At 47.1% G+C, this 576716-nt stretch overlaps 4 protein-coding genes across 21 annotated transcripts in view; 2 read left to right on the top strand and 2 right to left on the bottom strand.

Annotated features, from left to right (window-relative positions):
• GABA-B-R3 (gamma-aminobutyric acid type B receptor subunit 3) overlaps positions 1-297956 on the bottom strand; it is a 694297-nt gene extending 396341 nt beyond the window's left edge. For 3 of the 10 annotated variants that reach the window (XM_070535017.1, XM_070535019.1, XM_070535018.1), the window contains exons 1-2: positions 297610-297956; positions 136178-136287 (exon numbers count right to left, since the gene is read on the bottom strand). In XM_070535017.1, coding sequence (XP_070391118.1) covers positions 136178-136184 — 7 coding nt within the window. In that variant the 5' untranslated portion in view covers positions 136185-136287; positions 297610-297956. Of the gene's footprint in view, positions 1-106111; positions 106357-136177; positions 136288-181253; positions 181393-297609 lie in introns of those variants that run through there. The other 7 variants (XM_070535013.1, XM_070535014.1, XM_070535016.1 and 4 more) reach the window with 7 other exon arrangements.
• Positions 78685-224180, top strand: LOC139057195 (uncharacterized). Of its 5 annotated transcripts, none has more exons than XR_011512622.1 (6): positions 78685-78827; positions 146627-146673; positions 181770-181939; positions 188981-189037; positions 193292-193511; positions 224001-224180. XR_011512622.1 is itself a non-coding variant. In XM_070535025.1 (6 exons), the coding sequence occupies exons 1-6, from the start codon at positions 78765-78767 to the stop codon at positions 224073-224075; spliced, it is 564 nt and encodes a 187-aa protein (XP_070391126.1). In that variant the 5' UTR covers positions 78685-78764; the 3' UTR covers positions 224076-224180. The 5 variants fall into 5 exon arrangements, 2 of the variants coding, with proteins under 2 accessions (XP_070391126.1, XP_070391127.1); XM_070535025.1 differs by having other exon boundaries at positions 193360-193511; XM_070535026.1 differs by lacking the exon at positions 193292-193511.
• A 15451-nt stretch (positions 297957-313407) lies between the features above and the next one.
• LOC135895989 (uncharacterized) lies at positions 313408-466049 on the bottom strand. 4 transcript variants are annotated; one of them, XM_070535011.1, is made up of 5 exons: positions 465771-466049; positions 431805-432012; positions 431488-431661; positions 431337-431415; positions 431026-431272 (listed from the first exon to the last, which is right to left on the bottom strand). In XM_070535011.1, the coding sequence occupies exons 1-4, from the start codon at positions 465847-465849 to the stop codon at positions 431349-431351; spliced, it is 528 nt and encodes a 175-aa protein (XP_070391112.1). In that variant the 5' UTR covers positions 465850-466049; the 3' UTR covers positions 431026-431272; positions 431337-431348. The 4 variants fall into 4 exon arrangements, 2 of the variants coding, with proteins under 2 accessions (XP_070391112.1, XP_070391111.1); XR_010562533.2 differs by lacking the exons at positions 431026-431272; positions 431337-431415; positions 431488-431661; positions 431805-432012 and adding exons at positions 313408-313842; positions 315665-315824; positions 444126-444239; XM_070535010.1 differs by lacking the exon at positions 431337-431415.
• On the top strand, positions 457886-570670 carry Cda4 (chitin deacetylase Cda4). 2 transcript variants are annotated; one of them, XM_065424263.2, is made up of 4 exons: positions 457886-458173; positions 557562-557771; positions 562088-562424; positions 567362-570670. In XM_065424263.2, exons 1-4 carry the CDS (start codon positions 458083-458085, stop codon positions 568260-568262), a joined length of 1539 nt encoding a protein of 512 aa, XP_065280335.1. In that variant the 5' UTR covers positions 457886-458082; the 3' UTR covers positions 568263-570670. The 2 variants fall into 2 exon arrangements, with proteins under 2 accessions (XP_065280335.1, XP_065280336.1); XM_065424264.2 differs by lacking the exon at positions 457886-458173 and adding an exon at positions 556073-556226.
• The last annotated feature ends 6046 nt before the right edge of the window (positions 570671-576716 follow it).

Here is a 576716-nt window from a genome sequence, read left to right as displayed (position 1 = left end):
GTGTATGTCAGATCACGTACACTGACCGGCACATCGAAATGAGATCGGTAATCCTGTAAGTACGTATCCGAAGCATGTCCAAATCGGCCGACGTCTTTCAGTGCAGGGATAGCGGATAGCGTTTAGAAGAATATTCTACATTTCAATCACATGCGGGAAGAATGAGTAGCGAAATGTATCAGTTGAGCTCTTGTAGGCTTGGATATCATAAAGTGGTCGGTTCGCGGATTCCTTTTGCCAGGGCCACATACATATGTATGACGATCAATTTTAATTTGATCCTGTATTATTTAAAACAACACCTTTAGTCTGTACTTCTGCGCACCTTAAGAAGATGCAAGTTACAAGATTGTAACATCAGCGCCACTGAGTCCGTTTTCCGCTATCTTTAACAAAAGAATACGCCACCTATCAGTAAATTCTTTCCAACTTCCCTTTAAGCGTCATTTTTTGAGGAGTCCGAACAACCGATGAATTTCAGGTACCGGTCTAATGAAAACTGTACGACAATAATTTTTACAACAGAGGATGCATGCTCTAGTTTTTCTTAAAATGCTAAAACTATATTAAGAATTTTTGATGGGCAGCCACACAGACGTATTCTATATGCTGCTTACGTGCCCACATTGCCGTCACTGAGACTCCTGAGTACCTGAACTGACATGTTTTCACTAAAAGCGTCCATTATATGTTACGCGACCATAAATAGACAGTTTTATTTTTACTGATATGTGTACATGTGGACCTTAAGTAATTTATTTACGTTTTCCGTTTCCTACACGAATCATCTAAATCTTGCAAGCATTTGTTGATATTCAACTAGTTACCTGGTTTAGTAATCACAATGTATATTAAACAGTGATCAGCCAAGGCTTAAGCTTAACATTTTCTTCTGACAGGCTGCTGATGTCATTGATGTAGAGTGGAAATAACAGTGGCCGCAATACTGACTTCTGAGGCACTCTTGAAAGAACGGCTTGTGGATCTCGTGCATAACTTAACGACATGCGAGTGATTTGCTAAGTGTGCTTCAATCCATTTCCATATAGATTCATTGATCCCTGCATTGCGTACTTCGAAAAATAATTTCCCATGGGGTACTTCATCGAAGGCTTTCGCAAAATCCACACACGCTACACCAGTCTGTTGTCTTGAATCCACGGCGCTTGCAAAATCATGAAATGTTTTGATAAGCTGTCTTACGGTTCATAACCCGGCCTTACAGTCATCTTGATAACAGTATAGCGAATTGCATTCGTCTAAGAACCTAAGTATGTGTTGTACGTGGGCGTTGTGAAGAAGAAGCTACAGGGTGTCTTAACGAAGACGACGAAGGGACGAGGGTGGAGAATAAAGAACATGGCTTACACCATAGCCTATCCCTACTGTGTATTATTACATGTGTTTTGCTATTATATGTTCAAACATATTTTAAGTAACCCAAGTGAGCGACACTGGACGGTTATTAGTTGCCTGTCTTCGGTTGCCTCGTTTAAATACATTTATCACAAACGCGGTGCGATAGCCTTGTGGTAGTGAGTGAGTTTGACATGATTTTACGAAAAATAGTAGTTAGATAATGTGACATCCATTGTGCGCATCGTTTGAGGAAGGCAGTACGTATATCGTCGTACCCACTACATTTTTTCATGGATAATTTGAGTATACCGCCACTAATATGTGCGCTAAGCATTTATCTTCACAGATCCGCTCTATCTCCCTCCCCCCTGCGTCTCCATTATTTGGTGACTATGAGCCTATAGAGAACTTCTAGCAGTTATGCCACCGCTTCTAATCGTCCTTAAAAGTTATTGTAGAAGCCCCGTTTCGCCGCAGTGGACTGAATTGTTCCATAACTAATATTCTGTCTTTGGGAACCTCATCTATCGGTCTTTGTTGTGGGAATGTCTGCTGTACTGTTGAAATCCAAAGTCAGATTCAGAATCGACAGCTGGAAACACACTGAATGACAAAAGTTTTATTAAACGAAGCAAAATGCATCGGGCTGCCTGTTTGAGGCAGTTTACTCCGTTTCATGCAACTTTTGATTTACCATTTAGGCAGCATTTCCTTCTTTCTTTCATTCTTTTTCCCTTTCTTTCTTTCTTTCTTATTTGAGACAATTTTAAAGAATTGGAATGAGCCCGGAATGTCGCGCCTTTGCATCTCAGCATGATCTTATGAGCTTGTTTTAGTTGGCCTTCGACATTACTCTACAGTATGGTACGTACATTTGTTTCGTCACTACTCAATATATTATAAGTGGTATTTACTATATAACCTGGTTTTACGCTCATATGATTCGGGCTCTCGTTCTGAACTACTGATCGTTTGATTTAATCATGATTTGAACAACTACCCTCAATTTCAAGCCGAAAGACAATCTTTGTCCAACACATTAAGGAAACTACATTATCGTCCTCTAAGCGAACGGACAGTACTAGAGCACCGTCCACACCGATCATTGGCTCAGAAGGCAGTGAAGGCACTTTTGTGGTTTCTGAGAACGTCAGGTTTGGGCGAGCGGCTTTGACTCAAGTACTCTCCGTGCACGTCTCTATACCTTCTCTCTCTCCTTTCTCTCTCTTCCATTTCTCCTTTCCCTTAGCGTGGGGTAGCCAACCGGACTTCTGACGGGTTAATATCCCTGTCTTCCTGATATCCCTCCCTCTCTCTCTGCCTGTTTTGTTACTTTTAATGTATCGCCCATTCCTGCTTTGAGTATCCTGCTCTGTTCCTGCTCTGGTTATTCAAACTGGCAGTATTTTGCTGAATAAAATAAATGTACATTATGCCTCTGAGCAATTCTTCTCATTGAAAACGATTTCGTTTGTAATCTTTTAGAAAAGTGCGCTAATTTAGCTTCACTTTTATTTATTCAGAATTCAATTCAATTCACTTTATTTTGGCACAAGAATGTTGAGGACAGTGCACAAAAAGCTTTTTTTACAGCTTGACGTGGTCCGCAGTCCTTTTTAACAGGCAGTGAGAGAGCATAAGGCCGAGTATTACATATTCAATAAGAGACAACTGAGTCCCAATAGCATGACTGACAAACATAACGCACATATATAGAATGAATACAAGTGAAACATAATGCATATACAGAACATGTAAAAGGAACGTATGTTATCATACAACTGAAGCAGAAAAGACATAGATCGCTAATTACGCATGCCCGTTATACATATATGAAGTTAACAAATGTGCAACGCGATACATATTACAATAATAAAATTCGGTAAATACAATTTAGCAAAAAAATGCAATTATCCTTTCTTTTTTCCGTTTCCTTTCTTTGTGGAAGCAATGAAAAGAAATAAAAAGCACAAATACGAATGTTTAGACAAAGCAGATTTTGTTTAGACCAGAGGGTAATCTAAAGCGCAACATTTGATAGAAGTAATTAGTCCTTGCCCGTGGCATCTCCCAGAGTTGGCAACTGCGCGTATTTAGCTTCCTATCTCTACGTTTTAAATTCAAGATAGTATTTAAAATAGTGTTCGCATGTTTTCTAGCCATGACTAATTATCTTTTATTATCCTATTCGATACTTGGGAAATTCCACATTGTGAATGAGAGTCATGTTTAGGGAAAAATTAGCGAATATTGAGGTCCCAAAAGAGAGAGGAGGCAGGAAGGAAAGGCAAAGAGATTAACTAGCCTTTGTCTTGCTTGCCACCCTACAAGTGGGGATGGGGAAGTGAAAGAGAGAGAGAGGCGAGTCTTGATCACCCTTTCACGAGCACCGAGCCAGGTGCAGCGCATCCAAAGTCATGCACTCAAGTGTGTCGCGTTCGGGTATACTTCATACATAGAAGAACTCGAGTGACCTTCTAGGTTGGCGAGCTGCGAAGCCAGGCTCCCAAGGTTTTTGCTTCTGTAAGTGGCCTATAGTCCAGTCTATTCAAGGCGCACTGGATACTCTGGCGCTGTTTGTCGAAGCGATAACAGTGGCACAGGAGATGATCTATGGTTTTTGCAGGTGCCAAAGTACAAATATGGGTGCCAGCTGTAAACGCGGCCAACTAGAGAAAGCCGTATTGACTGGTGGTAAGGCATGGGAGAGGCACACTTTCTAAACTCCTAGTAAATTAGAAATGCCTTCCGCTTCCTTCTTGCACAGGCGGCACTAACACGCTGACTTTTATTTGTTTGTTTTTAACTAGCCATAGGAAGATACAGAAACATTATGCAGAATCCACGCACTGCGGAAATATATCTTAATGCGAAGCGTTTAATGCACCTAATGCAATGCTTGAAAGTTTCGATATGTGTGCACTTCACTTCCGCTGTTGGGATTCGAGCAGACTGACATGTGACGAGAACGTCTTCCTCGCCACGTCTAGCAAAACACGCTGCACCACTTCGAGTGCAACGCACAACACATCAGCGGAACGAGAACGAGGAAACATCCCGCAGAGACGCGCGTAATTAGACGCATCATCTGCTGCGTAGGCTAAAACGGCGGAGAGAACACTTCTCCCTCGGATGCCCACGACTGATTTTCCGAGCGTGGGCATGATAAGCTGTAATTGAGGGAGCGCCGTACAGAGAGACATTTGCGTCGACAGGCGGCGAGTGGCTTGGAGAAGAATGAAAAATTGTGTCGAAGCGTTTGCACAAATAATCGCCTCTGACTTTAACGCGGATGAGTTTGTAGAGGAAACATTTGTGTAGTGGCGCATCCTTGTAAATAACAAATGGTGTAGTGCAGTACATTCAGGCGCATGCGCGAAGACAACGCCTTGGTTTGACGGCTGCGGACAACTGGCCACAACTGTGGCGATGTGGAGACCCTCGAACAGCTCCTGCGATGCTGTGCTTGCGAGTACACCGCGAGAGGAGCTCCTCACTTGCTACCGCTCGCCCGGGCTGCCTACCAACAGCGCCGAGGTACTCTAATGACAACGCGGTCCATATCGCACGCGGGAGATGGTTCCCGAAACACTGTGTGACGTTCTCAAGTAGTCAGGCCTCGCCTCTTGGCTCCTCCACGTGACCTAACAGTACCGGTGTGTGAGGCCGGGAGACACATCCTCTCTAGACTGTCACCCCACAAGCGAGCTATGTATAACTTTAATTATTCGCTCAGTTGTATGTATGTAAATTGTTATCTTCTTTATATAATACTTTCTTCTATCCTTTCTCCCTACCAATTCGCGATTTTTTCACATGTGATACACAATTTCATGAAATTTCAGCTTTCTCTTACCAAGATCGCATGACTCTAAGAAGAAAAAAAAGAATATAGAACGAGTGAAAGGGGCAGCTGAAATTACAGCACTGCCGACTCTTTGACAGCTATTCACTTACGTTATTTATTTACTGCATCTTGATATACTTCAGAAGCCTTTGGCGCACACCGGTCGCGCAGATCAACGAAGGAACTCGTGAAGTGGGGAGACCAACGATACCAAAACTACACCCATCTGTCGATAAAGGCAAACCGGGCACGAGAAAGCGCAAGCCTGATCACTAGTGGCTGATACCCGAGTCTTCCAAATAGGCTGAAATGAAAAAAGAAAGCAGAAATTCATGCGAAAGGAAGCGGACGGGAAAAGAAAGCCCGACATGGAGCAAGAAGATAAACAAATGAAATAACATTCTAGCGATCCGTGTACCCTTTAAAGAAGCCGGCTGAACCTCCGGAAATTGAACGCAGCAGTTTGTACTGCACTCGCCAACCCTTTAAGTTCTGTGCACCATCAGAAAAGCTGAGACCATTGCGCAAACCTGACTTGCGGAGCTGAGGTTTTGCTTTGGCGTCGCGCTAGCCATGGCTTGTTCTCGCGGCTTTTCGCAGTCGTCACATTCTACAGCGATTCCCTCGTCAACAGTCGGTTACGTACATGAGCTGCAAGGCTGGCCTAAGGCGAAAAAGCGCCGGGACTACTGAGCACGTGCGAAGACAACGTTACATCAGAGAAAAACGTAGAGCTTTGGATATCACCCTCGCAATACGTGTCCCCAACCAACCATGGCATGCCCTCCTTTCCGTTCCCCCATGATTTCCTTTCGTCTACTAGTCCATCACGTACCGCTGACGACATTCTTGACACATTAGTCAAAGCAGCTAACCACTATCTTCGTGCAACGTCCCGAGTTCTGATGGTCTCTCGCACCAGCCATCTCTACTTGCCCTTCACGTCGTACCAGTACCGGAGTCCTCGAAACAGCATGAATCCGCTACGGCTTTCGCCCCGTCGCGTTATCGCCACCGCGTCATCTTTGATGTCTCTTGCGACACCCACCACCACAACCCTTTCCCTCAGCTAGGCTCCGGTGAGCTTGCCTCGACAGTGGGCGCACAGACGTGGACATAGGACGGTGCGCGTTACGTGCGACAGCAGGCTTGGTTCGCCCACGGCTGCTGCGTCCTTGTGTTGGTGTGCAGCTCGCAAGCGCTTCGTGCCGCTCCCACCGATGGGATCACGACCGGTGCTGCGCCCCCGTGTAGCCCATCTCAGACGGAGGCGTCCACCTCTGGCTTCGTGCGTCGACGCCGACTACCGGCCGACCACAGCACCACTCTCAGCCTCGTCCACGAGAGAACGGCTTATTCCCTGATGATGACAATCATTTACTGGCATGCCTTTAGAAACGGAGCGGCGACAGGTACTCTCCTAGCCTGACTGAGATTATCAAGTAATCTGTAGATATTTATCAGTCTAGCATTTTGTCTATGCCTACTTAATCGTTCCTTCCTTCCTTAAAATCTCTATATCTACCTTGTACCTGTGCCTGTAACGAGCCAATCCCATCAAATTTATTTCCTGCATTTTTTCCCCGCCAATACTCTAATTGTCTCTTGCTTATCTCGACTGCGGACCTTTCGCCTTAACACGCACTCCGTCTCGACCCTCCCTATGGACATTATGAACTATCGCTCATGTGTAATAAACTCTCTTTATGTCGAGTCTCTTTTTCACAAATGTTCCAAGGGCGCCGTGCTCTTAACAGTCCCTGAGTCTCCGTGGCGGCGGTTCAGCATTGACATTGAAGATTTGTTCTACTCCTCACCGCACCGAGGCTTGATTACGTGCGTAAGAGACAGTATTCAGGACGAAAACGATGAACACAAGTTTTGTGAAAAGTTGTGGCGTCTCAGTGGATGCCTTTTTGGAGCTATTGTTTGGTTACTTATCTTGCAATGTTATTGAATGGAGGGGTGTCACTTACACACAGAAGTCAGGGGGGTGTATAGGCTCAGTGAGTGAGCGAGTGGGCGAACTTTATTTAGGTCCTGAGGAGAAATAATTAAATCAATCTGGCGGCTCCACCGAGGTCGGAGCCGGTAGACAGATTCTTTCGGCGACGACCCGGGCCCTCTGGACAGCCTTGAGCTGAGCGATGAGCTCTGTACTTCTGAGCGCCGAGTCCCAGGAGGACTGGTCAGGAAAGTCCGCGTCCGCGTTAGCAGGGCACAGCCAGAGCATGTGTTCGAAGTTGTTGTATTCGTGGCCGCAGTGTGGGTATTCAGTAGAAAGGTCTGGATTGATCCTCCTTAGTGTCGTTGGTGTGATGTATGTTTTAGTCTGCAACTGTCTATAAGTGCCTGCAACTGCCTGTGCTTTTTTGAACTTTGGGTGAGGAGCAGGAAAAATTCTTCGTCCTAACCTATTATATGAAGTGATTTCGTGGTATGACACGAGCGGGTCTTTGTTGCCTTGTCCCCTCTAGGCTGGGTCGAAGGGAGGGGGCGGATCGTAGACGCAGAATGCCAGTTCTCGTGCCAGTTGTGTGCCCGCTCGTTCGGATTACAGTCAGGACGTCCGGAAATGTTGCCCATGTGGGCCGGGTACCATGTGATGTGCGGGGACATGAGGTTGTAGCCTCCAGTTTCTTGATGGACGATTTTATTAACAACCATAGCTGATTTCCAAGAGATGAGAGCCGCCGAGAAGGTTTTGATGGCTGTTCTTGAGTCCGAGTAAATGACGGAGGCTCCTTTGCAGCTTCGAAGGGCCACCGCGATGGCCATTTCTTCTGCTTCATGAGCGAAGTTGGTAACTACCGTGGCTGCGTTGACGAGTGAGCCATGGGCGTCCACCACGGAGAATGCGTAGGCGCCTCAATTCCAATATGTGGCCGCGTCAACGAAGAGGACTTGCGTTTCGTTACTTTTGATGCTGTGGAGGATTGCGATCGGCTCTTATTTCCTTATACTGGTGGACGCAAGTACGTGTGTTACGCGTACCAATGTACCTAAGCTTTTCACAGAGAAGGGACCGGGGCTCAATTTCACGTGCGAGCTGCCGAGCAATGGGGTAATCGAATTTTTGGACCGGAGTATCAGGTCTCCCGGCCACACATCTGGTGGACGTATCCTACCCGGTCTGTTAAACCAGTTCTTGATTTTCGCTCAGGGCACTGGAAAGTTGTCAAGAATGCTATAGCTTGCTCCTGTTTGACTGCATCCTTGAAGAAATCTTGCCCGCATTTGACGGAAGAAAGCTTTACTATAGTAAAGCTTTCTTCGACCAGAACACGATAGCCTCGCACCCAGACTAACCGAACGCATGCTCTCGCACCCGAGTCACCCGGTCGACCGGCGCCATCCTGTACTGGGCTGCCAAAGCGCGTTCGCCGTCGACCGGTAGACATGGCAAGCGTTAGCTCTAGGATTCCAAAGTGCGGAAATGTGCCCGTTCGCGCAGATGCAAAGTACAAGAAGTCATCTTGGCATCATTGCGTCGTGTTTGGATGCCAAAACAACCAGCGCAAAAGGAGAAGGTTGCTTAGCGCTGTTTGCGAAGAGCACAACACACGCAGCGAATCGTGCCGGTGCGGTGTTTTCAGCCTGCACCGATTTCCATCCGCAACGAAGAATGCCAAGCTGCGCCACCGGTGGATAGCTGCAGTGAATAGGAAGAACTACTAACCCAGTGAAAATACACGACTGCGTATTCGATCTGTGTATATTTTGGTGCCACGTTCAACTTCGCGCCCTACGGACGTAATGTGTGCAACACGCAGGTTTGCTCCGAGCACTTTCTGACCAACAAGCCTACAGAGAAGAATCCCATGCCGGTGCTTCGCCTTGGCTATTACAAAAAGGCAAGCCTTTTTGTGTTTTCAGTAATGCAGAGCCCTCGACAGTTAAGCGGAACAGTTGAGTTTGCCGTTAGCGATACTTGCAGCTGGTGTACGGCATGACCATTAAATGTGAACGACAAGTTGTAGGCAATAGAATGTTGCCCTGCTGGTGAGCGTTAATGCTATGAAAGTAAACCGAAGTCTGCTCGTCGCGTAGCACGCGTCCACAAAAACGTAAACGACGACTGTTCGTCGCCGAAGGTGTTCTTGCAGCGCGCCTGTCTTTACGAGCTGGTGTTGCAGGTGTCATTCGTAACGAATTCATTTGAGCCTCCTGAGCTCTAAACTGCGTGCGGGTTGTTATGCGGGGCAAAGCGCAAGATTTTTACGTTTTTATAGAGAGGAAAATAAGGTGGGTAATTATTGTTGTATGTTGTAACAAAATTTTGCTCGTTCTCGCCAGTTTTTTTTTCACTGTTTTTTTTTCTAAGGGAGCGCCAACAATCCGATATGGCCTCGCACAAGCGAAACAGGTCTGATACCAGGTAGCTGCACTTGGTGGGGCTAATTTCTTGGAATGCAGGTGCGGTTGTTGTCTTGTACCAAAGGGGTCCCTGATGATGCAGCTTTAAGTAGGTATGCTAATTTTATGTGCCCTGTCGTGGTTTGTGCAACAACTGTACAACACCTGCAGCTGTCATGCTCACCCTGTTATAGGGGCTTTGACTGCACTCGTAGTTTAACATTATAGCTGCTGTAGTTCTTCATTTTCCGATGAGTGCAGGTTTAGCATCATATATGCTGCTTGTTCGAGTGCTGTAGGCTTGTGTTCTGAATGTTGTACGATAAATTGCACGATATAGTTGGCCTGGTGTATTTTTTATTTCATTTTGAGAGGACTTTATATCTTCGCAACAGTGATGGCATGGGGAAGAACTACAGCCTTTCTTACTATAACATATATTTTATTTTCAATGTGCAGGTGATGAAGGGCAGGCGTCTGCTAATCAGGCAGTCAAACGACCTCGCCAGTTGGTTGCCAAACGCGGCCAACCCAGTAGTGACCATGACAAACAAGACCAAATTGAAAGTGCAGAGGACAATGTTCTGCGTGCTTTAATAATATATGGCACCAACACAGTGCTGTATATTCCTTCACAGGTTACGTGCCAAAAATGCGGAGATATTACAGCTCACACGTGTTCTTGCACATAGCGCGCGGTTTGTACAAACGTAATAGCGTACTTGCCCGATGTATTCGCTTCTGCAGTCTGCACAGCACTCAGTGTGGCCATTGCGGACTTGCATGAGGTCTTGAAGTTTGATTGGATCGAGACAGCGAAAATGACAGGTTAGAAAAAACGCCAAACGCGCCTTCCGCCCATCTAAAAAGCCCAAGTTTCACTTTTGCGCCGGGTCGCATCTCCCGGCGTGGCAGCCCAGACCTGCTATTACGCGGCGCTTAGGATAGATGCGCGACCAGCGCTCATCAATATGGCGACGCGCTTTGAATTCACGGTGTTCTGGTGTATAGACAGTTGGGAAGACTAGGTGAGGTGGGATACCCTGTACAGTGTACACCCTGTGCAGGGTGCGCTATAAATAGTGTACCCTGTACACTATTTGGCCTAATTGAAACGCGAAAGTAGTGGGAGAACGGGAGCGAGGGATGTTAATGGCGGTCATGTGGTAAGCGTTCCTCATATATGTGGCTTTTCGCACCGTTTGAAGAAGGTTGGAGCACCTTACAGTATTAACGCCATTTTTGCAGCGAATAACAGGTTAGGCAGGATTTGGGCTGCCGTGTATAATAGGGCAGCGGGCGAGGGGGGGATCAGGAACGACGAGTGTGCGGCATTGAACACCGGGAAAGCATGTTCGATGCAGAACAGGAGTGGCGTATGAAATTCCCGTCTCGTGCAGCGCGCAATACACATGGCCAAACGGACAGATCCGCCTTAGGGAACATGTGGCCCTAAGAGTCTCCGCGGCGGTGCGACAGTCGCACATGCAGCCGGCCGTGGTTGAAGATGATGACGATCGCCGCACGAGACTGGCCCGAGATTGGAACGTGATTTTATGCGAAGCATATTACGAGGGCTCAACCCAGCTCCTCAGGCGCGGCGGTGACCATGAAATCACGTGACACCGTGACGTCACGACAGAGGAGAAGTGGCTTTGGCTCAACTCTTGCAAGACGGGCTGGGTGGGAATCGAACCAGGGTCTCCGGAGTGTGGGACGGAGACGCTACCACTGAGCCACGAGGACAACGCTTCAAAGCGGTACAAAAGCGCCTCTAGTGAATGCGGTGTTGCCTTAGAAACGCGCTGTTTCTAAGGCGTGCGTCTCTTGCTCAGGCGCACATTTCGTTGCCGCGCCGAACGCTGCTTTGCTCGACGCTCACCGCGTCCAATGCGGGGCGCGTAGTCGCTGCCCTGTAGCCCATTGTCTTACACCCCTTGGCGGGTCGACGGGAACGCTGTCGCGTTCCACTCTTGAAGGCGAAGAAGTAATGCATGAGTTGTTTCTTCGTCTAGCCGAACCAAATATAGCCAAGCAACAGCAGTTCACCAGGCTAAACAGTGGTTCAACAACTAAAATAAAGGCTAGTATGCTTCGCATCCTGGGCTTAACCTTACCTAAGCCACAGCCATTTTTTGAGAAGCCATTGCCCATGGCAACTTCCTGCACAACAGAAAAATAATTCCGCGCTAAAATTGTTTATGCTCACATAATAATTTATTGCAATTTTTCGATATGTCAGCCTTCGTATCTCTAACAGGTGACATTTTATTTCGCATTACAAGTTACCAATTTCATTTAAATTTAATTTTCTCGCACACGAAAAAACCGTAATCTTTCGGCCACGCGATTCACAGTAGGGTTACTAGCGATGCTTCCTGCAGAGGCATGGTTGCTGGGTCTATTTTTGAATGTAGATATCATAAAACTTCATAGAAGTTGTCACATGTTGGCTGAAAAAAGTGCTTTATGTAATAACAGGTTATTTACACGAGCAAGACACTGGTAATCACTGGTTGAATTACCAGTCTTGCCCATCACAAGAAAAAGGTTATGCAGCGTCAACGCACACTCGGGAATACATATGAAGCGAAGCTTTCGTGAAGCGGTTAATTGAGCGCTAAAGGTCCTATGCTCCTCATTTTGCAGCATAGCGATGACGTGCACGCCCGGCCAGACGAGGAGACTCCACGCCACGCGACCCACGTGACCGCAGCTGACGCTGCGTCCACGATTTGCACACTACACCGAGAAACCGAAGAAAATGAAAGGTGCAATTTATAACAAAAAAGTAAATGTGCTTAAAATTTTAATACCTAGAGGGAGCATATTTTGGTATAGTGTTAGTGTTATTGCATAATTTCATGCAAAAGGGAGCAGGTGACTTGCTCATTTGTGGGAGTATCACAGATGGCTATACAGGGTGTACCGACTAACTTTATCCAAGCAATCCGTGCTGCTCAGGGGTATATTGGTCACAAATCATCACATTCATGGTCCATCTTATGTGACTCGAAGGCAGCTCTCCAGTTTCTGATGTCCCCTTTCAATCACGGGCCAAATGTGCAACTAGTCACAGACATCCGACTACTCCACCATCATGCAATCAACAAGGGGCACAACATCATCTACCAGTGGATACCGGGTCACTGCGGAATTTCGGGAGATCACAGTGCAGATGACGCCGCCCGATCGGCCCACGATGGTGCCCATGTTATACCAATATCACTGTTACGAACAGATGCAGCCACAAGTCTTCGCTCCCTCACCCGCGAGCTTACGCAGAATCTGTGGAACACCAGTGAAATCACGAACGCACGTCTCCACAGATTGGATCCACGTCTACAACTCCGTCTACCACCAGGGTTACCACGAGCGGAAGCAACACTTCTGTGCCGCCTGTGGGTAGGCGTGGCATTCACGAACTCCTATTCATTCCGCATTGGAATGGCCGACATCCCTACTTGCGACACCTGCGGCTGCCAGGAGACGATTGAGCACCTCCCTTTTGACTGTCCCCGTTACAAAGTGCCAAGAAAAGTGCTCGTGACCAGGCTCGAAAAACTGGACAATCGCCCCTTTACAGAGGAAAAAGCACTAGGACATTGGTCCAGACGGGCTTCAGCACTCAAAACCTTAAGGGCTTTGCTGAAGTTTTAAAGGACATGCGAATTGTGCGACCATCTTTGAGTGTTGTAGCGCGCGTATCGCGTTACTGTGTCAATTTTCCGGTTTCATTTTTCTCCTCTTCTTCTTCTTTCTCCTTTTATTCCCTTTCCCCAGCACAGGGTAGGCAGACGGTACTTACACTGGCTAACCTCCCTGTCTTTCCTCCCCTTTGTCTTCCCCCCCCCCCTTATCCAAGGTTTAAAAGTATGCTGAAATACTTCAGGAAAACGCGACCAAGTGCATGTTGCTGGCTAGCATATGGAGCAAGTTACACTACTGTCTTACTCTAATTTCCTAATTAGTAAAGGTTAATTAGACAATTTCGCAAGTATTAACGTTATGGCTAAACTTGCAATAGCAAAGTTGTAGAGCGTTCCAAAAAACACTTCATTCAGCGGCTTCTACCTTTCTAGTTGTTACGTAATCAATTTTTTTCTGTCGAAGAGAAAGCTCGCGAAATATATACATAAAAAATAATAATAAATGTCCGCTTGCGCACCGCGATCGCAGTGCTCTCGAAGGTGCCGCGTATGAACGAACACTGCATTTAGCTTGGTGTGCTTTACTTGTGCATTCTTCTGTAGATCTCATTTTTGTGAACTCTGTGCCCTGTGGCTAATTGGCCCAAATAAACGTGCTCTAGCACTGATTCTACAAGGTGACTGCCAGTAAGGAATTTTTGTTCCCTTGGCAGGCTATTGAAGATTACCTTAGCCTTCTGCATAGTCTTCAGACCTTATCTTGCGCTTTGTCGGCTAAGGTCGCCAATCTTTTGTTGAACGTTACCTCCAATGTTGCTGAACCAGGCTATGTCATCTGGCAACCGCAGGTTCCTGAGATGTTTCCCCATTGAGCCTGGCATCTAGTACCTTCCAGTCTAACAATTTGAATACCTTTTCTAAAAAGGCATTGCAAAACATTGAATAGATTGTGTCTCCATGCCTGAACGCCTACTTAATCGGTATTTTCCCCCTTTTCTTGTGAAGGGATATAGCAACTGTCGAATATTTATAAATATTGGTAAAACATCGGTGTATAAGCTTGCGGTACTCGTTGCCAAGGCAACGCCTCCGTGACTGCTATTATCTCTACAGAATCGAATGCCCTTTCCAAATTCATCAAAGCCACATATATGTAGAGGCAGGTTAATTCCTCTAGATTTCTCATTTGCTTGATTACTGAAATAGATGAGATACACTGGCTAATATATATTTGTGAAGTCGGCCTCTTTTTCTAGGTTGATGTAATTCAAGCGTTGCCCTGATTATATTCGAAATTTTTGAATGTTTGGAATATTCGGGTGAACAAGGTCGGGAGAATACCTGCAGATGCTATAGCAACGCATCACCGCTATAACCTAATATAATATGCCCAAGGTTGGATAACTACACCAGGTTAACCCTTGCCGCACAGAATACGAAGTGAGAAGAAGTGATAGGAAGACAGGAAAGAAGAAACAGCGAGAGAGAAAGCAATAGATTGAAGAGGGGGACAGAAAAAGGCAACTGCCGATTTCCTCCAGGTGGGTCAATCTGGAGGTGCCATCTATGTGAAGCAGAGACCAAAGAGGTGTGTTGCCTCCGCCGGGGGGCCTTAAAGGTCCAAACACCCTCCGCATCGGCTCTACTCCCAGGATCCCTCTTTCCCCAGACACGGTTAAGCCGCACCCGGCTACAGGCGCGAGTGTCCGAACCTCGTGTGCGCGGGTACGTGGTGTCGCAACATACCAAACACCCCTGCGGGATATCTTATTTTGTTATAGCGCAAGCTTGACAAGGACAATAGAAGGCACATCTGACACACACAGCGCTATAACAAAATAAGATATGCCGTACCAACTAGCCCCTATTGCTATCCTCATCGACCCCTGCGGGGCCTTGATTATGTAATGCCTCTATGACTGCTGGTATCTCTACTGAATCAAATGCCCTTTCGTAATCTATAAAAACCATATAAGAAGGCTGATTGTAGTCGGCGGATTTCTCGATTACCTGATTAATGACATGCATGTGATCGATTGTAGAGTATCCCTTTCTGAAGTCAGCCTGTTCTCTTGGTTGACTAAAGTCCAGTGTTGCGCTTATTGTATTGCAGCAGATCTTGGTAAATATTTTATATAATACTGGGAGTAAGCCAATGGTCCTATAATTTTTCAATTCTTTACCGTCTCCATTTTTGTGCATTAGTACAATGTTTGCATTCTTCCAGTTCTCTCGAACCCTTGAAGTAGATAGACAGTTCGTATAGAGAATCCCCCTTTGATTAGATTGACTGTTATTCCATCTTCTCCTGCCGCTCTTCCCCGTTCCATGTATTGCAAGGCCCTTCTGACGTCATCCCCAGTCATAGGAGGAGTCTCTGCAACCTGTTCATTACTGCTTCGAATGGAGGTATCGTGGTTCATCTGGGTAAGGTACAGGTCAGTATAGATTTATTCCGCTGCTTTTACTATACCTTCGAGATTGCTGACGATATTATCCTATATAATGTGTTCGACGAAAGCTCATCTGGCGAGGAAACATATTGGTGCCAAAAAAATGTGCAATCGCCAATTCATGGCGAGTGCGCGTTTTCTTGGCACCACCATGATAGTGCTACGGAACAGTATTTGCCATCACGAAGAGGCGAGCAGTGTGAAGACGACGACGACGATTGGAGGCTAGCGCAGGTGGTTGCCTCTTGGCCAAGTGCGGCGTATTTCCTTGTAAATATACTTGTATATAGCTTTTCGTCTGCGTCTTCCTACGCAACAATATTACCCTGCTTATCTTTCAGTGCATACATCTTGGTTTGTCCTATGCCAAGTTTCTTTCTCACTGATTTCATGCAGCTTGCATTTTTTTTACTGCTTCCTCAGTCTTTCTCACCTAATGATTTCGAATATTCCTTATTTTCACCTTGGTGATCAGTTTTGACAGTTCCGCGAATTTTACCTCATCTCTTGAGTTGAACACTTTCATTCTTTGTCGTTTCTTTATTAGGTCATTTGTTACTCGCGAGAGCATGCGTACTAGTTGCATTGGTGCCTTGCCTTCCACTTCAATTGCCGCCTGTGACGCCAGCCTAGGGCACTATAACGTAAAACTATTCAAAACATTTCTATTTCAATTCTGCAATCAGCCCACCGCGATTGGTCAAAAGCTTTTTGTACCACCCCCACTTCATCTGTTTGTCACGCAAGGTCACGAAAACCGCGATAGCTCCCCATCTGCTATGACATGTACACACTGATTACGCATAATTTGGCCGAACAAAATAAAAATATTTATTTCTGATTCGACACCTTTTTGCCATTGGCCCTCGGCTATTGGTCAAAAGTTTTTGGGCTGCACCCTCTTGACTTGCCTTTCACGCGACGTCACAAAACCACAAAAACTTACCGCGTCAAAGTGACGCGTGCGCGTTAAATATGCATTAATATGCCGAACAAAACTGAATTTTCTTCTGAATGGCCGCAAGCCGCCCCGTTCCGAAAGTAATAAAAGATGGCTGCCGCCGATCGCTCCGGCACTGGCTACTCGCCCCTGCGGGAGAGCATGGGTTTACTTGCATGTAATAAAACTTTTTCGTGGCCGTGTAACGTTTTCGAGAACTTTCGGCACGTCTACGACATCGTTCTACCAACTCTTCTTTGCGGAGGATCCGTTTTAACGTTATTCTTAAGCTTCCATTGCATGCCGCCGCGATTGTTGACCAGCCACCGCAAGCTAAGTAAGAGAAAGCGGACCAATCGCAGACGCCGGCACCACCTTCTTCATCCGGTTATCGACATTCAGTACAGTGGCTCGGCCCCATCGAATCCCTCTCTACTTGAGCATGCTCCTCGTCTCTTGTGAGCCAATTAGATAAGACAAGCCGCTCAGTGCAGGCAATGTTATTCGTTTTTCAAGCAAACGAAGTGACCTCCTATGAACGAGGGGTGCATTTGATTGGTTTGTTCAGTAAACGCTGCGGGTGACCGCCCGATATTTGCGTCGGCGGTTACGCTAAGTTGACGACAGGAGATTGGAATATTTTTACGTTATACGGCCCCTACTTACGGTTTCATTCATTACCTCTATGTCATATTCATCTCTCTGTTCTTAAGCTGCATATTTATTTGCAATTACCAGGCTGAATTTGTCTGCTTTTACCATTACTGCATATAGGTTGGCCTGTTTCTTCTTGACCAATTTTACTCTTTCTCTCTTCAAATTAAGGTGAATCCTAGCCCTCACTAAACTATGATGACTGCACTTTACCCTACCTAACACTTCTACATTCTGCATTATACTGGTATCGGCAGAAAATATGAAATCAATTTCATTTCTTGTTTCACCATTAGGGCTTTTCCAGGTCCACTTTATGTTGCTACGCTTACTGAAGAAGGCGTTCATTTTTCGCAGCTTATTTCTTTTAGCCAATTCTGAGCTTTTCAGCAGGCCTTATTTTTGAGAGCTTTCTATGGCATTTTCTTGCTCTTAACATTGCTCGTTTTTTTTCGAAAGCCTTCTTTAACAAAATTGAAAAATCGCCTTCTGTGATGTCCAGTGCCTTTATATTACCAGTTTTACCGTTACATAAGATCCGAGAATAATATCAAACATTTGCTAGTCAGCATCCTTCCGCACCCCACGTTTTCTTTTTCTTAATAATCTTACAGTTAAAAAGTCGGGAATTAGTTCGCTATATCCATAATTCGTAATATAAAATTTCGTAAAAAATACATGCAAGAGGAGCAAAATTCAATCAGAGAAGGCACAGCAACTCGAACGATGCTTACTTGGGTCACGTTCATTTATTTACGCACAAAGAACTGCGTTATCGCGGCCTGCTTCTTGGTGTTGATCGCATTCCGTATCACGACCTTTTCCACAGTTTGCAAACACTCAAAGTGCTGCTTTGGATGCCAAATAAGTCCGCAAGAATGCACTTCTTTTCGCCGTTCTCGACACGTTGAATAATCTCGAGCTTGGTCTTTAACGTCAGTGCCACTCTTTTTTTCACATTCATCGCCATCACAGCACTACGCACACCCGCGCACCGCACTCGACACGACCACCGAGAGAGCCTCCACACAACGCTACGACGGTTACGCCACTGCTAACACTAAAACAACTAAAACGCAAAAGCAACATTCGATCACGCCACTGCCGCCGCTGCTGAAGCGGCGCTGTCAGCGGTTGTGAGATGCGGACAATTTCTTTGGCTGTCAACTCTCGATGACGACGTGGCATCTGTGGCGCTGTCAGCGCCTGCGAGGTAGTCCTGAATGTTTGCTGCGCCGCGCAACATACTTGTAGTGCAACGAAGCCTGCCGCCTGCTATTAAAGTGAGGCAGGGCTTGGCGTCGCGAAGTTCGTTATATTCAATAATTCGTTACATGCGTGTTCGCGTTATATCGAGGTTCGACTATATATATATATAACATACTTTTTTTTCAGCGACATTGCTGTCGCCGATGTCGACACTTTCAGGAAATGTCTGAATAAGTTTGCAGGAAGCGTAAGGTCGGCACAGGTGTCATCGCAATTTGCATTTTGTGTGCACATTTTGCAATTTTGCCCGACCCCCTCCTTCATCATCTGTATTATTTTTCTGAAAAGAAACTATATTTGTCGTAAAGATTGCCGAAACCTTTGTAAAATCGTAGACCGAGCCTAAACTCATACACTTCACGACAAATTCGGGAGGGTTGGCAGCTATGCATAAGTGAGGCGTTTGCGTATCTTCCATGACATGCTTGCTGCTCTCTGCTCGACAGCAACAAGCGCTGAACTTGTAGCCTGAGGGTTCAGGAAAAGGAAGAGTGGAGAACGGGAGCACAGAGGAAACTGACGCTGCCCCCTGGTGACGGAAGACGCCAAAGACTCCTTCCGAACTAGTGGACGCTGTTAATTCTATTAGGTTACAAGCGATACGAGAGAGCAGAGAGAGAAATGCAGAAAGAAGAAGAAGAAGAAGAAGAAGAAGAAGAAGAAGAACAACAACAACAACAACAGCAACAACAACAACGACGACGACGACGACGAAGTAGAAGCAAGGAGGGCGATAGAGGCAGCATGACAGGTTACGGGGCCCAGCAGGGAAACGAATGCAGCCCGAGAATGAGAATCGTGTCAAAACCAAAACGCAGAGACGGGAGCCGACCGCTGCTCCCGCGTACGTGCCTCGCGTACTTAACTCGCAATTAACGCTAAGCGGTGGCCCACTGCGCTCTGCACTCCGCGTGGCCGTGCCACTTGTCGGAGGAACGAAGCCTAGCAGACGAGCGGCAGCTTTTGCAGTGGGTACACTTGCTCGTCCTCCATTGCGGGCTGGTTGTTTGGCGAGGCATTGTCATGCACGATGCGAGTGGCTCGACACGCGAGGCCACTTAGAAGGCGTGGGTGAAAAAAAAAGCCACCGGTGCGGCTGGACGGGCGCACCGTGACGCGGTGCCGTTCGTCCCGCGGCGTTTGTAGCAGGGGTCAGCTCGGACTGTCGGGAGCTGCGAAAGGCAAAACCGGAAGGAGGGCCGGTGATCCGGGCCGCTCTTCTAATGGGAAATCAGTATCTATTGCCTAATAACTTGTTATTTATTGATGTGTCTCTCAAACGTGCGAGCTATGCACTACGTATCCTCAACATGCTACGCAATTACCAACCGTAATATAACATGAATTAAGTGTAATCACCTATACGAGTTCGGAGTTATCCAACAGGCGAGTCACTGCAGCCGAGAAGGAACACAGTGGAAGTGAAGAATTGGATTTTTTTTAGAGAACGAATTTTATTACTTCCGTTCTTCGGAGGGGGGGGGGAGAAAACAAACAAATTACATATTTCGTAGTTCTTCTTGAAGTGTAGAACAGTCTCAGTGATAGCCAGAATAATATGTATTTCGCAGACGCATGGTGGAAGAGTGACATGTAAGAGGCGAAGGAGTTCGCGCGCTGTAGCAAATACAGTAAATATTTGCCGCAGGAAGGACAATTTTCGGCATCGGCAGCACGATATCAAACAACTTGCGTTGGTTAGCAACGGCCCTCATCCCCGTTAACTGCACCTATAAATTGTATCCGAAAATTTGAGCACCCCAACTGCTATGATTGAGCCAAGAGCTCTTTGAAGCGCCTGTTCTTCAGCGCGATTTCAGCGTGAGCCCATCAGTGATTCTAGTCATGTAGGCCTATACGCGATAAACGCGCTTTACTGTTGTAGCCAGCACTTTACCACTTGCCTTTGCTGAAGCAAACTGTCATATTGAGCAACACTAGTCAGTTGGTAAGAAAGATATGTTGACCAGAGTGTTGAAAAACACGTTGTGAACCACGTGGTCAGTTGGAAAACTATTTCGCTGTGTGGATTGGCCTTTATGTGCAGTATAAAAATCAATGCTCTACAGCGTCTGCCCACATTTTTCATTCACTAGCAAACCTTTGTTCGCCTCTTCCTGCAACATTTCCGCGGCTGCTGCCTTGCACGCCGTATCAGGAAGAAAGGGGGGAGAGGAGTCTTAAGAACATGTAGAATCTACATGGTAGGAGCATGGAAGAAGAGAAAGGCGACGTCAAAAGGCATTCCTCGTTTGGGGTCTCTTCAATTAAGCATCTTCTCCGGAGGCAGCATTCAAACCAGCTTCGTCCAGCGCAGTAGTCAGATGGTCGATTTACCCATTAGGCCACCGAGTTTTTATTTCTATCAGGGTATATTTACTTCAGTGAGTAAGATTATGCATATACAGAAACTGTTTACACTATTGTGAGCACTAGGTAGTCATAACCGATGGCAAGACAGCGAGAAGTATATACAAAAAAAAATTAAATCTTTCAAAGCAACACCTTCCGTCACACAAAAACCTAAAAAGAAGAAACTAGGCACATTATCAAAACTGGATACCTATGCGGCTGGCAGTCATCTTGATCATAAATGTCCTACATGTGCATGCTCGTCTGACTGAAACATACTTTTGAGGAAAGTACTCTGCATTTCTGTCTTGAATGCGAATTTCCTGTAAGCCATGCATGCCCTAGCAGTACAAACATATCAAATGGAGCGTCGCCACACGGTACAACAAGATATCAGATACTGCGAGAATTTAGATGAAACGCGTCAAAGCAAGACGACGTGTTGCTTAACAAAGCGTTTTACAAGCCGTGTTTACTTGAATGCGACAGATGCGTAATGTACGAAATTTAGTTACTATACATGACATGAAAAAAGTTACGGAAAAACTGGGAAAATGCTAATTCAAGGTGCGGTGCCTTCCCGCTATCACTGCAAAATACAGCACACCAGCTTGTCCACGCTGACAACAGACGCAGGACATGAAGACGCATTTCGCGAGCTGATACTGCTAACACTGTCGCTGGAGAGCTAGAGTGCCAGCTTTCTGGTGCGGCAGTGGGCCACGCTGTAGCTTGCGGGATCCCCGAGCAAGGTGCGCGTTCACACAACCGTCGCGCATTCCTCGCTTATGGCTGCGCTCGCGTGGTGGCATCGTAATCCGCCACGTTCGTGGGACCTCCACCACAGAGGGTGCCGAAGCGCGCACTGAGTACAGTGCTGCAGTAGCGCTCCAAAAACTGAGCATCGACGTTCGACGTCAATATCAAGGCCGCTTAACGTCCATCAGCGCAAACATTAAAGAAGAAACGCTTAACTCGATTACCGCAGTGCGTGGGATACGCATAAGCGTTTTATTACGAGATACAGCAATCCAATGATTGTCCCAAGCAGGAGGTGCTACTACAGCAAGAAATGATAAATAAGGCAAACGAGCGAATAACGGAAATGCGCATGAAAACCAAAAGCAAACACATCGGTGCAGGAATCGCAAACAAAACGTTGTTTTGAAAGCAAACGTATTGGTGATTTTCTGCAGCAAAAGGTCCTTAACAGGACAACAGGGAGCGGAAATGAATTCCCATCTTCAGTGGTCCGTGGAAAGAAACTAAATATAACGCTGTTCGTCTTCGGAAATCTAGGAGAGGACGTTTGTTCGCAGATTTGACGATATCGTAGTTCCATAAAACACAATTACGCAGGTCGAAAATTTTTCCGGAGAAGCAGTTGTAAAGAAACAACAGTCGAATGATTTTCCTTCAACTTCCCAAATATTTTGTACCGCTTCATTTCATCAGAAGCGAGGCTAAAGCTTCTTTTTTATGTTAGCCACGCAAGAATCTCACTTCTTTGAGGTTAACGTGATACTGTTGCATAACGCCGTATTTAATGGGAGGGGGGGGGGGAGGGGTACCAAACTATCGCAGCACATTCCGGCTTAGGTCTTACACAAGTGGCTTAAGCTGTCCATTATACACGAACCGGCATTTTCTGAAGTTTTTGTCTTTGAAACCATAGTTTATGTAAAGCCGACACGCAGATATTTGAGATGTGCGGTGACAAACTCAGCTTACTGGTGACAGAGCTGCCGCGATACAGGTAGTTTTCAACTTTCCTAACTCCAGTGTTGCGAAGTCAATTGGATAAAATGCTGGAAGTAGGTTTTCTTTTTTACAGGCATAAGTACAGTTTCTTTCTTCATTTGATAGTATGCCTTGAAATTCACAAACAAAATAACTAAAATTACGTCATGTATATCTTCATGCTCTTCCAGAGCCGAAATTTGCTTATACAGCACGCAATCCTCGCAAGGAACCTTATGGCCCCCCGATCGTGAATTAAACTTGCGAAATCGCGAACGTACAAAGGAAGCAGGATAGGCGACAGAACGCTCCCCTGTGGGAACCCGAAGGTTATTCGAATACATTTGTGTGTATGCCTCTTAGTTAAAATGTGGTAGTTTGTGTTAATGAGATCTTTTAATTCATGGAATACCATCAATTGAAGTCTATAAAATAAGTTAACATGAGGAAATTTGTCGAATGCATTACAAAAGTGTAAAAATAATACAACGATTTGTTCAGAGCAGTCTATAACACGTGGTGAAAAAGATGAACGTACACGAGATGGGTAACGGCTCACATGCCTTTTTAAATTCATATTAGCATTGCCACAGCATGTTCCGTTGGCACAAGTACTTGTGTAGGAAAGATGCAAAGTTGACGGCAACTTTTGCATACGCTAAAGAGGATGAAGGCGAAAGCCTTTGTGTTAAGGAGACATTAATTAAATTACTCTGACATTTTCATTCGAATGCGTTGTTACTTCCTAATACTTGCGTTATCTTTACTTTTTTACTTTTACGTTTCTTTTTTGGTCGCCTGGACATCGTCATTGGTTCTACGTGGTTAATGACACTTTAGAACGGTCGTGACAAGTCTATGAAGATCATTAAGACATATACGCAGGTTCACTGAATGAGGCTTTTTAACACTGGAATCGACGAGGGTAGCTACATATGGACTTGTATGTATGGTGCCTTCTACTTTCTTGTAGCGCCGGCAAAATGAGAGGGGCGTGGAAAGGTAAACTAGCAAACACGCAGCGCTAACGTTAAATTATGGGGTTTTATGGGTTAAAACTACTTTCTGTTAAACTACAGCCTGTTCACTCTTCGTGTGAATATTATCTCTGATGATCGAAGTGTTCTCACGTCTTATTTAGGAATTTCAGCTATTCACAAAGTATTGAATTCATCGTATTTAGAAAAATGTCGTCATGAATCTGCTACGTTACTATTGCTACTTGTTGCTTAAAACGTTAGCACACCACATAGTGAAAAGGAAGGAATCTGACGAACGCATGTTCCGTGAGCAGCTTTCGCACAGCGTCCAGCGACGCAAGTAAATGTACCTTCCGCAAGAAACGCACGACAGCCTCGATAGAGCTTCCTTGTGCTGAACCCCTGATAACAGTAGCTGTGCGGGGCAGCCATGTTCACGTCAGCATTTATGCATAACTGTGTAGCATCCTCGCAACCTTTATTTCACAGGCCACAACATTTCACAATGAGCAGGATTCATTTTAACAACCTTTAACTCGGCCGTATGTATAATCAAACTTGTCAGTAGCGATTTGCGCGTACAGCAGGAACACTAATCTATGTAAATTCTGTGCCAGTCCATACATTGGAAGGTTCTAACTAAGGAGGAGAGGACGACGAAGTTGCATTCGCGAAATGGAAACATGGTGACACTGAGTCGGTAGCTTGCCCGCGCACAAAAAGTGAATGGCCGATCGTCTTGTACGCATTCGTATTGTTCCGGCACGGGCTTGAAACAATTCAACTTCACCGCAGCATAGCGCTAGCCGCAGCTGTATCAGCACACTGACGTGCATGTATGAATCAGCTACCGCATCCAGAAGGGGAATAATTTTCGATCGGCTGCCATCTCCTAATTTTCTGGAACCAGGGCTTGCGTACAAAAGGAGGAACAGCGGAATAAAAATAAACTCGCGCGCTACATCACCTCGGGCTAATTTCTTGTTCATCTGCATTTGAAATGCAGATTGAAAAGAAAGAAGAAAGATGAAAAGAAAGCTTCCGCGGACGGAAGCTTTCTTTTCGAGTCGCTACGGGACGTTTCTTGCGAAGCTTAACGAGAAAGTGGCAACAGATGAAAAGGCAAGAATGAACAAAATTCAGAAATACACCACTGCAGTAGCAAAAAAAAAAAAGATAGAGAAATCGACAACAAACGGCATGCCTAGAAGGCAGCTCTTCCAGAGGGATTTGCAGAATCTTGTGGAGGATCGATTCTTTCCGTCCCTTTGAGGAGGGACGTTTTCTCGCCTTTCGCGGTTTAGTTATTGCAGGCCACCCTGCGCGGCACCCCGTCCCAGTGCGCCCGGGGCGTTGTAACAGAAGCGGCAGCTAAGCAGCGTAAGGTAGCCCGCCCAAGGCCCAGCTCGCTACTTCTGCTTCCTTTGTCCGCTCGAGCAGCTCGTTCTTCACCGCAGCCACGTCGTCCTTCTCATCTGAGAGCTTCTCCGCAGCCAGGCATTTTCGTGTGCGCCACAAGGGGGAAAAAGAATGATCGCGGAAACTTACGAAAAAGCGTCAAGGAAGCTCCCTGGAACACGTTACATGCGCTTAAAGTGTTCAAGACTTCGGCCGAAAGCCATAAAATGATGAAAGCAGTATTGTTCTCGCGACAGTGGACGACGCGCACCTGTAGGCAAAACAAACGCAAGGCACTTCCAAAGTTGCGTGAACCCCGTCGCTACGAGCGCCAGACTTGGGCGCCACACTAAAAAAAAAAAAAGCGCTTAGAACGCAAGCAGAAGCGCAAAAAGGGACGCGGCCATTTTCGAACGCTCCGCAAGATGTGGCCAAAGCACTTGCTGGACAAGAGACCACCCACCTGCATCGAGATTGAATTCGCTCAGCCTACACACCAACATGGTTATTTAGAACATGAGGATTGAATTCTTTGCTTTGTGCCTCATTCGGAGATGGGTGATGTAGACCACTTTGTCCGGTTAATTGAGTGCGCAGTTCGAAGAATAAGGAAAAGTCTACAGAAGAGAAACGTTCCATACACGGCCTTTAGAGATGTAGTTTCCCCGAAAGGGCCTGGGGCGTAATAAGGTAACGGCATCTACGTCTGTTGATCGTTTCTTCCGCGACACCGAATTGATGAACGTTTGGTAAAACGCCAGTGCTATTAACATAAGAAAGGCTTAGGTGGAACAATTGCCGGCCAGCCACGCTAGGCGAACTCCGTCTGTTGCAACACTACCATTGTTGACAAACTGGCATTGTTTTGTCAGCTATAGAACTGCAAGTAAAAATGTGCGTACAAATACATGCATCCATGAATCGTAATTGCCTGGCAACCTCGCAATCTCTTAGCTGGATGCAACAATTGGTGAGTACCTATCACGAGCCATTTTATAATACAAACTTTTGATGTGGATAGGAATTTGCTCACGCTGTGTTTTAAAAGAAGACTTCAAGAGTAAAATAGCTTTTTGTGGAATTTTTTCGCCCTCTGTACGTTCGAAAAACATCACAATAGAAACGAAAAATTATAGGGCTTGCCGAAGTGGCGTTTTCGTAGCCGCGCTACACGACCAATCAATCAATGAATCAATCAATCAATCGTTGGTCGGGTCCGTCCGTCCATCCGTCAGTCAGTCGGTCGGTCTGTCGGTCGGTCCACCCGTCTGTCCGTCCGTCCGTTCATCCGTAACAATTCAGTCACATAGCGAACAAACTACGAAGCTTCCTGTATGTCATGATTTCTATTTGTATATTTCAATCATCTAAACTATTTCATAGCCTAAGCAACATATTTTGCAGTATTTGTAAACCGTAAATTGTTCTATACGTTGTAACTCTCTATGGTTCTGTGCTCCGTGTCTGATAATTTATAACATTAATCGTAACTTGTCTAAGCGTTCTAGGTAGGAGCATGTTTGCAAGTTCGTAGTTTCCGTCTGACGTGCTTTACAATGATTATAGTCAAATAAATGTGTCATAGCTAATACATTATATTTCATGAATAGCCTGTTCATGTGATGATACTTAGGCATGTTTTCATCAGTCCTGAGGAATATTTATTTTTTTGCGATTTGTGAATCCTATGTAAGCTTTATGCGTCGTGGTTGTCAAAACCAAGGAGCACTTATTAATTAGGTAATGAAACAATGTGTTGTAGTTTAATATCATAATCAGATTAGTATCTGGCGATTACGGTGAATAACACTAATAATTTGTGCGAGCTTAGTCAGGGTAGATAGACGTGGACATTCCATGACATGTTTTCTTGAAGTACAGCGCCAGTGGTCTTAAAGTAGGGCGCAATGGCAACGTGATTCGATGTAATAAAATAGATAAATCAGTGGATGTGCTCTTGTTCTTGGATCGAAATACCTCCGTTTTGGTTTCACTAATTTTTATCTGAAGGCTATTGCGGTGTATTCATTCATGCAAGTTTATTAAATGGAAAGTCTGCTCTATCAATTAAATCGTCAACTGATTTGCCCATTCAGAATAGGCCCGTATCGTCTGTGTGCATGATGAATTTGCTGCTCGCATCGACTTTGACAATATCGTTATAGAACATAATAAATAAAAACAAGCCGGAAATACTCCCGAGTATGCAGGAAGGTAGTGAGAAAGCGAATCATTAATTGAGACTGTTTGCATGCAGTGTTTCAGGCAGTAACTTATTAGAGATGCAGGTTTACCACGTATGCATAGTAGTCAAGTTATCTTACCAAATGGCCGTGATTACTGTGATCAAAAGCTTTTGACACGTGTACATATATTTCGAGTACAATATTTCCGTCTTCTAATTGCGAAAGTGTGTTTTTTTAGACAGCAATGCATGCTGATTACTGAGGTCTTTTGGGAATCTATATTCGGTTTGATAAAAGATTTTGCTTAGGCTCGTACTCAGTGAAACATTTTAAAATAACACTTTAGAATATAAAAAATCGGCTTCATACCGATTGCCCGATAGTTTGGCATGTCCTTTTTATTGCATTTCTTGTACAAACCTGTTATACGTGCACTCTGCGTACTTTAATGGGGGGAAATAGCTTTACCCAAACAAAGAATAATAATACCCGTAATGAACAATTCTATGAGATCAGTTGCATACCTTACGGGCTTTATTTGAAGGCCATAAATATCTCTGGCACTGCTATTCGTTATATTGTAAATGACATTATTTACTTACCTCCCTTTTATTTATTGATATGGATATAAGGTTATTCGTAGATGCAGTTTTACAAGGTATATTAACAAAGTGTTTCTTAAAAGCAACTGCTAGTGCTTTTTCGTTCAGTTCAGTGCAATCTATTTTTAAACTACACATTTTTCCCACAGGTACTTTACAGTTTAACAAGGGGGTTAATTTGTGCACTGTACATCCAGCAGCCGAAGTAAATAAATTACCGAAGTACATAGCTTTTATCATATCTATATCTAGGCCTAATTGCACAGTTTTTTATATGACTCAAGTATTACTGCGTCCTTGGTTGTTACAATTCGTTGCACAATGCATTTTTATTGCGCATTTTTGTGGCTAGTTTGGCTGTAACCGTGCGATTATGAATCTTTCTCCGTTTTATTAAACGTCTACATGGAAAAGCGGCATTATATATTGCCTCGAATACGCTAAAAAAATATCATAAGCTCCCTCCGTGTGATCATTCACGAGGACAGTGTCCCAAGAGGACTGCTCAATTTGGTCACGAAGTTCAGTAAGATTTTCCTCTATGGTCGATTGTGCAACATACTCTCTTTATGGCCTTTTGTTCTTGAAGTGTTCGTTAATGGGCATATAAATATTGGTAAATGATCGCTTACGTCTGGTGTGAGGACATTTGATTTCGTGGCTTCTAAGCTTATGGTGGCAATGAATAAGTCAAGAGGGCATGCTGTATTGCGCTTGTAGGGTGATTAATTGAATTAAGACAGGCGTTTACATTTATTGTAATGTCTAACTGTAGTTTAGGTGGATCATTTTTCATAATATTCATATGCATGTCACCACCACACACAATTTTACAGCGAAGCTGTTAGCCTCTGGTTGGTCGGAATTTTTCGTGGCGTGCTCACCCAATAACAACAGCTGAAAAGGGGGTTTGTGTTTGAGTTGCCGCGTAAGAGAATTATATTTTCTTGTATATTCAAATTACAATCCGGTTCTATCATGTCTGTATGTTGTGTGTAAGTCGTACTTTAAAAATTTTCTAACACATATTACTATGAGAAATTCAATTTGTTCAACAATATACTTGCGCCAGGTGGAGGGCCTACAACAATGAGGATGAGTGAGGCTGGACTTGAAATGGCAGCTAGGACTGGGCTTTGTCTTTCAATTTCCGAGGAACATAATTATGTTTCCTTGCATATTCCCAGCACAATCTGAAGCTATCATGTCTGCATCGTGTGTGTAAGTCGTACTTTACGCATCTTCTGACGCAATTTGCTTTTAAGCATTTATTTATTTCAATATGGTATAGTCACTCAGCGAATATACCATATTGAACTATAGGAACGAGCATGTACGTGGTGCACTTCCGCACATTTGCGCGCGCGTGTGACGTACTTCGCTTGTGGTCCTTGCGACACGTCGTCTAACGTTAGTTGGGCTGATGGTACTTGTCTAACGTTCGCACCAGCCTCGCTGTACATTCACTTTTATGAGGTGAAATGGCGGCGGATTTTTAATTTCTTAAGCTGAAAAATATATCCATGTATTCTAGAAAAACCGTTGGTTAGGTGGTCGGCAAACCACGCACAGTACAGTGTTCTTTAGTTCAATTGTTAGAATTATTAATTCTGCGTGATTGTGAATATTCGTTAAATATTACACAAGCGTAAGTTTCTCGTACTATAGTGCACATGCCACCGCCACGACCAGCTGAGCGATTGAGATCGAAAGTTTTGTAGAATGGCAAGCGAGACATATTGTCGTCGGTGGACCATTCCTCCGTTAGCTTGACAGTATCAAATGAACGTTTAGTTTTCTTTGATGAGGAAAGTAAGGTCAATTTCTTTATTATTATTAGACAATATGGTATACGTGAATATACGTGGTAAACGTGAATGATTCAACAAATGAACTTTCTAAAAGCTCGCGAAAATGTGTCCCGTAGCACATACTAATCATCACTTGAGCAAGCCATCGCAAACGGTGACCCTCCCCTCATTCACATAGCCGTCGAATGTTCTGTCGCGTCACCGTCACGTGAATAAACACGTACAGCAGGCGCGACGGAACAGTGCACGAAGAGGCGACGGCGGTGGTGACGTAGACAGGAGGAGCGCCGACTGGAGGTCAGCGCTGCTATGTTTTTAAATATATATATATATATATATATATATATATATATATATATATATATATATATATCTTTTTGTGCTTGACCTACCATTCTTCTGTTTGTACAAAATAAATGCTGAAATAAATTGACTTGACTTGAGAAACGAAACGACGCGATACCGGCTGCCTCATGACGACGCCCCGCGCAATGCCTGGCTTGAGCACATCGAAGCTGTTTAAATGAGTTAAGCTAGAGTAACGTTGCAATGGATGCATGTTTTCCTCACTCGTGTAACCCTCCGTCTTCGCATGCCGATCTCCTGGAAAGCGTAGAACGCCGCCTCGAAGACACCAGGTTTCAGACATATGCTGGGGAAGAATGGGCGCCGTGCGATGCAGTAATCATTTCCTTTAGCAACGGCTTCCCTGCAGCAAAAGTTCTCTTCGGCACTTGTACTCGCCACGCATAGACCGCACGCGCACATGCATTGATGATGTCGTTAGCGCGGAAGCCAGTGGGCGAAAACGGCAAGTCGTACCAACCCATATCGTCGCCACGATCTGGGGAAGGCGGCGACAGCGGCTGTTCATCTGCAGCGGAGGTACTTCGGCCCGGCGTGTCGACGTACGGATTCATTACAATGTCGAGCCTTTCTACGTGTGCGCACAACACAGGGTTTATGGCGGCACGCTTCGCAGGAGCACGGGCCGACGCGGCAGCAACGGCGCGTAGCTGATGAGCGCGCAGCCGCGGTTACCGGAAGCGGGCAGTGTTCTGAAAAGCGCGTTCGCGATGACGCATGCCACGTGACATTTGGAGATGATGATGATCTAGAGAAAGGAAAGACGCTTGATTCTGCGAATATTTGGAGGAGCACTCGGCGAGGAGCATACCAGCCGACGAACGGAGAGTAGCGAAGGAAACAGCGAAACGAGTGAGTGCAGCGTTTCGATCATCAAACGCGTACAACTCCACTATCACGGCACCACTTGGATAAATTCGCGCGGCTACGTGTTCGTTCCAGACTCGTGCACAGCTACGACACCACAACTAAATTTCGATCTCTGGGCGGTGTAGGGGCCCTTCATAGATGGCTTTCGTCCGGGTAGCTCCACAATTTTGCCGAAAGCTTGCAACTACGTCCTTTATACCCCACTTCTCTGGTGATATTTTCTCGAGGATGGCTGGGTGTTATACTATGTATGATACGAGAAACTCGGCAGGCATCTTGTGAAGGAGCAATCGTCTCATAACTAAACCTGCTTTCAGGCAGCGAGACGTCTGCGGCCCAACTGCCGTGAAAATAAATTTGCGCTTGTGAAAGCGCGCGGCACTAGCACACGCAAAAGAGCAGACGAATGCGGTATAGATATATGCCTGCCACTGCAGCAGATGGGAATATGGCGATCGAACGAAAGCGACACTCGTAGGCAGTGACCATCGAAGCAAGCGAAACTGCCTTCGGAAACCAAGAATGCAAGGAGGCCTCGCAAGTAGGCAACTCGGGTCGAAAGGAGAGAAGGCGGAGAGAAAAGGAAATCGAAACGAACCAACGGACCGGCAACGAACAGGAAATAATGCGCGCTTTAAGGCGGTCGAGAGGCAGACTCGTATAGGGCCAAGAAGGCGAGATGGAGCTTCGTAACCGCCAAAAATTCGATGGCCCGCTACTCCAAGCTACCACGGCTGCCCTCTTCGCAACGGGAACAGCGGGAGAGCGGCAGCCTGCAGGGTGGGCTCCCGGGCCGAACGCTCGTGCTGCGCTGAGAAGGCTACAGGAGGGCGGAGCATCGCGTCCCTCGGTTACAAAGTGGCCCCGACCTGCGGACGGCACGCACGCTGAGCGTCTTTCACTGTCGAACACTAGCGAGCTTCCGCCGAGGTAGAAAATGGAAAAACCACTGCACGCTCCACGGAAGGAGGCCACCCGAGCATCTGGAGCCTAGAAAACAGCGTGTCATCTGTGCTCAGACATTTCATGGCAAGGAAACGATCTACTGGCATTTGGGGGAAACCACCGCTGCAGTGTCGGTGCAAATCGGTGATGACAGAACAGGGAAACCGAACAGCGAAAAATTCTGATGCTCATTAAAATTACGAGTGATATTGTCGGCTAGGGAAGCACGCCTCCACTTTATTCTCCTCCGTTAATTAAATTACAAATTTAAATACTATTCCAGTGCTTCCTTCAACCTAAATACTGCAGGTTGCAAGTGTTGACAGGTGTCGACTGATTTTGCTTTTACTTGGTTAGCTTCGAAATATCTTCCTTTTTCATCGTACATTGAAAATATAGATAGCTTTAAATAGAAGTAGGCGACCATGAACCTTTTTCTAATACGAATAGTAAGTATCGAATATCGAATCAAATAGTCAAACGCAGAGGCCCATATTTACAGCAGCAACATTTATTTAAATATCAATAGGTACCCAACATCTGCTGATATCGAAGATAAAAAAAACTTCCAACTATCGGGGACAAAAGAATAGTTTTATAAACAGGAAATCAATAATTGTCTTTAAGGAAATGCACAAATAGTTCTTGAATACCATTAGAGCCTGGCTGCAAACAAGCTCTTCAAGAAAGAATGGCTGCTCTATGACTAGCTTTCCAAAAATACTAAGTAAATGCTTGCCGAAAAAGAAAATTCAAACATTGTGAAAAAAGAGAGGAAATCCTCCAAAGGACTTGCGTGCTGCATAGACACAGAAAAATGAGCCCGTTACAAGGAAGATATCACACTCTGCAGCATAAAATATAGAACTGCCACCACTTGCCTAGACTACCAAGAACACTGAACGACACATTAGAAGCCAATAGTCACAGGTTGCGACGCAGGCTTTCACTGCCCCACCGAAAACTAAGTTTGAAGAACGCAATTTATTATTCCATTGCTTCCAATAATATGGTCGTTGTCACACTTCTAAGAATTTGCGATACCTTGCTTAGCAGACGGAGAACAGTAACCAAACTTCTAACAGTCGGTTGTTGCGAAATACTTGGTTAGTTTCGAGTATTCGAAAATACCGAACAATTTCTTTTGGAATGCAAGTACGACTCCGAATCAGTTAGTGTAAACTACTAAATTCATATAGAAGCTTCGAATATTTGCCCAACCCTAGCTACAACCAATATTTTTTATTACTGCCTAATTACGGAACACCATCAGGACAAGCAGTAGAAAATTATGAAGAGATATCTATCTTTACACAAATAAAAATGAAATGCAAAATAAAAAAGTTTAAGGTTTTTTGCCATTACCGACGTTGCAGCAGCTATAAAAAATTACCATCTTTACGTATAAAATATGTACTTACTTATAACGCTAACACTTGGCATGAGACAATACTGCAAAATGAAAAATTCACAAGGTACGTCACCTGAAGTTACCAGTAATAACTGCTGGTATATTGAAGCAGGCACACCAGAGGCATTTTTGGCACTCTCGAACATCCATAAGTCTACGTAGTTATTGATACGCTTACTTCACTCGAGCTGCCTCAATTTAAATTAAGGTTTAGGGTTAAGCGTCCCGGAAGTGGGCGTAGTCATTTATAAGAAGCGTCGCTTAGTGGAACGCGTCGATTTAGCTTGGCCACCTGGGTTCCCCTACCTAGCATCGAGCATTTTTGCATTTCGTCCTGATGAGAATCCAGCAAGCTGAACCTGCGAGCTTGGGCCAACAGCAGAATGGCGTAGCCACTGAGCCACCGAAGACTTCGGCAGTGCAGGTATAGAGGCAACTTTGTAGAGTGAAACATTATTTGTCTCGAAGTTCTCGCTATCGACGTTATTGCAAGCCATCGACTGCAGACGTTATCGAAGTAGTTGAGTAGAGTTTTTACCTACATGTATAGCTAACTAAATGTTACTTGTTGATGGGCTGGTTTGTTAGACTGAGCAATGAACGACAACGAGCGTGAATTTGAAGAGAAAGACCGAGGTATAAAACGGGTAAGCGTGACAAACGCTTACTTCCAACTGCTTTATTACGAAAACCCGACATATGATTTATACATGTGTTATAAATTCAAGGACCATTGAGATGGATAAGGCGAATGAAAAATTCAGCTTCATTGCTGTCTCGCGAAGCCTGCCACGGTTCTTCACGGTGCACTCCTGCTTCGAGCTGATTTTCTGCGGCGTCAGCTCGGATGGCGGATGACGCGGATACTGCACCACCATGCGGCAGAGAGAGCATCCGGCACTCGGCAGTAGCGGCACAAGCAGCTCAAGTGGGCGGCATGCAACCTATGCATTACGATGCCGTGCATCTATGTATATGTGCTGGTCTGGAGGCGCCGCAAGGCGACCGTCTCGTCCTTGCTAAGTTTGCGGTGAAGTAGTGGTAATGCTCTTCTTTCTAGCTGGTAATGTTGTAAGATGCCACAATCTTTTCTCGAGATGTCCTCGGGTCTTGTCGCTTTGCAAGTCCCCTCTGGCCCGAAGGCCCGGCTTGTGGAATCTCAGCGGGTGGCGTGCGGCGTTTCATTTCCCGCGAAGAGAGCCGCGGCAGTCGCATTTCGACGGTGGCAAAATGCAAAAAACCGCCACGTACCATGCATTAGGTGGACGTTAAAGACCCCCAGGTGGTCAAAAATAATCCTAAGTCCCCCTCTACGGCGTGCCTCATAATCAGATCGTGGTTTTGACTCACAAAAAAACCCAGAATTTAATTATTTTTCTGCGAATAGTTTGTCACCCGGGGTCCAGACGATGTACGTCTCGAGTAGTTATTTCTGACATGAGACACTTTCCAGGACTCTGAGCGCGACCGTGGATCTGAGACCTTTCTGTTAGTTGTGGCGTGCCAAATGACAATGGCTTAGCATGATGGCGCTGTTGGCGCACGTTGGCATGGCTAGCGCCGTAGCCACTTCTTCGGATGTGTCGAAACTTTGTAAGATAGTAGTAGCAGTTTTTTTCTTCGCCTCGAGAGTTTGAGGCGCTAAGTGAGTAGCCCGCGAGACTTCGGTACTTGGCTGCATCCACATATCGTTTGTTGGGCTCTGCAGAACATTTGTTGTGAAGCGCTCACATTCTTGCCTGTCAGTTCTTTTTTTTTTTGTAGTGCGTGAGGTGCATGTTCCGTGGTGATGGGACATTCGCATAGCCGGGTGTGGGTGGGTCGAACCCCCCCTTCCCATACACACACATTTACTACGGAACAGAAAGTTTCAGGATGTGTTCCCCGAAAGGGCGACATGGATGAAAGTGAAAGATTGAATGTGAAAGCAAAGCAAGGGCTAGTGGTGGTCCGAAGGGAGAGGAAAGGGTTGTCATATGTCACCGTACCTAGAACCTAAGTTTATCCAGTTACCCCCGAAACCAGTGTCGTATCTATAGTAGTAGCGTTTCCTTGCCTTCTCACGTTTCCTTGCCTTCTCAAGGTTGCTGAGATACTCGCCGTCGATCCTTACTCCTAAGGCTTCCCAATTTAATAACTTGAATATTTTTTTCAAGAACGCAGTGAATAGCATTGGAGAGATTGTGCCTACTTGATTGATCCCTTTCTTTATAGGTATCTTCCTACTTTTCTTGTGCAGCATTAAGGTAGCTATGGAATCTCTGTAGATATTTTCCAGGATATTTACATAAGACGTCTTTACTTCTTGATTACTTAATGCCTCTATGACTGCTGGTATGAAAGCCATATAGAGAGGTTAATTGTACTGTGCGGATTTCTCGATTACCTGATTAGTGAGATGGATGTGATCCATTGCAGAGTATCCCTTCCTGAAGCCTGCCTGTTCCCTTGGTTGGCCAAAGTCCAGTGTTGCGCTTAATCTATTGCAAATTACCTTAGTGAATATTTTATATAATACTGGGAGTAAGCTAATAGGCCTATAATTTTTCAATTCCTTAATGTCTCCCTTTTTCTGGATTACTATATTGCTTGTAGTCTTCCAGTATTTTGGCACCCTTGCAGTCAATAGTCACTTCGTATAGAGAGCCGCCAGCTTTCCAAACTTTATGTCTCCGCCATCTTTGATTAAATCGAGCGTTGTTCCATCTTCTCTTGCCGCTCCTCCCCGGGCTCGGCGCTCTTTGGCCATACCTGGCCCTTGCACCAATAAACACCATACAATCATTCATTCATTGCTCCTCCCCGTTTCATGTCTTGCAAGGCCCTTCTGACCTCATCGCTGCTTATAGGAGTTTCTGTATCTTGTTCATTACTGTTTCGAATGGAGGTATCCTGGCTCTACTGGGTACTGTACAGGTCTGTATAGAATTCTTCCGCTGCTTTTAGTATATCTTCGAGATTGCTGATGTTATTACCCTGCTTATCTTTCAGTGTAAACATCTTGGTTTGTCCTATGCCTAGCTCCCTTTTCGCTGATTTCAGGTTTCGTCCATTTTTCACGGGTTCTTTAGTCTTTCTCACGTTGTAGTTTCGAATATAACTTATTTTCGCCTTGTTGATCAGTTTTTCCAGTTCCGCGACTTCTATCTTATCTCTTGAGTTGGACAGTTTCATTCTTTGTCGTTTCTTTATTAGGTCCTTTGATACTTGGGAGAGTTTGCCTACTGGTTGCCTTGATGCCTTGCCTCCCACTTCAACTACTGCCTCGGAAGTCAGCCTAGTTATGGTTTCATTTATTACATCTATGTCATCTTCATCTCTCTGTTCTAAGGCTGCATATTTGTTTGCAAGTACTGGCCTGAATATGTCTGCTTTGACCCTTGCTGCCTCTAGGTTGACCTGTTTCTTCTTGACCAATTTTACTCTTTCTCTCTTCAAATTGAGGTGAAACCTCTACCGCAATCCAACTGCCGCAAGCTAAATCAGGTTACAAAGAAAAATGTCTACCCACTCCCCCGTATAGATGACTCCCTCAACCGGCTTCGACATTCTGGTTAGTTTTGCTCAATGGACTTGAAAAGTGGATATTGGCAAATCGAGGTGTACTCGAGAGACCTCGAGAAAACCGCTTTTGCGACGCCACATGGGGTGGACGAATTTAAAGTTTTGCCCTTCGGTTTGTGCTCTGCGCGCGAAACTTTCCAAAGGCTTATGGATACTGTGCTATCGGGGCTGAAGTGGAAAACCTGCGTGATGTATCTCGACGATGTCATTGTGTTTTCTGCAACATTTGACGAGCACCTGTAACGACCGAAAGTAGCTCTGCAAGCCATCCGGTCGGCGAGCTTCACGCTGAAGCCAGAGAAATGCCACTTTTGCTTTTCTTTTGCTTTTCGTGACCAAGCAACTGCAGTTTCTTGCTATTATCGTATTATCGTCGGTTTAGTGCAGATTTTGCACGCATTGCATCTCCATTAACTCACCTCATGAGAGACAACGTGGCATTTGTGTGGGGCCTTTAGCGCAAGAAAACGGCCACCACATCATATTTCAGTGGATTCCCAGTGACTCTGGTATACACGGCAACGAAGTGGCCGATGCCGAAGCGAAGAAAGCACTCGAAGAGCCAGAGTCACTGCTTGCAATTCCTTTTTCAAGAGCGGATGCCAACTTCCTCCTCTCCAGTGTCATCCGAGAATGAACAGAAAAACACTGGGACAATCCGGATAATCGCCACAGACGACTCCAGAGATTGGACCCTACCATAACATTTAGGCTTCCACCGAAAATTCAACGCAACTGTGCCATCTTCTGCACAGGATTAGACTGGAGCTAGCGTTTACGCGCGGATACGTGCACCTCATGCGATGGACTGAGTATCCAGACTGTGAGTTGTGCAATTTTAATGAGACTATAGCTCATTTGCTTTGTGACTGCCCTAAGCACGTGGAAGAGCGTCAAAAGTTGAACAATAACCTGACGCGTCTGACCTTACTATAACCTTACGCGGCAAGGAATGCCTTGCCGTGGTATGGGCGGTTATGAAATTTAGCCCGTATTTGTACGGCCGCGCTTTCAAAGTTATCAGTGGCCCTCATTAACTATGAAGGTCAACTTCAAGCCGGGGAAAAGACAGCGACGCTGATTGCCTGTCGCAGTCACCGGTAGAGGCGACTACTTCATCCCATGAAGACGAAAGGCCATTCCTCGTTGTTCTTGATACAGCCGCTGTTGCACACCAACAACGTGATGACCCTGAGTTGCTTGCCTTTATTAATATTTTAAATGGACGACCTCCCAAGGCTCTTAGAATTTTTTCAAGAGGACTGTAGTCGTTCTGTTTATGCAGCAATGTTCTCTATAAAAGGAACTTTTCACCCATGGGATGCAGCTATTTACTAGTTTCCCTACACCCCTTATGGCTGAAGTGCTCCAAGCATGTCACAACGAGGTAACTTCTGGCCACTTAGACTACACGCGGACACTGAACAGACTAAAGACGAAGGTACTACTGGCCAAGACTCGTCATGGCCGTGAAATATCATGCACGGACTTACCTCGATTGCCAGAGGCGCAAGTCCCCCAACGACCCAGCCTGCTACAAGCCTGCTACAACCAGTTCAGGTCCCACGCACACCATTTGGCCAGATCAGAATGGACTTTTGGGCGCACATCCTGCGTCTAGTGCAGGAAACCGCTGGGCTATTGTCGCGACTGACTATCTGAATTGCTACGCCGAAACAAAGGCTCTCCCGCGAGGCACAGTAGCAGAGGTGGCGCGATTTTTAATAGAGAATGTTGTGTTGAGACATGGTGCACCAACCACAGTAATCTCATACAGGGGAACCACATTCACGGCAGCGATTTTAGATAATGTCCTGATGCTCAGTAGAACGACTCACCGCAAAACAACAGCCTACCAGTCACAAACCAGCGGACTCACAGAGCGCCTAAACAAAACTCTTGAAGACATGCTTTCCATGTATGTGGATGTCGAACACAAAGATTGGAACGAGATCTTGCCTTATATAAGTTTTGCGTACAACACTGCTAAGCAAGAAACAACACGGATGACTCCGTTCAGCCTTGTTCACGGACGGGAAGTAAGGACGATGTTGGATGCAATACTCCCACACGAATGCGATGGCGCTGACATTGATGCAGATTCGTTTACACAACGCGCCTAAGAAGCTAGACAGCCCGCACGCGTATGCATCGCACGCTTACCAGGACTACGATGCAGGCCGCTACAATGCTCGCCATGACCAGTAACCTACGAAACCGGCGACAAAGTGTGGGTTTGGACACCCATCCGAAGACGGGTACTAAGCGAGAAGCTATTAAGGCTATACTTTCGACCGTATTGAGTACTACGACGCCTAAGCGACATCACCTACGAGGTAGTCCCAGATAGCCCCTATTGCATGAGGCGCCCCCAACACCATCCTGAAGTTGTGCACGTAGTACGCATGAAACCGTACGTCAGCGAGTGGCTGTTGCGAAGAACTTCATACCAGAGACCTCCTCTTGCATCGGCGCGATGCTCCTTTTTAAAGGAAGGAAAATACGCGTCTCTTCTTTGTCGACGACAAAGACATCGATGGGAGCTGTAGTAGGCTTCGTCTTGTGCATCGGTCTAGCAGAGAATAAAAGGCGAAGAAGTAACCTCTAGGCTCCACCATTAAAACAAGCTGTTCTTATTATATGTGTCCTCGTGTGTGTATATATATATATATATATATATATATATATATATATATATATATATATATATATATATATATATATATATATATATATATATAAAGAAAGAGAGAGATAGAGGGGATGGAGGGGAAGTAATGGTGGTTGTCGGTGGAACCCCCACCCCCTACGAAATAACTTTCTGGCTAGGCCACTGTGATGTGGCCGCCCACTGTGGGCGAAGAAAGAATTATTTCGCGTTGATTCTAGAAATAAATGTTTAGTCTCTCTCTGTCTAATTGATGTGCAAACACACTGCCGTCTGTTTCAAACGGTGCTGCCATTTTTTTTGCCAATGCTGAAGGAATCCATCCTTTCACGTGCTGTTTTCTCTCTATTTATGCTTGTGCAGTTGCACTTGAGAGTCATCCTGCTTACTCGTTTTACCTTTGTCTTCGTCGCCATGTTCACGCTAATTTGTCTTCATTCTATTTGTATAGCACTTTTGTTTATTCTCCATGAATTCAGTGCAGTATTTAAGATTAGAATTATATGCATTTCACTACTTGTACCAACTTTCTTATCTCTTTGTTACGACCAGCGTTGAGTCTGGATGCTGCTGGGTTACGTTCAGAATTCACGGTGTCGAGCTGTTAGGCATTCCTTCGGGCACATAATAAGACTTAAGATCTAAACCATGACTCGAAGCATAGCACGCAAGGAGCTTAGCGACTAAAGAAGCTTAGAAGCAAAGCGAATAAAAAAAATATGCTACGTCACACAGTGAATGCAAAGAAATACTGCTAGATCTCGACTATCGCCAGTTAAAACCACTCCTACACCACACTAACATGTCTGCGTCTTAAAGCTCAAGATGTCCCTGTCCATTTACTCGGGAATTTTCATTCCCGCACACACAGTCATCCCCCAGCTCTCTTCATACGCTGTCATTCATCACAGTTTCCACACACCGTGTCAACCTTTGAAGAGCCGCCGCTGTAGGCTTCGCGAGGCAGGTCAGACATGCGTGCTGTGAGGTAGGTGGAAATAACACTAAAAATGGAAGGGACCGAAGCAAAAATCTTCTTTTCAGCGAGCGTACTCCCCGCTTCAGGGATAAGACAAGCATCCATCTTCGTTTTACGACAGCGGACGGCCTCAGTAGACGCCGTTGTGGGTTCAAGAAAGTGAACAGGAGGTGCAAATGAAACCAAAGTATACCTGAGCCAAAGTAACAACTAAGTTCAGAAGGTGACCGATCAGAAACTAGTTGCTTCTGCCTTTTTGATGTCTTAGGTGACACGGTTGTATTCATATTTATGGAAAGGAAAGCTTGAAGAAAGATGCAGTTGTTCGCGATCGCTATTTATCCCCCAGTGTCGTCGCTGTCGTGAAGGACACAGTACTTATTTGCTTGACGACATACACTGATTCACGTATGGAAAACGAAGAGAACTCCTAGAGGTAATGACAAGGTTTGTGCAGACTATGAGACTGCATTTTAACCACGGCGACTACTATATGTCTTAGTGAAAAGGGAAGTGCCACTTACCTAATGCCTTAGTTACATCGTAGAAAGAAGACAGACGATCGGCTCTGATAGCGGATGCCGTTCTACATCAGTGTAGGTAATGTAGAGTTAGTATGTGCTACGAGAGTCTACGTACCTATTTGGCTTCATGCAAGAGACACGAGGCTTGCTCTCCTGCTCGCCATCTCATTCACTCACATCTACCTCATTACGTGCCCCCTCTTATTTCGTATTGTCACAAAATCAGTTATAGTTGATAAGGCAGATAAGCCGCCGAGTCAACGGCACACCGAATAATTAAACTTGATGCCCATGTGCAACCGCTACAAGCCCCCTTGCAGATGAAGGGTTTGGCATCATTGCCACTGATCTATACAACTAAATAATTTAGGAGAAATGCCTGTTCACTTACATTACGAAGGCGGCTCCTTTCATTCAACTTTAATTCTTACTTCCTGCGACCATTGCAGGCATGCTGCACGGCAAACGGGCATTTTGAAGACTTTTTTGTTGACCGTGATGCAAAGGCTTTTCTCTGCGATCTCCAATTACCCCTGTCCTGCGCCAACAGATTCCAGCTTGCAACCTCGAATTTCCTCATTTCATCGTACCACCTAGACTTCTGCCATCCTGTACTGCGCTTCCCTTCTGTTGGTGCCCATTCTGTAACCCTAATGATCCAACGGTTATCCAACCTGCGCATTACATGACCTGCACAGCCCCAATTTTTTTTTCTCTTTGTGTCAATTAGAATATCGGCTAATCGGCTATACCCGTTTACTCTCTGATCCAAACCGCGCTCTTTCTATCTCTCAACGCTATGTCTAGCATTCTTCGTTCCATCGCTCTTTGTGCGGTGCTTAACTTGTTCACGACCTTCTTTGTCAGTCTCCAAGTCTCTGCCCGATATGTCAGCACCGGTAAAATGCACTGATTTAATACCATCCTTCTCAATGATAATGGTACGCTTCCAGTCAGGAGCTGACAATGTCTACCGTAAACATACTCCTTCACATACTCTAGAGGCTGACTGGCGATCCTGAACTATTGTTCCCTTTCCTGGTTATTCATCATTATCTCTGTCTTCTGCACATTAATTTTCAGCCCCACTCTTACACTCTCTTTGTTAAGGTCCTCAACCATTTGTTGTAACTCGTCCCTTGTGTTGCTGAGTCATGTCATCGGCAAAGTGAAGGTTGCTGAGGCATTCGCCGTCGATCCTTACTGCTAAGCCTTCCCAGTTTATTAGCTTGAATATTTCTTCCAAGCACGCAGTGAATAACGTTGGAGAGATTGTTTCTCCTTGTCTGACCCCTTTCTTTATAGTTATCTTCCTACTTTTCTCGTGGAAAATTAAGGTAGCTGTGGAATCTATAGAAATTTCCCAGGATATTTACGTAAATGGTCTGTACTCCTTGATTACATAAGGCCTCTATGACTGCCTCTCTCTCCGTCTCTCTCTCTCTAAAAGAAAAATAAATTATGGGGTTTTACGTGCCAAAACCACTTTCTGAGTATGAGGCTCGCCGCAGTGGAGGACTCCGGAAATTTCGACCCCCTGGTGTTCTTTAACGTACACCTAAATCTAAGTGCACGGGTGTTTTCGCATTTCGCCCCCACCAAAATGCGGCCGCCATGGCCGGGATTTGATCCCGCTACCTCGTGCTCAGCAGCCTAACACCATAGCTCCTGAGAAACCACGGCGAGTCTCTCTCTCTCTCTCTCTCTCTCCCTCTCTCTCTCTCTCTCTATATATATATATATATATATATATATATATATATATATATATATATATATATATATATATATATATATATATATATATATATATATAGAACTTGAGTGGTGCTACAAGGTAAACAGAACAAGTATTTAATTTCGACAGTTTCGATCGGTGGACCGATCTTCGTCAGGGTCGTCAGGTATATAATTCAGATATGGGTCAATCCATATCTTCTTAAACTAATGACAAACCTATAACATGACTCACGTTTGCCTACCGTACGGTCGGCTTTATAGGTCCTTTGCCGCCCAAAACCCAATCCTCGTCGGAACTGCCAGAGAAGCAGCCCACGTCAGGTGTTTCGCCGGCAGTCTCTGAATCCCGAAAGACGGCGTACTCGCTGCCGTCGTGTGCGTTGGATAAGCAGCATTTCCTAAAGGCAGCCGGGATAATCTCCAGACTGGCCTTACGGAGGGTGCAATGGTGAAACTTCATTACGTCGCTACTTCTGCTAGCTTTTGTCAAGAATATAGGTGGATAGCTTATTTTCGGGAACATTTCCGAAAAAAGAAAAAAGACAGAGGTTGACCCTATATCGGAATATATACGGTAAGTGGGCTCCTACCTGCGACGCACAGACAGATGAAATTCACATTTGAATATCTCGGTCCCACCTCGTAGTCGCCTCAAGACACGCCGTCCTTTAAGGCTGTCTGCGCACGAAGGCTCTAATGGCTGGGGAATCCTCCAAGGTTGCACGGTTCCAATTAGCAGCTCGGCTTCTCCCTCATCTGGCGGACGAGCCAGCAACTCGCCGTGTGCGCAGGAGCAGGGGAATTATTTCCCTGTCGCCTGGCGCCTGGGCAATCAAAGCGTTGGCATTCATCCGGTAATGCCAATGTGGACGGACGCCAGATGATCCGCCGTCCTTATTAAATGCGCGCTGCGCAATAAGTCCGGTGGTATCAGAGCCGGGCCGGGTCAGTTAGAGAGTTCACGAAATCGCTTCTGTAGGGAACATGACGCAAGGTAAACAATTCGCATGAATAAAATAAATAAATGAAATAGAAAGAGACAAGGTAAACAATTCAAAGATGACTAAAGTTCTCTCAGTAAAACGCTGAAAACCATAGTTATAGAACGGAGAAAAGGGTTAATTGTGACAGTTGACGCGTTAAAATTTAGGTTTCTTGCCGGTCTCTGAAAGGAAACAAACACAGAGACGGAGCCTGTTCAGCAACTTCGGATTGTATGTTTATTTTTCTTTAGTGTCGAACACGTGCCTCGAATTGTAACTGTCTCTTACAACTCGTGAAAAAAAGAAAAACAGGAATTGTAACCAGAACAGCGTGTTTTTGACAATCCTGCGCTGTAAGTGTCGAATAGAGGAATGAAACGAACAGACAATGAAACCAATGCAATCACAAAGGAAATTACCTTTGCCTTCCTAATCGAATATGTAAGAATGGCAAGGAAAAGAGAAACAAAAGTGGATGAAAAGATAAGCTTCCACTGCTGGGAGCCGAGTCCACATGTCCGCCTCACGCATGGGATGCTCTACCAATGAATATATATACAGTGGCACCCACGCCCCGAGCTATTTTCCTTTGCTATTTGTACTATATTTAGACCGTTGGAGTGTTAGCCAGCATCACTCACGGCGGTGACGACCAGTTGGCCAATTGACTGATCCTATAAGTTGAGGTGCACTGAGTGACGCCTGCGGTGGAAAGGATGTTTCACGTACGGCGCCGGAGCCGTGAGCGGCAGTGGCTTGATCTGCTACCCACGAAAATGGGTGGGGGCCACCGCCACTGTAGCCGTTACGGAGCATCGCACGCGTAATGTGGAAGATGTTGATCGGCTCCCATCGATGGCAAGCGCGTCATTTCGAACATTTTCACTTCCCCATTTTAACGCGACAGCGTCAAGGAGCACGTGTAGCAGAAAATCCTGTCGGGATCGGCGTCCCGCGGCCGGCGGCGGACATCGTTTCGACAATTTCGAATCACACACATGCAATGGCGTAGCCAGAATGGGGAGGGGAGGCTTACGTTGCAGCTTGAACCCCTCCTCATAAAATTTGTCGAGGGATCAAATACATGAATAATAAGTGCATTGCCATTGCCAAAGATGCTGTAAACGAATTTTTGAATGCTCCGCACTGTCAAGACCAAGACAAGCAAAATATGTATCTTTTCATGAAAGAATGTACTCGTATGTCCCAAAAATTGTGCCCGAAGTAACCGATATCAATGCTTCTTTGTATTCTTCTATTTAGTAAGTAAAGAAAATGTGACCCAAACTTTAGATCTATATCACTTTGAAACAGCACATCAGTGCATACTGCTTATATGAAAAATGTAAAAGCCGTGAATTGGGGGAACAAGTTGAGGACAAATATTTTACAGAAGCTTTGTCGTCATTCAAGAATATTGTTTACATTTTCGTACATATGCAACGGCCAAGAAAAAATCTCAATGACGCTGTCCTTTGTTCGAGTTATTGCGCAGGAGCAGCTGTCGCCGGTCGTGTATTGTGAGTAATTGCACCGAAATTATAGTCGCAACAAAGAGCACATATATAAAGCACGAGTTCTGCAAGGTATACGAGCGCGAGTCAAATGAAAGTAAGGCAATGCGAATATATGACAAACGGGGGACATTATTTAAAAGTAGCCTCCATGAGCATTTAAACGTTTGTCCCACTGACTAACGAGTCGTGTGATTCCCACCTCATAAAGATCCTTGAGTTGCTGCTTCGAAATGTCATTAACTGACTAAACAGTTGCAAGTAGCGCCTTTTCCTGTCTTTGTTCCTTCCTAGCGTGCCGTCACTGTTGGCGCTTCATCTATTCAAAATTCTTTCACGCCATTGTACGACACCAGTCTAGTACCTTTGTGCTGTTTTTTCAGTTGCCCCAAAATGTGGAAGTCGCAAGGCAACAGGTCTGGGCTGTACGGCGAATGTTGCAGCGTTTCCCGCTTGAACTTCCCCAGTTTTCTGTTAACCACCACATCAACGACGTGGGAACGGGCATTGTCGTTGAGCACGATGACCCCATTCCTGAATTTTCCACGTCGTTTGTTCTTGATTGCGACCCGCAGCCGATCCGGCGTTTCACGATATCGGAAACGATTGATAGTCTCTCCAAGTTTAGCAAATTCGATCAGTAATGGCACTGGCGATCGAAAAAAAAAAGTGAACCACACCTTTCCGGTGGAAATGATGGCCTTTCCTTTCTTTGGGAGGGGGGGGGGGAGGGGGGCTGAATTGGATTGTTTCCACTGTAAGCATTGCGTTATGTTTCAGGCTCGTAGCAGTGGCATCATGATTCGTCCACGGTGGCAACTGCAGACAAGAAGTCGTCACCCTCAGTGTGATACCGGATCAGATGAGCCAAGGCAGCGCCAAACTTCCCCGTCTTTTGGCGGTGGTGCAAAATTATGCTGAGCCATTGTGCGCACACAAGAGCCGATAACCGAGCTGTCCATGAATTAAAGTGTGAACCGAACCGTGTCTGATGTTCACACGCTGTGCCAGTTCATCGATGCGTATCCTCCGTTCTTGTCTAATCAGCTCATCAACCTTTGCAATCGTGTTGGGGGTGGTTGCACGGTAGCTTTGACTCGGTCTTGGATCTTCGTTGCAACTTTCGCGTCTTTCCTTAAAGGGAAGCTGAAAGGTTTTCCAGAAAAAATGAGTGAACATCTGTACATAATGGTTTTCAACCCTCCGAATTCGAATATCGTATCGAAATTGAGCGAAAGAAAGCGCAAATATATTTTATTTCGACGAAAAGTGCAGCAGCGGACACGCCCAGCTCGCGCGTCTCGTTTCCGCCTGTGATTGGTCGGTGCGCCTCGTGACGTCAACTTTGCCGCTGCCGACCGCTGCCGCTACACATGAAGCGCAGTGCCGGGTAGTTTGGTGCTGTTTTTCTGAGACGGTAATGGAAAATTTAGAGAGACTGCGTTTTTCTGAGGAGTTCGGCGTTACTCCCTACATGTACGAGCCGATTGCGAAGAGCTGGCCTCTCGAAGAACCAAACGATGCTGGTGCGAGCAGTGCTTTCGATGCGAACGAAAGCAAAGTCTTGGGATCTCCTCGTGTTGGAAATGCTCTTTGGTGAATATGTTTTGTGCAAAGCGATCTAGTGATCGCGCCGATCTTTCGCCGATCTAGTGAGCTCGTTCCCGGTTAAACAATTGTAGTGTTGTGTTCCTGCATACCTCCTCGTGGAACGTAAGCGGGGATGCGATCGTCGGCATTTGTGCGCTGTCCAAAGCTGTCGGCAATCTACAAAGACGGTTTAAACGTGTGAAAAGCTTCCCGGTTCATGCAGTACGTGTAGTGATCTTCATCTGTTGACTACCACTCACGTTGACTACCACTCACGTTGATTAGCACACACGTTGATTACCACTCACGTTGACTACCACGCAAGTTGACTACCACTCTACATACACGCAGACGCACCAACAAAGGAATACAGGGTCGATCGAAGCAAATTACGATGGCACGCACGCAGAAACAAGCGCGGTCAGGCACGGTCGCGGACGCTGCGAAGGAACGAAGCAGCAGAGTTGACGTCACAACATTGCGGTTTCCGGTCTCCGCTCCGCTCGCTCACTCGACGGGGGGCGGAGCTACAGCGCAATTTCAACCGACGATTACGTCGCTCCTAATTGAAAAAGAAAACCCAAATTTTACCTACATGGTTTATAAGAATCCCGCATCCGTATATGAGCGTCTTATTGAATTCGACAGACTCTTCAGCTTCCCTTTAAACCCTTTCTCCAACGCTTCACAATGGCCAATGAAATGCAATGTTCAACGTACACGCCAGCCATACAGCGACTAATTTCTTTTTGGAAAACACCTTCAACTGTCCAAAACCTCACGACACCACGCTGTTCAACTTTTGGAGCGTCCATTATGTCACGTAACCATGTTCAACCAAGTGTATAAGAGCAATAAACAACATTTATCCTCGCACCTGCGTGTCACTTTTGCAAATGAGAAATGCATGTGTGCTGCGCGCATGCCTCGCAGATAATGAACCGAACCATTACTGCACGGGGCAAATTGGCTCACTTTCATTTGACTCGCCTTCGTGCATTAGAAATGCGAAGATAGAGCTTGATAAAGGGCAAAATAGTGTCACTGGAAATAAAGTTCTACCACGTACGCACAAAACCTCGCAACAAGATATTTAATTATACGTATAAGTCTCCAATAAATCTCCATATCTAAGAAAAAGTCCCTGTATATATAATGCGTCAAACAAGGCAAATAAACATGGTGGGCAATCACAGATCCACAGATCACAGAATCCTAAGGACCGGCCCCTTCCCTCCACTCCCCCCGGTGTATTGCGCGTGACGGAAGGCGCCGCGCATCTTCCCCGCTTTTCTCCCTTGCGCACACAGGACCGAGCCACCATCGCCGGCTCGCCCATGCAGCATTCGGCGGGCGGTCGCGATGTTATCGTCTTTGGACTTCATACGGAACATGAGGGTGACGGCGACGGTAGGAATGCGCCTGGAGTGTCCATATAATGGCTATTGCAATAATATAATAAGAGTATCCGGAAACTGAAGCGTCCCGTGGCCCATTACTTTCCGCAAAAGTAGTAGCGAAATCGAACTTTCTCCATGCGGCAATTCGGTGCGCTGCAACAATGTCCTTTCTTTTTTTTTGTGGGGCTGGAGCACAGAAAAAAAAAAACGCCATGGAAAGCACTTTGGCCGCAATCAGGTGCCTACTTTTGGCACCTAATGTGGCATCCGAAGGAATATCAAAGGAAACGCGAGACGCTTGGTCCATAGAGAACCATACGCATACTGCTAGGTATTCTACACCGGCGAGACAAGACTTTCTGGAGAGGTTGCGCTCGAGCGAACGCGCTGCAATTTGTCGAGTCCCCACAGTGACGGCGGCGAGCAACCATTGTTTCTTTTTGTCGCCTGCTAGCCGGAAAGCGTCGGAAACTCAGCCAGGCGAAAATCCACTCGGCCAGACAAAACAGAACGCGCAGCGAAGGACGCCGCGTGGTGGTCGGAGCAACAGGAGAAAAACGCATGCGCTCTTGCTGGTTCTGGCAGCGCACGAGCAGCGAGACGAAGAAAACTGAAGAAGGCTCAATGCGCCCTCGCGAATAAAAGTCAAAGTATAAAAATAAATAAAAACGTAGTTAGTTTTGCTGACTTTAGTGTTTTCACATGGATACTTTGGCGCAGGTAAAAAAAAAAGTAATAGTCTTTTCTGTGACATGACGACACAAATTAAAGGGACACTAAAGGATAATATTAAGTCAACGTGGACTGTTGAAATACTATCCCAGAAACCTCGAAACACTTGTTGCATGCGAAGAAGAGACTTATTTTAAGAGAAAATGGGTTCTGAAGCGTCCGTGTACCTCTAGCGCCCTCCGATCGAGGAGTGCGGACGTCATGGTCTCATAGTGACGTTGCGCCATAGATGAGTAAAACGGCGCCCCCAGACGGCGCTACGGATTTTACTGCGCAAAACGCAAACGCGCGGCCAGAAACAGAGCCAAGACAGAGCCGACAGCAGTGCGAAAGGGGAACTGTGGTGGCTAGCGGAAGGGAAAGCGCGCGACGATGAGCTGGTTCATTATTTTATGACGCCAACTTTGACGCTCGTTGCAATGGACGACCCTGACGACACATCGGCTCGGGATGATGGGCTCGACTTCAGCGATTTAAGCACTGATGAACGTGACCTGCTGCTGAGGGCTCGCACTGCCGGCGCCGTTGCGTACTACTACGACGGCAACTGTATGTCATGGCTGTACATATTCGCACATTTGTAGCTTTTCCTTCGTGAAAACCAAATGCCGCACTCACCGCCCCGGAATCGACCTGCAGCTCTTGCGCTTCGGAGAATGCAGGCATGATCGACGGAACAGTTCTATGGGAAAGCATTGCTTTGAAAGGCACTCCACATGACTTCAGTAAGTCGGCATTGAACTAGTAATCCTCTGGACGGAAGTGCAGTAAGCGCACTATGTGATTTTTTGGCTCTTTGCCAACGCGCTGTGCCAGAGGTACGGCGCTTACCCACTTCGAACGGAGAGGTTCACTCGTTGGCATACATTGATAAGTAACGTTGGATTCACCGCTGCAACTGCCCTTGGCCAAGTTCCGCGGACCATTCGCGCATCCCATGACATCACATGGACGTGGCATTCTCGCTGCTTGTTCCAAATGCAAGTTTCGCGAGCCAGCAGAACCAGCGCAGCAGGACGCGATAACGAAACAACTGAAACTCCAAAGCGCGCGCGGCGCAGAGTCGAGCGAAAACGAAACCTTTCGACCACTCATACTACTGAAGGGTAACGTCAAAATGTTATTTTTTCTTAGAATCGAACAGAAGTAGACAAGTATCATTTTCTTCCGTCTTATAACCTAATCAAATGTTCTTTTTAATACGAGTAGTTGAGTACTAGTGACATAAATTATGAGGAGTGCCTTCGTCATCGGGCTAGTACCGGGATATTGCTGGGGGGTCTCAAATCGTGTCATGCATTCACCTCAATTTCTCCGTTACTAAAGTTCTGTTCGCGATTATATTGACGCCTTAGACATTCTAGAGCATTGCTTTATCACTTTAACTTAACTTCATAGTAAACTTTAGTGTCCCTTTAACCACCACAATGCTTCGTCTCATCGGACCTCACTGCGTGCTTTGTCAACTTGGCTGATAGTGGGTTGATTTGGCTTGTGTCCTTGTGTGGTTCGATGTACGACATTAGAAAAGTTGATGCACCTTTGGCGTCAAATGCTTATAACAGCATTAAACCCACAAAGTTACGGAATTGAAGATCTAGAGCATCACTTTGGAAATGTCAAGGCACCTTTTGACTTAAAAGTTTATGAGAACATTATACCCATAAAGTTGTGAAATTAAAATCCATGCGCTCCGTAGATTCAGCGGTCTCCGCGAGATACCGCGACGATCCCGCTTGTCATGAAAATGCCTTTGAAACTTTGTGTTCGGATGGGGCTGCTTTTGTTATGTCACCCCCGGTGCATGGGTGTTACCACGACATCCAGCACGAGTTTGCAATGTTCGCGCTGAAATGTCTTTTCGAGCGTGAAAAAGACATTCTAGACAAAACCCAGAATGATTTCCGGTGCCGGGGGCTGTTTTGGTCGGCGGTGCATGACCACACGAAAACATTTCGGGGGCGCCTGAAGCCCCATAAGCAACGCCCCCCCCCCCCCCCCCCCCACACACACACACTCTGGCTACGCCCCTGCACACTTACCCAGGTGTTCCATGTGACGGAAACAATTGACTGAACTAACTGAAATTTTCAAGCTAAAATACGTGGAAAAACCGTAAACTACGACTTGCACACAACCTGCGGATATGATAGCTCTCGGATCGTAATTTGAATATACGCGAAAACATAATTCTGATGCGCGAAAGTTCAAACAAACGCGTTTTCTAGCGTTTCTACAATGCATAGACTGGAGAGGGCCTGCGCCATTTGCGCACGCTGGCGCATAGATATCTCGGAGTCCACGAAGAGGCGCGTCCGCTTCCTTGAAAAACTTCCAGATGGCGTTCGCCTCCGCCGCATCGCGGCCTATGCAAGAGGCCGCATTTCTACCAGAAAGCCCGCCTTCATGCATAGTGTTCGCCGCGAGCGTTTGCCGGTAAACATTACGGTCACATGCGCTGCAGTTGCCGGGAAGCGTGAGAAGCAGTCAGGGATCTTTGAATGCTAGCGCCTTCCACTCTTAAAGGCGAAGCTTAAGCATCCTCCAATTTTTTTTTAATGATTTCTACGATATGAACTAGAAAACATTTTAGTTTCCCCATTTTTTCCTTCGCCTCATTCTCGGTTGACTTCATGTGCTTGTAAATTTTTAAAAAAAATCGCAATTTCGCCATACGGGCGAAGCAATGAATGCGACAGCGCCGTGTTAGACTATTACACGAAGTGTAAGACTTGCAACTGTAGTGGCAGTATGAATTAAAGTAAACGCAAGCTAAGTAAAAATGAGCTGTTGTGCTTGGGGTCCTCTGTTTGAATCCTGCCGCCACACAACTTCATTTGTGTTGGTAATAAAAGCCAACGCCTTTCTTAGCGAATGTACCACCACTTTACGGTATGTAGGTAGTGCACTGCCGCACCAGTGGAATTCCATCATTTTAAGGTTCGAGCTCAGTTATTGTTTCGCACTTTTAATAGTAAAGTGTGAGAAGATAGAAGATGAAATGCGTGCGCTGTCGGTTTGTTGTTTCATGACATTTGTTTGTGGGCTGCCATCCCCTAAATTCCGAGGAATAATGTTGTCAAGGTTGTAAGACCTGGTATGGGCAACTTTCGTGATAGAATGGCGTGGCAGTATACGCCGCATATACTGCATGTAATATAGCAGGGTGTGGCAGGCAGCATACGTATGCAAAAGGGTAGAAAGTCGGTGGCGAGTTGGTATACGGCGAATTGGCGAGTTAGCGCTCGTCCTGTCTTCTGTTATGTGTGTGTGTGTGTCTCACTTCGCGCTACAAACCAAGAATATTGTAAGGTGGCGAAGAGGAGTAGACAGAAGAAAAGGAGGACGACGGAGCTGAGTAAGAGACAAGGCAACATTTCGGTGCCGACATCGTGGTGACCTCTCATCCATTCCGGTCTTCATCTGTAAATAAACATCGATCATTCGTTACAGTTTGTGGGGGGAGGCGCTGGGTAACCCCGACCACTACGCAACACGGACGACACGGTGCTCCAACCACCTGATCTGCGTCGAAGCCGCCGGGTCGCTGAATTGCCCCCATTACTTCCGGTGTTTGAGATGTCCCACACCGAAGGCAACACGCACCGAACCAGCGGCATCTTTGACCCAAACGATGGCAAGTCCGTGGCAGCGCAAACACCTGGTAGAGCCTCGCACATTCGGAGGAAAGCCCGGCGAGGACGTCGAAGAATGGCTTAGCCATTACGAACGGGTGAGAAAGCACTATTGTTGGGATAGCGTAACGCGACTCTCAAGCGTGGTCTTTTTTGCGGTGGGCACGGCGCTCGTGCGATTCGATAACCACGAGGAAACTCTAACAACATGGGATCATTTCACGTTCGAAATCAAGGAGAGTTCCGGCGATTCTGTCGCAAAGAACAAGCAGGCAGAGCAAACGGTCCTTCAAAGAGCTCAAGTTCCAGGTGAGACGTGCACGACCTACATCGAAAACGTACTCCAGCTATGCAGAATGGCCAATCCTCGTATGTCAGAGGAGGAAAACGTTGTTCATTTGTTGAAGGGGATCGCGGAGGACCTTTACAACTTCCTCATTGGTAAAGAGCCCCTTAGCTCAGTCGCCGACGTAATACGTCATTGCCGTACTTTTGAGGCTCTCAAACTGCGCCGCATAACCCTGAAGTTTGGCCGGCTAGCAAACGTAACAGCTGTTGCCAGCATTAAAGACGACATCCCATCAGTCGATCTCGCCGCGACCATCAGACAGATTATTAGAGAGGAGCTATGTCGTTGCATGTAACACTGAGTCCCGTCATGGTGAACATCCGTACAATCTTCCACCAGCTCCCCTTTCCATCGCTGCAACGACTGTGGAAGAGTACCGCTCGAGAGGACGAATGGGAACGCAACAGAACTACCGCCGGGAAACCGGCAACGAGCGTGCTGAGGGATATGCCCCTTGTTCAACAAAGGCCTACTGGGAGCCACGGACATACCAATCCTACCCGAACGTTAGCCGTGAGCCTCCCATGTGTTATAGCTGTGCCGTCACAGGACACACCTCTCGATTCTGCCGGCAACGTCGTTGGGCACCTAGGTGGTACGAGTCACAGTCAACGTCCTATGGCACCGAACGTCATAACTTCGACCATTCCTGGCCTCCACGCTCCATTCCTTCAACGACGATCTTCCCCGTCAACAGACCACGACGGAATCACCACAGTGACTCACCCGTTTCACTCATCAGATAGCGCAAAACCTCGAGTCTATGCCTGTCAGGATCCCTTATCAGAACTCGCGGATCAACGACTCGCTGGACAAAACGCATTTGCCGTTAATGAGGGAGTGCCGCTGTCTCCGTGGTCGTTTGCACCGGTATCCGCCATCGCATCTTGTACGGACGCTTCATTTGACGCCATTGTGCAACACTTTGGCGATTCTTGTAGGAAGAAAAACCTACTGGTTCTAAATAGTATCGTGTCTGTGAACTATGGTAGCACGTTTTTGTTAGCGGTAAATTGTTCTGCCGTTCCGGTGCAGGTTCCCGATGATGATGTCGATGACGATGACATTCGATGACGATGCCTTTGACGTGATGCCGTCAAAGACATCGTCATCGATGGTGGTCAAAGACAAGGATTCCACTGAATGACGAGCCGCCTGCCCTTAGTAGCAGATAATTCTACGCATGCTCAGCAAGTCTTTGCCTTCACGTGAATGGGACACCTTAGTGCAACTGCTATCCCAGTAGGCTTCTGCGTTCGATTTCTCTCAAGATGAGCACCGCACAACTAATATATCCTCGCGTGCTCGTCATCGCATTGACACAGAATCGGCCCATCCTCTTCGGCAGAAGCCTTACCGAATGTCTTCATCAGAGGGGCAACATTATTGCATACCAGCTACAAGAGATGCTGATGAAAACTTTCAAGACTCATCAAGCCCGTCGGCCTCGCCTGTCATCCTGGTGAAGAAAAAAGATCGCTCGTACATCCAACAGGTGGGACCTGTTGGTAAGAATAGCTGCGTATATAAAAACTGGATTTTACCGTCCATAGATAGCTCATGTGTGAAAGTTAAACCTTTTCCATTGTCATTGAACAGAGTTACAATATCAGCTACCGTAACGGAGCAATCGTTGTTAGTCTGTTTTATCACAAGAAAATAGTCAACATATCTAAAAATTTGAGCCAAGTCATTGTTTAAAGCACTCTGCCGAGCACGGTCGACAAACCATAAGAATAATATTACAAAGAGCAGGCGCCCACACATGAACCAATACAAACACAATTTTTCTGAATAAATAGCTTATTTTCGAACCAGATAAAAGTTGCACTTAGATAAATTTCCAGAATGGGACATGAAATTTTCTGAGGACAACCCGGTTGCATTGCGAAAATCTACATCGCCACTTTCTTCGATGCACGTCATCACACTACGAAATAGCTCATCGTGCGGTATTGAGTAATAAAAATCTTCGACGTCCACAGAAAAAATGTCGGCTAATGAATGGTTGTCTTCCAGAAAGGAAACAACATCGAAAGAATTCTTTATGCCATTAGGATCATCAATAGTTAAATGCTTCAGCTGTTTTTGCAAAAAGCGGCTAACCAAAACTTGCCAACAGTTGTTTTCACTGACTATTGTGCAGAAAGGCACATCAGGTTTGTGCATTCTTGCAGTGAAAAAAAAAAAACCTATAGCGCAAGCACCTTACATTGTTTGACATCTTTCACAATCTTGGTGAGGGCTATATTTTCGAACGAAGAAACGGCTTTGCGTTTTACCTTCTGAGCTTTCTCGTTTGCCAGAATGAAGTTCTTGTCGACAGCCTGAATTGCTTTTTTTTTTGTTGAAGACAGCAGCCGGAGCTTTCGCGAAACCAACAATAAAATGACGCCAGTTGATAGTAGCGCCTTGTCCTGGTCGTCTCTCTTGTGTCCGTTGTTTTGCGCTAAACACCGTAATTATGGATTCGCACCAACTAGCCCACCAACACATTGCGCCTCGTTCCTGTTTCATTTATTGTGCCGTGGCGGAAATGTGCGCTTTTCGAGTCTGTAGTTTTGGCTGAGGTCTCTGAACGTGGTCAGGTGATCGGCCCACGACTATTGTGATTCTTGTTTTTGCTACGTTTCTATCGTAGTGTCCCGATCCGGCAGATCCGGCGCCCCGGTCTCGGGTGCGGCGGTCACATAATCTGCCGCAGCTCGGCAAGTGACACCTCATGCCGCGGCGTGGCGTTGCCCGCGAGCGGGACATCGGTGTGTGCCGGGATCCAGAGGAGCAAGACCGTGGAATTTCGGGCTTCCGAGGGCGATGTCGAGTCATCATCGTCACAAGTTTGGAGTATGCAAGCCGCTTCCCGCGAGACGCGGCCCGCAGTCGGTGTCAAAGACGTTCACTTAAGAGCGGCACACACGTATACTGACACACATCCGGTATACTCAAGATGGTAAGAGAGAGGCTCGTCGAAGAAACCGAGTGGCACGTACCCAGTGCTCCAAGTCAGCGGGAAAGAGATCCATTGCAGAGTCGTACGTACCCAATAAGCAAATCGAGGACCTTGAGACTTCCATATGTCTACAGCTCCAGGTCGAGCATCAAACCTTGAATTTATCCGACGATATCGATTGAAGCGAAATGTCTGTTCTCCACAGCCAATCATATCGATTTCTCATTTCGCTTATTTCTTCTTTTCTCGTGCAGCACGGGGCAGGCAGAGACTACAAGTACGTCGCCTTCCAGTGCAACCATGCCCTCCCGACTGGCACTTATCTTAGAGAAATGGGGAGCTCAGCCTGTGCAATCCGGTTACAAAATAGCTAACGGTTTGTTTCAAAGCAGAATCAGTTACGAAATCACTCTGGCCTTCTGCCGGCATCCACACTTCGCTCACAAACGTGAGAGCGGGTTTCTCTGCCGAGACGTCGCCGCAGGCAGCAGCAGCAGCAGCAAAGCAACGAGGCGCATCCGACAGTGCGACCGTGGCTCAAGGCGTCCCTTTCCGAGGGACGGCGACAAGCGAGGCGAGAGATGTGGAGAGGCCCAAATATTTCCGCTGAGCGAACGCGAAGACATCAAAGGACAAAGCCTCGCCGAAGAAGGACGAGAGGAGCTTATTAGCTTAACAACAGCCGCTTCCAGAGAAGCGGGCACCACACCGGTGATCGAAACGCGAGCAGCTCACTGAGAGAAGAGCAGACGCGCGAGACTAAGTACAAAAATTTGTGCCGCCTCTCCTCTCAGCGTCCCGCCCCCCATTTTCCCGTCCTGTTCTCAAGAGTCGACATGCTGAAATCGTACAAAGGCCTCCCTCTTACGGGTGCCAAGAGCAACGGCGAAGTGATATGCTTGGCGAACTCTTATGTCCTTTTTGCGATGTTTCTGTTCGCCGGTGCGGTACAGTAAGAAAAGAAGGAGCGCCGAATAAGGACAAAGCTCGAGATGCGTTCCGAAAACAAAGGAGAACGCAAAGTTGAATTGGATGCAGCATGAGGGCGCGATGCCGTAAAATATGACAGTCTGAATACAATAACGGATGAGAGAAATGCGCAGCGTGGTTTTTAGTAATTCTAGTAGCTGGCAAAGTTAGAATACACTGCGGGTGAAGCACTCGTCTTCAAGCAGAAGGAGCGCCACCGGCGGAGGCTGCGCAGTTCTTCCCTCTTTGCTCGAGTAAACACGAGAAACCCCAGTAAAGAGTTCGTGTTAGCTGCTTCTTGCGGTTTTCTTAACACGCGAATCAAATGATACTCCGCTGGCCGCGATCATCTGTGCGTGCAACCGATGTCGTGCTGCGTCCGTTCTTTCAGCGGGTGCATCGAAGCCCGAGCAGAGACGCCCGCGCACCTGTACGCTGGGGAGTCGCATGTGTTCTTCACGGCGGATCCATGATAAACAAGAAGAAACGCTGAGGACATGTGTGGGCGCGTCAGTAAACAACAAGCACTCGCCACGGCCGCCGCCTTCTCTGCAGCAGCACTTCACATTCGATGCACGCTGCAGTGCCGGATGGCTGCCTTTGAAGCGAGGCCGGCCAGACGCAGACGCAGGAGAAGAGTTCGTGTGACTACACGAAATTTGTAGAATCGGACGATGAGGTGTTTCCCTGTTCTCTTCGCTCGCTTTACAGGCGTTGAAACACGAACTGAACAAGCTGGACGAGCAAGAAGAAGGCTTGGCGGTGACTGTATCCACCGCAGTCACCAGGCTATAGTGTCGGAGATGAGGGACACATAAAAGAGGATGGCAGTCCTCTTTCACGTCGGCGGTCACGCCACTGCACCAACAACACACACATGACGAACCGGCTTGTATGCGTGCAGTCACCTTTACTGCCGCTATAGACTGGCTAGTTAACAACTGCGTTCTCTACTGAATGAGGCGATGAAACAATAAACGCTACCTAAATATCCTCACGGCAAATGACATGCGCCTTCAAGCGCACCATTCCTTCATTAACGTGAAAGCTTTCCCGAAGTGTTCGCTATTTGTTTACGATGATAATAATTATCGACGGTTTGGGTGCCATTTTACGACCATTTCTTACGAAATTCACCTGCATGCATGATGGAGGCCGCCTTTTAATTCGAACTGCCCGCGTCTATTGTCGGGAACAACTTACAAAAAAGGGGCGCTTACTCCTCCCAGACGGATGTACACGAGCCTCCACCAATGGGCACGCAGTCTAGACTGACGTCGCGAGCCGGACGGCCGCTAACTACGCCGATTGAGAAGATGGCCCCCCGCACTTTGATCTGGGCCGAATCGCGTCAGCCGCGTGCGTCTGCCCCCTCGCCAGAATGAATTCCCAAACTGTTTGTGGTGGTCTATCATGCCGGAAATATTATGTCGAGTTGTGCGGTGTGCGTTTATTCTGAGCCGTGATCCGCCGACGAAAGATTGCAGCGAGCATCTCTGACACTGCGCTACGCGAGCTGGCGAGACTGAAGGCTTGCAAAAAAAAAAAAAGTGAGAAGGAACGAAAAATAACTCATCAGATAAGTATGCGAAAACACAAAACAAAACAAAAAATATAAATCTCATGCTATTTAAAACAAAAAAGTAATTATTTAAAAGGAAGAATGAAGCATTTTTGTATGTTTCCTGCCTCTATCGTCTTCTCGCCTCAGGTTTGTAATAGTTTCGATAAATCCATTGTTTCTTTAAGTACTTGTTAAGTAGCAACTGACTCCCTTTAAGCTCGGAAAACGAATAGTAAATGTCCCGTGTACATGTAAACCAGCGCGAAAGCCATGCAGAGCTGCTCTTTCTTCTTTTGTCCCTTACAATGAAGCTAAGAAGCAGACGACGCGCAGCGTTCTAGGAAGCACGGGGTTATTTTTCTACCGCGATCCGGCATGCGCTGTAGCATTCCAATCTCGACAGCTCTACCAAATCAGTCAGCAAAATACAAAATTCTTTATTTACAGCGAGAATTACATGTTTTAAAGGGCCCCTCACCAGGTCTGGCCAATTTGATGAGCTGACAAGCGCAGTACATACAATGCGCGTTAACGATCGTGTTTGCAAAGTATTACATCACTACTCGCAGCGGAAAGGTCTGAAATTTAAATCTGAATGCCGTTATTTCTTTCCGTCGCTGCGACTCCGCTCCAAGCCGGACGGTGACGTACGCGTGTACCTGCGCCTACGTACTCGTGTTCGCATTGTGACGTCCATCATCGCGACACATGACTTCTAGAAATATTCAAGGCAAGACCTGTTATTTGTGAGCTGTTGCTTGAATAGACGAATTGAAGCTTAGAGAAATAATAAAACACACAAATGCAAGGTCTGTGTGTCTGTTTTTTTCACTTCGTATCGGAGGAAGAGAGATGTACTTTCGTTTCGTCTGCATGGTTCCCTCGTCGTGCAGTCACGTGCGCCGGTACCGAAGCTATGCCTTTTTCTACCGTGTTCCAGCACGTGATCATGCCGTGCGATCCGTTTGTCCTGCCTCAGTATTCGTGTAGCACTGAGTTATACCGCTAGTCATGTGTCCTTGTGCACAGCGCGCAAAATCGTGCGCTGCGCGAAACTAGACAATCACAACGCCGTCAGCGAAAGTGCGCAGCGCTGAAAAAAAGAGCGAGGAGAAAAAAAAATGAAGGCGGGGCCCGAGACGAAAGATTGTGGTGGTCTTGAGGTCACGCGATCCTTGAGGTCCGGTATGGGAGAACGCAGGGAAAGAATTTCGCTTGCGGAGGCTAGACGGGGCGTGTGGAGAGAGTGTCTCGCTTGCCAGTGGAGCGCGCCTGCTGAAGTCATGGGTTTGCGGCGCTCAAATATTTCTATCTCGGCTATTAATGAGCCGATTTCAAATATGTTTACGGCAGAACACCCCCTAGAGGACACGTAACAACTTTCAGCGTATAAGCAAAATTTGCTAGGAGGCTTGGTGAGGGGCTCTTTAAAGCATGGTTTTTTGAGCGGGGCTATTTTAGTCGCGGAGGCAATCGGCTGTCGTGCTTCGGTCATCTGGGCGGGGCGTCCCCTTTTTTCTAAAATTGTATTTCACTGTAGTTCATGTAGAGAGACCTAAAGTGTTATACAGCGAGCCACACATCCGGGGGCGTAGTGTCTTGGGATGCGACACCTTTAGCGCCATCTACACGCTTCATGTGGAAAAACTTGGCGGTACACGTGACCGTAACACAATTTCTGATCTGTGGAGTGCTCTCAGGAAAGGTGGCACACACAGTTGTGGGACAGTATAGGCTTCGACAGAAACGATGCTGCGAAGGGCCTATCTACAAACTCGTTACACGTAGTCTTAACCTGGATTTCATTCATCGCCAAGAAGGTCACAACCACAAGAAAATTCTCGCATTGCTTCCGTCGGTACATTATGGTCTGTCGGAGAAAATTCACGAGGTTAGTTACACTTCTGAGCATTTCCGCCTACTACGCGATGTGTTCTAGCGCCTTGGTTTTGCAAATCACCCACTGCGACAGAGCATATATTGGAAATTACTAAGCTTATAGGATAGCGCCTACGCAGGCCCAAGTGAAACAGCCGTCAGCTATTTCTAATCTCCACTCGTCCCATTTATGAAAAAGAAAACAGCTGGGCCTGCAAGACGATAAAAAATGCTTTATAAGTGTTCCGTTTTTCTCTGAAACTGTCACATGTACTTACGGTGCTGAGCTGATATGCTTTAAGCGCATTCAAAGCAACGAAGAATGAGATGGAGTGCGAAATAAACTCAAGTGGGACTTCTAAAATTAAGACAGAAGTACGCACCACCCCCTTCAGGGCTTGCCGCGAGCTGACCCCGCAAATTTCTCTCCGGCCCACTCGACGGACATCCGGGGATGATTCAAAGGCCACTCGTAATGCTTCGCCCGCAAGGAGTGTCAAAAGGAGGGGAAAAACGACCGTAAAAAAGGAGAGCGGCGGTTTGCTCACCGACCCAGCTGCCGCGGCAAGAGCACGCTCAGCCAGTGGCCACAGTTTGCGGGCGTCGTCAACGGGCGCAGCGGACTCATTGCCCGCGGGACCGGCGAGGCAGCAGCGCATATCCTCGCGAGGATCGCTCGCTCCGGGTCGCGCCTGCAAAGCGAGCGTTAAGTCTGACGAATCGCGCCGTTAGTGGCGCAATTAAGGCGGCGGCGAGCGGGCGCGCGTCGCCGCAGCCCAAAAGCGAACGCAGCATTGCGGCCGAGTGATTCTTCGGCATCTGTCTTCGATGCGCAGCCGACTCGCTGTTCGGCTGCCCGCGTTCCCACGAGCGCACTCCGACGAAGATCTGCGCTGGCCGAAAAAAAAAAAAAGCATCGCTGTTATGAGCGCGCACCCTGCGGAGCCTCATTTCCTGCTCTCTCTGGATATCCCCGTCATCGGTTTTCCAAGATTGCAAGAAAGAGCCTGGATAGCGAAATAACGGAGGACTATCGTATAATAATATAATATTTGGGGTTTTACGTGCCAAAACCACTTTCTGATTATGAGGCACGCCGTAGTGGAGGACTCCGGAAATTTAGACCACCTGGGGTTCTTTAACGTGCACTTAAATCTAAGCACACGGGTGTTTTCGCATTTCGCCCCCATCGAAATGCGGCCGCCGTGGCCGGGATTCGATCCCGCGACCTCGTGCTCAGCAGCCCAACACCATAGCCACTGAGCAACCACGGCGGGTGAGGACTATCGTGGCACATACGCGCCGCCGCCGTCGTAACGCCTAAATAGCGCAGCACGCCGTTGCTCCATATATATATATATATATATATATATATATATATATATATATATATATATATATATATATATATATATATATATGCTGGTACGGGGGCGCCACAACACGTGCATTCGCCAGCGTGAGCAAGTGCACCACGCATGCTCTTGCCTACGAAACACTGCGATTCTCGTTATGAGATTCCGTTACCGCCGCACGAGTTGCACTCTAAAACCGAGATAGCTAAACGAGCAAGTGAAATGTGATACAGAAGATATATATTGCTTATAAATCATACAGAAAGTTCAAAACTCGCACAATTTAGCTGCCATTGCAAGCGGGTCGCGTGTCGATATTGAATGAGCACTTTACAAAGGGCTAAAATTTTCACTGCTCACTCTACACACGCAAATATTTCTCTGCACGGTCGAAAAGCGCACTTTTTCCCAACATAGCTGGTTATATCTGCCGAGAATGCGCATTATTTTTGAACAGCCTAAATTACGAGGAACTCCGTTGGACCTCAATCCACCGCTTACCGCCTGATCGACCCAATCGACCCAACTACAAAATTTTAATGCTAACCAGTCAGCATCCTGCCCTTTTATTTTACCTACAGCGTTAGTAATTTCCAGGATGGGGATTCGCACCAGTCGACTAGATTATTCCAGTATTTGAAGGTGGAGCAATCGGAATGCATTACGTTCCGATTTCGCTGATGTCAATCGCCTACAAACTCTTCAAACCTATCCTATTCCTGAATACTATAAGTAATTTCTTAAAAGCAACATCCTGCTTACACACACGCACACGCACACGCACACACACACACACACACACACACGCGCACACACACATTATATATATACAGGGTGTCCCAGCTAACTTTAGCCAAAGTTTAAAAATACGCGAATGCCACGTAGCTGGCCAGAAACAAGGTTAATGCTGTTTGCCGTCGCTTGGAGATACTCAAAGTGTGTTTTCTTCATTCCGCCCAACTAGATCATTAGCCCTAAATAATTAATCACTGCTCATATATTATAGTTAGATGAAAAGTGTTAGTGAGAAAATTGTATAGCAACATGAAAAACTCCCCAGACTTTTTTGTTGTTCAATACGTGCTACATAAAAGTGATTTTCCGAGCTTGAAAAAAGCCCGCAAATTCGCGCAAAATTGCCGCGCGACTGGCCGCTCCAGGCACTTATTTCAGCGATAAATTCAAGGTCAGCGCCGCGGACTGGACTCGACAGACAGTCTCTCTAACTGGAAAGCGAGGCCCAAATTCATACATCTTTGTCTGTCTGTCCGTCTTAGACAGACAGACAGACTGTCTGTCTGTCTCGGCCACTCTCCGCCACTATTCCAGCAACTGCCACCAAATTATGCATCGTCAGCTACGCCCTCAGACCTTTCCCTTTTCCTTCTTAAAGCGAGCATTATGTGGCTCATGAGGTGGGAAATCTGGTGTGGTCGGCGTTGGCGTGAACAAACGATGGTCCAAATGAGCTACAAGCCCTCGACCTTTGGTGGAAGTCGGACCTTTGGTGTTTAATTCAGGCGAGCTTAATTAAGGCACAGCCAACTAATATATAGTTAATTAAGGCACTCACACCTTGGAACCTTGGTGGGAGTAGAGCCCACGACAGTTGGTAGGAGTCGAACCCTTGAGCTTTGGTGTTATGACTACGAACCCTCTACCTTTGGTGGGAGTAGAGCCCACGGCTACTGGTGGGAGTCGAACCAATCACCTTTCGTGTTAAAGCTATGAGCCAGTGGCGTAGTAACGTGGGGGGGGGGCCGGAGGGCCGTGGGCCCCGGGTGCCAGTTCGGGAGGGGGCGTCATATATGTCTGAAGAACGCCCTCTTTTCGCCGGTTTGACAGGGCGCAAATGGTAAAGAATGCACCGGTAAACAGCAGCCCCAGCTCATGTACCCGATGTACCAGATGCGTAGTGCCGCAGAATTGCCGGCTGCAGCTTTATCACCATCCTGCATAGTAATGCACGAATCTGCGGGCTAAAAAGTTATATCACTAAATGGTTTACGTGTCGTCAGGTCAGTATGTATAGCGTTCTATTTATCAGTTTTGTACTGTTTTTATTATTTTTTATCAGTTTCGCGGTGTTGAATAAAAACAATGTCTCCTAGTCTTAGCTAACCGTCGCTTTATCATTTTGTTGTTGTGTGACTTCATGCCACACATAAAGTGTGTTGTTTCAGCTGCGCAGAATTTTATAAAGAGGTGAATTTCATGAGGTTATTTTCTGATATTCTATCAGGTTATGTGCTTTTTGCCCACTAGCAACTGAGTATCGTGCGGAATATCGCAGATAATTTATAACGATATCATAAATAACTACTTAATTAGGAATTATAAAGAAAACATGGGCCATATAGAGCACCTTCATGCTCTTAATTACGAGTGCATACCCAAAGTAGAGCAAGGTTCCGCTAGCACGGGCTTCATCGCGATCTTCTCCTTTTTTGCATCGTGACGCCAGTAATCGACGCGAAGCGTGCTCTATTCCGTTCCCAATCTTGTGGCGGTGCCGCAGCTCGGATTACCACGTTTGCCAAAAGCAGTAAATGAAAACAAGGCTTTATGGATCAGAATGAAGAGAACTCGTAATTGTCACAGCGTTGTCTCCCGCGCAGAGGGGAGTCGGGTGGCGTTTTCTAATAGGGTATGCAGATCGGCGTCACTGACATGCTACTTAATTTTCGTTTGGGTTCAGGGCTGCTCACAGCCAAAACACTGCACGCCGTAGTACCTACGACGATTTTTGTGAAGTTGTTGCTGGGCAACATATGACTGTTGGGCTTCCATTTCGCACATCCAATACTGCCTATAAAATCACTAATTAAAACTTTATTAAAATATTTGTGCTACTTGCCAACCATATCTTCCACAATGTTCCATCTGTATTGGCTGCCAAGCCTTACGTTCTGACAGCAGATGCGCAAAAAGTTTATCACAAGTTATCAGTGCAGCAACCTGTGTTATTTGGTGCAGAAAATGAAACAGCGTGTATACCTGCTACATTCGCAATATCTGGGAACGAAAGTGAAAGGAGGGCCCCGGGAACATGCGCAGTATCCAAGGCGGCTGTGCTGGTGCTGAAACATCACCCCCCCTCTCTGGAAATGTTCGATATCCTCTCGTTCATGACTACGCAGGGGCGGGAGCGGTGGACTGACAAAAAAACCTATGGGCCCCGGATGCCAGACGACCTAGCCTCGACACTGCTTTGGTGCGCCACTGCACCATGCCGTTGCACACCACGCACCTTTGGTGCGAGTCGAGCCCACGATCATTGGTGGAAGTCGAACCCATGACCTTTGGTGTTCAGGCTACGAACCTTCTAACTCTGGTGGGAGTCCAGCCCAAAACCTTTGGTGTTAAGGCTACGAAGCCTCTACCTTTGGTGGTAGTCGAGCCCATGACCTTTGTTGTTAAGGCTACGAAGCCTCTACATTTGGTAGGAGTCGAGCCCATGACCTTTGCTGTTAAGGCTATGAATCCTCTATTTTTGGTGGGAGTCGAGCCCACAACCATTGGTGGCAGTCGAACCCATGACCTTTGGTGTTAAGGCTACGATGCCTTACCTTTAGGGGGAGTCCAGCCCATGACATTTGGTGTTAAGGCTACGAGGTCTCTACCTTTGGTGGGAGTCGAGCCCATGACCTTTGGTGTTAAGGCTACGAAGCTTATAACTGGTGGGAGTCGAGCCCATGACCTTTGGTGTTAAGGCTACGAAGCTTATAACTGGTGGGAGTCGAGCCCATGACCTTTGGTGTTAAGGCTACGAAGCTTATAACTGGTGGGAGTCGAGCCCATGACATTTGGTGTTAAGGCTACGAAGTCTCTACCTTTGGTGGGAGGCGAGCCCACTACCACTGCTGGGAGTCCAGCCCATGACTTGTGGTGTTAAAACCTCACCAACGCTGCTTACTACAAGACTTCTTGTGAGCAAATAATTTTCCTTTGAAACCACCTGCTGAAAACACGATGCCCTTTCTCAGGGGCATTTAATGAATGAAAATATAATGACTAGCATTGATTAGAGGACACAGTAGTTGATGTCTGCCACCTGTGATACCTTGACACGCAGTACTACGATACCACAGAACTTACCCGTTAGATTGACGTAGTTGTAGCCGTAGATGTCATACTAAGGGCCTTTCGTGGATTATACATTCTAAACCGATATGGAAGGTCCTTGGTACTCCAGTTGTAACTTCTTTTCAGATTAGGAGGATAAAAATTGGGTGTTGGAGAACCGAAGCGGAATTATGTTTTTGATGTCTGGAAGCCCAAAGTTCGGGCTTTTCCGGTAGCTTTCACACACAATGAACACAAACAATAATGTCCTTTCGGACACAAATGTTTTATTTAAACAGGTGATATCACTGACGAACATATCATGATAAAGATAGCGGCTTGTAAGTATTGGAGAAATTCCCGCTGGAACGGATTACTTACAGTTCTTAATGAAGTCGCATAAAAATATATATTAAATATAGGTGCGTTCTTTGCGATCCTCCATTTACTTTGTTCAATGAATTTTTTTAACAAAGTAAAAGTAAGACACATATAGTAATGCACACGGTCATGCTTCTCAAGATGCGGGATGCTTCTTTTTCCCATTTGACTAGCCATTCTTCACGTTGGTGACCGTGTGCTTTTTCGACCATTTGAACCTCGGCCTTGGACTTATCTAATAAAACAGCTGTTAATTGCAAACTTTAAATTTTTATGCTTCGGGAGTTCACTCTAAAGGGGGTCGATAGCGCTTGGATAAGTAAATCTACCGACTGCGTAAAAAGCGACCAACCATCAAAAACGGCGACAATACTCATCTCACATCGACATACGACACACGCCTATGTGAATTCTGAAGCTGAGAATTGCAAAAGGCTCAGGTAATTGTGGACATGAAAGGTCCACCGAGAATAAGCCCTTCACGGATATCTTTGGCCAATTCCTTGTCCATTGTGACTGCACATGTGAAGAAAAACTCTCCCTCGTAATTCGGTCAGCAGGACTCTCTGCGCAGCAATGATACCGTCATAGGAATGACTGAATGTAACACCAAGATCAAGCCATAAACCTTGTTTATGAAGCATTACCATCACTCACGCATCTATCCGAAACGCGAGAGCTAAGGAAAACCGAATTTATTCGCCGGGGGCGAAAAGTGCTGAGCAGTAGTCGTACGCACAAGGTGCGAACATTCCTGTCGAAGATGCACACTGGGGAGGTTCACTTCAGCCGCGCTTAGTGTTTTTTGCGCTTCCATGACCGTCGCCATACATAGTCTCACAAAATTGTCCCTGTCTGCCCAAATTCACATGCATGATCGGTCCTTTGCCAAACCACGCATTAAAAAAAAAGAAAAACGTAATAGAATCTGCAGCACAAGTTCGAATTCTTGATGAAGTCTGGCTGGACTGTCGAGAAGCTCTAATCTTAAAATCAAGGAAGCGGGCGCATACGCAAGGACGCAGAGATGCACAGGTGCATGCCCACGGGGCGCATCCGCATGGATGCATAGGTACTGATGCTCGCAGAATCTTTAGCTTGAGGCACACATAGGCAGCACGCAGCTCAGTGACAGAAAAGGGGAAGCGAGTGCTGTGCCCATTGCCACGGGAGCTGCTGGCGACGCCAAGGCCCGAGGCCTTCAGCCAAACGGAGGCGCTCGCACGAACCGGCCGAGCGTGAATCCGATGCCGGCGCGGCCCCGTTTTTTACTCGGCGTTTGGACGCCGAAACAAAAGAGTCTGTATGAGAGGGCGAGGATGACGCCTGCGCGGAGAAGGGAGGACGCGAGTGAAGCGAGACTGTCGGTGAGCGCGCGCGCGCGTCACAGGTGATCGGTTTGTGCGGCCGGCAGCGACGAACGGAAGCGCCGCTTCCGCCTCTGCTGCTGACACGCTGCCGCCATTGCACCTCGGCCTGGTGTGTGCACACTTCCCGGATCGCGTGTGCTTTACGCACGCCGGAACGCGGAACGCTTCCCGTGGGCGTGGAAGAATGCCGCGAGCGCTGCGAAATATGGTCTTGCCGCTTGCGGTGCGGCGCCTGTCTTGCAGCTGGCTTGTCCGCAAGCCACCGCAGCAAGCAGGAGAAGGCGACGCTTCTGTCCCAAATCTTTTGTCTGGTACGTCTTGGTCTGCTCGCATTAAGATATGGATGGCGACTGTGCAGCACAGACCTAAGCGCTTATAAGACGTTACTCTCGGTAGCACTCTTATTGTCGAGAAACCACCTTAATCAGAAGCGCTGAAGTGAAACAATGGAGAGTGCAGGTACATAAATAAACAGTACCCTCTGCCTCGTCAACTTGCCAGTTCCGTCTGTTGATGTGACAACAAAATATTCCACTCAGAGGCCAGCGCATAGTGGCCTAACAAATAGGAGAGTTCTCTGCGGCACGGTTTTATGGGTCTGCTTCCCCTAAATGAACTCCATCCAGGTGTTATCGATCCTTCTCTGGCGCCAGGAAGCGCCAGGCTCTATTAATTTCTGTCTGCAGTTTTAGCACTGACATCCGCACAAATCCCTAAAATATGAGCGGACCATCTGCTTGTACAGCCATTGTACGATCGCTTGTAAACGTAACTGATCTACCTTGGACCTAAGTTTGGTGCGGTGGACGGATAACATTTGCAGAAATGCTTCTGTTTCGCGTGTCCGGTGTTGGCAGCGTCGCTTACTGCGAGAAAATGCCGGTACTATGAAAGGCTGGGCACCTGTGTTCGTGTATTCCCGCGTACCACATCTTCTTTGATAGCTTGGACTCGTGAAAACCAGAATCAAAACAGGAAGGGCATGCGTGCGTCCGCATGTATCCCTTCTTTGTAGTTGGCGCTAAATGTCGCGGATATAGAGGTAAACGGAAATCAGTGTTGAATATTCATTGTTCGAAATGATCAATTCGCATTTTTAAAAGAGAACTACTGTGTCTAGGTCACAGTTGTCTTTCAGTGCTGTAAAAGGTGCTCACCTTCTCCTCCTCCTTCACTCGAGCCCAGCCAGTGATGCAAAAAGGGGGGAAAAAAGCTCAGTTTTGATTAAGGCACGAACAGTGACCAAATAGCTAGTGCAGCTAGCTGTGGAGTGCTATTGCCTATGCTTTTCTTTTCTTCTCTAGTTTAATTTCTTGCCCCGAGCGGCCATACGGAGCAATGTGCCGCGCCAGTGTTTTGTTGCTTTCTCATGTACGGGTTTTCCACCATTGTGCTGTCGTTTATTTTTCGTTCTCACCAAGAAATATTTGCGAATAAGTCTATGACAACTCAATTAGTTGTATTTATTTATTTATTCACTTGCTTACTTATTTATTATCTAATAAATCCTTAGAGGACGAAAGCACTACGCTCGAAAAGACGCTGATACCATTTTCTTTATCAGTGCATGTCTCAATGCACAGAGCTAGCATTTCCGACGGAAGTCGCTTCGGCGCCATGGCCTAGTGTATAGAAAACTCTGCTGTTTTCACCTGAATGACTTGGGGATGAATACCGTGGTCACAATTACAATTTCTATTTTGTGATATATTAATGCAGATCACATAACAGATTTCAGAATGTGCGTTCGGCATGACTAACACCACAGCCCTGCAACCACTGTGTGCCGTAAAGCACGCACGCACACACGCACGCACGCACACACACACACTACGATGATAAAATAAAGAAAAAAACACAAATTAATAGGCGGGAGGGACAACATTCTGCACTTCATACTAGGTGTCATGCTAATATATACGATGAGTGGCATTTCGCATGATGCTCACAGTTCCTCTTTTCTGCTCAGTCTTAATTTCCCCAGAAAGAAGTTAACATTAAACACCATCATATAATTTTATTATGGCCATGCTTTAATCTCGCAAACGGTCATCAGCGCCTCCAAGGTCTATCAGTGGAGGCAAACTTGGTGGTTAAAAATAAAGGAAAGACGACAAGAATGGCTATAACGATCGTAAATGATGAATTTTCTGCTTGCATCGAACATTTTTCGGCACTCGGCGAATCTCATGCATATTCATGCAACGATACGCAATGAGGGACTCCGTAGGCGCACGACTGCTTAATATTTACGTGACAAAATGGATGGTCTCTCTCGCGCGGTGTGCAGGCCGACCCTTATATAGCGTTCGCTCAGGTGTGCCCGCGTGTGTTTCAAACCGAGAAGGTTTCGCCAATGCGGAACACCTGCAACGATGGCGTTGATTTCGGAGCGACTTCTTCATCGCCTGGACCATGCAGCGAAGCCGCAGGTCGCATCAGCCAATCTCAGAGGCGACGGCACGCATGCACCATTCTCGCGCTGATCCGGTCCTCCAGGATAGGAGGAGGCGCAGACGGGGGCCACATCAAGCACGCGAGAACCACGCCGCGTCTCGTACGATGCAGTAGCCGCTTGCGCTTAATGCACGTGCAAAAAAATGACAACCTTGTTGAATTCTAAGAATGAATGGTCGATAACCTCGCTCTGTCATTGTATACCTACCTTTGCTACGCCAGTCGCTAAGTGGTTGATTTGATTTCGTTTCGTCTTGTGTGTGATTTGCTTTAGCTAAACGGCATCAGAGTATCTCTTTTTATTTCTTTTGGAAATAGGATCTGTTTAACGGACTCCACTATAACAATACACGTGCAGCACAAACCATGTCGAGATCAACCGACTGATTTTATTTTTTTATTTTTTTTATTTAAAATACCTTACAGGCCCATTTAAGGGCATTGGGTAAGGGGGGACACAAAGTAAGTGTTTCAACAGGAGTAAATAATATAAACATCAACACAGGCTTTCACAAGATAAGTAAAGCAGTACAGGAGTAGAGAATATAAATATCTATACATGCATTCACAAGATAAGTAAAGCGAAGTTTAATAAATGTTTGTCTAGGCTAAGGTTTAGAGAGCGTAAACACAGTAATATACTCATGCTCACAAAAATATAAAAATACAAGTGTGAAAAACAGCGAAGGAAAGCAGGTCAATAACATCCTTATACAATGTTTCTACAGGAAATTCAGCAATTCTTCGCGAAAAGCGTCACGATCTCTTATGCTCGCAATGTTATCAGGAAGGCTGTTCCATACGGTTATGACACGTGGCAGTGCTGATGCGTTAAATGACAGTGTATTACCGGATATGCGCATGAAACTATGGCTATTGTTAAGGCGACGTGACGTGCGCGCTGGTACTTCAAGCGGCAACACATGAGCTCGATTACCATGGACGTATCTATGGAAAAGGCAAAGAAGACTTATCGTGCGACGAGTTTCAAGTGGCTGGAGCGAAATATCTGCTTTGATCTTGGTCACGCTGCAAGTTCTGTCGTAGTTACTTGTGATGAAGCGCGATGCCCTGTTCTGAATTTTTTCTAGCATATCAACTAAATAATTTTGATGTGGTGACCATACTGATGACGCAAATTCTAACTGTGGGCGAACAAAAGTCTGATATGCTAATTTACGAACTCTAGCAGGGGATTTACGCAAGTTCCGTCGAAGATAACCCAGAGTTTTCGAAGCTTTTGCACAGATAGCCGTTATATGTGTACTCCATGAAAGATGAGTTGTGAGTTCAATGCCAAGGTACTTGTAGGACAATGTCGGAGGTACGGCGGTGTTATTTAGGACGTAGGAAAAGTGAGAGTTTGAATGTTTACGCGAGAAGGACATAACTTTACATTTGTCTGAGTTCAGGGTCATCTGCCACGTACTGCACCAGAAACTGACAAGGTTAAGGTCGTTCTGCAATACTAAATGGTCATCAGATGTTTTTATTGTACGGTATAAAATGCAATCGTCGGCGAAAAGCCTTATCTGGGATGATATGTTTTGTGGAAGGTCATTAATGAAAATTAAGAAAAGAAGAGGACCAAGGACACTGCCTTGCGGTACGCCAGATGTAACGTCAGAAGTAAGCGATGAGTGGTTATTAACAACAGTGAACTGTTGCCGCAAGGAGAGAAAGTTTCGGAGCCAAGATAAAGTTAATGAATCCAGCCGGAGCGCGGATATTTTTGAGATGAGGCGACAATGAGCGACACGATCAAATGCTTTGGAAAAATCTAAGAATACACAGTCAGTCTGCTGTTTGTTATTCATGCTGGAATGTAATTCTGTTGTAAATTCAAGCAACTGAGTTTCACAAGATAAGCCTTTTCTGAATCCATGCTGGTTAAAATAAAAAAAGTTATTTGATTCTAAATGGCGGTAGATATGCGATGCTATGATATGTTCCAGTAGTTTACAGCAGATGCATGTTAATGAGATGGGACGGTAATTTCGCGGAGAGTACTTGTTATCTCCCTTGAATACAGGGATAACCTTTGCGATTTTCCAGTCCAGGGGTAGTTCGCCATATGCTAAGGATTTCCTAAAAATATGACACAAAATTTGGCTTGAAATTGTAACGGTATTTTTTAGTATTTTGGAGTTGATATTGTCTATACCGGAAGATGTGGATAATTTCAGATTATTTATTAAAGACGAAATGCCATCTGCTGTAATATCTATTGGTTCCACAAAAGGATATTCAAAGTCGGGAACTATGGGAACAGTGGAACAGTCTTCCTGTGTAAAAACAGATGTGAAAAAATTGTTAAACGCTACCCGACAATCAGCGTCAGACAGAGGGCTTTCAGCATCATCATGTAGCACAATATTGCGGACAGTGTTAGCTGGTGATATGACTTGCCAGAATTTTCTGGGATTGTTGATTAAAAGAGGTGGCAGGTCACGTGAGAAATATTTGTCTTTGGCTGCGCATAGCTCTTTGCAGTAAAATGTTAGGAAATCACTGTATGTTGCCCAAGATGAGGCTTGATTGTCCCTTCTGGCCGCCCGATACAGACGCTTCTTTTTGTTTCTTAGTGTTCGAAGGTGCTTTGTAAACCAAGGATTAGATCTGTCATTCGCTATAACGATTTTTGGCACGTAAGTTTCTACAAGAGCTGTTAATTTTTTCTTAAAAAGTTCCCAGCTGTCGTTTACCGATCTTGAATTAAAGAATGGCAGAAACACTTCACTAAGAAAGATAGCCAATTCAGCATTAATATTTTTATAGTCGGCCCTATTGTAATCTCTAATACTTTTAGTCTGGACCTGATAGAAAGTTTGTGGAATATTAATGTCAAATTGAAGAATTTTGTGATCGCTCAAGCCATCAATGTAAGCAATAGGCCCGGTGGTATCAGGTGCGGAAGTTAATACTAAATCTAGGATGTTGGGACCACGGGTGTGATGATCGACTGTCTGGGTTAGGTTGTAATCTAGTGTTAAGTTAATAAATTCAGCAGAGGAGCGGCATGATGATGACAGATTTGGCCAATCAATAAGTGGAAAATCGAAGTCTCCCAGGAGATAAACAAGAGCCGTGGAACATTGTTGAGTAGCACGTGTAATGCTTTCACGCAGTACATCGAGAAACGAGTGGTCAGCGTCGGGCGGCCGATAACATGTGCCCACTAGGACGCGGGCAGAGGCTGTTGCGCACGCGACCCAAACTATTTCAGCTGGGGAATTGGTGTCTACGAGAAAGGACGAAATGCAGGTTTTTATAGCAATCAGAACACCACCACCCCTCTTCCCACTACGGTCATGCCTGTAAATGTTGTATTTGTTACTGTTGGAAAGAAGTTCTTCGTTAGTGATGTCTGTGTGCAACCACGTCTCAGTTAATGCTACGATATCGGGATCGCCATCTTCCATATAAGCACTCAATGCATCGCGCTTGTTTAGTAGGCTGCGAATGTTTGTGTAAGATAACGACAGCGTTGACGTTACGGAAGATTGCGATTTCTTAGCTATACCAGCAAATGTTGCTTTCTTTAGCTACAGGATTGACGGCACAACTGTGTCGGTAGCGCGGTCATAAACATAGGTGGTGTCATTAATACGAACCTTATCTATTGTAAGTTTGAAAGGCTGTTTTCTTGTTTTGGCAAATTCAATTAATTTTTTCCTTGCTTGCCTTGTGGACAAAGAAAAATCTTCACGTATGGAATACTCAGTACCTTTTAGCTTGTGCGCAAGTGCGAGGATATTCTGCTTGTCCTTAAAAAGGGCTAATCGTGCTATGATGGGCCGACGTTTCTCAGAAGAAAAACGCCCTAATCTATGCACGCGCTCAAACTGTGCGTTCACCATAGTAAGGCCAAGCTGTTCAGAGCAAAACTGTATTATTTTTTGTTCAGACGCAGCCCAGTTTTCGCCTTGCTCATCATCAATACCAAAAAACAGTACATTACATCGTCGCATTCTGTTTTCTGTATCATCACATCTTGAAGTGAGAGAGTGAAGTTGGTCACATAAACTGCGTAACTCGTTATTTGGCTTCGAGATTTGAACACTATCGAGAGATGCAACCGTGTTTTCGAGTGCATCTATCCTTCCAGCTAAGCAATCTACTCTGGCATCTGTGGCTTCTTGCCGTTCCCTGACACCTTTAAGCTCATTTAGAATAGCTGACTGTCCCGCTTCAAGTCTGCGCACAGTCTCAAGAACGGAAGCAAGCGTTTGAGCGATGGCTTTTGTGTCAGGGCCCGGGTTTTGTTCAACATCCCCAGAAAGTAAAATCAACCAGCTACCTATGGTAGGACATACGCTCGACAAGAGTAACATTTTCTGCGCGTTCTTCGTCACGCGGGCCACATTGATTGCGCTGCACGGGCTCAGTGGGACGGAGCACAATTGCAATCCGCCGCGCAGCAAAGGTGTCACCCACACAAGCCCGGAGAGGGCTCCCCTCCCCCCCCCCCCCCCCCCCTTGTGCGGCGGCGCAACCTGCGCACCATCTGTCACGCGCAGCCGCGCCGTATTCGACGAACAAGAGCCGCTCCCGGCGCATTTGCCTTCGGGGCTTGTTATGGGCGGCCTTCTTTCGAGGCGCATTGTTATAGATCGCTACTTTAGCTGCGACGCCGAATTAGAACCATCGCGGTCCTGCCCCAGACAAAGCACGTTAGCTCTGCGCGTTATGAACCGATGCGGTCCCGCCCCCGGACTGCATGCGTGCAAGTGGCGCTTGGGCCCCTGCTCGCATAACGCGAGCGAAGTGCTGGAATGCGTGGCAGGGACGAAAGTTGCGAACATTTATCTCCTGGTTACGGAAACATGACTATCCATTCTTAATACAGCGTCGTTTTGTCGACGTCGAACGGCGGCATGTCGTGGAATAGCTCTGTTCGGAGTAGGGATGCTCGAACTCTGAAAGTTCGCCCGCCGCGGTAATCCAGTGGCTATGTGGTGTTGCGCTACTGAGCTCCAGTCTCGGGTTTCATTCCGGCCCCGGTGGCAGCATTTCGATGCAGCCAAATGCAAGCACGATCGTGTACTCAGATTTAGGTGCACGGTAAAAAAAAGAAAAAAAAATAACGCCAGGCGGGCAGAGTTAGCTCGGCGTCCCCCACTACGGAGTGCCTCATAATCAGATCGTAGTTCAGGCACGCTAAACCTCGGAATTTTAGGATAGTGAAATTTGCCAATCAAATCGAATGCGAATATTCGAGAAAAACCGCTTCCGATTAATAACTATATTACTTCTAAGAGCTGGGAAATATAAGTTTGTGCGCAGTACTCTTGGTAATAAATAAAGAGGCTTGTCGTTGACTTAAACGGCTTATATGAAGACATAGAGAGCGTTTCACTTAACTTGAGATAAACTTTAAAAAAATTCATATTCCACGTAGCTGGGCAGAACCAAGATAATGTTGTTGTCCGTCGCTTGGAGATACTCAGATTAATGCTTGCGCTCCACCTATTTGCATAATTAGTCTTAATTAATTATTCAGTTTCTCAAATACTATAAGTAGGTGAAATGCGTCAATGAGAAAATTGGAGAGCAACACAAAAACTCCCGATACAGCTTTCTGTTATTCAATACGTGCTACATAAAAGCGTTTTTCCGAACGTGAAAGAAGCCCGCGAATACACGCAAAGTATCTCGAGCAGTTAGTCGGGCGACAATCTTGCGCGTTATCGCGGGCTGCTTTCACGTCCGGAAGAACACCTTTATGTAGCACGCATTGAGCAACGTACAGGAAGCTCCATCGGGACTTTTTTCATATTGCTTTATAGTTTTCTCATTGACACTTTTAATCTAATTATAATAATTAATTTTTTTAAATAAATCAGACTAATTATCTAATTAGGCGGATGCAAGGACAATTATCTTAGTATCTTCAATCGACGGCAAGTTTACGTAGATTACGTGGATTCTGCCCAGCTGCGTAGTATTTGCATATTTTTAAGGTTCAGCTCAAGTTAAGTGAAACACTCTTTATTTAATTGCGCGTAATGTCGTCAGTGATATCACGTCCGGCCATCTGACAAGCTTGTAGACGAGGTACAACTGCTTTCAGTCAGCCTGGTGTACCATGAGAATGGCACTAATGGAAAAAAATAAATAAACGCACATCAGGCCATAAGATGCACGCAGAGTATTAACGCGATAGTGTTAAGGGCCCCGTGTCGCATAAAATCCAGCGTCGGCGCCTTGCGTCAGACGCTGGAGACGTCAGTCCGGGATGATCTTTCGCTTAGCGAAAGATCATCCCGGACTACAACCACGCAGGTACGCCGCGTGGCGCAGAGGCGGCACTGAACTAATTGAATTCCTCGAAGAAAGATGAGTCAGAAAAATCGTAAAGTACAACCTAGACCTAACCTACACGCATCATAGCGCCGGATTGTAATTTAAGTATACCAGAAAAGATAATTATGTTACGCTGAAACACAAACTCCTTTTCCAGCGTTTCTGCCATTCGTAGAGGGGCGCGCTGCCCTCGGTTCCTTGCAACAACGCGATCCAGATGGCGCTCGCCTCCGCGCGTCTGCGGCCCACGCAAGAGGCCGCGTTTCTACCAGACAGCTCGCCTTCGTGCATAGCGTTCGCCGCCAGCGTTTCCGGGTAAACGTGAAGGTTAGATAAGCTGCAGTTGCAGGGAAGCGTGAGCAGCAGTCAGGGATCTTTGAGCGCTATCGCGTCCCGCTCTTAAAGACGAAGCTTAAGCGTCTTCCAAATTTTCAGTTCGTTCAGAGGGAGAAGTGTTACAGCAATTTACCGAATACTCTTTTAAAAGCGTGGAAAATCAGCGCAAATGGCCAAATAATAAGTTAATTTCCCTTACTCGAGACAAAAAAAAAAGAATCGCATATAGCCTGCCTATGTAAGTGAGTCATTCATGATGAATTAACGAAAATTGTTGAGCAGAAGTTACCTTCCAACGCTAACGACCAGAAAAGTGGTGCCTCTGCACGGCCACTGCAGCTCCCCTGCAGCAGGCCCGTGCATGCGGGCAACGCCTCAGCGGCGTCGGTTTGTGTCCTTTAAGACTCCGATAAGTGTCCTTGGGTATTCGAAAAGAAACAGTACTAGACAATTTAGAATAGTGATTTCTGATATTGAATACGAATTTAATACTACAAACTACTCGAAATTGCGAGTATTGGGGGACACTCATATTATTAATCTGAGAACATTATAATTAATGCTTGCCAACAGCGAAACAACGAGACTACATCATTACCTCCTTTTATATGCGAGAGCGTCCTTTGAGGATCTCGAACAAATAGTTTTTCTGCTTAAGAGCATAGCTTGAATCAGGCTATGCGCAGAAGAAGGAATTTCGCCCCGTTAACGTTAACGAAATATCCCCCAATAATTGCAGACGACGCAGACACATGCATGTGTCACTGATAAACGGTAGCGAAATTTAAACGAATGCGTGCCTTCGGCCATTCTGCCTCCATGGCTGGAAACCGCATGGACCTAAAGTGAGCATAAATTTCGCTTATTTAGTCATTACCGCGAAACACTCATCCGACGTCCTGCAGTACTTTACCAATAAAGAAATGGCTTGCTAGTGGAGCGCTACAATATCCCTATGCACATCCGTAAAAGAAGAAAAATAACAGCGACCCGCAAGAACAACTCAATGAAACGCCGCATGCACCCCTCTTCTGCGCCAAGTGTGACGATATCGCTGATGCGTCCGCTCACGGAATCCAGCCAGCACGGTGAGCAACGGCTAATTCGGCCGCCGTAGGCGTGATACTGCGGCTGTCGCTGTCGGTGTAATTGTCTTAATGCCTTCCCGCTGAGTCTTTCTTTAGAACAAGGTTTGTGCACTGTTTTTCTTTTTTTTTTTGTTGCATCGCGGAACCGTTTTCTACAACACTCTGCCGCTGGCCCTTGTCCGTCGCCGTCGCGTCCCCGAAGACATTGTGGCGGCAGTCTTTTCCCACTAGCACTCGCCCACCGAAGCCGCAACAGCGCAAATGAAACGGAAACGGGCGGAAAGAAACAAAGCTCGCTCGGCGGGGCGGGCCCCCTTCCACCCACCCACACACGGCGCGCAGCTATAAGACGCGCGCGCGACCGCGGTGCGCGCAAGACAAACGAATCCGAAAGAAAAAGCGACACCACCGAAGCGCGCGCATTCCGCCAGTTCCTCCTTTTCTCTCCGTCGCGTCCCCATCTTCTTTTAGGGATGAAGATGGAAGAGGCGGCGGCCGAGCTAAAGACGGGAAAGGAGTTAGGAAGAAGGGAAGAGATGACGCGTCCCTCCTTTCTTTCTCTCCTCCCTCCCTTCCTGCGGCCCGCTCTTTCCTCCGCCTTTACCTCGCCCTCCCCGGCGGCTTCGTCGCCGTCGCTCTCGCTGGATACCTGCGCTCAGGTACACGGCTCACCTGCGGGCATTCCCTCCTCTTTCCCGGCTCGCCTCCTCTCTCCGACGGTACGAGGCCGGCCAATGGGGAAGCTCGATACTGCAGCGCCTCTAACGCCGCCCGGCCGGGTTCTCGCACACTCTCCAACCCGGCGGTCCCTCGCAGGCGCTCAGCCTGTCTGCCCGGGTTCTGTAGCGCGTACGCCCGACGCCGTCACCGCCGCTGCGCCCACGATACTTGAGTGCGCGCGGCATACAACTTGTCCACCTGCCGCGTTTTCATCAACGAAGACGTCTAGATGCAACCACGAACTGGCTTTTACCCTCCGGCACGCCTGTCAGGTCTCTCGACAAACGACCAGGGCAATTCTGGAAAGACGACCGGAACACCCGGTCAGCTGTTCGTTGTCGTAGAAACCTGATGGGAGTGCTCTGGATGTTTCGTCGCGGCGCGGGAGAGAGGGAGGACAGCGGCGAGTGCCCCGTCATGGTCGTTGCTGGCACGGTGACGTACCACTCCAACTAAAGATGCCGTCGACAGACGTTCGAAAGGTGATGGGGCACCCACGGCCAGAGCGTCGGTCTCTGCTGGTGAGTTGCGTTAAACTATCTTGCTTCTATCTCTTACAGAATGCCTCGTTCAGTGCGTCGAGCCGAGAATACATGTCTTGGTCAAAAGAAGCACGTTTTAATCAAGATTACTTTCAATTTTCTTTATGGTTATGTTCGTTGAGCACTTGCAGACAAACGACAAATCCAAGAGTATCGCAACAACCCGAGATTGATGAATCACCGTTGCTCCACACACACTGTGATGGAAATTTGTAGAGCAAAGTTGTTACTTAGCGACAACTAGATACCTTCAGGTAGTCATAACGGCAACTTCTTTCAAACTTCGCTTATTTGTCACCACGTGACGCGGCGCAAAATTGGGCGTCATTCAGTGACCATAGCGTGCAGCAAGAAGCAGTTCGAGGCCACGGGCTTGTTAGCGAGGAATGACTTTAGAATTCCACGCACTCCGCCGGCATTTGACTTGGGTACGTACAACAAAGAGAGTCCACTGTAGGTTATATCATAGAACCACCACGCATAGAAGTGAATATAACGCAGTAGGATCTGGCGGGAGGTTGTTCGCACGGTTGCTTAAATTGTTTTATCTCCGCGGCCAAGATTTTTTTGAAGAGTTTCACCAAAAAGCTGTCATAAATGATACATAGTATCATGCTCTTGGAGCTTGCGTAATTGAACTTTTCGTCAGTGCTTCTAACAAATCACTGTAGGCTTTGCTTTAGTACAGAGTAAGTGTTGAAAGTAATGCGATATGTACGAACGAAAGGTAATTATTGATTTAGGTGTGCTGTTTGATAACGGCAGATGGAGCAGGTGTTCTGTAAGAACTCAAGTTTTCATTTTACACGTGGGTGAAACGGCATCCATGTCCCTCATGGCCCTCTCACTCCACCTTTTCTCTACCGTGAAGACCACGTGGTCGCGGGTTATAGGTCCGCTCCTTAGCATAAAAAAAAGCTAGGTTTCTTGTTACGTACGCTTGACATTTAACATGCAGTGACAGGCACCATGTTAACGTGGAACGTGAATGAGTTAAGTGGCCTACTATAAAAGCAAAGCAGTTCACTAAATTATAACGCCGTGTTCAAGTCTACGTAGTCCTTGCTTGTCCAGACGGCACATTTCACTGAGAGCAATGCAGTTTAATAGCAATCCATTGTCTTCTAAACACTGATATATCGACACAATGTCTATCCAGGTACAAGTTAGAGGTGAATTACGTTTGTAAAACATAATAAAAAGTGCAGATATTTTTGTAAAGTATGCCGACTGAACAAGAAATTTCAAACTAGCGTGAGCTTCCGAGACGCATGCATCACTCCGCATAATCATCTTCATTGTAATCATGACACTTGTTACGGAGCAGAGGGGTTTACTCTAGGATGAAAAAGGAGAAGCGCGCTGTCTCATACCACACTAGTTTTACTAGAACGCAAAAGAGATGGAAAAAGGAAAGCATAGAGGATTATTACAGAAGGTATTAATAAAGGAAGTGCCAGAAAATGGGTGAGCAGAAACCAGATACTGTTAAGAAGAGGTTAGATGAGACAGGAAACTAGAGGAGGTGGTAGGAGGCAATGTAGAATAATAATACAAAATAATGATAACGTTTACTGCTATTAGATGCTGCAACGTGCCCTCAAGTTTTTTTGAAATGTGTAAAAAGGTGAAGGGGACGAAGGGGTCTGGGAGACCGCACAAGGAGTAAGAACACCGTCAGAGGACCATTTCCATTAGGCCTGTGCTTCGAAGCAAGAAAACATCGGCTCACTGTACAACCTGTCCTCGATGTTTCAGGAAACATTTGAAAACCTTTTAAACGTTAGAAATATGGGACAATAGTAGAATGGAGCTCAGTAGCCAGCAACGTGCACTGAAATAAAAAAGAAGAAAAGCATAAGTTCAGAACGCCCACGAGAAATATGGTCGCCTATGGCTCACTTGATCTCAGCGGAGGTTAGGAGGATCACCGGGAAATTCTGAGAACGAGGTGGCTCGCCGGCATCAGGACGCAAAGCCCGAGTCTCAGCAGCTACAAGCAAGCAGCCGACCTTTACGCAGCGTGAGGACTTCTTAGCGGAAACGCACTTCTATAAAGTAAACTTTGTGCGCGCAGCAAGACGAAGCTCCACATGAACAGTGAGCGACAAATACGGACACCATCTGTCGGCTCATCCACTCCTCCGTCGCCGCAATGTTGCGGTCTCCCTCAGGTCGATTCATTTGCGAAATTCTCCCACGCTACGACGAGTTATAGAGTCTTCTGCCCTCACACATAACGTCTGAACCGGAACCTGAACAGCAACTGAGGACACACACAGGAAGCAGTACCCACTTGCGTGTCATATGCTTTTCAGATAGTAGGATGTTCAGTAGAATGCTGCGCAAGTAAGAAAAGACAGCGTACAAAGTTCGGCTGTATATAGGCAACCCCTGAACCACACATATAGAATGTAGACAATTTTTTCAATTAAATTAAATAGAAAGAAACGTTTTACTTCAGAAGTAAAAATATTATGTGCTTATTTTAAAAATAATACATTTCCTAGCCCTTTGTGTCGTCGCTGCGAGGAAGGGAAAAGCTAAACAGTTCAGTCGATGATTCATATAAAAAGATTAACCGATCACTTTTCTCTTGCGATGCGAATGCTACTGACATATGCAGCATGTTCTGTGGCGCCTGAGCAAAACACAAAATACTGGCAATATATCACGAGAATATCTTTGCATAACAAGCGGCTGCGCTGAATGTAATGATTTGCTGATGGGCGTAGTGAGAAAGAAGTGGTGCGCTGATTACCTCGAACTCTTTGTGCCATCTCAACGAAAGAACATATCTTGTCTGTGTCTTGCAAATACGCAATGTAAATACACCTAATATTGCTCCTGCGCAACATCTGTAGTGTTATAACAGGTGAGGAAAGTATTGGCCTTCAACAGCTTTCCTTTTTGCTTCGTACGATGAATTGCTAGAGAAACGCCCGTTCACCCGAGTGCATTTTAGTAGACGACGATAGCACCTGCATACAAGGAACCGCCGCATACTAAGTGCAGTGAGTCGTGGGGTGGCGTTGCACTGGTGGCTTGTCGAAGTGGTAGAAGGTTCTACAACAATGAGGGTTAGTGTGTACTTCGTTTGGGGCTGCTATTTCAAGCGTGAATATTTTGCAATGGATGTCGCACGTTCGCTACCGGCTGTGGGGCCTTATCTTTTTCATCTTTCGTAAGCAGTGTCACTTTTATCTGTTTTGACGACGCGATGGCTGCCATTATCTGTAAGTTAACAGGTGGCTACTACAACAGCTTGTGAGGAGCCTTCAGCTAAAATGAGCCTTATATCGTCTTTCACTGTAAAGCTGAAGTGATCATTTGTCGGGCTAAATAGGTCGCATAATAAGCGGTCACCATTCCTATATACTTATAACCGGTCAGCCTCCTACAAAAAACAAGAGTAAAATTTTCAACTATTTCAACAGCGCTAGGCAGACGTAAATTCCTACGTGGTTCTTAATGAACTCGCTCGAGTAAACAAGCATGCACTCGTTAATGACGCATGCGTTGCAAAAGTAAGCATCATACACGCCACAAGAAGGAAGTGTGAGGACGCGGAGGATTTCTCACTCTATATGGAGAAACGAAAAGGCGATCATAGTTAAGACAAGAAGATGAAGAATAATTATGGAGTTTAACGAAAACAAAGCAGGGGCTGTACACAAAAAGTAGGGATATGCGGTAATGTTGGAGAAAAGATAGCAACAAAAGTGCATTGGATCGTAAGGAGAAGCTGTTTTTGTTGTGCCTCTACAAGTGGCACATACCTACCATGGGGCATTGGCAAGGAACTAGGCGGTGCGCACAAAATCGGTGAAAGCAGTTTAGAATAAAAAAAGAATACTGGGGAAAAGACGTAGTGTGCTCGGTGTTCGAAATGGAACAGTCGTTAGGCTACAGTAAATCGAAAAATAGAAAACTTCGGGGGGCCGAATCATTGATATGGGGACGGATTACCAGCGAAGCTCTTTAAGCTGCATACATGGGCTGCATACATTATGAAATCATACATTTCTTATACAAAGTTCTCCGAGGTAGCAACACTTTGCACAAGAGAACCTCCGGCCACCACTCACAAACCATTGGCCTGACAGAGTGATGTCATCGCACACTCAGTGATATGCTGTCCACGTATATCCAACCTGACCATCGTAACTTTGATGCCATTCTCCCTTTTCTAACATTTGCCTACGACACCACTGTCCAGCGAACTACAGGCTACTCTCCGTTTTTCTCGGTCGGCGGCCGACATCCAACATCTGCCCTCTACGTTTCTTCCTTTTCTGGCCTTGTAAACACGTCATTAACTTGCGACCAGTTTGTCTCGTCTTGCCCAATCACCCCACCGTGCTCGCATAAACACCGAGGCGAGCCAAGAGTCGTTATGATGCCACTCGCCGTGTCATTTTCTACTGTCCTGGCGACAACGTGCTGCTTTCGACCCCGGCTCGAATGCCTCGTTTCGTTGAAAACATTCAATCTCGGTACATTGGCCCGTAGAAAGTCATAGAACAGACCTCCCCAGTGAACTGCCGCGTTTACAGCGGTTGATACACCGACTGACCGACGCTGCCGGAGGACAGAAATCGTATGAATGTTCCCCGCCTAAAGATATTCCATCGGCACGCCGCGCCAGCTTAATTTGCGGCAAGGCTGGCCGCTTCCCACAATTGTGTGAGAACACTATGGTGTTCACACAATTAGTGTGGGAATTTATATTATGGACGTCATTTTCCTCATCTGTACATATCCGCCACAATCGCTTCGCTTCTTCACCTTCGGTGCGCTAGCTCGCGCTTCAAGGAATAAAAACATCGGTTTAACCGTTGCTCCTAAAGAAGAAGAAGAAGAAACTTTATTACAGAGAATGGTACGGCAGTTTTTGTTGTGGTGGCCTCAGGTGGCGGCTCGAAGTCCTTGGACTCGGGCGGCATCTTCGGCTTCCCGGACGAGAGCTGGTCTTCCAAATACGAACTTTTGCGAGCCGCCTCCCAGTGTGACGACGCCGAGGGAGAAGGTCCCCGGCGGCCCCCGTAGCTAGGGTGGCTTCGGGATGAAGTGAGCTCGAGGCTTCCTGTACTCTGGTAATGGCCATGGTTATGGACGCGTCGCGAACGGAGGTGGTTTCAGTACCGTTGTTGCTGGCACATTCCCCGAGCATGTGTCGCAGCGTTGCTCTCTGTCCACAAGCTTTACGCGCTACAGTTGAGTATAAACGGTGATAGAAGTTATGTAAGATGGCGGGGCAAGGATAGGTGTGTGCTTGGAGCAAACGTAAGGTTAGCGCCTTGTTCATGTTTAATTTATCGTGCAGTGGCGGTAATGTGCGTCTTTCGAATCTGTAGTGTTGGGTAAGGTCTCTGAACGTGGTCAGGCGATCGCCCCATTCCCATTTTGATTCTTGTTGCTGCATTTCTGTCGTAGTGTCCCGATCCGGCAGATCCGATGCCCCGCTCTTGGGGCGGAGGCGGCGGCCACATAATCTACGGCGGCTCGGCGTGTGCGACCTCGAGCCGCGGCGTTGGCCGCCTCGTTGCTCGCGAGCGAGACATCGGTGTGTGCCGGGGTCCAGAGGAGGAAGACGATAGAATTTTGGGGTTCCGAGGGTGATGCCATGTCGCCGTCGTCACAAATTTGGAGTATGCGGGCCGCTTCCCGCGAGACGCGGCAGCGCGCGAAGCCGCGGTCGCTGATTACGATCGCAGCGTTCGGCACCGTGGCGAGTGCTAGGGCTATCGCGGCTTCTTCGGCCGCCTCCGTGGCGCACTGTGGCGCTCGCGAGGCACCTACCCGTGCGGTCTACAACCGCGATTGCGTGTGCGCTTCTCCCTTCTCCGTACCGCGCTGCGTCTACGTACACCACCTCGTTGCTGTTGCCAAACTTCTTTTGAAGGTGGCTTGCTCGTTTGTTGCCTCTCCCGACGTGGTGCGTCGGGTGCATGTTCTTGGGAAGGGGTGGGATGATCATGCGGTGGCGGGCCAAGGCCGGAACCGCCATCTTTCCTCCATGCTGAGTGTGGTACGGCATGCAGAGGGGATGCATTGACCTGTCTTTGACTTCGATAATCGTTCGTATTGCGCAAAGTCACGCGCCTCGATTATCTCGTCAAGTGAGCTGTGTAGTCCAAGCTCTAGAAGCTTGTCGGTGCTTGCATTGAGTGGAACGCCGATCGCCCTCTTGAAAGCCTTTCGTATTATGAACTGGACCTTGTTTTCTTCTGACTCTATCCACTTTTGGTAGGGGGCAACATAGGTTATGCGGCTTATCGCGTGCGCCTGCAGGAGACGGATCGTGCAGTGTTCACGCATACCACTGCGTATATTCGTGATGCGACACAAGAGTCGGAGCGTGTCATCCACCGAACGGCGAAGTCTTCGCACCGTCTGTCCGTTATGGTCATTTGCCTGCAGGTGTAACCCCAGGATTCTCATTTTGTCTACATGCGGTATGGGAGCACCGTCTGCCAGTGTAATGCGTATTTTGGAGTATTCCGGTTCCTCGTCGTGCAAGGTTTTACGACCTCTGCTTGTGGGTTTGTAGATTAGGAGTTCGGACTTGGTAGCCGAGCACTCGAGGCCCCTTCCACGCAAGTAATCCTGGACCGCATCTACTCCCGCCTGTAGCGCTTGCTCGACGTGGCCGGCACATCCTCCCCAGGGAACCCAGAGGGTGACGTCATCCGCGTAGAGACTGTGATGCAATCGTTCTATTTCTGTTAATTTCTCGGGTAGTCTGAGTAGAACTAAATTAAAGAGTAATGGTGATATGACGGAGCCTTGCGGCGCGCCGGACGGACCCGTCTCAAAGTCCGGCGATTCCTTGTCCCCAACGACGAGGCGTGCGCGCCTGCGCGCAAGGAAATCTCCAATGTAATTGTAAGTTCTTTGACCTAAAGCTCACGAGGGTTGCAATGTGGGCTTGTTGGTAATGCATCTTCAAGAGGGGGATGGTAGCGCGATTCAAAGACGGGACAAAAGAAGACACAAAGGGACACACACAGCGCTTCTTTGACCTAGCCTAAATGTTTTTACTGTTTTTAAGATCGTTTCGTGTTTAACGTTGCCAAATGCCTTTTTTAAGATCTAGGCCAAGAATTGTCTTTGCGGAGCTGGTAGTGTCATCTACGCTCTCGTGTTTAAGCTGAAGCAATACGACCTGTGCTGAGAGATTGCGGCGTAATCCTAGCGCATGGTGTGCGGGAACGCGTCACGGTCTTCGAAAAAGTCGGTCACGCGGGTGAGAACTGCGGTTCCATGACTTTGCCGACGCAAGACATGAGCGAAATCGGTCTTAAAGAATAGAGTGTAATTGTTTGCATGGTTTAGGAATCATGATAGCGTGGACCCCTTTCCACGCTTCGGGAAGGGAGCGCTCTCGCCAGCACTCGTTGACATAGGTCGCGAGTCGGGAGATTGAGCTGTCGCCTATGTTACGGAGTGTCTCGTTGGTAACCCAGTCCGGGCCGGGCGCCGACGGGGTGTTTAGTTCGAACAGGACTATCCGAATTTCTGCTTCGCTAAATTTCGCGTCAAGTTTCTCGTTTGCGACGCCGTCGTGTTCGACGTGCTGGATGCTTTCGGCCTTCTTCAAATAACGGTCAAGTACTGCGCCGAGGAAGTTATCGCCTTTATAATCTCTTACTAGTCTACGAGTCTTGTGGCCTTGAGCGGCCCGAGTCTCCTCCGTATCTAATAGTTGTCCAAGGGGGCGCCAAGCGCTCGCCCCGGTCATCTGCCTCTCGAAGCCGTTGCACGTGTATTCCCACTGTGCCCTGCGTACATGCAGTGCGTGTTCTTCGATGTCTCTGTCCAATTGTGCTATGCGTTTGCGCAACGCCCTATTATGTCCTTGATATTTCCATCTCTTTAGGAGTGCTCGCTTTGCTTCCCACATGTGTAGGAGCCTGCTGTCGATTATATCGAGATTCGCCTCGGATGGAACGTCGCTTGTTGCCACGTCTACGTCCTTTCTGAGCGTCTCGGTCCATTCCTCTATGTCCGTAATCGGCTCGTCGCCTCGCCCCCCTTCTCGTTTTTTTTTGCGGAACGTGTCCCACTTCACGAGCTTGAGTTAACGGCCTTTGCCTTCAGGATTAGTCCCGGGAGTGCTCGGGCCCCTGCGTCTATCGTGATCTCGGTCAGCGAGTGGTTACTCTTAAATCTTCCAGCGTATTTCACCAGTGCGCTGTGGTTACATTCGAGACGAACGCGAGGTCCAGCAGCATGTCGACACTCACGCTGTTCCCTCTGCGTGTAGGATCGGCGGGGTTCGCGATGAGTTCAAGCCTCTGGTCTTACGAGTCTTCCCAAAGGTGTTTGCCCTCTGGTGTTTCTCGGGTGTAGCCCCGGGCTCCGTGGGGCGCGTTAAAGTCGTCCACAACAAGCAGAGGCTCGCCGCCGAAAGCTGCGCGCGCCCCTCAGTGCAGGTCCCCGGATCGGTGCTGCAGCGAGGGTCTACCGTACACGTCAAGGACGAAGAGTCCTCGGCCGCGCTTAAGAATTAATCATCACATACTATTTCAGGAACAAACCATTTTGGAATTCTGACTTCATAAGCCATTGCGTGCTAGGGCGACGAAGGCATTGCGACACTGTTTAGTGGAACAGTAAACGCAAATACTACGTGAGAGTAGACTGTTAAAATAGCCTTTCGGAAATGAACCTCGCTTAACTTGCTTCGTGCCAAGAAACGATTTAGCACTAGAGAAGATAAGATTGAGTGTCCTGAGTGCTCTATTGCAATTAAATCGCCCGCGACAAGCGGCTCACTGGAAGGCGAAGCGAACGTCATCGCCGCCATTCACCGCCGTTGGACAGTAAAACGGCGTCCGAGAGGCGGCGCTGTAGTTTTTGGCGTAAAACACGAACTGGTCGCCGGAAACAGAGTCAAGTTGCCCTAAATGCGTTGTCAAGATAAATACAAAGCGCGCTTATCGCGAACACACGATCATCTTCGAAGACTCGTCGCCATAAACTGCGTTTGTGCTCCCGAAAACGTCACCTTGGCTCGTGTAAAAGACCTCAAAATTTGGACGCGGCCTTTTCTGCTGTTGCTAGTTGCCATGTGCTTCGCGATCCAGCAGAACCAGCGCAGCACTATACGCGATGTCAACACTGCGAAACGGTGAGATCGCGCGGCTTCGAGCGATAGCAACACGTTTGTACATCACTCGCAGCGTCATCAGGAGTAGCGTGCAATCAGCTCGTCTTAAAACCCAAACAGAAGAGGAAAATTTTCTGTTATAATGAAACGTAACGGCCTTTCTACTATCAGTTGTTTAACACGTGTGGCACAATTATAATGGGGCTGCACGAGGCCATCGGACGGGAATGTCCCTGTCGAATCGCAAATCGTGCCTTATACAGCTGCAATATTTCGTGTATATAGTAAAGGTCTGATCTTGGCATAGGTCGACAAAGTAAACCTAACTCACTCAGACTCATTCATAAATTTTCTGCTAACGGCTTACTCGGACTCAGATTCACTAAAGTTCTACTCAATTGGGTTCACTCGGACTCAGACTCACTGAAATTCTATTCAACCGTGCTCATTCGGACTGGCTCATCGAAATCACACTCAGGCAAACCTACTTGGCCTACAGATTCTTACAGACTCGGGCTTTCTCGTGAATTGGACACATAAATGAATAACAGACTTTCACAGCGGACGAATATGTAACACATGCATAGGGATCATATATACAAACGCTAAACATTTATGAAGAAAATATGCATATGACTTTTAAAGGTGCAAGAATGTTCCCTATATCCTGTGTTTTGTAACAAGCAAGTATGATGCACGATCTTGGCGATTGCAGGAGGTATTTCGCCTAAGGACAACAATCCTAAAGGGATCTTTAAAGATATGAAACCATTTAGGCGTGTGTTCGTCCAAGCGTATGTGCGCGTTTCTTTGAGTGTCGCGCGCGTTCGTTTTTGGTAGCTGAGGATTGAACCCGCGCCCCTTCTTTCCGTGCGGTATGGTACTGTTAGGTATGAAGGGCTCTCTCGGAAATAAATGTGGACGCTGCTAAAATGATGCACAAAGAAAATAATAATTTACGTAATGCCACATTTTAAATCCGATACACGACAGCACAGCCGACTCGCTGTTTTGCTTTTTGATTTGTCCAACATCGCGCTAGGCGCTGAGGCTTTCGTAAGTCCTCGTTTATTCAGAAAACCTACAGTAGTTTTGTCTGTGGCATCGCTTGCCCTTAGTGGAGATGCGCAGATCCAACAGTGACACTACTGACATCCATATGTGCTGTGAATCAGGCTGAACAACGCGAGCACCAAACCCGATCGAAGGAAAAAAAAAACTAGGAGCGAGCGTCACATTACCATCCTGAAGCCTAGCCTTAAAAAAAGTAATGGAAAGGCTCCCGGTAATTAGGCACTCACCACGTGGTGCGCAAACGGTAATTTATATCCGCTGAGCGCGCTCTCGAGAGACAAGACCGCAGCGCGCGTGACGAGGGTCAGTTGGGAGCTACGACGTACTAAACAGAGTCCCGAGAAGGCCAGGCAACCATGGAGGGCCTGCTTCGAAAAGGGTCACGATGCAGATAGGCAGGAAGCGGTGGAGCGGCGTCAAGGGAGGCTTTGGTTGCGAGGGTGGTCCTCCCTATTTTCTTCCCCCTTCCTACAAGGCACAACAGCGTCTGCGTGAGACCTACACCGCTGACGTTCAACCGCACTACGCGATTAACGAGGGCAGTGCTGAAAGTCCGGCTCACCTCGTCGTTCTCGAAAGCAGTGCTCGACACTGAGAATTTGGACAATTCGCCAACGCCGTAGAAGCAACAGGAGTACCATCCACTGTAGGAATCGACACAAGCGCGTAGAGGCACAGCACGACTAACAAACGAGCAGTGACATGATGTCAGTCGTCGGTCGCGCTGAACGCTGACTGTCACTTCTTCCGAACGAAAGCAAAAGCATCGACAAAGCAGTGGAAGGGTTGAGCGAGCGCTGAACAGGAACGGTAACTGAGCCAACCAAACCACCAAACTCAAGACCACCTTCCTCACTTCTCGTAATACCGCAGCCGACAGCACCATAGCGTATATCTAGCCTTGTCTGGCCTTGGCCGCAATGGTGAAAGGGCAAGCTTACACAGCATACACTATACTCCATTCCACACATAGCAGTCAACAATGTGGAGGCTAGAGAGACTTCTTGCAGTGGCTTCGTTCGCACTTGGATATAGTTTGATGATTTTTGGCCCCAATTGTACCCAACTGTTCTTTATATAGGCTCAATATTGAATGAAGCAAGTTTTAATCCTGAGAAACAAACACACTGTTGTATAAGGCTGCTAATGCATTGTTTTAGATCCTTTTTATTTTACAGCGAAGCTGTATACCTCTACCCTCCAAAGAAATTTTCGTGTCGTAAGCAAAAAAAAAAAGGAATACTGGCTGTGGCTAAGCTAAGGTTAAGCCCTGGATGCGAAGCATACTAGCCTTTATTTTAACGCGACAGCGTTAAGGAGCTCGTGTCGCAGAAAAGCCGGTGTCATCGGCGTCGGCTCAGGCGTGCGGCGCTTGCTCAGGCGCACATTTCGTTGTCGCGCCGAACGCTGCGTTGCTCGACGCTCACCGCGTCCGACGCGGGGCGCGTAGTCGCTGCGCCGTAGCAAAGCCACCTAGAAACAGTCTCTGTAGCACGCCGCAACCTTCGCTTCTCATTCCAATGAGCAGCTCTGTCTTCAGGAGGCATCTCACCTCGTGAGTGTCTAGCAGAGGCAAGCGCAGCTGCTTATATACCGCCGCGACGCTGCGAGCGACGGCGCGAGTTGGAGCCCCGTTTCTCCTCTGTCGTGACGTCACGGTGTCACGTGGTCAGCCTTGAAGGCGACGCCGCGAACGACGGCGCGAGTTGGAGCCCCGTTTCTCCTCTGTCGTGACGTCATGGTGTCACATGGTATTGAAGGCGACACCGCCGCGCCTGAGGAGCTGGGTTGAGCTCTAGTAATATGCTTCGCATAAAAACTCCCCTTGCCTGGGCCGATCCCGGAGGTATTGCAATATGCTGGGCCGACCCGCGGCGGACGTGAAGCAGGCGTTAAGCATTCCCTATACGTGGGCCCATCCCGAAGTTAGTGCAATGCCGGACCGACCTGCGGTGGAGGTGAAGCAAGCGTTAAGTCCTCCCCATATATATATACGTGGGCCGATCCCGAAGATAGTGCAATGCGGGGCCGACCCGCGGCGGAGATGACACAGGCGTTAAGCCCTCCCCATACGTGGGCCGATACCGAAGATAGTGCAATGCCGGGCCGACCCACGACGGAGGTGCAGTTCGCCATTAAGGGGCCCACATACACAGCTTCGCCGGTCATCCTTCTTCACAGAGTGAAAGGGCACTGAGACTTTCTTGTTGCTATCTTCGGGTTTTTATTTGCAGCCCGTCGCGAGGAGCCTCACGTGCCTGTTCGCACGAGCGAACGCTTTGGCGCGCAGCGAATCATGGACGGAATGCGCGGAGTGATAACCTTTCTTGACCGAACTTGCGTAATCTCCACAGCGTTGACTTCTATGTATGGAACGAAGTATACTTGCATCTGACCGGATGTTTCGCGCTTTGCAGTGAGCCTTCCCTCCTTCCCTTCCAAACCCGCCTCCAGCGTTGCATGGAGGCGCGAATAGCAGGAAAACGCGGAGATACACAGAGGGAGGGTGGGAGGAGGAAGGGGGGGGGGAGGGGGCCCAGGTGTCAAAGTGGGGAGCGTTGAGTCTCGACTTAGCAGCGCCAACTTGCGTTGCCGGAGCTGCGATAAGGACAGGCTTAAAATTAGTAGATCTACAGTGAGCTAGATCTAGTTCATTGTAGTAGAGCGCGTTTGGGCCACTTGGCAGGAAAGGGAGAAGGGGCGCGGTGATGAAGGTGCGGCGCGGAGCCAGACGGCAACGGGAACGACCGCCGCGTATTCACGTACTTGATTTTTCAAGGCCTTATATGCCTGATGAAGCGGAACAAGAAAGCCACGTGACTAAATGATGATGTCATGTTCCCGGCGCTGGACCTGCTGCGGCTCGCACTGCAAAATCTCGCGGTGAACAGCCACGGCATGTGTGCGGCTCCCGAAATTGGATTAAGGTGGATTAAAGTGGATTAATGTGGAATAAAGCCGGCTAAAGTGGATTACGGTGCATTAAGGTTGGTATAAAATTGAGCAACGTGGACAAAGTGGATTAAGGTGAAGTTTTAATATAAGGTGATAACATAGACAAGTCCTAATGCTCTCGAGTTCAAATCACCTAAGAATACTTAAGTGTCCGACAATTTTTTAAAAATGCACTCGTACGACGTACGCTTCGCGTCGTATTGCGGTGTCGCCGTCGGCGCGATGTTATCGATGCATTTCTTTAGGTCTGCAAAATAAACAGGGTTCACTCACACTCACTCCCAACTTATATTGTTTAAAGCAAAGGTTTTCTTTGCGAACGCCGCCGGGATTTCCTGGCTATGGGTGCTGCGGCCAACCAATCACAGTGGAGGACGCGCGCGACATCAGTGCCGCTGGGTTCCTTGCACCACCACCAGAATGCGCTTGTGTCCGCGCATCCGCGGCAGCTGCGCAGCGCCGGCCGTTATGGGGACAGAAAAAACAGAACCAGAAAGCTCGCCTTCGGGCATCCGCGGCAGCGGCATTGCATTAACCTCGCTACAATGCCTTAATAGAGCCTTCTGTGTCCCTTTGTGCGAGTATTTATTAACACAAAGTCGTGTTTCGACTCTTTATGCACTCCCACAAAGCTTCGCTGTATATAGAGTCCAACTCGATGGCTCTGCTGCATTTTTTCTTGCTGAGTGAGGCCTCACTAAAAAAAATTCTACTCAGCCGGGCTTATTCATCAGGCAGCGACACAAATGCACTGTGTAGGTGCCGCACTTCAATGAACGTCTTTCACACCAACGCTTTAGCGATCGGTGCCATGAATGCGCTTGGTATGTTCTATTTTAACAATGTGCATCTCATTAACTTGAGTCATTCAGTATACGCCACTGGGTGTGCAGAAGGTGAGGGAACAGTTCTCAACCTTCGCAGGCACCGGCGTACCCCGCTTCTTCTCTCGGAGGTCCCGCGTGGACTTCTTGCAAGACGACGCAGGGTTTCCAGAAAGACGCGCGAGAGATTGGTCCCGTCGCCACTCTTCTCAACGTTCGCACGCACCGGCTGGTCATGCATGTTGGAGAACGCGCGCAGGCTTCCCGGCGGCTCCGCTAGATGACGCCCAGTGTTCTTAGGGAAGCTAGCAGGAGGAGTCCCGCCTGCAATACGCTCCTCATACATAACTCGTTCCGACGGTGGCAACACCTTGTGTCGCTATATCGATTCAATGTAAACGCATTACCGTCGGCAGTCATCGTCAGATGGGTTCTGTCGATGTTATTTTTTTAAGGTAGAGGTATCATACGTATGAAAATGTCAGCATTGCCATCATCACTCACAGTTTCAAATAAACATTGCAATCGAATTATGGGACAGACAATACAAACTTTATAAACTCTAAAGACATGATTCCGCCAGAATTGCGTATACGAAAGATAAAGGACTATGAATACATACGCTTTTGCAAGAATAACGATTCCCGAACTTTACGTTGCCAATGCAAGGTTTTCATGTTGTATACCTGTTATGAACTTGCACGTAGCTGTAATAATATGAGTGACCCATCTACCTGTTGAAACGTATTTAGGCACTCACGATTTGGTTAACATATGCTGTATGGTTAACGTGCTCACCTAATTTCATATTACCACCATAATTATCACCTAGAGAGTTTGTTAGATACATTTTCTTCAACAATATGTCATTTAATGTGTATGTAAAAACAACAGAAAATTGCTTTCTAGCAAGAATGAAAATCTTTAGAAACGTTTTATTGTGCATTTAAAGGTACGCCATTAGAGCGGCACTGAATCAAATTCGCTTTGACGAACATGGCAGTCGCATTGATGTCTTTCACAGGGATGAAAAATTTGACATCATCAGCATACTGTAGTAGTTTGGTATTTGTGAAGGAAGAAAATAGATAATTTATCTACACACTTTAAAGAATGGGTCCAAGTATTCAGACCGGGGATAAATCATTGCTCGCGATGTGTGGTGCAGGTAAACATCCTGATACACGAACATAGTTTTACATTTGTACAGATAGTACTTAAGGAGCAACCAGAGAGCATCACTGACACCATCTACTATTAGCTTATGCGTCAGAATTGTGTGAATCACCAAATCAAAATTCCTCTGCGACTGACTCTGTGAATTACAAACTCTTTATTATTTTTCTTCTCTCCCACCCTCCTTATCTAATCTACCCTTTTCCCCTACCCAAGTGTAGGGTAGGCAATCGGGAACATCATTGGTTAACTTCCTTACCTTTCTCTTTTGGTTTCTCTCTCTCTTCTGTCTCTCTCTCGAAATCAAAAGATTTTGAACAATCAAAGTAAACGCGGTCTACCTGACCTCCGCCCGACACCACCAATCATTTAGAAAAGGCATGAATAAAGCTACTTTCTGCAGTCTCCACGCATAAAGTTTTTGCAGTGAAATTTTGCGAGTGTAATGAAAGGGCAAATGGTTAACTTCAAACAACTCGAGAAACTTTAGCGAACGCAGACAGCACTGATGCCGGTCTGCAGTTCTCCACTTCCCGTGAACTGCAAACAAACTTATGCAATGCTATTCCCGGCCAAGTATGCCCAGCTGATCAAAACAAGAGGGGACCAATTAACATTTGCTCATTTTATGGAGAGCGCAGACACAAACACAATTATAAGCGCGGATGCAGCGCGTGTACGCCAGGAAAAAACAACCAGAAGCGTACAGGTAGGTGACCGGTGGACCATTGCAGTTACAGAATGGGTGCCAAGGGAAGGAAAGCGCAGTCGGCGATGGCAGTAAATTAGGTGAGGTGATCAAGTTAGAAAATTTGCAGGCGCAAGTTGGAATCACCTAACGCAAGACGGGGGTAATCGGAGATCGCCTGGAGCGGCTTTAGTCTTGCAGTGGGCATTAAAACAGACTAGTTATGCACCTCCTTACCTTTCTCCTTTCTCAGTATATATTTCTCTAGTGCCCGGCCCACTATCTTTTCTTCTGAGCCTGGCGAACTGCCAGGATCTGCGTTTCCTGGCGCTCCACTCAAGGTAGCCTCCTCAGATCGACGAGTATCCGCAGAAGAGTAGAGCCTAAGAGTTGGGAGTTTTGACTAGTCTGACACTCTTACAGCAGAAACACCAGAGTGGGAAGCTACAGCCTGTCGTGAGCGACTAAGCATCCCACTTCTGATACGTCATGGAAAGAAAAAAAAATACTGGCGTCGAGTGACTTGGAAATGCTGGATGAACGTCGCGAGTACGGTGTTTACCGGATATAATTCATGCAGTGCTCTTGCTACGTGAATAGGAAAAGAAAAACAGCGGAAAGAGAAAAGCAACCTGAATAAAAGAAGGAATAAAGAACGTCGACGTCTGCGAGGGGTAAGAGGTCTCGCTGAAAGGTTGTTTTTGATGATGAAAGGATAGCAAACTATTGGGTTTAGTTTCACTTTTTCTTCCTTTTTTTATGTAGCCTAACCGACCCGAACCTATGTATAGTCTCTCAGTGATGGGCCACATAGTAGAGAACTGGGAAATGATTTCGTAATTTCAATTGTTTAATATCCACTGCAATCACAGTGAACAAGTGATTCCACTCCGATCCTAATGTGTGCACCACTGCTTGCTATGCGGGGTGACTTGGTGGCTATGGTATTGCGCCGGTCGCATTACCGCAGGGAAAAACGATCGTGTACCGCGCACTTGTGGTACCTGAAATAATCCCTGGTTGTCTAAGTTGATCTGAAGCCTCCCACCATGGTGTGCCTCCTAATCAGATCGTGGTTTTGGCCAGGTTACGTCTCTTACTAAGGAAAGATCGAGACGGGAGAGGATAAAGCTTATAAAGAAGCCCTACAAGCACGTGCTGAAAGTTTTAGTGCTTTTTTTCGTCAGTGTTCAGCCACGATGATAGACAAGTGCCGCCTTTTAATGAGGCTTCTGACACACCTGTCATAGAAGAAATAGCCATTAATGAACAAGAGGTATTGAACCTACTCCTTAAAATCGATAAAAAGACAAGCGCAGGACATGATGAAATACCAAATGAATTTCAATATAGGTGCGCAATTTGGGTTTCGAAGTATTTAGCAATTATTTTCCAGTCCTCAATAACCGGTGGTTGTTTGCCCAATGCTTGGAAGGATGCTAAGATCATACCGATACACAAAGGTGGCAGTACCAACGACTGCAAAAATGTCCGTCCCATTTCACTTACAAATACTTGTTCCAAGCTTCCCGAGCATATTGTTTCCAAACCTCTTTTGGCACATCTAGATGTTCGCAACATAATATACCCTCAGCAACATGGATTTCGAAAAGGCCTATCCACGATTACTCAGCTCTTTGAGCATGTTCATGATTTTGCCTGTGAAATGAACTACTGGAGTCAGGTTGATATAATATTTTTAGATTTCGCGGAAGCATTCGATAAGGTGCCCCATGCTGAACTGTTGTTAAAAATAAATGCTATCTTTAAAAACCCAAATGTAGCCCACTGGTATTTCTCCAATCGGAAGCAGTACGTTCAAGTCAACACCAAAATATCTACATTTACTAACGTTATGCCTGGAGTTCCCCAAGGTAGTGTCTTGGGCCCACTGCTGTTTTTAATTTTTATCAGCGATTGACCTAAAGACACAAAGGTCCCTATAATGATTTTCACAGATGATTGCGTAATTTATAATCCAGTTAAATCTCCTTCTCATCAATCAGAAGAAAGTCTAAACCTCCAGAAAATAAATAACTGGTGCATTATTTGGCAGATGCATCTAAAAGCGGCAAAATCCGGTGCAATGTGCGTTTCCAGGGAAAAAAGCGTCCTAGAATGGACGTACTCCGTAAGTAATTACGAGCTTGCCAGACTCGAACAACACAAATACTTGGGTTTATGGATAACTTCAGATCTGCGACGGAATTTACATATCGACTCCGTTTGTGCTAAGGCCAACAAAGCACCCTGGAGACTTCAGAGAAATCTGCACAATGCCAGCCTAGAAATAAAATGTTTGGCTTACAAGGCTCTCGTACGGCCAATCATGGAGTACGCAAAGGTGGTCTGGGATCCATATACAGAAAAATAATTGCAGTCACCCAGATAGAATACAAAGACTGGCTTCACGTTTCATGTTTAACAAATACCAGTGTTTGCACTCGCCGACTCAGCTTTGTAAACTAGCTTACCTGCAACCACTACAAGAAAGGGTGGAGTATGAAAGGTTTAAATTACTTTTTCTAATAATTCAAGATCAAATAAACATTGACAGATCAAAGTAAATAGAAATAAAAACTGGGGAAACATCAAGGCACCGGAGTAACATGTACATTCCTCCTCCGAGACGCTACAACGATTATTTTAAGTTTAGTTTTTTTCCGCGGGCGGTCAATGGGTTGAACAGGCTGCCGAATTCCAGTGTTTCATCTGAATGTGTACCTTCATTTGTAAAAAAAAAAACTAAATGACTAAGGGCCCGTACATGGTCGCTCCGCACGTCCGTTCCGCCCTCGTCCGGTCGCGTGCGGATAGCTCTCTACTGGCGAGCGAAGAGCGGACGCAAGTTTCCCGTCCGGCCGCCTGCTCGTCTCTCATTGGCTGGTCCGAGGCGGATAGTTCGGCTGTCGTCACAGCAAACATGGCGCGTGCTCGAAGCGAAGTGAAGCGGGGACGCAAGGCCTAGGCTACAGCCGCGTCAGAAACAGTCTATTTTTTTCTCCTTTTTGTGATTTTTACCAAAGATATGTGGCACCCACGGAGATAGTCATCGGAAGAAGCAAGCCGGTGTACGCTTCCAGACCTCATCAGTGCGTGCGATCGCCAACAGAAACAGACGGAGCGCAGGAAGTGTGTGTTGTGTTTACGAGAGCGTCGGAAGAAATATTTCAAGCCGTCGACTTCGTGATTTCTTGTGCCATGCTTCGCGTGTGCGTCGCAGACGAGAACTCCATCACATACACATGTATTCTGAGCAGCACACATCTTCAAGGCGTAGCGAAATAAGTAGCGTCCGATTTGCGCACCCAGCGTACACGTTTGGTTTCTGCTCTGTGTATGCCGATCGTTGCCGCGGTGTGGTGAACGCCAGCCCTTCGCAACTTACCAAAAGTAACGATACGATCAGTAGCGATAAGTTTTTATCGCCTAGTTATCGCTGCCATTCTGCGTGTGCTGTACTGCGTATGAGCCGTTTTGCCGGCTGCGATGCTGACTGCGACGTTCGAGCTGTGCTCGAACGTCGCAGTCAGCGACGGTGACCGCGACGTTCGAGCTGTGCTCTTGCCGTTATGAAGTGCGTTTGCGAGCTACAGATCATGATATATATGTGCGATGTGTTGCAGCGTTACTTGGTGTAGAAGTGGTCGTACTACGCGATGTTCGTGTGCTCAGAAGTGAGCTGAGCATAAGTGTTGCCGATTGCGTTTTCTTATGTAGTAGCCCGATAGAGAAGCCCTATCACACCGGCCTTTTCTGCTTCGTACATCTATCGTTTGTTTCAGAAGTTGTTACTGCACGGTTAAAGATGCTTCTATCGGTGGGGGGAAATTAGGGAACAACATTATAATTGCATACGTCAAGACGTTCAGCGCTGTCGTGAAATGTGGAGGCGCCTGAGAACACTAATGTCATGAATGCAATTAAAATTTCCCGAGACAGTATTAAGAGAACGGTTAAAAAAGAAAACATATGAGAAGGTAAGCACAGCAGCTTGTGAACCCGCTCCTATAATACCTCGACCCGCGTCTGTTTGTAAATGTATGTTTTCTTGCGTTTGTCAATTTTTTTTCTATTTCCCTGATTTCTTTACGTTGGAGTTCTTCTTAGTTCTCGCATTTGTGTGTGAATACGTGCCTGTTTCCATGCGTGCTTGCGCTTACCATTATTTCTGTCCTTTTATATTATATTAGCATTTGCTTTTGCTAGTTTTCTTTCAGGAAAGTCATTAGACATTTTCATAAACCAATCTCATTCAAAGCACTAACTCATGTACACGGCAGGGCAGGCCTCTTCCATCTCGTTAAAACCTTTCTCACTGGTCTACCTCGTCTTCTCAGTCTGCCTACTCACTGTGTTTTCTGTCCTTGCTTCTTGTGTTGTTGCTGCAGTGTGATTAACCAACTTGCTCAAAACAGATTTTCATCGCCTATGAAAACAGAAAGGTTTAGAGATAGATTTTCTTAAAAGCGTCATGGGGGTTGCACAGCAACTTAGCCTCTTAGCTCAGTTCATGTTTATGCATCAGTGCATGTGGCAGCTTGCCAGAAGTGCACATGAAAGGGTGCCATATTGTGAAACTACACCTTGCTATGCTGTTGCATTTTTCACGCAATCAGTCTTAGTAAACGGATGGTTTCGCTGCCCATCACATATGATGGCAAAAAAGTTCAACACGAATAACATTGTGCAGTGGGGTGTCATTTCCTGTCTGATGCTTTTGTCGTTGCAAAGACATTTTTCAGTAAATGGAGCCCAGCAAAGCAATGCACTGATAGCTTTTGCAACTTTCACCATTTATTACTTCACAAATGTCATTGTTTGAACCTGGCCGTCGATCACTATGCCGATGGCTTGTGAATTAAATAATTGCCTCAATAAAACACATTCAACTTCACTCAGAATTTTTTAGTACAAACAATGCTAGCAAAGCTATTCAGGGTGAATAATTGTGCTTACATTGGTGTTACTTGCCGTGAGATAAACAAATACAACAATGGCTGCGACATGACTGTGATTTGACGTGCAGACTGCTAATGGTCATTTCAAGCGTGCCCTCGACTACTGCTATTAATAGTTGCCCGACTGAGTATTTTGGGCCTAACTAAGCTAATGATGTTTGATAATTGTTCTCCTATTCACATTACTTGCCTGGGCCAGGTAACCAAAATATACAATGCCACCACATGAATGTGTGTTTGCATGCAAGCTGCCAACAGTGGCTGTCATTTTCGCATTGAGTGCTGCCGTTTCACCAACAGTGGCGACGACTTGACTGCGCTTTGACGTGCAGACTGCTAATGGTGCCTTTCAAGCGTGCCCTCGACTACTGCTATGAATAGTTACCCGACTGAATATTTTGGGCCTAACTAAGCTAATGATGTTTGATAATTGTTCTCTTATTCGCATTACTTGCCTGGGCCAGGTAACCAAAATAAACAATGCCACCACATGAATGTGTGTTTGCATGCAAGCTGCCAACAGTGGCTGTCATTTTCGCATTGAGTGCTGCCGTTTCACCAACAGTGGCGACGACTTGACTGCGCTTTGACGTGCAGACTGCTAATGGTGCCTTTCAAGCGTGCCCTCGACTACTGCTATTAATAGTTACCCGAATTAGTATTTTGGGCCTCACTAAGCTAATGATGTTTCATAATTGTTCTCTTATTCACATTACTTGCCTGGGCCAGGTAACCAAAATAAACAATGCCACCACATGAATGTGTGTTTGCATGCAAACTGCTAAAGTGGCGGTCAATTTCGCGTTGACTACTGCTGTTTCACCTACAATGGCTACGACATAGCTGCGGTTTGAAGTGCAGATGCTGAAGGTGCCTTTCAAGCATACCCCGATGACTGTTATTTCATGGTGTACTTGATGTACACAAACGTGTACAGCTATTATAAAAATTAAAATAGCATTACAACATTGGCTCATGTCATTTAGAACATACTCAAAAATTTTTAGAAGTGGAAACAAAGTTTCCACTTACCATATGCTCATCGGATACAAAGGCTAAACTCTTTGTATCCCAGCTGCAACACATGTTGCCATTAGGAAGAGCTGCACCACAACTTCTGTGCTGTAGTTGGACCCCACTGAAACACGTGTTACATCAGTGCTTTGATACAGCCACACAGATTGCACAACCTGAGGAGCAGTTACCCGCCGTGATTGCTTAGTGGTTGTGGTGTTGGGCTGCTAAGCATGTGGCTACGGGATCGACTGCCAGCCACAGCGGCTGCATGCAGAGGAAGATGATTTACGTATGTAACAGTTACTCATCCCTTGAAATGTGAATGACCCAAACCTTCGCGAGCATATCAGTCGCAACCATCCAGCAGCACAAGTGGGAACACTTGTGCTATCACAAACGAAAACAAGTAGAATAGTACCACCGTCTCAGCTGGTTTGTTGTGATTACCTTGCCTGCAAGTTTCTTGTTTATATTGGATAGGCTTCCTACTTCCTACAAATAGCTTGTATACATATTTGACCTGCACCACAAAGAGCTGATGTGACAAAAATGTGTACACCGTAGTGTTATGTTGCTTTTCATGGTGTCTCAGTTTACTTAATACAGTTTTGAATTTACAGATTGCTTCACATGTTTATAGCTAAACACTACTGAAAACTACTTGCATTGTGACTGCGAGGTCACAACACGAGGATTTGTGTGGTATCCTTCCTGTTCATCGGTGTGTCCTTGCACTATAAATGTAAAATGTCACACCTGCAAACCTGAGCATCCACCCTTACATTTCAAACACTTTTTTGAATGCTCGGCAGTTATGCTTACAAGCACATTGTGACAGCAAATCTACACCACCTTAATTTAAGTGCGATGTAAAGGATTGTTTGTGCATATCCAAGCTGTTCTAGCGTGCCTGCAGGGATACAGCATTGTCCAGTGGCACCGTATAGTTCAGGCGTAACAGTGAACTAGTAAACAAAACGGCTGATAATACTAAGCTGACCCATATGTAGGAGCATTATTTTATCTAACCCACACGCAAAGTTGCTTTCAGTGTACTGAATAACCGCAGCTTTGATTTACCAAGTTATATTACTGCACACACAGAGCGCTGAAACAAAGTCTGTACAATGGTGAGAAATGTGCCAAGGAATGAAAGATTACTTGTGATGTGTGGATTTGAATAGCAGATGTGAATGCATACCCAATTCACCAGTATGCATGTTTTCTTTTGGAACAATTTTACATTTGGCACAGAGGCTGAGCCACTGCGGCCTCTTGACTGCAAATTTCTGTGCTCTCACAGTGCTAATGGGAGTATCGTTCATTTGGCTACCCAAATAGTGTATAGGTAATAGAGCACTACAATCTTTCAGTTTTACGCAGAACACCTTGTGCATTATTCACAAAACTGAACCTAAGGAACTATTCGCTGGTTTGTTATGGAAATAAAGAAATGACAATGAATGTTTCCTCGCTTTTTGTGTGGCCCTGTCTTCTGCCCTACGCACTTTCATTTGATTGTCATGTGCATGTTAAAACAGCAACTAAGTAAGAAAGACAAACACAAAACTACTAACTACATCAACCTTTTCACACCACAAGAGGTCACTGAGCTCACTGCTAAGCTACACTTGATAATGTCGGTTTGCTCTCAAATAAATACAGGCACTAGCCAGCTGTTTATGTTATGCTATGCATTTTTCATTTTCCTAAAATATGGCTGTGCATGAGCTAGCAAGGTTGTTACTACATAAATACATAAACAACATGCAGCTCATGCCCAACTAACTCATATAATCTGATTAGAGCTTAATTTTTATAAGTAGAGTAATCAAAATAGAACACGCATGTATGATGCCGACAGTATCAAAGAATCTCAAGTCGAACATCCTTGTTTGGTGCCATGGGTGAGAGAGGGAGCATGCCTGTCAAGGTACTGCTTAATTTTGTGCTTTGGTAATGTTTGTACATTGTTGAAATGTTAAATTAGGTATGTTAAGTAGTAAGCTGGCAACATATTGGGTAGCCAGGCTGGCAAGAAAGAATGCAATTGTTTGATTTCACTCAAAATAAGTTTTCCTATCAGCAATGTAAATTATATGCTTTCAAATAAGTACTCCCCTTGGAAACATATCTCATGAGTATGCAGATATCTGCATAAGGTCACCGCTATACACACGTATTGCTTTAAGCCAGTCATAATGAATTGTAGATTCACTGCTTAACCTTCAATTCCTTGCTGCATGAAGTTAACCACTTATGCATAACTTTTTTTTTTTTTTTGCAAGCGGTGAGAACTTCAGTCATCGCTGAGCAAATAATTTAAGGAAAAGGCATTCCATGAATCCAACTGCTTTAAGCACTCTCTTAAAATTGGCAGAGTGAAAAAAAAAAGCACGAGCAAGCGTGTCAGCAAGCTGTACTCGGAGCCTCACACGCGTGCTCAGTGGTAAAAAGGTGCGTCTTGGCGACCTACGCAAATGCATTCCGCGACAGATGTGCGTGTGTTCCGTATTCTTGCAAGCTGTCACTAGCACTACAGAAACCGCGCCACCGCGCTTCCGGCGACACTATCAGTTTCGCGTGACGTAGAACGCATCACGTTGGATAATTAGAGAGGTTTTGTTCAACCAGCCAAGGCAGCGTGCACTGAAAGTAATCATCCGAGAATACGTCGCGTGCTGCGACGTGATGCGATTGCAATACATCTGTAAAAGGTGGCGCAGATAAGACGACTGTGCAATGTTTCAAAGAAGGATGACGGTGCCAATGCAACACATACGGCTGAAGAACAGAATGTGGCAGCCTAGAGTCGCATTTTCACCGGAACGCGGAAACTTGAAATCAGATCTGCAAAAATATGCCAGTGTCGTCTGCTGTCAAAGGTCGTTGCCAACCTTGAACACCTTTGCTCCGCCGAACGGTTGCCAGCTGTGAACAGGCCGCGTCGCCCAATAGGAGTGCGCGTGCGTTCCGGTCGTGCGGATTGAGCGTGCATCGAATTTTGCGACACCTTCCGCCTTTCGGGCTTCCGCACGCGGCCGGGCGAGGGCGGAACGGACGGGCGGAGCGACCATGTACGGGCCCTTAGTGTTTATGGATGTATAGTGTATTTTATGCAGTGTTTACTGTGCTTCAGAGTGAGGAGCTTTGGTAATCCTTTGCCAATCATTGTTATATGTTTATAGTTGCTTGTACTAGAAGTGCTTATTTATGAGTATGTATTCTCCTGTCCACCTCTACCGCCGTGGTTGCTCAGTGGCTATGGTGTTAGGCTGCTGAGCACGAGGCCGCGGGATCGAATCCCGGCCACGGCGGCCGCATTTCGATGGGGGTGAAATGCGAAAACACCCGTGTGCTTAGATTTAGGCGCACGTTAAAGAACCCCAGGTGGTCGAAATTTCCGGAGTCCTCCACTACGGCGTGCCTCATAATCAGAAAGTGGTTTTGGCACGTAAAACCCCATAATTTATTTTTTTTCCTGTCCACCTCTGTTATAGCCCAAATGAGGCTGACAGTATAAAAAAAAATAAAATGAATGAAAATGAAATTGAAATAAGCAGGGAGGTGTGCGACGTCTGTCGCGGGGTTGACACCACTTTGTGCGACTTGCTCAACAATTCTTGGTATTTAGTGTTGCCCTCGCCGACATGGAAGTGCGTCGCGGCGGCTGCTGACATTGCATAATTTTCACGATAATTGCAATTGAAGACAGTAACCTGGGGCGGTTTGCACGAACATTTATTAATGAAAATAATAGGAAGCGTTCCTAAATATTCCATAGACAACGCCTGGTCCGCACAATAACGCGTTCTTAAATTCGTTATTGTTGTCGTTTTTAAATATTCGTGCAAGCCGCCCCTGGTGCAGAAGAGTCAACGTGCCAAAGTGAGATACCCGCCGTGCTGGCGTAGCAGATACAGTGCTGCTTCACTTCACTTTATTACATTAAAGACCCTTTGATAGGGACATTACATAAAGGATGGGAATACATCATGGCAATTTTTTTGCGCAAAGCATAATTGATCACGCAAACAACAGAAAGAAAATGAAAAAGATAGAGACTACATGAGCTAAATTCGTCAGTACAAATACATAGACCCAAATAATGCAAAATAAGATTTCACGAGCAGCTAGCTGCGTTAACGAGTCAGGTTCATTGTGTGCAGTGACACTGTCGATAAACGTACAAGGGCAAGTGATGGCGGTGATTTGGTGGGGCAGGTTGTTCCGATTTGTAGCGGCATGGCAAAAGAACGACGCGCAAAACGAAATAGTGCGCATGTGAGGGCGGCCCGCTAGAAAGGTGCGGCTAAGCAAGAGGTCGTGGGATCAAATCCCGGCCGTGGCGGCTGCGTAAGGGCGAAATGCAAAAGACGCCTGTGACCGGAGTCCCCCACTGTATGGCCATAATCAAATAGGGATCTTGGCACGCAAAACCCCAGAATTCAATTCAATTTCGAAGCATCTCCAACAACGTTCTATACTGTATAGACATAAGCAACCACACACATAGAATGCGTGGAGACGCCTCGTTTCGGTGTGCGCTCATGCGCGGTGCGCGGATATTTCTTGGCGATTGCACGTAGTGCGACCTCCTAGGAGGGAAAAAGAGTTGAGGGAAGGGCAACTTCTTTCATCCGCCCAGTTTGAACACGTTAAGATATCGGTACGCAAACAGCGTGAATGATGCTACATTCAGTTAATTAAGACTGCGCTGTAATAGCTTGTTTCTGACATAACACAGCATCCAAAATCTAATATAATCTATAATCTATAATAGACCTGCTAGGGGTCTATTATATCATCATATTACAGATGGTAAAGTTCAGCGTGCCCTGGAGGCTCACTATTTTCACATGTTCCTATAGCGCTTCAGTACCAAGGCTGAGGAAAGTAGACGCTCCAATGGATGTGATTTCCTTTTGTACGGTGCTCTGTAGACGAATTCTTTCACCGCTAGTGAGAGATAGTCTGCAGAAACAATACTTCCCCTGTAATGACGGCGTCGCGCCACAGAGAATCCATAAAGAATTCTACGCATCTTTGCTTATGTTTTTTTGCGGGTGTGCCAAAGCAAACCAGCGACCGTGCAATTTTGATTGTCATGGCGGAGAGCAGCTGCGTACGTGGGAATAATTGACGCGGAGGCGCAGAAGATCGAATCGAAGCGGCATCAATAATGCGTGAGCACAAGCCCCTTTTGAGTCCGCTCACTCGGCGTGTGCGTCGCGCGCTGCCGCCATTGCACAATTTAACGTCACGTCTTGCACCGAGATTCCCGCCACGACACTCAGCCTCGCACGCTGCGTGACTCCCACGTGTGAGGCTATAGCGGCGTCAAAGCTAAATACGAACTGTGCACGGCGTCTGCCAATCATCATTGCAGGCGGACGAGGACGCTCGCTCTAATGAGACATTCGATATGGCGAACTGACATGGCTGCTGCTTACCTCGTCAAAGCTGCTCGACTCTCGTTGACCCTTATCTCGGAGCGGGTGAACAGGGAAACAAGGGGGATTGGGAGAGAGTTGGCGTTGCTCACCTTGGTACGTCGTCAACTTAGGAATACCAAAAATGAAAGCATGGCAGGTCGTTTTCTTGCTGAGCTCATGCATGGCTTCCCAACTGCCTCTTCCTAAGATGAAGCTCCCCCAGCTGTTGGACCGTTTGGGGTGAAGAACGACAGGCACAGCATCTGTAGGGCGCGGGTAAGAGTGAGAGCAGCTTGAACCATTTGTATTAAGACGTGTGAACGTGGCGTGGCACACCATATAAGCGGCGTGATATCTTTCCGCTAGCACCGATGTTCGAAGATAGTGACTCCTGTTACGAAGCCAGAACAAGACCTGCATTGTTTTCCAGGTTGGAACATTACTTCAGGAAGCTGTCTGCGCGAAGCGACGAGAAAGAAAGGTTGAGGAGAAATAGGAATAGACGGGAAAGACAAGGAGGTTAGCAAGTTCTCAGACCGGCTAAAAGATAATAGAAAAGAGATATTGCGAAGAAAAAATAAAGAGTACAAGAGAACAGGGCGTGGGGTAATTTGGCACTGCGTAACGTCTGTCTCTAATACCAGCTCTCCGCAAGAAGCCCAACAACGCTTTCAAAGCCTTCTGTGCTGAGGACGGGCTCGGCCGGCGTCCCAGGGCCATTTCGCCTGACAAAGAGTCCTTGTCAAGACCATCTAACACTCTTGAAAGTCCTTTCTTGGGTGCACTGAAGCGGGGACACTCACAGAGAAGGTCGGTGACTGTTTCATCGCAGCTACAGTTATCGCATGGGGATCGGGATGGCTGTTGGCCATCCCGATCAAATGGGTAAGCATGCATGAAGGCCACGCCAAGCTACAAGCGGCACAGAAGCGTATCTCTAGCTCTAGATAGTTCTGACGGAAGAAATAGCCATAAATTCGGATCCAAGCTGTGGAGACAAACGTTGGTAAATTCCGTCGAGTTCCAATGTGCAAGTGTAAGTTCACATGCGAACGAACGAAGTACTGTAGCTGCGTCTGTTCTGGATAACGATATAGCTGCACACTGGAGGCCATCATGAGCAAATTGGGCGGCAACGAGAAAGAAAGGGGCACCAAAGGACAAGGAGCAGTTTCTTTCAGTCCACCTCATAGAGGTTCCGCGGCGCCGACCATCTGGCATTGGTATTTAAGAATCCTTCCCGCGCACGAATGGTTATGGCAATCCAGACAAAAAGAACTTTGGTGTTAACGTAGCCAAGGAACCCTTTTATAACGGAAAGGAAAGAAAGTGCCAAATAGCCTTCATTTTGTTCTTGTTTGTCTCCGGCTGCTCGCACATATGCTAGAGAGAATACCGCGGAAATGAAAGGAGAAACGCTCTCGCTGGGCAGGAAACCTTTAGCGTGCGCCAAAGGAGGCGCGACAGCCTTCAGTGGGATTGAGGCGGCGGCAGGCGTTCGATAGCGAAAGCTCGTGACATGACGGGTGATGCGGGAGGGCTGCTCACAGACCTGCCTTTTCTTCTGCCAGAGCCGTCGCGGGGAGTGGTTCGGCGAGTGAGCCGCGTACACGTCGCACGCCGACGGACAGATCACTCGCGGGATTTCGAAAAGAGCCATCGGGACGGGCCGTGACGCGCGCCCGCCTCGACATCCAATTAGGGAGGACGAGCGACGGGAAAATTGGGCCACCAAAACGAGCCGCATACTCCTCCGCCGACGACCGCACTAACGGGAACGCACTAACGTTCGTGTCCTCATCCTTGGGTGCGCTTGACTTCAGAGGGTGCAAGCATTTGAAGAGCAGACGTTCTTCGACACGTAGCAAAATAAGCAACAATGAGATTTGGTAAGTGCAGTTTACTAGGAAATCCACAAAAGCGCCAAATCACTTTCCCCCAAAGGTATTCACGATCGTTCAACGGTGGTCGCCTAAAGTAAATGTAGTCTAGACGGAGGCGTAGCAGTTGTGGCGGACTTTAACTTCGGCGTTTCGTGCTCTTTTGCGCGAGGAGATAAGCCGCGCAAAAGTTCCATGCAAGCCACAGGTCTCATGGAATTCGGATAAGTCGCACTCGAATAAGGCTATATGCACCAACCTGCACCGCTTCTAACCAGTCAAGAACGAAGACAAGTTTCCTTCCAAAGTATAGTAAATTTTCATAGCTTAGCCGCGGATCCAAATCTCATTGCCTGTCTGCTAAATTTTTACTGCATTGAAGAAGGGGATGCATATGAAAAAAAAACAAATGTGTGCACCGAAGCCCAAGAATGAATTAAGTCTTGCTTTTTATGGCGGCATGAGAATGAAATGAAAACATCAGGCAATAAAGCAAAAAGCGAGCAAGATACTTTGAGTTAGGCTTTCTTAGTGCCACATCTTTTTCTGTATGTGCTACAAGCAACGTGTTGCGAAAATTGCACTAGCATCGGTGGAATGGCGGGTACACTGAGACTCTATAGGGGCTCTGTGACCGCAGGCGGTTTGTCAACCTGAACGTCGTTCGCGATTAGCCGGCGCCCTGTGGGTAAAGCTCCAATCTCGGCTGCGGGAGGTGTGTGGTTCAATCTCTACCTCCGGGCACCCACTGATTTATAAAACGGACACAAGCAGACCCCGGGCTGGCGTCCAGCTTTCAAAGTGTTCGCTGCTTGGGAGAGGGTCACACACACCAATACGCATGCCGTACAGTAACCAAAACACACAAAGCACCATTCAACTCTCAAAAGGATACCGTCCAGTCTCACGCTGGCTATTTCCCAATAAATGGGTGTTCTGTCAAAGCGTTGAGGTCCCACATTGTCATAGCATGAAGCAGGGAGCGCGCTTGTACCTATTTTACCAGTAGGTATCCAGCGACATCTGTGTCTTAGAGCGTCTCCCACATCCGCATTGAGTGCTCAATCCAAGGCTGTACGTGGTTGGACAGGGAAGCCCACTGCCTAAGCCCACCGAGTAGTGTTTGACTTAGAGACAGAGCCATTAGAGGTCCCCATCCAGATGAAACTTCTTGTTTTACAGCCGAACACCAGACTGGAGGACATCATATTACTCATTAGCGGCGATTGTTCGCTCGGCCGTAGCCTTACATACGCGACGCCAAGTTCTCAATTCCAAGCTTAATTGTGGGTACAGGCAGGTCGAGGACCACAGGAGTCGTTGTTCCCGAGCGTTGAGGCAGTGGTGCTCTGCCTCCCACGGCCATGACGGATTGCCTGCAGTGAAGTCACCCATGGTTGGGAGAGAATGGGATACTAGAAACCTGAGCGCCCATTCTCAACGTCCGCCAGACCATATGAGAACTGCCTCCACACAGCCGATCGCGAGGCTGTGTCACACCTCTACCCATGAGAAGAAGCAGTGGGTTTCCGGCGGAATCAGGATTCGAGGTGGATGTTCCACCACTAGGCCACCACTCTATCTCATAATGCCTCCCCCGCCAACAGCATCCGCTTTACTTTAGGCTTGCAGGTGGTTAGAGTACTTTCGAGTGATATACCCAACCCTTGCCCGTGGCCGCCACAACGTGAGGAACGACTAACTGGAGTACGTCCCCATAGCATTGCACCAAGCAAGATAAATGACAGTCGTATTAACACCCGCATAAATAACCTCACCATTCAGAGAGAGAGAACGTGAATTATGTGAATGGAGCTTTGGAGAGGCGTCCTCATTCCAGAATGCCTTGAGCTCGGCCCGCGTCGTAGGCCTTTACGATCAGCCGTTTGCTGATCCTCGAGGTAGGAGATGGTCAAGGCTCTCTCCCAAAGCTCATTGGTGTGATGAGGGTTCGGAGGATTTCATGCTGTCTGTCTGCAACCCCCTACTATGTGCCTAAGGGACCCGGGTTCTCTGCAGAAGCGACAATACGGAGAGAGAGAGAGAATACACAGAAAGACAGGGAGGTTAACCAGATGTGGTACCGGTTGGCTACCCTGCACGGGGAGAAGGAGTAGGGGGATAAAACCGAAAAAGAGAGCGGAAGGGGGAGAGGGCGAGAAAAAGAGACCAGCACAAAGAAACGGCGTAAACTATAGAGCGGTAGGGAGCGGCGTTCTTAAATTCTATCGTGAAGGCCCGTAGACCGCAGGAATCTTGGTAACGCGAATATGGCGTTCAGCGCGGATGTTCTTTGGGAGTTCTGTCCTAGAGCTTATAGTTCGGGTAGTGGACGATTGCCCAATTGGTTCAGCACTCTGCACATCACTTATCGCTCGGCACTATAGCAATATACGTATGTGCGCAAAATAGTAACAATGATTTTACGTAGTGGCTCGCGTTATGTACGGCAGCAGCTATCATCATCTTATTCGCCATACTACCTTCATCTTTCTATACCCCATCCCTATCGTTCCTCCAAACTCCTTCACCAGCGTGGAGTAGCAGACTAGAGCCACATCACTCAGGACAACCTGCCTATCTCTCTAGCGTTCGTTCATGTTTCTTCTTCCACTACCCCAGCCCCCCTCCCAATCCCCTCTCGTATGTGTTAGCGTTTCCCTCTGTTAAAGTATCTTTTTCATTATCATTGCTGTTTCTGTTTAATGTTCTTTCACTTCCAAGTAATTTATTTTTCTCATATAAGTGAAATAGAAAAGCCGGAGGCATAGTTAATCCGATCTCTTCTTTTTTTTTTCGTGTTATTATGTGAAGTACAAAGGATTCTTGCCATAAACAAACAGGCGGGATAGTTACGGTGGCAGCTGATTGACTACTCATGTTTTTCCTCATAGGAATATATACTCCTAAACCTATAATTGGCAGGTTTTTCTGCCTTTCCATTTCCTCTTGTTTAAATTATGGGGTCTTACATGCCAAAACCACGATCTGATTATGAGGCACGCGGTATTGAGGATCTCCGGAAATTGCCACCACCTGGGGTTCCTTGACGTGCACCTAAATCTAGGCACACGGGTGTCTTCTCATTTCGCCCCATTCGAAATGCGGCCGCTCTGGCCGGGATCCTCTTGTTTACCGTCAGCGTAAACGTGCAAAGCGGATGATTACCACTAGTTGAGGCTCTCACTTTTCCTTCTCCTTTCATCTACAAATGAACGGATAATGAGAACCCAAGTATCTCAATCAACGTGTGTACATATTGAAAGCGCCTGCCATACCCCAAGCGCACATGTATGGCGCGCACAGGAGCTTTTCTATAGATTGCCAGCTCTTACATAAATCATGTTTTTCTGTATATTCAAGAAACAGTTTTGATTAATAGTGAGTCGCCCGAGACAAGCGAATACTAAGTAAAACCGCAAAAAAAGCAACTTCTGGGTTATCGGAGAGGTATAGATTTCTCATGCGGTCATACAAGCGAGCAAGAGGTACGCACTCACGCCTCAAACAGCGCACTGTTGAAGGGACGTCTTAGAAGAAAGAAACGAGTAAATCCAGCGCCGCAAGGAAGCGCGAGAGTGTCCATTGTGCGACGGCGTTCGCTTAGAAAGCGCGTGTCTGGATTATCGGATCCGCTCGCGCGGGGCGTGCGCGATTGGACTATCGTGGTGGGGTCCGTGTGCGGCGCTTCCGCCTCACTAAACGCGTCAATCAATAGGCGACCGACAGGCACCGCCTGTTGCGGCACAGACGCGAGGGCGGCGCGCTAAACTGATGGTGCCCTCCCTACCTGCCTCGCTCGTGGCCTCTTCTACATATATTTTTTTCGGCACAGTATCGTTTGTCTAGAACTACGTGCGCTGGCCCTTTTAAAATCTGTACAGCTTCGCCTGAATCGAAAACTTGGCGTCGTTTATCCCTACTTTCTCGCAGGGTAACGCCTACAAATCGAGTCGCCCGGTCGGTGGTTTCCCGGGCACACTTTTAAATGCCCTCGGATAGCCCACTCGCTCACTCATTTACTCACCTATTGGTCAATTAATTCGAAACCCGTCAGCGGCCTTTTCCTTTGTTCGTTCAATGAGTCATGTATGTAGTCACTGTAATTAACCCAGTTGACCGCTCTGTCTGCGGCAATCTTTGCAACAAGCTTGTGATGCATGGATTTGTGTAAACTATATACCACGAATTAAGCACGTGCCAATCTTGCAAGATATCTCCACATTCTCTCACTGAAAAAAAAGGCATATATGAAAAAGTACCTTGGATTACATGAATGCCTTGAAATCGCAACATATTTATTTGCTGATATCAGACGTCCACACTGGTGTTTACATTGTCTGTACAGGTGCGGCGAACAAAGATAAAGAAAAAAAAAAAGATCGGGTAGACTGGATAAGGGACGCAGACACAATGGGGTACGCGAAACGCATTGTGTGTGCTGCTGAGGGGCTGCGAGCACTGTAGGCTACAGAATTAAGGCACCTTAACAAACACTCAAGTGCCATTTGTTCACGCATTACAATGCTGGCATGCTAAACTTGTGATACAGCTAGTGGGGGTACGTCCTATGGTCTAACCTTGCAGTCGTGCTCGTTCCCTATTCGTAGTGCGCCCGCCGGGGTGAAAGGCGGTGAGTGCGCATTGGCATCCCTCCGTCTATACAGGTCCCCGAGTATCTTCACGGTATTTTTGGACACTACGTGTCAAACGCGGAGGCGCCATAACCAACCAACCGTTAACTTTCTACAACAAATTGCACACTTGTAAGCCTTATAGCTTGTAACACACTGGTAAGCTTTACGTTTCACGTTGATGAATTGTACAAACTATGGCAGGGTGCGTTCTCTCACACGCGACCACTCCCACTCGGATTGACAAACGCACTGCCTAGTTACGCTTCTTCGAACGTCTAGCAAGAGGATAAAATTAGCTCCGATTGCGTCATGCGTGGCGCGACTACGCCGCCATATTTCCACGCGACTCATGCATGATCGAGTAATGGCTTCATTCCTCTGCACAATGATACCAAACAAAGGCGCGTGGGTAATGCTGTTGCAGATATACAGGGTGCTTCACATGACTCAAAACCAAGGATTTAAAAAAAAAAAGGGGGGGGGGGGCTTAAACGCAGGTAGGTGAAACCAACGACATATGGCATGCCGTCATGTGACGCGCCTCAACATATTTTTTTTAATATTCAGCTTAATTATTTAATTAATTGGAACCAATAATCCACAATTTTTATATTCACTTTACGGTTGACTGCGTTTCGTTACGCTGTATACTATAGAAGGGGTTTAGAAACAACCAATTCAATTTTGTGCGGTAACGTATGTACATACAGCGTGTTGGCTATTTTCGGCGTTTCGAAAAAGCCCGCGAAGTAAGAAATAAAACCACGTGACTGCGCTCATGCGTTATCGTATTGTAGCACGCTCAACCATGCCTTGAGCATCTCACTTATCTGGGATGTCGGCGCTTCCTCGCCGTGTGCCACCGTCAAAGCTGCAGACGCACTGTGACGCCGATGCGTAGAGCGGCGGCCGCTCGCTTCGGAACGGTCCCCGCGAGCGGTTATTTCACTCGAAGCATGGTTTAGAGGACTGCGATACGATAGCGTATGAACGCAGTCACGTGCTTTTATTTAATATTTCGCGGGCTTTCTTTAAATGACAAAAAGTCACCACTCAGCATGTACGTTGACACAAAAAATTCGATCGGTCGTTTTTGAACCCCTTCTGCAACGCAACGAAACGCACTTGTCCCTAAAGTCAGTATCAAAAATTTTGCATAATTGATCTTAGCTAATTCGCTAATTAAGTGTAATATAAGAATACTCTAAAGAGTGCCGCATGACGGCAAACCATACGTCGTTGCTTTCATCTAGCTGCGCTTAACCACTTTCTTGAAATCCTTGGTTCAAGTTACGTGAAACACCTTGTGCAAGTGATGATAGTGTGGCATGTATTCGCTGCATGCTGTTTTAGCAAGCGACTCCCTGTGCTAACCTAACTGGAAAACGTTTCACGTAAAACAATAAACACAAATATACACAAAAGGACATGTGCGCTATTTTGCTGTACCAGGCGTATCTTTGAAGCGGATAAAATTTCCACTTCTTTCTTGCTAACGTGTGCACGTTGATGTCTTTTCTGTATAGAGCACCGGTCATTAAACCCTTTTACCAGAGGGCCATATTGGTGACCAGTGGCGGCAGGAGTAGCGGACGCTGCTCAAGAATCAAACACGTCGCCTGCTGCGCATTTAAGGCAGGTCATTTGCTTTTATTGCAATAGCAACTATATGGGCACTCAGGGGCATTTCTGCCGTCACCGTCGCCGTGATGATCCCTATGAAGTCCGTGCGCGAGTGAAAGCAGGCAGGAAGCGCAATGTCTTGCGTCCCGCCCAAGGCACCGGGGTGAGGGGTGTTAGGGTTGGCGTCTCACACCACGGGGCGAAAGGAATTTCATCCGTCCATCTTCGTCGAAATAAGGCCTGACTTCTCCTGCGATGGTTGGCGTCCCGCACCTCGTGCACAAATAACTTTCTCTCATCCGACCTTCTTCCACCAGGCCTCTTCGAAATGAAGCGTGACTTCCTAATTCGCCATGACCGTTTCGAGGGTCTACCTGTCTGCCGGAAGCCCCGCAGTGTACAGGCCTCTTTCGTGTGTGTGTGTGTGTGTGTGTGTGTGTGTGTGTGTGTGTGTGTGTGTGTGTGAGTTTAGAGAGGCCCTGTCCTTGAATTGGACCTAGAAGAGAACTTCCCCGAACCCACAACGCGTAGAAGAGGCGGACAGGCGTCTACAATTCCAGGAGGCGGGACGACTTCTTCCTTTCAGCAGGCTCGGTATAACCAGAGGAGTCACGTAACTAGAGGCCGGTCACGTGACATCGACGGAAGCAAGATCCCGCCCACGATTGTAGAGAGCCTATTTAAGGGGCTCCGAAATGTACTTTTGATCACTTCATGCTGTTCTCATTTTCTTTCGTCTACCTTTGAATAAACCGTGCAAGTTTCGCACTAGAAATCGTCTCGCCCTCGCTTGGTCGCCATGGTCTACCGGATGCCTGCAGCCCGCCGACAACGCCACGCTAGCCGATAAGTAAAGTCAGTCGAGCTTCGATAGGCAGGCGCCGCTACTTCTCGGCAGCAGTACGATACGCTACCCTGGAGTACGCCACAGGGGCCTACGGCGCCAGCTGTGTATGGTGCGGCTGCGCGTCCCCTATCTTGAAAGCGATCTGCGATGGCGACAGAGTCCGCCTAGTGCTGATAGCTTCGTGTGCGCTGTGTTCTTTGCGCTTAGTTCCTGTTGTAGCGAGAGGCAGCACGAAGGTCAGTCTGCTCGCTGATGCTGCAGCAGCGCTTCCTCACTCCAGCGTTTTGACAGCAAGATTACGCGGTCATCGAGTGAGATGCGTTCATGTTTTCTTGTCCGCGCGTGACACCATGCTTGTTAATTTAGTTAGTAAACGATTGTTTGCAAGATTATACCGTCGCTAAAACTACTATTCTTACTTCGTATAGCTGTCTACTAATTTGCTATCGCAATGAATGCTTTGCCTTTCGGGCGAAACAGCAGTCGCCCTCGACAAAATCCCGTGATCACCTCAAGATGCATTTTTCTGGTGTAGAGCACTGTGGCTTTATAAGCGCCATCAGTAACTACAATGGGAGAAAAACAAACAAAAGTCGTCAACGGTTGCGCGTTCGTGAGTTACTCGGTTACACCACTGGGAAATTGGGAGGAGAGTTTAGCGCCAACAAGCACAACAAGCAGATAGACGGATGGTGCAGCACAAATAGAAGAAAAGAAGAGGGCTAGAATAGCTGAAGGCCAAAGAGTTTTCTAGCCATCGTCTTGTGACGTGCGAGATACCTAAGAAGGAAAACGTCATGCCCCGTTTCTGCGTTCACGAAAAATGTAATGACAAAACCAGACATAAAAAGCAACTTGAAGAAGAGGAAATACGTCGCGGTGTGTGGAGTGTGCCGGCGAGATCGAGACGTTCTGCGGCAGCCGCTCATAGCCGCTCGGTCTTTCTGAGCGTTTATCCCGAAGCAAGCAGCTATCGCTCTCCGCTTTTCTCGCAGAACAGCGTCCTTTAGATGCCGCTTTGCCAGCGAGCTTCCACCATTCCATACGAGTTCCATTTATGCTTTAAAAATGATCTTTTTTTCTTTTTCCGTACCCCTTACGCAGCTTCTCTCATAGCAAGGGTCCATCTCTTCCTCCTCCTTGTGCCAATCTTCGTATTCGTTCACGTACCACCGCCACGCCACGCGAGCCGTTTCTCGTCGCGAAGTTGTTTCCTCATCCACCCTATGGTGGCAGGGCTCCCCTTCTTATTCCACATCTGTCTTGTTGTGAAGCCTTTGCGCCGAGGCTGCCCTCCGTTCTCGCTCTTGTTGGCGAGAGTGTAAGTACAACGAGACCCCGTTGATATTTCTTTTCTTTTTGCGCTATTTTTATTTCCGCAGCCGCCTCTCTCATTTTCTATCAGCCGTGCGTTCCGAACCGGCCTGTTCCGACGCAGCTGCCCATTTCCCGGAAGCTTATTGCGTCCCATATTGGCTGCTGAACCAAATCGTTCTGCCCCGGCTGCCCCATTCCAAGGAATCTGTGGCATGGCCTATCCCGACCAGATTTCCGATAATTGGTAAAGAATATTCCCCATCTTCAAGCTTCGTGCGTTTTTAGTTTGCTCTGTCCTCTCCACACTTGGAAGACGACTCCAGTTCCGGGCCAATACGATTATCTTCGTCACACTGCGGTCCAAGAGCTTTCTTCCTCACCGTCGGCCACAGCTTCTTTCTTTACGAGAGCGGGGATTTCAGCAACCTCAGGTGGCAGACTAGTTCCAGAGGCCATCGCTAAGTGAACTTGCGCCTTTGCATCTTGCATTAGGTGGGATTGAGCTCCAACGCTCTACTATCTCCAGCTGAGGGACAGCAGAGTTCTCGCAGTAATGCGTATTCGTTATGATTCCCACAGTACGCGTCCATAATGCTCGTATACAAGGCCTCGTTGACAACTTAACCGATGAACAAACAAATCTATGACATTCTTAAAACGTTCCATGTTTAATTAGCGCCTTCATGCTATTGTCCAGAATTACTTAGGCTCACCATGCGTTTTGGATTATTCTGCAACATTATTTTCATACAGCTTAACTGTATTTTATTTATTTCACTGAATATGTCCTGGCGGTATCGTTGCCATTGGTTGACTTGAATGACATGTGAAAGCTCCTTGGCACGCCGGCTAGCCCACTATTTACATATAACTCGTGCGTTTTTCCTTGCGCTTGTGCTCCGTTACTCTGAAGTTCTATTTTTTTACACGTAGGTATGAAACCACATATCCGTTACCACTCTTCCTGCAACGTTAAACCCTCACATCGCTCTTAGAAAAGAAAAATATTCGGCCGCTTCACCCGCACCTTGCGTCTTGTTCACACCTGCCCGCCGCGAAGAAGTTGCGCTAAGAAGCATCCGCATTGGTGCTGCCTTGACACCAGCTGTAGTCTATGAGCTACGGGCCATCTGCCAATTCTCAGTGCGACTTATCCCTTTTTTGTCGTCCAGCTGTATTCACAGACCTTGCGAACATCTTACAGCGAAGCTGTAATATGGCTAGTCGATTCATCCATACTTCCGTCCGTCCGTCTGTCGGTTGCTCGTACGCCGAAAACACCTCCGGCGCAAGCCAATGCGCATGCGCGAAAAAGAAAATAATGGTGAGAAAGAGAGGTGTGCGATTAGCCAACATCACCTAGATAGAACAAGGCCTGTTTACTTGGATCTATGAAGGCACGATACGTGACCCGAAATTTCCATTGATAAAGCTTGCATGATGAAAACGGTGACGTCAAAATCACTGTTGCCTGCTTGGGAGCATCCCCATTAGATTCTATGGCAGTCGGGCCAGGTAACATGACGTCATTGATCGGAAAAGGCCTTGTGTTTTATATGTGGTATTAGATTAACTGCGCCAGTAGTGACGTCGTTGCTCTCCGTCGCAGCCGATCGCGCGCGCCTCAGTTTCTCTCCAGCTCTGAAATGGGTAGGCCACACGTCATATGCACTCCTTAGGAGCAGGCAGCTTTCAATCAGCAACGGCGTGAGCAAAAGCGGGAACGAGCTCGTCTACGTCGTGCCGATGCTGCGGCCCGGGCACAAGAACAGGCTCGTGCAGCAACTGCGCAGGATACGGCAGCCTACCAAGCCGTCGTGTAACCCAGTGATAAACACCGGGGCCACACGTTTCAGCTTCGCTGGTTAACTATCTGTACGGAGTGCTTGGGCGGTGATATTATTTTGTCTGCAGGAATACGGATTTATCGATATTTAGACTGATACACCATTCGTCGTATCACCCAGCAATACGGCAGAGATGAACCTGTAAACATATTTGATCATTACAATTTGTAATAGCCTTGGAAAGGATGCAAATAATCAACAAGGTCATCATGCAAGGTCATCAGCAAATAATCTTATGTGAAAAGCATAAGTATCTAAAGTAGCGATAATACCATTAATGTCGATTTTGTGATGTACTGCTGCGCTCACCAAGCCGCCACTAGCTGTCGAAAGTGCAGCTACAGGGAATCCGCCCAGCCAACTGAATTCAGTAAGTTTATGTTCGACACTACATAGATCGTGGCTGGACTTTATTAAAGAGAAATGCATCTACAAATGATGCACATGCATTTAAGATACATTCTCTGTTTGCATCACGGGGGGAAGCTGTAGAATAGAAACAACAAGTTGTAAAGGAGACATAATTTACTTGTTGCCGTATGTGTAAGCATGCCATAGATAGCCAGTAAAGCTAGAAGCTAGAGACAGGAACATTATTTGCCCAGTGATATTAGTAAATCGCGAAATAGTTCTCTTCTTCTGACATGCACCATTGTTTAGAGGGCTGTGTCGTTACTCTTCATCAGCAATATTCTTTTCCAAGCGAACTATCCGCCGACATTGGAAACTTCTCACGCACAGTACGTTTTCCCCTGTATTTCAGGAACGGGTTGAGTTCCTTTTGTTTGAGAAAGAGGAGTTGTGACAGGAACTCTTTTTCTTCTTTGTTTTATCCTTCAGGAAATGCGACTGAAATGTGGACGAGAAGGGCTGGCAAGGGTGTGTGAGAAAGAGAGAGAGAGAGAGAGAAAAGAGGCGAGATATCAAATTGCATGCACCTCTAAATTTCTTTATGTACAGGCATTGTACTGGTGTTGTTATAGCTCACTGTTTCGATGAGGGGTGAAATCAAGCTTCCATAATATTAGATATGGCAAAAAGAGGGCAATTATTTTGTTCATTCATTTGCATTTTTGCGCAATAGCAAAAGTGCAGGAGAGATAGTGAGATAGAGAAAGGAGGCATAGAAAGGCAGGGATGTTAACCAGAGGCAGTTCCGGTAGGCTGCCCTAAGTTGGGGGGAGGGGGGAGCGTAGGAGGAGTAGGAGGTAAAAAGAGCAAAAGTTGGAATACAGAAATAAAGAGAGACGAGCATAAACAAAGTAACCGCGTACGCTATAGAGCGGTAGCAAGCACCGCGTTTGAAGTCTACCATGAGGGCCCGTAGACCGCAGGAACCAGAGTAGTGCGAATAAAGCGTTCTGCAGGGAGTTTATTTGCAAACACTGGCCCACAACCTTTTATTCTGATAGCGGACGATTGTCTAATTGGATTGTCCAATCGGGCGAACGATTGCCCAGTTGGACTATTATCCAATTGTCCGACTGTCCAAGCTCTCTGCACGTCACTTGCCTCTCGGCATGATAGCGCGGGCAGCCACAGATTATGTGTTCGAGAGTCTCATTCCAGCTGCGTGTGTCACACGTGGAGTGGTTGGTCATTCCAATAAGGAAAGCATAAGCGTTTGTAAATGCGTCACCTAAGCAAAATTGCAAGAGGAGAAAATGCTGATACTATGTCAACATGACGGGATCCCTGATTTTCTTTAATTCGAAGCATTCTTTGACTAATTATTGGCAATTTGCGTTACGTAGGTAGGTAGGTAAGATCAGCTAAACTCCTGTCTCGCCTCGCTTTAACAAAGAACTAGAAAAAAAGAAACAATGTGTGACCCACGGTGGAATCAAATCTCTGCCGTTGAGCACAGCAGCCAGCAGCTCTAACCATTAGTGCACGAACGCTTTTTTTATTGCTTTATTTGCCTTTTGGGCTAAGATCAACGTTTAGGCCATGAGCTCACGCATACTTTCCTCGTTCCAGAGCCGACAACCTCTTTAAAACGCCCAGCGCGTGCACCTCGTGCCGCTTCCTCGTCTCCTTTCCTTGTGACAGCGCACGTGCTCTGAGGCGACGTGTTAGACTGGACTACCCCGTCACCCCTTTGGTTGACCGCTTTGCCGAAAGTTCTCGACCCGAGGCGGTTGCGTACCCATTCGCTGCTCCTGTTCTGAAGGCTACGCCAAAGAGACGCGGCCCACTTGACGTGCGTGGTCGTACTGCGCCGACTCGGTCTCGGAGGCTACGCCGAGCTGAAGGCACGTTGCCCTGGTAGCACGGTCGTTGGGAGCCATCCTTCCGTATAGCAGCGTGTTACCGCGTTTTCAGATACTGAGTGTCACCCTTGACTTTCGGAAGCTTCGGCTCACGGGCCCCGCGTTGATACTGGTGTAACTGCTATCGTGAACGCCAAGGCGGTCGTTTAACAAACGCCTTCCTCATACTCTGGGCGTTCCCCTTGCGGCGCTCTATTTCGCTCCCGGAGGAGACCGAATAAGCGTCCACTTCGGGCACACGCTGCACACGCGGCTGACCTGAACGTCCCCCTGAGGGGGCTCGGATACTCGGACCCACGCGCTGGTCTAGGTGACTCCCGGCGGAGCACCGCTATAGACGGGGACCAGACGGTTGACGCCACAATCTGTGTTCCTCTCGTTTACGCTCATCCACCACCTATGTAAAAACTAAATATTTGCTATGTAAGGTTGCATCGAAAGGCCGGTGTAGAAATCATACCATTGTCGTCATATGATCGTCTTCAACATGCTCGTCGTCGTGCTGCTGCCGTCACTGGCACGTATGTTGACGACTCACAGGCACAACTTCACAAACACATCGGTTCACCTTGCTGTCGCGTAGCCGTACCCCAAACAATGCTCGATAGCCAGCTACCTGCAAAATTCTTCGCATAACATCTAGTTCCACAGTGCGTGGGATCTACACAATTATTTACGATTGGTCAGGATTGGTACAGTGTATTAAAGGTGTTGTAAAATGCGGTATCAAACCGCCGCGTCATGTACGTGCAGTCAATGCGCATGCGGCAAGTTCTTTTCTATGTTCAATTTCCAGATCCCCCTTTCCCGTTTACTTTATATATGCGTGCATTAAAAACTTGTGCGTTGTTCTCGGCTAACCACTGGATCGTCAGTGTCTCCCTTCTTGCATGACGGCAGCTAGGCTGCCACTGCTATGTTAGAGAAAGCAAATCAGGTGAACAAAGAAATAAAGAAAAATGCAGCAAAACCAACAAATTGGAATCTATATACAGCGAAGCTTTGTGTGAGTACATAAGGAGTCGAAACACGAATTTGTGTTTATTAAATGTCCGCACAAAGCGATATGGAAGGCTTCACTCAGGTAGTGTAGAGAGGATAATGCAATGCCGCCGCCGAGGCCCGGCATGCGCAAAAGCGAGCTTTCTGGTTCTTTTTTGTTCTTTCTACCGCACGACCGGCGCAGCCGCTGGCTCCGGGGGATGAATCGGTGGATGCTATGAGCGTCCCCTTTGAAACGGGCCGGTGGCTTGCGCCATCAAGCTTTTGTTATTACTTTACCCACAGTTCTACTTAGCTTATAAAAATAAAGCACTAAGACTTTCTAGCATCAAACTTTCTGAACCACTATTGGGAACTTCGTTTTCGTACGCCTCCGTTGTTTGTGGTCTCCCGAATTGACTGCCACTAAACTCCCAGTCGCCTCTTACTAATCGCACTTGCGGACATCTTTTCATTCTCTCTGCTGTCGCTGTACCCAAGGGCTTCAAAGAGGCCCGAGGAGCCTAAACCAACAGCTGGGCAGATATAATCACATTCTTATAGAACATTTTCCATCGTTTCCCTAGCTTTACCACAGCAAGCACATACTTCTACTTCATAGGTGTAGCTCGCTTTATAAGTAGGCGTCTAAGACATCGTGATCTCCATTCGAAAATCAAAGAGCCTCCCTTTGAGTTGTCATGAGTTTTTTTTCCTGATTTTGTTTTTTCCTCTTAGATAGTTACTCACAGCAGGATTTTCTCTCCATTGCTGCCAGCCATGAGATTGTCTCAGCCTCTCTGACTTTGCGTTTGACGTTCTTTGTTGCCATGTGTTAACTACCTAGTATACAGGTCGCATACTTGCTGGTAAGCTTCCTAGTTCTTTTCCTCCTCTGTGAGTCAATGTTCTTCTTGTACAAATATCTGGACACTTTCGAAACCAATTCACTTTCTTTTATATTTCTCCATCGTTCTTGAAAATCAGTTTTACTCCGAGTTTCCCTCCCTTCAGAACTTCTCAAGCCCATATCACCCTGTTCAGCTTCACCTGTAGTCTCCCTGTGAGCGGCCAACGCGAGGCCTCCCACTGACCTTCGGTGGTCATCGAGTCCTGATTGTACCCCTGGCTTCAAGCAGATCACCGCATTTCCAGATATAAGTCCTCGAACAATTACACCTTTCCACATACCCTGGACCACCTCATACCTGTTGTATCCCCATAACACTCTGTGTTTCATTATGGCAGCATCGCTCTTCCCCTTTGCTGTTAACGTTTTTACCAGCGTTTCCATATACATGTTGCCTCCGTTTATTGATATACCAAGGTATTTGTATTCTTCTACCCGATGTATTTCCCGGCCCTGTATTGACACTGTCTGTTAACCATTTTCTCTTAATACATAAGTCCTTATTTTTAATGCTAAATGTTAGTCCTAAATTCTCACATTCCTGTCCACAGATATTAGCCAGACGATGCATATTAACTTGCTTGTTAGCAAGCAACCCAATGTCGCCGCATAAAATAAACCTGGAAGCTGCTGCTCTAAAATTGTGCCCGCATGTATGAATAATGATAGATTAACCCCGAAATTGATTCCTTCTTAGCGTCCTTTCCATCCTCACCATGTAAGTACATCATAAACATCGAAGGGGATAAAGGGTACCCATGTCTCCGTCCCTTGTTGATGTCAACTTTCTCCTCACTCCTCATCCCTTCGCATTCAGCGCAAACGGTATTTTCTAGGTAAATCTCTCTCAAAAGCTCTATACAGTCATTGCCTAAGGCTTCCTCTTCCAGAATAACCCACAACATGTGGAGGCCTACGTTGCCATACGCTCCGGTAATGTCTAGAAAAGCCACATATAACGGCCTCCTTTCTTTTCTGGATATTTTAATACACTGGGTAAGAACAAATAAGTTATCATCCACACGCCTACCGATTCTGAAGCCATTCTGAAGTTCTACTAATGTGCCGTTATTCTCTGCCCATGTTTGCAGTTTTAATTCAATCGTCTGCACTGCTAAGGTGCATTGCATATTACGGATGTAATGGTCGATAGTCTATATGAGTAAATTCTCTTTCCCTTTTACCTTTATAAATTGAATTCAATCTACTTTGTCACCAGATGGTTGGTATTTGCCTATCGTGTAAGCTTTTTCCTACTGCATTCAACAGAGCTTCTTACTCTTTGGACATAGTTCATTAATCAGTCTAATGAGAACCTTGTCTACCCCTGTGGCTGTGCGCTTTGGAATTTTCTCCTGAGCTTTCTTCTAGCTAAAATTTGTCAGCACCAGCTCCTTTTCCGTCTGGTTCTCTTTCATGCTTTTTTTTGCTCAAATACAACCTCGTCATTGCTTTGAAGTGGTTCGGCTGTAAGTTTCCGGATCTAATTTATTGCCACGTCCCTTTCCAGTTTGTTTGCATCTTCATCTAGGATATGTTGTTGTATTGTTCCGGACTTCCTGTGTAATAATATTATGTGGTTCTAAAATATTGTAGGCGTGACCTTCTTTTCTCACGTATTTGTGACAACTAACATTCATTTTCACCTTTTATCTTTGCTTGAAATAGTATTTAAAACGTATTTTTTTCTTTTCTATATTTCACATTTTCTGTCTACTTCAGCCTGCGGTAATTGCGTTTTTTCTTGTCTGCCTATGCTCTCATGATGCTTTCTGTTCATTTCTTCGATCGCTTCCCGTATCTCTCTGTTCCACCAACTTTTTGGTTTCCTTTTTCCTTTCAAACAAGTATGTTGCATCTCTTGATTTTTTCTTTCGTCATTATACTTACACGCTCACTATATTCTCACGCTTTGCTTGGCCATTTGCCAAGTTCTTTTCCGAATCTTGTGACTTGCGACATTTTCCCACTTTTCACTTGAACTTAAGCCACGCGTATTCATTATAAAGAGCTTATGTTGCTCACAGAGATCTAGCATTAACTTCCCGTTGGGGTCGGTATAACCATCAATAGATCCTCTATGTGGGCAGTCATGTCACCTAACAGGATAATTTTGGCATCATTCCCGAAACTCTTAATATCAGAACATAGGCATTCCATTAACTCTTGATTCTTCACTTTGCAATTATTTCCTGTCAGAAAATACATTACGCCCAGCTAAGATTTCTTTCCACTCACTGAGCCTGATAACGAATGATGCTCTTGACGCTTTGAATTTACTCTTTCCCATTTGGCTACCTGATGTATGAGCTTCCCGACTCCCCCTCCCTTTCTTTCGAATTTAGTTTTGTTGCACCATTCCCAAACACAATTCTCAATCACTGGTGGCTCTTCTAAGTCTCTAAGGTGCCTTTCTGTAACCGCACACACACCTATTTGTTCTCTATTTAACTGCTCCTCAATTTCTATCCAGTGTTCCTTTCTTCTGCCGCCCTGCATGTTTGTGTAGCCCATTGCACGGCGAGCTCTCGTCTCTCTTCATTTCCTCCTTGTTCTGTTATTGACGGTGATGCTAGTCTGAGCTTCCTCTAGAGGAGCTTCTTCATTACTACTTTCCCTGGCCTCCTGAGCGCCCGTAGGTCCCCAAAAAGCAACTGCGTGACCAACAAGTAGCCAGCCCACTTCTCGTCCCACCCTCTGATTGAAGTGCATCCCGTCCCGTTGACAACCACCATACCTTCTCGCTTCCCTGTTTACTTCCACAACATCGAAATATTTCTCTCGGCTCACTCTTCATATAGACTCATTAGCGGCCTAAACCGCTACTTGTACGTTACTGTCAAGCAAAACAAAAACAACAAAACTAAAATTTTAGCATATAACACATTCGTGCGATCTAAACTTGAATATGCAGCGGTTGTATGGGATCCTCATACCAAAAAGGACATCATGAATTTGGAACGTCTACAAAGGAAGGCAGTTAGATTTATGTTTGGAAAATATAAAAGAGAGGATTCTCCGTCCTTACTAATGCTTAGAATTAAAATCACTTCACTAGAACACAGGCGTTAAGTTAGTCGTCTCCAGTTTTTACGTAACATTATAAATGGAAAAATCGGGCTTCATATGCCTCATTATGTAACGCCTCCTAATGCACGAAAAACAGGACATCGACACAACTTCTCCCTTATGCCATTATTTGCTAAAACTAAATCTCACATGAATGGTTTTTATCCGCGTACTATAAGTGAATGGAATTCTCTCCCTGTTGATGTACTTCAATCGGGGAACTTCACAAATGCGTTGGAAAACTATTTGTCACATAAAATAACACAACCATAAACAGTATTTTTAAATATTTTTCTCGTTTTCTTATGTGAAATTTCCTCTATGTTGTTATGTTTAGTGCCCGGTTGTTGTTTTGCACAGCGTTTTTCTCCACATATAAATTCAAATGTGCAATTCTTTTTGTTGTAGTTACTGTGCTAAGGGAAGCATTGTGATTTTTGCAAAGTGGCTATGAGCTGCATAATTTTCATGCATTGTTTATATATACATTTTTTATTATGTTTGTTGTATTCTTATTACCTTGTCAACTGTTATACCCTTCCTGCATCGGCCAGTAAGTTGGCCTGCAGTATGAATAAATAAATAAAATAAATTTAAAAAATTTACCTCCGGTGCCGTGCACACCACAATCTGTACCCGATGAGACACCTTGCATAAGGTGTCTCCCCTTCAACCAAACGCTGGGCTAGCTCTGCCCCTTTTCTTTTTAGCACGTCATTCAGCCCACCGGCTACAACTACAAGGTTGCGTCCCTGTGCACAATCCGCGAGCTTTTCTCTTTCATAATGGGAACAGCGCGAACAAGACGACGACGGAGTGAAAGGGCACAGGACTAGCGCTGCCTGTGTCCGGCGACGGAGTCCTTTCACTCCGTCCTCGTCTTGTTCACGCTGTTCCCATTATGAATGTATACCAACTCGCCCAACTTTCCACTTTAATACAGTTTTTCTCTAGTTCGCTTCATGACAAAGCCCAATGTCTTCCCTGTAAACGTCCCTACTGCCACTCTTTTGTCGCTTTTCACCCTCTCCACAATCACCTCTGAGTACCTAATCAAACTTGAGTCAGCGGCGATTCTCCCCTTTTCACTCTCTCCTACTGCCGAGGCCTCTTACTGCCTCCGTTTGTCATCCTTTCCCGCGTGACCCGGATTGGACACGGGGTACTGACCCCTTCGTTCGCCCATGCCCTATGTGGTCGCTGCAAAGTAGGTGAGCCACTTCCCAGTTGCCGAAACCGCACGTTCCACGCATTCCACTCACTCTGTTGGTCCTCCCGGTCCGGTCATGCCGGGAGGCTGCATTCCGTCGTCACTACCTTTTTTATTCATGATGGCGGCCCTGTTCAGTTTGTCCTCGGCTGTTCGAAGTGTTTCTTCTACTGCCTTCCGTGTATCTCGATGCGTATTGAGCTCATTTTCGAGCTCCTTGAACCGTTTCACAAGCCCCCCCTTGGACATCGTCCATTTTCTTTAGTCTAGCATCGACATCCCAGTGTCTGCTGATCTACTCCATTTGCTCTCCTTTCTCTTCCTTCCCCTCGTACGCTACCCCCGCACGCTGCATGCTTTGCCACCTTTCTTGTCATATGTTGCATTTAGCTTTCTCTAATGTTAACACCGAACCTTTCAAAGCACGTACCTACAAGCAAAGACTGATACGCACAGACCCTGAATCCTTAAAATGCCACAAATTGTTTATCTTTATTTTTTTAAATGCAATCAATGCCGAAGTAACCTAGGGTATAACACACGGTCGCACATGTTCAAAAACGTGGCCATTCTCTAACTGTCCTACCGAAGCAATATACCCGATAGAAATACATACACAAAAAACCACTAATAGCTAATGCCTTGGTCACTTCCAACCTACTACTTAAAGGCTAAACAGACTTAACGTCTTTAAAGTCTCAACATCACGGTTGCACGTGTTGAAACACGTGGCATGAAAGGACGGTCTGACTATCCTACAAATTGAAATATACCCGTTTCACACACGCACACACGAAAAAAGAATGAACTAATAGCGGATTGCCTTGCCGCTTCCAACTTTTTATTTAAAGGCTCAAAAGCAGCGAATCTAAAAACTGAAGCATATTCAACGCATAAAAAAAAAGAAAGCTTGTGTTTTCGTCGCCGCCATGGAGCCCTGGAAACACACGTCCGTCCGCCACAAACATGACGTAAAAAATCACGCGGATGCGCGGAGGCGAACGCCATCTGGTTGTGGTGCAAGGAATCCGGCGGCGCACGTCCTCCGCTGCGTTTGGTTGGCTTGTTCGGCCAGAGAATCGCCCGGCCGCAGCACCCGCGGTCACGAAACCCGGCGAAGTTGGGAAAGAAAGCATCGCTTTTAAACAACTATGGGGGGCATAATCAAAAGTGGTAAATGTATGTAAAGTTCATTGACTTTAGAGGTCTACTCGGGAGGTTACGAACACTCGAGTGAGCCTGCAATTTTGCACCGAAGCGGAAACAGTGGTTGAGGAAGCGCACTCAAATCTGCACTGGCGCTACGCGGGCAGTAGCCCTGTCCAGTGAAGTAATCTGCTACAAAAGGCAACTCCTAGCTACACCAGACACAGCAGTGTTGCAGTGCCATCATGCACGCATCTCGATGTGCCGAATGGCAACACACAAACCCCCCAAAATAGGACTTTGCTTATGGTACGACGCATTATTGCTTCCACAAACGCTCTCAATGGCATTTCTCGACCAACTGAGGGATTGTAGCTCCTGCAAATGACCGAACACTCCACGTGTGAAGGTACACAAGCACAAATTATTATGTCAACACACGAGGAAATGCTATAGGGCTACTAAGCCTGCAGTCATAGCTGTCCGTGTACGGCGGACTGCGAAACTACTCGTCATTTGGTTTTTCCTTTCCTGTTTTTAGGAAACGGCGGTCTACCAGCGGGGATTTCCATTTTTTTTTTCATTCCAGAAATCACTTACGCTTGCATGTTCCTTAAGTGAAGGCACTATGGTGAGGAACTAGAATGGAGCCCTCTTTGAGACACCATGTTCCGTGAAACGTCAGCCGGTAGCGGAAAACGTTACTGTCTGGCGCAAACTCGACTACGTGCTGACTAGGTGAGGAAAGATGACTCGGTCCCTCCCTTGTGGCGCAGCAAATGCGGAATTGAAAACGTAGTTTTGGGTAGGGATGACAGATCCATGAGAAGATGGGGGAGAGCTGTGAGGTGGGTGAGACTTCGAGAGTGTATAACGAATGGGCGGCACGGGCGAGAACTAATCAAAGTGTCCACCACTTCATTTAAGTCACGACGAGAAGCCTATGGACGACCAACGGCTTGTACCCGAGGGAGAGCGCGCCGCCGCCACGTCAGATGGATCAGTTTTTGTAATGAGATGCAAATTAAACGCGTCAATATTCTCCCTCCGCGTGCGGTCGAAGGTTCGTCTAGCCGCAGCGAAGTCCGAAGGGATTTCGCGCGGGGCCTCAAGCGCCCGCATGCATGCCGTTCTCACTGTATAGCTTGCAGTGCCCCTCGCCCTGTCCCTTTCTTTTTTTTGAAGCTGATGGCAGCTAGGATTAAAGTAAAAATAATAATTATATAGAAGGACGGGGAAAGAGAGCGAACCTGCGCTGAATCAATAGCCAACCTCATTAATTGCCGTAGTTGCAGCAGAAGCCGCTTCGCTTTCTTCGCTGCCTTCTCCATGCTTTCTCTGGGAGGAGAAAAAAAAAACGGGGCGGAAGAAGTGAGCTAAGAGCGAATTCTAAGAAGGCGAAAATGGGTTTTTACACTTGTAGCAGCCAGCCTGAACGGCCTAAGTATTAATTGATTGCAAATGACTCAGACATTACCTTTGTGCTTTGTTTAACCTATACTCTCCCGAGTCCGTTAACATGGCGATGAAACTGCCCTGCGCAGCCGTTATGACTGTAGCTACGGGAGAGGCGAAGAAATTTTGATACGAAGGTCAGTGCCCTCTGACAGTACAGATATGAGCCACTGAGAAGCGCTGGGCTCTTTACTCATTACAGCATAGTGTGTGGCTTGCCTTGGCTTAAAGGCCCCAAAGCAACGCAAAACTCCTCAGGCGCTGTAGTGAAGGGCTCTAGATGTATGCATTGGCCATCTGACCTTCTTTATTGTGACTCAAAGCATGGTACACGAGCATTCTTACATTTAGCCCAATCAAAACACGGTAGCCATGGCCGCAGAACGCTATAGCCATTGGCCCGCCAAAGTGATTGTTGCGAAAACGTCAACTTTCTCGATGGGTCTAAGTATACGTCGGACATAGGCGCGAACATTTAATTAAGGTAAATCGAACCAATCCCTTGATATTTCTCTACAGTAACATCAGGCTCGCCCAAGTGATCTTAAGGACAGCACGGCTCGAGAAGTAGAAAGCTCTTCCGCAAAGCCGCATCCCGCTAAGCTTCACACTACCTTCACTGTGGTTATAATACGTACAGAACCCTTCATCATACATGCATACCTTGCTTTCATCACATGTGGGTTCTGCGGAAGCACGAGCGAGAATCTATGTGCAGCTTCTCACTTTGATGGCAGTCAGTGTCAGCGCTCCTGCAGGAGGGCTCGTTTGTCTAGCGAAAGAGGCTCTTATAAGTGGCTGTAGGCGTTAAATGTCTCATAGATGAATAATTGCAGTAAAATGTGCGCAAAGTGCGCAAGAATTGGCCTTACAAAACTCCGAAATCCAAAGTCATGCAGGAGAAACCTACCAAGTTTGCAGTCAATGGCTAATATTGCAAGTACGAAAGCACCTGCGTGTAGCTTGCAGTTGGGGTTGTGGCAGAATCTCATGGTTGCTACACTGGGGTTATACCACGTCATGTTGTTTCTTCCTTATTTAATTTGTTTTCTTGCTCTACGACAGCACGTCAATTTAAGTTCACGTACGTTTAGTGCGTTGTCTTTATAGTGAGCTTTATTGCGCAGTTTTTACATATGGTAGAGACCATATGGTGAAGGCAGTGTAAACAGTGCGCTATCAGAAGAGCGCAGAATGCGTACTTAAATGGATGACCCGATGGTCCGATTGATGTGACTGTCACGCAGTGTTGAGAACGCACTGCTTGCCGCCATCTTATCCTTGTCAGATGCAAGAGGCGAAAATGGGTTTTGTTACATCGGGCAAACTTCCTCAGAGAAAAAAATAAATAAACTGAATATGGTATGAAATCTGTATATTTCTCTGTTATCCGAGTAGCAACCCTTCATTCTACCATAACAGTAACAACGAGCAACTGTTAATCACTTTTGTTACTCGTAATATAACCCCTGGCTGGGGCAAACTGCTGAGGTACGTGCCGCATGAATTTCTGATGAAAACCATTCTTCTCCGAGTCCAGCCACTTTTTGGCGGGCGAGCCTGTTTCGCCGTTTTCGTTTGCCGATTCCGGTTATAGTGCCGTCTAAGAGAATGTAAAACCCCAAATGGGGTATTTCAGGTACCAATAAATAAATAAATAAATAAATAAATAAATAAATAAATAAATAAATGAGAATGTGTCACAGGGACGACTGGGCATGTGCACTGTCATCGCTTTTCAGCGGCAATGTGAACAAGGCCCCGACTCGGTATGTGCCACCGGGTTACAAACATTCTTGCTTACTTATTTTAAATGTAAACCATGCGGCATATAACCTATACATAGCCATCCCCTACACAAGAGTTACATTAGTCACCACAAGCGTTCTCTACGAATCATCAACGCTTCGCATTACGCAGACGTCAGCTACAGTTGAGTCGGTGAATTCTTTGTCTCTTTTTCTGAAGGCCAGTTCTTGTGCACTGTACGTGTATTCTATCATTAAAATTAAAAAAAAAATACACTGACCAAATAAAATAAAATGATATAAAACGATGTCGATTATCGCGATGTTCCAAGGCAGGATTTTGAGTCTACTGGGACCCCGTAATTGTCATCAAAAATGCCTTTGGACGCGTCTGCTAATACGCTCGCCTAAAATTTGATGAGCATGTTTTATCCTTAAAAAAAGGAGGAAGCATATGGAAGGAGAATATATTTAAAGTTTGCAATTTCTTTAATGTGAAGACACTCATCTCCCTCTACTACGCCTTTATTCACACGCATCTTAAATATTGTATATCATCATGGGGAAACACGTAACCCACACATTTATCCTCACCACAGCTTACCCAAAATCAAGCAACTAATATTAATAAGTGCTTTGTGTCATTAATTATTTGACAGCGTTAGCAAGCGACTAACCTAATATGGTGTCTTGTGTGTTTGCATATAGCTGCTTTGTATTTACATATCCTACTCATTTGCAATGGGAGGTCCCCTGTACAGTCTGTTGACTATGGGAACTCCCTCTGTGTGTATGTATAATCCCCATTTGTAACATTATTATGCACAATAAAGAACTCCCAAACGAACAAACAAACAAACAAACAAACAAACAAACAAACAAACAAACAAACAAACAAACCACCACTACGAGGCAATCAGCCAGAAATTTGCGCACGCTCACGGTGCCATCTACACTGCGTGCATTTTACTGTATCCTCTCGTTTCTAACGTTCTTAAAGCCGAGCACACGCATGCGCACGCACGCACCTGCACAGGGAGGAATCATATAGAATATATAGTGGAATTATGGGATTAAAAGAAGTAGTGAGAACGTATGCCCGTGTTCTTGTTCAAAAAGAATACGACAGCAATGCTGTGAACGACAGATGCTATTGATGCGGCTGTTTCTTGTTAGTTAGCTCGAGTCATACTGCAGAACAAAATGAAAGGAGACAGGCACCTCCAGCACCAGGTACAGCGCAACGTAAACTGCGAGGAAGACGAAGAGCAATGCAGCCAGGGGCATCGCGCGTCTCAAAAGAGAAGCGCGCAGGTTCAGACTGCCGGCATCTTTTAGGCATTAGACCTGTTGGCTGCAATATACCCGTTTATAAAAGTAACGAACATTTGCTTTCATTGACGCTCTTACCAGCTTCGCACGTCATGTAATAGAAGAAATAAAGCTCGACAGGACACAGCGGCCCATTGGTTGGTATTGACACTCGCCACTGCAGCCACCCTGGCCGAAATTTGAGGCTCACGCGCGATGTTGTTCACCACGTACACGTTTCGCGCGACCATGCATTAAAAACAAATTCCTTCGCGAGCAGAGCAGCACGCTCTGTCGCTGACGGGTCGCAGAAACAGAAAAAGAAAAGAGAGGCACAAATAAGAGCACATCACTGTTCGCCCGGGATGTGCCCAGGAAAGCGAGGCACATTCATGGGAGGTCGCGGCAGATGTTCACCAATGCGTGACGACCCAACGAAGCCGTCGGCAAAAATAAGAGAATTCATGCGCTGCGCCGAGAGAAAGCAAACAGTGCGGACTGATTTCGCGTGTAGCAGGGCTGTTTTGAGGATCTATGTACATTGGGACCCACTTCTAAAACGCGTCGACAGCAGATGACTGCAGACTTGTTTGCGAATCGAAATCCAGGAGAACGTGTTGCTAAAATGCGAAATCCCTAAAGAAAGAAAGGAGAGGGTCGGGGATTCTTTGATCCTGATGAAAAGCAGGAGCTGCGTAAAGAATGAGGGGGAAAAGCAATCTGAGATGGAGAACTAATAAGACAAGTATGATAAAGATATGACCTAACCCAGAGAAAAAGAAATGGCAAACGAATATATTAATGGCAAAATGATAACGATATTAAATATTCATTACGAGACAAGTGACGCTAATACGGTCGCGGAGTTGAAGTTATCTTAAGCATTAAAAAAAATCAAACCGGTAAAGCTAAAGTAATGCTGTACTGTCGATCGCGACGTAAAAGGAAGAAAAAGAAAAGAAAAAGCACTATGAAAGTTCGGAGAAGAGGAGAAAGAGTGAAAGCTGTTGTTTGAAATGCGCGCGTAAATACGTCACAAGATAAAGCAGCGATGGATGAGCTAGTGAAAATGGAAAGGAGAGAAGCGAGTGAAACAGGACAGCAAGAGCGAAAATACGGTTGAGAGATTGAAACTGTTGGGCGCCAGCAGAGGCCGCGGTGCTGTCAGGTCACCGAGGCGTCAAATTCTATCTAATATCGTCGTCGGGCCCCGGCGCGCGCCCGGCGACGGGCACACGCGGCCGCTTGTCGTCTTTCCTCTATTTTGTCCGCCCGAGTTAGGTTGTTCTTTCCTTCTGCCGTTTTGCCAAGTCCCTCTCTCCGTCCCTTCGAGAGCAGCTTCCCCTCTCGGGCCTTGCCTTCCTCTCTGTCGGTGCGCAGGAGGTGACGGCGACATCAGCCTCGCCACTTGCCACGGCCCGTGCTCGCATGGCCGCCCACCCTTTCCGCTGAGGTCGCGCGAAGCGGCGCCACTTGCGCGGCTCTTCGCAGCGTGTCGCGGTCAACCGTTTGCGGCCGTCCCACACACACACGACGTCGAGAGCCGTTCAGTGGCTCGCTCGGCTCTCCTCCCTGCGCTGCTGTATACCTGCCAGACCGAGTGCCCCTGCTTGCTTGCTGGCGGGGCTTCGGTTCTTCGCTCGTTCGCCCGTTCTGTTTCTCGAATTACATCGCGCGCAATATTCACGACGGGAGCGCTTGATGGACAACACTGTGCGAATGGGCACTGCGCCTGTTAGGTTTCGACAAACTATCGGGAGAGCAGAACTAAACAAGTGTAAAAATAGGGGACAGCACCGACTCTACTCGCCGGTGAAAATCGAAAATCGACGTCATCAGTCGCGTCACTCTACGTGCGACATTTCTAAACTTGCCACGTGTAGGTGATCGCCATCTCGAGTTGCGGCGGCCTGTTTCTATTTTCATTTATGGAATAACTACTACAGTCGTTTAACTCACAAAAATAAGGTCCATTAGTGTCACACTGTGTATTTCACCTGCATTTATTATTGCCTGCATCGAGCGGGGTTACAAAGAGGCCTCGAAAATATATAATATCTCTTGCTTTGATTTTACAGTCATCTGACGGTTATCAACAGCCCGTCTCCAACGCTACAGAGACACGTCTGTCATTGAAGTATTTCGCGCACAACCGAAGTGGTGACTGAGTGTCTGGGCACGAGCGCACGGGGCTTAGATTCTCGGCCTTGGCACCTGCATTCTGGTGGGGCCGTAGCGTAAACACGAATAGCGCATTTAGCCTGCTGTGCTGATTGATCTACTTATCGCTATCATTAAGTACCGCGAAGACACAACCTCACTGGTGTAGATCGCGCAAGGGACGCCTGTACCGCTGCCCTGTCACTTCTTAAGCGGCAGCATGCACAGTTCTTTCATACGTGACACTTTTGTAGAGCACTGCAATCGCGGTCGGGGAGCGGGGATGTCACATGCTTTTTTTTTATTGAGCGGGCTTTATTTAATAACGCCGACAAACTTATCACGTGACAAGTAGAACGTTAGACGGTGCAGGATTTGATGTTTCTAGAACACTCTACAACTCTCTTCTTGGAAGTTTTGCCTTAAAGTTAATATTTGCTTAGTTGGTACATGATCATGAGTATTTATGCAATTAAGCAATACAAGAAGTAGTGTGACCTGCTACGTGCAATAGTCAACAGCAGGCATTTGGTGACGTTGTTATAGAATGGTTCGGCATATTGTGAAACCTTGCCTAAATTCAGCTGGAACATCCTCCGTAACCCTTGTATGCTGACTTACAATATAGTACCAGTAAGCGCACCCCCGATTGGTGTAATGAAAATAAATTCATACATAAAACGTTAACGTAAAATGTTTTCAGCAATGTCGACAGCTAGGCGAATTTGTGACTAATCATGTTAACGTGTGAAGCAGCGCATAAAAACGGACACCTTTTGCGACCATCTGTCATGCTAATCGAGCGCGAATTCTCATTCTTGGAAGAGCAGCAAAAAACGTGATAAGAACGTTTTCAAATATGATTGTTTAGTTTCCTTTTCTTTTGATAAATAGTGCCATTCATTGTCGCGCGGCGGCGCGTCGTTGTGTGCATATATTAACTCTTCTGAAATGAAACGCAGGCGCGGGTGCAGCGATTGCTTTGTGCACTTATTCTCCCTCCTGATGACGTGTTTCTATATGCGCTGCTTAGCACGTCAAGATGCAATGTCTGTTCAAGGCAGCCCTGAAGCACGCCAACTTTTAAAAAAATCGCGCCTTATATTCACCGTATTCCTCGACTTACTTTGTTTTTGTTGAGTTAGCCCTTTCACATGTGTCGCTGGGTGTTCCCCCCCATTCTTAGCCAGTCCTCTGTAGCGAGCATGTGCCACAATGACATAAGATGTACAGAACCAGTAACTACACCTAAATGTGCGTCGTAATTCTCTTTGCCATACACAGCAATCCTCTTTGCTGTGTATGTATCACAGTTCTACAATTCTTCGCAGCACGACACACACACACACACACATATTATATATATATATATATATATATATATATATATATATATATATATATATATATATCTGACTAATAATTATCGGGTCCCTCAGTTAACCCCCTTTCTTGTCGTTTATATATATATATATATATATATATGTTAGGATTCGGTACCTGGCTAGAGGAATGAGCCTCAGGCCAACCTCTCTGCATTTTGTATCATTAAACTTCTCTCTCTCTTTCTCTCTCTCTGGATTCTCTAGATTTTCTGTCACTGTGACACAAGAGGTGTAGGGTCCTTAAATATATCTTGATATGTGTCGCCCTTATCTCTACACACATACCTGTCATTCTTTCCTCGACAGGCACAGTACAGCACCTTCGTCACATGGCAGCGTAGACATCCCGCTTATTTGGTGCTTGCATTTGGGCGTAGCTTGTGGGCCATGCTGTGCTGGTAAACATTACATGAGATTACACGCGGCACTGGATGAAAGTAAACAGAATTGTACGCATCACCGCTGGTTGTTTAGCACGCAATTAACAGTCTCACACAGATTCCAACAACTGCGTTGGACCTTCATATTTTTAAGCATGAAATGATTTTAGCTACCGTTGTCCGCGAGCTTCAAGTGACCTTGAACCATGTGGGAGTCCTTCGGTCTACCGGGGCGCAGTCGCTGCTGTGCCTAAGGCTCCGGACTTATTCGCCATTGCGAGGAAAACCTCTCCCAAATGCCTACCCCTCGACCGCGCGCCGTTTTCCCCGGGCGCCGCGGCCGCGTCCCGTGAGGTCATGCTACGCGGCCCTGCGATTGGGTCGTGGGGCGTGACGTAGGGAAGAAGCCCCGACTGGGGACGATCGCCGTGCGCGGGGGAGTCGGGCTGCGACAGGGGCGAGCGCCGGTCACGAGAGGCAAGCTGCAAGGTACGTGAGCGACCAGCTATTTGCGTCCCCCAACGCCCCGGCCTGGGGACGTTCACGTGCTTTGTCAGCTTGCGTAAGTGTGGCTTGCTGAGTGGCTTTGCGTTCCGCCCTTGCGGTAGTCGCAGGTGCTCAGTGCGTCACATTTTGCGTGTCCGAACCGTCGCAGACCATTGTCGGTGACGGGAAGCGCTAGGTAGCGTTTGCGAACGCATTTCGGCCCGCGCGCGTAAACCATTGTTCGACGCGGCGTGTACCCCGTCTTCCTCGCCATCGGGAACCGCGGGCGCCGAGTGTACTCCGTGTGTTTGGGTGCAGTCTGGCACATGTTGGCCATTGGGGATCAATAAACGCCTTAACTGTCCTGGACGCCGTGTGTTCCTGGGAGAGCGCCCATGCGTACGGCCAGAGCCGTCCAGGTCTTTCGGCTCGGTGCTCGAACCTGCGGTGGGTCTATCGCCGTGCGCCGTCGTGCCGCGTCGTGAGGCTTCACTTCTCGGGGGCCACTTGGCGACGCCGTGCGCGGAGACGTACTGTGAGCCCACATTTTGGCGCCCAACGTGGGGCCGTAACTGCCTTTGCATTGCTGCGGTGCGTAACGAGCCGGAGACCCGCTTGATCGGCCGGCCGTGCCATGATTTCCAGCTTCAAGGAGTCGTCATTGTTGACGACTCTCGCGAATGTCGCCCTGTTCGATTACTCAGCCGATGCTGGTGTCGAGCGTGGAGGCACAGCTCAACTCCCAGAGCACGAACCACGGAGTGCAAGCTTAGTTGGCGCAAACCTACCAGATGCGTGTAATATGTCCACACCGCTCCACGACGGGCGTGGATCTCTCAATGCAGCGATAAGCAACGATGAGCTTGCCGCCATGGAAGAGGGGAGACTGCCGCGAACCCCACCCGCATTGAGCAGCTTCGCGGCGTTGGCCTCCACAACCGACGGCGAGCGCGGAGGGAGTAGGGGGTTACCGTCTGCCGCGAGCACCGTTGTGCGAGGTGGCCTCGAGTCGCGTAGGGTTGAGCGAGGTACCGCTAACCGAAATGAGGGGAGGGTTGCAGGTGCCCCAGCCTGCCCAAATCCCGCCTGCAGACGCTCCTGATGAGACGAGCGCACCGGACGCGAGGGCGTTGCTTGGCGAAGCCACGCGACTAATTGAGTCCCTTTCGAGTGCCCTCCGGACTTCCTTGGAGTCGCCAAGGCACTCGCGGCCGGTGGTTAAGCTGGCAGTGCCCACATATCGCGGGTACGCGGATGCGGTTAGTGTCACAGACTTCCTTGACAGTTTGGCGCACTGTCAGGCAGCTGTGGGGCTTGATGACCGCGAAATGCTGGCTCGGGTTGTGCCCGTTGCTCTTACAGAGCGAGCAGCACAGTGGTACAGGCTTTCCGGCCACCGCGCAACGACGCTCGAAGATTTCAAGGCGGCTCTCCGCCACGAATTTTTGCCTGTCGACTACTATCGTAGAATGCGGCGCGAGCTCGAGTTGCGGACACAAGCCCCGGACGAATCACTCCTCGAGTATGTGCGAGCGATGGAGGAGCTGTTCCAGATGGCGGAGCCAACGGCCTCCAGCGACGAGAGAGTCGAGAGGGTGATAAGGCAGGCTCACCCAACCTTTGCGGCCTACCTGCGCGGAAGTCGGTTCCGTGATCTGGAGGACATGGCCGCCGAGGCCAAGCGTATACAAGGCGACCTGCTGGCCATGCGTGCCTACCGCCCTCCACCGCCCGCAAGCGAGGCGCTAGAGCCACGCTGTGCATGGACGGGAACCCTTTTCCGTTCACGCCAACAGCAATCGCCCGCGCATTCCACCTTTGCGGTGGGCTTTGAAAACCGGCAAGCTTGGGGAATCAGCGAACGCGCCTTGGATCCTCATGCATACGCGCGGAGCGCGGCCAGTGCGGAGCAAAGGCCCAATCCGCCCCCTCAAATACGCCAAGCAATCCGCAGCAGCGCGCGCCCAGCGGAAGACGCATGTCCCGAACGGCCTGAGGGCAGCGCAGCGGGCGGAGGAGGACGACCGGGGCAGAGTGCTTTCAACCGCAGGAATGCGCGCGGCGGAGCCCGCTGTTTTGAGTGCAGTGAGCTGGGCCACATTGCTCGTTACTGCCCCAGACGCACCCTCCGGCAGGGAAACGGGGATGGGGGTCGGGCGTGAACGCACGTCCGACCGAAGTGATTGTCGCTCCCTCCGTGTGTCGTGCGGGCTTTCCCGCGGATGCATTCGCCCCATTCGTCACTGTCACTATTGCTGGTCGCGAATTTGCCGCGCTCCTCGACACAGGGGCCAGTGCGTCTTTGTTTGGCGACGACGTTTTGACCCTCTTGCAGCAGCGCTTTGTTCGCTTGCGCGAATGCCGAGCAACTTTTAACCTAGCCAGCGGCTCCGTTCCCGCAGGCGGGGCAGCGAGGCTGTCTGTTCGTTGGGATGGTCGAACGAGGCGCCATCGCTTCATTCATTTGCCTGGCTTGAGTGTTCCCGTGATTCTGGGTCGTGACTTTCTTCGTAAGACCCGTATAGTGGTAGACATTGCGAACGGAGGCTATAGGGTGGGACCGTTGTCCCCTTTGAGGCTTTTCGCTGACCCTCCGGCATGTGTCGCCGCCGAGCGAGTGGCGGGCCCGCACGGCGCGCTAGATAAAGGGGTTGAGCCCTTTCTGGCGCAGTATTCTGCGTGCACTACCGCTCAGATAGACGTGCCTGCGCGAGGTGGCTTGTTCCACCCTTTGATCGCCCGTGCGGTAGGGCTGGAGCTCAAACAAAAATCTGACATGTCCGAAGTTCTGTTCAGCTATGACGACCTGTTCACAGAAGACCCAGGTTGCACTGACCTTGTACGCCACAGGATCGAGACTGGGGATACGCGTCCTTTGAAGTGCAACCCCAGACCGGTTAGCCTGTCCAAGAGACAGGCTATCGATGGTGTGCTTAACGAGATGCTGGCGACCGGTGTCATCAAGCGTTCCGATAGCCCCTGGGCATCTCCTGTCGTCCTGGTTCCAAAAAAGGATGGTAGTTTCCGCCTTTGCGTTGATTACCGTCGACTGAACGCACTTACCCGTAAAGATGCCTATCCGTTGCCAACCATCGAGTCAATTGTGGGCAGCCTAGGTTCAGCGAAGTATTTCACGACTCTGGACGCTGCTAAGGGCTACTTGCAAGTAGAGGTGGAACCCGAGGACAGAGCAAAGACCGCCTTCACGTGCCATCGTGGGCTGTTTCAATTTGAGCGAATGCCATTTGGTCTGTGCAACGCCCCAGCCACATTTCAGAGGCTAATGGATCGGGTTCTGGGCAATGCCAAATGGTCCCATGCCATGTGCTACCTCGACGACATCGTGATCTATTCCGAAACGTTTGAGGAGCACATACGTCACGTTGGGGACATACTTGGGAGGATCAGGTCAGCGGGCATGACGCTAAATCCGGCAAAGGCACAAGTGGCGCAAACTCGAGTCCACTTGCTGGGGTTCACCCTAGGAGGAGGCTCCATTGAGCCGAATTCGGAGAAGCTCCGGGCTCTCCTGGATTTTCCCGCCCCCAAAGATGTACGCGGCCTCCGCCGCTTCCTCGGAATGGCCAATTTCTACCGGTCATTTATTCCATCTTGTGCGAAACTCCAGGCACCGCTGACAAAGTTGTTGGGGAAGTCTGTGGAGTGGCGTTGGGAACCGGAGCAGGAGCAGGCATTCCGCGGCTTGTCCCGAGCCATCGCCGAGACAGCTCGCCTCAGATTGCCTGACCTGACCAAGAAATTCGTCGTTCAGACGGACGCGAGCGATTTGGGATTGGGGGCGGTCCTCCTTCAGGAATTCGATGGTGTCCTGCACCCTCTGGCTTTTGCTAGTCGGGCGCTGCTCCCTGCGGAGAAGAACTACTCCGTGACGGAAAAGGAGTGCTTAGCGATTGTGTTTGCACTGAGGAGATTTGACGTCTATTTAGACGGCACGAAATTCGTCGTGCAGACGGATCACAGCGCGCTCAGCTGGCTCATGAGGCTTCGAGAACCTGCGGGTCGGCTGGCACGTTGGGCACTTCTAATACAGCACTACGACATTTCGGTGCAGTACCGAAAGGGGAGCACGAACGTCGTCGCAGACGCGCTTTCGCGTGCGCCGCTTCCCCACCCGGCTGATGCCGGAGGCGAGCGGCGAAAGACGGAAGCCGCCGCCACGCCCGCCTGTGCGAGCGGTGAAGTGGCCGAGGAAGAGAGGGAGACCGTCTTCGGGTCCCCACCTATAGAGGAGACTGCGGTAAAAGAGGTTTTCGGCGTTGTACAGCCGGGCGGTGACGAGAGTTCTCCATCAGTGGGGGAAATAGTTGTAAACGAGCCAAAGGGGAGCTTTGTGAATAGATCGACCGGCACTGGTGGTAACTTAACCGTTCATGACTGTGCCTTTAATGAACACGATGTCACCGCGCATGATGTTCTCGCACGGGTGCAGAAGGAGCTAGCCGCAGAAAGACAGCCGCGTACCACGACACCGGAGAACGAGGCCTTTGCAGTATCTCCAAAAGGAAGTAATGGAACCGGCTCTCACTCTGGAGGGACCGCGATTATTTTCAGCCGAGAAGAGCTCCTAAAGGCCCAGCAGGAGGATTCATTTTGCAAGGAAATTGCTAGTAGAGTAGCGGAAACGGAGCGCCGTAACGTTGCTGGTGTTGCAACGAGCGCAGAAGTACCCGGGCCAGCTTTTATTGCTGGTACTTCCGAAGATTCCTACCTGCTGGACCACGATGGGCTCGTGCTTAGATATATCGCTACCGAGGATGAATCAATTAACCCGTTTAAGGTGGTGATACCGAAAAGTCTGAGGCGCGCACTTTTGCACTACGCTCATGATGAACCGCTGGCTGGACACCTCAGTGGCTCTAAGGTCTTTGCAAGACTCAGCCACACTGTCACCTGGCCTGGTATGAAGCGCGACGTTTTCCGTTATTGCCGGACTTGTCACGTCTGTCAGACGGTGAAATCTCGCGGTGGCCGTCCGCCGGGTTTAATGAAGCCGATTGACAGTCAGCGGCCTTGGCAGTTTGCTGCCTGCGACTTAATTGGGCCTTTTCCAAAGAGTAAACAGGGCTTTCAGCACCTTTTGGTAGTGGTCGATCACTTTACAAAGTGGGTGGAGCTATTTCCGCTCCGCAAGGTGACGGCTCGGGCAGTGTTGGATAAGCTAATGGAAGTTTTCACACGCTTTGGATTTCCGGAGCGTTTGATTACTGACAATGCGTCTTACTTCACTTCTCGGGTGTTTCGTGAGACGTGTACATCCCTTCAGATCGAGCATCGCCTCACATCGCCCTACCACCCCCAGGCCAACCTCACGGAACGCTTTAATCGTACTGTGAAGTCGATGCTCACGGCCTTTGCCAGGAGCCAGAAGGATTGGGCAGACCACGTGAACGAACTCGCGTTCGCCATTCGGACGGCGCAAAACCGCTCAACAAGTTTCTCCCCCGCTTTCCTCATTTTTGGCCGTGAACTGGCGAATCCGCTAACCATTGTTACGCAGCGCCGAGCAGGGGTTGAGAATGCGCCAGGGGACCTTTCCTCGTACGCAGCGCAGCTTCGCTCCCGGCTTGCCCGCGCTTTCTCTAGAGCAAGGGACAGCTTGGGAGCCGCCCGAGCCCAGCAGAAAGCTCAGTATGACAAGAGTCATCGCGACGTCTGCTTTCAGGTCGGTGACTTGGTGCTTAAACGCAACCACGCTCTTAGTGACGCCAGCAAAGGGTTTTCCGCAGCGTTGGCTCCTAAATGGCTGGGGCCTTACCGAGTGGAGAAACGACTTTCACCACTTGTGTATGAGCTGACGGATCCTCAGACGGGGAGAACCAGGGGCCGCGTTCACATTGCCGACTTGAAAGCCTACCATTGCAGGCCAGTCGAGCCGGCGCCGGAGCCCAGCGATCTCGGGTGTTCCGGGGAACAGAGCACGTCCGGTGTTTCCGACCGCTTTCGGCCGTCGCATCGATACCCCCTCAGGCGACGACCACCATTGTGAATTCGCCCTCGCGTTGCCAGACCTTTCTGGCAAAAGAAACGCGTTACTCTTGCTTTCTGCCTCTGCGAGCGAGTGTTTCTTTCCTCTCGGGATTTCCCGCACAGAGGCCAGCGCGCCACGGTTCCAGCCCGCCCTAACTAGATATCAAAAAGTTTGCCCGTTTGTTCAGTGCTTGTATTTCTTCTTGCTTGAATAATAGGTTTAGCCTTCCTCGTGTGCATAGCCTTGTTTTCAAAGTGCCCCGCTTCTTACCCCGCATCGCCATTGTACGTAGCTGTAGAGGGGCGCTTGGTGCCCTCATTCTTTTGTTGTCTCGTCTTTGAGACTCGCCGCGTAAGTGTCCGGAAAGCGGGGGCGTGCGACCACGGGAGCGTCAGATGAGGGGAAGGTTTGAGACATTGGACGCCTCAGACATTGGTGTTGCCTGCGCCCGAATCCGTTGCAAGCCCTAAGGGCACGTGTCGCGGGTGCCTCGTGTGTGCGCGTGCAAAAGGGGACGAAAACCCCGTCCAGCTGGCTTCGCGACCCTCCATCCTGTGCCCCCCATCTCTGCTCGCTCCTTCTTGAAAACGACTGGCGTCAGCATTTACTACTCCTGCTGGCACTGCTGCTGCCGGCGCCCGGAACTGACTTCCCGCTGTCATTCTGTCTCGACAGTCGCCTTCGTCGGTAGCTTCGACTTGCAGCGCACTCGCGCTCAAGATGGACAAGCCGTCTGCCCTTGTCGCCCCTAGGAGCCGCCGCCGCAGCCGACGCCGGCGCTGGGTGGCACAGCCAGGCGCTCCAGCCACAAGGAAACTCCCTGCTCCAACGACTGTCCCGCCTGCCACAGCTACGGAGACCAGTCCAAAAACACGGAGTGTGGCCACCTGGACGTGCCAGGAGGGTGTATCGGCACCCCTCTGATACGTCCCCATTCGGTGAAGGCATGGCCCGCGCAGCGCAGAGTGGAGAGGTGCCAGCACCCAGTGCCCTATCCTCATTAGGGGCACACGCTGACTCTAACGGACGCAGCCGCGGACGGCGCCCACCTGCCTGGGGTTCTTTAACTTTTTTTTTAGTGTTTATTTGCGAGTGTGTGTCTCTGTGCGTGTGTGTGTGTGTTCGTGTAGCAGATATTACATTTATTCTGGGGGTATTCTGGGGCAGTGTGCTGTACAGTTTTTCCTTTGAGTTATATGGTTGTGCGCGATTTTCACTGGGTTTGCTGTACGTGTTAAATATCTATGCTATTAGTGTATCTGCCCTGATTACATTGTTCTCGTTTCTTTAATATGTGTTTAAGGGCTGGAACGGAGGCAGGAGGGTAGCCGTCCTTGCAATATCTAATGCTGGCTGATACAGGGGACTTTTCCTTTGTGTTACATGCCGCCGGCTTATTTCTCAGCTGGTAGGGACATTTAAGGGGAGAGGGATGTGGGAGTCCTTCGGTCTACCGGGGCGCAGTCGCTGCTGTGCCTAAGGCTCCGGACTTATTCGCCATTGCGAGGAAAACCTCTCCCAAATGCCTACCCCTCGACCGCGCGCCGTTTTCCCCGGGCGCCGCGGCCGCGTCCCGTGAGGTCATGCTACGCGGCCCTGCGATTGGGTCGTGGGGCGTGACGTAGGGAAGAAGCCCCGACTGGGGACGATCGCCGTGCGCGGGGGAGTCGGGCTGCGACAGGGGCGAGCGCCGGTCACGAGAGGCAAGCTGCAAGGTACGTGAGCGACCAGCTATTTGCGTCCCCCAACGCCCCGGCCTGGGGACGTTCACGTGCTTTGTCAGCTTGCGTAAGTGTGGCTTGCTGAGTGGCTTTGCGTTCCGCCCTTGCGGTAGTCGCAGGTGCTCAGTGCGTCACATTTTGCGTGTCCGAACCGTCGCAGACCATTGTCGGTGACGGGAAGCGCTAGGTAGCGTTTGCGAACGCATTTCGGCCCGCGCGCGTAAACCATTGTTCGACGCGGCGTGTACCCCGTCTTCCTCGCCATCGGGAACCGCGGGCGCCGAGTGTACTCCGTGTGTTTGGGTGCAGTCTGGCACATGTTGGCCATTGGGGATCAATAAACGCCTTAACTGTCCTGGACGCCGTGTGTTCCTGGGAGAGCGCCCATGCGTACGGCCAGAGCCGTCCAGGTCTTTCGGCTCGGTGCTCGAACCTGCGGTGGGTCTATCGCCGTGCGCCGTCGTGCCGCGTCGTGAGGCTTCACTTCTCGGGGGCCACTTGGCGACGCCGTGCGCGGAGACGTACTGTGAGCCCACAACCAAAAGCCGCAGCCGTTATCCGGGCACTCAAACGAGAACATCGTCAAATCTCAAATCGTCGAGAACATCGTCAAATCAAACCAGTAAAATCTTTAAAACATTCGGCCTCTGGCCCCCAACCCTCTGTGCAGGACCGCATTACATACGCTAGTTACTGCCCAAATAAGTTACAAAAAATATTGCTTCCGAGTTCTTCGTAATGTTTCTTCACAATATCACTCGAGTTGTAACTTCTAGTACGCTGAATTCTTATTTGCCATTTCCATAAGCGGCGTTCGAAAGACAGATACAGGGTGCCATACACTTCATTGACATCTTTTGGCGCCGAGGCATAGTTGCCTGTGCTCTTTTGAACGCCAGCGGTCCGTGAGTTCCGCGGCGCGGGTTTCGCGTCGCCTCGAGAGATGGCGCCACACTGCGTGGCGCCTCCTGTAGGCGGTTTTCTTCTCCTAGCTGCGCAGTGCGCTCTGTCTCCCTGGCGTCTTTCGCTGCAAGCCGCTCCCCCTGCAGCCGATTTCCCTGTAGCTGGGCAGCCTTTCCCTCTAGCTGGGCAGAGTATGGTGTGGTGCGGTGTGGTGTGGTGGGGTGCGCCGTTGCGAACATGCACTGCACCCATATTAAGATTATTGCTAGTATCACCTCCAACCAATCTGCTATGTCAGCTGCTGTTTCATGCTTTCATCTAGACTCGATTACGGGAGAGCCAGCAATTTTTTTTTTGTCTGTTCGCGTCTCAGCCAAGCAACATACAATACAGCAGGATCTAGCATATTTCAGTAAATTTTCTTTCTTGGGGCGTAGGCAGTTTCTTTCTTCTAGGCTATTTATATATTTTTCTAGGCTTAGGCAAAAGTTCATCATGTTTCTATTTCATTCTTACTAGACTTGTTATCTGCTTTCGGCAATTCTCCGGCATTTCTCGGCCACCCATTAAGTAAAATAAGAGTTTAACACACATGCTCAATTTTCATGCACTTTGCGCTGAATGGCATCAACCGTAAAGTATTTATTGCAATTTATTTATATTTATGATAGTTTCAATAGTTACGGCCACATATAATAAGAAGAAGTATGTGGTACAGGCATTGAACGAACTGTTATACAGGGTGTTTCAGCGAACACATTAAAAATGTTTAAAGGTTGCCTGTGGCAGGTATCACAATTCTACTTCATGAGCTGGTCTACTCTAAGCGGCGGACGATACTTTCACAAAAAATTAAAATGCAAAATCGACTAATTAATAAAAAAATCACTAATTAAGTTTAAGTAATGACACTATAGTCCATATTGCAATTTACAAATTCTATCCGTGGAGATCGCAAGGCGGATCCACTTGGAACAAATATTCAAGATGACACCAGTTGCGAGATATAAATTCCCGAACTTTTCATGCACTGAAGCACACAAGTAACTGGAACGCCAATGCATTTCTCCACAAAGTTCGGGAATTTATATCTTGAAACGGTTGGCGTCCTGAGAATTCGTTCCAAGTGGATCCGCCTTGCGAAGTACACTGCTAGAATTTGTAAATTGCATTATGGGTCATAAGATGATCAGTTAAAAAGTTAAGTAGTGCTTCTTGTTAATTAGCCGATTTCGCATTTCCATTTTTTGTGCAGGTAGTGCCCGGCGCTTCGAGTAGACCGGCTCATCAACTAGAATTGAGGTATCTGCCACAGGCAACCTTTAAAAATTTTTAAAAGTGTTCGCTGAAACACCTTGTATAATATTACCAGCTAATAATCATCAAAGTACCACACTCAAATACTCACACTTCCGTGCAGTATAATTCAATGGACGAAGTATTTACGGTTATAGCTGCCATGTGAAACATTAGCTAAGATTAGCTAAAAAAAAGTGAGAAGGCAAATGGGCACTTTTGTTGTTGTTTTGCTCCTTAGCGAGAGAAAATTGCAATCAGAGGAAGTGGAAAAGCAATTAGGGACAACTTTTTCTCAGGTCATTAACTACGGAAACGACATATATCCCGGGCGCCAAAGAAAGCAAAAATTAGTTTAGCTTTAAAAAGAAGAAGAATGAAAACGACACAATTATTTAGTGTGCTCGCCGTGATTATACCCACCGAGGAGACCAAGTAGCGACACGTTTGACTAAAGCCCTAAGCGGCTCATTTTCCGCTTTGGTTGGTAATAATCTAGCGCTGTTCTAGAAATCTTAAAATTGGCATCAGTACTCGTGGAATTCTAGCCTGTTGCCTTGTAACGGCAAGCAATTTTCCTCAAGCAATGCTACTTTGAAAGCTGAAAAAAAAAACGCGCGTACACATTGATTTTCGTACATGAATGCTAGGACCCCAAATTAAATTTGCTGAAGAACCTGTAATGCTGAATCATGGGGCACTGTTCATAGAATAAGGTGCTCGTAAAATGAAACAAAACAGCAAGTGTAAGAAATCGTTCCTCAGCTCCGGAAACGAATAGTGAAATGTACTGCTTATGTTTCACGAACATCGTGAAAATAACCATCCGAAAAATACGATCCGATCACTCACGGAGTCTACTGAGAGAAAACGAAAAAAAAAAAAGCAAGGCGATGCTTCTCACTTGCGGCATGAAATATCTCCTCCTAATAAATGAGGACATTTTTCAAGTTAAACGAGCCGACATTGCTTGTCGCCCTGGCAGAGCACACGTGAAGCCGTCTGCGGCTGCTTCGCTGGCGTTTCGCGAAGCGCGCTTGTTCATGGAGGAGGTTGCTTTTCCGCAGAAATGGTCATTAAGCAGTGAAGCACGCTTTCCGTGAACGTCGACGCAAGATTGGAATTTTTCACGGAGGGGACCGCGAGATTCCCAATAAAGAAATCATGCGGAGAGAGAGACAGGCTGCTGCGGTAAAATGCAATGCTCTTGATAAACTATAAATGTGCTGCCTCACTCAAATTATATAAATGTAACCTGCATATATGCATTAGTTATCCCCACAAAGCCCACACCAAAGAAAGCTAAAGCAGCTTGTTTACTTTTATTTCTGCCCATCATTTGTAGACTCACGCAAAAAAAAAGAAATATATCGAGTGAAATAATAATTAGTACAGTAAATAACTAATTAAAATTGGTTTGCTGGGCTACTCACGACTGGGAAACTTCGAGTCAGTACGTTCGATATTCTGTTGAGTTTCGCCCGAGCAAATAAGCATATTAAGGTATGAAATTCAGCGCATAAAACATTACACGTTAGGCATTGAAGAATCTAATTTGGCCTCTAATATTAAGGATATTGCAACCCGCTTTCAGCAATCCACATCGGCTAGAATTCTTCAAAAACGTTTTCTGTGAGCACAGTTTCGGAGCATAAAATATAATTTTGTTGATTTGCCTTACCTTTCGATCTTTTAAAGCTGTGCAAGTTGCCATGCACTGCCGCGCAGGCCAATGCTCCGCCCTCAGTCAGCGTTACTGTATGCGGTCAGTCGGAAAACTTGCTCGGAAACCTCGCCCCAACCTTGTCACCCATCCGAGGGTGTCGGCCGCGTCGAGTTGCAACTAGGTCACGCGGGACCATCCGCGCAGCAGACGACGCGGATTGTATAGCGTACGCCTTCGGACGAGCTCTTTCCATTGCACAGAAAAAAAAAGACGCCCGCTCATCGCTGGCGAACAGAGATGCGACTCAATGTTGCTGAATGCATTTGGCCTTTTTCACACTCGAAGGAGTCAGAGTAGGCAACTGTGCTGCACGGTTGTCGGGCTCCTAAGCACAAGGTCGCGGGATCGAATCCCGGCCACGGCGGGCGCATTTAGATGGGGGCGAAATGCGAAAATAGCCGTGTACTTAGATTTAGATGAAGGTTAAAGAAATCCAGGTGGTCCAAATTATTCCGGTGTCCCCCACTATGGCGTGCCTCATAATCACATCATGGTTTTCGCACGTAAAACCGTGTGCTTTTCTTTTGTTGCACGGTTCTGATCTCTTTATACGACGCAGACCATAAGCAAATGCGAGTGGATATCGCTGCTTATGATTCGCTTGAATGAAGGGCTATCACGTCCCGGCGAACATGGCGAGGTTTTTGCATTATGAGAAAAAGTAATTTTCCTGGAACGGCACTTCGCACGCCGAACGCGGTAGTATCCACATAATGCTACGCACATCTTGGACAGCTGCCGTTCAGGGAGATTCTGCTTAATTTATTCTTGCACAGTTGTTTTCGTTCTACCACATTTTTTCTTGGTTTTATCACGCTATAAAAGAAGAAGTATTCCCTTTTGTGGGCACGGAACGAATTACAATCCGTCTCGCAAGACGAAGTCTTTCTTTCTTTTTTTTAGGATTTAACACATAATTTAGCACGTACGAACCTCAACGCTCCAAGTGTAGTCGCGTTGTGAAGAGCTGCCGAAATCGTTCTCTGCCCCTGTCGCTCGCGTCTGCAGAGCTTTTACGGTAGCGCCGGGCCCATGCTGTGAGATTCGCACCGAGCAAAAGTTAAACCTCGGAGACGTGGCATCGCACAATGTGCGGCCGCGGGTCGGAAATGGAGAAGGTTGCTTCGGAGTTGAAGCAGAAAGAAAACGAGCGAGACCGCATCAACTGCGACTCGTTTACTTGTGCGTCACAAGCACTTACGTAAAGCGGGACACACGCCGAGAACAAGCGAAGGAAATCTTCCGGCAAAGTCGTACTACTAATAAAAAGAGAACCCACATCGCTCGACTAGCCGAAATGACCAACGCCCAGCCGACCAGTAGCCGGAAGTGTGGGCCGTACAACACCGCGTGCGACCGGCTGACGACGCGGCCGTGGCCTGCAGCGACGAGCAGCGGAAGCTCTGTCGAGTGACGCGGCGGAGTTAACTAACCAGACGGCGGAGTCATCTGGCTGCAAGCCGCGAGGAGCGCGCGCCGGCGCGGAATCTCTCTATTTATCACGCGCGTAAATAAAACATCCCAAGCGCCAAGCGCTGCTCCGCGTGAGGTGCAGCGAGCAACGCTTGCTCTCGCTACGCCGCCGCCGCGCAAGCAGTCGCTGGAGCCGTGAATATTTCAGGGGCCAGTCAGACGAACGGCCAACTGCGCAACGCTGGCCGCCGCTGCTACCGGCGCGCCCCCTTCTGGCTCGACAGCACTTGCTCCGCCCATTGCACCCCGCACCTCCTTGGCCGCATTGTGCCTTGCGCCGGTGCGGCAGGCGTCCAGTTTTATAATTTACACCACCGCGGCCCCGTTTCTTCTTCTCTCGAGTGTTGTTCCGATTCCGCGAGAAGCGCCTTCTCAGAGGCCGCCTTTCTCTCTCTCTCTCTCTCTCTCTCTCTCACACACACACACACACACACACACACTCCTTTCTTTTTCTCGCATCTTCCTCTCTCAAGGCGTACCGTGCAATTGCAGTTTGGGGGTTCATACTCCATTTGGCCAACTGCTCTTCCACTTTCCCAATTCTTCACCCCATTCCCTGTCCGCGCGATTTTCGATCGTGCGCTTTTTACTGTTTATTGGCGTGAATCTTTCATCAATCCTATTTTAGTTCTTCATTGAATTCTACCATTATTTTCTTTTAATGAGACAACCGTTCAAAGCTAGAAGCTATATTTGCCGCATTGGTCCGTCCTGTCCGTTACGCAGTCGTCATCGTCTGCACATCTCATAGTCGAAGAGGGGGGGGGGAGAGAAAACGATAAATAGTCATAGTCAGTTTCACCTTGACCGGATGTCGCGACGGGAAACGATACTTTGCCCGCCAAAGGGAAACGGAGTCAAGACCTTGCGACTGCTATTGCCGTCCGTGTGCAACGCTTCTTCCGGTTAGTTTATTTCTAGTCTTCTTTACATTGAAGATTTTTTTAATTATGTGGTACTTGGGAAATGTTGTCGCCTTTAGTTGGCTCCGGCTACTTCTTTTCACATAGAGATTAAAAGAAAGATAAACTTAACGCATTAAAAATAAAGGACAACTCCAAATCATAATAACCCAAAGTCCAGTCACACAAGTACACTAATGCCACACTAAAGCTGAAAGTCAACTCAGAAACACAGCAGGACAAAGTCCAGTCACACAGGTGGACAAAAGTAAACACAAAGTCCGGTCCCGTAACTGCACTAAAGTCAGGGCACGTAAGAAAGCACGGATTAGATTCAAATGAAGGTACTGTAATCGAGGCATTGAATTTGCCAGAGTCAGATATAAAAAAAAATATTCCATGGCATGGGCTGATCACATTAAAACACTCTATTCAATAGTTTCAGACAACACTGTTCGGTTCTAGAAATCTGTGAAGGCCAGTAACACTCGTCTTTGCAATGAGTATGTTGGTCATGAACGTAAGATCTTCCCGAGACTGAAGGGCAAGCGGTCTAAAGTCACCAAATCACGTGCCAAGCGCTTTCCGTGTGCATCGTGTCGCGGACGTTCTACCAGAAGATGCTGTACATACTCATTCGCGTGGCCACAATGTTTCTTTTTTTTTTCCTGTACACTAAAGGTACCTATATGTTTGTTGTGTATGTGTTATATGAGGAAAGAGGTTGCCTAAGTTTGTTGACTGTATCACGGCGTGGCCGGCTCTAATTATCCTAACCTCCCATCTGTTAATAAATGAAACAGAAAAGCCCCTGCGGTGATGTGCAGTAAGAAGCGCCTGCAACTGCGCGGTCTTCAAGCCACTGAAGCTTGGTAATCTGCGCGGGACTTTGTGCGTACCTCGCAGAGTGGTGGCCTCCGTGCTCGTGTGCTCCGCCGAAGGCTACGACACGTTATGCTGTATAGCGCGCGTAATTTAAAAACACAATAAGTTTAATTACGGTGTTTTATGCGCCATATTTGTTTATGGGGTTTTGCGAGCCAAACGTATTGGTCACGAATGCGTGATGAGCACAGGAGACCAATGCTTTTGTCCAGATACGTGAACGACCGGCCAGAGGTACTATTTAGTCTCTCTGCCATAACGTATGCAGATGACACTGTTAGTCACAATGCACATGAGTCTCCAGTTGAAGCAGCGCGTATAGCCAATAATGAGCTTGTTGATATAAACCAGTGGCGCTTACCAAATAAGCGCCCTCTCAACGCAAGAAAAGACACGATGTATAGTTTTTATTTAATTAAATTATGGAGTTTTACGTGCGAAACCAGGATCTGATTATGAGGCACTCCGTAGTGGAGAACTCCAGTAACTTGGACCACGTGGGGTTCTTTAACGTGCACCTAAATGTAAGTACGTGGGTGTCTTCGCATTTGCCCCCATCGAAATGCGGCCGCCGTGGCCAGGATTTATCATTCGTACATTGAGAGTCGTACATTGAGAGTCATACATTGAGGTTCATACATTGAGATTTGCCGTTCATACATCGAGCCAGTTAATTAAACTTCAGAAGAGGGCTGTGCGCTTCGTGCCTTCCTTACATTACAATGCTAACACAACGCCGCTCTTTTTGATAAATAAATATTTTACTGTTTCTCGGATTCTTACATTTTAGAACACTTGCAATGGGTTCTAAGAGCATCCTTACCAAGTACCCACTCTGTGCGGTCAACTTTAATCGAATAGGACGGTAGGCACGCAGCGTGCTATAGAGAAATTTGCTGGTTCCAAAGGTCCGCAAAGTGCATTGTAAACAGAAAGTTTCAAGTGTTGGAGTAGTCGAGTGGAGCGTTCTCCTCACAGAAGTGAAGCATGCGGCTGATTTTCTGACATCTTTAAAACTGCTTTATTATAACCTTCTTTACTATGCCCAATATTGCCTTCACAGCTTGCTTTTATTTTCTGGTGCATTTTTCTTTACTTGTAAATATTCAATTATATAATTTGCATTTTTGAAGATTCTCCACTTTGTCTAATGCAACTTGCTGCCTCTGCATAGTTTTGCTGTGGCTCCCAACTAGCCTCGCGCTGGAAATTCAAATGCATTTGTTCACACATATTACTCTGCACTGTATGAAAGAAATAAACTTCAATCAGGGAAGCAGGTGACAATTCACACAAGAAGTGTGAACACTTTATTCGATAATGATAATGACAATACTGGCAACACGATCATCGATCTTCGAACCAAGTGACGCTGCCAGCGTGCGACAATAAAAAAAATGAAACGTAAAAAATAAAGTGCATGTGGCACTATATCTAACAGCCGCCGTGATTGCTTTGTGGCGTTAACATTCCGCTGCTAAACCTGAGGTCACGGGATCGAATCCCGGTCACACCGGCCGCATTTACATGGAGGCGAAATGCAAGAACGCTCGTATACCTTGTCTTGGGTGCACGTTAAAGAAGCCCAGGTCGTCAAAATTAATCCGAAGTGCCCCACCACGGCCAGCCTCATAATCATATCGTGGTCTTGGCATGCAAACCCTCATAATTTAATTTAGCTTTAACTATATCCAGCTGTATACCTGTATAAACAGAACCTGTTGTATCTTGCAAAACAAATGGGCAACATGTTCCACTGCTGCCGAAGCCAGTACTATTAGGATTCAATGACGTTGCCAAGGAAAATGAATGAAGTTGGAATGAGTATTGAACCATAAAAAGCGATTCGCTGTATATATATATATTTCATGATGAGTTCTACGAACATTGGTCCTTCCTCTCATCGTGGGTAATGGGCGGAAACTAAGCCCCGCACTAAACGCGCTTCCTTCAAGCTCTCCAAACAGCCTCGACTGCGGTATGCGATGCGAAAATGAAAGGACGGCGGTCGTAAAATAGTGACCGTATGACGCGCATCTCACCGCTGGCTTCTCCGAGCCTCACGGCCGATTGCCGAGTTGTGTAAATGCTTCTCGTTTCGCTTACCTTCGCGTACCCCTGCGGCTACCTGCTGACGACGCCAGTGATGGTGCTTGTCACGTTTGTCGTCGCCGGTAATTGACGGTGCGGTTGGCGTTAAATGAAAGCAAAGAGCTTCGAGGCTGTAATAAGGCTACATCGAACAAGCGTCAGGTACGAACCAGCGCGACAGAAAAATACGCGTGGCGCTTTCGGCAAAATTGCCCGGGAACGTACGAGACGGCGAAGACGGCGACGTGGTAATCCCCGGCACCGCTTTCTCCGCATTTTTTTTATTCTTTCTTTCCCCAGACAATTTTCGGCCGGCTCATCGCAATCCTTTTTTCAATGTGCGAATCGAGGGAACGGAAGCTATAACGGGGGGAGCGAGATGGAGGCTGCGCTTAAAGCCATCGGAAACTGCGCCGGTTGTTGAAAAAAAAAAATGGAGACGGGTAGGGAGGAAAGTCGTGCAGCTATAGATGGAAACGATCGAGAGGAAAGAACACGAAAGCCTGATCTCTTCATCGTCGCTTCCGTTGTCATCAGAAACAAGAAGAGATTGCTTTTACCTGCGGAACGCGTGAGGGACGACGCGGAAGATCACTGCGCGAATTGCCCGAGTAGTCTTTTTTTTTTTGCGCGCTGTTGGTAGGCACAAAGGTAGTAAAACGATGTGCCGCAAGCGCAAACAGAGCGATATGGTGAGGGACGTGTGTGATTCAGATTGCATTTGGAAGGTAGCGGAAACAAACGAAAATAAGATAAATGTGCCAGTCATGCGACATTAGGTCCTCCGTTCGAGTCTCGAAACGAGGAGAGCATGAAAGGCGAGGAAGCGATGACAGAGAGCGTGTGCTTAACGCGGTATTAAAAACGAAGAAAACAGGGGGGGCAACGTCAAGAGCCTGCGAGCTCTCGAGAGGCATGGTGAAATAAAGTGAAACAGAAAACCTTACTAAGGTAGCCCGAATTCAGGCGACCGAACCTCAGTGGCCGCGGAAGACGAGAAGAAACGAGGCAGAAAGGAAACGGAGAAAGCGACGAGGAGAAAGGCTGACGAAAAGGGGGAAAAAAAGAAACATCGTCGGGCATCGTCGACCACGATATCGCCGACACAAATTGAGACAGACTCCGGGAGCGGAAAGTGAAATGTCGCAAACGCTAAAAGTAGAAAAGAAAGCAGCAAATAGGGAAGCGCGAGCACTAGAAAGCGAACAAAATGCGATAGCGACAGGAGACGCGACGGCAGTACAGAAGGTTCGTGGAGAACTGAAAGATAAAGATGTGTGGGGGGAGAAGGGAAGACGGAGGAATGGACAGAAAAGCTGGAGCGCGCAAGAAAACGCCGAGCGCAAACAATCGCCAAGTGTCGGGAGCAAACAGCTTTCGGAAGGCGGCAGAGGTGCAGGCCCACGGATCCGACACGTGACGCGAGTGGACGACGACTGGGATGGAACACGGAGGTTGCGGCCGCCGGCGGCACGGAATGAACGGGCTCTCGCGGTGTCACAAATAAAGGAGGCGCGGCTCGCGTTAATTGGCGCTGGCAGCCGGGGCACACATCGTCATCGAGGGCGGCAGACGCGCACTGCGGCGCGGTCAGCAGACCTCGAGAGGGAATAACGGTGGAAGGTCGAAACGGTAAAAATGGCTGTGGCTTAGCTAAGGTTAAGCCCAGGATGCGAAGCATACTAGCCTTTGTTTTAACGCGACAGCGTTAAGGAGCTCGTGTCGCAGAAAAGCCGGTGTCGTCGGCGTCGGCTCAGGCGTGCGGCGCTTGCTCAGGCGCACATTTCGTTGTCGCGCCGAACGCTGCGTTGCTCGACGCTCACCGCGTCCGATGCGGGGCGCGTAGTCGCTGCGCCGTAGCAAAGCCACCTAGAAACAGTCCCTGTAGCACGCCGCAACCTTCGCTTCTCATTCCAACGAGCAGCTCTGTCTCCAGGAGGCATCTCACCTCGTGAGTGTCTAGCAGAGGCAAGCGCAGCTGCTTATATACCGCCACGACGCCGCGAGTGACGGCGCGAGTTGGAGCAACACCCTCTGAATATTCTTCAAGGCCTCTCCACCGGTCGCATGACGTCACGCCAAGTGACCGTGCCGGCGCTGCGCTTCGCTATCTCAGAGTTGCGCCCGTTTGCACTGCAGTTAGGGTACTGCCGCGCTTAGCTGCCAAGAAGTTCCAAACTGTCTGATACAGTGATTTGTTCATTTTTCTATCGTGGTTAGCGCAAAAAAAAATGAAGCGGAGTAGTTTGTGCATGCCTAATACTGGTTTTTATCTGCTTTATTTATAATTGGTTTCATTATTACAGGACACCTTATATACTGAAAAATATTCCCGCTTTGAGCTCCTAATCAAGCTTTTTCCCTTATTAATTTAAACATTTTCACATACTCTGCGACGATACTATATTGAGCATTCTGGAAGTTTATAAAATGTCTTCTGCTTCGCTGTTAATATTTTACATTCAGATATAATGGCGTGACATCACAGGAACGTTGAGCTGTCAGAGTTCAACCATGTGTGTTAATGGGGGCAAAATACTATAACGGCACGCCATATAAGTTGTCTTCGCGTGCACAAGGGAAGCATTGTGTAGCTAGTCCAACCACTGTAATAAGAAACCATGAGACGCCAGCAGTGAAGTGTTCGCAAAAGTATTTTTATTGCGTTAGAAAGAACTTGCATCCACTTTTATTGCATTTCACTTTTTCTTCAGCGTTGCTGCTTTGCGGGCTGCCGCCTTCTGCTGCGCATTGTCTTCTATAGTGTCATTTCTTACTTTGCAAAAGTTGCTTAAAACTACATTGGTTGCAACACGAACTACCAAACGCAAGAGAGTTTGTGCACTATGACCATTCTCGCATGTCTCAATGTCTGGTTCTTCCAGGAGAGAAATCGTCTGCGAACTCATAACACCACGCTGATTACCACAGGAGAGAAAATCTTTCGCGTTGGCTCCGAAAGACAATTTCTCTGCAACTAATTTAGTCATCAGTACCATATGCACTGTGCATGGCTGCGGAAATTTCAGCCCTCCTCTCGATAGGTTAACTATCATGGCTGTGTTTTCCGCTTCGATCTCACGGTTTTGAATAACCAGTGTACTGAAGCAAATGGAGCATGAAAGCTTCTTTAAAGCAGCATGAGCAGCGTATCCTGCAATGTAAACAATGGCATCCATATCGGAGTGGACACGTGCAATATCGTCGTCACTGACAGTCACGGAAAAGTTGCATCCTACAAGTTCTTCACTGATGCCTTCACACTCTGTTTCATCGCGTGGAAATGTCAAAAGTTTTTGAAGACGAAGCTTTTTGTCACATTCGTAGAGTTGACGCACCGAAATATGGTACCGTGCTCCTGCTAGTTGGCGGTAACGGCCAAACCGGTCTTCTAGCGCGTCCGTCTGAAACTTTCCCAACAAGACGTACTTAAAGTGAAGTTCCTCCAAGCAGTACCGCGAGAGTTCAACCAGGCAATAGCACGTCAGTCGCAAAGCACTGTGCGTCTCTTTCGTCAGCGAGCCACTGCTGGCGCCACTTCGTATCCAAGCGTCCAGCCAGTCGACAACTGCACTCAGGAAAGTTAACTGTGTGTCGCCAACAGACGTTACAGGATATTGCATGCTGTCCCTAAGCCTGTGGCCTTTGCAAGGGTCTTTAACGTTGACTATTCGCCACCATGTGAGGATAATGTCAATGAAAAGAGCGGTCGACTCAGCTTGAGCAATCTTCAATGCGGAACCATGTGTTCTAAGTGCATTTGACACGAACTCATTCATGAGATCCAGGACGAGTTTCACATTTTGGCGCTCCAAAGAGGTGGGATTCACGGCTTTTGCGTTCAATCTATAGCCAGCCTTCACAAGCGATGATTTCTCTGCAGAATAAAGCTGCCGCACAGCTGCAAAAGAAGCAGCTTTCATACGAGGAGGCCCTTCAGGCATGGTTCCATTCAAGTCCATTTCAGGGAAATAGAGACATGTTCCGTGATTTTTTCGGTTAATCCAATTGTTCCGGACGCACTTCAGCAGATGCACAGGATCTACAACGTAGAAGAGAGGACGAGCGTTGTCTGCTGGATGGGGATAAACAATGCTCAGTTGAGGGCTTGCAGCAAATAAGGACATCATCTTGCGGTTCAGAGCATTGTTGTCTGTTACTACAGCGATAACTTTAAGGCCCATTTTCTCAACATTTAAGATTATGTTCTTGGCATGCTCGTGCAAAATTTCTGCGCTCATTTTGCTCACAGGCAGTATGTGAATGACATCCTTATTTGCAGAAAGGAGCGACTGTACCATGAACACATGAGCTGTTGTGGCGGGTTCTGTGGAATTAACCGATGATCCTACTATTGTGCCCCCTTTGTAGTCAAAGTACGGTTTTATGTGGATCTCATCAATCATCAGGGTGACGGTCTTTTCATGGTCTTGCATTGACTTCACTCGTTCTCGAATGTAGGAAAGGTAGTGCGTTTGCTTTTGCTCTAGAAGAGGGTCAGCTTTGTAATTTGAGCAAACACGCCGGAGTGTGGAAGGATGGGGCAAGATAATTCTTGATGCAGCTCTTGTGAAGTGATAAGCATGAGGAGAAATTGAATTCATAATACTTGCGAATACCAATAGTTCTGGACTATACACACGCTGCTTCGCAAGAAGTGTTATCTGCTCACCCAGAAATTTCAACAAAGCAGAGTGTTCTTTCGGCGTATCACTGTCCTCAATGACGTCTGCAAGAAGTGAACTGACTAAGTGCAATACTTTAGTTTCCTTCGACTCTTTCGTCACTCCAGGTATATCATGGAAGTGTTTCTCGATCTCCTCTAGCAACAAGGACAGACTGGAGGTGTCACATACTTGAATTGGCACAGTGCTACCCCAAGGAAGCGACTGAAGCTTCACTCCGTTCAGGAAAACGGAAAGTGATAGATCTGGGAGAATTAGCAAGGCGCATTTCACATTAGGTGAAGGATCGTTCTCAATGAGTAGAAACATAACGCGCTTTTCATCGACAGAAATAGTCCAAAACGTTGTGTTGCAAATCCCAGACAGCTTAGCTTTCAGTTCCTCGTATGATGAAATTTTGTTTCTTTTGTGTTCTAGTTCATTAGATTCAAGGGATCTTCTCATAGCCTCCTGCAGCGCAGCATTTTCCCTTCTTGCTTTTTTGGTGTCTGGCGATTCACTGCGTGCTGGCGTTGAGGAAAAATATTTTGGACAGTTTGGGAACAGAGAAGGCACAACATCCTTCTTCAACTGCAGTCTATCACGCTTCACCTCTATTGTTCTTCCTGTCTGTTCATCTTGATGAGACAACGTCATGATGAAGTCATCTGTGTGGAAGTGCAGTTCACATACCTGCGTGAGAAAATGAAATGAGGGAAGGCCATTCGTCAGAACTGTCTATTGCATAAAACGCTCAGTAAAAAGCATCTTAAGAGCGTGGAAGTTTTCCACATTTTCCACGCAAACAGACAAAAATTGTAGCACGCAGAAGTGACGCAATTTATACTAAGGGCAATAATCTAGGTATACGAGCTAAAATGTGAGAATGAAGTTCGTTCGAGCGTCCGTAAAGATGTTATTATTCCTGTACAGATGTACGCACAGTCTAGCGCTCATCCGCGGAAATAAATGCCTGCTGTCCAATCCGTACTTTATTTAAAATTCTCTCACTGCCTACGAAGGGTACTTTCCATTCTTGGAGTCACAGTCCATACAATAGCAAAAGCTCATCACTAAAAAAAATTACCTGAAGCAAAGCTTCAGTGCCTTACCCTCGAATGCGCTGTAGGTGTGAAATCCTTCCGTGGAATGGCTCGCAACCATGCTTTCTTCAGTTCTTCGTCTCTTGGAAAGCAGTAAACACGCACTTTTGGGCCATTGTCATAGTTTCCACGGCACCCGGGAACACAGCACCGGCCCATATTTCACAAAGTTACACTCGCCGCAACAAGGCAGGCATTCAGCGATGAACTCCGGGTGAACTTTCCATTCCTACGATAGTACACGTATACAGGCCACAAAGGAACAGCCACACGGAAAAGATACTGCTGACGTTGCAGAGGTTGTCTAAGTAAACACAAGTAAACAGAACAAAACACTTGTATTGCATTAGGACCGTTGCACGGCGAAGAGGTGGCAGCGACTGACTGACGCCGCTGACGCTGCTAGCGAGTCAACTGAACTAGACGCTGGATGAGACGCCGGCTGCGCTCAAGTTCACTTGCGCGCGTTCCACGCGCGTTCGTGGCGAACGCGGGAACAGGGATGGCGTCGGCATTGGCGTTTGTGCTGTCTCTTGCGGGAATGGCCATGCCGGTCGAGCAGCCGGACACATGGTGTGACGTAGCGCGTGTGGAAAGGAGGGTCAGGAGAGGCCTGAAGAATATTCAGAGGGTGTTGGTTGGAGCCCCGTTTCTCCTCTGTCGTGACGTCACGGTGTGACGTGGTCAGCCTTGAAGGCGACGCCGCGAGCGACGGCGCGAGTTGGAGCCCCGTTTCTCCTCTGTCGTGACGTCACGGTGTCACGTGGTATTGAAAGCGACACCGCCGCGCCTGAGGAGCTGGGTTGAGCTCTAGTAATATGCTTCGCATAAAAACAAGCGGCCGCCGGCCGAGCGGCTGCTGTCCGCTGTAGATGCTGCGCCGAAGGACAGGTGCGCACGGCGGCTCACGGCGGCGGCGGCCGTAGCCTTCCGTGTCGCGGAATAGGTTTGCCGGGGCAGGTGAGCCAGGCATAAAGGCCTCTCGTTCGGCCGGGGATCCTCTTCGACGCTTGTCGCTTTCTTTTTTTTTTCGCCGCAAACGTGCTCGACGCTGCGAACATCTGTTAAGACTCTACGCGTCGCTGCACAACACTGAAGCCAAATAAAGAATATTTTTGCCGTCTCGGCAATCCCTCAAGTCTAAGTAAAGCTACGCGCTAGCAGGCGTCAAATATGGATTCCCACGCCATGATTTCAGCGTGGCACTCTGACAGAACCGCAAAACGCTCCTTGAAGCCACTTCCGGTGGGGATGTGAATTCGAGAGCCTGTGTCGATAAGAGGTTCCAGATATAGTCTCTCGACAGCGCTGCAAACCACTTTCTCCTATTGGTTTCTTCCTTTCGCAAAAATTATGTCGTATCTGATATTGTAATTGTAAGTAAGTGTTAGTAATTGTATCTGATATGTACTTCGGTACATACAGGGTAATACATGTCTTCCAAATTTCCTTGTCAGTTTTCTTAATCGTTATCGAAAAGTACTCCTGCGTAAAAAAAAAAAAAATTCACATGCACTTCGATGGCAAGGATTTTCACATAAATATATGATTTAAGATAGGCACATAAAGAAAAAATCGGCAGACACACTTAAGACTGCTTAAGTGTGGGAATGCGAAAGCATTGTACCGTTTTGGACCTCGGAACGCCATGAACGCGGTCACGTTATGCATTCATGACGTGGCGCCACCTCCTCCCCATTGGTTGCGCCGTCAGATGTCCAGTGATGCACGCACTATAGGCCACCCCTCTACTCAGCCAGGTCGCTGACTAAAGGGATGCCGGTGGGACGTCCCTAACGCACTAAGAAGCTCAGGCAGGTATTTTACCCTTTTCTTTACTGGCAATCTAGATTAACGGTCGAATATGCCATGTCCGGCCGCATACACTTCACCATGACCCAAGTGGACAAAAAAAAAAAAATATGGGCATTCCGACGCTGGACGAGGGGTCTACAAGCAAGCACTTGGTCTCCCACATTGCACCAGCACTGAACTCTTCAACCAACTGGGAGTTCACAACAACCTTTCCGAACTCATTGAAGCCCAACAACGCTCTCAGCTTGAACGGCTCACCCATACTGAAACGGGGCGCTTTATTCTGTCCACGCTTGGCTTCACCTACCATCAGCAACAGGGCCCCAAACAACCGATCCCGACCGACATCCGTAGCTGGATCTACATAGACCCTATCCCTAGGAATATGCACCCTGAATATAACAGGGCCCGGCGCCAAGCTCGGGCCGGAGCTATCATAAAAGCCCTTGCCAACGTACCTGGCGTCACATTTGTTGATGCAGCCCGATACTCCCATGGCACACGATTTGTGGCCGTTGCCACACACGATGGAGCCATACACCATGCCTGCAGCGTCACTACCCCCACTGCAGAGACGGCTGAAGAAGTGGCCATCGCCCTGGCCACTTTAGATCCCACCTGTCACACCATAGTGTGTGACTCTCGCTCAGCCGTTACTAACTTCAGCAAAGGGCGTATTTGTCCCCAAGCTCTTCGCATCCTCTGCCAGGCACCACACTCTAAAGACAGCATAACCTCCCTAACATGGATCCCGGCCCATGCGGGCCCTGTCCACCCACACCTCCCCAATCTCAACGAGGTCACCCACTCCATTGCGCGAGGCCTAGTCAACCGCGCCGGAGTCACTGGAGATGAGTTGGACACCAGGGACAGTCTGACAACTTATAACGATCTTGTTAAGGCCTTTTACCTGAGTCGCCGAATCTTCCCCCCGCCTCACCCAAAGTTCAGCCGGGCGCAGGCTACCACCCTGCGTCTACTACAAACAAACACGTACCCTTCACCCGCCCGCCTCCACCTTATATTTCCGGACGTCTACACTACCCCCAACTGCCGGTGCTGTGGAATTCACCCGGCTACGCTTTCGCATATGCTATGGGAGTGCCCAGCACAGTACGCACAGTCTAACACCACGACTCTCTCGTCGAGGTTGCATGAGGCTCTGCGGAGCTCCACCCTCGACGACCAAACCTGGGCGACCCAGCACGCCCGCGAGGCGGCGGCGAGGCAAGCCCTCGACGTCCCTTCGTGGGAGGCGTAGACCCGGCCATCATAAAGTGCTGGTTCTACAATAAAAGTTTATTCCTCCTCCTCCTCCTCCGACGCTGGACAAGTTTGCACTGACGTTCCAGCGGGATCACAAAAGTCAATAGCCACACCTTACATGGTTCTTAAAACAAGTTTTGGCAACTTATACTGCGACCTCCTGAACAACAACTTGAAAGCTGCTATAAGGTCGAAATACGGAGGTATACATAGTGTCTGTCAACAGCAGCGCTCCCAGAGGGCACTACAACGATGGAAAAGCGAAGGGCCTAAACTCTGAGTGTATTCCGTACTTTTCACGCCATGGTATGTTCGTATCCTGGGACTCCTTTAACCATATTTCGATGGAATGAAATTTCGTGCCGATGATGGGTCCGAAAGGGAACTGCACCTCTGGCGTTCTAACAACCATAATAGCTTATCGCCTGCGACGTCTATGCATTGCTGATGCCTTACCGTGCATGGGCTGAGTTCGCTCGAGGCTATTTGTAATGGTACCCGCCGTGGTTGCTCAGTGTCTATGGTGTCAGGCTGCTGAGCACGAGGCCGCGGGATCGAATCCCGGCCACGGCGGCCGCATTTCGATGGGGGCGAAATACGAAAACACCCGTCTACTTAGATTTAGGTGCACGTTAAAGAACCCCAGGGGGTCAAAATTTCCGGAGTCCCTCCACTACGGCGTGCCTCATAATCAGAAAGTGGTTTTGGCACGTAAAAACCCCATAATTTAATTAATTTAATCTATTTGTAATGGTAAGGAATGTCTTCAATTTTGTCGCTGTTATGAAAGACACAAAAAATAAAGTTTCTCGCAAAACTCTTTAGCCGTATGTACCTACACAGTTTAAAAAGTTACAGACGACAATTTCAGCTAGTTTTCTTGATGTGACGGCTCCTTTTCCACACGTCTGCCACGGTTTCGAGACCAGAAGGCGAGCGCGAGGGGCTTCGAGGCGGCAAACCGGGCGACCGAGCGCGAGAGTGGCCGATCGATGGCAGAAACGCGCGTCGCGTGACAGCGCTAATCGATGACACGGCCCGTCCGCCGGCGGCAAGGGAGACGCGTGGCTCACCTCCGCCGACAGCTCCCGAGTCTGCCATTTATTCGCGCTCCCATATTCACGCTTTTACGGCCACTGCAACGGCAGCCGCCGCACGACCGTGCTCTTTTACACCACGCCGATTAGCCCGTTGTTGCGATCCTACAGGGCTCAACAACAAAACAGTCGGTGAGAGTTTTTACCCCTTCATATACTGACACTCCTCTCATGTAGTGAGTTCAGTATGGTATAAAAAGCGATAAAACACGTAGTAAACGGAGTCCATACAATCTTGAAAAGAACTAAAAGCATTGAAAAAGCCATTTTGAAGCTTTATGAAATATTTTCCCGTTATTCGCCTGGCATATTTTGTCGGACTGTGGATGTGCAATGAGTGACAGATAGAGATCTGTACGCTTTATTGCACTCAAGTGCAGTTGTTTTTCATTTTTTTTATATCTGTCAGCTCGCGTATCCTTCGGCTACGTTTAATTATATTTTCCCCTTGCCACAGCGCAAAGCAGACAGCCGATCCGTGCACGGGCAAACCTGTCGTTCTATCTCCTTATCTTCCTGAAAAAAAAATAGGTGGCATACGTCAGTTTCAATCTTTTCAGCTAACTCAACTGGACTACAGCGTCGTTAGGTATTCCCCATCAATTTACTGCGTTTGTTAAATGCAAACAAGCATGCGGTAGAGCAATAAGAGGTGCTTCAACTAGCAAACCATACGCTGTTTTTCAACTCCGAAAAATACGCAATGTATGTTTGGGGGCGGCTAGGAGGTACGTCTGTCACATGAATTTCTAACAAACAGTGAAATTTATGTCGCTAAAACATAACCACATTTCAATGAGACCGAAATACTTGAACCTGCCAGAGGTAGAACGCAAACAAAATAAATGACCAACATTGGGGAGCACTTCAGCACATATCCAGTGTCCGCTCGGCTGAGCCAAAAAAAAAAAAATGGCTGAGCAGGAATCGGTGAAAGGCAAGGTTGACGCATGTTTGTCACCACAAGCAGGACACCGATACGTCGTCTTTGAATTTACGCAATCATTTCATTTCATTTCATTTCATTTCATTTATTGATACTGTGAATCCCATCAGGGATTGTAACAGGAAGGGCTGTATGTTATACAAAGGAACATGGTATAAGGTGTTACTTACTAAATCTTATACAATAAAAAACTTGGGCATATAACAATTTGATTACGGGATTATACAAGAGAATAAATAGAACTGAGAGGTTATGACAAAGATAATTGCAGTTACAGAGACCAGTTACAAGGTCAGTATTGACGTAATAACAATCGCGCAACAATCAAGGTTACAATAATGCCAACAAGAAAAGAAATGTATTGCATCATTGCCGTGAATATAGTCAAGCACAAACACAGTTAAAATAATAAGGCAACAAGGAACTACGTAAATAATGTGAATAATGTGAAGAATTATTGCTGCAATGCGTATAGTTGATGCGCAATCAGGGTACCAAACGTATCTAAAGATGAGCTGTCAGTGGTACTTGTGCTAAGATTATTCCATTCGCGTGTCGCCCTTGGAAAAAAAGAGTAATTGAAAATATCAGTGTGGAATGGAAATTCGCTTAATGTGTGTGTGTGTTTATGGCGAGTTATTCTATTCGAGGACGCTGTTATGTATTTCATAATAGGCAGTTTAAGTTGATTGTGTATTAACTGATACATGATTTTTAGTCTTGCAAGCTTAGCTCTGTTATGCATGGTTAGGAGTTCTGCCCGTTTCAGTAATGCTGTTGGTGAGTCTGTGATGGAGTGTTTATTATATATGCATCTCAGCGCTTTTCGCTGTACCACTTCAAGTTTTTTGATCAGTTTGTTAGTAAACGGGAACCAAACGGTGTTGGCGTACTCTAGAACCGGTCTTATGAGTGTTTTATATGCGATTAACTTTGTTTCGGATGGTGCTAGTTTAAGGCGCCTGTTAATGAAGAAGAGCTGTCTTATTGCGGTTGATGTGATATTGTTAACGTGAGAATCCCACCTGAAGTCAGATGTTAGTGTCACACCAAGGTACTTATGCTCATGAACAGATACAAGAGGAATGTTGTTAAGGGTGTACTGGAAGGCTGATGTATGTTTTTTTCTGGTTATAGATAATAGAACAGACTTTTTTAGATTTATATCCATCTGCCAGTCCTTGCACCACTGGGAAACTGCTGTTATGGCGTTATTTAAAGTTCTATGGTCATCAAGGCAGTTAATTTCCTGGAAAAGAACGCAGTCATCTGCAAAAAGTTTGATATTCTGTGAGGCATATGCGGGTAAGTCATTAATAAAGATTAAGAATAATACTGGGGCTAAGACACTTCCTTGGGGTACTCCTGATGTAACGTTAGTTGTCGCGGACCTCTCGTTGTTAATTTCAACAAATTGTGTGCGATTACTAAGATAGTTTTTGATCCAATCAAGGATAGGGCCGCTTCCCAAAGTTAGTTCTAGTTTTGCAAGAAGTTTAGTGTGTGACACGCGGTCAAATGCCTTCGAAAAGTCTAAAAATATGAGGTCTATTTGTTTCTGGTTATCAATGCTCTTGGATATGTCATGTGTTAATTCAATTAATCACCATCAATCACCATCAATCACCATTCATTTCCAATTCTTTCTTTCTTTTTTATATATCTAGCTCCCTTTCCTTCAGAAATTTCTGGGGGCAGGCCTCGATGGATTTCAAACCTAAATAATAGAGGCTCAGATTTCACGTTTAATGGAATTTTTTGCTTTCCGTTCTTCACTGTGTAACCTGATGCAAGATTGCTTTTTCAAAGAGCGGAAAACCACACATGAGTCAGAATGTAAAACAATTGGCTCTGTGCCTTCGACCCCGACCTATTCATAGCAATGTTGACTCTTCAAGGTTTTTAATCGAAAGGTAACTCAAGTTAAGCAGGCGACTTCGCTGTCCTCAAATTCTGGAATGCTTTATTGCGCTTAGGCAATTATAACACCAATTTCAACTTCTCCCGAGTTAAAAAAAATGTGAACTTTTACGTAATATTTCTTTTTAATCCCGGATAGGCACGCGTCGTCACTGGCGAAATAATGCGGGTTCTCTGGTTGTAGCGAATGTGCGAGGAAACGGCACAAAAAGAAAGAACAAAGAAAACGAGAATTTCGTACATTGCAGAGGCAGCTTTACTTGTGAGCTGCTTCTAAGTGCATGGAAGGAAAGAAATGGTTTTGTTCGGTGTGCCGCGAAGCAATCCTTATGAGGATTGCCTCGTTGAGACAAAAGCGTTAGAACCTACTGACAGCCAGGGCCAGATTGCTTATTTAGTTGGGCAATCGTTTACTGCGACGGCGGTTATGCGGGTACTCGCCGCCGCCGCCGCCGTGCTGTCAGAGTATAGTGACGACGCACGCATGGCCCGTTCGGCTCGAAGGTGTCCAGAGACGCGACAGACGCGCATTTGCCTAGAAAAACGACGAAGCCGGGTGGCCTCCGCAACAGCGACTCCGCAGCGAAGCGCGGCCTTGAAGGAAGCCAGGTAGCTATGCATTTCACAAACTGTAGGTCATCGCTAGCATGTCGCAAACTTACATCATCGCTAGTAATAAATGCGAAAAGCGAGCCGTGGGCTGTTCTGCTGCCTACTTCTAGTTTCTAGGTGCCGGACAGCAGAGCCTAACTGTCCACAGTGGTCTCTTTCTCATTGCCCAACTTTCGTCAAAGCAGACTAGCCAACCAGCACTTTACGTATAGTCTAGAAGAACAAAACTTGCGAACTCTCAATAGGTCCTACTTAACTTTATTTAATCTGGGAAAGTGTATTACTAATTATCCATATCAACGGTCGTCGGAACGGTTCATCTGAGTACTGAGCCCCGACCGATCCTATATTGCGCACAAAAGCTACTGAATATTCACTATAGCGGACTTGCGCATATAGCACGTTTTGCACGAGGAGGCCTTTAATAACTTGGGCCTTTCACTTAACGTTTATTTGGCATCTGAAGCGCTGATGAGAGGTTCGGATTAGCAATTTCCTTGTAAAGCAAACAGCTTTTTTTCTAACAAACCACACATGATTACTTTACATAAGGAAGAGATTAAGTGCCTTAACAGTTATCCCTCACGTAGACCGGCACATGTACCCGATTGACACGTGGTGACAGCACTCCAGAGCTTGCGCAAATGAGTTTTGTGTCTTCTTTCTTTTTTTCGCCTCAGTTCTCCCTCCAGTTGATAGTCGGCGTTCGTGTTGTCCACTTCTATTCTCTTGTGTCCCGTCTGCACGCCTCACCTTTTCTTGCATAATGAGCTCTCTTCCTTTCTTTCTATTGCGATAGCAATGACGTGGTCACCCCAAGTGAATTTTCGCCGCCATCGTCACCATCGGCGGTGCCGTGAGGCTCTGCATATATTTGGGTTTATGTATGTTATGAGCCATGACATGCTGTACATGCGGGTTAAATTCTCGCACTATTCCAGCACTGAAGTTGCTCATACCAAGTCTTACATACATGACTAAAATTTTCATCAGAACTTTGAGAATCGCAGCTCACAAAGAAATGTCATGAAGCCTAACACTGACAGCGCGTGCCCTTTATTTTAAGTGTTCTCAGGCTATTAAATAATAAAATTGCAAAACCAATATTAGAGCTCTAACCGGAAAGCGACGCAATTTTACTGGCGCGGCTCTTTACGGGCAGCGAGCGTAGCGGAGCTTTGTGCGATGTCATTATGGGCCCTGCACGGCGCTGCGAAGCTCTTAAGGGTGCCAGCAATTTTGGTGCACCGGCGTACATACAATCCATGTTAGTCGGATCCTCGTACGGTTAGAACAACGTCCGAGAAATTCGAGCGCAACGCTAAGCCTTCCTATCGTTGTCAGTGCTTCGCTCTTCGGGCGAAACTGCCTTTTTCCCTTTCTTTTTTTGCTTTCTCGTTTTTGTGGCGGTCCGTCTTTCACGGGTACGAGGGGTATGTGCTCTCGCTGAATAAGCTGTAGCTGCGGGACGCGTTCGTCATCCAACGCCAACTATTGTAGCCCTCAGATGCACGTGCTGCTCTCGCGCGAGAGGGCTTTGGGGCATCTGCAGGTCTATTACAACTGCTGTGGTGGAGTGCTCAAAAAGGACAGCGCTCCTCTTCCCTCGCTGCCCTCTCCTCTTGTGGCGGATGCGAGAGAGGAAATTCGCGCTCACCTTCCACACGCGCGCTTGCACCGCTGGAGACAACACGCATATATGTTGAATCGGCTTGAATGTGTTACCGCTATAGCTGTGCTGCTTAATATCTTTTCTCTACAGAATTACGCAACGAAGCAGCAAACACCACCTAAACATATTCGCTGCAATAAACACACGCCTACAAGCACATCATTGCTTCAATCACACGAATAGCTTTCTAGAATCGTTTATTAGCTTACGTCGTCAATCTTTATCGATAGTTTCCGTGCAGTTACTTTTTATTACGATAGCAATTATACTGACACTCCAGGCGCATTTCCTCCGTCGTCGTCGTTGGTGGCGTCGGCGTCGCCCTGGTGTTCTGTATACAGTCCAAGCGCGATAACATCATCGCTGCGCGCCGTATGCTGTGGGTACGAGTGAAATCGTGCTAGGGTGAGCCGAGGATGGTCGCTCGATCTCGCGCGCGCAAAGGAGGACAGCGGGGAGGAAGCCCGCCGTCTTCTGTCACACACAAGGCACTGAGGAAAAAGAGAGGAAGGTTGCCTTTTACTGCGGCGGCGGCGTCGGCATATGGCGCGGCTGAACCCGGCCGCGCTGCCTCTATCTTGAAAGCGATCTGCGATGGGTACAGAGTGTAGGTGCGCCGAAGGCTGATAGCTTTGAATCCGCCGTGTTCTCGCCGCTTAGTGCGCGTTGAAGCGAGTGGCAGCACGAAGGTTATTCGCTCACTGCTGCTGCCGTTCATCCTCACGCCAGCATTTTGAGAGTGAATGTCCGTGGTCATCGAATGAGATGCGTTTATGTTTGTCTCAGCGCGCGTGACACCATGCTTGTTTATTTTATTTAGTAAGCGAATGTTTACAAATTTACACGGCAATAAAGCGACTATCCTTACTTCGTATAGCTGTCGAATAATTTGCTATTGCAAAGAATGCTTCGTCATTCGGGCTAAACTGCGACTTTTCTTTCTTCTGTTCACTCGCGAGCCACGCTGTTCGCACATGAAATTTTGTTGGTTCTTTCAATGGATTTACCATCCAATAATTTGACAGAGAACATTGCTTCAATCACACGCGTCCATACATTTACTAATATGCGAACGGCATCACGCTGCCTACTAGGAATAGGAACCTATGTCATCACCTATAGGAATAACATTGAAAACGGCATGAAATCCGATTTATATGTCGAGAGAACATCTTTTCACTTGATTTTAAATATTACTTACTGGCTCAATACCCGAGAACTTAGTTGTGCTCTTTAATTCGTCAGTACTACTATGTTTGTAGCTGCTATGCACATTTCAATAATAATTTCATTCTTAGTAGCCGTCTGCTTTCTGCACACGCCAACACCTGAAGTAGAGAACTTGGGCTTGCAGTTCCGTGGAAGCACAGCGACTTCTAGCAAGAATCAAGAACGTCAAGAAAGGCGTCGTGACTCGCCTTCTCTCCCAGCACAATATGCGGTGGCCTCGAATATCTTACGTGCAATGTTGCGTGTCCGCGCATTACAAAAAGAAAGTTCATTTTGCTTATTCAAGTGCACGATTAGATACACCGCTTTACTTACAAACAGATATTAGAGTGTCGCAATCTTGTCATCGAGTAATCGAATAGTTCGGTTTCTTGAGCTAAAATGGATGCCTCTCTTTGGCATTGTACGGCTACTAAACATTTCCATTCTTCTGATGTTAGCACTGCTTCCGCCTGTGTTTGGACATTGCATTGATTTCGTAGTGAATGATTACGAGCACGCTGGCATCTCGTGGCTGGCCTGAGAACTCAATTTCACTGCCGAAAATTCCTAACAACTATTTGGTTGCTCCTGCTTGGGGTAATGTCCGTGCGCCAAAATAGCTTGCTGTGGCCAGTGTTTCAACGTCTCCGTTTGAGCCACGATGCCATCACCGTTGTCCTCCATCGTGGCTCTCCTTTCTAGGTGGGCAGTGGTTTCTACAGACTTGATATCTACTAAGAAATAAATCACCAAATTGCGCTGCTTTCATTGTCTCGCAGTAGCCTGTACCAGCTACTTTCTTCGCGAGAATACGACGCTTATCAGCCAGTCTAAGCTGAACAAGAAAGGGGCTGACAGATGGAATAGCACACTGTGCTATAAAGTTTGTAAACAGGGATAAGGTGCCTCAGAAAGGCTGGCCAACGTTTCGATAGGAGGACCTATCTTCGTCAAAGGCGAAGACTAACCCTTTAAAACTAACATGCCGAGGATGACGAGGCCGCCTTTGACGAAGATAGGTCCTCCTATCGAAACGTTGGCCAGCCTTTCTGAGGCACCTTATCCCTGTTTACAAACTTTATATCTAAGCTGAACAAGTAATTTCAATAACGCCGGTTGAGCAACGTGCATGACAAGGACTAGAAATTGTCACAAAACCTGACTATGATAGAGATATGAGAGAAGGCAGGGATTTTAACCAGTCTAGAGTCCGGTTGGCTACCCTACGCGGAGGGAATAGAAAGAAGGGAGAGAGAAAGAGATGCGGTGAGGCCGTGTACGCACGCAGTCAAATGCGCTCGCACTAGCCTGTCGTTTCCAGAAAGCACACAACATACGAGTCACGAAAAGTCGTTTGGCTATGAATGTTGCTGCATAAGCGAAGAAAGTCCAGTGTGCCCTTACCAGCGCTCGAATGAGCTGCAGGTGGAACACAGGCCACGAAAAACAAAAGGTGGATCAGCAAGAACAAGACAGCTCGGTTCGATAGCCGGTGCCTGGCGCGCACTTTTCGCTCGGCGAATTACACGGGGCAGCCAGCGGCGCGAGCCTCCCAGGTCGATGGTCGCAGGCAGTCACGCAACTTTCAACTCGGGCGTGCGTGGTACCGCGCACCGTTTCTGTCGTGGAGTTCTTTCCGTTTGCACTGAGAGCACTTTTATTGTTCCTTCTGTTGATGCTGTGAACCTTGTATACGCCGACGCGTACCTTTTGTTTCCAATTTCAGCTGTTTTCATTGAAAACTTTTTGTACTTGAGCATCGCTACTCTGTCCCAGAGACGATTTCGTGTATTGTCGGCCCATCACAGTCCTGTGTGGTTCACTCGCCAGCAGACCGCTGATAAAAAACTGGCACACCACCGTACCCAACGGACTCACGCGTTAAGCCGGCAGCACCTATCAGGCGCGGTATTCAATACTGCGCGCAGCCATTTCTGCTTGGGGAATAGCTTACCCTGACTACAGCTATACAGAGAGAGAGGGAAAATTAAGAAACAAACTAGCCACGGGAGCTTGAAGTTTTCACTTTAAATTAAGACTAAAGAAAAAAACAGCGCACAATTATTCACGGATGACGTGCATGCCTGACCTGGCTCTTCGGGGACACCGATGGGGCTGCGTTCGTCAATCGGAACAGCATGCCGAGCCAGGTGTGCGACGGGTTGTGTGAAACCTCAACACGGCTCAGCCACACTTTTTGGGACCAGGTGCGCAGTGTTCACTTTCACCTTTGCGCACGAATCGTTGGAACAGCACCCTGCAACCGAAATCTATGGGCCCTAAGTGTCCCTGACGTTCTCGTTTTTTCCCTCCGCAGCGATTTGAGTTGTGGTTTTTATTTTTGTAAACAACAATGTAGACCTCATTGTAAACTATATTGATGTAGACGATACTGTTACTCCACCATGTTGCTTTGCGAAGAACGTTTCTCGGTAAATGCATTTCTTGATTGTTTTTCAATACATTTTCTTCGTCTATTTGATGGTGCATTGCCATCCCGTCGCTGCACCGAGTAATTCCTTCTAGAAGCTTAGTATAGACAATAAGGTACCAACTGCCTCATCGCTCATTGTATATAAATGTTGCGTTAAAAGTCGGTTGCATTTTCGTTTCTTTTGCGAGCAGCATTTCTCAAAGCAAAGCGATAAAGAATTTGCATGGTCGGGTAGAACGCGCCCACATCAGTTGACATCAAACTCGGTAGTAGAGAGGGCGCAATGTTGGCAGGATTGGTTTGAAACAACCACACGGGGTTCATCATGAGCACAAGAGTGAAAAAAGTGTGCGTTCCAGCAGATTTTCAACAGTTTTCGGCCGTAACGTGTGCATTGGCCTTTTTGGCCGAATGGTGAGAACCAAATATCGTTCAATAAAGATAAAATGATGGCTTTGACAAAAAGGCGAAGAAATAGGACGGCGAACAGGTGATCTTCTAAACTCCTACGAGCCAGCAAATGACATAGGCCATGGTCGTCGCCGTGAGGATGACAGTGACCACCATCCCTCCACCTCGTTCAGTGCCGAGCATAGCATTTGCTGATTCCTTGTCGCTTTCTGTTAAATGCATTACTGCGGAGAAAATGAGGCACCACATACTGCTCTTTTTCTATTTCGCTATTGTATAGCAAAAAAGTAAACGAAATTAGTAACAAAGATAATAATTTAAGTATGGCTGCCAAGATGGACCATTCCAACAACACCTAACAGCTGACCTCACCACTGCCCAAGTGGATGTTTGACGCTCCAGACAAGCTTTTGGGGAAGGAGCCTCCCATGCGTGTAATAATATGGTTGGAAGGTACACAACCCAGTTTGAGCTCAATCTACAGTACAGAATATGAGGTCACTGCTTCGTTCATCGCCATATAATCGCGCTTATTACATACGCCGAGTTTACCATGTTTACCACTACGCACGTGACCCAACCCCGTAGTGGCTATGGCGTCTGCTGCTGAGCACAAAGGCATCGGTTCGACCACTGGCCGCAGTGACCGTATGTCGACGGAGGCCAAGTGCAGAAGCACTGGTGCACTTGCATTCAAGTTCACGGTAAAAAAACCTTGTGCGGTCAAAATTAATTCAGGATTTGGCTTTTGCATTCCTCATAACACATAGTGCAGTTTTGGGAAGTTAAACAACACGTTTTTTACACGCCACGTTGCATCCTTCGTCATGTTTTTACATTTTGAAGACGTTGGCACGTCCTGGGATACAGGCAGTGCGGACGTGAACGCCTGGATTATTCTGAATTCTTCATCCCCCACAGAGAGCGGCATGCGTATAATATACTCACGTGAGCCGCGCTTTGCTTAAGTGATGCGACAAAGTATTTGCGTCAAAGTTAAAGTGTAATTTTGGAAACTTTGCAGAGCATTCATTTTGTGACCCCTCACGTAATAGTTACGTGCCTTTCAGACTATGCACAGTTCATGGCTACGAGATTTTCGTGGGCCTGGACCAATTTGTTAATGGAGTACAATCTGTGCAGTCATCTACGAGCTACGGCGTTCAATAACATTTGTGGCTAGAGTACAGTCGTCATGTCGTTTACCCTTGCAATATGTGGCAAAAAGGGAGTGAGCGCAACATCAAGATGTCATGTCCAACTAGTGCCAACCTGCAATATGTGGCAAAAGGAGAGTGAGAGCAACATCAAGATGTCATGTCCAACTAGTGCCAACCTGCGATGTGCGATATATTCTAAAGGCTGGTTGTTAGCTCTGAAAAAAAAAAAGAAAGGCGATCTCATTCATCTTTACTTAAGAGGTATTGCGTCTTGCTTCATGACGTCAGCCACGTAGAACACGCAGAAAAGAATAAATGGTAGCTGCCTGTGACTGATATGACATTTTGCCGACAAGGCCCCTCTCAGACTGTTCTGTACACCGGTCGCTGGGGGAAGTAAACTGCGATTTAAGTATGCCCCAATGCTGGCAATAAAAGACCGTTCTCCCGAAAAACTAAGGTGATGTGAAAAAAATAGTAATAACCAGCGACCTTACAGTGCGAACTTAAGGAAAAGGCTAAACAAAAATGCAAAAACCGAAACATGAGTAGCAGCGTTAAAATGGAGGACACCGTTCTAACGGGTTCGATTTTTCCTCTTATTTTCATTTTCTCAACTTCGTTTCTCTTCCTTCGCCGTCTTCCCAGGCCCGCAGGGGCCGAGTTTAACTGAATGGCGTGACCCTTACTTTGGCGTGCCACGGCTTCCGAGCCCCCGCCGACAAAGTTTCGGGCTGCAAATGCTGCCAGCAGCCCTGATTGATTTCAGTCGCGCGAAAGGAGCCGAGCAAGAACAAGCAGAGAGTGCAGGAAACAATGCATCTCCGCCTCGGTCCTCCTCGCCCGCCACCATCATGGCTCGAAGGTTTTGGCGCCCCGCTGTTATTAATGGTCTTCTTGAGGGCTGCAGAATGAATAACCACCGCTGCACGCCATCACTCGGCAAGGCGCACAGCGAGCGGTGCGCGCAAGGTCGGGCAAGACGCGATTCGAAAAACTCGGGCGCGTTGCCCTCCTCCTCGCCTCTTGTCCATCCCTCCATCTTGCCTGACGAGCTCGCGGAGCAACGAAACTGCAATTTACGGAGGCATTCTACAGAGGAGGCCTATTTGTCAGTCGAAAATAAAACAAGCGCCTCCTTGTTACACAGCACGGAGCTGCCGCGTAATTTTCGCGCCTTTCTGCGCCACCTGGCAGTTAATTTGTCAGTGAATTCATCCCGCGCGTGCGGCAGTGATACGCTGGATAGATTCTAACCTCGACGTTGTAAGAAAGTGAGTGAACAAGAACAACAACAAAAAGAAAAGCGGCAAAGTCTTATAACAACCACAAGATTAAGCACTGCTTAACGCTGCAACACTATTTAAAAATTGGAGGACGCTTAAGCTTCGCCTTAGCGTTAGCCTTAGCTTCGCCATAACGCGATAGCGCTATCGCATCCCGTCCGCACCGCCCACTTATTCGCTCGGCATGCTGTTGAGTCACGCAAAGACATTGTTTTTATATACAACGCTTCTAAGTCCACAGCACAACTTTGGGGCATCCTCGCACCGGTCCCTGCACGGCCCCAATGCGCTCAAACGAGATGAAGGGGTGAAGCGGCCGAGTATCGCACCAACTGTCGGGGCAGCGCCGTACATTGCGAGGAGGGGGTCTTCTGTGTTTGCCGCTAGATGGCTCTGCGTGTGCGCCAAGCGCAGAAGAAATGTAGCGGAAACGTACTTCGCTACTCGTTTAACTGCGACTTCTGTAAGTTACATGCTCATAATTACCGATATACACCGCAGTTTAACTATCTACGGCACGTTTCTAAGGCAACACCGCATTCACTAGAGGCGCTTTTGTCCCGCTTCGAAGCATCGCACTCATGGCGGAGTGGTAGCGTCTCCGTCTCACGCTCCGGAGACCCTGGTTCGATTGCCACCCAGCCCATCTTGCAAGTTGTTTTTATTTATAAACTGCCTTTCGGGATTTTTTGCTCACGGCCAACGCCACCAACGCCGAAGACACCGGCTTTTCTGCGACACGAGCTCCTTAACGCTGTCGCACTAATATACGGCAGTTCGACCTGAAATGTGAATAATTCATAGCGACGGCAAGGCTTCGCGTTACACTTTAACTCATCGGACGGTGGTTCGACATGGTCAGCAGCGCCGCACACGAGGCAACTGCTGCTGGACAGAAGCGTCCCGACAAGCGTCTCACAACGCTGGCCTTGCGAGCAGCCAACTCGGTAGTGCGCGAGGTGAGGCCAACGGGTTATTGTCGGCGTTAGCCAACGTCCAGTGCAATGTTAGATTACGTTAGCGTGACGTTCACACCGAAGCTCAGAGTGAACGCTACTGTACGATTGCCTCCGACGCTCGTGCCTGCAATGGAACAGACAACATTGGCCCGATTCCCACACCTAGCCGATTGAGCTGATCGTTCACTGAGCGTCCACCTGCCGTTGTGGTTTTTGGGGCCAGACGCACTCTGCATGGAGACTCTTCCGAGCTTTGATCGCGCATGGCCAGTCGACAGCTGGACGGCGGCGGCGCGACTGCGCCTCGGCCATCCGTGTAATTTATATCACAACGAGATTTCCGTTCAAATAAACGCACAGATGTACTCTCTGAACAAAGCCTATTAGTTTGCTTCATTCGACATAACAAGCATGCACACACAAGCGCGCGCGCGCGCGCGCTCAGATGTAGCCCGCCCGTTAGCCAGCAACTTGGCACTTCAAATTTCCGTTCACGAACAAACGAACAAAATACTACGCGTAATGGATGCTTTAAATCGATGAACTGCGACTGTACGAAGCGGGCGTGCTAGTGGTAATCGTCACGCTACCACGCTAACTATTATGAATGACTGATATGCATGCAGCGTCTTCGGTGATGAGTCTTATTTTTATATGTAACAACGCACGCACGCACCTTTTATTCCTTGTTTGGGAGGGGCGAAAAGGAGCTTGGGGACGCTAACACGGCAAGTTCATAATATCAGGGCAAGTTCATAACAGAGCACGTTCTTCGCGAAGAAAACCAGCCAACCCTATAAGCCGTGCGAAACGTCGATGGCGGTGCCACGGATGAGTGAGATTACGCGCTCAAGGAAGCAGAACGAAAGCAGAAAAGAAAAATTAAATTATGGGGTTTTACGTGCCAAAACCACTTTCTGATTATGAGGCACGCCGTAGTGGAGGACTCCGGAAATTTCGACCACCTGAGGTTCTTTAACGTGTACCTAAATCTAAGCACACGGGCAGTGGCGTAGCTAGGTCGTCTGGCACCCGGGGCCCTTAGCTCTTCTGTCACCCCCCCCCCCCCCTCGTTTGTAGTCGAGGAAGGCGAGGATATCGACAATTTTCGGGTGTCTTCAGACGTATATGACAACCCCCCCCCCCCCCCCCCTTCCTCCTGGCCCCGTGCACCCATGGCCCACGGCCCCCCGGCCCCCCCTGTTGCTACGCCACTGCACACGGGTGTTTTTCGCATTTCGCTCCCATCGAAATGCGGCCGCCGTGGCCGGGAGGAAAGCAGCCAGAAGCTTCCGGAAGAGAATTGTATATCGGCGAGGACCACGACACCGTGCTCTCATCCAGTATTCCGGGCGGGGAGCGGAACGCACACTGAACCATCAAGGATAGCCACCCGTCAAACGTCCGCAACGTTGGTGTCTGGCCGCAACTCGAGCTTTGCTCACGAAGCCACCCTCGCCGTAAAGGAAACAGAGCCTCGCTCCGTATATCTCGACAGCGCAGCCTGCCTCCATCGTCTACGCACATCGAGCGCACGCCGTAGAATTCCTCTCGCGCGCGCGCAAATCGGAGAAGCGCTTGCGGCAGCGTCTTCGAGCAAGGCAAAAAGAAAACCGAGCTTCATTGCCCCTTGGCCAGTGTGGCCAGAGTGGATAGATGACGACCCGCCAAAGCCGACCACCGCTGCCCACGCGTGTTAAGCCTCGGCCGCCGCCGCCGCCGAAGGTCGCTCCATTGTGCCTTTCTCTTCGAGCTCTTGTCGAGCTCGAAGAGGGAGCTCGGGCACTTTCCGTCTATTCAAATACATGTAAAACGCCGAGATAACCAGTGGGTCAATTTTAATGAAATTCGTTGCATTTGAGGCATAAAGATAAATGCTAGTGACGGTTGAAGTTGAATTATGATTTAAGGCCTGAATATTTTAAAAGTAATTTACAAAACTTTGTAAGCTAGAAAAAACGCAAGCAGGAAGTTTACAAATTCGTAACTCTGCATCAAAAACAGATATAGCAGTTCGCGAAACTGCGCATGTGAGAACAACCAAAGGTGGCGAAGTTGATATATCAATTTATGTCTTACGTCAATTTGTTAGTTGTTTACACACGTTTTGCAAAGTCGTACTCATTTATTAGTGGTATATTTGAGAGCCACGTATGAAAGGTCAGTTTTCTCCGCTTTAGATGTACTATTAGATGCAATTTACGTAATTGTGATATCGCTTTTCATTGCTGTGTTAGAGTAGTAACCTTGACAGATTGGTTTTCTGAAAGGTTCCAATTTTCAAGAATTTTTGTTAAGAATTCGACGGACTAAATCGAAAGTTCGATACCAACAGGCACTTAGATTTAAAATATTTCCTTTAAAGGCAACACACCAAATGATATTCGGTGTAGTGGCAGCCGTCACAAACGACTTCTCCTTTCCCATGTATTCAAATAGGTGCGCCCGAGCTAAAGCTCCCGCTTAACCTGCGGCGCCGATGTTTCCTCCACGTGTCAACAGAACGACCCATGTCGAACACAAGAGCCCAGCCGCTATCACAGCGTTGTGCAGCTGTCACTTTAGTGTCTGTGCAGTTTCGCTTTTTTTTTTTTCAGACCTTTTAAAGTATGTCGTGGGCATTTGGCTTCGATCGGTTCACAGAGTTTACACGAAAGAACTGTTCTCGTTTTCGAGTTATGCAGTACGCGGAATGGAATCTCGGTCGTAAAGTTCGCGCAAACTATTAGGTGCACGGCGATGTAGTTAATTTGATATGCGAGAGATTCAAAGAGAACAACAAGAAAATGCGAAATAACAAAAAACTAATAAATAATTATCATGAGACATTTCACTCTGTGAAGGTGGATGACTAGCGAAGCTGTTTAGCACAGGACACAGAGGTGACACAAAGAGGGAGAGGGAGAGAGAGAGAGCAAGGACAGGAAATGCAGGGAGGTCAACCAGACGAAAATTCGATTTGCTACCCTGCACTGCGGGTGGGGGAAAGGGGCACAGAAAGAGGAAAAAAGGGAGAGAGTAAGCACTGCGGGCGTGTGGGAGGATGCACAGGGACACTATTAACGGTCTCTTAAGCCGGTGCACTTCAAGTAGTGTGCTAATGCACGAATCGCTTTTTGCGCCAGCGTGGCTACGGTGCGAGTATCTTTGATTCGGAGAATGGTACGAATAAAGGTACGAACTCATTTATTGTCTTAATTGGTGGTCATTATTTCACTCGCAACAGCAAACACATTCTTTGATAATGTCAAATCGATGCACGCGTGCCGCTGGATGGTTGTTTGGGCCGGATCTGTGTTGCATCGCAAGTGATATGTCTGCAACACGAAACAAGTAAACCCCTCCCTTTTTGGCCCCGACTCATCCACATTGAAATCACCGACGACGATCACAGGGGTAGTGTCATCGCAACTAACCCATGCACAGTCAGTAGCCATGAACCCTACGGGGCTATGAGCCATTGCATTTTTTTGCTAAAACGGTATATAAGTCATTGCTTACGGGGGCATGAGTTTTACGGGGGCATCATGACAGTTTTCCACATGCTGTTCTGTATGTTGTATGCGTCTTTAGAATGAATGCAAGTGCTGTTCGCTTCATTTGGCTGAGTGCTTGTAGCCTCTGCCTTACGGGGCCGTGAGCCATTGAATTTTTCACTTGCTTAGTGGGCTATGAGCCATTGCTTACGGGGGTATAAACCACTGATGATGATAATTTTTGTTCACGGAGAACAACGATGCACGGAACCCTAGTCATATACAGCTGTGCTGCAATATAAAATAGAACGGACTTGTATGGCCTTGCAGAATCACCTCTGTGTATTTCGATTAGTTTCAATCAGAGTTTGAGTTGCCAGTAACTAAATCCCATACTTGAAAACACTGCATGTATGTGAGTGTTCCGTTTGAAATCGCGCCCGCATATAACACTTTCCAGCACATGTTGATGAATTTTTATATTTTACAAAGGCCGTTTTTCATCCGCACACAATTTACTTTGCCGGAACAATGCCCACACCCCTTCCCCCTTCTTTGTGACGCTCCAGGTTGTTTGCAAGCGTAATTTATAGCCAAGGCCCGGATTAACCCATCAGATTTCAGTTTTACCCACACGTAACCCATTACCTGGCTCTCACTGTCACAAAACGCAAAAAACTGCCTCGTTTGTTTCACCGAGGACAACATGCGAGCGTCATATCACGCATATACCTAACAACCTGGGTTTAAGAAGAATTTCTAATGCTCCTAATTTGGCCAGGCACAAGTAAAGTTCGGAATACAATACAGTTAGGTGATGCGTATTTATACAAAATGTAATGTTAGTGTAACGTACACATCTCTCTGGGCGTTGTGAAGCGCAGCTGAAAATGCAGCGTGGCAGTTTCAAGCACTTGCTAAAGACTTTTTTTTTTTTTTACAAAAGCTGTATATGACCTGCATGCGCTTAACTTCGCACACAAATTCGCGTTGACGTTAACTTAAAGTGGCCTGTAACTTTTACGACCACCATCTTCGCTGTAATATAAATATGCTACCACGTAATATTTTGAGTTGCCGTATAGCACGCAGCTAGTCAATTAGAATTCGTGGCTCTGTGCAAGCGCTAAAGTGTAGGAGCCGCGTGCTCCTATAGTTATCGTATTATATCCGGACCTCAACGCTAAGTACGAACATTATGGAAGCCAACAGCTGGAGACTAAAATTTGTAGCTGCCGAAGCCGAACTATCTTCGCGAGCCTGCGACTACCCGAAGAATAAGGGCTCTCTTGCGCGATAAGTATTTGCACCACAGACACCATCTTGAACAACTGTCGTATTATGTCACACAGCGATCTAAGGCAAAGCACGCGCGCAAACGGGCGGCCAAGCTTGCGCAACATTATTCTCGGCTTAGAAAACGCGCCTATGTCGGAAGTGCGGGAGACCTGCGCCTATCGGAACTATACCGCTTACCGAGGGAACAGCTATGCGTTCGGCGGGCGTGCCTCTGACTCGCCAACAATCGCATGCGCAGAGAGCAGCGCTTATCTCTCCAAGCAAGTTCGCCCTATTTTCGCGACAGATCCCCGTCGAGCGAGTTCGGAACCCAGCGGGACGACGAGGAACGCCAAGTCGACACGCGCTGATCCGTCGTGCCACAATCCGTGCGCGCTGACAGTTCCGACGTGTGCGGCGTCGCCCTTTCAGCACCGCTGCGGATGAGGACGGGATCTTTTTCCGCGCACCACGAATGCTCGGGACAAAGGACACGTGCCTGCGAAGAGAGGCAGGGGAGGGGAACGCAGCCAGTGCTTGGAGCCTCACTTCACTATGAGCGAAACTACGCGAACAGGAACTGCGCGAGCGGTGCGTGGTGTCATTTGTGCACGCGCGGAGCAGTGACGGGACGCCGGTTCGCAGAGCGCATTGTTACGAGGGGATGCTTCATTTGGCCTGCTGATACCCAGTTTTCTTTTCTTTTTTTTCCAGGATAGAAAGCTCACATGTGAAGAAAGCAGAGGCAGCGTGTTTACTTATTGTAAGTCATTGGAAGGAAGCTTTTAAATATTCTCGTGCTATTACCTGCAAAAAGGCCGCACTGTTTTCAAGAGAACAGACGGGACGAGCACTCATTCTCGAAGGAGATGTGTGGTCTGCAGGTGAGAAAAGAACCGCTGAAAGTTGTGCGCCGCCCATTACGGCGGTCCTTTATATCAGAGACTGATCGAGGTGCTTACGCTGTCACAGCAAACATTCATATCCTTTCTTTTAACTCCTCTTAAATATTCTGCTACCTGCGTTTCACTGCGCACGCCTGTTATTTGCATCGCCTTGACTCCGAGCCGCAATAATTCTTGAAATATTGCACATTGCACTTCAGTGGTGGTGCATAGGTACTGCTTGTTTTTATCATCGGTTATTTATGGTGTGTGAAGATTTCTTTTGGTTCAAAAGAGTACGAATTATGTGAAAAGCTCATTGGACTGATAAAAATCGTGCGCTAAACTTTAGGCAGCAGATAATTTTGCCTTGTTTATTTTTTTGAGCATAGAACTGTACCGTTTTGAGCAGTGCATGGGAAAACAGAGAGTGTTAAGTACTGCTGTTGAAGTGTTGCCGCCTTCCGCAATTTCCATAAATTCACGCCTAAGCAGCATACATCGTCTTTTTGGATGGAAGTCCCGACGTTGTTTTCTCATCGGGCTGGTATAACCTATGTGAAATTCAAAATATCGCCGTTTAGAGCGCTCTACTATGTTGCCGTTTCGCACGATGCCCTCCTGAAACGTCTTCCCCTTTTCATTTTCGAATAAGGGCCCGTATTCACAAAAAAAACTTTCTTCGCTGGAACTATGCGTAAGAGCCGATTCTGGCCTATCGTGGCCATGGACATATGAGTAGCCGAGGCGGCCGGCCAATGACAAAAAACGTTGACGAACAAAAAACGTTGTGCATTCGGCCCCACAATTTTAGTGATTGAAATATCGCAAATCATAATAGATGAGATGTACGTCGTAAAAAAGAGAGCCGTATAAATATCTCGTAACTTTGCCCACAGTTGAACACTACGCGATACCTACCTGCAAAGACAGCGGTAGAAGCATGAAGATTTTCGTAGCCATTGCCCAACATTTGTTTACAACTGCCTGAAAAGTGAGCTTTTGTTGCAATACGGTGATCAAGCGGTACAGCCCGCTTCACAGTTCTCACTCATAACAAAAAGAGAACCACGAGGACACGAAAAGGCATACGGCGTCCTCGGGGATTTTTCGGGCTGTAACTCGCCCTTGGTGAGTTCGGTTTCTACCGGCGGCAAGTTGTTTTTTCGTCCGCTTTCATTGCCCCTTACCTTATCACAGGTTCAATTACGCTTTGAACCGATTACGATTTATGGTTCAATTACGATTTGAGATAATTTCCTCTGTGTATTCTCTGGCTTCATTGTCCATTCACTTCACATGGTTGTAATTACAATCGGTCCTCTCGTTTCTGCTCCTTCTTGACATTACAAGTAACTTCTGTACAGCGCAACCAATACTCTGATCAGAGATGCAAAATCTTTTATGCGAAGCATATTACGAGAGCTCAACCCACCTCCTCAGGCGCGGCGGTGTCGCCTTCAATGACCTTTGACCCCATGCCATACCACGTGACACCGTGACGTCACGACAGAGGAGAAATGGGGCTCCAACTCGCGCCGTCGCGGCGGTATATAAGCAGCTGCGCTTGTTTCTAGGTGGCTTTGGCTCAACTCTTGCAAGGTGGGCTGGGTGGGAATCAAACCAGGGTCTCCGGAGTGTGAGACGGAGACGCTACCACTGAGCCACGAGTACGATGCTTCAAAGCGGTACAAAAGCGCCTCTAGTGAATGCGGTGTTGCCCTAGAAACGAGCTGTTTGTAAGGCTCAGGCGTGCGTCACTTGCTCAGGCGCACATTTCGTTGTCGCGCCGAACGCTGCGTTGCTCGACGCTCACCGCGTCCAATGCGGGGCGCGTAGTCGCTGCGCCGTAGCCCATTGTCTTACACCCCTTGGCGGGTCGACGGGAACGCTGTCGCGTTCCACTCTTGAAGGCGAAGCAGAGTAACGCATGAGTTGTTTCTTCGTCTCGCCAAACCAAATATAGCCAAGCAACAGCAGTTCACCAGGCTAAACAGTGGTTCAACAACTAAAATAAAGGCTAGTATGCTTCGCATCCTGTGCTTAACCTTAGCTAAGCCACAGCCATTTTTTTTTAAATATTCGCTTTCCAGTATTGAAGTAAAGAATCCGTACGCCATACTTACTGAAATTTTAGCTTTTCCTATAAAATGTGCGCGTACCGTAGTTCTTCTCAGTAATACTGGAAGAATTCAGTACTAGCACAGAGCAATTTTGATTTTGATTGATTGATTGAGTAACTTTTATTTTACAGTCCTGCAGAACGCGTGACTTATCTTATTTTCTGTATTTGATGTGATGAACAGTCAGCATTCGTAGGCACATCACTGCGCTCACTGCCACGGCTGTATTTTGTCTCTGCTCTAATTTTCATTTCATATCTCCGTTTACCGTAAATTTACTCTAGTAATCTATTTTATTGCTTAATTAAACTTTAATGTGGTCAATATTAACTAGACTTTTAACTTTCTTTACAATGTAAAACGTAATAGTAGGTGGTGTAGCCGAAGCATAAATACAAGTTACGCGCAAGCCGCTAGCGTCTTAGATGAAAGCACCAGCAAGAAAAAGAAACTTCATGAAAAAAACTTGTCATTATTCCCCATGCGTCCACTAAAAGAAAAAAATGGCTGTGGCTTAGGTAAGGTTAAGCCCAGGATGCGAAGCATACTAGCCTTTATTTTAGTTGTTGAACCACTGTTTAGCCTGGTGAACTGCTGTTGCTTGGCTATATTTGGTTCGGCTAGACGAAGAAACAACTCATGCGTTACTCTCCTTCGCCTTGGACGCCCCGCATTGGACGCGGTGAGCGTCGAGCAACGCAGCGTTCGGCGCGGCAACGAAATGTGCGCCTGAGCAAGCGACGCACGCCTGAGCCTTAGAAACAGCTCGTTTCTAAGGCAACACCGCATTCACTAGAGGCGCTTTTGTACCGCTTTGAAGCATCGTACTCGTGGCTCAGTGGTATCGTCTCCGTCTCACACTCCGGAGACCCTGGTTCGATTCCCACCACGGAGTAAGACATATAGGAGGTGAAACTCCCGTCAGCGCGAGCGAGCGCGGGCGACCAGATAAAGTCACAATTGTTGCATGCGCCGACGCTACCCTATGCAGTGGCGGCACCATGCGGCGCGTCGTAGAAGCAGCAGCGGAAAAAAAAAATGGCTGTGGCTTAGGTAAGGTTAAGCCCAGGATGCGAAGCATACTAGCCTTTATTTTAGTTGTTGAACCACTGTTTAGCCTGGTGAACTGCTGTTGCTTGGCTATATTTGGTTCGGCTAGACGAAGAAACAACTCATGCATTACTTCTTCGCCTTCAAGAGTGGAACGCGACAGCGTTCCCGTCGACCCGCCAAGGGGTGTAAGACAATGGGCTACAGGGCAGCGACTACGCGTCCCGCATTGGACGCGGTGAGCGTCGAGCAAAGCAGCGTTCGGCGCGGCAACGAAATGTGCGCCTGAGCAAGAGACGCACGCCTTAGAAACAGCGCGTTTCTAAGGCAACACCGCATTCACTAGAGGCGCTTTTGTACCGCTTTGAAGCGTTGTACTCGTGGCTCAGTGGTAGCGTCTCCGTCCCACACTCCGGAGACCCTGGTTCGATTCCCACCCAGCCCGTCTTGCAAGAGTTGAGCCAAAGCCACTTCTCCTCTGTCGTGACGTCACGGTGTCACGTGATTTCATGGTCACCGCCGCGCCTGAGGAGCTGGGTTGAGCCCTCGTAATATGCTTCGCATAAAAAAAAAGCAGCGCCCGGCGCTCACTCCGGCGGCACCTGCTCAAAGCAGACGACAAGCAGACGACACGGGTGTTTGCTTCAGCGGGCACGCCGTAACCGAACTGCGTAGGTGCGCGCACTCAAGAAAACTGTTTTGTTGTGTGCCCATCAAAAAAAGCAACACGTGTGGCAAACTTCCGCTAATCTTCCTCTTATCGCCAAGCGGCTAGGGCAACTAGTTTTCGCGAGTCTTATAAAAAAGAAAAGGAACGGAAACACATGCACGGCGGCATCCTTCCTAAGCACACCCCTGTGAGCACTAGAGCGAGAAAGAAGCGGTCGCCCTTTGAGCGATTAGGAACGAGATAGCCATCAGTTTCGCAAGCGCAAAAAGCCGAAAACCGCCCGCCACGGAGCAAGATAGCCCTGGCTACAACCAGAAGCTACGTATCATCTTATAGCTGTCATGGAAAACGCGTTTTATTTTTTACTGTGCTCAAATGGCTGAAGCGTAGCAGCAGTTGCTTTTTGGGCTACAAGCGGTAAAGAAGCGCGCGAGAGTGCCCTCAGTAGAAGTCAGGCGCGCGCGGCCGAACGGGAGCAACACTCGACCGGTTGCCCTGGCAACCGAAACAGCGGTAATTTCTTCCCATGCCGCCAGGTGCCGCCAGCATGAAAATATATCCGCGGGCTTGTGACCTTTTCTGGACGCCGCAAACAGCGGAGTTTCCACTCCTATATTTCTTGCTCCGTGATTCCCACCCAGCCCATCTTGCAAGAGTTGAGCCAAAGCCACTTCTCCCCTGTCGTGACGTCACGGTGTCACGTGGTATTCAAGGCGACACCGCCGCGCCTGAGGAGCTGGGTTTAGCTCTCGTAATATGCTTCGCATAAAAAATAAAACGGCGTGGTTGCTCAGTAGCTGTGGTGTTGGGGTGCTGAGCACGATGTCGCGGGATCGAACCCCGGCCACGGCGGCCGCATTTCGACGGGAGCGAAATGCGAAAACACCTGTATACTTAGATTTAGGTGCACATTAAAGAACCCCAGGTGGTCGAAATTTCCGGAGACCACGACTACGGCGTGCCTCATAATCAGAAAGTGGTTTTGGCACGGAAAACGCCATAAATCAATTCAACTAGAAAAGAATGTTTACACGCCTACTGTGTGTACACAGTGTCACTGCTGAAATGAATGGGTTGTTGCCCACGCGTAGAGGGCTGCTCTTGCCACCTCTTGGCAATTAATACTGTGGCTGGACTGGCGATGAGCTGGTAAGATAGCTGAAATTTGAAGTGGCGAATGATGGAATTTGTGAGAAAGACGCAGTCTGGAAATATGACGTCGAGATTCTAGATTAGCAAGACCGGCACGGGTTTTTAGTTCAGAAACGTTTGTATGATAATAATATTCAGAGTAAGTAAACCGGGATGCACGGTTTTGAACTGATTGGCGTATATTAGATTAGACAGGCTATGTGGATGAGGATACCAGACAGAGCATGCATATATATATATATTCTAACTCAGGGCGGACATATGTGACGTAAGCTAGTGATTTTACTGATGGGGCAGCGAGTCTTAGGTTCCGGCGTTGAAAACCGAGTTCGATTCGTGGCATTGGTTATGGTAAAGACATGATGTGACCAAGTTAGGGTAGTTGGAAAGGTAATGCCGATGTATTTATATGATTCAACGGATTATATTTCGGAACCGTATATGGTGTATATTACTGGTTGGCTATGCTGTCTGCGATGGAAAGAAACTAGTGAAGCTTTTTTTTAGTGCTTAATGTCATCAGCCATTTGTTACACCATAAATCAATGCGTTTGATATCATTTGAGGTCAATGCGTAGGGTTGAATTAGCTAGGATTTTGAAGCAAGTCCATATCTGAACTATTAGTTACTCGTCGATTAGTTACGCAGTCGTTACACAGTTACACTATTAGTTACACAGTCGTCTGCGAACAATCGAATATTAGAAAGTATCTCAGCAGGAAGGTCATTCATTTAAATTAGTAAGAGTAGTGGCCTGAGAACTGTGCCTTGTGGTACGCCCGATAGTACAGGGGATCGTTTTGATGAGTACGTGTTTGCAAATGCAAACTGCTGCCGGTTATTGGGAGTGCTACGCGTGCAGCTACGTAATGGATTAATGTTGAGACGGGAAAGCTTTAGCAGTAGCCGCTGGTGTGGAACCTTGTCAAATGCCTTTTCAAAGTCTGAAAAAAGGACGTCTACAGGTGCGTTCAAATCGAGGTTAGAACTGAGTTCATGAAAAAGTCAAGCTAGTTGAGTGCCACACGAAATACCTTTACGAAAGCCATGTTGAGCAGCATGGAATAGGTTATTTGATAATAAAGGGAAAATGAGACATCCACCCAACTTGCGGGTTTCCGCAGAACTATTACGTCAGGTTGTTGGATACTAGAAAGTTTACGACCTGAGATTAAATAACATGTTCCATTAGTTTCCAACATACAGTTGTGAGTGAAATGGCACGGTAGCTACTGCACAACAATGGACGACTTTTTTGGGGGACTGGAACAATTTTGCCTACTTTCCAGTCTTCCGGCACCACTCCTGATGACAACGATTGCTGAAAAATAGCAAATAAGATCGCGCTCAGACTTGTTTTGCTGTTTTTCAGCACTTTTGCATTTATTTCGTCGCCACTAGACGAACACGTAAGTTTTAATGAATTGATTAGTTTCTCAATGCCGTAAGGACAAAAGCTAATATCAGCCATGACTGCATAATCTAAATAAGGGAAGGAAGGTAATATGTTATCAGGTTTGATTGAGAAGACGCAAGAATGAGCATGGTTAAGTTGCTCGGCAGTTTCGTTACCGGGAATCCGGCAGTTTGGTTCGTCAAAAACAACTAATGGCTGGGAGTTGTTAGAGTTAATTAACTTCCAGAATTTTCGGAGGTTATATTTAACATAGTCGGCAGCGTTTGCGAAAAAAAATTGTCGTTTTTCTTTGGTGGATAGAGTTTCGAATTCCTTTTCTGCAATGTAATATTTATTCCATGTGCATGCGTTGTTAAACCGTTTAGCCGAGCGATAAAGCGTTTTGTTTTTATTGTTAAGACGCTTTAACGTGACGTTAAACCACGGGCATGAATGTTTTTTTGTTAAGGTGATTACGGATGCGTATTTTTCGGGCACATCGAGCATTTTGTTTTTGAAAAGGAGACAGTGTCGACAGAATGCATTGAGAAATTAGTATGAAATGAAGCAGCAAAATCTGCGATTTCCAGGTTCATTGCCGAGTAATTCACTTTGTCATACAGTCTGATTACTTTGGTTATCTTTGTAGGTTGTGTAATCTCACAGGAGTACGATGCATGGATTATGGAATGGCCACTAAGACCAGGTAAATATGTCATTGCATATACTTTGTCAGGATCAGAGGCGAAAATGAGATCGAGTATTTTAAAGGAATTAGAGCTTTGGCGTGTGGGTTCAGTGACAAGTTGCGTTAATCAAAAGGTTAGGCATGAGTTGACAAACTCGCTTTCGGTACTGTGTTGCGATGTTGCTGATGTCAAGTTAGTCCAGTTTAGTGCGGGGAAGTTGAAATCACCGAACAGCAATATCGGAGCGTGGTGACGCAATTCAGTTACCGAACGCACCGTTTCGTGAAATTCTGCTACAAAGTTAGGATCGTTGCCAGGGGGGTGATAGCAGGCTGCGATTATTGTGGGTGGGTAAGATGCGCAACACAGGACGAACAGAATTTCTAAATAGGAGGATGTCTTAATTTCAGTACCCTGAAGGTGTTTATGTGCGCCAATGAATACACCGCCACCATGTTTCTTAGTTCCATCACGCCTGAAGATACTGAAGTTAGGAACAAATGGGACAATTTCAGAGTCTTCTATTGTAGAGTTAAGCCACGCTTCCATAATTACGATTAGATCTGACTCTGTTGTGTCGACAAGATTACTGAGAGTATCAAGTTTCGGTATCATGCTTCTAATGTTAGTGAAGGTAAACGAAAATAAATTCAAGTTAGCATTTCTGGGGCCTAGGCATTCAAAGGGCGAGAGACAACCTTTTGGGAGCTATGATCAAATGTGTAAGTCTCGTTGCCAACAGTTAGTTTGTCGTGTCGGAGCTTGAGCGGCTTCTGTTGTGTCTTGGCGAATTCGACTAAACGTATTCTAGCTATACTGTACTATACTTCTAGCTATTAACTATAACATGGCCTGACCAGCTTAACTTTGCACTATTTGGCGAGAAGAAACATTTCAGGAACCGTGTAGACTTTGTATGTAAACGGTTGAACGGCTTCAATCCGTGGATAGTTAATTATTAAGATTGTGCTAGTAGCACAACGCTCCACGGTGCGTAGCTTAGTACCGTGTTCGCAATTTTAATGCAATCTCCACACGTAAACAAATAAGGGCTGGCGAAATAAGCTGAGTTAAGTAAGGCGGTCTTTGCAGACAGTGGTGCCTGTTTTCGCAATTGCTGATGCAATTAGAATCGCCCCAATTATTAAAGCAGGCACCTGACGAGTGGGCTGTCGAACACGGTGTCCCTGTTCACGCCGGTGGCCACTGCGCTCGAGGGCGAAGTGAATAGAGAGAAGCAAGCAGCCAGGAGAAGATCACGCAAGGTAGAACGGAAGCTGAATAAAACGATAGCGCAAAGTGGTTCAGCCGTTGTGGAACGTGGAAGTTGCACATTTCAAGCTGACGCTTATTTGTTGCACACTTGCTAACATCAGGCGGCATTTACTATTGTTTTTGACTGGCACTCAAGCCTTGTACTGGAAGCGATTTGCATGCTCGATACCCGGCGTTAATTCTCCCAGCGCCCCAAAGCGGCACCTGCGGCGGCTGGCAAGGCGGGGCGCAATGCTTTCCCCGCTTACACACAGAACTTGAGGTATAGCGCAGTGGAACACGCAGGACGAAAGAAGGAGAGGAAGACACACAGCGCAGCTGACTGCACGAAGGCGCTAGCATCGGTATCCTCGCTATCGCTGAGCAATTAATCAGACCACTGTAGTATCTATTACTTTTTCTGATGAAATAATTGCCCGTGTTCTGTTCCAGCATTGCAATGCTCGAACGGAGGAGCTTAACATCTATTAAATTAATTATGTTGTAAAACTACATCTAGAAATGTACGTGAATGACCCGGAATTATTTTATCGTATATTGTGGAATACGGTGCTTTAGAAAAGTTCTACTGACGGCTGATATGGGTCGAAGTTCCGGCGCTCCTAGTTTCTTCAGCACTGCGCCTGTTGAAAAAAAAGAATGCCTTAAAAAAATAATATATGATCTCGCGTTTATCCACGTAGCCATGTACTCTCAAGCTATGCATTTGCGTCTCACAAATTGTGACCTCTTCCACGCTGTTCATGTTGCCGCAGTGGTATCTATAGATTGTCCGCCATGAAGCCATAGTTTTTGGGCTACAGGAAGTATTTACGCCTGGTGTCAGTGGTACTGCCAAGCGGAGGCCTTAGAACCATTACCTGGCAGACTGCGTGTGTAAGGACACACACCGCTGCTTCAAAACACAATTCCGAAGGGCCATGCGCGCACTCTTAGCGGGTGTATTTTGCTCCTGCGAACAATTAAACAACGTCTTAAGCCGCAAATATATTCGTTGGTAAGGAACCAAACAGCTATGTGGGTCTTACATGCTCACAAAAAATTAAACGCCCGCTAATTTGAACGGTAACCAATGGCTTGCGAGGCAAATTTTGTACTAGAGAGCTGCGATGTGCTGCAAGAAATATCTAGCAATTACTGTGAGTCATTCCGACATATGAAGGCTACGATAAAATGAACATAACACCATATGTCCCCAAAAGATTCTCGGACGAGATGGAGATGACCATCATACCTTGCTGGTGAAGCAGCGCACTGACACGGACACAGTGAAGACAAACAGGAAAAAAACGACACTCGCTGCTTCCTGTTTTTTCCTGTTTGTCTTCACTGTGTCCGTGTCAGTGCGCTGCTTCACCAGCAAAGTATGATGATCACTCACCAACTAGCCCAACTCCACTTTAATCAGTTTTAAAACTGATCCCAACAAGGTAAACAAAACTGACTGTAAAAAAGAGACATGCAGCTCCGCTTTTTAAATGTGCCGTGGGTGTCGTATATCAGATTCCTCTCACATGTGGAAAGAAGTACATAGGACAAACCGGCCGTTGTATTAATGACCGATTAGCGGAACATAATCGCGATTTAAAAAATGGCACTGGTTCTCATCTGCCGCATCATTGTAAAGCCTGCGGAGAAGAAAGGAAGATTAAGTGTGTGGCAAGGCTGAAAGAAGCAAAGGTTTTAAACAGAAGCAAGGACCAGACAGCCCGTGAACTGTTGGAGGCCTACTATATTGAAAGAAACTGTAGAGATTATGTTAGCTCCCTTCTATCTCCATTGATAAGAATGAAACTGCTTTTTTAGATACACGGGCGTGAGATACGTGTGTACCTCGCCTATCTTTATCCGCTTTTTGTAAAAACCTCGTGCGCATGTGCAGTTCTTGCTACCCATCTTTGTTTGTCCTTATATTCATTCGCATACGCGGTGAATAAACAGTTGAAAGTTGCGCCTGTCCCGTCTCGCTTGCTGTGTGGTGTTTTTTCGGCTCTATAACCCTCTTCTGGAAACATGCACCAACTAGCCGCCTAACAAGTATTACTCAGATTGTATCTGTATTTATAATATTGATGTGAAAAAGAAAAGAAAAGAAAGAAGGAAAGAAAGAAGGAAAGAAAGAAGGAAAGAAAGAAAGAAAGACAGAAAGAAAGACAGAAAGAAAGAAAGAACACTTATTGATGTCTAAGCTTTACCGTGTCTTAAATTGCCGCTTTTCTGTGCTATACTTTTTGTTATTAATCTATGTGCTTGTGTGACCGCAGCTGCCTAGGGTGGCGTGGCCCAGTCAGGCACATTCAATGCCTTTTGTCGCGTCCCCCAAGGCATTTCTGTAAAGAATGCCTTGAATAAAGAAAGAAAGAAAGAAAGACGGTTCCAATGCTAGAATGTTTCTGCCACATTGAATCCTGTACTGGTGCTCAGAATATGGCACACAGCTCTTCGTACACGATGTCCTCTTCAGACATACTGCAGTGTCCTCCGATGATATGACTAGACCTAACGAAGTAAATTCCTTGATAAGTTCTATAGAAAGCTTCACGGTTTAAGGAATGGCTAGCGAACATGTAGGAATGAACTGCGAAGCTTAAGAATCTGAACAGGTTTCCTTTATACCTCGGTGCAACATTCCCGGGGTAGGGATGCCACTTCTCCTATCGTGACAAGAAGACTTCGAAGGCAGCCTAAAATCTACGACAGCAAAAATCTAGTTTATTATTATTATTATTATTTTATTTTGGACTTTTTTTGAGCCCGTACGGAAAGACATTTGCCCCCTCTTCCTGGTGCAGTGCAGCGAAGCAAGCACCACGAGTAAATTGCAAACAACACCATAGTAAAAGCTCCACTTGCAGGCCTATAAACAGCCGACGAAGCACTAAAATATAACTTTTTAAACGAGATAGCTTCAGTGAATATTTAGTGATCACAAGTTTCTCTAGAGTATTTTTTTATTGTTACATCACAGTGTTTCTTCTTTTACGCCATGTGTTCAGGAGCGTGCTTTTTCATCACGAGTCGGGAACCACGCTGCAATATCTGAGCGCAGTCTGTGCTTATGCAGCTAGGACCCGCAGGAGAGAGAAAATAGAAGAAAATAGAAGAAAGATGCGAGCTCGCTACAGGGAGCTTGCTCATCACAAACGCAGGGGAATATCGCATGTCCTTTCGGAAACGCAAAGCCACATTACAAGGCGGCGAACCCGATGCGAACAGGTAATGATGGTTTGTCGACGTTCGGCCTTCACTTGTATGTTTTGCTATGCATGACCGACAGCTCTCCTTTCTCCTTAATGCAGACTAATGCGTCGCCGCCTTTAAGTCCGGAGACTTCAGTTGCGCGGGCCGGTATAGCTCAAAATGGAAAGGGAAAAGGAGGTAAATGGTACGAACTAAAACGTGGCCCAAGGGACGGTGCACAAAGAGGCGCTGGCGCATGCTTCCTTCCAGCGGGTGTAGCGCACAAGCCAGGAATCAACACAAAGCACATTTTAATATACTCTAGCCACCACAGAGTTCAATCTGGGGTTATGCTTTTCATACAGTTGGTTCAAGAGGTCTGAACTTGCCAGCGTCGTATGCATTCCACTTCGTTGTTATCACGAGAAAATTGTTGTGCCATGCACACTGACTTTCATTCCTTTCTTTCAGAGGGACACCTTTCCCTAAGACAAAATAATGAGACTGCATGGAACACTGTTGCCTAAGTTGTTAAAAATAAACTAAATTCTGGCGTTTTACGTGGTAGAACCCCGATCTCGTTATAGGGGACGCCATATTAGTGGTGGGCTTCGGACTAATTTTCACCACCGGCATTTTTTTTTAACCTGCACCCAATGCATGGCACACGAGAGTTTTTCCATTCCAACCCCGTCGGAACGCGGCCACCGCTGCCCAGGTCGAACCCGGAACCTCGATCTCCGAAGCGCAACGTCATATAGCCACTGAAATACCGCGGTAGGTGCGTATTGATCGTGGTGGCGCACCAAAAAGATCAATAAAAAGAAAAATGGGATACAGGTATCGTCACCATATATAACAAGTTTATCGTCTCATTTTATACATATGAGCATTTACAAATTGAGATTGGCCTATTCATGGGATCTGGGTTCCCAGAGCAACACTAGAGCAGTGGATGGCTTCGAATTAACTTTAAGCCCCTGCTGGCTCCTTTAACGTGAACCAACATACAAGTAAACGAGCGTCTTTCGAACCTCGATCTGGGTACACGAGCGCGCAAAAGATGCGCTAAACTGCACATTTATTCCATTTACTTTCATTTCCTAACATCATTTTATGCATTGAAGTACAACGGTAACTGGAGCGTCAATAGAGAGTTTTAGAATAGGGGCCCCAAACGTTTTGGGGCCCCAAAGAAATAGCGTCGAATCCACTGCACATGCGCAAGACGCAAACTGCCTTTGGGTTTAGCGTTGGGAACGCTATTTCACCGATTTAGCGGGAGCCCAAATAGTTCCCCCAAAAGTTTTGCGTCGGCAAACATGGCGGCACCCATCGAAGCGACGGCTCTAACCTAGCACCAAACTGGGTTCGATTCTCGGTAACGCGTGAAGTTCGCAAGCTAGGAGAAGTGACTGCAGTTATCGCCTTCTCTCAACTAGCCTGTGTTGTGAAGACTGATTCATTAGACGCCGCTGATTCCGAATTCGAGTATAGATTTTATGGCTCGTAGGCCTAACACGGCTAAGCTTGGCTGGTGAAGGCACGTAAAGTTGGTTTTGTTGCTCAAAACTAAGCACAACTAATTGTTTGCTGCTTGAAGAATAACCTCTAAATTGTAATTAAACGCGAATACACGCAAGTCAAAATTACTATTCATATCATAAAACGGTATATTTTATTTAATTATTTTTAATCCTTTTTCTTAGACGCCGTAGTGGCGCTGCCAGTGCAAGACGCTATCCGCAAACGCAAAGCCCTATTCTAAAACTCTTCACTCCTGCGTGCCCCAATTCGCTAACACCCGGAATGCTCTTTGGGGCTCCAAAATATTGGGGTCCCTATTCTAAAACTCTCTAATGTGTTTTATCGTACACTGTGGAAATTAATATCTCGAAAATGGCACCATCGCGAGAATTTGTTCCAAGTCCATACCCCTTGCGGATTCACCGGCTGCAACTCGTAGAGTGCAGACGTTGACATTATATATATATATATTGATGCCTTCAGGTAGCATATGCGGGTTTATTGACCAGTTGCCTTCACCCTTAAAGATGATGTTCTCGTTGCGCCTGCGGCAAAAAAGACGTTCCACGTCCCCCGCCAAGGTCTGTGAGTGGTGGCACTGGCTAACACTCCCAGGGTTCTACTAGGACACATAAATACCCAAGAAAGTGGATGGGAAAACGGCGCCGCGGTAGCTCAATTGGTAGAGCATCGCACGCGAAATGCGAAGGTTGTGGGTTCGGTTCCTACCTGCGGCAAGTTGTTTTTTCATCCACTTTAATTTTCATTTGTTTGTCGTTTCTTTATTTCATTTATTAAGCACAAGTAATTTCCCCTATGTTGTCCTTGGTGTCAGTGTTTGTTGGCTTCTTATGATATGACTATATTATATATATATATAGAGAGAGAGAGAGAAAGAGAGAGAGGTGTGACCTGTGTATGTAGATGCTTGCGTAATGCTATAGTAGCAGAATTTTTTATCGGAAGCCTATTAGGCCAGCGAACTTGCTGCTTGCGTATATAAATTGTGGGGATGCGCGACTCTCACGCGTCCCCTGATATCTTGTTTTCCAGCATAACTCCTGCAGTGCGGCTGGCGCCCGCGGCAGTCGGAGTGGTACAAGCGCAGTGCGAGAGATGGCGCGAGTGTTGCGCTGCTGCAGGGTTACTTCGGTGCGGGTAAGACAAGGGGCTCTTTCTTTGGCGGCGGGACGCCAAGCAGCTCGGACGCGTCGCGCGTACGCCGATCCAAGCTTCTGCGAGACTGTCCCGCGGGCCCGCCTTGGAACGCGCCACCGTTCGCGTGACCGTACACGCGAACGACCAGGCGTTGTGATCCAGCATGGAGCGAACATATTCGTTCGCTATCCGGTCGCGGTGAGTCGGACTTCCTAGATTTGTCGCGCACCCATCGACATGTTTTGTGGATAGCAACTCGGCTAGCAGGCATTGATCTATGAAAGGTGCAATAAATGCCCTTGTGATTGTTTGCACTACCATGTTGTCGTACCCTTGTCCCAAGAGCATGGGTTTGAGAACCCCCCAAAATATATATAAGCATTACGTTGCATCTCCTTGAGGGTCCCGATTCACGATTTAAACTGCATTCGCCACACGTTGCACAATCTTGTCCAAGAACTCACTAGACGCACGTCCTGAAGTGCAATTGACGGTTGTCTCCTCTGGAGCACTGCCAGTGGCATTTCGCCGAGAAGACCGAGAGAAGAAAACGCTAAAAAGACGCCACGATGACTAGGTTATCCTGGCATCGCCAAAGTATCGTATTCGACTTCAGCGGCCGCTGCCTGGCACGCTGGAAACTCTGGACTATATCAGCGTCCTTAAGGATTAGGTACAGCCTGGTGTTTCCAGTGTGGAAAGCAGCAGCCGGCGAAGTCGGCTACGTTACGCCGGTGACGCGAGGATTGCTGAAAATTTGCGCTCTGTATATTTTGGCGCGATGAGCACGGCCTCCAGCAGCACGGCGATCAACTGTTACCGCAGCGCTTGCGCAGAAGTGCGCGGCATGGAAGCACTTTAGAGCGCAGCTCTTAGGCACCCGTTTCTGCTGGGAACGTAGGCGTCGGCGGTGGCGGCGTAACCGAGTGAACGAGCACAGCGAAAATGAAAGCGAACGCGGAACGCAGTGGGGGATGAAAGAGGCGAGAAGTGGAGCGGAGAGGAGGACGCAGGGGGGACCATGAGGCTGAATGCGGAGGAGGGCATGGCGAAAGCGTGAAGAGAAAAGCGTAGTGCGGTGACGATGGCTACGAGAGGGCGCCAGAGTAGCGCGCGTCGTCCGGTAGGTCTTTCGGCGGCAGCGGCTGCTGCGAATCGCGCGCACGCATCACCCACGAGCTGGCTCTCGCAATCTCGCAGATTAGCGAGGTAGCCGCGCTGCACTTCGTTCCATTTAAAACGTACCGCACGAGACAGGTTGTCCCCGCCAGCCAATATATCGCGCAATCAAAACACGTATAGAGCTGCGCTCAAATTTTGCATGAGCGAGTACCGTAACCGTCAGTGAATTGTTTTTCTTTTTTTTTGGTTTGGCGAAAGCTCAGCGCAGCTTCTTCATTATTTTGGCTGGCCAGCATGCTGCCGGCCAGCCAAAATAGCGCGCGATGATCTCTGGTCTAGCGGCTCCGGCGTGTTCTATTCCCGCACTGGGTAGGCCATAGCGCGTTGAATGCCGCCAGGCACGCTGGCTGCGCGGTGAAGCTAGACTCGAGCGTTCGTTCTGCGCCGGCGCAGCTCGACTGCGCTTCGCGGGACGCGCTTGTGTAGTTACGCCGGATTGCGCCCTTAGGAGCGCGTTGAGGGCAGGAGACACGCTGCAGGTGATGCGCAGTTTCAAAGACAGTTCTATAGAGCCGATTGCGACAGGCTTCAAAAGCTTGCAAGCCTTCCCCCTGTCTGTCTCTGCTACCTACAACGAGAACGTACATCTATCTTTCTATCAATATAGCCAAGGATATATAACTAATATATCCTTATGTAAATAGGGAAATGAAACAAAAAATGCTAGACCTAGTGTCCTAAAAAATAAACTGCACAGATTTAGAATTATCGAAAGAGGTGTACCTAAAAACGACAATACTTGCATTGGTCAAATGTTTCTCCTTAAATAGCAATTCAGTGTGAGATAGGTTGAAAATTTGATTTGAATGAACGCTTTGTTCTTGTCGTCCATGTAATATGACAGACGTAATATATACGCATCGCTAATCACAGATATAAATTGGCGCTTCCTCTATGATCGACTCCAGACAAGTGCGAGGAGATATTAGGTAGGAAGCGAAGAGCCGTTTTGTCAATATAGGGATTGATATGCCCCGCGCTGTCCTCAGCGAAGAGAAATTTTGACAGGCAGTTAATGTGAACAGCAAAAAAGTTATTTTTTTCTCCAGTCGCAACGAGCCGACACGGAAACTGCATTAGGCCCATTTAATGTCTTGTCCCTTTCTTAGAGGCCGGCTTTGGCTAAAGCACCGAGATTGCGAAGAAAATTATTCTTTCAGAGCAGCGAAGTCATCCCCGTGCATAATGCAAACTTCAACTGCAGGCGCCTAGAATATAATACTGACATTCATGACTCAATGTCGAGAGAACATGCGCCGATACGAATCTCAAAGCTGACGAGTTAGGCTGAGATAGCGAATTCATTGTAAGGCATTAAGGACTGATAGCAGGGACAGTCCCCATTGAGGTGCGAGGCCCTGTGCACTTCTTTTATTTCACGTTGTCGCATTAGTGCAAAGTAGTGCCTTCAGGAACAGCAGTCGATGGCTCGAATACACACTTGGCCGTACTCGGCGCCAATCAACGCGCTTGTAGTGCAAGTAACCTGAATGGAAATGATGTCTTATATGCATAACAGAAATGTGCACACGTGTTTTTCCTGACATATAAAGCTGCACGTTTCTTACACTGTAGTCGTTTCACAGACGTGGGAATGAACGAAGGACTCGTATGCAAACTTCGATTTTTTTGACGTTTTACTTAGGTGCCCTATCACAACCGTTCGGTATTGTTTAGCGCTGCCGCTCAAATGCGCAAGAAAAAAGCGCAAACGAACTAAATTGAACGAGAAGCAGGAAAAGTTAGCTATGGATATCCGGTTGTGGCTGTGCCGTACTCGTGTCTTCCTTCTTGCGATTTCAAGCACTTGACGAGCTAGCCGAAAACACTTGCGGCGCAACTCGGCCCGCTCGACGCGTTTGCCGACTTCGAGGCTTCGTGTCAGTGAACGCAGGCCTTGTCACTGGTCCACGATGCCGGAGCCACAACGCTCGCTGTTATTACAAATATATATATTCATAAATCTAGGCTGCCCAAAGCAACTCGTGCGGCGAGAGCGCTTGCACACTTTGCGCACTGTCGTGTTGACCGTATGCGGGTCGCTAATTAAAAGTAAACTCGGATCTCATCTCCGCTTGTGTTTTCCTTACTCTCGGCCTTCTCAATTACCCACAAGTTCCTGAAACAATCAACACAAGAACGATGCGTGCAACACGAGGCAACGTAGTGGGGGAAACTACTTCCCACTTTACACACCGGCGTCTCCCAAAGCGGCTGGCCCGCAAGAGCCTTCGCTCCTCGAGGCTCGCCGTTACCGTGTGCACCCTTTCTCATTGTAACCCGGCTGCCACGCAACGGCCACGGCTGCGTACTCCCACAGGGTTTGTGACCAGGCCCCGTGGACTTGTTTGTTTTTTTCCCCTCTCTTCCTTGTTTTGCTTTTTCTTTTCCTTCACGTCCTTCAGGTTGAAATTCTTTCCTTCGTGGTTCGTTTTTGCTATTCTTGAGGGAAAACACTTCGCGGTGCTCGAGCGGCGCACTTTCGAAGAGAAAACGCACAAAGGCGCGTTCGCTGCGTCGAGAGGCCACGCTTCTCGTTCTGGCTTCTTCGGCTGAACATAAAAGAGCCCGGCCGAGAATGGCTGCCGCTGAAAGAGAAAGTCGAAGTAACACAGCACGTGTTGCGCTTTCGCTGCAGCCCGAATTAAAGTGAAAACGGTCGGCTCACAGGGTAACTACGTGGGGGCACCGGTTGTTTATTTAGTTGAATTATCAGCCACATTCCGGCGATGATGTTGAGTTGATTATGACTTTCATATAAGCGAACAAAGTGCATTTGTGGTTAAATTTGTGTTTACTCATTCGCATTGAATCAAGGAGTAACATTTGTACTAAAGGCGAAAAAACAAGAGATTATGTGTACAATCACATCCGGAAATGCTTTCTTTTTATCAACAACGAAGTCATTTGAAGGCAGCAAAATTTAGAGGCGAAAAGAAGGGACCATTTTAGACTTCATAGGTCCAGAAGCATCAGGCATTTTAGCTATGGCAATGTGAAAATCATTAAGAAAGGAACTACGGTGCATTTGCGCCACCATGGTGCCACCAGCAAAGCAGTGTTCTCCACTCAAAATGCTTTCTTTACGATAGATTTTGTCTGTTTCCGCAAAGCCACGCTTGTGGTTCACGTAGAAATGCTTCGCAACGATTGTGCACCGTCCTCGTTGCTTCCACGCAGCTTCGGAGTGTGTACGGGTTGTCCTTAGGTGACCAGCTGTGTCTTCATTCTGCAAGTGTCTCAGCGCTCCCATTTGTGATTGGTTCTTTTTGTTTCCTCTTTTTTGTATATACCGCCATTCTGCTCAATTCTTCGTTATTTTGTGCATGAGCATGCCTTTGCACAGATACTGAGTGTATAAGGCGTCCGAAGCATTTGTAATCGAGTCAAGCACCGCATGCTCATCATTATAGGTGTGTCTCTAGTGGAAATACAATTATTTTCTCGTGCCATTGCATCTGGTCATATGACAGTCATTTGTGAACAGGCCAGTTGCCATGACCTGAACATCCTAAAATACATAAGTAGGCAAACAAACAAACAAACAAACAAACAAACAAACAAACAAACAAACAAACAAACAAACAAACAAACAAACAAACAAACAAACAAATAAGTATTCATGCCACTCCGAGTCATAGATGTTGCACTGATGCAGGAATGATTCTACACGCCGCTTTTCGTTGAGCTTGTGAGATTGACCACCCTGACGTTAAAATATATATTTTAAGTGGTTCAATTAAACGGATATTAAAGGCAAATATTAAGTCAAGGAAAAGTGATAGATTAGCGCTGGAGAATCTCTAAAGCCTCAATATTGTTACGTAAGAAGACGCAAATGAAAAGCTATATACAAGTATATTTACAACGTAATACGCCGCACTTGGCCAAGAGGCAACAGCCCGCGCTAGCCTCCAATCGTTGTCGTCGTCTTCGTACTGCTCGCCTCTTCGTCATCGGTAATACTATTCCGTAGCACTACCCCCGGCGGCAAAAGCGCCGTCCCGGAGCGACTAAAGGCCGAACTTGGAAACAGTGTAGTAGGCCTTGAGCCTACTGACGTGCACAACATCACTAGGTGCCACAGTAGATGACGAGGTTGAGCTCACAGGGGCAATTTCGTACGTCACAGGCGTCACCTGGCGCAGCACGCGGTAGGGCCCTGTGTAGCGCGAAAGGAGCTTCTCTGAAAGTCCGACGTGACGGGAGGGCGACCAGGGGAGCACGAGCGCACCAGGCGAAAACTGTACGTCACGGTGGCGGGCGTTGTACTGACGCTGCTGAGTGGTTTGCGAGTCCGTCAGTCGAGCACGGGCAAGCTGGCGTGCATGGTCGGCGAGAGCGATGGCGTCGCGCGCATACTCGCTTGTTGAGATCGAAGCAGGAGGAAGTGCCGTGTCAAGGGGCAAGGTCGGTTCGCGACCGTAGAGCAGATAAAAGGGAGAAAATCCGGCGGTGTCGTGCCGGGAAGAATTATAAGCGAATGTGACGTAAGGAAGGGCAATGTCCCAGTCGCGGTGGTCCTTGGAAACGTACTTTGACAGCATATCGGTAAGAGTACGGTTTAACCGCTCTGTCAGGCCATTGGTTTGAGGATGGTATGAGGTAGTCAGCTTGTGTTGAGTGGAGCAGGAACGTACAATGTCGGCGATAACTTTCGAGAGGAAGTTACGACCACGGTCAGTGAGCAGCTGTCGCGGGGCGCCATGAAGTAAGATAATGTCACGCAAGAGAAAGTCCGCGACGTCAGTGGCGCAACTGGTAGGGAGAGCCCGCGTGATAGCGTATCGGGTGGCGTAATCAGTTGCGACGGCTACCCATTTGTTCCCAGAGGATGACGTGGGAAAGGGACCGAGGAGGTCTAATCCAACACGAAAGAACGGTTCCACAGGGACAGTGATCGGCTGGAGATGACCGGCAGGGAGCACCTGAGGTGTTTTCCGACGCTGGCAGGTATCGCAGGCAGCAACATAGCGTCGGACGGAGCGAGCGAGGCCAGGCCAATAGAAGCGGCGGCGGACGCGGTCGTACGTGCGGGTTACGCCAAGATGTCCTGCAGTAGGTGCGTCATGCAGCTCAAAGAGCACAGTCTGTCGTAGATGTTTTGGCACGACAAGAAGAAGATCAGATCCGTCAGGAAGGAAGTTCCTTCGGTACAGAATGCCGCCCTGGAGGACATATCGGCGAACGGATGCGTCGGTAGGTGTAGAGCGCAGACGCTCGATGAGTACTCGCAGCGATAGGTCTCGGTACTGCTCATCGGCGATGTTAGCGAAGGCAGACACAGAGAAAATGCCGTCGGCGGTACTACTGTCGGCGTCGTCAGGCTCGTCTACCGGGTAGCGAGACAGGCAGTCAGCGTCCTTGTGTAGTCGGCCAGATTTGTAGGTGACAGAGAACGAATATTCTTGGAGGCGTAAGGCCCAGCGACCAAGTCTTCCTGAAGGGTCTTTCAATGAGCATAACCAACAAAGCGCGTGATGGTCGGTGATAACGGAAAAGGGTCGGCCATATAAGTACGGGCGGAACTTCGCAACCGCCCAAACTAGGGCCAGACACTCACGCTCAGTGATGGAGTAGTTGCGCTCCGCGGGTGAGAGGAGCCTGCTGGCGTAAGCGATAACACGGTCGTTGCCGCGCTGGCGTTGTGCCAGTACTGCGCCAATTCCGTGACCGCTGGCATCAGTACGAACTTCGGTAGGCGCAGAAGGATCGAAATGGGCCAGAACGGGAGGCGTTGTGAGAACGTCGATTAGATGCGAGAATGCAGAGGCCTCGTTATCGCCCCACTGGAAAGGAGCGTCTTTTTTCAAAAGCTCGGTTAGTGGTCGTGCGATGGCCGCGAAATTTTTCACGAAACGGCGGAAGTAGGAACAAAGGCCGATGAAGCTGCGCACATCCTTGACACACTTCGGAACAGGAAAGTGCGTAACAGCATGGATCTTGCCTGGGTCCGGTTGCACTCCGTTCGCGTCAACGAGATGCCCAAGGACGGTAATCTGGCGACGGCCGAATTGGCACTTCGATGCGTTCAGTTGCAGACCGGCGCGACGAAAAACGTCCAGGACTGCCGAGAGGCGCTCGAGGTGCGTAGCGAACGTTGGGGAGAATACTATGACGTCGTCCAAGTAGCACAGGCATGTGGACCATTTGAAACCGTGAAGAAGGGAGTCCATCATGCGTTCAAAAGTGGCAGGAGCGTTACATAGACCAAACGGCATCACTTTGAATTGATAAAGACCGTCCGGAGTTACAAAAGCAGTCTTCTCGCGGTCGAGATCGTCCACAGCAATCTGCCAGTAGCCGGAGCGGAGGTCAATAGAAGAGAAGTAGCGAGCACCATGGAGGCAGTCAAGGGCGTCATCGATCCGAGGTAGGGGATACACGTCCTTTTTGGTAACCCTGTTAAGGTGCCGATAATCCACGCAAAAGCGCCATGAGCCATCCTTCTTTTTTACCAGTACAACCGGTGACGCCCATGGACTACATGACGGTTCTATGATGTTATTGGCAAGCATTTTGCGAACTTCAGCGTGAATAACTTGACGCTCAACCGGTGACACTCGATACGGGCGGCGATGAATAGGAGGGGCATCGCCGGTATTAATGCGATGTTTAACAGTTGTAGTTTGGGCCAAAGGACGATCGTGAAAGTCAAAAATATCGTTGTAGGAAAACAGAACGCGGTAGAGCTCACGAGCGTGCTCGGACGGCATGTCGGGCGCAATCATTTTCTGTAAGTCGGCGATAGTGCAAGTTGTCGACTGAGATGGTAGAGGAGGATCGGCTGAATGGCTGTCTACCTCAATAGATGCTATTGAGTGATCTTCGAATGAGCAAAGCTGGGCCAGAGACATCCCGCGTGGCAGCACTTGTGTCGTCAAGCCAAAATTGACCACGGGCAGGCAGACGCAATTAGCCGTAATAGATAAAACGGTATGAGGCACCGTGATCCCGTGTGTAAGGAGGACGTCTTGTATAGGAGCCGCGATATAGTGACCGTCGGGCACTGGTGGGGATGACACTAGGGCAACGTAAGTCAGTGCCGTAGGTGGCAAGCGAACAAAGTCGACGGAACTGAGGCGACTGGGGTGTGGTTCAGCGGGATCCAGAACAGGCAGGTCAAGGCGGAGAGTACTGGCGGAACAATCAATAAGAGCAGAATGTGCGGAGAGGAAGTCTAAGCCGAGGATGATGTCATGGGGACAGTGGGCGATGACCGTGAATAGCACGACTGTTGAGCGATCGGCGAAGGAGACGCGGGCGGCACACATACCAATTACGGGGGCTGTTCCGCCATCGGCGACACGGACAACAAGCGTCGTGGCGGGCGTGATTATTTTTTTCAGGCGGGTACGAAAGTCCGCGCTCATTACCGACAAATGCGCCCCAGTGTCTATAAGAGCAGATACAGGAACACCGTCGACTTGCACGTCAAGAAGGTTCAGATGAGTGGGCAACGTCAGTGGAGGATTTGGCGGCGTAGGGAGCAATGCAGCGTCACCTCGAGGCGCTGCATCATTCAGTTTTCCGGCTGGGAGCGGCGTCCGAAGGGAGTCGGCGAAAAGGAGCGACTGGGCTGGGGAGAGCGGGATTGCCGTCCTTGGGGCGAAGGTGAACGAGAATAGGGGCGGTTCGGCGCAGGAGAGTCAGTGGCGGCATTATCGGAGCGTGCGGCATAAGGACGAGAAGGGCCACCCGAGGGTCGAGAATAGGCAGTATAAGCAGACCGGGTCGGGGAAGTCCAGCGACTTCGACAGTGCCGAGAAATGTGCCCGATGCGACGGCAGTGAAAACAAATGGGCTTGTCGTCAGCAGTGCGCCATTCAGCTGGGTTGCGGAAACGTGGTGGGTAAGACGATGCGGGACGGGGCGGAATCGAAGAAGCCGGGCGGGTATCAGGGTGATGGGCCGAGCAGATGGTGTGAAGGCCCATGTTTTCGAACTCCTGGCGGACAACTGCCTGGATCAGGGAAACCGTGACTGCCGGTGCGTTGGTGGGGCTGGAGTCGAAGGCAGCCGGATAGGCGGCCTCAATCTCACGCCGAACGATCGTGGTAATATCGCCGGTGTTGTTGGTACGAGGAGCGTCGGCACAGGAAGAAGTCGCTGGGGTGTTGGGCAAACGGGCAAACTGCTGATCGATACGTCTGCTTTTAGCGAGTTCCAGGCGGCGGCACTCTTTGATAACAGCATCCACCGTCGCGACGTTGTTGAACACGAGCAAGTTGAAGGCGTCATCGGCAATGCCTTTGAGGATGTGGGATACCTTGTCTGACTCGGGCATGTGTGCATCAACTTTGCGGCACAGAGCCAGGACGTCCTGAATGTACGTGACATAGGGCTCTGTGGACGTCTGCACACGGCCGGAAAGCGCCTTCTGCGCGGCAAGTTTGTGACCGTAGGGGTTGCCGAACAAGTCTCGCAGCTTTTGCTTGAACGAATCCCAACTGGTGAGCTCCTCTTCGTGCGTCCGAAACCAAACTCGAGGTGTGCCACCGAGGTAAAAGACTACGTTGGCGAGCATGATAGTAGGGTCCCACCGGTTATTGCGGCTGACGTGTTCGTACAGGCTGATCCAGTCGTCGACGTCGTCCCCATCTTTGCCCGAGAATACGCCAGGATCACGAGGAGCAGGGAGAGAGATGTAGGTCGTCGAAGTGGCAGGAGGGGTCGGAGGCGGCTGAGTCGAATTGTCATCGCCGGGAGCCATGAAGCTAGGCTCGACGTACCGTCCACTGCGAAGCTCCGTGACGAGGTACAGGGAACGTCCACCTCCACCAGATATGTTACGTAAGAAGACGCAAATGAAAAGCTATATACAGGTATATTTACAACGTAATACGCCGCACTTGGCCAAGAGGCAACAGCCCGCGCTAGCCTCCAATCGTTGTCGTCGTCTTCGTACTGCTCGCCTCTTCGTCATCGGTAATACTATTCCGTAGCAATATTATCGCGAACAGGGTCGTAATAATCGAGAAACTGAGGTAAACGCAGTACATGATTAGAGACTCCCCCGGGACATTCAAGCACTTGTCCGATGACGAAAGCACTCCTGAGTTAAATTCTGTCCTCAGTACTCAACCATCGTTGCAAGAAAAATAATTGTGGTGTATTACAAGACGAAATAAAATGCTACTTATGCAGTTCTTTATTATTTTTAGAAAAAAAAAGCACTCATTGAAATTACCCTTGGCAAGGCGCGGGCGGTCGAAAGGTTTCGTTTTCACTCAACTCTGTGACGCCCATGCTTTCGCGTTTCAGCAGTTTCGTTATCGCATAGTGCTGCGCTGGTTTTGCTGGCTCGCGAAACTCGCACAAACTGCCCATAGCAGAGAATTGAACTTCCATGTTATGACGCGGGATGCCCGAGCAGTCTACGCCACTGCATCAAAAAGCAGCTGCAGCGGCGAATCCACCGCTCTGTCTTGGCTCGTTGCCGCCGTCTGTCCGGCGCCGTTTTACTCACCGACGGCAGCAAAGGGTGGTGATGGCGTATGCAACGCCACCGCTCCCCCGACTGGGTGGCGGAACATTTGAATTTTGAAATGGCATTCGGACTCTTCGGGTGCAATTTTCTCGTAAAATAAGTTCTTGTTTGGCACGAAACAAGCTTTGCGAGGTTTCAGGAACGGTATCTAAACACACCACGTCAACTTATTGTTTGCCTTTAGTGTCCCTTTAATATAGGCACAAAGGAGCTCCTGTACACCTGTGCAAAGTTTCGAGGACAATGGTGCAGTTGTCTGCTCATAGAAACAATTATAAAATTATTTTACCGCTCGAAGGAGCGTTTCAAAGGCTCTAGCGGAAACTTGGAAGACTTCTACGGCGTCTACAATGCAAACGGAATATTGAAATTCGCTCAGCGTGCTTTTCTAAGCAGCTTTTTTCTTACGACGTGTTATCTTTTTTATACGCCAAGAAGCTAGCAAATGATAAACGATCTATCCCAGCAAAAAAAAAAGAAAGATCACAAAGAAGAACCAACGTTAGCACAGACTACAGCACCCATAAAGTTCCCGAAACATGACAATTTATTTTTGCGTCTCAAGCGACACATTTCACTGCTACCTAGGTTCATCTGGACACATTCGATAGTTATGAAACGACGCACTGTATAACACTGCATAGTGCTACAAACGCAGTCAACAAGAGCTTTCTATTATATCCAGAATTAGACCAAACATAACTTTTCCCACACATTAATTTTGTCTGGCCCAACATTACGTACCAATTTCGCTGTGCTCGCTGCAGTTGTTCACTCAAAACAAAGTACTGTAAACATTTGAAGTGCATGCTTGCAGCCAACAGTTTATTGAGAACTTGGGCGTTCTTAATAACAGTCAAAACGCCCTGCTTCGTCGTGTAATACGCAAAACCGTACGTTCGCACACTGGACCCAACCAGATTGACGACAAAACCGAGTGCATAAATGGGATTTAGAAATGAAATTTCGTATGCCTCAAAAACTCAAAAGAAGCCAAGCAAGCATGGTGCACCATATTCGCCTTGGTGTCGAATTCACCCAGTGATACAGACCGTTTTATTGGCGCCCCCCTCCTCCCATAGGTATGTGCGGATTCCGTTTTCTCCCAGTGACAGCTTGGAGAGGCACTGGTTTGTTTGCGAATTAGTGCGATTCTAACGTGTTCTGTGAGATTTTTGCGATGTCAAATGGCTCAAGGTCGACGGGCTACCACTCTGCTGTATTCGACTGCAACAATAACTTTGGGAAGCAAGCATGAAGTGCATCTTCAGCAGTGGCGACTTCGTGGAAACCGGTGCTGCTATAGAAGAAAAGCGTCCGCTTTGTATTTCCAGCATAAACAGAAAAGACTTGATGACATCGCGTGTGTGTTCGGAAGGTTTTGTTCCCAGTGAGCGCTCGGCGAAGAGCTAGCCATAATCAAAACTGGGATATGAAGGAAAAGTGCGTATCCGAGTCGGTCAACTATTGCGTATGGATGAAGCTAACTATTTCCTCCTGCATGCACATTAAACGTATTCTGTTCAAACAATTCTAAATTATCATGCTTGGCAACGGACGTTCTGGCGAAAGTTGACCGAGGACGTCTTATGAAAGCCAGCAGTACGTGCCGACTAAGAAATGAAGGTGTGCTCTTTTTCATTCTGCAACCAAAGCCATGCCTACGCTGTGCCGGGCGGCCGTAGTTCACGTGGGCTCTCCCGTGCTTCCGAATCTCGCCGGCAAGCTGTCGAGGCTGCTCATCGCGCGCTGTATTACTGCAGAAAATAAAGTTGCTGTTGCAAAGAGTAGTTGCTTGTTTTTCAGCTCTCTCGAATAGGTGAGGTGCCCTTGCACGCACAGGCACCATTCGAGACCTAAGAGTGCGCATAAACGTTCAACGTGTCTGGTTGATCGTGGCATATTCGCGGTCACTATCATCAGCTCATTTTATCCATGTTGAACAGCCCTTTCAAGCGAGTTATTTTACAGTTCTTTATTTTGTAAAGCTTGACGCTCGGGTGCCAGATAAGCAACGTTTAGAAAATCGTACCGCGAAAATTTTAGGACCAGGAAAGGGAGCTTCGCTGTTATCTGGATTGGGCGGTACGCTGGTGCGGCACACCACATGACACATGGAGAGACCTCTGATTGTTATCGCCTGAGTGAAACCTTAATAGAGTTCAAGGCTAGACATACAATAATAACACGTTGCATTTATACATTGCGTATCGAGAATGTTCAGACTTGACTCGCCGCCTATTTCGATCGTGGGCAGAGCTACGGTAGCGCCTCTGGGTCAGCCGCCATTCGATATTGCGGCTAATCCAACCAACTTGTTGACACCTCTCGGGAAAGCGCGAAAACATGCCACTCGACGTCAACAGCACGCTCGCAGTGCACCTTCCAGCGCGATCCCACATACCAGCATGGCGCCGGAAGATAGACGGCACTGTGATCGCAAAACAGCGGTCAATAAAACGGTCTATAGACATATAATAGGTTGCAGTGATACTAGCCCAAATTGTGAATACTGTCAGCTACCAGGAGCACTTGACCATATATTTTGCGTTTGTCCCGCGTACGCGCAAGAACGATAGAAACTGATCTCCACCATTGCCAACGTCGATAACGGGCCATGAATTTATTTTAGGTCCTTGGCCTAATGCAAACAGGGCAATCATGACAACAAGTGGCGTGACAGCCTTCCTCCAATTCACTGAGCTAAACGCATGGCTTTAGAGATGCCACAACGTTGCGTACTTGTATACACACACCTCGTCGTCATATCATCACGATTATCATTCATCAGACCTTTTCCTTCCCGTCCCTTTTCCCCAGTCTACCGTAGCAGGCCAGAGTAAGTTATAGTTCAAGCCGACCTCTCTGCCCTCCTGTGAATAAATTTATCTTTCTCTCAAGATGTTTTTAATCGCATCTAGTCAATACTGTTCTTAATATACATTAAGACTTATCGATAGATTCTTCTGGAAAATTCGTTTTTATGCTGATTATTGCGTAATCCGTCGTCCTATTACTAACAACGCTGATTCTCGTTCACTCAGGTCCGACCTAACCATCACTGAGACTTGGTGTAAAAATTGGCTAATGTCTTTCCACGTCAAGAAAATGTTGCTAGTTAATTTCCACCGCTGCCAATTATTCATTTCAGCTAAATATGTTATCGTCGGTTACGAAATATGTGCCGTCACTTTTTATAAGTGCCTAGCTATTAACTTGGCCAGTAACCTCCGTTGATCCTTGCAAATTTGCAGCATTAGCAACGATGCAAATTGTGTTCTATGCTACGAGCGTCGTAATCTAAGCCTTGTTCCACCTTCGGTAAAACTACTAGCACATTTAGCACTTGTCCGACCCAAGCTGCACTACACATGCACACCAATGTAACCTGGCAACAGCACTGGAACCCATAGAAAATAGCCCAGTAAGGTTTATTCATTCCGGCTACTCTTACCCCACTAGCGCCAAAAAAATTAAGTCATCTTTAAACTTTCCACTCCTCGAGCACCGCCGCAGGACAGCAAGGCTTTGTCCCTTTTACAAATTTTATAGTTCGCTGCTTCACTAGACCAGACATCACGCCTGCGCCTCACACTCTTTATCGCCCCCCCCCCCTTTCCCCCAGCTCGCACGTCATCTAACTCATTCTTCCTTCAAGCAGGAAAATACTACAATCATCTACCTGCTCAACCGGCGCCCCACTCCAGTCATACATCGTTCAAGGCCTTCATCTAAAATGTAACCTACTAGACATGCCAACCCCTCATGCAAAGGTTCAAGTGGGTTATTTGAGGTATCAATAAATAAGCAACGTTTCGCCAAATACTTGCAATGTCGAAAGTAAGATGCAGCAAAATATGCAAACACGTTCTCGTGCACATTGCCTCGCGCGTGTCGAAATGAAATAACAGGCAGAACAGACTTTTCAAAGGTTCTAGAGCGTTCATGAGCACAGGCTAATACAACCTGTTCATGACATCACATGACATGACAAGAACTTTGAGTCCTGAGGGACTGAGATCTTGGGGAGCTAAAACCGAAGGCTCCCGCAGATCAAGTCGGTGGCGCCACCCACGATGGAACCGCGAGATGAAGTTCGGCCGCAATGTCGTGGGCCCTCTGGACAGCCTGGAGTTGAATGTGGAGATTGCTGCTCTTGAGAGATTCCTGCCATTGTTCTTTCGTGATGGGTGGAGAGATGTTAAGGGCTGGGCACAGCCAGAGCATGTGGTAAAAGGAGCATGAGTCATGACCACATTTGGGGCCCGACTGTGAGTGGACAGGATCTATCTTGTTAAGAGACGGAGGAGTGGGATACGAATAGGTTTGCAGAAGTCTGAATGTGCTGGCCTGAGGTTTGTTCAATTTAGGGTGAGGGGGTGGAAATGTCCTCCTGCATGCCCAGTCGATAATGGGAAACAATTTCATGGAAAGTACATAATGAATCTTTGTGGATGTTGACCTCGTTACAAGCCTGGCTACCCGCGACCGCACGGTACGTGAAATCGCGTGCTCTCCGGTGGGCCTGCTCGTTAGGATTACATACAAGCGGGTTAATTAAGCCATCTAGATGGGCTGGGAACCACGAGATGTGGTATCCTCCTTCGCCGCTCTCCCTAGTCCTTTGAAGTGCTTTAATGAAAATACTGTCGCCTCTTCAGATACGAGAGCGGACGAGAAGGATCTGAAATGTTTAATATCCGCGTTTATGTGCGTAGGTACTTGCGGTCATGTTACGCTGGTCATTCGTAGTGCACACAGTACGACATGAGAGCCGAACTGTGAGCTGGAAGTGAATGCTTTCGTAATGTGTCACCTCAGAGCACGAGTGCCCACACACACGGTGTGAGGAGGACAACAACGCGTATAGCAGCGACACTTGTTGTCCAAGACCCGCTAATGTGGCGTGTTACCCGCCGCAGCCAAGACGCGCCTGTTTTCGCCATCCCGTCTGAGAACGAAGCAAAAATTCTGTCGGTGTTTGTAAAAAATTTTGTCGCCTATTTCATTATCACTTTTTTTTTCTTTTTGTATTCGCCATCCCCTACCGAGTGACTGCTATAGGTGATAGCGGGTATACGCGGCTTTTCTCAAAAATAGAAAAAACAATTTAAATCGGTACGATATAGAGTCCCTTGTTCTCGAAATACCGACTGTGTTACACATGCGAGCCGTCTGTTTTTCGAACAGCACATTCGCCGAGGAAGCCTGACAGCAGGCGAGTCGGCGCCATGCTTTCGACGGCCCATCATCGCCGAACATCGCGCCGCTAACCTCGCACGCGGCACCGTGTCGCGCCGACATTCCCGCGCAGCGCAGCCCGCGCACCATTCGCGCGCGGGAACGCGAATCCTGATCGAACATCGCCGCCGGTCACCGCGAGCGCCAGCCGCTGACGATACATATTCAATCAGACCACGCCAGCTTGGTGCCGCTATATTTGATCGGCTGGCCGTGAGATGGCGCGAAACGCAATATTGCCTCGACACCGTTCTCGGGTGTGGAGAAAAAAGCGAGAGCTACGAGCGCCCTCGAGGCGAGCTTTTTTCTACGATCCGGGAGGCTCGATGTTATCTCCTTCGGCGGGGGCACCACCTTGCGCCTTTCCTTCTCCATTTTGGATGCCTGTCCTATCGAGCGGGCTCCGCGGCTGTCGGCGATGGTCAGCGGAATGGTTTTCTCGGAGGCCTTCCTGGTTTGGTCGAGCCGAAAAAAAAAAAAGGAAAGCAGGCGTGCGCGCGGACATGCACCTTCGGTGTTTGTGCCCGGCCATCTGGGCTTCACTTTGCGGGCCTCTTTTATTTTCTAGTCTTTTCCACTGTTTGGCACTGATTGCACCACCCATCTGGTGTCTCAGATGTTGCGTTGATGGACAAAGCTGCACCATGCTGGAACAGAAAACAGTTCGTGAAACTTATCCATTGCTTTTCTTTTCCCGAGCCCGCGGTGGTTGTAATCTCTTTATGCATGCTCGCTCCATATACATAGATCCCTGCTACAAAGGACGTAACACAGCGCGTTGCTTCTCGTAATCATGAATCCAAAATTCCAACTAGCCGAATTAGCAGTCTTGCTTCACCACATTGCATCTGCTGCTAAAAGTGGCAAATATGTGGGTGGGTGTTTTAGTCTTGCTTTTTGTCTTTTTTTGCTTGTTTCTTTACGAGAACATAGATTTATATTATGTGCGCTCCCCGTCAACATTGTACAGGGACACAAAAATAACGCACACTAATGAAATAACAGCTTCGTCAGCCGCATTGGAAAAGATGCGCTTGTTAAATAAGTTTATTTTATAATATAAACCAAATAAAAGCGGTATTTTGGATATTTAAACTGCTATTTATGTGGATGTTTACCCATTGGTGTGACCACGCCGATATAATTATCTGTCGTGCCGTTAGAAGTGTCTGTCATTGCACTGGGCATCTATATGAAAAATATTTCAGTGGAAGCTCATTACTAGACATCACGTCATCTATCTTGATTACAGTACGTCATACATCACTGTACAGTTGCATTGTAAGGACATCGATCTCCAGCGTTATAGCAAGTGACAGATTGTTTGCTTACACAGAATGTGAAGTACGTTTTAACCAAAATGTTAAATGCATAAGCATATCTATGCCTACCCAACCAGGAAACGGGTCCGTGCGTCTGTCACGTAAGATGAATCGCTATAAAGAAATTAACGCACAAAATAAAATAAATTAAGAAGGAAAATGTTGGCGGTGGTGAGTTTTGAACATCCTCTCACGCTCAGAAGCCGATCAAAACTCACCCACTGGACTAAGCACCCACGCTTGGAGAAGGCGAATGCATCTGACCAGTATCAATCTGTTGTATGCCGGCCGTACACAACTGTGAAAGGACATCAATTTTTTTTGAAGGCTTTGTTGAAAGATTTAGTGACCGTAGAATAAAAACCATCTCTAGGACCACATGTACAGCCCACTTGGAGCATTGCTTCTTAAGGACGACGGGCTTGTGCGAACATCTGTGATTATTAATGCAATTTCTGTAAGACCGCACGCGTCAGCGAACTCACCATAATTTCCTTCTTTCCTTCGCTCCTCTCGCTGTCATCCTTGTTTTCCCTTTCCCACTCCTATGGTGTAGGGTAACCAACCGGACGTTATTGTTGTTAACCTCCCTGCCTTCTGCTTTTCTCTTCCCCCCCTCCTGTAGACATCAGGATAATACCGACTTTGCGAAAATGAGTTGATAATGATAATAAGGAGTGTTGATGTGGTTATATGGGTCTCATCACGGTTGATAATGGTTCGACGCGGATGGGTAAGGTTATAAAGAGCGATAAGGGTTTGTAATGGTGGGAGCAATTCTCATAAAGTTAACAAGCACCGATAAGGGTTTGTAAATGTCGTATCGACTGCTATATGGTTGATACCGACCGATAAGGGTTTATAAGGCTCGGATCGAGTCTGATAAGGTTGACAACAACCTTTAAAAGTTGAATATGGTAGGATATTGCCCGATAAGCGTTGATAAGAGTTTACACTGGTCGGGTCATGTTTCATAGCATTGATAACGTAATGAAGAAGTACAGCACATGTACAAGGCCAGCCAGATCGTCTGTTCGAAGCCTGCACTGCAACCACTGAGCCAGCCGGATCGCCAGTGCTTGGGACGAGTGAAAGCCATCCAGTTCTCCTGCTCTGCGTCGCCTGACTTATCGGTTACGCTTGACGCTACCAGGCGAACTGTTGAATACAACCACTTTGCACTAATGATACCGGGCTGTGTGGAGAAAATAAAGTGGCATAATGCCTACGCATACTTAGAGAATTGGCAGAGGAGTTTCGGCTTGGACATTTTTTAGTCATTCTCGTCACTCGTTGCGCCTTGGCACAAATAACTGAAGTAAGTAAAAGGAAGGCAGTTTTGCCCGAAGCGTGAAGCACTGACAGCGAAATCAAGGTTTAGCGTTGCGCTTGGACTTCTGGGACGTTGTTCTAACTGTATGCGGATCCGACTAACACGGACGCGATGTCTGCGAGTGCATCAATATTGCTGGCACCCTTAAGAGCTTTGCCACGGCGCGCAGGGCCCGCAATGACAGCGCACACGCTCCACTACGCTCGCTGCTCGTAAAAAACCGCGCCAGTAAAATAACGTCGCCTTCAGGTTAGAGCTCTGATATTGGTTTTGTAATTTTATTATTTTGTAGCCTGAGAAGACTTAAGATAAAAGGCATGCGCGGCGAGCGTTAGGTTTCATCATTAGCGTCATTTAGCGTTAGCGTTAGCGTCATTAGCGTTAGCGTTAGCGTCATTTAGCGTTAGCGTTAGCGTCATTTCTTTGTGGGCTGCCATTGTAAAAGTTCTGAGGAAAAATTTCAGTCGAGAACGTAAGACTTGGTATGAGCAACTTTAGTAGTGGTAGAATAATGTAACAATATAACCTGCATATACACCAAGGACTTCTGGCGTGAAAAACTTACTGATTTGTGTTGTCTTCCAAAGTACCATTTGTTGTTTGATATAGTAGTACAAAACAGACAATAAAAAAAAAGCATGTAGCGTCCATATACCTAAAGATGTGCGAAGCCTCGCGGCAACGCTGATGGCTAAAATTTGCGTGGAGTGTCCAAACAATTGCTATAGCGATAAAATAATAATGAACAATATAAACAAATAAAAAAATTGGAGGACGCTTAAGCTTCGCCTTCAAGAGTGGAACGCAATAGCGTTCCCGTCGACCCGCCAATGGGTGTAAGACAATGGGCTACAGGGCAGCCATCACTTACGAGGCGCCCCGCATCAGACGCGGTGAGCGTCGACCCATATGGTCGAGCAACGCGCCGTTCGGCGCAGCAACGAAACGTGCGCCTGAGCAAGCGGAGCGAACCAAAGAACTCGGTATCCCGGAGGGGGAAATGATGCACGCCAGCCAAACGCCGTGATCGGCACGGGCAGAGAGATACAGAGATAGTGATCTAAAGAAAGGAAGGACGCTTGATTCTACAGAGGGAGCAAGGCGAAGCGTTGTCAGGGGAGAGAGTCCGAGCCGCGACAGCTCCAATGCGCGCGTGGCGCGCCATCTGTCGGGGCAGCGCCGTACATGGAGAGGAGGGGGTCTTCTGTGTTTGCCGCAAGATGGCTCTCCGTGTGCGGAAAGCGCAGAAGAAATGCAGCGAAACGCACTTCGCTACTCGTGTAATTGCGACTTCTGTAAGTTACATGTTCATAATTACCGATATACACCACAGCATAACTTTCCACGGCTCGTTTCGAAGGCAACACCGCATTCACTAGAAGCGCGTTTGTACCTTTTGGAAGCATCGAAATCGTGGCTGAGTGGTAGCGTCTCCGTCTCACACTCCGGAGACCCTGGTTCGATTCCCATCCAGCCCATCTTGGAAGTTGCTTTTTATTTATGGAGTGCCTGCCGTGATTTATCGCTCATGGTCAACGCCGCAAAACACCGACACCAACGCCGACGACACCGGCTTTTCTGCGACACGAACCCCTTAACGCTATCGCGTTGAAAGATGTTCTGAGGTTTCACCCGTCAAAATTACGATACAATTATGACGCACGCCGTAGTAGGGGACTCCGGATTCTTTCAATCGCCTGCGGCCTTTCTTTATTTTTTTATATATAGCACTACTGCAGGCTATATGGCTCAAGCAGGAGGGGCAATATACAAAGCAGAATACAACAATCAACAACATTGAAAATAGTAATAATGATAACGGAAGTCAAAAGGGACTAATTAATACAAGTGCCAAAAACCAATGCAACAGAAGAATAGTGCACTTCATTGATACTACCTGTGAATTGAAATACATGAACAATGTACACAATATCAAGCAAAATAACACACGAAAAAAAGTAATTAGACCAAAAACTCAGTGCCCTTCCACTCTGTGAAGTAGGATGACCATCGAAGCTGTGTTTGCGGGTGAACTGCAACTCCTCCGGGTTACTCCCCTATTCTTTCACCTTCATCTTCCCCCTGGGAGACTGCGCTGAGCAGCTCAGACCCGCAAGAGCAGCGATGGCAGATCAGGCGGGCACGAGGAGTGGCGCGAGGCAATGGGGCCCTGAACCGTAGTTCAGGGCCCCATTGGATGACTTCCACTTCACGAGGAAGTCATCCCATCTCATTACAAATAAATGTTCTCTCTCTCTCTCTCTCTCTCTCCGCCGCGGGCCCTGAACTGGTTCAGGGCCCGATTGGATGAGTTCCACTTCACGTGGAAGTCATCCCATCTCATTACAAATAAATGTTCCCTATCTCTCTCTCTCTCTCCGCCGCGGATTGGCCCGGCATTGCACTATCTTCGGGATCTTTTTTCTACACGAGGACATGATAGTGGGGAAGATAGCCCTTAACAGTTTCGCTCTAATAGAACAAGAACAAATGAAATAAGAGGTAAAGGAGAGCGCTAGAAAGCAATTTAAGCAGTAGCAGTCAACTGTACAGTGGACAACAGGCACTAAGGCGACAAACCATTTCAGTCGCTAATCGTTTATGGAAAGAACGAGAATTTAAACATTTTTTTTTTTGCAAAATAAGGAGTCGGAGAAAGCAGGTGTGTGTGACGAGTAGAGTGGAACGTAAGTAAAGATAGGTACGGTGTAGGGTCGAGCCCGACCTTACGATTGACCAGCAACAACAAATGTAATTATGTAACCTGGTTATGCTACACAACTGACGGAACAGAAAATTGGCGACCATATAGAGAGAAAATCAATCGCAGAGCCATTTCAATATTTTGCAAGCGCTATAATGTTCGCATTTGTGTACGGGTCCTATATGATGCAAACGCACTCAAGTTTAGGCCTTATGAAACGCCCATAAGCCAGACACTTGCACTGGTGCATCTTTACGTTTGTGGCGTGAGAAGCAGAGTTTACGGACAGAGAACATGTATTAGCAATACGGTTGTTCCAGCTTAAATTACTTGCCAAAGTCATACCTGGGTACTTATGCTCTGTCACCTCAGTTAAGCATTTAGAGCCAATGAAATGAGAAACTCAATAGGGTTAAGTTTTCTTATTTGGGTTAAGAGTCAAGTTCAATACCAGACTCGTTAGACCAGGCGAGAATATATTGATGGCTATAATAAGGGCTGTTTGATCGTCTACATAATATATATCACTAAATAGAACGCAGTCATTTGTATATAGGCGAGTTTTATTTACTAATCCTGACTAAATTTTAACCGAAACGAGGAACAAAAGTGACCCAAGTGCGCTACTGTGGTGAACCCCTGATGAAACCGTGAGTGCGTCTGAACTTCAAGATATTGCTTGCGATAAGTTAAGTAAGCGGAAACACATGAAACGAGAAAAATTAGGAAGACCAGTCACATGCCGTTTCTGTACTAACTTGTACAGAAACTATATGCAAGAACGTGCAGGTTGCGTTGTTGTACTGGTGTCGTGTCTTCGCGAGCGGGTGGGCCACAGCGGCGCAAGCGTGGCGAGGGGTAAATCAGGGCACACGTTTCCCTGCTTGAAGGCAGCTCAGCCCTTTTCTTTCTGAATTCACCTTAACTTGAGAGCAGTTCGTGTACTTTATTAATGGATATAAAAACTTTAGTTCATTTATTGGAGTTGCAATGTTGCAATGGGGAAATACGCGACGTGAATGTAACAATGGTGGAAACATGCGTCTCTTGCTGCCTCCCAATTCAGTCCTTGCGATGTGCCTGAAAAGAGATATATGGTCGAAGCTTAGTGTTCTGATCGGAGCACTTGGTGTGTTTAACGTCCCTCGTGGTGTGACCTAGCGAGGACAGCAGATGACCGGTGCCCTCACGGCACTGGTGGTCATCGGAAGGCCGCAGCTCTACAAGCGTGTGCATCGAATAGATGTTTGAAATTATTGTCTAAGCGAGAGAGATCGAAATTCGCGGTCTACTGAGTGCAACACCCTTGCCAACGAGCCGCGGACCAATTGCTACAGACACCAGAGTTAAGGCAGAACTTGAAGACAGCGCGATCCGAGTTCAACCTCGAACTTTTACTGTGTCTTTCCGCTGTGAACCGGTACATTCCTTCTGTTCGCAAAAAAGTGCTACCTGATTCGTTACAGCAGCGATGTCACCATGGGAAAGCGCTTAATCGATAAAATAATTATTGCACGCTCTTACAGCCTAAATTACACCGTAAGACGAGTCCAGAATATGACGGCAATCTCTGTCGCATCCGCCTTGCGAAGCAACCGTAAAGCTGTAAGATGCGAGGGAAGGGGCGCACTTCTATTGCCTATTACGTCTGCACTTCAACTGAGAAAATAAAAGCGACACATTTTGACACGTTTCACAAATTTATTAGGAAAGCATCGGAATTATGTTTTCTAATGTTTTATTCAAAACTGCCAAGGTATTTGGTGTAACAGATGTCCCCTTAAAGAAAGGACATCCTACTTGCAGACAATATATGTGCTGTCGACACGGTATTCCCGGGAAAGTTTATATTTCAGTGCCACTTCACCACTCAGCCTAGTATTTATGTGGGCTACCAAGCTGTGAATCTTGTGAGGTGCCAGAAACACTTGATCATATATTTTGCGTGTGTCCCGCGTACACGCAAGAACGACAGCAACTGGTTTCTTCCATTGCAAAGATTCATAAGAGGCCGCTGTCAGACGAGTTTTTTTAGGTCCTTGGCCTAATGCAAACAGCGCAGCCCTGTTAACAAGTGCCGCTATAGCTTTTCTCCAAGCCATTGGGCTGGACGCACGGCTTTAGAGATGCTACAACTCTGAATTTGTATATACGCATCTCTTCTTTATACCATCATCATCATTCATCAACCACTTCCCTCCCCGTCCCTTTTCCCCAGTGTAGAGTAGCAGGCCAGAGCAAGTTATAGGTCAGGCCGACCTCTCTGCCTTTCTCTAAATAAACTTTCTCTCTCTCTGTTGGTCGTACAGGCAAGTATCCGCTGCACTGTTTAATACAACGGTGGACGCACTGACTCAAATGAAATTTAGAGAGAGAGAAGCAACTTTATTAATGAATGGCCGGCAATTTCGTTGTGGTGGCCTCAGGTGGCGGCTCCAAGTCCTTGGACTCGGGCGGCATCTTTGGCTTGCCGGACGGCCCAGAGTTGGTCTGCCAACTCTGAACTTTTGAGAGCCGCCTCCCAGCGGCGGCGGCGCCGATGGAGAAGGTCTCCGGCGGGACCCGCAGCTGGGGCGGCGTCGGGGAGAAGCGAGCTCGAGGCTTCCCGTACTGTGGTAACGGCCGCGATTACGGACGCGTCGCGAACGGATGTGGTCTCATTACCGTGGTTGCCGGCACATTCCCAGAGCATGTGTCGCAGCGTTGCTCGCTGTCCGCAAGCTTTACAGGCATCTGTTGGATATAAACCTGGGTAGAAGTGATGTAGGACCGCGGGGCTAGGGTAGCTGTGCGTCTGGAGCAAGCGTAAAGTTACGGCCTCATTCCTGTTTAACTTGTCGTGTGGTGGCGGGAATGTGCGTCTTTGGAGTCTGTAGTGTTGGGTGAGATCTCTGAACGTGGTCAGGCGATCACCCCACGCCCATTGTGATTCTTGTTGCTGTGTTTCTGTTGTAGTGTCCCGATCCGGCATATCCGATGCCCCGCTCTCGGGGGCGGAGGCGGCCACATAATCAGCGGCGGCTCGGCGTGTGAGTCCTCGAGCCGTGGCGTGGGCCGCCTCGTTGCCCGCGAGCGGGACATCGGTGTGTGCCGGGGTCCAGAGGAGGAAGACTGTAGAATTTTGGGGTTGCGAGGGCGATGACGAGCCGCCGTCGTCACAAATTTGGAGTATGCGGACCGCTTCCCGCGAGACGCGACCGCGCGCGAAGCCGCGGATTGCCGCCTGCGAGTCGCTGATCACGATCGCAGCGCTAGGCACCGTGGCCAGTGCTAGGGCTATTGCGGCTTCTTCGGCCGCCTCCGTGTGTCCTGTGGTCACTGTAGCGCTCGCGAGGCACTTACCCGTGCGGTCTACAACCGCGATCGCGTGTGCACTTTTCTCTCCTTCATATCGCGCAGCGTCTACGTACACCGCCTCGTTGTTGTTGCCAAACTTCTTCTGAAGGTCTCTGGCTCGTTTGTTGCGCCTCGCGGCGTGGTGCGTCGGGTGCATGTTTTTGGGAAGCGGAGGGATGATCAGGCGGTCGCGAACCGAGGCCTGAACCGCCATCTTTTCTCCATGCTGAGTGTGGTACGCGATGCCGAGTGTCTCGAGGATGCATCGACCTGTCTTTGAATTAGATAATCGTTCGTACTGCGCAATGTCGTGCGCCTCGATTAACTCGTCAAGTGAGTTGTGAAGCCCGAGCTCCAGAAACTTGTCGGTGCTTCCGTTGAGTGGAACGCCGACCGCCCTTTTAAAAGCCTTTCGTATCATGCATTCGACCTTGTTTTTTTCGCACCCTATCCACTTAAGGTAGGGGGCAACATACGTTATGCGGCTTATCGCGTACGCCTGCACGAGACGGATCGCGCAGTCTTCACGCATACCATTGCGTCTATTCGTGATGCGACGCAAGAGTCGGATCGTGTCATCTACCGAACGACGAAGTCTTCGCACCGTCTCTCCGTTATGGCCATTTGCCTGCAGGTGTAACCCCAGGATTCTAATTTTGTCTACGTGCGGTACGGGAGTACCATCCGCCAATATAATACGTATTTTGGAGTATTCCCGTTCTTCGTCGCGCAGGGTTTTACGACCTCTCCTTGTGGGTTTGTAGATTAACAGTTCGGACTTGGTAGCCGAGCACTCGAGGCCCGTTCCACGCAAGTAATCCTGGACCGCATCTACCCCTGCCTGTAGCGTTCGCTCGACGTGACCGTCACATCCTCCCCCGGGAACCCAGAGGGTGATGTCATCCGCGTATAGACTATGATGAAATCCTTCAACTTCTGTTAATTTCTCGGGTAGACCGAGTAGAACTAAATTAAAGAGTAATGGTGATATGACGGATCCTTTCGGCGTGCCGGACGGACCCGTCTCAAATTCCGGCGATTCCTCGTCGCCAACGACGATGCATGCACGCCTGCACGCGAGGAAATCTCTAACGTAATTATACGTTCTTTGGCCAAGTCCTAACGTTCTAATTGTTTTTAAGATTGCTTCGTGTTTAACGTTATCGAAGGCCTTTTTAATATCCAGGCCGAGGATTGCCTTAGTGGAGCTGGAAGTGTCGTCTACGATCTGGTGTTTAAGCTGAAGCAATACGTCCTGTGAGGAGAGGTTGCGGCGGAATCCTAGCATGGTGTGCGGGAACTCGTCACGAGAAAGTCGGTCACGCGGGTGAGAACTGCGTGTTCCATGACTTTGCCAACGCAAGACGTAAGCGAAATCGGTCTTAGATTATCGAGGGTAACTTGCTTGCCGGGTTTTGGAATCATGATAACGCGGGCCCGTTTCCACGCTTCGGGAAGGGAGCCCCCTCGCCAGCACTCGTTGACGTAGGTCGCGAGGCGGGAGATCGACTCATCGTCTAGGTTACGGAGAGTCTTGTTGGTAACCCGGTCCGGGCCGGGCGCCGATCGGGTGTTTAGTTCGAACAGGACTATCCGAATTTCTGCTTCGCTAAATTCCGCGTCCAATTTCTCGTTTGCGACGCCGTCGTATTCGGCATATTGGATGCTTTCGGCCTTCTTAAAGTAACGATCACGTATTGCGTCGAAGAAGTTATCACCTTTGTAATCTCTTACTAGTCTACGAGTCTTGTGGCCTTGAGCGGCCCTAGTTTCCTCCGGATCTAATAGGTGCCGAAAAAGGCGCCAAGCGCTCACCCCGGCCATCTGCCTCTCGAGGCCGTTGCACGTGTCTTCCCACTGTGCCCTGGATACCTGGAGTGCGTGTTCTTCGATCTCTCTGTCTAATTGTGCTATGCGTTTGCGCAAAGCCTTATTGTGTCTTTGACATTTCCATCTCTTTAGAAGTGCTCGCTTTGCTTCCCACATGTGTAGCAGCCTGCTGTCAATTATCTCAAGGTTCGCCTCGGGCGGAACTTCGCTCGTTGCCGCGTCTACATCCTTTCTGAGCGTCGCGGTCCACTTGTCTATGTCCGTAATCGGCTCATCGCCTCGCCCCGCTTCTTCTCGTTTCTTGCGGAACGCGTCCCCCTTCACAAGTTTGAGTTTACGGCCTTTGCTTACAGGGTTAGTCCCACGACCGCTCGGGCCCGTGCCTATCGTCATCTCGATCAGCATGTGGTCACTTCCTAAATCTTCTTGCGTGTTTTGCCAGTGCGCTGTGGTTACGTTCGAAACGAACGCGAGGTCGGGTAGCGTGTCGACACTCACGCTGTTCCCTCGGCGTGTGGGATCGGCGGGATTCGCGATCAGTTCAAGCCCATGGTCTTGCGAGTCTTCCCAAAGGTGTTTGCCTTTGGGTGTTTCTCGGGCATAGCCCCAGGCTACGCCCGAGAAACTAAATGAAATTTAGTTTTTTTTTTTCAGGAAATGATGTATGAGCCGATGTGCTTCACGCAAGTTTTAAAAGTGTGTGTGCAAGTGATGCTGGTATTTTCCGAGTGCATTTCAGTTCGATTACAATGTTATTTCTCTCCTTCTTATATGTGAGCACTGCCTACGTATTGCCTTGGTTGCTTCGTATGCGCGAATTTCTTGCTTGGTTGTCTGTTCTACAAACGCACCACCTCCTACCCCCCTACTGAAGTTGCCTGGGACAAGCGCAGCTATATGTATAAATGAGAAATAAGTTAGTCATCTGCTCCGCACCTTTTTTGTAGTCAGGAGTACCCGTCGCCAAACTGCAGTGTATTATGTCCCTTAAAGTAAATTTACGCATGAATGACGCAGTTATACAGGGCGGCATATGGAGAAATATTTTTAAGACAACATAACTAACTATGTGCATTCGATTTTCTTCATGGTTTATTAACACAAAAGGGCACTGAAAAAAAAATAGGAAAAAAAAGCTCTGAATGAGAAGAGCAAAGAATACGCTATATCTCGCAATAAAATAAAACAACATGGTACTATATAAATATACGTGAGGCAATATTAATATTACCTTCTCAAGTTTCTCTTTAAATGAGGTGACTGTAAAGATAATTTGCTGCCACAACTTTAAAAATTGAGGTTTCCGCTGAGCAAATGTCCCGTAGTTCTGCGTGCGATGCTGAATTTAAAGTTCCTACGAGGGAATGCTAAATCTGTCTATCCGTGTTCTTCGTTTGCGCAGGTTCACGAGTTGCACTCAAGGAGGAGAAGAAGTGCTACGATGAGTCCACCGCCTGACTGTAATGAATACTTCTAGAGGAACACGCTGTTCTTCAAGATGACATGGTTATTTCCAATTGTGGTGCACTTGGATTTATAACACATTACTTCTCACGGAAAAAAAAATCAATAAACTTATCACCCTGTGGCTTCGTTCAGTTTGTCATCCATCTAGGTTTCTTCTTCGGCTTAAGGAGCTAAATAAAGAACCCAGAGCTATGAGCCGTGCGCAAACTCTGACTTACCCACACAATTATTACGGACTTTTTATTTTTTGCGCGATATACGAAACACACCTCGTAAAACAAAGCGAGCGAGAAAAAGCGATGGACGATGCTGGCACCGTGTAAGTAAATTCTCAAGAGGCTTGTGTGCGTGCATCCGGTGTGACTAAAGCCGTCAAGCTGATCCATGGATTCGGTAAGCTATTACCACAGAACAAAACAAGATAATGAGGTGAAACGAAAATAATCGAGAAAACGTTTTACTGAATATTATGCGAGTGATAAACGCCTTACCCCTAAATTTGAAGTGGCACTGAGAGTTGTGAAATTGTCGATAAAAGCGCAAACGTACTGACCAACGCTACTCAGAAAACTTTTGAGATCTGTGCATCATTGATGTGGAAAACTGCATATATAGAAGCAGTAAATTTTACAGAGAGATAGTCTGGTTCTGGTCTTTCGCGATACTTATAGTGGTTTTTGAACATACATCCCTACACCTGATAGCAGGAAGCTGACGAAGATTTCACAGATCTGTGCTTGGCGTTCGGAACGTTGTGCGGGGCACTGCGGCCGCAGTAATAAATGCGCATACATCATGAGCATCTCAGCCCACCGCGGTTGCTTAGCGGCTGTGCCATTGCGCTGCTAAGCACGAGGTCGCGGGATCGAATCCTGGCCGCGGCGGCCGCATTGCAAAAGCGTCGGTGTCCCGTGCATTGGTGGCACGTTAAAGATCCCTGATGGTCAAAAGTATTCCGGAGTTCTCCGCTACGGCCTGCCCCCTAATTAAATCACGGTCTTGGCACATTTATATAACACCCCAGAATTCAATCCAGTCGGGAGCCTTTCATTCACTAAGGAGCGCATCTGCGTGAAGAGTGCAGCGAGAAGTGACATGACGTCATGTGCGGACGTAAAACAGCTCGTGAGCTGCAAGCAGCCAATTTCTTATTTCAACTGGGATTTGTTTTTCGCGAAATCCTGGAACAGGCAGAAAAGAAAAACATGCAAGGTCGATCCATGTTTTAAAGCAGGAGACTACCGACCGACACTCTATTTGGAGCAAATGCGTTCCAACCAATAATCACGTCACTGGGCATTAATAACTAAGCCATAAAAAAGTTCGCGCAAATCAAAGAGGAGCATCAATGAAATCATACTCGATAGTAGGAAAGCTTGTGAATGCCTTTCTGATACAGACGATGAGCAAGACGAGAACATGCAAGGTGAAAAGCAGGAGCCAACGTTTCTACAAGTGGACTTCTTTTTTCATGGCCTTGAAAAAGACAAGTCCACTTGTCGAAACGTTGGCTCCTGCTTTCGCCTTGTTCTCGTTTTGCTGATCGTCTTGAACTTCCATCTGCCACCTTCCCCGGGTTTTCCCTGGACTTATGATACAGAGGGATTCTTTTTTAATGAAAAACGCCTTGAAAGCCAGCCGATCCGCATTGCTCTCGATCTTGCTCTGAAATTTCTTTCTCAGTCATCCGTACGTGCAGCTAATAGCACATGCGAACAGTATACATATAGGCGGGTTACCTTTGGCTACTAAACTGTTGATACCAGCATTAGTTATTGCCTGTTTTGAGTTTGTGCTTATTTCAGCATTTCGCACTTAGATACCTTGTTAGAATGCAAGGCCAACTATCCCAACAGCCAGTTCTTTTTATGATGGCGGCACCGCTGAAGGCCATTAGACCAGGAGGACGAAAGTCTACGACAGCCACGTCCGAGCGAGCTCGACTTGAGGCCGCACACCTGATTACTGCCAACGACTTTGTCGTGGACGATCAAAGAGGTGGCAGACAGCGTCGAGTTCGGCGTATTTGCTGGCTGTGCGGAGATAGCGTGGAAGCGTAAAACCGCTGCAACTCTTACTGCAGGAGATCAGGATCCAAATCGACAACTGACGCAGCCCTTTGTTATGTATCCGCCTAATAAAGGTTGCATAATTGTGCGAAGTTTCTATCATTGTTCGAACCGTGAATAATGGCTGGAACGGAAGTGTAAGTAATTCTTGATAAAATGTCGGTGTCATCCTCCTAATCTATACATCGAGCAGTACCCAAAGCAGAAAGATTGTATGTAATTGAACTACCATAGACCTGAGGCAAACTGCGGAACGAGTGCTTCTCCCGTATGGTCGACAGTATGGTACAGCGTGAAGCAGGACAGCTGGGGACACGTCCCAAGCTCCAAAGCCACTATCATCCTGTGTGACCGCGAAAGTGACTGCAAATCGCTAATAGTATTATTTCTCAGTCTCCCCCCTCTCTCTCTCCATATATATATACATTGTGCAAAGAAGTTTCCTTTTCTCGAAAAACTGTTAACTCTCACATTTCTTATCATTTAGATTCTAACATAGTTGACCACACCACAGAATATAAGTACTTAGGAGTGGCCCTTACGCACAACCTTTCATGGACTAACCACATAATCTCCATTTCAGCTAACGCCTCCAGATCCTCAGGATTTCTGCGCCGCAACTGAATAACTGCGCCTTCACCACTAAGAAAACTAGCTTACATAAATATTGTACGGCCACAAATTGAGTACGCGTCTTGTATATGGTCGCCTCATCAAAAATACCTCATAGAACTCCTGGAAAGCGTCCATAATAGAGCGAGCCGCTTCATTAAAAAAATTATAGTAACCAGTCAAGTGTAACCCAAATAAAAGTAGGTCTTTCGTTGCAACCACTAACTACTCGCCGTCTTCACGAGGAGGAAGGCTATGATAGGAATATCGCATGTCAAATCCGATCCATTTCAAATGCCAAACAAAGGTACGCCTCAAGGAGCGATCATCTCTCCTCTACTTTTTAACATCGTAATGTGTAGACTTGCGCGGACCCTAAACGGTGTCCCGCTACTGGGTTATACTACTTACCCGGACAAGATCACCCTTTGGGCCACGCACGGGTCCCTAGCATAGAAGGAGCAGACCCTCCAAGAGGCAGCCACTGCAGTTGAAAACTTTGCCAGGGCCAGTGGTCTCAGCTGTGCTCCCGAAAAATCGGAGATAATACGCATCCACGGGAAACGATATAAAAGTAATGGGAACATAGAAATTTCAATCGAAAATCAGCAAATCAAAGAGGTCACTGTTGCTCGGATCTTGGGATTCTGGGTTCAGAGGAATGGCAAGGCCAGCCACACCATCAATTTACTAAAGTCGGCAACAAAACAAGTGACAAGGATGATTCACAGAATCACCTTCCACAAACAAGGCATGAAGGAAAGCGACACTGTCCGTGTAGTACAGGCGCTCGTTATCAGCAAACTAACATACAGCCTCCCTTTTCACACAGTCAAAAAGAGTGAGGAAGAGCTGGTTGACACTATTATCAGAGGTGCCTACAAGGTGGCCTTGCGCTTACCGGTAAGCACCCCGACAGATAGGCTCCTTGGTCTTGGTGTATACGACACCTACGCCGAGCTCAAGGCGGCAACTTTAATTGCACAAAGAAGCCGACTTAGCCACACGAGATCCGGCAGAGAGATCCTGGTGAGGGCGGGTATTCCACCACACCCCCCAAACTTGGATGGGCTACTGGTGGATATTCCCGGTCCCGTCCGAAGCAGGATCTCAGTCACTCCTGTCCCGAGAAATATGCACAAAGACAGAAACCAAACGCGAAGAGAGGGTGAAATGGCTAGGCAAACAGTCAGAAATAATGAGAATACCGTTTATGTTGACGCCTCTCAGTACAACTGGACGTGTGCGGTAGTCACTGTCATAGGCAATGACAAGACTAGTCTAATCTCAAGTGCCTCCCTGATCACGTCCTTTATTTCCAAGGCAGAATGCTTCGCCATCGCATCGGCAATAAAGGACCGGGAACGGACGGGGCCGTCGTACAACACCATCATCTCAGACTCCCAGGAGGCGTGCTGCTTCATTATGAACGGCCGTCTCCCTTTCAAGGTTAGCCACCTCCTGGGAAAGGAACTCAAGAATACGTACAGACTAGGCTGGTGTCCGGGACACGCAGGCCTGGAGGGGAATGAAAGGGCTGACACTCTAGCTCGAGAGCTCACGAACCGAGCGGAGCAACCATCGCCCTCCCATTCACAACCCGCCACTACACGGGAAAGCCGTCGTGACGAGGAGGATAACGATCCGGCACGTATGGCACCACGCGATATTCTTGCCAACCAGTGCGGCATGCGGCAAAGATACGGTGCCCCCCCCCCCCCCCCCCCCCCATCTTGCTAGGGGAAGACGCAATAGATCTTGTCGGAGTTGAGGATGATCGCAGCGCAGGCATCCAGATATTAGAGTTTGAAGACAATCCCAAGTGCTGTCCCCCATATATTGGACCTTGCCGTTGGGTGCGGGAGTTGGCCGAGGTAGAGGAGGACTTTGAGATGAAAACAGGAGGTTTATTTACATTATTTACAGTGAGAGTACAAAGAAATCAACAGTCATAAAGTCATTACTGGCCGGCAGCAACTCGGACGCTGCGGCCCGTGGCAAGAAGCTCGAAACAGATGAATGAAGGAATGCTCCCTTGCTGCTCCCGGTCTCTGGTTTTTAAGCCCTTCGGTGTCTCGAAGTCACGTCACGTTCGGCGAATCGGCGAGCTCGCTCAGGTGGCGTCATTTTCGGCCAATGGTAGGCGCCCGTGCGATTGTGTCACACCCGGCGCCGGGGGTCACTCCTTGGGCCCCAATTGTCCGAGGGCTTACTTCTCCCTGCGGTATTGCCTTCCCGGTCTGCAACTGCCTTCACAAAGGCGGATGGGAGGATTGCTGCCAGAGCTTCCCGGTGCATTACAGCCGTCTTGCCTCGGGACCCACGTTACCTGGAACAGTGCCAGGCTCCCGCTACACTTTCGGGAAGAGTAAAGCAGTGAGACAACAGTTCCACATGTGGTGCACGAGGTGGGGGACGCCAACTCGTTTGCACGTGCCGCGCCTCGGGAACGGGGTAGATGTGCTTCTGCGGTCCCTAATTAGCTGTGACGCGATTCGATGTGGTCTGGTGAACTCGAAGGAGGCTCAGGAAAAGGTCCTGTATCTAACAATCTCCGCGGGATTCAAACGGAGGTCTACACAAATTTATTAAGATTGAGCAAAATTTTCCCAACGATGTACGGGCGTGCCTGTCCGTGGTGTAGTGACTCGCCACCGTCTTTGTACCACATCTCATGGGGATGCCAAAATAGACCACCGAATTTAAATGCCTACTTAGTTAGGTATATTCTAACTAACAGACTGGAGCATTGGGAGGCACAACTCGCCAGCTCAGACCCGAAGGTGCAGAAGGCGCTTCTTGGTCACGTTCGGCTAGCGGCAGAAGCCAGAGAAGCCAAGGACTTGGGTCGCCACCCATCAAGCTCCTAATCCCCTATCCCCCTTTCCCCAATTCAATAAAGTTATTCTCTCTCTCTTCTTCTCACCATAATATTTCCTTCTATTATTAATTCATAGATTCATTCACACAGTAGGCCTAACGTTACCAAACCTGCTAAAACCATCCTCGACGTCACTAAGAGTGAGCAATCAGTTCAGCTACACCCGGATTTATGGCAATACACAAGCTTTTAATTTTTCAGCTTTGCTCCATGCGGTCCGCTTATGGAACGCTCTACCAGATACCATCGCTTGCCAATCTAAACACAGTGCATTTCGCTATCTTTGAATCGATCAACATGCCATTTCAACCGTCTAACACGTTTTACCGTCTTTTAATTTCTTTCCTGCATTTTTGTGCAAGTTAGTAAAAAATTAGGATCACTGAATGTCCTTTTAAGTACTGTAGACATGCAAAAATTTTTATAATATTATTACGCCGTTATGGTATTGTGTTTATAGTTTATTGTTATTTCTCTGTATATTGTATTTACTAATGTAGTATTAATTTTCCATGTTGCGTGAATATTGCTTTCATTGCACTGTTGTTTTCTTTTGCCCGATTCCAGATTAATATGGTACCGTACTTCTCCCTTACCGTCATCTCCCTCGAAGGCCTGTAAGGTACATGCAAATAAATAAATAATATATATATATATATATATATATATATATATATATATATATATATATATATATATATATATATATATATATATATATCAGCCTCTATATAAGAGTCTCTCTCTCTCTCTCTCTCTATATATATATATATATATATATATATATATATATATATATATATATATACATACATAGAGAGAGAGAGAGAGAGGTTTAGACGCATGGCGCGTTGCATTACATGATTGGCGCTGTTCCAATAACCTTCTACAGCTAATGCGTGCACAATGCGGGTACCTACACAACAAATGAATATTCAAGAGGACAGTCACGCGCGGTTATTATTGTCACTGCACTCGGGGAGGGAGTTGCTACAGCCGTCACCAAGCGGCCCCCTAAAGCTGAGGCTGCCGGGAGAATAACGACGAAAGAATGGTGCGATGCGAACTATGCTTACGCAAGTGTCTGCGAAAAGGCTCAGGTGTCCCGTCACGTAGGGACAAAGCAATCTCATTCTGCTGCAGCCTCACCGAAGACGTTTCATAACTGGAAACAAAAAGGAATCGGCTTCCCGGCCGTAAATAAGGCCGGCCTGCGTTGCGGGTGACCGCGGTTCTCTGCTCAGCTCAGCGCAGTCTCGCGTGTATCGTTTCCGCGCGTGCTTGAGGAGAATTTTGCTCGTAAGGCCTAATTCCTTATTCGTTGAGTTTTGAGCGTCTTTGGAGCAAGAGAAATTAACGTCACGGTGCCTCGGCGTGGCGTATTACGAGAGAGGTTTATCCTAAATGTTGAAGGTTTGCTTGTAAACACGGAATTCGCGCATTCGTTTGGAAGTCGTCTGGAAGCAGAACGTCACGGACGAAAGTAATTAAAGGCCGAGAAGCTAAATCTGTCGCAAGGCACTCCTTCCGCTCGGAAAACAGCGTGTTGACGTGTGAAACAAAAAAAAAAGGCTCACCCGATTCTTGAAAAGTAAGGGCTTGTAATTTAGCAAATTACGATGTTCGGCTGGTTATGCATAGTTGTGAATGACTGTGGCATAAAAGTGAAGCAGAAGAGACCAAAAGCAAGAACGCCGCGAAGGGACGTACTTGGGTAGCCGCGGCATGGGGACACTGTGCTGGATGGATGTATGCTATGAGCGTCCCCTTTGGAACGGGTCGATGGGTTGCGCCACAAAGATCTTGCTATTATGCTGCCTAATGACCTATCTAGGCTAAAAAAAAGAAACAAAAACATGATGAACTCCAACAACCAAATTTTCTGATCTCCTATTGAAAACTTTGCTTTTGTTCGTCTCCGTTTTTTGTCGTTTCCCTACTTTTCTTCCACCAATCTTCCAATCTCCTTTTACTGTATTGCGGACATGTTTACTTTTCCTCTGCTCCCGCTGAACACCAGGGCTTCAAGGAGGCCAGTGGTGCCTAAATCGACCACTGGGCAGCTGTCTTCACATTCTAATAAAACATGCTCCATCGTTTCCCTAGCTTTACCGCAGCAAGCACATGCTTTTTCTTCCTTCTTATATCTCGCTTTATAAGTGCGTGTTCTAAGGCATCCCGATCTCCCTTCGAAAAGTAATGAGCTTCCTTTGAGTTAACATAAATTGTTGCTTTCCTGATCTCGTGTTTTCCTTTTTAGTAGTTACTCATGGCAGGTTTCTGTGTTGCTTACCCTACAAGCCGCATACTTGCTGGTAAGCTTCCTAGTTCTTTTCCTCCAATGTGAATCAATGTTTTTCCTGTACAAATACATCAACACTCTACCACCCCATTTACTTTCTTCTATATTGGTCAGTCGTTCTTCATAATCAATTTTACTGCGAGCTTCCCTCACTTCAAAGCTAGTCCAGCCCATATCACCCTACACAGCTTCATTTGTAGTCGACCCGTGAGTGCCCAGTACGAGGCGTCCCACTGACCTTTGGTTCTCATCAAGTCCTGATTGTACACCTGATTTAAAGCAAACAACCGCATTTCCAAAAGTAAGTGCTGGAACCATTGCACCTTACCGCATATCCCGGCGCACTTCGCACCTACTGCATCCCCAGCAATGTGTGCTTCATTCCCCTTGCCCTTTACTATTATTGTCTGTTCCTGTGTTGCCACATATCTATCGCCTTTCTTTATCCATATACCAAGGTATTTATATTCTTGTACCCGGCGTATTTTCTGGCCCTGTATTGCCACTGCCTGTTCACTGTTTTCATTGAATACCATAATGCCTGACTTTCTAACGATAAATTTCAAACCTAAATTCGTGCTTTCAGTTCCACAGATATTAGCCAGCCATTGAAAATCACTGTTCTTGTTAACTGGCAACACTATGTCATCCGCATAAAATAAACACCACCGACATTGAGCGCTACCTGGTAGTGGACATAACCGTTTAATGTGTCTTGATATTGCTACGGAGATGTTGGGTGTATAGAATATATATATATATATATATATATATATATATATATATATATATATATATATATATATATATATATATATATATATATATATATATATATATATATATAAATGAGTCTGAGTAGTTAAGATGGCTGACTAGTAACAACACGCAGCAGCCAGCGTCTCGCGATCTTCCTCTCTTCGTTCATCCTTTCGTAACAGGACCCCCGGTTGGTGAAGCGCCATCTCGGCGCATGGTAGACGAAGAACTGCGAGCGAAGTATGGATTCAGCCGCGAAACGTGGACGACGTTAACAGGTGGTGTACTTGAGGATGGATCAAACTCGAAAACAGGCGCGATGTCGAAATTGACGTCGTTAACTTGACGTATGACTTTATAAGGCCCTGTATAGCGAGAGTTGGACCAAAGTTTTGAGAGCCACGAGTCCACGAGTTGAGGGCCACGAGTCTCGACTCGTTGGACAGTCTTTGAACTGATATAAGCCATCCGGCGTGATGAAGGCTGTTTTCTCGCGGTCCATTTCATCAACCGAAATCTGCCAGTAGCCGGATCGAAGATCGATGGACGTGAAGTATTTAGATCCGTGCAAGCAGTCCAAGGCGTCATCGATGCATGGTAGTGGGTAGACGTATTTTCGCGTGATCTTGTTTAAGTAACGATAATCGACGCAAAAACGCCATCTTTGTTTTTCACAAGGACGACAGGCGAAGCCCAAGGGCTGGTTGGTGGCTCGATGACCCCTTTGCGGAGCATTTTGTCCACTTCTGATTGGATGACTCGACGTTTAGCATGCGATCCCCGACAGGGACGCCAACGAATAAGATTCGTGTCTCCAGTGTTTATACGGTGGTGAACGACAAATGTTTGGCCTAAAGATGTCACTGGACGATTCAAGCAGGTGACGTATGTCCGTGGCCTGTGCAGAGGTGAGGTCAGGTGCAATCATTTTTGCGAAGTCATCCGTTAAGGAACCAGAGCTGTGAGCTGCAATTGGTGCTAATAAGCCACTCTCGGCATTCAGACTCTCAATGTCAAATTCGCAACCACTGAAACGCTGGCCAAGAACATGCCGTCCGGAAGCACTTGAGGGGAGAGGCTGAAATTCAGAAGCGGTAGAACGACGTCGTTGTTAGTAACCATGACCAACGTATGCGGAACAGCAACGTTCCGGTTTAAAAGCACGTCGGTAATGGGGCGAAGCACATATTCACCATCAAGAACCTGTGGCTGGGCGGTCAAAGTGACGTAAGTAACTGGCACGGGTGACAGACGCATATCGTGAAGCGAGCACAAGTGCGGTGGGGCGGTGCTCGGAGCATCGGCGAGTTGAGGCAGTTCTAACTGAAGAACGGCTTCATTGCCTGGGACTTCTTCATGGGCCGGTACCCAAATAAAAGTTATTTGGGTACCGGCCCATGAAGAAGTCCCAGGCAACGAAGCCGTTCTTGCGAGCACTCTAGCACCGGGCAACTCTAGAGCAGCCAGTTCCAGGGATAAAAGATAGCATGATCACGTGCAGGGAAATTGTCGATCACTACAAAGCCGAAAGAAGAATCTTTCCGCCTCCGCATCGGTCTCTCTCTATGGAGGACGCTCGCATTTGGCGACGCCTCCAGGGAAACAATTATACATCACCACATTGGATCTACTTAACACAGACGAGGGACTATAACGACGCCCTCTGCAAAATTTGTAAGCAAAAAGGTACGCTAGACCATATAATATGGGAGTGTGCTGGCTCCCCAGGGGCCAAGGAAAACATTGACAGTAGAGAAGCCTCGGAGGCCTTGCTCCAGAGCGAGGCTGAAAACGACCAGCGTCGAGCAATCCGCCTGGCCGTTGAGGCCGTGAAGACTCACCGTCCTCAACGCTCCGGGACTGCTTCGTCCTCCCCCCCTACCTACGTGTAGGTTAAGAGGCGGACACGCCAGCTCGGTGGAACAATAAAGTTTTCAATCAATCAATCAATCTAACTGAAGAACGCCGGTCGCGCAGTCGATGAGAGCAGAATGAATGGATAAAAAGTCCAATCCGAGAATAACGTCGTGAGGGCACTTGTCGATCACAGCAAAGAGAACAGAAGTAGGGCAGCCGGCTATGATTAAGATTGCAGTACACATTCCAAGAACAGCCAGCACGCCGCCGTCGGCCACACGAAGCACTCGAGCAGCTGCTGGGGTGAGGACCTTGTTTTAAACGTCTACGCAGGCTAGCACTCACCACAGATACGTGGGCTCAAGTGCCGACGAGTGCTTGGACAGGTATGCCGTCTATTTTAACGTCTATTACACTTCTCCTTGTGGGCACACACAGAGGATTTGCTGCGGCAGCAGCCAATGCAGCATCACCTCCGAGGGCTGCATTTCTTAATTTTCCGGAAGCGTGCGGCCAAAACCACAGGGGACGAAAGGCGACGTGGCTGCGGGGAACGGGAAGATGGGCGACGTGTTTGCGGTGAACGAGAATGGTGCCCGCGCGGCGATGGTGAGCGACTGTACCATGGATTCCTAGCATAATTGTCGGCGCTGTTAGACTCGGCGGTGGGCGAAACATTGCGGGCATTTCCATTAAAACGGCTCAGGTTGGTCGGCGTGTGAGGTGTTGAGGGCCACGAGTTTCGACAGTATCGGGCGACATGACCAATGCAGCGACAGATGAAACAGATCGGCTGGTCGTCCACAGTTCTCCACTCAGTCGGGTTGCGATAACGCAGAGAGAAGCGTCGAGGTGGAGTGAAAATAGTAGAAGGGCATTGGTTAGCTCTGCGATGGGCGACAGCACACACAGAATGTAAACCAACGTTTTCAAGTTCCTGACGAACAATGGCTTGTACAAGTGGAACTGAAAATGTGGTAGCATCAGGGCTACGCGAACAGAAAGCTGCGGGCGCCATAGCATCCAGTTCACGTCTAACGATTCGAACCACGTCCTCTGATGGCGACGCATGCTGCTGTGTGGGTTGATCTTCACACGTCTACGTTGTGGCAGTATTGGAAAGTCTGGCGAATGGTGGCAAGACGCCTCAGCTCTTGGCCTGCTCGAATTGTCGGCACTCTTTAATGATTGCATCAACCGTAGAGCAGCTTTTGCACATGAGCAGGTTAAACGCGTCGTCAGCAATGCCCTCAAGTACGTGCCCGACCTTCTCAGCTTCTGTCATGTCGTGATTGGCCTTACGACAAAGTGCCAGCACGTCCTGGATGTACGAGACATAGGACTCCTGGGGGATTGGGCACGGGAGGCCAGTTCCTTCTTTGCGTTAATTTTAGGGCCGGCTGGTTTGCCAGACAACTCTGTGAATTTCTCTTTGCATTGGTCCCAGCTGGTTAGCTCCTCTTCATGTTTTCGTTCGACACCTTTGCCGTGCCTCTTATGTAGAACAACAGGTTAGCTAGCATAAGCGTAGGGTCCCATTTGCTGATTCCACTCACGCGTTCGTGCATGGGCGCCCACTCTTCAACGTCGGCGCCATCGGTCCTGCAGAAAGTTCCAGGATCCTTGGGTTGCACAACGACAACCGAAGGTGAAAGCGGCGTAGCATGCGGCGGTGACGTAGGAGGCGGCAACGACGTTGATCCCGAGTGCTCACCATCATTCATGGTGCGGACGGTGATGCGACGTCCACTGCGGAGCTCTGTTTTCACCCGTGACACCCCGCACCTCCACCAATATGTTATGGGGATGTTGGGAGTGTAGAAATAGAAATAGAAATAGTGTAGAAGATTATGTTTACAATATATACAAAATTAGTATGAGTAATTAAGATGGCTGACCACCAACAACCCGCAGCAGCCGGCGTCTCGCGATCTTCTTCCTCTCTTCGTTCATCCTTCCGTAAAAATATTTTCCTGCTTTTCTTGCTGCAGCGCAATGTGCCCAGAAATAAACGAGGAAGTGTTGTAAGGTAACACACTTCGGTAAACCCCACATACCGCGTTAATTCATTCCCTATCAGCTCTGCTGAAGCTTATAAGTACCTAGGAGTGCCTTTAACGCCATCGCCATCATGGCCATTACACATCGAAACCATCTATTCTAAGGCCTCACGCACACTTGGATACCTACGTCACGATCCTAAAACCGCGTCCGCTGACATAAAGAAACGGGCATGCTTGACATACGTGGGACCGAAGGTAAAGTGCACGTAATCAATATGGCATCTATGACAATCATATCTTGCCAATGAAATATAAGCACTACAAAATCGTGTGGCACGCTTTATAACGTCTCAATATTCTCAGCACATCAGTATAACTGTTATAATAGCGACCCTCTCCCTTCCAGCACTAGAATCACATCGCATAATTGCCTGCTTCGTTCCTTTTGTCAGTCGCGTACAAGTTACGCACTGATAAGCCTGCCACTCAGATCGTCCTCAAGATTAGCCCACACACGGCCCAACGCACGCATCCGGGGTCAAACATCGGCAATAAATAGCTCCTTCTTTCCGAACCCACCGTACCTTTGTGGAACACGCTTATTGACACCATATCCTCCTGCTCAGATCGAGGAAAATTTCGCAAACGATTAACCGTCACCGATTAACCGTCACCTGCTCTCAGGCGAAACAAACCCACCATAGCATGTTTTTGTGGCTCAAGGTGGCGTTTGGGTTAGGAATCCACCAAGCCCATGGGTGAGTACGTCCGGTAGCAGGAATGAAGGAAAAATGGTTTATTTCCCAGTAATTACGCTGGCTCCAGATAAGGAAGCCCACTCCATGCAGGAGCATATTAAACGTATAAGTTCACACGAGGACACGTCAGCCCCACCTCACTGCCCCAAAAATCTCCGGATTTAATACCATCGTCTTCCCTAAGCGACTAGACTAGGGATTCTGATGACTGTATCGCGGCCAATCACAATCGCCCAATAGGAGCTAATATTCCCCCCCTATGATATCGCACCATTCCGCCGAACTCAAAAAACAAAAACAATTATGGGGTTTTACGTGGCAAAACCACCTTCTGATTGTGAAGCACTCCGTATTAGAGGACTCCGGAAATTTCGACTACCTGGGGTTCTTTAACGTGCACCTAAATCTAAGTACATGGGTGTCTTCGCATTTCGCCTCCATCGAAATGCGGCCGCCGTGGCCGGGATTTGATCCCGCGACCTTGTGCACCGCCAAACTCCGCGTCCGATGTTGCACCTTGCTTCCGCATATTTATCAAGAATCTGGAAATCTGAGGTCGAAGCCATTCCCACGGTAGCATTAGACGTCGGCCTTTTTCATCAGCGCTGGGGTTTTTTTGTTGACCCGTCGACAGTTTACGTCAACGCTACGTTGACTTCTGGATAGGCGCTGATGAATGGGTGAGGTTTGCTCGTGGTAAACGTCTAATTAATGCCCTCGGCCATGTTGAGACGTAACAGCGGTGTTAAGTTGCTTTTGTACTACTGTAGGCTACTTATATTTGCTATGTTTAGTTTGTTTTTGCCAGTTTTTTTATTGTATCTCATTTGGAAACTAGATGTACGCGCCCCTCTCCCCCTTACATTATGATTCGGGCTCTTAAGATGCAATAAATGAAATGAAAGGAAAACCTTGAAAAGGTAACACGACGTAACGATCACGATTATTCCTTTTATCAGGAAGAAACAGTGGAAAGAGAAGATACCTACACGTAATATAATTTTTTATTCGCACTTTCCGCTAACATAGAGCTGGTCTGAGTAGAAGAAAAACGATAATTTAAGTGTGCTGACAAACGTACGGGACTCAATACTCTGTCTGTTGCCTGTATAAGTAGCTGCGTTAAGCGTATTAAGGAAACCTAACAACTGAGGGCGTTAGGTGAAAGTTGTGCATTTGGCACGAAGGCAAAGGTTGCATACTTTCCTTTCTTGCTAATAAGCCATTAAAAGCGCCGTGCAAGCATCATCTTCCGGTGTGCTTCTCTCTCGAAAAACGAAAGCATGTACGTAGGACTTCGTCGCGTAGTTGTGTAACGGGCGGTGGAATTTCACGGCATCAGACCGCAGGATCAGTGAGACATGTTTCTAATCTCTTTTTCATTAGTCACTATAGTCATAGCAGAAAATAGAAAGAGAGGCAGAGGTTCGACGGCGACGTTAATCATTATCCAAGGAGCCTTTTTATGCCAGCACGCTTCTATACGCAATGCGTCAGCCAATTCGTGAGTTCATTAAAGGTGCTTGCAAACCGCAAATGAAAAAAAAAAAATATCTAAGGTCACTGGAGGCTGGAAGTAGAAAGCAGTTGCCAAGCGTTGCGTGTGACAAGTTTCCGATACCATGACCTGAGCTGGGAATTCCTCGGGGAGACGAGGTGCGGGGGAGGGGGGGAAAGGGGCTTATGCGGCGTACCAGGCGAAAGAGCGAGTCGCTTCTACTTTCAGCTCAAAGCCGATTAGGTGCATCTCGTCAAAAATTTAGGCTAATCACATATGACCGTGGTTCGAGCCATCAGGAGTTGTTGGTGGATGCAGCAGCCTCCGATGGTCTCTTCTCTTTCGATCCGAGGTTCACATTTCCTTCTTTTTCGACGCTAATATTTTTGTGCATTATGGCGCTTTAAGCTCGACTGAGACTCCTTCCCGTCAGCAGCTGGGCTTATGCCTGCCCGAACAAGAGCAACGCACTTCTATAGCTTAGAAATACGAAGAGCAGAAACAGCTTAGAGTTAGCGAGATCTACATCACGTGGTCAGAGCTCTCTCCTTCCATTCTAAGTGGGTATCCAGAGGCTCATTTAGAGAGGCGCTTCGCTTAGAAGAAAAGAAAACAAAATGACGCCAGGCAGGACAGCTCGATATGGCCTGTTTCAATCATTCAGCACCACGTAAGAAGATCAGCGAACGGTAATAATCTTCATCGCATTAGATTCCCCGACAGAAACAGAAGAGCCAGCGAGACGCGACCGGCCCCATTTTTGTGTTACGTGCGATTACCCCGCGCTTCTGGAAGAGCAAGCCGGGAGCACATTTTTTAGTGCGCGTGTACGGCGACGACGCTAGCGCCCATTTAGGAAACATATCACACGGAGCCCTACGGATTTTATTTCTGGTGATTGTGGTTATTTTTCGTCGTACCTTTGACGGTATAAGAAGGCATGTAAAGGGGAGAGAGAAGTCATAGGGGAAAGGCAGGGACGTTAACTAGGCTGAGCCCAGTAGGCTACCCTGCACTGGGGAAGAGGCAAAGGGGATTGAAAGAGAAGCAAAGAAGTTCACAGTTTGCATTGTTACGCACACAAGCGTTCATCACTGAATCAGTGAAGTCAGTCAGTCACAGGCGATCATACAGGCTGGTGCATTCCAATGAATGAATGTTTGATGTTTTATGGCGCAAGGGCCAAGTATGGCCAAAGAGCGCCAGGCTGGTGCATTTCAAGAAACGCACTAGCGCCTTTGTGGCCTTGCACATAGCAGACGCACGAGACCCCGGGCCCAAGATCTCCACTGTGAGAGGACGGTAGTCCGAGCGCTGCAAAGCTGTACGAAGGCCATTCCTCTCCTCTCGTCTTCGCATGTGGAACAGTCACACAGGTGATGTTTGGTCGTTTCTTCGACACCACATCTGCTGCAATTGGGACTGCCCGCCATTCCAAATCATAATGACCAATTAAAGGTGCGTCTGTAGATAACTCTGCATCCATTAGCACGCAGACATGGAACTATATAAAAGCAGTGATGCTGGTGTAATTCGTAGAACCGTTGTATGTCAATAATTGTAATAGAACTGCAGCAAAAACGAGGCCAAGAACCGTTTAACTGTGAGTCAGCCTAGTTGGAACAGATTCATTTTTTAAAAACTTTTTGTGCGCAAACAAACAGTGACGAAGAAAAGGAGCAACACAAGGACATTCTGTCCTTGTGTTGTTCCTCTTCTTCATCACTGTTTGCTTGCGCACAAAAAGTTTTTAAAAAATCAAGAACCGCTGTTAATGACCTCGCGCTCGATCACTAGACAGGTCGAAGTTTCTGTTGTCGTAACGTTTAAGATAGGGTTAGAAGACAATGACTTTCCGCAAGCCTTGCAGCAAAAGCAAGCAAGAAACAAGACTGTGTATAAAACTGCCTGCGCTGTTACTACGCTTTCCAGTCCCGGTTTTGTTGATTACAGCTAGTGGTGGTGGTGCGTTGTTAAATTAAAAATAAATTATGTGGTTTTACTTGCCAAAATCACGTGAAAAGAATGTCAGCTACGCTCGAGCGCTATGGTTTTCACGGAAAGTTCCTTCAAATAATTCCGTCTTAATTAAGTCCTGGAGTACAACCGGTAAAAGTAAACAAGGATTTATCAGATTTCAGGCACATCCCTTCAGAAGTTCTGCAAGGTAGTATTTTGGGACCACTGCTATTGCCGCTTTATGTTAATGAGATCCTCCGCATAAGCAAACTCCCAACTTTTGTCATTTATGCAGCTGACACGTTTTTATTCTTCACAGCCGCACATTTGCTGGATCTTGAGCAACAAGGCTCACATTGTTTACACTCTCTTCTAGAATGGACTAGATACAATTTTTTTAAATATAAACACCGAAAACCGAAAGCTGATCGTTTCAGGCCTCGTCGTAAGCTTCCTTACCTGCGGCCACTTTGTTTGAGGATGGGTTCGTCCCTCACCCAAATAGTTCCAGCAGTCAAAAGTCTAGGTGCTATCTTCAATGAAAATTTGTTATGGAATGAGCACGTGGAAATCGTGGTTAAAAAACCTTCAAAGGCTGTCGGTATTTTGTGTCGGCTGAAATACTTCATGCCGAAGCATACTAAGCAAATGTTGTTTCCGCACTATTTTCTTCTGTTGGCAATTATTGCTTTCTGGTTAGGGGTTCGAAATCTTTTACCAATATCAACCATTTGCATCTCCTTCAAAAAAAGGTTGTTCGAAATATTGTGAATGCTCCACGACTAAAACACACTAAGCCTACCTTTAAGGCAATTGGTATAACCTCCCTTTCCCCAGTTGTACGAAACTTTACTCCTCAGACGGTATAAAGCAAGTGAAATGAAAAGTAACTATTTTATGTTACAGCTATCCGCATTAGAACGGAACGTACAGAGCCCAAGTACTCAACACGAACAAATTTGAAATGATTTGTACCTAAGGCCCGTACAAATTATGATTGTCAAACGTTGTGCGACACTCTCCCGCATTTATTAAACAAGGAATCTCAATTGATGTACGTATAGCTAAACAATACCAACTTTGTTATGTTGTGTTTGTTATCTCAAAGTTTCCTTTTCTTGCTAAAAATGATTTCACGCTGTTTTTGTTCTGATTCTCGTGTACCACAGCCAAGCCTCATCAAGGTGCGTAGGTACGTCTCGTCAAGCCTTCTCACTGGCTTTTTCCTGGTGCACCCAACATCCTTATAATGTTAGATAAACACATTGTTACGAAGAGGAAGCCCGACGCACAAACGTATGAATAACTATTTACATAGGAAAAAAAGTTAGTGGGAAACGCGCAAGCTGGTACAAAAGTGACAGCTCCAGTAGACAGCCTACCACTTCATCTCCCTCATGCGCGCACGGTCCTGTCCAAATGCACCGTAACATAACCCCGGATGCTGGAGCGTCGTCCCGGCGCTTGTTAAAATGAGAGCGAATGAGACGAACAGTATGGCGTTAAGCGGAACACGCGACCGACATCAGTTCGTAGCTGGTAGGACGATGGCGTGTCTTGAACAGGGGCGATGTTGTAGTTTATGTCACTTAATCGTCGTAATACCCGGTACGGCCGGTATAGCGTGACAACAATTTTTCGGATAAGCCGACGTGGCGAATTGGAGCCCACAGAAGAACGGGATTTCCGGGAGAGAAGTCAAGGTTCCGGTGGCGACTGTCGTAGCGAGTCTTTTGTGAGGCCTGAGCCGCTGTAAGTCGATCATAGGCAATCTGGCGAGCCATATGAGTCCTACCAACGGCGTCATGAGCGCATTCCGTGGTGTATCGCGACACCACGGAATCCCACTCTGTCAAAAGACAGAGTGGGATGGCGACCAAACAAGAGGTAGAAAGGCGAGAGACGGGCGGTATCCTGACGTGACAAATTGTATACAAATATCACGTAGGGAAAAGTGCTGTCCCAATCACGATGGTCTGCTGAAACGAACATAGACAGCATCTCTGTAAGGGTGCGATTTATTTGTTCATTCAATCCGTTCGTTTGTTCCACCGCTTGTGTTCGGTGGAGCGGGAACGAAGTATGTCTTCGGCAGCTTGGAACAGGAAGTAGCAGCCACGATTTGACAGCAGCTGCCATGGTGCGCCATGGTTAAGAATCACGTCCTGAAGTAAAAAGGCTGCTGTATACTGTAGCACAGCTGGTAGGCAGGGCTTGTGTAATAGTATAGCTGGTCGCATAGTTCCTTGCAACGGCTATTCATTTGTTCCCTTTTATAGAAGTTGGGAAGGGCCCAAGAAAGTCCATACCGACACGGAAGAAAGACTCTGTGGGAACATTGATCGGATAAAGGCGGCGAGCAGGTGGCGCACATGGCCTCTTTGGACGCTGGCATGGGTCACAAACCACAACGTAACGTCGCACAGAGCGGTAAAGGCCTGGGGTGCTATGCAGGATGCGCCGAGTTTGGCGAAACTCGGGATCTTCACGAGCTCTGGCGACACCCCAAGATGAAAGCACGAATGGTACCGAGACACAGTTTGTCTTTCGACAAGCCTCCAGTTTCATTGGTTCATCTAGATTCACTCTGGCTGGCTATCATTCCTTGGGCGTTGCCTTCTGGGCGGTCGACAAACTGGGGCTCACGTGATCATGCCGTCGGTGCATGGTCGTGCCTTCTTTCACTTGTTTGTCGTTCCACCGAGTGCATTACATGCACAAGCGAGTTATAAAACAAACGCATTTAGTACGATATTATTAGTTAGTTTGACGTGGTTTAGAAGCATTTTAAAGCTTACAACATGTACACTGAATGTGCATTAGACTAATTTGTAATTTAGTACGCTTAGCATTATACCACGAGGGAACGCTGTGGTGGCGTCATCACATCGATTCACCGGGCGAGCATGGCGGCTAAGCATCGGAGGCGCCCAGTGTAAACAAACTCGTACAACGAGCTTGCAGTGCGCGACGTAGTGATCAAGCTCGACGATGACCACTATTTCTTGGATATTTCTGTTGCTCCGTGAGCAATCTTTCCGTGCACCCCAAAAGACTGCCAATAGCTTCGGCGATTTTACAGATCGCAACGCGCACCTACTATTCACGGCGCAGTGCTGAAGAAACACCTAGTCCGGTGTTGCTTCTGCGAGTGCGCCGAGTTCCTCCACTCTGCGTGACTGCGAGCGTCACGAATATTACATAGTGTGTGCAAAAGGAAGACGCGTCCTATATAGCTACGATGCGACAAGGAGGTGGTACCGACGATGGATCTCGCTACCAACACAGTGAAGGAGACATCGACAAGCTGCAGATAAGTATGTTTCTACTGTTTCATATTTAGCATAAAAAGAGTGCACGGATTAAGTCACTTTCGTAGTAACGAACTGAATGCCCAGCAGTTTAAAGAAGGCAGTGAGAACCAATGAGTGTTCGTGCTCTTACATACAAGTGGGCCCGCGAAAATGTGGAAAAGATGAAGGTGACCTTCACTAACTTGGTGAGATAACAGAAATTCATGACTGACATTAAGCCCGCAAAATTTATGGAAGAGTATCTTTATCCAGGTGAAATATCAATAGCAGGTACTGATATAAAGCAGGAAACTTATACAAAAATTTCATGGGTTGAACAGCACATGGAAGGCATTACTGAATCGTGATCGCCACGTTACCAATATCCTTGAAAAAAAGTCTAGAATCATTGCATTCTACCGGTTATGCAATACGGGACATAAACCTGGAGGTTAACAAAGAAACTTGATATGTCAAGGACTGTGCAGAAAGCGAAGTAACAAAAATTGTTGGAGATAGCATGAAGGCAGGAAGACAGTGGCGTAGTAAACCGTGGCAACCGATATGCTAGTTGAGATTAAGAAAAAAAAAGAATCGGCAGGCAGGCCATGCACGTATTCGAGCACTTGTTGCCCATTCATAACAGGTGATTACATAAGCGTGACAGAATGGATGTCAAGGAGAGAGAACTACAGCCGAGGATGGTAGAAAATTGCATAATGGGACAAAAATATGATGTTTGTAGGCGTAGGATGCAATCAGCTCGTATAATACAGTATTGTAGGGTGAGGCATTTGTTTTGCAGCGAACAAAAATAGGTGTGTGGTGCTGACAGTAGAGACTCGTGAAGGTGCGGGGCCACGTCAGCTGCTGGCACACTAATCAACATGACAATTGGCTCTGAAAAAGAAAACCCCAGTTATGAAAAATAACGCAACGTTGTCCCAACGCATTGTTTTATTATGCATACTACACTAGAGGCTTCCACAGTTAAGGGCACTTAGTACTAATAGTGCAACGAGCATTTTTCTTTGTAAATAATAGTTTGTATGCGGCTGATTCATTCCAATACACTTTTTTGCAGCAAAATATTCTGCTGCTGGAGGCACTCAACCACCTGGTGGCAGTAGGCGAGCACCAGGCACGTGCTCTTGAGAGTGTGGCAGAGGTCCAGAGGGCTGCTCTGCAACAGTAGTATCGGTGCCCTCACTTCTCTCCTGTCGAGCCCACAAAAGGCACCTTATAAAGGAGCTTTCAGATTAATAATTTGTTTATTATTCAAGAACATGAATAAAATTATTGCAGTAAACATTGTGCTGTGCATATTAGGAGACTTGCAACATGCACTTCGTGTCACTTCAAAATAGGCAGAAACGTAAGCCAACCTGTGCCACACTTTGACCATGTAAATAAAAAATACACTAATGCAGCATACACGTCATTATGGTGTTTGTTCTTTTTATGTGCAAGAATACAGTGCGTGTTGATTAGCCACAAGATGAACGGTGTGTGTAATTCACTATGAAGAGAGGAAACAGCAGGAGCTTAATAATGCTATCACCTACAGACTGTGCATATGACTGCAACACTCCCCGATTCAAATGTGCCATTACATGCATGTTCGATACTACATATTGACACGTGTACTTATGTTTATCGGGCAACCACGTTTCGGCGCTTAACAACTGTAATCGCAGAGCGAGGGACGCGCCTGCATGCATCCGACGTTTCTGGAAAGTTATCGACGCTTCTATCCGCGTGTCTGCTGTCGCCGAACCTTGTGCTATCAGATTTCATCGCGTGACACGAATGGTGTAGAACTTTGTGGAAGACACGCGGGTCCCATCAGTTAATCTGGAACATTCGACGACTGATCTATAAAAGCCGACGCGCTTGACTCGCTGATCAGATTTTCGACGATCGCCGACTGTGTTCGCCGCTATCGTTGTGCTTTAAGTGTAGCCTGTTTTGTGGGCACAGGTTCGCCCAATAAAAGCTAGTTTTGTCCTTCACAGTACTGCTACTGTGTTCTTTCTTCACCGTCACTACCACGTGACATCTGGTGGAGGTGCTAGTGCGTTCATGTACCGAACGCCCCCGCAAAGCCGCGATCCAAGCCCGAAGCCCGAGGACAAAACCGACACCGAACAAGACCAGCGTGCTAGCCGCAGACTGCAAGGACTGCCCCCAGAGCACGGAATTCTACCTGAGGCGACAAAGAAGTTCGTGGTCAAGACAGCCTCGATGGCTGCCCCAGCGTCTCCCGTTATCTTACAACAACCCCGGGACCCACCGACCTTCCATGGAGCAGCGACTGAAGACCCGGAATCCTGGCTGGAGACCTACGAGCGAATCGCGACATTCAACAACTGGGACTCCGACGACAAGCTGCGGCATGTCTACTTCACCTTAGAAGACGCCGCGAGAACGTGGTTTGAGAACCGAGTCGACCTTAACGACATGGGACCTCTTCCGTAGCGGCTTCCTGCGCACCTTTACGAGCGTCGTGCGCAAGGAAAGGGCCGAAGCCATGCTGGACGCCCGAGTGCAGCTACCGAACGAGAACGTTGCTATCTTCACGGAAGAAATGAAACGTCTCTTCCGCCACGCCGACCCGGATATGCCCGAAGAGAAGAAAGTCCGCCTTCTCATGCGTGGTGTGAAGGAAGAACTTTTCGGCGCAATGGTACGAAGCCCACCGAAGACCGTAGAAGACTTCCTTCGCGAGGCAACCAGCATTGAGAAGACACTCGAAATGCGGAACCGGCAATTCAACCGCCGTACGAGCTCTACCCACTACGCAGGAATTCAATCACTGGCCACAGACGATCTGCGCGAGACCATCAGGGCGATTGTGCGCGAAGAACTGCGCAAGGTCTTGCCTTCGTCGCAGCCTCAAGTGGCCTCGATCGCCGACATCGTGAAAGAAGAGGTGCACCGATCCCTTGGAGTTCCTGAGGTGGAACCAGAATCACCGCAGCCGGAGGCAATGACCTACGCCGCCGCCGTCGCCCGCCGTCAAGGCACCCCTGCGCGACCGCGCCAAGGTCCTGCAACGCCGCAATTCCGTCGTCCGCCGCCGCCGCCGCAGCCAGCACGCCAATACGTCGCCCAGCGCACCTACGCGAGGAAGACGGACATTTGGCGAGCCCCCGACCACCGCCCTCTCTGCTATCACTGCGGAGAAGCCGGCCATGTGTACCGCCGATGCCCATACCGCGACCTGGGACTGAGAGGGTTCGCCGTCAACGCGCCGCGTCCACAGCTTGGCGAGCGCCCACGTGAAATCGCCGATTACCTAGCCGCGACTCAGCGGAACTCTCGACGACCATCCCGTTCACCATCACCAGGCCGCTACCTGTCACCGCAGCGCCGACCGTACACTTGTCCAGCTCGGGGCCGCTCTGCGAGCCCATATCCGGAAAACTAAAAGCAGCAACCGATGGAGGTGCGGTTGCTGTTCGTCGAATTGACGAAGATCCTCCGCCGCCGACGAAGTCGATGAAGAAACCATCTCGACGACCTAATGACGACACGCCGCCGTCCCGACGAAGTCAGCAAGCCAAGAATACACCGACGAAAGACGACTTGACGACGCGACGTTCCAGTTTCAGTTCAACACGACGCAGCCGTGATCCGACGCCAAGACCTAACTGCAACGCCAGACAAAGAACCACCGACCTCGACGTGCTTCTCGACGGCCACGCAGTTACCGCCTTAGTGGACACCGGTGCTGATTACTCCGTCATGAGTGGACACATCGCCGCCCAGTTGAAGAAGGTCAAGACTGCATGGGAAGGCCCTCAAATTCGCACCGCTGGAGGACACCTGATTACGCCGACTGGAATCTGCACGGCAAGGATAACCATTCATGACCGGACTTACCCTGCCACCTTCGTTATCCTCCAACAGTGTTCTCGAGACGTCATTCTCGGTATGGACTTCCTGAACCAACACGGCGCAGTCATCGACCTGAAGTCGAAGTCAATAACGCTGTCGGAAGATCAAGCGATACCGCCGGAGAGCTTTCGTAGTCACCACGCCTTGAATGTTCTCGAAGATCAAGTGAGCATCCCACCTCGCTCGAGCATTGTCATTTCGGTCGGCACCGAAACACCCGCTGACGTAGAAGGCGTCATCGAAGGCGACCAACGTCTATTGCTAGACCGTGAAATTTGCGTCGCAAGAGGGATCGCTCGACTGCATGGAGGGAAAACTGAAGTGTTGCTGACAAACTTCAGCCCGGAGTTCAAGCACATCAACAAGGGCACGACGATCGCGTACATCGAGGAAATTGTGGAAACCAGTAATGCGTTTGTCCTCTCGGATTCCGCCACATCTACCCAGACGACCACGGTTCCCGAACCAGACTACGACATTAATCCAAGTCTCCCAGTGATTAAGCAACAGCAGCTCAGAAGTCTGCTCCGACGATACAAAGACTGCTTTTCGACGACATCGAGGATTCGACAAACACCAGTCGCCAAGCATCGCATAATCACCGAGGAGTACGCTCGACCACTCCGCCAAAGCCCTTACCGAGTTTCGCCGCGAGAACGCGAAGCTATAAGAGAACAAGTTGACGAAATGCTGCGCGACGACATCATCCAGCCGTCGAAAAGCCCGTGGGCATCCCCTGTTGTCCTGGTGAAGAAAAAGGACGGAACCCTACGTTTCTGCGTCGATTATCGTCGTCTGAACAAGATCACGAAGAAGGACGTATACCCCCTTCCACGGATAGACGACGCATTGGATCGGCTCTGCAACGCTAAGTACTTCTCCTCGATGGACCTCAAGTCTGGCTATTGGCAAATAGAAGTCGACGAAAGAGATCGCGAAAAGACCGCCTTCATCACCCCAGACGGCCTCTACGAGTTCAAGGTTATGCCATTTGGACTGTGCTCGGCGCCTGCAACGTTCCAGCGCGTGATGGACACGGTTTTAGCGGGATTGAAATGGCAGACCTCTCTCGTTTACTTGGATGACGTCGTTGTATTCGCCGGAAATTTCGACGATCACCTTAGGCGGCTTGCCACAGTACTAGAGGCCATCAAGTCATCAGGGCTCACTCTGAAGCCAGAAAATTGCCGCTTCGCTTACGACGAGCTTCTGTTCCTAGGCCACGTCATCAGTCAATCCGGAGTACGCCCCGACCCGCAGAAAACAGCTGCCATCGCAAAGTTCCCGCAGCCCACCGACAAGAAGGCAGTGCGTAGATTCCTTGGCATGTGTGCCTACTACAGGCGCTTTGTCAAGGACTTTTCACGCATCGCCGAGCCGTTGACACGTCTAACTAAATGTGATGTTGAGTTCAAGTGGGAAACGCCGCAGGCCGACGCATTTGAAGAACTCAAACGACGCATGCAGTCGCCGCCGGTACTTGCGCACTTCGACGAGTACGCCGATACAGAAATCCATACTGACGCCAGTAGCCTAGGCCTCGGTGCCGTTCTAGTCCAGAGGAAAAACGGAGTCGAACAGGTGATATCTTACGCTAGCCGGTCGCTGTCAAAAGCCGAAGGCAACTATTCTACGACCGAAAAGGAATGCCTCGCCATCGTTTGGCGTACAGCTAAATTTCGCCCTTATCTTTATGGCAGGCCATTCAAAGTCGTCAGTGACCATCACGCTTTGTGTTGGCTAGCGAGTATAAAGGATCCTTCAGGACGACTGGCGCGGTGGAGCCTCAGACTACAAGAATACGACATCACTGTAACTACAAGTCCGGACGAAAACACTCCGATGCCGATTGCCTATCACGTGCCCCCATTGACCCGCCGCCGCAAGATGACGAAGATGACGACGCCTTCCTTGGCATGATAAGCGCAGAAGACTTCGCTGAGCAGCAACGGGCAGACCCGGAGCTAAAAGGCCTGTGGAATATTTGGAAGGGCACACCGACGTTGTCCCCAGGGCATTTAAGCGCGGACTATCTTCCTTCACGCTTCAAAACAATCTCCTCGTGAAGAAGAACTTTTCACCAGTCCGCGCCAACTACCTTCTTGTTGTCCGTCAGGACTTCGTCCAGAAGTATTGCACGCCCTACATGACGATCCGACCGCTGGACACCTCGGTTTTTCCCGGACACTCTCGAGGATACAACAAAAGTAATTATTGGCCGCGCCTGACCGCCGACGTCGCCCATTATGTCAGAACATGCCGAGACTGTCATCGACGTAAGACACCGCCGACAAGGCCAGCCGGATTACTACAGCCAATCGAGCCTCCTTGCCGACCATTCCAGCAGATCGGGATGGACTTGCTGGGACCCTTTCCGACGTCAACAACCGGAATAAGTGGATCGTCGTTGCGACAGACTACCTCACCCGCTTCGCTGAAACTAAAGCACTGCCGAAAGGTAGCGCAGCCGAAGTGGCGAAATTTTTTGTCGAAAACATCCTGCTTCGACATGGCGCCCCAGAAGTCCTCATCACCGACAGAGGAACGGCCTTTACAGCGGAGCTCACCCAAGCCATTCTGAAATACAGTCAGACAAGGCACAGGAGGACCACGGCCTATCACCCGCAGACGAATGGCCTTACGGAGCGACTGAATAAGACCCTCGCCGACATACTAGCGATGTACGTCGACGTCGAACACAAGACCTGGGATGCCGTCCTGCCGTACGTAACATTTGCTTACAACACGGCGGTGCAAGAAACAACACAGATCACGCCGTTTAAGCTGGTTACGGCAGGAACCCGACGATGACGCTCGACGCCAATGCTGCCCCACGTCACTGACGAAGAGAATGTTGACGTCGCTAGCTATCTCCAGCGCGCCGAAGAAGCCCGACAGCTCGCCCGCCTGCGGATCAAGAACCAGCAGAGGACCGACAGCCGACACTACAACCTCCGACGACGCTTCGTCGAGCACCAGCCTGGCGACCGTGTTTGGGTATGGACCCCGATACGCCGGCGAGGACTCAGTGAGAAGCTGCTGCGACGCTATTTCGGACCCTACAAGGTCATCCGACGTATTGGCGCACTAGACTATGAGGTCGTGCCAGACGGCATTTCGCACTCACAGCGGCGCCGCGCACGATCTGAAGTGGTCCACGTGGTGCGCCTTAAACCATTTTACGGACGCTGATGAACTTCCTTAGTTTATTGTTTTCTTTGCTACGAGTGCTTTTCTTTGTTACTTTCGTTTGTTTGAAGCATCGGGTCGATGCTTTTTAAGAGGGGGGTAATGACACGTGTACTTATGTTTATTGGGCAACCACGTTTCGCCGCTTAACAACTGTAATCGCAGAGCGAGGGACGCGCCTGCATGCATCCGACGTTTCTGGAAAGTTATCGACGCTTCTATCCGCGTGTCTGCTGTCGCCGAACCTTGTGCTATCAGATTTCATCGCGTGACACGAATGGTGTAGAACTTTGTGGAAGACACGCGGGTCCCATCAGTTAATCTGGAACATTCGACGACTGATCTATAAAAGCCGACGCGCTTGACTCGCTGATCAGATTTTCGACGATCGCCGACTGTGTTCGCCGCTATCGTTGTGCTTTAAGTGTAGCCTGTTTTGTGGGCACAGGTTCGCCCAATAAAAGCTAGTTTTGTCCTTCACAGTACTGCTACTGTGTTCTTTCTTCACCGTCACTACCACGTGACAATATTCTTTAACATTGTCTTATAATTGCATGTACTATATTTCACACATCTTAAGCGCTTGCACAGCACACTTCTGATGTATCCATTTCATAGGCCAAATAATTGTACACTTTGTCCTTTTGTGTCTTATGAAAAGGAGCATCCTTTACAGTCGGCTAAATCTTCAGAAGACAGGAGAGGCCCCGCCCAGATGACCAAAGCGCAGCAGCCGATTGCCTCCACGTCTAAAGAAATAGTCCCTCTTCAACGAGCAGGTTGGAGAGGGACTATCTGTCCGGCGGCACGATGTCATTCTAGAGTGCGTGCCCATTGGTGCAGGCTTGTGTTCACCTGCTTTAAAGTGCAGATTCCGCAGCCTCCTAAAGTTGTATCCGACTATAGAAACACGTAATGCCTTGCACCAGTTGCATAGACTTCTGCAACTTGATAGCACACAATGATCAGGAGCAGAAATCTATAAAGGCATCGAAGCAAAGCTGGCTGGCCACACTTCCATTATGAGGGGCTGTAAAAAGGTCTCGCCAAATATTCCCATGACGTCCTTGAAAAAGAGGTGGTGTTTGGCACCTTTTTAGAATCAAAAACAGATTACAGTGAATGTTGTGTAGCATATCAAAACAAACTGAGCTTGGTTATCTGCACAGCATGTAATGGGAGGTTGTGCTTCACATAGGAAACAAACTGCTCTGTCCAGTACAATATTGAGGCCAGTATGGCACCTATTATGTCAACGGTGTCTATATACAAATTACACTTTTCACAGGCCATTGATTTCACCATTATTTTTGTATGATGGTTCTTTCAATCAGTGCTTGTATTACATGAGCAGGTGGATTTGAAAGCAAAGCTTTGTTTGCAAACCTTCCGACTTCCATAATGGTGTGGCAAGGCACTGGCATGTTGTCGAATAGCTCACACTTCCTCGGTCCTGCACTAAAGAAGCCCAATGCTCTATTTGAAATTGGATCGCACAACAATTCAACGGCCCACAAAGTAGAGTAACACACACAGCAAAGCATTCTGCTGTGTGTATTTCTCTTCATTGTGTCCCGTCGAATTGTTGTGCAATTAAACTTCAAGCTTCTATACCAATACACCGTCTTCAACATCACCAATGCTCTAGTTATTAGGCCACAATGGTGCACATCTTTGAAATTTCCCAACACAAATTAGCTCTCCAAAAAACCACAAATGTTAAATTTTGCAGCACAGGTGTATGTATGCACGTGCCATATTCTTTACCACTAAACTCACAGGAATCAAAGGGGCAAGCATTAACCAGCCTTGCTGCTGCCGTTACCATTATCATCATGACACCAATGGAAAGACAGTGCCACGTTTCGGTAAAGGGAGTGCCGGAGGGAAAGGTGTGACAGCGAGGGCTTACAATAAAAATAACGGTTACGAGACATGTTCAATGCCAATATATGCTGCATGTCGCTCAGCCTACTCTGGAATTGCGGCAAGCGTTTACTCGTTTGAGCATATCACGTTTTGTGTAATCATTGCTCTAAAGCTGGACAAAGGGTCTATTTGCTCTGCAATTTTTATTTTTATCATGGTGGTTTAAAGACCCACTTTTCATAGGCATCTGCACCACATTTCTTCCGATATGTAATTTTGCCTTGGTGGTTCATGACATCTTCACGTACAGAGAGTTCTGCAGAGCATTGGATGTGCATTGTTCTACTGCTTAAGAATTAGAGCCCCATTATGAGACGAAAATATACAATTTATCCATCCAGAATAACGCCGCCCCCCCAAAAAAAGAAGATGCCTCGCTGTTTCATAGTGCGGCCGATAGATTACACATGACCAAAATTCAGCATTGTGCATACTAAGTAACTTCACCAATGAAGAACCCCAAGTTTGTTATGGTATTAGGATTCATAGGTTACTTCACACAATTTCTGACATCCATTTATCCATTTATACTTGACTTCTTTCCCAGGAAAGTGAGCCATTTGGAAGGCACCCTAACAGACAAGTAGAACAATCGGCAAAAAGTCATCAACCAGCGAAAAAGTCAGTATTATAAGCGCCGCATGTGAGATGTCGCTAACACAAAATTTAAGTCGGCTAATCAGAAGTCACAAATTTGGCAATATGGAGTGTCTAAACATTGCTTCAATGTTAATCACAGTAACGCTGACATTCAAGGCGCCTTAATTCCTACGTACGCTCCGTCGACACACCCGACTACGTTCGTAATGTTCTCACGAAGTAGGAAGCATTATTTTATATATGCCCGCTCAGCCGCAGTATTCTGGAAAGCTAGCCACCGTTTACGCACTGCCGCATCGATAAGCGCGTCAGACACATCTCTGACACAGTTGCTAACAGTAGTTGGATGGCGTCCAATGTAACGCTCGGCGCCGACGCTTCCCTGAAAACTCCCAGTCCCGTAGAAACGGAGGGCACAGATGACTTGCTCTACTACGGTGAGCGAATGAAGCCCGCCACGCTGTCTCCGCAGACGAGAGTCTTCGCCTAGCTCGTCACACAGTCAGCGCACTGATGTCTTCGACAGGCGAAAATGACGCTGAAACTTCCCGTCGGTCATGTAGGTGAACGGGTCCGGACGGTCATACTGACGCTTGCTGCCGCTGGAGGCAATGAAACAGGCTGCTGCTGCCGCCGCCATGTTCCCGAGTTGAAATCGGAGGGGGTTTCGCGATGTACGAGTTTAGCACGACTTCGCTTGTCAATCAAAACCAGAGGTCACGCCCCGCGCGAGGCTTGTGCGCGCACCCACTACAGTTAAGCCACGCCCAACTTATCTTCCGGCAACAGCGACGCGGTGTCGAGCTGAGAGGCATCAACAGTCTTGACCGCCGACATAAAACACGCACAACACACTGTCATCGGTGATGTACTGAGCACCACTATATAAAACAAAGCGTTGACTGTCGCTGGCTTATGCACACATCTTCTCGGGCTGAGATGGCCGCACAACACGGTTTCATTGCCTGCATTATGGCGCGTAGCGCACAGTAAGTAAATCATTATCGGCATGTCACTGTAGCTGCTTGCAAGGCGTCGATGCGCCGAGGGGGACGACGATGCTGAGGAGTGCGTATTGCAGAAGTCGTTTGAGATGCCTGCTCTGTCATCGGTGATGAAACGGAGCCACAGCGTCGTAAACACGATCAGCGTCCGAGAACCGCTCGCTCTTCTAGATCCAGTGCAATGGCATTTCTTCATCACAAGCAGTGCGCACTCAACAGTTCCAACACCTCTCTCCGTTCGAAATCTGATTTCATAACTGCACACAAGAGCCCTCACCTGCCAAAATGCGAGTGCTGAGGTGTCGTTACGATATCCATCTGCGATCACTGCTGGCTCCAGCAGACGTAATCCGCAAGCACCTTCGACTACACAACACACTCGTATACTGCGTACATGCGCTCAGAGGCACCTTCACTGGGCAAGCGATGAATTGTGTCGCTGGGGAAGCACGCACTTTTCGCAATGTATCGCAGAGGCTTCGCGCACAAAGATAAACTGGTACGTTTTTACCACGACCGGCTTTATTACTCGAAGTAATAAAGTCGGCCGTGGTTTTTACTGAACTGCGTCACTGCGCACTCTAAAATAACATACCACCATGTTGCAGCGACAGCCGTTGTGTCGTTTTTAGTCGGTAAAGCGGGGGCCTTAATAGCCTAGTGAAGCGCCTGCGATGAACAGCCGTACCGCGGCGCTGCGTTTCTATTCCCCTAATAGAGAAAGAGTGGCCATGATCCTCCATGGATCATGACCGACTTTATTGAGAATAGCACTGCAGCGCCCCTAGGCGACTTATCAGCGTATGAATGCCCTCGTGCGTGCGACCCGATTCCATGTACCGCTTCTACGCTTTCGCCTCACTGTCGCCACTCGCGGCAAGAAGTGCAAAATTTAATAATTTGCTCGATCTCCGTTTGTCATCACAAATTTCTAGCGTTGAAAACGAAAAACAGATACTTAAAGAAATAAACATGTTCGTTATTTTATTTGTTGTATTTTAACGTATTCGTTTGAGTGAAAGTGTAGGTACAATGATGCGCCGCATGTACCCTGTTCGCATTCGATGGAGGAAAGACAGATAGTGCTCGAAAGAGGAGGCACGCCCTTGACGCGCCCGGGAAAGGCGTGGCAAGCGGCTCACGGCAAGTGTGCAGACAGACAGCGGGACAGTCACGGTATCGCTAAGTTGTGATAATCCGTTGATAACAATACGCGGCGCTGGCGCGTGTCGTTGTGCAGCCTTGTGCGCTTGAAACGTGGAAGCAGCGTGCCACGCAGGGTGCGCTCATGTTGTCATGCGCGACTTTTTGTCTACATATTTTTTTGCCTGCACCTTCGGCGCGTTCCGCGCTATCTCCGTTCACTGACTGCCGTCGAGCAAACTCGGGTAAAACTCGGGTGAACGAGAAACTCGGCGCAACCTGCATAGCACCCCTGGGGAAGCGACGTCGATTTCTGTCGTAAGTGCTGGAGGTGCCAATGTGTCTGGCAGTGGGTGCGTCGTGGAGCTCAGCAAGAAGAGTAGAACGAAAATGATGAGGGACAACTACCACTAAAGCTGGTCCATCACAGCAGATGCTGCGTAGGTATAGAATGCCGTCATGGAGCACAAACATTTTCGTTGAGCGATCTGATTGTCCTGAATTCAAGCGCTCAATGATCGACCGGAGAGAGTCGTCCTTTTGCTGCCCAGTAACAATGCCGCGAAGGTCATAAATGACCAGAAGGCAAGTGTTGGCATCTGTTCGTCGTTGTCAGGAGGGTCGATGAGATGACGAAACAAGCAGTCGGCATCCAGACGTAAGCGGCCTGACTTGTGCATCACAACGAAAGAATACTCCTGAAGGCTGAGTGCCCAGCGACCATGGAGGCCGGTCGGGTCTTTCAGTGACGATAGCCAGCACAGGGCATGGTAGTCCGTGATGACAGAAAAAGGGCGCCCGAACAAGTAAGGGCGAAGTTTAGCCACTGCCCACCCCAGAGCGAGGCACGCACGCTCGGTGATAGAAAAATTGCGCCCTGTAGAGGACGACAGGCGACTGGCATAGGCGATGACCCGCTCGACACCATTTTGCTGTTGGGCGAAGACAGCACCTATGCCATGGCCACTGGCGTCTGCGCGAACTTGAGTTTGTGCATATGGATCAAAGTGGCCTAGTATCAGAGGCATTGTTAACAAGCGGATGAGGGTGTCGAAGGCGTCGGCTTACTCGCGGCCCCAAAAGAACTCCATGTTCGTCTTGAGAAGTTCAGTCAGTGGCCGGGCGATATCCGCAAAATTTTTAACAAACCAACAAAAATAGGAGCATAAGCCCGCGAAGATGCGCACATCTTTTGCTGCGCAGGGAACAGTAAAGCTCTTGACTGCTGGAATGTTATAAGGATCAGGATGTATATCAGTAGCACTGACAAGGTGGCCAGAACTTTGACTTCGCGGTGTCCAAAATGGCACCACTTAGAAGAGTCAAGTTGAAGACCAGCCTTCCTAACGACTCCAAGAATAGTGGCCAACCGACTGAGGTGGCTGTCAAAAGTAGGGCAAACTACGATGACATCGTCCAGATAACATAGGTAGTTGGGCTACTTATAGCCCCGAAGGAGAGAATCCATCACACTTTTAAATGTTGCTGGGGCATTACGAAGTCCGAAAGGCATAACCTTAAGATGGTAAAAGCCGTCCGGTGTAGCGAAAGCGGTCTTCTCACGGTCAACTTCATCAATCGCAATCTGCCAATAACTGGATCGGAGGTCTATTGAGTATTTTTATCCGTTAAGGCAGTCAAGAGCGTCATCAATCCGCGAAAGAGGATACACATCCTTTTTCGTGATCTTGTTCAGTTGACGGCAGTCGACGCAAAATCGCCAGCTACCATCCTTCTTCCCGACCAAGACAAACGATGATGCCCAAGGACTCGAAGAGGGCTCAATTACACTTTTGGTTAGAATCATGCCTACTACAGCCTCGATAGCGCAGCGTTCTGCGTGAGACACGCGATAGGGACGTTGGCAGATAGGACTAGCATCACCGGCGTTAATTTTATGGGTCAAAAGGGAGATCTAGCCCAGCGGGCCATCCTCAAAGTCGTCGCGATAACACACGAGGACGCGACATAGATCCGCAGCCTCTTCGGGAAGCAGGTCATGAGCGATCATCTTTGAAAATATGCCGGGATCGGATGCTGTGGAACTGACCGGACAGCAGGTGGCTGCAGACGAGGACGGAGCATCCAATACAGAGATGGCAGTACAGCCGATCGGATAAGCGTTGCCGAGCGAAATGTCTTCCGGGCTACTTTGCGTGCATGAACCAAAGTTTAAAATAGGAGGGAATACGAGGTTGTCGGCAATAGTCACGCTGGTATGAAGCACGGCAACCGTGCGTAGCAGGAGTGACATAAGGAGTCGGCACATAGTCACCGTCATGAACAGATGGGAAGCATGTCAAAGTTATATACATGGCTGTTTGAGGCAACAACCGTAAGAAGTCTGCAGAACATAAACGACGCTCAGCTGGTTTTGGAGGACAGCAGTGATTAGTCAGCTCGAGTTGGAGGAGGCAAGCACTGCAGTCAATCAGTGCTGAATGGTCCGACAAGAAGTTGAGGCCGAAGATCAAGTCATGGGAACGCCGCTCAAGAACAGCAAATAAACGGAAGTGTTGAAACGAGCAACAGTTATTCGGGCAGTACAGATGCCAAGGATAATGGGCGTTGATTCGTCGGCGACCCTGATAACATGGGATACGGCTGGTGTAAGGAATTCCTTCAGGTGGCAACAAAAATGGTTGCTCATTACCGATATATGGGCTTAAGTATCAAGAAACGGTGGGACATGCACACCGTCAACTTCTACATAGACTATATTGCGTCTGGTAGGCAGGTTGAGAGGCTTTGGTGGAGACGTCGACAATGCAGCGTCACCTCCAGGAGCTGCATCTTTTAGTTTTCCGGAGGTACGTGCCCAGGTGAGAAAGACGGTGGCAGGCGATGGGAATGGGGGGACCTGGACGACGGGCGACGACTTCGCGGCGAACGGGAATGGTGACTGATCGGCGACGGTGAACGACGGCGCCATGTGGTCGTACCATCTGTGGCGTGCAGGTCCGGCTCCGCTTGCGGTTGTAAATGACGAAAGCTGTCATCCGGACGAAGGTTGCTCGATAACGGCATCGAGGATCAGCGGTTGCGACAGTATCGGGTGCCATGACCAGTGCGGTGACAACTGAAACAAATAGGTCGGTCATCCGATGTTCGCCACTCTGCCATGTTGCGAGAACCTCGAGGGACCTTGATTTTGGGTATGTACAAGAGAAGGATGTTCGGCAGGCCGGGAACTGGCGAAGGTGCAAACTGATTGTAAGCCAGCATTGGCGAGTCCTTGGCGCATAATAGCCTGAACAAGGGAGACCATAGGAGCGCATGTATCATTGACAGGTGGGTACAGAGCAGCAGGACACATGGCTTCCAGTTCACGGCGCACAATCTTCGTCAGCTGCTCTGAAAGCTGCTGCTGCTGCTGCCACGCAGGAGAGTCCTGTCGGTATTCACAAGACGGCTTTGTAGCCGTATTGGGAAGCTGTGCGAATGACTGGTAGATACGACGGCTTTTCACTTGCTCAAAACGCTTGCACTCCGTGACGATATCATTCATCGAGATACAGTTCTCACAGATCCATAGCTTGAAGGAGTCATCGGCGATGTCTTTTAACACATGAACGACTTTTTCAGACTCGGGCATTTCAGCATCGGCCTTGCGGCAGAGTGGCAGCACGTATAGGTGACGTAACCCTCGGTGTATGTTTGAACTCGTGATGCTAACTCTTTCATGGCGGTGACCTTTCGACCCAACGGTTTTCCGAAGAGATCTCGCAGCTTCTGCTTGCAGGTCTCCCAGTCCCTGAGTTCTGTTTCGTGATATTGAAACCACACTCGCGCTGTTCCCACCACGTAAAATGTATGTTCGTCAGCATCACTGTGGGATCCCATTTGTTGTGACTGCTCACTCGCTCGTATATCTCCAGCCAGTCGTCGGCGTCAGCGCCATTGGTGCCGCAGAAGGTTCCCGGATCACACGGATACGTGAGCACGAGAGTCGACGCAGTCGACGCGGGCGTTGCCGGACCCGGCACCGTCCCCTGCGACACCGGTGAAGAACCGAAGCGGCGGCCACTGCGAAGCTCCGTTCTGAATCGTTACCCCGCACCTCCATCAAGTTTAACGAAGAGGAAGCCCGACGCACAAACATGTGTATAACTATTCACGTACGAAAAAGTTAGTGGAAAACGCGCAGGCTGGTACAAAAGTCACAGCAGCTCCAGTAGTAGACATTCTACCACTTCCTCTTCCTCTCCCTCCTGCGCGCACAGTCCTGTCCAAATGAATCGTAACAATGTTGCATTGTCTTGTATGTATTGTATTGTAATGCAAGACCGAGATAGGATTATGAGACACGCATTCGTGGGAGACTCCGGGTTAATTTCGACCACGTAGAGTACTCTAATGTTAACCCAATGCAGTGTATACGGGCGCTTATCCACTTCGTCCCCATCCAAACGCGGCCACCATGGCCGAAATTTGGTCCCGCGACCTCGGGCTTAGGTGCACTACGCTAAATTCACTGCGCCACCGCGGTGGGTGGCGGTGTGTTTGCGACAAAGTCACACACACACCGCTTATGTGTGTTCGTGACTGTTTACAAACTCATTGTGGTGTAACTTGCATTTGCCTTTTATATTTATATGTTCTTGTGTGTATAGGACTGTCTGCGGTGGATTTCTGACCCTATGATGGGGAAACTTCTTTTCATTTTCTTACATATATTTTTTTATTCTTGTTTCCTGTATGCACAAAGGAGTACACGCACCAATTATAAGATGATTACGTCTCTTTCTTTCATTTTAATTTCAATAAAAGAAGACCACGTGCTATTGACTCTGGCCCGCTAACTTATACGAAGAAAATCTACTCCCGAAAATCTTCTCCCGAACTGCTTTTGTTCTTGATTATGTTCTTGATTATGTTTTGTTGTTCTTTTTTGATTTTTTTTTTTCGAGCTTCGGATTTTCGGCATCGATTAGTCTATCCAAGGGGCACCAGCTGCGGCTCTCCATTCCCGAGTGTGTTTTGTTTTTAATGCGTTAGTATTGTGAGTGTCGAAGTGAAAAAAAAAATGACTCGCCATCCCGACCTTACGAAATTGTATTTCCAGTGAAGCCGTTGAAAACCACCGCTACAACTGCGCAGGGGGGTACGCAATGCTTTATTGCTTTAGAGTAAAGGCGGTAATCGGAGTAATGGTAATTTTGACAGCACGCCGCCGCTGGTAGTATTAAAGCGAAGCGTTCTTTGCCTGTTTCTTCAACTTTCCGCTCCTGCTGCTGCCATGGTCTTGCACACCACTAACGCCGGCAACGTCGGGACGGGGTTGAGACGTGGCCATGTCACAAAAACATAAAAGGCATGCGCTGTCGGTGTTTTCTTTCATACATTTGTTCGGGAGCTGTCATTCTAAAAATTCCGAGGAATAACTTTCTGAAGAATCTGTAACAAGATACGCCGCGTGGAGGGCCTGCGTGGTTGTGGTTAAGAATTATAATTTGCCAAGTGACGCCCGTGGTGTCGACATCGGACTTGCTGCGACACGGAGCCCTTAACGCTACGCGTTATTACATGGCAGAAGCGTGGCACAAAGGAAAGACGACCCGAGAAGCTCGTGTCAACATTTACGCCGTATGTGCACAACGCCCTCTGGATGACGTAAATAGGCCTGACCCCCCACAAATGCAGTATAGGAGCTGACGCGCTTGTCTCTCTGCTCCCTGGCAACAACAGCGACAGTAGAGGGAGGCGGTGAGAGGAACGTTAGCGATGGAATAGAGAGACAGGGGAGGCAGTTTTGTGAGCTACAACACTACGACCTAGAATGGCGCCGAAGCGTGCACTTAGTGCCGAGCTAGGAGACCAAAGCTCGCATAAAGCGTCGAGCGGAGCAAGAACACAAACACAAGCGGCGCAGGCAAGGTAACATTTGACATTACGCCACGGCTGTCGTATGACGTCGATATATCACAGCCAAATAAGGTCAATGAATGCACACAGCAGAGAAAGCTTCGCTTACATCGATTCCTATAGTGCATAGGATCTGCGAGTGCTCTGCGATGGTGGGTGCATTGCAAAGACCACCGCGTACTTGGAAATATTAGATTGCCCGCTTTGACGTCGCGAAACTGCGGGTTATGTGGGACGTCGTAGCGCGCGGAGGGGACTCTGAATTATTTTGACCACCTGGGGTAGCACCTGAACCTATGCGCACTAGAGTTTCTGCAATTTGCCCCGATCGAAATCAAAGCCGCGACCTCGTGCTCAGCAGCGCATTGCCCACAGCCAACCCTGATGCTTGCGTGAGCGAAAGGATCCAAGTGGTGACAACTAATCCAGAGTCCTCTAGAGCAGGCTGCTCCTCAAGGTGCATGTGTAGCTCAGTGACGTGTCTAAAGAACATCTTGAAGGGGCGGCGCAAGACGACGAAGACAGTAGGCGAGAACACACTGGACAGCGCGTGTATTCCTGCCTTCTGTCTTCGTCATTTTGCGCCGCCCCTTCAAGATGTTCAACCAGTATCAACTCGCCCAAATGTCGATCCTTCTACGTATCTATATGACCGCATCAACTATTTCGCTGAACAACAAATTGCCAGCGTAAACTACTTAACTGGACTGCACCTCTGTATGTTCGCGAAGACGACACAAAAGGGATTGTACACGAGGGCAGCAGGCCAGCGCGGGCGTACGGCGACTCCACAAAAGGAACCGGCGTGCCACGGGCAATGGCGAGCTGGTGGCGCTTGTTGCGACGCTAATCGTGACTAACGGCGGCCTCAGGCCTCGTCGACTCGAGGCAGGGCGGCCGAGTCTCGTACGGGCTCCACGGGCCAGCGCGCTGCCAAGAACGCCCCTACACAAAAATGGCAAGAAACAATTGGCAGAGGCCAAATTGCAACGATGTCCGTTACGGCTGCCGGACGTGAGAAAATTAAGGTGGGCACCGGAGCAGTCCTTGCGGCGTAAAGGAGCACGCGACGAATGACCGAAAGACTCCGAGATTTTTCTCAGGGTGAGAATCAATGGCTTAAATCTGCACACCTTACGCTTACAGAGAACCACGGGACGGGGGAAAATGATAAAAGAGTTCTGGTTGGAATCTTCTGGGTATCCAGTAGTAAATATCAACTTAATTCGCCACGAAAATGGACATGATGCGAAGTGAAAACGTATTTTTGATGGGCACAAATGAATAAGAAAATGTTGGCATCGAAACGCGGCGCCAGCTACTCTGTTTCACTTGAAAAAGGACATCATGTGGTTATGTAGTGTGTTGTGTAATTATGAACCGCTCGTTTGCAAAACTGTGAACGGGGAGTTTTCGCGGACAACTTCGAGTACATTTATTTATATATGGAACTATGCGTGTGTATGCATATTTCTACATGTTCTTGTACTATCTATGAATGAGCATTTTTTTACCAGATGTCGGCTAAATTGTCAGGTGGGATAAAATCTGTGATTGTAGGTTGACTAAGCGCAGATGACAATTACAGTATTTCAGGACAGCAACGATACAGAATATAAATAATAGCCGTACATTATTACAGAGTTAGCGCAAAGCAATTAACAACGCATACACGCACGCGTACATACACACATCGAAAGTGTATATTAGATGGAAGTTGAAGAGCTTAGCATGTTCAATTAGCTGGAGTTTCGTAAAATTGCAGAATTAGGGAAATGTTCCAATTAGGTAGGCTGTAAGCCACAGAGAGGATGCCATTCTTGCTTTGAGTGGTTAATATTTCTTGACTTCATTTACCATGCTGAAATCAGACAAAGCATTGCATTTCTTTGTTCCTGTAATCAAGCATGATTATGCTACCACCTCGTCTGTTAGGACGGTTGGGGAGATATGTGTCGTGACTACTCGTTTTAAACAAGTGTCAATAAATTAAGCCCCATTCTTCACTTAGCCTATTAATGCTAAAGTTTGAAGAAAAATTGGAGGACGCTTAAGCTTCACCTTCAAGAGTGGAACGCGATAGCGTTATCGAATCCCGTTCGCACCGCCTACTCAAACGCGCTACGCCAGCCAAACGTCGCGATCGGCAGAGATAGCCGGGCCCCGACGCTCCATGAAGGCGGACGCGGTAATGGGGCGAGTGGCGCGCCACGTGTCGGGGCAGCGCCGTACATTGCGAGGAGGGGGTTTTCTGTATTTGCCGCAAGATGGCTCTGCGTGTGCGCAGAGCGCAGAAGAAATTTAGCGGAAACATACTTCACTACTCGTGAAACTGCGACTTCTGTAAGTTACATGGCCACAATTACCAATATACACCACAGTATAACTTTCTACGGCACGTTTCTAAGGCAACACCGCATTCACTAGGAGCGATTTTTTCCCGTTTTGGAGGAACGAACTCGGGGCTGAGTGGTAGCGTCTCCGTCTCACACTCCGGAGACCCTGGTTCGATTCCCACCAGCCCATCTTGCAAGACGTTTTTTATTTATGAAGTGCCTTCCGGGATTTATCGCTCACGGCCAACGCCGCTGACGCCGACACCGACGACACCGGCTTTTCTGCGACACGAGCTCCTCAACGCTATCGCGTTAAAATTGGCCACAAAAGTGTATATCATCTTTGTGCTTAATCGGGCGTGCATAAAGTGTAGGATAGAGTCACATGTGTTGCTTGGAAGTGAACAAAATAAGGGCAGCAGAGCTCTTGATAATTCATGTTGACAGAAAAAGAAACTAATACAAAATCTACTTGCAGTAAGTTATCTTCCAGGCAGACGCTGTGTGAAACTGAGTTGCACAAAATTTATCAGTATGGCATTCACGTGAACAGCGAACGTTCCATCAGTCTGTTTAACAAAAATCTTGCCGTTGACTGACCATATGGACTTCCATTTCCTCTCGTACTTGTATTCTCTGTGGCTTCCTGAACTCCTGAGCAGAAGTGTTATGTTTTCGGGCTTTTTGACCATATGCAGTGTTTTATTTTTATGTTTTCCGGGCTTTCACTTGGAGGAATAGCCGGTGCCTCTGAAAGGCACCAACCGCTGCTATACCGTCATGTTTTATTGAAAAAATAACTATAAAACATGGAAACATATGGCACGACATCCCAAACACAAAAAAAGAAACGTTCAAGTTTACTCAAGTGTTACTCCGTTTCTTCGTTACAAAATGTATAAAATGCAGAATAACATCCCAAAGTAAAAATTGCTACGAGGACCTCCTGTTAAACGATGTGTGAAACCAAACATTTACGGATAGCAACAGAGGTGTAAAACCGCGAAAACATACATGGCAACATTCAGTAAGTAACAAACTAAAGGAGGGGCAGTTAGAGATTACATATAAATGAGAACAAAATAATGTCTATCGTGGATTACGCACTTAGAAACATAATCAACAGTAACAGTTTAGCCATATAATATTTAAGTCCACAGTGCGCAAGCAAACCAACACAGCAACAGCTCTTTTTATATATGAAAACTAACTGCGAATAAACTCAAGGAAAGCTACACATTTGTGTTAAAAAAACAGGTAATATAAGTTGCTAGCAAACTCTCTTAGAATTCTACAGCAAAGGTATCGCAATGTGGATGATTTAATATTTGATGGCGAAGAATTCCATAGGGTAAAGCTGAAAAGATGGCTGTCATCGTACTGCGGTTAATGTTTACTTTTGATTGTTCTGTTCCGGAAAACGTGATATCTGTATTATAAAGTTATGTTGAGGTTTGTATCACAGTAGGAATGTAACCACTACGACTTCGAACCAATAACAGGCTAAACTAAGTTGGAATGTGCAAGTTCACTATATAATCTCATGATTGCGGTAAATGAGTGGTGCAGATGGTGTGCGTGAACTACTACTGATTACTTGAACTGCCCGCGCTTGAAGGTGAGTAAGGGATGACAGGTGTTGCACCACGATGAGACAGTTGGGGAGGTGACTGGTAATCAAAACGTAGTACTGCGATGACTATCCCAACATGCTGTTATAAACAATTCCTTGATCGAAAAAGTACACTGTTGCCAAAAATAATCTTTCTAGTAATGATTTTGCGTGAGTATTGTTTCTTTTTGTCGAGCAATGACACCACCCAGAAAATTAAGATAATTTGATATGGAAATGACGTAGTTATCTATGTAAAGTTCATGGGTTATTGTAGGTGTTTTCGGAACTATTTAACTAACAAAAAACTTCTTGGGAGAGGACTTTCAGCAAATTAAGTTTCCACCGTGAAATAATATTCGCAATATCCGATTTTTGCATTGCTAGTAGATGGTTATTATTTTTGTTAATATGAAATATGGCTATGTCGTTGGCATAAGGCTTGCAGTTCGAACACTTAAGATCTCACGGTATGTCGTTGATGTAAGTGAGAAGCAAGAGAGGGCCCAAAATTGATATTCGAGAAGCGTGCTGGTTAGTGGATATTGGAGAATATGAAACATCTTTATACCTAGCAACTTAGGTTTAGCCAGTAAGGTAGCTTCACAAAACCCTAAAGTAGGCCTGCCAATTCCCCAGCGATTCTAGTTTTGCATGCAGAAGCCCCTGCTCATCGCCCATTAAACGGAAGTGTCATTTATTTTACGAGTTCTAAGAAGGTTGATAAGTTAAACACAATATATCGCGTTGTACAGAACATGAGAGTACATTGCGACAGATTCACTAAGGCGCTGAGCTTTCTAGACTTGAATCGTGTCAGCCAAATGGATAGACGAGTCCATCCTGGTAGGCCCGTTATATATACAAAGTGGCTGGTCGCTTTAGATAGGTGTCGGGAGCTTGTCGAACGCAAGTTGAAGGGACAAAATTCAGCGTGTGTAACGAAGTACAACGGCCTTAATTGATTTTGTTCTCATGTAACTGACACGTCTGCACAATCGCAAGATGGCGGAGCTTTTCCCGTCAATATCTCTAGGGTTGTTGGCAATGGCGGCTCGCTAGCAGTTTGCACGTTAGTAAATAAACCGGGTCAACAACACGCGCATGGAGCTACCGAGTAAATTATGTTACTCTGTAAGCGATAATCACGGCACGCGAACACTCCGCGTAAGAACGGAAACTAACACAGGGGCACGCTTTCACTGACCCAAACGGACCTTGTTGGCAAAGCGTATTTCCTGTTTAACCAGTCTGCTGCTAACAGGAAGAGATACGGCACACATATCCTGGCGTGCTTTCCGTATCTGTCTAACAGGGATCTAATAAACCGGACCGGTAGGGGCGGGTGTCTTACGCGCAAATATTCTTTTGGTATGTACTAGATTTTGCGTGCTCTTGACAAGCTTCAGGGAAGAACCGTAAGAAGGCAATGACTTTTTTTCGGCAGTTTATATCCTTTCGAGCTTGGTAATTGGCGTGCCCACCACGATGCCGCAATCGGATGCTTCTTTCCACATATCTCAAGAAAGAAAAAAATAATGTAATCGAAGGGGGACAAAGGATAGCCGCAGTAAAATAATTTGGCGCCGGCTTCAGCAGATATTGAGGAGAGAAAGAAAAAACCGCATATACCAGCTAGATTACAGATACTAAATGACCCATGTTAGTACACCTATACTGAGAAAGAAAGGGGCTTCTGTGATTGGTCGAAACTTGCACGCTGGCCAACTACAAAATTCGAGGCAAGGCAACCGATGACACACTGGCCAACGGCGAGCCTTCACTATATAGTATAGGAACCAGACATACGGTGAAGCGTCATGGTGAAAGTGCAAGAAATCAATAGAGAAGCTGAAATAGTCGCTATTGGTAAATAAAGTGTACATAGTTTATTTCGCCTGCTTTAACCTCTCTCTTGATTTTGCCCTTTCCAACCCCTCTGCTGACCACCATTCGGGTGTCAGCAGCCAAACCTAATCAGTGCAGGCACAGTCAACTTCCTCTCTTCCTCTTTCCTTTGTAAATGAAATGAACAACAAGGCGCTACTACTCACGAACACATTTGGCCATTGACCGGGCTATAGTTTCGATGGTGCTGCGCTCTTACAGAGAGAAGGTACGGAATGGAAAATGCGACAGGGGATGCATGGCGGACAGAGTTCGGTGTACCGGGCAGTTCTCGCGGTCACTGTGAAACCGCGAGAGCTTTTTTTCTGGCCTTTAGAACGCGCTCGGCCCCTGGGGATTGCCCTCGAGACTTCCCTCGGGCACCCTCCCGAAAACCATTCATTTTCTCGACGAATATATGCAACTAGAAGAGAGGCGGGAAGGGAATCGAGGCAATGGTGTTGACCGATCGTGCCTTTTAGTGAAAGCGCGCATTGGGCACGCCGAATCCCGTCGTGTTTTGGCTGGTTACGACAGGCCGCTGCATCCGTCGTGGAAACGCGCACAGGGAGGACCACTTGCGCGGACACCGCACTCGTGTAAATGCCCGGTGCAATTGAGGCGCCGAAGTTACCGTGCTGTGGAAAGCTACACCTATGGGAGAAAAAGGCGGTTCTGAGCATGAAGCTGGAATTTAAACCGAAAAATGAACCGAGCGGGATGAAGCGTTGAAGCTTATAAATCTTAAGCGTGGCGTAATCTGCATTTTTCTATCCGCAATGCATACACATCCTAAGGCATGAAATGAAATAGTCGAAAACTTTGCATCAGTGTTAGGTTTGCACATGGACACACTTCAGGAAGGCACGAAAGCTGGTAAATATGCAATGTTTACAATGCGGCTTGTAAAGAGTTGCGTGGTCAGTCCGACATATCAACTGCGGGAGAACATGTTGCTGGTTGGTGTTTAATAAAAGGCATAATGCAATGCATGGTCACAACTATATATAAAAAACAAATATAGACACATGCACTTGTCACACATACACGCAGGCGCTAGCAACTTCTTTATTGGAAAAGCAGCGATACATGTACTTGCATATAGTTTTTGCAGCGCAACAGCCACAACATAGAGCGTGCACGGACGTTCATGAAAAACCAGCAAGCAAAGAGAAAACGAACCGGAAACCTTTGGAAGCGTTTTTGTAAAAGAGAAATATAATGCCCGTGTAAGTCAAGCTTTCTTTGTGTGCTATAACATGGAGGAGAGTTTTTACTATCTTCCAAATATTTTACTGGTTTTCGATAAACACCCGCCGTGGTTGCTCAGTGACTATGGTGTTAGGCTGCTGAGCACGAGGTCGCGGGATCGAATCCTGGCCACGGCGGCCGCATTTCGATGGGGACGAAATGCGAAAACACCCGTGTACTTAGATTTAGGTGCACGTTAAAGAACTCCAGGTGGTCAAAATTTCCGGAGTCCCCCACTACGGCGTGCCTCATAATCAGAAAGTGGTCTTGGCACGTAAAACCCCATATATTATTATTATTTTCGATAAACGCCTTGCGCATGCTCTGTGTTCTGGCCTTCACATCTGCGTACTGAAAAAGCTGTACATAGGTACCTGACTGCCTTCTGAATAGAATACACGTTAGGGCTTGTGACCTGTGTCTTTGTTTCTTTCATTGTGCGTGTTGCCTTCTTGCCTTGCATTATGTCCTTTTCAACTGTGGTTCTCCTTGTCATCCCGTACCTTTCATTTTCTATAAGCTACAAACACTGATAGGAACGCTTCCCTAACAACTTCTATTATTCTCTTTTAAATGAACCTAATGAAAAATGTTAGGTTAATCTTAATCTAATCTAATCTAAATCTAAATAATACTTCTGGAACTACAAATAGGTCATTCTGACTTCAACATAAGGCCTGGCATGTGAAAACGGATGGATTGGTGTACCTTTTTTAAGTTGCCACATCGGCTTCTCTGGATGTCATAGACTGAGGCAATGCCTCTTAGTCTATTGTCTGTAGATGACGAGGAGGAGGAAGACGAGGAGGAATGATAGAAGGAAAGAAGGAAGGTCGACCGAATGCTTATCCGCATTTTCTTTTTCACTTTGCCCGCGCCGAATGAGCATTTGCACTACTTGCCTGCAGTTCAGGTTCAATTGTTCTTTTTTTATCATTCCTCTTACGCACAAGACGAGTGTTTGTCGTGCTAGTGTATACATCATGGCTCTAGCTTTCATGCAATGCGTGGTACGCGATCAGTGGTGAGCCTCGGAGCGCCGAACGAAGCTCGAGCGGTGAAAGACTGCTGTGCCAGTACGTCTCAACAACCGGTAAACGCGACCGGCACTGGTTACGAATTGGAGCGCCATCCGTACCAACCCGCAGTTGCCCGGCTAGCGAAACCGACACTGGAGGCTGTTTGACAGCTTCGTGCCCGTGCGCGTTTAATGTCTGGCGGGGACCCCATACGTTGTCCGAGCTCATTAGAGAATAAAGCGGCAGTCTTTTGAGAAGTGACCACAACACGTGGATCAAGCTCGTTATCCGGCGCGACGGCCGTGCGCTGCGCCAAGTGAATTTGCCAGCGCGCCCTCGCATCATCCTCGTTCGCTGTTCCGACGGAGGCTGCTCAACGACACGTACACGGCTCTGGCTAGGCAAGCTAGCACACGACGGGCAAAAGCCGCCGAGTGCTAACAGACCCGCAGAAGCCGGCCTCCAACGACGCAACATTTAAACCGATCTTCTCGGCTGAAAATCTTTGCCTTACCATCAAAACGGTTTGCTCGAATTAAGTGCGCCGAACGGAGTTGGAGCACAGGATTATAAAAAAATAAGGACAACACTATTATAGTGCGGTTAACGCATTTAAAGTTTGAAAGAACACATTGCGAATACCCTCACACTTCGACACTTCTTCGCAAGGCTGAGGTCGTAATACTTTACAAGGGCGCGCTTGTGCATCTTGACTCTGATGCTGTAAATACAAGGACATGCTTGTCGCTGCACGACACCGAAACAGACAAGTCTTTTTCCACAACTTTGCACAAAACGACGCAAAGCTTAATATGTGAACCGATTTTACTTATTCCCGTAACTTTGTACGAACGCAAAAAACTTCACCATGGATAGAGATGGGCACCTCTCGAAGATTATATGTAAATGCCGACGGAATCGTCCCGTCTGGCGTTATCGGTGGCTCATTGTTCTATTATGTACATTTGGTTGCGTACTTCATAGTATGAAGTGACTGATGCAATGGTGAACATCGTCAGTCAACGACAATAACTTCCGAGCGTTCTACCTTGCAAACACTTGTATGGAATGAGAGCATATGGAACATTTTAGTCAAGCTGCAACCTGTGGAGAGTCTGGCTAATAACAGCAAGATGTTTCCCAGAAGTCCTTCACATTTTGCAATAAATTCTGCAGCAAGTCAGTTTCCCTTTCTCTGTCGTTTATGGACGGTAACACGCATTTCAACGTTCTGAAGGCTGCGCATTCTCACTAAGGAGCAAAAAAAAAAAATTTTTTTCTCCAGCGTGAAGGTTGCTGTTTTTGCTGGACCGCGAAGGAAGATTGCTGAGGCAAATGCTCCCGACACAGCACGTGAGCCTAATGCCAGTGAAGGCGTGCATTCTATCTCCATCTGCCGCCCGCAGACGAAAAATAGCAATGTAAAATTCGAGCTAAAAGAAAAATGTACTTCGTCGTTTTGCAAACTACACTAAGGAAGAAGAAAACGCAGACATTTTCTGGGTTCTCTCCTCAGAGACAAACTTGGCTCCCTCAAGAATACCTCATGCAAGTCGTACTAGGCAGAGCCAGTCAGAGATTTTCCTCGAGCAAGCTATGCTCATAAAAATGATGCTTCCTGACATAGACAGAGCCGACTTGTTCGTCAACACGTTCGGCAATACGCGACATATTAAAATGGTAATACTGCTTTGTTCGGCCTGGGTTAATTGAATAGCTAAATTCATCATGTAAGATACAGTAATGTCTCTAAATCAATGATCTGTCCACATACAGTAATATTTTAACGACACAGCAAGGGAGAACAAACAGCACGTAACCATCAGAGTACAGCGTTACTATCAAAGAAGCAAAATCTTTACTTTACCAAAATGCACAAACGATATCATTCATTTGATCCTAAATCCGCAGTTGTTATACTGTACCCCATGACGCCTAGGAAGCGCGCAATCATTCAGTCTAATGCTCGTCATGCAGGCGAAAAATATGCGCTAGCTGAAACACATGCAAGTCTCTCAAAAGCTGTGTCCTGCGGCTCAGCTTTCATATTGACACGTGTATTTATATTTATCGGGCGACCAGGGTTCACCGCCTAACAAATCTTATCGCACAGCGCGGGACGCGCTTGCATGTATCCGAAGTTTCTGGAAAGTTATCGATGCTTCTATCCGCAGTCTGTTGTTGCCGAACCTTGTGTTATCTGATTTATTCGCCTGACGCGAATGATGTAGAACTTTATGGAAGGCACGCGGGTCCCAACGACTAGTCTGGAACATTCGACGATTGTGTATAAAAGCCGACGCGCTTGAACCGCTGATCAGATTTTCGACGATCGCCGACCGTGTTCGCCGCTATCGTTGTGCTATAAGTGTAGCCTGTTTTGTGGGCACAGGTTCGCCCAATAAAAGTTAGTTTTGTCTATCACAGTATTGCTACTGTGTTCTTAACGTCACCACCACGTGACATCTGGTGGAGGTGCTTTTGGTCCATGTACCGGACGCCCCCGACAAGCCGTGATCCATGCCCGGAGCATAAAGAGAACACCAATGTAGTCCCGGAACATCGAGCAAGCCGCCGTCCTCAACAGCTGCCCCCGGAGCACGGACTTCCACCTGAGAAGACCAAGAAGATTGTGGACAAGGCAACCCCAATGGCAGCCCCAGCGTCCCCCATCGTGCTGCAGCAGCCCAGGGAACCTCCGACGTTCCGCGGATCAACATTCGAGGATCCGGAAACCTGGCTTGAAACGTACGAGAGAATCGCTAAGTTTAACAACTGGAACAGCGACGACAAACTGTGTTATGTCTTCTTCGCATTGGAAGACGCGGCCAGGACGTGGTTCGAGAACCGAGAAGCCACCCTAACGACCTGGGAACTTTTCGGAAGCGGCTTCCTGCAGACATTCGCTAGCGTCGTACGCCGAGAACGAGCCCAAGCGCTATTGGAAACCCGGGTGCAGCTACCTAATGAGACGATCGCAATCTTCACGGAGGAGATGGCCCGTCTTTTCCGGCACGCCGACCCCGAAATGTCGGAGGAGAAAAAAGTTCGCTTCCTGATGCGCGGCGTCAAGCAAGACCTTTTCGCCGGACTTATTCGTAACCCACCGAAGACTGTGGCTGAGTTTTCTGCAGAGGCATCGACGATCGAGAAAACTCTGGAGATGCGCACACGGCAATATAACCGCCAGGGGCACACGCCGCAGTATGCCATCCAAGGACTAGGTTCGGACGACCTTCAAGAGACCATCAGGGCCATTGTGCGCGAAGAACTGCGCAAGGTCCTGCCGTCGTCGCAGCCTCAAGTGGCCTCGATCGCTGACATCGTCAAAGATGAGGTTCAGCGGTCGCTTGGAGTTCCGGAGGTGCAACCTCAATTACCGCAACCCCAGCCAGAAGCGATGACCTACGCCGCCGTCGCACGCCGTCAAGGACCCCCTCCGCGACCGCGCCAGGGCCCTGTCACGCCGCAGTTCCGTCGTCCGCCGCCGCCACCGCCAGCACGACCACCCGTCGCCCAGCGCACCTACGCGAGGAAGACGGACATCTGGTGTGCTCCTGACCACCGCCCGCTCTGCTACCACTGCGGAGAAGCGGGTCACGTCTAACGACGATGTCCGTACCGGGAGATGGGACTGCGAGGTTTCGCCGTCAACGCGCCGCGTCCACAGCTTGGCGAGCGCCCACGTGACATCGCCGATTACCTCGCCGCTACTCAGTGGAGCCCTCGACGGCCGTCCCGTTCGCCATCACCAGGCCGCTACCTGTCGCCGCAGCGCCGACCATACACTGGCCCAGCCCGGGGCCGGTCAGCGAGCCCATATCCGGAAAACTAAAAGCAGCAACCGATGGAGGTGCGGTTGCTGTTCGTCGAACTGACGAAGATCCTCCGCCGCCGACGAAGCCGATGACGAAACGATCTCGACGACATAACAACGACACGCCGCCGTCCCGACGAAGTCAGGAAGGCAAGACTACACCGACGAACGACGACTTGACGACGCGACGTTCCAACTTCAGTTCAACACGACGCAGCCGTGATCCGACGCCACGACCTAACTGCAACGCCAGACAAAGAACCACCGACCTCGACGTGCTTCTCGACGGCCACGCAGTCACTGCCTTAGTCGACACAGGGGCTGATTACTCCGTCATGAGTGGACACATTGCCGCCCAGTTGAAGAAAGTTAAGACTACGTGGGAAGGCCCTCAAATTCGAACCGCTGGAGGACACCTTATCACGCCGTCTGGAGTCTGCACGGCAAGAATTACCGTTCATGACCGGACTTACCCTGCCACCTTCGTTATCCTCCAACAGTGTTCACGAGACGTCCTTCTCGGCATGGACTTCCTGAACCAACACGGCGCAATCATCGACCTGAAGTCGAAGTCAATAACGCTGTCGGAAGATCAAGCAATACCGCCGGAGAGCCCTCGTAGTCACCACGCCTTGAGGGTGCTCGAAGATCAAGTGAGCATCCCGCCTCGCTCCAGCATTGTCATTTCGGTCGGCACCGAAACACCCGCTGACGTCGAAGGCGTCATCGAACACGACCAACGTTTACTGCTCGACCGAGAAATTTGCGTCGCAAGAGGGATCGCTCGACTGCACGGAGGAAACACGAAAGTGTTGCTGACAAACTTCAGCCAGGAGTTCAAGCACATCAACAAGGGCACGACGATCGCATACATCGAGGAATTTCAGGAAACCAGCGATGCGTTTGTCCTCTCGGATTCTGTTGCATCTATCCCGACGACCGTAGTTCCCGAGCCAGACTTCGACATAAATCCAAGTCTCCCCGTGATTAAGAAGCAACAGCTCAGAAGTCTGCTTCCACGATACAAAGACTGCTTTTCGACGTCATCGAGGATTCGACAAACCCCAGTCGCAAAGCGTCGCATAATAACCGAAGAGTGCGCTCGACCACTCCGCCAGAGCCCTTACCGAGTTTCGACGCGAGAACGCGAAGCTATAAGACACCAAGTCGACGAAATGCTGCGCGACGACATCATCCAGCCGTCGAAAAGCCCGTGGGCGTCTCCAGTTGTTTTAGTGAAGAAAAAGGACGGAACCCTACGTTTCTGCGTCGATTATCGTCGATTGAACAAAATCACGAAGAAAGACGTATACCCCCTCCCACGGATAGACGACGCATTGGATCGGCTCTGCAATGCTAAATACTTCTCATCGATGGACCTCAAGTCTGGCTACTGGCAAATAGATGTCGACGAAAGGGATCGCGAAAAGACCGCCTTCATCACGCCAGACGGCCTCTACGAGTTCAAGGTTATGCCATTCGGACTGTGTTCGGCGCCTGCAACGTTCCAGCGCGTCATGGACACAGTATTAGCAGGACTGAAGTGGCAGACCTGTCTCGTTTACTTGGATGACGTCGTCGTCTTCGCCGGGAATTTCGACGATCACCTCAAGCGGCTTGCGACAGTACTAGAAGCCATCAAGTCGTCAGGGCTTACTCTGAAGCCGGAAAAATGCCGCTTCGCTTACGATGAGCTTCTGTTCCTAGGCCACGTAATCAGCAAATCTGGTGTCCGTCCAGACCCGCAAAAGACAGCTGCAATCGCACAGTTCCCGCAACCCATCAACAAGAAGGCAGTGCGTAGGTTCCTTGGCATGTGTGCCTACTATAGGCGCTTTGTCAAGGACTTTTCACGCATCGCGGAGCCGCAAACACATCTAACGAAATGTGATGTCGAGTTCAAGTGGGAAACACCACAGGCCGATGCATTTGAAGAACTGAAACGACGCATGCAGTCGCCGCCGGTACTTGCGCACTTCGACGAGTACGCCGATACAGAAATCCATACTGACGCCAGTAGCCTAGGCCTCGGTGCCGTTCTAGTCCAGAGGAGAAACGGAGTCGAACAGGTGATAGCTTACGCTAGCCGGTCGCTGTCAAAAGCGGAAGGCAACTATTCTACGACCGAAAAGGAATGCCTCGCCATCGTTTGGGCTACAGCTAAATTTCGCCCTTATCTTTATGGCAGGCCATTCAAAGTCGTCAGTGACCATCACGCGTTGTGTTGGCTAGCGAATATAAAGGATCCTTCAGGACGACTCGCGCGGTGGAGCCTCAGACTACAAGAATACGACATCACTGTCACCTACAAGTCCGGACGAAAACACTCCGATGCCGACTGCCTATCACGCGCCCCCATTGACCCGCCGCATGCAAGACGACGAGAATGACGACGCCTTCCTCGGAATGATAAGCGCGGAAGACTTCGCTGCACAGCAACGGGCAGACGCGGAGCTAAAAGGCCTCGTCGAATATTTGGAAGGGCACACCACCGTTGTCCCCAGGGCATTTAAGCGCGGATTATCTTCCTTCACGCTTCAAAACAATCTACTCGTGAAGAACTTCTCCCCAGTCCGCGCCAACTACCTTCTTGTTGTCCCGTCAGGACTTCGTCCAGAAGTATTGCACGCCCTACATGACGATCCGACCGCTGGACACCTAGGATTTTTCCGGACACTATCAAGGATACAAGAAAAGTATTATTGGCCACACCTGACCGCCGACGTCGCCCGTTATGTCAGAACATGCCGAGACTGTCAGCGACGCAAGACACCGCCGACAAGGCCAGCCGGATTACTACAGCCAATCGAGCCTCCTTGCCGACCATTCCAGCAGATCGGGATGGACTTGTTGGGACCCTTTCCGACGTCAACAACCGGAAATAAGTGGATCGTCGTGGCGACGGACTACCTCACCCGCTTCGCTGAAACTAAAGCATGCCGAAAGGTAGCGCACCCGAAGTGGCGAAATTCTTTGTCGAAAACATCCTGCTGCGACATGGTGCCCCAGAAGTCCTCATCACCGACAGAGGAACGGCCTTTACAGCGGAGCTCACCCAAGCCATTCTGAACTACAGTCAGACAAGGCACAGGAGGACAACGGCCTACCACCCGCAGACGAATGGTCTTACGGAGCGGCTGAATAAGACCCTCGCCGACATGCTAGCGATGTACGTGGACGTCGAACACAAGACGTGGGATGCCGTCCTGCCGTACGTAACATTCGCTTACAACACGGCGGTGCAAGAAACAACACAGATCAAGCCGTTTAAGCTGGTTTACGGCAGGAATCCGACGACGACGCTCGACGCCATGCTGCCCCACGTCACTGACGAGGAAAATCTCGACGTCGCTAGCTATCTCCAGCGCGCCGAAGAAGCCCGACAGCTCGCCCGCCTGCGGATCAAGAACCAGCAGAGGACCGACAGCCGACACTACAACCTCCGACGACGCTTTGTCGAGTACCAGCCCGGTGACCGTGTTTGGGTTTGGACCCCTATACGCCGACGAGGACTGAGCGAGAAGCTTTTGCGTCGCTATTTTGGACCGCACAAGATCATCCGACGTATTGGTGCACTGGACTACGAGGTCGTGCCAGACGGCATTTCGCTGTCACACCGGTGCCGCTCACGACCTGATATTGTCCACGTTGTGCGGCTCAAGCCGTACCACCAACGTTGACGAACTTTGGGACTTCGCGTAACTGACCTTTGGACTTTATTTCTTTTCGTTGTTTTGTTACTTATGTTTAATAAGTGTCCCTTTGTGTTTCGCTCTCTTTGTAGCATCGGGACGATGCTTTTTAAGAGGGGGGTATTGACACGTGTATTTATATTTATCGGGCGACCAGGGTTCACCGCCTAACAAATCTTATCGCACAGCGCGGGACGCGCTTGCATGTATCCGAAGTTTCTGGAAAGTTATCGATGCTTCTATCCGCAGTCTGTTGTTGCCGAACCTTGCGTTATCTGATTTATTCGCCTGACGCGAATGATGTAGAACTTTATGGAAGGCACGCGGGTCCCAACGACTAGTCTGGAACATTCGACGATTGTGTATAAAAGCCGACGCGCTTGAACCGCTGATCAGATTTTCGACGATCGCCGACCGTGTTCGCCGCTATCGTTGTGCTATAAGTGTAGCCTGTTTTGTGGGCACAGGTTCGCCCAATAAAAGTTAGTTTTGTCTATCACAGTATTGCTACTGTGTTCTTAACGTCACCACCACGTGACAATATCTTCTTTACCGCAAGCCCACACGCGTAACGTACCAACGTACAATAGCCTGAATTTACCTTGGAAACGACGTTGGGCATATCCGAATGACAGAAAGAGATAATTTTATTATGAATATTTGTTTGCGAAGGTGGCAGTTCTTGTGACGTAGTCTTTTGGCAGTGAAAGACGCTCAGGCGGAGAAATTGCCGGCTTCAATGGCTAGGTTAGAACTGTTCCCCACCACCACTCCTTCGGCTCTTGAAAGGTATTTTAAGGCGTAAAACGCAAATTGAGACTGCAGTTTGAGTGATGGGATGCAAAATACACAGCAAGCATGCTGCCCTGGATAAAAGTGAATGTCTAAGCCAGGCCATTGGTCTGGCTTAGTGAAAGTGCCAAGAAGTACTTGAACTAACTAAGACAAAAAAGACACGTCCGCGGTGCCTCGGGAGCTCCCGCATAAGGTTATGTCGAAGAACAGAACGGAGAAAAAGCAGCGAGAATGCTTCAGGTGTTGGAAGCGGTAGGCGGAAAGTCTGTAGCATACAGTGTACACTGGCGGCCTGTACAAGTTCATGATTGACGCTCAAATCAGTAATAACACAATTTCTCTATGTTCATGATCTAACGCTGAAGTTATACTGTCATTTTCCGTTCCATTAAGGGTACGTAAGTTTTAAGTCGCTAGAGGTCTTTTTAAATTTTATGTGGGTATTGTTACGATCGTCCAGCGGGAGCAGTGACTTTCGAGCCTTTCTTCGATTTCCTGAGATGAATCGCTTAAGCTTTGTGAAGTTAACAGTAGATTCCATAAGTCAGACAAGTGGTAACACCATGGTGGGACGCGTTTGACGAAAGACAGTGTGGTTGATGGATGACAACGGGCCGCCGACCATGATGTTGGGACAAAGAGACTCCCTGGAAAGTGCGTTCTGCAGTTTCGTTATGGCCGCTGCTGGCCGCCCAAACAAATCGGCCCAAGGACCAGCTAATTGCTGGGCCATTCCACGAGCTGAGACGCGTCAACTGAGACAAGCGTGAGCCTAGCTGTTAACGCGTGCCCTTCCTTTCTCTGGGGCAGTGAGACGTGTGTGCCCGGGGGTACTTCTGCGATTGTGCTCAAGGAACAAAGGTGCCGGATTGCTTATGCGCACCCTCGCCTCGCACTATGCACACCCTAGCTAGAGGAAGGTGTTCCGCAGATTTCACTAACCTAGGGATCTAGGGAGGACCATAGGGTTTTAAGCGGACTGCTGAAGTGTGTGCTGGTGTGCTCTGATGTGCGCTCGCCAGAAAGATTTAGCCTCTGACCTGTAGCTCATGCTACGCGAACAATGTACTGCGCTCCGTACTACGGCTAGTACGAGTACCCCTTGTTCAATGTAAATAAGTTTGTCTTTCCAATGTAAATAAACCCCCTGTTCCGTTCCTCATCCTCTCGACCTCGTAATCTTCGCGAAAGAAGCAACCCTCGTCAATAACCCCCCCCCCTCCCCCCCAACCACATTAAGAAAACAAATCATCAATCCAGACAATATATGGGCGAAATCCTTTGTGTTTAACTATCACTGTTCCGTGTTGTATCGCTTATATGCCTTATAGGTGCTTTCTTTTTCTGCTTTCTCATTGTAATCAATACATTCCCTCCCACGGCTCAGGGTAAACCAACTGGAATTAAGTTTATAATTATCGTCCATGTCCTTCCTCTTTATTTTACTTTCTCTCTCTCTCTCTCTCTTGATTTATTCATTTTTTCCTGCATTTGGGGTTTGACGGTGCAAGATGGCTGAAGAATTGGCAATAGGCCTTATTTTACGTTATCCGGCATCGTATAGTATTACAATTAGCACCATAAAGCGCGATGGTATTCCCGTAAGTTTTTGGGCAAATCATGTAATATCTTGCCCCGCGCTTCGTCAGCCTACCTGTCACCTCAGGACGACTGTAGAAAGAAATTACAACAATTAGACGTGCGCTAAAATCACACGATCTGAAATCATATCATACCACCCGGGTAAATCCAAGTTGGAGACATATATAGCGACGACTCAACAATGAAAAAGTCGGATAAGTGTAGGAGGACTCAAATGTCATCACGCTGGTATACGTTCACCCGAGAACTAAGCGCTAACAGACGGAGGCTGAGAAGAAAGCAGACGCACAGAAGCGTTCCCCGAACATACAGGCATTTAACAACGTATACATATACGTGTATGAAAACTACTGACCAAACGTCGACACCACGGACTTTCTGTAAACAAAAATCACATCGTGGCTATGCATAAGTATTCGTACCCGCAAATGTTCTCACACCTAAATACTCAAACTCAAAAAATTGAAGCAGCGGTATTTAATGAGTGCACGGGACAGAACGCGCAAGCGAGCGATCACCCCGCCGTCACACGTTGTTCAGAATACTTTTAACCGGCGGATATGTTATTGCTACGACTCCTTTCTTTTCTCCCTATCGCCCGCCCTGTACAAAGAAGGAGGTTTGCAGAGCGATCCGTCAGACAGCCACGCAGTGAACGCTGCCTACAGAAGCTGCTTTCAGCTCTTAAACGCACCTAGCCCTTTCGCAAACAAGACATAGATGGCAGCAAAGAGCAGCAAGAGACCAATGAAGCACGGCCCCTGATAAAATTTCCCCAAAAAGACATCAAAGATAACCAAGGAAGAGGGATACGCGCAAAGGCAGCACATGCAAAATGTATAAAGCAATAGCGTGATAAGAAACATCGTTCAGCGACAGTCCTTTGAGAGCCACGCTGCGGTTTCGGGCTTGTTGCCCAGACCGTTGACGTAGTGCGAAAAATCGGTTTCTTGCTAAATCTCTGTTCTGGTAATAAAACCTGCTTGAAGCACGAAAAAAAAAGAAATACGATTAGCTGACAAAAAACAAAGTCTTAAATGCGTTCTTCAGCAGTCTACTAACATTCTCATGGCAGAGGAAAGAAAAAACAAAAAGAAATGCGGCGATCCAGGATAATGCTCTTGAAAGCAATTGGCTATGGCGAAGAAAATAAACTGGCTGAAATTTCCGCATTTCGGCATGTCAAAGAAAAAAAAGATCTTCCTTAGTCCATACAGAAAAATAGAAAATAATTTGGAACGCTTCAAAAAGAAAAGTAAAAATACTAGCAAAAGGAAAAGTCGTGAAACAAGTCCAAACTGTGGAAATATCATGCATGAAAATTGTCCCGGCCAAAGATTAAGGTGAGAGCGATCGCGAAAAAGCCACCTATATAGAGACAAATAAAATACGACAACAATATAGTGCATTGTCGTGTCGTGTGTATCCAAAGTAAGCTTTATACGAAATCCCCGCGCTTGCACATAAGCAAACAAATGCGCGCCGAATGACAATGCAACAGGAACGGAAAGCCTGCGAGTAAAGAACTGGCAAAAGCCGGCAATATTGGATGCTGTTTCTTTTGCGCTCATCCTCGGGGGCCCTCTTGTCCGCGGTACTGGCGTCCTCTAAAGTGGATCTTCGCGGATCAAGTCGAGTGAACCCGAAGCGCTGGCAACTAGGCTTGTAAAAATGGTTCGTGTTCGTGTCACACCCGCGCTGCTGTCCGGCGCAGCGCACCGGTTCCGCAGAGAAGCCAGCGCCTTCTGGAGGCCAACGCTGCTCGCTCGTCTTTTCCTCCTGCTCTTGGCGACAGCCGAGGAAGAGCTGCTTTCTCCACTCCCAAAGCAAGCCTCAAGGCAGGAATAATAAAAGCAACCGGAACAAAGCGCCGGGTCGAAGCACACAAGTGTCTCTGCGTTAGCTCGGTTGATTTGAAGACGACGTTTCTGTTACGGGACGTCGTGTTTGTGCAGATGTATATACGTACAAACGGCCGTGGTGAGCGGCGGTTGCTTTTCTCCGAACGCAAGCTGCAATTCATTGTTTTTTTTTTCTTCGTGTGTGTGTTCTTTTACGCGTGCCTTGCCCTTCCTGCGATTTGATGGCTGTCGCGGACGGGGTTTACGACGTCACTCGTCTCCAGACTGCGGGTCGCCCTCTGTCCTCTCCCCTGGGGCAGCCCGCTCGTCTGCCGGGCACGGTGCTTGTCGCCGCCCCGCCAGAGCCAGTCCCATCAGCAGGACCCTTTTGTGTCTGACCTCTCCAGCGCTCTTAATCCCTCGGCGCCCGGCTGGGGGCGTGTGTGCCCCACTCTCCGGCCAGTGTGCGTCAAATTAAGCAAAGAAAAAGGAAATTGTGATTGCCAACGTACGCAACCTTAATTTGATTATTATTATTATTATTATTATTATTATTATTATTATTATTATTATTATTATTATTATTATTATTATTCTATGGGGCAGAGCCCAGTTTCCGGTGTTCAGGTTTCTATAATGAACGGAATCTCAGCTAGTCATTCATCGTTGTCTTATTTAATTTTACAATCTTCTTTTCTTTTGTTCCTCGTTAGTGCCAGCCGATTTGAAAGTCGGCAATTAAGATTTACAGTCAGGAACGCTGAGCAGGAGGTCCTGCATTTCCTCAATCCTACAGTGCCACGGCTTCACCAGTGAAGTAATCGACGAAGTCCGCATAACACTATCCTCACTGCAGCAATTCTTCAAATGTCTAGCCACTCCTTTAACAAAGTTGCGAAATATCCATTAAAGGGAATCCTTCTTCTATCAAAAAGCGCTTCAATGAAATGCACACTCCAAGGTATGCGGGCATTTTTTTAAAATTTTCGCCCTCATGGAATTGTGGCTGCCGCGATTCCGCGCCCTCGTGCTTAGCAGGGCAACGGCAAAGCCATTACGCCACGACGGCGGGTCATAGTGTATAAGGCTCTAACACGTAGCACCAACTCAGAATCCTGCAGCCCGCCATTTCTCAAGCTGACAGCAGCTCCGCAACACGGAGCGTCGCAAGTTAACCGTTTCATGGTTCTGATGTTACCTTCTCAGCTGATCGAGCTGCAAATGTCCCGCTTTAGCCGGACAGAGAGCTACCCTAAGCTACTCTAAGACAGAAAGCTAGTGTTTCACATGGCCGGATAGCGACGCGTACGAACATGGCCTGAGTCACCTGAACAATCAAATAACCATGATTAGTCGCAAGTTTGATTCTTCGAACCGCGAAATATGGGTGTATTCACTATCTGGCATTTCAAGCATTGCGTTGCGTATGTTCATTACTCGTGGCAGGTGCCGTCTTCAATGTGTACCGGATTTCCGCGGGCATCGAGTTGCGGAGCTTTCTCGATGAGTTTGGGATTTCGCGATGAGTTTGGGAGTTTTTGTTTCATCCAAAACGGGGTTCCGCGTCGGCACCATACCAATTTCAATGCCACTGTTTTTCGACTCCACCACAAGGTTACCATCCTCTTCAAACTCGATGTGCAGTGACGCTCAGCCATAGCATAAAATAGCCGCCGAGACAAGCGCTGCTAGCCCAGCCCCGAAACAAACACGGCACGCATAAAACATGTGAGCAGAATAATTGTTGATTGTGCTTTCTACAAATTATTGAAATTGTTGCTGAACGATAAAATAAATTCTCTATCACCAGTGCTTTCCAACTCGGCTCACTGACTACTTCTGAAAGCCAGAAATTTTTGAGCTGGAATCACGAAGCTTTCCCTTCCTAAGTGCTTTTTGCCATTGGCCATTCTCCTTTGCTAACAATTTGCCCAGTATAATCGGCTGAAATTTTTACTTACGAACGATTGTAGCGCAAGAGGGTTTGGGAATACAAGACCTTTTCCTCTGCTGTAATTTGCATTATTGCCTTTAGGGCTCCTTTTGGCATCGAATCCAATTCTATGGCCATCCACAGGTAACAAAACCAAACACGGAAAAAAGGCTCAGGAGCCTGTAGCATTGTTTAAAGAGCTCAGGAAGACCATGAACACTGGCACGGAAAACGACTATGGGTAAGTAGGCCCGGAATTCAAGCACCTAAACCTTGAAAAACGAAAGAACCTGAAACGAAACATTGGCTACGTAGGCCAGAGAAACTTTGTGGCTTTAGAAATTTTTAACAGAAAAATAAAACATCGGCTCCAGCCACTTCAGAAGTAGAATGAAAGACGCGGGGAAAAAAAAAGAAACAGCGTAGCAGCAGGTGGGAGCGAAATTATTTCTGTCGGTTTTCTCTGTATAGCCACAGTCGCAAAATGGAGAGGAGGACAGGAAAAGAAAAAGACACGCATCGCGGGAAGGTAGGCAGCAAAAGCGAAGAGAGAATTGACCAGGTAAACGGGATCCATGTTTGCGCGAGTAATTACTTTTGCCGCGCGCACGGTCGTCTCTTGAGCGGTACGGCACAGTGCACCGCGCCAGAAACAGCGATGCCGTCGCAATCTAATTATTTTCGAGGAAGGAACGCCGCGCCGCGCGCTGGAGAAAACAAACAGTGGGAGGGGCCATGGTTGCGCCCAGCTGACAACACGAAAAATCCGCGAAACATATCGCCGAAGGAAAACTGGCTAACGCGCTGGCTCGCGCACACGCATAGAAAACATGGCCGTACTGCTGGGAAGACCGTTGCCTAAACCTGCCTGCTCGTGGTTGCATGCACGAAGCAGCGGGAAGGTGGGCAAAAGTTAAAGAAGGGGCAAAAATTAAAAAAAAAATATAGGGAACGGTGTGGAGAGGGGCCAAACCACGGCCAATCACAAGCAACGCATGCCGGCTCATGCTTTTCGCATACTCTCCCACTAACGCCATGGCCCAACCTAAACCTGAGTATTAATCGTGGTAAAATATGTGGTTCAGCTGTCCGCATTGCAGCGACATTTCGGAAGTGTTTGCATCGCAACGAAGACATCTCTACAAAGAGGACCTACTCATAGTCTTTCGTTGTCAGATGAAATAAATTTGAAAATACAGACGTGAAAATGGGACGTGCTTAAATTACATTAAACTGAGATTTAATGACCCGAACCTGCGTGGCAATCTATGAGGGACGCCGTGGTGCAGGGCTCTAGATTAATTTGGCCCTCTGGGATTTTGTAGCGTTTCTTTCTTTCTTTCTTTCTTTCTTTCTTTCTTTCTTTCTTTCTTTCTTTCTTTCTTTCTTTCTTTCTTTCTTTCTTTCTTTCTTTCTTTCTTTCTTTCTTTCTTTCTTTCTTTCTTTCTTTCTTTCTTTCTTTCTTTCTTTCTTTCTTTCTTTCTTTCTTTCTTTCTTTCTTTCTTTCTTTCTTTCTTTCTTTCTTTCTTTCTTTCTTTCTTTCTTTCTTTCTTTCTTTCTTTCTTTCTTTCTTTCTTTCTTTCTTTCTTTCTTTCTTTCTTTCTTTATTTATTTATTTATTTATTTATTTATTTATTTATTTATTTATTTATTTATTTATTTCTTTCTTTCTTTCGTCCCGAACACGTAGGAACATGGCTGCTGCAGCCGGGAAACTACACTTCGGCCTTGTGCTCAGCATCACAACGCCATACCACACCTGGTGGGATGTATTTTTTCTCAAGAAACTTCTAAGCAAGTTAGCGATAGGAAAAAGTTCGGAAGCCCGTTTACACAACACTATAACGATGGCATGAAGATGTAACAGACTACATGGAGTAATGACGCTTCTTTCGCTGAACGAACATGAAAATGAGGTGCGCATACTTTCCCAAAAATTGAGAGCAAGTTACACTGCAACAATTAACAAAACAAGCACTATAATTCTGCAAAGAAGGAAAGCTTTCAAAAAAGAAAGACTGCAGATTTAAACAATTCATTCAGCTCTGAATTCATTTACTGCAACAGAAGCATATTCCCACAGTGAAGACCACCATCCTTGCTTGCTTGCTTCTTCCTCAAATAATTGCGTCCAACCACAACAGGGAACTCGACAAGAGCTCAGCGATTATGGCAAATTGTATTAGGGAGAAAACCATGTGGTCGTTTAAAAACACAATTTCAAGAATAAAAATAGCAATTTAATATTCAAAAGGTACCTATATATGCGTAAATGCGCAGAAATAATAGTGTGGATTAGATAAATTTTTATTTTTTCTTAAGCGGGGACGCGGCTTCCCCATCGAGAAACACGGCAAAAAGATGGATTTTTAGAAAATCACATTTCATTTTGAACAACACTTTCTGTACTTGATTTCGAAAACCAAACAAAAGTGCCCTAAAAATTCGTTGTGTTAGCCAAGATCGTCAAAAATTTCGTGCAAATCACGAAAGAACACCACTTTTCAAGCCACATGTTTAGAACGGCGCCACCGAGCAATGCCATCTTCTCATCGGAAAGCGCAGTTCTCCGTCTTCAAGCTTGCCGCTTCAGCTATCTCCTCCATACGTGAACAAGCGAACAGGTGGGTTAAAGGTTCTTCCGGGGTCTCCGATTGGCCGCGCCCACCCCGTGACTCTAGCAAGGTTAGCATTACTCCGGCGCTCGCTCCGCAGGGTTTGTCAGCTCTTCGCAACTCTCGATCTCTCGACACTCTCCATAATCAGGACGAGTGTCTATAGGGGTGCTAAGCGTACATTGCAGTAGCGTGGGCTGTCCCTCCCTTTGTGGTCGCCCCAGACACGCGCGTAAGCATTTCGGGCATCGGCGACGCGGACTTCGCGCGTATAATCCTCGGACATGCGGCTAAGCCTTTCAGCATCGGTGGTTACGAGTTCGCGACCAAGTACATCGAACACGCAATCCTTGGACCCATGGCCAAGCATTTCGCGCAGTCGGCGCCTCCAACTGCGTGACTAAGCACATCGAGTGTCGACTCCTCGAGCCCACATTTAGGTGTTTCGCGCATCGGAACCTCGGACTACGCGACTAAGCACATCAAGCGTCGAATCCTCGGAGCCCCGCCGGATGTTCCACACGTCGACAGCTCAAACTGCGCGACTAAGCATATCGAGCGTCGATTGCTCAGACCCGCGGCCGAGTGTTCCATGCGTCGGCACCTCGGACTGCGTGGCCAAGCACATCAAGTGTCGGCTCTTGGAGCCCTCAGATGGGAATTTTGCGATCGGTACCTCGGACTATGCGACTAAGCACATCGACCATCGATTCCTCAGACCCATGGCTGGATGAGGTGGTGGTGGTGGTGAATTGTAGCAACAGGCGGGTTTAGCCTGGCGAACAAGGCCGGCAATTGCTCCGCCCGAGCGTCTCGCACAATACCGCTGAAGGGTTTCACCATATGTCCATCAAACCGGTCTCTCTTAAGAAATCGATGAGGAGACGTGAAGTTTCTTTGCGGGCTATAACTGATCCCTCGGGAAATATAAGGTCTTGCAGGCGCGCATGCGGAAGGTCCTTGTTTTGCAGATTTTTCAGGAGAGTGTCTCTTTCATCTTGGAATTACTGGCAGGACCACAAGAAGTGCTCAATGTCTCCTGTATCATTGCATGCCGTACAGTTCGGAGAATTGATTCGCCCCGTTTTAAATAACCAGGCCGGTGTATTAGCCGATCCTGTCCTTATTCGATATAGAAGTGTGGCTTCCTTTCGGTGCAATCTCTTGGTTACGCAGGGCATATGCGGTGGAACCCAAAGCGACGCAAAGTGATTTCGAATGTCAGATTTTTGCACTTGATTACTCTTTGGAGCCTTGATTTTGGGAGGGTGATAGAGTGCTGCGTATGCAAGCGCATCAGCTTTTTCGTTTCCTGAGATGCCAATGTGGGAAGGAATCCACTGAAACTTTACTGTGAAGCCTTTGTTGTTGAGTTCTTTCACGATGGCTAGTGATTTGCGTGGGAACTTGAGGGATGGCAAACCACGGTATATTTGTTGTAACGCGGCCTTTGAGTCCGTAAGGACAACCACATTCTGCGGAGGCAAAGTCTTTAGTTTGCGCAGAGCAGAAGCTATTGCTACGCCTTCCACAACTGTCGACGAGGCTATGCAGTCCAGACGGCCAGACCACGTATATCTTAGAGAGGGAATATAGAATGCAGCTACACAGCGGTCTTCCTCTGCCTTGACAGAGCCATCTGTTTATACTTGTAGGTGATTCGGGTAAATCGTGTTCAGGTGTTCCAGGACTAATGACTTGGCTTCTGCAGATGCAATGCAGCTCTTTGATTGCAATCGTGGTACACTTAAGTTGCATGTGATGTCCTCGAATGTCCAGGGTGGTTCTATCCTTTCCCTCTGTCTCGAGCAGCGCAATCCTAATACGCGAAGCGTGGTCAATGCTGCATAAAAGTGTGAGCGCGGCCTGTTACCTATACGTCTTAAGAGGGCTCTACCGGGCGTAGACTCACTCAATCGTAGGAGCTGGATCATCAGAGCCTGGGAAGCCTGAAGTCGTAGAGGGTGTGACTCAGCTTCGTAGAGCACTTTCTTGTTTGACGCTGGCTGAGGGACTCCAAGGCAAAGTCGGATACCTTTTCTGTGGATGGCTTCTAAGCGCTCGTATTGGCTGTCTGAGGGTGACATCAGAGGTAGCTGATACAGGAATCGACTGGTAACCAACGCTGTATGTAGTCGTAGCATCGACGTCGGGTGGTTGCCCCAGCGTATGCCAGCGACTCGCTTGAGCACATGTAGCCTGGGTGACGATGACGCCACAACGTGGCTGGATGTTTCATGGGTCGGCATCTCCGACTATGCGACTAAGCACATCGAGCGTTGATTCCTCGGATCTGCGGCATGGCGTTTCACGCGTCAGCACCTAGGATTGGGCGAATAAGCACATCCAGCATCGACTTTTGAGCCCTCATTTAGGCATTTTACGCATCTGCCTCTCGGACGAGGCGACTAAAAACAGAGCGTCGATTCCTCGGACCCGCAGCCGGGTGTTTCATGCGTCGGCACCTCGGACTGCGCGGCTAAGCACATCGAGCGTCGAATCCTAGGACCCGTAGTCGGCTGCTTCATGCGTCGGCACCTCCGAATGCGCGGCTAAGCACATCGAACGTCGAATCCTTGAGGCTACAGCTAGGCAATTTGCGCATCTGCACCTCGGACTACGCGACTGCGCACATCGAGACTTGACTTCGCGGACCCACGGCTAGGCATTTCGTGCGCCCACTCCTTTATCATATTGTCACGCTGCATGTTAACAATATATGTGGAACCACCCCTTCGTAAAGAGGACCTAATCATGAGCTCTATTCACTAGGTCCCTTTAGCTGGCAGACACCGGCCTGCAGAAGTGAGGCATCAACCGCCTTGGTTGCTTCGCGGCTTTGGTGTTGCCCTTCTAAGCACGAGGTTGCGGAACCAAATCGAGGTGACGGCGGCCGCATTTTGATCGAGGCGAAAGGCAAGAACACCCATATGCTTAGATTTAGGGGCACGTTAAGGAACCCCAAGCCCCCAAAATTAACCCGATTCCCCCAATGCGGCGTGCCTCATAATCAGATCGTGATTTTGGTACGTAAAACTCCCTAATCCGTTTTTAGAGTTGAGGCATCACATAGAGATACCGAAAGAGAAAGAGAGAGAGGAAAGGCAGGGAGGTTAACCAGAGGTGAGTTTCCGGTTTGCTATCCTGCACTGGGTGAGAGGATATAGTGGTTGTAAAGACGCCAAATAGCGAGAGGTGAAAAAATTCGCAGTGCTGTCCGAAAGTCGAAGTCGCGATCGCTATAGCAAATTAGTAGATTGCTGTACGAAGTAAGGTGAGTAGTTTTATCGACCGTACAAACTTTTAGACATTCACTTACTAACTAAATTAACAATGATAGAATATGTAAGCGTGAGTCAACGATGACGTAGACGGAAACAGACAAACAGAGGCAGTGGTCTTTGTGTGTCTGCTTCTTTGTACGTCCTTTTTCAGTCGTGCTTACACATTCCATCAAGAATTCAAACCAACTAGCCCATTACTGTGTTTTAACTAAATTAACCAGCACGGTATCATGGGCGCACAGGTAAACATGAACACCATCTCGCTACGTGAGCGCTGAAACTCGCTTTGAAAATTCAGGAGTGAGGAATCGCGGCAGGAGCAAGTAAATTGACCTTCATGCATGTCTCGCTTCAGCGCGAACGCAATACCGAAAGCACAGCCCATACGAACCTACGGGCACTATGCGCACTCTGCAAACATCGCAGATCGCCTTGAAGATGAGGTCCGTGTGGGCGCGCCCTTTAGCCATGTCACACATTGCTTTAAAAACACACGAGCAGCGGCAACGCGTCCCTACGGCGTCCGCCAAATGGTCTACAACGGGGGGAAGGGGGCCAAGCGATATACACGTGCCTCAAATGAGCTCCGGCTTTTTCACCTCACAGCGACCGTCAACCTACACATTTCCTGGAAGTAATCATCGCCACGACTGCGGCAAGTCATCCGGACTACGACGAGCTGAACATTTCTGCAAGTGCTTGCACATAAACTGAACTGAACTGAACATAAACTGGACGGAAACCGCCACATTTCGTGCCCGGTTCGCCGGCCGCCGCGTGACCCCTAACGCGCTGTTTAACAGAAGCACGGATCTTACTAATCTGTCCCACGTCTTCCCGTCGAGAAATCTGAGCAGGTAAGCAATGAAGCTGAGCTTGTTTCAGTGGGCACAGTTGGTATTTGCTTGGTCCCTAGGCAGTGAGCGGGAGTGGGACTATTAGTTTCGAACATTTGTGATGGTAATCTATAACTAACCCTTCCAAGATAATGCTATTTCACGTCATCCATAATGAATTTATCCTCCACTGAAGATTGATTCCGGCATTGTTGGACTGGACAGGAAGAATACTGTTAGTACCATGTTTGCTAAAATGTAAGCTCTGTTTCACCTAAATGACTATCACAATAGCAGAATATGCAATAATACTGACGGTTCAACAACTTCAAAATAAACATCCGCTTTTGTAATTCCATGACTCGACATACGTCAAAGTTGCAGTATTTCCCATAGAACATCATCAATGGAAGCATTAGCTGCTGACTTTATTGAAGCACAGAAGCAACCTTCTGTATGGTGTATTCTCACCGACTCAAAGTTGGCTCTTCAATGCTTGCTGCACTTTTGTCCTCGTGATCAAAACGGAATGATGATTTACGAGATGTTACCGAAAATGGCTGCAACTGTATCGTCGTGCATAGAATCAAACGAAAGTGCAATGCATTCCTGGGAATATTCGTGTCGCAGTAGGAGTAGGGGAACGTCTGGGAGAACTACAGTCTTTCAAATAGACCACTCAAAAGTAAAAACTTCAAGAGTGTAATTGACCGACTTGGAGTGTAATGACTTTGTGGGCCGGCGGTCTAAAATTGTCTGCTCTGAATGTGGCCAGTCATCAAGACGGGTCAACGCAGTCATGAGTTGCTGCCTGTGCGCGCTGTATCGAGGGCAGTGGCAAAGAACAAGTTAGATAGTTGCCTAGCTGACTAGGTGGTCACAAGCAGCACTATCATCCCTTCATACGCTGAAGGCAATGGATTTCGTTGGAACGACGCCGAGCTACACTCGACAAAGTACTGTTCTCTCGGGTCGGGGTAGTCCAGATCCAAGACGAACCTCTTCCGTTTAACCTACCTGCTTTTCTTGGCTTGGCGCTGTAAAACAAAACACTGTATTCATCATCATCACCACCTACCTGCTTTTCTTATCTCGTTTCTCTCTTTCTTTCTCTCGGTGTCGTAGGAACAATGAAGACAAACTGGGTAGAGATGCGCATCCTTCCACTCCTGTTGCACTAAGTCGGTCCACGAGGGCTGATATTAAGAGCCCTCGTAAATTGCTAACATTTAAAAAATAGTTTTATTCTAATGTTGGCATCATGAGCTTGATTCGATAGGTATCAAATGGAAGAACAGCCGGTCTTCAATTTCAGGCCAATTCTATGAACCGATTTCTTCGTAAACTTGACCCCTTCCTACAGCTTTCAACTTCTCTGCAGCTGCTGGCCGTGACGCAGACTGATTGAACGTGTCAGGTTGGATGGTGGCGTATGCACGTAGCTTTATATATCGCATGCGTCGTTCAGCTATGCCTTGTCACACGCGCGGCTGTTCATGGGATAACATATAACACGTTCCAAGTTTGAACAGCAAAGATTTTTTTCGAGGATGCTAGCGAATTATCTGGATGGTTGTACCTACTGCAGAGGAAAGTTGCTTAGGCCATGGGGTTATCGTCGTTACCACGATCCGCTCTAAGAGCCTTAGTGACCTTCTTTGCTAGAAGCAGTATTGTTTCTGTGTTGTGCCAAGTATTTTATTACGTATTTGTTTATTTATATTGTAGCATTCCATTGACTTGATTGACTGACCTGTATTTACTTGCAGATTTCATATCGCTTTTCATATCCCTTTATGTTATCATTTTTTGATCATCGGAAAATGTTTGCAGAGAAGCCGGTGACAACAGCTGCAAAATATCTTGATCTGAATAAATCAATCCCCCCAAACAAATAAAGTCACCAATTTCAAAAGTTGATCTCTAAACGACGATATCATTCACAAAAATTGTTCTCCCAATGCAATTCCGACAAAGCTGCACAGAAACTTTGAATTGCTTTAGACTGCCCAGAATTTTCTTTTTGAAGGGAAAAAGAAGTAAGCTACGCGCACTCGGTAATTAACTGACACTCGTAGTACCTTTACAACGGCCTACGACGGAGTTTATAATAAAGTAAAATTAAACACTGCTGTTTTGGTTTACAGCAGGATATTCCAAGTTGTTCAATGCTTCCCCGATGCCGATCTATACTGGTGGAGGAAAACGGAATGCTCAAGCTGTTTTAAACATATGGCAGCAATAAATAGTCACTATCAAGCACACACAGCGAGCCATCTAAAAGAAGCGTGCTGGACTCTGCATGCTTCAGTGGATAGCGGGCCTTAGGCTAGCCATCCGCCGTTACTACTGAATCATTCCACCAACTAGAATTTTTACGCAATAGTGGTGTCAGTGAGAAAAATCCCACAACACACATATCTTGCAGGCATAATTTCGCAAAAAAATATGCCTGGTTTTCATGGCCTTGGTCATGCGACACCACTGCCTACGAACGTAAGAGAATCGTCAGTCATGCAACACGCCACTTTTTCATGGACTCAGAATTCTGAGTTCACACTGGTTCTGTAGAAGTCGTAGCGTGATTCAGTGGGAAGACCAACGGAGCAAGGGAAGATAACGCCCAACGTGCATTAGACGCTCACCTTAGACAGAAAGCAAGCGCACGGCGTTTTAAGCACGTCGGCGGCTTTCGTGAGACTGAACAAGAAAAAAGTTTCAAGGAAAGTCCGTGCATTTGCAGTTCACAGCGAATGGCAGTCGGAAGAAAACTGAAATCTGATCGCATCTGAAAACTTACGTAAAATAGGAAAATAAGCTTGACATAAGACCTGTGCTATGTTTCCTAAAAATCGAGCCGAGTATGCTATTGCTGCTGCGGACGCTGTTAAAGGTTGAGTAGAGTGCAGGGAAAGAAAAGCTTTTTACTTCACTCGAACAGGCCTCTTTGGAAGCGCGAACAGCCGAAGTGGTGAGCAAGGACAAAAGAACAAGAGGGCCGCAAAGAAGCCGGCGGCGAAAGCTGACCAAATAGGAGACCATTAGCGTGAGCAGCGGCCGCCGAAATCGGATCAGTCCGCGGGAGCGACACGCAAACGCGGCGAGTGGTCAACAAGAGAGCTGACGAACAGGGCTGCCGCGAATGTGTCGGGCATCGGGAAAGCAGAATATGTAAGGATGGCAGAGGAAGCGCGGGGCAACGCATAACGATCGGAGAAAAGTGGGAGACATGAGGACACCTGAAAGAAATAGAAAGTAAAGGTAAGTAGAGGAGACGAAGCGCTTGAAGAGGCACGCGTAGACTTGAAAACGGATTGCCGTGCCCTGTCCACGGATACGTGTTGTTTGGTTATTGGGTAAAGGGGGACCATTGAGTCAAGTGAACACTAGCGAAGCACAAAATACAAAACGTGCGTATTGGTCATGAAGTGCGTGCGAGAACGAAGAAGGGCCGCCCGTAGCACAGAAGATGTGCGTTTGCCACCGTTGCTCACATGTGGGTCGATCCATGAGAAAAGACTATTGCAAAAAGAACATAGGAAGAAAATAAAATTTGCAATAAGAGCGCAGGCGCTTCGTGAACCTATTTATTTTTAATTTGCATTAGAAAGGAAACGGAAAAGGAAAACAGTGATGCGGACACAATAGAAGGCCAGCTTGATTTTGCACATGATGGATAAAAAGGGAAAAAAAAGCAAGGAAGTGTAGCTTTGCTGCTGCCTCAGGTATTTCTAGCTAGTGCAAATGCCTAATAGCCACTCCCATAGCTTCTGGCGCTAATGACGCCAGATCATGCTTGCTTTTACACGTTCGTTCAAGCGTACTGTCAAATGACATGCGCAACCGCCATAAAGCGGTTTGAGAGAAAGCACTTGGTCATGAGATGCAACAATTAACCAAAACTGAAGAGCTCACGAGAGTTTTCGCTACGGGTTGTAGGTCATGCGGTATCCTTTCATGCAGGTATAGTATTTCGTGGATTTTATTAGTTTATTTATATACTCTGCAGATAGTGAATCCGAATTCACTTTTTTTTATGAATCCAATATTTATTAGACACTCGCTAATTCTCACAGCACAAGTCTACGAAGACGAGTTAGCGCTTCGTAAGGTCAAATCACTTAAGCGAACACCTTTAACATTTACTCATGTTAACTGGTTTTGTTGAGACTTTGTAAGCAACAGTTCAAGATCAGCCATGTCACAACATCGACAGGATCCGAACTTTCTGCTTTCCATAGTGCAGTGCTATATGTGCAGCAACAATCACCAAATCACTGGGATATATTCAGTGACTCAAAGGAATCCCTGATATCCCTCTTATCAGCTCTACGCTGCAGCCCGCATGAACAATTGGTAGCAGAGATACGATTACGCTACCATCAAGCGGTGGACAGAGGCCACGACATTGTATTTCAGTGGCTACCTGGGCACTGCAACATTACTGGCAATGAAAGTGCCGACAAAGCTGTCCTTGAGGCAAATGATGAATCTGAAAGCACCACGATACCATTGTCGAGGACAGATGCAGCGCGGCACCTCAGTGGTCTTACCTATACTCTAAAGAAATAGAACACAATGGAGTTCGCCAACCGGCTCATATGTGTCATTGACCCCCATATGATATTACAACATTTATTTGGTTATAACCGACGGGAAGAAACGCTACTGTACCGCCTGCGAGTAGGAGTTTATTTCACAAACGCCTGCTCATTCCTAATTGGAATGGTGGACAGTCCCAACTGTAGCACATGTAGTGTCGAAGAAACGACCAAACAGCTCCTGTGTGACTGCTACCTACACATGCGAAGACGAGAGGACAGGAGTCCCTCGGACAGCTTTGGAGCATTTAGACGAGCATCCTTTCAGAGAGAAGATTTTGGGACCGTGGCCTCGTGCGTCTGCTATGTGCAAGGGCCACAAAAGTGCTGGTGCACTTCTTGAAATGCACCAGCCTGTATGACCGCCTGTGAATGACTCAGAAATGAACGCTTGTGTGTGCAAAAGTGGACACTGTGACCTCATTTTAACGCGACAGCGTAAGGAGCTCGGGTAGCAGAAAAGCCGGTGTAGTTGGTGTCGGCGGCATTGGCCGTGTGCGAAAAATGGAGGAAGGCAATTCAATTTTGGCCCACGTAGTACTTCCCACACGAAAGTGGGATCTTATCCCACTTTCGTGTGGGAAGTACTACGTGGGCCAGACGGGCAGGTGTTGAAACGCGCGTCTGGCGGAGCAAAGTAACAAAGTGGAGAGCATCGTAATAGATGGGCATCTGGCTGCTCATTGTAGAAAATGTGACGCGAAGGCACCATGCTTCCCGCTCTTAAAACAAACTGTTGTTGTCTATCGCCACAGGAATAAGACTACGAGAGAAATTGTGGAAGCAGCTGAGATAGCCAGAGCAGGTGACGAGTGCGTTAGCACGCCGTCTATACTTTTATCAAGGAAAGAGCTTGAATTTTTGGGCATAGTAGTCACATGACTGTTTTTCCTCCTTCCCTTCAGTGTGTCTATTTCAATGGCGTCCCAGTGAGTATATATATACTCACCAGCTGCAATACATCAATTGTTGAAAGTTAGCGCTCGCCCTGCGTTCCTGCTTGTCCCGGTGTCATTTTTTGCGCTATGTATTCCAGTCTGTGTGAAAAGATACCCATAACGCTGCAGCAGCTCGCCACTGTGCTCGTCTAATCCTGTACTTACTGTCCTGTCTCTTTCGTTCACACTGTAGGTGAATATACGAAAGCTTTAGTCGCCACTTGTAGCTGGAGTGCCGGTAAAGTGAAGACCACACTTACGAATGCCCCTTTTACATTGGACTGCACTTTACAATAGCCAATACTCATTATCACTTTGCTTGGTGAAGGTTAAATAAATACAATACAGAGGATTTCAGTCTACAATTCATGTTTTCAAATATACAGTAAATTAGCGCTTAGCTGCTTAATAAGATACAGGTATCTGTGCCTGCTGTGAAGCATTCCATTGGTGATTCCCCAATCACAGCAGAGCTGGCAATCCCTCATAGGCAGTTATGTGCTCCCTGAGTACCTTTAGCCTCTTCTGGGACTTCAGGTGCTGCTTGGCTTATGGTTCTTTTTGATGCCTCAACTGAATCTCCCAGGTTATCAGATGTCGGTGGCGATAGCCTGAGTGCGAGATGGTGCTTCTTTGTGGCGAGAAATGGAGTCTATGGAATGATGGCTTTCTGAGATTTTTGTGTGGCAGATGCGCAAAAATGCTAAGTACTGCCTTCTACTTCAAGGTTTTTCGCAATCGAATCTTGGTTTCTCGAAATCATCACGAATGAAATGATCGTATATTTTGTCAAAGGGCAAAACAAAGAATAAATGAGCATAGTAACGAACTGCCATAGGGCACCATTTATTATATCTAAAGCGTGGGTAGCCACAAAGAACAGGGCCAGGCAACTTATAGAAAACATGCAGAAGCAACATTTTGTGTATAGACATGGGACTCACCTAAAACGCATTATTCATGAGAACCGACTCTTTTTGCTCTGTGGCTATTTGATGAGCTTGAGTGAGATGGATACAAGCTGTGGATGACATGAAAACACCCTCGCCTTTTCTTTCACGGTTTGTTTTAATGCCAAGTATGCAGCTATGCCAAGTATGACTGTACTGACACGCGCATTGGTTGTCGTTTCCCGGGGACCAATTCTCATCTGTTTACTGTTGCAAGGCTATCGTTAGGCAACTACTACTTGGCGGTATGTTTTCTTGAGACAATGTACACATGACCCTAACGTCTACAACGAGCAAATCATGAGTATTTTATGCGCAATCTAAGCCGTATTTTCTTTACGAATATTTGGCAGATCTCGCCATACCTGCCGTCAAGGTATCTAATGGATGAACACTCAGTAGTCCACTAAATCTTTCAACAATTTCGCCCCCACTGTCAGCGTAACATACTTACTCCAAATATATGTATGTGCATTGTTTTCAACAGCACTAATCATGGCGAGCAGCGCGAATCAAACACTGCAGCTTACTTGACAGGTATGTACTACGTGTTTGCAACAGCGCCGCGCAAACAATGAAACAGTAGCTACATAAGCAGAGCGAGCCAAACAGCTTGCCGGAAAGTCCGTACTAGGTTGCTTTCAATAGCGCTAGGCAAAGCGAGCCGCGCGAGCCGAAGAGCGTACTTGAAAGGTAGGGAACTACGTGATTTTCAACAGCGCGAAACACAGCGAGCCGCGCAAACCGCACAGCTCCCTCGAAACCACGTGTACGGACTCCATCGTTTTCAAAAGCTCCAAGCAGAGCAAGGGGCGCTAAGCGTACAGGTAAACTTTAGCGGTCACACGCGAATACAAACGCTTGAAAGCAACAGTTGTCCAGCAAACTGCGCGTAAGTTACTGAACAAACTTACCCAGCACAAGCGCATGTCCTTCGAGGGCGTCAAGTTTTTGCGGCCAATTCCGTGCGGCCGCTGAGAACGTCGATTCCGGTCTTCCTTTCCGCACGGAATGCAGCAAAATGCCTTTCCGGACTCTATTTGGTTGCTATTTTCGACGGCACAGCAACTAGGCATAATGCTACAGCAACTTCTGGCGCCTGTGTTCTCCAGAAACAAAGTGCTCACGCCCGCGACAAACTGCACGCTTACCGTCCGCGTTCCGCCAGCTTCGTGTTCGACATGCCTACTGAAAGCACTTGAAAGGGATATGACAGCAAAAGGTCACGTGACACGAGTAACCAAATCACCGGCGGCCGCCGCAGGCGGTGGCGCGCGCAAAACAAATTCGACACTCTAAAACTTTTTCCAGTGACCAACTTCATCGGGTGCACAGCGCCTTCGCCCGCCACCTTTCTTCTTTTTCTACGGAATGGCTAAGGCAGTAAAATAATCGTGAAATGCTTTGCCGAAGGTTCCGCAGTATGCACACTAGCAGCTCCCAACCAATAACCACGAGAGATAAGTCAGAACTTCGTAAAATAAAAGCGCACGACGCCCTCACAGTCATCTTGAAGGTAGCTGCCCGGCGCACCCTCTCGCCCAAAAGACGCCACCATGGGAACGAGCGGCGCTGCGTGTTTCTGAAAAGGTCAATTGGACTTCCAGATGAGTAAGTATTGAAACTGGTTAGCTCGTGCTTGATAGTCACATTTTATTGCGTTAGCAATTAAACGGACACTTCAGGTGAATTTATGCCGTCGTCGTCGCCGTGATGTCCTGTACAAAGAAAAGGGGTGATGACATCGTTGCCACGCGCTGTATGCTGTATGTACGAGCTAAAGCGTGCAAGGCTGAGCCAACGATGGTGGCTCAATCTCGTTTACTCCAGCGGCTGTTGCTCGTTTGCTCCAGCGTTTTACTCCAGCGGCTGCTGCGTATGGCGTGGCCGCGCGGGCCCTATCTTGAAAGTGATCTGCAACGGGGACAGAGTGCGCCGAGTGCTGATAGCTTCACGCGTGCTATGTTCTCGCCGCTTCGCGTTGAAGCGAGAGGCCACACGAAGGCCAATTCGCTCACTGCTGCTGCCGCGATTCCTCACCGCAGCGTTTTGACAGCAAGTGTGCGCGGTCACCGAGTGAGAGGTCTTCATGTTTGCTTGTGCGCGCGTGAGAGCATGATTGTTAATTTAGTTAGTAATCGAATGTGTACAAGTTTATACTGCCGATAATACTACTATCCTTACTTAGTATAGCTGTGCATATACTGATTTGCTATCGCAGTCGACGTTTCGCCTTGTGGGCGAAGCTACAATATTTTTTCATCCCGTGGTTTAGCTGTTTTCCTGCTGAGATCGACAGGCCATATTCACCTTTTACCAGCTAATAAAAGAAAGCCCAATTTGTCCCGTTGACATAAGATTAGAGCAATGTAGAGGCCTCGCATAGTTTTAAACATTTTTGCCTCAGACTAAGCATGTACGTGCGCGGGTGGATTTACCGATAAACTGGATTGAACGATGCTCGGTCCTGGCCACCAAAAGCACGAAACGAGTCATAAAGACTGAACTACTGCTCAGCGTCAAAGTGGCGTTTGAGAGGAAGAACAATTACACGAGAACAAGTCACATACGCAGTTATTCACTTTAACAGTTTCATAACCATCCTGTTTTATTTCATAGTATGAAGCAGTGACCTTTGAAAAAGAAATTTTCTATTTATGAAGCACCAAGCTTCTTCTTTTAATGGAAGAATGAGAAGCACAGAAAATCCGACTGTCAAGCAACGCAAGTACATAATTTCTCATTTTCGGTTGTCAGCAAAAAAGGCAAGCCCCGTCATTTCGCTTCCTCAATAAGTAATGCAAATCCTCGCGTGCCCTTTTATAAATTCAGGAAGAAGGGAAAGCCGCCATAAATGAAACGCCATCGCGACGCTGAAGCAACATCGAAAATCTCCGCGCGTACAAAACGGTGTGTGCGTGAGGCCATATGTTTCTCGTGAAGGCATCTCGACGCGTCGGACATCTTTCTAAATCTGACCTCTCGACTGTCAGGTCACCAGTCTCTGTCGACGCACGCGGAAACGCGAGGAGAAATGGTGAGGGGCTCCCAACGTAACTAGAAAAGCGCTAAGAATACAGAAAAGAAAAGAAGGCTATGATAGAGAGAAAGAGAGGAGGATCCTGGCGGGTGGGATGACGTCTGTGGCGGCCACAAGTTATTCATCTCCCGACGTGTGATTTCGGCAGCACCTTCAACGCCATTTTTTTTTTTCGAAGATGACGAGACCCTTCGTCACCGCCGCCACCCGGCCATTTCTATGGGAGACCCGCATAGTGCGAAGGTTTGTGAGTGAGTGCTGAGGCAACCTGCAGGATTGGTGCGAGCTTAAAGAGCCCAACTTTAAAGGCAGATTTAAATTAAGTGGTATAAGGTCCCAAATCGACACACACGTTATGAGAAGACGCTGTAGTGAAAGTCTCCGATTATTTTCAACCCCTTGAATTTCTTTCACGTGCACTTAAGCCTAAGTACACGAGAATTTTTGGATTCGGATCTCGTGTGGCCGCCCCGCTGGGAATTGAACCCGCGGCAGTTTCGGCAGGAGAACGCCACTGACTCACCGCGGTGAGTTGTTTACCCCGGCTCGTGATCGGCCCCGGTGCGCAGATAACGCGTCCTGCAGCCTGAGCCGACTTCGTGGAAAAGATTTAATTAAGAGCGAAATGTGCTTCGCGATTTGTCACAGGGCTTCAGCCAAAATGGGCGGTGAAGTGTTCGCCCTTTTCTCGATAATGGAAAAGACAGCACCACAGTACCACACGGTCAACACTGACATTTGTGGCCGAAAATTTAAAGGGTCTGTTTAATTAAGGAATCAAGAGGGAATAACCCTCTCTTACTGTAGCAATTTCCCGCACTTAACTGAAAAAAAGAGCAATTGTTCACCCGGGTCTTTCCTCGGCTTCGCGCGTGGTGGTGACGGCTTATGCGGTGTGCGCAAACCCTGGATATGTTAAGCGAAGATATATTAATGCCACACTGTTTGACTGCTGTAAGCACCGAAAAATGTATTTTTATTCATTCTTGTACCACTAAAGGGCCTTGTACTGAGACGAATAAATATGTCATAAATGTTGGAAGAAGGCACCGCTCACTGTTATCGAACATTGCACTTCCCACTCTGAAAAATTAATCATCAAGCTGTGTCAGATTTTTTTTTCTTTTTTTTACAGAGAATCAAAAACTAAACACTTTCGCTGGCTCAATGCTCAGCACAAACTTAGTGGTTGGGTCAAACAAGGCACAAATGAGCATAACAGCATCGCTAGACCTCTCAACCTGGATGGAGAGGGAGCGATAAAGCACCAACGAGGTCCGTTATGATTTGCGCCACATTGCACGAGGTCTTCTTAAGGGGCCCCTCACCAGGCCAGATAGCAAACTTCGGTTATACGCTGGAACATGTTACGTGTGCTCCAGGGAGCGTTCTGCCAAAAAAAGTTTTCAAATCGGCTCCTTAATAGTCGAGATAGAAATATTTCAGTGCCGCGAACCCATGATTTCAGGAGGCGAGCTTCAACACTCTCTCCACTTGCCCCGTCGAGCCTCCGCAAGCGAAATTCCTTCCCTGCGTTCTCCCGTACAGGACCTCGAGGATCGCATGACGCATACTCCATGGGCCAAGCCACTATTTTTTTTTTCTCCTCGCGTTTCTGCGGTGCGGCGCACTTCCGCAGACGGCGTCGCGCGTGAATTGTTGTGTCTCGTTTCGTGCAGCACAGTAGCACACAATTTTGCGTGCTGTGCACGAGGACACCTGACTAGCGGTATAAGTCAGTGCTACACGTATACTGGAGCAGACGCAAGCGGATCACAGAGCATGATCACGCGCTCGAACAGGGTAGAAAATTACACAGTTTCGGCGTCTGCACGCATGACTGCACCATGCCGGAACAAGCAGATGAAACGGAAGTAAATCTCTCTTGATGCGTTGCGAAGACAAGAACATGCAGACATTCGGCTTGTGTGTTTTATTATTTCTCTAAGCTTTAATCCGTCTATCCTAGCAACATATTACACAAATAACTGATGTTGCCTCGAATAATTCTCGAAGTGACGTGTCACCACGAGCGACGTCGCAGCGAGAACACGTTTACGTAGGCGCACTTGCACGTGTACGTCATCCTGTGGCCTGGAGCGCGGCGGCCGCGAGGACAAGAGAAAACGGCGTTCGGTTTGAAATTTCAGATCTTACCGCGGCGCGTAGCGGTGCAATACTGTGCAAACACGATCGTTATCGCGCAAGGTATGATCTGCACTTGTCAGCTCAAACTGGTCAGACCTCGTGATGGGCCCTTTAAGCGACGTAACAGAAGGGAAGCGCCGGAAGAGCATCTCCTATCCACGCAGGTTGATTATCTCAGCATCAACCAAAAGTACATCGACAAGGACATCTCAGGTCAAGAAAAGCGTTTTCTTTTGCTCGACCCACTGAACAATTCGGCAATTTAAAACAATTCCATAGAGAAAAATTTCACAGATTCGCGCCGTGTACATCCGGTTCTATCTATTAATAAATAGTCACATGCACGTCAATTATTGAACGAGGTCGAACTCAAATACATATCACAGGTGTCGCCGTGTATTCATACCGAATACGAGGGAGAACAAAACTCCGACCTCGATGAAGAGTTAAGCGAAGCAGAAATAACAACAGTCCTAAGCAAACTCAGCCCCAAATCGGCAACGGCCCAGACGCCCTTACAAACAAGACACTCAGAAACCTGGACGACGCGTCCATTGGCAAACTCACAGAATATATCAACGAGTACTGTAAACCAGGAAAGATACCGCAGCAATGGAAGACGGCACAAGTCGTCCTAATACCAAAGCCTGGCAAATAATTACGACTCGGGAATTTAAGACCCATATCATTAACTTCCTGCGTGGGCAAACTAATGCAGCATGCCTTCCTCGCCAGACTCACCAACTACATAGAAGACAATGACTTACTCCCAAACACAATGATAGTATTCCGAAGAAACCTGTCTACACAAGACGCCATGCTGCAAGTGAAACACCAAGTAGTAGACGAACCAGGGAGATCGACTCGGGCCATGGTCGGTCTAGATAGATGGATGGAAAAACTTTATTGAGTCCTGAGATATGCGATTATCGCGCAGCGGGCAGCTCCAACGTTGGGTAGGGCAGGCTGAGCCTGGCCGCCACATCGTGGGCTTTCTGGATGACCCACACTTGGTCCCCATAGTCGAGGCTTCGCAGTGAGGTATTCCATCTTGACTGGTCTGCTTGATCTGTGCCTCGTAATGAAGGGCATCGCCAGAGCATGTGTTCTAAGTTAGCTGAATCGCCGCATCGAGAGCAGGTATTGCTAGTATAGTATACATGTCTGATTAAATCGAGTGTAACAAAAATGGGTTGGTGTATATCCCCGTCTGCAAAAGCCTGAGGGTGATTGTCTGCGCTTTGGTCAGTTGCTTGTGTAAGAGCGGATAAACCCTTCTACTAAGGTAAAGGTGTTGCGTGACCTCGTTGTACGTGGTGGGAGAATCTCTATTGTAAGGTGTCGTGGGCTGGGGGGTTTCTCCATGGGCATGGAACCTGAGACCTCGTGCCTTGGAGTGGGCCATCTCATTTATGTTGGTGAGCACCTCTTCAAAGCACCCCATGTGTGCTGGAAACCACGTTAGCGTATATGGGGTGTTTGCCCTTGAGAATACAATGGGCTTGCTTGGTTATGGAGCCAAAGAAAAGGCTCAGACGGCAGCTCGGGCGTCGCTAAAAACGTTTAGACGTTGTCCGTCAAGTAACACGATAGCTATGGCAACTTGCTCAGCCGCCCCTGAGGAGGCGCATTCGACCGAGGCCGCGTTGACGATTGTTCCCGCGTGGTGAACTGAAACGACCGTGTATCTTTGGCTATCTACGTAGCGAGCGGCGTCGACAAAACAGTTCAATTTAGGGTTCCTTAGGCCTAGGTGTCAAGAAGGAATTCGACAATGTTGCACGCCAAGCCATACTGCACCAAATCAACAACCTTGGCTTGGACTAGTGACCAAACAGCTGTATCCGAAACATCTTAACGGACAGGGAAGCAAAAATCACGGTAAGAAACCTCACATCCAAGAAAGTGCCTATTGGCAGTACAGGCCCACTGCAAGGATCGGTGATATCGCCTATACTCTTTAACCTGGCCCTAATTGGTCTTCCTAGCAAATTGTAAAGAATCGAAAGACTTAACTACATAATCTATGCAGACGACATTACGCTATGGATAAACAATGGCAGTGATAGATCAATTGAACAGAGGCTACAAGAAGCAGTCGAAACCGTCGAGAAATACGTAGAAGGCCCCGGTCTAACATGTTCGGACGAGAAATCTGAGCTGTTTCTACACAGACCAAAGCTATAAAGGGGAGACTTCCCAAGAACCAGAACACACAAACCTAAACAGACATACAACGCAAGACCCAAGATGGGCAACCCATATCCAAAGTCGAGGAGATAAAGGGGTTAGAAATGATCATAGAAGCCAAGGGCACCAAGCCAGAAACCATTCGCAAACTCGAAGCCGAAGTTTCTCAGACGATGCGATTTATCAAGAGAATCATCAACAGGTGCGAGGGCACGAAAGAGGCACGCGTCATGAGAATCATCCATGTGTTCGTCATGAGCCAGATCATGTATGGTGCTGTATACCACAGATGGTACGCCCCAGAAAAAAAGAATCTAGATGGCCTGATTAGGAACGTATATAAACAAGCGATTGGACTCATGCTAAGCACAGTACGCTAGAGGAAATGATATAAGCGCAACCTATAGCACAATAAGAACGCCTCTCCAAGACAACGGCTGGCAGACACATACTAGATAAGCTAGGCATCCGCTACGACACACAACACGGAGACAAACGGGACCTACCCAAGAAAATAACCGGCAAACTCACGGTACCCCCCTCCCCCTTACCCAAGGATAGACATCCTGTACACCAAGCGGGCAGAAGAAGCAGGGCAAAGAACATTCTGCACAAGCTTCACTATAAACACGACGCACATTAAAACGGTGGAGGAAGCGGCTATAGCGTTAGCCATAGCACAAACCAACGCATACTATTGACACGTGTATTTATATTTATCGGGCGACCAGGTTTCACCGCCTAACAAATCTTATCGCGAAGCGCGGGACGCGCTTGCATGTATCCGAAGTTTCTGGAAAGTTATCGATGCTTCTATCCGCGTGTCTGTTGTCGCCGAACCTTGTGTTATCAGATTTCATCGCGTGACATGAATGGTGTAGAACTTTGTGGAAGACACGCGGGTCCCATCAGGTAATCTGGAACATTCGACGACTGATCTATAAAAGCCGACGCGCTTGACCCGCTGATCAGTTTTTTCCGACGATCGCCGACCGTGTTCGCCGCTATCGTTGTGCTATAAGTGTAGCCTGCTTTTGTGGGCACAGGTTCGCCCAATAAAAGTTAGTTTTCTCGTTCACAGTATTGCTACTGTGTTATTGCTTCTTTCTTCACCGTCACTACCACGTGACATCTGGTGGAGGTGCTTTTTCGTCCATGTACAGGACGCCCCCGACAAGCCGTGATCCCAGCCCAGACCGCGAACAGAACACCAACGTAATCCCGGACCACCGAGCAAGCCGCCGTCTTCAACAGCTGCCCCCGGAGCACGGACTTCTACCTGAGAAGACCAAGAAGATTGTGGCCAAGGCAACCGCAATGGCAGCCCCAGCGTCCCCCATCGTCCTGCAGCAGCCCAGGGAACCACCGACGTTCCGCGGTTCCACATTTGAGGACCCGGAAACCTGGCTGGAAACGTATGAGAGGGTCGCTACGTTTAACAACTGGGCAAGCGACGACAAGCTACGACATGTCTATTTCGCATTGGAGGACGCCGCCAAGACGTGGTTCGAGAATCGAGAAGCCACCTTGACGACGTGGGACCTCTTCCGAAGCGGCTTCCTGAAAACATTTCAAAGCGTCGTGCGAAAAGAACGAGCCCAAGCTCTACTGGAGACAAGAGCGCAGCTGCCGAATGAGACGATCGCGATTTTCACTGAGGAAATGAGCCGTCTGTTCCGCCACGCCGACCCAGAAATGTCCGAGGAGAAGAAAGTACGTCTACTGATGCGTGGCGTAAAGGAGGAACTTTTCGCCGGTATGGTAAGAAGTCCACCGAAGACCGTCGACGAGTTTCTTCGTGAGGCGACGAGCATCGAGAAGACACTGGAATTGCGGAACCGGCAATTTGACCGACGCACCAAGCCAACAAGCTACTCCGGAATTCAATCACTGGCCACGGACGATTTATGCGAGACCATCAGGGCCATCGTGCGCGAAGAACTGCGCAAGGTCTTGCCATCGTCACAGCCTCAAGTAGCCTCGATCGCCGACGTTGTGAAAGAAGAGGTGCACCGATCGCTAGGAGTTCCTGAGGTGCAACCACAATTACCGCAGCCCCAGCCAGAAGCGATGACTTACGCCGCCGTCGCACGCCGTCAAGCTCCCCCTCCGCGACAACGCCAGGTCCCTGTAACGCCGCAATTCCGTCGTCCACCGCCGCCGCCGCCAGCACGCCCACCCGTCGCCCAGCGCACCTACGCGAGGAAGACGGACATTTGGCGCGCCCCCGACCACCGCCCGCTCTGCTACCACTGCGGCGAAGCCGGGCACGTGTACCGCCGATGCCCATACCGCGACCTGGGATTGCGAGGCTTCGCCGTGAACGCACAGCGCCCGAGGGAAGGTGAACGCCCTCGTGACATCGCCGATTACCTCGCCGCTACTCAGTGGAGCCCTCGACGACCGTCCCGTTCGCCGTCACCAGGCCGCTACCTGTCGCCGCAGCACCGACCATACACCGGCCCAGCCCGGGGCCGCTCTGCGAGCCCATATCCGGAAAACTAAAAGCAGCAACCGATGGAGGTGCGGTTGCTGTTCGTCGAATTGACGAAGATCCTCCGCCGCCGACGAAGACGACGAAGAAACCGTCTCGACGACCTAATGACGACACGCCGCCGTCCCGACGAAGTCAGGAAGCCAAGACTACACCGACGAAAGACGACTTGACGAAGCGACGTTCCAGCTTCAGTTCAACACGACGCAGCCGTGATCCGACGCCACGACCTAACTGCAACGCCAGACAAAGAACCACCGACCTTGACGTGCTTCTCGACGGCCACGCAGTCACTGCCTTAGTCGACACAGGGGCCGATTACTCCGTAATGAGTGGACGCATCGCCGCCCAGTTGAAGAAGGTTAAGACTGCATGGGAGGGCCCCCAAATTCGGACCGCTGGAGGGCACCTCATTACGCCGACTGGAATCTGCACGGCAAGAATTACCATTCATGACCGGACTTACCCTGCCACCTTCGTTATCCTGCAACAGTGTTCACGAGACGTCATTCTCGGCATGGACTTCCTGAACCAACACGGCGCCATCATCGACCTGAAGTCGCAGTCAATAACGCTGTCGGAAGATCAAGCGATACCATCGGAGCGCCCTTGTAGCCACCACGCCTTGAGTGTGCTCGAAGATCAAGTGAGCATCCCGCCTCGCTCCAGCATCGTTATTTCGGTCGGCACCGAAACACCCGCTGACGTAGAAGGCGTCATCGAAGGCGACCAACGTCTACTACTCGACCGCGAAATTTGCGTCGCAAGAGGGATCGCTCGACTGCACGGAGGAAACACGAGAGTGTTGCTGACAAACTTCAGCCAGGAGTTCAAGCACATCAACAAGGGCACGACGATCGCATTCATCGAGGAAATACAGGAAACCAGCGATGCCTTCGTCCTCTCGGATTCTGTTGCATCTACCCCGACGACCGTAGTTCCCGAGCCAGACTTCAACATAAATCCAAGTCTCCCCGTGATTAAGCAGCAACAGCTCAGAAGTCTGCTTCGACGATACAAAGACTGCTTTTCGACGTCATCAAGGATTCGACAAACACCAGTCGCAAAGCATCGCATAATCACCGAAGAGAGCGCTCGACCACTACGCCAGAGCCCTTACCGAGTTTCGACGCGAGAACGCGAAGCTATAAGACAACAAGTCGACGAAATGCTGCGCGACGACATCATCCAGCCGTCGAAAAGCCCGTGGGCGTCTCCAGTTGTTTTAGTGAAGAAAAAGGACGGAACCCTACGTTTCTGCGTCGATTATCGTCGATTGAACAAAATCACGAAGAAAGACGTATACCCCCTCCCACGGATAGACGACGCATTGGATCGGCTCTGCAATGCTAAATACTTCTCATCGATGGACCTCAAGTCTGGCTACTGGCAAATAGAAGTCGACGAAAGGGATCGCGAAAAGACCGCCTTCATCACGCCAGACGGCCTCTATGAATTCAAAGTTATGCCGTTTGGACTGTGCTCGGCGCCTGCAACGTTCCAGCGCGTGATGGACACGGTTTTAGCAGGATTGAAGTGGCAGACCTGTCTTGTTTACTTGGATGACGTCGTCGTCTTCGCCGGAAATTTCGACGATCACCTTAAGCGGCTTGCGACAGTATTAGAGGCCATCAAGTCATCAGGGCTCACCCTGAAGCCGGAAAAGTGTCACTTCGCTTACGATGAGCTTCTATTCCTAGGCCATGTCATCAGCAAATCTGGAGTACGCCCCGACCCGCAGAAGACAGCTGCCATCGCAAAGTTCCCGCAGCCAATCGACAAGAAGGCAGTGCGCAGATTCCTTGGCATGTGTGCCTACTATAGGCGCTTTGTCAAGAACTTTTCACGCATCGCTGAACCGCTGACGCAGCTAACTAAATGCGACGTCGAGTTCAAGTGGGAAACGCCGCAGGCCGAGGCATTTCAAGAACTCAAACGACGCATGCAGTCGCCGCCCGTACTTGCGCACTTCGACGAACACGCCGATACCGAAATCCACACTGACGCCAGTAGCCTAGGCCTCGGTGCCGTCCTGGTCCAGAGAAAAGATGGACATGAACACGTGATAGCTTACGCTAGCCGGTCGTTGTCAAAAGCGGAAGGCAATTATTCTACAACCGAAAAGGAATGCCTCGCCATCGTTTGGGCTACAGCGAAATTTCGCCCTTACCTATATGGCAGGCCATTCAAAGTCGTCAGCGACCATCACGCCTTGTGTTGGCTAGCGAATTTAAAGGATCCCTCAGGACGGCTGGCACGGTGGAGCCTCAGACTACAAGAATACGACATCACCGTAACATACAAGTCCGGACGAAAACACTCAGACGCCGATTGCCTATCCCGCGCCCCCATTGACCCGCCGCCGCAAGATGACGAGGATGACGACGCCTTCCTTGGAATAATACGCGCGGAAGACTTCGCCGAACAACAACGAGCGGACCCGGAACTTAAAGACCTGGTCGATTATTTGGAAGGGCACACCGACGTTGTCCCCAGAGCGTTTAAGCGCGGATTATCTTCCTTCACGCTTCAAGACAGTCTACTCGTGAAGAAGAACTTCTCGCCAGTCCGCGCCAATTACCTTCTTGTTGTCCCGTCAGGACTTCGTCCAGAAGTATTGCATGCCCTACATGACGATCCGACCGCTGGACACCTCGGATTTTCCCGGACACTATCAAGGATACAAGAAAAGTATTATTGGCCGCGCCTGACCGCCGACGTCGCCCGTTATGTCAGAACATGCCGAGACTGTCAGCGACGCAAGACACCGCCGACAAGGCCAGCCGGATTACTACAGCCAATCGAGCCTCCTTGCCGACCATTCCAGCAGATCGGGATGGACTTGCTGGGACCCTTTCCGACGTCAATAACCGGAAATAAGTGGATCGTCGTGGCGACGGACTACCTCACCCGCTTCGCTGAAACAAAAGCACTGCCGAAAGGTAGCGCAGCCGAAGTGGCGAAATTCTTTATCGAAAACATCCTGCTGCGACATGGCGCCCCAGAAGTCCTCATCACCGACCGAGGAACGGCCTTTACAGCGGAGCTCACCCAAGCCATACTGAAATATAGTCAGACAAGGCACAGGAGGACAACGGCTTACCACCCGCAGACGAATGGTCTTACGGAGCGGCTGAATAAGACCCTCGCCGACATGCTAGCGATGTACGTCGACGTCGAACACAAGACCTGGGATGCCGTCCTGCCGTACGTAACATTCGCTTATAACACGGCGGTGCAAGAAACAACACAGATCACGCCGTTCAAGTTGGTTTACGGCAGGAACCCGACGACGACGCTCGACGCCATGCTGCCGCACGTAACGGACGAAGAGAATCTTGACGTCGCTACCTATCTCCAGCGCGCCGAAGAAGCCCGACAGCTCGCCCGCCTGCGAATCAAGAACCAGCAGAGGACCGACAGCCGACACTACAATCTCCGACGACGCTTCGTCGAGTACCAGCCCGGCGACCGTGTTTGGGTATGGACCCCTATACGCCGACGAGGACTGAGCGAGAAGCTTTTGCGTCGCTATTTTGGACCGTACAAGATCATCCGACGTATAGGTGCACTGGACTACGAGGTCGTGCCAGACGGCATTTCGCTGTCACAGCGGCGCCGCTCACGACCTGAAATTGTCCACGTTGTGCGGCTCAAGCCGTACCACCAGCGTTGACGAACTTGGGGACTTCGCGTAACTGACCTTTGGACTTTATTTCTTTTCGTTGTTTTGTTACTTATGTTTAATAAGTGTCCCTTTGTGTTTCGCTCTCTTTGTAGCATCGGGACGATGCTTTTTAAGAGGGGGGTATTGACACGTGTATTTATATTTATCGGGCGACCAGGTTTCACCGCCTAACAAATCTTATCGCGAAGCGCGGGACGCGCTTGCATGTATCCGAAGTTTCTGGAAAGTTATCGATGCTTCTATCCGCGTGCCTGTTGTCGCCGAACCTTGTGTTATCAGATTTCATCGCGTGACATGAATGGTGTAGAACTTTGTGGAAGACACGCGGGTCCCATCAGGTAATCTGGAACATTCGACGACTGATCTATAAAAGCCGACGCGCTTGACCCGCTGATCAGTTTTTTCCGACGATCGCCGACCGTGTTCGCCGCTATCGTTGTGCTATAAGTGTAGCCTGCTTTTGTGGGCACAGGTTCGCCCAATAAAAGTTAGTTTTCTCGTTCACAGTATTGCTACTGTGTTATTGCTTCCTTCTTCACCGTCACTACCACGTGACACTATATAACCGGTGACTCACAAACAGCAGTACGCAACTTCGCGAACGGTCGGATTTCACCTGAGGCACTTAACATACTCAGAAAAGGCGAAACAACAAGGCAGGACAGATCCGTCCAAATCCTATGGGTACGAATCCGCACCCCTGACTCAACGGGAGAAGACAATCCTAACGCGACGGAACACAACGTAGCTCGAGGACTCACTTTCCGAGCTGCGACGAACGCAGACCCAGTGACAGGGCTTTCCGAGGTATGAAATGGAAAGGGACAATGACCATGTTCAACGACGTCACCAACCATTACAAAATGAAAAGATGCACTTATCCACCACCCCATTCACAACTAAAGACATCGCAAGCGGTCTAGTGGCGGCAACCACAAACAAAATCATACGAAAGTCTGATACTAATGTACGGTATTTATCCAAAAATATACACAACAGATAGATGTAAAGTGTGCGGTACCAGAGCCACGCTAGAGCACATGCTTTGGGAATAACAGAGATTAATACACGATTATGAGAACCTGACCTCCACCGACAGCCTCCGCGCGCGATGATAGGCCGTGCTGCTCAGCTCGAACCTGGACGACCAACTCTGGGCGGCCCAATGGGCCAAGGAAGCCGCCGGGAGACAATAACTCTTAGTCGTATTTTGGCAGGTCCCCCAGCCCACTAACTCGCCAGATGCCGAATCGTTCTGATTTGAACTAAAGTTGTTGTCACCCGCTCACGAAGCGGCGAAGAGGCAAGACCTCGACGCCCCATCGTGAGAGGCCTAGGCGCAGCCGACTAAACTGCTGGTCCTCAATAAAGGTCTCTCTCTCTCTCTCTCTCTCTCTCTCACCCGCTCACGTGAACTGCTACAAGCAACGTTTCATCCTGGCCACCAGCAACATTTATTCCATAGGTTATCAGCCAGACGCCGCTGTTGAAGTATAGCGTCGCTACAATACGGAGCACTGGAGAGCAGGCAAGAACAAGTACAAACAAAATACTGCAAGTGAGAAATGGAAAAAGCAATGCGTCAATATTTAACACAATTAAATACATATTTTACAGGAAAGCGGAACTATGTTACTAGCATAAACCAAGATTAATCACTAATACACAGCTAAAGCGAGAAAAGCAGTATGTTAACGCTTGATATATTTTGGGAATAACTTCGCAAGTACATTAACAGTTAACCACTTCCTTAGCTCATGGTAATCCCCCACTATATAACGTAAAGTTATTCCATTCTGATTGCAATCCAATCTACTCACGTCAAATTTACGCAACAGCCGACGCAAGCATGGGCGTTGATCCGCAAAGTTGTTTCAATAGCACAATCAAACGCTACCTCGTTTATAGGAGGGAACATTTGTTTGGTTTCAAAGCGAATAGCATTGCCTACCATAACATACTTTTTCTTATCTAATTGGCTGACGAGAGGCGAGGAGCGTGCAGAAGAAAAGCAGATTTTGATGGCACCGAGTTAGCGCAGTGAAAGTCGGTAAGCGAGTGAACAGAGAGGTGCCGGTGTCTCCGACTGGTAGGCGTCCTCGTGATTAGATGGCGGTGGCCCGTTGGTAATAGCGGCGGCGTACAACGGGCATTAAAAATGCCACCAGAACGGATCCCGACTGAAGCAGCTTCGGCAGAGCGTCGTCACACATGTGCCGAAAGCGCTCGCGAGCTGTCACACTGTCCCGCGAAATTTTCAATTTATGCTAGGAAATCGATAGCCATCGCCGGGGCAAATGGTGAACAGCCATCTCCTATTCATTTTTTTTATTTATTCATAATGTAAGCTTTCTCGGGCTCGCACAAGAAGTGAGTACAGTTACAGATATAGGAAGTTGATACAAGTACTGTGTCAGCGCATTGCAAAAATAAAAATTACAGTTTATAAAGAGAATGAAAGAAGCATAAGAAAACTGCGGGAAAAAAATCATGCTGAAAACGCGAACACTTCCGTACAGTAAGAGTTTTTATTTATTTTTTATTTCAGAATACTGCCGGCTTCCATTTGGAAGCCCAGGCAGGAGTGGTACAAACATCACGTGATTTCAAACTTTTTCCTCAAGCGGATAAAAAAAGTAAATAAATAAAGTAAAAAAACAGCCTAATAGGCAAAGTAAACATATGCAAATACACAAAAGAAATACGATGATGCCGTCACATTGCTGCCAATAGGAAAGGCGTAATAAATGAGTCATTAGAATATGTAACAAGCAAAGGTACAGTGAATGCATGACATTACAAGCACGTCTGTACTGCAGATAAGAAGGAATCTGGAGTGGCTGAGTTGACCACGCTTTGCGGAAATGAAGTTATGGAAATGAAGCACTCTAGGAACCAATATCATCGATCAGGTCATGACTCAAGAAATATTTTAATTTGGTGAACAAACACATTGGATTAGTGAAATTCACAGTAGTATTCAAGCGAAGCTTGTACTGGCTTACAAGTTTCCGTGGCAGACTTATACAAAAACCCAGTTGCTCCCAGAGCAGAGCGGCTACGGGAAAGGGCGGTTAAAACTGCGCAAAAAAACGAGGACAAGCGGTAGGGACACACAACACACCACGAGCGCAATGTTTTGTGTTCCTTCAGCTTGTCCTTGTTTTGTTCGCGCAGGTTTAACCTTCCGTAAAGCATGAACCAACTAGAGCTCAAGAACATCCTACTAGAGAAGGGTCGGTTTGGAGTTGACAACTGCCCCGGAGCGTGAGTTATTAGCAAGGTTTCCAGGTGCATAGGCGCGCGCTTACGCCACGCGCGCTACCAATCAGAGCCGTTTCGCGTCAGCCGGGGAGTAAAAAGGCAGAAAAGGGTATCGCATGTGCTGCGTCGGCTCTGTTTCTGTTCAGTTCAGTCTCGGAAAATGGATGAGACGGTCAGGCATTGTGTGTTTCCCCGCGGAACGGGCAGCATTCGACGAGCGGCGGCGAGAACTTGCCCGTGAAAGGGCTCACCATCGGAGCACCAATCCAGCCGTTAGAGTCGCCCGAGCCAAGGCAATCCGACAGCAACGAGAAGAACCCGATCTGAGGGAGCGGGAGGCCAAAACAATCCAGCACCGTTACCTCTGGGTTACTTAACCGTGACGAAGGTCAGGTGCACGAAAGGCTAGCTTCGCTTACCCTCACTTTCCGGTAGGCGAAAGGTTGGTAATTTTTTGATAGCGCATTCCACAATTCAATTGCTTTGGAAAAGAAAGAATTCCTATATATGATACACCGTGCCATAAACGGTCGAATCCACTTGTGGTTGTTTCTACCAGAATGCCGGTACAGTGGCGTCGGGTACTCTTCCTCGTCAATTTGTTATGCGACCGTGATGATAAACTAAATAAAAAATGGTCTCATTGCAGCAATATCCCGCTCCATCGTCGAAATGGGGATGCATGTCCTGGCACGTAAATTAGTTGCACTGACTTCACGGGAGTGTTTACTATATATAAATCTTAGCGCTCTATTTTGCCCGCTTTTCGAGTTTTTCGATAAGACAGACTTCAATGTGCTAAGCTTGGCTGACATCCCGAATAACCTTGCATATTCAAGAATGGGCTTTACTGAAGTCGTGTACGCTGTTGTTCTCACGTGTAGTGGTGCCATTTTTCATGGCCGGTGCGGAAATCCTGTTTGGATGCCTTGGTGCATGTAGTCTCAATATGCTGGGCCTATTTTAGATTCTGTGTAACTGGTGACACTGTAATACTTGAGTTGCAGCACTTATGTTATATTAATGCTTGATAATTGCCAACTAAACACGAGAGGCACTTTTTTTGTACTTACACTGAGAAACTTTGTTTTCTTGATGTTTATTAACATGTACTAAGCCGAAGACAAGCAAGCAATTTTTTTTTTTGCAATGAAGAATTGAGCCTTTCCTGCTACATGACGCTGCGCACAGCGGTGTAGATCAGCTATCATCGGCGAATAACGTCAGTGTGACCACTGGATCTGCACATGAATAAATATCAGTAACATAAATAAAGAAAAATAAAGGTCCTAAAATCGATCTCTATAGGATGCTTCATAAAAGCTTAAGATGAACAAAATAAACATTGTTTATTGAAACATACTGCATTCTTTTAGGAAGGTACGCTTGAATCCAAGTGATTATTTTGGGATGAATACCTATTAATTGTAACATTTCAATTAACCTGCAATGAAAGACACGATAGAAAGCCTTTGCAATATTATCAAAAATTGCATCGGTTTCCAAGGCGTATTTAGTTATCATAGCGAAGTCACGCGTAATTTAAAGCAACTGGGTTACATTTGAGAAACCTTTACGAAATCTGTGATGCCGGGTGTAAAAAGCTTATTATTTCTTTATTGATGAAATGTTCGAATATTTTGGAACTACACGTAAAGGATGCGGGCCGCTAAGTCTCTACCAATAGATTGTCACCGTCATTGTGAATAGGTAGTACTTCTGAGCATAGCCAGCTCACACGAAGAGCACTCGTATCTAGTGACACTGCGAAAATGGCATGCATGAATGGCACAAGCTGTTCTGCGTATCTTTTGAAAGACTGGTGATTGGGAGTCCTTCAGCTGGCATCAAACAAAAAAGTGATCTACGAAGCTGAATCACGACCTTTGCGGTTTCCGACTTCCCAGACTCTCATGACCCAGCTACTACGTTTCAGTGAGTCTTCGCCGTGTATCTAACAGGCCACACTCGCATTTTTATGCAGCACCCAACACACTTCGAGTCTTAGGATTGAACTGCTCGAGACAGATGAAAAAGGCAAGCCCATCCAGGACATTCGAGTAGATACCAGGACTGCAGTCAAAGAGCTGCATTCCAGCTGCAGAAGCCAAGTCACTAGTTAGGGAACATTTGAACACAACTTACCCGAATCACCTCCAAGTAAACAAAGATGGTTCTGTCAAAGTAGACGAAGACCGCTGTGTAGCTGCATTCTATACTCCCTCTCTGAGATATGCGTGGTCTGGCCCTCTGGACTGTATAGCTTCATCGACAGGTTGTGGGAGGCGTGACAATAGCCCCTGATCTGCGCAAATTAAATACATTGCCTCCACAGAATGTGTACCTCCTTACGTACTCAAAGGCCACATTGCCACTCTACGGTGGTATACCATTCATCATGTTTCCGCACAAACCCCTAGCACTCGAGAAAGAACTCGGCTTCACAGTAAAGTGTCAGTAGAGTCCCTCCCCCATTCGCATTGCTGGCAACGAAAAAGCTGATGCTCTTGCATACGCAGCGCTCCATCACCCTCCCAAAGCCAAGGGCCCAAAGAATAACCAAGTTAAAAAATCTGACATTCGAAATCACTTTGGGTCTCTTTGGGTTTCACGCCATATGTCATTCCTAACCAAGAGATTTCGTCGAGAGGAAGCCTCACTTCTTTATCGAATAAGGACAGGATCTGCTAGTACACCAGATTGGTTATTTAGTACGGGACATATAAATTCTCCAAACTGCACGACATGCGACGAGACAGGAGACATTGAACACTGTCTGTTATCGTGCTCGAAATTCCAAAATGAAAGGGATGCTTTCCTGGAAAATCCGCAACAAAATGACCTTCTGCACGCGTGCTTGCAACGCCTTTTGTTGCCCGAAGGATCAGTTATAGCCCGCAAAGAAACTTCATGCCTGCTTATTGTGTTCTTAAGATAGACTTATCTGATGCAAATGTGGCGAAACACCCCAGTGAATCTATAAGAGATGCTCTGGCGGAGCAATTACCAGCCTTGATCACCAGGCTAAACTCGCCTGTTGCTACAACTCCGTACCACCACCACCACCACCACCACCACCACCACCACCACCAGAAACTGGTTTTCTGTGCCAGCGACCTTTTTCACTTCAATAAGTATACAGCAAGTTCAAGAGGTCAGGTTTTGTTATCTGCACAGGGGTCATAAATGAGCGCGGTGTTTATACGTCAACATTTGTTGTGGCAGCAAGAGCGAATACAGATAGGAAATACGAGATAAATGAAGTTACAATGGTACGCGTGTCTTCTACTGCATGATTTGTGATCTCTAGCTTCGATAACGGACTGTCCGCTCTCGATGGTTATCGTCATCATTTCTGTGGTTGACGTAACATAACGTGTGTGTGTGCATTAAAAGAAAAAGATCTTTGGCACCATTTAAGCTTTGTCTTTATTTTAAGCAAAAGTAAACTTATGTATGTGGCATTACTTTTGCGTCTACGCATTCTTTGCAATCGCCTTTTAAGACGAATTATATCTCGAATATTCCACGGAGTCTCGCATTTTACTCTTCTCAGTTTTTTTTAAATAAAAGTTGCCTCGCAGTATATAATCGTTGCCCTGAGTTTGATCCAAATGTCGTTGTCGTCTGCTGAATTAACTGAGAAAAAAGCGACGGATAGGTCCTCGGTGTAATCAAGAACGCTTTCATCATTGGTCCTGTTAAACTCTTTAATACGAATACGCCATATAACACTACCATTTCTGGGGTATTTATCTATCATTCAAATGTTAACGACAGCATTTTGGGATCAAATATTCCATCCTCAATATTAAGCTCTGGAGTTGAAGTATGAGACACACAAAAGAAGATGCAACAACGGTGAAACCACTTCCTAAGTGCGCGAATTGGTTGTGTAAGAAGCTCGGTCGGCTCGAAGCTAAACACCTTATTTAAAAGTGCTTCACAGTTTGCAGTTGCCTTATTCCCAACTGTCAGATTAGTCCAGTCTATTCGCGGTAGGCTAAAATCGCCAGTTAATAATAATTTATTGCGCTGAGTTAGTTAAATGTGGTTTAGTGGCGTAAAAGCGGCTAAGGCTATGCTGCGCCAAACACGATGTGCTTATAGTACCATTTGAGTGGAGAAAGGCTGTGTTAATCTATATTTTGTGTAAAAAGCCAGTGTCGTCTATGAATTTGCGCATGTCAGGTAATGGGACTGTTGAATCATCGGCTAAAATTTAGGCAGGATGTAAAGGTATGTTTATTTGATATAGGTTGTTCAAAAGGTTTCGGCTTTGTACTTCAATATGTGTGCACGTGAGCAATATATAAATAACGGTTAGTGGTTCTTGTGATTTCTCGCATGTTGGTACGTCTTCTTTTGTAAGCAAATAATTGTGTGTGAGGTGAGTGTGTCCAATGCGCAGTCGGCATTAAGCTACTTCAAAGAACCGCTCCTGGTGATTACACTTCCACTCCACAAGTACGGGTTTAGTGAGATGTAGCTCGTTGTCTGTACAATGGTCCCATTCGTGTTGCCACTTTGACGTTAAGGCCTTCCTAATCGCACAGATACTATCTTTATATGGAAGCGTAGTGTTTATTATGCCTTTGTACGCTGCCATCGATGCATATCTATCAGCTGCTTCGTTACCCGGTATCCCAACATGGCTTGGTACCCAGCAGAAACAAACTGATCTCCTGTATTTGTTAAGTGCGAACATGCTTAGTATATCACCTAGCAGGGGTTGAAACTCAGATTTGAGATGTAGAGCGTTCAGTGTACTTAAGGAATCAGTGTATATGCTATTTTTGTGTTTGCCAGTGATAATCTTCTTAACAACAACCCCTACAGCATAAACTTCAGCAGTGAAAAAAGAGGCATGTTTTGGTTGACGAATACTTCTTTCCGAATTTTCCGTTACGGCACCTACACCTATGTGTTCTTTTGTTTGAGAGCCATCAGTGTAGAATTCCATGTTATTTTGATATTTGCCCTGAAGGGTACGGAATTCTTGTGTAATGCGTTCGTGTGGGGTGTCTCTTTTCTTCAAATTCATTAGTGTGCAGTCACATAACTGACTGAAATCGTACCACGGGGGCAGTCGTTGGGGTTTTTTGGCACTAAGTTATATTCGCATTCAGGTAGTCATGCAGCTGTAATGCATATTCCTCAGGGCAGCCGGTTGTATGTAAACGTCACCAACTAGTGTGGAAGAATCATCGATGGCAATGGCACAACAAGGGGTTTCATAACTATCAATGCAGATTTTTTTTTACAAGAAAATAGGCTCTGTTTGACAGATACTGCGACAGCGCCTCTATGACTTCGGTGATCAGTGCGAAAAATTGAATAAGAGGAGGGGAAAATGTCCAAATCATGTATAAAAGGTTTGAGCGAAGTTTCTGTGATCACCAGATCAGGAGCAAAATCAGTTTCTTTACCTTACCCTCTTTGTTTGTGATACTTCTGGTATTAAAATTAAGCATTGTTAACAGTTTCTTTTTTTTCTTGCTGCCGTAACAATTCACAACGAGGACCCCTCAGTGACTTCACTAACCGGGTTTCTGCTGTTCTTTGAAATTCACCCTACTCTTTTCAGCAGAATCCCTCACGTACACGGCTTTATTAATCTTAAGCTTACCATAAACAGACAGACTTTCTTTCCATTTTTCACGGTCAAACTTAAATGAATGCCATAGTTTGCTCCTTGTCTCCCTGAAAATAGCTGGTAAATCTGAAACAGAAACACTTTCGTCCTTAAGTTTGCGGCACTTGCGCAGAAGTACCAACTTTTTTGTGAAATCAGAGAAGGGCAATATGACAGGACGCGCCCATTTACTGTTTTCTTTGGCCAGCACGGTGAATACGCTCGACTTTATTTTACGTCGACACCTAGTAAACTCTTGAAAATATAATTGACCACTTTTTTGTCGAAGCTGAGTGGTGGGTTCGTTCCCCTCTTCTTTTAGCCCAAACATAACAGTGTTGCCCCCTATTTTCCAAGTCATCTACTTTACTGGTCATACGTGAAACTTTGTTTTGCATGGCACTGATTGAACTTTCACAAGTCTGAATTTTTTGTTTGTCACTGTTTAAGCGAGGCAAGGGAGTCTTCAATATCGAAAAGCCGTAGTTAACTTCTATTCTAGTGTGCAGGTAAAGTTGGGTAACTTTAATTTCTTTAACGGTATTCGAAATATCGATGAGCATGTTATCATCAGGGCCTGGGTTTTCATCAAGCTTGCTTGTGAAACAGAGAAGTCTCTGGCTGTTAAAAAAAAAGTTTTTCTTCGGCATATGAATGCATCTTTAGTGCGAATACGTAACTTTGATGCGGTGAGTTGTGCGATTTTATGGCGTCGCGTGAGAGAGAGGCGAAGTAGGCGTGGTCCGAAAACACTTTGACCGATAGCGGAGGCGGATGGTGTGAAAGGCGTAGAATCGGAAAGATACGTTTTTATTTTGTTTGGTCTAATCATGCATAATCGGTGCGTACACGTCATATGAAAATTGGGTTTTTTTTTCGTCATTTTGAGACGGCTCGTGACAGAAGAGCGAAGTTGGCGTTGCTCTAAGCATGCTTGACCAATTGTGGAGGACTATCGAAGGAAATAGAAACAAATTTGAAAGCGATTTACCTCATAGCGCCGCAAAAAAAAAAACTCAAGGATAGCAATGCGTAACAGAGGACAAGTATGGCTACTTGACAAACCCACCAGGGTTAGAAATGGTCCGTACTAGCATGTAATAAAGCACAGTAATTACTTCGAAATTCCAACAGTGGTTAATGCACGAAGAGCGCTTTCAAGTATATTCCACAACTCCATTGTTGAAGAAAATAAAAACATTATACAGTCCAAGTTTGACCAAAATGGAATTAGTATTAGCGGGTTTATACGACGAGTATGGCCGAGCACGCTGCCATAGTAAAAGAACTTATTAGAGTATTATATTTTTATAGCACTATAATATTACATTATTTTATAAATTATCGCATTAGAACACATTATATCATCAGCAATTACGAAATACCCAACCGAACACAATCTTCTCTTCATTAACCAACACGGTTTCCAACAGGGTCGCTCATGTGAAACGCAGTTATTCGAGCTAGTGTCTGACCTGTGCCAAGCTATTAGCGACTCGTCACAAATAGACGCCATATTTATTGATGTTGCGAAGGCTTTTGACAAGGTAGCTCATAACCGTTTATTATTGAAACATCGCTATTTTAATGTATATGGTAGGACTGCGAATTGGATGTAGCATATAGGTAACAGTGCTGGTGTAGCAGGGTTCTGTATTGGGATCAATTTTATTCCTGCTATACGTCAACGACATCAGCAATACTATTAAATCTACAATAAGGCTAATATAACCTTCAATAAGGCAATAAGGCTACAGATGATTGCTTAGTTTATAGACGAATAATTAACTCTTCCGGCATGGCCGCGTTGCAATCTGACCTCGCGAAAATTACCGACTATTGTAAACAGTGGCAAATGTAAATAAATGTTTCAAAAACTAAGGCTATAGCTTTCACTAGAGCTAGTAACCCAAGGCTTACCCATTACTCGATGAACAGCATTAGTATTGCACATGCACACACAATAAAATACTTGGGAATTTGTTTATATTCAAATGTTTAGATGGAATCAACACATCGAAGCGATTACTAGCAGCGCAAGTAAAACCCTTGGCTACATTAGGCGTAACCTTTACTTGGCAAACAAGTGCACTAAATTATTAGCCTGTACCAAACTGGTTCGTTCGAAAATGGAATTAGCCTATACGACACTGGTTCGTTCGAAAATGGAGTAGGCGACTTTTATTTGGAACCCGCTTCAGTCGTACCTCATAAACAAGCTCAAGTCAGTTCAAAACAAAGCAGCCCGCTTAATTAAAAAAAATTACTCACGAACATCTAGCATCACTAACATTCAAATATATTTAAATATCCCCTCTCTAGAAAATCGAATACGATAGGATTTATTTCCCATTTTCACAAGGTTTATCACTGCAGGTCGTCTTTCGGCATATGCCACATCATGCCCGCCCATTGTATCTTCCCGCGCCTCATTCCTTTATCATTCCTTTAAAGTGCAGCCCGTTCTGGCGCGCACTAACTTCTTGAGTGACGCGACCCTCTTTCTCGCAATATATCACTGTATTATGTTACCAAATGAAATCGTATCCGCTCTAAGTCATGTTGATTTCCTAGCAAACCTAAAACACTATTTTAACGTACTCACGTAGGAATCTCTTGCTCACTCGTTATAGGCATCACTGTGTCCTCGTAGCCCTTTTTCTTATTTTACTTTTTGTTTGCTCACCGTATGTCGATGTTCCTTGCGCAAATCGCTTTGTTTTAGGTTAGCACCGAGTTCCTTGCACTGCATAAAATTTTCTCTGGTTGTGTTATTTCATTGTTTCATGCAGTATCTGCTGATATGTGTACCTTTTTTAGCAAGCATTTTCCTTGTATAAAGTAACCAAGTAACGTTGATTTTGTGTAACACGAGGAGATGGGACCAGTGAAGCTGCCATTATGCAGCTTTTATTCTGTCATCATCCCCACCGCTTGTATACATCAGTGTACTTATGTGGTAAATAAACTTTAACTTCAACTTCAACTTCAGCGATTTTAATCCTATAGGCATCTTCCACGTTTAGGATATGCCGTTGTACTGCACTCACGGTTGTTTTTTCTTCCCTGTTTTTCCGCTTGTGTTCTTTTATTTTAGCATCCCTTATCTGTTTAAATGCGTCTACTGTAAATATCACTGATTTATTTTAACACCCATATGTAATGCCCACATGGACCTTGGGGTACTTGAATAAAAAAGAAGAAGCGCGACGCAAGCGCAGAAACGTTTTGTTCATGGAGATGGTGAATCTTTGCTTAAAGGAAAAAGCATATGAAACAAGAAATACAGAAATGTGGATCATTCCTTAATTTCGTACTAATTATGGCTTTCAGATGCTTCGATGTACTCTTCCGCGAATTCTAAATCATTAGACAAGCAAAGGTATACATGTGTCTCATTTAAGTGTCGCAGAATTAGTGGCTCTTTTTGTTGTATAAACTGTGACAATTTATTTAAGTGCAGAAGATTGCAACCGTTTTCTTTGTTGTATAAGCTATGTATAAACTATGTATTCAGTTTTCCTTTATGGCTTGATCTTTAGGTGAAGCAATGTGCCACATTAAAAATAGTGCTGTGATATTGTGATGTCCTTCAGCTGCTGCCATTGTTCAGAAAGGGGGCGGAGGATCCCTCAAGCCGTCATCCCTCCGCCTCCTGTTACACTGTACTGTGATGAAGCAAATCAATAAATCAATTCACAGCTGAAACTTTCCTCGTCCCTTGTTTGTCGTACTGTTCCTCGTCGGTAGAAAATGCCAACTCGCCCAGTATTCTGTGCTTCTAATCGACGAAAAAAATATATAAAGCGCTGCGGCAGAGTGGGAGATACTGATGCGTTTTGAGATTTGTATGAATTCAAAGAACGTAGACTACAAGAAAAATCAATATTATTGACAAGGTTGACTTTATACGATAGCCTATAATGAGTTACAGTGTCGAAGGCTTTTGAATAGTTTGTGAACAGCGCATCTACTTGGTGGCCTAAGTCCCAAACAATACTGATTTTAGGTGTGAATTCAGTAAGCTGAGTGATGGTGCTAAACCACCAACGAAAACCATGCTCAGGACTACAGGAAATGTTATTGGATTTCCGAAGATTTAAGAAAGATTGTGATCTGTTTTTAGATTGTGTGTTCTACGAGGACCCAACTTCACATGACTTCAAAGTACCAACTTCACATGCATGTGAAGTTAGTGACATCGGTATATAATTCAGCAAAACCTGCTTCTGTTTGAATTTGTATACATTGAAAACTTCTGCCCGTTTCCATTATAAGGGTATAACGGAAGTAAAGAATGACTTTTCAAAGATTAAAGTCATATATTCGTTCGCCAAAAGAACGTAACGATGAAGAAATAGATTTTTCACTTTATCTGGTCTAGAAACGTTTTGTCTGATCAACACATAAAATAAGGTCCAGCCCACCTTGTTGAGATATGGTGACCTTATCTACTTGACAGAATGCATCAGCAGCCGAAGCGCGAGAAGGAATTTCCCAATCATCACGTGTCTCCTTGATTGAAAATATTTGTTGAAAGCCTTAGTTATAAGATCTGGTTGACTGATTGGCACTTTGTGTAAAAGAAAGAACAGTATATTATGCAGATTTGGCGAAATCGAGCTTCAAAATTTTCGCGAGCTGCTTTTAATCAGATGAGGCAAAGTAATCTAGAAAAACAAATTATTAGCTGCATCTGATTCTTGATGAAGTTCCTGCTTGATAGTGTTATACTGAGGTCTTAATTATCCGTGACCATTGTGGAAGTTTCGGGCTTACTCTAACAGCATTGCGCTCGAAGTGTTCAATGTCCATGTTTCGCTTTATTGTTTTTAGTAAACCATAACGTTCAATAAAACTTTTAAGAATGTTTTCATTGTAGGACAGTATGTCATGGATATCACCGGAAACGCACATTTCTGAGAACCTATTAAATTAATTTGTAATATATCGATGACAGTCACATCATCTGCAAGACTATAATCGCGAAAACTGGTGTAATCGCAGCATTGTAAGGCATTATCGCACGTGTATATCTTAGCAAGAAGTAGTAGCGTTGGCGTCTGCGTATGTGCCAAAGGAGAGTAGTAGCGGCCTTGTCTGCCGTACAAGAATCTGATTGCCTTTTGTAGAATCTTATGGGTGATCAGACTACGCACGCGTGCTGTTGTATCAGTCGATGTAGTAGTCGATGTAGTAGGATGACGGCGTGGTTCTGACCTTGCATTCTCTGGTCGGGTTCATTAATGGAGGTTCGTTGTTAACTTTCTTCAAAGTGTGATTACCATTCGCGATCAGTGAGCGTTGCTGAGACCTTAACAAGGAGCATATGCCACCCATTGTGTTTTCGATAGATGGTATACTGTCAATCATTGAAAAAAAATTATGTACTTCTTTTAGTGTAGACGAAATTAACTCGAAGATCCTAATGAATAGTAAGCATATATGAATAATATGCATGAATAGTAAGCATATATCCGCGGCATGTTTTACTCTGTAGTTCTCGCAGCAGTCGTTGTCTACAGGTGCCTTAACGGATGATTAGAAAATGGAAAAGGTCGTTCTTGTATTTAAAGCAGGTAACAAAGACTACCGCCCCATTTTATTAACTAGTGTCCCTTGGAAAATCATGAAACATGTCATATATTTGGCATATCATGAACTTTTGAGACTCTGTAAACTTCTTTCATCCTTCTCAGCATGGTTTTCGTAATGGGGCATTCATGTGAAACACAACTAGCTATATTCTTTGAGGATCTGTACGTTAATCTTGATAACAACGTTAAAACCGATGCCATCTTTTTAGACTACTCTAAAGCTTTTGACGCAGTGCCTCATAACCACTTAATAATAATATTATCCAGATTGAACTTATACCCTCACGTAGTACAATCGGTAAAAGAATTCCTTAGTAACCGTTCTCAGTTCGTCCTTGTCAATAACTTCTCCTCCAAACTCTCCCTATCATTTCAGGCGTCCCTCAAGGCTCAGTCTTGGGACCACTTCTTTTCCTAATATGCATGAACGATCTTCCGCTGCATGTATCTTCTCCTATTCGCATGTTCGCTGACGACTATGTGATTTACCGTACTGTGACTAGCATCTTTGACCAAGCATCTCTCCAGAATTACCTCAATAACGTGCAAAACTGGTGCAACCGTTGGGAAATGGCTTGAACCCTAAAAAGTGCAAATTTATTTCGATTTCTCGCCGTCGCAATCCTTATATCTCTACTTACACAATCGCAAACGTCCCAGTGGAATCAGTTCTAGCCTATAAGTACTTAGGCGTAACCATGTCCCACGGCCTTTCGTGGAATGCGCATGCGGCTAACGTAATTTTGTCAGCGAACAAGACCCTTGGGTTCATGAAACGTCACCTTCTTCATGCTTCACTGTACGTCAAACTACTCGCATACAAATCATCTGTCAGACCACAGCTGGAATATGCCAGCGCCGTATGGAACCCTCATCAAACGTATACCAGCAATGCACTCCAGTCAGTTCAGAATCATGCGACTAGGTTCAGCCATTCTTCATATTCACATAACAACAACATTTCACTCCTAAAGGCAGAATCTAGCTTGACATCGCTTGCTTATCACTTTTCAGGCTTCATTTATTCCATGAGCTGCCAAAGACTGGAACCGCCTACCCTTAATTGCCGCTGACATGACATGTCATCCAGAATTTCAGGAAACTGTGGAAACTTGCATTTTACCGTAACACCTGCCTTTCATGTGTGTACATGTTAATCACCTCTCATGTAATACCCCGAATGGGATCCTGAAGGTAATAAAACTATCTGAAATGAAATTAAATGAAACTATAGGTAGCAGCCAATTAAGTCAACCAGTTACTATATTTAAGGGCTTCGCGAAGTTTATAAACTAGTTTAGCGGGGTGAACAGTGTCAAATGTTCTAGAATAGTCTATAAAGACAGCGTCGAGTTGACCGCAGATGCTTATTGCTGAGGTGACGTCGTGGATGGCTTCAATTAGTTCGGTGTCCACTCAGTAGCCAGCGCGAAGCACATGCTGCTGTGGTCACGCATTTTTATGAAGTCATGCAGATAACGGACTCAGACTGCACAAGACTATTTCAGAGCATTTGGGAAATAGCACGCGCTGCACACACGCATGCAAAAGTCCGTTCTGAAGCAGATTGTCGAACCAGATTCTGATAGCTCTACTGCTTTCCACTCCAGTTTAAACCTTCCTTTGATTTTCACAAGTAAGATGAATTTTTTAAAGTGTCATACCCCGCAAGATTATCGGAGGCCCCTCTTGATTTTCTGCATAGCACACCCTCTCATGTCGGTGTACGGTCGAAGACTACAATCTCCGGTGTGCATTCTGCAACTTACTGCGAGAAACAGATTTGCTAAGACAATAATTCATGGTGTCCCTTGTGAAAGCACACTTCATAAAAACAATTAGGGCTGTCATGTTGCTCAATAGCTGGGTTAATTACGAGACAAAAAGGCAAAGATTGATAGCGAAATAAGGAAAAGGAATATAATAAACAAGTTTGCTTGCATTGCATGTTCGTGCTCGAGTGTAAACCACTATCCCTTTTCTATTGCTTCAAATGTCCTCCCTCCCCCATTATAGCCATTCCCAGGAAATCAAAGAATATTTTGAATACTACGAGAAATCAGAGTATTCGCCGCCAATTGAGAGCCCAGACACTGGTTGCAGTTCCTTTCAGCCTCAAAGCAAATTACTGAGGAAAGTAACGCACCTACGAAACAATCAAGTCACCGTACGAGTGCACGCAAGACTCGGAAGGCGTCCTGCGATGATCTATCCAGCAGAGAAAATGCAGGCTAAGTTCCGCGAAAGGAGTGAGATCGCGCCCGACGACGGCAGAGCGGCGCCCTCCCTCTGGCACCTCCTCTCTCCTAGTTCTGCAATACGACGGCTGCCTTCGCGGCGAAGGCGAGCAAAGCGCCGCCGCGTTGTGCTGCCGCGGGATCCAAAGCGCTGGCGCAGCTGTTATGGGAGTCGGACAAAGAATATCGAACCGAGAACATCGGTCTGCAAATCATAAACAAACGACGGCATTAGAGAGCTCCTCTTGCACGCCCCATACGAAGCAACCTCTGGGAGCGAAAAGAACTGGAGATCCAGGGATGAAAGTGCGGCTGGAACGAGCGCTCCTAGAAAAGCGGATACTACGAAGCTTCGCCGGCGAGGGAGTGTGTTCGCCCCTGAGGGAAATGAGCTAAAAGGTCTCGCAAGAGGGAGAAGATCGGGAAACACTTGCGGCGAGCGCCGCTGCCGGAGAAAAAGGAGCCGGGCTAACGCGGAGCACCATTGAAAAAAAAAAAAACCGTGAAGCCGTTTATTCCACGCCGCTAGATCCGGCAAGGTGCCTTAGACGAAAATGGAGTTCCTTTCGGTGAAGAACGTCGTCGCCATCGTCGTCTTAAGGACAAAAGCACTCGCGCCGGTGGAGCAGTTTTCAAACTCGCGTCGCCACGCATATGGTCCGCAGCTACTCCCGCTTCCCCGCGTTCTGCAGTCTTTCCTGGAGGAGTTCTTTGCACCTGCGTGCTCCTGTCATCTTAGAGGTAGAAATTCTACGGGCTTATCGCATTCCCGTGCGACCGACTGGAAAGGCGATGATGAACCTTCGTCAGTCCCACGCCGTTTACTAACTTTATTGTGTGTTCGAGATCATTCAACTTGGTATTAATAAACTTCCGAGTGCTGTCAATGCCCATGTAATTCCAGTTCATAAGCTCGACAGCTTTTCATCTTTCAGTTCAACTCCTGATGCCTTCGAGCGGCTTTGAGTATCTTCTCAACGTTTGTGATAACCGTTCTGTTACACCGAGAAACTGTGCATGGCTCATCACGTGACTTTCAGTCCACCTTCCGTATTTACCTCGTATTGTGCCTTCGCACGCTCCCTCTTCCGTTGTCTTTGCACAGCGTTGCCACTCAAGTCTATTTTCACCAATATTAAGGAGACCGTGAAGCGATTTTCACGATTTTGTGCAAATGTACTGAATCGTTAGGGCAGGTCCTTCTGATCGTTAATCGACGCATATATGACGTCTGCGTAAAGCGTGTAATTTATTATAAGGTTTCAGAAATTTAAGTCTCTTGCGATCGCAGCATGCCACTAAGTGGAGTTTTCAGCCGCCCTTGATCAAGTGACGCGAGGTGACCATATGACGCCAGCAGGGCGAGCTATCCGATTGGCTGCCCAGGACGCGTCATCGGTAATTTTTACAACTTTATGGCGAACAAATGTTGTTCGTAATAGTTGGAATGTTGGTTAATTTGTTTCTATAAAAAATTACCGACGATTACGTTACTTCCTAATGCGAAATTTGAGCGCAGCAAATAAGCTGTTTCACCTTTTCGATAGATTGAGGCAAAGAAATCGAGCAACACATGTATGCGCTATCACAGAATTTTTTTTTTATTTTTCACACGTATTCCTTTAACAAAGACTCCACTAACAGTTCTTGACAGTCATGAAGGAAGCTTTGTGGTCGGAGAAATAGACTGATATATGTTCGACTTGGTACACCAATGCTTGATTCTCAAAGACGAGATCTATACAAGTGCCTCGCGAGGTTGTCACAGCCGTGGGACGCGTTACGAGCGAGAGGAACGGGATGTTCTCCCGCATAAGTGTTAGGAAATTGCTGTTTGTCTTTATGTCAACATTAAAGTCCCCCACTACTAACATCGGTGTGGATCGATGGACGGTTAATGCGAGTTGCAGGAAGTGCACGACGTCTTTCGTGAGTGCGGTAGCGGACTCACGAAAGCGGTATCAGTCGGTCGCTGCTAGCGCTGGGGGGATGAAAGGGTGGCGGAGCTGGTTACGAGGCCGACGATAACGCCGACGACGACGCGAAACCCAGGAACGGACGCCAAAGAGCCATTTGTGTAGCCAGCCCTCCTCCACAGTCTCTCCTCCTCCCTTCCATCATCCTCCCTCGCCCGGAGAGCCGACAGCGCGCATGCGCGGCGGCGGAGCAGATTCGTCGGCGAGCTGGTTACGAGGCCGACGACAACGCCGACGACGACGCCGACGACGACGCGAAACCCAGGAACGGACGCCAAAGAGCCATTTGTGTAGCCAGCCCTCCTCCACAGTCTCTCCTCCTCCCTTCCATCATCCTCCCTCGCCCGGAGAGCCGACAGCGCGCATGCGCGGCGGCGGAGCAGCAGATTCGTCGGCGAGCTGGTTACGAGGCCGACGACGACAACGCCGATGACGACGACGACGCGAAACCCAGGAACGGACGCCAAAGAGCTGCGCTCTAAAAAGAAAGTAACAGAAAAAAATGCACAAGGACAAATAACTACACTCAGGACTTCCGGCATGCAGCAAGTGCTTTCTGTTTGTGTTACAACATGCTCGTGTTGACGAGAGCTCCGCGGTCAGTTTTGGCCCCGATCTTTCTTTTCGCGAGCACCATGGTTCGTCGTTGTTCTGTGGGCTTCAAACGTAGCGACTGGCAGTATGCCAAGTTGCGACACCGTGTCCCTGTGCAAAGCAGCAGACGAGCTGCAGCGCATCGGACTGTCGGACTTTGATCGGCGCCAGGACTTGCGCGTTTGCTGCCATCACTTTACGCCGGAGTATCACTACCACAATAGTTTTTCGCGTGCCCGGTATGCGGGTAAACACAAGTGCAAGCGCACTGGGCCTGGGCGTTTCATGGGTGGGGTGATGAAATTAAGATATTGGCGGGCGCTAGCTGGAATCGGTTGGCGCAAGACTATTGGAGATCGCAGGGAGAGGCCTCCGTCCTGTAGATAACATAAATGAGACAATGATGATGATGAAGTTTTCGTTGATGCGGTGTCGCGGTAACTACAATGAAAGTTTGCTATTGACAAATCTAACACAAAATTTACTTTTTACTTGTGTGCGATTTATCGCTCACCTGACGCAGATGCAACGCTTCTTGTCAAATTACACGATGATCTTTCAGAAATACGAGAAAAAAATGTTACTTTTACAGGTGATTTCAACTAACTTGTCCTCCGTACGCTGGGACAAAATTTACTATATATACTCCCCTTGTTGTGATAGTGTGCTGAATATCATGTTCGATCAGAATCTTGAGCAACTTGTGCGACAACCAACGCGTGGTAATTCAATTCTCGACTTTCTGTCTGTTAGCCATCTTTTCAGTACAGGGTCAATTATTGTAGGAACAGGAATAAGTGACATTAAATAATTATATTTTTGTTGGATCAAAGAAACAAAAATTCCAATAGTCTCCATTCAAATCTGCGATTAAAGAGCACAGCCGTGCAGATGATCTCAATATGTAATTATCTAGACTCACATCTGATCATCGAGAAAGCAGCGTAGAAAATTGGTGGCGTAATTTTTGAAATACGACCAATTATTGCATTGAACACTTTGTTCCAACCAGAAAATCTCAAGTTAGACGTCAGAGCCCTTGGACTAACAGAGGCATTATTCAGATGAAATGCAAAATAAACTGTTTAAGCTTGGGTAGACCAAGCTCATCACAGATATCTGAACTGAAAAATGAGCGATTAACCAAAATGCAAGAAGCTAGAAAGAAGTACTTCACACAAACTATACCCGACTCTACTAATAAGGACCCAGACAACTTCTGGCAGCAGCAAGAACAGTAAGAACATGGAATAATGGGGATACTGTTCAATGGAAGTCTGGTTACAGATAAAGATAAAATTGCACAATCTTTGAACAACTAGTTCTTATTGAACAAGTGTTCTTATTTAGGCGGTTGAATATGACCTGCAAGATGAAGCTTTCTCTACCGATCTTAGCGTAGTGGTTTCTAAAGGCGTTATATCAATGCTATTTGGTCTCAATACTAAAAAATCCCAAGGTTCAGATGGAATTGCAAATGTATTTTTGCGACGCTACACAGAACAGCTATCAGATTTTTTGATGTACTGATCATTGACGAATCTCCCGCGTAGTTGCGGTGCATGAGAAAGGTGATCCTTTAGGGACGACTAATTATCGACCGGTCTCCATAACAAGCTGCTGTTGCAAACTGTTGCAGCATGTTATTGTTTCTGTTTTGAACGATTTCTTGTGTAAACGTTACATAATATCAAAGTGACAACATCGATTTAGAAATGGCTTGTCAACTGTTACCCAGCTTGTGTCTGTTGTGCCTGACTTTTCTAGTATATTGGATGTCTCTGGCCAAATTGGTGTTTTATTCTCAGACTTTTGCAAAGCATTTGACGCACGGAAAACTGCTGTATACACTGGAGCAGCTAGGCCTACCACAAATTATAAGTTACTGGATCAAAGCATACCTTACTAACAGAAAACAATATGTTGAAATTAATGGTCAATCATCAGACTTGCTAAGAGTGACCATGTGGGGTCCCATAGGATAGCGTTCATGGGCCTCTTCTAGTTCTTTTATACGTTAATGATTTAATCAGTGTAATACCAGAAGGGCTAAGCATAAAAATGCGGATGAGTGCGTAATATATAAAAAATTTTATCACAGGAAGACCAGATGACTTTATAGGCAGCAATAGCCACCATATTTAATTTGTGTGACCATTGGGGTAGGGAACTAAATGCACAGAAAACCGTGCTTATGCGCGTAACAAGGAAAACATTTTCTAGCATATTCTGATATTCACTTTGCAACAATACAATGACGGAGGTGGATGAATATAAATATCTCGGCGTCGTTATCCCCAGTAGTTTAAGTTGGTCAAAAGACATCACTTCAACTTGCACAGCGGCTTTGCGAAAACTGTGGTTTCCTAAAAGAAAGCTAAAAAATGCTCTCGCCCACGCTAAATTGCTTGCTTATAGCGCCTATGTGAGACCAAAATTAGAATATGCTGCAATCGACAGGGATCCGCATTATAATGTTACGTGGTAGTGACGATGAAGGAAGCAGCGAAACTATGTGTGAAAAAACTAGCGTTTAATTGGGCCCGAACCTGTGTCCTCATATATAGGCTACACTCAAGGAACGACAGCGGCGAGCACCAGTCGGCGATCGTCGAAAATCTCATCTGCCGGTCAAGCGCGTCAATTTTTACGCACGAGTCAGCCAGGGTAATCGGTGTTGCCCATGTGTCTTCAAGAAAGTTCTACAGAATTCGCGTCGCGCATGTGTAATCAGATTGCACAAGCTTCAGCAACAACAGAGCCATAGCATTCGAGAAACTTGCGATACATGCGGGCGCGTCCCATGCTGAGCGACATTTGTTAGACGGGGAAAAGCATTCACCCGAAAAAAGATGAACAAGTTCTCGTATCAATAAGAGGGAGATTAAGCAATTGGAGAATATTAACCATAAGGCCGTGAGAGTTACATTAGGCAAGCACAAAAAGCGGGATTAACCTTCCCTTCTTATGAAAGAAAACCACATACCGGATTTAGAAGCTCCAAGGAAAATTAATCGCTTGACTTTTCTTTACAAATTCCTGACAGGAAAATTAAATCTCAGTGTGCCAAGTTGTGTTCGTCCTCTCAGCACTCGAAGAACGCGTCAGGGCTGGGAACATTCACTTGATCCTACATCTGCGAAGACAAACATTTATAAGTTTAGTTTTTTTCTTAGAACTATTGCGGATTGGAACTTGCTTCCTGCCATAACTGTTCTATCAAATTATTTTGTTGCTGCAATTGATCAATTCTTGTCATCCTTTTAAACAGAAATGTATATAATGTGCTATTGATACTGTTTGTAATGATAGCTTGCGAAGTGTGTTTGTCATCTTATGCTTCTTCTATCAGTTACCTGGCATTTCCATATTGTAGCCCCTCCTGCTGGAGCTAGATTGATGGCTCCCAGTGTTTTGAAGAAAAAAAAAGACAGAATTCAAGGGCTTTAATCCAATTCAAGTTTGTTTACCAGACAATACGATAGAAGGTCGGTTGGGCTAAAAGCCTTGAAAACGACTTGACAGTGCCCAGGTGACCGTTACATGGCAGCAGCTGTACAAGTTGCATAGAGATAAACGGGGTAGGAAAGGCAGGTAGGTTAACCGGAAGAGATTCTGTTTTGCTACCCTGCACTGGGGACGGGTAAGGGGAAACGAAAGGCGGAAAGAATAGCGGAGAGAAAAAGCAAAGGCACGTAAAAAGATAGATGAGGTTGGGAAGGTCCGTGGGAACTGTAGACTCTCTAATAGGCCACTCGAACGCAAAAATTCCAACAGTGCTTTGACCAACGTGTGGTGTGATGACTGTATAGGCCGGCGTTCCAGGAATGTCCGCACCCAAAGCGCCGATCGTCAAGACAGGTCAGCGTGGTCGCGAGTGACTTGCCTGTGTGCGCTGTATCGGGGACAAAGGCAAAGAACCTGTTCAATAGTTTCCTTGCTGCCGCATTGGTCGCACCCAGCAATATTTTCTCCTTTCATGCGGACAGCAAGGGATTTTCTAAAAGCAACGCCGAGCTACAGTCAGTAAAGAACAATTGTCTCGGATTGGGATAGTCCAGGTGGAAGACGAAGTCTAAGACAGGGGTTCAGTTAATGCAGACGTTTGTGCTCGATGCTCGATGCGTGTTCCAGAACGATTGTGTAGCACCATTTGCAAGTACTCGAAGTTTCACCTCTGCATCTGTTCTTGACAACGAGATTAGTTCCTGCTCGCTATCTTCATGAGCAGATCTAGCAGCTTCGTCATGTTCGTTGCCTATTACTCCACAGTGGCTAGGGAGGCACTGAAATTAGATTCGCCTCGTCGTGTCTTCGCTCGACGAGGCGATGAAAGTGCTCTCCCATTTCTAGAACTAGTTCTTTGTAGGGTCCATGGCATAAGGCCGAAAGCAAGCAATGTGGAGCTGCTGTGAAGTCACTGAGAACACTACATTTTTGAGGCGGTTCCTCACGAATTATATTAGGCGGTTCCATATTACGATCTTCTCCGTCAAGAATTACTGACACTCTAGCTCTTTTCTTAGCTTCTGGAAATACTGCAGATTCGATAATTAGGTTAAAAATATATGCAAGAACTTCTGTGATGAAGTGTAAAACATGCTTTATTGGGAAGATCGGCAAATTATCTGCATTGAGTGATTTAGTAATATTTAAGCACAGATACGATGGCACACTTCTTTTTGATCAATTGGATCAAGAAAGCTGTTTCGTCTCACATTAACGCGTCCGGCAACCAAACCTACATTTTCATTACATGGAATAACTGCGTTTTTTAAAGTGCTTGTTTAAGTGAAATGCGAGTCATGTACCGGTTAAATCGCGAACACCCAGTAATAAGGATTCAGTCAGGGCATTTTTCTTTTTGCACCCTAGTATGTTAGTGATGAGTTTCCAAGTAGCGTTTGGTCATGGACTAGCACTTTCAAGAAGACGACGATAATAGGTTCCTTTAGCACGTCTAAGTTCAACATTTATTCATTGGTATTTTTATTTCGACCACTGCGGGAACTCTTGCCACAATTCGCCGTTTAATTTTCTGCAATGACAGAAGCAGTTCAGTCGACTCAGTTGGAACAAGGGTCGATTCGCTAGCTGTGAAGCCGAATGAAGCACGGACACATGCTGCGATGTGACCGTCATATCAGAAAATGGGCTGCAGTCCCAGGTGTGATGCTTCTAGCCGCACTTTCGAAACTTCATATGAACACACGCATCTAAACGTAGCGTTCTACAGTAGAGCCGCTGGATCTTGCGCAGAAAGTAGAGTAATTAAACAACACTTTTACCTCTTTTATTTGCTACCAAGTAGCTCATTCTATTCACAAGGTTAACCGGTTATCAAACGTTTTATAGCCTTCATGTACGATCGCCATTTATTCTGCACTGAGCAGGAGGCAACTAAGACAGAAGGTAATGATAGGTGACCGCTATCGGGGTAGCTGCATGCCCTGTGGTAATCAGCTCTACCCATTCTCTTGCTTCATCTGGTCAAGGCGTAGAGCTGAAAAGCTGTTCTCGTGTCTAACGTAACAGAAACAAGACGGTCACAGCATGTCATCGTCACACATGCACAAGTTGTACGAAAAGTTTAAATAGTATGTAAACTTCACTCCTGAGAAGTTATACGCTAATCTAAAACGACCGTATGAATCACAGCAGTAAATATACCTAAAATTCTTGTTTGGTTCTTGTTTGCTCACGATATTCCCGGAACGCCAATAGCAGAGGACAGACAAAAATACTATGCGGAGAAGAAAACTGTCTCACCCACTTTCCCTGATTGTCGGCGTTCATTCGAAAATTTATGCTTTTGAATGTTATAGTTTTGCATTCCACAGATCCGTGCAGACACAGTTGAAGAAAACGAAAAAATTTGAAGTCTGTGCTTATGCTCTAAGTGATGCTACAGTGTAGTCGCAATACATCATATATCTCACATGCTGAGCAAATAAACTGCATGGAAATTTATAAGGTGAACGCAGCTTCATGAAAGCAAAAAAACATGCATCCGTCGTAAGGTAGCAGGACGCTGCGAAGGGAACCTACACAAACTTCTCCAAACGAAAGCCTTCTCTGTTGAAAAAAGAAATTCATCATATTTCGGGGATCCAACTCGAGACCAACGTCTTTCCGGTGCGGTGTCTCTATCATCCGAGCTTCAAATGCCTAGCTTGCTTTTTGAGAAACACATGTTGTTTCCCCTTGATAGCTTCGAAGTAATTTCGGGTCGATGAGAATTTCTCCTATTATGTGATGTGTTCTCGGAAAGTGCGACCGCTATAGGACACCAATGACATGACAAAGCGGCCAAGACATGCAATCACGTTGCCGAAGGCTAAATTAAGTGATAACAGGTTAATTTGACTAAAATGCTAAATAGGGTATCAAATCATGGATATGACCGCAAAAGCGGCCGGTGAACACCGTGTAAAACTGTAACGCAGTTTCTGGATGTTTCGCCGTGACACCTTAAACGTTTGTTTACTTTTGTCGTCCTTAGAAGGCTGCGATAAATGTTTTTTTTTCTCTAAGGGGAGATGAACAGACAAGAAAGAGAGTAGGGATCGGGGAGAGTTATCGTGGGAGCCGATGATTTGAGATAAAACCTCGGTCCCGCGATGGGATAGCACCGAGAGCAGAAGATTGGGGAACGCGTCCATGAGATACTGCTGTTTTGTTTGCGGCCTCCATTATTACCTAATTATAGTTCTCAGCTACGAGTTAATAAGCATTCTACGGCACCTTCTCTTGGTTACAGGGCAATTCATTACTCGTCCTCGCCAGAACAGGCAGCACTTAATTTCCACTTATTTTTCTCTCGTTAAATGTAAAGGAAAAAGTGTTTTAGACCGTTAATAACGCAGCATTGCGCGCGTCCTTCAAGCAACGCATTGCGGTGACGTGACCGCCGACAGTTTCTCGGCGGCCAGCGCCCGCCATACCAATGGAAAGAGCCGCTGGACGCAGTGAGGCAGGCGACAGACAAGGTCAGTCTCCGCAATGTCGCCACCCTCCCGACAATTTTGTTTCACCGCGTAATTTCTAGGCGCATATATACCGGGCGCAAACTGCACGGCCTGCAATGTGGTGATGCTGCCTTCGCAAACACGCACCTATCTCTTAGGGCGATAATAAAGGTGGGAAGCGAATAACAGAGAGAGCAGAGAACCCATCCTGCATGAAGCTTCTGTATAGAGGGCCAGAATCCAGTTCTTTACCTTTCCCTCTGGTTCGCACCACCACTCGTTCCTATTAATCAAAAAAGAGGCGAGCATACTCGCACGGCTGCGGAACGTTGCAGTGAAGTAGTTGGTACGACATCCCGACGTCTGGTCATTCATCGCGGGCGACGATGCCTCGTTAGCGGATTCTCAGCCAGTGGCTCGAGCGCAAAGAGGGAAGCAGGGAAGGAAGCACGGACAGCTGTCAGTAGCCGTTTACGCGCGCATGTGCAAAGCACAGTCGTTTCGCCGTCCGCGCCTGTAGTGTTGGCGATGCACATTCGTGACGCACTAGCGACGGCAGAGGACGTTAAAAGGAAACGGCGGCCGATTGGGGTAGGGGCTCCTTGTACATGGCGTATGCGAGGGCGCGTCAGCTATGGGCAAACGCTGTCCGAAATTCCGTGACAACGGCTGCGTTTTCGTGTATAAGCATATAACTCAGGAGCACTCGTAATGGGAGGGCCGTGAGCGACGCGTTTTCATGCACGCGGCAGGCGAGGTGGGTCGGCTCAGGAGAGAACGGGCGCACGTCGTTCGTCCGATCGCGTGGGCCCTTGGCGGAACGTGCCGATGGTCGGTTGGGGAAGCAGCGCGTTTCAACTGGCGCGTTCCTGTTGCGGGAGAAAGGGGGGGGGGGGGGGGGACTCGGAAAGCTCGGACCGCGTTGCTTGAGTCCATGTTTGGAGCTGATGCCAAAAAACGTGCACTCGCCAAGAATAATGACATCCGGACTCACGTCCACTTTCGTCAAAGACTCCGCTCATTTCATTTAGCAAATAAAAATTGATTCCTATAACAAAGACCTAGTCATGATCTCCTTTGACCTAAAATCAATGTTTACACGCGTGCCTATTGACTATGCGGTCGAGTGCTGCAGGAAACTTCTTGAGGCTGACCCTTCTTTGCCCGAACGCACGCCATTCTACTCCCACGACATTTGCCGCCTTCTGAAATTTTGTCTGGAGAATGCGTACTTCTTTTTTCACAAGGAGCAGTACAAGCAAGTATTCGGCACAGCGATGGGAGCCTCTGTGTCCGTCGTTTGTGCCAACATTGTTCTAGAGGATCTGGAAAGTGCTGCCTTATCTTCATTCGGGACGCGACGAAAGCTATTTCTAAGTCGCATGGACGACTGCTTCTACATTATCCCTCGCCGACACGCAACACAAGAACCTAAATTCCTTCAAGACAAGTATACAGTTCACGGCTGAAGACGAAAACAATGGGCGAATTCCCTTCCTGGATGTCCTCGTAGAGAGGACTTCAAGCGGCTTGACGACTATAGTGTGCACAGAAAGCCAACGCACACGGGAAAGTGTCTGAGCTTCGACTCGGCGCATACAATTGGGCAAAGGCGATCCGTCACAGCAGCCCTCTTTTCCCGGGCATTCCGCGTTTGCTCCAACCCACGAAACGTAGGCCAAAGCTACAGGTTGTTAAAAGGGACCTGTTGAACAACGGTTACCCTGTACAACTGCCCAGAGCGCAGGAGCGCAACTCAGCGAAGCCCCGCCGTGAAACGGCCAAAGAACCAGTGAAGCACGTGGCGGTACCCTACACAGTGGGACAAGCGAAGCCCTTGCACAAATTTTTTAAGGGCTACGGTGTTCGAATCACCCACGTGCCTTCCCGAAAACTAGGCCAAGAGCTGGTTCGCGCAAAAGACCCTTTGCGAAATACGGACTACCCGGGAGTGATATACAATATACCATGCAAGGAGTATGATGTGTCGTACATTGGCGAGAGCAGAAATTTTAAACGGCGCTTGAAGCAACGCATGGGTGACGTCGCCAAGGGCCACACTGCCGCGAACCCCCTGGCAGAACATCACGAACTAACCGGACACATCATTGACTGGGACTCGGCAGTCATCAACGCAAAAAAAGAAACACTTATCTGCCCGTTTGCTTTTAGAATCATTTTACATCCAATCAACTATAGACACACGATAAACAGGACGCGGGGTAATCTTCCCGAGATGTGCACCCGAACGCTGCGCCACCTCACCCATAAATAGCCGCGCGCCTATGCTTACATCTTCATTGTGATCAAGGGACCCGTACGGGGCCCGAAACGCTCATTCTTTATTTTTATTTCATTCTTGGTGAGTGCACGTTTTTTGGCACCAATATGTTTCCTCGCCAGACGAGTTTTCGTCGAACACTTGACTATGTTTGGAGCTGACGCAATAAACGTAGTACAGTAGACGTAATGAAAAAAAAAGAAAAAAAAACATCACATGCTAGTAGTAGCTAGTAGTATACATGCTCAGTGTCAATATGCAAACATCCTCAGCATAAATTCAACACATATACAAGAGATGTGCGCATCATACCTGCCCGTGGTGAGACGCGTAAGGAAGTCGGGTACTGTTTTGGGAAGTTACCGCAAGGAACAAACGAGACGAAGAAATTAAGGGACAACACGAAGTCGTTGTTGTCCCTTTCTTCGTTTTTCTAATCAATAATAAATACGAAGGAATACGTTATATGGCTCTTTTGTCGAACAGCCTGAACCCATGACTCAATGGGTGAGTTCATTTCGGCAGCTTCAGTTTCAGTAATGTGTATAGTCCAGGTTTCTTTAATAACTATTTTATGGATTTCCCTCTGACCCTCGGATGAGCTCGTCACGCTAAAGACCACGTATTTTAACGCGATAGTGTTACTGGCCCCGTGTTCCAGAAAATACGGCGACGTTGTTCATATAAGAAGAATCGTCCCTATACACGCATCCCGATCCACGCATTCCGATCCACGCAAGCCCTCCGCGTGGCGCATATGCGTTACTAAACTAATTGAATTTCTCAAAGTAAAATGTGTCAGAAAATTCGTAACGTACGACTTACATACAACTTTCAGATATAATAGCGTCGGATTGTAATTTGAACATTACACATGTTACGCGGAAACTCAAACGCAAACCCCTTTTCCAGCTGCCGTCTGAGGTCTGTCTTAGTACTAGCGGCGCGCCCACTCAGTTCCTTGCACCACCATCCAGGTGATGTTGCAATGATGTTACAAGGAAAAAAACATAGAACCAGAAAGCTCGCCTTTGTGCGTAGCGTTCGCCCCCAGCGTTTCTATGAAAACATTATAATTACATCAGCTGAAGTTGACGGGAAGCATGAGAATAAGTCAGGGAACATTAAATGCTATCGCGTTCCACTCATAAAGTCGAAGCTTAAGCATCCTCCAATTTTTTTTTATCTGATTAGCGGCAAGGCGCAGCACTCGCACCCGTATAGAGACAACCTGTTAACTGTGGAACAACATGACTACAACACAGCTACATGCTGAGCTTTAAGTATACATAATGCGGTGAATCTCATCAAGCGTTGTGATCTAAGGTCCGAATCATTCACCATTGCGCAAGTGAGAATTACCAGGACGTACTTTCTCAGTGGCTGCGATGTCATATAGAGGTGTTATCGGAAATTCCCGCGCAAATAAGGGCTCCTGCAGCGCCCATTATGACTTGCAGTGAATCCCCGTGGAGATGTTGAGAACAGACCCTGCGACAAATCTTCAACAAACTTAGTCATGATTTCAGTGCGATCCCATAGCATTCAAATGAACTTACAAATTTCCGGTGGCGTTCTCTATTCCTGTACAGGGTCGCGCGTCTTTCTCTTAAAATCTTTATAGAAATCGGGCAGTACTCATCTGTGTTGGCTGTTCAAGTGTGTGAACAGCTAAGCCCAGTCAAATATCAGAAGTGCACCCGCAGCCTCTCTCGCGCTTGCCTCTGGATACCCGCGCATACCCAGTGGCGCATTGATCGAAGGTACGCATAGCGTCACAGCAGTTCATTGAACAGCTTCACATACCCAGTGGCACATAACAAGCGGCCGCAGGGGCACATACTGGCACGTACACAAGTTAGCGTCAAAAAGTTGGCCCCAGGCACGTACCCAGGATGTTTTTTCGGTGGAAGAGCCCCCCCCCCCCCCCCCCCACAGTCCAAGATAACTTTTCTATCCAAATGATGGGGGGAGGTACCTTTATTGGTACAAATATGAATAATGCCCATCGTTCGCCATAAAGTGGCGTAAACCCGCAAAAGAGAATTCAAATAAGGTGTACCTCACATGTACGCATGTGAGATACACCTCTCCTTTATTTGGCAAACAAGGAACCACATCAAACGGACTCGCGCATGACAGCAGCGCAGGAAGAGCACTGCCAAGAACAAGTAGACAAGCGAAAGTGTAAACTAGAGATTTCTAGTATCGTTTTATTTAATCAGCTCTGGAAGAATTATAGCGAAATATATACATATCTGCGGAACAATCACAATTCTTTTGCATCGCTTGTTTATTGCCCTACCAGTTTAAATGCAAAAACCGACTCGTGTTGTTATTTGGGAAGTTGCGTAACGATGTGTGGCCATGAGTCCCGTACAACCGCATAGAGCGCAGGACGCTGCAATTCTAGACGTACTGCGCCCCCTGCGGAAGGTTAGAAAAACACCCACGTTAGCACAGCAGAGAGGTGGCTACGTCAGACGGCTCGACTGATAACTGTAGAAGCGTCATTCAGAACACGCGGAATTATTCTCCACTTACGGCCGCGTTTTCTCTACTTCCTTTTGAAATAAAAAGATGTTGATCCATAGATATTTTCGCAAACAACAGTTAAATTTATTAAATTTCGCTTTTGCTTCCTGTTTAACTGTTGCCTTGGCTCTTTCCCTTAGTAGACCGCTTAATTTCTCAACTCCTTGCGACTATTGTTTCCAGTTGCCAGTTTTGTACGAAAAGGGCTTTACGATTAGGGAAAAGCCAGACAAGGTAACGGGTGAGACATATTACTTATGGGTTTAACGGTGTTTCGCTTTATTTTATTTCCCACCTTATCTAACCCATATCGCGGGTATATGGTTCCCAGGACCTGCCAGCGTCGCGGTGAGCCATCACTAAAGGAAATAATTGAAGCAAAAAGAAAAGTTAAACGCAACTGGCATTTTCGCAGGCCGCAACTCGTTCCACCAGCATACAGACCAGCTGACTACGAACCTAATCCATTTCCTGGTCCCTGGATAAGTCTAAACAAAGAAGGTTAAACTAACGAAGCAACAGTGACGCGCGTGATCGTTGAATAGATGGTGACAATTGAACTCCTCTCGAGTTAATAGCGCAGGCACCGAATCGATGAGGCAACTGGCCTTCACGCAGGAGATGCCGATAACTACCGACATTCAAAAAGAGTGAAAAAACTGACAACCATTCCACTCTGCGAACATGGAATGGCCGCGAGAGCTGACGACAGTCAAAGCTCGCAAACGAAAAGCAAAGTGCTTCACCTCCGCCGCGGGTCGGCCCGAAGGTAGTGCAATGCCGAGCCGACCCGCGGCAAAGGTGAAACAGGCTTTAAGCATTGCCCATACGCGGGCCGATCCCGAGGGTAGTGCAATGCCGGGCCGACCCGCGGCGTAGGTGAAAGGCGTTAAGCACTCCGCATACGCGGGCCGATACCGAAGAAAGTGCAATGCCGGGCCGACCCGCAGCATAGGTGAAGCCGGCGTTAAGCCCTCCCCATACGCGGGCTGATCCCGAGGATAGGGTCGCGTATGGATCCCTAACCTATCGAGGACGAATGCATGGTTGTGTCCCGTGGCAGGACGCAGCTCATCCGTGCAATAACTGAAGCGCAGATGATTGCGAAATTGGGTGATAAGTGTGTTAGTTTCCCTTCACTGGCTCTCACAGAAAAAAAAGTAAGTTTCTTGGAGGGGGCATCACATTACTCATAACTATGTTACACGTATGTGCAGTTCGTTTTCATGCAAGCGCATGCGCAGTCTATACTGCTTCGCATGTCTAAACCGATTTAGTGGCACAATAAATTTAGTTGGAAGGTTGTGCTTGGTTCGTCTTCTTCTCTTATGTCCCTGTCTTTTTTTTTTTTTTTTGTTGCGCAGTAATACTTGAGTATCGGGGATCCGCCTTGGGAAAGTGGTGCATCAAATACATAAAGTTCAACGGACTGACTAGGTAAAGCACCATCAGAACGAGTCTAGGATGGACTGCTTTAAAAAAAAAGCATTTCATCCAACGCACATGTCGGACATTATGTAAAGGAAACCTTTAGACAAGCGGTTAATTAAATGATTGACAACTAATGGCGATGCGTGCAATTTTGCTTACTTTCGAGCTGTGAAACGTGTTATCTCATGTAATTTTACAGCGAATCTGTTTATGCAGATCCTGTGCCGTCGTTGTTGGAGTTCTCTAAAATTATCAGCAGCAGCAGTGGCTCGAGCGGCGTCGTCTTCTTCCGCAGCTGGCTCGCTGGCGCCCCTCGGCGCTACTGCGCGAATGCGATCGTGCCACTGCTCCCGCGTTCGTCGTCGTCATCCTCGTCTTCTTCCACAGCTGCCTCTGTTGCCGCTCGTAATTCCAGCGTAGAATTTCACTTCCGTCGTCGTAATGGGCAGGCCGCGTTTACGGGGGTATGAGCCATTGCTTAAGGGGGCACGAGCCATACATTGTCTTACCTGACGGACAGATTTAATTTTGAAGCACAAGGCAGTGATTGTGAAATGTAAACGTCGTCATCTGCCGTCAACTCAAGCGCAAGCACTGCAAGATTCAACGTCTCCAGACAAAGCACTGCAAGAGGAGGAGGAACACCGAGCAGTGCAGACACAAGAGACGACAACTCAAGATCAAGCGGCAGAAGAGGCAACACAAGACCAAGCGAATACAACATTACACACAAAAGGAATGATAAAAAGAACAATCATATGCGTTCTTCTTTTTTTTTTCACGCCACACCTCGCTCTCATTACTGGCGCGCCAAAAAGGGGCGGAGCAACTTGCATGTGAAAAAGAAGCATGGCAAAACGCACACAGAAACTTCACGCGCAAAAAAGAAAAGAAACAAGGAAAGCACTGGGAAAACCGCAAAGAAAAAGAAAAAGAAGCACTCCTAATGCATGCTCACCAAGCGAAGCCCGAAAAAACGAAAATGAGGTGCAAAAATGGTGAAACAAGAGAGTTACGATATAGACTGCTTGCGAAGTTTCACTTGCATGCTGTAACACTCGGTGTAACTAACACAGCCTCGCTGTTCGACTATCTTCGCGGAATGGAAGGGGGGGGGGTGATTATTTATGTTCATCCACCTGAAGGGACACAACATGGCTGTCATTAGAATGGAAAACTGAACTAGTTGGCATTAAGCATCCATCTTTCTGTTCGAGCAGTGCTCACAAAAAAAAAAAAGAAAGCGAGGAATAAGAGGAGAAATTCAGAGCACAGGCGCTGACTCGAAACTACACTGCAATTACATTTTATTTCCTAATAAAGAAAATAGCTGCGAGATAGAGCATGTCCTGTGAAGCCTGCTCGTTGGTATACATTTATTCGGCGCACGTGTAACCTTTCTATATATATCCACGTCTTTATCCGCCGCCGAAATAGCGACCGATTCAACAGTAGCCAGGACCACAGCTAACTTGGGAAAGTAGGCAAAGAAAACTTCGCTCTAAAGCGCCGTGATCGGGCTAGTCCGCAAACTGGGAGGTGCGACTTGCATACCTTTTGGTTTTTTACTTTCAGTATTCCTGCAGCGCTAACTGGTCTCAGCTTTTGCTGTCGCTGAGGTTTGTTAAAAAGCCGAATAGCCTTAACTTTATTTTCCACTGTGGGCTTCACTTCTCCGCTTTCGATTTCGTCTGTCTGTTTTCCTTTACGCCCCATTCACCAGTGCAGCGTAGCAGGCACACGCTTGTCTAACGGTTAACTTCCCTGCATGTCAAATTTCATTTCTCTTTCTCTCTCTATTCCGAGAGCTCCCCGAACGTCACTACAATGCCCTCTGCGTTGTTAACGTAAACTTGCGTGAGCGCTATATCTAAAGCATAGCAGAAGCCATTATAGCCCGTGCTCTTTGTACTACTGCCCAACAGTGCAGAGCGGCAAGGCTCTCTCCTCCAACGGAAAAGTTCATAAAACAGCGCAACCAATACTAGCATATCTCTCGCGCTTCCGCCCAGAAAGAGTGTCGCGACCGCAGCCATCGGCGCACAACGAAGCACCGGCAGCAGCGAAACGGGCGGCGCGAGTCCGGTTTTGCGCCGCACCCTGTTTCCCATTCGTCTTGGCGTCTCCCTAGCGGAGCCAATCCATCCTGATTAATCACCGGCCAGCGTTTCCTGCAAGCCTATCTCCACCCGGGGGCTTTCCTCGCAGCCGTAATAGCGGCGCCGCAGCGCGCGCCACCCTTTTCCCTGCATTTCCCCGGTTCCACACTCTCTCCGTGCATGGAGATCGTTCTCTTTCCGAGCACGCGCGCTCCTTCGTAAAGTAAGGTGTGCTTCTTCGAAGGCAGGCACAGTCGCCAGCGCTGCTCTCCAACGGCGTTCTAAACCCAACGGCTTGGATTAGCTTTCGAATAAAAGCGTTTTGCGAGTAGGCCTCCCGAAGCTTCCCGTCGAGGTTCTGTTACGGTACCGACGTCGTTTTCGGGATGCACGAGGACGGCTGATGTAGACGAAAAGAACGAGGTGCTCGCGCAACTTCTCATACGAAAGTAGCCGCTCGTTCGCCATTCAAGTCTACTTGTGACAGTTTTCGTGCTACTCGGGAAGCAAGAAAACACTCATCTCGATGTTGCTTCACACGTCGTTATGTTTGGCGCAGTGACAGTAAAGAAACAACAACCCTTAAGCAGAAAGCTGTCCTGGCATGGTTACGCGTACAAAAGTAATACGGAGAAATCCATATTAATTTACGGGTCAAAATATTATGTTCCTTATTTAGGAAAATAACGGCCGCTGCCTTGCGTTCAGGTAACAACGGGACACTGTAAAGTACATAGCAATAGTCGCTGACAAAACAGCGTTGTATGATGCCCGTGCGTCTTGCGACTGCCATGTCGCACATTATCTATATATACTCGCTTTCCGTTTGCAACAGAGATTCCAAGTACTAAAGTGACAATTAACTTGAGAGGCATAGGGGTTGTTTCGTAGTGTTGTCAGTACCACTTGATAAAGGGTCACCCCAGGCAGAACTATGGCTAGCCGCAGAACGACTAAGCAACTGTCAAGCAATTATAAATCTAAGATCAAGTGTATCCCGCGCATGTGACGAAAGCTAACCATACCGCCACTCTGTCATGATTCGTGGTATCGCTAAAGATGGTTAATCGTCAACATATATCCACAAAAAGTCGCAGTTTCGCCCGAAAGACGAAGGATCGATTGCGATAGGAAATTAGTGGCCAGCTATGCGAAGTAAGGATAGTAGCTTTATCGACCGTATAAAGTTGTAAAAGTGGGCACCCTAACTAAATGAACAAGCATGGCGTCATGCGCTCATAAGCAAAGATGAACACATTTGACTCGATGACCTCAGAAACTCGCCGTCAAAACACTGACGTGACGAAACGCGGCAGCAGCAACAAGCGAAGTAACATGCGTGCTGTCTATCGCTTCAACGCAAAGTGAGCGCCGAGAGCACACAGCAAGCGCAAAGCCATGCATGAGCCGCCGACGCGCCTACAATGTGCCCCCAACGCAGATCGCTCTCACGATGCGGCCACGGGACCGCGCGCCGCCGCCAGATGCGCAGTTTACAGCCGGAGTGGAATGCCGCCCCCCTCTCTCCTTCCACCCGGTGCCTCGCAACGTCGGCAGGCTCGCGGACGACGGGAGACGGCGCGCTTCCTCCCCGCTTTCGTCTGTTTTACGCAGGCGCGATTGAGCCGCGACCGTGGGCTCCTTTCGCGCGCCTTCACTCGCACATACAGCGTAGGACGTTGTTGTGCCATTACCACCAGCCCGGAATCCGAATCTACAAGATGCAGAATTTATCCTGCGAACGCCCATTGGACAAACCCGGGGCTGCGCCGAAAGGCACAGCGCCCTAACTCTCCCTTGACAAGTCAAGATGCTGAGCCGTCAGGCAGCGGCGTCCTGAGGAGAAGCATCGGCAAGCGACATGTCCAAACGTGCAACAAAGTGCTAGACAGCCCGGCGCCGTATTTCCTTTTCCCTGGGGGTCACAGCGCGCGGCAACTTTCAAGCGGGTGGCCAGCGCGGTCGCTGGTTGGACCTCTCGGACGACCGTCGAGTGCTGGCTTTGTATTGGGCCGTTTGAGTGACAATCGTTTCTCAGGGCTTTATAAGCCCCGACGCCGCCGCCGGGAGAACCAGATCCACCGACCCACCGGGAGCCGAGTGCCGCTCTCGAGTGGAGTGAGATGTGTCACGCGTTGGAGTCTCGCCGGACGTCGCCGTGCGGGAACAGTCGCGTTTGCTTTGAGCTCTCGGCCCCCGTGCCGATCCGATCTTGTCCTGCATAATGACCTATACATAGTGTATAAAGTCCCTTTTGTTATTCTCAGCGACGCCTGACTCGGTGTCTTCGCGACCAACGCTCTGTCACGAAACGGGTGACGAGCGCTACGGGACCACCACGAAGTCGTAATAGCGTGCGGCGACGGCGTTATCGCCCTTGGACTTGATACAGAACTTCACGGCAACGGCTTCGGCGGAAATGGGCTTGGATTGTCCGTATACTTGCTATCTCAATAAAAGAAAGAGACTCGAAAACAAGAGAATGGTTTACTAAACCGCGATTCCTCACACCCGAATTTCGACAGCGAATTTCCGCGCTCATCGAGCGACATGTGTTCATGTTTACATGTGCGGGCGTGATACCACGGTGGTTAACTTAGTTAAAACAAGTTGGCTTGAATCCATGATAGAATGTGTAAGCGTGACTGAAAAAGGATGTAGAAAGATGCAGACATACAAAGACAACGCTGTCTCTGTTTCTTCCTACGTCCCGTTCAGTCCACGAACCTCATGCTGCTCCTCGGTTCCCCCCGCAAACGCAGCCAGTAAAGTCTGGCGACACTTCTCTTTCTACCCGCTCTAGCCGCTCTCCTTCGCCGCGTCGCCGCTTCTGCCGATCGCCCCCATCTCGCCGATCACCGTGCCCTAGCTCCTTCCGGCGCACCCTTCCGGAAAACTAACGGGTGCAGCACCTGGAGGTGATGCCGCCAAACCGACCCGACGCAAGAATCCTCTTCTGACCTTGCCCACACATCGGAACCTCTTACGGCTCTGATCGACACTGGCGCGCACGTATATGTGATGAATGCTCAGCTTTGGGATCGTCTCAAGAAAGTCCTCACTCCTGCCCCGTAGACTGTGGTCAGAGTCGCCGACGGTGGAACACCAGCCGGTATTGGCATGTGTCCGCCTCGCGTGAGTGTCGCCGGACATCATACTGTTTTATTTTATGTTCTAGAGCACTGCCCTCACGACCTCATCCTTGGCCTTCACTTTCTGTCTACACATTCCGCTTTGATAGACTGTACTGATGGTGTTGTGCAACTCGCTCTACCTGCTGCTATTGACCCTCCCGATAGTGCTCCGACACGGCTATGTTCCGTAGAGCATATTCACCACCCTCACCGTGGCGTTACCTACATAGGTGTCTCCCCCGTTCCACCTGTACCAGACGGTGACTACATCGTATCCCCTAATCCGCACATCATGCTCTCGCATAACGTCGCTTTTCCTTACGCCGTCGTTACCATTTCGGACAACACGTCCTGCCTTCCGCTTGTGAACTTTAGACTCTGTACACAAGTACTCCCGCGCGGAATGTCCCTGGCGCAAATAACGCCAGCCAGAGACTACCACATTTTGGCTTTAACTTGTCACAGCTCCTCGTGTTCAACTCTTGCTTCGCGCCCTGTCCCATCAGATTTGAATACCGTAACAAAAATTATTGCTCCCCATCTTCCACCCCAGCGTGCTCAAGAACTACGTTGCCTCCTTGCCTCATACTGGGACATATTCGACCTTGGAGAGCGCCCTCTAGGACAAACATCTGTCGTAAAACATCGAATTAACACTGGTGATGCGAGCCCGATCCATCGGCGACCCTACCGTGTCTCGCCTACTGAGCGACATATCTTCCAACATGAAGTTTACAAGATGCTTTCTCGAGACATCATCGAACCTTCTTGCAGCCCATGGGCATCGCCTGTTGTACTACTTAAAAAGAAGAACAACAGTTGGCGATTTTGCGTCGATTATTGACACCTCAACAAGATAACAAAGAAAGACGTCTATCCGCTACCACGCATTGACGATGCCCTGGATTGCCTGCAGGGAGCACCATATTTTTCGTCCATCGACCTTCGCTCCGGTTACTGACAAATTGCCGTCGATGACACGGACCGCGAGAAGACAGGTTTTATTACTCCCGGTGGCCTGTATCAGTTCAAAGCGAGACCTTTCAGTTCATGTAATGCCCCGGCCACATTTGAACGAATGATGGACGCCCTCCTACATGGTTTCAAGTGGTCCATCTACCTCTGTTACCTGGACGACGTGATCGTTTTCTCGCCGACTTTTGCGACACACGTTGAATGCCTATCGACGATCCTATCTGTTTTCCGTCAGGCGGAGCTACAACTAAATTCACCCAAGTGCCACTTCAGTCGTGAAATTTCTGTGCTCGGGCATCTCGTCGATTCTTCTGGTGTACGCCCTGATCACGATAAAATACGGGCAGTGAAATACTTTCCGGTGCCAACATGTACCAAGGATGTTCGCAGCTTTTTTGGCCTTTGCTCCTACTTCCATCGGTTTGTCCGAAATTTTGCGAACGTTGCCCGCCCTCTCAATCAGCTCCTCAAGAAAGACGCTACATTCATTTGAGGCCCTGAGCAAGCTGGTGCTTTCACCGAGCTGATTGGGCTGCTTACGTCCCCACCCATTCTCGCTCACTTTGATGCGTCAGCTCCAACAGGAGTCCGTACCGATGCCAGTGGCCACGGTATTGGAGCTATCTTGGCACAAGAACAACAAGGGCGAGAACGTGTTATTGCCCTACACCAACCGCCTTCCTTCCTCTTCAGAGAGCAATTAGGCTACCACCGGACGCGAGTGTTTGGCTCTCGTTTGGACAGTGGGTAAATTCCACCCCTATTTGTACGACCGGCAATTCACAGTCATCACTGATCACCACGCTCTGGTTGGCTTTCGTCCCTCAAAGATCCGTCAGGGCGCCTTGGCCGCTGGGCTCTGCCCCTTCAAGAATACAACTATTCAGTTGTATACAAGACCGGCCGGTTACACCAAGATGCGGACTGCTTGTCCCGCCATCCTGTCGACTCTCCTGACGTTTCTACGGCCAGCATACGCGTCGCCGTTCTCTCTCTGGCTGCTTTTCGCGATATTGGAGCCTAACTACGTCGGGACGCCTCCTTGCAACACCTTATTCAACGGCTCACTTCAACGATGCCTGATCCTTCCCTTCGCATGTTTGAACTTCAAGATGGCATATTGTACCGCTGCAACATGCGCTCGCACGGCCCTGACCGACTCTTCGTTGTGCCTGAGCATCTGCGTCAGGCTGTTCTCGCCCAGCATCATGATGTACCGACTGCAGGTCACCTTGGCGTGTCACGGACTTACGACCGCGTTCGTCGGTGCTACTTTTGGCCTGGTCTATACCGTGACATCTGCCGTTATGTCGCTGCATGTGACCTTTGTCAATGACGCAAAAAGCCGACCGCGTTCCCTGCCGGTCGCATTCAACCACTTGACGTACCATCAGAACCATTCTTCCGTGTAGGTGTTGACCTTTTAGGCCCTTTTCCTACGTCTGCTTCGGGAAACAAGTGCATTGCTGTAGCAACAAACTACGCCACCCGATATGCAATCACACGGGCTCTTCCGACAAGCTGTGCAACCGATGTCGCCGACTTCCTCCTAGAGAACGTCATCCTTCACCACGGCGCAACCTCGACAGCTCCTCACCGACCGAGGACGTTACATTCTTTCTAAAGTTGCCAATGACATTCTACACTCGTTCGCGACTAAACACAAACTTGCTACTGCTTACCATCCAAAAATGAACGGTCTAACCGAACGCCTTAACCATACCCTTACTGACACGCTGCCCATGTAAGTCTCCGCTGACCATCGTGACTGGGACGTTGCGCTTCCATTCGTTACTTTCGCCTATAATTCGTCTCGTCATGATACCGCAGGCTTCTCTACATTCTTCCTCTCGTTTGGCCGCGACCCTACGTTACCTTTCGACACCGTTCTGCCTGCTAGTCTGAATTCCACATTCGAGTACGCCCGTGAATCCATACTCAAAGCACAAGAAGCACGCCATATTGCCCGACGTCGACTTGTGGAGTCGCAGGACAATCAGCGACGCTTATATGACGCCCGCCATCGTGGTGTCCATTACGCACCGGGCGCCCTGGTTCTTCTTTGGTCGGCGTCGCGACGCGTTGGCCTCTCGGAGAAGTTACTTTCATGCTACTCTGGCTCTTACCGTGTCTTGCGTCAAGTGACTGACGTCACTTACGAAATCGCCCCTCTTGAGCCAACCGTGGCTCAGCAACGCTCCGACGTGGTCCCCATCACACTTATTAAGTTCTATCATTCGTCCGACTCCTAACTAGCACCGAGCCGGTGCTTGAGCCGCCGGGGGTCATGTGACACGCTGACGAAGAAGATGTTTTAATCCTGGTCGGAAGAAGACGACGCTCTGGGCTTCGCGCGCTGTCTAGCATGTTGTCAACTGCTACAATTATTGTAAATATCTTACAAATATACGTCTGACTGTATTCAATCCCGTAACAATGATTATTTAAACGCTAACTTGATCGGGCAAAGTGGATGACGAGTTGGGCCTGTGTCGTGCCTGCTCGGCACGGTGCAGCTCAGCTAGACCGACATGGAATGCGCATATGAACGCGAATGGATCTGGTACGGCAGAGGTGAGCGGTACGCGCAGCGAACTGTCAGCTACTTGTGGGCTAGCGCAGCCCCCTCGACCCGTTAGGTTTATAATGTCATGTAAACACTGCCGCATCAGGCTGACTGACTACAACATCTGACTGCACCCACTCTTGTCTAGTTCACGTAAACGTAGCTTCCCTGAGTCGCACATGCTGTCGTGCGAGAGCTTTGTGGTATGTTAAGATGCTGTGATCCGTGGTGGCGCTGCATCGCGTTTCTCCACGCCTGGGCTGACAGTAGTGGGCGTGTTTGTTGGCCAAGTTCGCTGAGCGTCTTTCTTCGACATGCGGGGTGTTTGTTTTGCCATCTCACAGCCATCTTGCCTAAACCGACTCCCGCTGTCTATGGGACGTGCATAACGTTAAAGCAAGGGGCCCGATGAGTACCTGGCTTTCTTCGAGTAAACGAATGAAGAAGAAAGCGCATGTTCACAACCGTTGTAATGGTGCACAATTGTCACGATATTCCGTCCTCATCACGCCGCCGTCCTCACGCCGTGGTCGACACACTGTCGTAATTCCATTGCTGGCAGCTCTCATACGCTAAGTTTGTCCGTCTGCCTCCCCAAGCACTCGCCTATATCATCCCTGTGCCATGCACCAGTGCACCGGATGGTAGCTATGTGGCGCCTACCTCTCCCACTGACCTCCTGTCCCACGACGTTTCTTTTCCTCACATTATTGTCGCTGTTGCGGCCAAGCAGACTTGTTTTCCTATCTTAAATTTTGGGCTCTGTCGTCAAGTTCTTTCCCGAGGCATAGTTTTCGCCATTCTGTCGCCACCCCAGGAGCACTGGATTTCGAAACAGTCACCTGATCCTACTTCTGACATCTCCTCCATCCATGCACTACTTTTGTGTCAGCACATAGTGAAGTCACAACGTTTATTGCGCCGGGCTTTTTGCCCTAAGAAGTGAACGCTTCGTCGTTCGCTCGTCACCTATCCCAATATTATTATTCTTTACTTCCATTCTACCATTTGGTCTAGAATGGTCTAGACCATTTTCGAGAATGAAGATCCTGGGACCACGGCTGTACACGTCAATGGCAGAGAAAGCCACGAAATCGTTTATGCAGCAACAATAAAACGCTGCTTCTCAAGATAAGGGACTTTTCAAAAAGATTCTTGATAAATTCAAAAAGATAATTTAAGTTTATTTTTTATCATTATATAGTACCTCAAGTTCACAGGTCTTAGCGGCCGTTTCTGGACTCGGTGCGAACCTTGACATGTGCGCGAAACTGCTTTCGCTCTGTTTTCAACTCTATATCCCCTTCTGTCAGTGCAGGATAGCAAACAAGACGTGCGTCTGGTTAACCTGCCTGCCTTCCCTATCTTCTGTTTATCTCTCTCTCTCTCTCTGTCCCTCTTTTTTAACGGCCGTTCCTTTAGTCAAACTTCGCTTGTCAAAAGTCGCATACATATTCGCGATACACGTGCACTTAACATGTGGCCTTACCGTGTGTCACCATACGAGCGTTAATTAGTTATTCAACAAGAGTTCGATAAGGTGGCCCAAGATTTGAGCCACCGCTAGAAAACGGAGAAGTTTGGCGCTACCTTGACTCATCTGATCCGGTATCACAATGAGGGTGACGACTTCTTGTCTGCAATTGTGACCGGAAATGAATCATGGTGCCACTACTACGAGCCTGAAACGCGGTGGCAAAGCCTACAGTGGAAATACCACCCCCAAAGAAAGTAAATGCCATCATTTACGCCGGAGAGGGGTTGTTGACTTTTTTTCCCCGATCTGATCAGGGGCCATTATCGATAGGATTCGCTAAACCTGGAGAAACTATCAATCGTTTCCGATATTGTGAAACGCCGGATCGGCTGCGTGTCGCAATCAAGAACAAACGACGTGGAAAATTGACGAATGGGGTCATGCTGCTTCACTACGATGCCCATGCCACGTTACTGATGTGGTTAATACAAAACTGGCAAAGTTCAAGCGGGAATCACTGCAACACCCACCATACAGCCTGAGTCGCCTTGCGACTTCCTCATTTTGGGGCAATTGAAAAAAGAAACAGCTCAAGGGAACCAGAATTGTGTCAGAAGATGACGTGAAAGAGTCAGTTACAGACTTTTTGAAGCAGCAACCCAAGGAGTTTAATGAGACGGGAATCACGCAACCCGTTAGTCAGTGGGACAAATGTCTAAGTGCTCATGGATACTCTTTTAAATAAGGCGCCCCGTTTGTCATATATTCGCATTGGCTCCCTTTCATTTGACTCACCCTCGTATATTTTGCAGAACTCCTGCTTTTTATATGTGCTCTCTATTGCGACTATAATTTCGGTACAATTACTCGCATTACAGGACCGGTGACAGCTGCTCCTGAGCAATACACTGGAACAAATGACGGCGTCATAGAATATTTTCACTGGCTGCTGAATATGTACAAAAATGTAAACAAGGTTCTTGACTGACAAAGTTTCATTAAAACATTTGTCCTCAACTTGTTCATTTCATGGTCTTTACATTTTTTATATCAGTAGCATGCACTGCTTTGCTGGTTCCGAGCTGATATAGTTCTAAAGTTCGTGTGATATTTTCGTTATGAAATAGGCAAAAAACATGGAAGCATTGATATCAGTTATTTCGGATACAATTTTTCGGACATACGAGTGTATTCTCTTACGAATACATACTTTACTTGTCGTGAAAGTGCGCAGCGTTCAAGAATTTGTTTGCAGCACCTTTGGCAATGACGATGCAGTTATTATTCATATATTGGATCACTCGACAAACTCTATAAGGAGGAGGCCGAGCTGAAAAGTGAGCCCCCCCTGAACGAAATTTCTGGGTGCGTCACTGTATATAATGTATCAGTGGTTGCCTAGTCATTGTGGCATACATGGCAATGATCGAGCAGACGCAGCTGCCCAATCTGCCCATGACGGCGTCAACTACGTTGCCATTCCTCTTTCAAGAGAGGACACACCGGAAAAACTTTGCGCACTTGCACGTGACCTAACATTGACTAAATGGAATTCATCCGAGTTCACAAGTGCACGCTTTCGTACCCTGGACCTTAATTTACAGCTCCGAATTCCGCCCTACCTTCCACGACGTAACTGCACGCTTCTAGTCTGTCTGTGGCTTGGAGTAACATTTTTAAACGCGTACTCCTTGGTTGTTGGAATGCCAACAGCCCTCTTTGTGACTTCTGCGGGTGCAATGAAACAACCGCGCACCTTCTTTGTGAGTGCCCTCGTTTCAACCCGCAAAGAGCAATCCTCCCAGCCACCACAAACAAATCGGACAAGCGCCCAATGACAGAAAAAAACCTCCTTGGGAAGTGGTCTAGGCGAACATTAGCGCGATCCGCTATGAAGGCGCTGTTGCGGTACTTAAAAGACACAGGAATTTCTGACAAATTGTAACTGTACACTGTGTGGCGGTGACAATGCGTAACACGAGGAACGCCTTTGCAGACTGCGTGACAGTGCCCACAGAAACAGTTCGTGTGTATCGTGTGAACGTGTGTTTGTGTGTTCTTCATAAAGTTTTCTTCATTTTTTAATCCTTTTCTCTCTCTCACCTATCGCAACCCTTTGGCCCTCCCCCAGTACAGGGTAGCCAACCGGAGACAATCTCTGGTTAACCTCTCTATCTTTCCTTTGCCTTTCTCTCTCTCCCGCTCTCTCTCTCTCTCTCTCTCTCTCGATGTCACGCTAAGCCTACTTGAAGCGGTAAATGAAGTGCTATAACTTTGCTCATTGCAAGCACATAACGCGTGCGCTCTCGCACACTCATGCTACGAAATGTGAAACATGCAGCGATCATCTCAAAGAGCTAGCTGACGTTGGTACATTTGAAGTATACATGCGATTGTGGCACAGTGTCATCAAGGACTGACATTAGGTCCCAATCGCACGCATAGTTCTATTCTGCCACGAAATTTTTATCCAGTTGTGTCGTCAAAGACTGCACTCTGTTTTGCTTGTCAAAAGTGCCAATGAAGAGGGAAAAAAAGGAAACGATTGTGGGCTAATACGTGAAACATCGGGCTGCTGTGCTGTATTCCGTTCCACCATGGGGCACGTAATTCAAGTTTCTTTTTAACCATTCGGCCCATACGGCGGCAGCCCGCCGTACGTAGCCACACGCCAGGAAAACCCGGGAGGGTCGGCAAAGAACTTCACCTAAATATTTGACCTAAAGCTGCTCATGCGAAGCCACTGTACACGCCATTGCGAGGACATTCATTCTTGCGCGCACGCCATTGATGCTTTGCTCCCAGCGGACCCATTTCTCTTTTCTGGCTAATCCTGTGCTTACTACACTCAGACAATTCATGAACCTCTGTTAGATCAAACTGCAAATGTAAGCACGAAACTACTGTCGTGTTCTTATAGACATGAAGATAATATAATCTTTCTTGTCGCCCATTCATTCCTTACCGATATGGCGATACACGCACTTGCGTGACCACGAAGCGCGTCTTCCGAGGCTCCATCCGCGTTCGCTCAATGATAGGGAAGAGAGGCGGGACAGTTGCTCTGCAGAAACGTAAACTGCCGGGAGGGCTGCGAACGTAAGTTCGCACAGACAAAGTGGCTCGAAGAAAAAGGCTTCGCTGAAGGGCACGCAGCAACCGCGGGAGCCATGCACCAAGGAGAACGCGCCTGGTTCTACGCTGAGTCGTGCCTCGGTTGGCTCGAGCGCTGTCGCCCGTTTGTCGAGGGACAGCTTTGTTCCACGTTTGGCACCCAGCCCTGCGGCACAGCCGACAGCCGACGGCACGTGTTGGTGACGTCCGAGACGCAAAGCTGCGTTGCGAACGTCACGCGAACGTGGCTTCAGGATGCGATTGTTAGGTTGAAGCGGCTAATGGTGAAGCGCAATCGTTCGGAACGTGGGCCAATAAAATAGGTACCTTTCCGAAGTACAAGTACGCTGCCAGGCGGAGGACGTCAGGGAAGCCGCCAGATAAACGTGACGGCTTTACCGTTTCACCGCATGTACTAGCCGTATTTGTACGCGTATGTTATTAAAGCTAAAAAGGCGAGCTTTATACGAGGGAAGAAAGTACATGTGAGGTATACAGCTTCCCACAAGTTTGAATATCCTAAAAGCACGCTGGAATATTTGATAGACCAGCAAAGATTACTCGTGCGAAGGATGCTGCAACGTTATTTCAGTGTACCGAAGCTTGAAAAGGATTGTATGTGTAGAATTACTTTGGAAAGTTTCTTATCTGCAGCTTTAGGCCTGTCAGAGCTTCCGAAGTCGGAAACGGAACGGAAATCACTCCGCTGTTCTGACGGTCAGTTCTGACGGTCAACGTTTGCATGAAAGGTACCAAAAGTTCCAAGCGTTCAACAAAGCCGACTGTAGAAAATTGGAAGCTGCAAAAACAAAACCCTATCGAAGCTTCATGCGTAGCGTTAGCTTGCGCTTCTGCTAACAAGTCAGTTGTCGCCGAAGAGGTACAGTGCAAAAACAGAAAACGCTCTTATTTAAACTAACGTCTAACAAGATGATGCTGTTGTGCCATTACCACAAGCCCGGATTCCGAATCTGCAAGATGCGGAATCTATCCTGCGAGCGCCCTAATTCTCCCTTCACAAGTCAAGATGCTGAGCCGTCGTGCGGGGGCTGCGGGAGAAGCCTCGGCGAGCCGCATGTTTGGACGTGTCGGCGTGTGCCAGACAGCCCGGCGCCGCACCTCCCTTGCCTGGAGGTCACCGCGCGCGCGAACTTTGAACCGGGTGGCCAGCGCGGTCGCTGGTTGGACCCCTCGGACGACCGTCGTGTGCTGACTTTGTATTGGGCCGTTTGAGTGACAATGGTTCCTCGGGGATTATAAAAGCAGCAACGCGCTGCCTGAAAAACAGGATCCGCCGTCCCACCGGGAGAGAGTGTCGCTCCCGACTGGGGTGAGATGTGTCACGCTTTTTCGCCGGACGTCGTCGTGCGAGAACAGTCGCGTTTGTTGTGAGCACTCGGCCCCAGTGCCGACCCGTTCATGTCCTGTATGATAACCTGTATATAATGTATAAAGTCCCTTTTGTTATTCTCATCGACGCCAGGCTCGGAGTCTTCGCTACCAACGCTCTGTCACGAAACGGGTGACGAGCGCTACGGGACCACAAAGCCGTAATCGTGGTGCAGCGGTACAAGTTCGTAACACTGCTGGCACCGGTTGGGGTGTCGTAACAGTGCTAACTACGCATAGCAGTAGACTTAATTATGTAGATATCAAATGATGGAGGTAATTTATTTCAACGCCCCTGATAATACATTGTGAAAAAATACATACACTAAAAGTTTATTTGCATTGGGGACACGTTAAAGATGTCCAGGTGGTCAAAATTAATCCGGAGTCATTCACTACGGCGTGCCTCAAAATCAGTTCGCGATTTTGTCACGTATAACCCCAAAAAATATATTTTTTAACAAGTTTATTTACATGCTTTGTATCAGACTTGTACACTTAACAGGAAAAGAACAACGAATTACGATTACAATTATTTCATTGAAAAATGCAATTCATTACAATTACCGATTACTGCCCCACGAAAGTAGTGGAGCAAATAAGTAATGTTTGACGTTAACGTTACAGTTTTCCGTACCTTTAGTAACATTGCACAAATATGGAGTAAATAGAACGAGCCGTCTTGCATCTTCTAATGCGTCCTTTTCAGCCCTTCACACGTTGTTAACGTTCAGTAAGAATTGTTCTCTTTTTCTTTTTCTAAGCTTTTCTTCCGTAGCCTTCCCTGTTTTCTCGTGAATACATCTGCAGCGACCCTGAAAGCTTGCTCGATGATGTACGCGCAGGAAACAAGGGCAGTTGTATAGCATACGAACACATTGCTCACATTATTGTCCGTGGTTGCTCAATGCCGCGCTGCTCGGGTCTCGGCCCTTTGTGAAGCCCAGCGCCTTATTGTTGCTGAGGTTAGGGGAATACGCTCCCGATACGACCAGTGAAAAACTTAAAAATTGTCCATAGGTTTATTACCTGGCATAAAAGTCGGAAGTGTCCATCGCTCTATCTCGTGAACCTGCACCTGTCGCCGTTCACTCTTTAACCATATAGACTAATTGCAACAGACGCCAGCAAACTTCCACGTTCCTTGAAAAGGTGGCAAAACTAATGTCCATTTACATAAGGCCGCATATTATTCAGCCCTAATAATACAATCTGTGTCTCACAAACGTAACAATAGGCTAAAAGAAAAATGCGTTTAATGGGCAAATGCTTCTATCAAAATCGGAGAAGTCATAGAATTCACTAAGCGAAGAGGAATTAAGTAGCATTTCTTGCCGCTTATGAAGACTGCTTAAAGGCACTTCCAATAAAGGGAAAAACTTATTGTAAAAGAACAGCTCCGAGGTTGGACTTCCAAGAAAGGTGTGCAAATCTGCAAGCCTGACATACTCAGGTGATCGAGGCGTAGCTGCAGCACGCTGATAGTGGCAAGGAGCTATTCAACGTACATGTTCTCGTTCCTTTGAACAATGTAGTTCCCGCCAAATTTGAATGCTGATGGTTGTGACCTCTATTGTTGCCTGTTTCGTTAATAATGTAACTGGTTACCTGCAATTGGTTATCGAAAAAAAAAGTAAAGAAATTACAACGTGCTTTCCCGCGTAAGGAAAGTTAACGATAAGTTACAATATTACCCAAAAACACAATTGATTTTAAGTAAATAACTACAGGCGATTCATTACGTGCATGTCTGCTTGATATACAACATGGGGGGTGGGAGAAAGAACCATTGTAGGACAGCTTGACGGGGCTCCCACCCCCTCGCCAGGTGCACTAAATATCCAGGTGCGCTGACTAAACTTATAGACTGGCTTAAATATACCAGAGAATAATATTAAAAATGGCAGAAAATGGACACCGGTGTTCTTGACATGCGTTATCTAACAGAAGAAATGGCAGTTTTCCTTTTTTTTCATGAGAATCTTTGCTTCCGAAGCAACGCATACATTACTGCCTGTTTTAAAAAGGTGTACCTCACAAGAAAAGGCAACTTTGTCAGCACATACCGGATACGTATTTTCTAAATGCAAATTAACCGTGGTAATTCAATATCCAACGGATAGACTAACTACAACGACCAAAATAAACGATCGATGGGCGAACGGAGCGGCAGTGTCGAGTGACACACACTCAGACGCGTCAAGCAAAGCATTCGTCGATTGATAATTTATTATGTCCTGGAAAAAAAAACGCACATATAACATATAAAGAATAGCCCGGCAGTTCAACGAGACATGCCACCTCCGACAAGTGATTTCTCCGTCTGCTGCGCCCCTCTACTCTCCTGCAAACCAGTGGAAGCATTCTACAAGCGAAAATATTGACGTGTCGATCTCGCGCGAGAGCTTGGGCCCCGCGATTTGCCTCCTCGCTTCGGCATACACGCCGTCATCACACAGCTCGGGCTAGCCAGCAAGCAAAACACGGGGCCCAACCAGCCGTGCCGCACAATCGTCGTCGAACACGGCAGTCGCGTGCAGACGGCGTCCAAACAGCCGGCGGCCACAAGCGAGACTCTCGAAAAACGCCGCGTGCGCAAGGTTTGGCCACGCGAAGTGGACCGCGAGCTGTGGCCAGTTGGGCGCGCTTCTCTCCTCTCGTCCCTGCATATAGGACCGCCGCCATCATCGCAAGGGCGGCGGGCCGCAAGAGCTATGTTTATTCGAAAGATATTGCTTTCCAGCTCGCGATGAACGGACGGACTATCATTGAGTCGGGAATCATGTCGGGCGCCTATGGCCCTCAGCTTCGAACGAGGATCCTATCACACATGCCTGCCACGGAGGATGATGAACCTTGTCCTGAATGCACAAGAAAGAAAGAAAGAAAGAAAGAAAGAAAGAAAGAAAGAAAGAAAGAAAGAAAGAAAGAAAGAAAGAAAGAAAGAAAGAAAGAAAGAAAGAAAGAAAGAAAGAAAGAAAGTGCTGTAAAAAAAGTCGAATATATTTCGGTGCGGCGGAAAACACACCGAAAACTTCAGACGGTCTGTTGAGTTGAATGTGCTTTCAGGTACCTAGGTTTCTAAGAATCACTACAAAACATTTATTAAGTTATTTCGACATATTGCTGTCCCGTGACACTGGGAACTGGCAGCAGGAGGAACTGACGGTGGTCTGGAGCACACCACCACCACTGGTCGCACTACAAGTAGCGCGGCCCAGACGAATGTTCAGCATCCCCGGAGAAATCTTAGTAGTCACGTGCCTGGGATTCTGTCGGATCTCGCTTGCGCTTCCAGCTCGAAGGTAAGAGCGCCTCCCAGCGATCTGAGCAAAAGAGCGGCGCTCTGAATGAACCCGGCGCTTGTGTTTCCGAGAGCTCAATTTCTACCATCCAAATGTGATATTGCACCTCGGCAGCGTTCTGCAGCGCTCGAAAACGGCCGGTCGAATGTGACAGTAAGGATATACTCATTTTCGAGAGAAGGTTACCGAAACCGTTATTGATTATTTCCAACATTGAAGAAAAAAAGGCAATTCGCTATTAACCGTAAACCGGCTCGAAGAATTCATTTCCAAAAGTTGTATGGGTTATACCTTACGAATATGAAAACAGAGCGCTCATAATAATGTTATCTAGCAGTGCGCGTTTTAGTCTTAAGATAAGATTCAAGATCGCTTAGCAGTGAACATACGGACATTTGAGTTTTGAGAGCCTTTTTTATATGCCGAGAAAGCTGTATGATCTCCCTGTTATAGCGGACATGCTTACGACGTTTTTTAGGCACATTTTAGTACAAAGCTTTTTCTACAAGAGTGCATAACATTGTAAAACTCATCTGCTAATTAATTAACGTCTCAGTGGTCACTGATAACTAAAAAAAACATTCCGCACCGTTTTTAGTGCATTATGTATTGCGTCATCATAGGCACGACCAAAGTCAATGATCATCTTATACTCAGGCTTTTTTGATTGAACAATAACGCTCAGTGTGATGAAAACAGCCTTGTGGTCATACAGACCACAACATCACATGCAACATCACATGAGAAACCATGCTCTACTAGTAATTTGTTCATAAATACGAGATCTAGAATAGCGTATTCACGCGTAGGGCAACGAGTCATTTGAGTGAAATCAAATGTAATTGCAATGTCAATACGTCAAATTAATTCAAATGAGTGTCAAATGAAAAATTTTATTTTCAAGTATTTGCAACTCTTTATAAGGTGCCAACAAATGTTAATTTGGGTGTGTCTTAGAGCGAATCTAGAAACAAACAAGCTAAACATTATCTAATTGATTCTGGCTTGTGTTTTGTATATTGCAATTTTTTTGTGTTGTGTATGTAACTTCTATGTGACACTTGCAAGTGCACTTGAGATTTTTATGTTGCTATATTTTCGTTTACGTGTTATGTGGTGTCATACTGCACAGGGGAGCCGAGGCTTTCGTCAGGCCTTCCACCTTAGTAACAAGAAGCAAAATAAAGTTCACTTCAAGTAGCATATTTTGTTATCGTGACCGCGTGGATGTTTCCATGCAGCATCGCAGCTATGACCAGTCTATAAGCCTTTATTGACCCAGTCACGACATTACCTACAACGCGGTCATTGTCATGAATCATTTTATTTATTTATTTATTTATTTATTTATTTATTTATTTATTTATTACTCCCGCTGCTGATCCAATGCCCCAAGTATGGTACCCTTAAGGAAATAAAGTGACAGCGAAAAGGTGGCATATATGATGACCACTTGATGCAAGGCAATTTAATATCACCACGTAAGAAAATTTTGAATTTATGCAAATTCGTGGATTGCTATGAAATCTCGAATAGCATAAAGTTAAATATCCGACAGCGGGTGGGCGATAGTTAGCGCTTAAAACTATAGTGCTTGGAGAAATATTGCGTTTGCAGCAGAAAGATTTGGATTCAGGCTGCTCGGGCAATAGTTAAAAACTGGTGCTTTTTTTTATAAATAACGCTGCTTGAAAGCTGCGACTGCTACGTCTGTCGCTTCGCAGTATGTAATAGCTGGGTGGCAGAAATACTATGCCTAATGTTTTGTTGTTCAGCCATATTTCGGTAACACAGATTAAGAGAGTGTGGCAGGATCCTATGAGCCCATTGAAATTAGCAATTTAATTAGCCACATTGCGAGCATTTACGTTTAGTAACGTTCATCGATAGTTTCTAGAACGACATTATAGTTAACATTACTAGTAGGCTATCTATTTGTGGCTTTCACGACAGAACTTCGGTCAGCATCCCACGCATAATGGACCGCGTTGATTAACAGTTTATCGCACTGCAACTGTGCTTTCCTGCCATTCTTTACAAGCATCGCAGAGCGGTTGCACAGCTTACAGCTCACTTGTCGCAGTCAAGCAGAAAAATTGAGTAAGAATTCGAGCAGCTTCGATATTACGGGTCTACACTTGCCCTGCTTGCGCATTGCAAATATGTGGCAGTGCTGCATGTCCCCGCACCTAGAACTTAGTTTTGTTGGTAATAACTCGGTTACCTTTCACAAGGGTTGCTTAGGTGACTCATTTTGGGGGCTTTGGTGAGCCATATACTACAAGGTTGCTCCTCAGGTAACGGCTTTCAAGGTCGTCATATTTGCACTTGAGTGCGTGAACTACATTGTTGAGGCCCGCAACGCGTTGCTCTAATTCATGCACTGGCTGAGAAACGTCGCCTTTTAATAGCTGCACACCGACGTGGAGTGTTTTTGGCACATGCATAATCGAAAGTTGTAAGGCACTCCCCGAATTAATGCACCTTGTCAGTAAGGGCTGGAATTTTTTCGCTGATACGAGCTGGACCAATAAGTAAGTATGCGTGATTTTTTTTTTCAAGACCAGGATTGCTTTCTACACCACCTGGCAGCAAATGTCAATATTTCAGGGAATGCAAGAGGCAGCAAGTGCACATTGTTTCAACACTTTGTTGCAAAGCATTGGTTGATTCATTTCGGACACTGATCACAGGAGCAGGATTATTTTTTTTTTCGCTTTCGCTAGTATAGTGACGTTCTGCGGCATGAAAAAAAAAATGGTGAGACTGGAAATACGTTGGAAACATCGAGTCTAAAAATTATAAGCGTATCACAATGCCGGACGACAAAATGGGTCCCACAACAAGCCACAGATGCGGGATGCTCTTGTGCATCCGTTTCTTTTTAACAAGACAGAGAAAATGTATGTACTACAAGTGCGTGATTTGCCGGTGTAGCGCATCCAAATCCTTTCTTTATGGTAACGCGATAGCCAAATTGCTTTTTAACAGATTGTGACAGTGACAAAGTGCCGAAAGGCCTATATCCATGACAGTTCTATGTTTCCTCGGAGGACGGAAGCAGACTACTCGACCGGCCCCCGTAAAGTGACAATGGTTCTGGATGGTAAGCCATATAATGTCACTGCAGGCTCGGAAGTACTTGTCAGGAAAATGCAGAACTTGCAGTGCATTCTTCGCTGGTGCTATTTCGCGATTGTTCAGGAGCTCACAGATAACACTCAGCAATGACTTGAAAACAGCAACAACCTGAAAGTTTGCGGCACAAAGGTTGCTTGTGCCGCAAACAAAAGCGCTTGGCGGCAATCGATGCTGCGGCTCAGAGGAGGAGCATGCCTGCAGTACTGCAAGCTAAGAAGCATCATAAGCTTTCTTCTGTACCTCCGCGTTGTCCTGCCCGTCTGATTGTACATATATAGCGTACTGGGTGGCGGGGGCGCTGGCGGCGTAAACGAACGCACTGGAGGCGGAACGCTTGTTTCTTTCTAGGAAGCGTGTCGTCGACGGACATATCGTCTTCTAAGTTCTAACCTACGGTAACTGCTTCTTTTTGTCGCGAGCCGTCCGACAAAATTTGCCACAGAATGATCCACTCCTTTATTCACGAACGCTCCTTTGATGAAGCAGTCACTTATTTCTCAGACACGCACTAACCGTATTCACCGCGAGGCCATTATGGGAAAAGCGGCCCATAATAGCCGCTCGCTGAGCTTCGCGTACACTCCAAAGCGACGTAACGAAACGCTTATTTACGGCGGCTCTGGTACTTCGAAAAGCACGCTTTTTAATCGCAATCATAGGGCTGAAATAAAACACACTTGATGAAGAGCAGCGGAACCCAAGCGCATCGTGCATAGGGAGGAAAACTAGACGTCACTTTGAACACGGTATGCCGTAGTGAAGAGGGGAGTTATCGTAAGTACCGCAGACTCGCAAACAAATGTTAAAGCGAACAGCTTTATTTGGCCTGTCTGTGCGGAAATCAGTGGTGGTCAGGCTATAACCACTGGTACAAAAGCGCCTACGCAAAGGCAGCCTGCTCTCGCTCGACCTGTAGTAGTAGTTGTGTGGCACGTCTGTCGCCGTACACCAGATATTGTAAATCCTTATTGGGACACACGTGCTGCTGTCGCGCGATGTCTCCGGGATACCCGCAGGATTACACGCGAGGTGGAGGGTTCGACTGCTGTTCCCTTCTCCCGCAGCCCTCTCCCCGTGTAACGGCTGCAGGAGGAGGCAGTGACTTTCCACACTGGCACTTGCGCGCCGCTGGATGCAACACACATTCCACGGCAGGAAAAGCAGATGCAGAACACCGTGAGAGGTGTTTGCTTGAAGGTGGTGATTGCCTTCGTAAGTTCACCGTGTAGCTCCGTCTATCTTTTTCTTCTGACTGTAACTCAGACTAACTTTTTCCCGTTTTTTTTTTTGCGCTACAGTATCATGTCGTTCAGCGAGCACCAACCCACCCAAGAAAAGTTTGTCGGCTTTCGTAGGCGGGAGAAGAGGGGTCCACCACGTAGGCTTTCGGCTTTCGTAGGCGGGAGAAGAGGGGTCCACCACGGCCAGTTTCTGGAGCCGGCTGGCCGGCCATGGTGCCGATATTTCCGGGAGCGGTACGTCCAATTGTCGAAACGTTGGCTCCCGCTTTTGCCTTGGTTCTCGTTTCGCTCATCGTCTTCATTTTCCATCTCCCGCCTTCCCCGTGTTTTCCCTGGATTAACACCATCACAGGTTTATATGTATAGCCAATTGTACTACCACAACAGATGCGCTAGTTAATGCCTCAGTACTCTACGAAATTACGCAATGAAAAAACAAGTGCTACCTCAGTATCCTCAATGCGATAAATATACGCCTTCAAGGGCACCATTGCGTTAATAAGGCGAACTGTTTTCTAGAAGCATTAAACAATGTGCTTGCATTCACAATTAATTTTGCCACTGGTTTCTGCGTCATTTTTAAACATGGTAATAGTGTTTGCAATACACATATTTTAGAATCTACATGCGTAATTTCAAGGTCTGGTCTTTCGGATTTCTCCTGACAACGAGAGAGAGAGAGAGAGAAGGAAAGGCAGGGAGGTTAACCAGACTGAGTCCAGTTTGCTACCCTGCACATGGGGAGGGGAATGGGGAGTGAAAGAGAGAGAGAGAAAACGTGAGTCTATACCGCACTTTCACATGTACTAAGTTAGGTTTAGGATCTCAATAGCCGGGCACTCAAGTCGGTTGCCTTCAGGTAGTGAAAAAAAAACGCTCGAACTGCTTTCTGGGCTAATGAACTGTGAGGCCGGGCTCCCGAAATCTTTGCTTCCGTAAATGGTCTGTCATCCAGACTTTTCACGGCACACCACTGGAGAGTCTGACGTTGATTATCAAAGCGAGAACAGTGGCACAGAAGATGACTGATGGTCTCTTCACACTTGCAATTAGCGCACATTGGTGAGTCCGCCATTCCAATACGATAGCTGTAGGAGTTGGTGAACGACACTTAGAGTTCTGTGGTGTATGCCAGTAACTTAACGTGATGGTACGAGCGAGACGGCGAAGCTCTCTTGCAGCGTCTGCTCTTGTTAAAAGTATAAGGAGTGTCGGTGCGCCATCCTGGGCACGTCGGGCAGCGTCATCGGCGAGGTGATTACCAACGACGCCACAATGTCCTGGCAGCCACTGAAAGATAATATCATGCCCTCGTTCAGAAGCACAATGGCAAGTTTCGTTGATTTGTGACACCACCTGTTCATAATTGCCACGTCGTAAACCTCGCAAGCTCTGGAGGGCTGCTTTCAAATCACAAGATATTGCCCATTTGTTGGGCGGTTTCTTTCAATGTATTCGACAGCAGCGCGAAGAGCGGCCAGTTCAGAACCTGTAGATGTCGTTACGTGTGAAGTCTTAAACTTGATCACGACCAATTGAGATGGTATAACAATGGCGCCCATCGAATTTTCCGAGACGGAACCGTCCGTGTAAACATGGATTCGGTTAGCGCATGAACAATGCAATAGTTCCCATGTGATCTGCCTGAGAGCCGCGGTGGTCAAGCTAGCTTTCTTCACTATTCCTGCCTGGAACAGCAATGTACACAGGAGGCTTTTTCAAGCACCACAGACGGGATGGCGTTCTTGTTGCGGGTGGGTGCCTCAATGACAAAGAGTGTCGGTTAGCCGCAACTGATCTGGAGAACGCTGCCTTTAGTATTTTCAATACTTCAATACTTAGGCTTCAATACTTAGGTGTTGTGATTCGCGAAGTGCAGTGCGGGATTATGCAAAGGGCAAAGTGTGTGGTGAGGCTGTGCGCGTTCTGTGTTCGGCTGACCTGCAACGAGAGAATCGATATATTAGAATGAAATGGTTCCCCGCGCACGCGGGCAGTGATGCATTGGAGAAGCACGATAACCACAACGATACAGCACACGCAGTGGCGCGAGCGCTAACCAAACGCGCCGCTGCAACCGACCGTCCAAAATGGTGTAGTGCCAAGGACCGCATGACGACGTTCAACGAGCTTACACAGTTCCACCGCCTGGCTCGAAGGACTTTCCAACCCCCGCACCCGGGACTGAGCCGACCGGAGGCGGTGCTGTTCAGACAATTGCAAACTGGTTCCTTACCCACCCCAGTGTTAATGACTCATCTATACCCGAAATTATATCTGAGTGATGTGTGCCGCGTGTGCCAGCGCGAGAGGGCCACCTTGACGCACATCCTATGGGATTGCACCAAGTTCCCCGACGAAGCTTCTACATGTACAACGATTCCGCCACGACTCGCGGCTGCGGCAGAATGTTACGACTACGAAAGCCAAACCTGGGCCGTCCAGCAGGTCTCGGCGGCTCTTGAAAGACAAAGGCCGAGCGAAACCGACGGAACGTAGCCCCTCAGGGCGACCGACCACGGGAGTAACACGCGCTGCGAGTTGAGTAGAGACCACCCGCTGAGAAAACGTCAGGGCCCGCGTCACGGCGCCATTTAGTCATGGTGTCGTTCTACAGGCGACTACATGAAGTTGTTTCTCTCTCTCTCTCTCTCTCTCTCAGGCAAGCGAGTGAGATGGTGGCCATGGACTCTGGATATATGGCGAACATGCGCCCGGAGTGCGTCAATAGCTATATAGGTAACTATTGGGTGGTCTCTCGCGGTGGCAACTGTTGCTACGGTTGAAGCATTTCGAGGTAGCCCCAGACATGTTCGAAGGGCTTTGCCTTCAATGCTCTGTAGGACATGGATGTTAGTTTTGTTAGCATTGTACAGCACTGGTGTGCTATATCGCAAGTATGCTAGGAAGAGCGTCCTGTATAGTTGAAGCATAGATGTCATGGATGTGCCCCACGTTTTACCGCCAAGAAACCTTAGTATATGGTCGATAGAAGTAAGCCTCTTCTTCAAGTATGAGATGTGGGGGCTCCATGTAAGGTCTCTGCCGATAATAACGCCTAAGAATCAGTGAGTTCTTGCGTAGGAAATTGGTTCGTGGTCAATGGAAATGGGGCACTCGGCCATGGGCTTGTGGGTAAAAGCGACTATGGCGCATTTCTCGGTCGAAATGCTGAGGCCTTGAGCACGAAGGTACGATGATGTTAGGGTCACTGCTTTTTGGAGCCGTGCACGCACCTGGAGACGTGTAACTGCCGAGGCACATATGCATATGGCGTGAGTATATATGGAAAGGTTTACTGTATGTGGTAGAACGTCGGCCAGTCCAAGGATTGCAAAGTTGAACAAAGTGGGGCTAAGAACCCCACCCTGAGGGACGCTACGGCAAGTGTAATGGTCAGCGGTTCGGCCATGTGCATTGTGCACAAAGAAGGATCTCTTGAATAGATAGCTCCGAATCCACCGAAAAATGCGCCCACCAATTCAATTATTTTTCAGGGCATCAAGGAGGATGCCTTCATGCGTTGCATTATCATAGGCGCTTTTCACATCGAGGAATAGTGCAAACGATATACGCTTGCGGTGTTTTTCTTGTTGTACAGACGTCATGAGGTTGATGGCGTTTTCAATAGAGGAACGGCCTCTTCTAAACCAAGTCATGGCCTCGGGGTATATGTTGCGGCGCTCAAGATACCAATCTAGGCGTGTAAGAATAATTCTTTCCATGACCTTCCCAACACATGCAACTGGACAGCGAAATGGGTTGGTAGGACGCTAGGTCAAGTGGCGACTTTCCAGGCTTCAGGAGTGGTATCAAGTGGCTGGACTTCCACCGCTCGGGAACGACTCCATCATTCCATGACTGGTTATAACATTCTAGAAGTCTACTTCGGCCATCTTCATCTAGGTGGCATGAAGCAGCGTAAGTGATGCCGTCTGGTCCTGGCGACGATTAGCGCCTGCATGCGGCCAGAGCAGCGTCCAATTCCTCAAGTGAGAAGGACACATTCAATTCTGGGAAGCGTGTCGCAGGAACCTCACCCAGAATTTCGCTATTGATGGTGACCACAATGCCCGCAATCTTCACACAGAAATCTTTGGCTATATCAACCTGCGAGCGGCCTTCATGCAGGGCTAGGGCTGAGATTGGGTGTCGTTGCTGTGGAGACGAGCCAAGGCCGCGTACCGTCCTCCATATGATGGACAGTGCCTTGAGGGGGTCAAGTGATTCGCAGAACGTCTTTCACCGTTGTTCCTCCAGACTGTCCATACGACGTTGGATTTTTTTCTGTATACGTCGAGTGACTCTAAGGTCACGAATTGACTTGGGGCGCCTGTATCGCATCTCGGCCCTTCTCCGAATCGTTCGAAGTCGCTCAAGTTCCATGTCGAAATCCGCACGTTCTTTAGTGGATGTATAGGTGTGCTTAGATGATTCCAGTACACTTGTAATAAGGTTATCAATGGTGCCGGTAAATCCTTCTTTGCATGCCTCTTCCACCTTTGTCTTATATGTTGACCACCTTACTTGTCGGGAAGTAGAAAAGGAGAGGCTTCCATATTCAGTGACTCTTAAGTAGGTGGGAATATGGTCACTGCCATGAGTCTCGATGTCAGAGAACCATCGAACATTTTGACCAAGTTGTTGGACACCAAAGTCAATTCTAAGCAACTGCTATATTTCGAACCACGCAAGTACGTCGGACTACCATGGTTCATAATGCTGAGTTCGTGGTCGGAAGCAAATTCGACAAATTTCCGGCCCCTGCAGTGGAATCTATTCTGGAGCTTCCCCAAGCCAAGTGATGAGCATTAAAGTCTCCCGTGATAATCCAAGGTACAGAAGTTACCGTCAGGATGTCTCGCAGTCAGTCGCCGTCGAACCGACTATATGGGGAGATGTAGGCGCCGATAAGGGTGAAGGCCATTTTATCCTTTGTAATGCGGAGACACACGTATTGGTTTCCATCATGAGGCTGCACCGAGTGGGGAATGTAAGTTAGCTCTGTACGGATGTAAACGATTACTTTGCTGGATTGCCCGCACGTCGATGCCATGAAGGCTTCGTATCGAGAGAGTCTAAGCGCTTTTGACACGTTCTGTTCACATATTACCACTATTGGAAATCGGCTCGTAAAAACGTATTGGCAGGAACATGAAATCCGTGATTTAAGTCCTCTGGCATTCCACTCGAAATCGTCGCATCACGCTCTTCATCACGGAGTGAAGGCAGTGGAAGAGCCATTGTGCTTACGCAAGATTTGCAAGCACTGGGCTCAGGGCATCCAACACTTGCACTGCGCTTCGAACTGTTGGCGTATTCGAGTTGCCCACAAACGTGCAAATCGCATTTATCAACGACTTGAGCATTGTTACAATTCGGCGGTCATGCTCTGTCAGCTCATCTCGGTGAGGGGTGGAGCATTGTGGTGCCTCTCCTTGTTGGGGTTTTTCCACAGGGCTTATCCTTGGCAGTGGTGACCATTCTTCATCCACGGCATTCTTTTCAGCTGATCCGTTATCCATAGGCGGTTTGGACACATTATGCACTGGGGTTGGAGCAGATTCAACAGCAAGAGGCTTTGTGGCACGCGTATTCTGTGTGCGGAGAGCAGAATTCCTTCATGATCGAAAGTCTGCGACGAGAATGACGTCGCCTGACGTCAGCAGCTGCTTCACGATGAGTCGACGGGTCCCGCACCATTATCTTCAAGATGGAGAGTTCTCTCTTAACTCTTGCACATTCCTTTGATGAGGCGTCATGGGGCCCTTGACAGTTCGGATACTTCTAAGTTTTTTCCTGGCAGTTCCATGCAGAGTGTTGTGCTGCATAGCGGGAACATATCGCAGACTTTCCACAGACGGCGCTCACGTGACCGAATTTCTCGCAGTTTCTGCGCTGAAGTGGCTTGAGAACAAAGGGCCGGACAGCATGTCGGAAATGACCTACCTTCACATGCGACGGAAAGCAATCACCTTTAAAGACAATTTTTACGCATCTGGAATTTCTGAGACGGGCCACCTGCAGTATTTGGGTCCCATGATTGGCAGGCTTTATCAAAAGTGGTAAATCCTCGCCTGAGATAGTCGCATCAATGTCGTATATCACGCCTGTAGTAGCCTCTTTTCCCATCGGGATGATGTTATGAACGTTCATGCCACCGAGGACAGTGACAGCTCGCAGAGAATATAACGCCGACGCTTGACAAACGTCTACCGCAACAACGTTCTTCCGAGGGTTCACTCGGACGTCCTCAATGCCATTTCGCAACAGTCTCTCGAGTTCAACCGATTCAACTTGCCTGTTGAGGAACCTCATGTTGTCGGAAGGTAGCACAGGTAAGAAAAGTATGGTGTACCTCGGCGAACTCTGCGAAGTCCTCATAGTAGATGCGTCCACAGAGGCCCTACGCATCCGCCGCTTTGCTTTCTGACTCAGGACAGTCACCTAGTCGTCGTCGGAGCTGTCGGAGCTGTCGGTCGAGTCTATCAGGGTAGCCTCGCTGTCGCTCGAGAGGCAGTTCCGCTTCCTTGAGGCTGCCGACGCGGGTGTCGCTACATCAGGTGGGAGTGTGGGTGGCTCCACTTCCATTCCTGTCGAGCAGGGAGCAGTGTTCCCCGAAAAAAAAGCGAGAATTACCAGAAAATACTGGTGACGGAGAACAAACACTCAGCAATAGGATCACTTCGTCGTCTTCCCTAACAACGAGGCTACAATCATACCTGACAACGAGGCGACAATCAGATATGCAGGTTGTAAATAAAGTGCGAAATAACATTAGCAATAAGTCAGCGCTTCGTGTTGTCTGAACGCCGAATTTGTTGGCAGGGACTCAGCGTAGAGCGCGAATACGCGCACCACGCCACGGTCATCCCTTTTCGCTCGTCGCAATGCACACACACGAAACGAGAGAGGGAACAAGTGAGTGCGTTTTACATGGGATTCTGGTGATGTAATGTTTCACGCAGTCCATAAATTGAATCCACACTGAGCTATTTTCGGAAGCGGGTGCTTTCTGCTGGCAGCAACGAGGTCAAGAGATACAGAAAGCCCTGTATGGCTGTGTTACGCAACTCAACGGCCAGCGGAGTGATTAGCAGTAAGATATGGAAAACGATAAACAAATGTGTCAATGCAAGCACAGATATATGTAAACAGTGAAAGTGCTAACCATGCCACCGAACCTGCCTAACTTGAGGAAATAAAGCTCATCGGCAGAAATGGCTCTGAAAAACAATGAGTAAAATGCGCGAACATTCAGCGTAGAAACGCATTTGCGCAGATAACTGCGCATTCCACCTGCAAGCACGCAAAACAAGCTCAGCGAGGTGGTGCATTTCCGCGGTGCTCATAAGCAGTCGCAGCGTGGGTACAAAGTGGAGCCCTAACTCTCTCGAACTGAAATGCGTCGTTGCCATGTCGTCCCGTCCATCGGTTCGCGTGCATTGGAGAGAAGAGGGGAGGAGGAGACGGGATAATTATTCACCAGAAATTAATTACGCCATAATTCCTTCTTAATTGCGTACGGTAGGGGATACGTCGATAGAATGCTGTGCAGAACGTCGAACCTCGTGATGGGCAGCAAAACAGAAGGAGAAAACAACTAAGAATCGAAAGAGATAATTCGCGGGGATGCAAGGGCAAGGCTGCGAGTGCACCTGGCTAGCGGGATTCTTGATGAAAGTGGCGGACACATTCGACAAACTGTGGGCTCTTCTCTTTCTTTTCGGCGACCTGAGTGACAGTCCTTCGGGAACGACCGCCGGGGCAACGAGAGCAATCAGTGGGAAAGGCTCGGCCATCCTCGCTCCCGCTATCCGAGAGAAAACGGGAAAACAACGGTGCAGAACAAAGCCCGACGGAGAGCAACGGCACAGTGGTTGGAAACGAACAGGTGCACGCAAACACACGCGCGTAAGCAAGGAATGCGCAAAAAAGAGCACACGTTAATGGCTGACAGAGAGGCGCGACGCAGCAAAGCCGGTGGATCAGGAGAGAGAAACGGGTAACAGCAAAGAGAGAAAGCAATAAGCGTCCGAGTTCCTGCGATGCGCTCCTCAGCAGCATGCTGACTGAGGCTGCGATTTCGTCAATCTGTGCGGCCATTAGATCTTGAATCGCTTAGTCATGAGATAGCGCCTCATGCTGAAAACCAAGATGCGATGAGAGGTTGATGTTTGGTTTGCCAACTGACGATATCAGGCGTTGACGAAATCGAAATGAAAACGCATAAACGTTTCGTTGAAGTTAAGCTTTACTACAACAAAGGTACGTGTTGATCGAAGCAATATGGAACACTGCATGGTGTTACAACCAGCGCCTCCTAGATAGCAGGCCTGTTCACTCTGCTTTATGATGTCAGGCTACGCTAAACCACAGCTTAGAATTACAGTAAGAATGCTGCAGTATGATCCCATTCGTGAAGTGAATTTTCGGAAATGCACAATTGATCTCCGAAGCTTATTGTAAACTCAAACACGCGCGCACACATCGCGCTGTGTGTCCCGTCTGCCTCAATTCCCGCAGAAACGGCCATCACGCCGACTTGAATCTTGTACTTCAGTGAGTATCACAGAACCGTGTACCACGTATACAAAAGGTGCCACGTCTTACTGCATAGACCGCGCGAGCACAAGAAGAACCACGAGAAACTGCCGCCGGGCGTATACCTGGCATACACCACAGAGCGCTCGCCCAAGGCCACCTGCCAACTGCCCATATAAGTGTGACTGGTGATTGGGAGCTCCGTGAATTTGCACGATTGGGTCATTTTCCCTTTCTTTTCTTTACTCGCACCGCGTGTCTCCGTGCTTTCTTCTCTTGGACATCGTCGTCTTTTGCAACACAGTGCACTCAAAGTCCGCACGCCCGCACTCTTAATCTTCATCTCTCGATCTCACAATCCACGGCAATTTGCTTCAGGCAATACACTCATCACACAGACATAGCCGTATATAGAAATCTGTGTGCAACTGATGGGATAATTCCACTGAAGTGTTAGCTGAATAGTCACTTTAGGGCGGCATCCCAGCGATTTCCTAACTGAGCACTGATTTCGGTAAATGAATAGTTTCTCGTATCACCGAGCGAACGCTATGCTCCTGCCATATATATGCACACTCTGAACCACCTCCCTATGCGGCGTGCAAGACAACGACAATAGCAACAGCAGCAGCAGTGGAAAAGTCGAAGGAAGAGGCAAAGAAAGCTTCGCTTTGTAAAGTAATTTGTAATTGTTCTGGGGTTAGAACAGAAAGCAAGATGGCTCGAGCTTGTGGTGCCGGTGAACACGACACATCAGCAATGGTCTCTCTCTAAGCATCAAAGTAGACAGCAGGAATTTATACATCGAGCTGTGGGCTATCCTAAAGCGTCAACACCATAATGGCTTTGTACGCCTCGGTAAAAAAAGAAAGTGCGAAGTCAATTTGCACGCAGCCCATTCATCTATCAGCCGTCATGTGTTCATCAGAGAGGTGGTATGAACGGCCCACTTAGCACGACGTGTGCCGTAGCCAGCTTCAATCATAAAAGTGTTGTACGCAGCTCAGTTCTTTCAGATGCGACTTCCGGCTTTTCGGGCGTTGCAGACCCTGCACCTTCATCTCAACAGGTCTGCCTCCAGAAACTTTATTCTTTGAGGGCTGCGTGCTATATGGGCCTCCAATCCCATTTGTTGCTGCCTTTTAAATGTGGGGCACGTACTCCGTTTTCAGTCTTCAATAGAAATACAAAGAGTTGGTCGTCGCTACCTCTTCGTAGACTTAATTCACCGACCTCGTCACTCTTTAACTATATATCAAGAAAGGTATTTCATTTGCAAAGACCCAATTCTTTATGTGAGAACCCTTGAACTGAGCTTTCTGAGACCACTTACAGGTCTACAGAGAGGGATCGTATCCATGCAAACACCAGAGGAAGCACAGGTGCGCCTTGGAGTCAATTCTTGGCAACGTATGGAGAAGCCTTTGATATGAAGATTGTGCGCCGAGCGTAGGGAGCTTAGATATAAGGCATCACTAGGTAACCCGTGCTCTCACCTTTGAAGGGCGGATTTTTAATCTGTAAGAATGACAACAGGTGCCCTCGCACATAGGTATCGTAGCGCTGTCTGGGAATCCATTGAGAAAAGTGCCTCAAGAGGACAAGAGACTCTTCAGAGAAGCGGTGTCGTTCCACTTCAGTTCTTTGTGGAGCTCACCTCACAAGCCATGTGTGACCAAGGGTCTCAAAAGAAACCAAGCCACTTTACTGCTCCGCATTCGCACGGGCTCTGCTCGTACCCCCGCGTGGATGTATAAGACTGGCCTGGCGTTGTCTCCGTTATGTTCAACGTGTGGTGTGTCCGGTGACATAGAACATTACCCTATGTGCTGTACTCTGTGTAACGCGGAAAGGAGTGTGTTATTCGGGTCCCTCTAGAATCCCTCACAGTTCTCTTCAGGACATTGTTTTCCCGCGCGGGAACCAGTTAGGTAGGAAGGAGGTTTCTCGCCTTCTTTTAAATTACCTGCAGGACACAGATTTGGCCTCTACATGGTGACCTTAGGAGTGACTATGTGTAGTTGTGAGGTCTGCGTCTGATTTATATGATTTATGTATATTAAGTGTCGCTACGGTGGAGCAATTGCCGGCAAACTGCAAGGCTAATCCCACCAGTAGCCTACAACCACTCAACTCAACTCTATTCTTGGCGATAGTATGAACATGGTACGGAACATGAAGCTACTTGCAATATTCATTGGGTCTTAACAATTCTGAAGACTTGTCATTGCTGCCGCGCGCTGCGACAAGCTCTGTGACAAACTCTTGACAAACTCTGAAATTTTCTGTGACCTTGTAAGACATCGTGCTTGACCTTGGCTTTGAAATAGCAAAGAAATGCTTTGCGTTAAAAAAGCCTCGCAAAGGCATTTTCCAGCACTATAAGCGCGAGCTCGGACATGGACCCTGAACCCCTACAGTATCAGCGAGAAATCATGCTTATGAGCAAATGGGCAGTGGCACTTGGAAGATGCAGGACAAAATCCCAAGCAGAGCAACGGAGTCTGCATTGATTCATCACCCTCATTATCCCGATCGCTCCTCCTCCGGGGCACTAGCATTTCCTTTTCTGCTTTTCTTTGCATTTTCTGCGTAGCATTCAAAGGTTCAAAATTTGGTTTGATTTGTCCGTCCTCCCCGATACGTTGACGAGGACGGCGACGGCCGCAGTCGTCAGGCCACATCGTCATCGTGTAGTGCATGATGTTATGCGATGTCGCTATAGAGGTGTCGCACCTAAGTCGTTGGAGGACATCGCATGTTACATGTATGCATGTCGGCCACCGAAATTCGTTTCAACGTGTTCTCGAAGAGCCGGACGCTCTAGCCACTGGGCTAGCTCGCCAACTTTGGATGCCACGGAGACTCTGAGAATGGTGGCGTCCTTGCACGCATTGGTGGTAACCTTTCAGCTGTGTGTGAACAAATCAAAATAGAGTCAGTAATAAATAAAACTAGGGCAGCATTCACGTGCCCTTAACAATATGTTGCACCCGTATGCTGCCTTTTCTTTAGATATTGTTAATGTGAGGACCCCGATTCACGTTACATTATAAGGTCGCGCCTAGACACTTTAAAAACACCGCTTGATACTAATATGGTATTATCTAGACTTAAACAAATATTTAGCAGCCTGCTATTTTTTCGTACAATGAAATATAGTGTATTTTGTTTTGTTCTTATTGATGGTGAGCTGATCACTAATAGAGAATATTTGACGCTCATTAAGTCCTCATAAGTAGCAGCAATTAGTGCATCCAGCATGTCACCATATAAGATAGATGTTTTGCCATCAGTACCCGTTAGCTTCATAGTATTAGATGTTCCGTGGCAAATCACGTAAATATAAATTGAAAGGAACTGACCCTAGAATAGAGTCCTTGTACTCCTGTCCGTATTATTATTTGTCCCGAGGAAGTTAATTATTTCATCATAGCACAATGCCGTCTGTTTTAGAGGTAACACATAAATATGTCAAGAAATTTCATCGAAGGAAATACCTGTAAAGGTTGCGCACAATAATGTCATTAGCAACCGTGTCAAATGCTTTCCTGATGTCAAGGAATATTATGATAGCGATCCGATTGCTGTGGAGAGCTGTATTTAATCTCTGGATGAGAACCAAACGCCGTGGCTGTCGAGTTCTGTTTATAAGCACGAGGTGGCAGGTTGAATTCGCGCCTGTGACGGCCATAATTCAGAATTCCACAGGGGTGAACTGCAAAAACGCTTGTGTGCTTAATTTATTCACACGCAGGGGAACCGGCAGTCAAGATTAATTCAGAGCCCTCCACAACAGCATGTCTGAGAAGCTCCATTGAGACAAGGCGCTGAGGACAAGGCGAAAAGGGCATTCTCAGGCGCTGAGCCTCCAGCGCCTGAGAAGCCGCAAGTCGCGTCTTAAAGAAATGGGATGCATATAACACTTTCATGCTTGAAGCTGGCTCTGGGACGTCCTGTCCCAAGCGGAGGCCCTTATAGGCCGTTCACACTAGGTCTTTTGTGGCTTCCAGGTTCTCCGTATTACGCATCACAAAATTTTCGCGAGGTGCAGAGTATATAAGCGCAAGCGCTCCTGACTTGTAATTGCTTTCCGAGATTCTCGCTTAATAAATGACGGGATCGTGGGAAGAAAGATAGGCCACTGAAGAGCCGGCCATGACAATCATCAAAAATAAAATACAGTGACTAAAGGATGAAATAAAAATTTCTAAAGAAAATGACGCAGACAGGAAAAATAGCGGACTAATAAAAGATCACTTAACTGAGACATAACCTACTATGTTTTTTTTATGTAGTCATAGCGCACTGCAACGGCGGCATGAGAAGGTCAAGTCACAGCGTGCTTTACCAGAATAGTCTTTCCTGTACAGTCCTGACACGAAGAACATGACAAATGAGAACCCTACAGCGAAGAATAAAGCACATACGAAGAATTGACGGCGAATCCATTCTTTGGAGATGATTGATGACGTTAATGCGATTAGTTATTTACCTGATGATGGGTGTGCAAATGGTGATCCGTTTTAAATGTTATAGTGATTATTATGACTAGCTGTACATACCAATTGTCAAATATCCTGCGGCCAAAGTTGGCGTCAATGGGGTTCATTGAAGAGGTGCAGATAGACACAATAGCACGCATATTAATCACAAGTTCTATAGGCACTTTCGGAGTACTTCCCGATCAAATTTCGCTCTTCTTGGAAAATTACAATAGCAGCTCGGGAACACCAGGTAATTATGTTCCAATAGTGGTTTGAGAACACTCACTCGCGGAGATGAGATCACTCAACAAAGCAACCAAAACTGCTCTGCAAGATCGGTGGAGCGGCCTGGAACTCTCGGCTGATGTATTTCCGGTTTCTTCCAAGCATGCCTCTAGGCGTTTGTTTATGCTAATATCGACGGACGCGAGGGACACCGCTATATCGTGTCATGTGATTTTGCTCGCGCTGCTTGAGCATGACGGCTTTGGATGTGACGGTTCGAGTTAGAATAGTGTAGGAGTGAATGTGACTGCGATGCTGAAGCGACCACTTGCGATCATGATTGGCCTTCCTACCAAGAGACCAAAAGTAGTCGGATACGTCGAGGACATCGTCCACTGCTGCTTGCTGAGCAGCCGCGTGTGATTTGTAAAAGAGAGGTCTGAGGAGAGCGTAGTGTAAGCACTAGCATATCATCCTATGATACAAGTTACTCGCAGTTATGTCAGAACTGTGCTACATAGGAGGACCAAACATTACTTACCGCGATTGGCGATAAAAATTGGCGACATCAGAAGGCTAACTGCTGATGTCGGCTGTGTTATATTCATCTCCAGGAAAGACGTGGAAACGAAGACTGCTGCGATACAGTTTACTAGGCTACATACAACCATGGCGTATCTGCAGTGGCTGAAGCGTAACCGTGGCGACAAGCGACCGGCCAGAATAGCTCCGACTATGGAATATAATAGTCCGACTAAAGCCACGTCCACGTTTGCGCCGGCCGTGCTTTCCGCTAGGAAGAGTGCGGTTTCGCTCCGTACCAATGCCCGAGTTCGACAGTGCCCGCTTTAGAAGAATACCGGCACTTGACACTGCGGGCACCGATGCCGTCATCATATGTGTCCCGTTAGCTTCGTATCCTGTTCACCTCTGGGCATATCCGCTTACCCCATCCCCTTATGCATTTTATTAGGCTTTTAGTACGTTTTAGCTTCAACTGTTTCTCGACATGTTATCTTGGAGAGCATCTCGTTTACTACGAAGACTTCGACAGCCGCATGTGCGAAGTAGCAACGCGGAAGTCAGCAATTTGTTATTGTTTTGTTTTTATTTTCTGTATACCTTTTGTATGTACATTAGCTTGCACCCTGCCTTTTAGGAAAATAATATTCCATTGTTGACTGGCGTTTGTGTTGCCGCTTGTCTCTACGTCCATGTAGTCTCACGCGCGATACACGATGCATCACGGAAGAGCCGCCACGGGTGGGCGGAGACAGTAAACGATACTTCTACACAATTCTACCGAAACGTAAAGGACTCTCGATAGATGCATATCCGGTTGTACGGTGTGCACGAGCGCCTGCTTGCTACGCTTGGTCTGGAAGGCAGAGCTCGTGTTCCACTGTGCATTTGGAGGCATCGCTCTACGCAGTGACGTGCTCGCTCGCGGAGCCAGTTCCCCGCTCCGCTTCTGCCACTGGAATTCGACATAAGTTTGCTCTCAGCGTCCACCTTCGGTAGGAACATTCACACTTTGTTAACGATTTAGCTTTAGACGCAGGACAAAAGCAGCAGAAAGCTTGGAACAGCAGAGACTGGCAACGTTCTCAGATCAGTAGCTTTATCAGCGACTCCAGTGCTTACCATTTTGACTGCTTCAGAAGTTTGTCTAAATAAACTTACTTGAGGCATGTACGCCTCCCGTATACGGCTTACAAGAGTCGGGCACAGATAATCATCATCATCAGCCTATTTTATGTCCCCTGCAGGACGAAGGCCTCTCCCTGCGATCTCCAATTACCCCTGTCCTGCGCCAACCAATTCCAACTAGCACCCGCGAATTTCCTAATTTCATCGGCCCACCTAGTCTCCTGCCGTCCTCAACTGCCCTTCCCTTCTCTTGCACCCGTTCTGTCTGTAACCCTAATGGTCGACAGATTACGTAACTACATGTGCATTGCATGGCCCATCCCGCTTCATTTTTTTTCTTCATGTCAATTAGAATATGTGCTATACCCGTTTGCTCTCTGATCCAAAACACTCCCTTTTTGTCTCTTAACGTTATGCCTAGCATTCTTCGTTCTATCGCTCATTGCGCGGTCCTTAACTTGTTCCCAAGCGTCTTTCCCAATCTCCAAGTTTTCGCCCCATGCATCACCACCGGTAAAATGCACTCGTTGTATACCTTCCTTTTCAATGATAATGGTAAGCTTCCAGTCAGGAGCTGACAATGTCTGCCGTACGTGCTCTAACCCATTTTTCTTTCTCATGATCAGGATTTCCTGTGAGTAATTTACATAGATAAACGTACTCTATCACAGACTCTAGAGGCTTACTGGCGATCCTGAATTATTGTTCCCTTGCCCAGCTATTCATGATTACCTTTGTCTTGTGGATAGTAATATTCAACCCAACTCTTACACTCTCTCTGTTGAGTTCCTCAATAATTTGTTGTAACTCGTCTCCAGTGTTGCTGAACAGGACAACGTCATCTGCAAACCTAAGGTTGCTGAGATATTCATCGCTGATGCTTACTCCTAAACCTTCCCAGTTTAACAGCTTGAATACTTCTTCCAATCATGCAATGAATATCATGGGAGAGATTGTGTCTCCTTCTCTGTCTCCTTTCTTTATAAGTATCTTCCTAGTTTTCTTGTGGAGAATTAAGGTAGCTGTGGAATCTTTGTAAATAGTTTCCAATATATTTACGTAAGCGGCCTGTACTCCTTGATTACGTAATATCTCTATGACTGCTGGTATCTCTATTGAATCAAATGCCTTTTCATAATCTATGATGATGATGATGGTGGTTGGAGCTTGTTGGCGCAAGGTTTTGTAATCTATGGAAGCGATATAGAGAGGCTTAGAGATAGAGGCTTAGATATATAGAGGATTGTACTCTACGGATTTATCGATTACCTGAATAATGACATGGATGTGATCCATTGTAGAGTATCCGTTCCTGAAGCCAGCCTGTTCCATTGGTTGACTAAAGGCTAGTGTTGCCCTTATTCTATTTGAATTTATCTTGGTGAATATTTTATATAATACCCGGAGTAAGCTAACGGGCTTATAATTTTTCATTTCTTTAGCGCCTCCCGTTTTGTGGATTAGTAAAATGCTTGCATTCTTCCAGTTCTCTGGGACCATTGAAGTCGATGGACACTTCGCATAAAGAGCCGCGAGTTCTTCAAGCATTATGTCCTCCACCTTTGACGAAATCGGCTGTTATTCCATCTTCTCCTTTCGGATTTTTTCCCCGCGTCGTGTCTTGCAGAGACCCCTTATAACGCGGCGCAGATACCACTGCAGCTTCTTTTTTTGCGTGCATTTTGTTGCACTTATGTGCCATCCCCACCTCTAAACAAATTCAAAACCTTTTCGCGAACAGAATCTATCTTTCGTAAAATCTGATGCAACATTCGTATAATTGCAAAAGGAGCCATAATTCGTAAGCTTTTCGAAAAATTAGCTAGAGCTGGTAGGTATGCATTGACGATCGATCGAAAGCGACCGCACGATTAAGTCACCAACTATCAGAAAGACCGCTGTGACGTATGGTGTAGGCCCAACCGAGCTTCTTGTCCACAGATAAAGGACGTCTATCAAGCGGCTCTTCTCTCGGCGGCGCTCAATCGGCCTAATGTTCCACAGACGCATTCGGAGCGATGCATGCAGCGGGGACGCTCACATGATCCGGAGGTGTACATTGACATCAACGCCTCCAAGTTTCATGTCATAAAGTAACCCGTATCAATTTTCTATCAACAACCCCAAGAAAACTAATTTAATTTGTGGCCGTCAATAGTGAAGTCACTTTGGTGTCCCGGTGAAGCAGTTCCATCCTCGGAAATTATAGTTATCCATCAAGCCCTCGAGAGATATCGGTTCTCAGACGCCGAATTCGCCTCGTTTTGATGCGAGTGAGCATCACATTTGTGAAAATGTACAGAGTTAGATATAGTTTATTTGTTGACGCGATAGCGTTAGCGCCTGGTGTCGGTGTTGTTCATGAGCGAATATTTCCGCATATATTTAGGTATAGGTATATGCCATACCTAGCTACATGGCATGCGGTATACGCGGGGTACACGCCACATCACTGTATCGATAACGTTGCTCATACCTCGATTCTTGACGAAGAGCGCACCGAGCACTCGGTGAAAGCTCCCGCGTTTACTTTTACCTTTTTTGTTCATCGCTTTGAATTTCCATCTGCCGCCTTCCCCGCGTTTCCCTTGGATTATTGACAAAGTTATTTCCCGGAATTTCAAGAATGACATCCGACAAGCAAATGTCGTGAAACAAAACACCGACAGTGCATGCCTTTTATGTTAAATATTCTCAGACTTAAATACTAAAAGTGCGAAGCAATTGCAGAAAACTGAAAATTATGTATCTTTTTTTGGCGCGGCTGTGCATTTCCTCCGGAATCGGCCAACGCATGAGGCTGCGTTTCTACCAGAAAGCTCGCCTTCGTTCATTGAGTTCGCCGCCAGCGTTAGTATTGCGGTTACATGAGCTGGAGTTGCCGGCAAGCGTGAGAAGCAATCAGGGATCTTTGAATGCTCTCGCGTTCCACTCGTAAAGGCGAAGCTTAAGCGGCCCCCAAGTTTTTTCTGATTGTATGTTGGCGCATCTTGTTGGACAGATGCTTGTTAGGCTACGAAGCGCTCACGTGCGCTCGCAGAAAGCCCACTGTAACGTTCTGCCTACAGAGCCGAACTCCGTGCTGATGTTTTAAGCAGCGTTGCCGCGCATTTGTGACGCAGAACCGCGCACGCACGTCGGTCTAGGCTTCCGGGGACAGCTTGATGCGTAGACCACGACGGGAAAACAGAAGCGCAAAGGAGGAACTGCGTCTGTCGCTGTGTGGAGGCGAGGCGCAGAAAGCGCGGAGGTATCGACAGGGTCTTTCCGGCGAGGACCGATGCTACTGCCCACTTTTATGCGCACGTCATGCTGCCCCCTGCGCCAGCTGCAGAGAGCATCCAACAACAAGAACAAACAAGCAAAAACCGCGTGGCCGCCGTGCAAGCACGCTCCACGCCGATGCTATCCCTCGTGGTGAACGTAAATCAGGCAGCGTGGAGAGAGGCCACTCTCCGGGATATTGATTGCGGAATGCCAACAGGTGAGATACGAGCCCGCAAATCCGCAGCAGTCTTGCGCGCGTGCCTCGTATACGTGCGCCGGCGGCCGCGGACGTTTCCAGCGAAAATGATGCCCGACGGGTCCGCCCGAGCCAGCGGTGCGCGCGCGAGGGGGTTGAGGAGGCAGCAGCCACTCGAAGAGCTAAACAAATCGTGCTCCACACTACGACGTGCAACTACCAATCAGCAACAACGCGCTGTCTGCGACGGGGAAAGGCGGACTAGCGTGCAGAACGAAGAAAAAGTGCGCCCCGGTCGGGAAGCGAAGCACTGCACCGCGAGCCCACTTCTCCGGACGATAATTGACCGCGAAGGATGCGCTACGTGAGAAGACGAGCAAAACAGGGCTGCTCTCTGTTCGCGGGCTGCCGCGGACAATGCCTGGCAAGGATGGAAGAGGCACGGATCAGTCACCGCGTGCTTCCAGATAACTCGCCTGGTTGCGGGCTGCTCAGCAGCGCCCGGAGAGGTCACTTCTTTCTTCTGGTAACTTCTCGATCCCTTCATTCACCCCACGCAGGCTTATTTATTTATTTATTTATTTATTTATTTATTTATTTATTTATTTATTTATTTATTTATTTATTTATTTATTTATTTGTACATACTGCAGCCCCATTGGAGTGGGTTAAGATGTTTTGAACAAAAAATAAAGTGAAATCAACAATGACTCTTACGTTTCCCATTGTATTTGTACGACATTGTACCAAATTGTATTTTTATTTTTATTTGTATCTTTCGCCTCGTGTGTGAGACTCTATAAATATTCTAGAAATACCATGGATGGCGCCTTTTGAATGTTGGCAAACAGAGAGTTCTTGTGCTGGTATTGGAAGCGAGTGAGGCATAGGCATATCTACCGGACAGCCAAGGGGGAAGGAGCGATTGCCCCCTCCTCCACTGATAATAGTGGAGGGAGGGGCAAAGTATGCCATTTGTCTCCCACCCCAACCCCCTCTCACTTTTGAAAGAGGGCACTTTTGTCTGCACGCTGGAAAGTCCAACAAAACTACAGTTAAAACAACAATTTCTCTCTTAATAGAGTGGTCACGTAAGTAATAACCACGTGTCGCCTGCTTGTTCAGCGAGGATTGTTTTTTATTCGGGGCGTACCGTAGCGGACGGCGTGCGGGATTCGCCATGCACGCTCGCGTTGCGGTGGAGGCCGGGCGGCTCCCCACCTAACAGAGGTCAGCTTTCGCTACTTGCTCCGTGGCCAGTTTTTAGGGACCACAATATCCGTATTTGAAAACACAATCAGCTTGCTATATTTACCTTGCGGGCGAGGGGGAGGCCCGCAAAAAGTGTAATCAGCCGCGACTAGCGATCGTTGTGCCTTACGGCATGAAATCGTTGGATTATCAAGTGCTGGAACTATTGTATCTCCGCACGGAGATAGCCTATAGATAGCGTTGCAGTCTCAGTTTCTTATCAACGTCAGAAATGCAATCAAACTACTTATAGCTATAACTGCCAAAATTCATTGTGCATGCACGACTTATCGTAAATATGTTCATGAAAAGTACCTTTGTCGAACGTGCAGAGCCATTTCACTACCAAGAGAACACTGACTTGATCTTTTTCTAAAAGCATGTCGTTATTGACATCGTCGATCTCATTTGCAGTCGAAGCTATACTATTACTTGTTTTCAGGTGGGATCAAAAATAGGAGATATTTCGTCTTTTGAAGAAATAAGGGCCACTGTTTGGTTACATATACCCAAAATTTGAACTGTGTAGTTTGCTTACATGCTCCGAAAACACTTACTGAATACTCGCTTTCTCCCAATGTTTCTGCGTCATACATGGTATTTAGTTGTTTTCCTCCGGCATACGGTAAACTATGCGGGGCACGGTGTTCGAAGCAATGTTATGAGTGACGAGCGATAAATGTTCATTCCGTGTAGGTTCATTACAGCCTTTGTAGAAGAGAAAGAAAGAGAGAGACAAAAGGGAAGGAAAGATATGGAGGTTAGCCAGTGTAAGTACCGGCTGGCTACCCTGTGCAGGGGAAAGGGGTAAATTTAATAAATGTGAAAGAAGGAACAAAAAGTAAAGTGAGAAAAGTTCACACAATAAGGAGATGCTACGCGCCATAACTTTCAAAGTCGGTCGCATAATTCACAAGCCCTTAAGAGCTTCAGAGCTTGAGCAGAGCCCTTAAGGACTGAAGTGGCGAAACCCGTCTGGACCAGTGTCCTAGAACTTTTTCATGTGTGAAGGGGCAGTCATCCAGTTTTTCGAATGCGGTCGCGAGCACTTTCTTGACACATTGTAACGAGGAAAGTCACAGAGGAGGTGCTCGATCGTCTCCTCGCAGACGTCTTCCACCAGGGTTACCACAAGCGGAAGCAACACTTTTGTGCCGCTTGTGGCTCGGCGTGGCATTCACGAACGTCTATTCCTTGCGCAATGGAATGGCCAACGGCACTGCTTGCGACAACTGTGGCTGCGAGGAGACGATCAAGCACCTCCTCTGTAATGTGGGTGCAATCTGTGGAGACGTGCTTTGGGGAATTCGCTGGTGTTTCACAGCGTAATCCCGCAAGCGATAGAGCTTAGCCTTCTAGCTGCATCCGTTCTCGACAGTGGTATTGGTATAATACGTGTGCCATTGTGGGCCGATCGGGCAGCGTCATCGGCACTGCCACTTCCCGAAATTCCGCAATGACCCAGTATCCACTGGTAGGTGATGTTGTGCCCATTCTCCATTGCGTGATGGTGAAGTAGTCGAATGTATGCGACTAATTGTACGTTAGGTCCGTGGTTGAAAGGGGACAGCAGACACTGGAGAGCTGCCTTGTAGTCGCAAAAGATGAAAAAATGAAATTATTGGGTTTTACGTGCCAAAACCACTTTCTGATTATGAGGCACGCCGTAGTGGAGGACTCCGGAAATTTCGACCACCTGGGGTTCTTTAACGTGCACCTAAATATAAGTACACGGGTGTTTTCGCACTTCGCCCCCATCGAAATGCGGCCGCCGTGGCCGGGATTCGATCCCGCGACCTTGTGCTCAGCAGCCTAACACCATAGCCACTGAGCAACCACGGCGGGTGAAATACTGCATTGCGAACCACAGTACAAATTTTATCTTACTGTCCGTGCTGGTCGTTCAGACGGTGGTGTATTAATAGCTGTCCGGGATACCGTTGTTTCCAATGTTATTATGGTTGATAGTAATTTAGAATTTGTTAGTGCATGTATATACATAGGACATAAAATGTTTATCTTCAGCGTATGTTACAGACCGCCAATGTCTTCTACCAAATTTTGTCACGAATTGCATGATGTCCTAAACAAGCTAACTGCAGAATTTCCCAACTGCCCTTCACTTATTTTCGAGGACATTAATTTACCTGCTATTATTTGGACTACTAACCCACCAAGCCTCGCAGCTAACTCGTCGGAATGTTTGACATTTTTAAATATCTTTCTCGATTTCAACCTTAAGCAACTTGTCCTCCAGCCTACTTCTTGCTCACCTCATTCAGCTAATCTAATAAATTTGCGGCTTACAACAACTCCAGAACTCGTTTCACCCCTAGTTTTCTTGCCTGGCCTAAGCGATCATTGCTTTATTAACTGCCGTATTCAGGCCTGTACGCTTCACAAGAAGAAGGCCACATTTATTAAAGATTACAAAAACGCGAATTTCTCTGCCATAAATAACGAACTTGCTGAGTTCATCACTGACTTTATGCCGAGCTTTAACAGCCACACCATTAAAAAAAATTGGTCTCTCTTTAAATAAAAGGTTGCCTACTTGATCGATCGATACATTCCTAGGCACTGTTTCTTCTTGCAATGCTCCTTGACTTAACGCTCCTCTGAAGCGCTCGTTAAACAAACAAAAAAAGATATTCCGCCTATAGCGAAAGTGGCGATGACGCCCGAAGGATGGTATGCGTACGAATGCGCTGATCGCGCGTACAAAAAATGCCATTGCGCAGGCAATAGACGTGTTCCACAATTGTACCTTTCCCGCTCTGCCTAAAGATAACCCTCGGCAGTTTTGGAATGTAGTTCGCGGCAGCAAATCTGACACGACGATCTAACACTTGCTCGACAGCAATGGTGATTCTTCTTCTTATGGTGATTGCTTCAATGTGCTAAACGATGTTTTTGTTTCTTGCTTTCCTGGCTTAACGGCCTTCTCTATGCCAACAATCGCCGACTGTGAGCCTGTTCCTATGGATTCTGTTTATGTAGATTCAGCTGGGGCGTGCCGTCTGATAGAAAACTTCATGTTGTCTAGCTCTGCAAGTAATGACAACATAACTTCAAAGTTGTTAAAAAGTACAAACGTTTACTGTTCCATTATACTTGCGGAACTCAATTCGCAGTCTTTGCAGACTTCCACTTTTCCAGATGATTGGAAAGTGGTTCCACTTCACAAATCAGGTAACACCCATTCTATTCTATACTACAGGCCGGTGTACCTTGTAAACTTCTCGGACACATAATTTATTCAAACTTGGTAGCTTTCTTTGATTCAAAGGTTTTTTTTCTCCTTGTCAACACGGTTTCAGGAAGCACTTCTCTTGTGAAACACAGTTACTCTCTTCTACTAACGATCTTTTTGGAGCTTTTGACAAATATTTGATAACTGATTGGCTCTTTCTTTAGATTATGCTAAAGCCTTCGATACTATATCACACAAACTCCTCCTACTAAAAATGAGCAAGTTCAATATAGATCCTAATATCCTTGACTGGATTCAATGCTTTTTTGATTAATCGCTTACAGTACGTTCACGCTAATGATTATGACTCCCCTACTGTTATTGCAACTTCAAGCATACCACTAGGATCGATATTGAGCCCATTACTATTTCTTATTTATATTAATGAATTACCGACCGATATCAACTCTCGCATTAAAGTTTTTGCTGATGATTGTGTGCTTTATCGAGTAATTAATAACTCACAGGACGTTCCTGCTTTGCAATCCGACATTGACGCTATTTCTAACTGGAGCGACAAGTGACTTATAAAGCTAAGTACTTCAAAATGTAAGGTCATGAGAGTAAAGCACCGCAATAAAGTTCATGACAACGTTGGTTATACCCTTAATAACTTCGCTTTAACCGCCGTTAGTTACCGCTATCTTGGCGTCCATGTAACTCACAGTCTCTCATGGAATATATACATTCAACATGTAATTAACAACACTGATTGCATGCTTAGATTTCTAAGCCGGAATTTTTCCTCCGTTCTCTCCGATTTAAAGATTAAATTGTACGTAACTCTAGTTAGATCCAAATTAGAATATGCTTGCTCTATTTGGGACCCATCTAGCTCCGCATTAATCACTGTCCTTGAATTCGTTCAGAAGCATGCTGCCCGATATGTGCTCTCAAATTACTCTCGCTAGGCTAGCATTCCTTCAATGAAAGCTAATTTAGCTCTCCAGACACTTCAGTCACGCCGCAAGTGCTTCCGCTTAAACCTCTATGACAAAATGTTTTCCACTAACCCAACACTTAAAAACGATCTTTTCCTCCCTCCAGATTAAGTGTACTCTCGTATCGATCATAAGCTCAAGGTTGAAATTCGTCTATGTCGTACTAACACTTGCCATGTCTCTTTTTTTTTTTTACGTAAACAAGCAGTGGCTGGAAGCACCTTCCCGCCTCTGACGCTGGAATCGAAGAACCTGCTGCCTTGCGATTAGGAATTGCTACCTTTGAATGCCTGTCTCGGAGATCTGATTTATAAACCTAATGAAGCTATATGATTACTCAGTAAGCAATACGTCAAGTTGTTTCTGTACTAGAGCACCATTTTACACTAAGCGACAGTGTGTTGGAAAGCACAATAAAAACAGGAAGAAGAAGAAACAATCCAATCCTTTTAACGTTATTATGTATACTGTCAAGGAACAACAATGAAGTGCTAGATATGATAGAGCTAAAACTAAAAACAAAAAAGCTAGAACAGTGTAAGAACAGACGCTCCCAAAGGAGAAATGTGTAGAAAACGAGAGAGAGGGCCGCAAACAAGTACGAGCCCGAGGGAAAAAAAAAACAATATGGAGGCTATGGAGGCAGTCCATTCGTAAAAAATAATTACCGACGCAAAACGCCGATAATGAACTCTACAATGCATCTACATAAGCAAAATGCTCATGGTACGTTTTGTGAGCTCCAGTCATGGGACAGCCTCCGCTGCATCATGGCAGTGAAGAAAAGGCGGAACGCTGTCGTCGTACTCGTAACGTGAAGCTATCGGCAGACAAAATAGTTCGCCACGAGCCTGATTCCTTCCTAGGAGAGAAACGGCGAACAGTCAGCGCTCGTGTAACCGCCTCAAGTACGCAATTTGAAAGAGAAAAGGAAACAAGCTGGCCTATCCACGCTTGCCCCAGCGGTATGTCAGAGTGAGGCGAGTAACGTGAAATTGGCCCCGCGGAGCGTTCTTGAACAAAGAAAAGCAAGGCAGCGGTCGTGTCTTCAGACACAGCCAGATGGCGAGCGAGACCACGCGGAGCACGGTTCGCTCACAATGTCCGCGAGCGCGAACATTCAAGGGCGGATACAGGAAGGCGATCGAGGACGTAATAAAAGCTCGCTGAAAGTGAAAAGAGGACACGGAAGGCTGGCATAGCGCCGGTATACCAGCAGCGGCAAAGGCAGCCTGAAAGAGTAAACAAGAGACCGCTGGGAAGCAGCAGGAAGAAAGCAAGCAAACGAACAAAGAAAAAAAAGAAGCATCTGCGGGAAGCAGATCGGGTTGTATGAAAGCGCGCGTTACACGGCCGAGACTGAGCGGCAGCGTTCGGCGGTTCTGGCGGAGAAGATTAGATGTTGGGTCGCCGGCATGATTACTTTTCTGCTACTCGCGTTGCTGCTCTCTAATGAAACCCAGAGCAGCAACCTGTGCTCTTTCACTCTCGGCTGCACCATCCCGAATACCTCATACAAACATTCGATGGACAAATGAGAAGCGCATAAAGACTGTGGCCGGCAACAGCGTCCCGGCTTTTGTAGGAGCACAGCATCCTTTTGACGGCTTGTTTCCCTTGTCTGGACCGCAGGGCACGAGGCAAAAGCGTTTCCTCCTTTCTCATTATTTACGAGTACTTAAGCTTACTCAGTCGGAACGTATTCGACGTGTTCTGTAAATTCAGCGAGGTGCCGTCTGCCAGCCCATGCAAAGCCACCTCGCGCTTTTTCTGTTTACCTGTTGAACTGAAGCGCTCGGGGAAACTGACCGACGTGACTGATAGTTCCACGCGGTGTTGGATGTGCACCACTTTTTTTTTTTGAGTACCCAAGAGCCACGACACGATACTGCAATTGGAATAGTGACGGCTTACTTATTGTAGTTTAGTCGTCGGCTATATGAGACTTGAAAATAGTACTTAGATCATGGCGCACGAGGCAGCGAGAGGTAAGTGTTTTTATCTTCTTATATGCCTATTTTCAAGTACCAAGCAAGACGTCTGGTTTTATAACGATGGCAATTATTTGGACACTGAGACCGATTTTCGCAGCCGCCGTGATGTTCTCCACCTCCGAAAACGTTTTATCGCGCCCAGCGCGCCATCTGCTGCGAGGGTGAGGGAAAGTGTGCGAGGGTTAACCGAGAAGGATGGTGCCTCGATGCCCGCAGTCCTCCCACGTGCCCTACTGGCACGTGATCAAGCAGTAGATGGGGCATGTGAGCGGTCATGTGATAAACTTCAATTAAACTTGGTGCTGGGCTAGTTGGTGATGCATTCTTTAAAGCTGATGGTAGACTGACAACTGGTTTATTTTTCGAAGAAGTTCTATATTCAAAAGAATCACAACACATGCGCACAACCGAACTGCACCAGCCTTCTTTATCGCAATATCGAAAACATGCACGCGAAGTGAAATGATAAAACACCCGAGCAGCAAGAAGTGAACACATGACCAATTGAAGAAAAGTCATACCGTGACGGTTTTTCAAATTTCCCCAGAAGTGTGCGCTCAGCCGAGTACAAATATATTGAAGCATCGCTGATGCACAGACCCGCCTTTTTTATTGTATGTGGAAAGCTTCCAGCAAAACTCTAGCTTTAGCACTTGCACTTCTGCCGTTTCCTCATCGTTTTCTCGTCGCACTTGCACTTCTGCCATTTTCATAGCGCTTCCTCGTCGTCGTGTCGTCTTTTCATCGTGTGTCCGTCCCTTTTAGCTCTACCATCATTTTTAAAGCATGTGATAAAGCGCACTAAAAGGGGAAGGTGAGCCAACAGCTCGGGTCCGGCCGTAACCGCGCACAGCTGTCCATGCGGCTGAGCGCCAGAGGCTCGCGCGCCCCATCTTGGGGGTAATCTGCAGCCGAGGCAAGGCTTACTGGCGAGCCGAGAAGGCTTCGTGCACCCTATGCGCTTGACGTCGCGTAACCTCTAGCTTCCAAGATGCTGTGAAGCGAGCACCAAGACTTCCCTCCCAGCTGCGAGCGCTCCTCATCATGCCAGCGCTGGGAATGCAAATGTTCGCGGTCATCGAGTGAGATCGGTGCATGTTTACACGTGCGCGCGTGACACCAAACTTATTAATTTATTTAGTAAGCGAATGTTTACTGCCCTGTATGCGACTGATGAAACTACGAACCTTGCTTCCAGCAGTTGTCTAACACGTTGCTATCGGTATCAATGCTGCGCCTTTCAGGCGAAAGTGACATATATTTTTTACAGAATAATAAAATCTACAGAATTTATGTATCTACACTATTCTTGGACCGCAGTGGTGTCCTACCAGACGATTCAAAATTTTATTGACAAGGTTGGATTGTCGTATTTCACCACCTAATTTTTACTTGCACAGATATGATCTCATAGTATCTCCTTTTTTGCTAGATCTTCTATAAGCTGAAATCAAGCGACCGCTTTTTTTCTATTCTGCCGACAATTTTCCACTCAACGAAAACGACTTTTCAAGATTCAGCTTCGTGATCTTGGACTGAACATTTGTAGAACTGGGACCTTATAACGTGAAACTATTCCGATATGTTTTTATTCCAATCTCCTGACGTCACATTTGCGTAACCGCCGACGCAAGCATCGAGCGGTGACCCGCAGGGTTGTCTGAACAGAGAAATCAAACGCTCTCCTTGTTTATAGGAGGTCACTTTTGTTTGCTTTAAAAACGAATAACATTGCCTAAACTGAGCGGCTCGTCTTATTTCATAGGCTGACAACTGACGAGGAGCACGCTCAATGGATTCGATGGGGCCGAGCCAGCGCACTGAAAATCGATAACCGGGTGAATAGAGTGGTGCCGGCGTCCGCGGTTGGTCCGCTTTCCCTTACATAGGTTGCAGTGGCTGGTCGAAAATCACTATGGCATGCAACGGAAGGTTAAGAATCCCACTAAAATGGATACTCAGCAAATATTTGGCAGAACAAGGCCGTAAACGCGCCAAAAGTGCTCGAAAGCGTTACACGGCCACGCGAAAAGCTTTATTGTTTGGAAATAAACCGATGCTCTCCGGCAAGTGTGAGTGGCCATTGCCTGAGCGATCGGCGGCCGCCATCTTTTATTCCTTTCGGAATGGGGTAGGCTGTGGCTATTCAGAAGAAAATTCAGTTTTGTTCGGCATTTTAATGCATCATTAACGCGTAAACGTCACTTTGACGTAGTGAGTTTTCGCGGTTTTGTGACGTCGCGTGACAGGCTGGTGAAGTGAGTGTCGCCCGAAAACTTTTGACCAGTAGCCGTGGGCTAATGGCGAAAAGGCGTCGAATCAGAAATAACTATTTTTCTTTTGTTCTTTCCAATCATGCATTATCAGTGCGTACACGTTGTGTCAAATAGGAAGCTAGCGTGGTTTTCGAGAATCCGCGTGACAGACAAGCGAAGGGGGGAGGGGCAAATAAGTATTTGACCAATCGCCGAGGGCTGATTGCAGAATTGGAATAGAAAACTTTGGAATAGCTTTACGTTATAGCGCTCCTGTTGTACAGTCCCCCTTGGGGCATCATTGCTACAGGACACAGCCACGGAAACGTTTGCCGAGCCGTATGTGGTTAACTGAGCGAAACCAAAAGATTAACCTGTTAGTGTTTCTCGATGTTCCACATATTGTTTCTCCTTAATTAAAATATAAAACCAAAATAATATAAAATTACAGTAATCATATTTTGAACAAAAATCTTAGTTACGTCTATAATTATCAAATTTTTTTTAGTTCTTTTTGTTCATGCAAGACTGGCAATATTCTGTCACACATGGCTTTATTTGATTTATTATGAGTTTATTTTATAGTTTCAGCTATGCTTTTGTTTTAATAATACGACCTTGTTCTTAGACTATGCACCATAGTTAGTTCGTGCCATTGTTAAAAGAAGCATCATTATCACTACCAAGTTACCTTAAGGAATCCAAGCCCTCTGACGGCGGGTTCGCACTTTCTTTGAGCTTGTCGGAGTTAGTGAGGCAGAAAGTGAAGTTGTACCCACCTCAGAGACCACAATTGAGGGACAGAATTGTGGCCATACCCTTACCTATGTCATCACATTGACACAAGTGAAAGCTGCATCTGGCGGCGAAGCAGAAATACTGCGAATTTTTTATCGTAGAAGTTCCGTTAAACTTTTCTGTTTTTTAAACCATTATTGACGTCACTCGAAAGGGCTACTGCGACAGCCCATGAACTGCTATAGTAAGCATTCAGCCATTAGACAAAGCAACAATAAGGCTATTTAGATTTGGAAAGTGTATTAACTGAGGAAGGCAACCATTTTCCGTTCTTATCTTTTTTTCCTGTGTAAAAGCAACAATTCGCTGTTTTGAATAATTTGCGCAATATGTTTCGGTCACGATCTCCGGTTTTCCTTGCTCCATTATAAAGCATATTTTAGGACTATGAGTGCAGCCATGTATTCGAAAAATAAATGACGCCAGTGTTTAATCAGGTATTGCAAAAGTGAAGGCAGATATTCGTAAGATTCATATTTCTACTTAATAGCGCCCATGGCTTGAAACGAACTGAAATGTTGCAGAGGAGACGTGACCGGCTTTAAAAAGATGCCTTTCTATCTAGTTAAAGCATGAATGCATGCCCCTTGTCCAGGTACTGCTCATGTAGCCTAAAGAATGGTGGCGCTTGCTTCTCTAGACCATTTCGAAATTAAAGATAGAAATAAAACATAAAACATTTCTTTAAATACATAATTTTAGTTAGATCTTCATATCAAGTTGTTCTAACAGAAGCTGCTGCGAGAATGCATGTTATGTTCTGAAGCTCCCTTTTTAAGCGTAAAAATACGACACCAGCCCAAGCAATTGGTTGGGACTGTTCTATGCGTAGCTAAACTGTAGACCTTCAAGTTACTCTGCTTCCTCTATCCCAGCTCTATAGCATCACGAATTGTGTTTTTCATATTGATGAAAAGAGGCCGAGTTGGCTTGCTTCACCCATAAAGCGGTGCTTAAAAACGACTTAGGTTTCATAATTAAAAGTGGCCTCAAATTACGCGTTCTAATTAGCGTCGCTAGCGATGGCTTAAAGAAGGCCGTGGAAAAAATGTAGACAGGTCTGCTTTCGCTTTGGTGTCGATTGGTCGTCCACGACGATAGAATAACAGCGGGACATAGAGTTTGGTCGTTCCTCCCAAAGCCCAAGGCCAGCAGAAAACATCAGGTGGGAAAAAAATATTCAACCACCAAGATGAAAACGCAATAAATGTAGCCTTCTAGATCAATGATTAGGTTCCTAAAAGCATTTTTTTTATATTAGCTAGTGTACACAACATTCAACTGAATCAAAATTCCGGTTCACCTAATTTTACCCCAAAAGAGATGCGCACAGAAAGTTGACCTTAAAGCTGAATATTGAAAAGGACATGTCGCTATCCGTTCAAGAATCTGTGTGTAAAGGCGTATCTGTGTGTAAAGGCGTATTTGTTCCTTTTGTTTACCGTTATTTCTTGTGTTTATGCATGTGATTGTGCAATTCCTTTGCACCATGACGGTTAGATTGGTGTATGATTATATTATCTCATGGTCATTTCGTTCACACGCATTGCTGCGTTTCTGTTTCATTACTCTCGATTAAAATTCTTCTATTAGACACTGTATATAATTTAGTAACTTTTTTTTCTGGTATGCTATACTCGAGTTCGCTGCTTATAATGTATTATGTACCGTGTATGGTCTTGCTGCCTGCCCGGCTCTGCCGCTCAAGGCTTCAAAGGCTTTGGCAGGCCTGTATTAATGCACTGATTTCATTGTTGGAAATAAAGGTATTATTATTATTATTATTAATGGAAACGATGCGAGAAACCAAGGCAACGCTTTTCCTGCTACACGTGCGGCTCTCACAATGCGCTAATGGTTGATGAAATTGCATGCTAATAGCACGAAAGAGAACATAGGGTGAAGTAGGCGGAGGAGCATGGGAAGAGGGGGAAAGACAAGGGCGTTAGCCAGAGCGTGGACCTACTGGCTACCAACTCCTCCGTTACTCATGGCCTCTTCTTACTAGTTGGCAACGAAGCCAGAGCGTGTGTCAATAAAAACCTTTCAACTTTCGTAAACAATGGCTTTTGGTTCTTGCAGAATAGCTGATAGCGTATGATATTGTAGCAGACGACATCACGCCTGTCAGACAAAGTCGAACGAAAGGGCATCGCCTACGGAAACCAGATTCGGCCGGTGCATCACCGAACGCTCGTCGCTGGTACCCTGCTGAACTCTATCTTTCGCTGGCCAATCCTCGACCATCTCCGTAAAACATAAGCTTTGTAAAGGACTCCATCTGGTCCTTCTGGTCGTGCGCCTGCTCGGTAGAAACATTTCCTCAGTAGCAGGAACAGTTACACATGCTTTCGTCATCCGCTCTGCAGAGTCGCTGCGACGAAGTCTACAGCGAGACCCAAGCTATATTCTCGGAGATCGTGGCATTATCCACCAGCCGCTCACATCATGTCACCGTTCACATCACATCATGCCACCGTGATGTCGACACATCATGCCACCGTTCACGCGGGCCCTCGCCACGTTCTATGCAAGGCTTATGCTGGTTCACCGTACCTTAGGTGAGGCAGCCCGCAAGTGTGCGCCACCTTCTTCATTTATGAAAAATGACCCGGCCCACCGCTAGAAGAGGCGAGTGCTATCGCGAGGACAAAGCGCTTCTTTCACATGTATTAGACTTGAAATCTCCATTTCCTTGTCCACATTGAAGCAGAGGTCAGTGTATTTCCGCCCAAGCTATGTTCCCTGCTCATTACACAATACGCCGGTGATGCTACGTAGAACAGGCAATCGTCGGCAGTTTTTTCTCTCTTCTTAACGCGCTTGCAAACACACTGCAGGCGCTCAGTAGCACACAACATCCCCTATATACCAGCTTCTTTACGTATACCTTTTCGAGTTCTGGCGAAATGCGATGCAAATACGGTACAATTCTTACCTTGTAATGCAATGAGCATTTTTAGGTTCGCACTTTCCAGTGTCTACTTTTCCGTCTGTCTTGGTCTCCATCTGTTTCCCCGATACCTTGGGTCTAATAGGTTTAGCATTTGGGCGCTCTGCAGAGGGAATCCGCTTTGAAACAGACCGTTCGACCAACTTGGGTCACTGGACACTTGACTTGAAGCGCAAAAAATCACGGGGACAGAGCAGAGTGGGCAGTCCAGCAGGCCCGAGAGGCGGCGACGAGGCAAGGCCTCGAAGTACCCTCATGGGAGACCTGAGCCCGGGTCGTTAATCCTTGCGGGATTTAAAATGAAGTTGCTTCCGTACATCCACGGGGACAAAGGAAAGGAAGACCAGTTAGCTTGAAGTTAGCGCTCGTGCTGCCTGGTCCAAAGGAAGACCAGTTAGTTTGAAGTTAGCGCTCTTTTCGTTATTGCGCTTCAAGTCAAGTATCCAGCGCCCCAAGTTGGTCAAATGGTCTGTTTCAAAGCCAGTACCCTCAGCAGAGCGTCCAAGTGCCAAACATATTAGAAGTTATATCGGAGAAACGGTTAGAGACCCAGACAAACAGAAAGATAGACACCGGAGAGCGCGGGAAGTATCCTAAGGATGCTCATTGCATTACAAGGTAAGAATTGTACCGTATTTGCATCGAATTTGCCAAACTTCGAAAACGAAAGGAGGACCATACACCACGAGCGCTAACTTCAAACTAACTGGTCTTTCTTTCCTCTGTCCCCATGTTTTTTTTTTTTTTGCTTCAAGTCAAATGTGCAGTCTCACAAACTCGCCCAAATTTCAGCTCTTGGGCCACTGGGCATGTGTCAAGGATGTGCACCGCTCTTCATTTAGCATTTCTCCGGCGGTGGGCGGAATCGAATCCACGTTATATACATTCAACAATCTTGTCTGAATATGTATGTACACATGCGCCACGCGTGGGCATCGCGATAACGGCGCTAGATGGCGCAGCGTGTCCAGTGAGAAATGCGGGAGACTTCCAGCTGAATAGGTGCCTTGCACATGACCCGCCTCTGAGGTGTGTCCGTGTTTGTCTACGATGTGCCGCTGCGTTGCTTCTGTGTTCATCGCACTAACGTCGACATTTATTGTAAGAAGGGTGTCGGCTGTCATTTTTTTTTTATTTGAACGATTTAAAAAATGCCGTGTTAATTTTGTTTTTAGAATTTACCGCTTTTTAGAAAGCTTTGTGAAAAATTGCAGGGCCTAAATTCAAGTTCTGCTACTACGAGTCATTGAAATCGAACTTTTTTCCTAAGATCAACAAAATTTATTTCATATGGTCCAGCACTGATCTCATAAATGTGTTTCTTTGTTTTACATGTAGTCTTATTGGGAAATCGGAGATGACTGCCAGCTGTAACTTCCTCTTAATAGTCGGAGTGACACCGTCTCCATGGAACCCCTGAAGCGGATTTTATTCGACAGCTCTCAACCATGTTCCAAACCACACTGACGATCTACCCACTACATATGCCTGCATCTGGATGGTGGATTTGTCAAGCTGCTCCTAAAATCCCTGGTTATAAATCCCTGCTCCTAAAATAAATGTAGCGACCAGTGCCGGCAGTGGTTAGTGGTTTGTGCCAAAACAAAAATGTTTAAATTGCGCGCTTCCAATGCGCTACTTTACATTAAGAGGCCGTGTAACATTAGGCGGAAAATGTGATTTTCGGCGTTTCTTTCAAGGCGTTTTGTTGTTAGCTTTCCCTTTCCTTTTGCGTGAACAAGCGGAGAAGAGCGTGGCAACTGAGAAAATGCAGGTCGCCACGTGCCGATCTATGTACCTTTGCTAATGTGCAAGATGTGCATGGACATTTGCTGATTGGTGCGAACGCAGAACAATTTCGCGAGGGGTGCGTATGGCCTGCTGGCTGCTCCTGGCCCACACCGGAGGGTCACCGTCCAAACACGTAGTTGGTTGGCGAGATGAAAACATTTCGCTACTTTTCGGAGGTCAAGGGGCTGTACCTGCTCCCTGTACAGCCGGCGACTGCAGCGCCACTACGAAATGGAGAGGTAGCACACCGCTGCCACGTATCTGCGCCTTGGAAGATCAGGCTTCGTGCACAAGTACGCCCTCTTTTTACAACATGAATAGGTAACTATACAATACAGAAATAGAAGTTTCAGTGAAGAGAGAAAAGATAATGGAGAGATAATGGAGACTGCTATGCACGTGTATAATGCTGATTAGCTCAATAAGGCTAGGTCGTGTCGCCACTTCGTTTCGAAGGAGATACTAATGAAAATCATCATCTTCACCGCCACGTACTTGGAGCGGGCTGCCATATACGCACCCAGTCGTTCCTTCCACAACGACGGCTGGAAAAGGGCAAGCTTACAATTGCTCTAAAGCTAATTTGCCTTAAATTATTCTCGCGCTAGATCGTTACTGTATTCTCTTAGAGTCTTACAGAATAGTACTCGGTGGCAGATCTCTGGTCCATTTTCAAGAATAAGGTCCTTGAACTAAAAGAGTGTTTGAACTAAAGAAAGTGCTTTGTTCCCTGCTGGACGCTGACTAGTAGAAGTAAATGCAAATCATGGTTCACAAGACTTACTGGGACTTACTCAGAAGAACCAAATAAATTACCGTTCTCATAAATGGTCTCATACAAAAATAAATTGTAGAAAACTTGAGTCAATAACAAATGATGTAAATGGTGCTACAGAGCACGCAAAATCCGCCTGTATACCTAAGATCCTTGGCGTCCAAAAATAAGAAGTACTAAAGAATTCTGAAAATCCATAAAAAGAAATAGTAAATATAATTTCTATTCCTGCTGTAACATTCTGTGACATCATTGTTATACGATGCCAAAAAGAAAGCCAAGTGTTTCAAATGTTAGTTCTCTTCGGTATTTTCTCTGCCCATTAGTCCTGAGGAAGGCGAAAGAAAAAAGACTCAAGAAAGCGGGAAGGCAAAGATGTTAGCCAGAAGTGAAAATCCGGTTTGCGACCCTACGCTTGGGAGAGAGGGAAGAGGGTGGTAAAGTGACAAAAAAGGAAGAGATTAGAGAAGGAAAGCGAGCACAGGTACACAATCACAGTCGCTCCCTGTCACTCCGTACGACCACCTCACGGAACTGTAGCACTTGTAGCACTGTAAACATCAGTTCAGGTTACAGCCGCTTGTTCAATGCTGTTGTGTTTAAATACTGCAACAAAGCCCTCGTCGCCCTCAGCTGCGATGACTTGTGATGTCGGCATTCTAAAATGGTTTCCGCTGTTAATGGTCTTTGGTCCAAGCGCGCTATTGCGACTGTGAGCGATCGTCTCTGTAAATTCTAGCGAGGACAGTCACAGAGAAGGTGTGGAAGAATCTCCTCTCTACCATAGTCATCAGGCAAGGCCTCGTCGAGCCATCCGATTCGGAAAGCGAAAGACTTCGTAAAGGCCAGGACGAAGTGATTCTCGTAGAGACCACTGTTCCTTCGCGCTGCAGTATTTTCGGCTTTTTCCCGTGTTTTGCTGGGAAACGCCGCTCCCATCGCCACGGCAATGGAAGTGGAGTCGGCAGAATGGCGACGCGACGTGACTGCTTCGGCAGGAACCGGCCCGATGAAGAGAAATTGCCCTCCTATATAGTGAAGCTGACAGCGAGGACACTGTGTTGTACTCCTGCTCAAGCGATGACGCGTCAGATGACGAAGGCTTCGAAAAAGTGGTACACCGGAGGGCCAAGAGAAGAAACATCAGCGGACGGTCTTCGTCAAGTAGGTCTACCGTCATGCCACAGCGAAGGCCATCGGTGCACACATTTCTTCTTGTGCCGGAAACGCCTGCCGACAACCTCAACCGCCTAAATCGACAAGCGATTTCCGTTTCTCTGAAGATTCTTGTCTCAGGAGAAATGAAAGATATCAGAATTAATACTCGAAAGAACGTCCTGGCTATTGACGTCCCCAACCAAAGCGCAATCAATGCCTTGATGGCAGTAAAGCTCCTGGGCAACATCAATGTCCACTACCTCATTCCGCAGGACAACGAAACCACAACTGGTGTTGTTTATGATATTGAAACATCGATTAGCGGCAGCGACCTGCCAATTTTAATCAATCCTGCCACAGAGGGTGCTGCCTTACTACAAGCTCGGCGCCTTGGCAAGTCGACCTGTGTAAGGCTTGTGTTTAAAGGTGACTGCCTCCCATCACATGTAAAGGTCGTCCACTTTCGTCATGTGGTACGACCTTTCGTACCCAAACCACTTCAGTGCAGAAGGTGTCAAAGAATTGGACATGTGAGTGCTGTCTGCCGAAATACAACGATATGCCCACGATTTTCCGAACAACACGACGCTGGCACTTGCCGTGAAGCAGAGCTCACGTGCCCAAATTGGCAAGGCTCGCACGCTGCATCCTCAAAAGACTGTCCACGCCTAAAGAAAAGGCAGAAAATCTTGAGGAAAATGGCCAGAGACGGATCATCACACAGAGATGCTTCTGCGGTGATAAGGCGACATCGCTCCCGGAAACGAAAGTCTACGAAATCCTCTTCCAGTTCAAGGGAAATGTCTCGTCCGGCAACGCCGTCTCCTGTTCCATCTGTCTCCAGTAAGAGCACGAATGTCAATGAAAAAAGCGACCATGCTATTCATGCTTCATCAAGTGAGGTGTGGCCAGCAGTGCCGAAGACATGCCACACGCCAGAGCCACAGCCCATGACTCGCCACTAAAAGTGAAATGTCACTTTAGTTGACCAAATGCGAGACAAGGATTCACAAGTGACTGCTATACTCAAATCACTCACGAACGTCCTGCGTCTACTACTGACAAACATGGACACTCCCGCTGCTCGTAGCGCAGTGCAAGTACTGGACGCGTTGACTCCAGTACTTGAAAGCATTTCATAGCACCATGGCCCGCCCCTCGCTGCCCTTCCACAAGGAAGTCAAGAAATCATCTCTATTGCAGTGGAATGCCCGTGGTCTCAAATCGAGAATTTAGAATTTCGGAAACCGTTTTCCCATCCTCGTAATTTGCGAACCGAACGCGCAGAATGTTATACGCATTTCTGGCTATGAGGCATTCATGTCCTCTACCTGCGATGATGTGAGCAAGGTAACTGTATATATTAGATGTGATCTGGCTTACGTGTTGCACCGAGTCCCACATCACGACGTCAACCAGTACGTTTGTTTAATTGTGAAAACGAATAAACTTACGTTCACACTCGTCGCTGTTTACACTGTTCCTTCAAGTGGATTCGACTCTAAACGACTGCACAACGTGCTATCAGCGACACCCGGCCCTACGATTCTCACCGGAGATTTTAATGCTCACCATCTGCTTTGGGGGAATTGGAAGATGGACTTCAGGGGAAGGAGACTAGTATCCTTTGCCACACAGCACGAACTTTATTGCCTCAACGATGGTAGTCCGACATATTTTCGCGGGCTTACATACAGCAGCTGCCTAGACTTGACCCTGGTTTCTCGGCGTCTTGAAAGAAACGTGCAATGGTTTCAAGATATCGAATCACATGGAAGCGACCATATTCTGACGTACCTGAAGATCAAGAGACTATATAAATGCTCCTCCAAGATCCTCCTGCGAATTGACTGGCCGACGTTTCGGTCGCACATAGAGGAAGTATGTCAGCAAGGGAACCATTCACGTCTGGAACACGAAATTCAAAAAGCCATGCAAGAGGCTACGCGTGATTTTCAGTCTTTCCCGGCATATGAAAAATTTGAAGCCGAACTGCAGCGTCTACCAGCGATTCACCGGCGGGCTGAAAGAAGATACTGGTAAAGTAAATCCATCCGTGTACAGGGAACGTCATCCTCCATCTTGGACCTTAGATTTGTGAGTAACAGTCTACCTTTAAATGAGTCGCGAGTAGACATACTTGATGGACTATCCGACCACAAAATGGTCTTATGCTCATTGCCACTCACTAGCCCACCCACAATACGTGGCCAATTGAAGCAAATACCCGCCTTCAACAAAGCCAATGATGACGCTATAATGACGTACCTTGCACACGAGTACCCTGAATTTCATGATTTTTGTACCGATGAACGTTATAGTATCGATGCGGTTTGGTTAAAATTCAGGTTTCATGTCATGCACTGTATGCGTAATTTCGTCCCAACTGTCTACAAATCAACTCGCAAACGCAATCCGTGGATCACGCGTGAAATAATTCATACTAAACGTAAAATCAAGAGGTTACGAAAAACTAGCAAGCAACGGAATGTTGCAGGCTACCATTCTCAAGTAAATTCCCTTACTAGATTACTTAAGGAACAAGTACGTAATGCTAAACAGAAATTCTGTGGCTCTACATTGCACGAGTTTATTAAGAACGCGCCACACAAATTCTGGCAGTATATGAATGCAAAGCGGACTAATCCAACTTCACCAGATGCGCTATATCAGGCTAGAGCTCATGATTTTAACGACTATTTTTGTTCTGTTTTTACAACTGATAATGGTACTGCGAAAATGAATCCTTCCTTTTACAATTGGGATAATCGATTGCTAGGCACGCCTACTTTATCGGAGGCAGGTATTCTTTCACTCCTATTAGGCATCAATGAAAAGAAAAGTAGCGGTCCAGACGCCATTCCCTACAGCTTTCTGAAACGGTACGCGGAGCCAGTCAGCAGATATCTTTATCTCATATATTCCAAATCTTTGAAAGACTGTTGCCTTCCGGGTGAATGGAAAATCGCAAAAATTACTCCCGTACTCAAATCGGGTAATGCAGCGTCTCCTTCTAATTACCGGCCTATTTCTATCACTTGCACTTGCAGCAAAATTCTAGAGCACATTGTCTTAAAATATCTCATAAGTTTTATTGAGTCGAACAATATCCGCCACATGATTCAGCATGGCTTTAGATCTGGATTATCCACTGTTACACAGCTTGTCGAAACACTGCATGACCTGGCCCTCGGCATTAACGAGCACATTCAAACTGACGTCTTTTTTCTCGACTTCTCGAAGGCGTTTGACCGCGTCTCGCACACTAAACTACTCCTTAAACTTAATTACATATTAGGTGATGGCCCAATTTACCAATGGATTACTAATCACTTAACTGGCCGCTACCAATTTGTACAGTATGGCTCTCACTCCTCCGACCTTGCTCCAGTGTTACCAGGCATTCCCCAGGGATCTGTATTAGCTCCAGTTTTGTTTTTAATATTTATAAATGACATAACTAACTATGCTGACGTGAAACTCAGGCTCTCTGATGATGACTGCATGCTCTATAATGAAGTACGACACCGCGATGACCAGGTGAAATTAAATATTGCCTTGAATAAAATAGCTCAATGGTGCATAGACTGGCAAATGACAATAAACATTGATAAAACCGCATTCATGTCCATTACAAATAAAGCGTCTAAGCTTGATTTTCCATATCACTTTAACGATGTGCCACTTCGAAGTGTAAACCAGTATAAATATCTAGGCCTCATAATATCGTCTAATCTCAGCTGGACAGAGTACGTGCGTCAAGTGTCAAATAAAGCATTAAATAAACTGTTCTTCATTAAACGGGCCCTGTCATATTCTACACATGAAACAAAGCTTCTTGCATACGTCACTTTTGTCCGCCCAGTCTTGGAATGTGCCAGTATTGTCTGGTTCCCTCACACTGCGAACGATATCTCCATTTTGGAAAGGGTGCAGCAGGAAAGCGGTGCGTTTTATCTTTAACAGATACGGACGCCGTGATTCACCTACTACTCTGTTACAGCGTGCTGGTCTAGCTACCCTTGAAAGTCGCGCAAAGCTTTTTCGGCTCAAATTTGTATACCAACTATTGCATAGATCATTCCGTGTAAACCCCGACTCTTACTTTAAATTTCGTGATACCACACCGACCAGAAGACGGCACGCATGGGAACTTGTAGAATATCCGTTTATTAATAATACGTTTCGTTATTCTTTCTTCCCACGCTCAATTCGTGAATGGAATGCACTGGATGCAGTCACAAAACAGCAGCCAACACTAGCAAAGTTTATGGATTTAATTGAGCATGCTGCATGAGCCTGAAAGTTGTTAATATAAGTAACTAAATTGCTTTCGTCATGCAATCCATCCCGATTCAGTTTGTGCTAGGAAAGCACTTGCCTACACTTTTTGTTCTGTGCATTCTGTATTTTAATGATGCCTTCTACCCTGCTTTTTTTTATTTTCCTGCTGGTTGATGTACATTGGTTTCGTTGTGTGTATTATTATGTATGAATGTACTACTGCTATTCTTGAATAGTCTCCAATCATTATGTACTCATTTATTGAATGTTTTAGTAGTGTTAATTGATGTGACTTGTTGCTCACCCCTGTAAAAATCTCCATGGGGGATTGACAGTATTCTATAAATAAATAAAAAATAAAATAAATAAAATGATCTCAGAGAGGCAATGCGGATGCAAATGAAGATGCAACGCCAAATTGATGCACTACAATCTGAAAGATGAAAACGTTTCTGTGAGTCGTTGGATCCACGTCAGCGATTATCTAAGATATGGAGAACCATGCGTGGATTTCGCGTAATACCGCAACGGCGTATTCCGCAAGAGCGCAGCGAAATTGACGTTACTGAAAAATTTTGTGCAAGACTTGCCAGCTTGCAGCTCCAACGCCCACATACGTCTTGTGCCACTCATGTGCCACGGTACTCCCGCATGGATGTAATGTTTTCGGTGGAGGAGCTTGAAGCGGCACTGACGACTTGCAGGTGCTCTTCGTCACCTGAACCGGACGGCGTTACCTATGCGGCGCTCACCAATATTGGAAAGAAAGCACGACTCATGCTGCTAAACCATTACAACGAGTCTTGGCGCAACGGTTTGGTTCCACGTGAATGGAAATGCAGCCGCTTGGTTCCACTTCTCAAACCTGGTAAATCACCGTTACAGTTGTCATCGTACCGCCCCATCGCTATGGCCAGTTGCATAGGGAAAATAATGGAAAGAATGATTTTGACGCGCCTGCAACGGTACCTGAAAAATTACAACGTATACTCAGATGCTGTGGCTGGCTTCCGGAATGGCGCTCATCCATAGGTAATGTCGTCGATTTGGCCATGTTTGTTCAACATCAAAAACGTCTGAAACGACTCACTGCGGCATTATTCCTTGACATAAAAGGCGCCTATGATGATATAGCACATTACGCCATTATATAGGCTCTGATTGAAGCCCGAATCACTAGCCGCACTTTTCAGTGGCTCTGTAGTTATTTGACCGACAGTAATTTCTTCGTGATGACCAAGGATGGCGCCACGACTCGACAACACCAAACGTTCCGTGAAGTATCGCAAGGCGGAGTGTTGAGCCCGACACTATTCAACCTAGTGTTCATCGGCCTAGTCAGATGCTTGTCCAGCACAGTTCTAGTATCAATCTATGCAGACGACATCTGCATTTGGGCGTCTGCTGTAACACTACTGCAGGTACGAGTGCGGCTACAAAAGGCAGCTACGTTAACATCTCTGCACTTGCGAGGACAGAACTTAGATCTGACGTCAGAGAAATGCTGCCTTGTTACATTCACTCGGAAGGCAATGAGGCGTTACTCTGTAAGTTTCAATGGGCAAGCAGTTGCAAATGCACAGAAACACCGCTTCTTAGGGGTAATTATCGACCGCGACATATCATGGAGCCCACACGTTTCATACCCAAAGAAGAGGTTAATGACAATACTACATATCCTCCAATTTCTCGGCGGAAAATCATGGGGCACATCGGTGTGGTCAGTGCTGCAGCTTTATAACGCCTTGTTCCTCGGTTTCGCAATATACAGCCTCCCTGTGCTTGGTAACGCCTGCAAAACAAACCTGCGTGTACTCCAGGGACTACAAGCTCAAGTCATAAAGACGTGTCTCGGTCTTCCGAGGTGTGCGTCTACAGCGGCAACGATTGTCATAGCTCGAGATCACCCACTATCAACGTACTTGGCCACCGACGCTGTCAGGGCGCATATTCGGCAAGTTGCACGAGTACCTTCTCACCATCTTGCCGCTCTACCCGCAGAAAGGCCGCACGCAGCTTTCAGTCGTATAATTGTTGCCAATGGTACCTCATTGCCATCGAACTACATGCCTGCAACAAGATTATCCTCACCTTTATGGTGCCTGCGCAGACCTTAAATACGCCTCACCATCCCAAGAATCACGAAGAAAGCTAACCTGCCGTCGTTTGCCCTGAAGCAGGCCACATTATAACTTTTACATGAGGTGCACAGTGGCCGCGTACACGTTTACATCGATGGCTCATGTCACATCTGCAAGTTCAGCTGCCGCTGTGATGATACCAAATGATTGTATATAAACAATTCTGATTTCTACGGCGAGCGTGCTAGGCCTCTCTCGGCCGCGTAATCGACTATGATGTCGGTGGTGGCCTGGAGCAGGCTTTCGACGGCTGAATCACTTCCCCGGTTGACCCAGAGGGTCATATCGTCCCCATATATACTAAATTTTAATCCCTCAAGCTTTGCCAATATTTTCGAAGAACAACCTCTCGGTAAGTCGTTAATGTATATTAAGAGTAGTGGCCCCAGGACATTACTTTGCGGCACACCGGAGATAACGTGTGATAAATTAAAATTAATCTTGCCAGCATACGTTGTAGAGATCTAACAGTTATTTCCGAGTGCATTCACTCAGGTTTGAACGTCCGAGCAACGGCATGGCCTAGCGATGACCTTCCACCGAATTCTCGTGACATCCTCCTTCAGCAAAGGCAGGAGCGGAGACGTTTTGGACATCCTCACTCAGATTTAAACAGCCAACAGGAGAGGGACTGGCGTCGTATTCAGATGAATACATACCCCAACTTGCACCGCCTACACAGAATACACCCCACGAGGTTCACTGACGAGTGCCCGTGGTGCACAGACACACCCACACTAAAACACATCACATGGGAGTGTCCCAGGAGGCCTCCGTACATAGACAGTCCCATATTACACGAACATCCACTGATGAGGAATAGGCAGTGGGAGGCATGGCTTGCGGACGAGGGTCGGGAGAGCCAGTTGGCTCTTCTGGACCAAGCCCAGCGAGCCGCTCGTGCCAGTGGGGCCCTGGAATAGGGGCTCCAACCATCGTGCCTTGTTTTATTTACATTAATAAAGTTTTACTCTCTCTCACTCAGGTTGCACAAGGCGCAGTATATTCCGTCTGGCCCCAGGGATGAAGAATGCCTACACAGAGCAAGAGCCACCTCAAGTTCCTCCATCATGAAAGGAAGATCTAGGTGGCAGTCACGCGAAGCCGGCATGTCGTTGGCGCCAGGTGAGCCTTTGCTGGTTACTTGGCCAGCGATCCTTGCACAAAAGCCATGTGCAATCTCAACATCGAGCCGCTCCTGGAAGAGCACCAGTACTTTGAATGAGAAGCGTTGATCACTGAGGGAACGCAGACCACGTACGGTTCGCCAGATGTGGGAAAGCTGCTTCCGGGGTTCTAGAGACTGGCAAAACATTGTCCAACGTCGAGATGCGAATCTATCCATGCGACGCTGGATTTTCTTTTGTATTCGTCTGGTTGTCCTAAGGTCATGGATGGATTTTGTACTATGGTACCACCGCTCCGCACGGTGACGGAGTACGCGAAGCCGCTCCAACTCTAAATCCAAATCCGTATGCTTAGACGAAACCGTGAGCGTGGAGTCACGCATTGCACACTTGATTTCTTCCCCTATAAAATTAAATATGGTGCTCTAAGTGCCAAAACCACGATCTGATTATGAGGTACGCCGTAGTTGGGGACACCGGAAATCTCGACCACCTGGAGTTCTTTAACGCACACCTAAATCTAAGTACACAGGTGTTTTCGCATTTCGCCCCCCATCGAAACGCGGCCATTGTAGCCGAGATTTGATCCCACATTGTTTCTTCTAATCCAGAGGACAAGCCCTCTTGTCAGGCACCTTCTATGGCAGAGGTAAAAGTAGTCCAGTCAGCTAATCGAGTGGCGTTCTGTTAGAAGAACCTGTACATCCCTTTGACGATAAGGTACGTGGGAATGTGATTACTCCCGTGGTCCTCGATCTCCAAAAACCATTTAACGCACCTTGTGAGAGAGCTGGAGGCGAAAGCTAGCTCAAGACAGCTGCCACATTTCCCGGCTCGTAGGAACGATGGGCGGCCGTCATCCAGCAGTGAAAGGCCGTGCACAGCCTTTGTCCTCATGCATTTATCCTTGTGCTTCCCCGTGTCATATGGTGTGCATTAATATCTTCTGTTCTGACTGGTGGAGCAGGTCACACCGTCAAGCTGCTTGTTATTATTTTGGAATCGAAATTGCTTGAAGGCGAGATATAAGCTCCTACAAGTGTAAACACGAGTTTGCCCCATTTTAACTGTAAGGTAAACATATTGGTTGTCATCCTAAGGTGGAATCGCTGGCGAACTTAGGTGAGTTGACGACGAATAAAAACTATGACTTTGCTGCATGCACCAGTTGTGGTGGGCATAAAAGCTTCATATCCAGATAATCTGACTGGTCTTGATACGTTAGGCTAACATATTACAATGCTTGGGAGCATATTAGTATATATATAAAATGTCGAAAGTACGAAAGGCGTGACTTTATTCCTCTTGCGTTCTCCTGGATGATTGACGCTGCCTTGACTTTTCCTCAAAATGATGGGTGATGGTTGGCCATGCCTTTATTCGAGAGATCCAAGCACTAGGCTTAAGGCGTCCAGTACTTTCAGTGTACTTCGGGCAGGCATGGCTCAGAAATTTGACAAAATCACTCGAATGGCATCTATGAGGGGACGGAGTATTGAAATTACTTGACAATCTGCTTTGGGCGTGCGATCAGCAGCAGGAGTAGGCTCTCCCGAGCGGGCTTGACAATCTGTGGTTCTTTGGGAAGTTGCTGGCGTGGACACACAGGCCATTCTTTTGGAGAAAGATTCCTTTCGGCTGACTTTATTGCGCTGTTCAGCCCTTTTGTGGCCTGGCTGGAGAATGTGGGTGTTACAATGGAAGGGCCACTCTCATTTCGTGACACTGCCTTTCTTGAGGACGTTCGGTGACGCCGACGCCGGATCATTTCAGCAGCCTCCCGGTATGACGAATTGTTCCGAACCATTTGCTTGAGAACTGGGAGTTGTTTCTTGATTCAAGGGAAGTCCTTAGACGAAGCAACATGACAACCACTACAGTTGCCGCACTTGAGGACAGTAGCCCGGCAAGTGTCTTCCGCATGAGGTTCAGCGCATTGGGGAACACTAACGAGTTTGGACAGACCCCTTTGACATGTCCAAGCCTATAAAGCACTGATGGCATTGAAGAGGCTTTTGTACGAATAGCCAAACAGGGTATTAGAAGTGACCAACTTTGACGTGCGATGGTATGTAATCTGCTTTGAAAATCAATTTGACACAGCGCGTGATTCCAAGGCGACTATCATGAGCGATGACAACAACCCCACTTGCTGGTTTGACGAGGATAGGTAAGCCCGCATTAGGAATGGCGACATCAGTGTCATATATTATACCCGCTGTGGATGCATCGTCCATCGAGATAGAGGAAGGCACTTTGACGCCTCCTAGCTCTTTGATTTCTTGGCTGATTCCTCGATTTCCAGCGCACTCCCATTGAAAACATCGATTGCGAGGACACTTTTCCGCGTACTTATTCGGATTTCCTTAATTTCATTCTGCACGACCCTTTCCAAGAAAAGATATAGTGCTTGCCTGTTCAACAATCGAGGTTAGTTGAGTATTAATCGGGCACGAATACGATGACAGTAGGCCAGCGTTCAGGTCTTGACTTCAGAGTCAGCGTGCTCGTTTGCGTTGACGCATTCGCCTTGACATTCCTCCTTTTGGTCCTCTTTCTGAGGACAGAGATGAAGCTGTCATCCGATGACTCTTCACGCAACACGGAGTACAGCTCAGTGTACTCGGTGTTGCTGAGCAAGCTAACTCACTTGAGTAAGCTAACTCACTTCCTCGCAAAGGACGGCCGTGATGACTTCTGGTCAGAAGGGTCTCTGGAAGGCTCCGCGTGCATGGCCGCAAGACAGGCAGCCGGGGCACCAGGAAATCCCGAAGATATCGCCAAAAACCAGACAATACAGATATAAATGTTCTGCCAAGAAACTACCATGAACGGACAGAACTACAAAGAATTCCTGTAACAGACATGGATGATATTACAATTACAGCTCGTGGTATAGAAGTGCTGTTCTGCGGCTTAGAGCCTTCAAAGGCGGCTGGGCCTAATGGTCTGCCTAGTGCCCTCCTGAAATTTCGTTCTCATTCCGTGTCGCTCTACCTAAACTAATTTTGTGCCGCAGTCGTCTGACGTCGGAGCAGTGTCCCCTGCGCTGACAAACCGCTGGAATGATCAGCGTTAGTACCAATGGTAGAACCAGCATGCATAATGTGAACCCACTGGCTGTATGAATGTTGACAAAATTTGCTGTTCGTCCATGCAAGTTAGGATCCCACGATATTCTTTTGACGATGCGCAAAAATCTCGGACGTACGTGCTGAAGACAACAATGTGCACTTCAAGTCATGCTCTTATTGGTCTCATGGAAGACGCAGGCGCAAAAAAAAGGTTACGGTTGTAACTCCGAAATTCTCACTGAGTGTACCTGCAGCAGTAGAGTGGCCAGGGGAACTCTTGTCGCTAAAGTGTATCCGGCAGCCCACGCAGGAACGACAAGAACCTGTGCGCTTCAAGCGCAGCCTTATTCCCGTGTCGCACTTCACCGACGTAATCACTATCATATCGCACGTACTCTCTTTTCTGCACGTATGTATGGGCTTGTAGCAACCCATTTCAAAGCTGAGAAATTTTGATCGCCGAGCAGCCATTTCTCATCACCACATTACTTATACCGTTATTCTCGCTTGTTCACTGTCGCTATATACAGCGCGGCTTCCTGCATCCGTAGCTCCTGGCCGCGCTCATGCGCGCACAGCTCAAAATAAAGGCAGCGCCGCCATGGGCAGAGGCTTGACGCGATTCGCAGAGGTCCTATCCGCCTTCTGATAAACATTTTTGTACTTGAACACCTTCGTTACGGCTTTGACAGGCCCATGTTATTCTATTATTATTATTATTATTATTATTATTATTATTATTATTATTATTATTATTATTATTATTATTATTATTTAGGAATTGAACAAAAACACACGCACAGTAACCACCGTGGTGTGACTGACGCTCCACGCGGTTTCAAAGGAATCCAGTCACAGCGTGAAGAAAAAGAAGTGGGAAAGGAGCTGACTGAAACGAAGGACGCTAGTTGGAAAAAAAAAAAGAAAAGCTCGACTTTCAACAACGCCCGAGGGCAAACACGACACGCTTGCGCGCTCAGCAGCCATGAATGCGCTCCACCTGATGCAGGCGCTTAATTCTCTTGCTTTGGGCTCGCAGCGCTGCCGCGTGTGCTCGGGTCCTGAGGTGTGCGCACCCATTGGCTATGTGCACTGGCCCGCGCGTGCTCACACGAGCACCGAGAGGGAAGCCTGCCCCGTATTCACGCCTGCGCGCCGAAAAACAGCACCCGTCGGCGCCACGGCGGGAAGACCCTCCCTCCTGTCTCACTTCTTCGACCGGTACTATAGTGCGCCTCGGTACCCGTGTTCAAAGCCGCACCTCGCGAGGCGGTGGTGCCACTGCTAATTGCGTTTACGGCGCTAATTCTCTCTCGCAGGAGCGTCGTAAAGTAGCGGGGTGCGCGCGCGGGTTCCCGGCGAAGAGCTGCTTGCCCCGTTCGGCCGCCGCCGCTGCCTGGTCGTCGGAAGAAAGGACGGAAGCGAAAGATGGCGACCCCTCTTGCGCCTTTTGTCAACCTTCCGGCCAGCCGTGAGGAAGAGACGTTGCCACACTTTGTCCGATCCTGGACAGCCTGTCCTTCTCAACCAGTTCCTCTGCACATTTGTTCGCCGTCGAATCGCTGAGTTCCGATCTCTTTTACTGAGTCTTCACAACTGCCCGGCGCAGTTCCCTAATAACCGGCTTTACGCCTGGATCAGACAGACACAGCACTCAGCTTACGGAATCGATGCTCAAGAAATTCCGGCTGGCAATGAAAAGAAGCTTGTTGCGACAAATGCTCACGAGTGTCGCACTCACGCGCAGCTGGTTAGCCCTTTACCGAAATACCGCGTTTTAGAAGGTTCCCAGACTTTGAAATCTCTTGAGAAACAAGAATAAACGTGTGAATAAACTTTCTCTCGTCGGTGATTAGAGATGATGAACTAGCTCCCCGTAGAGTAGTGAAGCGTACTGTTCACAATAAATGAAACTGTTTGGTCGTCAATTGCCACTGAATATCAAACCAAGGATAGCTGGCTTAAAAGCGGATTCTACTTGACATATAATTTCTTTGGTTCTATTTAGTTTCGCGCATTTTTTCTTGATTTTTCCGTTTCTTACGCATCTAAAGGTCCGATAATATTGTGCTTGTTGTCTATTCGTAGGCCTTTTTTCTGGTTTACTTAAGCCATCTACAGTAACAACTATATGAGCAGTTTACGTATGAGCAATAAGGTTTTCGGGCCAGACACGCGCTATTATTCATGCCATGTATAAACACCCCAAGGACATAAACGTCAAGGAGCATTTAATGACGATGATGATGATTTATCGGCAACCCCTTAGAAACGGGGTGGTAACAAATAGTCACCTAGCCTGGTTGATTTAATCAGGTATGCTATAATATTCATGACTCGCGGTGTTTATAAGCCGTCCCACGAGCGGAGGCAGCAAACACTCGACGGATGACGTAGCACGCCGGCCAAGAGCAAACTGCCTTTCTACAGAGATGAGTCCCCAAATCCATTCACTTTTCCCTTCGCTTTCAGCATATAGCACTCGGCGCTTTCTCGATGTGCTTCGTGACATCACTGGACGCAAGGTAATCAGAGAGCAACGCGTCGCCTTTTATGGGAAAAGAAAGAGCGGAGTTATCATAAAGATGAGCGTAAGAAAAAAAATCCGCACACTTTAGCGATATCTGCGGCTCTAAACTAATTTAGTGCGACAGCAGCAGGTATTCACGGGAACACTGCCATTATGACAATAATGACCTCGAAGATTCTGGCGAATATCCAGTAAGGGAAAGAGAGGGAGACTTACATTATAACGGAAAATCTAAGAAAGCCTGCCTAAATCAAATTTCTTATAATCTACTTACCACTGCGCAGGGGGAATGGGAGTGAATGGGAATATAAGCAGCGAAGAATCTTCTGTCTCTAACACAGACCACTCTCGTGCGGGAATTTCACGACTGAGATTCACCAAGAATTGGGTGCATCAGGCACTATACATTATTGTAATATTCTTTCAAAGCTAAATAAATGAAACTAAGAAAACGAAATGAGTGTTATGGAGCAGTCTCGCGCAGGGAGAACAACTTGTGCATTTGAAATAAACGAAAAGAAATAACCTAAAACTACCGTAAAGAGACCGAGAAAGAAACAAGTAAATACTTTAACAAGTTGGTCGGCGGGAGTTAAAGTAATCTTTCTACGCCAATACATATACACCTGTGGGCATGCCACAGCGTGGATGCTGCAGAAGAGAACTATAGGAACATAGAAATCAATGCCTACGAACACAGATTTCCAAAGCCATCCTCGTAAGCGAAGTGACAGGTCCATAGAAGATAGTCACATTGTTCAGTAGACCATAAGTATGATCGCTTTGGAGCAAACAAGGAAGGAAAAAATGGAACTAGGGGAGCGCCAACTTTCCGCTGTTTATTCTCTATTGTATAACATGCAACTTATACACGCAGGCGAATGCGTAACATAGAAAAATAACTTCAATCGCGCAACACCATAATCACAGCCGGCTATCAAAAAACCTTCTCTCGGCATCCAAAAGTAAAACTGATGTGTCGCTAATGCAAGACGAACCTCGCTCTTTAATACGAAACGCCTCTAACAATTCACGTGCCGGGGTGTCCCTGCCTCTTCCAACAATCCGTATCTTGCCCAGCCATGGCTCATACTGATGTGAATTACAGTACTTAGGCAAATTTGCTCCGTCTTTACCTTTCAGTGAAAGCCCATGTTCGCGCGCACGCTCATTTACGCATCGCCCAGTCTGGCCGACATATGTCTTATCGCAAGACAGCAGAAACTCATACACGACTCCAGTTGCACAATGACCAGTTTTTAATGAGGCACCTTAATTCACATGTTGTTGACCCGTTTGCGACAGAGAATTCTTCATGTGTAACGTACTTTCTGCAGACGAATCTATCGATAGGGTACTTGCTTTTCCGTGGACGGTGAGGATTTGTTTTATTCTGTTCCGCACATTGAATTGTTTCTCTGTCAAAAGCTGCATTGACGAGAGCGGTGTCATTGCCTTCTATAATGTTGCAGGTGTGTCTGTTCAAGCTTTTTTATCTCTTCTTGAGTTTTGTCTTGGAATCACCTTCATCAAATTTCATGACGAACTTTATGTACAAAGACAAGGCATTTGTATTGGCTCCTGCGTTTCTCCTGTGCTTTGTAAGTTGTTTTTATTTACTACTGACCGTGCCTTGCACCAGCATTTTAATTGGGGCAGGTTTTGAAGGTGTTTAGGTATGCTGATGATTTTTAATTGTTTTAAAGCAACAATCAATTGCATCATGTCAGCCCATTGTCGACAAAGTTTTAGCAGCCTTTAGCGTACTCCTGAGAAAGAAGCTGCTTACTGCGAGCGTTAGCGACAGTTGGCGGGGAAACGTGCAAAAAAAAAGAAGAAACACTGGGAGAACCGTAATAAAGAAAGCATTCCCAAAGCATGCTCACCATGCGAAGAGCACCTATAAGCGAAAATAATGTGAAATAATTGTGAAACACAACATTTACAATATAAACTGCTTGTGAAGTTACATTTGCAGGGTGTAACACTTGGTGTAACTAACACAGCTTCGCTGTTCGACCATCTGCATCAACTAAAAGGGGCGGCAATTTTTTTTTTGCAATTCGCTTTTATCAAAACGCGGCTGGGACTTGATCTCGCGACCTCGCGCTTAGCAGCGCAACACCATACAACCGCTAAGCCACCGCGGCGGGTGTGCTTGCACTGTCCCATGGAACATGTGCTGTCCATGACCAAGCACTAAGACGAACCAAGGCACGTCCGCGGCATTGCTAGAAAATGCAAAGTATCGTTAACGAGCTGAGTTGCCAATTTCACCAGAAACACGTGGACGAAGCCAGGTTGTCCAAGACAGGGTAAGGGTTAAGTGATTTACGCGCTTGCGCATATTTCTTGACGATATTCAAGGTGTCGTTTGATAATTCATTGGTAATTAATAATTCATTGGTAATTTCGTAGAGAAAAAAGCCTTTGAAGCAAACGTCTGTAGGCGTCTCGTGCATTATGTTGCATATTGGCACCAATGTTTTTCAAACTTAAGACGGAGACGATCATGCTGAAGTGTATGAAAGTTGTTCACTTATATTGTTGCCACCAACATTCGAGAAAATTGGCGCTGATTTGACATAGGCTGTCGCAGAAGATGAAAGAAAAGAAACATGACGTTTATTTCGAATACCGTGAACTGTAACGTAAATCCACAATGTCGCATGTTCAACTCTCTGGTCATGTAAAAAAAGCTGTTTTTTTACCATATCAAACGCGAGGAGATGGTCGCTTTGTTAGCTTACAAGAAGATAATGCTTCTGGCATCTTAAGCCGATATGAAAACAAAGAATGGGTTTTGCACAGCGATTATGCCCTTGAGCCATGGGCTTATCCACCAGAAAGGGGAGGGAGTGGCGGAAGGCAAGTGAGTACAGGTATGCAGGGGTATGCGAATAGTGATCTTTGAAAACGAATCGAATACCAATCGAATAGTGCCAGAAGCGAATCAAATCGAATGTCGAATAGTTTTCGAATATTGAATAGCCATTATCACAATTAAAAGCAGTCTTAAAGCTAGCACGTTTCTCTCGTTACATAGTACGTTATGAAGCGTTGTTTATTAAAAGCACAGATGAAGCACTATAGGAGCAAGCAAGTATGGTTTCTTCGCATGCACGGAGCTTTTCACATCATGATAATTACCGCTGTACAGCCTGTAAAATATGGCTACCTAAGTGATGTAGCCTGCTCCACTACGCAAGTTGTCATGTTTCATGTCTATAGTACGCCTGAGGGAGTCTGAAGGAGTCATTACAAATGTATTGCACTTTTACCCCCTATACTAAGTTTATTTGGACGCAGTTGACGTTTCGAAATATTTGAAAAGTATCCAAAGAATGTTCGCATTTATGAATAGTAACTATTCAATTCGACAACAGAGTCGAACACTATTCGATTTATTGTTCAAAAGCTTCGAATATACGCACGCACGCCACTAAGAGTATGCCACCTGTCACCCGTCCCGCACATTTCAAAGCTGGCACGCAGTGTCGGCTGCGCACTAACAAGTCCAATAAAACAGCTGAAGGCACGTTTCCATTTAGAATAGCATGCACGTAAGTGACGCTTTTGTAATACGCCTTTCTTTCGTGTCCCGCTGCGACGAACCTTGCACGCATACATTGCCGAGCAGGCAGCCGATGGTTCCCGTGAAATGGTTCCCGCGGAAAACAATTTTTTCAGTTCCTTGAGCCATCTAACCATATTTTGCCACCACAAAGGTAACGTTGATATTTTAGCTGTACGGCTGGGGCGGGTACTGATAAAGTATTTACTGGTCTCTAATCGTTCGATCGCCACCTGTGATCGATAATTACATCTGTTAACAATAAAACTAACAATCACCGACGCATTTTACAGCCCCTTTCTTTTCCAGTAATGGTAATCCGCAAGCGTCACACACACACAAACACACACACACATGCATAAAGAGAGAGAGAGAGATTCAGAGGACTTGCAGCATGGTTCAGTAGGTAGTACATGTGATAATGGTTGGAGCACAAGGCTGCATTGATTAGCGAACTGTGTTCGAAAGTTCGTCGGGCCAACTACTGTCAAGGGTATGTGGCATTGGGTACGTGTTGCTCTATAGTTGTTGCCTCAGAACATACCCGTCTCACGCCAAATAGCGTTACTAAATATGTGTCACTGGTTATGTGCCATCCTTCGATAAATCTATTTCACCGCTACTCGACGATGCAAGTAGGGGTGATACTGGGCATGTGATGATACTAGGTACGTGTTACACGTCATTGAACCTCTTCAATGTCAATTTTGGTTACCAAGTATGTGCAAATGCTTAAAGTTGTCGCAGACACGCTGCTTGATCAGCTGCGCGAAGAGTACGCGGAAAGCTTTGTAGGTGCTCCGCAGAAGAGTTTGTTCGAAGGTTGTGATATACGTGCAAAACTTTTCGCGTAACTTGAAAGAAAGTTGCAGAGAAGTATAGGGTGGATCTAGTGATTTCTTCGCCATGCAAGCTGCCTCAGCTGTGGAAACGCGTCATGGCAAATCAAGTAAGCAAATACTGTGCCACGAAACACGAGTACCAGTATGCCCCGTGCGCTGCTTGTGTCCCGTACAGAATTCCTTTAAACTGCGGTCGGGTTCCTTGGAACAAATGGGCCGGTGCCTGAACGACAAGCTGCGACAGCACTTTTGGTGTTTTGAATAAGGAGAAGGCTCGAATTCTGCTTTACAGTGCAAAATTGGTGGTTTCTGTCCCTGGTTGAATAACGCGGAGGTTGTCAGCCACGGAAAAACAAAATTAGGACGTGAGCTTTTGGAATTGGTATTATTAGAACATTCTGTATTCAATATGTGCGTTAGTGTGGCTTCGGTGGCACATTTAAACAAAGAAGCCCGATACATGGTTAGCTACGGCTATGCTGGTTTATTGACATCTATTTTTTATGCCGCTTGTGCCAGCTGTGCACAGTTGACGGTGTACACCTGCTTCCCGATCATCACGTTTCAAGATGAGATTTGATGAAATGAATAATTCAATTCAAGGACTACAATAATGTATCTGCAACAGGCGATTTTTAAAAATTCCATAGAACTTAAACATGGTCACTCTGTAGAATGGCATCTAAGACCAGGCAAGTACGACATTTAAGATTTCTTATCAAAATAAGAGGCCAAATTAGGTCGAGTACGTTAGAATAATTATCACTTCGGTGTGTGGGTTCAACAACAAGTCGCGTTAGTCCAAAGGTTAGGCATGAGTTGACAAAATCGCTAACGGTGCTGTGTTTAGAAGTTCCTGATGCCAGGTTATTCCATGTTGTACCAGGAACGTTAAAATCACCAAACAATAATATTGGAGAGTGGTGATATGACCGACTTACAGAACGCAATGTTTCCTTCAAATCTGCTACAAAGGAAGGATCATTACCAAGGGGGAAGGGGGAGGGGCGATAACAGACTTCGATTATTGTGAATGGGTAAGAGGCGCTACAAACGACGAACAAAATTTCTGATGATGATTACGTCCTAATTTCAATACACTGAAGACTTTTATGTGCGTCGATCAACAAGCCATCGCCACATTTGTTAGTGCGATCACGTGGCAAAATATAGAATTTGGGGGAAAATGGTAGAATTTCAGTCTTTTATTGTATAGTAAGTAATATGTTGCTAATCTCTATATCCTGACGTAACGGCGTATACACACATGTATACACAGATGACATTGCGTTTTTCGCATAAAACTGCAGATTATTCACTTGCATCTTAGAATCATAGAGGGCTCAAATATAGTTTCTCCTTTGAATGATCTAATAATACGCTTTCCTACCGCCTTCCGGGCATCCTTTAGGAGTACGAGAGGTTTGTATGCTATGAAGTCCTTGCAACAAACGATCGGCGATGCTGAGAGACCCTTTTGTGATGATGTATAAAATGTACGTAAGGCCAGTATTGTAATTTCAGTTTGTGCTATATACGGTACACCGTCATATATATTACGCCTTGTACTTCTGGAAGGGTAAGCTGATGTGTATGCCTTAGTATGCCAACGTTCGTTGCCAAAAATGTACTGTACCTAGTTTACCGTCGATTTTGTGGAAATTTCGATTAGTAACTGCCCAAACATGCTTAAATATGTATGAATCCCCTATAAGATCACAAACTATTCTTATTTATATTATATTTTCATTCTTCCTGGTCTCAGCTCCAGCTGGTCTTCGTGCAGGCACGTGTTGGTGCCTTTAGTGTACGATTAAATGAGGTCGCATCTAATGGCAGCGAGAGAGGGAACCTCTGGGTTACATTCGATGACATCTATCCGAACAACCGGAAACATCCATCTTGCAGTATATTAAATGGTATATTATAAAATCACCTAATTGAACTAAATATAACGGCTATCATTGCGACATGTGCCTCACAAACCGAAGAAAAATATTTTCTGCGTTTGACTTGTAATTCTAACTAAGCCTTTCTGGCCTCATACGGGTATTTTTCATTTTTCAGCTGAGTATCCGATGGTCATATTCGCCGTAGGAAGACTGCATTGTTCAATCTCTATAGTGGTTACAAGAACGGATTCTTTAAGTTCAGCTCTATTTGCAATTTGTTGCTCACATATTTCATGAACATTTCTTCCTTTAAATCCTTCTCACTTCGCCGTAACTCGATTGGTATGGGCACCTGGCCACAAAGGAATGAATTATGAGTAAATTGGCAGACAGCTTGGCGAGAGTGGCTCTTAGCGGTCCCATTGTCTCTATCCTTCCTGTGTCAGCTTTCATAACTGCTGCAAACTTTAGGAGGCGTGCAGTTATGACATATTCGGGGAAAATATCGTTAAAATTTTGATTAGATGCGGCTAATAATTTCGTTAGCTCACTCGATCCTTGATGGAGGTTTAAGCAAGAGGGAACAGCGTAGCATAACGCATGCTTGTGTGGTGGGCAAGGTCACCAAATAAGCGCACTTTCACGAGCATCTGTGAACATAATGCATGTACGTTGACGCCGTGTATTGCCCGATATGACAGCGATAAGCCATGAAGGAGGAAATGTTAGAAATAGGGCCATGTATTATTTAAGGGAAATGGCGGTATCAGCAATACTTCCCTGCAGCAAATAATGAAAAGAAAGTATACAGAAAACAGATTGTCTAACACATGAATTCCTAGGAATGATCCTGCCAGATATTTCATAGACTGCTTCTGATATTCTATCTCCTTTTGTGCAAGCTTGTGTTCATGCGTGAAATAATGCCCAATTCTACAAAGTTCTTGCGTTCAGGATAGCGCTGCTGACCTTCAACTGCATCTCTTGTCATCTGGCGCTAAACATTAACGCGCACTATGTTTCCATCCAGAAAATCTTAGTCTTCGTCCCAAATTTCACCGATAATGTTTTCGACTATCTCCTCAGAGCAGGTAACAATTAAGCGCATCATCTGATGCCTGAAGCATCAGTGGCAAGGATCGTTATTTGCCCAGCTCCAGCTGCCTGGACCTCACGTTCTGCTCAAACGATATTGCATGTGGAGCAGCATGGAGAACAGAAATTGAAACAAGGAGTAGTGATCATTTTCCTATTCTAATACAGCATCCCATACTATGATTTTTCACTTATCGGCGCTCTGAAAAGATAACAAATTGGCTGGCATTTCAACATCCCACTATAAGTCAAGCTGATGCAGTCAGTGATACAGACAGTCTACTGTCGTTTATAGTAGTCAAATGCAACCTTTGTTCGAGGTTTGTTACAATTCCTGAAGTTCACGCTCGTGTAGACTCTGAACACGAAAGGCTCAGAGCTGTACACAGTAGAAATGAAATACTGACCCACAGGCCTTATTGAAGATTGCCGAGAATGTGAAGAAATGTATGATCGTATGGATCGGCAGCTGGAGCATCTAGGTAAAAAACGCTGGCAGGAATTCTGCACTTCAGTTACTCCTCTTAGACATGAATCAAGATTAGGGAATTTTCTGAGCTCTTTAAGTGGGCCAGTAATGCAAAAACAACCATTCAGAGCTCTAGCTTTAGTCCAGAAAGTACCGGAACGACCGTTGTAAACGAGTTCTGTCAGCTTACGCAAAAAAGAGGTGAGGCGTGCACACAAGACACAAGAGAAGATAGTCGGCATTCGTTTTGTCCACTTCTCTTCTCTTGTGTCCTGTCTGCACGCCTCACCTCTTTTTTGCATAATGAATCCTTACCAACTAGCTCAGCTTTCTGTCGTTCTGTCAGCTTATTACACGCCCATTTGCAGCAGTAAACGCACCTGAATACAGGAACTCTGTCGAAGAAGTCAAAGCATCGATCAATTTTTCTATCAATAGCCATCATCATGACCTAAACTGGCCGTTATCATGAGAGGAATTAAAGAACGTACTTGTATCGCGCCGCCAGAGGACAGCAGCTGGACCTCACGGGGTCACATATGCTACCCTGAAAAGCCTGGGTCCTGTGGCCACGAAAACTTCCTCCTTCCTGGAAAATTGCACGGGTGGTTCCCATACTAAATCTGGGTAAAACTCCTTTATAGCTAGATTCTGTCCTGTCAGTCTCACAAGTTTCCTACGTAAACTTAAGGGAAACATGATAGACTCTAGGCTTCAGTGGTGGACGGAATGCACCAACGCACTACCCGAAAATATGGCGGGCGTCTGCAGGCGTCGGTGTACGACGGATGCTATTTTAGATCTTGTTACATACGTGGATCATGAGATGAGCTGTGGAAGAATCACAGTTGCAGGGTTTCTAGACATACAGCGTGGATTTGACACAGCGAGCATCACGCACGTACTGTAATTCAGTTGGGCACAGTTGACCGAACACTGTGATAGATTGTGAATTTGTTAAGAGACAGGAAAATCTTTATTGGAACTGCTGATGGCGAGAGCACAGAACGTAAAGTGAATCAAAGCGTCCCGCAAGCTAGTGCACTCAGTCCATTCCTATTTAACTGTGTTATGGCTGTATTACCACATATCTGCTATCCAGCCCCGCCCTGCAAGACCAGCTCCGACTGATCCACAGAGACTATGGAACCTGTGGAAGCATATGGAACCCATGAAGAGGCGCTTAACGCGCTACATTTTGTTATGGGTCAATAAACTTGTTTCTCTCTCTCTCGCTCTCTCTCTTGCCTGCTATTTGAATTATTTACGATAATTATAATTTAGAAACAATTATAATAACTATAAAAAAGAAATAAAAAGAAATAATAATTATTATAACTTATAGTTATACATTTATAATTATTATCTATTCAATATACGCAGACGACTTGTGCATATGGGCATCAAACTCGAGTACTCAAGCCGTTCAGCCAAAGCTACTACCTGGCTTAACAATAATTAATGATTTTTTGAAACGCACGGGCGTGGTTGTCTCACGTGAAAAAACTGTTGTACTTCCTTTTACAAGGAAATGCCTTAAGAGATTCCAGCTCGTGCTAGTTTCTCTTAGTCTGCAACTTGTGCAACAACGCAAGTTCATGGGTATTATCACAGACAAGCGGCTATCATGGGTTACCCAAATAAAAGCATTAGAAGAGAAAGTCAACTCCCTAATCAAAATTGTTCGTCGATTTGTCGGAGTAAGATGGGGTAGTACAACCTCTTCCTTATTACACATTCACTCGACGATCATTAGACAAGGAGTAGCATATTCTGCTCCTGTGCTACATGGAATATCCCGTAATCTAGAGGAAACAATTCAAAGATTGTTGGCCAGAAGTCTTCGCATATGTCTTGGCGATCCGCGTGCATCTGTCAGTGCGTTGGTGATTACTGAGTCCCGCCAACCAACTAAGATTACGGAAGATGCACTAAGATGCACTAAGATTTACGGAAAATTGTTGTCACTTTTTTTCGTTTGGCAACGCATCGCGCTGACAATCCACTATGCGAAGACCTTTAGGGTAGAACCGTGGCACGCCTCCCTGGAGATATACGGCGGTGCAAAGCGCACTGCCTGCTAACGAATACTTGCCTAACTTGCGCGGCTCATCCCCCATGGCTACAAGCATTCCAGAAATAGTGACTTCAATTCCTGGAGCAGATCGCAAATGTGATATGCCCGTAGTTGTGAAAAAGCAATTAACTTGATCGCATCTTTACAATAAGCGCATAGATCGCATTCACGTGTATACCGATGGATCATATTGGAAACAAAGCTCTACATCTGCGTTTTATATACTTGCATACCAAGAGACAAGAGCTTATAAGCTTTGCCAATTTACAACTTCCACAATTGCAGAACTTCACGCAATACTTTCTGCTTTACGTTACATATGCCAGCAGTCAGAACCTCTTCGCTGAGTAAGTCTGAGTGATTCACAAGCTTCATTGCTGTGCTTAAATGAAATCCTCTCAAGGAAAGCAAACATCATATTGACATATGAAATACAGAAGACATACGTCATAGCGAAAGATCTACAAACACGAAATAACTGTCTAGTGAGTTCCAAGTCACTGTGAAATCATAGGAAATGTAACAGCTGATCACAAGGAACGTGCAGCACATCAAGCGAATGAATTATCACTACTTCCTTTAGCGGTGAGTGATGCGCGATGTCTATTGAACAAACTTATGCGGTAGATTTTCCAAGGAAGCTTGGTTCATAAATGATGCGCAGAACCCAGAATTATATAATATAAATCTTGGAATAGAATTCGATTAGTCGACCTGTTGAAACAAAAGTTCATAGGCTTCGGCTAGGCACAACCTATACTAAAAGCTTCCTGTATAGGATAAGAAAAACTAACAGTGGTACATGCTCATGTGAAGAGGTTGAAGAAGACAGAACACCTTCTTCCATACTGTAAATATCATGATGCAACCCCCCCCCCCCCCGCCTCAAGAACCTTTCGGAAAAACTACGTGGCTTGAATAGACGGCCACTATCCTTAAGGGAAAATTTTAGGAACGTGGCCAACAGAAAAACTTCAAAACACCATTGCGCGAGCCTTAGTACAATTTTTAGAGGGATAAAAAATATCACAAAAATACTAAGTCATACAACAGTTATTGCTCGCATTCTTGTTTTTAACAGGCACCATTCATTACATTTTCATTGTGTATTCGTGTTCGTGCAGCATGTGTGTTTAGTATACTCAGAGTGCGGCATTCAAAAGGGACCTAATTTGCAGGTGCCCAACATCTTCCGTGTGGACATCTTGACTTTGTGAACTTTTATCCTGTGTGAACTGATGTGTTGCATGTGAACACTTCGGTTTTGTGAGTATTTATGCTACGTGAACTCTTCTGTTGCGCGAACATTCATTTATATTGCAATACTGAGACTTAGCGCGTGAATGTTCGTTCATGCGTTTATGAGTCCAGTTTTGTAATTGTTGAGAACTTTGCGACGATAGCCATCATGTAAGAGAAGAAGAGTAGCCGGCGCCACACAAATGTACCAACCTCTCCTTAAATACATTCAGTTAAAAAAAAAGTCGTCATCATGAATGCACCATTGCAGCGTGGACATCTATAATTTTCACTAAATTTCCAGCAACGTCTTGATGGATTGGACGTTCCTTACTATCTATGGCATCCCTATTTGACATGTCTGCAGGGCTTTTCCTTTTCCGTGAGTCGATAAGGTAAGTGTAGTCACCGTTAAGGTTCTATTTACCCAGAGTTAAAAGAAACTAAAGTTCCATTTAACACACGTTTGACATTATGCATATGGGCGGCCAACCGAAGTTGATGCTATTGTTCCCTTTATCCCTAGCCTACTATAATTTTTGCACCAAAGTAAGGCAGCTGTCAATCTCGGCGGTGGCATTGCGTTGCTCATAGTTATTAGGCTTATTCAAACATTAAAGGCTTATTCGAACATTCATCCATTTTCCTGTATAAAGTAAGGAAGGAACACCATCGGTGACCATGCAGAGCGAGCCTTCGGTGTGCTGGTGTGCAGTGGGATGATAGGGCAAAGCTACGTGAGAATTCAGCTCTGAACAAACTAGCTCAAGCGCTCTACTACGCGCCGTTATTTTCCAGCAAGCGTCGGTTTCCCAAGGCCGTCGGAAGATGGCGCTGCCATTCTGCTGCGCAAGCTGGCAGATGTCATGCAGCAGTAGACAAAACAAACACGGCTCAAAAATTGTTGTCGGAGAGGAAAACGCGTGCGTACTAAGTAGTGGAACAAGGAAATGGAGCCAGCTATAGAAGAGCGCAAACAGGCGTCTATATGGATCATAGACAATCGAAAAAGTTAGGATCACACGAAAGACAGGTACTGCTTAGATGGGACACGCTCCTGGAAAAGCAAAGTGTGCGGCGAATGAACTGGCACAAGAAAAAAAAATACTTGTACAAGTGACCCTTGGGTTCAAGGCATTTCGGAAACAGATAAAGACGCACCAAAAAGACTCTGGGACCATGTGAAAGCACTAGGACAATCAACTAAATATTCGCAAATCTTTATACCGCGGATCAAAACGGTATGACATTCGAAGACGATGATGTTCTGTGTTACATGTGAGAGTTTATTAGTGGCTAACACTGCAAGAAAAAAAAAGCGGTAATCCAGGCTCATACATATCCAGCCACAGACAAAGCCGGAGAGCAAAAAAATTAACGTAGCAAGCTTTAATTAACAAAATGTAGAAGAAAATGTCCGTAATGACACGACAGCAGCTAGGGCACAATGAAATTTCAATGCAGCAAATAAGACGACCAGGTCCAAACAGCAAGGCACAGCTGATTAGCATCATCGAGCAAGGGATTAAAATAAAGCAAATTCTGTATTCTTGGCGTGTAAGAAGGGCAAACCTTATCTATAAAAGCACAGGTAATAAGTATATGAAGAGCTCACACTTACAGTAACGTAGCTGATATATAGCATGGCAATGCAAGCCATATAGTTTGGCTTGTCGAAGAGGGTGAAAACAATGATATATTGGGGAGCTACAGAATGTGTTCAGGCTAGGCAGCTGCTTAGAGGATAATCTGTTTGTACTAAGTCAGTGCACAGAAATTTCGTTGGCTCAGGATAGACCTTCGTGGATAGCGTTTCCACATAGAAAGGGTGCTTATAAACAGCGATGTGTAGCTTAGTAGGTTTCTTTTCTTCTATTAGGCAGCGTATTTCTGTGGCGAATCAGTAGTACTGTATCTAGCTGTTTTACAAGTTGTATTTAGCTTTCTTGTATCTAGTTGTTTAGTATGATTCCTTTTTATTTCTGATATCCAATGTTGTCATTCAGAGATTTTGTACTTGATTTTATCTATCTGTATAGTATTCAGGTTTCTCAATTTCACAAAGACCTTTGTGTTTCATTCTTTATTTCACAGATGGTAATATATTGATTAAAATATTTAAATGCATTTATTTTAAAAATCTAGAAATTTAAATATATTGATAAAATATTTGAAAAATCTCTATGACCTGTAGGTTCTCGTTCTCTAGCCTGTACACCTCAATGTAATACGCTGGCTGTCAGCTGGTGTCACTTTTCTTGCCTAACGAAGTGCCGTTACCGCTCCGAAATGTATTACGGGGTCGTGAGCTATAGTCAAGCTGTCAAGCTTATCTAAAGACAGCTATCTTTCACAGTCCTTTCTGTATCTCGACAAAATGAAAATGAACTTCAATTTGATTTTATATAAGTAGACGGCTTTAGTCGAAGGTCACGCTTCTAGAAATGAAAATTTTCGGCTTGCAACATTTCTTCTCGCTGTTAGAGAGCTACATTTTATTACGACGAATATATTGAACTGGGTTGTCATGAAGGCGGTAGCAATTACATATGAGAAGTACTACAAATAATATGCTCGAATTTTGACATGCTGTGAAGGTGTCCCAGACATGAAGAGGTATATTCTAATCACTACCTTATCAGTATGTTACACACCGAAACATTGACTAGTGAAAGGCGAGTACTTGAGCTTTGGTTTAGAAGTGTTCCGAACTGATTGAATGTTATAAAGCGTCTTCACTCCACTACGCGACCCAAGAGCTAGGGCCCCAGGCCCTTTCGAAGACGCAGGTAGTTTCTCCCAAGTAGTTTGTCCTGACGCAGGATATGCTTTAGCTTCACCCATCAAGGACGGCCTGCCGGACACTGCCACCCAGGAGTTTGACAGCAAGCTGGCCTCCTCTTGGCTGATGGGAGATTTGCCCAGCGCGGCTGAAATGTGGCATACAGTGACGGCCAGGCACTAGGTTTCTTTCCTTTCTTTTTTTCTGTTTCTTTTTGGCGAATACCTTTTCATCGGGCGAGATGAAAAGTGCGCGCGGCGAGGCTTTCTTCCTCTCTGGCTTGTGCGATCCGGCGCGGCGTTGCTTGAAAGTATTGCTGTCGCGTGCTGAGGAACAATTTGGAAATTTTTCAGCCCGTACTTTGTGATAATTACCCAACGTCCGTTCATACGAGGTCATCGGGGAACCAGTGTGTCGTCTTTCGGGGCAACGGTAACTACAATATTGTCACGTGGTGGTGACGTTGAAGAACACAGTAGCAATACTGTGAACGACAAAACTAACTTTTATTGGGCGAACCTGTGCCCACAAACCAAGATACCCTTACAGCATAACGATAGCGGCGAACACGGTCGGCGATCGTCGGAAATCTACTGAGCGGGTCAAGCGCGTCGGCTTTTATACAGCAGTCGTCGAATGTTCCAGACTAATCGTTGGGACCCGCGTGCCTTCCACAAAGTTCTACACCATTCGCGTCAGGCGATGAAATCAGATAACACAAGGTTCGGCGACAACATACAGCGGATAGAAGCATCGATAACTTTCCAGAAACTTCGCATACATGTAGGCGCGTCCCGCGCTGTGCGATATTTGTTAGGCGGCGAAACGTGGTCGTCCGACAAAGATAAGTACGCGTGTCAATATGCGGAAATAGAGTGTTTGAGAAAAGGGACCCCAATAGTTTGGGGCCCCAAAGAGCTTTGCGGGTGTTAGCGTTGGGGCACGCAGGAGTGAAAAATTTTAGAATAGGGCTTTGAGTTTGCGGATAGCGTCTTGCGTTGACAGCGCCACTACGGCGTTAAAGAAAAGCTATTAGAAATAATTAAATAAAATAGACGATTTTATGATAGGAATAGTAAGTTTGACTTGATTGCATTCGCATTTAATTACAATTTAGAGGTTATTCTGTAAGCAGCAAACAATTAGTTGCGCTTAGTTTTAAGCAAGCCAACTTTACGTGCCTTCACCAGCCAAGCTTAGCCGTGTATGGCCTACGAGCCATAATATCCACAATCGAATTCGGAATCAGCGACGTCTAATGAATCAATCTTCATAACACATGCTGGTTGCGAGAAAGCGACAACCGAAGTCACTTCTCCTACCTTGCGAACCTCACGCGTTACCACAAATCGAACTCAGTTTGGTGCTAGGTTAGAGTCGTCGCTTCAATGGGTGTCGCCATGTTTGCTGACGCAAAGCTTTTGGGGCCACTGTTTGAGCTCCCGCTAAATCGGTGAAACATCGGGCTTGTTCGATTCAGCTGCACCACTTGAACCCAGTTAACGGTGGTTCACGGCGAGTTCCGCACTTCTGCAGCGCCAGTTCAGTGGTGCAGCTGCAGCGCTACACTAGCGCCCCGGAGAAACGAATGCAAAGGTGCAGGTGTTGGTTGTGCAGGTGTTGTTTACGCGCTGGTGAATTTGTATGTGACTTATGCTATTTACGTTGCGCTGTTTACGGTTGTAGAAAAAATTGGTCAGGTCTGGTGTGTGTGTGTGTGTGTTATGTATTGTGTGTGAGCATCGCTGCTGCACTGAACGACGACGATGAACTGTGCCACACTCTCAACTGTCGTTCGAGTAGCCATGGACCTTGTGGACTCGGGCAGTGATGAGGAGTTCGATGACTTGGTCGTAATGTTGGCCGTAAAGCTGGTGAGGAAAGACCGAAATCGTATTCCACGATACCATGAAGACGTCGTTGGCAGCTATTTTGGACTTGAGTTTAAGCGGCTCTTCCGACTGTCACGCGAGACCTTTAACTGTCTTGCAGACTGCTATCAAGCGCCACCGTTCTTCCCAGAAGCTCGTGGAGGCGCGCGCGAATCAGTGCCGAAAAAACGTGTCTCATTGTTTTGAGCTACCTTGGGAGCCAGTGCAGTATGTACTCAATTGCAGGCAGATTTGATGTTACAGAGCCATCTGTGCACGCATGCATTGTGAGAGTGCTCAACCTTTTACATAGCATGAGTGAAGAAGTGATCGCGTGGCCGGACCAGCAACAGCAAGAACGTAGCAAAGGTGGCTTTCTGAATAAACAGCGCTGGGAAGGGGCCACTAAACACAATTGGCTGCGTGGACGGAAGCCACATAGAGATAAACACCCCGACCGAATCCCCGCACTCGTACTTCAACCGAAAAAAAGTTTCTTTCTTTGATCCTGCAAGGCATATGCAACCATGAGAATAGGTTCATAGATGTGCTCATTGGATTTCCCGGCTCGGCACACGACGCCAGGGTGCTCCGCGAAGGCCCCTTTTTTCAAGCTGCAGCAACCAAATGCAGCAATGGTCGCATCCTGGGGGATTCAGCCTATCCGTTGCTACCATGGCTTATGACGCCTTACAAGAACACGCAGCGGAGCTTCCCCTCCTGGAAAAGGAAATATAACAAGTGCCATTCCCAGCCGCGAGTTGCCATTGAGGTGACATTTGGTATATTTAAGCAGCGATTTCGCAGGCTGTACTTGGTGGACGCAGCCAGCAAGCAGTGCTGCCTTATAATCATAGGCGCATGCGTCCTGCGCAACTTATGCAATGAGGAGAGAAATTTCTTTGAAGAGCTGCTGGAACTCCCAGATTTGGAGGAAGTCGGAAACGATGAGGACAGTGGCCATGTTGTTGACCGCTGTGTGGCAGGCTACAGTGAGTGCCTGAGAAAGGCAATTGCCGAAAAGCAGTGCTAAAACACAGAAGTGTATATCCTTGTGCCGCTAGCAGTGCTTATGCAGATAAGTTTTGCCTCACTCTGTGTAATGCTGCAAATATACTTTCTGAGACGATGTTTGTGAAAGATAAAGAATCGAGACGTTTGGGGCCTGCAAGCCCTAGGCTACTTTGTATGGTTGTCTTGTGTTGTGTAGTGATAATGCACAATACACACACACGTGTTTTCTCTTTTTGGAAATTTTTATTCAGGGGCTGTTGTGGCAACCTTCTCAACAGCTGTAACCTGCCGCTCTAACAAAGCCATTTTTCGGTCAAAGCGTCGGGCCCGCTCTTCCTTTGCCTCCTTAACTTCTTGTAAAAGGGCATTCAACGACGTGCTGTCCTTTTTTCTTGGCAAGGCATCCTTAGGGTGTGCATTCACAACTGCAGCTGATTCAGGCCGGGGGTTTGCCCGTTGACAATTCTGGCTCCATGTTGTCAGTGCCGTCATCAGCGCCGGGAGACTTGCTGAAAAACAATGTGCAGGATTAAGGGGGATAACTAAACTTCTGTCAAAATGAGGCAACTGCACCTGCTGTCTTTCTCAGTTGTCACCACATCGCACTGTAGGTGCGATGTGGTGTTCTTTTTCAAGAACGTCACTTAGCTCTCTATGAAAGAAGAAAAGAACTAGTTGCAAATACAAAAGCCCGAGACTGTATGCAATAGTCGAAAGCACTCACTCTTCATATTCACACGAAGCCGTCGAGTGCCCGGATGAATTATTTTTTGTTTTCGTCTTTGTATATGAGCCTTCAAGGCTCTTCCATTTCTTCTGCACCTGCAGCTCAGTCATCACCACTGAGAATTCTTTATTGATCATAAGAGCAATTTCTTGCCACATGACCTTTTTTGTCCTGTGAAAAAAAAAGTAATGGATTAAAAATTGGCAATTCTAGCACATTAAAAGCTTCTGAAGTATGCTCACAAGTGCCAAAGCAAACAAAGTTGAAATTTAACTTTCTGTTAACAAGTCCATGAGAAAGTAAATGAAACTTGCTTAAGGCCGCCTTTTATCCCGACGAGAGGATTGAGCTCTTTATATTTCAAAATGAGGAACCGGGTCCTTCGAGCATTCCAAAGTTCAGCCTCGGGGGATCTGGATCGCTCCTCCATCGGTGCGACGCTGAGGTCTGCAGGCGTTGCCTCCATGGCAGATGACGTGTCAGTGTCACATTCTCGAAATATCACCGTGATGCCCGTCCCATCTGTGACAGAAAATAGTACCGCATTGAGTTGTAGGTATGCATCTACTCTGGACTAACGTATTCGAAACTTCACACGTGGGCTCAGCAGTAAAGAGGAGCGACTTGTCAACCTACGCACTCAGACGTAGATGTACATGTAGATTCTTGTGACCTAGCGGCACGTACCCAATCTGGGGGATTGGCCAAAAATTGCGTAGTTTATAGGAAAGTGCAAAATAAGTCAAAATTTGATAATAGGTAAGTAATTATTAAAATACAAAGATTGTAGAGCCTGCATGATTTTACGAAAATTAAAATTCTACCATAATTATAATAAAACAGTTGAAATTCAATTTTAGTTAATGAAAAGAAGGCTTAAAATTTTGTATTCGGAGTTGAAATCTCATTGATCCTAAAAGAAAATCTTGGATGGCAGCGCTAACCTTCCCGTCGCTATGTCGAAGTGTAAGGGCACCCAACGATAGTACATTTTGAACAGTTAAATCTAATCCAAGAAGGCGGAGTGGTATTTGTAGGGTTAGTTTACTTAAGCTAATAAATCGTCGACAAGAACTTAAAAAATGTTCTATGGCCTCATCTTCACTACACATGTGACAAATCAGTGAGGGTGCCAGAATGCCACACAGAAGCGTACTAATAGTTACTTCAATTTTTTCGATTGGCACACGAGTTTGTTGTATGCAGTGCAACAAATAAACGTTAACGTCTTCTTTCTTTTGTCGCAGCCAACATTTTTAATCTTTACACACGTTACTACGTACTTACTATTCCCTCCGCCTTTGTTGCACGGGAAACAAAGCGCGATAAATTTCCGGATCAGAATAACGCATTTTGTACACTTCAGTACTGGTATATTGACAAACAGGCAAACTGCTATAGCTGAACAACGAATACATCGTGTTCACCATATTCACAGGCGCTGACAGCTTAATTGAACACTCTAAGAAGAAAAGGACTAAAAGCGGTAGGGAGGTTAGTCCTTTTGGGGACTAACTGATTTGCCACAACCATTAGTCCTTTTCGTGACGAACTGACATGGGATGAACTGTTACTCCCCATGCGCTTACTCCTTCGAGGACTAACAGTTGCCCTTGTCCGATGCTCCTCAAGGGAGTAACGGTAATTCGTTCCGATGCTTCGGAAAGGTGCAATTAATGAAATTAGGCATTTATACCCTAAAAAATTTAATGAGGTGAAAAAAAACATGCGCATGAGTAGGATTCGAACTCGCGTCCTCTTGCTAACAAGTGAGGTATACTCCAACCACTTCACCACGCCGCTGGGTTGACAGGACAGGATATTTAGGCATGGTTAAGCATGGGAATGCAAGTGCGACAATATAAAAGCGACTCCGCCCTTTGTGCGAGCTATGCAGTGAGAGTCTAACATTGAGTGTACTTGCAACCATAAGCGACTGCGGATAGAAATCAGCCCGAGTATTCTTCGGGTGATTTAAACTGAGGCACTACACCGTGTATGCGTGTAGCGTGCTCAAACGGGGTACCGAAGACGACAGAGAAAGCCAATTTCTCTGTCGCTTAGCGTGTCCCGTCTGAGGTACAGATCGCTTCAGTTCGCAACCTCCTTGGAACAGAAGGAACTTAGGTACTATTGACCAAGAAAATCTAGCCGTCTATCAATGACTTGCACGTTTAATGTGTATCGCTCACTTATGGTGTGCGCACGAAGGGCATGGCTCTTCACATTCCAGCTTTCAAGTTTCACGCAATTTTCTCACGAAGAGGTAAGGTGCTGCTTTGCATGTAGTTCAATAGACAATGCACGAACTTCGACCCATTCACGATTTAAAGACAATACCGTTTGCCCGCATCGCTCCATGACACGGACGAAAAAAAGCGAAGTGCCTGGGGAGTAACTGTTGCCGTTCGTCCTCCCATTGCTCTCTTTCCGACCAGGGACTAAACACTTACTCTCCGAAATTTGCACACGGCACGCACATTCATGCAGTTAGTCCTTTGGGGACGAAAGCACCCTTTTAAGGACTAACGGCCCAGTTACTCCCGTTTTCCCCGGGATTATTCTTAGAGTGAAGGAGCTTACAACAAGAAATTGACCCCATGTGACTAAAAAGGGTTAACATACCTGGCGTTCAACCATCGCCGAAGGGAACGCGACTCCCATCCTCGTCGACTACAGGGGTAACCTGAGTTTGCACCCCATCTACAAGTACAGATAGCGTCGGCAAGTCGTTCGCTGACATCGTCTGCTGTGGTCGGCTCTCAAGTGTAGAAACTCGCAAACCGCGCGTGCACCAACGCGGCACCACAGGCACAGCAGGTTCTGAAAATTCCTCAACCAGCGCTGCACCTTTGCTGCACTTTTTGAAACGAAGGCTAGGGTACAGGGGGCGCTAAGCTGCACCGCTAAAACGAACGGAAAGGTGCGGCACCGCGTGAACTGGTTCAAGTGGTGCAGCTGAATCGAACAGACCCAGCGTTTGCAACGCAAAACCGAAACGCAGTTTGAGTCTTGCGCATGCACAGTGGCTTCTACGCTATTTCTTTGGGGCCCGAAAACGTTTGGGGTCCCTATTTTAAAACTCTCTAATATCTCTTGGGGGCGCAAACATGTGGCCCACATCGTCAGCCGTGGTGTGTGTATGTGTCGTGAACTATTTTCGCTGTATCGGTTTTAATTCAACGAAGATAACGGGTTTCTGAGTTTTGCCAAGAAATAGAAAATCTGCTCACTATCTGATCGCTTGGCGTAGGAACTAAAATAACAGCGCAGGCATGTGTACGGCCAACCTAAGACAACCCCGAAACATCTAAGCGCCAGACGCTATCAAATATTTGTTATACTCCCGCATTGTTCTCACGCATTTCAAGTCTAGCAGACTTCAAATCACTATGATATGTCTAGGCTAGCCTCCTGTATGAGGCCGATGGCGCTGCTCAGCACAGCGACCACTGCGGTTGTTGAACCAACATGCAGGATACATATTGACACGTGTACTTATCTTTATCGGGCGACCACGTTTCGCCGCCTAACAAAAATTATCGCACAGCGCAGGACGCGCCTTCATGCATCCGAAGTTTCTGGAATGTTATCTATGCTTCTATCCGCTGTCTGTTGTCGCCGAACCTTATGTTATCTGATTTCATCGCCTGACGCGAATGGTGTAGAACTTTGTGGAAGGTACACGGGTCCCAACGATTAGTCTGGAACGTTCGACGATTGATGTATAAAAGCCGACGCGCTTGACCCGTTGATCAGATTTTCGACGATCGCTGACCGTGTTCGCCGCTATCGTTGTGCTATATAGCCTATTTTGTGGGCACAGGTTCGCCCAATAAAAGTTAGTTTTGTCGTTCACAGTATTGCTACTGTGTTCTTCAACGTCACCACCACGTGACAATATATATGTAAGCTATGTGCTTCGGCATTGCCTTTTTTGCCCTGTAAAGCTGTAATATACGAGAAGGATCACATAAAAAGAATGCGATGGCTATTTGTGAGGATAAAATTTCCGTAATACGGGTAAGTGCGTCGAGAACGGGACGAACAAAACCGAGAAAATGACATTAGGTTATCATACTTTTTCTAAAAAAAAATAAACCGGAGAACGCACTAACGCCGCAGCAAGACTCACGCATTGTCATGCCGCACAACGTTTATTGATCCATAAGCGTTGTTGCCGGATCCTTGGACCATGCGCTATATAAAACAAAGATAGCCTGTAACACCATTTACCATTGCTTCAAACGCTCGCGCAGTTCGTAAACGGTTGCCTTGCTGGACAAGTGCAATTCACACGGTAAGGTATGCTGTTATTCCTAACCAAAACTATTTTATTTATGTGTTGAAACCACGTCCACCGAACCAAGTAGTCACGCAACATATCTACAGCCTTGGGCTGCTGAGCACGAGGTCGCGGGATCGAATCCCGGCTACGGCGGCCGCATTTCGATGGGGGCGAAATGCGAGAACACCCGTGTGCTTAGATTTAGGTGCACGTTAAAGAACCCCAGGTGGTCGAAATTTCCGGAGTCCTCCACTACGGCGTGCCTCATAATCAGAAAGTGGTTTTGGCACGTAAAACCCCAAATATTATTATTATAATCTACAGCTGACAGTTTGAACGGTTCTCAAAGTATAACAGCACAAGTTAGCAGAACCTTACCCACGGTGTTACGGTCGTCGCGTATGGTTCATTGCTCCTAAACCGCAGCTTCGAACTAAACGACAATACTGCTATAAGGTCACAATAGAGAATGCAGTTTTCAGAAATACACAATTGATCTCCGAGGCTGATTGTAAGCTCAAACACGCGCGCACATATCGCGCTGTATGCTCCGTCTGCCTCACCGCCAGCACAGAATCAGGCCATGCCGACTTAAACAACTTCAATACGTCTCACAGAACCATTTTCCACGTAGAAGACGCCACGTCGCAATAAAGAGACCGCGCGGGTGCGAAAACAAACACCAGAAACCAGCGGCGAGCGTATCCCTGACATAAAAAACGGAGAGCGCTCGCCCGAGCCAGCATGCCGACGGCCCATAGATGGCGCCACTGCGTATACATTATGGTGGTGCCCATGAAAAAACGGTCTATATGTGATGAGAAAATACAAACAAAACGAAAACAAAATTAACTGTTGATATGACGAGTACTAAGTTTACATGATAGAAATTTATTTAAAGGTATTATAATGTATCACACACTTAAAAATTTTTAGAAGACTCGTGACTAAAGCCAACTGCGCATTGACGGTCATTTCCATTGCCTAGGGATGTGTGGGGCCAGGAAAAATGACAATATGTCTTCATTTGGCTCGGGGCCAAATTGGTCGCGCCATTGAGAAGCGCCATCAGTGGGTGGCCTCAAAGAAGGCTTCTCGTGGAGAACCAGTAGTTGCGTTTGGACTGATGGTAGAACGATCAGAAGGAAAAATGAAATTGAGAGGATAGACCGCTCAGGTCTCACAACGTCCAATAACACAGCTTCACGACTGAGAAAAGTTTAACTTCAATGCGGACAACTAAAGCGCTGTTGAAATTTCTGTATGGCATGCAACTAGACGAGCGTCTCTCGTAGAGCCACCTTCTAATGCACATGCATAAGCACTCATTACTTCTCATCATCATCCATCACAGTACTTTCACTCCCCATCCCTCTTCCCCAGTGCGAAATATAGCTATAGCTCAGGTCGACCTCTCTGTCTTTCTTATCAATAAAATCTATGTATCTCTCATTAAAGGAATTATGAATTAATCTGCTAGCGACAATTCAGCTGTTTGAACACACGAAAAACCACTTCTGATGCGTTGATTTAGGCAGTCGGGATACCGTAGGATGGCGTGCCGGTAGAACCAGCAGCCGGCACCGGAAGTGAATAACTAGCTGTGCCGCTCGAAACCGGCCAAGTGGCAACCATAATTACAGCCAAACAGCTAAAAGGCTTCCTTGGCTTTGCGTCGTGTTCCCACCGTTTTGTCCCCGATTTCATTTCACACGTGAGACCACTAAACGAACTATCAATGAAAGTAGCACTTTGAAAATGGGGCCGGAACAAGACTGCGTTCCGTGATCTCAATGCTGTCCTCACGACAGCGGCGATTCTTGCGCATGACGAAGATAATGCGCCTTATGTCGTCCCTGCTGCGATACCAGCCACATTGGGGATGCACTTCTCCAGATTCGCTCAGACCTGAAGCCTATCGCATATGCTATCCGCTGGTTGAGCGAGCCGGTACGTGTCACACCTCAAAACTTGAGAACTTGTTCGTGTTGTGGCTGGAGGAAAAGTTCCGACCGTATCTCTATTGCAAGAACTTCATTGTCGTTAACAATGTCGCCATTCGCTTAATTTCCAAGCTTACCAGGTGCTGCTCAGGTGTAGTCGGTGCGGTTAATACGCCACTATGTTCTCTCTTCGGGGCCCCTGGGTCAGCACAAGTTGTTTGGTCCATTCGCCGAAAGTGTTCGGTGGCCGTGCATGCGCGCTGGTGTTAACTGCAATGTCTCCTCATTTACAACTTGTCATGGCCGTAACGATGTTTCACATTCACAATTAGTAGCCTTGCAGCTGATCCCACTTCCATAGTCATCACTTGACGACATGGGCATTGGTCACGGCGGTTCATTTCCTCGCACCCGGTAAGGTAACAGGTTCATCATTGTCACCACTGGTTACCTGGTGAAGTGGAAGGAAGTTAAAGGCGCGCCCGACTCTTCGGTATTACGTATACTGTCTTCTTTTTTGACGGACTGTATTATTTTCCCACATCCGACTCTACACCTGGTGATCACTGATCATGGACCACGGCATTGTGTGTACATCACGCGCCTTCAAGAAGCCCGATATATCAGCACAGTATCAAACATGCTGCCGCATCTCCGCAGCATCCACAGACGAATGGCCCAGTTGAACAGACCAATTGCCCGGTGAAACATATCCTGTCAGTTCATGTCGGTCTTCATCGCGACGACTGCGATGACTACATCCCCGATACAGTTTTCGCTCTCGACACCTCTGGTGTCACACGAGAGACGCTATTCCAGCTCGTATAGGGGAGTATACGCCCGGGCTCCCCCAAGAATATATTTCTTTATTATTCGACGCTACCGGCCACCAACGCGCCGCAGATACAAGCTCCATCGAGTTGTTGCGCAAGGTGCGTCTCAGAGCCCAGCTAGCTATAATGAATGCACCATCAGTCGCAGCTGATCTCATCCCAACGAACTTTCCCTCCGCCGTTCAAGGCCGGAGATTGGTACTTGTTCAGCGCGCCCTGCGTGTTCCCCGGTGGCGCGAATAGTGTCTGTCGCACTTCTCCAGTTGTTTTCGCGTGGCAAAACAGCTGGGCCCTGTCACCTTTCACCTAGAAGCACTGCCCGAATTTGCCAACAAACGCCGCCATCGCGTGTTTCCAGCTCACGCAAGCAAGATGCGACTGAACGCTTTTAGAGGCTTCTGCGCTGTTCTCCTCCAGTTCTTCTCGGGGGGAGAAGGAAAGACTGAGTTAGCGAGCAAGATAGCGCGCTTTCGAGAAATCCACTGCATGTAGAATAGACTATTAGAAGAATTAAGGGAGGAGAAGAGAACGAAGAAAGTAGCATGGCGATGCGATGGTGGCTTTACAGAGGATTTGACGTGAATCAACAGCAGTACTGCTTGAAGCGCCCGCTACAATATGTTCAGTATAATTCAGATGGTTGTTAATTGTTAACTTAAAGGACTCTGTAATTTCTACTTAATTTACCAATATTCAAGACAACGTTTCTTGATGATGGTGCACATAAACATATGACAAATGAACGAGATAAATGATATATCCCAAGTATTTTATAGACGCATGTGGCTACAGGCATCGGAGAGACTTTTGCCGTGGTCACTGCTAAAATGTGTTTCATAAAAACTTGAACTGCCGTAGTATCACGTTACGGGGCATGTGTTCACGTAGGAAAGCAGACGTTCGCGGTGCAAAGGACAAAAGAGATGAATTCACGAATCGTCTGCGCGCTCCGCTTCAACTTTATTAACTATCTGATTTTATATTATCACGGCACAAGGCAGGCATGGTTAGGTTAAGTTAGGTTAGGCATGCGTATAAGTGATCTAGAACATTATGGTTTCATAATGATGCAAATTAACATGGATATCCCGGGCTGGTGCTTTAGCGATCGTAACAGCGTGAAAACTGCGAGTTGTTGAATGGACGCAGGCGCATTTACACTGGGCCATATAAGCAAAAAAAAAAGAATACGTCAGAACAAGTTGCCTTGTCTCGATCTGCGTAAGAATTTATGACGACGTACTCTAATTTGACATGACACGACCGTGAACGTCATTAAATTGTTCACAGCCGCGGCGAATCTGCTCGCCATATAAGGTAATTGGTATGACGCAGCACACGTTCTTCAGAACGCCGTTGGAGACGATCGTACAATATAACTTTTAAAAAGAAATTATATTGACACTTTCACATAGTCTTGTTATGAGCCGATTGTCCTGCGGATATAGAAGAAGATGGTGAAGCGTACAGCAGACAAGAGGAGGACGAAGTAAGGCCTATCGTCCGCCATCTTTGTAGTTGCTGCCCCACTTCTAGTTTCCTTGTAGATAGGGTAAATAAACCCCTTTTCTTTAGATCTCCCCGTAACAATATTAAGCTTGAAAGGAATCAGCTTTTAACCGCGAAGTTCACATACCTAATCTTAAAAAACGTTGCATTCCTCCCACGACAACCTGCTACGTAAGAAGCGGAAGGTTATTGTACGCGAATCCTTCCATAAACTTCGTGGTCACAGCGTTTAGAAGCTTCCCCTCCCCTATCGAAAATTTTCTTTCGAAAATGAATGGCATGCCTGCATGACAGGTACCGAGAAGCAGAGGTTACAGCTGAAAATAACACAGCGAACAAATCCTTCGCGGGTAGTCATCTCTGCACTGGCGTTGCGCAGCCAGCGAGCACGCAGCAGCGAGCGCTCTAAGACATTCTTTGCTTTTGTTTTTTTACATCCCTAGCTACCCGTGACATGCGATTGCCCCTCGAACCGATGCAATCGCTCACTCACGGCGCGTGCGAGTGACAAGAGCCATCCGATGCCTCTTCCTTACCTCGGTGAGATTCTAGGCCTGTGCAGGTATCCGCGTTCTACAACCATCAGTCTTTGCCTTCGGCTGCTTCTGTCACCTGCAGCCAAGTTTGTTCATTATGCAATTTCACTTTGCATATAACAGTGGTTCATCATTAGAGAATGCCGCAAATGCTTGCTCCTGCTTTCGTTTTCTTTTTTTCTTTTCTTTTTATTATGTTCGCATATATGTTCCCGAGAACATATGCGCGACCATTCTTAATAAATAATTTGCGACCCAGTTTTCGAAAACTGGCAATGTTGAATTTCCCATCGCATACCAACACTAATACTTGCCAAAGCATCCTGCGATTGTTGAGGTAGCCGGAATTAACAAGTTAAAAGATAGTTTACCGTATCATTCATGACCTGGCTACGACTGCATTAACAGTAAATTCCTTAAAAGCATCTTTAGTTCCATGATACTAAAAAAAAAGTTCCGACAATCTCTTAACTCATGTGAGCTTCCAAAGGAACGGAAAATTGGGAAGGTGGTTCCAACCCATAATTCTGACCCCACAAATTCACCTCTTAATTATGGCCCCATATGCCTTACAAGTAGCTGCTGTAAATTATTAGAGCATGTAGTTTTCACGAATTTGGCTACCTTTCTAGAATCCAACTCATATTTTACTAACGCACAGCATGGTTTTCTAAAATCGTATTCCTGCGAAACACAACTAGTATTATTTACTCGTGAACTGCATCGCATCCTGAATCGCTCATCGTGCACCAACTGTGTTTTCTTGTATTTTAGTAAAGCATTTGATAAAGTATGCCATAAACTGTTTAAACTAAGCTTGCTAAACATCAACCTTAATCTTCTAAAATGGATAGAGCATTTCCTTACTAACCACTTCCAATCTGTTACTGCTAACGGACGTAACTCTCCACTCACTTCAATCTGGTGTACTCTCCACTCAAGTTCAATCTGGTGTACCACAAGGGTCTGTGGTGGGATCACTATTATTTCTTATCTATATTAATTATCTGACCGCTCGTCAACGTGAAAGACTTATCTGTCGGCCGTGTGCGACTGGATTATGCGCCAGTGCAAAGCCTACTCCGCTTTGTCCTACGTTCAACCCCTCTACGCCATGGAGTGGTTTTTTTTTCGAACTACTATGTGTGGGCTGACCAGTGGGCTGACAAGTCCCTCTACCAGGGTGTCAGCGAGAATCAGGTTGCCCGGATGGTGCAGGGTATAAGAAGGCCAGCGAGACACCATGTGGACGTCTTCTCTGCCCATGCGTGCAGAAGCATGCAAGCAGAATGTGTTTGTACTTTGTGTTTTGGAGCACAGCGCTCACCCGTAATGATGTATTGAACTTCGGTTATTTGTTTTTACAGCATCTCGTGCTCCCTGCCTTACCCTCTCCGATGGTCAATACGGTTCGAGCTCCAAGCAGACGCTGTTGAAGGTCGCCGGAACCCCGCCCCCTTAACAACCGGTTCAGGAGAACATTCATTTGGGCTAGATGGTGCATACTTGAATTAGGTAGGAACAGCGCCAACTAAGACGATCACAAGAGGGGAGAACGACACAGGACAAGCGCCAACTTCATCTAACTTTATTCATCGAAAATTCAGCAAATATAGGAAAAACACAGACATGCGCACAATGACCATCATGCGTCATTGGTCATTGATGAATAAAGTTAGATGAAGTTGGCGCTTGTCCTGTGTCGTTCTCCCCTCTTGTGATCGTCTTAGTTGGCGCTGTTCCTTCCTAATTTAACAACCGGTACCAACTAGTAACAAAGCCTCACGGGCTTAACAGAAAGTCTTCTCGCCGATATGGGCTTCGCGCAGTTGCAGTACAACACCCATGCTTGTTCCCTCTGTGTTACGTCCTTGTTCTGTACTGCACAGCCATATTCTATCATGATTAACCAACTAGCTCATCAGAACGTCTCAATCAAAACGAAAGCTTTGCAGCTGAAGAAAGAAATTGTCCTGGTCCGGGATCTGAACTCTGACAGACGCCTTTTCGGGGTAGTCGCTGTATAGCATCTGAGCTGACCAGCAAGTGAACGCATCGCAAAGCGAGGTCCCAGTGATTCGATTTGTCGATTAACTTGCCCTCGTTCTGCGATCTTTTTATTTATTTAACAATATTGTAGGCCTTGGCACAGGCCCAAACAGGAAGTAGATTGCAAAAATACACATGAGCATGGGAAAAACAGGAGAAAAAAGAAGAAAAGAAAAAGAAAAAGTATAAAAGAAGAAAAGAAAACTGCCATACAACAACACTGGCATTCAACACAAGACCCTTCCTTTGTTTCTCATGAATCAAAGAATAACAAAAGGTCCTCAAAACAATTGCAATATTAGTCGTATAACATTCTTGTAGTTGTCGAAGATCAATAAAACACTACTATTCAGCACATTGCAATATTTACATTTGAAATCATAAGGCAGTATACAATCACACGTGCACTAGTGTCCAATCATTCAACCAACTCATTATCTTTAAGCTACGCGCTCAAATGCTTTCATGAGCAACCAAAATATGGCTCCAATTTCGCGACAAAACCATCCACAGAATCTGATTCTACAATTTCCTTTGGCAAAGCATTCCAGATTTCGATTGCCCATGGGAAATATGAATATCTAAACGTGTCGCACTATTTCGGATACTGCCTGATGTGTTTATTATGACAGGTTCTATAAGAATGTCGGTGTGGTGGCTGCACCTACTCTCGCTTATTTATTTATTTATTTATTTATTTATTTATTTATTTATTTATTTATTTATTTATTTGAACCTCAAGGGTCCCTGGCGGGACATTACATGAGGGATGGGCGCAAGAACGGCGGTTAACAATGAATGTTACATGAGAATCATGACGATGACATGGCTTCCTCGATGGCAGTCTTGAAATGAAACTTATATTAATGTTGTCATTACATAGCATAAAAAGAAACTTCCTGACAGCCACACGACGCCGACAAACAAGGGTAGGCAGTGCTGCTTGTTTTCAAGGAGCACTTACGCTTTCGTGTCGAGAATACTTATGATATATAAATCGCAACGCTTTATTTTGAATACCTTCTAATTTCTATGAGAGACCTTTCTGGTACAAGTTCCACACTATGCTATATACCATACTCATGAATTGGCCTTACTAAAGTTTTATATGCTGTTAATTTCACATAGGATGGTGCTGTAGTTAATTTTCTTCGCAAGAAACCGAGTGTTCGGAAGGCCTTCGTACATTTGTTATCGATATGGGTATTCCATTTTAACGCACATGTAACGGTTCTGCCTGAATATTTTACTGTGTCAGTTTGTATTAAATCTTTACCCATTAATGTATAATTGAACCTAAAGATCGCCTTTTTATAAGTTATGGTCATATACTGTGTTTTCTTAAGATTAATTTCCATTCCCCACATGTCACACCAGCGGGCTACATTGCTTAGTGTAGAATTTGTCTAAGCTGCTCATTGATTCCTTGCACGCATGTGTAAATTACCAAGTCATCGACGAAGAGCCGCGGTCTTACCCGTGCAGAGGAGGTTGCGCTTCGGAGGATCCGGGTCGGGGTTGCCCTCACTCTTGCCGTGACTAGGAAGTGGCCGCACTTTCGCCCGCTATATCCTCGTCCTGAGTGTCCACTCTGCAAGTCGCCAAATGTTGAAGCCGACATCCACCACCTGCTGTGGGTTTGCCCTGCTCTGAAACCGACGAGGCTCCGGCACCTCGCAGCAGCGGGACTCTCGCCGCATAATCTGAGCCATTACACTGCCTGGACGCAGGGACCGCATTATCGATCCCTCTTGGACTTCATTAGGTCAGCAAATCTATTTTCATTCATTTAATCATCCTTGTTCACCCCCATCCCGTACCCTTGTATGCCCTGAGGCATTTATCCTCGCATTAAAAAAAAAAGAGCTGCAATTTTACTCCACTTTCTGCACAACCAGCGATGTCATTAACGTATATGAGGAATACAAATGGTCCCAATGCGGACCCCCGTGGTACCCCTGAATAAACTTCGAGTTGGTCCGGGTCATAATTATTTGTGGTAACATATTGAGTTCGGTTTAACAGATAGGCTGCTATCCATTCTAGTATATTGTGTTTAATTCCGATAGACTTTATTTTCTCGATTAGGTTACAGTGCAGGATGCGAACATAAGCCTTCGAAAAATCAATAAAAATAGCATCAGCTTGGAATTTGGAGTTAATTATTGATGCAAAGTCATGTGTTATGTCTAATAATTGTGCTATAGTTGACAAACCTTTTCTAAAACCGTGTTGCTTAGGATGTAATTGGTTATTTTCTTCTAAGTATGTCGTGACGTACGGCTTTCCTTAATATGTGTTCCATTAATTTACAGCAGCAACTTGTTAGTGGTATTGGTCTATATGTTTCCACGTGTAATTTATTGCCTTCTTTATGAATAGGGATTACTTTGGCACATAGCCAATCCTTGGAAAGCGAGGCTGTACTCAGCGATTCGGAAAATATAATCTGCAAAAAGGGAGACAGCTGCTGCGCGTATCGTTTCAAAAATACATTTGATATATTATCGGGCCCCGGCGCCTTCTTGGGGTCTATTTGCAAAAGCAAGCTTAAAATGCCCGACTCTGTTATCACAACTCCGCCCATCCGGGTGTCAGCGACTGCCACGGGCGCGCACGAGGTTCGCCAGCGTGTGAAAATGGATTGGCAATAGGTATTGAATGTATTTGCTACAACGCGCATGTCTTCTATGACCAAACCTACCACTTTTATTTTACTGCTCACGCCTTCTGGCTTCGGCAAGTAGCGCCGAAACATTTGCGGTTGATTCCTTATGAAATTTGTTAATTTATTTGAAAATAAATCGTCTTTTGCAGTTTTTATTTCTAGTTTCAATTTGCATGTGAGCTCTCTTATCCCCGCAGAATTTATCCCTTTTCTTCGACGTCTTTTTAGTTTTCGTTTTAGGTGAATTATGCTCCGCGTGATCCACGGTGTTTTCCGCTCAGTTCTTTTGAATTTTGTAGGTATGAAATTATTTTCCCAACGCATTATAGCCTCTTTTAGTTATGTCCAAAGGCCATTAACGCCTCCGCCAGATTGAGCTGAGAAACTATCCAAGGTTTCTTCTAAGTAGTCAATTACATTGTCATCATTAGCTCGGCTATAGTCCTTGAAAGCTATTCGAGATGGTTTGGCCTTACACCCAGCGCTCATGCTCACAGTAAAAAATGTTAGAACCAGCATCTTATGCTCTGAAATCCCTTCTTCAACGCGTACATGTGGCGTTATCGACTGTGATACTAAAGCAAGATCAAGTACTGAACAGGCATTTCCTTGGACACGCGTAGGTTCTTTAACAATCTGTAATAAAAAAAAAACTAAACATTATATCAAACAGGCGCTCACAGATTTTTGCATCTCTGTTTCCAATAGTTAACCTATTGCAATCTATCCCAGCTAGATTAAAATCCCCAGTTAATAACATCTTTGTATGGTTATTAATTTTGCTGTGTAGGTAATCATGCACTTCAGGTGGTCGAAATTTCCGGAGTCCTCCACTACGGCGAGCCTCATAATCAGAAAGTGGTTTTGGCACGTACAATTCCGTAATTTAATGTGAGGTCCTGTTTCGTCCGTCATGTTGTCCAGTCCGAGGTGACGACCACTGTGAAGCTCCGTTGTAGTTTGTCGCGGGTACCCAGCACCTCCACCGATTTGTTATGTTGCAGAAGTCATACATGAAGATGTATATACAATATTTACAAGAGATGCAACGAGGCATAAACAAGATGGCTGTAAAGGCCGATTCCACCTCTAAACATCAAATCGTCTTCTTCTAACTGGTGCCATTCTTCGTTGCGCTGTAACAATATTAGGTATTACTTTTAAATGTTTTTTTTAATATTAATATGTTATTCGATTTGTACATTTCACTATTCGAACGCTCTTACGGAGGGCCTATACGGGAGAGAAACTTAATAAATAGGGACCCAGATCAGTAATACCTTTTTTTGTTATCGTTTGCTGCCGTTGTACCATTATGTTAAACACGTTCGACTTTGAAGCTGCACATACAGCTTCCGTAGAAACTAATTATTAATTATTATTATTATAATTATAATTATAATTATAATTATAATTATAATTATAATTATAATTATAATTATAATTATAATTATTATTATTATTATTATTATTATTATTATTATTATTATTATTATAATTATTATAATTATTATAATTATTATAATAATTATTATTATTATTGTTATTATTATTATTATTATTATTATTATTATTATTATTATTATTATTATTATCTGCTAAGTGCGACAGTCACGCCACTGGCTCATTGGCTTGTAACAATCGATTTCTCTAAAACGCGCTACTCAATCTTTCAACGAACAGAACTTCAACAAAAAGCAATTATTAGAATAAGGAGGACAAGGAGTAGATTATAATGAAGTGAAAGGAGGAGAGGCCGGTCTGGAGAGCACGCCTTTAGCCTGAATACCCACGACGGTATATACTCTGGACATGAACGAAATATTAGCGAAAATGCCGACCGAAAAGTATAGGTGCAAAACTTTTATAACGTCTATGCTTCAATGCGGAAGCCTCCTTCACATAGCTGTTTTCTACAAACCAGGCTTGCGTACGGAAACCGAAACGTATAAAAAGTTCTTAATCCATGCTTTTGATCGGCGTTTTCCCTATTTAATTCATCCAACATGCCTCCTCCCGGCCACACGAGACGTCGTCGAAACATCGACTTCACACTCTGGATGTTTAATATACTTTCAAAATATAGTGGCAAGGCCACCCAGGGAGAGTAAAATACAACGCCGTTAAGTAAAAACAAGAAAATATTGGAACGAAAAAGAAAAAACGAAAGGATAGAGGGAGGGCACAACGACAAGGGTTAGGCACATCAACAAAAGAAAACTCTGCGCGTCGAGAGACACTGCGTCTGAGAAGATACCAGCGAAAAAAAAAAGAAGATAAACCTGCCGGAGTGAGAGTCGTGCGCTCGGCGCGGTTGGGCTCGCCGTCCGGCAGGCGCGCGCACCCGGCGACCGAGAGGCCACCGAGGCATGTCATGTCAAACGGCCACTGAGACGGCCACGGGCGCAGCGGAGGGCGAACGGCATGGCTCGGCCTCCTGCGGGGCCCCTGTGATGCCAGGCGCTGCCGTATTCGCCCTTGACCGCACGCTCCGGTCACTTTCGATGGCTTAGGATCGCCTCGGATGGAGCTCGCCCTCGACAAGTGGGAGCGTTGCCTTTCGTCTCGACTCATCTTTGCCACGGCCCCCGAAAGGAACTTGGTCGGTTTCGAGTTTGCCTTGTCAGCCCCTCCCACTGGAATGCATCCTATTCCGAATACCCGGATCGGCGAATCCCGCGTTGTTAGAAACGGGTTCGAAACAACGACCGCGTTGTCCTTTCAAATCGTATTGAGGACACTTCTCTCCGCTGAGGTGGTTTGCTATTGTGGCCTGCAGCAAAGGCTGCAGAACGCATACAGAGGTTGGCATGGCTCGTATCTCCTGTAAAGAAATATGTGACATTTTGAAAGCTGTCTATTCTCAAACAGTTCCTGCAGAACCCATATCACGATGATTGTCGACGTTAATACTATTAACGTTCAAGTAGTGCAGTGACACACAGTATTCACAACGCAGATATACGAAGTGACAGCCTTGCTACCAATCCCCATGCCAAATAATACCCCGGCACAGTATACCTTGTAATCACTTCAGCGCAGTCGAAACTCCGTAGTATTCCTTATAGTATCATGGCTGCAACTTCGCTGCAAGGGTTCTCCATCAAGCGGCCGGGTTCGACGCGGAGGCGTCTGTTGTGGATGAGGCGCTATCACTTTAATATATTTAAGGCTGCGTCACCTTGTGTCACCCATTGGGTCACCTCGGCACAGACCTTGACAACCGACCCGCACAAGCGGCTGTAGCCTGAATTGGTGTTCGTTGTGCTGCAAGTGATAATTTGATGTAAATAGCCTGTGGTGGCACTGACCGGCAGTGATTGTGTGTTTGTGCTCTCTCTCTCTCTCTCTACTTCATTAAATCTTTACATTCCCCTCCTCCGCTCTTCTGCCTAAGGTAGCAAACCAAATTTTCCCTTCTGCTTGACCTTTCTGCATTTCGACTTTCTTTTCTCTCTCTTGGTAAATCCATTCTGGAGTATATATTCCCCAAAAGTGGGCTCATCCCAACATCGCATGCCCAATGACCAAAGTTTTCTACTAGCAAGCCAATAGCAGCCAATAGCAAGTTATACATTCGGGCACATACGCAGTGGCCGCCCATGTTGTCTGCTCAGGAAGACAGCAACCAGCAGTGGCCCAGGGTAGTAGGCAGCTTAGTGAAAGGGGTTAGACACAAATGGACAAACCGTAAGGAACGATAATCGCATTAAAAGGAGACCTCAGTAATTGCGTACACGCTAGCGCAAGTTGTGTATGGCCTTTGCAAGGTCAAACGTACCGATCACAGCCAACAAATCATGACTTATGGGTGATCACTTCAGCGTGGGCCAAGACAACATCGAGATGACTCCCTCGCCGTGACCAAGAAAGAGTAGCCCCGCTGATTGGAAAACGGGTTACCTCATACAGATCACTTCTCTGCTGCATGAACGAACGTGCGTGCTACGAATTCCACAAAGTCTGTGGCTGGGCCACCGCTGCCGGCGGCGTCTTTACGGCAGCGGACGAGCCGCGGTTATACGACCTTCGCGTGCCAAAACATTTCGTTCGGGCAGGGCACGCCACGCACTCGGACGGCACGCGTGCCCAGCATGGTCGGGGCACCGGACAGGCATCGGCCTTTTACGGTGGCTGAGGCGGAAATGCGCACTGCGCATGTCCGACAGCCAGCAAAGAATTAATTCGTTCGCAGACGGCTGGAATGACGTTGGCTACACTTTCAGCAGGTAGATACAATGGCGTCAAGGGTAAGTTTGAACACGTGGGAAATCCGTACTTTTGTTCGTGACACCTTTCTTTAAGGAACTGTTCGCGAGAAACCGAGGCCCATCGATGATGGTTGGATGAATGAGATGATGTTCACGGCATTAGCCAATAGCGGTTAGACCTGCAAAGCAAAACTTTGCCACTCAAGCGCCATGGAGCATTTCGAATTGCCTCCTACCGACTCCATACATTTGATATCATTCGTCCCATCAAGTTACTTTTGTATAATGCGCTTTTCTCCGTGTTTGGGTCACATCTCCCTGTTTCTCCCTGTTTTGTCAAATAAAACTCATCTTACCTATAGTTCGAACCAACTACGTCAAGCAATCTGTTCATTACAGCGCTTTCTTATTATGGAACTCGCTACCATTCATTTTAAAATTAATGACACTATATTGATTTATTACAGAATTCAAAAAGTTCCTTTTGAACCAACCGAGCCTTACGTAACATTTTTTTTGTATTTGCCGCATAATGCATGCATTTTCATTTTCATTGGGTATTACTGAAGTTTATTCCATGCTTATTAACCACGTATGAAACTGCATAAACAAGGTCATTTTCTGTTCAATGTGTTCATGTTTCCATATGTTGCTTAACGGATTTAATTCGTGTTCTACTGTTTTTATAATTTCCGTCTTTCTAATTTGTTTTTATCGTTGTATTTCTTACTGTCACCGCGTTAACAAAGTTGAATTTTCCTTTCGTATATATCATGTACAGGAGGTCCCAATTCAGTCTACGACTCCGGGACATCCTCCTATATATTACGTGTTCTAATAACACCGTATGTAGTAATACAATTTGATTCTGATTCTGCTTAATTACCGCATTGCCGTATGTGTCACAGCTACTGCGGAAAATATGGGTATACTGACAGTTCTACAGAAGACAATAGTACGGGCGATTTCTAACGCTACGCGCACTTCGCGCCAAACTTGTACGCGTTACAGAAAAACAGTAACCGATGACAATTAGTATTACTTATTTGAAGGCGTACTTGATTACAGTTACCAATTATATTTACCCACAAAAGTGATTTATCAATTATAGAAAGTAATCGATTACTTTACCGTTACTTTCCTCCCTACTTCTATTAACATTGCACAAACGCAGTGAATAGAACGAGTTGTCCTGGCTCTTGCCATCCGTCGTCTTCAGCCCTTCCCATGTTTACCTTCACTAAGATTTGCCTTTTAAGCCTTTCTTCCGTAATCTTCCCTGTTTTCTTGTGAAAACATCTGGAGCGGCGCTGAAGGCTTGCTCGATGATGTGCGCGCAGGAGAGAAGGGCTGTGTTGTAGCGTAGGAACACTTTGCTCGCAAGAGTGTTCGTGGTTACTCAGTGCCACGCTTCTGCGGTCTTGGTCCTTTGCGAAGCCCAGTGCTTCATTGTTGCTGAAGTTAGGGGCAGACGCTCCCGATAAGAAGAGCGAAAAACTGAAAAATTGTCTATATCTGTATCCCTGGCATCAACTCCAATGTGGCCATCACTATAGAGCCGTAGAAGCGCCGTTTCAATTTGTCAGCTAATATCTGGTGATATTCCGCCCGGCACCCTTCGCTCGTTAGCCGTATCAATTTCAACAACTAATTGTAACGGACACTAGCAAACGTTCAGGTTCCTTGAAAAGGGGTCAAATCTGTTATGTAATTTAACATAAAGCTAAATGCTATTCAGCCCTGATTCGTGTGTTACAACCGCAAAAATAGGTGTGTATGGGTAACGTACAATATATAAAAGAAATAGAAGCATATGCGTTTAAGGACCAAGAATTTCTGCCCTTATCAGAAAAGTCATCGTAATCATCCTCATCAACCAGTCTATTTGTATGTGCACTGCAACACGATGGCCTCTCCCAGCGATCTCTAATTACCTTCGTCTTGTGCTAGCTGATTCCAACTTACGTCTGCAAATTTCCTAATTTCATCACCCCACCAAATTTTCTGCCGTTATCGCCTGCGCTTAATTCCCTTCTCTTCGCACACATTCTGTAACTCGAGTGGTCCACCAGTTATCTGCCCTACGCATTACATGGTCTCTACAGCTCCAATTTTTTTTCTCTTAATATCAACTAGAATATCAGCTGTCGTCTGAAAGCAAGACCTATTAAATCAGACTTCTTGCTCCTCTTAAGGCTATCCATGGTACTACGCAATGACCGAAGCTTCTTGATCATTCAGAATTTTCTGTGCCGCAAAAGTATATCAGCTAGAATATCAGCTATCGTCTAAAAGCAAGACCTATTAAATCAAACTTCTTGCGCCTCTTAAGGCTATCCATGGTACTACGCAATGACCGAAGCTTCTTGATCATTCAGGATTTTCTGTGCCGCGAAAGTATAGCACGCAACATTGTCTCATTTTCTGCCTCGCCTTGTTGTATTAAATACTGTCCTATGGCTCGAGCCTAAAAAAAACACGCAAGTATTCTGCCCATGTGGACATATTTCAGAGTTAATTTCCTGTGTTTTGTATAAGTTCAGATAATCATCTTGTATGACTGACTCCCTTTTACGCCCGCATGCCCGTTTTCTGTTTCCCTATCTCACATTGTTTTGTCTACCACATTTGTCTTCTCTCTACATTTTGACTCGCGTGTTACTTTTTACTAGGTTAGAGAGGTCTAGGATTAACCTCAATATGAAGAGAAAAAGAGTAAAATTAGTTAAAAATAAACAGTGCAACCCAGACGCTGAAAGGGTGAAAGCAGACCAATTCAGCTTGGTGCTTGCAAACAAATATGAAGCTCTAGAACAGAGCGATGAAAATGACAGAGGCAATGAATGAAACACTAAATAGGGTAGCTTCAGAGGCAGGAATTGAAGTGGGATGTAAGGCACCAATGCAAACAGTAGGTTAGCTCTCCCAAGTAACAAATGACCTAACAAAGAAACCACTAAGAATGAAAGTGTCCAAGGGGTAAGACAGAATTAGCGGAGCTGTCAAAACTGATCATGAGGGTTGAAATATCTCGCAGCCGATGTACCCGAAACGTCAACCTCTCTCCATTCTCCACGTGCAGCTCTCACCTAAGCTAATCCAGGGGATTCCCCAACCCCAAAGCCACACAAGACGTTTTACCAGCGACGATGGCTGCGTGAAAGAGCTGTTTGTTAAATAAAGTTCATATCTTTCTCTCACCACTTTCGTCTTCTCTGCGTCCGCCTATTTGAATTATGCCTATAGACGAATTCATAAATATATTGAAAACGGGGTCCAAGTTGCATGCAATCATATTTATGTTTAGAAAATAAAGTGTCCATATCTTTATTTTATGTTTTGTGATATGGTAGCTCGGAACGCACCGTTCGTTGCAGCCAAAACTGTACACACCAAGGCACCTCAGCTGCGCATGAGTTCAACTAAAGGTGAACAAAGCATTGCGTGATCTTGGTCAAAGCAGGGAGAGCAGAAATGAAAGCGCTGCTAAAACAGGAAAAGAAAAGTAAACAGCTCAGGGAAACAGCGGCCAATTCCGCATTCAATCGATTCCCAAAGCACCTCGGCTGCCGGCGAAACTTCCTGGCTCGGCTTGCGAAATGGTCAGCCGATAGGATGTCTCCTCGCACACTCCTTCGACCTCAGGCGATCTTATTTCGGCGCGCGCGATCTTTCGTAATGCGGATCGCTTACTTGGGCGGCGAGAACAATGGACGGATTCTATTTTGCTTCTGTGTGCTTGAATTTTATCTAAGCCAGCTCTCTTAGGTATTCGTAAAACAAGAAACGACTGCGGCGACTGACAAACCTTCCTCATTACGTCTCGCCATCTGCATGGGCTGTACAGCTTGTCAGTAGTGCCAAATACGCTATAAATATTAAGGAACTTGGTTTCCGTTAAAACAAACAAACAGACAGCACATGTTTGGTACATATTTGCAAGTGATCTTGGCTCGTGATTGCTTATTTATTGTTTTAAAGCGGAGCCCTATTGGGATTGGCCCTTGGGTTTCTGGGCACGTCGGACCGGGTAGCATGGTTTATTTTTTAATCTACAAACTAGTGCCAGGGAGCGCACCTCTGTTTAGCGTAATAATACGATAAATCATGGCATGAAACCTGTACATATATATAGTCGGTTCATCGGTGTCTCTAAAACACAGAGACTTGTTGATATATTATCGCACGGTATTCAATGTCTTCTTTAATTTTCCTAAATTTCTTATCTTTTGGCTACACTATTCTTGAGCAATCGGGTGTGTGCCACTGACTATGTACCCATTCTTGACCAATCCTGTACTACATAGGCGTACCTGGCCAAACTCGCACCCACCCCTAGGTCTGCAACACTTCAGGAGTGGCTGGCAGACTCCTTCCCTAACTACGTAGGAACCACGACCGAGCTGATCATGCCCCTCGGCTTTGCTGACGGCAACTTAGAGCCAAGCGGGAGAACCTAGACCGGCGTTCTAGATATAAAATTTACTCTCTCTCTCTCTCTCTCTGCCTCACAGTGATAAGTGCCACTGTGTCACGAGGGGTATATAATACTTCAATATATTTAGATATGATTCGTATATATCTGTGCCCATGAACATCTCGTCACCATTCTGCCTTTGACAGGCCCTGTACTTAATCCCTTCGTCCCCTTGACATCACTGTGTCGATGTCTTACACTGTGCGTCCGCCTGACATGGTGTCTGCATTTCAGCGTAGCTTGTGAGTGGTGTTCTTTATTAACATAAACGTTACATGAGATTACAGAAAAAGATATTAAATTCTGTGGTTCTGCTTGCCAAAACTGCGAGTCTGATTATGAAGCACGCTGGCGTGGGGGACTCTGACTTTTGATCTCCTGGAGTTCAACATACGCCTAAACCTAAGCACAAAGCGTTCTTGCGTTTTCGCTCCCATCGAAATGTGGCCACCGGGGCCCATTTCGAACCCGCGACATTGCATTAGCAGCGCACCACCATACGCACTAAACTACTGCGTCTGGTATGAAATTACAGTTTGTATGGGATGAAAATGTGCACCATTTGGCAGTTGCGAACTAATATTCTCCTGAATTCAGCCCCAGATTCGAACGAAGGAGAAATCTGTTGTAACGTGTATTCCCGACCAACCAAGTGACGCCGCACTCAATCACTGTGTTTTACTCATGTGGGGCAGGTTCACGTTTAAGGTTACTGGCATGACAGGCTCGGGATGATTTTAGGCGTTCGTTGGCGTGTCGCTATCTTTTTCATGCTTTCGATATCTGTACAAAGGCAAATAAGGCTTGAGTTCGCGTAGGCGCGTCAGGTAGTTTGGGTTAGCGAGAAGACGAAGCAAACAAATTGAGGTCTCTAGCCTCGTAAAAGGTACGGAAGACTTAAAGCACGAAAACGGTGTTCTAGCGGTCCCTTCACGGGTTATAAATCGCGGTGATCTGACGGGAATGAGAAATGCGAGATAGGAGATACGCGCGATGAGTGTCGGCGCCCATACCATGCGTCGGAGTAACCGTTCTGCGAGTACTCCTTAGCCTTAAGCCTTAATAAACAAATGCATTACCACACCGCACAGATGCACGCCGTCATGCGCCCGTGCACGAGGGATTTGGTACGCTCGCCGGGTGGCGAGCTCTCGGTCGCTCACCGGAGCACAGTAGACCAGGTACTTCAGGAAACGGTGCTTGCAAGACTGATTGGGGGGCATAACAGCGGCGCCGAACAAATGCAAGCGATGACTGCGCGGTCAGGACAGAACCCGTTGAGAGCTACCCGCGCCCCGGCCAGCAAATCAATGCACGACGGATGACAGGATGCATCCATTTTGTCCAGTGGACGTGGCCGTGACCACGGCATTGCATAAGGCAATGCAGAAAGCAACACCAACAGCAGCAGCACCTGCCCACGGGTAACAATGGAATGAATGAAACCGAAGAAAGCGGACTTGCCGCCGGCACCGCAAGGAGGCCGGTGATGCGCGGTGTACGAAGGCATCCCGCGATTGAATCTACTCAGGAAAAACAAGGCCGGGTGCAATCTGGGAGTCAAGGCCGACGACGCGCTGTCCGTGGAGCGGAACGCCGAGGGCTGCTAAAGGATTATGCGGCAGACCTTCCCAGTGCCTGTAAACGGAGGAGAGCACAATCTAAAGGGCATGTTCAGCGGAGAGAGAGAGAAAACGAGAGTTGGGACTTGCATGTTGTATTTGCTGATCCATGGAGCCAGAGAACAAACCGATAGGAATATAAGAGAAACTGTGAGGGCGCAGATAGACACACAAGAGCGCTTCGCGTTGTCTTGATACCGTGCTCGGAGATTTAAATAAACAAAACTCCAACGAAGCACAGATGCGCCCTTGACATTTCTAGTCATGTTGTTTCCCAAAGCAGTTATTGCTAAATTGCTGCTAACTTGGAGAAGATTACACACCAATCGGTGCCTTTTTCTAGGTATTGATGCTTCCTGCACACAGCGATTATACCAGCAGATCACTGAAACAAGAAGCACATGTGTCGCTCTTTCTTTTGGCTTCTTTTATGGGCATTCTCGACTACACTGCATCAGTTGTGGCTTAGTGGGCACGGCTCATGGGAGTGCGCAGGCGATATTCTGTGTGACACAGTTATGTGAACGACGACCTCAGAAAAATAAAAAATAAATAAATGCTAGAATGTTTGTCTCAGAATAAATGTAGGTGAACGCAGATACGAAGCGTCTGATCATGATTATCGAGATATCTTGAACTAATTCAAATGCGCCGCGCCAACACAGTGCAATGATCCAAATTTGTACCATTGACAGCATCATGGTAGTTGCGGGCCTTGGCAGAAAGAAATGTTGGGTGGCTAATTAAGCCACACATGTATTTTTTTAACGAACTGAAAAAAGAATGACTAACAAAAACGGGCCCGCAGTGTGAAGATACACAGAACTTTTTAATATTTATCGCCTAGTCATGCTCTTCACCTTCACTTACGAACTTGCGCAGAATGCGTACATGGGCAGTGGTTCTTGAAAAACCTGTCCTGTCTGGCTGAAGTGACGCAAGTAGAGCATGGTACTGTGACATAGACACGGCTAGGCTCAGCGTTCGAAGGGAGTGAGTCAGTGGCTAATTCAACTCTCTTGAATCCCTTGCGCTTGAGCATAAGGGGATGTCATGGAAGTGAGGAACACTTGCATTTGCAGTCACATAAAAAAAACGCACGCCGTCCATTTAGGTCCGTGAACGTCCGTGTTTACCTTTAACTATGAGCAATACCGACCAGACGAGCTTTCGTCGAACTGTTGATTTCAACTTGCCTTTGTGTTCAATGTAGGACTCTCCAATCTATGACAGTGTAGTATTACCTTCCTCTTGCGCGGCATTGTTTTCCCTGCTGTATGTAGGCGACTGCCACCCATGTTCTTGTGTAACGCTGAATTGCTCTTTATATCGAACACGTTAACCTCTCTCTCTCGGGCGGACTCGCAAGCGAGAAAATATAAGCGGGCTAACATAGCAGAGTGTGGGTATAGGCCAGTTGGTTATTCATGATAATTTCAGTCTTTATCGGCAGAAAAAATGACCAGCTGGAAAGAGAGTGTAGAGGTAGTTGCCATTCGACGATTTAAGAATGGTGATTGCGTTAGCTCACCGTCAGTTGCGGTTTCTCAGAAAGAAATTTTGTCTCTTTCCATGCGATACACACGTGTGCGGTACCTCAGTCTGTCAGCGTTTACGTTAGTATTTGCATCGCACCCCTGTTTGAGGTCGCTCTTTGTATTTTGGTTTTTACGTTGCTTGTCGGGTGCACATGTGTGTCTGATCTATATAACCTTAGCGTTCGTTTCATTAAATCATCAGTTGTCAGCATCGCTTCGTGTCGTCCCTTTCTTCAGGTCTCGCGTTTTGCTTGCGTCAATTTCCCAAAATCACAATTAAGCGGGCTAGCATCGGGAACAAGGACAACAGCAGTTACGCCAACGAAGAGACAAAGAGTGACGTTTCATGGCACGGTCCCAGGAAACGCTGCAAAACTTATAATTCACGGCGGTTACGCACTCTGGCTTTGTCCGCAGATCGAGTTCTGCATATACGGCCGGTGCAAAGACCTCTTCGCGCACGGAGTCCAGATAAGGACGTAGCGCGTCCGATAGGAGCTGCATGGGAATACGGAGCCAGTTGAGCGGGAAAGCCATCGCCGCCACCGCAACCGCGCGTGGTCATCTCTGCGGGTGAAGAGCGGGCGAGCGGCATTTGAAGAGGAGGAGAGGGCGAGAAAGGAGACGGCTGTCACATCTGGGCAAAGAACGCGCGCCGCAGGAAAGAGAACGCGGTGGAGAGTGTTCTGAGCGGCGCGTGTACAAAACCGGGTTGCCTTTCGCCTTCGGTGCGAGTCGAAGACGAACTTGCCTCCGAGAAGGGGATAAACTGCCGCGATCCAACGCAACCGGCCCTGCGCTCTCTCTCCCCCCGCGTCCCATTCGAGCCTTGGCAGTTGCCTTCCGAGCAACGCCGCTTTCACCCGCGACGGTTGCTCATCGTCGTGTCGCCTGAACACAGCACTTAAGTGGAAAGCCATGGAGTTTTCACCGGCCGCTAAATCGGCCAGACTCTTCCTGGTCGCCGCACTTCTTGCCTTCTGTGCACGCGACGCCGCCGCTGCAAGTGGTGAGTGAATTCATTGCTTGGGTGTTTCTTCGCTCTCATTACAAGTCCCGGATAATTGGGAGAGTTGAAACCGCAGGGAGGCGACCGACAACAAAATGCTGTGCTATAGAGTGTCGTTCGTCGCTTGAGGCACGCTTTTGTGTAGCGATACGTCGACAGAAGTTTGCGAGTTTTCTCATTCTTATACCCAAAATAGCAATTTAGAACCAAACAAAATCACAAAATGCAAAATAATGAAAAAGAAAACGGGCAGCGGATAGTTGACAAGGCCGCTCGGACTTGCACTTACCATATCCAAACTATATAACATTCGGCATATGACCAGGGTGGGCGAAACGTGAAAGCAAAGCAGGCAGACGCACTCAAGTGTTTTGAGGCCCCTCGTGAGACGTCGTTCAGATCTTCGCCTCACCCAACTGGTATTATCTGGCATTGTTTCGCGCCCGACTTTCCTCTTGCCCGAATGAAGCGCGCGCAAAGCACACGCACCCGGAACTAATTTTCTATGGGTCTTGAGAGTGAGTTTTGCACAGCTCGTGGATAGACCAAACAAAGATATTTGAGCGCTCACTGCATAAATAGAAAAAGAAACACAGATTATGAAGGTTTACGTGCCAAAACCACGATCTGAATATCAGGCACGCCTAGTGGGGGACTTCGGATTAATTTGGCCACCTGGGGTTTATATATATATATATATATATATATATATATATATATATATATATATATATATATATATATATATATATATATATATATATATATATGGTGCTTGTTCTTTAGCTGCACCAAAATTTTTAAAATTCCCTTTGGCAGGTGGTGACCTCAATTCTAATCTTCAACTAAACTACTCGATGGCGCGGGCATTGCTGCCACAAGCAATCAAATGTGTAATTGACTAATTACCCAAATTTGACTAATTCAGTTTGTTAGTAATTAATTTAGAGCACATATATTGCAATTTACGACTTGTTGCTAGTTAATTTGCGAAGCATATCGACTTCCAACGAACTCTGAGGAATGGAGGTGTGCGCCCGTCGACCTTGCGCTGAAGATGCGTGCCTGTTGCACTTGCGCTTTTGAGAAAACACCGTCTTCTCCGTTCAAGCACAAAGTTACTAGAACTCCAGTGCATTTCGTTGGACAGTGAAAATTAATATCTCAAAGTTAGCGTCATCCAGAGAGTTGGTTTCAAGCGGATACGTCTAGCGAACTCGCCGGCCACAATCTGTAAATTGCATTATGTACCGTGAAAAAAAATTAAATTATGGGGTTTTACGTGCCAAAACCACATTCTCATTATGAGGCACGCCGTAGTGGAGGACTCCGAAAATTTCGACCACCTGGGGTTCCTTAACGTGCACCTAAATCCAAGTACACGGGTGTTCTCGCATTTCGCGCCCCCTCGAAATGCGGCCGCCGTGGCCTGGATTCGATCCCGCGACCTCCGTGCTCAGCAGTCCAACACCACAGCCACTGAGCAACCACGGCGGGTGTGTTTTATTTTAACGTTAACGATTTTTTAAAAATCGCCCGGGGCATTATATAAGCGCAAGTCTACTTATTGAGCTGGAATACTCGAAGAGTATACATTACACTACACTGGAAATCAATGCGCATAATAAGATAATTACCAAAGTTTTAGTAATGAAGTTTTCTACTAATTCTGCATACCACATTCTACATAAGTTTTCTACAACTCTACATATTCGAATACACGAATTGATGACAGCAATTTCACAATGCACATCCACTTGGAACGAATTTTGAAATTAACAGCAGGTTTGAGATAAGCGTTGTCAAACTTACCGTAAAAATGCACTGTTGTTCCACTTACATTTTCAACAAAGGGCATTTTTATGCATTGAAGCTCAAAAGTTCTTGGAACACCAATGTATTTCGTCGCAAACTTTGTAAACGCATATATCGAAACTGGTGTCATCCTCAGAATTTATTTGAAGCGTTTATAACTTTAAAAGTTTCCGGCTACAATGAGTAAATTACAACATGTGAGATAAATAATTAGTTTAGAAGTTAATTAGCAAAAGTTTGTTAATTCGTCAAATATTCACTTTCATTCTTTGTGCAAATGTTATCTGCCATGAGAGTAATCCAGCTCAATAAGTAGAATTGTGCTACACGATTTTAAAATTACTGCTAACAATAAAACAAAGCACCCCGTATAACGACGAGGGGCAGTACCTGAACACGAGTGAAGGGCATCACTGGCAGCACCGCTTGCCGATAACGATTGAACACTCGCTTTTCAGCAGCTCTGCTACTAGCTAAAGGATTTCCGGAAAAGTTTTCTCTGCCACACGCACGATTCGAAAAAATATTGCCAATGAATGGCAGTCGATATCGATATGATAGCACGAGATTTCATTTTTTTTCTTTTTGTACGTGTGTACGCGTAGATAATATCAAAGACAGCTAGCATCCCCCCTCAGTTAAGAAAACCCGTGAAAGTTTGTCAAGATAGCAACGACTTACTTCAAACACCCGAGGTATGCACGAATCCTTGTAGCAAGGTGCGTGCGAGTAAACTTGTATTTTTACTGTTTGCAAAGCGCTCTGAATTCCAGAACAGAACCAAATGCTCGGTGATACAGGAAGAATAAAAACACACTCCTAACCCTTGCCGCTACTCAAATGACTTGGCCAAAAGAAATAAAGCAACTCTGGCTACAGATCCTGCGGGCTCGTGAATTGGCTGCGACAGTGTTTTCCAAGTCGGCAACGAGAACGTGATCGTTGTGTAAGATCAGCTGGGCCCCTCGATAGCAATCAACCGACTTTTTATTTTCCCACATGGTCTCAAGGTGCGCAGCATTGAGAAAGAGTGCCAGCCCGCCGCTTTAAAAAAAATTTATTTATGCTTGAAGCCTTCGGCGCACCGTAAAGCGAGTAAACCAGGATTGACGCCTCTATACAAATGGCTCTACAACGACGTATGCCTTGGCTACACTTTATATAATACAGTTTCTGTACCAAGATACCCAGGATGTTTTCAATGAACGTAAGTAGACGGGTGTAGACGCGGTGAAGACAATGAACGTGAGAAACTAGATGGAGAAGCATTCCGAACACGTACGTTACCATCCAGGCACGCTTCCGTTGAGATTTGTAGTTGCGTGTTATCAACTGCGGCGTCTGTGTTTCTCACGATTTGAACAAGATCAAGCCGCCAAAAAATTGGCTATGCATTCGGCACATTATGCTGCACATCTGCGGCTGAATTAAAGGAAGTATTTCAAGAGCTTTCAGCTACTCGCAGAGCCTCACTGGCTTATATGAAGAATTCTTGAATGAGGCAATTCAGAAACTTCGCACAAAGTTGCCTTGTGACATTTTGACTCTTGACAATGATCCCCAGATATTTCTCCTGATATCTTTTGGTACGTACTTTACGCAAAGCACCGACCGTTGTCTAGAAACACTTCTTGAGTGCTTTGTCCTAATGCCAGTGACGTCTCATGTTCATTGTTGTTGCTTATCATGACGTACTACGTACATTTGTGGAAATGTACACAGCGGGCTCAGATTCATGTTCGTGGTCGAGGTGTCGACGATATCACTAATGCGGGCCGTCAACTGTTACTCCTGGAGTAGGGGAAGGGGGTGACTTGATCATGGACAAAATCACGCCACGACGACTCCTGCAAGTCACGTGAAAATGCGGAATGGCATGAGACCTGCCCTTCAATTGCCATCCCTACCTTCTGGCCGGCCCACACACGAGCACGCGCGTGTCCTTTTCTTGGTGGTTTGATAGCTCTCGCTGTATACATTGAGGTGGATTTTGGACCACGTGGAATGCAGTAAGGTGGACCGTGCGGCGCGCGGGTGCAGCTAGCGGGAAATGAGTTCGTGACGTCCTGAACATCAAGGCTGCTGTACCTGCTGATCCTGCCGGTATTCGATAGAGCAGCACAATTATTATGAGGTCTAGTCGCTGTGCGACAGTGGACGTGCCATACACTGTAAATGAGAGCTAAATGCAACGCTAATGTATAAAACTGCGTCATTTAGTGACCTTCTGCTGAACCAACCACTATCGCATTGGTTTCTAACTTGAAGGAGTCATTAACCGTTTGCAAGCTGTCCAGACAGTAGTAACGTCCGTAAACGGGCAGTGACGTCATTACACTTTATACATGCCACCATGACAATACTACCTCCATCCATAAACTCGTTCAGGGCCTTTATTTTATTACAACTATTTATTTCTTATGGCATTGGAAATATATGCCCCTGTGAGCATCTAACGCACACTCTCTAAGCTCTAACTTCTTTGAAGGAGCACATTTCCACTTTGTTAAACGTAAGTGGCCCTCTTATTTGTAAATAACGATAACGACCACATGCCTTTGGGTGCGTTGGTCTGCAGCTTGAATCGATGCTCCTAAATGTTTCATGGGTAATACATATAACTCCAGTGCCAAGCGTCGTGTTAAAGATACTGTTGGCTCCTGGAAATTTTTAGTTGTAAACATTAGGCACCATATTGCTTTACGCCTCAAATTGCATTATTTAGGTTTACCTATCATTGTACGGGGCTAGGAGTATCGCTGACCTATAGATATGTGAACAGGTTCACTTTTATAAGAGTTACCACGCTTAGAACTGCTGCTCAAAACACGCAGCTGCGGCGCTTGCAACGACATCGCCGGGGTTGCATCGCTGTCAGCGCGAAAGGCCCCTACAGGGGCGCGCGGAAGGCGCTCCTGCCTGGCAGCTTGGCCTCTGCTCGTCCTCCAGAGAGCTCGGGCGACGTCAGCGCGAATTACGCCGAGGCCGCCGAGCACGCGCTGCCCGGCGTCCCGGAAGCAGAGGGCCGCCCGTGTGCGGAGTGAACGCGACGATCGTCCTGGAATTTCCCGCAGGCATTCCGGAAACGCGGATCGGAAGTGCTCGGCGGCGGGCGGCCGTATTATTCTCGGGGGCATCATCATGCCTTGTAGCGCAATGTCGCCAGCTCCTGCGCGGCACGCCCATCAAGGGCAGATGTGAGCGGCGACAAATGCAAGCAGAGACGGCACGTAGGCGCCGCTCTTTGTCTGGAGCTGCGCAGCTCGGACACTTGTTTTCAGGAGGTGTGAAGCCATCAGCGTTACTGCTGGCACAGTACTTATCGAAAGCAGCCGACTCGGAGCTAGTATAACTGGAGCTCTCTCCAGCCATACAGTCGCAATACTTCGCCTGATATCTTCGTGCAACGAGGCTCTTGTCAATGAATTTGCTGTGACCGCACTCTCTACGCCGTGTTCACCATCCTCCATCTCGGGTAGCCGTTACTTGGGTAACACCTACTACTTTTCTGCGTTCTTTCTGTCCCTGTGATTTTACTGACACGAAAGACTGCTCTTCGCGTCCGCCTCTTGGAGAAATCCAGCTCAAATGCTACAATTGTACTCTCTTCCGCAAGTAACATTAAAAAAATTCTGTTTGGGTGAAACAAAAGCCATCTTCCATTATAGCGTATATGGCGGACGGGGGTATCTCTTAGCGGGATTCTGTTTTTCCCCAAAGTTTTCAATGGAAGCATCAGCCCTCCTTGATGACGTCACTGCCACAGCGCTCGGTCATACTTGATAAGGAGCATCAGTTCGGTTTCTTTGGGTTTTTTGGGGTTTTTTTTTCAATACCTCCGCTGACCGTTCATATCCGAAACGACGTGACTGCGACACGTTTCTTCATCCACCCTATATCTGCGTATCCTCAGGCGAGAAAAAAGAAAGAAAAATGGCTGTGGCTTAGCTAAGGTTAAGCCCAGGATGCGAAGCATACTAGCCTTTATTTAGTTGTTGAACCACTGTTTAGCCTGGTGAACTGCTGTTGCTTGGCTATATTTGGTTCGGCTAGACGAAGAAACAACTCATGCAGGCGAGCGCACGAGCTGAGGCCCGGCTATGTAGCTACGCGGCCGCAAGCGAGCGCACGAGTTGAGCCTCCGTTTTTGCAGCTGTTATGACGTCATATGGTAGCTACGCGGCCGCGCGCGGCGCAGCAAGGAAGAGCGTGGTTGTGCGGCTAGTATGCTTCGCATAAAAGCGACCGAAAGCAACAACAAGGTGGGCAACTGTGTGTATGCGCTCGCTCAGCCTTTACGTGCGATCACCCATTGAAGTTGGCGACAGTGTGGGCGATGCTTTCCGTCGAGTACCGGTGGCGCTGTCGGTTTTCAGAACGCTCTGTTTATACAAAGAGTTCGCGCGTTTAAAGACGGAACGAGCGCGAGACGAGCGTCCCAGTCGGCACGGCATTGCCCGCGAAACGATTGCGTCAGGCAGAGCCCACGCCTGCACCCAACACTGTCTGCGCTTCAACTGTAGTACGTGGGACTGCAAAAGAGAGAGAGAGAAAAAAAAGAAAGAACTGGCACGCTAGAAGGTCGCTTGCTTCGAAGAAGAATGCGTGTAAACTATGACGGTGTGCCCACGAAGACGGAGGCCAGGACGTGACCAGACTGCGCTTTTCGAACTTACACTTTGACACTTTACCGACGTCTAGCGCAGGCTATACTTACTCCAATTTCTTTCCTCGTAAGGTTCCACATGTTGGCAAGAGAGCTAACCGTAATGTGAAGGCAGTGCGAGGACGGATGCGCTTGTGTGCAAATGAAAGTGAGCACGAAGAAATGTGACGCCCATGAGCAGCTGAACGAGATAAGCCATAGTCTGGAATCATTGTATACATCTTATTGGACTTGAAAACTGCGTCGTCACCACGTTAACGAGACGCGTCAGCACCACTCCCTCTGTTGCAAGAGGGCTCTCCGAGAATGAATCGCGGATATAAAAGAACACGACATTGCCGACGCTTTCATCGCTGGTGATGGACGGAGGCTGCAAGGCGCGCCGTGCGCATGGTTCTGCCCATGGCTTCCGCGCTACTCGTGGCGTCTTTCTGAGCGTATTCACGTTTCGTTCACATAGCCCAGAAACATTAAAATTACCCGTGTTCAAACACTTCAAACGTAAAAAATTCATTGTGCATTTAAAAGTGTCTTACGATCGTCTTACTGCCTCCCCTGTCCTTAGTGTTATCTTACGTCGCTGGCAAGCCATGGAAATTTGAACTTTGGCCGCGTTGATCCTTCACGTGTGATGCCTTATTTACGGATACAGTGAAAAGCGTCTGATGTCAAAAATAAAAAAAATCGCGGGCGAATGCTTCTGTTATTAGCACATTTCACCAGTATGAATAGTTGGCTTCGGAATAGGGCCAAAACACACATGCACTATGCATATGCATAACAAAGCAAACACATACGCTAACTAGCACGTGAGTACAGTGCCAACAGAACCACAAGAATGGCCAAACACGCTGTTTTGTCTTCGCACAGTGTCAGAACATAGTCGCCCGCAAACATCAACGCGTCCAGTGCTATCACGCGAAATCTCGCAAAAGTAATTGCATCCCCGACATCGGTCAACCGAGGATACTGACCCAGTTGAAATTGGACGGAGCGCAACTGTGCGGAGTTATAGCTGCAAGCATTTCAGAAAGAGTACTGACTAACTATCCGGTTGCAGTAATTTATAGACAAGCAGCTGCTAAGAGAAAGAACGGTTCAGAACGTCAGCTATACCTTTTGTACATGGGTGGTCGAAAGTACTTGGCGGATGCTCGATGGCGACGGAGAGGCACGACAAGTGTGATGCGTCCATTTCTTCCTCTGATGCGGATTCTCCTGCATATCGCTTCCCTCGAAGGCTCCTTCCTTCCCGCTTTCGCTCCGTTTCGGCGTACTAATACGTCCCACAAAATTTGAACTCGTTGCCTCGTCTGTCAGAGCATATATAGACTAGCATGCGCGATACGGGCGCCCGAGCAGCGAGCGGAGATAAGCGGCGACGATTTTTCGCGGCGTTCTGTTTTCTGTGACGTGAAACGAACACACAAAAAAGAACCACAGAAATGTGACTGAAGTAGGAAGTATATACCGCTCCTGTTCTAGGTAATAAATCATTCATTATGATATCATCTTCGAAATATAAGAAAGATGGGCAAGTGCAGGTTATGCGAACATAGACTTGGAAGAGCGGCAGCAGCCGCTAGCAACGTGTTAGTCTCGGAGATAAAAAACTGTCCATTCGTTTTCCTCTGGTTGCTTGGTAGCTTTGGCGTCGCGCTGCTAAGCACGAGATCGTGGGGATCAAATCCCGGCTGCCGCCCGAGTATACCACGCGTGCACGCGCTGGGTGCACACGCTATAAAGAACGCCGGAAGTTTATTTTTCCTCCGCACGTATATAGGAGCTCCGAACCATTTCCATGCTCACGGAGCTGGGTCGAGCTTCACTTGCGTTCTATTTCTGCGATGGCCGTAGCGATGAAAATCACGCTCTAATCACACCTGACTTCGAGCCTTATATAGGTTCTGATATTGCTTGTACGATCCACTAGCGCATTTGACTACCTACCCTTGTAAATTAATTTCTCATAATAAAATTTCTCGCCATAAAAATGCTGTTGTGTGATTTGGTAAAATCTGTTAAATATGTGTTATGAAAGGAATCTGCGCGCGAAAATTAAACGTGCAAGACAAAGACGACGCGGACGAGCACTCTTCACCATCGCGGTCTTTTACGCGTGGTATTTTCATGCATTTTTTTTTCTTGCTCAGATCTCGTTTAAAACGACTAACGGTACACATCCAAATTTCATCTAAACTGATCATTAGCTAGCTTTCTGAATGCACGCATGTAGTTATGAAATGTAAAACTCAGATTGCTAAAATGCGCGAGATTTCTGGGGAACGTGTTCGACAAGAATGCCGCTGAAAGCATTTTCGTGTGAGCGCGGACATACCGCCGAAAGTAATAGTGTACGATTATGAATATCGGCAGCCAGACCGGAAGAACGCCGCCCGCTCACGTAGCAAACACTGGCTGAGGGCAGAGCTCGCTATTGGGGACGAGGACTTACGGAGTCGCCGTCTAAGCGCCTCGCTGGCCTAGCATGAGCGATAACGGGGCGCGTTCCTCATTGGCTTGGCTGTCGGCGCTCAGTAAGAACATCACGCATGAGCCCTCATGGGCATTTCTGTAAGTGCTCTCAAAACGAGGGAAGTTTTTTACTGTCAAAATATTAATCTTGGGCAAAGAGGGAACACAGAATGGTTACGGAATACGTATATACAGTGCACACCCACTGCGCGCAGTCGCCGCGATAGTGTCCCCCGAACCGGTTTCCTGCTTGAAAGGTAGGCAACCGCTGAGAGCAAACTATGTGAAGTATGCTCTTATACGGGGGCTGTCTGTATAAGCAGATGTAGCTTTGCAGGATGAAGCCTCACTGCAGTGATCGCACGGCTTCGCGGTGACCGAGTGCGCGTCTGCATGCACGTCCGCGCATAATGTTTCGCGCCGTGCCGTGGGCTTCAAGTCGCAGCGTATGAACATTTGACAGCTCACAAACAACCATTGTTGCGTGGACACTAGCAGAGCTGTTCAAAAATGATCTCGTTATAACTATACGGACTTCGGCGCCTACGACGGTGACTTGTGATGTCCCGTCGTGACGATTCAACCTTTCTTGTTTTCTTCGAAAGTATTGGACGTTACAATATCATTTCTAAAGTTGCATCGCACTGTATTTTCATCGGCCTTCTCAGTCAGCAATTACCAGCTGCTTCTTTTTCTTAATCCAGTACGTTTCATTGTTTGCTGCTACACAAGCATGCGCACATGCCATGCCTTTTTTTATGTGCTTTTTACCGTCCCCTTTCCCTTCCACTGAACTGGCCAGCATCTAGCAGCAACAAGTTTGTAAACCAAACCTTCATGACATTAGCCGAGCAGCGCGCACGGGCGAGTATCTCAGTGCGCGCTTTCTGCTACTCACTGAACATCGCAGTCCCGACACCGTAGCAGAAATCTTCCGCATAGAAGTGCTTACTGCACACCCGAGTTAAAGCCGATGGCTGCTTGCCGGTCCTAAATTTCGCGAGCCAAGCTTCACGCAGCTTCTTGTCTTGCGTCTACGTGTGAATAAGGCTGACACCAGGCTCCGTTGCATACGTCCGGCACTGCCGTACTGCGGCCTGCCATGTTGGACACCTTCAAAGGCAGCCACTACCTACCATAGGGCTTTCAAGTGTTGTCAAACACACACCCGAGGCGGCAAAAACCACCCCATTTAATCAGAACCGCAGTGCAGGTGGGACTTCAACTTTTAGTTTTCTGCTCGCTTCGGGGCTTACGAAGCAGCCGACGCGGCCGTTGTGTCCACGTGATCCCTTATACCACGTCACGCCGACGGTGGCGCCAGCTTTTCTAGTGGCGGAGCTCGCCCGCAATAGCATATGGCTGCCCCGCGCGCCAACCGGAGAGCACGGCGGTTCGGGATGAAACAATTTGGCACGTGATTGGGCTTGCAATTTTGTATGAACCGGGCCACTTTGGTACGGAAACATTACAAGGAGATAATGCGAATGGACTGCGAAGGAGCGGAGGAAGTTGAATACAAATGCGCAGGCTCGTTGGCCATTGAAGTTCGTTTCACGTTTTCTACGTCTGCTTACGCTTCTCGTCTCATATTTCGCCGCTTTTGCTTAACTCGCTTCAGCCCGTAACTCGCTTCAAGCGTGGTGTAATGAAAGTGAAACTCACTAGGCGCAACGTCAAAGTGTGACTGTTGCGCCGCACGCTCCGTCATCAGGCCCACCAGGACGCACCAGTGTTTCCCACACACAGCCCGCGTGGCTCACTTGCAAAACAGGGCGGCCGACAAACGCCCGCTGCGGAGCGTGGCAGCCGCCACGAGCGCGGTCCCCTCTGCCTTCCCGTGCCGGAAAATCGGCCTTCGCACGCGTGTCCACAGCTCGTCCCGAATCACGCGGCTCGTCGTCGTCGGGCGGTTAATCGCGTCCGCTCTTCGCGTGCTTCGCGCTAACGAGCAACAAGCGAGGGATTGAGGGAGCCTCGGCTCACAGCTCGGTCTGTCCTCCCGAGAGCAGAGGAAGTGCGCGCTGCTTAGGCGAGCCACAGTTGCGGGTGACACGGGCATCGTACCGACGCTGCCTTCCAGCGTGCGGCACAGTGGTTGCTCCTTTTTCGTTTATTATTGTCATTTCTAAACTCCAAATGTAGCGCAAAATAAAGTACGTGCAAGCTCGACGGAATAAGTTAAGCTCTCTCAAGTCCGAATTCAAAATTGTAGACTTCTGTGTTAGCATCCGAATTGTTGCCTTAGGAGAAAGTATTCCGTATTTCAGGACGTCCTGAATACAGTCTTTAACTCTGCGTGATTTATTTTTCGTAAATAGCACAGAAGAGGCAAACATTGACAAGACACCTACTGCGACTAATGAATCTCAAGTTCCTCCGGCCAACCTATAATATTTCTCAACAATATTTACTTTATCGCTTTGTTCATAAGTTACCAGATACCGGTAATTTCGCCCGAGTAGAATGGTCTCCCTTCTGCAAAGGAAATTCCTAACGCACTATCTAGGCGCACAACAGATGCATGTATACGCACAAGATGTGTTCCGCGAATACTCGCGAATGTCGATGCAAACGGGGCGAGGAAGCATCCCTTCGTCAAAAATACTCCCGACCTGACCCAACCTTCTTGTTTAGTGCCAACTTTGTATTTCATTTTTTAGCTTAGATCCGTTGTATGTAAAAGAGGAGGAACCTGCGCCAACATCCCGTATCATGTAATGAAAAAAAAAGCCCCACGTACGCTTTCATGACCGTTTGTTTAACTATATTTATTGTCTAAAGATGGACCAGGGGTATTTCGACTTGTCTAGCGAAATGCGGAATTTAATCGGTGGCACACATTAAAGGAATACTCGGCGGAGACAGACTTCACAAGCATTGCATGAGGCGCGTGGATGACGCCACCGTGAGCTTCTAATTCGGCACACAGCAAACCACGAAGAACATGCCGTAAGCCAACCACTTCTGATGCGATGCGGAATGCTAAAGGAAGCGATGTCTTTATTTTTATTTTTTATTTTTTCATATAAGCGTTGTTTCTCCATTCCAATACAACCTAGCGCTGTAGTTTACGAAGGATATCAGCCGTTCTTGCTTGGTTCACTTCACTGTGTGACATGCGTGGTGCGGCCTAGCAAAAGTAAATCCGGTGGAGAGGTTGGAACACCCTCGTCGCTTTTTCGAAGGGAACCGGTAACATACATTGCAAAAAACTGCAAATAATGCCTTGACTTTCATATCTCATTTTTTCTATGAGCCGATGACGTCCTCGCGTGAAGCCACAGATTGCACGGCTTTACTGTGGATGAAACTTATTTGTTCTTGTGCACCGGAAAGGGCTAAATATTTTCGTCGTTCTCCATATTTTTTTTTCTTTGCATAAGACGAAGCTTTAGCTCGGGGCCAATTTTAATGCCACCTATAAGTGCATTTAAAACACACAAATCCTTTTACGAGACAACACCTGGACGGAGTTGAGTGACATTTGTTGCATTTGAAAGATCAAGCAAAATTCTAGTCACTGTTAAGCAGAATTTTGATTTAGACCAAAAGCGTTCTCTTTCACAAATTGCAAAAAATTGGTAAGCGTACAAAAAATACAAGCTAAGTTTACAGATTCATAATCCTTCACCGAAAACAGATATCGCAGTTCTGTTCTGTAAGCTTCCTCCATTAGATCATCTAAAGCGGACAAATTTGACATATGAATCTACAGCTTAGGTGAATTGTTACAATAATTCCAAGATTTTCGCAAAAGTCCTACTCACATATTAGTAGTAAATTTCAGAGTAGTGTATAACACTATAATTTGTGCATTGTACATGTAGTATTATGTTTATAGTTTGCAGAATAGTGAAATAGTTTTTAATTGCTGAGTTACAAAGTTCTATAAATTGACTGTTTCGTTTTCTGAAATTTTGATATTTTCACCCATTTGTACAACATACTCAACGTCCTAAGTAAAAAATTGTTTCGTAAGGTCACTACATTTCCTTTTAAATGTCATAATTTAAATCTCATGAAATTCGGAAAAGTGGCTATATATATATATATATATATATATATATATATATATATATATATATATATATATATATATATATATATATATATATATATATGCTTAACCAATCTCGAAACGAAGTGTTTACAGTCCCTGGTGTCTTTGATATCTGCTTCGTGAGTAGGAAGGCGATGTCTCTACCCAACTTCCACATCTTTATCGTCGTTTCCTGAAATACAAAAACTGTACCCTCGACAAAAGTTGCGTTTCTGCTATTTCAGAAGGTGAATCCTTTCAGTTGGCTTGATTCAATATTTTTTGCTGGTATCCCTTTAAAGACATCTGAAATTAATGGTGTTCCAGTAGTTGCAGCATACTGAAAAGTGCGACGGGAAGATACTGGGCCCAGCCAAACGCTTGCCACGTTTACCTTAAAACGCTGTGTCCCGCTATGCATTCTTCTGCTCCGCGTGAAATTCCACGCCCTCATGCCTGCCTGATATACAGACTACGTTTAGGCATCGCTTTCACTGGCAGGTAATTGCAGATCATTGGACTGGCGGACTCCCCAGACTGTTCAGCATGGGGCGTTGTTGAGACTATAGACCACGTGCTCATGGTGTGCATTGTGTATGCGCGCGAAAGGCTGACACTGGCAGCTACCTTGAGGCATTTACACAGCAAACCACTGTCGGAGGACCTCCAGCTAGGCGCATGGCTGGAGTGTTTGCAGACGACAGAGGCAGTGCGAGCTTTTTCACGTTTCTTAGGCGACACGGGCCTGGACACGAGCTTGCGATGGTAGCACCCACGCGATGTGCTATTTTATGTAGTTTCTCCCATCGTCATCCCCTATTGTGACCCTCTTTATTTCCGTCTTCCCCTTCCCTTGCGCGCAGTAGCAGGCCATATATACTTTCCAGCCGACCATACTTTCCAGCCGACCTCTCTGCCTTTTGCAGTCAATAAACTAGTTCTTTTTCTCTTATGCTTAGTATGAACCTGTGTGACATATACAGTATAAAAATGTTTCGAGTGTTCCCACAAGCTGCCCACGCGCAATTGCGTATCGGTATGCGAGCCTCTACCAACCGCAACATTTCATCGCCCTTCAGTTCAGCGCAGCCAATTGTCGTCGCACTTGGCTTCCGAATGGCGACCAGTCCGTGTCATTGCCTCTGCCCACTTTATCGCTCACAGCTGTATGCGAGCACAGCTGGGTAAAGTGCTCAGCACACAGGTGCCGCATAAAGGGAAAGCTTGAACGTGTAAAGCGCAAGGCGCAATAGACCAGGACAGAAGAAGAACACAAACGACAGGACCGGCGCTGGTCCTGTCGTTTGTGTTCTTCTTCTGTCTGTCCTGGTCTATTGCGCCTTGCTCTTTACACATTCAAGCATGAACCAACTAGCCCAAGCCAGAGTTTTACTTAAAGGGTAAGCGGCGACCACCGAAAGGGCCGAAAAATGGCGGGAAAAAGGCAGGCACGCGCGCCAGCTGGCAGAGGCGAAGCATTCGGTATTCGAAGCTGCCGCCACCACCGCAGGAGGAGGGGGCACCGAGGCGGGCTGCGTGATGGCGAGGCTGCTGCCGGCACTCGCTCGACGACGTCGAGAAATGACGACCAGTGCGCGCGACGAGTATAACCGCGCGAACATTGCACAGGGCTGGCATCCAGCTCTGCACCGGGTGGCGTGAGTGAAACGCGCGCAAGCGTGGTTTACATGCAAGTATAGGCCTACACGGACGCGTAGTGTGAAGCGCCTCTGTTTACCCGTCGAGCTGGGGCACCAGTAAAGCATATAATGCTGAGCGCGAATTCCGCCAGCTATAATTTCCATGGCTGAACAACGCAGTTTGATGTCAGTGGTTCTTTGAGAGGCGTGTGTTCGTACGAGAGAAACAGGCTTTCATTGAGCTCTGCATAGCTTGGAATGCGGGATTATCGGACGAAAAAAGAAAAAAAAAACGAGGAGGGGAGGGATGCATGCGCAGGCTTCGACTGCAAAGACGCCTGGGTAATCTTAAAACCCGCTGCATATCTTCTGTACTATCTTGTCTGGAAGCAGTGTGAAAGAGAACGCGGGCTATTATTTGCGCTGGCTTATTAGATTATGAGGTCGTTCGATGCATTAGGATCGAAATTTGGCCATGCTAATTTTGCGTCCTTATGCAAAAGGCTCGAAAACGACCACACACAGACCGATTTTTGTCAGGATCTGTCTGTCGCGTGAGTGTCGTCACTATCGCGCCTTTGCCCGAACTTAGATGCATGTTCGACAGAAGGAACGACGTAGTATGACGCAGCAAGCATTCAATGTTCATGCCTAGCAGATATGTACAGTAATTTTTTGAGCACATCTGACCTGTAGCAGGACGGCTGGTTGAGATAAGTGGATCAAAAATGCTGTGTCCAGAAACGGTGTAGAAAAAAAAAGACAGAAAAAGAAGATATAACAATAATTCCCGTAATAGCTGCAGGCCGTATGTGATATACGTGTGAAGTTGCAGTTACAGTTAGTACTCCTTCCAGGAATTACATTTCAGGCAGATAGCATTCGTCCTGTCGTCACGTGTTCTTCAATCCTGCTTTTTTTTTCTTTCGTTTTCTTCTTGCGCTTCATTTACTGAAAAATTTACCTGTATACACTTGGACAACGTCAATGTAAAAAGTTTACCTCCCTGGTTTCCTTACATTCCTTATTCTCTCTCTCTCTTTCTCTCTCTCTATCTCTCTCTCTCCCCCCTTTCTCTACGTCATATCTATGCTCCCGACTATAAAGCACCTGCATTCCATGATAATTACAGGACCGTTATATTGGAATTCGAATATGCGGTTATGGGCCATATTGGTCAGAAATAAAATATTGTGTAAGAAGCGTAGCATTTAAGGCAGAGAGTTGGGCCAGTTGTAATTTAGGCAAGGACACGTTTCAGCGGGCAAGAAGAAGAATGAAAAGAGCTGCAGAGACAAAGGGACGTCTATCTGTGCTGCGCCGTTTCGTCTCTGCACCACTTTTTATTTTACTTAAGCACTGGACAATGTCTTTTTGTGCAAAGTGTAGTCAACAAGGTTTAACTGATATTGCTAGACCGCATCACGGCACCATTGCCCATCTACGAATGAATCCTACGGAAGCACCACAGTGTGCCTCTAAGGCTTCAAATAGTGCCCCGCTATTTGGCTTAATTTTACAGACAACAGTAACGTCCCCCAATGCGCCATATTTCACAGCTTATAAGAACCTGTTCTCAGCAAACGAAAAAGGCAATGGACAACGCGCACACCTTAAGTGCCCACGCCGGTCGGCCTAGCTAAAGCTCCTCTAGCTCCCACTCAGGGCGAGGAGGACCCTGGCGCAAAACGGTGATATGCGGAGGGAATATTATTACTATTATTTGTTTTGAACACATACACACAGGTATCAGGAAAGGGAAATCGAGGAGCAGGCTGGAATATACGGAGGGAAGGTCGAGACAAATCAGCTGTTCGCGAGACCTCGACGTCCTAGCTTGTCACGAGTCTAAAAACGCCATATGCTACTTCTTTTTCTCATTCATAAGGATTCTGATCATAACCACTCGCAGGCGTATACTTGCACACGCAGAGGCGCGTGATGCATGTGCGCACACTGGAGGACGTGGGATGAGTGAGTCTGTCAGCAAATACCTGTTGAGCAACAATGAGGCATGCGGTCTGCCACTGCTGGTGTAAGTCCATCTATATTCATCCAACATTGGCAGGACGAGCGTGTGCGGCCCGGCCGATATCCCAACCGAAAATAACCCGCAGCGGCACCGCTTACGCGCACGCGCCTTCGGTGCAAACCAGTTTTTCTTTGCCGGCGTTCAAAACGCGCGTTCCCCTCCATGACCCGCTGAGAGCGTGGCCGACAAGCGCGGAATGAGCCAAGCCGCCGCTTCGGGGAAGGAAATCGGCCCAGACGTTTTGCGCCCGAGAAGTGCAGACACCACTGCGTTCTGTTTGTATGTGCGCCGTCATTTTCTATACGCCGCGCGTGTGCGAGCCCGTTTTCCTGTCCGGCGAAGGAAGGCGATTGGCCGGTCATCCACGTTTTGCAACTGCAGGCGGTGTAATTGAGTGTGTGCGTGCGTCCGAGTAAAGTTAATTTTAAAGCTGAGTTCACCACGTTGCTACGTGTTCATTTGTGGCTCAGCCATTGTAAGTCAGCAGTGTGCTCGCGAGGTTTGCTACTACCACCACAACGGGACTGTAGACGCCAGTGTCAGATGTGCACAGACTGAGTGGTTGTTTTTATAGGTTGTCTATACCTACCAAAGTGACAAAGGTTCCACAACAAATGTCTAAAACGATGTACAGTCGCGGACAGAATGAAATGGACCACGGGATCTCCGAAAACGTTCAATTCCCGAGCAGCCTGTAGCAGTAACCAGTAAAACTGCCCACGACAACGTTGTTAGCATATTCTGGTCGAGGCCCAAAATGCAAATACCAGATTGCGTTGTGAGGTTGCGGAGATATTCAGATTTTTCTTAGATTTCATGGTCCATAATATTCTGTCCGCGACTGTATATTCTAGGGTTTTGTATGCGAAAACCGCGATCTGATTACGAAACAGGCCTTTGTGGGGGACTTCGGATTAATTTTGACCACCTGAAGATTTTTAATCTGCACCCAATTTACTGCACACGGGTGACTCCGGTGCCGCCAAAATGAAGCCTCAGTGGTCGGGATTTTATTTTACGACCTCTTGCTTAGCAGCGCATCATCATAGCCGCCAAGTCACTACGGCATGTCGGGCACTCAAGCTTCGGGTTGTCTGGATTTTTCTGCACCCTATCTACTTGTTTGCTATTTCCGTCATGTACTTAGTTTTGCAATCTAATGAACAGCATGGCTGCACGCCAGCGCAGCGTCTGTGTTCTTCACGCATTGTATACTGCCTCTCATGGGCTACTGCTGTTGCTACTGCTGTTGCTATTGCTGTTGCTTTACAAGCCAATTCAAGCGTGCCATCTGTTGCAGTTCAATGGTCTTAAGTCAATGGTCAAGACCGCACACATCCTACCATCCTCAAGCAGCCAAGAAGCTAGTATTCAAATACACCCTCCTGCACTGACCCCCTTCCCCCAGCCGAAAGCATGAAACCACCATGAAAGCTTAAAGTTATACACCGACATCTCTGTCTTTTTGGTTTGGATCCAATTGAAAGTCATAATTAATTAACCCCACAAGACAGGCAACTATGTCAAAAGGTTTAGCTCCAAGCGCTACAGACGAGAGTCGACGAACGGAACAACGAAAAAAAATAATAAAATAGACAAGAAAGGAAAATATAGCACTTTTGCTTTCCAGATAAAACAAAAAGAAGCTTTAATTTTTATTTGCTGTTGTAACAGAACAGGATGCCACGCCGTTCTAACAGTGTCTTGAGTAAACAGGCCATAAACCACTTATTTGAGACATCCACTCTTTCGTTGCTCGCCGTGCATGTTTTTTTTTTTTCTTTATGGCGTAGACCTACTCTGTACGTGGTGCAGGGCTTGCGCTGTTTTCAAGGCCTTCCCAGCTTTGGCTCTAATGAAAGGGAAAGAGATCGGGCATCATTAATCAGGGACACTTTAGCACTAGCGCTTTTTTTTTAACATGCCCAGAAATGCGACGGGGAAGTCCAGACAGCCAAAGGACAAGAGCCGCTTCTTAACGGGAGAACAAGTGGTGATCTCACTGAGCGGCACCAAATAAGGCCGATCACTGTTGGCCTCAAAGGAAGGCAGGCTGTGTAAGAGGAATACATTACGCGTCTCTGCGTGGCCGCCCGGGGGTCTCGACACTTGGGTGACAATGCAGTCCACGTTTACGTTGCGCTTTCTCCTTAGAGCGATACATAGTTCGGAACCGAGGGCACGAAGGAAGCTGGGCCTTTGTCGCTTGCGCCAATGTGCCCATTTACGTGCCGGCAATACGTAAAGATTTTTTTTATCTATCTCTCTCTCCCTTGCGGCGAAGAACTCATCAATGAAGCTTGATCAGCCGGCCTCGTAGAACTTACAGACCACAGAGTATCTTTGGGATAGGCTAATCACAACGGAAGTGCGTGGGTGACCGAGCAAACATTACATTTCCGACCAACGCCGCATTCTCTGCTTCACTTATCAAGCTGGTGATCAAAGACCAGCTTCTCGATAGCCAAGCCAAATTATAACGGCGTTGTAAGTGAAGCTTCCCCAGCACGCCTCATAAATGAAAAACGTTTGCCTCGGTTTTGACTGCACTGGCAAATTGTGCAATCTTCAGAACCGGATGCACAATACATCGAGGGCAGCTGAGGCGTGCGGCGCGTAACGTAATACACTGAGTATAAGAAAGTTAAAAAGGGAATAGTCTTTATCTTTAGGAACATACTTATTGACAATAGGCCATCCAAGCTACGACATTCAATCACGAATAACGTTTTCTATGGGTCTATGTAGAAAGAGAGGCAGAAGGACGACTATAAGTGTTCTAATAAACAACGTCCAACATTTCGCTACCGAAAGCTGTAAGGCTTGTATATGGTAGTACACACGCTGCTTGTGCGGTTTCTCGCTTACTGAGCCCTCAATGGCAAGAACCTAGCCGTATTTCTCGAAACGATCGCAAGCATGACCTTCCAGTGAACCGCATGATCACAAGGCCAACCGACACTTTGCAGCTGCTGCTTCTCCTCAAGAAAAGAGGGAGCAACAACTCCGTGAGCGGTTCCTCTTAATCACATGTTCAGCAACTTATAATCGAGCGTGCGTCTGCACCGCAGTTTAATTGCTTTTGCCGGCGTTTCAAGCCTCGCCGAGACCTTCAGCTGCGGGTCGAGAGCATCCCCGTGAGCAATGCAGGACTATCGCAGAAGGCTCTCTGACTCAACTGGAAACAAACTTAGAGAGGATGCACCCACCTCCAAGCGAACAGCACATTAATGTATACGTATCATGCCCTGCCACGGGCTCTACGGCCTTCAACTCTGCAGCAATCCGAAAGAAACTTGAAATGCAATTGGTCAAACAGTGTGTGACCATTCGGCCTCGCTTCTACGCTCAACAGCTGCGTGTATTGCGTTCATCATTGATTGGCGATGTGCCAAAGAAACCAAGGGGAAAGGACGCCGCCATAGGATAATTTACGTCCCGCCTTTCCATCGGAAGGTGGCTCACCGCTTAACTTGCCACCACTCGAGAGCACCGTACTTCACACGGACTGATGCCATAGTCAATGTTGGTCGGTCTGCCTAAGTTTTCACGGGGTGTTCTAAAAGCTGCAGCAGCAGTTTCTAGTGTCGACTCCAAAAGACGGCTTAGAGACCACTCAGCCTCCTTTGCATCTCACTGTTGACTGATGTTGCTTGCGCCTTGGGAGGAGCCCGAAGGAGGATTCAAACCGACCATGACCTTCGCCAACACGGTGCTGTGCATCCTGGCCGCGTGGCCTTGAACCCTTTTCGGTCACGTGCCCACGGAAAGACCCAACACTGCTCTCCAAGATACCGCGAAGCAATCTCTGCCAATTCACATTATGCCGCAGCCTCTGACCTCTCGAAAGCAAACAGACCCGTGTGCGCCCACCCACAGTCCTATAGAGCCGGACCCCTGCTTCGCTTGCCATCTGCCCCCGTGTCCCCCCCCCCCCCCCTCTCTCCGCACCTATCGCATATCTGCAAACACCTTCATCTCCTGCCAGGAAACAAGCTCCGTATCTTCTCCACATGCTCAGGGATACCAAGAAGCCGTGGAATTTCCCGGCATTTTACGTTCCGTGTTTTAATTTTTTTTTTCTTCTCACCGGCACTAACGGCGGGCGTCTCGCCGTCTGAAGTTTCCGCTCGAAGGGGTGCCACCATATCTGCGAAAGTGCAACAGCACAGTGTGTCCCGGGAACCGCGACGTACCCTTTCGCCCGCCACCACATAGTTAATCCTGCCAAAAGATTCCAGCAACGAAAAAAAAAAAAAGTCGGAGCTGGCGTCACTGTGTATGTAAACCAGCCGCAGAACGAGAGAACAAGAAACCAGACGAGGCCCGCCTCTTCTTTTATGCCCATTCGCAGTCAGGCAACGCCGAGCGCCCACTGAGCAACTCTCGCCTCTTCACTGGTGGGTGGCCTCCACTCGTTCACTAGGTCGTGAACCCGTAGGCAGCAACGTCCCCTCTCCCTCCCCGCTCCCCCTTCTTCCAAACTTGTTCGCTGCCCGAGAAGCCAACTTTCTCCGGACATCTTCCGTACAGTGTTATTCGCCAGCATGTATGTACAACGAACAACGTCACTGATCACTGAACAACGTCACTGATCGTTCTCAGCCTTTGTCTCGTTCGTCAACCCTTCGTCCTGCCTTCACTTCAATGTCTAGATTGACAACAACGATGTCGCAAACGCCAGCACTCTTTCACATCGGAAACTTGATTCAGATATGTTGGCAAAATTAATAAATGTCATCGGCACTCTCTCGCGTTATTTTCTGATGAACGACAGGTACAGCAACAGATATACACTCTTAAACAAATGTACTGTACACTCTTGGGTCGTGTCTCGCCAACACAATATTCGTAATTTGTCTTGCTTGCGTTTCCTTTCTTGAAAACACTGCGAACGCTACTTTCCTGTCGAGAATGCTCTGTCATGCTGATGACGCGCATGCCGTTCGTGACATGGAAGTACCTGGCTCGCAGCGTTAAAGAAAGGAAATGCGGACAAGACAGATGCCGATTATCGTTGTGTGGCAAGATTCGACACAAAGTGTGTAACTTTGTTTAACAGGGATAAGCGGGCTAGTTGGTGGTCGTTATTGGAATGCATCATGTAACCGCACAAAAACAAGGGACAAACAAGGGACACAAGGGACAAACAAACGAGGGTCTTGTGTGTTCCTTCTTTGTCCCTTGTTTTTGTGCGGTTACATGATGCATTCCAGTAACTTTCTTTAACCGCCCCAGTGTACGACACTCTTAAATAAGGTTGCTCTTGGGGTCGTAGCTTGCCGCACAACGATAATCGTCCTTCTTGTCCGCATTTCCTTTCTTTAACGCTGCGAGCCCGGTACTTCCAAGTGACGAACGGTATGCGCGTTATCAGCATGACAGAGCATTCTCGACAGGAAATTAGCGAGCGCAGAGTTTAAAAGAAAGGAAACGCAAGCAATACAGATGACTGTTTTTCTTTTGTTCGGCCAAATCATGCATAATCAGTGTGTACACGCGCCATATGAGATAGGGAGCTATCGCGGTTTTCGTGACGTCGCGTGACAGACAGGTGACGTGGGAGTGGTCCAAAAAAGTTTTTGACCAATCGCGCAGGGCTGACTGCAGAATTGGAATAGAAAAGTTTGGAATAGATTTACGTTATAGTGCCCCTGATGGTGAGATGGCAAAGTAAAAGAATGGGCACTCTCACAGCAAGTACAACACTCTTAAAGAACGAGTATATCCTCGCTATATTCACTTTCGCTGGATTCACATAATCGTATTTTCATTTTCTTGAACGACAGTGGAACTGAAATGTGTTAGCCACCATGTTACTAGTTGTTTTTAAGCGCATTTTGTTTGCGCTCACCATCCGCAGTTGCAATGTCCCGGCGTCAGCATTAAAAAATAAATAAATAACATCAGGCGAGCTATCTTGTCTTCAACGCGAGTTATCTTTTCGCCATGGCGCAAAGGGTAGCATGCTCGACTGGCACCCAGCGTACCAAGGATCGAATCGTGTGGCGGGGAGAGATTTTCTCTTTTACAGCCTGTAGCCAACATCGCTATGTTTGGGGTTGTACATTAGAACCAGGTAGAAGCACATAACAACTGTCGACGTTAAAGCACCTGAAAGCATTAAAAGATTCATGCGTTTTTGAACGAGGATGCTGGGGACGCGGTATCCGTCCATAGCTCTAAGAAGCCGCGTTTTTGCGTCCTGCTTTCACACCGCGTCTTATGGGACAGATTCAGCTAAAATTGGCCTGTGTTGATAAGTGGCAATTGATATTTCACTTTACGATTTACACCCACGTCACTTTTCTACGCTTTCTGTTTCCTCTGTGTGAAATTTTCTTGGAATAGCGTTGCTTCTTCACGGTTCGCAATTTTTCTGCCTTTGCGAACGAGGTATCTTGACGCATGGCGCATGGCTGCAAATTTGCGTACACCCGCGGAATACTCCTCCCCGCGGTGCCGAAGTTTCTTCAAGAGTCTCGAAATCGCCACGAAGCGAATCGTTGTGAAGCTTTTTCTCAATTATGCACGCCTCCCTCGCAAGTCGTTGTCGTAAGCGATTACAGCGAATCCTCTAGAAACGAAGTTTTGCGAAGATGGCGCTAACGGCACAAGTTTGTTGTTGCCTCCTTGCGCAAGCTTGTTGTTTTTGCCTGCTTGCTCTCTCGCGATCGCTCTCGCTCATTTTACAATCTACGAGAGTGTGGCGACGAACTGCCTAGCGTTGACCCGGAGCTTACATTTCCTCCTCCGTTATCCTCCCCCTCTCGCTTACGACTGCAGCGCGAGGCTCGTCAGAAGAGCGTTGGCTTACGGACCTCGCTTCTTCTGCTCGTTCTAGCAGACGACGTGCTTGATTCCAGCAGTGGTGCATCAGCGGCCACTGCGGCGACGACAGCTTTAAAAATTCAGCGCTGCTTGCCTTGGAGGAAGTTCGGACAAAGATTGGGGCACGAAGAGCCAAGTTGGGGGGGGGGGGGGGGGGTTGCGTCCTCGCCGAGAACGAGACGCACCGAGGACGCAAGGACGTTGGCCGCCGTCCACATACCGGCGGCACGCTCCTCAGCCCTCGTCGTCATCGGTGCAAAAGAGACGGTGTTGTGCCCCCGTCGTGGAGGCGAAAGAAGGCGGAACACGAACGCCGCTCGACGCGCAGAATCACAACGGCGGCGGATTGCTTAGCGCACTGTGCGCCAAGGGCCGGAAAGTGGAGATCGTCGCGTGCGATTATTGTGCCTCGCTCATAGGCGACGGTCACTAGACCTTTCTCTCCTTCGCACGCTGCTGCTGCTGCTGCTGCTGCGGACAACACGTGCGCAGACAAACCCGACGTTCTTACTTGCTTCGTTGACATGGTGATAGCAAGCGGCGTCGTCAGTGAACATGCACGCAAACATATGAGGCTCTTCTGTCTCACGGACTCGTACTCCCACCTAATTCCCTTTTCTTTTCTTCTTTTATTTTTTTTATTTAAGGAAACATCCAACGTTGTCTCGGGAGACGGACAAGCCCTTAAAGTCGGAATCTAGCGCTGAGACGGCTTGCTTTCAGCTGTAGCAAAGTTGGGCGTGTTGGTTAACGTTTGTATTTGAAACAGCTCGAACGGGATTAGGAGAAAAAAAGCTTTCAATAAAACTACTGTTGGCACTGGCACTTGATGAATATACTTAGTTATTGCTGCACCATTTATGCTGCTTAGCTTCGGTGATCTGACGACTAGCAGTGCATTTAACAAGAGACGGCCGATCGCACTACTGCTTTGGCTTTCGAAATGTCCTGCTCTTAAGACAGAGAACCATAATCGCACGCAGCAGCTTCTATTCATGACATGTCACGACTTGCACACTAAAAGTTGCGATCGATAGAGCCGACTCCAATCTTGCATAACGTAATATTTCATTTAGTTGTTCCCTGTTTCGTACGAGGGAGCTGTTTCTTGTATGTACTTCACTCTTTCGTTTACTTAGAACTTCCTACTCGCTATAGTCCCGTGACCCAGGTTGATCTAGGTCAAGGCACGAACTCTGCTGAAAGCGTTTGTGATCGACCCTAGTTTACCGCTTGCTTTCATGTCAATATTGTTTTTATTGCTTCCAGGAGCTTTTAATTAAATTGGGATGTGAAGCAGCCGTCATGGCTACAACGCGCACCAAGGCCGTTTTTGTTACCGTTTGAGAACGAGGGTGAATTTTCACGAGTAAAAAATTTTGACTACGATATTACGCTTAGCTAGAGTTGGCACGAAACGGCTACTGCTTGTAGGTAGTTAAAGGCGTTTCTGAATGGTACTAAGAGTATGTCGTAGTTGCAAAACAAGGTATAAAATGGTCGTCTCTGCCTTTCATGTACTATGGGCTGGTGAGCGAAATGTGCATATTTCTGTTAACGCATTTTAACACAGTGTGTATGCAGACTTTTGTTCTCCTAAGATAGGAGAACGCTAATGGATCAGCAATTGTGTGTCCATTTCACATGCAAGCAATTCAGCGTCGTAATAACATTATGAAGACATTTCATGAGCTGCTCATAATTTAGCGATTGTCCTTATATATATATATATATATATATATATATATATATATATATATATATATATATATATATATATATATATATATATATATATATATATATATATATATATATAAAGTCATATCCTTGGAAGCCAACAACCAGCGACACCAAGTACAGAAAGGGGAAATATACTAAAGAAACGATAAATTAATGTAAATGAAAGTGGATGAATAAACAACTTGCCACAGGTGGGGAATGATCACACAACCTTCGCATTACGCGTGCGAAGCTCTACCAATTGAGCTACCGCAGCGTCGTTTCCCCATCCACTTTCTTGGATATTTATGTTTTCCTAGTATAACCCTGGGAATGTTAGCCAGCGCCTCCACTCACACACCTTGGCGGCGGATGTGGAACATCCATTCTGCCGCAGGCGTCACGAGTACGTGATCTTTTTGGGTGAAGGCAACGGTCAATAGACCCACGCATGCCATCTGAAGCCATCAATGTTGCCATGTGTGGGTTTATTGACCAGTTGCTTTCACCCGAAAAGAACACGTTATCGTGACTCCCGGGGCAGAAAAGATGTTCGACATCCATATATATATCGTACATGCGTAATCTATGCTACATATTCAAAAGTAAATTGAAGGTATTACCATCACGTTTCGCAAGTAACCCTCATGTATTGTTACTACAACTCACCCATGGCATTTATTACTACAGTTCAATCGCCGTAGAGAGGTAATTTTGCCATGCTTGTGTGTCCGTCGCTATTTCTGTGGCTACACTAGAAGGAATCCCGGCCCCAGATCTATCGGCTTAATTAACTTTCCATGAAATGACTTTTCAATAGGTTGACTTCTTTTCTAAATGCTTGTTAGACATTTTTTTCGTGCAGGTGCTCCTAATTTGAGGAGGCATCCTAAGAGGGAATGAACACGAAAGAAGTCCGATCGCCAAAGTGCATACTGAAACACCAATGTAACCTGGCTGGTTGATTTGTCAGATTCTGCACAAGAAAAATGGTACGAGCTTCCGTTTGCAAAAGTTTGAAACACTAAGCGAGGTAATGTTGCATCAAAACTCCTTGCACTCCTTATACGCGCTCCATATGCCGCTCCGTTGCAGCTCCAGTCCAGCAGGCGCAGCTTCGTTGCCGGCTAAGAAAGTGAAACGGCACAGTTCGTACGCTCAAACTAGCTTCCGGGTAATGTTCCGCGTGGCTGACTTGCAGCTTTTTCAGGGCTGGGTAGGCTTTTCGCCGACTTTTCGGCGCGTCTGTTGAGTGTGTAGGCCAACAGTTCGTCTCAGGAGCTGGGCAATCTACAAATTGACCCAACAATGGGCGACGCAATCCGGTTCCTTCCGACGCCGAATGTCGTTCACCTTTACTGCTCCTGCAGTAAGCCGAAAAGTGCCAGTCCACGAGTGCATTGCTTCTTTTTTCTCTCGTTCAGTATAGCAAACGTCTTTCCTCCGTCCCACACTTAACTGCGGATTGATACGTCAGAGAATATCTTATAATTAGTGCGCGTTAGCGCAAGCACGGCACACTTCTTGCACGTCGTCCGTTTTCGATTTGGTAAAGTATGGTGCAGGTAGCAGCGCTTTGAACCGGCTGATAGTGCACCTTGTCATTAAAACAGCGCATGAAATTAACAGCGCTGGGGAGAGGAGCGAGCTCCTTTCAAGTCACACCGATGTAAGGGGAACAAATGATGCAAAAAAAAAATCGCAACCCCACGAGGTTTTTTAGCGAGGCAACATCGAGGGGTGAGGGCGAGAGCATTAAAAATTCATCGCTGATCGTCTTGCAGGAAGTTGGGATGACGGCGCCGTCGTTGGTATTAGCAAGAAAATAATATTTCACAAAGAAAACCCCCACTCGGCATGTAGTCTTGCTGCCGGCCGAGTTGTTGTGCATTTTTCGCTTGGCGTGCGCTATGCAGCAGCAGTTGGCCGTGCTTTCAAGACGCGGACGCCAAGTTTCGCGCATTCCACAGTTGATATTTTCCCTCTTTCTTTCTTTCTTTCTTTCTTTCTTTCTTTCTTTCTTTCTTTCTTTCTTTCTTTCTTTCTTTCTTTCTTTCTTTCTTTCTTTCTTTCTTTCTTTCTTTCTGCGCGCGCTCCGCCTTGCCTTTCTCTTTTTTGCGCTGTTCTCTAGATTTCGCGGCTGAAGCGAAGAACCAGCACACACGCCTTTCGCTACTACCGACAGTGCCTATTTCCAGTTGCTTCAAAATAACCGAAGGGAAAGAACTGCAGGAGGCCGAGCGCTTTGTCGGTGGCCGTCCTATATCCTTGCTCCTTTCCTTCCACCGTAGTTCTCCGACCTTCTCTCTTCAAATTCTGTTTGCTGCTGCACAGGGCTAAAGTATGCGCTCTGCTGTAGTTTCCATAACGACTGACGACATCGTTCGCTCTGGCGATCACGATTTCGCGAATTACAGCGCGATGGCTGCAGCGCGTGCACACCCCTGTGCGTATGCAGCAGTGGAAGCTAAACATAGAGCTCGCTCGTTTGTGAGGCAAGTGGTCGGAACGCGGAGAATGCGTGGCTCATTATTTTTGCGGTGCAACATAGCAATTTTATCCCTGAACTCCGCCTGTGGTCGCCCGGATACGAGACGACACGGGGCGTCACGGAAAAGAATTAAAGAAGTGCTAAATGTGTGTAAACATTAAAACCACTTCTGATGTGACGGTTGCCTCTAAGTAAGAGAAACAGATCCAGAGGGCTACATGTTTTAGCGGAATGCATGCGGAAGTGATTGTAGAGCCGAAAATACGTCGTAACCGCTATGTTTTGAACACTACCAATTATTGACATCCTAGCTTGGGCCCTCTATTGCAACTCTTTCAACTATTCCAACTATTCCAACCTCTTTTATTTCTATCTCCTGGCGTCTAATTTACGTAACCACCGACGCAAGCATTCGGCGGTAACTCGCAGTGTTGTTCGAAAAGCCCAATCAAACGCGCATCTGGTTTATAGGATGACACTTTATTCTGCTTTCAAAGCGAATAACATTGCCTACATTAAGCAGGCTTTTTAAAAATATGATTGGCTAAGAACAGGTGAGGAGCGCGCCCATGTGGAGAGAGGTTCGACGAGGCCGAGCCAGCACAGTGAAAGTCAATAACCGTGTGAGGAGGATGGCGCCGGCGCCTGCGATTAGTCCGCTTACCCTTACTAGGCTTTCGGTGGCTGGTCGAAAATCGCGGCGGTGTGCGTTGGAATGGGAAAAATGCCGCTAAAACGGAACCTCAACAAAGAAGGTTTGGCAGTGCGACGGCGTATACGTGGCAGAAAGGCATCGATGGCATTATGCTGCCACGCAAAATTTTTATTACGCGCAAATGAATTCGTGCTTCCCTGCAGCTTCTAGTAGCCAGTGCCACAGCGATTGGCGGCAGCCACGTTCTAATCTTTTCGGAACGGGGCAGTCTTCGGCAACTGGCGAAAAAGGCGTCGAATCAGAAATTATCTTTCTCTCGTTCGGTCTAATCATGCATAATCAGCGTGCACAAAATCATATCAGATGCGGCGTTTTCGCGGTTATCGTGACGTCGTGTCACAGAAAGGCGCAGCGGGGGCAGCTGGAAAATTTTTTGACCAATCGTGGAGGGCTGATTTCAGAATCGAAATAGAAAACTTTGGAATTGCTTTACGTTATAGGACTCCCGAACTCGCAAGGTTACTCATGGTGCTATAATTTTCAATCTTTATCACGTTGCACCTGCTTGGTGAACGCGCTATGTTGCAGTGCACATGATTCTTTTATAATGAACGAATGAATTTATCCTCCTGTTTACGGCGAAGGGAGGTGAGGGAGGGGGTGAGGCAGGAGGAAATCAGCAGCTAAAGCTCGTGTACGGGGGCCTGATGAGGGCTCCTAAAACAACTTGGCACGCAGGCCGTACGTAGCACACTAATCACGCAGACGTGTTGAGATTAGAGCGAATGTTCGGATACAGAACATTAGAAAACATGTGTTCCAAAATCCGCTAAAATTCACTTTGTTGCAGGATAAAAATTTAACTTAAGAAAAAAATAAAAATGAGTAAAAAACTGCCAATTTGTACTACGGCTTCATTCAGCTGAAGTCAATATCGCTAGCAATGAGAAAATATTTATGTGACTAATTCGAATCTCTATATTTCGTAACACAATCACGCAGGTGATTTAGCAACCCAGGTGCCTGGTAGCGTACCGGTAATTTTCCATGACTAGTTCTTATTTTTGTCGTCTGCATACTGTGTTGACGAAAACTACGGGGCGGTCTAGCGGGTACATTTAGGATATAATGTCACTTGTTTTGTTTAATGTTTTGCAGTAACTTGTAGTAATACGTTTAGTTTACCTTTAACAGTACATTTCAGAAATAACTGCATGGTTCTGAAGTTTTGAATATGACCCTGACAACCCTCGAATGCACGTAAGACTTTCTTCTTTCGTAGTAGTATCCATTTATTCTCGTTTTTTTTGCGAACTAACGCCGCAGATTAGTACGGAATAAGTTAACTGAAAGCAAAATTACGCAGCAGGCAACTTTTCAGCCATAGAATAACAATTCGGAACTTAGACTACACAAGCAGCCAACAGCTTTGCTTAGGGTTAATAATGTAACTGTCAAAGATTACACAGAGAGCCTGTTCGCTCTACAGCGAACTGTATCGCGCGGGACACGGCACTTCTTTCCGACCAAGAGGAAGATACGAATATGTGTTCTTGATTATTATGCTTCTGTCGGTATGTCTACGCCCAGCGGAAAAGGGAAACACACTCCGTCCTTGCGATAAACACAGCGTACTCGTCCTGCAGTGCTCGCATCTGCGTCTCCCGGCATGCTCCTCCGCAATACGCTAAATTGTTGTGATTATAGGCTACTTTAGAACAGGGCCCACCCCCTCCCCTCAAGGATAGGGTTCCCACAATGATTAGCAGCGCCTTGCCAAAGGGCATTAATAATAATAATAATAATAATAATAATAATAATAATAATAATAATAATAATAATAATAATAATAATAATAATAATAATAATAACATTATTATTATTATTATTATTATTATTATTATTATTATTATTATTATTATTATTATTATTATTATTATTATTATTATTATTATTATTATTATTATTATTATTATTATTATTATTATTATTATTATTATTATTATAACATTATTATTATTATTATTATTAGTCGGCAGCGATACAGTGGCCTGTTAAACTGACCGCCTGTACTTCCACAGATCACCTGGCCTGCTGAAGGTTTTCCCGCTGGATTGGCAGAAGTACGCCCATCGACGCCTACCGACACTGCTCGGCTGATTTCATCGCCTGGATTCTGCTCTTCTGGCAACGCTGACCCGGCGTTTCAGCATAAAACGCCCACTCAACCCAGACCGCTTCGCAGTCGGCAGCGATACAGTGGCCTGTTAAACTGATCGCCTGTACTTCCACAGATCACCTGGCCTGCTGAAGGTTTTCCCGCTGGATTGGCAGAAGTACGCCCATCGACGCCTACCGACACTGCTCGGCTGATTTCATCGCCTGGATTCTGCTCTTCTGGCAACGCTGACCCGGCGTTTCAGCATAAAACGCCCACTCAACCCAGACCGCTTCGCAGTCGGCAGCGATACAGTGGCCTGTTAAACTGATCGCCTGTACTTCCACAGATCACCTGGCCTGCTGAAGGTTTTCCCGCTGGATTGGCAGAAGTACGCCCATCGACGCCTACCGACACTGCTCGGCTGATTTCATCGCCTGGATTCTGCTCTTCTGGCAACGCTGACCCGGCGTTTCAGCATAAAACGCCCACTCAACCCAGACCGCTTCGCAGTCGGCAGCGATACAGTGGCCTGTTAAACTGATCGCCTGTACTTCCACAGGTATATTTTCCTTTGTAATCTTTTGCTTCCCATTGTATGTGAAGTGCTGCCGACTGCCAAGCGTTGCTCTTATAACGTGTTGCGATGTCCGAAGACAGCCTTTGTATTGCCTGTCAAAAAAGTCTGCCTAGTGATGGGCGTATTATGGCGTGTGGTGAATGCAAATATTCATATCATCTCGGACAGACTTGCTCGGGTATTGCCCCTAATACCTTTAACACTATGGGACTGGCGAAACGTGAGGGTTGGGTATGCAAGACCTGCAGAGCGAACAAAAAGCAACCTTCTTCATCCCAGTCGGATTCAGCGCAGGCGGCAGGCAACAACGACGCTATTTTAGCTCTTGTTGCGGAAATCAAGGACGTAAAAAAAAGCTTAGAAGTACTACCGGCACTGCATTCTAAGGTTGACTCGCTCTTGTTTCTGAAAGCCGAATTCTTAAATCTGTCGAAGACCGTCTCTGACCTTGAAGACGCCGTCACTTTCTTGTCAAAGCAGTACGAGACTACACGTGAACAGCTCAAGTTGTCTGAAGAAGCAGCCAGGACCAGAGACAGAGAAATTCAGAAGTTAAATGAGACTGTCCGTGTTCAGGCTGAGATTTTGCAACGATTGCAGCACGATCAAAATGAATCTGAACAGCACAGCAGAAAGGCAAATTTGGAAATTCGTGGCATGCCAGTTGCTGATAAGGAAGACTTGAAAAAAATAGTGCATGATCTGGCTGATAAAATTGATTTACCCGAATTTTCTGTGGATACTGACGTCGTTGCTGTCCACCGACTTTCTGGCAAAACAGACACTGTCCCTACAGTCTTGGTTCGTTTCTCAACGGTAAACATGAAAGAAAACTGGATGAGGGCTCGTGGAAAGCTTCGACAGCTCTGTGAATCCAAAGTACTTCCGAAGCTCTACTTTAATGACAATCTAACCAAGGCAAATCGGCATCTGTTCTGGCTTGCCCGGGCCGCGGGCAAGCTACACAAGTACAAGTTCGTGTGGGTGAGAGCAGGCAAAATCTTCGCTAAGAAGGACGAAGTCTCTCCACTCATTCGCATTACCAATGAAATGGATGTTGAAAAAATCCAATGAATATGTATCCGTCTGTTTTGCTTGATTTTCCGAGCTTTCGAGCTTTTAAGGACAGCTTCGGTCCGAATTCCGAATCAGACTTTACTTTGGTCAATATAAATATTCGCAGTCTACGTAAATACTGGGACGAGTTTAAACATATTGCAGAAGATGCCAGAAATTTTGTAGATGTATTTGTGCTAACCGAAATAAATATTCCCGAATCAAGCACACAATTTTTTGCCATAAAAGGTTATAGTGAAAAATTTATCACTCGTTTACACCGTCGAGGGGGTGGAATTGCAGTTTTTGTGAATGAAAAGTACACAGTATCATGCATTGATGTAGATCTGGCTCATGCTGAATGCCTGTGTTTAAATGTAAGCTTTCTTCAGACCACTCTTACTTTGTTAGCGATCTATCGGCCTCCTGCAAACAGCGTTAGTCGCTTTATAATAGAATTAGAGACTGTTTTGAAGCGTTTCAGTTATGAGGAGGTGTTTTGCCTCACCGGTGATTTAAATATTGACGTATTATGCCCAGGTAAAGCTCAAGTGTCAGACTATTTATCTGCCCTTTCTGCTTTTGGCCTCGAAAGCATGGTCACCACCTTCACACGTGAAGAAATTGTGAATGGCCGAATAACGCATTCTTGTTTAGACCACATCGCCGCACGGGCGCCTAATCATGATCTGCATTCATGCGTGATTACGCAACGCTTAGCAGACCACTATTTCACTGTCTGTCGTTTCAGCTTGAGGCGTCTTTTTAACACACCTCAACGTTGGAAAGTAAATAGCTCAGATAGGCGGACGCGCGTTATCGTTGTTGATCAACGCAAATTGGATGAAATGATTGGCAGGTTCGACTGGTCTTCACTGATTGTTTCCGGAGTGCCAGTGTTTATTTATGAACAATTCAGTTCGAAAATACGCAGCTTTCAAGAAGCCTGCACTCGAATTGTTCTAACTAAACAGAGAAGAAATCATAACTGGCTTACCGTGGATATAATGAATGCAATCGCCTACCGAGACTTGCTGTGGAAACGCCTTAAACGAACTCCTAACAATGCTGAGCTTCGCGCTAGCTACAGAAGCGCAAGGAATAAAGTCGTCGCCCTTATACGATGCGCAAAACGCCGCTACTTTCAACGTCAGTTTCAATTATCCGTTCGAAATCCGGCAAAGACGTGGTCACTGATAAATCACCTACGCGGGAAAGACACTAATAATTCAAAGCTAGCTGACACTTTCCCATGTGATCTTGCACAGACAGCCGCAATCTTTAATCAACATTTCGCGCGCGCTTCGGGAGCAACTTCAATGGTGCCAGCTGGCCGCTCTGGAAAAGAAAAAATCTTATCGGCTTCCGCGTTCTTACCAACGATAACATTCGACACACTCGCAAGAATAGTTGCTGGGTTTAGGCGACATAAGCCAGCTGGTATAGACGGTATATCGGCATCTTTGCTCCAACGAAACTTCAACGCACTATCGCGTATTCTTCTTGTCATACTTAATGGATTCCTAGAGACGGCTACAATGCCGGCGGAATTAAAAACGGCTATTGTATCTCCATTATTTAAAGGAGGAAAGAAAGGTATTGTGGACAGTTACCGACCTATTTCAATCTTGCCTATCATGTCACAAATAATAGAAAAATTTCTCTTAGAAACTATGACGTCATTTCTAGATAAGTTTTCAGTTATATCGAGTCGTCAGTTCGGCTTTGTCGCGGGACGGGGCACCATTGCTCTGCTCGAGGAATTTTCCGATGAATTGAACACAGCTTTAGAACAAAACATGTTTGCATGCGCGTTGTTTCTCGATACTTCTAAAGCCTTTGATACTGTGAACCACGAACTCCTGCTTGAAAAACTATACCTGCTCGGCTTCAGGGGTCCATTTTACCAGTTCCTAAAAAACTATTTGTCCGGCCGCTCGCAGGTGATATCTTTAGACAACGAGTTATTCATAAATAACAAACTACCCTTGAAAGCTGGAGTGCCTCAGGGCTCTATATTGTCTCCTCTTCTCTTTAACATATTTATAAATGACTTTTCTTCAGCTGTTTCGAAGTGTATGATATTTCAGTACGCAGATGACACTGTCCTTTTAACTAAACATATCTGTTACTCAAAAGCAATTGCATTACTTCAAGAGAGTGTGTACGACGCAGTGACCTGGTTTGCTAACAACTGTTTGTCAATAAACAAAGAAAAAACAAAACTGTTATGTTTTAGAAATCCCCTTAAAGCAACGGTTACAAATTTACCCTTGTTTCTACACTGTCGTACTTGCCAATCGTGTCAGTGTGCCCCTGTAGAATATGTTAACTCCATTAAATACCTTGGTGTTTTCTTTGACAGTGACCTCTCATGGAATGATCACATGACGTATCTTTGCGGCAGGCTCAGAAGTGTTTCCTCGCTGCTTTTTAATATTAAATCCATTGTTCCGATGCCTGTAAAAATCACTATCATGCACGCCTTAGCATACAGTGTGTTACGTTATGGCATTACACTGTTCGGGTTTTGCTCATCTCGATGGCTTTGTCGAATTGACAGTATTCTAAAAAATATGTTGAAGTCCATTGTTTATAACTCTTCCTCGGCCGACAATGTGAACTTATTTATACATCTGGGTCTTCCGTCATTTCAAACTTTGTTCACTCAAACGGTTGTGGTGAGACATTTTTGGAACCCTGATTTCAAACAAGAATATGTTGCTCCCCGTGCACTGCGGAAAACATTGCGTTTTGTAGTACCGCACTGCAACACAAGATTTGGTAAGGCTAGTAGGTATGCTTATGTCCCAAGAATATTCAATGATCTTCCTGATCATATATTTACTGCAACTTCGAAACGAAACTTGAAAAAAATGTTGAAGGCACTGTAAGATATGTATAATACTGCATTTCTCTTTTCTTGTATTTCTTTTGTCACTGATTTCAGCTGATTTTCTGTTTCATTTTGTGTGATGAACTTCACGAGCTTGTCATTTCTATACATGTTGCCATTTTGACTTTGTTTGCCGACATGCCGGGCCAAGTCACGCAAGCCACTTCGTTGGCTTTGACGGGCCTGCCTTCTGATGTACGATTATTGTAAGATGGCAACAATAAATATTATTATTATTATTATTATTATTATTATTATTATTATTATTATTATTATAATAATAATAACATTATTATTATTATTATTATTATTATTATTATTATTATTATTATTATTATTATTATTATTATTATTATTATTATTATTATTATTATTATTATTATTATTATTATTATTATTATTATTATTATTATTATTATTATTATTATTATTATTATTATTATTATTGCCACTTTGTAGAGGATACAGAGAGGTTCAACTCCGCCAAAGCTAACAGGAGGCTTGAAGGACTGGGCCCGGTAGTTTACGGCAGAAGTGACAAATTGACAACAACGAAGAGAACATCGATTGAAAGGAACAATAGGTTCAACTGAAGAAATAGCAAAACAAAGCAATCACAAAACCAGTACCAAGGGCATCAGTGCTAACTCCAAGGAAACAAAACTCAAAATATATGATCACATACTTCTGAGCACAACTGTAAAATAATACAACAATCAATACAATATTCTCAAATGCGTTTTTAGTTTCCGCATAGAGGTTACAGCAAAAATTTCTTTCGGTAAACCACTAAAAATGTCCTGCACATAAGCACACCGTCTTGCCTTTCCATACCTTGTTAAGCTCCACGGTATATAATATCGAATGGTTTTTGGCGACTTCCGGTTAGCATCATATTTAATTAAAAAGTCTGATTTCCAAAAGTGGCGATGAACAACAGTTTGTACGAAGAGAGAATGGAATGAAGGAAGACGTAAGAAGCGGAAAATGTCCGCCCCGGATGGGATATGACAATTATACGCAATGCTCGTTAACATGTTCTTTATGATGCTATCAATTCGGCAATGCCAACGGTAAGGACAGGATGCAAATAAGGTGATTCCGTATCTAAGAACACTATACGCAAGTACATAAATTGTAGTTTTCTTCAAATACATTGGAGCCAAAGATCTGATATTAAAGAGTAACCATGAAACCTTTCGTAGCCTGGCACAAACGTAAAACAAGTGGTCATGCCATGATAAACTACTATCGAAAACCACACCGAGATATTCGTACGAATTTACATATTCAATGGGTTCACAACGACAAGAGAGAGATTCATGATAATGCAAAGATACATGTGTGTCTATAAGGTCTATCTTTAACGGATTTCTAAAACCAAATTTTTTGGTTTTATGTGTGTTCACTGAAATTTCGTTCTCAGCGAACCATTTCATTACATGATTTACGTTTTCCTGCAACACATTAACTGCTGTCTTGTAGTTTATATGCCTTGTGAGCAAAACAGTGTCGTCTGCGAACTGAAATATGAAACACTTAGAAGTTATTAGGCTCAAGTCATTTGTAAATATATTAAGGACCAGTGGAGATAAAATGGATCCCTGTGGTACACCAGCCTTAACAGGCAGCTTGCTACTATATTCGGATTGGTTGTTTAAACTAACAATTTGAGAACGACCGCTCACAAAATTCTAGAGAATGGCATAAAAGGGACCTCGAAGGCCTAGTAAGTGCAGTTTTTCTAAAAGAATACTATGGTTAAATGTACCAAAAGCTTTCTTAACGTCTAAAAAGAGAGCGCAGCGAAACGAGCTTTCCTCAAATGCTGCGTACAACAGGTCTGCGAATTCCTCCAAAAATGTATGGTGCCCCTTCCTGGAATAAAACCATAATGACGGTTCGAAAGGACCGCAAATTCGTTTAAGAAGGACATCATGCATTGAAATAAAAATTTCTCCAGTATTTGGGAAAGGATTGGCAAGACAGAGATCGGTCGATAATTCTCAACTGCGTTCTTTTGACCTCCCTTGAACAGTGGTCTTACAATAGCGGTCTTCAAATTTCCTTGCAAGACGGCATGTTCTAAAAAATCGTTAATCACAAAAAGCATAATGTCCGAAAGAGCGTCAAAATTCCGTTGCAACAGTGCCGCCGACATGCCATCTATACCAGCGGCCTTTCTCCGCTTGAAGCTAAACACTAATCTGGCAAGATCTTCTTTTGATAACTTTGGAAGATATGTGGAAGCGGACAAAGATTCTTTTAAAGTGCACTTTACGCCTTGTCAAGCTGCTGTCATTTCCGCCGCAAGCGTGAAATGCTTATCGAAACTATTAGCTTTTGAAACAGGCTCTTCTAATAAAACATCAAAACTAGGCATATTCCCGTCTTGTTCACGAAGATGGTTAATCAGCGACCACATCTTTGCAGGATTTTTAAACGCTCGTTTGAACTGCTGCTGGAAGTGCAGCGGTAGAGCTCATCGAATAAGTGCCACAATTTTGTTTCTGGAGGCTCTGTAATAATAATAATAATAATAATAATAATAATAATAATAATAATAATAATAATAATAATAATCATGTACACAAATGAAGATACGTATTTTTCGTGTTTGTGCGCAAGCAATAAAAAAGGAGAGCGCAGGCCGATCTCGGAGATAATGAAATGCCGGGCCGACAGGCGGCGCAGGTGAAGCAGGCTTCAAGCACTCCGCTCCTAATAATAGTGATAATAAATAACAATAGTAAATGAAATAGTTCAATCAAGATGCATTGTTTCAAGTCGATGGATACACTGGAATCGTTTGTGAACAACTCACGTACGCACGAGCAGTAGGCGTTACCATATCTGCAAAGCGCAAAATGTATGCACAACCATACAGCCTAGCGTGGATGAGCCTTAACAGGACAATGCCACCGACTGTGGGTAAGTCTGTGCCGTACAAACGAAACACGCAATTGTGAAATCCACTGTGTGTATGTCTCCAGCTACACCCAAGTGTGGTATCGAGAAGTTCATGACCACGCACTTTGCATGGGTTAGCCGCGATGACACTACCCCTGAGATCATCGTTCGGGGCTTCAACGCTGACATTTGAAAACCAGACAAGAAATAACATGCTCAGTTTGTGCTGGAAGACTTTGGTTTGATGTGCCACACCAATCCAAGTCATTCAACTAGTCAACAACGGTCGTGTATAGATTTAACTTTGGGCAAGGACCTGTGTAACGTTGCAACCAATCCAATCAGTGTATATCATTGTAATCACAAAGCTGTCGTCACTCCCATTACCAAATGGGAAAGGTTAATACATGCACCGTTGTCTAACCCTGTGTAATGTGCTACTACTTCCGTGGCAATCCACCTTCGTAGAGTCGAAGGGCTCCTGAATATTTTTTTTTTCACTTTTCTTTCTTACTGAGAGCGTCTCAGTGTCGTAGTGTCCCAAACGTGTCGAGTCCTCGCTCAATGTTCGCAGTGACTTCTCTGTTATTTCAGCAGCTGTGCGACAATCGCGAGCGCCTTAATTGGCGAGTCGTGCGACCTGCTTCATACGACGAGGAAGAAGGGCACGATGGAAGACAAAGGTTCTTTGCGAAATGCTGAGGCGTGCGGCGCGGGAGTGATCGAGAGAAGCGGCCCGCCGGCCGGCCTGGCCACGGAAGCGACGCGTTCAAGGCTGCGCGCAACGGGCTCGATGCGCGCTCGGCGATCATCGGATTCCGCGCCAAACAGCGCCGCGCCGGAATGCGGCAGCGCGCCGACCGGCTCCGCCAATCAAGGGCTGACGCACAATGGGCTGACGCTCGGCGCGGTCCTGCGTGCGGAGCCCTTCCGCCGCTGCTCGCTCGCTTGGCGCCCGTGCCGTGCGAGTTGGAGACGCGTGACCGAAATTCAGCGTGCGCAGAGAGAACTTTGCGGCGAACTTGAGGCTACCTGGGACAGCGTGGCACTGCTGCAATAGCGCGAAAAGACGGTTAAATTGAAGCTGAAAGTGCCACATACATTTTGTGCCTTCCCTGCCAATCTGTATTCGTCGTTGAGCACCTAAGACATGTTAGCTATGTTTACGTAAACCTGATAAAGTCGGGTCATTTCGACTTACAGGACCCAAAGCCGGTTGTCGGTTTCACGTAAACGCCAGCGGGTCGGGGCCGGCGAGCCCCACCCACTTGGCAAGAAGCATGCAAACACGGTCGGGCAGGGCCGGCTCGACTTCTGACTCGACCCGTTCCTGCCGAGTTCATGTAAACGAAGCTACAGCCGTGCTATGAGACCGGACAATGCGGCGAAACGCACGTCTTTACGTGTCGCGTTCTCAGCAAGGAAAACAGCGCGTACCTTTATCGAGGGAAGTGCGCCCATGCTTATTTTTCCTCTCTCTCTCTCTCTATTATTTTTTTTTTCATTTAACCTGTTAGCCTCTAGTAGGTCGGAATCTTTCGTGGCGTGCTCACCCAAAACACGACAGCTGGAAAGAAGCTTTGTGTTTGAGTTTCCGCGTAACAGAATTATGTATTCTTGTATATTCGAAGTACAATCCGATGCTATCATGTCTGTAGGTTGTGCTTAAGTCGTGCTTTACGAATTTTCTTACGTAATTTACTTTTAAAGATTAATTTAGTTCAATAAGGCACATGAACTTGGTGGACGGCCTCGAAGAATGACGATGTATGGAGCACTTCCACACGCACACGTGCCCGCGTGACGTACGTCGCTTGCGGTGGTGGTGCTTGTGTAACGTCGTGCAACGTCCGCATCAGCTTCGCTGTGCATCCGTTTTCACAGCGTCAAATGGAGGTGGATTCGCTTTATTACTGTTCTTCAGCAAGCTTGAAGCATATGCTGCACTGGCCGTTTTGCCAACACCAGTAGGCCGCGTGTAGTCGAGAACATCAAAGTCGCAAGCTTTGGCCAAGGCCAACTAGTATTTTGTTGTTTTATTACGCAACTGAATGCGCCTCGTGCAGAGAGAAAAACACACTGCGCTGTGCAATGGCCACACTCAACGAAGAAAGTGAGAGAAGATGGAAATGCGGAAGGCTGTGCTCGCTTACCGTTGAAACATTTTCAGAGGGAACAGCTAGCGCGACCGCAGTCGTCGCTGATATACTCGCGAGTGTCGAGACCATGGTAGATTTGATCACTAAAGTACCAAGAGAAGAAACCCCATGAGAACCGAGGAAGTACAGTTCCTCCGGCCACGGTCTGAAGAGGGAGAGTGCAAACGGGTGTTTACGATATGCGTGGATGTTTAGACTCGAAGGGAGAGAAAATTTCCCACATAATCAGATTGGTTTGCTGGCGTGTACTGGCCCACATACTCCTATACAAAGGAAAGGCAATACAAGGGCCACAGTAAATGTTGGGCAGAAAAGCTTCAAAGATTCAAAATTAAAGAAAAAAAGACCTTTGCACTCGTCGTATTGGTTTTAGTTCATCTCTGCACGAGAGTCCAGAAATGGTGCAGTTGGTTTTCGTTTAACATGGCGAACAGAGCAGACGACGGGTACAAAAAGGATATCAGCAATGTGAACAGCTGGGTGACTTGGCTAAGATTCGTATTGACTACAGCGTTTGTACCATATACTAATTTGCTTTTGTACAAGCTTCTATCTTTTTTCTTTTTTCTTGCTGTAATCATAATGAAACATCTTGAAATAGCGCGCAACGGGACGGCACAACACAAAGGAAGACGAACACAGGTGCAATGTTCCCCTTCCTTTCTGTTGTGCCGTCCCATTATGAAACAAGACAGGCAGACAGCCGTCCTGTTTCTACTTTTTTTTAATCTTTTGTGAGCTGCACTGTTATCTATGCTTAATTTTAGATGTCTGACATTATGAGAAAAATTTCTGTGCAGAACATCACGCTTGAGTCTAGGAAAATATTCTTCAGTCCAGAAAGATTAACCAGCTGTTCTGAAATACCGCGTGCGACAAAGCGCAACCTACGTATGGACCAAGCACTGCGCCATCGCCAGACTTTGACTTGGATCTGCTTGAAATATTCTAACAAAGGCTGACTATTCTTTTATTTTAGATGAATTGAGGACATTTCCAGTTGTAGCAGTCGTTCCATTTTGGTGCCACTGCTATAGCAAAGCCGGAAGGAATCATGTGCCATGAAATTTGATAACCAGCTCCAACAAACACGAAACTCTCTTTGATTGTTCTGAATTCAGCTCGACTTTGTTCTATTTGTTGACAAAGCGATTTGTGAAGTATGAGCACGCGCTCAATGACCGATGTTTTATTTCTTGTATATCGGCGGGCCCACATGAGGAAAAGTGATCGCATGCCGTAAATGTTACCAAAGTGTTTTCGAAGACATCGCACAAGAAGAATGCTTGCCTGAAACACGACCGACATTTCTGTGCGCTAAGTAAGTGGGATTAGGTTCTAGCGATCAGACGAACCCATACAAGTTATAGAAGGCTACCGGCCGTGTGCTCCGTTCTCACTCCGGGAAGCCACACGTTTCCTTGAGGCCACGGATCAAAAGGTCTGCGCTGATCAAATGACCGTCTTTCAAAGCTCTTCTCCGTTGCTCGTCTGGGTGCGCTGGGCCATTCACGCGAGGCATAATAACAAGCCTGTGGACGTCGACATCTTTGGTGGACTCTATCTCGTTGGACAGGCCACCAACCAAGCGACAGCGCGGGGCTACCCATTTCAAAGACGGATCCGAGGTGCTCACCGCAAAGTACGCAGCGGTGATCTCATGAGTACAGAGTCGACGAAGGCTGCGACTGCTACTCTCTTTGGTCGACGTGTAATGGCCCTGACGGAAGAAACGACATCGCGCCGTGACACGCATTCCGATTTCTTAGTTCGCTCGCGTCGAATGTACGGGTTCATTCCAAAACTCGTTCGTCCACAGCGGCAGCGCAGTGCCCTGGATACGTGACGACCCTGACGTCTTCTTTTTGTGGTGTTGAGTTCGATGACAGTCGTCGACGTCGTCATACACGCGACTGGCTTGTGTTGTCTGCGCGCGATGACTTGATATTTAATTCTGTGACGCAGTGACCTCGTTCCTCTGCGGCCTCTCAGGCCAGTGGCGCCACTAGCTCTATGTATGCCGGACGCGTACGATATAAACTTGCATGCGTCCCATACACAGCGCGCGAGCGTGGTCACGTGTCGCCGGTGAGCGTTGTTGGAAACGGATTACCGAGAATCGCGCGTTTCAGATGCTTCTTTCATGCATCAATGAACACTCGGCCGCAGTGGGGGCAGCGATAGCGTACCAGGAAGGTAACACGTAAACCAGCGTGTGGCAAAATGCTGGGAATTAATGCTACGGCTGCGCCCGTAACGACAACGCATGGGACCAGCGCACAGGCCACAGAAGCTCGTACATTTTTCACAGGGTCGCGTGATCGGCGCAGTATCGCTAAGCGGCGGGCAAGCGTTCACGGCCAAGCTGCGGCAGCGGTCCTCCGCCGGCCTGTACAGCGATGTGCGCTGCAGTAGGCCGCCGCATGCTGCGTCGTCTCGGCGGGCGATCCGGCTGGCCTGCGCTGTCGGCTGACCCAAAATGAAAGCGAGTACCGCGCTCAACTTTCTCGAACGAACGTCCGCAGCTCCTGCCGGTGTTGCAGCTGTTGTTGTTGCTGCTGCTGCTGCTGCCGCCGAAGCAGCCGCCATCGAACCAGCAAGGCCGGACGGCACCGTTACGAGACCTTCCTCGATCGATGGCCCTGACCCTTGCTATGCCCAACCGGGCGCCATGTGAATGGCGCACGAGCGAAGACGCGCCTTCCCGCTATGTGCGAACCCGTGCGCCGCTCTGGTGCCTGCGAACGCACTTAAAGGCGCCCACGATGGACGTGCTACATTCACTCACCCTGGATACGCGGTTGGGACTAAATCCGGATGCCGCAGTTTCCTTTTACGCTGTATTTTCCATCGAGGCGTACAAGCCTGGCTGGTCCAGGCTGCTGAGCGTCGCGTGTATGCTGGACATACTCACGAACGCCACCAAAGGTTGTGACTCTATATACAATCGACGGTCTCGGCAGTTTTCAATCTACTTAGAATGGCGCGTGTAAGACATAAGGGCACGTATTCACAAATATTTTCGTTCGTAAGTGCTGTCTGCAACTGGCCAGCCGCTTTCGCCAATGATGTACGTGTTTCATCACGATTGACGGGCGTCTACTCTTCCGAATATTTCTAGCGTAAGTAATTTTTTTCTTCTGTGTGCGCGTGAATACGGGCCGGGACTCGTTGTATAGGCTCTCTGCTGTTGTTCCTCTCTATTTAAAGTGAAGCTCTCTTTGACTCTTGTCTCCGTCTTTGGTATTGGTCGCCGTTTCCTCGCCGGATATAATATTGGATATATAATGTGGACAACTTGGGCCACTCGCCAGACATACATAGGGAGATAAAATCGAGGGGAAGGCAGGCAGGTCAACCAGATGATATCTCTGGTTGGCTACACTGTACCGGGTAAAAGAGTGCGAAAGATTAGAGAAAGAGGAGAAGGTAAAGAACAAAATAACCACTAGAAAACTGTCTCTGTGCCCACAGGGACTCTGGGTAGGTGCCAGAATAGGCAACCTGCCGCTAACTGCTGTCTGGCCTAGTAGACATCCTCGGTGATGTACACCTTGGTATGTGCCAACGTATGCGCCCATTCTTGGCCATTCACCCAGAATAAACGTGCCACTGTGACAGAAGGGATATAAAATCTTAAATGTACTTATATTTGTATCGTTATTCTCAATGCCTGCACCCATCATCAAAATTCTTTCGTAAACAAGCATCATACATCGCCTTCGTCCTTACGATGCACGCACACAACTAACAGCAACAGGTGACGAGGGTGTGCTTGTGTCATCTGCCACTGCTGCTATACCTCACTAACTTAAATTAGCTTCGCGTCATTTAAGTTTAGACATTACGCTTGGCCTGCGTTTCTTCTTTTTTCACATTTTTATTTCTATTTTGACAGCGGCAGCAATACACTCGCAGTTCAACACTATATACAGTGCGCGCACCGAGCTGTATATACGAGTGGGCCATGCCAATCGCACAGGCGGAGATTGTCGCCCCTCTGGTGGTGCGAGTGGCCGGAGCCCACGAGGTGTCTGGTGTTACGGGTTTTCTTGGGCGCGAATGGGAAATAGAGAGGTCACAAAGAAAGAGATGCGAGACCTCGCAGAGAAAGCGGCAAAGGCGCTCCGGGATGCGCTCATGATTTGAGGACGGTGTAACTTCACGGAACAGGCGCGCCCCGTAGGGCGAATGATTGGACAAGATGACGATGTGCAGATGACGTATGCAGTTTGTTTTCTTGCTTCAGACAAAGGTTACTCGAACGAAAATTTCTAAATCACAAGCTAAGAGGTCAGTGCGTATATCGAGCTATCTGACGTATATTTATCTGGAGGGCCATAATGCTTAAATTTGGTTTGAATATCACAAGAAATTGACTTTTTGCCAACTTTGGAGGTATTTTTCTCAAAAAATATATTTACTAATAATTTCAAATTATTTTTGTTTGTTGGCTTCTTATGATATATAAATATATGTATAATTAAAGGAACACGAAGATCTCTGAGGTATCGTAAATATTTCTAAAAGTTAGATTAAAATATACTGTAATTATGACAACACTTAATACTGACTATTATTGTGTCTCCATCGTTTCCTGTCCTTTATGTACGTTGTCACGGTGCCACATGTGGCCGCCGTGGCCAAGCGGCGTCCGACCACCCCGCGGATATGGCCCGCCGAGCTGCTTCACTGGAGAGGGTCCGCAATGCAACAGGCGTCGCGCCGTCGAGATCAATGTGGCGGCTGCGTTCGCGCCCTGTCCGTTTGTGCTTCGACGCTGCGCACGTTGGCGGCGTCTCTTTGCACGTCTAGCACTTGCGCTTTTCCTGTGGCACAACAGGCGTTGCACCGTCGAACGATGCGTGTCTACCCAAGCCTAATCACAGTCATGTCTAGCCACCGACCTAGGCGCAGCCGTCATACCTGGCTTAACGATGATTGTGTACCTAAGTTTAATAATTACAGCTAAATCAAATGTTAACCAAGTGAAACCAAGGCTCAACCAGGCTAAACCAAGCTTCTGTTTTCCATATCCATGATTCATATCCATATCCAACCATTTTTTTTTGTCGTATACCGCTACACATTGTACTAAAAAAAAATGGCTGTGGCTTAGCTAAGGTTAAGCCCAGGATGCGAAGCACACCAGCCTTTATTTTAACGCGACAGCGTTAAGGAGCTCGTGTCGCAGAAAAGCCGGTGTCGTCGGCGTCGGCTCAGGCGTGCGGCGCTTGCTCAGGCGCACATTTCGTTGTCGCGCCGAACGCTGCGTTGCTCGACGCTCACCGCGTCCGATGCGGGGGGCGACGCCGCGAGCGACGGCGCGAGTTGGAGCCCCGTTTCTCCTCTGTCGTGACGTCACGGTGTCACGTGGTATTGAAGGCGACACCGCCGCGCCTGAGGAGCTGGGTTGAGCGCTCGTAATATGCTTCGCATAAAATTAGTTTGACTGTCGTTCTGTTAGACGTCGTCATGGTACATCTGACGCTTTAGTAGCCGGGTTTGGTCGTGGTCAGTAAGACGTCATAAACACTCCGCAGTCTCGGGGAGCCCACCGGAGACACATTTAGCGCCGTCGCGTTGGTGCGCGCATCGAGCTGCGGCGCGTGTCCCGATTCAAAAGCCCGTTTTCCGTCGAGCGGCCCCCAGTAGTCAGATTCGTGCATGCTACATACCAGGCAGAAGGCACAAACAGGAACCATAGCCATCGTTGTAGGCTCAGACAACGGCGATACGCTCTCTTTACAAGAGTCGTAATGCGAGTACGGCTGACGATTCACGAACGGTAAGACACCGGCGCTGTGTCAAGACAGTGCAGGGAGAGTGCTGCCGCAAAGATGGGACCCGCTCCGACCGATGAGAACTGTGCAGCATTCTGGAAGCCGCAGCTGACGTTCTGGGGCCCAATTCGCATAGCTGTCTGCACGCAAAAGCGGTTGGAAGCTGGCCAGCGCTCGTACTCTGGCCAGCCACGCTAGCCAGCGATTCCAAAGCCGAGATGCCGGTCACTCAAAAGCGCTCCTTTGGCACAATCACCCCTGGCAAGTTGTGGCCGGCCTTAGCGTCCTCTGTTGTGTTGCGAGCTGCTGGCCAGATAAATGCAGACAGCGTCGAATCCCAAATGCACGCGTGTGAGGCCCTGTGAAAGAAGGCCGAGATATGCCTGCCTCGGCCGGCTCCCCCAGCCTGCGCCTGGTGGTCATCGAAGAGGTGATCCGCCATGTCGTTCGCCCCCTCACCCCCGCCCGGGTGCGCCTCGGCAGGGAGTCGCGAATACCGGGCACTCTGCAGCTCAGGCATTCGGACATGACGGGTCCCCGGGACGGCCCCTTTCGCCCTGTGCGCGTTTCGCCGGCGGACTCGGTGGTTCTGCGGCTCCAACCGCTCCTGGAAACTACTACCGGGTCGACTGCGCGAGTGGCTTTCCAAGAGTACGGGCCCTGATGATTACATCCTCTTTTGATAAGCTCACGATGACGAAACGTAAAGCCACTTCCACTGGAGAAAAAAAGAAATGACGGAGAGGAGAAAGAAAACATTTCTCGGTTACCATGTCCGCCGCATGGGGTCTCAAACAAAGGTCAAGTGTTATTGCGGAAAAAAAACTAAAAAGAAATCAAAACTGCTCATACGTTTCTTTGTATAGCGTGAATATTAGACCGAGAAAGATTTTTATTATTCTTTTGAATGCGACACTAAGTTATCGTTTTACCTTTCCTCTTGCTGAACCGGCTTTGATGGCGCTTCAACCTTTTCCTCGAATTTGATTGCAACCTCAATTCGACTCTAACGTCACCCTGTGTTCAGTTTTGGGGGTCATGACGAACAGCACCGTAATTGGAGAGGCACCCTAGGTGGGAAGCGCAAGACACCCGGCTGCAGTAAGCATTGGCCAGACGTTTTTTTTTTTTTAATTATGTGGTTTTACGTGCCAAAACCACTTTCTGATTATGGGGCACGCTGTAGTGGAGGACTCCGAAAATTTCGACCGCCTGGGGTTCCTTAAAGTGCACCTAAATCTAAGTACAAGGGTGTTTTCGCATTTCAGCCCCATCGAAATTCTGCCGCCGTGGCCGGGATTCGATCCCGCGACCTCGTGCTCAGCAGATTGGCCATACGGTCTCCCTGCATTGCTTCAATGCTAGTCGTATTACCGTCGACATTAACCATGAGATGGGTTCTGCTGAACTTTTTTTTTCCTTTGTAAAAACCAAGAAAGCAAAATGCAATTGGCCTATTTGCTTGCTTGGTTCATCCGGAACAAAATGAAGATATGCAAACGTAAAAACGTGATGTACGTGCTTCTCCTTCAGATAAGCGAGCTGCTGCATGCACGAAGTTGTTTCTTTGCCCGTTAGCAGCTAAACGGCTCGTAAAATGAGGTAAACAGCGATGCTAAGTGTTTTGCTGAAAGATGAGCACCAGGAAACTGCAGTCCTGCATAGCGTAGTTTGAGCGAAATCAAAACAAGACAGCGGTGCGCGCAATGTCATTTTTTAACTGCTGCTAGAATAAGAACGCGGGTCGCTATTGACATAAGAACAGAAAGGATACATCACTGAACTAATAATTGACAAAATGCACGAAGATTTATTTCTCGCTGTCGTTTTCTACACGAAAGACAGAAGTACATCTATACGACCGTGTCAACTTTTCTCATTTCGCTTTTCTTCTTTTTTTGCGTATTTTCCTCTTTAGCCTCAGGGTAGGTGCATTACTGACGGTGTGGGAGTAGCTGGCTTTTCGGTACATACCCGACCTTCCCATTCTCCGGCCACCCAGCAAACCGCAACGACGGCCTCATGCTGCGTGCACTCTGGCACCACGTTGCCTTCCACAGGGACATCAAAATAGATCGCAAGTGAAAGCGAGCGAAACCGCACATTCGCATCAAAACGCGCTACTCGGCAGGAAGCTCGTTGTCCTATATTATAGCGACGTCGGGTGTATACACCGCAGCGAGGCCGGTGCCGTCGGCTTGCGTCGTTGCCCGAGGTAGCGGTCGGCGGTCGTGGCCGGACGACGCCAGTATCTGTCAGTATCAGAAGCATGCAGTGCAGTTAGGCTACGTTCGAGGCCGGTCCACGGAACGACGTCACTCTACGAAACCAAGCTGCAATAGCGAGACTAAACGAGGACACGCAAAGAAACACACATAATACAGGCGCTGTTCTGTGCTGTGCGTTTTTCTGTGCGACCTTGTTTAGTTACGCTGTTTCCCCTTAGCTCTGTAGATAACTAACTAGGTCTCACAAAGGTGTGCATTATTGCTGTATTACTCTAAGGCGCCGTCGTCACTGCATCATCAGGGTTTCGCTAGACACAGGAAAACTCGCCGCACATAACGCGAGTAGGATAGTTACTTATACCATGATTGTTGAGTTTGCTTCTGGACCGTGTCGGAATTTTAAAAGTGAAGTCTCTCTGGAAGTCAAAACGAATCGTTCAAGATGGTTTCTGAACCCACTCGCGTAGACGCACACTGCAGGCAACAAAACGGGCAGACTCTCACGAATTTCTTCTTTTTTTTTATCTTTCACGTCTCTTAACCTACTGAGGACACATTTCCCGCGTCATTAATTCACGTTTCGTGCAGTTTTGTTGGCAGCCAGTGATTACGTGCCTGTGACCGCCCGGTCTATGATTTTTATTGATAGCGCATTTCTTGCCGTATCGTCGGACACTTTTGGAAAGGAATGGATTGCACCTGACACGCATTCTCCTAAACAGCCCCGGCGGTTCAGCACTGTTCTACTGGCTGATCCACCTCCACGATCGGGGCCGCGAGCGTGCTGTATAACACTGCCGTGATTGATTTAGATGTTTACACGTAAACACAAACACGCGAAAAAGCACGGAGGAACAGCCGTTGCCGTAGCTCAATTGGGGGCAGAGCACTCCAGCTGTTGGTTTGGCTTCCACTGGCGGCAAAATTTTTTTCTTCCTTCCGCTATTATTTTCCTCTTCATTTCCTACGAATGTGAAAAATATGCAGCCGCCAATGCAGCGTTCGATAATTGGTGATGTATTTGGCCAAAGGCCAACAGTCGAAAAAATGACTATCGTATTCCTTTTTAGAGTACTATCCTAGCTATTAATACGCAAAATCCAAGATATAAATAATTACGGATGTAACGGGACATTTACGTAAACGGGCAGGGCATTTGATTTTTTTCTTGTGGGCCATGTTCAGTGACATAAGGGGAAGGGGATGACGCCCCTAATGAGTTCGACTAGGGTAGCTAATGGGCTGAGGCTTCTCTTTATCGTGTTTGCGCATCGTAGATTCGGCATATAACAAACTCGTGTGGAGACTCGGACACATTCAACTCGAATACTGTAGCCCGTAATTGTCTTCATTTCGAATTTTTGCGACTTGGCCATCTTCTGCTTGGCATTTTCGAAGAGCAAGTGCGTTCGCTCGCGAGCTGCTCCTCGCATACCTCGCAACCACTGTTAAGCACTCCTCGCCAGCTGCAGTGCAAGTTTGCCACCCAGTTACAACTATGGCGGCAACATTCCGCGAGCGTCGCCGCCAACTTCTAGCCACAGAGTGACTAAATCGACTTTGTGTCGGGGAACAATATGGGCATTCCCCACTCTCCGTCACTTCAGATAGGATGCGTTCGATGAAGCAGGCTTTGTGCTGAAACCGCCACCAACCTCTAGCCTCAGCGCCGTTGTGACGGAACGAGTTCGGCGGGCCAACTATTGTTCCCAAATTCCCCAACGCGCTACCCGGAACGGCTCCGAGTTCTACGGGGCCCCTCTGACGTCGGCTCCGGACTCTCACACGTGTGTGCATTTGTGTGTGTAGACCGTCCTGCGGGGAGGCGGCTAGTTTGCCATGATGAAACGAACGTTCGCATCACTTTGTATCGGGAGAGGACCGAGTGTTTAAAAACCGCTGTTGTGCGGCTGCTCAGGTCACTCTCTCTCAAGCAGTCATGTTAGACTGATGTACTTTCTCAAACAGTCATGTTAGACTGATATAAATACTGTAAATAAACCCATATTCCTCGTTCTCGATGAGAAGCAGTCCTTCCCTTCATCAACGTCCTCAGCGTGGATAAGTTGGACGACGGCATGGGCCAGCTACCTTCTAATTCATGCCGGACTCCAATCTTGACAACGGATCACGAGCAATGGGATTGAGACCCCAATCCTGACACCACCGTGCTTCTGAGCATCGTACTGCGCTTCCCTTGGCTTCGAGTGGCCCTGACACCCCGAGCCGCAGCGCGGGGTCACAGGCATTATTCGCTGCGAAAACATACGAACGAACGCACTCGTTCAGCCCCATTCTTTAGCGCATAATTACTGTTAAAGAAAGAATAACAACGTTCTCATCGTGTAATTCTGGCCCATTCTTCTATTTTTCACGTGATCCAAGTTCAAGTAAACGGTGTGAATGTGCTATATTTAACCACCAGAATTCGGCCACCGCGACCTCCAGTCGTACCCTTGAACTTTCAGAGTCAGCAGCAGAGCAACATGAACAACGCCGGCGGGTAGCTGAGCTTCTCATGCTTCTTAGGTAATAAACAAACAACAATAATAAAATATCACAGAGGTAAGTAAGTTGCCTTACGGTGGTCAGTCACGGCTGTTGGTGTCGAAGTACTTACCTTCAGCTGCTCGCAAGCTTTTACGTTTGTTTTATTATTATTCATATGTGTTTAAAAGATGTTAGCGCATGTAGGTGGCTCTGGCTATAGTCCTTTTCTCTGACGTGCACAAAACAATGCAGATGTTATATCACATATGACTATGGTCAATAAACTCAATAAGCACAAATAAGAGCTGAAGTTCATGCATACACAACAACTCGCAATATAATCACGCTCGTGGGCAGGTATATACTAATCCCTAATGAGATCCACTCGTCGGCACTCGTACAAGAGCTCGTTGCCGAGCACACGCTTCGGGACCGCACTCACAATGTAGCGAGTGACAGTATTTCGTCCGTGCGCCCGCAGTATACGTCAGCGCCACGACAGTGCTCACGCGCAAACGTCATTTGAACGAGCACGACGTGGAGGCCTTCTCATGGCTAAGATGCTGGCTTTAATGGGAAACCGGTGATGTCCTGGCCATAGTTAGGGCATGCTACTTCACTTATACCGTGAAAGAAAAATCGCGCAAACCACAAACATGTGCACGCATAGCCTACAAAAACAGGTATGCTAGATACATTGAAGACATAAAAAGAACCTTGTTACGGCCAAGAGACACGATAGTGGTCACTGAAGAAAGTATATAGGCTCGCCGAGGCCGCATATGGGAGATGAGCGGTGCGTACAGCTTACACAGGTACGCGTCCTGACTCAGACGAGCATGCCTTTCACGCATATGGGGGGGGGGGGGGGGGGAGCACCTTCTCGCGACGCCGCTCAGCCCTGACGGCGCTGCGCCGAAGTGTGGCCCCGAGGCAAGCAACAGGCGGACGCGCTGGCCTCTGATCGGATTCTCCACGTCACGATTTCCACGGCGCGCACCGGGGGACTGGAAGGGGGCCGAGCCTATTTGCAATTGAGGCCCTTCCCTTTGGTGAGCTTTGTCCCGGAATCTCGGACCACGATAGCCCGACTCCTATAGGTATGGCGCACAGACCGCGCATGAGAGGCGCCAAGGATACCACGTGACCGATCTGTTCTGGTTGGTGCTTCGCCGTCGCAGGCTTGGTGCACATGTGAGGCAGCGTTCTGGGCCCAAAAGCCCTCGGGGAAGTGTCAGCTAGTTCAGTAGCCAAACGAAGCGATTTGTTGGAAGAGCGCGAGTCTAAAGTTTACATTTCTTGTTGGGACGCACATATGAAGCGGAAAACGTGCAAGAATGCCCGTAAGCAGAGATTCCTGAAAGAGACAACATCTCGTAGCAAAGGAAAGTGGAAAGTACGGGCTCAAGCAGATCACTCTAGGAAATTGCTTTATAAGCTACAAGATATGAGTAGTGGGTGTGGACGAACGTGGAGGAAGGAAAAAACTAGGTCGTGTGGCAGCATATCACTCAATAAAATTGAAGCCAGAAAATTTCGGCCCGTGTTTCGGATGTTTCCGTCACCACCCTCACCGCACGCTCAACCAAAGAGACAATTGATGCGATAGCGATGCGCGACTAGCACACTACAACACATTCCAGCGGAAACGATAAATGGATATGTTTCAATAAACGACCAAATGAAACAGGGGGAAGGCGGGAGATGGAAATTCAAGACGATGAGCAAAACAATAACAAGGTGAAAGCAAAAGCCAACGTTTCGACAAGTGGACTTGTCGAAACGAAAGTCGCACAAGTATACGGTGAGAAAAAAAGAATATGCAAAGAACGGTCGACAATGCACCCGAACATGGGTTTGTTGATTTCAACCTGCAAGAGACCAAATGCACTGGGCAGAGTTCACAAAGCGTAGGGTCATGCGTCAGGCCAGACTTTGGAAGCACGGGAGAGAGGGAAAGAAATTCGCCATCATCATCAGCCTGGTTACGCCCACTGCAGGGCAAATGCCTCTCCCATATTTCTCCAACAACCCCGGTCATGTACTAACTGTGGCCATGCCATCCCTGCAAACTTCTTAATCTCATCCGCCCACCTAACTCTCTGCCACCAAAAATTCGCCAACGATTACGATAATGCGAAATTAACGTATTTCCCAAACTCTATACGTGTTTTCATTTCACAATATATTGGCTGACGCGGACAATCTGTCTCGTGCAGCACATTGCAAACGGGGCGCAGCGTGACGGGACTGCCTGTCTAATCGGGAGATCACGTGGGCGCGATTTACAGCAGCAGCCGCAGGAAGACCTCCGCTCATGCAGTGCTTTGTTTCCATATGTAGTATCGGCGGACGAGCTTGCCATCAGTGAACAGACGACGGCGCGCTATACCGGCGCCAACTCGTAGCGGTCGTCGCCGCAAAGCCCGTGTTGCGCGGCACTACGCTTTTCTTCGCATGCTTTCGCCATACCCTCCTCCTCCGCTTTCTTCCTCGTGCTCTCTTCGCTATCGCCATCTTTCATCCGACGCTAGGCTCCACGTTCGCTTTTTCATCCTTCGCTGTGTTCGTTCACTCCGGTTGTGGGAAGCGGCTTGAGTACGCTGCTACGACGCTTTTCATCTTTAACGCAGGCTTGAGACTTAAATTCACTGAGAAAAGGCTGTGATTGTCAAGACCTATAATGCCGGATTTTGCACGGCAATACTTGTTGCACACAGCGCGAAGTCATTGTCCGCGTTGCCTGCTCACGCGAGTGCGACATGCTGCGTGTTCCCGGGCGCAGGTGCCGTCTATACCTTGTTAGAATTGGGGGGGGGGGGGGGGGGGAGGGTCAATCCCATCCTTCGTAATCAATTGTCAAGATTGGAGTCGGGCATGAATTAGATGGTAGCGGGCCCATGCCGTCGTCCAACTTATCCACGCTGAGGACGTTGTTGAAGGGAAGGACTGCTTCTCATCGAGAACGAGGAATATGGGTTTATTTACAGTATCTACACCAGGACGTTGCAGTTCATCAGTCTAGCATGACTGCGAGAGAAAGTACACTGAGCGGCCGTACAACATCGGTTTATAAACACTTGGTCCTCCCTTGATCCCAAGGTGAGGGAAACGTTCGACCAGTCATCGTAAACAAGTCGCCTCTCTGCGCGAGGGATTACACACACACACACTTTCACACAGGTTCACGGTCCTCAACCGACGTCATATGGACTTCGTAGAACTCGGGGCTTACGTCCGGAAAGGTTCCTTTTATTCTCCGAGCTGACCCTCGCCGCGCGGCCGGTTGCCCATTGTCTTGCGTCTTGAACGGCACGTGGGAAGGGCCTCGAACTACGTTCCCTCGGGGACTCCCCCACTCGCGGCAGACCGGGTAGGCGGTGTTGTGTTCCGGCACAAAGCTTGCTTCGTCGAACTCATCTCGGCTCCTGCGACGGAAAGTCGAGGACGCGCGTATTGTCCTCCGGACACAGTCGACTTAGTGACGCTGTGGCTAGAGGGTTGCCGCGCCCTTCCAGGAAAAGTTTGACGCCGCTGTCGCAACTGGCTGGCAAAACTTGCACCTCAGCAGGCGGTTCTTAACGACTTTGCACTTCGCCACGTAACGTCTTGCACTTCGACCACGTAAAAAAAACAGATGTACAAGAAATTTAAATATAGCATGTTTGCCAAAAATCGTTCTCGTCCGATTTGCACTATTCGAATAAAATACAGTAGGAAGCATAAACATATCCCTGCACGTACCAAACTCGGACTTATTGTTTTGTTAGCTTTGTTACAAAATGACACTCCGTGCCCTCCTATAATTGTGATCCCATCTGTGCCACGTGAGAAAACCGATATGCCTGCTTAGCTTCCTGCATACAGTAGACTTTCTGTAATGTAGCAAATGTGCGTTTATCTCAGAGGAAAATGGAAGAACAGGTTATGTGCATGACGTTGCATCTGATGTTTGCGCAGTGCCACTGTATGCATACAAATAAGATATCTCGAAAACGTTTTAGCTTAACCAGAAGGAGTAGATGAACCCAATACTAAAAAAAAAATAAAGAAAGAAGGAACAGAAGCGCAGGTGTCGTGGACTCAACCACTGGCATCAAGCACCAACACGCTGCTTTCTTTCTTTCTTTCTTTCTTTCTTTCTTTCTTTCTTTCTTTCTTTCTTTGTCTATTTCATTCTTTCTTTTCTTTATGTTTTGTACACCCGTGTTTCAGCTCAGTTCTTCAGTTTTAATGGCATATGGCTGTATTCGAATGAATGTTATGCGTAGCAGACTGAAGCGTAGAAAAAAAAAACGAACGTATGTTTAATAACAAAAATTCAACTTCTTTTAACTCCCCTATCCGGCTTGAGCTCGCTCCTGCTTAAGCAAAAAACTTTACAAACGGTCCAGAACACCGCATCAGGCCCCGGCTTCGTTGAGATGATTTCAATAATTATATTGTTTAGCTCAAAACAGCCAACACAAGAAAGACGACCCAGGACAAGGCGCTACTCTCAACTCAAACCATACAGGTGGTTTTTTTTTCGGTCTATGTGCACACAAAGCCAAAGTTCGCGTGCGAAGTAATTTCTTCCACGTCTCGCAACGAGTCCATCGGACTCCTTCCGCTGGCTCACGGACGCAACAGATTTGATGTGAATGCGAACGCTCTGGGCATCTGTGATGGGTCCCGTAAAGAGCCATTCAAACGTTCTTCCGTACGAGTGAACAAACGTAGTAATTGGAGCAGTAATTACAGCGGGATTTGCTCCTTTCAACATCGTTGTTCTGCAGCGTCGTATGTCGCTAAAGTTTATTTTTTATTTTTATTTTATTTTATTTTTTACGACAGTGACCTGTCTCTTCGTGGAATTCCTTGTTGTGCGCCGCCATTCATATCTCTAACCACGGGGGAAAAAGTAACATTATTATATGCCCATTGGAACACCGACCCTTGGTAACGAGATTAAAGAAATCTCTCTTCCAGCCTTTCTAGAGAGGCCAACAAACATTGAGGTGCAAATAAAACCGGGATGTCTATCTACCCAAGACGCCACTTTTTTTCTTTCTTCTGTGGGCTCGTCGCATCGGCTCCTTCAATTAAACCGAATGGGCTGGCGAAAACTAAAAACACCCAAGTTGCACTTTCGGTAATGAAGCTCCAAGGGCGCGTACTTTGAGAGTCTCCTTTTCTCCCGTCCTTAGCGCATTCTTTCCATCGCTCGCACATAACACCGGCGTCTCTTTCTGCCAGTCCCAGGAGACAAAGGGGGCTGAGGAGCGGTGGGAGCAATCGCTCGCTCGTTATCTCTGCTAATTAAGACCCGCGCTAATTGTACGTGACACTCAGACTTCTTGAGGACCCACCTCAAGCAACGGGCCGCGCCTGTTTGGAAGAAGTCTTTCCTCTGACTTGCTTCGTGATTCCTATACGTCGCAATCTACACCGGATTACAGAGTTGACAAAATGGAAGTTGCGGTGACACCGGTTTTATGTGTGTGTTTATGTCACCTAGACATTCGCAACGCTCTTTCTGTGTGTGAATTAGAAGCGCCCTAAAGCACTCCCATTCCAAGGCAGACATATTGATCTCTCACGTACCGCTGGAACGCACTGAATAAAAGAAATGGGACCGAATGTTCAGCGAGTGGGATGAATGGCGCTTCTTGGGACGTGGCCAAGAGAATTAGCTCACTCACTCGCTCACCTACTCACTCTTACTCAATAAAGCCTATGTTAGTGATACCTGGCGGTAAAATAATGCAGTGAAGAGAAACCACTGGGTGGTAAAAGCTTCTTTTTTCTTTTTTTATCTCGTCAGCCACATGAACTAATATCCAAGATGTAGAGAGAGATAAAGGAATGCCAGGGAGGTTAAACTGAACTTATTCCTATTGTCTACGCTACACTAGGGAAAGGAAAGGGAAAGAAAAGATAGGGAAAAGATAGGAATAACAAGAGAGGAAAGCTATCGCTAGAGACGTCCATAATGTTCATCACTGCCTCACAGGTGCTCACTCCGTACGGTAGACTTCAGAAGCTAGAGCGTCACTCTTGTGACTTCCGATGCTTGACCTTGAGATCCGCCTTGAGCTTACTTTTTGGTCAGGGCACATGTCGCGAAAAAGGAAGACGGACGGACGGACGGATGGTCAGGCAGGCAAACAGGCGGTCGAGAGCTGACATACAAACATTTAGTTCGAAAGCAATCTCCTAAGAAAAAAAATGCACGCGGATATACCATAAGGCTGAACAATAGTCACACAACCAGTATCAGAATACGAAATTGGATTGTGCCATCGGGTGTGTGTGCGCTCACACACTCGTTACCGCACTTTTTATCAACGTGGGTTTAAATATCATTGAATATTCCCAGATTCTATGCAGTGTGGGAGTCTATGTTAATGGAAAGTATTTCCCACACAAAGCACTGGAATAAATGTTTATAAATGTTTATTACATATATACAAAGTAATGCGGTATCTGCGTAAAATATGTGATAATGTCAAAGGTTGTAGTCGGCATGCGTTTCGAGTAACAACACTTCAAGTACTACATGCTTGGTGTATTGAAACGTCCTTTGTTGACGTGTTTATGCTGTGAGCTTGGAATATTTATGTTCAGATACGTTGGTCGACTGTGCCAATATATCATTATAATGACCTAGCACGAGACGTAGTTTTAGATCTGTAAATTGTAAAATCCCCTTGCGAATACGTGATAAATTACACGCCTCCTGTGAGTGCTGTTGGTACATTGTCTGAATTTACGAGGTCGAATCCGAGTGCTTACCTAATGAACGCAGGAAACAATTAGTTTGAGCAGTTCCAAATTTCGACGTTCAGGAAGCAGCGAGAGAAAGGCTGTCGTTCTCGTCTAACTCGCCAGTCTCGCTGGCGCTCCTCTAACCTTTTCGCAGTGATGCGACGACGTTTGGTGTCGGCCCTGTCAGCACGGTGAGGTTTACAAAATTAAATCTTTCTTGCTGTCAGAGCTCGCTCAGGCGCCATTAGAGCAATTTTACCACTAGCCACCGTATCGACGTCAACCTCCATAAGGTGCCGTTAGAAGACCAATTTTATACACCACAATTTTGACGTCTGCAGTAGAACAAGCTGGACAAACATTTGCACAAAAGGAAATCGAAATACTGCTTCCGAGAGCACGTGACACGTGTTGTCTTTGTTGTGAAATAAACCGCGAACGAACACGCGCTGCTCTGAGCTCCGTTGCTGTGCATTGTCCTTCACTTTGCATTCCATTCGCACATTCCAAAAAAAAAAGAGGTGCGCTCACTTGCTGTACGTGTTCTCTCCTTCTTATTCGTCCACCGTGCCCCTCTCTCTTAGTCTCTCCTCGCTCACTATCATTTTTCTGTGTACATTTTCCCTTCTAGAGCCAGCAGGTGCTTTGCCCCTACTGCTGGCAGTTGCCAACCAGCTCTCTTTCTCCTCCCTGTAATTGTTTTGTGTATGCAAAGCTAATAATAACAATAATGTAAATCATATTTCAAACATAATACGTGGCCCACCACTCGAAACATGTCTCCGATCGTTTGCACCGACACTTGGCATTAAAAAGCCACGTGTTCATGCTATAGCACGTGTGCGAATTTTTCGATGCGTTTTAGGCTACCGGTGATCGGTGGGTGTGAGGGCCGATTGCAGTCACAATGCATAACAAAGGCTCTTGCTTTCATGTATGTATGTATGTATGTATGTATGTATGTATGTATGTATGTATGTATGTATGTATGTATGTATGTATGTATGTATGTATGTATGTATGTATGTATGTATGTATGTATGTATGTATGTATGTATGTATGTATGTATGTATGTATGTATGTATGTATGTATGTATGTATGTATGTATGTATGTATGTATGTATGTATGTATGTATTGTGAAGGCAACGTGCGCACTTGACCTAGGGCGCTCGCACAGGGTGTGCGAGAAAGGGAGAACAGGCAGCAGTAAACCAGGCTTTCTGGCGGACGGCCGATTGTCTGCGTCTGGCTCTGCCGTGTGTGTGTGTATATATATATATATACATGTATATACATATATACATATATATATACATATACGTATATACATATATATATACATATATATATATATATATATATATATATATATATATATATATATATATATATATATATATAAAGAACTTGAGTGGTGCTACAAGGTAAACAGAACAAGTATTTAATTTCGACAGTTTCGATCGGTGGACCGATCTTCGTCAGGGTTTACAAAAAAATGGCAGTTCGGCCGTGGTAGGGAAGACACCAGACCGGGTACCCGGTCGTTCTTACATACATCAATCCGAGAGGAACAGTTGTGACATTGATTGATTTTCGGCGCCTTGGCAGATTTACAGCGGCCTTTGGCAGCTGTAACAGCTGTGTACAGCTGCCAAAGGCCGCTGTAAATCTGCCAAGGCGCCGAAAATCAATCAATGTCACAACTGTTCCTCTCGGATTGATGTATGTAAGAACGACCGGGTACCCGGTCTGGTGTCTTCCCTACCACGGCCGAACTGCCATTTTTTTGTAAACCCTGACGAAGATCGGTCCACCGATCGAAACTGTCGAAATTAAATACTTGTTCTGTTTACCTTGTAGCACCACTCAAGTTCTTTACGTTTGAAAGGTAGCCTGAAGAAACCCTCTTTGCCTACTACATATATATATATATATATATACGTAGCTGGACAGAACCGAGGTAATGTTGTTTGGTTGTTTGCCATCGCTTGGACATACTCAAATAATCTTTTTTCATTACGCCTAATTAGATAATTAGCCTGAATAAATAATAAACTTTTCAAATCTTATAACTAGATTAAAAGTCTCAATACGAAGATTGTAGAGTAACATGAAAAACTCCCGATGCAGTTTTATGTTTCCAGATAGGTGCTGCATAAAAGTGTTTTTCCGAGCGTGAAAGAAACCCGCGAATGCACGCGAAGTGCCTGGAGCGGCCAGTCGCGCGGCGATTTTGCGAGTATTTACCAATCTCTCTCACGTGAGCGCTGGACAATGTCAGTTGCGCAAGAACGTCTTTACGCGTCTTCTCATACGATCGCGCTCGGAAATGCAGGCTACTGATTGTTCTTGTGCAATTTCCATTTTCACTCGTTTTCTGCTTCACATTCACGTAATCATTGTTACCACCGTGGCTGTCAAAGTTGCGGAAGGTCGAGTTTGCAGAGCGAAAGCTTACTAAAATCTAAATGAGGGCCGGGTTAGTCTTAGAAGTGGATTTCGTTTTATCGCGGGCCTTCCGCGGTTGTCTGCTAGAAAATGTGACCATGCACCCGCACCCCTTTAACAGGATCCAGCTCAGGACTAGGCTTCTCGCCAATTATAATACAGCAGCCGTTAGAAGGCTTAGAGTGCGGCGTCCTATATATGCCGACTTTCGTAATGAAGCCACAAATAACTTCGCAAAGAGAAAAAAAAGAAAAAATGAACAGCCCCGCTGCACTGGAGACATCGATGCTGGAGAGCTAATACGTCAGAAAAAAAAACGAAAAAAAACACAAAAAAACATGGCGCGTGCTGACGGGGAGAAATATTGTGGCACGATTCGGCAGCAAACCAACGCCAGCACGATGCGTACGCATGACTCGCGCACCGCTCTTTGGAGCGACGCAGCCATCGGCCGGCCAATGAACCGGCCGCGCACGCAGCCGCCAATTTCACGAGTCTCAAGCGACGCGTGCAGCAGGGCGCGAGGCCGACCCGGCGGTCGTGCTCGTCGAGCGCGGGGTCGTCTCCTGCTCGACGCCCTCTGTCCACAGAAACTTGCCCCGAATGGAAAGCGAGAAAGGCAAATAGAACGGCGGTAAAACAGACGAGGAAATGCGTGGTGCTGCTGCCCCAGCGGTTTTACGCGCCGCCACGGCACATTGCTCAGAGTGAACGTGCATGGTTCACTGAAAAGTGCACCAAGGCAGGTCGCGGTCGCACTGAATGTTTTACGGCGAGCATATTGGTGTGTGTAGAAAGAGACCGCGTGAGCGTAAAACGACCTCTTGGGCTCAGAGCGCAGCACACTTGTGCTGTTGATATCGTTACTCGTATTTCTCCACATCCCTTCATTTTATAGGTGCGTGCGTGTGCGTGTGCGAGCGCGCGCGCGCGCGCGTGTGTGTGTGTGTGTGTGTTTGTGTGTGTGTGTGTGTGTGTATGTGTGTGTGTGTGTGTGTGTTTGTGTGTGTGTGTGTGTGTGTGTGTGTGTGTGTGTGTGTGTGTGTGTGTGTGTGTGTGTGTGTGTGTGTGTGTGTGTGTGTGTGTGTGTGTGTGTGTGTGTGTGTGTGTGTGTGTGTGTGTGTGTGTGTGTGTGTCAGGGGAAGCGGGTAAGAGAGAATGATTCGACACTTGTGAGTTTGACTATATCAAGATAGCGCTGAATTGTCTGTGTCACCAGTGCATCACTTGTTGGATGAGTGGTTCATGTCATTCCAAGGACAGCTGCACAACGGCGGCTTGATGATTTCCACGCATCTGAAGGGGTCGCACGTCGAATTATCAGCTATTTTGATACGCTCGTAAATGCCACTCCCAGCCATAAGCTGTATGGCAGCGCTACAGCAGGATAGGCTAGTTGGCACTTGTAGCCGTAGCGAAAGGTACAGGTTTGGCAACCCACAATTGGATATTTTGGAATTTCACGAAAAGTATTTCGCGCCACAATCAAGTATATACGTAGGAAATCAAAGTACCGACTTGCCAAAGAACAAGTCCTTCTGGAATAGCCCTGGAACACTGTCGCAAGTTTGTAAATAGTTAATGCAGCTGTTTATTTATTTATTTATTTATTTATTTATTTATTTATTTATTTATTTATTTATTTATTTATTTATTATACCCTCAAGGTACGGTTGTACATTGCAGAGGGGAGGGGCAAAGTAAGTAAATACAGAGGCAAATCACAAAATAAGAAAGGAAGGCAAACAACATGGAAAAAAAAAACATCGTATACAAAAGAATAATGGTAAAAAGAAACTTGTGAGCGTGGCAAAAATACATGGCATAACAAAATAAAGAAAGGAAAGAACATACGATATAAAAATACAAGCCAAAATGTAAAAACAATGACATAAAAGCAGTTATTATACAGAACAAGCAAACGCAACAATAATTTATAACATGAAGCTTTGAAGTGTGCTTTTAAAGTTATTGGTGTCAATAATGCTTGTAAGTAATGCGGGTAAGTTATTCCAATCTTTGCTCGTTTGGGGAAGAAATGAATATGAAAAGCCGACGGTGTTGCAGTGCGGAATGTTTATCTTTTGGCGGTGGTCTATGCGAGATGAAATGTATGGTGGGGGTTGGACAAAGATAGAACGTAAATATGTGTTATGGTAGTAGATTTTATGGAAAAGACATATGCGAGATAGTTTTCTACGGGTTGATAACAGCGGGAGGTGAAGGAGAGCTTTCATGTTAGTGACACTCGCAGTTCTTTGGTAGTTGGTGAGAATGAAACGGGCTGATCGATTCTGTATTGCCTCTAGAGACTGTATGAGGGTGTCATGACCGGGGTCCCATACTGATGACGCAGCTGTCGTACGACAAGTTACTTTTTGGAACACTCCAGGTAAGCGTCTTTATGACAGCTTTCCTTAAGCGACCAATGAGCACTGATAAGTTTAACCGATCACCTTTTCTATACAGCAAGCGCAAACGAAACCACCAAATTGAGCTTTTAAACTACTCAGCATCAGATAGCTGTTCTCGACTCCATGTCATACGCTATAAATTTCTATGCAGATATAGGCATAGGCACTATAGGCACTATAGGCACTATAGTGTCATAGGCACTATAGCTGGAGTAGAGTTGCGAATTCAAGTTGTGCTGGCGTTGGGGGAAACAATATTTCCTTTTTTCGCTGCGGGTCGTGGCGTGCTGGTGTTAGAGCAGCAAGACCCTTTATTTTTGTAGCTTTTTGAGGCCGCTTTAAAACTCCATATTTTTTGGCAATATCTCTGCAATATTTCTGGCCATTCTTTCGGAGTGCGTTGCCAAATGCCAGAAGGGGAGAGAGGAAATGGCACAAAGCTCGCCGCTAAGCTTCCAACGATCACGTCACGTTGTTTCGTAATCGAATCTGTTTAGGTAAATGGACAAGCCAAATGAACGGCAGCAGCTAATGCGACAGCCGCACAATACCAAGAGGAGCATTGGAGTGGTGGCTGGTTGCGAAACAGCGACGACAAAGCGCGCTGAAATGAAAGGAGCGACTCGGCTGCCAAGCGGCGCATTACGGGAGGCGTGCTAGAGGACAGGAGACGGCTTACGCGCCTGCTGCTTCGCCACAGCTGCCACGGCTTGTGCGCTGGACGGGCGGTGTATCGAGGTCCTTCAAAGAAAGGGCGACGGAAGTATATGCCTTAAAATAAACATCGTAATAAAAAAAAACGCTCGTGTTCCACTCCGTAAGGCCTCCCGGACTAGACATCGGAATTGCGGCTTTTGGTCTTCTTTTGCGATTCAATTTCTCGCTGGGAACGGGTCCCTAAGTGTGCCTGCTCAATGTCACTAATGCCAGCACCACTTTTCACGTTGGCAACTGGCTGATAAGCAACCGCGTGCTCTGGTAAAGGTGACATAAAACGCAGTGCGCCGAGATTCTGATATCGACCGGCAACAATTGGTTTCCTGTCTAAACTACGACTCACGCACGTCGTCTTATCAAGAGTGCGATTTTATTTTATTTTGCCTTTACTGTCTACCTTCATCGCATCGAACACTTACTCCTCTGATGATAACATCACGACTTCCACTCCTTTTTCCCCTCTTCTTCTGCCCACCTTCTTCTGGGGCATTTCTTCTCCTTCGTCCCATTCCCTGCACATCAGCATGTAGGCGAATATATGCTGGCTAAGCACTGCGCATTTTCAATAAAAAGCTTTCTCTATCTCTCTCGAGACCGGCAACACACATTACGTTTCCGACAATGAGGTCGCAAAGTGCCTCGAGCGGCCAGTCGCGCAGCAATTTTGCGTGTATTCGCGGGCTGCTTTCACGCGTGGAAAAACGCTTTTATTGAGCTTATTGAGCAACAGAAAGCTGCATTTTCTCATTAACACTTTTCATCTAACCATGATGTATGAGAAGTTGATTAATTAATCAAGGCTCAATAAGAAATTAGGCGGAATACAATTAATAGTCTGGGTATCTCCAAGTGACGGAAAACAACATTATCTCGGTTCTGTCCAGCTACGTGGCATTCCCATATTTTTAAATCTTGGCGCATGATAGTTGGGACACCCTCTATACTGTATGTTGCCTTCGTTAATCCATACACCGAGGTATTTTTATTGTTTTATCCGAGGTATTTCCGGGCCGTGTACTGACACCGGCTGTTCACTGTTTTTATTGAGTACCATAAAACCTGAAATTTCAAAGCTAAATTTTGTTCTTAAGTTCTCACCTTCCTGTCCACAGATAATATCCAGAGGTTTTGTATTACTTTACCTGTTGGCAACCAACACAATGTCGCACGCATAAAAAAAAAAAGAAACTTCGAAGCTGCTGCTCCACTATCATGCCTGCCTGTTTGTATAAGAGTATAAACCCAATATTGATTCCTTCTAGCGCCATTTCCGTTCTCACCATGTACATCATAAACAACCGCGAAGATAAAGGGCACCCTGTCTCAGTCCCTTGTTGATATTAACGTCTCTCTCTCCTAATTTCTTCCCATGCACAAGATATATGCACGCGCCTATGTGCATCCATCAATTTTTTTTTCATGGTTAGGCAAATGTGACAAGCAAATACAACACGATCACTGGTATTAGTTATGGAACGTTCGGCCGTGATGGACCATTTGACTAATTCGCAGGTAATTGAGGGACCCGCCAGGTGCGTTTTGTACTTGCCAGACCAAGAGAGAAAGCGAAATAAGATGAGACATCTCGTTTGGTTATTAGCGACTGGAAACACGTAATCAGGTCGATTTTGGGCGCTTTGTTCGTGAGAATTACGTATAGTGTAGTGACGAAGATTACGCAAGTATTCACAGAATACAGCGGAAGTCGCAAATTCAGTTCAGCATCAGTAATATTATTGGCTCTGATTTGGTCGAGATCAGTGTATCGAAACACAACTTCGTTTACAGATAGGTCATTGTTATAAATGCATTAACAGACGTCTCGCTTGCCACTTTTCATCGGCAACGCTCGTGAAATGACACGTCCTTAAAGAAGCATCTGTGGACAACGTCCTTCCAAGGCAGAAGTAACATACATGGGGCGAGTTGGTGCACTTGCATTTTGAAAAAAAAAACGGCGCTAAACACTGGACGGGAACTAAGACAGGACATACGCTGATCTCACAATGAACGTTTTATTCGCAGCCACACACTCGTATATGCCGTACCTACAGGGTAACCGCAAAATACCTGACAGAGTTGGGTGACTTTTCCTATTTCTTGTTACCTTGTGTAGGAGTTAGTCTTTACAACTGACGCATTAGTTTTTAGATCAGCACATATTCTGTCATCCTTTGCGTCTTGTGCGTCGTTTTTCTCGCTCTGTTTCTTTCAAGATGCAAAATGTTTCTAGGTCATCGCTTTAGAACACTGCTCTTAACTAAATGAAGCAAATTGAAAACGAAACTAAGGAAATCATTGGCTAGATCAACTCTTCTTTATCGAATAGCTCCAGAAATAGTGACTCATGATTCTTAAAGTAGGTCTAACGAGCGACGGAACGAGTGATGGAACAAAAAATTATAGGCGTAATACGTTAAGAGACAAAAAGACAGCGGTGTGGATTACAGAGCAAACGTGGTAGCCGATATTCTAAGGAGTTGGCCTGGCCAGAACTGCATAGGGCAGGTAACCTGTGGTCTATTAAGAGTTACAAAATGGGTGCCAAGAGAAGGGAAATGCAGTTGAGAGCGGCAGAGAATTAGGTGGTGAGATGAAATTAGGAAATTTGCAGCAAACATCCAGTCAGAGAGGGTAATTCGAGATCGCTGGGAGATGCCTGTCCTGCACTGGACATAAGTAGGCTGATGATAATGAATTGTTCAAATTGTGATTAACTAATAATTTTTATAACAGACATAAATATTAAAAGAAAATTTTAAGCAATTAATATAAAAGACAACTTGCCGCCAGTGGGAGCCGAACCTACGACCTACACATAACACGTGCGGTGTTCTACCAGCAAAGCTACAGTGGCAGCGTGCTCTAATTGGTACTTATATACGTACGTATTAACCTAGCCTGAAAGTGTTTGCAAGCTAGCGCCACTCATGGCGTCATTGTGTTGAACGCGGAACGTCAAGTAATTCACAAGAGTCACGTAGTACAAGATCATAGGAGCACGCAACTGGTCAATGAATCCTCGAGTATGCGGCCAGAGTCAAGAACCTCGCTGTGGTATTGTAGAAATTGATCTTTAAGCTGCGCAAAGAAATCAAGTCTCTCGAAAGTTTTCCAGGTGTCTCTGGATGCCTTGCGGTTGTCATTTTAATCCTTATGGTGTTCGGTCGTCAGAGGTCTGGCGAACAAATACCGTAGGTCTTTTAATCGTATTGGCATCATGGTTTTTTAAATGTTTTTGTGGGAACATCTTGGCTGACGTTAGCTGGCCCACACGATCTATGTTTCTCGATACGCTCGTACTTTCCTCCTTTGTGCAACGTAAGCTGCACTAAGCTTACGTTGTACGAAACGGCTCATTCCCATAGCCTGTTTCGGTTGGCGATGGTGTCCGCCGCCGGTGTCCGTCGCAGCTATCGTGGGCCAATAAGAAGAAAAAAAAATACCCAGTTCGCGCCGAGAGCGAACGCGGGTCGGCTGCGCGGAGTCAGCTTCTATACGATTGAGCCTCGCCAGCGCTTGGTAGCGTTCAGAGGAAAAATGCTCGATAAACGCGTCCCAGCGCGCGAGGAGACACGCGATTAGAGTGTACGGAGCGGCGAGCGAGGAGGACATCGAGGCACTCTACACGCTATTAGTGTCAGGAACACTACACGCGAATAAAATCCCTTGATAATTTGAAAGTACCGCCACTCTTCGCACTCTGTTGCCTCCGTGAAACCTCCTCGCCCCCTCTTCGACCCTTGCGCTTCCTCCCGCGGGAGCCAGTTCTGCCCCGTTTTTCTGCGCCACGATTGGTCTGCTTAACGTTGCCCTTGGAAACGCGCGGATCTTGCGTTTTGCTTGTGTTTTTCGTTTTTGTCGGGGCCATTTTTCTCCTTACCTCGCGGCTGGATCGGTGCAGCGAACGTTGCAAGCTGTGTTTTCTGCGGTGTTGTGCTAGCGCTATGCCACGCTGTAGCGCATATAACTGCAGCAAGAAGTCTGAAGATGGTTATGCAGTTTTTATGACACCACAAGGAGAGCGTGACGGTTTGCGCAAGAAGCAGTAGCTGCACAACATTGGCCGAAAGAACTTTGATCCGACAAAAAACAGTGTTGTCTGCGAGGCAAGGCGCCTTTCTTATTGCTCGTATCAAAGCATACCCTAATGTTTCATTTTTTTTTTCATTCTTCCGGCCGGCTCATCAGCGTTTTCGCTGCGGCAATTTGTACATTACATAAAAATAGGGGTGTCCTCAGTATGCTGAATATTCTGCTGGCACTCATCATCTCGCACCTCCTCAACGGTTATTCAGTCGGTTCTGCTTTCCGCTGCGAACAATTATGTGCGAAGATACAGCCTCTCGATTGCACTTTTCGTGATTGTTAATATCCGTTGCCTGTTTTACTGAAAGTCGAAATAGCGGCTTGTAGAGGAGCTTTCTTTCCAGCCTATTTCTATGTGTGCGTCTGTCACTTAGATACAATGAATGCACGCCCTGAAAAAAATAATGGCACGTATGCCGGTGGCACTGCGAGTGATGAGCGCTAGCAAGTCTACATCGCGTTTTTAACCCATCGTGGTTGCTTAGTGGCTATGGTGTCGGGCTATAAGCACGAGGTCGCGGAATCGAATCCTGGTTACGGCGGCCGCATTTTGACGGAGGCGTAATGCGTAAACACCTGTGTACTTACATTTAGATGCATGTTAAAGAACCCCAGGTGGTCAAAATTTCCGGAGTCCCCCATTACGGCAGGCCTCATAATCATGGTGGTTTTGGCAAGTGAAACCCCGTAATTTGATCATTATTTGCGTTTTTACTGCGTAAGCATTCGTCGACGTCTAGTACCCCAGCCCCGTCACGCGAAAAGTGTAATGCCTTGTATCTGCACAAAAGTGCGTAACTTAGAAACTTAAGGCTTAATCATTATATGAGTGTAAACGTATATGATTGGTAGCTTTATAAGCCGTAAGGCACAATTTCAACCCCCAAAAAATAATGAAAAGGGAATACCCATAGAATACATAGGGCTTTTTAGAAAATGCATGGGGTAGATTATAATAGGGGTGGGCCAGCTTGATATTTGGGGGTGGGCAAACTTGAAACTTGAGGGTGGGCCAACTTGGAATTTGAGGGTGGGCCACCTTGAAATTTCGCGGTTGGCCCACCTAAATTTGGAGATAAGCCAACTTGACATCTAGGGGGGGGGGGGGCAACATCAAATTTGGGTGTGGTCCAACTTAAAGTTGGACCACACCCTGCGCATTCTCGACGCAGTTATCGCCATTTTTCAAAATTTTCTACCCCACTGAGGCACTCAACTGGTCCAAAAGTTAGGTGCAGGCGAACTTGAAATTTGGGGTGGGCCAACTGAAACTTGGGGGTATGCTTACGGATACTTAGACAACTCCAGCGGAGTTTCCGCATTATTATTCAGTTCTTTAATTTGCTTTGAATTGGGCTGCTACGAACGCATGAGTGGGTGACGATTATTATTTGTTTTTATCACGGATACAGGCAATGTGCAGGGGGTGTGCACATAATCGCGCACGCTTGCTCGCACTGAAATTGCACAACCGTCCTATTCAATTTCACATTGAGCTACATAGCTACTTTCACATTGATAAGACAAACTCATCGACGGACGGACGATGCACTGGCGACTAATTCAGCACGTTGAATATACCACCTGCGGTGCACACGCACAAACAGGCAAGAAAAAAGAAGCCAAACGCAGAGGGATTTGCCACAAGCAATGCTATGTCAGATGCGCAATGTAAAGCATCTTTTCATGTGGCAGAAAAACATGTCTGGAGCATAGAACTCGCCTCAAAGCCCCTTCTACATCAGTATGCTCCATTCATATAGCTTTAAGAAGAAGGCAACCGCCTAATAAACGTTGGCTTCAGCATTCTCGACGCAGTTATCGCCATTTTTCAAAATTTTCTACCCCACTGAGGCACTCAACTGGTCCAAAATCATGCGCCTCCACCGAATACTGTGGCCCATCTGTAGAAGCCAAGGAGAAAGAACGTACCGTGCGCAGCGCGCGCAGCTGGCGTGCCAGGAGAAGTGAGGAAGGAAGTGCCGCGGGGAGGGGTGTCGCTACTTTCAAATTATCAAGGGGTTTTACACGCGATGTGACATGCGAGCCGCGTAACGTCGATACGTGCTCATTTTGCATCGCAGTTGCATATTATTGCACCATGTGGCACGCCATGTAGCAGATGCAGCCGCAATAAAAAACAGAGCGCTATGGGGTCACAATAGGTAAGTGGTGCTCCCGGGTGTGTGGAAAAGTGTGACGGTTCCAGGACTTACATTTGGAAATGCGGTTGTTTGCTTGAAGTCAGGGGTGCCATCACAACTCGATGGCAACCAAAGGTTAGTGGGACGCCTCGCATTGAACGCTCACGGGAAGACTACAAATGAAGCTGTGCAGAGTGATATAGGCTGGACAAATCTTGAAGTGAGAGAAGCTCACAGCAGAATTGATTATGTAGAGCGACTGAGGAATATGGAGGAAAGTAAACGGGCTGGGAGAGTGTTCAGATATTTCTGCAGGATAAACATTGATCCACAGTTGAGGAAAAGAATAGGAACCTTACCAGCAAGTATGCGACCGGCGTGGTGTGCAACATGGCAACAAAGTAAGTAGGCTCTGGCTTTTGGCTAAATGTCATTTGAAGGTCGCCGACAACGAGAGCTAAAAACATTTCATGCTTAATATATATTGTGTACCTGATTAAATCAAGCAACGCCGTTTTTCAAAGGGGATGTCAATAAATCATCAACATCATTAGCATCGTATTGTGCCACTTGTCTTGCGATGTGAGATGCGTGCCGCATATATGCGGCGCGCATCTGAAATCTGAAGAAAACGAGTAACAGCGCTTAAGAACGGGACGTGACTGACCGCCGTATTCGTAAATGCTTCTTTACTTGAAGCCCACTCTAGACTTGATTTAAATGACGCCTGTCATGATCGAACGCACCAAAGGAATCGCAAAGAGCATTTTGGGTGGGTTCGCACCAGACGTTGTTTATATCAAGTCAAGCATGGGCCTCAACTTAAGATGCGTTTTTGAATACGGGGGTGAGACAGACAGTGCTTCGTCTGTTTCAGCCACGTCCGGTTGTTCAGCGTTGTTACTCGTTTTCTTGTACGAGGTAGATGGAGAAGGTTGGAGAAAGAAAAAGAATAATGAGATGTATACAAACATGATTCAATGAAGAACATGTATAGCATACCTGATTAAATGAATCAGACTAGGTGTCTGTTTGCTAACATTCCATTTCAAAGAGAATGTCATTAAATCATCATCATCATCATCATCATCATTAGCATCGTATCGTGCCCTTTGTCACGCTATGTGACATGCGCGCCTTGTAGCATCGATACGTGCAAACTTTGCATCGCAGTTGCTTTATCTTCCACCAAGTCACCGGACATGTAACAATTGCATGCAGGAGTTCCATGCTGCATGTAACTGGTCCTGGTTAACTCAAGCAGGCTAGATGACTGTTTGTCACCACCCCGCTTCCAAGGGGATGCCAATAAACTGTCATCATCATCATGTTCATCATCATCAACAGTATATCGTTTAGGGCCACGGGTCAAAGAATTTGACATGCGCGCCACGTAGTCTGCATACCTGTGTTTACTCTTCGGCACACGTTATGGCGCCTCCTCGCAAGGTACGAACCGCTGCTGAAGAAGCGAATCGTAGAGCTGCTCGCGCCGCTGCATCCAGGCAACGTCGGGCTCAGCAAACCGCTGTAGAAAGCAGAACAAGCCGCGACTGACCGTCGACGTAGGGCGGTCAATTCAGGCCATTCTCATGAAAACGACGCGAAGGGACTTCGCCGCCAAGACCCTGTTGTGCGTGGTGCCGAAAATGGAGCGCCTATGCAGTCGCTCCTCCAGCTTGCTCTATGACTGTGCTGCGTGTGCCGCGGAGACGTGTAACTTCTTTTTTTTTCACTGTTCTTTGCCGTGTTGCCTAGCGTTGCCAATTCCTCGCAAAGTTTTCGAATTCCACGCCACCGCCAGAAGTCTCATTTAGACCGCGTCTTCTGCGGCCGGATGAGAGAAACGTCAATAGCAAACGGTTCAACCTAACAACGAGCGTGAAGCCAGGTGATACGAGTATGCCAACATATTGATAAATGTATGTAGTTGCAACAACATTGAAACGCGGTCGAAAATAAAAGAGGGAGGAGAAAATCATCCGAGATTTTCCATTTGCTACGGCGTCGTGAACTCGCCTTAATGGACAAGCGAGAATGTCAGGAGAGGCATCAAGGCACTATGCGTGTGGCGGAAGGGCAAAGCAGAGCAGCCGGCCCTCCCACTCGCTCTCTTTTGCTCAGGGCGCGTCGAGTTGAGTGTGTTGCGGAACTTCTCGCAAAGAGTTCGCAACGCTGGCCCAGCGGTTTCGGAGGAGACGAGGAAGCGTGCGGTGGGCAGCTCTCACGCGCCTCTGACACGAGTCCGGTCGATGCGACGAAGACAAAGGGCCGCACGAGAAAAAAGCGGGTTAACCCTCCGGAACTGCGACCGACCTGGCAGCGCCTCTGACGCGAGGAGGAGTCTGCCCGGCCGTCTGTGCTCGCAAATACGTTGTCCGGGCAACTCGGAAGCCGCCCATTGTGCGAGATGCCAGCGCGCCTAGCGGGGCGAGACCGCAGGCCACGCTGACCAGCGAGAGACGCGTGCTGTCAACACGCCCGTCTCTGGCCGTCGGAAGTCGTCGGCGTTGCAGTTCACTGATTCGGCTGCTATAGTAAGGTCGCATGTGTCCTCGCAAACGGCGTAATACACTATAGCCCATCTGTAACCATACCGTGCAAGTATTACTATTAGCCGTGGCAGTGTCGCCAAATTAGGGAATTACTCTACACAAAAAATAAACCGCACGTGGCGTTTACATCATCGTCGCACGTTGCAGATACAACGCCATTTTGGAAACAGTTTCCAAAAAGACAGTGTGCGGTGCCGCTTGTTAGTGCAAAGCATTTAATCTGATCACACACCGCGGGTTTTATTCGCACATTCGGCGGCGTCCTGCCGAGTAGCCTCGATGGCGCATTAACAAAAAAAAATGTATCCCACGCATACGAGGGAATCGGTGTTAAGCGAAGCTTTCGTTGACGTTTACTCAAACGTTATATAAATGAAGCGAATTCAATGCTTATACAAATGTATAACGTGGTGACACGTTATACACGTTATACATTATACACGTTATACACGTGACACGTTATACGGCATCCGTAGCACAGTGATGCAAATGTTTCGGTGTAGGTCCGGCGTCTGTTTGAGCGTGACACAAACGTACAATATATTTATTACATGTAACACCTGTCTATTGGTCCTAATACCTGTCTATCGCGTTTTGTCGACGGAAATCGGAAAATCCCCATTGCCCTGCTGGAACGGTCACGGAAAGTGCAGCCGTAAACAAGACACGACATTGGCATCACGCCAAATTTCGATGCCAACAATGTTTGAAAAGCGTTCCGTGCACGCGGCAGCGAGAATGGCAAGGCTGACAAGTGAGTGAAATAACTTTATTGAAGTTCTGGCGAGGGCAGGAACTCTTCCCGCACCCGGCTAGACCCACTTCGAGACTGGCAGGTCTAGCGCACCATCCCAGTCACGGGCACGCCGAACAGCCAGAATTTGCTTGTATATAGAGCGGGGCCACGCAGACGCGAGTCCCACTACTCCTTGCTAAATTTCGGGTCGCTCGACCCGCACTCGCGCAGTATGTGTGCTACAGTGGAGGTCCGCCTGCTGGCGTCGTCGCGATATACGTCGTGGTAAACAGTGTAGAACGGCAAGACACAGATATGTGCCGATCTGCAAGAGTCTAAGAGAAAAGCTGCCGCCCTATTCCACTGACAAGTGCAGCGCCTGCCACGGCCGTACTCCACTCCTTCGGAAAGAGTCGAGTCCGGCCGTGCGCCCGTGCGCCTACCAAATTGCTTCGGTCCTCAGCCGCTAGGGCGCTGCGCATGCCCAGTTCGGCGTCGCAAAAGGCGGATTAGGCAAAAGAAAGCTGTAGCGCCGTTGCAAGCTTTAAATCGAGCAACCTTGGAACCTGTTTACAACGCGCACAGAACTCGGCATCACATATCGACGCAGATGGTTCAATAAGTTTAACTGCTCTGCTGCTGCAGTGCCAGTCCCAACGTAATCTGAAAGAATCAAATTTAGCACACGTAGGACCACGCCGACGGGGGCAGAGCTTGCTGCACTCCGTGCTGCACTTGAATTCATCAGTCAGGAGCAGCCGTAACAATGGACAGTTTTCTGCGACTCAAAAGCATACAAAACGCATTGCACGACAAACCTACAAACAAATGGTTTCGGAGATTCGACAGACTGGTCATCGCAGCTATGACAAGGGACATGACAATTTTTCTATGGCTTCCGGAACACTGCAACATGAACGGGAATGACCACGACGATGAAGCCGGCCGGTGTACACACAAGAGCTGTCAATGTGTTTTGATTCCGCTTTCGCGAACTGACGCTGTCCCTACGACGATGTCCCGTGAATATGCATTGCCCCTGTGCGACCTGAACGTCTTCACCGTGTGTTGTTTACGTTCGCTGCCCCTGGACCTGCAGCTACATCTACCACTTGGGCTACAACGACATGAACAGACAGCGTTGTACCATTCGTGGCTCGACGTCGTATTCACTAATTCCGATACCTTCCTCAATGCAATGACCGACAGTCCCACTTGTGAGATGCAGCTGTGACAGCACACTCCCACATGGTATCTGTGCCTGCCAGCGCTATAGTGCGGCACTATAGCGGCACTGGTGTTTACGGAAAATGCAGATTGGGGGGAGGATCATCGCCAACTCTCAAGCGGTTTACTTTACTCCTCTTGCATGAGAAGTAGCGAGGCTGCATTTGAATATAACTATCACATTATGCTAGCACACTCCGCCTAGGCATGGAGTCAACCGTATGCGTAATTAATGAACAACGCTACCCGTTTCTACCCTCACTTGTGGATTAAAGAAAAGAACTTAGAGGACGCTTGAGCTTTGCCTTTAAGGCTGAAACGCGATAGCATTCAAAGATCCCGGACTGCTTCTCACGCTTCCCGGCAGCTGCAGCTTATGTGACCGTAATGTTTACCGTGAAACGCTGGCGCCGAACGCTATGCACGAAGGCGAGCTTTCTGGTATAGGAACGCGTGCCCTCTTGTGTGGGCCGATCCCGGAGCACAGCCTCGGCAAAACAAAAAACAAAAAACAAAAAACAAAACAGAAAACACCAAAAAAACATTAATGTTTCCGTTATTGTTTCCCACTTTTAATATTGATGTCTGAGAAGAGTTAACATAAAAGACATGCGCTGTCGGTGTTTCGTTTTATGACATTTGTTTGTGGGCTGTCATTCTCAAAATTCCGAGGAATAACTTTGTCAGGAACGTAAGACAGCGTAGGAGCAACTTCAGTGATAGAATGGTATGGCAATATAACCCGCATATGCCGCATGTCATAAAGCAAGGTGTGGTACATACACATACCCAAATATATTATTACGATATCAACGAGCGATGCTCAAGAGACGAGCCGCCGCGAAAACGACGATGAAGTTGGTCGGTGCCCTTGGCGCGAGCGAGTGTTGGCCTGGCTGCCTGGCTCCAGTGTAAATAGCCTGTAAATAGCCTCTTTCGTCTGTGTCTTTCCACATGTAACATTCTCGTGGAGGTTAGCAATCCCCGTCCTCACCACGGAACTCCGAAGTGGTCGGCACATCAAGCTTGTTACCATGCCTCCCAGTGACGAGCCAGCCTCTGCAACGGCTTCGACTTAGACCTTCTCGGCCCATTTCCGGAATCTACATGAGGAAATAAGAGGGTTGCAGTCGCGGCGGACTACGCGACCCGCTACGCCGTAACCCATGCTCTTCCGACCAGTTGCGCAACTGATGTTGCGGACATCCTCCTACATGATATCATTTTCATGCATAGTGCTCCGCGTCAAATGCTAACAGAATGTGGCCGTACGTTTTTGGCCAAAGTAATCGACGACATCATGCGTGCCTGCTCAATACAGCATAAATTTATCACCTCCTACCACCTCCTACCACCCCCAAACGAACGGCATCACTGAGCGTTTGAACCGCACCATTACAGACATGCTATCCAAATACGTTTCAGACGACCACCGTGACTGGGACCTGGCTCTACATTACATTACCTTTGCGTACGACTCTTCCCGTCTCGAAACTGCTGGCTTTTCCCCGTTTTACCTCTTGTATGGCGGCGAACCGACGCTACTACTGGACACTGTGCTTCCGTCCGCCACAGCTTCAACTAGCGATTATGCCCGTGATGCAATCGCCCATGCTGACTATGCTCGCCAAGTTGCGCGCGCTCGTCTGCAGGTGTCTCAAGACAAACAGAAGCAACGCTAGGACCTCCGTAAACATGATGTCTTTTTTGTGCCCGGCACCCTCGTGTTGCTTTGGTCACCATCGCGTAAAGCTGGCCTTTGTGAAAAACTGCTTTCCTGTTACACAGGCCCATATCGCGTGCTCCGCAAAGTGACCGATGTCACCTATGAGATCGTTCTAGCCACGCCCACTACGCCCTCCGCTGTGACAACCAGTGACATTGTTCACGTCGCCCGACTAAAGCCCTACAACTCTTCACGCGCCTTGGATATTTAACAGCACCGTGACGGCGCGTTTTCCGCCGGGGGGTAGTATTACGATATCATCGAGCGATGCTCAAGAGACGAGCTGCCGCGAAAACGGCGATGAAGTTGGTCGGTGCCCTTGGCGCAAGCGAGTGTCGGCCTGGCTGCCTCGCTCCAGTGTAAATAGACTTTAAATAGACTCTTTCATCTGTCTTTCCGCACGTAACAATATATATATATACACGGCATTGTCCCGCTCACGGACAACTCCGCCGACGCCGACACCGTATGTTCTGCGACACGGAGCCGTAAGCGCTATAGCGTTAAAAGTAAATAAATTCATTCTCTTAAAGGCTGCATACTCAAAACAGAGAGGAAAGAATGAATTAATGGCTCTAGAACGACGAACAGAGAGGTGCGCTGATGAACGGGCGACGCCGCTTTCACCGGGGTCAACGAAGCCACCGCTCGCAGTCTCACAAGCGCGCTCCTCGAAACAAAAGTGCACGCGCCCTGCCAAACGCCGCATCTACGCGTCGACGGGCCGCGGAGCATACCACAAGAGGCGTTCGCGCGTAGCGCCTCATCCCAACTCCGCACAGACCCGCTCCTGTCACAGCTCTGACCGCGCGGCAGAGAGTGCCGCCGACGGGGCTTCGCGTGCCTTCGGTAGAGGCTGAATCACGCCGCGTGCCTCCCACGCTAATGGCGGCGAGCAGGCGTGGCACCAACGAAGCGGTGCGCCCCTTCGCTGAACGTGAGCCATCGCGAGGGGAGGTCACCTGTTGCAGCCCGGTACGGGCGCATATTGCGCATTGTTAAACCGTGTTAAGTGCCTGCACGCTGGGCCAGCCATGATTGTGGTTGTCGCCATGTAGTTTTGCCGTTTTGAAGTTTGAACAAGTATAGTGTTTCATTTCTGTGCCGTACTGTCGATACAGCGAGAAAAAACAACAAAACCTGCCAAGGAGGCGTTGGAAAAACGCGCGCAGAAAGCCACTCGCGGCAAAACGCGCCAGCATTGGCATGGCCACACTTGCGGCCTCCTTTATAGCCGAAGCAAGCGCAAGACTGATTCGCCATGATTCGCTCTCGATCGTCGCGGCGTGGTCAGCGATGATGGTTCGAGGGTGGTATAGTTCACCGACTCGTTTGCTCACGTGTATAAAATGGCCGTTCCTGAATGGTGTCCCCGATCAGCGGCGAGCGGCATGCCGCAAAGAATAGACGGGAGACCAGTGGCGTAGCTAGGTCGTCTGGCACCCGGGGCCCATAGGCCTTCTAGGCGTCGGCGTCAGCGTTTGCGGCGTTGACCGTGAGCGATAAATCACGGCAGGCACTCCATAAATAAAAAGCAACTTCCAAGATGGTCTGGGTGGGAATCGAACCAGGGTCTCCGGAGTGTGAGACGGAGACGCTACCACTCAGCCACGATTTCGATGCTTCCAAAAGGTACAAACGCGCCTCTAGTGAATGCGGTGTTGCCTTCGAAACGAGCCGTGGAAAGTTATACTGTGGTGTATATAGGTAATTATGAACATGTAACTTACAGAAGTCGCAATTACACGAGTAGCGAAGTGCGTTTCGCTGCATTTCTTCTGCGCTTTCCGCACACGGAGAGCCATCTTGCGGCAAACACAGAAGAGCCCCTCCTCTCCATGTACGGCGCTGCCCCGACAGATGGCGCGCCACGCGCGCATTGGATAAAGTCCCTTGATAATTTGAAAGTACCGCCACTCTTTGAACTCTGCCGCCGCCGCGCGACCTCCTCGCCTCCTCCTCGCCCCTTGCGCGTCCCCCCCACGGCAACCAGTTTTGCCCCCGTTTTCCTGCACGACGATTGGTCTCCCTGCCGTTGCCCTTGGAAACGCGCGGATCTTGAGTTTTGCTTGTGTTTTTCTTTTTCGTTCGCGCCATTTTCCTCCTCAGCACGGCTGGCTCGGCGCTTTAGCTCGGCGTAGCGAACGTTGAAAGCTGTGTTTCCTGCTGTATAAGCTAGCGCTATGCCTTGCTGTTGCGCATATAACTGCAACAAGAAGCCTGAGCATGGTTATGCCGTTTTTGTGATACCGCAAGGAAAGCGTGACGGCTTGCGCAAGAAGCAGTGGCTGCATAACATCGGCCGAAAGAACTTTGTTCCGACAAAGAACAGCGTTGTTTGCGAGGTGAGGCGTCTCTCATTGCTCGTAGCAAATCATATCGTAATGCATCTAGTAATTCTTCCGGCCTGCTCACCAGCGTTTTTGTTGCGGCAATTTGTACGTTGCATAAAAATGCGGTTGCCCTCAGTAACGTATTATTATAAATGTATGAAGACGTTTTACTCATCCTGCCTGAGTGACTAACTCTTCTCTAATTGTTCTAGCTACATTTCACTGAAGACCAATTTGAGCCGCGCATATTACAAAGACTCGGGAAAAAAAAAGCTGAAGCTGAAAAAAGTTTGCTTTCGCTGACTTTCATTGCCATTAATTTATCATTTGTTTAATTCAATCGGTAAGCACTAGTAATTTCCCCTATGTTGTCCTTCGCGTCTTTGTTGGCTTCTCATGATATCTTACCACTGCTGTGTTCTCTTGAGCGTCTCTTTTTCTCATAATTCTACACTAGCATTGATTCTGATGTTGAATATTATATTCAGTACTATTATTATTGTTGTCGAATATTCTATTTTATGTTCTCGGTTACGTGTATCTTGTCAACCAACGTTAGTGCGTGTACATAAAAATAAAACATTCTGCTGACAATGCTGTTTGATTTTCGTTGCTATAAATGTTTTGTGATGCTTAATTCAAATCAAATTTAAATATGCTACTACATAATGTAACAAAATTTCGTTGTGAACTATTACAATACGTTATCCAAAGGCGTTTCTCTTGCCTAAAGATATAGAATGTCTTCTCCTATAGATATACCGAGTATTTCTTAACGCTTCCTTGACGGCGACCCCTAAAGAATATTCATTAGATGCCCTTCCTCGGCTTCTACTACTGTAGTCAATGAGCGGTTGCCGGCACCGCTTTTTCACGCTGAAATTCCGCAATCGTCCTATTCAGTTTACAGACCACAGCAAAAAAGCTATAACTTTCACATTGTGAAGACAAAGGCATGGACAGTCGATGCACTCGCGACTAATTAAGGCATGCTGAATATATTAACTGCGGTGCACATACGCGCACAGGCAAGAAAAAAGGGTGCCAGGTGTTCTTATTTATCGCCCAAGAGAAGCGAGCGTGAAAGCCTTCTAAAGCCTACTGCGGTAAGACATCCTTCATCCAACTTAATCGGCCTTAATCCCCTCTAATGTACCTTAATCCCTCCTAATTCACCCTAATCCACCTTAATCCAGCCTAGTCCTTCTTTATACACCTTTATATTTACTAATGCACCTTAATTCACCATCATTCACCCTAATCCACTTTCATCGACTTTAACCCTCCTTAATACACCCGAATTAATCTTAATCCAATCACTAATCAATCATAACTTTGCTAATCAATAATCATGTCTTATACACGGGTGCACATGCTTTGGTTCGCTTCCCGCCTTCTTTCGGTCACGCGATATTTTCTGTAGGTGACAACACGACCTTGAAACAGAGGTCTAAGACTTTTGCTTAATATGCCGCACACAAAGGGATGTGTCACAAGCAATACTAGATCAGACGCACAAAGTAAAGCATCTCATCATGCGGCAGAAAAACTGTCTGGAGTTTAAACTCGCCTCAAAAGCTCCCTTTACATCGGTATACACCGTTCATACGGCTTTAGGAAAAAACCAACCCCGTCATAAATGTTGCCTCTAGCATTATAGATGCTGTTATTAACATTTCTCAAAATTTTCAACCCCACTGGGGCGCGCAACTGGCCCAAAATAACACGCCTCCATAGAATCCTGCGGCCCGTCCTCGGGAGCCAGGGAGGAATAGCGTGCCGTGCGCAGCCGGCGGGCGAGGAGAATCGAGGAGGAAAGCGCCGTGAGGAGGAGAGTGTCGCTACTTTCAAACATCAAGGGGCTTTAGCATTGGAGCTGTCGCGGTTCGGACTCTCTCCCCTGACAACGCTTCGCCTCGCTCCCTCCGCAGAATCAAGCGTCCTTCCTTTCTTTAGATCACTATCTCTCTATCTCTCTGCCCGTGCCGATCACGGCGTTTGGCTGGCGTGCATCATTTCCCCCTCCGGGATACCGAGTTCTTTGGTTCGCTCCGCTTGCTCAGGCGCACGTTTCATTGCTGCGCCGAACGCCGCGTTGCTCGACCATATGGCTCGACGCTCACCGCGTCTGATGCGGGGCGCCTCGTAAGTGATGGCTGCCCTGTAGCCCATTGTCTTACACCCATTGGCGGGTCGACGGGAACGCTATCGCGTTCCACTCTTGAAGGCGAAGCTTAAGCGTCCTCCAATTTTTTCCGCTAGTGTATAGACGCGCCTTTACTGGGCCTTGTTGTCAGCGTTGGAATGTGTCACGTGTGTAACTACAGCAATGAAACTTGGTGGCGAGGAGTAGCGTTTGTGAAGTAGTGCCTTCCATATCGGAATGGCCGACGATGCTGAGTCTTGACTGTGGCCGCGATGAGATCATTGAACGTATACTATCTCACTTGTGAGGGGGAGGGCGTGAGTTTGAATCTTGCTTTCAGGCACCTTTTTTTTTTCAGCTCAGTAATTTTCTTACCGTGGTATAAATGGCTGATTTCGTTAATTCCATCTTTACGAAGCATCAAAAAGAATGACCATTACTCCTTTGAGGAGCATCGAAAAAGAGCTACCGTTAGTCGTGGAAGGAGTAACCGCATGGGGAGTAATAGTTTATCCCCTCGCACTTACCCCCTGAAGGGGACGAATGGTGGCGGCAGACCAGTTCTTCTCCTAAACCTCACTACACAATTTCCTTCTTTTCTTCTTAGTGTGTATATACCTATGTCACCCCCTGATTGAAACAAAAGTATTGTCTACCAGAAAGGAACACTTGTATCCAGGCCAATACATAGTCTGGAACGGCTTTTTAATCTAGAAATTAAAATTCCGTGTTCGACACTGTCATACGCTTTTGCAACATCTAAAGTTACTAATGCTTTGATATCTCCCGGTAGTCCTTCGAATGCGGCTTTCTATATCAACGTGAGCTGATCATACAGAACATTGGGGTCTATATCCGATTTGTCTCGAGCACAGAGTACCCTGGGAAAAAGTAAATTGATTGCGCCGGACATGGATTACTTTTTCAATTTATTTGACCTGATTCGATGTAAGGGGAATGGGCATTGTTGTCAAAGACATATCCGAGCTTTGATTTTTAAGTAAAAGCACAATTTGTGCAATTTTCCAAGAGTTAGAATTTAATGTATATTGTAGCGACAGTTTATTACATTCGAAAGTTCACTGGAGATGCAGTTAAGCAGCAGTTTTATCATAGCAATTGTAATACGGTCTGACCCAGGAGTCGATTGACGTGCAGTTAAGAGGACGTCTAATAATTCTGTCATGGTAACGTCTACAAATTCTGATGTCGAACTTTTAAACCTGCTAGGCCTAGGACATTGCGAAGAAAACCGCGCTTCAAGCCCCTTCACAATAGCATCTAGCGAATCCACTGCTACTTTAGAGGATAGAGCAGTATAATGTGACCACACGGACTGGTGAAAACATTTTAAGCCGAAAGCCTTTCTAGGCTCATGGTGAAGTTTGTGTGAGCAGATATGACCGCCGGAGTGTCCGCCGAAGCGTCATCACGCCATATGACGACAGATTAAAACATGAAAAATGATTTATAGTGACGATTAGTGAATGATAACGTTATAATAGAGATTGGTAGTGGTTAATAATGACTAGTAATGACTAATAATGACTGCTAATGACTTGTAATTACCACTAATGACTACGAAATGACCAATATGTCTGACAATAGCTTGTAACGACCACAATTGATTACAAATGACTAAAAATGCTTACTAGTGAGCCGTAATGACTAATAATGACAGAAATGACTTGTAATGACTATTAATGACTTTAAGATGACGAATATGTCGAACGACAACTTGTAACGACTACAATTGATTAGAAATGACTAAAGATGCTTAGTAATGACCAGTAATGACTAATATTGACTGCAATGACTACTAATGACTACGAAATGACCGATATGTCTAACGACGAGTTGTAACGACGACAATTGATTAGAAATGACAAGAAATGCTTAGCAATGACCAGTAATGACCAATAATGACTGAAATGACTTGTAATGACTACTGATGACTAAGATATGACCAAAATGTCTAGCGACGGCTTGTAATTACCACGATCAATTACAAATGTCTAAAAATGCTTAGTGGTGAGCAGTAATGACTAATAAAGTCTGAAATTAGTTATAGCGACTAGTAAGACTACGATATGACCAATATGTCTCAGGACAACTTGTAACGACTAAAACTTAGTAGAAATGACTAAAAAATTCTTAGTAATGACTAGTAATGACTAATAATGACTGAAATGACTTTAATGACTGGGATATGACCAACATGTCTAACGACGGCTTGTAATGACCACAATTGATTACAAATGACTAAAAATGCTTAGTAGTGAGCAGTAATGATTAAAAGAAAGAAGAGAAAGAGGCGAATGGTAAGAGGAGGAAGAGTGGCCTTTTGCCGTTCACCTCTTAAGAGAACCCGTAATATTGATTTTTTTCCGACTAAACTTAGGATAATCAGTGGGAGACAGTGAGGAGCTCTTCCGTCTATTGCTGATGGTCCCAAACCTCATGTGTCCAAATGGGTGTTTGGGTCCCGCAGTTGCTGATAGCGGAGAACACACGGAGGTATCAGACTCAACCTCCACCTGACGTGTAAGTTTGATTCGTTCGAATGTCGTGCAAAAATACTAGTTGAAGTGTGGGCAGCAGCAAAAGAGTGCGATTGGATGAGGCTATTTAATTTGGCAGTTAACATCCCGGTCTTACCTTCGGCAAACGGGTGAAAAAACCGCTCAGTAACTATTCGTATTGTCTTGTCCATAGCTGCGGCTACTGTGGCCGAAACTGGCTTTTAGAGGTGTGGACTGACGGGATGCGGCGGCTGCGTAGCCTACATCACGCTCTTTAATTTCTGCTATTGCTTACGCTCGGAAACAATGGCCTTTCTCCGCAATTTCAAACACCTACATCTCACGGTCTCGCGCGGGGCAGTTACTGTCTGTAGCACTATGTGATTCATCGGACAAGCAACATGGTGCATCTACGTCGCAGTCTGACGTGGAGTGAGAGCCACCACAATTACAGCATCTCACTGAAGATTTGCAGGCATTAGCACTGTTCTCATATCTCCAGCAGTTTCGGCACTTCAGTGGTCTAGGTGTCAATGTCTCCACGTGGAAGAAATACGGCCACGCCTTCACTTTAGACGGGCGCGCTAAACTGGCGAATGAAATAATAACGTTCTCAGTTGGAACACGATTATTACCCACTGAGCTATTGCATCTGTAGGCAGAAACAACACCAGCTGGACAGGGCATCTTGAAAAAGGCCTCAGGAGTGATATTGGTGGTAACCAATATGCATGAAGGGCATTTCAGGACAGAGGCAAGACCATTGCTGACTTCAATCACGTCGCTTCCCTCTTTCGTAGCAGGAGAAGTCCAAGCTGCGTAAAACCGGTCTCCACGGCAACTGGTCGGCAGTTCTGTAGAATTCTGAAGGCTGCCTGTGGATTCTTCGTGGTGCTCTGTGCCCCCGTACTCCTCAGTCCGACCCACGGGAACGGTTCGGCAGTTTCCTGGAACTTTGCAGGTTGTCACCAAGGGCAACCACTTCAGAAGAACGAGGGGGGGGGGGATGGGAGAGCGCCCGGTGCCTCGATGTAGGCGCGCAGTGTGGCACAACAAAGAGCGCCGACTCAGTGGGACAGCTAGCCACGAAGGCGAGCCCTGGCCGGGACCGGAAACCGGGACCGGAGACCGGCATTCACAGCCCCTGGAAAAAAAATACGCACCTATAGAAGGAGCAAAGTACTACGAGCAGTTAAATGGTGGTCAATCCCCTCTTGTCTCGTCCTCTTGTCCTCAATCCTCTTGTCTCGGTTGCCTGGTCAAGCAGGACGGCGTCGCATAGAACACCCAGTCGAGCAGCCTGAACTTCTTGTGGCGCGCACTGTGTTAACGGATCTTCGTCGAGTGTCTTACAGCCGCAAGGTGCGTGAGCTTTATTCCCTTCAACTTCTGAGCGCTGGCGACTCTCCCGTTAAAGAAAACGACATAGGCCGCACATGGTGTTCCTGCGCCTTCTAAGAGTTGTCTGTTAATTCACTCTCATCCTTCCATCGGCTAGCCTTCTGGCTAGGTGGCAGGGCGGTGGTGCCAGTTTCACTATTTGCAGAATAAAACGTATTATTATTATTATTATTATTATTATTATTATTATTTTTTTTTTTGTGACTGCGAAGTGTTCTTTTTTGACAAACGTACATATGCCCCGTTGCAGCTTCGCTAGACTGTACTACACTGGCACAGTATACAATCTAGCTTAGTGCTACAATCCGGTGGATGTCAGCCTCTCTGTATATTATTAGTGGCGTCCACTTCCGTGCGTTAAACTTCAGCCAGAATCTCTGGTCCCTGTGAACTAATTTAAGGGCGAATGAGCTCGTCCATTCGTTGCGCATAGCGTGGGTTGGTGGGAAGCTACGGTGGCACCATGAGTACCAATTTTCAACAACCGACGGACAGTACCGCACCATACCGAACTAAACAGTCCTGGACAGATCTGTTCCAGCTGGCTGACTGGCTGGCTCACTGACTCATGCCCGCATACAACGACTTTAGCCAATGCTCAGGAGTCGGAATTAATTTCTGACTCCTTGGGGCTCTGCAACATACCCCGAAACACCTTAATACGCAGTGTTTCTGCATTCCGTCCCTGGAAGAATGCCGCCGCGGCTGCGGATCGCCGCAGACACTGATCGACGGGTCCCTGGGAGAATGCCACAGCGAGAAGCATTAAATCTCTGCCGCAGGGTACAAGTATTTTCCTGGCCAATGAGGATGAGCTATAGCTTCCATGTGAGATGCAGATAAGCGAAGTATAGTTTCGTGGCCTATGCGTAGACGCATGCCCGCGCTGGCCGACCATGAGTGCCGCGGCTGTCGAAAGATGAAAAGATTGCGAGGTCAATGGAAGCCCGCAGCCCACGAGGGGTGAGACTGGTTCACGGCCATGCCACCCTGGCTTTCCGGAGCCCACTGCACCGGAGCAAGCGTTGCGCGTATCCTCCTTGCAAATGTGTCTGTTGTGAATGAACGAATGCGAACACCACCTCATCGTACGCAAAATGTTAAGGGAGAAAAAGACAGCAAGCAATGGGCCCGTGACGCAGGCGGACGCCGGCTTTTGTCGGCCTAATGCTCTGTGCGGCGATAACCACAACATGATGCCTGTATCCGGTACATAATTTCCATAAAAAGCGCGCCTATTCCAAGTGCTAAAGGTCATATCCCGTGCGCCGTAAGTGACACATACACGCTCCGTGTGGTAAAGGCATTCGAGTATCCACGGAATAAGCTACGTCAACGACTTTCCTGCATCATTGTTCTGAGAAGGGCTCTTTTTCTGCATGCACACTTGCAAATTAGTCAAATAGTTTAATAAAACACACGTTCGCACTTAAATTTCACTCAGTAGTACGCTCCATCGCCGCAACAAGAGAAATAGACAACGCTTTCGCTCCCGAATATCGTTGACGCCCTCTTCGCATATGATTGCCGTAAAGAGAAAGGAAAAGTTTGCTTGATCCTTCAGGTTCACTTTCAGCTTTATTGTTTCATCACTGGTGCATTTATATGAAGCGGTCTGCGCTGGACGCATGAAAGAAGACGAAGGAAGGTGCTAGGGGAGAAGTGAGAAGGAAGAAGTTGGAATAAAATGGCGGACGACACCCGTCTCACTTAGATGATGTCATTTCTGTTGCCGTTCTAGTTAGGAACGCTACATTTTGGCGCAGCCGACAGTTTTCGAAGACCAGCGATGCGGGTGACGTTTTTCGTCGACCAGGCGTCATCAGAGTCTGTTGTGTTCACCCGATACCAAGTGCACGGTGAGCCAGCGACGGACCTTCCTCTTGAAGTTAGTTCTACCGCGCTGATCAACGTGGTACTGCAACAAGCTGCAATCAGCCGCCAAGCCCTCGTGCAAACAGGATCGGTGACAGTGAATCTACAACTGCAGACACTGAGCGAACTCGTTCTGGAACCCATACGACGTGGCACCCTCAAAGAGGACACGCCTGCCGGGAAGGTGAGCCTAGACTTGAGTGTTATGGAACTGCAAAGGAACATTATACAACAGATCGAAATAATGAGAACTTTCGTCCAAGCGCTTAGTCGAGAGCAGTCAGCACGAAGTATTGTTGAACCAGATGTTTTTGAAGGAAAATCGCAAAATGCACACTACTGGCTGTGTTTTTTCGAGTACGCCTGTGACAAGAATCTGTGGCACTCCGACGACACAAAGATTTTGCATATGCGCCGCTATTTGGGCGGTATAGCCAGAAAATGGTATGACGTGCAACTCATGGATTATGGAACAACATGTTGGGAACTGTGGAAAAGCAACTTTTTAGGGGCTTTCGAAGGCAACGCAGTAGAAAGATGGGATGCGGCACTGCGGTTCAGTTATACAGGTGGCTCTCTGCTTGAGTACTGTCTTGAGAAGCGTCGCCTGTTGTATTCTGCAGAACCGAAGCTGTCGTCTTCTGCTGTTGTAGCTTTGATAACGCAAGGGTTGTGTATCGAGATCCGTAGTCATGTCCAGCTCAAAGGTCCAAGAACGTTTGATGACCTTCTGAACTTTCTACAGACCTCAGTGCCAAGAATTACATCGAGAAGACAGCCAGATGGTAGAACAGAGCAACTTGATTCCAATCTAGAGTCGTTGCCGTCAACTGAATGTGAACACAGCTTCATAAACAAATTTCTGGGAAGCGTAAATCATGACTGTGAGGATGGTGAAGAACCAATTACCGCAGTTCACGGCAACCTACTTCCACATAATCTGTCTACCGTGCATCACAAGCCCCAGAAAAAGAGCTTCAGTGAGACAGTATATTTGGTGTCGTCAAGCTTATTGTACGCCCCCATTAAGGTAGATGGCATTGAAGTGAAGGCTCTCGTTGACAGTGGAGCTTCGGTATCTATTATCAACAAGACTCGAGTGGATGCCAGTCGTCTGCACGCTGGTAGAACATTGCGTGTCCAAGCCTACGATGGGTCAGTGACCATGCATAGCGAATGGGTAACCCTGGCTATTGAATTTCAAGGAAATGCTATTACCAGTGACGTATTGGCCATTCCCAATGTCACCTACGATTTTCTTTTGTCCCGTCCAGACATGAAAAAACTTAAGATGAACCTCTATTGGGATAAGGTAATGGCCGAAGACACGATAAGAACAGAAGACCCTGGTGAAGAACCTAGTGTATCAAGGCTAATTTTTCACCACGAAGACATCAAGACTAAGTACCCAGAGCTTATATGCATAGGAAGCTACCCTCCAGCAATGAAATCCCATGTCGTTCCTTTCGAGCTCGCAGATAAAACAGTGGTTCGTAGAACCCCCTATAATATGTCCAGAGATAAAAAGGTGTGGCTGAAAAAGGAGTTGCAAGAAATGTTAGACGCAGGTATCATCCGGCCTTCTGTATCCCCATTTGCTTCTCCTATCACTATTGCACCTAAAGAAGACGGGACATTCCGCCTCTGCACAGACTACCGGGCTCTCAATCGTCAAACTGAATTGATACCTTATCCAATGCCGAGAATCGACGACATCATTGACGAAACCGGTGGTTGCCATTGGTTTTCACGAATAGATCTCTGCAAGGGCTTTTGGCAGATTCCACTAAGTGAAGAAACGAAGAAGTACACCGCGTTCATAACCCCATTTGACTTGTTTGAGTACAACCGCCTACCATTTGGTTGGAAAAACTCCCCTGCGTGGTTTCAGAAGATTATGACGGACATTCTGAAACCTTACCTGGGCACATTTTGCAATGTGTACATCGACGACATCATCATCTACTCAAAGACAAAGGACGAACACCGTAGTCATCTTTCAAAAGTTCTTCATGCCCTCAGTCTTGCCCAACTCAAAGTCAACTTCAAGAAAAGTGCGTTCTTTCAAGATACCGTAGTATTTCTTGGCAGGGTGTTTGATGGACAGACTAAAAGCACCAAGCAAGAATCGGTAGAGAGAATCTCCAAGCTGGTAAAGCCTTATGATGTGCACTCCCTGCGCGTTTTTCTTGGCCTTGCAGGACACTTCCGGGCGTTTATCAAAGACTACGCACTGCGAACAAGGTGCCTCACACGTTTAACTCAGAAAGACGTGCCTTTTCATTGGGACGAGAAGTGCGAAGCTGTCTATCGTGAGCTTGTAAAACTAATATCGTCGGACCCCATCTTGCGAATACCGGATTTTTCCTTGCCTTTCGTGCTGAACACGGACGCATCACATTATGCTACCGGTGCAGTTCTATACCAGAAGCCATCCAAACAAGCTGATCAAACCAAACACTACGTCGTGGGGTACTACAGCTATACCCTGAAACCCGCCGAAATCAATTACTGTACCACAGAAAAGGAAGCTCTGGCCGTCTTAAAAGCTGTGCAGTACTTTCGTACTTACCTGGAAGGTGCCAAATTCATACTTTTCACGGACCATCAAGCATTGACTCAACTTCTGAGCATGGCCCAGCCAAGAGGCCGCATTGCTAGATGGGTGAACTATCTGCAACAATTTGATTTCGTAATTTCGCACCGTCCTGGCCCACTCCTCACTGACGCTGACGCACTATCAAGATTACTTGTACAGGAATCAAGCAATAATCCAGATACAATCAATCATATTAAGCTATGGGAAGGTACAGAAGAGCTCCAGTTTATCAATGGAAGGTATCACGTACCACCAACTATGATTCCAAGGATTCTTCATCTATACCACGACACCCCTGAATCGGGTGGACATGATGGCTTCTGGCGCACTTATAAGAAATTGCTCATGAGATTCACATGGCCGGGCATGAAAAACGACATCAGCCATTACATCCGCACATGCCACCTCTGCCAGGTGAACAAAGTTAAATTCAAGCAATCGACAGACGTTATGACAAACCCTGAATATTCAAGCATCCCGTTCGAAGTAATTCATTTGGACTTCGCGGAGCTCAAAAAGAAGGGGGAAGGAGTCAAGCGAACGCAAGCTTTCTTGCTCTCCATAGATGAGTGCACACGGACGATTGCGGCTAAAGCTGGCAAAGAAGACGCAAACAGCGTAATAGACCTCCTCAAAGCTGAGTGTTTTAAACACACAAAGACGCTCGTCTGCGACAACGGGCCGGCTTTTCGGAGTGCCAAATTATCAAAGTGGGCCCGGGAGCACGGCATCATGATAAAGTATTCTTCTCCATACCACCCGGCAGCAAACGGCCTAGCGGAACGTGCCATACGAGACATCAAACAGTATCTGAAGATGTATCCAGACTTTGCCGGTGGCTGGAAGTGCTGTCTCGAGGCCGCTGTGAAGCATCACAACAGATCATACACCACGAGTTTAGGCTGCAGCCCTCATTTTGTAACTTCAGGTACAGCGCCCATACTTCCTGCAGATCGTGAGCTAGGTCTCCTAGAGAACCTCGAACTTGCGGAAGTAAGGAAAACTGTCAAAGAACAGGAGATCTACAGGCGCCGCATGAAGCGAAACTTTGATAAAAGGCACAGTAGCGAGATACCGGACATACAGCCTGGAGACTATGTCCTTGTAAGGAAAGGAGCTGTGCCCTCAAATTCAAAATATTGCGGACCATTTCAAGTTATTAAGACTGCATGCCAGCATGGAATATTAAAGAATGTCTGGTACGCCGGAGCCTCGGGCCAAACGGAGTGCGCCGCTATTGGAAACGTATTCAAGTATTACCCCAGGAGGTGTAATTAAAAGAAATCCGGAAGAGTGAAGCGGTCTGCGCTGGACGCATGAAAGAAGACGAAGGAAGGTGCTAGGGGAGAAGTGAGAAGGAAGAAGTTGGAATAAAATGGCGGACGACACTCGTCTCACTTAGATGATGTCATTTCTGTTGCCGTTCTAGTTAGGAACGCTACATTATATAGAATGTTTTATTCAGAAAGAGGTCCCCCAGTTAAAAACTGCAATGGGACCAATTCTTCTCAGGTGCATAAGAATACATTAACGAAAAGGCATCACTTGCGATTATAACGTAAAAATAAACCATTCAGAAAGATATGGAATGTTGAAACACGGAAACCTTGCATGAACATTTATATAATGAGTACTTGCAGGATACGTGAAAAAGAAAACACATCGAAGTGATAATGCAGTTCACGAAGTTGCAATGTAAGATCTAAGTGAAAGCTGGTACGATGACAATGTCGGCGCAGATATTGCATGAGCTGGTGAATTATTCTGTATTGTTACACTAACAAAACCAACAGGTGGCCGTAGTTTCTGCGCGATTTTGGAACTATAGAGGATTATTCTGTAAAGAAAATCTAGTATTGTTGGTGTTAACGAGGCTACTTCTCCCATTAACGTAACCTAAGTGCGAATTTTTAAGTAGGCAGTATGTAACAATAATTTCGTTGTACCAGATAACTTGGTTTAGCATGACGAGGTTTATACAAGAGAAAATGGGGGTAACATGAGCGTTATAAAGAGCTGATGTACTCCTAAGAACAGGGTTATTCTGGATGCGCTGCAATGGAGCTATATAGAAGCGGTATATGAGACCCCATAAACTGATACAATAATTTGAAAGGCTATAAATGAAGGCACCACACAATGATGCTTTTTAGCACAAGAACTCGAAAAAAATAAAAAAGAAGAGAGAGAGAGAGGTGAAAGGAAAGGAAAGGCGAGCACTACTCCAACTCCAATTGGTGTTTACTCCAGGTAAACACCGACTCGCCCAAGAAGAAGTTATCCTCAATATAATGACACTAGGCTACGCAGTTGAAAGTAATGTCTAGCCTTTAAAAGCAATCTGATGCCGTAGGCAGCCTACATTTTAAGAAGCGGGCACGCATGTGTGTCTAGATAACGTCATTCATTTGGGAGACGCAGCATCCAAAGAACGAAGTGCATGGTCGTAGTATGCAGAAGGCGTTTCTTATGTCAGACCGTCAAACCGAAGCTCCTCGCAAAAATTGGAGGACGCTTAAGCTTCGCCTTCAAGAGTGGGACGCGACAGCGTTCCCGTCGACCCGCCAAGGGGTATAAGACAATGCGCTACGGCACAGCAATCACTTACGATGCGCCCCGCATCGGACTTAGCGCCCACCTATCACGCGGTGAGCGTCGAGCAACGCAGCGTTGGGCGCGGCAACGAAACGTGCGCCTGAGCGAACGAAACGAACCAAAGAACTCGGTGTCTCGGAGGGGAAACGATCTACGCCAGCCAAACGTCGTGATCGGCACGGGCAGAGAGATAGATAGTAATCTAAACCGGAAGCACGGCGAAGCGTCGTCAGGGGAGAGGGAGTCCCGCGACGCGCCTGGCAGCGGTCCCAATGCGCGCGCGGCGCGCCTCCTGTCGGGGCAGCGCCGTACATTGAGAGGAGGGGGTCTTCTGTGTTTGCCGCAAGATGGCTCTGCGTGTGCGGAAAGCGCAGAAGAAATGCAGCGGAAACGCACTTCGCAACTCGTGTAATTGTGACTTCTGTACGTTACATGTTCATAATTACCGATATACACCGCAGTATAACTTTCCACGGCTCGTTTCGAAGGCAACACCGCATTCACTAGAGGCGCGTTTGCACCGCTTGGAAGCATCGAACTCGTGGCTGAGTGGTAGCGTCTCCGTCTCACACTCCGGAGACCTGGGTTCGATTCCCACCGGGCCAATCTTGGAAGTTGCTTTTTATTTATGAAGCGCCTGCCGTGATTTATCGCTCACGGTCAACGCCGCCGACGCCGACACCCGACGCCGACGACACCGGCTTTTCTGCGACACGAGCTCCTTAACGCTATCGCGTTAAAACGCGACGTCTTCCACGAGAACCGCTCCCAAATCCTCCGCAACGTTTCTTTCGATGTGGCGAGCGACGAAGATGTCACGATTGTCGCCCTATACGCGAGGCACGCGCTGTGGACAGTCTCCGACGCGATGCAGGAGACCGGTTTATGCTCACTGCGCACCTCCGTAGCACAAGAAGACAATGAGCGTTTCGTTTCGCGTTTCTGTTGCCGAAGCATAGGTGGCGCAGTAAGTGGTCGGCTCCCCTGTAGTTTGCCCTCGCATTATCCGCAGGCGCACACTGCTGGGCCGGTATTTTGTAGCGATGCCTTTTCCGATTCTATTCCTTTTCAGACTTTTCGCGCTTGGCCAGTGGTCAGAGCGACCGTCTGCCCACATTATCAACGGGATCAGGCGGCCGTGTGTGGTGGATGATAAGAATAGCATAGAATAAGGCATAAGGCACCGCTACAAAATAGCGGCCCTGTTGGCCTATAGTCAGGGGCGTAGCCAAGGGGGGGGGGGGGGGGCTTATGGGGCTTCAGCCCCCCCCCCCGAAATTTTTTCGTGCTGTCCATGCACCGCCGACCAAAGCGACCCCCGGCGCCGGAAATCACTCTGGATTTTGTCTAGAATGTCTTTTTGACGCTCGAAAAGACATTTAACCGTAAAGATTGCGAACTCGGGCTCGATATCGTGGCAACGCCCATACACCGGCAGTCACATAACGCCAAGCAGTCCCATCCGAGCACAAAGTTTCAAGGGCGCTTTGATTGTGAGCGGGCTCGCCGCGGCATCTCACTGAGGCCACGAAATCTATGGAGCGCATGGATATCAATTGCGAAACTTTATGGGTATAAATCTAATAAGCTCTTGATGTGAAACGTGCATTGACATTTCCAAAGTTGTGCTTTAAATTTTCAATTGCGGAACTTTGTGGGTTTAATGTTGTCTTAAACATTTGACGCCAAAGGTCCATTGACTTTTCTAAAGTCTTACATCGGAACATACAACGAGACAAGCCAAATCAACACACTAGCAGATGAGTCGACAAAGCACGCAGCGTGGTCCAATGAGACGATGCGTTGGGGTGGTTCATTTGTGCCGTCATGTCACATAAAGAAATATGAACATTTTTTTTAACCTACGCCAGAACATCTATGTGAAGACACTAAAGCCAGTCAAAGTAACTACGTTCTTATTTATTTTTTCTACTTTGACTTTTATTCGCCGAGGCACATTGAGCCCCTTCAATTTTTTTTTTTTTTTGTTCTCGCTACCCTACCCGCAGGCTGCCAGAGGGAGCCAGAGCGCATATGTTTTTCTGGTATGGCCCCGACCACCGCGCGGTGCACTTCGGTGGGCGTTCGGTTTGCTCTGGCCGAGTGGATTTTCACCTGACAGAGTTTTGGAAGCTTTCTGGCTAGCAGACGAGAAAAAAAAAACAATGGTCGCTCGCCGCCGTCACTGTGGGGACTCGAAGGATTGCACCGCGTTCCTTGAGCGGAACCTTTCCGGAAAGTCTTGTGTCGCCGGTGTAGGATACTGAGCAGTATGCATATGGTTCTCAGTGGGCCAATCGACTCATGTTTACTTCGGTATTAATTCCGTAGCCCCATTAGGTGCCCGATGTAAGCATTCGATTCCGGCCAACATAGTTTCCTATGCGTTCTTTTTTTCATTTCGGCGCCTCCACCCCACAGAAAGAAAAAATACATTGTTGCGGCGCAGCGAATTGTCGCATGGTGAAAGTTCGAATTTGATACTTCTTTTACGGAAAGTAATGGGCAATGGGACGCTTCAGTTGCCGGAAACGTTTATTATATTATTTCGACAGCAATTATATGGACACTCCAGGCGCATTCCTGCCGTCGCCGTCGCCCTCATGTTTCGTATAAAGTCCAAGGGTGATAACATCGTGACAACGCGCTGCATGCAGTATGTGCGAGTGAAAGCGTAGGAGGGGAGGTGGAATGGGTGAGCCGACGATGGTGGCTCAGTCTTGTGTGCGCAAAGGAGAAAAGCGGGGAGCAAGCGCGCCACCTTCCGTGATTGTGCAACATGTTTATTTGCCTTGTTTGACGCATTACATACAGTTACTTTTTCTTACATACATAGACTCATTGGATACTTATACGTATACTTAAATATCTTGTTGCGAGGTTTTGTGTATACAGGCAGTGAACTTTGTTTCCAGTGACACTTTTTTGTCCTTTATCAAGCCGTATTTTCGCATTTGTATATCCCATTGTATCTGCATTTCTAATGTACGAGGGTGAGTCAAATGAAAGTGCGCCTACCCTAACCGCGCAATAATGGTTCGGTTCATTATCTGCGAGGCATGCGCGTAGGAGAACGGCATGTCTCATTTACAAAAGTGACACGCAGGTGTGAAGATAACTGTTCCTTAATGCTCTCATACACTGGGTTGAATATGGTTGCGTCACATAATGGACACTTCAAAAGTTGTACAGCTCGGTGTCGCGAAGTTTTTGACAGCTAAAGGTGTTTCCAAAACACAAATTAATCGCCGTATGGCTGCCGTTTACGTTGGACACGGCATTTCATTGAGCACTGTGAAGCGTTGGAGCAAACGGTTTAAAGGACGTTGTAAAGACATTTTAAGACCGGGCCAAAACCATCGTGCAATCACCCCCCAAAACAATTTTAAAGGTTCATGAGCTGATGAAAGAAGAACGGAGGATAAGCATCGATGAACTGGCAGACCGTCTGAACATCAGTCACGGTTCGGTTCACGTCATAATTCATGAGCTTCTCGGTTATCGGCTCTTTGGTGCGCAATGGATCCCCATGATTTTGATCCATCGCGAGAAGACGGAGAAGTTTCGCGCTGCCTTGACTTATCTGATCGGGTATCACAATGAGGATGACGACTTCTTGTTTGCATTTGTGATCGGGGACGAACCTTGGTGCCACTACTACGAGCCTGAAACACGACGGCAAAGCTTACAGTGGAAACATTCGAATTTACCACGCCCAAAGAACGCAAAGGCCATCATTTCCGCTGGAGAGGTGTTGTTGACTTTTCTTTCGGTCGTCAGGGTCCATTACTGATAGAATTTGCTAAATCTTGAGAGGCTATCAATTGTTTCCGATATTGTGAAATGCCAGAACGGCAGTGTGTCGCAATCAAGAACGAACAACGTGGAAAATTGACGAATGGGGTCATCTTGTTCCACGACAATGCCTGTCCCCACGTCGCTTATGTGGTTAATACAAAACTGGCAAAGTTCAAGTGGGAAACGCTGCAGCATCCGCCATACAGCTCCGACCTGTCACCTTGCGACTTCTACATTTTGGGGCAACCGAAAAAAGAGCTCAAGGGAACCAGATACAGACTTTTTGAAGCAGCAACCCGAGGAGTTTTATAAGACGGGAATCACTCGACTCGTTAGTCAATGGGACAAATGTCTAAATTCTCATGAAGACTACTTTTAAATAAAGTACCCCGTTGTTGGCTCACATTCATTTGACTTGCCCTCGTATATCTTGCAGAATTCCTGCTTTTTATACGTGCCCTCTGTTGCGACTATGACTTCGGTGCAATTACTCACGATACACGACAAGGGACAGCTACTCCTGCGTAATACATTGGAACAAACGACAGCGTCATTGAGATTTTTCACTGGCCATTGCATATATACAAGAATGTAAGCACGGTTCTTAAATGACAAAGTTTCGTTAACATATTTGTCCTCAACTTGTTCAGTTCATTGCCTTTTAATTTTTCATATCAGTGGCATGCACTGCTTTCCTGGTTTTGAACTGATATAGTTCTAAAGTTTGTGTGATATTTTCTTTACTTGAATAGACAAAAATATGGAAGCATTGATATCAGTTATTTTCGGCAAAATTTTTGGCACATACGAGTATATTTTTTTGTGAAAAAATACATATTTTATTGTTTTGACTTTGCGTAGCGTTCAAGAATTCGTTTGCAGCATCTTTGGCAATGACAATGCAGTTATTATTCATGGATTTGACCCCTTGACAAATTGTTTAAGAGGAAGCTTTAGCTCGGGCCCAATCCGATGCGGCCTATTCGAATACTTGTAAAACGCAGAAACGCTTTTCTTAGATAATCCTGCTAATCGCTTTTGTTGAAATTCGTTGCATTTGAGAGAGAAAGTTCAATCCTAGTTCTGTTGGAAACACAACTTCGATTTAGGGCCTGCATTTTGTTTAAAATATTTTGAAAAATTCGAAAGTTTGAAAAAATAGAAGAACGACGTTTACAAACTAATAGCTATGCATGAAGAACAGACATTGTGGTTCTGTAAACGGCATCTATTATAACAGTCAAAGCGGACAAGTTTGCTATGTCAATTTGTATATTACGTGAATTGGTTACGTTGTGTACAAGGGTTCTGCAGAAGCCGTATTTCCACAATACTAAATTTTTTTCAGATTCATTTGTGACATATCCATTTTGTCCGCTGTAGATGTACTATTAGATGCAATTCACAGAATTGTAATATCATTTTTCATTGTTGAGTCACGGAGTTTTAAGCTGGATAGTTTCGTTTTCTGAAAATTTTTGATTTGGCCAATTTTTAATAAATAATTGACCACCTAAATGAAAAATTCGAAACCAGTAGTCACTGGAATTAAACTTTTTCTTTTAAATGCAACAAAACTCCTCACATTTGGTGAAGTGGTTGCAGGGAAAAACGAATTCCCCTTCTACATGTATTTAAATAGGAGCACCCGAGCTAAAGCTTCCTCGAACACAATTTCTGGCTACGCCACTGGCCCCATATATATATATATATATATATATATATATATATATATATATATATATATATATATATATGGGGCCAGTGGCGTAGCCCCCCCCGAACAAAATTTCTGGCTACGCCACTGCCTATAGTGGCACACGTTTCTCCTTGGGGCCAGGAATGTGCGTGCTTGCATAACGAGTTTGAAGCGCGGAGGCAAGAAGCACGAGTTACGTGTGCGACGACAACAGGCAGCGCAACTGTCCCGCTTTCTCTTCATCAGTGTCATCTCGTTGCTTCCTGCTGGTTCGACGGGCGCGACAAAAGTGTCTCGACACTTGTTGAATCGGCACCGTTGACTGAATGGTGGGCAGGTTTATGATTCGTTAGCCACAATACCGCATTCTCTTTCTATCGATGCAGATCGCGTACAATTGACATTTCAGAATACTTCTTTATCGCATTAGCTATATGCCTTATAAAATACACGATTTCGAATTCATTTCATCTCACCGTAATAACAATTATGCTGCATATGTACGAATTACCGCAATTTTAGTCATTATTCTCACTACCTCAACTTTCGGCGAATTCGCGTAGCAGGCTGCGAAGATCTAACTAAATTCATGATAAAAGTAATGGTAATCGTTCATACAGGCAATGTACAACACTGTGAACCCTGTGAAAATATTAGGAACTCGAGAGAATCCTAGCGCTAAAGCAGAGCTGCGAACGGATCGCGCGCAGCTAACATTTTCCTATTCTGCACCACTATTCGGCTTCCTCACCTTCTCTGTCATTATATATACACCGTAGCAAGAAGACCTGAAGCAACATAGAAAGACTGGTGTCCAATCTCGTAGCCATTGTTCCGCCATGTCATCGACATTTTGAATTTTCTGCAAAGCCGTGTTCTTTCACTTGCACGTATGGTCCTGTTGAATCTGATACCATCGCTTTAGACTTATGCACATCTTCAGTTGCATATAGTAAGAAAGGCGCGGCGTTCCCGCCAAACTAAAACATCAATCGATTATGGTTGTCTGTGATTAGTGCAAACAAACAGCTCGTCACAGCACAGACATAATCACGATACGATCGCTGTCGTGCTTTCTGCATGTCGCGCTGTATGTCTCAAGCTTGTCGAGTCCTTCTCGCGCAGAGGACCTGGCCGAGGAGGCGACAGTGGCGCTGACAGGCCGCAAAATCTAAGCTGCTGCGCATGATGGGTGCGCCGGTGCTTCACGCGGCGCGGACGAACGCGAGCGATGAAAGTGCGCGAGTGATTAACCCCATTCCTCTCGGAGCGCGGGCGAGGCGAAAGGGAGCAAGCGACGAGTAGGACTCTGACCCAGATGGGCGGGCGCTGACGCACGCACAGACCGCAGTCGGCAACATCATCTCCGGCGGCGCGCGTGTCCCTCTTGTTCGCGCGCGCAGACGACCGCCGGGGCGACTCGGGCTAAATATGGAAGCAACAGTAAATACTCAGGCTACACTGTGTCCGCGTACATGGGAACGCTGCTGCCTCTCCCTTAGCGGGCATGCCCGGGAAGCGCGTAAGGTGTGCGCAAATCACTTAATTATACTGTGAGACGCAATGAAGCTCTGTGGACAGAGCCCTTCGCAACAGTTACGTTTGCTGATATCTTCTGTCTGCGCCTGGAATCCGAAACATACAACGGCAAGCGCTTTCGTTTTCACGTAACAGTATTTGCGTGTAAATATATTGTATATAGGTATGAATGTGTTGGTATTACATTGCAACCGACTAGCGCACGACAACATAGGAACGGTGGAACTGAAGTGCACCGCCCCGTCAATCTCACCATACATATCTGTGTTGTGAGCTGCAATGTCTGCTGTAGTTTTCCGCATCTTTCCGCGCAGCAAGCCTAGCCTAGCAGGCGTACCTGCTAAACGCGAACGTTCGCTGCCTTGGCCTATTATGTAATATTGTCCATTGCTAGTAATGTCCTATAGCGATTGCTGTATCTGCCGGCACAATATGCACGCGTATAGCGACAGCGCTATGAAACACTGCTAAAGCGTTCCACTTACTTTGTGCATTATGCATATAACACAATGACTTTCTGTGCATAGGCCATAAAAACCAGGAATGTGCAAGAGAATATCATTGCTATCTGTAACTCAGTGTGACACTGCAGAAACGAAACAAGGACACCTTGTCCTTCGGCAATCTCTTTCGGAAAGTAAATCCGCCCCACCTAACTACCTGCATGTGCTCTAAAAAGACAGAAAGTAAGAAAGCAAAGAGCTATTAAAGCAAGCAAGCAAGCATATCCAGGGTTTGCAGTCCCAGCTTCAGCTCTAGTTGGCACGTTTCTTCCGCTGTTACTGGCTCATGTGACAGCAATTCCGATGAAGCGCGTTACAAAATGACCTTGATACCTGTGAACACCAGGAGCTCTGGAGTTACTATTCGCATTTATGCGCAAATACATTCACGAGCCATGACGTTATTGTTGAGAAACTGCTAAGCTAACTGCTTGCGCTCTCTTCTCGGGAGGCACGTGTCACGATGAATCAGCAAACATCTGCGGGCAATAATCCTTATGGGCAATGCATTGGCCGCACGCTGGATTGCGCGCCGTTCGTAACCTGAAAATGCCGGCCCGCGGCAGGCGTGTACGCCTGTCGGATGCTGAAACCTGCAGCGTTTGCAGCTAGCTGTCAGTTCAATTCAATTCAGTTTATTGTTGTCTTCATATATCAAAACCAGAAAAGAGAATCGGCATGCATGAACTGTTCCGCATAAAAGTACACAAACACGGAAACATTGTGTGGATCCGCACATACGCCTTAGGTATACGCCTTTAAGTTACCGTAACCGGCCTGTACACTCTATGAAACCAGATATAACGTGGCCAGGTCACTGCGTCTACAAAGCGGAGACGACAGCAGAGGAACGCGGTGACTTCCCCAAACGTGGCTGAAACATTCGCGAGGGATTTAATTAGAAGGCGCGCCTGCGTGCTCACAGTGTGTCTGGTCGCAGGAGCGGAACGCGTACGCCGCGACGCCGAGGACTTCGAGTGCCCGTTCCCCGACGGGATGTTCGCCAACCCCGACACCTGCCGTCGCTTCTACATCTGCTCGGGCGGCACGCCCTTCAGCCAGGCCTGCCCGCCCTCGCTCTACTTCGACGACGCCAAGAAGTTCTGCACGTTCAAGAACAAGGAGCTTACCTGCGGACCAGTTGAAAGCAGTGAGTAAATGCTTTCCTCTACTGTGTTCTCACCTGCTCCCGGCGGACCTCGTGCTGAGGACCTCCTGCTGGAACGTCGCTGTCCTAAGCCCTCCCTATGCAGTCAGTACAGCGCATCCAGAACGTCGTTTTAAAGTGCATTTTCAGCCTGCTCATAATCAATTTCTAATGCGAGTGTTTTTGTAGCAATCAATAACATTTCGGCCCTTAGTAATTAGCTCCCTCTCTTTATCTTACTCCTTTTTATTTTACGAGCAAGGGTGTTTTTACGCCGGTACGTCGTCCATGGCTATGGCCCTACGCCTGGCAACTCTCAAATTTACAATGTTGCTGGGCGTGACCTTGGTGAAAGGTTCTTCAGCTCTCAATAGAGTGACTGATATCGCTACGTAGATTGTCTGCAGTCGTGAGAATATTATGCCGCTGTTTTCGATTTCATGTACAGAGACGGCCACTCCTCGTTGTATTAGGCCATTTAGACAATCGACCGAGGAGGCGCTCCGTCACGTCAACTCACAACTCACCAGGGTGTAGGGCAGTACTGCGTTTTTCAAAATTGACACAAGCATATCCGTGCAATGCACTTTCTTGTGCGCAGTTCTTTTTTCCCCCTTTTTTTGTTATTTTGCCCTTAGCTCTACCTTCACCACAGTAAACAGGGCAGGATAACGAATGATAATCTTGTTATTCGTTCCTTTCTCTCTTGTTTGTGATCTTTCTACATATTTATTTATTTATTTAGTTATTTATTTTGAACGTGGCGGCTAAACACACAAAGGTAAAGCATAGTATCAGTGATATGTTCAACATCTAGACAGCACGAATGCCTGCCGCTGGCTCTTTGTCTCGATGTGCAGTCTTGTTAGTCGGAATACCCATAAATGTTCCGCAACTTGGTGTCAGAATATGACTGCTGACTGCCTTGAATCCACAGAACTAGGAGCAAAAAGCACGTAAATATCTCTTTTTCCTCAATGAACCAGCAAATTATATGAACCTGCAAATTATCAGAACCTGGTAAGAAGTACATAGGAAAAACAGGACGGTGTCTCAATGAGCGCTTATAGGAGCATATTTTAAATGTGAAAAATTACCATGACGGTCATCTGTCTGTTCACTGTCATGAATGCGGCTGCACTCCTTTGTTTGGTGATTGTGTGGTTCTGGTCAAGCACAGAGATAAGACATGCGCGAAATTATTGAGGCACGCGCTATCAGTCAGAGTCGCCAAAGCGTGTAAGCTCTGTAACAGGTCTATCGACCTGTCAGACGAAGAAACGGCCTTTTTGGAAAGCTCGGTTTGATGTATTGATCATGTGTGGCGCTACTGTGTGTGGCGTATAAAGGCGGTTTCTTCCGGGAATAAACGTTGAACTTTACGCAGTGTATTGTCAACATCTCCCTTCCGTCTTCATCCGCTGGGGCTAAAGATATTATTCAAGTTAGAACCTGCAAAACCAAAGATTGCAGAAGAGGAGATGCAAAGAAAGCTGCGGTGACCTTTACGCCGCGGAAGCCGAGATGTGCATCCAGTGAAATACTAGAGGAGCCGTATTTAAGGAATGAAATATAATACTATAGTGACTTACGGGACCAGAATTGTCGGCTGGGTTTCCAATTAAAACTTGGGAGGCGTGTGCCCTCTCACGGACGCTTCGCGTACATACCGCCTTCGGCACGGTCGGCGTCATGCGTCACGGTCCAAGGACGTTGGGAGGAATAGCAGCGGTCAGAACATCGCATTCGAAACGACGAGGTTTTTGTTCCATATTCCATTTGCGGCATTCCTTTAATCAGTGCAACTCTGCAAATTATGCGTCTTCGCATTGTGTAAACCGATACTTCCTCCAAACGACAATTCCATCGCTGCAGGCTTTTATTTAAAAAAATTAAACATCACTTCCTGTCACTGCGGCGTTATCCTATAGGCGGTTCGTGTTGTACGGCTTTCAGGACCCTTAATATCGATTCGCTCTTTGTATAAGAACGTGAACGATTTGAAGACAGCGTGTGTTCCAGAAAGTGTATGTTCTGTGTTCGAGTATCCGTGTTGCTCGCCAAAGCAAGAATACTTGCTGAAACGTGGCAGCATGCGTTTCAGGCCAAACAATAGACCTCTTGCATAGTGCTGACAACCCTGTGCACACATTGCGTTTCGGCCACCATGGTGAAGGTTACAGTGTACTAGAAAATATTCTAGTACAGTGAAGTGCAGCAAGCGCACACAGGGGGCCTCTTCACACTCGTGAGCTGTAGAGTTACTGTATATGCTACCAAGTAGCATATACAGTAGTGAGCTGCAGCGTCTTCGCAAGATTCGCGTCACTCGGTTAAAGCCACGCAGGCGACAGCACTCGCGTTTCTTCAGCGAAGGATGATACGACGAGCAGCGGCGGCTGCCACGAGCTGACCCGATCGTGTGGCCGAATACTCTACAATTGCGCTTGCGAGGCCACTTTGGCCATGCTAGATGAAGGCGCTGGATTACTACGCCAGTACGTAAGATATCGCAAGATGACGCGCTTCACTTTTCGCGCAACTCGCTCTGATAGAATCAGGAATGACGCAACACGGAACAAACATTGTAGCTCCTGCAGTTAAAGCGGTTAAAGCCTCTTCTCGTCACTACTGTTACATTGTAGTAGGCAACGACGCCTTCATGGCGCAAGCATGGGAACGTGCCAAAATATATTCTGCCTATCGTTTTGCGCTGAACCAAGTTTGAGTCTATAAGCCATGTTATGCAGCGAACAGGCTACGTGTACGTCAGAACACCTCAGCTACATATAACTCAATGAGCCTTGTAGCAGAGCCCTTACGGCCCACAAACCCAATGTAGACAAAGAGTTGTCGGCATTGTGCAAGAGTATAAGCACTGGTGCTCTTTCGTGCACCGTGAATAGTGATTCGGTTATAAGCAGCCGCTAAATCGTGTCACGTGTACGCTGACGGCCGTGTTGTGTCATAATTCAAAGTTAGGAACAGCCGAGCATCCGCGTAACTTCGACAGGTATATCCTGCAATGACTACACCTACGCCTACACCTCTTGGTCCCTCGATAAACTGTTATTGTTGTCCATTACTGGATTGTTTTGTTCCAGATTTTATTTTTATACAGCTGTGCATATTGTCGTATTTATAAATGTGTTTAACATGTGCAACTTTATGTTCCCTTCGGAATATGCCCCTTTTCGTAGTGGTATGAAAACACGGTAAGTAAACAAAATCTCTCTTTTTTTTTTCGTTCCTTCACGGCAACTTCCTCACGACTGCGTGCTGAGGCCGTATTTCGCAATGAGCCATTTCATTTTTCATTATCCTTTTCTTCTCGCCCCGAGTAACCGATCACGGCGGTAAATATAGCTCGGCGGCGTCCAAGCCAACGACGAACTGGACGAAAATGATGGACAGTGAAACAAATCGTGACAAAATGCGAACGCTAGTACCACTTCAGAGCTACGAAAACGCGCTGCAGATTGCATGTAATTACTTCTTTTTTTTCCATTTCTTTTTCAATCTCTCTGCGTTTCCTTTCGGGGTTATTTTTGCTTTGTGCCGTTGTTTTCTTCACCCTTTATTTTCGTCTCTCTTTATTTATTTATTATTTATTTATTATTACCTCAAAGGCCCCAACGTGGGGTATTACATGAGGGATGGGTGACCACTTCAGTGGAATATGGACTCAATGGCAGCCTTGAAATGATGTGGATTGGAGTGGTGCACGGCGTCGGCGGGAAGGTCATTCCAGTCCCGGGCAGTCTTCACAAAGAAAGAATGTAGGTGCGCAGTGGTGCGGGCAGGCGGAGGATACACAGATTTTTCATGACATAATCGGCAAGACTGACGGTGTGCTGGAATGATGGCTGAAGCACTAGGAGCAGAATGATAAAATTTGTGATAAAGACACAGTCTGAAGACATGACGCCTTATATCTAGATTGGAAATTCCTGCTTTTAATTTTAGCTGAGAGACACTAGCGTGGTAAGAATAATCAGAATAAATAAAGCGAGCTGCACGATTCTGAACTGCTTCTAGAGTGTTAGAAAGGGTGGTTTGGTGTGGCTCCCAAACAGAGCATGCGTATTCTAGCTTAGGTCTGACAAAAGTTAGATAAGTTAGTATCTTTAAGGATGGTGGTACGAAGCGCAAGTTGTTCTGCGATGCTTTTCTCTTGGCTTCTCATGGCCGAAATTCCAATGCTTCGCAGCTAATGAGAGACACTTTAACGAACCAACAAAAGTGCGAAGGAAACAGCCAACATGCAGAACGAGAAAGTGTGGTGCCGCAGTGTCACAGACGTCGCGCTTCCTTTCCAGCAACCACGGAGCGGCCAAAGCACGACCCGGACACTGCGCCCAAGTGCGATCCGTCGACGTGTGTGCTCCCCGAGTGCTTCTGCAGCGTCGACGGAACGCGCATCCCCGGAGACCTGGAGCCCAAGGACGTGCCCCAGATGGTGCTCATGTCCTTTGACGGCGCCCTGAACGGCATGAACTTCCCGCAGTACCGGGCCCTACTGCACAAGGAGCACCGCAAGAACCCCAACGGGTGCCCCATAAAGGCAACCTTCTTCCTGTCGCACGAGTACACCAGCTACTTCAACGTGCAGAGGATGTTTGCCGACGGCCACGAGTTTGCCTCCCTGGGCGTCACGTGAGTGCATTGTATACGCTCGAGCGCGCACACTCTGAGCCGCTGATGACTTCAACTATATACACAATAAAAGGAGCGACGCCATCGCGAAGCGAGTTTGCGAGCGTCGTACGACATTTGGCTAGCATTTGCAATAGTGTCCGCAAACAATTGCGTTTCTAGCTCGATGAGACATCTGTAGTAAATGGCTACGAACATTACCGTCAGAACGGTTAGAAATATCAACTTCCTTACAGGTTTGTAGACGTCTCGCTATTCAGTTTGTAATTGTCTCAAGTGAATGGCAGTGAAGCGCACCACTTAAAGGGGAATTGATTGACGCATTCACTTTATTGAATGAGAAGAAGAAAAAGATATCATAAGAAGCCAACAAACACTTATGAGATGAGTAATAAAACTCGGGCCACTCGGTTAACCCCCTTTCTTCTCGTTTAAGAAGAAAAAGAGATATTTTGTTACTCCTAAGGGCAACCTCGCGAGAAAAAAAAAAAAGAGGCATTAGTTACAACAAGAGGGACACTAATTACATCATATGTCTGCGTACACTTTTTTCGACGCCGGTAAGAAGAGATTCTCGATCACGGCAATGTTTGAACAGCATGTTTGTTAAATGCTATTTTGCTGCATGCTGTAAGCAACATACAATATCTCGTAATAAATATGGTGCTATGTCTTGCGGCTTTCGAGGCACCCGGTCTATTTCTGCCGTATTTTACTTAGTGGTGTCGTTACAGCCGGCACGAAGGTCCACAGACGGCAGCCATTGAGCCTGCAGGCATCTCACTACAATACTCGGCTAACACGCGTGTTAATTGCTTGCATCTTTTTTCCCGTATACGGCGCGTTTTTACTTTATGGAGTATGTGCAGATTTTTTTTTTCTAGCTCGAAAGTCTGCTTGCTAGCACAAATGGTTATGTTAAAATAAAAAAAAAGCCTTATAGTAATTTCAGTTCACTCTAACTTATATTAATTTCAGTTCACTCTTGTATCATTGATCGCTATCGAAACATAGAACCCATGCCAAAGACTACACTCTAAACATTTTACACCCTTACGGGTGTTTTAAGGGTGTTTTTGTCGCGCGGTAGCACCTTTACCATCAGAGCCCTAAAAAAATTTATGGAGGACAACAGCGGAGCTCTGACGAGACGTGCGATGACAAAGGACGTAGTTGAAAACTATGTAAACATTCTGACAGCCTTGGGCGCACGGAAATATCCGACAAGAGAATTTCACAGGGAGAGATAGGAAACTCTCCTGTCGGATATTTATATGCGCCCAAGGCTTTCAGAATGATTAAATAGTTTTCAACTACGTATTTTGTTATCGCACGTCTCGTTAGAGTTCCGCTGTCGTCCTCTACAAATGTGTGTAAGGCCCTAACGATAAGGGTGTTACTGTGCGACAAGAAAACGCCCTTAAGGGTGTAAAAATGTTTAGAGTGTATACTGCTGTGAAATTAAGGTCAGTTTGTGGAATTTGTGAAATCCGTTTAAAACGAGTCAGCTGCACAGCGGGTTCATGTCCGCTTGACATCGCCGCAAATGCCTTCGGTGATCTCACAGGGAAGCGGCGAGAGCTGCGGGAGGCCGCCAGTTCACCGGCATATCTCGCGTCAGAAGGCAGCAGCACTGAGGATACGAGCCTCGATCATCAGGAGGCTTGTGCGGCCGACGCGATATCAGCACGACGAGAAAGAGAACATACATGTCGAACAACTCGGAGGCCCTATAAGAGGTTCTCTATACAGGGTGTCCCACGTAACTGCAGAGCCAAACGTTAAAAATATGCAAATTCTACGTAGCTGGAAAAGCAATGTTGCTTGCCGTCGCTTGGAGATACTCGGACTTTTGTTTCATTCCGCCTAATTCGATAATCTTAAGTAATCAACTTCTCAAATATCATAAATACATTAAAAGTGTCAATGAGAAAATTGAAGAATAACATGAAAAACTGCCAATACAGCTTTCTTATGCTCAATACGTGCTGCATAAAAGTGCTTTTTCCGAGCGTGAGACATGCCCGCAAATACACGCAAGATTTCCGCGCGGCTGGCCGCTTGAGTCTCTTTGCGTGTGTTCGCGCGTTCGCTCCTCGGTGTGCCCTAATATATAAATACGAGTATACTTTTCTTTTAAATTGAAGCTGTTTAGGGCTAGGGATCCGTGCATTTTCTTCTACGTCAACAAATACTCAGGTCCCGCGCAAACGCGCTCGTGGCATTGCTTGCGCGTTTGTCGTCGTCTTCTTCCTCAGCTGGCTCGTCGGTGTCCCTCGGGTATGCATTTTCATTAGATTAGTTATCAATAGGCACCCTTTTCAAGGTCAGTAGACTCCTAGGTAGATAAGAAATGTTTCTCAAAGATTTGCCGCTCTGCGACCCGCGTCGGCCATGTCTACGTTCGCACCGCCCTCTCTTTGTCGTCGTTCCCAGCGCTTGGGTATCTAGTTTCCCCTCGTTCCGCTCTCCCGTGGTGACGGTGGTGTCGAAATGTCACGTGTGTCTAGTTTCCTCCGGCTCCTCGGGGCGGCGCTCCCGTCGTCCATGCGAATCTATATAAAACTTGGTACCCTTCCACTCTGTGAAGGAGGATGACCAGCGAAGCTTTGACATGGGCACTTTAATTGCGAACTGCACCTCCACCGCGGATCGACCCGGCATTGCACTATCTTCGGGATCGGCCCACGTATACGGGGAGTTATGCGTCTACACACGGACACGATCCTGGGGAAACTAGCCCTTAGCAGCTTCGCTGTCAAAAGACCAGAGAGACAAGTTGCCGTTCTCCATTTGGAATTTCACTTCCCTTCTGTCGTCGAATTAGGGAGGCCGCGTATAGGCCGAACTCCCGAGGAGCAACGCGCCTGCTTGTTAAGCAGCTTCTCCGCCTTCCCAGAGTGGAACGGCTCATGATTTATTTGTCCATTCGAATCACGGGAATTTATCCGTGTTGCGCGTTCCTGCGCCTGACGAGATCGCCCACACGGCGAGCAGATCGAGGCTCGAGCGCACGCCATATACGGACGCGCCCACTGCGTTCACTGAGCCGTGAAATGCGGGCGTCCGTGGGACCATTGCGCCGAGCCCTGCTTATTTTTGCAGTGCGTTAATTTCTGGCCCCTATCGAAAGGGAGGTTGTGCAAGGGTTGTGAGAAACATGCAGCAGGGCGGTCCTTTCGGGAATGAGTGCAGCGCAGTTCGGTGTCGAAACAAACGAACCGAAATGGTTTTGCGATAGAGGGGCCCCCGTCGAGCTCAGGTGCGATGCCGCATAATGTCGCGATTTCATGCTGATTTTGCTGTTACAGAACGATGTATCCTAGCATTTACGCGAAGAATGTCAGTGAAGTTGTTTTCATGTGCACGTTAGTACATGTAGTTGAGTGGACTGCTTTCTTATATGTGAGCTGTATCTCTCCTGCGGACTTCAGTGTATACTCCATTTTTCTACGTCCGCTTGAATGTTAGCAAATTAGTAGCGCGAGCAAAAAAATGATCGCACAGAAAACCACAAGACGAGCACTGAGCTACAAATACTTTTGCACGAGTGACGTGGTCTAGATGGATGACATTGAAAAATTGTAGCTTCTTAGTTGATAAACAAGCATTAGGGTGTACTCATGTGGTTGGTATATTCTGACAGGCCAGAAGTATCGGGGGCCATCTCTACCTCCTATATATTTAATTTAGTTTATTTTCCTTTATGCTCTTTATTTCACGCCTAGTGTATGAATCTCCATGTTGCTACCCTTGAGGTGAAGTTAACATTTCGTTTATGCTTCAAAATATGGAAGTGAGGGTGCACTATAGAGCTCTCTGTCATGTTTCATATTATACTAGGAAAATGCCAGCAAACTTTAAAGAGAAGAAATCGAGAAGCAGACATAGACAAAGCGACAGGAAGGTGACCGGACTAAGAACTTGGGGACGTCGCTTTCATGAATGAAGTTCAGTTGTTAGTCCAGCCACCTTCCTGTCGCTTTGTCTATGTCTGCTGCTAGATTTTTTTTTACTTTCAAATTTGCTGGCATTCTCCTATAGTATAACCATCTACCAACTAGCCCAACGAGCCACTCTCATTTTTCATATTTTTTCGAGAAGTTCTCAATACTGGAACCTGCATCCAAAGAGCCCATCAACGTTAGTGACAGTTCAGATCCGCTGTTGTGTCAACCAAAATGCCTCCTTCATAAACCACTTTGCAAATAACAGTTCAAATCCACAACAAACAGCCCGTGTGAACTCGCTCCTGTCAAAAAGAGGGAAAGACCCTGAATGCGCGATAATCATTCAACAAAATTGTCGCTGCAAAGGGGCGTGCCAACCTCTGATAATTTCAAATATTCGGACATCCGCCCTTTCTCGTCTTTCCGGCATCGCGTTATTTTCTTTCCAGCTTAAATGTAGGGCCGCACATCACGCTTGATGATGTGTTGTTAAGGCGTAACATTCCTCTGTCATGTTTATCAAGAATGCCCCAGACAAATTGGAAATGCCGAGGGAAACAATAAGGCACATTACTGAGATAACAAATAAATACTTATTGGTGATCTTGATGCACTTATGCGGAATCCAGAAGCAAAAGAGATTTGCAAAAAGGTTGGGAGGCCAGCCTGAGCTGTAGCTTAATCTGACCTGCACTGGAGAATCGGAAGAAAATTAGCAATGAAGAGATGGAAGTGCGCGTACTACAGATGCAATTGAAATCTGCAGTGTGCTTGTGTCTATAACCTGGGCGATCTCGTACCCAGTCCAACTATAGCTCAGTTGAGAACCGCCTTGTTCGATGTCATGTCACCCTCACTTGCCAGCCATTCATAGCAACAAAGTTGTTCCATCGTACAATCGTCATTTGCACGTGTCGCGCTACATCATGTTGGGGAAATGCTGCACAGTCAGCGAGATGCATTAATACACGTTTTCTCGTTGTGCAGGCACCGCGGCCCCGAGAGCTGGTGGTCCAAGGCCAAGTACGAGAACTGGACCGAAGAAATAGTGGGCATGCGCGAGATCTTGTCCCGCTTCGGCAACGTCTCCAAGGAGACCATACTGGGCATGCGTGCCCCCTACCTGAAGCCAGGCGGCAACACCATGCTCAACATGATCTACGACTTCGCCTTCGCATACGACTCATCGTTCGCCGCGCCACCCAGCAAGACGCCGCTGTGGCCATACACGCTCGACCACCGCATCCCGCACCACTGCGTCAACAAGGGCTGCCCTACGCACTCGTACCCGGGCGTGTGGGAGGTGCCGCTCAATACGCTGCACAGCGAGGAAGGCACCGGCGGTCAGTGCGCGCTCGCCGACCAGTGCGTCTTTCCAGATGACGAGGACACTGTGTTCGAGTTCCTGCTCGAGAACTTCCTGCGCCATTACCGCACCAACCGCGCGCCACTGGGACTCTATTTCCGCGTCAACTGGTTCACCGACAAGATTAAGACCAAGGCGCTGCACCGGTTCGTGGACCACATACTGAAGAACTACGACAATGCCTGGTTCGTCACCATGCAGCAGGCACTGCTGTGGATGCGCTCGCCACGGCGCATCGCCGAGTTGCGCGACTTCGAGGCGTGGGGTTGCTCCAAGCGTGAGCCGGCCTGCAACCTGCCGACTACGTGCGCGCTGCCCTTCGCGGACGAGTACTCGTACGGCGAGCTGCGCTACATGGAGACGTGCACCGCGTGCCCCGCGCGTTACCCGTGGATCGGCAACTACGGCGGCCAGCAGGTCGGCAAGATGATCATGGACGAAGTGGCCGAGCAGAACCGGCAGTCGGCCGTCGAGGGCTCCGGCAGCGATGAAGACTACAACGTCACCAGCGCGGCAGCCTAGTTGGCTTGTCGCGAGCGCGCCACAGGCCATCGAGGACACTCCGCGAGTGTGCGAGCTCCCGACACCGGAGGAACTCGAAGCTAGACATGGAGATCGATACACGCACAGAGTTGGGCCGCTTTCGCCAAGAGCGAAGCTGTGAAATGGCAGAAAAAGCAAGCTCCCTGTGTCATCACAAATTGTGACAGTGTTTGGATAGCTGCTTAACTGTTGGTAGCTACAAGGAAGTTCACTAAATACGCCATTTAAAAAAAAATCGCATTACAGCTTTATTACATTTATACAGAAAAGTAAATAAATAACCGTATAAAAGGAGTGGACTGCCACATCTTGAAGTCATCGAGGCCCCTCTTTGGCCAAGAAAGAGACTGTGAAAAAAATCTGACATCCAGTTGCGAATTCTTCAGTTCTGAGGATACCTACCCTTTCGCACTGAACGAATAGTGAGGGCATTCTAAAAGAGTCACCTACCAGTCTGGGCCGATTTATTGCTTGTTTGCTTCAGTGCCCCTTTAGGAGTGGAAGGCGCTCACATCGTTTGTTCTCTTAACGACACGCGGGCAGACACCGTCAAAGTTCGTCCCAACCGCGCTCATGCGGCAATGAATGGACGTTCGATGTCGGATTTTAATTTCATTGACAATCTAAGGACAACTCTGGCATCTAGCTGCTATGTGCGACTGAATACATTTGTTTATCAGATAGGTAGTTAATATCATGTCAATGCACAAGAGGCCATTGCTTGAGTTCACTTAGCAACAGCCCGTTAGTCACAATGCGAGGAACAAATACATGATCTGTTGTCAATACTAAGCGCCGAGAAACACACCGATTGTCATGGTTACTGTCAAACCTCACCCAGATATGTGGTATCCTGAGATCAGAGCGAAAGCATGTCCGGTATAGTAAGAACACATAAATTCGCAGCAAATGCCATCGTCGTCCGATACGCCTCTCTACTAAACACGCACAAAGCAGTAAAAAATTTAAGCACCAAAATTTGTAACGATGCCAGAAATAAACTTCAACTTTTCTCTCTGCTTCCAGGCACCAGCTTGTTGCAGATGCGCAAGCGAGCGTACCGAACTGCGCCGCGTAAACAAGAATACGAGCCGTCGAATTGCTCTTAAGTACCGCACCGCTTACTATTACGATGGGCACTTTTTCGGTAAGTTACTGTCTACTTAGCGTTCAAATCCGTGGCCCCAGTGTCACTCCGCAGGGCGCAAAACGCACTTTAGCACGCTGTGTTTCTGCAAAACAGTAATGCACGGCATGAGCTGCACTCAATGCCAACAATTTGCTGCAAATTCTCGATAACACGAACCACTAGGCGTCACACAGAGATACGGTTTCTTAAAGGCGAAGATTGTACGCGGCACTGGAGAAGGCCATGCCAGAACTTGGGGGAAAAGTGTATTATCCCGAAATGTATATCAGCTAATATTGTGCTAAAGTACAATAGTTATGTCGTTCTTGTCAAAAATACCTGCCCACAAACAGACATATCAAGCGTGCGAAATGCGGGGTTTCAAGTTTCAGTGGCACAGCCACATCAGTACTTTCGCTGGCATGGGTACAAATTGAAGGATGACTGTGGAGGTTCCGCCTCGCCTTCAGGATTGGAGACCAGGGAATGCGCCGCCCATTCTCGTTCGCTCGCTGTATACGCGGTACACACTTTGTTGCTTTGTTGTTGCTCGTGTACTTCGTTTTGTAGACCCATAATCATAATTTATCCTGTTTGAGAATATGTGCGCATTTTGCTCATGTCCACATGCATAGTTCTTGTTCTTTTCTTTTTAAGTTTTCATAATGCTCACTATTCATCAATGCATTACTTTTCATGTGTGCGTCAGTGCTGTGTACAAAGCTCTCTGTTGACATGTTACCGATCGAGAACAGAAAGTTTTCTCAAATATGTCCTATTCTCTGTGCCTATCGAGTCACCGTTGCACCACGCATACCGTCTAACAGGTTGAGCTGTACTGTGAAATTTCAATTTTAACAACATCTACATGAACCTTTCACACTGCTCGAAACACAACTCAGAACTTGAAAGAAAAAAACTTTAAGCCAGCTGAGAGTAGCACCACCCTACAAAGAAACTCGCATAGGCTTCCTCTGCAACTTCGTGCTACTCTCGAATGAAAGGCCATTTTTACTTTTCAATAGGACTTCACAACCTTACGGCATTTCCGCACAGCTGGTGAACTTGCAGTTACTTGTTATATGATTTTTTTTTTTTTGCTTCAAGTTCCTGGATTACTGCCGCCTTTCAAATGCCTTATCGAGGGTCTTCACGTTTCCCAAATGATAAATGAAACATCACCGCAACAACCGCTGAGGGCATGACGAGCTTCATTTGTGTACATCTTTTTGTCATTCGAATAAAGTTCGTGTCTTTACCTTCGGCGCAGTGTATCCCACACTATAGCGCCACGTCATACCCACACGACGCGGCGCCGCCTCCTTCCCATTGGCTGCGCCGTCACGTGCCCAACAACGCACGAATTTGGCCACACATTCAGTCAGCCAGATGGCTGCCACGTGACGTCTGCAATTACGCAGTAAGTAGGCACACCTTTCGTAAGCCAGAACCGCGGAGCCGCTGTGGTGTCGAGGAAGCGTGCTCACCTCGCAACCCGCAGGCTCGGGCTCAATTCCCCTTCAGACCGAAATTTACCAAATTTTCTTTTCAAAGGCATTAATTTACTTTGTTCACAGGAACCTTCCTGAGAAATTTGACACCGATCCGAGCATATTTTTACGTGGCTTCACTCATTGCGCCACCGGCAATTTTTGGTACCATCATTCGGTCACGCCGCCGACTACGACAGATTTTCGCGTAATGGGTCATTTAATGCTCTCGCATTAAAATGTGATAGAAAAAGCTTCAACGTAAGTACCGTTATGTTTTTTCCTCCTTTTCGCTCACTGTTGCACCATACGAGATTGACAACATATATCCATAAACAAGCAAGGGTGCTATAACATAAAGCTATTCCAAACTTTTCTCTTCCAATTCTGCAATCAACCCTCCGCGATTGGTCAAAAAATTTTGAAGCCACCACCCATGCGCCTGTCTGTCACACGACGTCACGAAAATGCCTCATATAGTATGTGTGGGCACGCTGACTATGCATGATTAAACAGAACGAAAAAAATATCTTATTTGACGCCTTTCTCGCCATTAGCGAAAAAGGCGTTGTTTGACCAATTGCTACCATTCAAACTTCTTCGGGCTGCACCCACTTTGCCTGTCTGTCACGAGACGTCACAAAACCGCTAGAACTCACCGCGTCAAAGTGACGTGTACAAGTTAAAGACGCATAAGTATGCCGAAAAAATTGAGTTTTTTTGAATAGCCGGGCCCTGCCCGGCCGTTCTGAAAGGAATAGAAGGTGGCTGCCCGCCGATCGCTGTATCACTGGATACTCGAAGCTGCAGGGGAGTATGGATTTACTTGCCTATAATAAAGGATTTTGCGTGACCGTATAACGTTATCGAGACCTTTCACCACGTATGGAACATTGCTTTGCCAACTCTACCTTGCTGAGTGTCCGTTTGAGCGGCATTTTTAACTTTCCGCACGCCGCCGCGATTTTCTACCAGCCGCCGCAAGCTTAGTAAGGGGAAGCAGACCAATCGCAGACACCGGCACCACCCTCCTCATTCGGTCATCTACTTTCACTGTGCTGGCTCAGCCCCGTCGAAACTCTTTTCATTTGAGCGTGCTCCTCGCCTCTTCTCAGCCAGTTAGATAAAAAAACTGCAAAAAAAAACACAAATTATGGTGTTTTACGTGCCAAAACCCCTTTCTGATTATGAAGCACGCCGTAGTGGAGGACTCCGGAAATTTCGACCACCTGGGGTTCTTTAACGTGCACCTAAATCTAAGTACACGGGTGTTTTCGCATTTCGCCCCCATCGAAATGCGGCAAAATTGCTCAATGTAGGCGATGCCATTCGCTTTGAAAGCAAAAGAAAGTGACATCTCATAAACGAGAAGAGTATTTGATTGGCCTTTTCAAGCAACGTTGCTGGTTACCGCCCGATGATTGAGTCGGTGTTACGTAAATTTGATGTCAGGAAATTGAAATAATAACAGAGTGGAATATTTTTACGTTATAGGGCCCCAAGTTAGCTTTCCCCGTCTACGGCAACTCATTTCGCTGCATCTCGGCGCTAATATCTAGCTGATCGAAGATGGCCCCTTCGAGTATGCAGGCAGCCTCCAGTTCGGACGTAATGCACTATGCTTTCCCCGGTCCCCATCTTATCGACATTTAATGACTCCAATGCCAGCAGTCAACGGCAAGGGAAGTTGTGCCTTTTTTAAATCATATGCTGTGAGCACGGCCCGAGGAGGATCAAAACGCTTGCGCAACATGCTATTTTGTCTACATGAAGCCATGTTTGCATGATGGAGTACAAAACAGGCTTAAAAGAGACGCACGGAGCCGCACACTTTCATTGCGCTGGAATCAAAAATAAGTTTCTTTGCGATGCCCCGTAAAAATGCGCTAAGGTGTGATCGTCATCGCAATGTAGGTGCGCCCAGGGGCTATTATTAAAGTGGAATGCTGTCCTAGAAAATGCATCGCTCTCCCTTATCGACATTCTCGAAGAACACTGCAAAGAACAACTTAGGATAATATCTGATCAACTCGACAGCATAAAGTTAACTGAAACGGAAAGAAGAGAACTTAATCAATTCGTCCAAACTAAGGAGGAAAAATTACTAGATAAATACCAGCGAAAAGATATTAGAGCTGCAGATCCACCCAAATAAACTAATGTAACCCCAGCTGCACGTAGCTCCACCGACAGTCCTACAGGCGAGCATCCAGAGCGCTGCAGCAATGTAGTAGACATATCCCAGAGTCTAAGCCCCGAAGAAGTTGATGTCCTGAAACGTGGTCTAACGTTTTTTCCGACGAACAACGCAGTAAACGAATACGAACTCCACAAAGATATAACAGAGTTTTCACGACGCATGCGCATCAAGGAATTCTTTTTCGGTAGACCAGATGTAGGAAAAGAAGATAGAGCCTCTCTTAGACCACCTAGCACGTGGACACCGGAAAACGAACAGTGCCCAGATCTCGATTTGTACTTAAAACTGATATCAAAGGAAATTCTAGAGTCAACGCGGCATTGCCGGAAACGCAAAAATTTGACCCCCGCTCAACACCAAATCCTTAAAGAACTTGCGAAAAGGAATGATATTGTAATAAAACCAGCAGACAAAGGCGGCAGTATCGTAATCTGTCCTATAGATAAGTACAAGAATGAGGTCTCTAAACAACTGAACAACCACACCCATTACAGAAAACTTGACTCTAACCCAACCTCAGATTACAGCAATATTGTGTTAAGCACAATAGCGGAGCTCCGGTCCAGGGAACTAATCACGCAATCTGAATATCGCTTCATGATGCCCAAAAACAAAACAGCAGGCCGCTTTTATCTTCTTCCTAAAATACATAAAGTTCCGGTCGAAGAAATATTTACAGCAGAGATCCCAGGTCGGCCTATTGTGTCTAATAACAACACACCTACTGAGTCACTATCTAAATTCTTAAATCACCACCTGTCAAACATACCCACCACCCTCCCATCTTTCGTTCAAGACACGCCGCACTTCCTTCGAATTATCGACGGCATCAACGCCAACCAAATCCATTCCGACCGCGCTATTCTAGTCACTTTTGATGTTTCTGCCCTTTACACCAACATTCCCATGAGTGAAGAAATTGAAGCCGTTTCTAGATCCCTCGCAATCAATCCCCAAGCGCACGCTCCTTAGGTTAGTTCTCACGCTCAACTATTTCGAATTCGATTCTATACACTACCTGCAAATTTTCGGCACTAGCATGGGTACGCCATTCGCTCCCACGTATGCGAACATTTTCATGGGACAGCTTGAAGCAGACCTGCTGAAATCCTACCCTTTAGAACCCCACACCTATCTTTGTTACATTGACGACATATTTATAATATGGGAACACGGCACAAGCGCCTTAACCGACTTAATTAGCCATTTCAATCGCTTTCACCCGAGTATTAAATTTACTGCTCACCACTCTCCTAGTCAGGTCAACTTCCTGCCTGGACACGACGGTCTACATAGAAAACGGAAAACTGAGAACGACACTTTACCGGAAGCCTACAGATAGCCAGCAATATTTAGACTACAACAGTCATCACCCGCGACATTGCAAGCAAGGAATTTTTGTCGGACAAGCGAAACGTATAAGAATCTGCAGCGAAGACCACGATTATATCCACCACTTAAATGACCTTAGATCAACGCTAGCAGTAAGGAACTATCCCCAAGTTGCTCTCGCTAGAGCTTATGATACCGCGTCAAGATTGGAGAGACAGTCGGAATTGGCGAAGAGACAGCCCACATTAGAATCTGACAGAACGCCGGCCTTTATAACAAAATATTCTAATGCACTCCCAAACATAAACAACATCCTAACAAAATACCACCCAATATTATCAAGTAACGAGCGTCTGCGAAAAGCGTTCCCAGATGTACCCAGGGTTACCTATCGCCGCAACAAGAACTTTAAAGACATGTTAGTGCACGCAAAAGTCAGCCAGCAGCATTCCCCCGTAATAGAAGCATGTTGTCGCCCTAGGTGCAAAACCTGCAGGCACCTTCAAAGTGAGATTAAAATTAAAAGCACCGCAAATAATTATACAAATGAAGTCAAATCTAGCTTCACTTGCACAAGTTCGGATGTGATTTATATGCTTGAGTGTTCCTTCTGTAAGAAACAATATATCGGTGAAACAGGACAATCAATGAACGTCACATCAAACGGACATCGCGCGGACACAGCTAAAAAGCTTCCCAAAGCCGTCGCCGAGCATTTCAACCAACCAGGTCATAACATTGATGAACTTAAACTCTACATCTTACAGTCAAATTTCCGTTCTGAACGAGAAAGAAAATACAGAGAATCATACCTTATCCATAAGTTCAAGACATTGCAACCAATAGGCATAAACGTTTCAAAGGGAGCTTTAGAATCTATTCGCTATGCTAAACCTCAAGCTATAGGCAACAACACTTAGTTTGATTTCTTGGCGTATCCCCTCCCCTTTTCCTTTTCCTCCCCCCCCCCCTTTTTTTTGTCAGCCGGCGTGTCAGACGCCCTTGACACGCCGGCTAACGCACATGGGTTAACAGACTGGGGTGAGGGGAGGGGGGGTCCTGGCTTTGACCTTGTACACATCGTTCCTTTACTAATTCGACACGCTAACACACTTTCCCTCGTTTCCGCGCCCTCCCGCCTCACACCCCCTCCCCTTTAGAACCCCACCTATATATACTGTGGCGAGGAAAGCATATGTGGCCTTGAAGAAGACAAGTCCACTTGTCGAAACGGTGGCTCCTGCATTCACCTTGTTCATGCTTTGCTCATTCACGATACTAGTATTTTATACCTTCTTGAACTGAACTATGGCAGGCTAGATAAAATGGCTGTTGATGGTACTTCGACTGCTGATGATTTATGGCCGAGTTTTAGTACACGGTGGTTCACGAGTGTAAATAGAAGTTAGTCCCTCTTTAAACTAAGGAAAGTGAACAGCTCTAACCCTTGGAGCGCACATGAAATCCTTCAACTAAAACGTCGCATTAAGCGCTTGTCAAATGCTCGTTCACAGAAAAAGTACAACTTGCTGGTTGTTCGAGAGGAGTTGCAGAAGATTGTCAAAGTATCAGTTTTTTAACATCAGAATGCACAACCTCCTCACTAACGACTCCCAAAAGTTTTGGAGGCACCTAACAGATAAGAACCTGCAAGCAAAATTTTTCTGAACAACTCTGCCATTACAAACAATAGCGTCAGCCTTTAATGACCAATTTTACAGCGTATTTCTGCATGGAAGAGACATGGTTGCTGAATTTAGAGGCAATAATCTAGATATACCTGACCTTACCATAAGCGAACAGGGAAATTTTTCAGCGCTTCAGCTCGACGCAAAGAAGTAACCCGGACCAGACAATATTCCAAATTGCTTTCTTTACAGATCGCTGAATGGTGCATGAAATATTTATTTCTTACCTTCAGCACAAGTCTTCATAAAGGTGAACTCCTGAAGATTGAAAAACGGCAAAGGTCATGCCAATCTACAAATCAGGAGATAAGCACCCTGTACCAAATTATAGGCCCATTTCTCTGTTGTGCACCACCAGCAAGGTTATTGAACACCTCATTTGTAAACACGTGAGCTCATTTTCAGAGAGCAAGAACTTTTTCACGAGCAGCCAGCATGGGTTTTCAGCGTGGCCTATCAACAGTCACACAACTGACTTGTATCTTCAAAGAATTCTTTGCGACGCTGGACAAAGATGGTGAAACAGACGTAATTTTTCTCTATTTCCAGAAAGCATTTGACTACGTGTCCCATTTGAATTTAATGACAAAACTT

Source organism: Dermacentor albipictus, chromosome 3 (assembly GCF_038994185.2).
Source record: "Dermacentor albipictus isolate Rhodes 1998 colony chromosome 3, USDA_Dalb.pri_finalv2, whole genome shotgun sequence".
In the NCBI taxonomy this organism is placed as follows: Eukaryota; Metazoa; Arthropoda; class Arachnida; order Ixodida; family Ixodidae; genus Dermacentor; species Dermacentor albipictus.
The sequence above is the reverse complement of the archived record's forward strand: the minus strand, read 5'-3'. Positions and strand labels throughout refer to the sequence as shown.

Bases quoted from the DNA above. Each gene is read 5' to 3' on its own strand.
- LOC139057195 (XM_070535025.1), top strand. From the start codon at position 78,765: ATGCCGTCGACAGACGTTCGAAAGGTGATGGGGCACCCACGGCCAGAG. The intron at 78,828-146,626 runs GTGAGTTGCGTT...TTTTTTGTGCAG, and splicing joins CAGAGCGTCGGTCTCTGCTG to GTAGTGCCCGGCGCTTCGAG. The intron at 193,512-224,000 runs GTAATGATGGTT...TCGTTTGCGCAG, and splicing joins GGCGAACCCGATGCGAACAG to GTTCACGAGTTGCACTCAAG.
- Cda4 (XM_065424263.2), top strand. From the start codon at position 458,083: ATGGAGTTTTCACCGGCCGCTAAATCGGCCAGACTCTTCCTGGTCGCC. The intron at 458,174-557,561 runs GTGAGTGAATTC...GTCTGGTCGCAG, and splicing joins CGACGCCGCCGCTGCAAGTG to GAGCGGAACGCGTACGCCGC. The intron at 562,425-567,361 runs GTGAGTGCATTG...CTCGTTGTGCAG, and splicing joins TTTGCCTCCCTGGGCGTCAC to GCACCGCGGCCCCGAGAGCT.
- LOC135895989 (XM_070535010.1), bottom strand. From the start codon at position 465,849: ATGGACGCATCACACTTGTCGTGCCTCTCCGTCGCCATCGAGCATCCG. The intron at 432,013-465,770 runs GTATAGCTGACG...TTTCTGTCACAG, and splicing joins CGACCACCCATGTACAAAAG to ATGGGACGGGCATCACGGTG. The intron at 431,273-431,487 runs GTGAGTGCTTTC...ATTGTTTTTCAG, and splicing joins GCTTCGTGTGAATATGAAGA to CAAGTCTCCCGGCGCTGATG.